Here is a 505806-nt window from a genome sequence, read left to right on the forward strand (position 1 = left end):
CTTCCATTTTGCAGGTTGTCTTTTTGTTTATGGTTTCCTTGCTATGCAAAAGCTTTAAAGTTTACTTAGGTCTCATTTACTTTTGTTTTTATTCTTATTACTCTAGAAAATGGGTCAAAAAAGATCTTGCTGCAATTTATGTCAAACTTATGTCTATGTTTTCCTCAAAGAGCTTTATGGTTGTCTGGCCTTACATTTAGGTCTTTAAGCCGTCTGAGTTTACTTTGTGTTTTGGTGTTAGAAGTGTCCCGTTTGCCCAGCTCCACTTATTGAGGGCTGTCTTTACACCATTGTATATTCTGGCCGGCCTCCTTTGTCAAAGATGAGGTGCCCATAGGTGAGTGGGTTTATCTCTGCGGTTTCTGCCCTGCTCCATCGGTGCCCATAGGTGAGTGGGTTTATCTCTGGAGTTTCTGCCCTGTTCCATTGGTGCCCATAGGTGGGTGGGTTTATCCTGCAGTTTCTGCCCTGCTCCACTGGTGCCCATAGGTGAGTGGGTTTATCCTGCAGTTTCTGCCCTGCTCCATCGGTGCCCATATGAGTGGGTTTATCCCGCAGTCTGCCCTGCTCCACTGGTCTATGTTTCTGTTTTTTTGTGCCGGCACCACATTGTTTTGATGACTGTAGCTTTGTAGTTTAGTCTGAATTCAAGGGGCCTGATTCCTTCAGGAATTCCTGATTCCTAGATTTTTCTTTCTCAAGATTGCCTTGGCAGTTCAGGGTCTTTTGTGTTTCTGTAAGTTCCAAAATTGTAAATTTTTTTTGTTCTAATTCTGTGGAAAATGCTATTGGTAATTTGGTTGGGATTGCATGGAACTGAATCTGTAGATTGCTTTGGGAAGTGTGGTCGTCTGACAACACTGACTCTTCCAAGAGCACGAGGTCCCTCCGTCTGTCGTGTTGCTGCGATTCTCTCATCAGGGTTAGTTTTCCGAGTGCAGGTCTGTTGCCTCCTCACGTAGGTTCACTCTGGGTGTTTTATTCTTTGTGATGCAATGGTAAGTGGAATTTTCCTCTTAACTTCTCTTTTTGTTCTTTTGCTATTAATGTATAGGGACCAAGGGGTTTCTGTGTATTAATTCTGTGCAGGTGAGCTTCACTGGTCTTCTGGTGGCACTGTGAGGGTTTCCTGGCATAGGGTCACATCACCTGGAGGTGAGCTTCACTGTGAGGGTTTCCTATGGGGTCACGTCTCCTGCGAACAGTGACAGCATTGCCTCTTCCCTTCCAACCTGGATTCCGTTTATTTCTTGCTCTCCTCTAGCTGCTGTAGCTGGGACATCCCCTGCTTGCTGAGCAACAGTGGCGAGAGGACACCATTGTCTTGGTCCTGATTTTAGTGGTGAGGCTGCAGGTTTTCACCATCATGAGGATGTTTGCTGTGGGTCTGTCACATACGGCCTTTGTCCACAGTCTTGAGCTTCTGGAAGAGCCTTCCGCAGCCTGTGGGCAGAGCCGTCTGCACTTGGGCCTCTGGGGTGCTCACCCTGCCCCCTTCCCCCGCAGCTGTCCCTCTGCCACCATGAGGAGCATCTTCAAGAGGAACCAGGAGCCTGTGGTGGCTCCTGCCACCACCACCATGCCCGCCGGCCCAGTGGACAACTCCACAGAGAGCGGGGGAGCGGGCGAGGGCAAGGAGGACATGTTTGCTATGTTCAAGGAGAGGTTCTTCAACGAGATAGTCAAGCTGCCTCGTGAGTGTCCCTGTGTGCTGGGTGGGCCAGGGGGGTGAGACGGCTGCGCACTCTCCTAATATTTGGGCTCTAGGCTGGATTCTTTGGCAATCCCCTTCAGGACTGGGGGTAGTTGGGGCGGCAGAGGGGTCTGTCACTAATGAAGGGAATAGGGCGTTTCTGTGCCCTCACCTCCCTGGGCAGAATGTTCTTACAACTTAGAAGACTCAAAAGGTGAAACCTAAAGATGAAGTTACACTTTGAAATAGTTCTGTTAGAAAATAACCCCCTCCCCACCGGGGCTTCCCTGACAGCTCAGTTGGTAAAGAATCCGCCTGCGATGCAGGATACCTGGGTTCGATCCCTGGGTTGGGAAGATCCCTTGGAGAAGGGAAAGGCTACCCACTCCAGTATTCTGGCCTGGAGAATTCCATGGACTGTATTGTCCATGGGGGTCACAAACAGTTGGACACAACTGGCCGACTTTCACTCACTGCTTCATAGATTCCTGGTGAAGATAGTGAAGAGATGCCCAAAGTCCAGACTTGGGGGGAGCAGCTGAGGGCTGGCCCCACTGCCCCTGCCACCCCCCCCACCCCCCCGCCCAGGTCACTAAGGAGCTCAGCCCTCTCAGCACTGCACTCAAAGGCTGCCCCAACCCCCCCCCATCAGGTCTGCACAAGGACTGTCCCATCCTCCGTGTGAGCCACAGTCACGTCTCAGCAGAGCCTGGCTGGGCCCCATGGGGGTGGTGACGGCGGGGGCACAGGGCGCGTCATGATGGGCAGAGCCTATCTGGGTTTCGACTAGAGGGGGTGGGCTGCCCGGTGGCACCGCTGACCCCGTCTCCCCATGGGCAGTGCCCCCCTGGGCGCTGATCGCAATTGCCGTGGTCACGGGCCTTCTGCTGCTCACCTGCTGCTTCTGCATCTGCAAGAAGTGCTGCTGCAAGAAGAAGAAGAACAAGAAGGAGAAGGGCAAGGGCGCCAAGAACGCCATGAACATGAAGGACATGCGGGGCGGCCCGGTAGGCGGGGCGGCCCGGTGGGCGGGGCGGCCCGGTGGGCGGGGCGGCCGGGTAGGCGGGGCGGCCGGGTGGGCGGGGCGGCCCGGTGGGCGGGGCGGCCCGGTGGGCGGGGCGGCCGGGTAGGCGGGGCGGCCGGGTGGGCGGGGCGGCCCGGTGGGCGGGGCGGCCCGGTGGGCGGGGCGGCCCGGTGGGCGGGGCGGCCGGGTAGGCGGGGCGGCCCGGTAGGCGGGGCGGCCCGGTAGGCGGGGCGGCCGGGTAGGCGGGGCGGCCGGGTAGGCGGGGCGGCCCGGTGGGCGGGGCGGCCGGGTAGGCGGGGCGGCCGGGTAGGCGGGGCGGCCGGGTAGGCGGGGCCAGGCTGCTCTGCCGGCAGGGCTGGTCCGGGGCGAGCCCCGCCAAGGGACAGGGGATCTGGGGTTCCCACCGGCAGGCCAGCGGGCCAGCCAGAACTCAGAGAACTGGGCTCCTCTCCGCCCGTCTCCTGGGGGCCCAGCCCGGAAAGGGCTTGGAGGTGTCCCGTGTCTCCTCTTGGGCACCTCACTTCCCCTTGTTTGTTGTGTGAGATGTTTCTTGCTGAAGGAGTCAGTGCAGAGGACTGCAGGAGGGCTCAGCCTGGAGGCCTCAGGGTGTGTGCATGGGAGCCCGGGAGGCCTCAGGGTGTGTGCGTGGGGGCCCGGGTGCGCGTGGGGCCTGTGTGTGGGGCGTCCCCGGCTCTACGCGGGCTGGTCTGCGCTGCGGGGTTTCTCACCACCGTCTCCTCTCCTCTCCCTGTGGACGCGCCCGGCCTGGATGCCTGGCCCACACGCCTGGTACGTGTTGTCTGGGGTGGCGTCCTGTGCGGGGAGGACCGGGGCGGGCTCTACATGGGGGCGACCCCCCTTCTGTCCCTGATGCACCCCGCTCTCTCAGCCCCCCAGGATGACGATGACGCGGAGACGGGCCTGACGGAGGGTGAGGGTGAGGGCGAGGAGGAGAAGGAGCCAGAGAACCTGGGCAAGCTGCAGTTCTCCCTGGACTATGACTTCCAGGCCAACCAGGTGTGGGGTCAGGTCACCACCTCCCGGCGAGCGCGGCCCAGGGTCACTCGGTTCCCTGCGGCATGGAGACCCTGCATCCTGCCTGGCCCCCGCCCACGGGGGGCTGACAGGTGCCTGCTCTCTTCACAGCTCACCGTGGGCGTCCTGCAGGCTGCAGAACTGCCCGCCCTGGACATGGGCGGCACCTCGGACCCTTACGTCAAGGTCTTCCTCCTTCCAGACAAGAAGAAGAAATATGAGACCAAAGTCCATCGGAAGACGCTGAACCCCGCCTTCAACGAGACCTTCACCTTCAAGGTGACAGGCGGGAGGCACGGCGGACCGTGTCCCGGGCCATGATCCAGGCCCGGAACAGCTCGGTTGGGACCAGAGCCCGAGTCTCTGCGATGTCCACAGCCTCCGGACGCCCCCGAGCTGCCCTGACCCCTTCATCCTGCCTGTGCCCTGCAGGTGCCATACCAGGAGCTGGGGGGCAAGACCCTGGTGATGGCCATCTACGACTTTGACCGCTTCTCCAAGCACGACATCATCGGCGAGGTCAAGGTGCCCATGAACACGGTGGACCTGGGGCAGCCCATCGAGGAGTGGCGAGACCTGCAGGGCGGGGAGAAGGAGGAGGTGAGGCGGGTCGGGGCGAGGAGTAGGAGGAGGTGAGGCTGGCGTGGGGCGGCGCCGGCCGGGCCCCCGGGTCAGCCGCCCGGCGAGGCCGCAGGCGCAGGGGACACCGCGCTCCTGTTCTCTCCACTGCCCGCTTAGCGCCAGTGACCCACCTGGGTCCTCGTGTGTCCGCAGCGAAGGCCCGCGCTGTCTGAGCGGGTTCTCAGCACAGGGCTTGTCTTCCCGGAAGCGGCTGCAGCACCTGCTCACACACTCACCGAGTACGAGCCCCTGCTGTGCACAAAGCCTCTGTTTAGACGCTGCCCTCCGAGCACCAGCCCCTGGGTGCGGGGTTGCACCCTGACCGGGACATGGGGGAGGTGGCCGGCTTTGGCCCCCAAGGCCCCCTCTGAGACGCTTCGGCTCCACGCCGTGGCAGTGGCAGAGACAGACCCTCCTCTCTGGTCGCGAGGTCCCTGCACTCTGGCACTGACACCAGATGGGAGGTGCCAGGGGCTCTGAAGACGACAGCGTACGCTGCGGGCGGGACCCCACAAACCCTATGTCCAACCAGAGCCTCCTGGGCACCACCGGCCATGGTGCCTGCAGCTCCAGTGTCTGCCTGCCGCAGGCAGGGCTGGGCTGCCCCTGGCCCGAGGCCCCACGGGGTCAGCCGTGCTGCTGAGATGGCCCGTACCCCGCTCTCCTGACAGCCGGAGAAGCTGGGGGACATCTGCACCTCGCTGCGATACGTACCCACAGCCGGGAAGCTCACCGTCTGCATCCTGGAGGCAAAGAACCTGAAGAAGATGGACGTGGGCGGCCTTTCAGGTGGGCGCAGGGCTGCTGGCCGCCACCCAGGGCACCCGAGCCCTCAGGCTGCAAGGGAGGTGGGGGTCGCTCCCAGGAAGGGGCTGCAGGGCGAGGGGCGGGCTCTGCCAGGCTGGAGGGCTGAGCGACCACCCTGTCTTCGGCTAGTGCTCGGGGTTCCTGAGTCACCTTGGGCAGGCCGGTTTCATGTAGGCGTGTCTCATGGCCCAGGTCGGAGGATGGGTGGGGTGGGTCCCAGGTGTTCCCTGCCCAGGACAGATGTCACCAGGAGCCCCGAGCCCCTCACCGAGCCCCAGGCTGCGGCGGGTCACAGGGGCAACGCCTGTGACCACCCTGGCCCCGGGCTGGCGGTCCGGGGTGGGCTCAGGGCCTGGCTGCTGCACCCCACAGACCCCTACGTGAAGATCCACCTGATGCAGAACGGCAAGAGGCTCAAGAAGAAGAAGACGACGGTGAAGAAGAAGACCCTGAACCCTTACTTCAACGAGTCCTTCAGCTTCGAGATCCCCTTTGAGCAGATCCAGGTGCAGGGCTGGTGGGGCTGGGGCCCCCTGCTGACCCCCGCGGGCGGGTGGGCGGGCAGACGGCCACCACCCTGGGGCCTGGATCCGGGCGCTTCCCGAGCTGCCCCTTGTGTGGGCGGCAGGCCTCTCTAGCATGGCCTTTGTTACTCTGCAAGGATGGGTCTGCCCCTCCGGCTGCACGGGACCGGCTGGGCGGAAGGAGGTGGGAGCTGGGGGCGCTGCCCGAGGGCTCCTGCCCACCCTCCCCCCCCTCCCCCCGCAGAAGGTGCAGGTGGTAGTCACCGTGCTGGACTACGACAAGCTGGGCAAGAACGAGGCCATCGGGAAGATCTTCGTGGGCAGCAGCGCGACGGGCACGGAGCTGCGACACTGGTCCGACATGCTGGCCAACCCCCGCCGGCCCATCGCGCAGTGGCACTCGCTCAAGCCCGAGGAGGAGGTGGACGCGCTGCTGGGCAAGAGCAAGTAGGGCTGCGGCCAGGCCGCCGCTGAGACCCGGAGCCACGGACACCTCAGCCGCGCCCCCGTGGGGCGCCCTGCCCGTCTGTGTGGTCGTGCCCCGTCCCCTTTTTATAAGGACCCTCCCCTCCAACGGCTGTGGGAGGAGGGCCCCCAGAGGTGGCGTGGCCTGCCCAGCCCACCCCGGGAGCCGTCCCCGCTGCATGCCCGCACCCCACTCCTGCGAAGCTGCACCCCAGGCTCACCCCGAGGCGGTGCTCCCGGCTGGCAGTGCAGCCTCTCCCGTTCCCTGAGCGTATGGCCCCCCGAGACGGCGGCACTGCTGGGTTCTGGACAGGGCCCACGCTCTGGCTCCTGGCCGGGCGGGGGTGCGTGAGTGGCTGCTTCGGAGGCCAGGCGTGGAGACTGGATTGTGCAGAAGTCACTGCCCCTCGGGCTGGTTTCGGGGACAGCATGGACCTGAGCTGGTGGCCGGACTCACACGGGGTCTGTCTGTCCTGCGAGCTCACCTTGTGGACGGGAGATGTCAGACCATGAAGACACAGAAGACCCCTCCCCAGAGAGAGGGCGATGGGCCTGCTGAGCCCTGGTCTCCGGGTGGGAGGCGCGGGTGCCGGCCCCCAATGGGGCCGAGAGCTGAGCGGTGTCTCCCACCATCCTGCCAGCGCCAGTTTCCTCTTTTAGTCTCAGTGGAGCAGCACTGTCTGTGCAGACCCGGGGGCTTCCCGAGGAGGCCGTCCTTGGGCCTAGGTGAGCGGGGTGGGGGGGCAGTGGCCAGTGGCCGGCTGGCCTCCTGTCGTCCCCCGGGGCTTCTCTGGGTCCCCAGGGCATCCGTCCCTGCCCCGGGGTCCCCATGCTGGCTCCCCGCTCACCTCCCGTCCCCAGTGTTGATAAAAAGCCATATATACGTGAGTCCAGTGTGCACACAGCCTCCTTCCCCACCCGCAGCCTGGGCAGGAGCATCAGCCCGCGCCCCCCCGGTGGGCTCCCTCCTCCCCTTGCAGCCCCCAAGCGCCCAGAGCTGCTCCCCTCTCAGCCCACGTCCCCCCACCTGGACGGATGGCCGTCTTCGGCAGGCTCCTGCGGGAGGAAGACGCCGGGGCCCTGTGTGTGCGCAAGGGCTTGTGTCCTGGGGGCCCCTCTTCACGGGGGGGAAGGGGGCGGCCCTGCCTTCAGGACTGGGTGACCACAGAGCAGCGGGATTCGGTGCTTCCTGAGGATCCCCCCATTTCAGGGCTCCACCCCAGGCTGACTTCTCACCCCTCCCATCCCCAGGACTGGCCTCCATCCTGATGCGTCTGCTGCTCTGGGGGTCTTGAGCCTGGATTTGGGGCTGGATGACAGTACTGGGCTGGCTGAGGGGCAGGGTGGGGGCACAGGGGCCTGCCAGGTCGGCTGGGCCCAGAGGAGCAGTCTGAGCAGACGTGTCTGCTGGCCTGTGGCTGCGGGAGACGCACGCGTGCTCCTGTCTCTGCCTGAGGGTCCTGGCCTGGGCCTGTGGGTGCCCTAACCCTCCGTGGAGTGAAGGTCGCCAGGAGGGAAGTAGCAGAGGTGCCTCTCACAGAGGGGCTGAGAGTGACACGCAAAACCCAGGCCCCCAGAAATGAGCGGGGCCGCAGGCTGCTTCCTCGCCTCTCCGGAACAGGGGCTTGGGGCAGGGCCTCCGACTGTGGCCAGGGGCGTGGGGGGTAGGGGGCGGGGTGGTCTCAGCACAGCCTCAGCCCCTCCTCCCAGGAGACCACACAAGCTCCTGCTGCGGTAGCCTTGGGGCGGCAGCAGAGAGGGCCAGGGTCCCCGCGGGGGTGGGGTGCGGTGGGGCGCAGTAAGCAGGGTTGGAAGAGACCCCCCCCCGGGTCCCGCAGGGTCTGGGTTAGTTCTTGGGCCCCCCCAGAGAGGCTGTCCCCGCCCCGCGGCCCCCTCTCCACCTAAGAGCCCTGGTGGTGGCCGACACGGAGGGGTCCCGGGCCTGATGCTGGCCGCCCTCAGCCCGGCAGCCCAGGTGCCAAGGTAAACGTGAGTTTCAGACAAACCACCAGTAACTGAACGTGTGAGGCCGCCCTCAGCGCTGGCCGGGACGCCCCCGCACCCACTGACCTGCGGCCGTGCTCTGTTGGGCAGCCTCGTCCTGCGGCCACTCCTGCCTCCCCGGCTTGGGGGCAACGACGGGTCGCCGGGATTGTACCCATTTTCGAGCTGCAGGACTGGGAAGGGGACGCTGTGACCTGGAGACAGAGCAGGAGCCTGAGAAGCCAGCCTCGTCTGCCCCCACGCGCATTCAGCTGCACACGATGGCGGCCACCCATGCACACGCCGCCCTGCCCACGCCCGCCCCGGCTCCGTGCCAACAGCTGCATGGCCGTGCCCAGAGCCCAGCTCCGCATCACACCCCCGAGCTGCTCCCCGACCCCGTGTGTGAAGTCCGTGTCTCCCCCAGCTCCCCACGCCTGGGGAGTTGGCCTGGGCCCAGCCTGACCGGCTGGTGCATGTCCATGGCAGAGCTGTCCTGGCGGCCTGTGTGTGTGGCCTGCTCCCCTGCCTGCTGTCTGATCCACTGAAAAGCCATACGGAGGTCTCCGGGGCCGCCCTGTCAGAGCCCCCGGCCCCTCTGACCAGCTCCCCTCAGGACACTGTGAAGGGCTTGCCTGCCACCCCCCTGCCCCGCATCCCGAGGACAGATGCGTGTCCTGCGCTCCTGGTGGGGTCCCAGCGGTGTCCCCCCGGCCCTGCTCCACATGGGGGGGGTGGGCAGTGGGGGCCCCGGGGGACGACTGGGATGCATGGGAGCTGTTGGAGGCTGGGTCTGTGGTCGGGTCCTGATGCCCCTGGGTGGACGCACAGCTGAGGGGGTGGGGGTGGCGGCGGGCAGCAGGGCTGGAGAACAGGTGCGTTCAGCTCCTGCTGTTGGGCAGGGACACCCCAGGAGTGGGCAGCTGTGGCTGCTCTGAGGTGGGGGGGGTGGGACCCCCATCCGCACCCAGCCCCGCCCCACCGCCCCCTGGGGAGGGAGGGAGGGACCCAGAGGACGGCAGCTCCTGCCAGCAGCCCCTGGGTAGGGTGGCCCTTCCCTGGGCCCTGCTGAGAGGGTGCACTGGCTGAGGCCATGGTGGGGCGTGGGCCCCGCGCTCCACGAACTGGGGGAGGGGGTGTGGGCGGGATGGACCCCAGACCCCTCAGAGCAGCCGGGCGTCCTGCCCCGACCCCTCCTGTCCCAGCACTGGCGCTGCGGCTTCTGAAGCCCCCAGACCAGGGCAGGCAGGCCCAGGCTCCTGCAGCGTGTGGCCCACCGGGACCCCAGCCTGCCTCACAGGCCCCCCACCCACCCCCTGCCCCCGCTTGGCAGTGCCCCCACCCCCCCACGGACTCTGGTCTCTCGTCAATTTGTTCTTTTGTAACGAGCAGCATCTCCTTATTAAAGAAAAGAGCTGAAAGCAAGCTGGGGGTGGGGGTCTCTGCTTGTTCCCGCTGGGCGGGGTGAGGGCACAGTTCTGAGACCCTGGCCCTGGGCTCAGGAGGGTGGTGGGCATGCGGGGCCCTCAGGGCAGCTTCTGGGGGGCCTTCAGGGAGGAGGGGTGGATCAGACCCTCGGTGCCCCCCCACCAGCCAGCTAGAGCAGGCCTGGGATGCGGCCGCAGCCTGAGCCCCGCGGGGTCTGTGGAATGACGCCACCTACAAATGCTGGGTTAGCTTACGGAGAAACCCGAGATGTCTGACCTCTGAGGCCAGGGCTTCGGGGGTTTTCAGGGAACAGGCAGCACCCCCCAACCCGGAAAGTGTGCCCCCCCGCAACGCTCCCCCTCACCTCAGCCCGTGGCGGTCTCCTCGGGGGTCCTGGCAGGCCCTGAGGCCTGTGGGCATCTGGTCCCGACTCCGGATCAAGAAGGCAGAGTGCCCTTCAGGCTGGCCGGGGGTCTCAGGAGGGAGTGGCCGGGCCTCAACGGTCCCCGGGTCTCTAGGGGATGCGTCTCCACTGAGCACAAGGAGCCCTTGCTGCGCACCAGCTCCTGAGCCTTGGACCTCTACGGGTGACCGTGGGGGACGAGGCGCCTGGCCCCTCCCCGGCCCCCAGTGTGGTGATGGGGCCTCTGCAGGGTGTGAAGAAACCGGGGGGCATGGGGGTGGATGCAGGGCCAGGCCTGGGCGGCTGCCTGCGCTGAACGCCACCATCTCCGGTGACCCCATCCACTGCCTTTATGGTCTGGAGCTCTGGAGGGGCTCTGGCTCCCCCAACCCAAGCAGTGGCCCTGAGACCCCGCTGCGGAGGGCAGAGACCAGGACCTGGCCACGAGCACCAGGGTCACCGCCGGACAGGCCCACAGCCCTGGGATGCAGGCCCCGACGGCCGGGACGGTGATGTGGGGATGCCACGGGCTGGCCCACGGCCATGCCATCCCAAATGTGCCAACCGCGTCTGAGATTGGATACCAAGCCGAGTCAGCCCTGGTGGGAGAAATACCACAGGCTGGCCCAGACATGAGGTTCTATGAGCCCCGTTTCCTAAAGCTCGGAGACCATCACAAAGTTAAAACACAATTTAATTTACTCATTTATAAATACTGTTGTGTTTACAGGCATCATACAGACGTGAATATTATTATTCCCAAACTTCCAAACACAGAATACTTAATAATACTATATAACAACAACCAGTAAAACAAAACCATTCACCTCAGGGTTGAAAGGCCACTCAAAAGTTGCATAAAAATACATTCAGCTCACGAAGTGCATCTGGGCTCCTCCCTGAACCCCACCCCCCAGGTGTGTGTACAGAGGTGCTGTCCCAGAGGGGAGTCGGGGACGGGGGGCTGAGGTGACGGGCGGGGGTGTGGGGACCCCGGGGAGCTTCTCACGCGTGCGCTCCACCCAGCCGGCCAAGGCAGTGGCAGGAGACGGGGGGGATGGGGACCAGAGTCACAGCCTGAGGCAGGGCCCCTCGCGGCAGGTTGGGGGACAGTATCCCCTCCTGACCGGACAGTCGGCCTTTCGGGGGCTCAGAGGCCCTGCCCCTGCAGCCCGCTTCCAGAGGGCCTGGCTGGAGGCCAGTCCTCCAGCCCAGGAGGCAGGTGGGGTGGAGGCAAGGGGCAGGGCAGAGCCCAGGGCTCCGCCTGCATCCGAGACCACCTAGGCGCCTCCAGTTGAAAGCAGGGCTGCCCCCGGGGCCCTGCCAGGCCAGGCCTCCCCCCGAGGGCGTGTGCAGCTTTGCAAGTTGGGGCGACTCGTGGAAAACCCCTCCTCCTCTAAGCACCACGGGCTCCAAGTGAGAAAAGCAAAGACTGAGCGTTAGGGAAATGCGGGCGCAGGAGGGTGGAAAGCGTGTCTGTTCTGGAAGGACACAGGCGCATCCCAAAGCCACCGTAAGGGGCCACCCAAGGCAGAGATCACTCTGGAGTCCCCGTCAGGACAGTGAGCAGAGGAACCAGAGTGGCCGGGCAGTGGGGGGCAGGGGGCAAAGATGCAAGTTAACAGAGCCCCCGGATGAAGCTGGGGTGAGGCTGTGACATCTCCGAGCAGCAAACACACTACACGCAGGCAGGAAGCAAGAGTGACCCCTGAGCGCAGCACCCCTCAGGGGGACCAGACTCTCAGCAGCTTCTGCCTGCAGTCTTCTCCCCAGCCTGCACCCAGCCCGGCCTCCCGGGAGGCAGCGCCACTCTGTCTGGCCTTTCCTCGCCACAGAGCCCGCTCACTCCCCAGGAGCCGCGACAGTGACCGCTCCCGGGCCCCAGGGAGTCAGCACAGGCGACAGACGCAGTCCTCGAGGGGCCGCAAGCTCCGTCCTGCAGCCCTGCTCCAGGCAGGGGGACCCACCTCGGCCCGGGACAGCCCCAACAGCCCCCAGGACTGAGACTGGTTCCCATTCAGGATGGTCCTCTGCCTGCTTAAGGGCGGCTGCTGGGGAGAAACACAGCTCAAGGCCACCAGGGGCCGCACCACCTCCCGAGAGGGCCGCTCGCCCAGAGGCTCACCCAGCCACCAGGGGGGACTGCCCTCCACGCTGAATTCACTCTCCCGCTTAACCATACACTTAAACAGTTTGAATGGAGAAGAAAACAAGAATTTATGAAGTTAGAATGAGCAAAATCTGAGTGTGAGAACTATCTGGTCTCCTTAGGAATCTAAAAAACCACACTCTCAGGTCTAGAGACCCGACCCCAGACCAGTCCAGCCCCTTCAGACGGCAGCATGGCTGCCCCGGGGCCCAACGCCCGGCCCTGTCCTTCCAGCCGCTTCCTCCTGCTGCCCCCTGCCTCCTCACGGTGCCCGAGGACTCACCCCCAGGTGCTGACACCTGCCCTGAAGCTCAGCACGGGGACAGCGCTCGGTACTGGCCCTGACTGGGAGGACTGCCTATGCCCGCTCCGTCCAGAGGCGGGGTGCCAGGGGCTCCCCCGCTGGCTGGAGCTGGGCCCTCCCTGCTGGCTCAGCTGTGAAGTCGCGAGGCTTCGCCCTGGAGGCACACGGGCTGGGGCCCCGGGAAGCCCCTCCGTGCTGTCTCCACTGCCTTGCACCCACAGCAGCGCCCACCCCGTCGGGCTCCTGCGCCAGCAGCCTGGCTGAAACCCTGACGTCTGTCTGTCCGTCTGGGCAGATCACACAGTCAGGCGGAGGCGGGGGCTACTCCAACAGCCCTGACCCCTCCTCGAGGCAGGCGGCGGGGGCCGAGGGAAGCCAACGCCCTGCAGGAGGGGAGACGGAGACCTGGTCCTCGGGTCCAGGAGCAGCGGCCTCGGGAACAGGGTGGCGAAGCGGCTGCAGCTGGAGGCCTGGTCGTCAGGCCCGCAAGAGCGGCCTCCCTGGAAAACCGCAAACCGCCGCCGACTAGGACCCTCCCAGTCGCCAACCTCCCATTCAGGCACCATGGTGACAGGGCAGAGCCCCCGGGGCAGCAAGGAGGCCCTGGCCACCACCTTACGACCCACACGGCCCGGAAAGAGACCGGATTCAGGGTCCCCTACAGAATGAGCTGCGTGAGACCGTGCCTGAGACTGCGGTGGCGTACACCACGGGCTCTGGCCACAGGGCCTGCCCTCCCGAGCTGGGGCCTAACACACGAGGGCTGCGGGAGGTGCCCGCGGCCCAGAAGGCACAGCCGGAGCTCCTCTGCCGGCTCCGCCTGCCGCGAGAAGGGTGGGGTGACCCCTCCCACTCAGCCTCCTTCTGAAAAAGAGGCAGGGCCCTGCCAGCCCGGTGCCGGGGATCAGGGTCAAGACCCCCTGCAGGTCCCCCAGAGCAAAGGGGTGGTGCATTGAAGACTGGAGCTTCCCCTGACGTGGTGTCGCCCCTGACCCGCCTGTCCCCACTGTCAGACCCCCCCGTCGTGTGCATGGGGAAGGGTCTGCACGCCCTGAGAAAGCAGTTTTGCTCCAGGAGACAGACTTCCTGTCTGGAACCGGGACTGTGATCAAGCATAGCTCTGGGTTAAGGAGCACGGGGCGCTTCTGAGGACCACGGAGGAGCTGGAGCACTCTGTCATTTTCTCAGACAGAGGTAGCATTTGCTGACAACTACACACCAGACGTCAACAGCAACCCCAAAGCTGACCTGCGCGCTCATACCAGCCAAGGGACGAAACTCCAACAGAAAGCACACGCCTCAGTGTTAACACCAAGCCATCACCAAGGACTCATGACCAAACTCTGCACTGGACCAAGGGCGTGGTCCGTCCAGGCTTCTGTCCGGGGAGGAGGCCACGCCAGGACGAGAAGAGAGAGCAGGCCATGTGGGGACTGAGCTTTGGGACAGGGAGCCGCCGGCGCCTCGGGGTCCCCAACCACGCATGGCAGGGCTGGCACGTCACGGGAGGGCCTCAGGAAGACCTCCGCTCCCACCCAGAACCTTTCTGGTCATCATCGTCTCCCAACTTGCGAGTGATAAAGGCACAAGCCCCGAAGCTCCCTGACCCGGGGTGGGGTCCCTGGACACGGCTGTGGAGGGGGGCCCTGCCCCTACCGGAGCCTGGACTCCTGCTGCTCCTAAGCAACTGAGCGCCTCTCCCCACACACGCCCAGAGTCACCACGTCAGCGTCCTTGAGGCTCGTCTCCTCGTCAGGAGCGAGTGGGCCCCACTCACACCCACCTCCAGCAGCCCGCCCCACGCGCCTCAGAAGCCCTCAAGAAGGTGTTGCTTCTCTCAGGACAGGAAATCGGGTCAAGGGAGCCGAGGCAGGTGGGGCGCTCAGAGCCCAGGTTTTCTGGTGAAGAAACTGCTGTGACGGGGGCAGGCGCACTGAGAGCCCGGCCCGGCTTCGCGGCCTGAGCGCCTGGACGGACTGCGGGGCTCGGGGCCTGTCCGGCATCTACGCCCCAGGCACGCACAGCGGGGTCACCAAGGGAGGGCCGTAACAGCACAGAGGCGGGGATGAGCCAGGCCGCCCGAGCTCGGGGCGGGCGCCTCAACAGCCAGGCGTCAGCAGGTGGTCAGTAGAAAAGCTGCTGCCACCAGCGTCGCCGCGTGGGCTCAGAGGAGAGTCAGCTCCTGGGCGGCAGGGGCGAGCGGCCGGGCAGCGGGAGGCCGGGTCTGAGGCGGGCCTGGCAACCCCAAGCCGCCTCCGGATGCCCAGCCGGCCGAGGGTCGCCGTGGTGCCTTGATGGGAACTGTCTGAGCCGGGGGGTGGGGGTGGGGTGGGGGGTGGGGTTGGGGGGCCGCTGAGGGCATGGTGGCTGACGGTGGCTGGCAGCCAGAGGCAGGTCCTGGCTCGGCCGGCGGGCGCGGACACGGGCCGTCCCCGGCAGCCCAGGCTGGGCCTACTTGGACAGCTTGCTGATGACTCTGATGAGGGCACCGTTTTCGTCTTTCAGCCTCTGGTTGTCGGACTTGAGCTCTGTCAGGACCTGCAGGGCGGAGGAAGAAGCGTGAGGCCTGGCGTGGCCCGCACCAGGCCTCTGTGTGAGGGTGACCAGCGCCAGCTCCCAACCCTGCGGCGGGCACACCCTCTCCCCTTCCTGGGCGAGTGACTGCTTCCTGTGTCCTCCCCGGGAGCACTTTGGTTGGAGAGACTGGAGCAGCGCGTGTGCTGGGAACCCAGGGATGTTCGGAGGGCGATGGGGGCGGCGGGGGACGGGGGCGCAGCCCAGGCCTCCGCTCACATCCACGGGACGACGTGCGGGTCCCGCTGCTGCAGCCCGGGGATGGGACCACTGAGGCCCCTGGGGTCGCGGCGCACGTGGCCTCGTCAGCCCCAGCACCGGGCCGGGACTGCCGTGGGAGGCGGGTGCACTGTTCCGTCAGCCCAGGACCCTCACACCCTGCTGCTTGACCTGTGGGACGAAGGGAGCAGTGGCCCCCAGCCCAGGCAGGGCGCTCCCAAGGGAGGCGTGGGGTCCGAGCGCCCTGACGGCCCTGCAGGAACGCGGCTGGTGTGTGAGCCAGCTGCAGGCACTGGTCCGAGAGAGAGAACTCGTCTACCTCGAGGGCGACCAAATCTCTACTCCCATCCCTTCAGGGCCAATGTCCTCTGCTCAGTCGTTCAGGCCTAAGTCCCCATGGGGCCATGTTCCTGGGGCTAATTCCAGGTCTGGCTCTGCTAGTAACACTCAGGGGCCAGTCAGATTCCTGAAAAGGATGGAACTGTCCCCTCAGCCCCTTACGGATGAAGCAGGTTAAGTTGCAGACAAACGTGTGTGGACCGCAGATAGAAGCACTGGCACCCAGAGGACAGAGGGTGTCCGGAGCGTCAGGACGGCCTCAGGGGCTGGGACACAGCCAACCTCACGGCCACAGGTGTGGACAGGAGCCCAGCATCGCTGTCCATGCACAGCCCCTCCCAGGAAGGCTGACGCTGCAGGTGCGGGTCCAGAAGCCGGGCCATGTCAGGCACCTGGCTCTCTTCTCTGGGTTTACCACTTTGTATCTAGAAAGGCCCATCCCTGCCCTGGTGCCCCACAAAGCAGGGACTCTGATGGGCCCACAGCCGTGGCATGGCATGTAGGAGGGCACTGATCCAGAAACACCAGAGCAGGGCAGTCCTCTGAGCCCTGTGATGCCCCCAAAGCCCCATCAGAGCCCAGACGGCCTCCCTGCCCACCCTCAGCCTCAACTGCTCAGATGCCTGGGCCGAGAGGCTGGGAGAGGCCCTCTGACGTGCCTTCCCAGGCCGCCAGCAGACGCCCGGGCCGAGTTCCCACAGCGGGCTCTGGACGGGAAGCAGTTCCACGTGGGTATGGCCGTGTCACCACTGGCAGCTCTCAGATTGGGTCTGAACCGCTGCCTTTGAAAACACGTCCAAAAACGGCCTCGACTCTCGGGAGATTCACTTCCAGGTTAAGACTCGATTCTTTGGGAAAACTAGGTCGAGGCACTTTCTCAGCCGCCCGAGCTCCTGCTAACAGTCTGGGGCTGTCGGAAAGGACCGGGAGAGGCTGGCGCCCAGACGGCAGAGGTCGCCTGCCCCACACTCTCCCAGTGACCTGGGGTGGGTCACTTCTTCTGACTCGGTTCTTCCCACAAGAACAGTGACTGGTTTCTCACAGAATGAGAACTTATAAGCAGAGAGCTTGGCACGGGCCTGCACAGACCTCCACCAGCTCCGCGGTCCCCAGCCCCAACCAGGCCCAGGATCTTCCGCACCAGAGGGGGAATGAGAAAACTGGGCCATCTTTTGGGGCCCCTAGTTCACCCCAAGTCAAGGGCTGATCTCCCTGAGTGGAGCGTGGCCCTCATGCACCTTCCCAGGAGGCCAGGGGCTGCTCGGCCGGCAGGGGGACCCCAGTGTGCCTGACGGGAACGGGGGTAGGGGGTTCAGACCCAGCGGGTGCAAGCTGCCAGCTATTGACCCAGAGGCACAGCAAGCCTCGGTCGGGACTGATTAGATTGTTGCTGGAAATTAAAAACTCGTTTCAGAGAGTGAAACCACAGAGCAGTGAGGACAGCTCAGGCCACCTTGGTGGGAAACGTGCCGACTGTGAGTCGGGCCTCAGACTGCGTGAGGGAGTGGCTCTGAGTCCAGCGCACGAGTTTCCTGGTCCTCTGGTGACCGCTCACGGCCACCTGCCTGTGGCCCCGTCAGGGAGGGCCTGGCCGTAGGAGGGTCCCTGCCCCAGACCCAGACCTGTGATAGGCAGGAGGGCACGGCCTGCAACACAGGAGAAGGCAAGACCCAGCGCGGCAGCTGGCGGGAGAGGAGCAGGCTCAGAGCCCCTGCCCAGCGCTCGCTCTGGGCAGGGCCCGGGGCCTGGTTCTCGCCTGGCTGCACACTGAACAAGCGGGGAGCTCTAGACACCCCAGATTTCAGACTCGGAGGCTGAGCAGCACGTGGAATCCAGCCCCGGGGGTCTGGAGCCCGCAGCCCCTGCCCTTGGTCACAGCACCCCAGGCCCAACCTGACTGCTGCAGGGAACAGGCTGCACTGGGGGCACAGCTGACCGAGAGCCCCGCCTCCTCCCACTAGAAACACGTGGTGTTCACACACAGGCCAGGACCCGCGCGGACCTGCGTGGCCACCTTGAGGGAAGAGTCTCAACAGGGCCCAGGCCAGGCCCCTGCCCTGCGCCTGCAGACCACCAACCTTCATGGACCCCACACGCGTAGGCTCTGGGGGCGAGTGCAGAGCCCGAGGCCGACAACAGAGGGAACGTGCCTGGAGAGGAGGGGGGGAGGACTAGAGCCCCTGGGGGTCCGAGCCCTCGACGGCCTCCGAGAGTCTGGCCACAACCCGGGTCAGAGCCCGGTTCTCGGCCTGCAGCTGCTCATTCATGTGCTTCAAGGTCTGAATCTGTTTTAGCTGGTGGAGGTTCTGCAGAGAGTGAGACACGGACGGACAGACAGACAGGACAGGCCAGAAAAGAGAAAAGTGGGACAAAGAAGTCACATGACTTTCTGTTTCTGCTTTTAGTCTGCATGCAAGGAAGGCAAGGCGAGGCAGAAGACGGGGGTAGGCAGGGGGCGCTGGGGGCTGGCTGTGGCAGGGGTGAGCCTGGGGGCTGGCTGTGGCAGGGGGCGCTGGGGGCTGGCTGTGGCAGGGGGCGCTGGGGGCTGGCTGTGGCAGGGGGCGCTGGGGGCTGGCTGTGGCAGGGGGCGCTGGGGGCTGGCTGTGGCAGGGGTGAGCCTGGGGGCTGGCTGTGGCACGGGGGGCTGGGGGCCGGTGTCCGGGGCTGCCCTGCTCCCCTCTCCTCACGTCCTCCCCTGAACTTGGCTCCTGACTCCCATTCGTCTCCTCTCTGAATCTCTACTACCTCACTTATGTTTCATTTTCAATGGAGCAAGGCCTGTGGGAGGCGCTCCTGTGGCAGCAAGGCCTGCTCTGCTGCCCGGAAGCCAGGGTGGAGACCTGCTCCCTGCCCCGGGGCAGGGCTGGGAGCGTGGCTGTGCCTGAGGCCGAGGCCTCGTCTCAGAAAGTGGACGAGCAGCCAGCGCCAGGCCTGTCCAGTGGTCACCCCACAGCACGGCGGATGGAGCAGGGGAGCGCGCACAGCCGTCCCGTGAAGGACTACAGCCAGCGATAAACAGGATCCTGCCCGGCCCAGTCCTTCCTGCCAGACCTCTGAGCCTGAAGCTGGGACCATCGGCTCTGGGAGGGAGAGAATGGACTCCACGGACGGATACGATGACCTGCGGGTTACATGACTACAGACAGGTCGCCAGGCACCAGAGGGAAAGGACAGAAATGGAAGGTGAGGAAGGCTATAGTTTCCAGGAGAGAAAGAAGAAAACAAGCAGCAGCATGAAGGGGAAACGGTGAAAAGGAAACACACAGACAGACGGCCGACCCTGGACCCACAGCCGGAGACTAGCCGCCTGGGAAGCAGGAGGGTGGCCCGCGGTTCCCAGGACCCCAGAAGGGCCAGGCCAGGGGGTCCTCTCAACGAGCGGGTGAGTGGGGTTACGGTGCAGCGCACGGGGCCAGGCGCAAGGACCCGGGGACAGTCCAGAGCGCTGCCCCTTCCCTGGGGCTGACGGGACTGGCGCTTTCAGTGATCACGGTCCCGCCATGAAATGGTCCTTGCCTCCTAGAGTGGCGTTCGACTAGGAGAACAACTCTCAGAACCTGGGAGCACAGGCGGGTCGAGGGGAAGAATGTCGCTGTCGGGGCAGGGCAGTCGGCAGGGGCAGGGCTAAGAACAGGCGTGGCAGGGAGCAGCCGAGCAGGGGGCCAGGGTCAGCCAGGGACGCTTCCAGAGCAGGAAAACAAAACTCCAAGAGCAGTATCCACAAGGATGGGCTGCAGGGCCTCCCATGCCAGCACCTGGGGGAGGGGAGGGGAGGGGAGCAAAGGGGATGAGGGGGTGAGGGGAGGGGAGGAAGGGGACAAGATTGGGAAGGGTGAGATGGGGGAGGGTGAGGAGGGAGGAGATGGGGGTGAGGAAGTGGGGGAGGGGAGGGGTGAGGAAGTGGGGGAGGGGAGGGGTGAGGAAGTGGGGGAGGGGAGGGGTGAGGAAGTGGGGGAGGGGAGAGTATGAGATGGGGGTCGGGTGAAGGTGGAGAAGGTGGGGGTGAAATGGGGGAGGGGTGAGGAGATGGAGGGGTGGGGAATGAGGAGGTGGGGGAGGGGAGGGTGTGAGATGGGGCAGGGGGGAGGGGGAAGGGGGGAGGTAGGCCAGCCCACCTCAGGGTCCAGAGTCAGGAAACCAGCCCCAGCCCCATCTGTCCTTGAGCCCCTCCTGCTTCCTGCGACCACGCCTGCAGGGCCTGAGCTTCTGTATACACCGAACAGTCCCCTGGGCGCAGGTGTGACCAGGGTCTGCGGCTGGCTGGGAGAACAGGCTGGCCGCATGAAAAGCCAGGTTCCGGTCAGCATGCCTGCTGCCCGGGGTGCAGACACAGGCCCCACCCGTGGCACAGAATCCGGGCCTCGTGGGGCACCGCCCCGTGTGCCTGACCTCGATGCAGAGAAGAGAAGGCCTGTGACCCAGCTGAGGGAACCGCAGGGGGAGAGGAGGAGACAGAGCCACCTGCCTGAGCTGCGGCCTGAGGGCTCCCACACGGGCGGGAGCGGCCAGCAGCTCCCCCCACGCAGGCCAAGCAGACCCGAGGGCAGCCTGGCCTGGAGCGGATGAGGCCCAGGCTCCTGAAGGCCCTGTTTACAGGGTCCCAGCTCGGGCTGTGTCCACGCTCTCCTACGCGCTGGCCTGTTTCCTAAGGAGCACCCTGATAGCAGCCACAGTGTAGCTCAAGGGTGGCAAACACAGAGGAGCCCCGAGGAAGCAAGGCCACCCTGCGGACCGGCGCACGGACGTGCTGCCTGTGTGGGGGGCACGCTTGGAGCGCCGGGCAGAGCGTCCAAAACCAGCAGCTGGGGAGCGCGGGCTCCACGCCCTCAGGAGAGGCGGCCCTGCTGCAGACATAGGTGGGCCCTGCCCGAAACTGCCCAGCAGTGTGGCCCGTCCATCCACCCTGGGACGCCGAGCCTGCCGCGCATGTGCCTCCCCTGCTGGAGCCGTGCAGACGGACGCGACTCCTGGTACCGGACTGCACGTGAGTTTTGACATTGTCAGGCCCTGGGCAAGTTTTTTCAGTAAATAACCAACCTTTTCAGACCATGGGAACAAGGAACAGTCTCCCACAAAGGGCTCAGCTCACAGCGCGGTGCCTCTGGCTCCCAGGGTGGAAGCCTGAGTGTGTTTCACACGAGTGTGCAGCCCCCTCACTGTCGCCCCAACGCCCAGATCCGACGCTGCCGTGCCCTGCCCCGCCCCCCCATCCTGTGCCCATGAGTGCAACTCCCAGGGCCTGAGGGCTGATGGTGGGGATGGTCGCTGCAGGTCCCTAGACCCACCGAACGTTCCAGGCGGAGGGCCCCACCTGCGGCCCGTCCTCAGGGTTTGTCCTCTTGTCCAGCCCCTTGGGTGAAGCCCTCAGAGGAAACCCTCCAGGTTCAGCTCAGGTTTGCCCCAGCCAGTTAGACGTCCCCTTGGCCCAAAGGCCACGTCCGTTCCAAGGGGCTGAGGGTTGAGCCCAGGCTCCCCTCACCCACACTGTGCACACCCCTCACGAGCCCCCGCGGCCGCCCACAGGTAAGCCTCTCCATACCTTCATCTCCTCTTCCATCTCCGACATCTTCCGCTCCAGGGCCCGCCTCTCCTGTTCAACAGAGCAAGACACTGAGTACTGATGGACTCCAAGGCAGTCAAGAAGCCATCCCCCCAGCCCCGCTTAGCCAGGACCTAAATGTAAAACGGATCTGCCTTCCAAATTAAACACAGTAACAGGAGAGATGGGAACGTATTTTATACTCCAGGTCAAGACGACATTGGAGGTCATCAGTACATCTGACTTTTCCCAACCCAAGAATGTCGACCCCCAGAAAGATCCTGAGTGTGCTCGGGAGGAGTCAGCAGCTGACTGAGAAGCCCCCTCTCCTCGGTCAGAATGAGCAGACTGTCCGCTCATGTTCGGTCCTTAGCCTTCACTCCAGGGCGCTGCCGAAAGCTCCCCTTCTGTTCAGCGGGGCGGGAGGGCGCGTGCGCTGGGGCAAGCACTCTTCAGGCAGCGGAGTCTGCACAGCTCCACCTGCCCCAGCGATGCCAGCGGCCCCCTGGACCCCTGCCCTGAGCTCAGAGGCTGCCCCGGGACCAGCAACCAAACTGCCGCCCGGAGGCAGAGAGGACGGCACGCACTGGGCCGGCCGCGCCGAAGCCCTGCCCCCCAGTGCACACGCACCCGCTTCTCCGTCTCCAGCGCCGACGACCGGTCAGGGACCTTGTCTTGCTTCTGTTGGTGCAAAAGGAAGGAAGGAAGGAACACAGTTGTTACTGGGGGTCTCAGGGCCAGAGGCTTGTCTCGTCCAGCCCCCACCGGCCGCCCACGAGGTGGCGGGGCTCCAGGCGGTCACACAGCAAGCCCTGCACACGGGTCCTGACACGACTGAGACGCACTTCACCACCACTCCCGGTTTCACAGAATCCCCACGGGGGCAGGGCCCCCGGAAATATGACACGGCAGGGACACGGCTGCATCGTCACCACACACACAACACACCAAACACAACACAGACCCACAACACACCAAACAACACACACACTACACGCACACACAACACACCAAACACAACACACACACTACATGCACACACAACACACCAAATATAACACACACACTACACGCACACACCACACGCACACTACACACACAAACACACCAAACACAACACGCACACACACAACACGCACCCACACCACATACACATGTACACACACACCACATACACACTACATGCACACACAACACACCCACACAACGCACACTACACGCACACACAACACACACCCACACCGCACTACATGCATACACAACACACACACACCATGCACACAACACACACACAACACACATCCACAACACACCCACACTACATGCACACACAACACACACACACAACACGCACACTACATGCATACACAACACACACCCACACATAAGACACCCACATTACATATACGACACTTCCCAACACACACGTGTACACACATACATGTATATACACACAACACACACAAACACACCAAACAACACACACCCTACACGCACACACAACACACACACACACTACATGCACACACAAAACACACCCACACATACGACACCCACATCACACACACAACACTCCCTAACACACACACATGTACACACATACATGTATATACACATACCACACCCACAGAGACTACATATACACACACCCACCACCCACACTACACACACACTACATTTTTACACACACCACACACAACACGTACACACACAAGCAACACACCCACACATCACACACACCCACATGTACACATACATGTATACACACGTTCAGCACACACTACATACACATTACATACACAAACAACCCCTCAATACACAGTGTGTGTACACACACAAACATCCAAATACACTACACGCCCACTACATGTGTATACACACAACACCCAGCACACACCACACACCCACACATCACACACACCCACATGTACACACCACATGTACAGATACACCCACCACACACAACACGCCTACACACAACACACTATATGCACACTACACGTATGTGCACACTACACAGTACTACATGTATACACACAACACACACTACATGTACACAGAGGATACGCCCATTTATCACACACAACACGCTACTACCACATGCCACACGTATACACGCACACAAACACACACATGTACATACACAGACACCACCACACACAACACACATCCAACACACACTACATACACACTCATTCACCACACACCCACAAAACAGACTACACATATACACATTCACCACATAAACACATCAGACATACACGACACGTATACACAAAACACAGAGAAACACACCATCTGTATACACACACACATTCACCACATACCACACACTGCCACACAAGCCCACACACACTACATTCAACACACACTACACACACCCACACACTCACCACATACACAACACACACTAAATACAAACACATGCACTACACACCCACAACACACACATCACACATGCACACATTCACTATACACTCGCACACAACACACACTCATCACATACACACCCACACAAATACACACACACCTCATATACACACATCCACCATATACACACAACACCCCCACAACACCCCCCCACACACACACAAATATACATGGAGATACAAACACACTTCAAGGCTGCCCGTCCTGCCCTGCACCGCGCCCCCTGCCTTCTCTGGAATCTCGGGCCAGAGGGAATGGAGGTGCCTTCCCCCGTAAAAGCTGGAGCGCCAGCCGCTCTGAGCGGCTCTTCTGCTCCGCTCCCTCTGTTCTGGGGACAAAGGCGGTGGTGTTCACGGTGGGCGGGCTGGAGTCCCTGAGGTCTCAGTCCGTCCACAGACCTGCCTGCTGTGCGCAGGGCCTCCTGCTTTCTGCACTGGGCCTGACTCGGGTGCGATCCCATTTGGACGAGGGAGGGGCTGCACTGCGCGCTGCCCTCTGCCGTTTCCTTTCTTTACACTGGCTGTGCTGGGTCTTCGCTGCTGTGCAGGCTGCTCTCCAGCTGCGGGGCACAGGCGCCGCACTGCGGTGGCTTCTCTCGGGGAGCGTGGGCTCTAGGCACGTGGCTCGGGCTCCAGGTTGTGGAGCGTGGGCTTAGCTGCTCCTCAGCATGTGGGATCTTTGAGGACCAGGGATCAAACCCATGTCTCCTGCACTGGTAGGCAGATTCTTTACCTCTGAGCCACCAGGGGAGCCTCTACTTTTAATACATAATTTGGAGAGGAGCTAAAAAGATTCAGCCACCACAGCTAAAAAGCAGAGCAGCTTCAAGGCTGGATTCCTCCATGGGGCATGGGGACGCCCCCAGGCCCCTTCTGCTCTCAGCACTTCAGAACCAGGCAGAATATCTTATGACCGATAGACCGTTGATGACGACAAAGTGACTGCTTATGCTGAGTACCAGGCACAGAAACACTGAATAAATACAGAAAGCACGCTGGCGTTCTTGAGAAGGCTTCTTTTCTCAGTGAAGCACTGGCCGGAACCGGCAGAGACCTGGGATTTCAGGCTCCTGTCCGAAGCTCTCGCCAGTGTCTCTGAAGGGCACAGCTGTCGGCCGCTCCCTCCACGGAGAAGCAGGAGAAGAGAAGGGGCAGGGCAGCTACTCCCTGGTCCTCCTCCCTGAGCCAGGGCCACGGGAGCCATTTCACAGCTACTTCACCTGCACTGGGAGAGCTGAACTAGCTTCTTGGGCAAAAGACTCGTTCTGTTTTGCCTTGGTTTAACTCTAAGCCCTCCGAGTTCGGGTGGGCCTTCCCTGCAAACACGCCGTGTGTCCATGTGGTAACCGTCTGCACACAGATGCGTGGGGCCGACGGGCCTCCCCCTCGCTGTCCACTGAACAGTCCGTTTTTGGTAAAGAGCAGAGGCCTGGCTTGCAGCGCCAGCATTTCTTCTGAATTTCAGTAACTCGAATTTGGCAAAACAAAGCATATTCCGACACACCCAGTACAGCAGTTGGCTAAAAAGTCCACACGCTTCCCCAGGGACGCAGAGGCTGAGCTTGTCTTCAACAGCCGCCACACAGTCCACATCCCAGCCTGTGGGGGCACCGTGCCATGAAGGCAAGACTCGGAGGTCAAAGAGGCGCCGTCGGAGCTTCTGCAGAGGGAGTGGGGGCGGGGCTCCTCACCGGACGCCCCCGGCCTCTGACCCGTGCAGCCCAGGCCTGCGTGGCCAGCCCGCAGCCCCTTCAGGACAAAGTCAGCTTTGGCTGCCATGAGCAGGCAGGGCCCTTCCAGGGTGAGGATGAAGGGCAGCTCCCAGGACAGGAGGCTCTGCACTGCAGGAGCTGTCCAGAAAGCCCTTGGGGCAGGCCCCCCCGGGACCGGCCCCCTCCCTGGCCCCCCGGGCGCTGGCAGCCCTGCTCGCCCAGGGTTAGGGGACACTGTCCCCGCAACGTGCTCGCTGCTCAGGTCCAGCATTTCCGTCTCTGCTTTCAGGCCATCCTGGGGCACAGCCAACAGCCGGCTCTGGCCTCCACCTGGGCCTCCCGGGCAGACTCAAAACTCTCCCCGCCAGGCCTCCAGGCGGCTTCCCACTGACCCAGCAATGACCCGTGGCAGGTGAAGCCCACCTCTCATCTCTGGGGAGGGCCATCCTGACCGCCTCGCTGCCGCACCCAAGCCTGGTTCTCCTCTCCCCGCCTCACCTGGGCCATCTTCTCAAGCTTGGACTTCACATCTGCTAGCTCGAGCTGGGCCTCCTGAAGTTTTGTCTTCAGCTTCTGGTTCTCGGTCAGGGCACTCTCGTAGAGCTGGGGAGGGAGAGAGGAGTCAGGTCCCCACCGAGTGGGCGGCTGGGGACAGGTCTCCTGCTGCTGGAACCGTGAGGTCCAAGGGACCGAACACAAAGACGGCGCTCCCCTGTTGCCATCAGCGCTGCTCCCAGGGCAGGGGACAGAGCGGATGCAACACTGTGGGTCTGTGGCGTAAAAACCTGGTTCCCGTACCAAAGAGGCTTGACGCTGGAGCCGCCCTTGTGTGTGTACCCATTTTAGCCAAGTTCTGCGTAACAAAACAAACGTTTTGGTAACAAAAAAGTTCTTCCTGGCACCCCATGCACAGGAAGGGTTTCGAGCCAGCCCCTTGAGCTGGGTTCTCTTCTGCAAGAAGTGAAGGAAATGAGCTGTGAAATAACATAAACCCTCAAACCAGAGTATTCTTACTGACCGCGACCGAGCAGCGTGTGGCTGGCGCTCACAGGGCTCATGGAAAGCAAACGGCTTTGCTCTCCCTTCCACAAGTCTCAGTCCTTGCTGCTTCCCACACCTCTAAGCACCCGATTCAGGGACATTTTTACTGTACAAGAAACAGTGGCCGGCGGAGAGGGGCGACCCAGGCGCCCTGCAGGGCTGTCCCGAGCGGGGCGGGCTGGGGGCGGAGCCCACCTTCCTGTAGTCCCTGCCGCCGTCCTCCTCCGTGCGGCTGCTCAGGGTGGCCAGGCGGGCCTCACGGGCCTCCCGGCGGGCTCTGGCTGAGGCCCGCTCGGTGGATGCGTCACTGCCTCCAGATTCCAGCCTGTGGGAGACACAGGGAAGGGGAAGCTGGTTCCGAGAACAGCAAGGTGTAGGGGGAGATGCTAAAGGGCAGCGGACATTTTCCCCAGAGGTGCTGAGCGCCACAGGGCACGCCCGCCGGGGCAGGGGCCAGCCCGCACCCAGTACGCAGTGGGCTGCGAGTCGGCGGTTTAGACGCTCGTGCGGGCTGAAATCTCAGAGCTTTTCACACTAGCTTCAGGGTAAATACCTTCCCTCGAGAGAGTGCTTTTAAAAGCAAGTTTCTTGGATCTCAGAGGCTCTTACAAAAGGATTCCAATCAAGTCAAAAACACGTGGGCTTGGTGCTCCTTGCGGGGTGGGCGAGGCGGGCATGGGCGGGCGAGGAGGGCACAGGGCAGGCGAGCTCAACGTCCACCCCCTCCTCTGGACGCCACAGGGGGGCGGCCGTGCCCGGGACAGGACTTCACAGTGTGTAGGGGCTGCATGCTTGGAGTGGACGGTGGCTTCGTTCTAGAACTGGCTGGTCCGAGAGTGGATCACAGACTGAGCGGATCCCTAACAGTGTTCCTCTTTGTCTGGGGCTTTGCTGTTTCCAAGCTAAAATGCAGCCCACGGAAGGCCACAGACAGACTGGCCCTGCCGGGCTCCACCCTGAACCAGGACGCGTGAAGGCCCGGCTCCGGACCATCTGCCTGTGGCCCTGTCCTGCGGCCACTGCCCGGAGGTGGGTGGGACCCAGGCGCCAGCAGAGGCGGGGCACAGAGGGCCGCCCTGTCCTCAGAGGGGGCTGCGTCCTACAGCAACGTTCTTTTTCTTCTTACACTTAAAAAAATCACCTTCTGTAAACAGAAATCTGTTCACTGACTTTCCTGACTATAAAAGCGGTACTGCTTGAGCAACTTAAGCGCGGGTCTCGAGTGCCTCAACAGAGAGTGAAAGTCACCCCAAGCCCCGCCCCAGGACAGTCTCTATCAACAGCTTACTCCGTGTTCCTGCAGGATGTTAGACGCGGAGGTAGGAACAGACACTTCTGTAAACAAAGTCAGGGAACACTTTCCGTGTCTGCCCCTCCTCTTCTCCCCACACGTATGTAAGGACAGGTCTCCCTCAGTAAAAAAAAAAGAGATGATTGTGGAGATTTCCACTGTATGGCCACGTGAGCGCTTAATCCATTATTGAAAGGCCCACACCGTCCATGCTAAGGCACTTAGGTCGTGTCTGACTTTGCGACCCCAGGGACGGTAACTCGCCAGGCTCCTCTATCCACGAGATTCTACAAGCGAGAATACTGGAGCGGGACGACACTTCCTTCTCCAAAGCACACACTGACCTGTCTATAAGGCTTGGTCTATCTGTTCAGTTACTTTCTTAGCATAAAATTTTAGCAGCGGAACTGTTTGGTCAAGAAGTAAATACACTGAGCATCCTACATACAGTAGGGCTTTTAAAACGGACGTCAAAGTTGCTCAGTTGTGTCAACTCTCTGAGACCCCATGGACCATACAGTCTGCGGAATTCTCCAGGCCGGAATACTACCGTGGGTAGCCATTCCTTTCTCCGGCACATCTTCCCAACCCAGGAATCAAACCAGGGTCTCCTGTGTTTCAGGTGGATTCTTTACCAGCCGAGCCACCAGGGAAGCCTTAGAACTAACGCAAGCTGCAAGAAACGTTTTCCCCACTTCTGTCTCTTTACTAGCAGAAATCTGCATCTTGTGTGACGAGAGGAACCAGAAAGGCACATGTGACTTGGGGACTGTGGGCCGGCTCCCCCGATTCTGAGCCCCTCACCGTTCTACTCACTAGTTTTACAGCACATTTTGAAGTTGGCAGGGAAATTTATTTTCATAAATGGCATTATAATGTAACAGAGTTCACAAGAAATTAATGGAGTAAAGCGCTTCTTTCCACCAATCTGCAAAATTAATTTTCTTTAGGGTTAGAGGGAAATTAGATTTACCCTCAGCTGGTGCTGGCGAGAGGACACGCGAGGGGAGAACACGTGCCAGCGTGTAAATGTTAGGGTCTATCAACTAGGAAGCAGCGGCTCCGTCACGGATGGATCCGCCCCGCGCCTCCCGTAACCACGCACCCGTCCCTCTCAGGTTCATCAGAGGGACCACAAACCTGGGGACCGACGGTCTCCACTCTTTCACTTCGTTCTTCAGAAAGACCAAGTCTGCCCTTAGGTACTCAGTGAAAAGTTACAGAGGACCCCTCCCCAAACTCTGACAGGCTTCTTCAAGTTTTCAGGGCTTTAGCTCACTGGACAAACTTCCCCTGGGCCCATCTGGGTACAGGGAGAGGGCTGGGGCCCCTGACCCAGAACCACGGGTCCGGCCGGCCACCCCTCTGCCCCGAGCGCCATCAGCACCTCCCTCGGGGCCTGGCTGCTTCCTGCTGAGACTGTCCGTCCAGCCGTCTGTCTGTCGGGACGCTCACGCCCCCCGAGCCCAGGGAACCGAGGTGGAGGCAGGACGCAGCGTGATGTGGATGGAGGGGTTGTGCGGGGGACAAGGAGAGAAGAGAGGACACAAAGAGGCTGAGGCAGGCGGCGGTGCAGGCAAGCGTTTACTCACGGGTGTGGTGCAGGGAGGGCCTTACCTGGAGAGTCGCTCATGCTGCAGAAAGGAGACAAACAAGAAATCAGTGTCAGCCGCGGGCCGATGTCGGCTGTTTCCATTCCCAAGAGTACTTTCCAACCAGACACCCCAGCTTCACAGCTGCAGACGGGGTGCGGCTTCCCAGGCCGAGGAAAGGCTGCTCAGCGAGGCACTGCCCCACGCGCCCAGCACGCTCAAGACTTGCGGCTGGGTGGGGAGGGGGAGCGCGCTGCGTTAAGCTGGGGTTCAGCGACCTGTGACGGGACCACCAGCCCCCAACAAACAGCCCTGCGTCCCAGGACCACGCAGGCCTTGACAGGCCGCCTCTCTGCATCTCAGTGTCCCGTCTACCCATCTCCTTCCATTCACACCCAGCCCTGCTCTCAGGGACGCCCTCCTCTACTCCGTGAAGGCCCAGGACCGTGCCCACTCCCCCCAGACCCCTGGTGAAGGGAGAAGAGGGCAGGCAGAGGCCCCCTTGCCCCCCGGACGGTGGGAGGAGCAGGGCGAGAAAGCACTGAGGCCTCGGGAGGAGGGCTCACAGGCCTCACCTGGGAGCCCGGCTGCTTACGGCCACTGCGAGCAGCAGCGTTAACAGAGTGGCTGCCTCATGTTTATCTTTGATCACAGATGACCTTTACCCTTTATCTCCACTTTTCTAATAAAAGAACTCAGGCAAAAACCAAAAAAACCCTCCATCGCTGTAGATGTATTTATTTTTCTCTTCTGAGGAGTTAATAACAATATCGTCAAGGGGAGACAGAGGCGGGAGGACGAGGAACAGGACGCGCAGGATCCCGCCGGGCTGGGCCTTCCCGGGGAAGGCACCCCACACTGCGGGCCGTGGGCCCCGACCTGGTGGCCCGGCTGCGAGGCGCCATCCCCGAAACCCCCGCCTGACCCGGGCTCACGCCCACCAGCTCTGCCTTCCACAGCGCCCCACTGGACCTCCACCCGGACCTCCGGCTGGCAGATGCCCCCTCAACAGGCCGAGAGCCAGCCTTCCTCCATGAATGGCACCATGGCCCCGGGTGACCTGCAGCTGGACATGAGCATTCTGAGTGAAGACCCGCCCCACCACCTACGGAGGAGGTGCTGCAAGGCCTGACCTGGGGCCAGACGCCTCCTGACACCTCTGTAAGGCCCGGCCCCGCCCCTCTTCACCAGCCCAGCGGTGTCGCCTGGCCTGAATGCCGGTGCTCAGGCTGCCCCCAGGGGCTGTGCCGGGGTGGGGGGCTCATGGCCGGGGCCTGCCCATCAGGACAAGCCCGGACCCCAGAGAAGTGAGGCCAAACCCGGGCTGGGCGACAGCAAGGGCCCCAGCGAATGGAGACCGCTGCACAGGGCCTGCGGGGAGGCCGAGCGGGGGCACTGAGAGCGCGGCCAGCAGGCCTGCCTGAGCAGCGCGGGCAGACGGAGCGGGGCTAGGAGAGGCAGCGGGGAGATGGTGCTGCTCACGCGCCCCAGGGCCCCCCGCCCTCCTGGTGATGCCCCAGGACCACGCCCAGCCAGGCAGTCAGGCTCTCCCACCCACCCCACGCACCCGGTCATTCCGGGTCTCTGAGCAGTAAACCATCCCTTCCTGTCTCTCCTACAGAAACCCGAGCCCCTGGGCAGGGTGTCCGCAGATGGGCCCGTCTGGTGGCCCACAGGTTTACTGCTTGGGGGTTCCTGACGCCCTCTCTGTAAGAGTGTGACCTGTCGGGTGAGACTTCAGCCGCGTCTCCAGCTTAAAGTTCTGCGGCGCGGACTGTCTCTGGTGGAGACAGGAAATTCAGCGTCACCAGGTCCGCTTCAGCCAGTTCACCTCCGTCAGAGCACACGAATCACGTCCGGGACTCGCTCCTCGCAGGGCAGGGGTGGTGATCTCCCCACTGGGGTGGGTTCCCGCCGTCACGCCCCTGCGGTCCTCGGGTGGGACAGATCGCATGCGGGGACACGGCGTGGCCTCCACCAAGGAAGCTACACAGACGGTGGGCCAGCCCTGCCACGCCGCCCTCAGGACAGCCTGTGGCTCCCCGAGGGGCCGCCTGTGGGGCCGGAGGGATACACCCCTGCTTCTCCTGAGGGGCCGCGCTTCTCATGGTGCAAGATCCACCTTGGGCAGACTTCCACCAGAAGGTGGGGATGCTGGGGTCAGAGGGAACCGGACCCCTCCTCCACCCCTCCCAACCTGTGACCGCTGGAGCCCTCTGGGATCCTCGGCTTTTCACCTCTCACCCCTCCCAACCTGTGACCACTGGAGCCCTCTGGGATCCTCGGCTTTTCACCTCTGCCTGCAAGGACGAGCCTCAGCCACGTTTCGAGAAAGTGACCGGCCCCTCAGAGGACAGCGTGAGTCTCAGGAGACATGATCTGGGTGCAGGCGAGGCAGCTCGGCCACACACGCACCACTTCAGTGGGGGACACCTGGGGTTTCTAGAGACGGCGCTCTCCCTGCAGCAGCAACGAGCCCAAGGAGGCTTCTGAGAGCCCCGAGGGCAGGCGGGCCTGGACGGGTAGAGGCCTCGGGATGCAGCCCGGACTCGGACGGCACGGTGCTGGTGCTGAGATCGTATTCCAGAAACTACTGTTGTGCCTGGCTTCTTAATGCCCTAGATAATCTGGCGTCTAATGGAAAAACACCAGCTATGTTTAGGGAGAGAGAAATCTGGGTTTCTTGATCAAAGGAGCTGCCACTCACTCAGCCCAGCTCCCTGTCACTGCACCTCATTCGGAAGTGTGGGCCTGTCCCTGCAGGGAGCGCTCAGAGCGGGCTGGGAGAGTGGGCGGCTAGCCTGTCAAGGACATCACGAGAGTTGGGGAAGGGCCCAGGGCCCCCGGGGAGGAGCCAGAGCCGCCCCAGGGGCAGCAAGGGCCCAGGCCCAGCTAGGCCGCGCCCTCGGAGGACAGGCCGGGCGTCCTTGTGCCCGTGCTCTGGACACAGCCCGAGTCCCCCGCCCTCCAGAGCCACAGGTGAGCACAGGTGTCTGGCGGCCCATGCTTGAGTCAGCACGTCTCAGGAAGGACTCCCGGTTAGAGACGTCGCTGCTCTGCTGGCACTGAAGACCAGCGCTGTCGGCCGCGAGATGGGACTGTGTGCTGAGTCTGGGCGGAGGGAAACTACTCAGTCACTCTCGCAGCCTTTATGGCCCAACTTGGGGCCTCAGCAGCAGAGACGGCAAGCTGCTCAGAAAGCAGCAGGCATGCAGAAAATGGAAAGTAGAAGGAGGAGGACCCAGACAGACCGCAGCTCAGAAGCGCTCCCAAACCAAGAAGCTGGCTACCCCCCCGCCAACTCGCGAACCCTCCCTAACGACCTCACTGGCCGGGGCCTGTTTCTAATAAGAGAGCAGGGCCGCGGGCGCCGTGGACTCACAAGGCTGTCCTGAAACGGGACGGGGCCAGGCTGGTTTTCATTTGTGAAATGTAGAGGCTCTTGAAACACCAGCGGCTGGCTTAGAAAAATCCCCACAAAAGCTTTTAGCTTGGAGTTACTGGGAGTTCAGGAAGGTGGATAATTAAAACCAAACTCCTCTGACCAAGTTTAAAATAAAATTGTGGCTCTGGAGGCCAGGCCCAAGGGAGAGGGACGAACCGCGTCACGTGCCCAGGCCGAGACCAGCGGGCTGACTCCAGAGCCGTGGGAAAGCCTGTTTCCGCGCTCCCTGCAGAGGATGCAGCGGGCGCCAAGCCAGCGACTGCCTCGCGCCCAGACGAGGGCCCACCTCACACCTGGCCACATCTGAGAACGTCCACAAGACACCGAACCTCTGAGAGCCCTTCCCCACATGCAGATATGGCCTTGGGGTCTGGGAAGCCTGAACCGACGGCCCGGGGGCTTTAGCTCTGAACAGGGCCTTCCTGAGTCCGGGCTGTCCCAGCATCCGGGACTACACGTGGGGGTGGGGAGGGAAACTGTCCCTCTGCAGAGAGCGGTGGGGTCAGGCGCTTCCCAAAGCTGGGGATGGGTGTCACCAGGTCTCCGCTGGACCGTCTTCTCTTGCACAGCTGCCATCCGTGTGGGCCAGGTCCTGCCCTGCTGTGCCCCTGTTCAGGCTCCTGGCCGAGCCCGGCTGTGCCCCTGGGCTGGTACCGCAGCCCCCGCCTCCGACAGGGATGCGGCTGCCTCACACTCCTCTGCTCCCCCGCCATCAGACCGGGACGCTCTGTGCTCAGGGCTGGTGGCTGGGTCAGGCCCGCCTTGCCGAGGGCTGCGTGCCCACCACACAGTCCAGGGAGAAACACGTGAGCACAGTCGCAGGCCCCAGCCCAGGCCGGGACACCAGCTCAGGATGTTATGGAAAGCCCCATGGTCAGAGGCTCGGCCGAGCTCACCCCGCACCCCAGGGCAGGAAGCGTCCACAGTGCAAGGCCCTGCAGCGGCGGCCGGCTGGCGGCTCACAGCCTGAGTCAGAACGACGCCGGGAGCATGACACGCGGGCGGTGGGTGTCCTCTGGGCAGTGATGTGGAGGCAACACTTGAAGGCAAAATCCAGCTTTTAAAAGTATTCAATCACACCTGACTTCATCGCGTTTTACCGCATTTGTCTTTACCAAGTACTTACTGCATATGCAAAGTAAACCAAGGGAGTCCAGAAACACAGGACTCACGTTCAGTTCCTGGAGACATTTCTGAAAACTCTCACTGCCAGATCGTGACGAATCGCATGGGAGGCTGGTGGAAACGAGGTGACCAGCTGTCGCTGCACGAGCTCTGTGTCCCCGCTGGCAGAGGTGCAGCCCGGCCGCCCCTCTGGTCACGCTGGCCCAGTCTCCACTCCATCCAGCCGGCACCTTCCCCTTGTGGACACTCCCAGTTCCCCAGAATTCCCACATCTCTCGTGCTGTGCGTAGTCGCTCAGTCGTGTCTGACTCTGTGACCCCATGATCGTAGCCCTCCAGGCGCCTCTGGCCGTGAGGATTCTCCAGGCAAGACCACTGGAGTGGGTTGCCATGCTCTTCTCCAGGGGATCTTCCCGACGCAGGGATGGAACACAGGTCTCCTGCATTGCAGGCAGGTTCTTTACCGTCTGAGCCACCAGGAAAGCCCCACAGATCTTTTGGGAGCTCACAAAGTGTACTGATAGAAGGAAATACACGAACGTTCCAAAGTTTCCCTGAAGAACCCGGGGCAAGCCCTCTGCACTTAAACACCGTTTGTAAACTGTCCCGAACCCACGGACACAGCATCCTCTCCAGGCGTCCTTCACGGGCCAGGTGACACGGACCAAGGACACGAGCCGGTTCTCGTGGTTCCAGTCAGGGGCGCCCCCCGCACGCAACACGCATGCGCACGGGTCCTGGGTCTGCACGGCGTGCGAATGGAGCGAACCAGCATGGCGCAGGCACCGGAGGAGCTCCGTCAGCATCCGCCCCTGCTGCCCACTCACTCGGCCCCTCGGGCTGCGGGGCTGCCGGCCGCCAGAGGAGTAAGCTCAAGCACACCCCTGCCCTCAAGCCAGGGTTTTGATTATTTGTAGATTTTGATTATCCAGGCTAATCCCTACTTGCCCTCTCTAACCCATGGGCACTTCGGGTTATTATTTGACTGAACAGTTACACTCTCTCTCTGATAACCAACCACTCGAGGTCGATGCACTAACACGAAGACGCTGCTGTCACTGGGAAGCGGGCAGCAGTCAAGGCCAGGCCTCCCGGGGAAGATGCCTGCTCTGCGGTCCAAGAAGGCGGTGGGGCTCCGGGCTGGGACTGCGCTGGCCCCTGCGGGACACACACTCAGGACCAGGAACCAGAGGAACGAAAGGCCGGCTCGAGCCTCTCCCGTCTCCTGACTGTAACCGTCGGCCCGCCCGTGGGGGATGAGGCCGAGAGACAGCGAGAGCCATGCTGGGCCCTGGAACCGTCTCAAACAGGAGACGTGGGCCGTGGAAGGCAGACTGGAGCCCCAGCCTCTCAACCCCACTGCCCTCCACGACCCTCCGCTCCCGGGTTCTCTGGGATGGACGCTCGTCACCGTAACAGCCAGATGCGGGCCCTAGCTCCCTGCAGGGGCGGCCCGGGTGGAGCCCTGGCCGCTGCGGCTCCTCCCCGGGCTGTGCTCCCTGCTGCTCCCCATGGTTTAGGTCACACATCTAAGCACTCTCTGCCCGTGATTTTCTCCTGAGCTTTAGACCAACCACTTCCCATCACCCCTGAGCCTCCCAAAGCACCTCTCACTGGACACGTCGCCGCAGGGCTGTGTCTGCCATCTTCTCCGGAGCTGCCCATACCACGGCCTGCGGGTCACGCTGGGCCACCCCCGCCCCCCGCCTTCCAGGCAGATGCGCCTACTGCCCAACGGGCCTCCTGCGCCCAGCACCTCACCCGCGCCCTCACCTTGACCACAAGGCTCCCTCTGCCCCGCAGTGACCCCTGTGTTTCTCCTCATCTACCCTGTGAGCCGGCAGGCCTCCGGGCAGGGAGTCCTTCCGTCTCACTCCCGGGTCTAGAATCGGCCCGTTGCGCGTGGAACGGTCCCCAGGGAAGATCCACCACAGTGCCGAGAGTCCCAGTACCAGCCTCTGGTCTGCAAGCCTCTCCTCTGTGGCTGACCCAGCCCAGTCGACTCGCGACTCGGGGCGCTGCTGCGACGGCGGTGGGACCTGCTTCCAGGCCAACAGGCCCTCCCGTTCTCGTGAGGCGCTTCCTGCTGAAGAGTCACTGCTGACGAGCTTCTACTCCGTGGATTTAAAAGACCAAACCAAACCCAGCACACCGGTGGTTCTGATTAGAAAGAAAGCAACAGCCAGCCACCCGCGCCCCTGGTCTGTATTATTCACCCAGACAACGCTTCTCATCCTGGGACAACAGGTTCTAAAATGGAGTCAAGACCGCATCCCAGACCGTAAGTGCCGGGTCAGGATGGGGGCAGCAGGAGAAAGTGACACCTATGGGGCTGCTCACTGTCTGCCATAGGGGCTGGTGGGGTGGGGGGAGCTGGAGACACCGGGCACAGCAAAGGGTGGGGCAGGCAGGGAGACAGGTGCTTTGTGGGGTGGTCGCTCCCCTCTGTCTGGGAGGCAGATGCCTCATGGGGTGGGTGAGCACTCCCTGCTGCCACAGGACCCAACACCAAACGTACCCTTGTTAGTTTGTAGAGCTGGTTACAATTTTAGCTGGTAAAATGTTCCCTTTATTCACATTAATAGCTAGGGTGAAAAATATTATGTAAAATCTGTGTATTTTCTGTTGAGATATAAGTCCTGAAGGAATAACAAGCCAGGTTACATGGGGAAAATACTACTGATCTTGGTTTATAGATGCAGGTCAAATCCTATTATCATAAATACCAAGCAATTCAAAGAAAATCTGTCTAATTAAAAGACTCCCAGGGCGCAGCTGATGTCCCACTTACGCCAAGACTATTTGGTAGAACAATGTCAACCAAGCACTGCAGACATGAGACTTTCTCGGGCACTGTTATCTGCAGACGTGAGACCTTCTCGGGCACTGTTATCTGCAGACATGAGACCTTCTCGGGCACTGTTATCTGCAGACGTGAGACTTTCTCGGGCACTGTTATCTGCAGACGTGAGACCTTCTCGGGCACTGTTATCTGCAGACGTGAGACCTTCTCGGGCATTGTTATCTCTGGTATGCCCTGTACTGAGGGATGTTTTGGTAAATTAGCAAATGATATTTTGAGAATATTGACCAGAGGTTACCTGGCTCTTACTTTCAAGATGATTTAAAAATGCTAAACCATGTAAACTGACTAGTTTTTAAGAGAATTTATAGACTTGAAACCCGATAAACAGTCACAGTGGTTACAGAGCAAAAAAGAGCTGGAGGCATCTACGACACTAGTAGCTCGGGATTATTTTTGTATATTGGAAAATTACATCAAAAGGCAGTTTGTATGGCATCACTGATTCAATGGACATGAGTTTGAGCAAACTCCGGGAGTTGGTGAAGGACAGGGAAGCCTGGCGTGCTCCCCTCATGGGGTCGCGAAGAGTCGGAGCGCCTGAACCACAGTGCGTGCGTGAGCCAGGCACCTGGCGGAGCTGCTCAGGGTGTGAAGAGAGGCCGACCTTCAAGTGCTCGTCAATCAACGCGGGGGGAGACTCGCGCGGGACTCTGGAAGCTGTCTGGCTTTCCCTGAGCAAGAGGTCAGAGACGGCAGGCCTGTCACTCGGGGACCACCCCTCAGTTTTCAGACAGAGACGCTGAACTAGTGCGAGTCTGCTGTGAAAGGGGCAGCGGGGACCAGCATTGTGGGTCAGGAGGGCGGGTGGCGGCGCTCTCCTCATGGGGCTGGATTTAAAGCCGTGTGTAGGAGTATAATCAGGGGCTCAGAGAATGAAAACTTTATCATTTTAAAATGACAAACTACAGAAAGTAAACTAGACCCTTGGTTGGGGAGGACGTATCTTTTGCACGTAAGTGAATATTAAGCAGGATGTTAGTTGCACAATCTCCAGGCAAACATTAGCTTACTACATTATCTTGAAAAGGTCGTCGTTTTACCACGTACAGAGACGCTGAATTACATAATATTAAAAGTGCCAGACGCTGCTGGGAGTTCAGAGGCATGATAACACAGTTTCACTTTCCAACTCCTGAAAACTCACCCTGTCGTTTGTTTTCTCGAGTCAGAAATAACCCGTTCGAGCTGCAGTTTACAGGCTTCCTGAGCACTGAAGAGCAACATGCCCTGAACTCCCCCATGAGAACAGCCGCAACCTCACAATTCCTCTGAGATGTTTTCCTTACAGGAAAGGAAAATGGAAGCAATTGCTGTTTAGCCCTTTGGATGACACAATTTTCCTTAGTGGGGGCTTCGAGCCTCGGGCCTGCAGAACTGGCTCCGGTGGCGTGTGGCCTCCGGCAGGACAGCCGTTCCCAGCAGGGTGCCCCAGGTCCTCTGCCGGCAGGCCAGCGATTCTGCCCCGGAGGGGGCTCAGGGGCCCTGGGGGCCTGGCTCCAGGGGCCCGCAATCTCAGTCTCCTGTGGCACCACCACATCCCAGGGCCACTCAAGCTCATAACGGCTGTTTGGGAGCTGTGGGTCCTCAACCCTCACGAGTATTTGCCGCGTGCTTGCTGACAAGGGGCTGGGCCGGGTTCCACACTCTCTGGGGAGGATGAGGGGATGGCAGCACCTTCAGCAGGCCCCCGGGGCTTGGAACCGCGGCCTGGCCTGTCCTCGGGGCATCTGTGCTGCACACGCGCCCGGAAGCAGCATTAGGAGGCAGGGGAGACGCTGGCGCGGACCCCACAGGACACGAGCCAAGGCCTGCTGGGAGATGAAACCAGGGTTCCCCGCCCGTCCCGAGTGTCGACAGCCCCCGGTTAGTCTGCGTGTCTGACACCTGAGCGGAGCGGGAGGGCTTTCCACAGCGCAGGCCCAGGCTGCCCGGGTCCCCGGGGCTGCAGCCGGCAGTGGGAGCCCGGCCGCTCCCTGACCCGAGAAGCTGCACCCAGGCCGGGTTTTGGCCCCTCTATCCCAGAGCCTCGACTCTCTCCACCGTGGCCTTTGCCCAAAAGTTGGGGGACAGGTGGCCACTGGGGACTGAGACAGGAAGTAAGCTGCAGCCCGTGTAGAGAGGACACAGGCTCCCCAGCATGGGAAAGGGGCGTCCCTGGAGACCCGAGCAGGGTGCTGCCGGGAGGCACTGCTCTGGGAGCGGCCCCAGGGCTGAGCGATGCTGACCGGGGCTCCTCTCACCACAGGATGGCCCAGCTGACCCCACCCGTGGGCCCTGCCTGGCAGCTGCGGGGCGCGGGCTCCCCAGCTCCTTAGGGACGACAGCGGCCAGGCCATGTGCAAAGAGGCCCCCACACTCCCAGGACACACACAGGAGAGGCCGTGCAGTCATTCACACCATGAGAAACTCACTGAAAGCACATATAGAATTGCTCAGAAGACACACAAGACTCCTTCAGGGTTCCCCTCCAAATAGGAGAGCCGTGGCCACCCCCCAGGAGGAGCCGTCCCGACCCCCGACCGCCCCCCGAGCAGGGCGCTTGCTGCCACGTGCAGACACGCGCCCTGAAGTGGGAGCTGCCGGGGCCATCACAGCCAGCAGGGGCGCCTTCGGCTTCTCCAGCACAGAATTTCCTGATGGCCACCGAGGACGGGGACCCCGTGTCCGGAAAGTCTGCCCTCTGCTGTCCGTCACTCAGAGGTACCCCGCGCACACACACAGAGCCTGCGCTTGCCTGAGGTCACCGCACATGCTTCCGCGGCCCTGGGGACACAGCGCCGACCAGAACGTCACAGGGAGGGGCCGCTGAGCACAGCTGGCCTCCACTCTGCCGTTGGCGAGGAGCTCCACCTGAGCTTTCCAAGGCCGCCCCGCAGCACCTCTGCCCAGCCTGACCCCAGGGCCAGCCCGGCCCCACAGGCCCCAGGGCCCAGTCCACAGCCTACCCCCGAGCCCAGACCCCAGGGCCAGGCTGACCCCAAGGCCCAGCCTGACCCCACAGACCCCAGACCTCAGCCCAGCCCAGCCCCACAGACCCTAGAGCCCAGCCCACAGCCTACCCCCGAGCCCAGACGCCAGGGCCCAGCCCGACTCCAGCAGACCCCAGGGCCCAGCTTGACCCCATGGCACAGCCCGACCCTAACACACCCAGGGCCAGTACAGAGCCTGGCCCCAACCCCACAGACCCCAGGGGTCAGCCCACAGCCTATCTCCGAGCCCAGACCCCAGGGCCAGCCTGGCCCCACAGACCCCAGGGCCCAGCCCACAGCCTACACCTGAGCCCAGATCCCATGGCACAGCCTGGCTCCGACACAGCCCAGGGGCAACCTGACCCCATGGCACAGCCCGACCCCAACACATCCCAGGGCCCAGCACACAGCCCACCCCCAAGCCCAGACCCCAGGGCCCAGCCTGGCTCTGACATAGCCCAGGGGCAACCTGACCCCATGGCACAGCCTGACCCCAACACACCCCAGGGCCCAACCTGACTCCAACATACCCCAGGGCGTCATAGCCCGGCCCCGACCCCACAGACCCCAGACCTCAGACTGGCCCTGACCCCACAGACCCCAGGGCTCAGCCCACAGCCCCACCCCGACAGAGCACGGATGGAAGGGGTCTGCTTACTCGGAGAGTCTTGGCCGTCGGGGAGGGCGAGGCCGGGGGTGAGTCCGACTGGGCCGTCCTGCTCCGAGCGAGGTCCTTGCCCCGGCCGTGCAGGGAGGACATGGCCCCAGGGGGGTGCAGGGAGGGGCAGGGCCACCGAATGCCTCCGATCGCGCCTCAGAGCTGAGCAGGTCACAGGGGAGGCCCCGTCGGTGAGTCCACGCGGGGTCTGAGCGCGTCCAGTCCAGCCCAGCCTGCTTTTCCCCGAGGAGCTTCTCACGGAGGCCCGCACCCGCAAAATGAGGTCCAGGCTCCGGGAGCACAGGTCACGCCCGGGAGGACGAGCCTGCAAACAGCCGCCCTGTATTCATCTGCGGGGAGGACGCACCAGCCCCCTGGACACCATGCCGCCTCCCGGAGCCAGGCGCCGGGGCTGCACTGGGCCCTGTGACCGCTGGCCGCGACAAACGCAGCTTAAAGGACTTAAACATACAGACGCCAAACGTAAATAAGGCAGCCAGGGCTCAGGAGAAGGAAGCGGTCTGGGGAAGTCCGAGGAGGCTGCTCTTACATATAAACACGCGGCCCCACATGCTCCCGCCCTCCACTCTGACATTCCAAATCCTATTCGCTCAGCGAGGAATGCTGGGCGAGGGCCAAGGGCAGAGATGCACTTTCCACTCGGAACTCACTCGGGTTGGCACTTGCAGGAGGAGGAGAAAGCCCGTGGCTCCTGGGAACGCAGGGGGCCCTGGGGGCTAAGCCGGGGGGAGCGGGGACTCTTCCACATCTGGGCCTGTGAACGACAAAGCCCAGACAGGCACACGGAGGCCTTTCATGTCCAAGTGTAACCACACGTCACTCCTGCCGCCCCGTGAGGAAGCCGCAAGTTGAAACTCCGGCCACAGTGGAGGAAGCTCTCCGCACACGAGACCCTGGCGGCGGAGCCTCTGAGAACACAGCTCGGCAGGGTTTTACAAAATGCCATCACTGGAGGATCATGAGGGGCGGACAGAGCCAGGAGGAGCAAGCAGAGGACAGAGGCTGCGGGGAGTCCAGAGTTAAGCAGAGGAATTTCTCTGCTTGGTGTGGAAGGGCTCTGCGTTTGGCCTTAAAACATCTCAAGTTTAATCTCTTGCGCTCTGCGCCATCGCCATCGCCACGGTAGCCAGCACTTCCAGGCCAAGCGCTTTCTCAGCCAGCGGCTCCATCCCCGAAGTAACGAGGCACTCAGCATCCCGCCTCCTGCCCCACTCGCCCCCAGCAAGCCCCCTTCCCTCCAACGCCCGGGTATCTTCCCCACCCTTCTGAGCAACTTCTGAAGCTGAGTCAAGGGAACTGGGCCTGCTCTGAAGAATACAGGCTGAAACGTCTATACAGGGGCCCTGATCCATTCCCAATCTAAACCCCCCTAGGAGGACTGACCAGTTCTACCACGAGCCAGTTACATGCACCCAAAAGGCAGGGATCTTGGGGCTCAGACCCGTAAGTCTGACCTTCTGAACCCTACTCACATGGCTACTCCCGCCTTTGGGGGCACGTGTTCCACTTAGAAGAGAGACACCGAGAAGATATTCCCACAGCGCGACAAGCTGGGGAGGTCAGGCGCTGTCTGATCTGAGAGACCCCGAGGGCCGGCACCGCCCCCGGTGCGGCGACCCGCTCCTTGCGGGCAGCTGCTCCCTGCTGTCCCTGTGCATCTCTCGTCTGCGTCTCAGCAGCACCGTCAAGCCCTCCGTGTCTCAGTGTCTCTAACACCCATCATCTCGCCCGGCCCTCTCCCCCACACGGAAAAGGACGACCACCCTACAGACGGGGAGACAAGCCCTTGCGGGCTGACGACGTGGCAGGAGATGTGCAGCCAGTGGGAGAGGAGCGAGGCACAGGGCCCGGCAGGGAGCCCTGACTTCAGCAAAGCGTCTCCAGGTGTCGGGGAAGGGCGGACAGCTCCAGCGGTTTGTGTAGATGCTGGCCGTCCGAGACGCTCACAGGAAGCGGCAGGCGTGCGGGGACAGAGATGAATTCTCCAGAAAGGTAAATCTCAGCTCTTTCTTTATCCACTGGTCCTTTTATATGCTTGACTTTTTCTTCAAGCCGGCAACAAGCACTTACTGTCTCCCTCCTCACTGACGAGGCGCTGGCCCCGAGGACGTCCGTGTCCTTCCCGCCCCGATGGCCCCAGCGCCGCGCCTTTGGGTGGAGCCCGTGTGGTTTCCAGGGAGCGCCGTGTTGCAGGACCACTGCTGCATCGGGCGGCCAGAGACGAAAGCACCCCGTGTCTCTCCACGCGGCCCCGTCACGAAGCGTGACCTTCTGACCTGGGCACACACGTCCCCATGGGGCGGCTGCTCAGTCAGACGCGCGGCATGGAGCAGCGGCGTGGCGAGTGGCCCCCTCGGTCTCCACCCGAGGGTCTGGCCTTTCCTCTCTCAGCCTCGCCACCGAAGCGCCCAGGAAAGGCGCCCTCCAGAGAGCGCTACACCATGTATTTCCACACAGGCAGGCGGGAGAGAATGTTGGGTTTGTGCTTCCTTTCTTCCAGGGAGACAAAGGAAAAAAGTTCAGCAATGTTAGGAGGTTCTCTGTTATAACTGAACCAGAGTCCCAGGCTGTCAGCTCAGCAGAACCTCCGACAACGTGGGACCAGACGCAGGCCCCTGCGTGCCCCCTGCATCTGACGGCACGTGTGCCCGCAGGCGTCCGCACACAGCAGGGAAGCTGTGTGTCCTGCCCACCTGCTCCCCAAGGGCTCTCCCAGCCTCCCTCAGTGGGCTTTTTGGTTCAGAGTCGATGAGCCACGTGAGTCATTTCTAATGTCTCCCCTTACGTCTTAAACAAAGGAAACTGAGTGCACGGTTTAGGAGTGACGACGTTTGGTAAAACGCGCCCCGAAGCAGCAGCACGGCTGACCCAGCCGCCCCTCAGAAGACCGTGTGCGCTGAGGCCAGGCCGCCTGCGCCGCCAGCCCGAGCCACCGTCTCGAGAAGGAACATACGGAGTCCCAGCGCCTCCTTCCTCAATGAGGAACATGCTTCCCACACTCCCCCGTGAACGGACAACTCTGGACTGTGCTCACCCCCCGAGAAGCGCAGACGGCAGCTGCCTCCAAATTCAGCCTGTGTGAGCAGGCGGCAAACACGGCGTACTATGACACAACTCCTGTGTCGGCTGGACCTGCCATTCCACACAGACCAGCCTGCAGCAGGGGCCTCGTGTTTACCCAGAACAGATCTAAGTGCTCAGAGACAGAGACTGCAGCCCACCAGGCCCCTCTGTCCGTGGGATTCTCTGGGCAGGAATACTGGAGCGGACTGCCATTTCCTCCTCCAGGGGATCTTTCTGATCCAGGGATTGAACCCTCACTCCCTGCACTGCAGGCAGATTCTTTACCACTGAGTCACCAGGGAAGCCCATATATATTTCTATATATCTACGTACCACTTACTCTTTGGTTCATGTCAAACTAATTTTTTTAAATCCCAAGGGTAGAATATACAAACACAAATGTATGTACCCAGAAATGGAGTGGATATACCCACAGAACTGCATGCCAAACACAAACAACAGCTAAAAACAGTCTCATAATCAGACAGCAAACCCAAAGGGGGTGTATTTTATCATGGGACATATAACCTGTGCAGGTCAGGAAGCAACGGTTACAACTGGACATGGAATAAGGGACTGGTTTAGAGGTAAAGGAGTACGTCAAGGCTCTGTATTGTCAACTCTGCTTATTTAACTTCTATGCAGGGTACATCGTGAGAAACGCTGGGCTGGAGGAAGCACAAGCTGGAATCAAGATTGCCGGGAGAAATATCAATAACCTCAGCTATGCAGATGACACCACCCTTATGGCAGAAAGCGAAGAACTAAAGAGCCTCTAGAGGAAAGACAAGTGAAAAAGGTGGCTTAAAACTCAACATTCAAAAAGCTAAGATCATGGCATCCAGTCCCATCACTTCATGGGAAATAGATGGGGAAACAATGGAAACAGCTGCAGATTTTATTTTCTTGGCTCCAAAATCATTGTGGACAATGACTGCAGCCATGAAATTAAAAGACACTTACTCCTTGGAAGAAAAGCTATGACCAACCTAGACAGCATGCTAAAAAGCAGAGACACCATTTGCCAACAAAGATCCATCTAGTCAAAGCTTAGTAGTCACGTATGGATGTGAGAGTTGGACTATAAAGAAAGCTGAGCGTCGAAAAATTGATGCTTTTGCACTGTGGTGTTGGAGAAGACTTTTAAGAGTCCCTAGGACTGCAAGGCGGACAAGGCGATGGCACCCCACTCCAGTACTCTTGCCTGGAAAATCCCATGGACAGAGGAACCTAGTGGGCTCCAGTCCATGGGGTCTCGAAGAGTCGGACACGATTGAGCGACTTCACTTTCACTTTTCACTTTCATGCATTGGAGAAGGAAATGGCAACTCGCTCCAGTGTTCTTGCCTGGAGAATCCCCAGGACGGTGGAGCCTGATGGGCTGCCGTCTACGGGGTCGCACAGTCGGACACGACTGAAGCAACTTAGCAGCAGGACTGCAGGGAGATCCAACCAATCCATCTTAAAGGAAATCAGTCCTGAATATTCATTGGAAGGACTGATGCTGAAGCTCCAATACTTTGGTCACGTGAAGCAAAGAGCCGACTCATTATAAAAGACCCTGATGCTTGGAAAGATTGAAGGCAGGAGGAGATGACGACAGAGGATGAGATGGTTGGATGGCATCACTGACTCAGTGAACATGAGTTTGGGTAAACTCCAGGAGACAGTGAAGGAAAGGGGAGCCTGGCGTGCTGCAGTCCATGGGGTTGCAGAGTTGGACACGACTGAGCGATAAAGCATAACCTCTTGGAATTGGTCACAAAAGCAGACCCGGGGCTGCCGCATACAATTCTGGAGCTTCTGGCCAAGGGGTCAGAAAAGGGCCTCTGTCTGCACTTTTGAGGATCACAGCTGACCCCTGGGATGAAACGTTTAAGTTAACAAATAGACACTGTAGAAATTTAGCCAGAAATGTGAGGTCTAGACTTCTCTGAAGATCCCACCCTGAAACCCACTCATCCTGAACTGTGGCCTCTTCAGAAGAGCGGCGGGGATGGGGTTGAGGGCAGGCTGTTGGTTCGGGAAGGTGAGGGAGACTTTCAACAGGCTCTCCCGGCCCCAGGGAGGTCTGCTCAGAGTCTGGCAGCCAGTATTTAGTCTTTTAAAAATCCTCCTGCTGCTCTTCTTGCAAATCGATTTTGGGGGACAGCTTAGTGTATAAACCTCTGAGACACCATAATATACAATACTTTAGTTCAGATCTAGGGAAGGAGGCAACGAGTCAAGTTATTAACAATCATTAACTATAAATAGTTCAGATCTCCGTTCCTCCTTCTGTAACCGAGAATCTGGAACCCAACAACAACTTTCAGGTGTACTTATGAATATAGGGCCAAATAAAGTATTTTCTACTTTTAACCATCAATTTGATTTTCTCCCATCAATCCACTGAACACCACTGAGAGCCCATGCAACGGACTTCCCAAACAGGTCTTCCCACTGAGAGGAGGCCAGCACACGCCAGCACACACTCAGAAGAAGAGTCTGGGGTCCTAGGAGCTCCATGGATTTATGCTGCTGTTTTCATTACTGGGTGCCTGGAGGGGCCACCAGCACCATAGTGGGAGGGGAAAAAGGAGCTCTTTGCCAGGCATCCCGTCTCTGCCCATTTCCCCACCTCCATCTGCATCCTTGGTCTGTGTGAGGGGAGGTACCCTCTGGGGGCCGGGCACAGACTCCTGAGCAAGGAGGACACAGCAGGAGCTTCACCACAAAGCAGACTCCTACCTTCCCTGCCTCTGGGAGGAGCCCTCCTGAGGAGAGCCGGTCCTTACCCCACATCTGGGTGGACTCCGGTTTCCTTCCCCATCTCTGAACAGCGGTAGGGGCAGACCCCCTCTGATCGAGGCCCCGAGGCCTGGTAAACCCTCCGCAGATTGGCTCAGGCCTGGCGTCTCTGGCCCAGGCTTGGAAGGCGGTGGTTAGAGTATTACCCGATTTCCTCTGGTGGTTATGGGGCTTTTCTATTTTCCTATTACTTCTTGAATAATTTTGGTATTTTATATTTTCCCAGAAAAGTATCTGCTTAAACCAAGTTTTCATGCTTATGATCATAATGCTGTTCAAAAACACATGATTAATGTCCGTTTTCTCTTTTCTGTCCCCCTCCCTTCCGGTACTGTTCATTCTGACTGTCCCCACCAGCCCCCAAGCCATCGTGTGTCAGAGGTTTACCGTATTTTATGTCTCTTCACGGAATCAGCTTCTGGTCTCACAGATCACCTCTAGGCTGATTCGTTTCCGGTCCGTTGATTTCTGCCCGTCTCTTTATCTCACCCTTCCTACTGCACTTGGGCATTCTCTGTTCCCTTCGCAGCATCTCGAGTTTGAAAGCCTGGCTCATTGGTTTTCGTTCTTTCTTATTTTCAAGCATTTTCAACCGTAGTCTGCACTGAAGGCTGTAGCTTTTTCTCTTTAGCTACCCCCCCCCCCCGCCCCGCCCCGAATCTAGTGTGAAGTAACCTCATTCTAAATATTTTCTAACTGGTGACAATAACCTCCCTGACCCACGCAGTGTCTTTATAAGGGGTTTTCAGCGTCCTTGTCCCCCACCTACACCGCTGCTGCTGCAGCCTCTGCGGTTTCGATGCCGCCCCCACGTCGCTCCTGCTCTCAGGATGGGCCCTGAGCTGCCGCCGGCTGCGGAACGCGCCGCTGTGCCCGGCACTCAGAGTCCCTCGCGCCCCCCTCCGCCTCTCCCTGCACCGCACTCTGGCAGAACCACAGCCTCGTTTAAACTGACCTTCCTGCCCTGCCACTGCCACTCCATCACTGCGAGGGGCTGGCAGAAAAGTACACCGCCACACTCACCGGTCTCGATTTAAATACACCCCCTTGAGCCGGGGTGGGCCCCACCGCCTTCCAGGGCTGCGATCATACCCCTTCCACATGTTGTTCTCCAGCTGCTGGTCTGCTTGCTGCTTCACTGGGGAACGGCAGCAGGCAGGCCACATCCCGGCTGTGGATGGCCCTCTCCTGGGGCACCCGTGGCCTGGGCCTGCTCCCGCCCCCTCTCCCGGAACACCCTCGCGCTCCGCAGCCTGGGCCCACCCCCTCGCCCCCTTGCGCCGGCTCCTGCCAGGCCACTGCTCTGCTCCGCCCAGTTCTGGGCTTGCTCCCCACCGTCTGCCTCCCCCAGCCCCATCGGCCAACTTCTGTGTCCCAAGAAGCACCCCTGTCTTGACCCCATCTCTACTGTGAACTATCATTCCATTTCTCTGCCCCCCTCTGCTGAGAAACTTGTTTGCAAAAAACGACTGTTTTTCATGTTTCTAACTCCTCTCCCCAGCTGTGTCTTGAAACCTCTACTGCCAGCCTTTCTGCCCCCTGGCTCCAACGGAGCTGGCCCCGCCAAGGTCCCTGCGGACCCCCACACGGACGTCACTGGGCAGCCCTTGGCCTTCATGGCCTGACCCGTGAGCAGCCCTGAGTGCTGCGGCCACTGTCTCCATGGTGCACTCTTCCCACTCACACGGGACGGGGCACCGCCACTCCCCGGGTCCCTCCGGCCCCTGAGTCCGAGGCCCTCCCTGCAGTGCGGAGTGGACCCAGCTCAGTCCTTGACCCTCTCCTGTCTCAAGTACCTTTCCATCCCCTCACAGAGCCTCACGGATTTAAGCATCACCCAGACGCGCCACAGGCCTGATGGCGGGCAGCAATGGAGACCTCGAGCTCAACAGCCCCCACCCAGGCCCTGCATGCCTCCCCAGCCTGCGGCCTCCAGCTGCCGGCAACTCGGGCTTTGCAGCTGCTCAGACCAAAGACCTTGGGGTTGCCAAGACCCCTCTTTTCCTCACATCCCATATGTCCAGAATACTTTTTTCCATTGAGGTACAGAGTTCAAGTACAACATTATATGTTTCAAGTGTTTGAGTGAACTCTGGGAGTTGGTGATGGACAGGGAGGCCTGGTGCACTGGGATCGTGGGGTCGCAAAGTCGGACACAACTGAGCGACTGAACTGTACAATAAAATGATTGGCAGTTTCTAAAGTTATATTCCATTTATAGTTTTAATAAAAAAACTATATTCCGTGTGCTGTACAACATATCCGTGTAGCTGGCTTACAGACAGTAGTTTAACCTCTTAATCCCCTGCTCCAGTGTTCCCTTCCCCTTCCCTCTCCCTGCTGGTAACCACTGGTTTGTTCTCTAAGCCGGGAATCTGCTGCTTTAGTTTCTGGGTTTCACACTTTTCTCCCTCTGACGTTTCACGCAGTGCAACGCCTTCCGAGTCTATCCACGCTGTTGCAAATAGTAAAACTTCATTCTTTCCTGTGGCTGAGGGACGTTCCGCTCCACACACCCACCCCCACCCCCACCCCACCCCCTTCACCCATTCCTCCGCTGAGCTGAGGGACATTCCACTCCACACACCCCCACCCCACCCCCTTCACCCATTCCTCTGCTGGGCTGAGGGACATTCCACTCCACACACCCCCACCCCCACCCCCTTCACCCATTCCTCTGCTGAGCTGAGGAACATTCCACTCTACACACCCCCACCCCCACCCCCTTCACCCATTCCTCTGCTGACACGCCTAGGGTGCTTCCGTACCTTGGTAGCTGCAAATCATGCTGTTATGAACACGGATGCGCTATCTTTCAAATCCACGCTTCTGTTTCTTCTGGGTGCATATCCCGGAGCAGAACTGCTGGGTCACATGATAGTTCCGTTGCCAGCATCTCGCTTTTCACGGTGGCTGCGCCAGGTCACACTCTCGCCAATGGTCTGAGTGTGTGGGGGCCCTTTCTCCACGTCCTCATCGTCTTGTTTGTGTTCTTTTCAACAACAGGAGTGCTGAGAGGTGTGTGGTGATGCCTCACTGCAGTCTTAGGTTGCCTTTTCCTGGTGATTAATGATGCTGGCCATCTCTGTATCTTTTCTGGAAAAATATTCAGGTCTATTCAGGTCTTCTGCTTGTTTTTTAATTGAGTTGTTTTTATGGGGCGTCCCTGGTAGCTCAGCTGGTAAAGAATCCACCTGCAATGCAGAAGACCCTGGTTCAATTCCTCGGTAGGGAAGATCTGCTGGAGAAGGGACAGGCTACCCATTCCAGTATTCATGGGCTTCCCTGGTGGCTCAGATGGTAAAGAATCTGCCTGCAATGCGGGAGACCTCGGTTCGATCCCTGGATTGGGAAGATCCCCTGGAGGAGGGCATAGCAACCCACTCCAGTATTCTTGCCTGGAGAATTCCCCTGGCGGGCTGCAGTCCACGGGGTTGCAAAGAGTCGGACGTGACTGAGCGACTAAGCACACAGGTGATACCTCACTGTGGTTTTAGTTGAGATTTTCCTGATGACTAATGATGTTGAACATCCTCTCATGTACCTGTTGGCCATCTGTATCCTCTCTAGAAAAATGTCTGCCCAGGTCTTCTGCTCGTTTCTAGTTGAGTGGTTTGCTCTTGTGAGGCCGAGTCGTATAAGCTGTTTATACATTTAGGATGCTGCCCTTCATCAGTCATGTCGCTTGGAACTATTTTCTCCCGTTCAGTGGACTGTCTTCCTGTTTTGTCGATGGTTTCCTTTGCGATGCAAAAGCTTTGAAGCGTAACTGGGTCCCCTTTATTGCTGCCCGTCTCCTCTGCTTCAGGAGGCAGAGCGAAACATTCATAAAGGTGGTTTGTTCCTCCATCTGCTTGTGTCATCTTCCGCTTCCTTCCTCGGCCTCTGCAGGGCGCAGGGCTTTTGCCTCCTCAGGAAGGTTTACTCCCAGGCATTTTATTCTCGTTGCTGCGATGGTAAATGGGGTTGCTCCCTGAATTTCTTTATGATCTTTTATTGATAGTGTACAGGAATGCAAGAGATTCCCGTGTGTTGATTTTCTGTCCTGCAACGCTGCCAGCGTCACTGAGCTCTAGCAGTTACCCGGCAGCACCATCAGGGCCCTGTGCAGAGTGGCAGGTTGTCTGCAACACTGACTCTCTTCCTTTCCAGTCTGGATCCCTTTCATTTCCTGTTCTTCTCTCACTGCTGCAGCTAGGACTTCCAAGACTATGTGGAGTGACTGGTGAGAGTAGACACTCTGGTCTTGTTCCCGTTCTCAGCTTTCAGTTTTTCGCCATCAGGTAGGATGTTAAGCTGTGGGCTTGTCATAACCCGCCTTTATCATGTTGAGCTAAGTTTTCTTTCTCCTTATTTTCTGGAGGCTTTTTTAATAAAAATTGGATGTTGAATTATTTCAAAAGCTTTTTGTGCCTCTACTGAGATGATCGTATGGTTCTTATTCTTCACTTTGTTGACGTGGTGTATATCATATTGTCTATGGATACTAAACCATCCTGGGAAAAGTCCCACTTGATCACGGTATATGATTCTCTAAATGTATTGTTAGATCTGGTTTTCTAGTATTTAATCGAGAGGTTTTATAATGTGTTCATCAGCGATACTGGCCTGCAAACGTGTGTGTGTGTGTGATACCTCAGTCTGCTTTGGTATCAGGGTGATGCTGGCCTCACAGAGTGAGTTGGAAATCCTCCTCCTTCTGCAACTTTTTGGAAGAGTTTCTGAAGAGGAAACCAGTCCTGAATATTCATTGGAAGGACTGATGCTGAAGCTGAAACTCCAATACTCTGGCCACCTGATGTGAAGAAATGACTCATTGGAAAAGACCCTGAAGCTGGGAAAGATTGAACGCAGGAGGAAAATGGGACGACAGAGGATGAGATGGTTGGATAGCATCACCGACTGGACAGACATGAGTTTAAGTAAGCTCGGGGAGTTGGTGATGGACAGGGAGGCCTGGCGCGCTGCAGTCCATTGGGTTGCAAAGAGTTGGACACGACTCAGAGACTGAACTGAAGAACAGGTGTTAACTCTTCTCTAAATGTTGGTAGAGCTAATCCGCCTGCCAATCAATGTAGAAGTAGATTTGATCCCTGGGTTGGGAAGATACCCTGGAGAAGGCATGGCAACCCATTCCAGTATTCTTCCCAGGAAAATCCTGGGGACAGAAAAGTTTGGCGGGCTACAGCCCACAGGAGTTCAGAGAGTCAGACACGATGGAGGCCCCGGAGCACGCGCACGCGCGCGCGCGCACACACACACACACGCGCATGATGCCATCTGGTCTTGGACGTTCATCTGCTGGGAGTTTCTGAAGTAACTGATTAAACTTCATTATTGGTAACTGATCTGTTCCCGTTTTCTGTTTCTTCTGAGTTCAGTCTTAGAAGATGGAACATTTCCCAGAATTTGTCCATTTCTTCCAGGTTGTCTGTTAACAGCACACAGATGTTCGATAGTCTCTTATGATCCTGTGTATTTCTGTGGCGTCAACTGTAGTTTCTTTCTCATTCTTTGATTTGGGCCTGCTGTTTTTCTTGAGTCTGGCTAAAGGTTTGTCAATTCTGTTTATCTTTTCAAAGAGCCAGTTCTTCTTACAACAGTTGAATTTACTTATTTTTGGCTATGCTGCACATCGGCATTCCCTGGCTAGGGTGCCTGGGCCTCAGCAGCTGTGCTGTGGGGCTTATGCCCTGACCGCGGAGCGAACTCGAGTCTCCTGCACTGACAGGTGGATTCCTACCCCCAGACCAGCAGGGAAGCTCTCCCCTCCAGTGCCCCAAGGCCTGGCTCTAGCTGACGCGTCTGTCTGGACGACTCTCCCTCCAGATGTCTTTGTGGCTGACTCGCTCACCTTCTTCAGCTCTTTGTTCTGCTCTCAGTCAACAAGATTCATTCCGACTTCCCACCTGGCAACAGAGCGTGTCCTCTCTCCACCCAATCCTCTTCATGCAACTTCTTTTTCACGCCGTGTCTGACATTTAATACTCCTCGCTGTGCTTGCTCTTTCCCACCCGCCACCTCTGCCTTCTCCCTGTTGAAGGTCAGCTTCAGGAGCCCAGGCTCTCTGTTGACTGTTGCATTTCAAGTGCTCGGGACAATGGATGTTAAGTATCACGTACTCGATAAATACTTGATGAATGAAAGCATGCAGCTGATTTTTAATTCACTGTGGTCCTCAAGATACAACCCCCCATGTGCCTGGTGTAGCTACCAGAACAAGCTGGCCATTTATGTTCTCCAAATCTTTTATGTCCTTCAGATGATTGCGTTTGTTTGACATAACTAGTTTCTGAGAGAGGTGTGTAAAACTCTGCAGCTCTGATTGTGGACATACTATTCATTTGCTACCCTGACAGCTTTTACTCTACGAATCTTGAGACCGTGTTTTCGGTGTTTACCGTCCATTATTTGGTAACCCCCTTGTGGGCTGCTTTTCACAATTAAGAAGTATTTCCCTGTCATTTGATGTCTTTTGCTTAAAATTATCTTTTGATGGATATTAATGTTGCCGTATCAGCTTCCTCTCGGGGAACATCTGCATACATCCCCCCATACTTTTATTTTTAACCCTTCACTACCGTTTTGAAGACAGCATGCAGTGTAATGATTCAACCTGAGTGTCTGCCTGGCTTTACAGGTAAATTCATGCTCATCAAGACTGTGAACATTTTGTTTTGAATCTATTTACTCTCTTCCCCTTTGCTTCTTTTCATCTCCTTTCCTGTCTTCCACTGGATGGAGTGAATTAATCTGAAAAATTTCCTACTTTTCCTCTACTGATGGGAGTTGTACCTTCTATTTCTATGTTATTTCAGTGGCTGTTCTTACGTAATGGTGTAATAGTTAAGGCATTTTTCCCTTTAGAAGTGTATGAAGTTAACCAGCCTCTTTCTGCTCAAAACTAGAACTGCAGGGCACTTTTACACCTTTAACATTACATCGCTTCTAGAATTCCAGATCCAAGTTTAAACATTAAGAAAAATTGGCTTTATCACCATGTTCCACACATCTTCTCTCTTCTGTCCCATTTCCCTCTGTGTTTGTTTTCCCTTCTGCTGAGAAACACGTGGTCCTCGTGCCAGAAGGGCCCATGGGCTGAGTCAGCCCGCGTGCCTGCACCGCCTCACTCTGTGCCTGCTGCGTGGCTGCGTGGCCGCGAAGAGCAGCGGGCTCGCAGCTGCTCCCCCTCAGCACGGCGGAGGCACCACACTGTCTTCTGGGGTCTGCTGCTGCCGATCTGACTACCATTCCTTTGCAATTGACTTGTATCATTAATGGCTTTTACTTTTGAAGTAACAGCAGTTCAGTTCCCCTAACATCACAAGTCAGAAAAAACATCAGTAAATATTTCCAAAGCTCAAACTCAAAATCAACTGTAGTGGAGGAATATTCCTACTGTTTGGAAGTTGTATGGATTGAAACTTTGGGTGTACTGGGAAATGAGACACGGAGGGCAGATGACTCTGACACGGTGATAAGCTTGGGCAGTAGCAGCCCCAACCGCAGGGCCTGTGTGTAAACCCTGCCTGTATCTCCCCGTGCGATCCACAGAGGAGGCCGCTGTCCCTGGAGCCAGACCACGGCACTTCCGCCCCAGGAGGTGCCCGGCCCAGGGGAGGACAGCAGCCTGGAGCCCACGGCGGGCGGCCCCTGCAGCTCCCGGATGGCTCAGAAGCTGTGCCCACTCTGGGGCTCTGGACTTTCAACCTGTAAAATAAGGAAGTTGGGGTGGGATTGTTTCCACAGTACCTTCCAGAAATAACTCTGTGACCCCCAGTGTCTGGGGCCTCTAAGGGCCGGGGCGAGCATGTGGACGGTCCACACAGCAGAAACCGGCGGCGTTGGAGGGCGGGGCGCAGCCCAGACAGCAGCTTGCACTTCATTTCAAGCCTCTGCTTTCCCAATGTCTGTGCTGCCCAAGCACTTAGAAAAAAATGACAGAAGCAACCGGGGCTCATAAGAGCAGAAGCAAGCGGGGCACCCTGAGTCCCGCCACGGGAACACGGCCACCAGCACTCGGCGACTCAGTCCGAGGCCCGCGTGCACACGCTCACGTTGCCGGCGGGACTGTGCAGGACTGTGCACCGGCCCATGCAGCGGCGCCCCACACGCACTCACCCAGGGCTCTGTGCGGCCTCTGCAGCTCACTCGCCACCAGCGGTCCGACTCCTGTCTCTTCTCAGGAAACCCCCCAGAGCTGGCCGTCGGGGATGGAACACAAGCTGTGATTCACAGTGTCCACTGCGAGGGTGAGGCACCGTCTGCCTAACTGCCGCCATGACAAAGGATGTTTCGGTGGTTTCCATTTTCCCACTAACATAATTGCTAAGTGGACTCTGCTCTGTTCAAAAGCACCAAACAAACGCCTCCCATGTAACAGGCATGTGAGCATTTACTGAATAAACAAATGTTTATACAGCCACGTATGTATTGTATAACCTCTGCTGAAAATGACTGCGTGTAACACTTCTCTTCTTTATCATATTTAGAACTGTTTCTAGAGACAGAGTCCCAAAAATGAAAATTCTGGATCAACTCGGGGTCTTTGATAGCTTGGCAATTTGCTTTCTAAAGAGAAGTATTAAAGTATTAATTTGTATTCCCAACATGAAATATGAGGCGATTCATCTCACAATCCTCTCAAACTGGCCTTTATCTTTTCCAAATATTTTCATATTTTTGTTGGTTAAAAAAATTCTACTTTATTTTGCTCATTTCCTTGGAAGAAAAGCTATGAGAAACCTAGACAGCATATTAAAAAGCAAAGATGTCACTTTGCTGACAAAGGTCTGCATAGTCAAGGCTATGGTTTTTCCAGTAGTCATGTATGGATGAGAGATTTGGACCATAAAGAAGGCTGAGCACCGAAGAATTGATGCCTTTGAACTGTGGTGTTGGAAAAGACGCCTGAGAGTCCCTTGCACTGCAAGGAGATCCAACCAGTCCATCCTAAAGGAAATCAGTCCTGAATTGGAAGGACTGATGTTGAAGCTCAAACTCCAATACTTTGGCCACTTGATGCGAAGAACTGACTCAATGGAAAAGACCCTGATGCTGGGAAAGATTGAGGAAGAGAAGGGGATGACAGAGGATGAGATGGTTGGACGCCATCATCAACTTGACAGACATGAGTTTGAGCAAATTCTGGGAGATGGTGAAGGACAGAGAAGCCTGGTGAGCTGCAGTCCATGGGGTTGCAGAGTAGGACATGACTTAGTCACTGAATACCAAGTTTTGAATACAAGTGAAGTTACATATTTTTATTCATAGATGTATATTTGTGAACTAATCTATTTTGAAGTAGTTTTCTAGTAATAATTACAATCTAAATCAAATTTATTCCTTTAAGCTTAATTGTTGTTTAGTCACTAAGTCAGTACTGACTCTTCTGAGACCCTATGGACTGTAGCCTGCCAGGCTCCTCTGTCCATGGGATTTCCCAGGCAAGAATACTGGAGCAGGTTGCCACTTCCTTCTCCAGGGGATCTTCCTGACCCAGGGATTGAACCCAAGTCTCCTGCATTGGCAGGTGGATTCTTTACCACTGAGCCACCAGGGAAGGCCCAAGCTCAGCTGTAGCTTGCAGTATAAAAGTATTTTGGGGAGGTAAATTCTAGAAGACACTTTCTTCAGAGGACTGACCTGAACACAGAGCAGGAAGTAGCTTATTCACAGAGCAACATGCGGTAACTCATGGTACAGTCAGGGTCTGTCTCCCAGGTCCTGCCCTGCCCCTTACTGTCGGGAAGTTCCGTTTCGCCTGTGATGTTTCTGGGGCGACGCTGTGCACCGAGGAGGGGAGAGCTGGGAGCCATTCTAGATGAACCCATGACCCCAGGGCTGTTTTCCACAACTGTTACCCTCCTGGGCACCTGGGAGCCTCAGAGACGGGCTTAGGTGCCGTCAGAGTCTGCAGAGAGCTAAACCTGTCACTCAGCAGGTGACTGCCTGTGTCCAAACTGTGGCTGGAGGCCTCAGGAGGTGGGAAGGGACAGGCTCGGATGGGAAGAGCTGGCAAGGGGCAGACGGGACCGTCATCTCAGGCTTTCTCCCCAGCAGGCCGTGAAGTGAGACCACAGGGAAGCTCCGTGGAGACGCTCCGTCCTCGACACTGCCCTCCGGGAAGTTCTGCTGCGTCCCCTGCAGCAGTGCGCTTCCAGGTGAGGACAGACGACACGGCTGCCTCCTGCACGACTCCCCTGCCCACACACTGCCGGTGATGCTCAATTGAAAAAACACTGCATCGACAAGGTGGGGCTTGACGGGAGGCACAGGGGCACCAAGAGGCACGCGGCCACCGGCAGCCTGTCCGAGCCGGTCACCTGACGCTTGACCCACAGGCCAAGTCCAGCCTGCTTCGTACGAAAAGTTTCGTCAGAACACAGCTACGCCCATTCAGGACACGTTGTCCATAGCTGCTTTCTCGCTGGAACAGTGGCGCTGAGCGGCTGAGACGGACCAAGTGTCTGGCCAAGCAGACAATACGGACGATCAGACCCTACATACAAAGTCTGCTGAGCCCAGACTGGCAGCATTTAGTGCCGAGACGAAGACCAGGCTGCCCCCTGCCCCCCGCAGGACAGGCCCCAGCACTTGCCTGACCCCCAAGGCCCAGAGTGCAGACCCCCCAAAGAGCCGGACGCTTGGACAGAGGGCGACCTTAGCGCTCAGGGACGACAGCCCAATGACCACCGAGGCGGTGAAGGTCTTCTCTGAGTCCCCCAGCGCCAGGCAAAGCTCCATTGTACGGCAGGCGCCCTTTCACTTGGTACAGAATATCCTAACACAGCATTTCCTTCTAGATGCTTCTCTAACCCGACAAAGATTTCAGGAATATAACTGGAGCTATAAGCTCCAGGCCCACACTAAGTGTTTTAGTTTGAACTATTAATTTGCTAAAGCGCTTTTTACAAGTCCTTTCTTTCTTCTCAGTAGCCATGGAAACTGGCGTAATTCACAGTGTAAGACTTGGGGCTGTCAGGAAGCGAAACCTCTGAAAGCGCAGGGAGCACGCGTGCTCTGGCCACCTGTGCCGACACCTGTGTCCCTCGAGCGCTACGTCTGGACAGAACATTACGATTTTCTATGAGAGAAATTCAGGCCCCTGAATGCCTGTTCCAATTCCCAAGTTTGCCTGATGGAAAATGGAGCTGGAGAAAACGAAGCCTGATAGACAGTGACCACGGCCCCACCAGCCCAGCCCTCCAGCCGAAACATCGGTCAGGGCCCCACCAGCCCAGGCCTCCAGCCGAAACATCGGTCAGGGCCCCACCAGCCCAGCCCTCCAGCCCTCCAGCCGAAACATCGGTCAGGGCCCCACCAGCCCACCCCTCCACCCGTAACATCGGTCAGTGCCTCAAGTTCGACATTCCTGCCGGGGCGAATCTATAAACACTTCCTTTGCTGAGAAAGAGCCGCAAATCCCCCACTAAGCTTGTTACCTCAATCATGGGGCTAGAAGGCTGACATTAGCTAGGCCTAAGCCATGGTTAAAGGTCTCCAGAAGAAATGAAGACTCCTGTAACTAAGGAAACCTCCAGACTGCACTGCACAGGGAGCAATTACCCTTGCGGGCTCCCCACGATCAAAGCCAGTGCGGCCTGACTCCATCCATGAAAGAGCTGAACCCGAGGGCGTTGAAGCCAGCCTCACACAAAACTGTCATCATGGTAATGACAGGGGCCCGGAATGCCCAAGCTGAAAACGATCTTCTTCTTACGAAAGCCATTAGCTGGTCTCGGGATATAAAGCTCTTAGGAAATACACTGCATGAAATTCACCGGAATGTTAAACAATCATCTCATTTGAGTGAACAACTTTATTTTCACTCTTTATAGCGGTAGGAATCGCCTCTTATAACAAACATTTTCTACTCCCCACCAACTATGACTATTCTGAAATGAAATTCTTAAGAGGTAAAACTCAGCTAAAACCACAAAAAATCAGTAGTAAAACACGGAGAAGAGACAAAGGGAAATCACTGAAAATGAAGTGTGTGTTTCAATGTGCAAATCTGGGGCCAAGAACACCAGGAGGCGTCATGAGGCAGCCAGAGGTGGACCCCAGGAAGTGTCCTGAAGGCTCACGGCGGCGGAGATGGGGGTGTGTGCGGCGGGGGCTGCCGAACGACAATGTCCTCGCACAAGAGGCGATGCGGCTGGGGACGCGGTCAACCCACGTGCAAGCGGCTTCTCCTCAACCGACGTGGCGGACTTTTAGAAGCTCCCTCTGCCGAAAAATGTGAGCTCACACACAGAGTCAAGTCTGGCTTTGAACTCGGATGACAGGGAGGCTTTCACCCCTGACTGTGCAGGGCGGCGGGCAGAAGCCCAGGGGCAGGACAGTTGTGTTCAGGGGCACAGGGAGGCCTGGCTTCCTCGGCCCCGCCCATGGACGCAGGCACAGCATCTCGCCCACAGCGACCCCTACAGGACAACCTGCCCTAGAAGCTCTCGCACGTCTGTACGTCACGTGCTTTCTGTAGCAGAGCACACGCCTGATCGCAGAAAACAAGCTGCAGCACCGTTTCACACCTCTAACAGCGAGGTGCAAGGTCACAGGTTGTGACGAAACTGGAGGCCGTGAAGGCGGCCAGAGGCAGGAGGGAGAGACCCGGGTAAGTGGAAAGCTCGGAGGCTAAGTGTCCTCCCCTCAGCAACCGATGAACCTCCGCATCCCTGGACCTCTGAGTGGGGGCCACACAGACGCCCTGAAGGTCAGTTTACTCCATCTGACAGATTCCTGCCTGAGGCAGCATCCACTGACGTGACGGGGCCGCGGCCCCCAGACTGCAGGGTCTGAGAGGAGTACACGTGCACTTTACTGAGCTCTGCTCGGCAACAGCGTGACCTAAAACTGATGGAGTCCTTAAAAGGAAAATGCCAAAAGAAACTTCTCAGGCTGGCTTCTCCAGCTTGGCTGGAGGCAGGCACAGACGTGACCCATATATAGACAACCCAGCAGCCGCGGGATCCTAAGAACTACGGGTGCAGAGCAGAAGCGCGTGGGGGGCGAGGCGGTCCCAGCGAGCATGGAGGCAAGGCTGGAGCAGCCCCGCAGGCAGCCTGGACAGAGGCGCTGGCCCGCCTCCCCCAGCGCCCCGCCCGCGGTCCCCTGCCCACACAGCCCTGCCCGTTCCATCTGTCCCGGGAGCACTGTATCAGATTTCTCAGGGTTCGCAAGCCCTCTCATTCTGGGGACAAGCTAACTACCTTTTCCCTTTCTTCCCCTTCTTTTCCAGCTAAAGACAAAGAAGCTGAGGGAGGAAGATCTATATTTTACTATCTTTTCACTCAATTAAAAGGGAGAGTGGCTTGCTTAAAAAAAGATGATGGTGGTTTTCCAGTGAATGTGAAAAATACTACTTGACTACAGAAATAAGCTGTCCCGTCCGGAGCTTACCTACCGGGTCTCTAAACTTAGACGGTTGTTCTGTCTCAACAGCTCAGCTCGTCTGGGACATACTTTACCTTATTAGGCAATCGGGCCCTGGAGAGAAGGGAAAGCAAAACAGGCCTCGGCTTTTACCTAAAAGGAGAGCAGCAAAGACATTACCCAGCGGGGGCGCAGACAGAGCCTGCTGGGCGCCTGCCAGCAGACGGAGGGGCTTCAGCAGGCTGGGAACAAGGCAGAGTCCTGCCTGACGGAGGGGACAGCGCCCAGCAGAGCGCCAGGAGTAAGGCTGAGGAAACTCGAGCAAACAGGAGGGGAGGCTGCCACCTACTCCAAGCGAGTGGGGGTGGCGCGTGCGTCTGTGTGAGTGTGTGCGCGTGTGCAGACAAGCGGGAAGGCGGGCGGGCACAGGAGCGGGAGGGCGGCCGGCAGAGCCTGGGGGCTGCTGAGCACACGGCACACACAGGCGCCCCGAGCTCGCCTTCCTCCCGGCTCTGCCTGGCTCTCCGGCACCTTGGCATTCCCTTTAAGCTTTACTTCTCAAAACCCATCAGGTCCACTCTCAGAGCACAGGCACATGCTGGAGCCGGGGCTACTTCTCTGACTCCAAAAAGTCCATCCTTTATGGATAACTTAACAGCCAACCTCAAAATCAGAGTGTCTTCAGGTCAGTGAGAGTATTCCAAGATTCAGAAAATAGTCTGAATGGCCGTGACTCATCTCTAGCTATTTCAGTGTACTAAGTGTTTTTCACTTCACGACTCTAAGAGGTCGACACCATCATCAACCCCGTTTACAGACAAGGAAACGCAAGCGTCTCCTGCAGAGCAGCTGGGCTGCCGGGCCAGGCCTGCGCTCCTCTCGCCGTGACACTGCGTCAGACACGCGACGGGTGCATACTCAGTTGCAGGGTCCACACACAGCTGTGCGCACTTCCCCTGGGGCTTCCTGTGAGCTCTAAGGGAGGCGCTCAGGGACCCCCGGAGCTCCAGGGGCTTGGACTCGGTGCTTTCACTGCTGGGACCCATCCAATCCCTGGCCAGGGCACCAAGGTCCTGCAAGCCGTGCAGTGTGGCCAATAAATAAGGAAAACAAGAAGTTTTAAAGCTTCCTTTGGTTCTAAAATCCCAAGCCTATGACTGTCGTTTTAGACTGACCAAAGCTCCAACTCACAAACCCATAAGGACCACCGCATAGCACGCGGGTTATGGCCAACATTCCATAACAACCGTGAGACTGTTAGAAGAGAGGAACTGTGTTGAGGAGCTCGCTGTCTGCAGGCGGTCTCAGACGCTGGCTCAGCTCTGCTTCCCTCTGCCTGGCCCGACTTTGCTGAGTGTTACTACGTCTTTGAGTGTTCTCTGTTTTCCTTAAGGAGGGGCTTTCTTTGGAAAACGTATTTCTGGGAGCTCTTCTGTATGGAACTCTGATTTAGCCTGCGGATGGCTAGAATGGCACTTGTTCAGTTACTAAGTCGTGTCCACCTCTGTGTGACCCCAAGGACTGCAGCACACCAGGCTTCCTTGTCCATGACATTCCCAGCCGTCAAAGACCTATAGATGAGGTCGGAGACAGGCCGCGTCTCCTTCCCAGAAGCCATCAGGGGAGCTCCAGGAGCCAGCTCTCCACAACCAGAGGGCCTTCCCATGGGGACGCCCCCACACCAGCTGAGAGCTGGGGACAGGGGCCCTGACCCTGACCCTGAGCACGGCCTGCCCACGGCGGGCACCTCAGAGGGCTTGTTCCATGAGTGGAGTGGCTCCAGAAGACAAGGGACAGGAGGGGAGACGCGTGCAGTGGCTTCAGGTATAAGAGACACTCCCGCAGCCAAGTGGCTCCCAGAGCAAGTTTCATTTTCTGTTACAGCTTAGTTCAAAGCCTAGCTGTGCTGGAAAAACCTCAGTTTGGGTCTCTCTCTGATTCAGTTTGAAAGTCTTAGACCTAATCGCTTACGCCTTCTGGAGCACTGGACCAACGTGCCCCTGGACGAGCTCACCAGCTGTCTCCAGCAGGGATCTCAGCGCCCTCTGACCAGCACTTCCTCAGCACGTCTCCTGGGCAGGCCTCGCCAGGAGGAGGCATCATCAGACCAATGGTCCACTCTGGATGGGACACTACGCTGCCGTTCGAAGGTCAAGTGTCATGATTTGTTCAGATGATGGCACATGATTTGCCAGAAAGCAACAGGGATGTAGGGGGAAAGCACCTTCCTAAGTGGAAGACGGGAATACCGCATCCTGGTGGACAGACACACGCCCAGGTCGGGGCAGCAGGGGAGCGCTCCCCCGGACATGGATCAGACTCTCACGCGGCCTCTGAGCCGCCCTTCAAGGGAACCTTCCTTCCCGCGAGGAGGCACAATGCCACCAGCAACTCAACTCAAACACGGAACCTGCTCAGTAAAAAGACGACGATGGAGGAGTGAGAGGTGCACCTCCCAAGGGGCAGGAGGCCGGAAGGACGGCTGCATGACGCGTGGAGTACGGCCAACGTTCTGCAAGAGCTGTAAACGGGCATCATCTCCGAGACTGTGGATCGCTACTCTGCACAGCTGAAGCTCACACATACTGTGCGTTAATATACTTTAACAAGAAAACCAGCTAGGAACGTCTAGACTCACCCTCCATCTTCTGAGGGAAGGTAGAGGGGGTCGAGACTGAGGTAATAACGAATTATACACTTGATGAAGCCTCCAGAAAAACCCGAAGACCGTTGGGTCTGGAGAGCCTCTGGGTTGGTGTGAGAGATGCGTGCCAGGCATTGGCAGACCCACCTCCACGGGGCAAAGCTTCTGAGCCTGGAAGCCCTCCACACCCCACTGCTAAGCCTCTTCATCAGGCTTCATCTGTGTCCCTAAATAGGGAAGGGGAACCACAGGGGACGTGAGGTCGGCCCCAGCACAGTCACAGAGGCTCCTGAAGTGGGCCGGGGGCCGCCTGGAGAGCGCTCGCTCCCCGGGTGCTCTGCTGGCCCAGGCCTCAGAGCTCCCCCTGTGAGGCAAGGCCCCTCACTCAGGCTTTCTCTAACTTCCTCCCAGCTCCAAGGTGCCCACGTCTGGGAGGCGGGCAGCTTCCCTGCACGGACGTGGATTCCCTGCCACGTCACCTGCCTCCCGCCCGGCCTCCTCAGGCATGGCTCTTGCTCACCACGGCTCCGAGACACGTGTGCCCTCTAGTGATGAATTCAACTACACGTTGGAACCAGCCTGGGGATTGGGAAACAAGAACAGGGAGACCAAACAGCGTAAACAGAACAAAGGCAGGCCAAAGGCTCAAGTGAGAAAAGGTGCAGAGCCTGCAGGGCCCTGAGCACACAGCCTGCCCTGGGGCCAGGGGGCAGCCGCCTCCCTCGCGTCAAACCCAGACTCGGTTCGGCCTCACTTCCAAGATGAAGACAGGCGAGGACTTCTGGGAGGGCACCCGCCTCCCACGGACAGCCGTGCAGACCTGCTCCCAGCACGGCGCCAAGGGGCTGCTGAGACGCAACCACTGCACCACCTGTGGTCTCAGCACCTCGTGGCTTTTCCAGGGGGCCGGGGTTTGCCTCGATGGGTGCACCACGTGGGGCCTGGACGCATTCCTGTGTCACCCCACGGAAGCGCACGGGGCCTCTCCTCTCACCCAGAACTGAGAGCACCCAGGGCCGTTCCAGTCGTAAATCGTACCCGGACACGCATGTCAGCGCCACTTCTCTAGCTGAGCTACACGACAGGAAACAGACGCCCACGACATCAACACAGATTAGGGTTAGGCAACAAAGGTTTTCTAACCAGGCTCTAGTCTCTGAGAGGAGAGACATCCACACACATTTGGGATCATTCTAGCTCCCACCTGACCGGGGATGGACTCCCAGGGTCCATGGGGACCGGGACTGCTGCCCCGGGGGCCAGTAGGGACCCCGGCATCACACCTGCCCAGTTGCACAGGCAGCCGGGGAAGAGCTCACCAGGGCCAGGCTGGCATCGGGGCACGGGCTCACCGCACACCCTGCCCTCCTAAGCCCACACTCGGCATCCCTGCCTGGTGCCCCGGCACCAAGGAGCTCAGAAACGCGGAGACTGTGGCCTCCCCGTAGGGATCCGGCCTAAGCCTCCCCGCTGGGCTCCTGTGTGGAGCTGCCCGCCTCGACTCCCCTCCACACGCGGTGGCCATGTCCAAGCTCTGCAGTCACACTCGGGCTCTCCCATTAGGTGTCAGTCACAGCTTACTCTGTCTCCCAAAGCCCTGGCAACCCCCAGGAATGAGGTTGCGGTCACGGGCACACACCTTGCCCCGGGGGCCTCCTCGGGCATCTGTGCCCACACCGCCCCCCCAGCCCTTCCCTGTGAGCCAGCTGCAGCCCTGCCCCCACGAGGGGGCTGCACCCTTCTCAGTGGTCCCAATGGCACCACCTCTATAGGCCACTCCTGACCGTTCTGGGTCTCGACCCCAATCCAGGCAGGTCAACGACAGCAGAGCATTCCTACTTCCTCTCTAAAAATGAACTAGCTATTGACTTTCAGGATGAGTTGTTGTATATGTTCTGATAACATACTGTCACATAACTTAGGGTAGAAAAAAGGCCATCTATTTAGTAATTTCCCAGAGAAATGCACATATTCTCTCAATTCATTTGGTCAAAGCCAGACCAATCCCTTCCTCCTGGAGAAACAGCAGGAGGACGTCCCCGTGGTGCAGTGGGCAGGACTCGGTGCGTCACTTGGTGGCTGGGTTCCAGCCCTAGTCGGGCAGAGAAGACCCCCCAACCCTAACCCCGGGAGCCACGCAGCACGGCCAAGAAAACAAACAAAAAGCCCAAAGGAAGAAAAAGGAAAGACGCAGGGTGCTGCTCAGGAGCACGGAGCCGCCGCTCGCAAGCCACACCCAGGCAGGCGAGGGCGCCAGGTGTGCAGACCTGGGAGCTGCACAGGCCAGAGCAAAACCTCCTCTCAAGAGGCAAGTGTAAGTGACTTCCGACGGTCTCCACCCCGCCCTCTGCTCCTCTGCAGCGTGCAGAGGATGCCGATGCGCGAGAAACAGCATCACTGCATCCTTCTTCCCAAGATTTCAAAGGACTTTACACACTCCAACAGGACAAGGGAGAGGAGACAGAGGCGGAAATCGAGTTAAGAGCCTGGCCGGAGGCGCAGGAAACCTCGAGCAGGAACACGGCCCGGCGCACCACCTAAGGAGACGGGACGCGGGCGAGCAGGCGGCGCGGCCCAGGGCAGCGTCCCCCGACCCCGGACCCAAGCCTGCATGCAGCCTGCTCCTCTGTTAGGTGGGCAGACGCAGGCAGGGCGGCCCCACGGGGCAGCCTCACCGCAGGTCACTTACCCACGCTTTCTTCACCTCTTCCGGGACTTCCGTTTCATCTTCCTGGAAAGGCAGGCGGAAGAAAAACAAGCGGTCACGGTCGCAGACAGAGCTGGCAGCGCCAGTCAGCCCCGTCAGCACGCGCCTGGGCAGGGAGGGCTGGCGGCCAGGGGGGCCGTCGCTGCGGCCTCAGCAGTGCCTCGGAGCACCTCCTGCAGCCCGAGCGGATGCCCGGCGGGAAGAGAACTGAGCTCCCATGGCGACCGGACGCTCACACCCATCGCTTCTAACAGCAACCACCACCACCTCTCTTCCAGCCTCATCGAAGCGGCCATCTAGTTCCCAATGCATCACGCTCACCAGGACCTGACCCCAGCCGCTCGGTCCGTAAACGTCAGGCGCAGGCTGAGCCAACAGGCAGAGGCCAGCGGGGCGCGGACGCACGGAGCCCTGTCCTTGCTCAGAGCCAAAGTCACGCTGTGTCGCGTCACCCGCTCCTTCTTCTCCTTCGGAAGGGTAACCCTGAGTCAGACGACACTCTGAGAGCCCGGGGTCCTCGGCCAGCCCCGCGCGCACGGACGCCGCGGTACTGACTCCCTGTGCGCCCTCGGAGCCCCAGGGGCGGCTCCGTCCGCAGGGCTTGTGCGCTGGCTCTGTCTGTCTGCCCTCACCGCGCCCTCGCCCCTGCCCGTGCGCTTGGCACTGCCCTGGGTGCCAAGCCAGAGCCTCCCAGACAAGCCCGCGCCCCTGCGGTCTGTCTTTCTCGTGACACGTCCTGACACGCAGCCTCGGGCGCCGGGTGGGACTCTTGCACCCACACAGGACGCCTGGCACAGACAGGCCACTTACGTCCTTTGTCCAGAAGTTGATGCCCGTGCCCCGCCGGCGCTCCCGGGGCCGCCTCCTCTCGCGGACGGACAGCCTGCCGGAGGGCTGGTCGCCCGGCTCTGCTTCCTCGCCCTCTGTTCAGGGAGGAGACAAGGCTTGGAGCTCAGGAGCCCGGGGCACGCACACTGGAGGCTGCGCTTTCCGAAGCCCAACGTACCGTTTTTGTCCATGTCCCGCGGCCCGGCAGTGTCTGTGGGCGGCTCTGAGCTCTGCGAGTCGGGGGCGGAGGACCCACCCGTCCGGAGCAGGTAGGAGCTGCTGTAGAGCGAGGGTCTCGGGGCAGAAGGGGACGCTGGCACTGTGGGCTGCTCGGGCTGAGCTGGACACCGCAGGGGATGATACACGGGCTAGAACAACCCACAGGACGAGACGTCAGGGGTCAAGTCCAATGAAAGCGTAGGGACAGTAGGTTTATTAAAAATGGGCTTTTCTACATCAAGAGGCTTATAAGCAGTTAACCAGCCAGAAAGGAAACAGGTCTGAACTCCTACTCTGACGACACTGCCGGGGTGACAGCAGCCCAGAAAAGTTCCTCCTAAACTGATGGAAGGGCGCTAGAAGCACCGGCTTGCTAACACAACTCCTTTGATTCTACAAAGCAAACAGGAAGGATGCTGGCCTTTCAAATTGGGGCATGGAAAGGCAGGGTGTATGCGGGAAGATAAGCTCAGGATAGGAAAAAACAATGTAAGAGTCATCTAAAAACAGATCAAATCTGGACCTTCTGTCAATTTATGAGCCTTCTATCAACTTGACATAACTAGGCTTGCTGACACTAAAAAACCCCACTTTCTGGGACTTCCCTGGCAGGTGGCGTCAAGATGCACCCCCACTGCAAGGGGTGCGGGCGTGATCTTGGGCTGGGCACCCCAAGATCCTGTATGTGCACCCCCACCCCCAAAATAAAAGTAAAAAAAAGTTCTTCTTTGAACTTTTTTTTTCCTTGAGAGTTAGGACAGAGCTCAACAATCAACCTTAGCATTTATTTGTTGAAGATGCAGAGATAAATTCTCACCACATACGGAGATTGTCTGATTCTCTGTTTATAAGTTATAGAGACAGAAGCAATAAGATACAGTCAGCTTGGGAGTCTGATAGGACGGGGTTCAAATTCTAGCTTCGGCACAAAACGAGCCGTGTGACCTAAGAAGGCGACTCGAGTTCTGAGTCTCCACTTCCTCCTTCGTAAAGCAGGGAAAACAAGCTCTTCCTCAGAGAGGCCTGGGAGGACTGGATACACCTACCGTACGCTACGTGCTTAGAACGGAACCTTGTACGTAGCAAGCACTCAAAAAACACTGGCTGATAAAACAGACGGAATAAACAACAGAACCGTGGCTCCTAAAGAGCAGGAAGACTTCTCTTCCTGCAACCATGGTCACCATAAAATTTATCGTCCCAACCGGGGCATTTCTGGGCGTGAAAAGGAATGGTATTGACAAACACCCCGAGACAAAAGGCATCACTGGACGTCTTCGGTGAACCAGGAGCACGCTCACCCTAAACAGGACCCGACATCTCTGACTGTGCTTGCACTAAAGGGGTGAGGTGCACGGTAGGACGCCCACCGCAGCGCAGGAGAGGCCGTGGGCTGCGGCTCAGCACCCCGCCACCTCTTCTTCCAAATCCCTCACTGGTGTCTGGCCGCGCTGTGCGGCGATGGGATCACAGCCCCCGGCCAGGGCTGAAGCTGGGCCCCGCAGGGACAGCGCAGCCTACTACCTGCTGGGCTGCCAGGGAACCCGTCGGGCTCTCCTGAGTCACGGAGATGCCAAGCAAAGTGCTGAACACCCCACAGCCTCAGTGCAAGAAGGACTGGTATTTATCTCACAGGGCTGTGCTGAGGACTGAACAGTTTCATATATGTGAAACAGCTAACACAGTGCCAGGCATAAACAATAATAAACGCTTCTATTTCTACCTGCACTTTATTACATCGAGACCTTTCTTTTCAGAACTGAAAGGCTTGTGGCGGCAGTCATCTCACGGGCACACGCACAGAAGCGTGCTGCAGCCTAACCTGCCCATCATGCCTCAGTGAGACTGGGAACAAGCACAGGAGCTAACTCCCGAGGAAACAACGCGTCACTTAAGGACAACATCCTCTGAATTCTTTCAGTTACACAGGCCCGCAGACGACAGATGGATGTAAGCAGGCTTCCTGAGAGGCGTCCACGCAGAGCAGCAAGCGCCGACTCCCCGCGAGCAAGAGTCCCCCGGCCACCCCCCGGACCCTGCTCTCCACGCCGGCGCTCACCTCTCCCTCCGGGCTCCGGCCCCAGGGCTGGCGGCTCTCCCCAGCTTCCTGGGTGGGGGCCGCCAAGGGCTCGTGCTTCCGGGGGCCGCCCTCAAGTGCTCCGGGACCCACGGGCTTCAGGCTGGGCTGCTCCTGAGCCTGACGCTCTACCCTTGACCGGCTGAACGTCCTCTCCGCTTCCTGAAGGTCCGTGAGGGTGACGCCCTGGGAAGACACCAGACAGTCAGAGGTTGCACCCTAACCACAGACACCTCCCCGTGAACGAGCAGGGAAGCTCCTCAAAGGTCTAATGGTACCAAGTTCCAAACAGCTCCCAACAGGTGTGAGGCCATCTGCAGCTAATATACACCGGACACAAACACCCAGGTGTGCAGAGGCCCCGGGCCTGGGCCAGGCGCACCACAAATGCAGCCCTCCAGCGTCGCTGCTCGAGCTCCACGAACACCCCCTGCCGCGTCCACACCCATGCACTCACGGCTCCTCGGGGCCCTCCCGACCTTAAAGAGCATGTGGGCACCAGCTGAGCCTGCCCTGCAGATCCCAGGAAAGCCGGAGTTGACTCACAGAAAGAGCCAGGCTCAACACAGTGAAATGTCAGTCAGGCTAGGACAACCACCAAACCCCAAACTGCATCCATCTACACACACACAGAGCCGACCGCGAGGGGACGGCCAGGATGGCGGAGCAGGAGACCCGGAGCACGGCCCTCCAGGGCCCTCCAGAGTGACCACTGTGAGGGGATGGCCGGGACGGTGGAGCAGGAGACCCGGAGCACGGCCCTCCAGGGCTCTCCAGAATGACCATCGTGACGGGGCTGGCCAGGAAGGGTCCGCCACAGATAAGGAGAGAGAAGCGGCCGCCGCAAGACGGCAGGAGGGGCGGCCCATCCGTGGCAGAGCGACTAACCACGGAGGTCGCCTCCGGGCAGCGAGGGGCTGAGGGGCGCCCCAGCTGGGGTCCTGTGCCGGGGAGGGCGAGTCCCCAGAATGCAGGGCTTCGAGGCCAGTGGGGCTCCCTCGGGGAGTCCCCGAGGGCTGTGGGGAGCAGAGACTCCGCTCCTGCAGGCACACACAGAGCTTCACACACCGCACAACCCAGGGCGGAAGCAGGGACTTCAAAAGAACCAGATCGGACCCACCGGCTGACCGGAGTGTCCCTGAGAGGCAGGCCGTGACACTGGGGACAAGACACTGGCGGCAGCCACACTGGGAGCTGGTCCCGCCCCAAGGACGCCGCTGCAGGCCAGCGCCACGGTGGGACCCTCCCTCTAGCCCAGTACCTGCGGCACGTGGCCCCCAGCAACACACACAGCATGGGAAGCCTCAGGCCCAGCAACCAAGCAGGCAGGGACGTGCGCCCGCACCCCTCCCCAGCAGACAGGCTGTCTGATGAGTCCTTGAGCCCACGGCAGCCCCTGGACAGCCAGCCCCTCACACCAGACAGGTGCTGGATGGGGACGCAGGGACCTGCGCCCGTGGACCCTGGGGCCCAGGTCCACCCACCAGTGGGCAGACTCCAGACCCAGACACGCCTGGGGCTCGGCCCTGTCCACGAGCAGCCTGAGCCAGCCTGGAGACCAGCCTCACACACCAGTGGGTGGACACCAGCCCCAGGACAACCGCAGGCCACTGCCTGCCGTGGGCTGACCCGGTCCACCACCTGCAGGCTCATACCAGCCCTGGGATTTCCTGCACTGACTCCCTCACCAGTGAGCCAGCAGCAGCCCCGGGGTCCCCCAGAACCCACACGGGGGCACCCCTAGAGCATGGAGTGCTGCTGACCACAGTGGGGTGCACTGCTGGCATGCACAGGACACTTCCTACTAACGGCCACTTCTCCAAGATCGGGAAAACAGAACCAACCTGCTAGATACGCAGAAACAAAGACAGCAAGTTAGGCAAAGTGAGGCAACAGAACGTGTTCTAGATGAAGGAACAAGAAAAAACTCCAAAAAACAACTAGAAACAGGCGATCTCCCTGAGAAAAAGATCCAGGCGATAACTGTGAAGGTGACCAAAGAACTCAAAAAAGAGTGGGGAGGCTTTAACAGACAGTCAGAAAATACAAAGAACGACCAGAGATGAAAACTAACATTAAAATGGAAATGCACTAGAAGGATTCAAGAGGCGACCAAGTGACACAGAGGAAGGAACCAGTGACCGAAGAGAGAGTGGGGCCAGCACACTGGACAGGACAAGGAGAAAGTGCACGTGAGGAAACGGGGCAGGCGTGGGGCCAGCACACTGGACAGGACAAGGAGAAAGTGCACGTGAGTAAATGGGGCAGGCGACCTCAGGACAACACCAGATGCACTGACGCTCACGCTACAGGAGTCCCAGCAGGAGAACGAGAGAAGGGGCCACAGAACATATTTGAAGACATAACAGCTGGAAACTTGCCTAACCTGGGAAGAGAAACAGACATCCGGGTCCAGGAAACACTGGGTCCCAATCAAGAATAACCCAAAGAGGATTATACCAAGACACCTCGGAATTCAATCGGCAGAAGTCAGAGATGAAGAGAGAACATTAAAAGCACCAACGGAAAAGCAACAAGCTATAAACAAGGGAACTGCCATATAGTCATCAGCTGACTTTTCAGCAAAAACTCTGCAAGACAGAAAGAAGGGGCACGCTGTATTTAAAGCGATGAGAAGGAAGGGCCTGCAATCAAGAATACCCTCCTCAGCGAGGCTCTCCTTTGGGCTGGATGAAGAAAGCACAAGTTTTATACACAAGCAAAAGCTAAGAGAGTTCAGCACCACAAAACCAGCTTTACAAGAAATGTTAAATGGATTTCTCTAAGCAAAAGACAGGAAAAAGGTGACAACTAGAAACATGAACATTACAAAAGGAAGACTCTCGCTGAAAAGGCAAATATGCAGGACAGGAAGTATCGACAACTCAACCAAGTACAAAGCCAGTGCGCCCTGGCGGCTCCGATGGCACAGAGTCCACCTGCAACCCGGGAGACCTGGCGGCTCCGATGGCACAGAGTCCACCTGCAACCCGGGAGACCTGGCGGCTCCGATGGCACAGAGTCCGCCTGCGACCCGGGAGACCTGGGGCTCCGATGGCACAGAGTCCGCCTGCGACCCGGGAGACCTGGGGCTCCGATGGCACAGAGTCCGCCTGCGACCCGGGAGACCTGGGTTTGATCCCTGCAGACAGGTTAAAAGACCAACGAGTAAAATCAACTATATCCACAATAAGCAGTTAAGGGATAGACAAAATGAAAGGATGTAAAATATGATGTCAAAAACAGCAATCTTGGAGGGGAAAGAATGAAAAATGCAGGGTTATTAAAATCTTTTTTCAAATTAGAGCGATCATCAACTTGAAATTATCACATATGTATGTATATATACTGCTATATACAAACCTCATGGTAATTACAAACCAGGAAACTATGATAGACACACACACGAAACAGGGAAAGACGTCCCAACACACCACTGAAGACAGACATCAAATCACGAGGGCCGAGAACAAGAGAGGAGATGAATGAAAGAACCACAGAAACAATCTCAGAGCAGTAAGAATGACAGCAGGCACAGACAGAGCAGTAAGCACTTTAAACGTAAACGGGTTAAATGCTCCAATCAAAAGAGAGAGTGGCTGACTACACTCTGATTCAAAAACAAGACCCATACACACATATACTGCCGACAACAGACACCCTTCAGACCTAAAGATACACAGTCTGAAAGCAAGGGGAACGAGAAAAGGTATTTGATGCAAACGGGAATCCAAAGAAAGTCAGGAAGCAGTACTTATGCCAGAAAAATACACTTTAAAATAAAGAGTGTTGCAAGAGACAAAAAGGGAAAGGACATAATGATCAAGGGGTGACTCCAAAAAGAAGACACAGCAGTTATATACGCACCGAACACAGGAGTGCCTCAATGAGTGAGGAAAACGAAAAAGACGTAAGGGAGGAGCCAACAGCAACATGAACACAGGAGCGCCTCAATGAGTGAGGAGAACGATAAAGACGTAAGGGAGGAGTCAACAGCAACATGAACACAGGAGCGCCTCAATGAGTGAGGAGAACGATAAAGACGTAAGGGAGGAGTCAACAGCAACATGAACACAGGAGCGCCTCAATGAGTGAGGAGAACGATAAAGACGTAAGGGAGGAGCCAACAGCAACAGAACAGGACGGGACCTCACCCCCCTCACACCAACGGACAGACGACCCGCACGGAGCATCAGGACGGGGACACTGACCACGTGTCACATCAGACCAGATGAACGTAATCCACTCAAAAGCAGCAGATACATATTCTTTCCAAATGCATATTCTCCAGGATAGATCTGTACTACTTAACACAAGCCACAGTAGATTTAATAAAGCTGGAATCACATCAAGCATCTATTACAACCACAAGGCTCTGAGATTAGAATTCAACTACAAAAAAGAAAAAAACCCTGCAAAACCCACAAACATATGGGGGCTAAACAACACGCTACTAAACAGCTGACGGATCACCGAAGAGGTCAGAAGAGGGTGCAGAGTGCACCCGGAGACAAACGACGGAAACACAGCGCCCCGAGACCTTCGGACGCTGCACAGCCAGTTCTAAGAGGGATGTTTGTAGCAATACAGGCCTACCTCAGGATACACAGAAAACCTCACACAACCTAACCTTAACTAAAGGAATGAGAAAAAGAGGAATAAACAAAATCCACAGTTAGCAGACAGCAAGGAGATCTAAGCAGTCAATCCTAGAGGAAATCAACCCTGAATATTCACCGGAGGGACTGATGCTGAAGCGCCAATACTTTGGCCACCTGATGCCAAGAGCCGACTGATTGGAAAGACCCTGGTGCTGGGAAAGATTGAAGGCGGGAGAAGAAGGCAACAGAGGATGAGACGGTTGGATGGCATCACCGACTCGATGCGCATGAATCTGGGCAAACTCCTGTAGATAGTGAAGGACAGGGAAGCCTGTCCATGGGGTTGCAGAACGTTGGAGATGAGTTGGTGATTGAACAACGACAACAAAGTCAGCAGAAGAAGCATAATGATCAGAGTAGTAACAGATCAAACAGGAACCAAAAGTAACTGGAAAGATCAATCAAATCAACCTAGTTCCTTCAAAGGATAAAAAAAATTGACAAACCTTTAGCCAGACTCATCCAAAAAAAAGAGAGCTCAGATCAACAGTCAGAGAAGAAGCCACGACCGACACTACAGAAGTAAAGACACGGAGAGGCGGCTATGACAGCTATATGCCAGTAAGAACCACCACCTAGAAAAATGGACACATTTCTAGAAATGAGGATCTAAACCAGGAAGACAAAAACTATGGACCAATTAACAGTAATGAAACGGAGTCAGTAATAACAATGAAAGCTCCCCACAAACAGAGGTCCAAGACCAAACGGTTTTACAAGTGAATCTACAAAACATTTAGAGAGAGAACACCTGTCCTTCTGAAATGCTTCCAAAAAACTGAAGAGTAAGGAACGCTTCTTAACTCGTTCTCTGAGGCCAGCATCACCTCGCTACCAAAACCAGACAGATACAACACACAAAAAGAAAATTATAGGCTGAAATCCCTGATGAACATAGATGTAAAAACTGTCAATTAAATACGAGCAAACCAAATCCCATAAACATTAAAAAGATCAAACACCATGATCCCTCTTCATGGACCACAGCTTGCTGTGGCGAAGGGGCTTGTGCAATTCAATGAAGCTATGAAGCCCTGCAAGGCCACGCAAGACAGACGGGTCTCAGTGGAGAGTTCTGACAAAACATGGTCCACTGGAGAAGGAAATGGCAGCCCACTCCAGTATTCTTGCCTGGATAACCCATGGACAGAATGAAAAGGCAAAAAGATATGACTCTGGAAGATGAGCCCCCAGGTCGGAAGTGTCCAGCGTGCTACTGGGCAAGAGCAGAGGGCGCTACCGACAGCTCTGAGAAGAATGAAGGGGCGGGGCTGCTCAGGTTACACAGAGGGCGGGGCTGCTCACGACTGCACAGTAGCGGGGACGAACAGATGCAAGGGCCAGACCTGAGAGGGCGCCTGAGGAACTACCCAAAGAAAAAGAAACACGAGCAGGCAATGTGGTTGTCTGAGGCCTACAAATATCTGAGAAGTGGAAAGCAAGGGAGAAAGGGAAAGACAGCCCCACCTGAATGCAGAGTCCCAGAGAAGACCAAGGAGAGATAAGAAAGCCCTTTAAACAAACAGTGCAGAGAGACAGAAGAAAACAGCAAAATGGGAAAGACTAGAGACCTGTTCAGGAAAGCTGGAGATGTCACGGGAACACTTCACACAAGGTCAGGCTCAGTAAAGGACAGAAATGGGAGGCCCTGCCAGAAGCAGCAGAGATTAAAGGGGGCAAGAAGTGACTGAAAAACTAGACAAGAAAGGTCTCAATGACACGGATAACCATGATGGTTGGCCACATCCTAGAGTGTGAAGTCAAGTGGGCCTTAGGAAGCATCACTACGAAGAAAGCTAGTGGAGGTGACGGGATTCCAACTGAGCTCTTTCAAATCCTAAAAGATGACGCTATTAAAGTGCTGCACTCAATATGCCAGCAAATATGGAAAACTCAGCAGTGGCCACAGGACTGGAAAAGGTCAGTTTTCATTCCAATCCCAAAGAAAGGCAATGCCAAAGAATGCTCAAACTACCACACAATTGCACTCATTTCACATGCTAGCAAGATAATGCTCAAAATCCTTCAATCTAGGCTTCAACAGTACATGAACAGAGAATTTCCAGATGTACAAGCTGGGTTTAGAAAAGGCAGAGGAACCAGAGATCAAATTGCCAACAGCCGCTGGATCACAGAGAAAGCAAGGGAATATCAGAAAAACATCTACTGCTTCATTGACTACACCAAAGCCTTTGACTGTGTGAATCACAACAAACTGTGGAAAATTCTTCAAGAGATGAGAGTTCCAGATCACCTTACCTGACTCCTGAGAAATCCGTATGCAGGTCAAGAAGCAACAGAACTAGAGATGGAACAGCTAGCTGGTTCCAAATTGGGAAAGGAGTACATCAAGACTGTATATTGTCACCCTGCTTATTTAACTTGTATGCTGAGTACATCATGTGAAATGCTGGGCTGGATGAATCACAAGTTGGAATGAAGATTGCTGGGAGAAGGTATCAGTAATCTCAGATATGCAGATGACACCATTTTAATGGCAGAAAGTGAGGAGCAAGCAAAGAGCCTCTTGATGAAGGTGAAAGAAGAGAGTGAAAAAGCTGGCTTAAAATTCAACAATCAAAAAACTAAGTTCATGGCATCTGGTTCCATCACTTCATGGCAAAGAGAAGGGGAAAAGACAGAAACAGTGTCAGATTCTATTTTCTGGACTCCAAAATCTCTGTAGAGTGCAGTGAGTGCAGCCATGAAATTCAAAGACGCTTGCTCCTTGGAAGGGAAGTTAGGACAAACCTAGTCAGTGTATTAAAAAAGCAGAGATATCAGTTTGCCAACAAAGGTCCACAGTCAAAGCTACGGTTTTTCCAGTAGTCGTGAGAGAGCTGGACCATAAAGGAGGCCGAGCGCCAGAGAATTGACGCTTTTGAACTGTGCTGCTGGAGAAGGCTCTTGAGAGTCCCTTGGACTGCATGGAGATCCAACCAGTCCATCCTGAAGGAAGTGAGATGGATAGATAGAATCGCCGACTCAGTGAACACGAATTTGAGACGGGAGGACAGAGGGGCCAGGCGGTGCCGCAGTCCATGGATCACAGAGGCCTGGACTCACAGACGGACAACAGCAGCTAGTGATGCCGTGACGAGTGGGCTTATCCCGGGCACGCAAGGGTGACTGAGTATCTCCATATCCGTCAATGGGACAGACGCCGCATTGACAAACTGAAGGATAAAAACCATACGATCATCTCTGTAGAGGCACAAAAAGCTTTCGACAAAATTCAACATCCATTTATGATATAAAAACAATTCTCCAGAGAGTGGGGATAGAGAAAACACACCTCAATAATAAAGGCTACACAGGAGAAGCCTCGAGCGAACACCATGCTCAACGGTGGAGTTCTAAAAGCATTTCGTCTACGATCAGGAACAAGACAAGGATGCCCACTCTTGCCACTTTTATTCAGACAAGAAAAAGAAATAAAAGGAATCCACACTGGAAAAGAATAAGTAAAGCTGTCAGTGTGTGTGGATAACATGATCCTATACACGGAAAATCTCAACGATGCCACCTAAAAGCCACCAGAGCTCATGGATTCGGTAAAGGCACAGGGTATAAAATTAATGACAAGTAAGACAGAAACATGGAGAAGGCAGTGGCAGCCCACTCCAGTGTTCTTGCCTGGAGAATCCCACGGGCAGAGGAGCCTGGCGGGCTACAGTCCACGGCGTCACAGAGAGTCGGACACGACTGAGTGACTAAGCAACAAGACAGAAATGTGCAATCCAGCCCATTCTGCTTCTGGGTCTGTATCTAAAGATGCAAAAGCAGGGACTGAAGAGTCAGTTGCACGTCATGTTCACGGCAGCACTGCTGACGGCCGCCAAACGGTGAGAGCGACGCCAAGTGTCCATCAGGGGTGGCGGACGACCACGATGCGGTGTGGACACACCACGGAACACGGCCCGGCCACATGAGGGGAGGAGGCTGACGTGAGAGACACGAGGGACAGGCTGCCACCGACGGACGGCAGCTGCGCCCCCACTCAGCGGGTCACCTGGAGCCAAGGCCACAGGAGAAGGCGCACACGGGGGTGCCGGCAGCTGGGGGACAGAGGAGTGTCCGGGGGCTGAGGGTTTCAGTTTGGAAGAGGGAAGCAGTTCCGGAGATGGATGGCTGCAAAAAAATGTGACCGTCTTTACTGCCAATGAACTGTTTGCTTAAAAATGGCCAATTATCAAGCTGCACGTTACATATGTCTTCCACAATAAACCCAAACAAACATGGCAGCCAGTCTGGTCCTCTTGGGGTCATGTCCTCCGGGGGGAACGGACTGCCGTCAAGCACGAGCAGTCACAGCTGTGACAACCCCGGCTCAGGAGGGCGCCTGCCTGGCCCCGGGGGTCCGTCAGTCCTTAGCCTTCCTGCTCGGCGTCTTTAGCACCTGAAACTGCGGGGCTTCCCCGCCCCCTGGAAACGGCCTTCTCACCCCTCTGGACCATCTCCTGTTGACTCACCACCACTGCCGGCCCGGCTCAGCCTCCTCTGCCTCCCTGACGCCCAACCGCAGCCCCTGTCCTTGTCGCTGCCACACGCCCACGGCCCAGCTCGGCCAAGGGACAGCCGCCCACGCACCTCCAGGCTTCTGAGACCTCCCACCAGGTCTCGGCAACCTTTTCGAGATATTCCTCACTGCAATGCCTCCCTTAGGGCTCTTTCCTTTTGTAACATCACTAGTGAAACATAAGCCACACCCCGGCAGCACACACGCTGTCTCTGAGCATGCTCCCGGGGCTGCGCAGCATCTGCACTCAGCGTCACAGACGCCCCCCACACCCTCAGGGTCGCTTCCCGTCCCCCCTCTCTCCAGCCCTGAGCAAACACTCATCTACTTTCTTTTCTCTGCCAGTTCTGGACACTTTCATACAAATGGAATCATGCCCCGTTTCTTTCACCCAGCATAATTTTTTCTTAAGGTTCATCTCATTGTAGTATGTACATGTTTTAGGACTTCATTTCTCTTTATCGCCAAACAACATTCATTGAATATGGAACACTGTTCATCCATTCATTGATCAACAGGAACTTGTGTGCTTTTCCCAGTTTTGCTAACTGCTTAACTCGCTCAGTCTGTGCAACAGCCCAGCTCGGGCCCCCCCCCCCCACCTGCTGGGACCCCCACCACCCACACCTGCTGGGACCACCAGGCGCCCCGGCTCCACAGCGCTGACCGTGCTGCTCCTAAGGGTCCAGGGCTCAGCCCTACAGCCAACATGCACGCTCCCGTGGGTCTATGCAGCAAGTAAAGCCTAGCCAGAGGACACACTGAAGGGGTTTCTGACTCCCGTGAATAATGCTGTTATAAAATCTGTGTAGGGGCGTCTCTGTGGACGCCTGCCTTTCTCTCTCGATTGCACACCCAGGAGCAGCACGCGGGCCCCGTGGTAACTGTGGTGAGGACCGAGCTTCTCCTGTAGGAATGAAATGGGGGCCTTAGCACAGTGAGATGATTAGGCTTAGGGAGGAAAGAGGAGAGACCTGCTCTGCTCCTGGAAGAACAGAAGCGAAAGCAGGTGTGTGTAGCTATGAACGCATCTGATTCTGTGCAGTGTGAGGTCTAACACGAAAGCTTCTGTTGCAGGGGCTGCAAGGAGGCACTCGTTTGCCGTTTTTTAACTGTTCCAGGGGGACAGCAGACAGACAGAGGACTCAAAACGCAGAGGCACACTCACTTGGGTAGACCTTCGGGTCTGCCGAGCCTGTCTGGAGCGCGCCTTCCGTAAGGACTCTGCTTCCTCGTCCCGGACAGGAGTCAGATACGACCTGTGGGGAGAGGCACACCAGAGGTGAGGCCCCGGCACACGCGGGCGCTCCCCACGTGGGCGGGCCCCGCGCACCAACACGGAGCCTGGCAGAGGCGGCCACAGAAGGCCACAACGGAGGATGACAGAAGCCAAGACTCAATCTGGACCTACTACTGCGTGCAGAGCCGCGTCCTAATGGTAACACAGGAGCCTTCCTTCCCCTCTCCCATCTTCACACGGCTCCTTTTCTGGCCTCATGCTCCGGTGCGAACCTCCAGAGCAGGTGAAGAGCGGTGTGACCCACCACCCGGCTCCCGCCTTCAGAGCTGGCTTCTGGCTGAGACAGCAGACTCAACTCCCCAAGTGCAGGCAGCTCCTCCCTCCCTGGAAGCAGGTGGGGGTGTGTGTGTGGGGGTGTGGGTGTGTGTGTTTGGGGGGTGGGTGGGTGTGTGTGTGTGGGGTGTGTGTGTGTGGGGGTGTGTGTGGGGGGGTGTGTCAGTGTGTGGGGTGTGTGTGGGTGGGGGGTATGTATGTGGGTGTGCGTCTGGGGAGGGGTGTGTGTGTGGGTGTGTATATGTGTGGGGTGTGTGTGTGGGGGGTGTGTGTGTGGGGGGGTGTGGGTGTATGTGTGTGGGGTGTGGGTGTAGGGGGTGGGTGTGTGTGTGGGGGGGGTGTGTGTGGGGGGTTGTGTGTGTGTGTGTGTGTGTGTGTGTGTGTGTGTGCACATCAGCTAAGCCTTCAGCAAGGTGTTATCTTTTTGCTGGTGGAGGGTCTCGCCTCCATGCTGATGGCTGCAGGCTGAGCAGTGTGGTGGTTGCTGAGAACTGCGGCAATTTCTTAAAATGAGACAACAAAGTTTGCCTGATTGGCTCTTCCTTTCATAAAAAGCTTCTCCGTAGCCTGTCATGTTGTTTGACAACATCTCACCCACAGCAGAATTTCTTTCAAAACTGGAGTCAATCCTCTCAAATCCAGCCACTGCTTTATCAACTAAGTTTATGTAATAATCTAAATACTTTCTTGTCACTTTGAAAGTCTCCACAGCTTCTTCACCAGGAGTAGATTCCACTGCAAAAAAAACTTTAAAAAATATTTTATTTTTTAAATTGAAGTACAGCTGACTTTCCAGTTGTCACGTATGGATATGAGAGTTGGACTGTGAAGAAAGCTGAGCGCTGAAGAATTGATGTTTTTGAACTGCGGTGTTGGAGAAGGCTCTTGAGAGTCCCTTGGACTGCAAGGAGATCCAACCAGTCCATCCTAAAGGAGATCAATCCTAAATATTCATTGGAAGGACTGAAGCTGAAGCTCCAATACTGTGGTCACCTGATGTGAAGCGTCGACTCATTGAAAAAGACCCTGATGCTGGGAAAGACTGAGGGCAGGAGAAGGGGACGACAAAGGATGAGATGGCCAGATGGCATCACTGACTTGACGGACATGGGAGTCTGAGCAAGCTCCCGTGAAGGACAGTGAAGGACAGGGCAGCCTGGCACGCTGCGGTCCACAGCGGCGCAAAGAGTCGCACACGACTGAGCGCCTGGACAACAACACTTGATTTACAATGTTCTGTTAGTTTCAGGGGTACAGCAAGGTGATTCAGTTATACACATACCTCCATCTGTTCTTCTTCAGAGTCTTTCTCTTCAGGCTATTACAGTGCTGAGCACAATTCCCTGTGCGATACAGTAGGTCCTTACTGTTTATCTATTTTATGTGTAGTAGTAGTGTGTATATAACCCCAAACTTCTAATTTACCACCCTTATTTTCCCTCTAGTAACAGTAAGTTTGTTTTTATGTCTGTGACTATCTGTTTTATATGTAAGCTCATTTGTATCTTTTTTATAAAGACTCCACATATTAGTGATATCACATGGCATTTGTCTTTTTTCCGTCTGGCTAACTTCACTTACTGTGACAATCTCTAGTTACATCCCTGTTGCTGCAAATGGCACCATCTCATTTTTATGGCTGAGTTTTATTTCATGTATATATGTACCACACCGTCTTTATCCATTCATCTGCAGATGGACGCTTCTCATCCACAAGAAGCAAATCCTCACCCTTCAAGCTTTATCACGAGAGGCAGCAACTCTGTCCCAGCTTCAGGCTCCCCTTCTCAGCCTAGTTCTCCTGTGCAGCTCCTTCACCACTCAAGTCTTGGATCCCTTGAACTCATCCATGAGGGCTGGGATCTACTTCCTCCAAACTCCTGCTAAGGTGGATATTTTGATCTCTCCTCACGAGTCACAAACGTTCTTGGTGAGTCTTCTCCAGAGAGTTTTCAACTGATTCTGCCCAGGTCATCAGAGGACTCACTGTCTGTGGCAGCTACAGCCTTATGAAATGTAGTTCTTAAACAATATGCCAGAGAGTCAAAATCACTCCCTGACCCACAGGCTGCAGGACAGACGTGTTTTCAGGCATGAACTGCATGGATCCCACCGTCCACCTGCATCAGCGCTCTCGGGTGGCACCCAGCGCACTGTCAGTGAGCAGCAATGTTTTGAATCTTTATTTTCTGGGCAGTAGGTCTCAGTGATGAACTTAAAAAGTTCAGTAAACTTTCTGTCAACAGAAGTGCTGTCATCTAGGCTTTCTTGTTCCTGCACAGAGCACAGGCAGGGTAGACACAGCATAACTCTTCGGAGCCCTAGATTCCCGAAATGCTAAACGAGCACTGGTTTCAACTTAAAGTCGCTGCGACAGGCGCGCTAAATCACAGGCGGCAGCGACGGGCATGCTAAGCGCAGCCGAGAGGAGCTACCCCACGTCCGAGGTCAGGGGCAGAAGCCGGGAGGACCCCATACCTGAAGGGCGACGGCCAAGAGGAGCTACCCCATGTCCGAGGTCGTGGGGGGCGGCCGAGAGGAGATACCCTTTATTTTCTGAGCATCCGAGGTCAGGGGCAGTGACAAGAGGAGTTACCCCACGTCTGAGGTCAGGGGTAGCGGCCGGGAGGAGATACCCCACGCTCTTAAGCCCGAGGCCAGGGGCGGCTGGCGGGAGGAGCTACCCCATGCCCCCACGCCCGAGGCCAGGCCTGTTGGCCGGGAGGACCAACCCCACACCGTGGCTGCGCGTGCACAGGAGGGCCTAGAGGAGCTATCCCATGTTGAAGGTCAGGAAGGGCGGCGGTGAGGAGATACCCCTCATCCAAGGTAAGGAGCAATGGCTGCGCTTTGCTGGAGCAGCCGTGAAGAGATACCCCACGCCCAAGGTAAGAGAAACCCAAGTGGACGGTAGGTGTTGCAAGAGGGCATCAGAGGGCAGACACACTGAAACCATACTCACAGAAAACTAGTCAATCTAATCACACTAGGACCACAGCCTTGTCTAACTCAATGAAACTAAGCCATGCCCATGGGGCAACCCAAGATGGGCGGGTCATGGTGGAGAGATCTGACAGAATGTGGTCCACTGGAGAAGGGAATGGCAAACCACTTCAGTATTCTTGCCTTGAGAACCCCATGAACAGCATGAAAAGGCAAAATGATAGGATACTGAAAGAGGAACTCCCCAGGTCAGTAGGTGCCCAGTATGCTACTGGAGATCAGTGGAGAAATAACTCCAGAAAGAATGAAGGGATGGAGCCAAAGCAAAAAGAATACCCAGCTGTGGATGTGACTGGTGATAGGAGCAAGGTCCGATGCTGTAAAGAGCAATACTGCACAGGAACCTGGAATGTCAGGTCCATGAATCAAGGCAAATTGGAAGTGGTCAAACAGGAGATGGCAAGAGTGAATGTCAACATTCTAGGAATCAGCGAACTGAAATGGACTGGAATGGGTGAATTTAACTCAGATGACCATTATATCTACTACTGCGGGCAAGAATCCCTCAGAAGAAATGGAGTGGCCATCATGGTCAACAAGAGAGTCCGAAATGCATTACTTGGATGCAATCTCAAAAACGACAGAATGATCTCTGTTCCTTTCCAAGGCAAACCATGCAATATCACAGTAATCCAAGTCTATGCCCCAACCAGTAATGCTGAAGAAGCTGAAGTTGAATAGTTCTATGAAGACCTACAAGACTTTTTAGAACTAACACCCAAAAAAGATGTCCTTTTCTTTATAGGGGACTGGAATGCAAAAGTAGGAAGTCAAGAAACACCTGGAGTAACAGGCAAATTTGGCCTTGGAATACGGAATGAAGCAGGGCAAAGACTAATCGAGTTCTGCCAAGAAAATGCACTGGTCATAACAAACACCCTCTTCCAACAACACAAGAGAAGACTCTATACATGGACATCACCAGATGGTCAACACCGAAATCAGATTGATTATATTCTTTGCAGCCAAAGATGGAGAAGCTCTATACAGTCAGCAAAAACAAGACCGGGAGCTGACTGTGGCCCAGACCATGAACTCCTTATTGCCAAATTCAGACTTAAATTGAACAAAGTAGGGAAAACCACTAGACCATTCAGGTATGACCTAAATCAAATCCCTTATGATTATACAGTGGAAGTGAGAAATAGATTTAAGGGCCTAGATCTGATAGATCGAGTGCCTGATGAACTATGGAATGAGGTTCGTGACACTGTACAGGAGACAGGGATCAAGATCATCCCCATGGAAAAGAAATGCAAAAAAGCAAAATGGCTGTCTGGGGAGGCCTTACAAATAGCTGTTAAAAGAAGTGAAAAGCAAAGGAGAAAAGGAAAGATAAAAGCATCTGAATGCAGAGTTCCAAAGAATAGCAAGAAGAGATAAGAAAGCCTTCTTCAGCAATCAATGCAAAGAAATAGTAGAAAACAACAGAATGGGAAAGACTAGAGATCTCTTCAAGAAAATCAGAGATACCAAAGGAACATTTCATGCAAAGATGGGCTTGATAAAGGACAGAAATGGTATGGACCTAACAGAAGCAGAAGATATTAAGAAGAGATGGCAAGAATACCCAGAAGAACTGTACAAAAAAGATCTTCACGACCCAGATAATCACGATGTTGTGATCACTGACCTAGAGCCAGACATCCTGGAATGTGAAGTCAAGTGGGCCTTAGAAAGCATCACTACGAACAAAGCTAGTGGAGGTGATAGAATTCCAGTTGAGCTATTCCAAATCCTGAAAGATGCTGCTGTGAAAGTGCTGTGAATATGCCAGCAAATTTGGAAAACTCAGCAGTGGCCACAGGACTGGAAAAGGTCAGTTTTCATTCCAATCCCAAAGAAAGGCAATGCCAAAGAATGCTCAAACTACCGCACAATTGCACTCATCTCACATGCTAGTAAAGTAATGCTCAAAATTCTCCAAGCCAGGCTTCAGCAATATGTGAACCGTGAACTTCCTGATGTTCAAGCTGGTTTTAGAAAAGGCAGAGGAACCAGAGATCAAACTGCCAACATCTTCTGGATCATCGAAAAAGTAAGAGAGTGCCAGAAAAACATCTGTTTCTGCTTTATTGACTATGCCAAAGCCTTTGACTGTGTGGATCACAATAAACTGTGGAAAATTTTGAAAGAGATGGGAATACCAGACCACCTGATCTGCCTCTTGAGAAATTTGTATGCAGGTCAGGAAGCAACAGTTAGAACTGGACATGGAACAGACTGGTTCCAAATAGGAAAAGGAGTACGTCAAGGCTGTGTATTGTCACCCTGCTTATTTAACTTATATGCAGAGTACATCATGAGAAACACTGGACTGGAAGAAAGAGAAGCTGAAATCAAGATTGCCGGGAGAAATATCAATCACCTCAGATATGCAGATGACACCACCCTTATGGCAGAAAGTGAAGAGGAACTCAAAAGCCTCTTGATGAAAGTGAAAGTGGAGAGTGAAAAAGTTGGCTTAAAGCTCAACATTCAGAAAACGAAGATCATGGCATCCGGTCCCATCACTTCATGGGAAATAGATGGGGTAACAGTGGAAACAGTGTCAGACTTTATTTTTCTGGGCTCCAGAATCAGTGCAGATGGTGACTGCAGCCATGAAATTAAAAGATGCTTACTCCTTGGAAGGAAAGTTATGACCAACTTAGATAGTATATTCAAAAGCAGAAATACTACTTTACCAACAAAGGTTCGTCTAGTCAAGGCTATGATTTTTCCTGTGGTCAGGTATGAATGTGAGAGTTGGACTGTGAAGAAGGCTGAGTGCCGAAGAATTGATGCTTTTGAACTGTGGTGTTGGAGAAGACTCTTGAGAGTCCCTTGGACTGCAAGGAGATCCAACCAGTCCATTCTGAAGGAGATCAGCCCTGGGTGTTCTTTGGAAGGACTGATGCTAAAGCTGAAACTCCAGTTCTTTGGCCACCTCATGTGAAGAGTTGACTCACTGGAAAAGACTCTGATGCTGGGAGGGATTGGGGGCAGGAGGAGAAGGGGACGACAGAGGATGAGATGGCTGGATGGCATCACTGACTCGATGGACATGAGTCTGAGTGAACTCCGGGAGTTGGTGATGGACAGGGAGGCCTGGCGTGCTGGGATTCATGGGGTCGCAAAGAGTCGGACACGACTGAGCGACTGATCTGATCTGATCTGATCTGTAACAACTGAAAGTCATTAGCCTGTAACCAGTGAGGCAGTCTGTCCTTTGAAGCCTGGAAGCCAGGCACTGACTCCTAACTATGGAAGTCACGGGTGGAGCCTTCTCCCAGCAGAGGCTGTTGTTTAGTGCAGCCACATTCATGAACGATCCCAGCTGCATCTCCTGGGTGACTTGCTGCAGTTTCTACGGCAGCACCTGTTGCTTCACCTTACTGTGTTATTCAGTCGCTAAGTCATGTTCCACTCTGTGCGACCCCATGGACTGCAGCCTGCCAGGCTCCTCTGTCCTCCACTATCTCCTGGAGTTTGCTCAAATCCACGTCCATTGGGTATGTGATGCCATCTAATCATCTCACCGTCTGCTGCCCCCTTCTCTTCTTGCCTTCAATCTTTCCCAGCATCAGGGTCTTTTCCAAAGAATTAGCTCTTCACATCAGGTGGCCAAAGTCAGCTTCAGTCCTTCTAATGAATATTCAGGGTTACACTTCTACGTTATTAAGATGGCGTCTCTCCTCAAACCTCATGACCCAACGTCTGCTAAGCTTCAAACTTTCCTTCCACAGCGTCCTCACCTGTCTGGCCGTCCCAGAACTGAAGACAGCTTATCTGGACGAGGCTATGACTAAAGGAAAGTTGTTTCTGTTTGGCGTTCTATCCAGACCACTCAGGCTTTCCCTCTATATATCAGCAGTAAGGCTGCTTCGCTTTCTCGTCACCTACCGAAGCAGCCCTCTGCACCTCCTTTAAGCGCCTTCCAGCCTGGCTGTCTGCTGTAAGAGGCCTAGCTTTAGGCCTGGCCTGGCTGTCGAAGTGCCTTCCTCACTGAGCACAATCATTTCCAGGTTTTGATTTAGACTGAGAGACATGTACCTCTTCCTGTCCCTTGAATACTTAGGGACTCTGGTGGGGTTATCAGCCGGCCTGATTTCAGTACTGCTGTATCCCCAGGGAGAGGGATGCCCAAAGCAAGGCAGAGAGATGGGGGAACTGCTGGTCAGCGGAGCAGTGAAAAGCAGCATTTTTGATTGTTTGTGGTTTCATATAGGCGTGGTGTGTAACACCCCAGACAATTACAACAGTATCCTTAAAGATCACTGATCACAGATATCATAACAAATACAGTAAGGGAAAGTTTAAAGCACTGTGAGAACAGCCAGCTGTGAAACAGAGACATGAAGCGGCCAAACGCCACTGGAGAAGCAGTGCTGGCACACGCACGCCTCGCGGGGCGGCCACCGAGCCTCGTGGGGCCACACAGGGCCCGGGAGCGACACCGGGGCGCAGTCATGCAGCTCTACCCGCGTCTACAGCAACGGCTCTCAAGACTGTTCAGTCACAGACCCTTTCACATTTTAAAAAGTTCTGAAGATCTCCAAACAGCCTCTGTTTATATGGGGTATATCTATTAATATTAACCTTATTAGACATTAAAATAGAGAAATGAAACATGCATTTGTGAATTTATTAGAAAATGACAGCCCTATTACATGTTAATATCAATGTTATCTTTTATGAAAATAACTACATGTTCTAAAACAAAATTTTAGCAAGAATGGTATTACTTTACATGTTTGTAAATTTCTTTAATGTTGCCTTAAAACAAGATAGCTAGATTTTCATACACATTTCTGCATTCGATACGTGTAGTATTTTGTTTTAGCCAAAATATGCAAAAATACCCAGTCCTGCAGAGATATGTAGTTGGAAAAGCAAGGAGTCTTGGAGCAGCTTTTTGAGGTAATAACAGTCCTCTGTAATCACACAGTCAGACGTAACTGACGCACGTGGTGACCTGAAGCTCGGCTGCCACGTGGAACCTGAAGCCGTGTTAGCAGAGCTCTCGCGCCCGTCACGCTGGAGCCAGTCGTCTGCCTTGTACCTGGGCTGCAAAGCCTTACCCAGGCGTGGCTCTGGGGAAGTACTGGTGCAGCCCTCCCAAATGCACACACATCTCATCACGCAACAGCAACTTTAAAAATCACATCCTTTAACAGTTTCCTTGACATCAGCCTTGGCAATGACTTTCTGACACCAAAAGTAGAGTGGACACACGGGACTTCATCAAACTTCCTGCTTCTGCAAAGGAAACCAGCAACTGGACAAAAAGGCCTCCCACTGAACGGGAGGAAATATCGCAAGTCATATAGCTGATTCAGGGTTAACAGCCAAACTGAAGAACTCACACAACTCAGCAGAAAACAAACAGTCTGATTAAAAAAACGGGCAAAGGATCTGAACAGGCTTTTCCCCAAGAAGATGGACAACAGGCGCATGAAAAGGCACTCACACCACTAATCAGCAGGGAAACGCCAACCACAGGCACAGTGAGAGGTCACCACACACCTGTCAGGACGGCTACCAGACAAGAAGCAACCAGTGCTGGCGAGGACGTGGAGACGTCGTCCTCATGCACTGCTGGGGAATGTAAGCTGCTGCAGCCACTGGGAAACAGCAACGCCGGAACTCCCACGCGGCCCAGCGAGTGCACTGCTGGGCCTTGACCGGAAGGAAACCAGAGCACCACCTGGACCGGAGCTGAAGCTGCACCCCGTGCACTAGTCACAGCTGCCCAGACAGGGGAACAGCCAAGTGTCCATCAGCAGACGGACGGACGAAGAACATGTGGCGTCAGTGTGCGCGCGTACACACACAGTAGAATGCTATTTCGTCACCAGAGGAGAAACCTCGCCGTCTGCCACAGCACGGATGGGCCTCGAGGGCCCACACTAAGTGAAATAAGCCAAAGACAGGCACGATGCGATCCTACGTGCGTGTGGGATCTAGGAGAACTGAGCGCGCAGGTGTGGAGAACGGACGGGGTTGCTGGGGGCGGGGGTGGGCCAAGCGGGCGAGGCTTTCAGAGGCACAAACTCACAGCCACACAGGCGGCCAGTCCCGGGAGTGGGCACCGCGCGGGCAGCGGTGACCAGCGCACACCGCGAATCCGAGACTTGCTCAGACAGCAGACCTTAAAAGTGCTCACCACGAGGGAAAAAATGAGGCTGCGTGTGGGGCTAGACGGCAATTTAATTTATTGTGGCAATCCCTCTGTAATATGTTATCAAATCATTACGCTGTACACCAAAAAGATGTTTTATTTCATCAATTATATCAATAAAAAATAATAAAATTCTTAAAACTCCACATTCTGTAATACTGTCTTTGGTCTCAGAACAGTCTTTGCACATTGGGAAGCAGTGAATACTGTCACCCAAAAGGTGTAAGTCTTCCGAAATTCTAACTTCTGCCTTAAATGTTATAATTTGCAACCAATACTCAAAATGACAGTTTCAGTTCGCTCACTTCTAAGAAAATGTGGGCCACACACCTACATCTGAACAGCGGGTCTGAGCATCCACGTCCCAGGAGGAAGCGGCGCCGGCCGGGAGAGGCAGCCGGCCCCCCTCCCCTCCAGCTGCAGGTCAGCGCCCCAGGACTCGCCGCCGCCCTCTGATCGTGAGGACGCTCCTCCCGGCCTTTCTGCTCTCTCTCTGGGCTGCATGCTGGGCGCTTCCTGCTGTCCAGTGTGTTTAGTTCACGAGTCCTCTCTTTGGCTGCTGTTCTACAAGTGATTTCTTAATTTGTTATTTTTCAGTTCTAGAATTTCCATCTTCCTAAACAGAGAGCAGTTCTCTATTGAAATTCTCTATCTTGCCTTCTATTTCCTTGAACGTGTTAACCATAATACACTGTGATTACTCTGAAGTCCGGGTCTGATATCATCCATATGAGTCTGTCCTAATGTCCGCATTTTCTCTTAGTCTTTCATAAATCAGTCTTTTACTCAGCATGTATGGCGATGTTTGAATTAATGCCAGACTTTTTAATGAAAGACAATGGTACTGGCTTGCAGCTCTGGAAGCGTTGCCACCCTCCAGAGGAGACCCTCTTCCCTGGCCATCAGGCTGAGGAAGCGGTCCCCCAACTTCTCACGCAGCGGCCTCGCTTAGAAGGCTGTGACGATTAATCTCATGGGGCTCCCCCCTCCAGCGCTGACTCAGCAGGTCCGGAGGGCATCCGAGAAGCTTCTGACTGGTTCTCAGGTAACGCTGGTGACGTGCAGACCACACTGTGAGGAACAGGGGGCTCAGGCAAGCCCTCTGAACCCACCTTGAGACCAAACTGCTCAGAGGCTGGGCTTCAGCCTCCACAAAGCCGGCCTGGGTCTGGGAAGATTGGCGGCCAGAAGGTGGGCCCTTGGCAGTCCCAGTGGAAGTCTAGGGGCCCCTGGGGCCCTGTTTCTGAACTCTGGCTTCTGTCCCCTCAGCATGAGGAGCCTTGTAGCCAGCGCCTTGGGGACAGCACAGCCCGGGGCAGGGTTCACCTCCTTGCGACTCCCTCCAGGACTGGGACATGCCCAGTGGTCACTTCCTCACCATCTCTCCAACACCTCCAAAGGCTTCTTTCCCTTCTGTTTATCCAGGTTCTCTGCTTATTCTCAGTGGGAGGGTGTGTCTGTTACAAGACATGCCATAGTCTGAACAGAGGTCCTCAGCCAGGCTGCACGTTGAGAGAGATTTTCCCGCCACATGGGTTAGTAAACTGGAGCCACTGCACACTCTCAGAATGCCTCCTCCCTTAGCGTACGCCTCTCCTCCAGGGCTGCACAAACCTGAGTCTCCAAACTTGCAAGCATAGGCCAGACTCGGAGTCAGTGACCACACCGAGGACAACCCCTGCCCGGGCAGCCCGCCTGGGTGCCAGGCAGCCTCCTCACACCGCACCCCCTCCCTGCAAACACAGGGAGCACCCCAGGACACCCGATTCCTGACTGTGGTCTCTTCTCTGCACCGCAGGCCTCCAGCGGGCACATCTCACCACCTGCTCCAGTCACTTTTCTCGAACAAGAGAAATGCAGCTGGTAAAAATTGCTCTGGGGGGAAATCAAGGGCCTTTCACCTCACCTGGAGTCTTAGGTGTTTGAAATCACACACGTTCTTCTCAGAAACAATCAGAAAATAGACCAACGTGTGAAAACAAAAACAAACTTAATTCCTCCACAGGAAGACAAACTCACGTTATTCTACTACACAGACGTCTAGATGTTTATCCATGTGTGCATATTCAGTATCTGTACACTACATCATAATCTTTTTAATTGATATTACGTATGTTACTTTGCACCTGTGTCAATATGTGAGATCTGTACTAAGTTGTAAGGGAAAAAAACTTATAAAAACAAACCTCAGAAAACCCAAGTACTTGATTTTAAGAGTTTCTGAGGAGGGAAGGAACATCCTCATTCACTTCTGTCCTCCCAGATGCGGGTTCCAGATCCACAGAAGTGAGCACCTCCATGCCCGGTTTCCCGGGGCACACGCTGCACCTTCAGTAGCGCCGGAGTCCTGAACATTCTAAGCCCACACCAAAGAGCACACTGCAGTCCTGGAGCCAAACCCGGCCACCACATTCTGCAAATCAGGTTTTACCAACAGCAGCAGCAGCAGGGTTTAGTGTTTGTGACTGAGACAAAATGGCCTGCAAAGTCCAAAACATTCATCACCTGGCCCCTTAAAGAGAATTTTCTGACCCGGCAACACCCATGCCGGGCATACCCACAGCAGCGCACCACGGGCACTCACGCGTCTGTCCTGCACAGCTCTGCTCTGCAGACGAGTCTCAGCCCACAAAACACTGCAGCGAAGGCACAGCAGAAGCCGTGGCTTTACATCTGCCCCTGCTCTGGCCTCCAGATAAAGACCAGGCTCACATCTGCAATGCAGGGACAGAGGAAGGAACTTTGATGCCAAACCATCTAATTACCATACCTGCCTACTGCATTTCCTGGAAGGCGGGAGGCATTTTGCTTTGTCTGAGGTTACATGGTCAGTAGAATTCAAATACTTGGAATTAAGCAAAATAATGTGTTACTACAATAATTTGACTACAGGAAATAATTTGCTCTCTGCCTCTAAAGTTCACAGTGCCCAATTTACATACAACACATGCACTAATTCTATCTTAGAAAGCTGTGCAAAATCATCAGTGAACATCAAGAAAGGCGTAACAGTAATAAAGGACCTAAAATACTTTCGACAAGTTCAGTATGGAGACGAGGACCCTGACACGGACCCAGACCGCCAGGGTTCGAACGCTGGCCCCTCAGCACCTGTGCCAGAGGACTCCGGACAAGACATCTGAGCACTCTCAGCCCGAGGTCCTCAGGCAATGAGGGCGTACCCGGCTGCCACCGCCTCGTCACCCAGCACCAGGGCAGGTGCCACGTGGCCCGGCTGCTGCTTCTGGCCACAACCTCTCCACCCCATGTCAGCAGCTCAGCAGTGATTTGGAAAAGAAAGAAAGGCGCCATTATATCCATCCCACCTAGTTTGTTAAGGAGCTCCCCTTAATTAGTTTTCCTGGAAATGGATAATTCATTTGGAAGAGGTCATAATGGCCTTGAAAATACTTTCAGCACAGGCTCCAGGGCTCTCTAAGTAAAATGAAAGTATGTGAAGCAGAATGAAGAGAAGGGACCAAAGGGTCTCCCAGGACTGCACAAGGCTGTGTTCCCCAGTGATGAGAATCGGCTCTCGCACAGAATCCACCCATGGGACACTGCTTTCTGGAACAGTGTTGGGGAATCCTACATCTGAACTCTGCTCTGAGGAGAGAAGGGGACTGATGGTTAATTTCAAACCGGGAAGGAAGCAAGATACACATCTGCCTATAGCTGCTGCTGCTAAGTCACTTCAGTCGTATCCGATCTGTGCAACCCCACAGACAGCAGCCCACCAGGCTCCCCCACCCCTGGGACTCTCCAGGCAAGAACGCTGGAGTGGGTTGCCATTTCCTTCTCCAATGCATGAAAGTGAAAAGTGAAAGTGAAGTCGCTCAGTCGTGTCCAACTCTACACCTGCTCCATTAAAAGCACTGCAGCCTTGAACGCCAAAGCCACTTCCACAGGACAGTGCTGTATTTACGCAGGCCACTCTACAGTGAGCTCACAGTCAGAGCAGGCATTATGGGCGCCACAAAGGGTAGACGAGCACCAGGGCAGCAAGGCCGCTCTGTCTCACTCGCCAGGCTACGCCCACCAGCTGGCCTGGCCCACCCTCAAACACCCGTGGCCTGGCTGCAGGAGAGACCAGGTCAAACGCAGCTTCACCACTGCTTTTTCTCTTTTAATCGGAAAGAAAGAAAAGCCAAGAAAGTCAACACACAAATATTTACGGAAATAACTCAGATCTTCAACAATAGCCATCCACGCACCGTAAGACAAACTGGACTTTACATCCATGTGAACCTGCAGAACGCTAGTGTCTAGACTGTGTGACCGGAGAAGGAGAGGCACCCACTCCAGCACTCCTGCCCGGACAATCCCAGGGACGGGGGAGCCTGGTGGGCTGCCGTCTATGGGGTCGCACAGAGTCAGACATGACTGAAGCAACTTAGCAGCAGCAGCAGACTATGTGAAGACCTTGTACCAAGTTTTTTAAAAAAGGGCCAAATTCCAACAGGAAAAAAATCAGCAAAGCATATAATAAGGGAATTTAGAAAAGAGGAAACCCCAAAAGCCTTATAAACAAAAGAGAAAATGTTCCCTTTCATAAGTAATCACGAAATACAAATTAACACAGAGAAACCACTTCATCTTCCATGGATTTGTAAAAACAAAGCACCGATATCATCAAGCGCACCGTAGGCTGCGGAGAACTGCACGCTCAGCGCGGCTGGCAAGCACACACAGGAGCAGGGAGGGGGCCTCTCCAGCAGCTGCGCCCACTCCTGACAGCAGGGCCTCCTCGGGGAACAAACGCCCTGGACAGAGCCCTGCATGCATGCAAGGGGTCGGCAGCGAGCGTGCACGCCGCAGCTGCAGTGCTGGGGGGACCATGCGAGTGCCCTGGATGTCCACTAGTAGAAAACACACCTAACCACACTGCTGTGGTCACACGACGGCCTGGGCGAGCACTGAAAATGGACAGACAGGCCTGCTGAGTGAGAACAGCAGGTTTCGGAATGCCGTATAGAGAACGACACAATTTGCACACACGGCAAGACCTTGTGGAAGGACGGTGCGTGTGTGCACACACCAAGTGATAACTGACGAGACCTGAAAATGGTGCCTGCCACATTCAGGACAGCGGCCCCCTCGAGGGAGCGGTCAGGGAGATGGGCCGAGGGGACGCACGGTGTGAACTAGACTTTAGTAATTTACTTTAAAAATTAAGCCAATATGGCAAGACAGAGGACTTGATAGGGCCAAACCCTAATCTGTTGGATGTCTTAAACATGTAACAAGAGTATTTTAAAAAGGAAACACGGCACAGCTTTATCTCCAAGTGAGTAAAACTTAAAGATGTCAGCAGAGGTACTGTGGGGTGGTGAGACTATGAGTAACTCTTCAGTTCAGTTCAGTCGCTCAGTTGCGGCCGACTCTGCGACCCCACGGACTGCAGCCCGCCAGGCCTCCCTGTCCATCACCAACTCCAGGAGCTTACTCAAACTCATGACCATTGAGTCCGTGATGCCATCCAACCATCTCATCCTCTGTCGTCCCCTTTTCCTCCCACCTTCCATCTTTCCCAGCATCAGGATTTTTTCAAATGAGTCAGTTCTTCGAATCAGGTGGCCAAAGTATTAGAGTTTCAGCGTCAGCATCATTTCCTTTAGGATGGACTGGTTGGATGTCCTTGCAGTCCAAGGGACTCTCAAGAGTCTTCTCCAACAACACAGTTCAAAAGCATCAATTCTTCAGGTTTCTTTATAGTCCAACTCTCACATCCATACGTGACTACTGAAAAAACCATAGCCTTGACTAGACAGACCTTTGTTAGCAAAGTAATGTCTCTGCTTTTTAATATGCTATCTAGGTTGGTCATAACTTTTCTTCCAAGGAGCAAGTGTCTTTTAATTTCATGGCTGCAGTCACCATCTGCAGTGATTCTGGAGCCCAAAAAAATAGTCTGTCACTGTTTTCATTGTTTTCCCATCTATTTGCCATGAAGTGATGGGACCAGATGACATTATCTTAGTTTTTTGAATGTTGACTTTTAAGCCAACTTGTTCACTCTCCTCTTTCACTTTCATCAAGAGGCTCTTTAGTTCTTCACTTTCTGCCATAAGGGTGGTGTCATCTGCATATCTGAGGTTATTGATATTTCTCAGTTCCCAAGGGAGGGGGTGGAGAAGGAAATGGCAACCCACTCCAGTGTTCTTGCCTGGAGAGTCCCAGGGACAGGGGAGCCTTGTGGGCTGCCGTCTATGGGGTTGCACAGAGTCGGACACGACTGAAGCGACTTCGCAGCAGCAGTGGCAGCAAGGGACGGGGAAGGGCCGGGGTTCCCGAGGGCAGTGTAGGTGGAGAGGGAGGGTGTTCTGATGGATTCTCAAGGGAAATGGCAGATAGGACTCGAGGAGGACTGGGCACTTCTTGGGAGAAGAAAAGAAATCTTGTTTGATTTTCATGTTCCTCAGCAGGGTGACATTTATTCAAGACCACTAACAAGGACAAAAATATATAAGAACAAACAGACTTTTCTGGCTCTTTCTTGCCTTTCAGAATCAGAGAAAAGGGAGTGGTTTGATTTGTTTATACCCTCATTCTAAAGAGAAACTGAGAACTCCAGAAAGTGCACACCTCCAGCATCACCTTAAATAGATGGAGATAAAATAGAGGGGAAAGGAAAAGAATGGCCAGAAAAAAAAATGGCGAGGGTTTCCCTGGTGGCTCAGTGGTAAAGAACCCACCTGCCAAGGTAGGAGACACGGGTTTGATCCCTGATCCAGAAGATCGCACAGGCCAAGGAGCAACTAAGCCTGGGAGCCGCGACTGCTGAGTCCCCGTCCCCTAGAGCCTGCTGCAACTACAGAAAGGCCTGGACACGGCCATGAAGACTCACTGCAGCCCAAGACGAGTAAATAAAATCACACACACACACACTCTCTCTGGACACAGCCACGAAGACTCACTGCAGCCCAAGACGAGTAAATAAAATCACACACGCACACACACTCTCTGGACGCAGCCACAAAGACCCACCGCAGCCCAAGATGAGTAAATAGAATTACACACACACACACATATATATAAAAGACTATCGAGAGTTCCGGGCAGCCCCCAGCAGTCAGGCTCCACGGTGTCAGGAAGGAGACCCGATGACGCAGGAGGGGCCTGAGCAGCTGGCGGGGGTGGGGGGGGTCCCAGAGGAGAAGAGGAGCGGCCTGCAGGGGTGGGAGGGCTGCAGGAGCCAGAGGAGGGAGAGGGTAGGGACTGAGGGGACGGAAGACACAGGCTCCGGAAGTAGCGGCCCCGAAACCACGGGCAGAGTCGGCAGCGGAGGCGTGGGGTTGGTGGGGACGCGGCGGGGCAGAGCCCCTGGTCAGCAGGTCTCGGAGGAGGGGGACAGGGTGCATCAGCCTTGTCTCGAGAGCGACAGGGAGAGTGGGTGACGGGCGGCCGGCACGCGGGCTCCAGGCCAGAAGGTGACGACGCGCCCCTGGGCAGGCCCCTTGGTCCAGGGACACGAGGCGGCAGCCCTGCCGTCCCCAGCGTGCTCGGGGCGCCCCTTCTCCAAGTGCTTCTTCAGGGAGGAGCCGAGTTCCCCCAGGGCCCCCGAGCTGTCACTACAATTTATTACAGGTCAGCAAAAGCACACAGGAGTTGTGAGTCATATTCTATTTCCCCCGTTTTAAGGTTAGAAGACTAGGATTTCTTCAGAGGAAACAAAATAAAAGCTAGGCCACTTTACTGCCCAGGGTGAACAAAGAGCCCGAGGAAAAGCGTCAAGAAGAACCAGAAACAGCGGCTCGCCCAGGTAACTCCGCCAGCCAACCCCAGCTCTTCAGCTCTTGTTAACATAGAAAGAGGTGCCCCCCAGGCTCTGGCGCACCCCCGAGGGCACCGTGCACCCGCCTAGGACGCAGCAGGCGGCTTCCAGGAGCCCTGCATGTCCTTCGGCCTCAGACGGGACAGAGAGCTTTCAGTCTTTGTTCTCAGGAGTGGGTTCTCCCAGGACACATATTCATGTCCTTCAAAATCAGAACGTCTGGAGTGCCTAGGCCTGCGCCCATACTGCCAGCTCACGGTGCCCAGGGACCAGTGGAGACTGGAGCCTCAGACGCTGCCCCGTGGGGTCAGAGCAGGGGACGGTGACGTCCCAGAGGCCTGGCTTTGAGCCCTGGCTTTGCCACTTACCTCTGTGACTGTGGGCAGGGCCATAGTCCACCTTAACTTTCTTATATGTGCCAAGAAAAAATACTATTCATCTCAAGTTATGAAGGCTGAATGCATCTGGAGGTACTGGCGTATACTAAGTGTTCACAAATATCAATCCCCTCACCTGTCTAGGCCTTTCTTGTGTTTAGGCACCTTGGGTCCCCCTCACTTCATGACCCTCTCTAGGTAGGTCATGTGTAGGACCGCCCACCCTACACAACCCGCCTTCTTCTCCGAGCGCCTAATACACCCCCCGCCCCCGACAGTCTGCTCCCTCATGGCCTCCGAGGTGGGCACCTGGCATCCCCGGTCTCGGGGCACAAGGCAGGCAGGGCTCTCGTTTTAAACCCACGGCTCCCAGCACAGCAGTGAGCGTGTGGCCGGCGGGACAGCCACCTCTGGACTTCAGGCGTACCGGAGCTAAGTTAAAAGGCAACCTCAAGGTGCAGGGCCCGGGAACCCTCCCCTGTGCCTGCCGCTCTCACCAGGAGGAGTGTCCACCAGCCCGGACACCCCCGGGAAGGAACGACCCAAACAGAGCAGCAGGGTCTCGGGAGGCCGCCTTCCCGAGTCACCACGGTCACCGTGCGTGCCTCTGCTGCCCCCCGCTGGACACGGGGGTCACTGCACAGCGGCACGCTGCCGCCCCCACCCAACACCTGCGTGCTGTGCGGAGATCGCGGCAGGACCAGCGCCCGGAGCTCCCGTGGCGGCGGCAGCCGGACCAGCCTGAGCACAGGGCCACAGAGGCACACGGGGAGAGGACCCTGAGCTCGGCCGGGCCTGGGGGAACAGAGCCGCAGCGGGGTTGATACCAGGAGCTCTCCCAGCAACAACAGAACGTGGTTCAGCAGACAAGGGGACAGCGGCCGTCCCAGAACAAAGGGTCAGCATGGACGTCAGACACACTCGGGGACGTCTGGGCTTGCTACCTGCAACATAAAGTGGGGCAACCGCCAGAGACACGCGGGGCAGGGGGGCGGGAGGAGCAGGGAGGGAGGGTCTGGCTCCGGGAGGCCGAGTCCAGAAGGTCCCACGAGCAGTGACTCCACGGGCCGAACCGACGACCCAGCAGCAGCAGAATCTCCTGCACGGCCTGACCCGGTACCTTCTGAATTCTGTCTGGAATCTGGTCCTCTGCGCACCCAAGACCATGAGGGGACGACTCACACACACGGGAAAACATTCACTGCCATTAAGATTCAATCCAATTGTCAGGTTTGTCGCAGGCGAAGAGCTTCTACTCCGAGCTCAACGCATCAGTCTCTTTGCTTTATGATTTCCTGTTCAAAGGCCAACTCAAGTGGTGCCCTATACCTTCACACACCCACACCACCTTCTCTAACTGCGGTAAATATCTGACGTGTTTTATTCACTTAAAATTCATACTATGTAACGTGTAAGATGAAGCAACACAACCACACAACCAGCGTCTGAGCACTGCTGGCCCCCTTGAGTGTGATGTCACCGAATCTTATCTCAGGAGGACAGGCACGTTTCCTCTTCCCCAAACTCCTATCTGCCCTCTGCCTGCCTGACCTCCACGAGCAGACCCTGAGTCAGCGTGTGTGTTTACACTCCCTGGGACGGAGGAAATACCAGCGAGGGTCCACACGGGTTCTGACCCACACCGCATCCTGGCCTCACCACTTCCAGCCCCAACCATGGCACCCGAGCAGCGTGCACACCCGCCCGCCTCCCGAAGAATCGGAGGGGAGGGCGGACAGCGGAAAAGGCTCCGGCCATCAGGGTCTCCGGCAGACTCACCCGCCGCTTCCGCGCTCAGGCCCCGCGCTCGCGGGGGCCCGGGGTGGCACGCCAGCTAGCCGCAAACCCAAAGCAGCAAGATCCACTTCCCGCGCCTCCCACTTCTGTAAATCCAGGGGCGGCAAGGACTCTGCTGCCAGGTCAAGTCACAGAGGGGAGAGGTCGGGCACCCGGACACACCGCCACACACCTGGGCCTGGCAGCGGCGTTGCCAGAGCCTGCTTTTCAACGGACAGGTGGCCGCCCCTCTGCAGCCCTCCCCTAGTAAGCACTAGAGGTCGTTTCGTGAGGTTGTTGCAAGCGACCATTTTCCTAACATGGGAAAATCACCTGGTACGGGGTGGGGGCGGCTTGAGTGAGGGCCCAACATTCTGGTCCCTCCCACCGGGCACAAGCACTCACAGCTCTGAAAAAAGAACCCCCTATCAGGAGGAGATTAGCTGTGCCCTCAGGGCTGATACGGCCGGCGCTGGCGCTGCGGGGCTGGGAGCAGGGGCAGCGGCCCCGGGCCCCCGGGACATGGACGTCCCGCGGGGAGGGGGTGCTCGGGGAGCCCCACTCCTGAACTGCTACGTGGGGAGCTGAGCAGCCACGTGACAAGCGCCACTGCCTCTGGGCCCGATGAGTGCGTGTCTCAGGGGCTGCATTCAGCAACAGAAAGCAGCCTTTCCCTCCCCGGCCCCTCAGCCTCACTGCAGCAGCCCTCGGCAGGCACTGCCCGGGCCCGCTTTCCCGGAGCTGCTGAGGGGGCTGGACACCACCGTGCCATGTGCAGACAGCTTCCCGGAGCCAGGATGCGCCACACCTCCACTCAAGTGCTCCCCTCAACGGCTTCTGTGTATTAAAAGTTACGCGATCAGCACCATAGTCAATTTTAAAACACTGGGATCAGCCCCAAAGGAAACCCTACACACGCTAGCAGTTCCTTCCCACTTGGCTCTTAAACCCAGACCAGCTGCGTCTCCCCCTGGCTGACTCATGCCCTGCAGTATTGGATGTAAGCCGGCGGTGACGGCAGGACCCTCCACTTCACCCTGAGGGGGACAGGCGGGGCTGCCACGCATGCTCCCCACCGGCTGTAGACATCCCTCCACAGTCACTGGGAGGTGCCTGCAGACCCCGACACCCTGTGCCTGTGGGGCACGTGGCCGGGCGGAGGTGCCCAAGCACCCGCAACCACACTCGGGCAGGTGCAGGGGCCACGGCGGCAACGACGGGGTGGCTGTCGGAGCTCGGGACACACGAAAGGCGCCCCCAAACCAGTGATACTCGACGCTGCATGGCAAGGCGTGTGCTTGGTGACCAAATGGCGCAAACGACCTCCTGACATGGAAGAAACAGGTCAGGCAAGTGTTGTCTTTAACCGCCGGTAAGTCAACATGGTAACTCACCACACAAGCAACCCAGCAACCCGCAGTGCGGCCAGAGACAGGCATGGACCGACAGCTACCCAGCCTCGTAGGCAAAGGAAACACTCATTTCAGAACAAAGCTCAGAGGCTGGAGGAGCTGGGAACCCCTTTCCAGAGTACCTCTCCTCGAGCTGACCACTGCCTTGTCTTCAGCATGGATCCTGAGAGATGAGTCAAACAGCTTTAAAAAACCATGATTCAGAGTTTAATTACTTGGTTTAAATCTCTCACATTCCAAAGACGAGGCCAAATTAATCTGCTGACAGCTTCACTCAGCGGAGTAACTGCCCAGCTTCCTAAGACCCCGAAGAATTCAGGAAGGTCGACCCATGTGGTGTGCCCAACTCGGCTGTAAACACACCACGCAAAGCAAGTGTGTGGGAGCTACTGGGGAAAGACAAATAATTTCAGTTCATGTAGAGAGAAACCATTTTGGTTATTTCTATAAGAAAAGAAAAGTGCGCCAAGAAAAAAAAGAACGTAAAATTCAGGGCTGGGGCTTGTGGGAGGGGGAAGCTGGAGAGGACCAGAGGCGGGCGCTCTAATATTAGCAGGGCTGTTTAGAGGGTTGCTAAGGGAAACCTGAGGCTGCGGGTCTCTCGGCAGCTGCTCCGGCCACGTGCCCTCCCCACCACGCCTCTGGTCCAGTGACCTTACACAGTCCCATGGCCCCGGGGGCCTTCAGGCCCAGGAGCAGCCCCGGAACGGGGTGCAGGCCTGGAGGGCCATGAGGTGGACATGGCTGTGCTCCCGTCACACGTGGAGATGGACTGGCCCTGGGACTGAACCTTTTTTTTAAATTTTAAATCCAAAATAAGAAATGGTTAGGAAGTTCAATGGGGAGGAAAAGAGGCTTGAGACATGGCCCCCGTCGCCCACCTCGATGCTCTTGGGCCTCGGCATTTCCACCTGCAACTTGGGGCCGTAACCTCCTTCCTTTCCATCGGGTAACAAGAATGTGCCAGGCACAGGGGTGCTTTTCAGGGAAAAAAAAAAGAAACTTTGTAAATCTAAGATTGTGCCCTTCTCAAAGGTAATAAATTTCCAGAGGTCCTGACCTGAGCTTATGCAACAAAATCATAAATTACCTAGACTTCTGCATACGGTGTCGGAACCACTTAACTATTAAGGCTGCTCCTCAAGGACTGCGGCCTCTTCAAAGACTCACATCCTCACAGAGACCTGTCCACAGAGCTCGCCGGCCCTCCACCACCATTACAACAGTAACACTCCATCACTCTACAACTCTGGAAAATAGAGCAAAAATAAGTTATCCCTCATCCCTGAGAAGAGCCCGGTGCTAACCTTTCCCGTGTGGTCACCACGTGGTGTCGCAGCCGTGCCCTGGGCCAGCCCCTGCACTGACGCCAGTGGCCCTGTCTGCAGCTCGCAGGCTGAGCTCAGGGCCCCATAGGGGGCAGCTGCTCCTGCACCCACCGAGCCACGGAGGCAGCTCAGAAGGGGAGAGCCAGTGCACTGGGCACGGTGACCCACACCCCACTTCACAGGCTGCAGTGACGCTGCAGAGGGCGATGTTTCCCAAGACGACGTTCCCCCAGTCAGGTCCCGCTGTGACCGGTCTGAAGGACCGGTCCCGACACTGTCCGTCTCCGACGGGACCCGTAAACACAGGCTACAGGCCTCCAGTTCCCAGCAGGAGCCGGAATACCGCCGCAAGGACCCGACTTCAGAGGACGCTGCGCGTCAGGGCGAAGAGTGAGCACCCAGCGTGTTTTCTCAGAAGGAAAATTCGGTTGTTTGCAAAACATGTGATTTGTTTCTCTTTCAGCCTGTGTTTGTCTGAAGGAGAAACTGAATGACTTTGATTCTGTAAAGGCTTAAATGGCATGTTTTATTTGCTCGAGTTGTTCCCCAGCTGAACACACTCTAGCCCACAGCCTTGAGAGCAGCAGCTCAGGCTTCTCAGCACAGACACACAACACCACCAGCTCCTGCCCGCCCCTTGGGAGCCACAGTCTCCAGATTATCCCAGCGGAATACCACTGGGGTTCCTGTGAAAAATACAAGGATTCCGCAGACACGGAAAGTGGGGAAGGCTGCAGATGCTCACCCTCCCTGCCCTGAGGCTGGAGAGGAAGCCTGTTCTGAACCGCAGTTGACCATCTGAACCGCAGTTGACAAGCTCACTTAGCCACAGAACACTACTACTTCATCTAGACCTGCTTCACAGAAGACACTTGGGCAAACGCCGCACGGCCTTACCTCCCCCCAGCGTCAAGCACAGTCACCTGTTCCTTGCGCGTCTCATGTTCCCTCTAAATCACCACCCACACTGCCCACAACCGACCCCTCAAAACTCAAGCCCGGCACCTCTGTGGGCAGCTCCCCTGCGCCTCCAACCCGCACTGTGCGGTCGGCCCGTCCACACGCCCGACCTCAGATCTGCAGCTTCCGGGTGGCCTGCTGGCCTCCCCAGGGATACACGGGCCAGCTCTGCTGGGACTGCGCCTCCTGACACCTGCGCTGGGCACACGGCAGTCTCACTGCGAGGCTGCAGCATGCTCACACAGCACTATTGAACACACGAGCATGCAGCAGAGCCTCCTGTCCCAAGAAGCGCCCCCAACCCCTCACTTGACTGCTCTGCCTACAGACCTGCCTTTAGTACAACTGCTCGCTCCCAGTTACCCTCACTGTGAGTAAAACTCAGACTTCGTGGCAAGACAAGAATGCCTCAGGCGTAAAACTACGTCTCTGTCCTCCGGCCCCTCCGCCTCTACCATGCAGCGTGTCTGCCTTTCACACAGACCAAACCTCTGTCGGCAGAAATGCCTGCTCAACTACACGCAGCAGCAGCAGCAGCCCTGACAAGACAGCCCCTCAGAGAGAGCCCTCCTCCTGGATGGGGCCGTGAGGATGAGCAGACCGGGTCGTGCCAACCGCCAGTAAGACGTCATGGATGGACAGACGGCCTGTGGTCCCAAACCTCACGGCCCTGCTGTGCCAGGACCTCCGACGGGAGAACCGTCCTCGGGGCCTCCTGAGACGGTCTTCCAGGTCACAGTCCTCCAGTGGGGCTCCAATAAAACCCTGCGGGCGGACTGTGCTGACATGACGGTCGAGGCACAGTCTGCGGTTTCTGCCGGAGCTCGCAGGCCCGGACCCCGCTCTGTGCACACCCTTGCCTGCCGCAGCGCGTGCAGCGTTGCTTGCGAGGGCATCTCTGGAGGAGACCGCGGCACGGAAATGCCTCAGACCCCGGGCTGCACATGTGCTTCTTCTCGAGGTAGTTTCGACCGTGTGTGTGCCATGCCAGCCCCCAGGCTTCCAGAGTACACAGCTGGATCCTACGTTAGAGTCTTGGCTTGGGATTTCCAAACTGCATGCATAGTAAAAACAGCCCAAAGATTTTTCTGACGACAAAGACTACCGTAAGCACAGCGAACTACATTCAGTATCTTGTAATAACCTAAAATGGAAAAGAACCTGAAGAAGAAAACATATACGTATGTATTCTTTAAAATCGAGAGTTTTCCATCCCTGCCTAGACCTCTCTCTTCTGGAGCAGGGGCCGGGACCCAGGCAGCCCAGATGGGCTCCTGGTGAACGGTCTAAACACACTCAGGCCCACAGACCGGCGTCCTGCGTCCACACTGGGCACCAGATCCAAGCCTCCAGCCCCCAGGCCTCAGGCTGCCCCGGGCCACACAGACCACTCTGGCTTTTGGGGCCTCCTCACATCTGCCCCCTGAGAGCTTCCTTTCCTTCTTCCTCGCTCAGACCCACTCTGCTACGCTGACCGGGGAACAAGGTCCTTGTGGGCCCACCTACTGCGCTGCTGGAGCTGCCCCGAGGGGGCTCCTCATCCTGTCCCGCCACGGCCACCGCCCTCCTCCATGCGCCCCGCTCCCCTGTCTGCAGAGGCCCCGACGGGTCGCCTCACCCGCTCCCCGTCATTCCTCCCTGTCCACTCCACACGCAACGCTGCAACCAGAGCTCAAAAGGCAGAGTTTTAAAAAATGTAACTCAGACCAAGTTATGATTATTATTTTGGCTAAAATCTTCTATGGACAGATAACTAAGGAATTCTACGCTGAGGTATACACCCGAGAGAAATGAAAACATATACCCACACAGAAGCTTGTACCTGAATGTTCATAATAGCCAAGAGGCAGGACCAATCCAGATGTCCAGCAACTTATGAATGTCAAACAAAATGCAGGATAGCCATCCAACAGGACAGTGTTCACCCACACGAAGAAGAAAGTCCTGACGCACACCACAGCACAGAGAGCCTTGGAGACACCAGGCCGGGGAAAGAAGCCAGTCACAGAAGACCATGCCCGGACGGCACTTCGGGGCGATGGTCCAGGTGGGGAGCTCCAGAGAGACAGAGGGCAGGAGCGGGGAGTGAGGACAGCGAGGAGCGGGGAGTGAGGACCGGGGCACAGAGCGAGGAGCTGGGTTCCTCTTGAGGTGAGGAAGGCTTTAACGTGGACAGGTGATCGCGCCTGGCAACTCACACACTGTGTGACGCGTATCTCTGCAAGGTGTTCAGAACACTCTTCCTGAGGCCGATGACGGCTCTGCGCGCAAGCCCGCACTCCTCCCAGCTGTGGCCGCCCGCCCCTCGCAGCCCCGGCCTGCCCTGGGGCCTCAGCCCGGACCACCCTGGCCAGCACCCTCCCCATGTCAGTCTCCTCCAGGGCCTCTGGAGCGCGGAGCGCCTCGCGCACTGCCTGGAGTGCACACCCGCTCCCCGCAGCTCCCAACAGGGTGGGCCTTGCACTCCTGGCCTGACTTTCTCTGAGCCCCCAGGAGTCCTCTGTAAGGCACCTTGACTTAATTCTTTTATGCGCGCTGCTCCTTGAGGAAACGCACCGCATTCCACACAGCATGTGGTGCAGAGCTGTTACTCAGTAAATACTGCGGATCGCAGGAGACTCCTGAAGCAAGCCCACAGTCCGCAGCAGGCTGCCACGCAGAGGTTATAAAGCCCCAGCAGACCGTCGCCGTGTCCCCTGCTCTCCCTGCGGCTCCCGAGCAGCAGCGGGGCAGCCTGCAGCCCCTGGCTCAGCGTCCTTCAGGGCCCGTGGTCCCAACAGTGGATTTAACCCATTTCACTTGTCTCCACTCAGGAGCAGTTTTCAAAGGGAGTTTTTTTTCAGCAAATCAAAGATGACTTTCGCATTCAGTCTCTGGATGAAACTAACAGCATCTGACTCACGTCTGAGCTACGAGACGCACAAACAGCAAATACTGAAGATCTGATTTACTAAACCTGTCCTGGCTGGAGGCTCATCATAAGACGACAACTGTTGGCTCTGCAACCTGTTAGCCCAAAAAATAGAATCTCTTCAAGTTTTATGTAAATAATGAAAAAAGAAAGGAAGGAAACGAAGAAGAAAAGCACTTTTTCAACCTATCTTCCTCCATTTCGTCTCAAAAGACATGCCTTTGAGCTATCTTTACAATAAACACGTATCTAGAGCATATAACTCACTGTATCTGTAGATGAAAAGACGCTCTGACCTGCGACACATGTGCACACACTCACAAACACAACACTCCTTCTTTTTGGATATTCAGAATAAAATGGAGTCAAACTGGAATCTAAATTTTGCTAACATTTCACTTCTTTTTATAGTCTTAAAAAAGGGATAATTATGTCTTCAGTCTTCAATTCCCAAATGGAATGCATTCTATTTTTCACCACTTCATCAAATGGGAGAAAACGGCCTGTCCATTTCAGTCCATACTCCAAGGTCTCTCAGGCCCGACGCTTAGTTCAGTTCAGTTGCTCAGTCGCAGCGTCTGACTCTTTGCGACCCCACAGACTGTAGCACAGCAGGCTTCCCTGTCCTTCACCAACTCCCAGAGCTTACTCACACTCCTGTCCATCGAGTCGGTGATGCCATCCAACCATCTCATACTCTGTGGTCCCCTTCTCCTCCCGCCTTCAATCTTTCCCAGCATCAGGGTCTTTTCCAATGAGTCAGTTCTTCGCATCAGGTGGCCAAAGTATTGGAGCTTCAGCTTCAGCATCAGTCCTTCCAGTGAATATTCAGAACTGATTTCCTTTAGGATGGACTGGTTGGATCTCCTTGCAGTCCAAGGGACTCTCAAGAGTCTTCTCCAACACCACAGTTCAAAAGCATCAATTCTTCGGTGCTCAGCTTTCTCTATAGTCCAGCTCTCACATCCATACATGACTACTGGAAAAACCATAGCTTTGACTAGAGACACCTTTGTTAGCAAAGTAATGTCTCTGCTTTTTAATATGCTGTCTAGGTTTGTCGTAACTTTTCTTCCAAGGAGCAAGCATCTTTTAATTTCAAGGCTTCAGTGACCATCTGCAGTGATCTTGGAGCCCAGAAAAATAAAGTCTGCCACTGTTTTCATTGTTTCCCCGTCTATTTGCCATGAGGTGATGGGACCAGATGCCGTGATCTCAGTTTTCTGAATGCTGAGTTTGCAGCCACTTGTTCACTCTCCTCTTCACTTTCACCAGAGGCTCTAGTTCTTCTTCGCTTTCCACCCTAAGTGTGGAGTCAGCTCTCTCAGCTCCTCCCTAAAGTCTCTGAGGTCAGCTCTCGGCTGCTCCCTCCACCCCTCCAGTGAGTCTACAGAACAGCCAGCCACTGACCCCCGCCACTCGCCACGCACTGTCCACTGCCTTTTCTGACATTCTTCTCAAATTAATCCCCACCGCACATCGAGCTCTGCTTCTCGGAGCCTTTTATCGTGTCCCTGCTCTCCTTTGCTGCCAGAGGTCGGCACGGGCCGCACAGAGCGGGACTAAGACCCTTCCCTGTGCTCAGGCGCTGCAGCGCCAGGGGAGACAGGGCCTGAGGGGCCTCTCTTCCGTAAGATGAGGGGACAGAAGAAACGCCTGTATCCGTAACAGAAGAAGTACGTACGTTAAATAACCAGAAGTAGTTAAAATCTCCACCAAAAGTCTCCAAGAGGCAGGGTACAAACCCGAGCCGCACCAGAAAGCTCTGTCTCCGAGAAGCCTCTGAGCTGGGGGCTCACTGTCGCCGCCCACCCTGCACCTCCCACCTCCTGCTGCAGAGCAGAGCCCACAGAGGGCGGGGGCCACACACCTCCTCCTCTGCCTGGCTTCCACAGAGGGCTCAGGGCCAGGGGCGCAGAGCAGCGTGGTGGCTGGAACCCCGCTGGCAGTGCTGGGCGGGGGGCGGTTCGTGATCACACAGAGCGGGCTGCTGCAGGCCACGCCGTCGGCTCTCTCTGCCGTGGAGTCGGCCTGGGACCTGTAAGGGGTCCTAAAATCAAGAAGGACACAGCAGAAAGGGAACGGTCAGCACACAGACACCACTGCCCTGGGACCTGTGAGGGGTCCTGAAGTCAGGAGGACATAGCAGAAAGGGAACAGTCAGCACGCGCACACACACACAGACACACACACACACAGACACACACACACCACCGCCCTGGGACCTGTGAGGGGTCCTGAAGTCAGGAGGACATAGCAGAAAGGGAACAGGCAGCACACACACACAGACGCACACACACACAGACGCACACACACACAGACGCACACACACACAGACGCACACACACACAGACGCACACACACCACCGCCCTGGCAGAGGCAGAGCCTTGAGGAGGGCTTGCCCAGAGAATCTTCTTGCTCAGAATTTGTCTGTGGTCGGTCTGTTTTCTTAATTCTGAGCTCTTAAATCTTACAACAGTGATTATGCTTTCAATCTGACATCTTGAAAAGGGAAAAAAAAATTTTGAGATACAAAAAAATGTCACTTAATTAGCTATGGCACAAGTAGTGACAGACACGAAAGTGCTCTGAATGCCTCCTGAGCACCACCTGGTCTCCACACTCTCTCTCTCACACACACACACACACACACACACACACACACACACACACACACACACACACACACACACACACACACGAGACGACACTGAGGTCACTTACACCGCCCGCAGCCCCAGGCAGGGAGCCCCGAGGGGCCGTGGCCGACACCAGGCAGGCAGACGACCGTCTTCCCAGATCGCCCAGACCCACTCGGGAGCACTCTGCAACCTCACCTAGCGGAGCAAGCGCTCTCTCTCCAGGGAGCCAGTGCCCGACTGTCCACATTCACAACTGCAGACAGGAGTGACCCAACAGAAACTAACGGGATCCTACGCGCAACCCTGAGACAGACTTCCCTTTGGCAAGCTGTGCAATTACACTCATTTACATGAAAACAAGATCTTTGTTTCTTAACAAAGACTTGAGAGCAGCCATTGGCTCTGCACCCAAAAAGCCATCGTTTGTGATGTCACAGCTTGTTGCTGGGGTAACAGAGACCCAAAATTGATACTCACAGACATGGGGAAGCAATGGAAGTAATAAATGCTAAAAATCTGTTTTTTTCACCTAATTACAACTACCACAAATGCTTTAAGTAGCTATAAGCTCATTTTCAAATAATCACATTATAATAAGCTTGAAAGAATGATCAGATCATAAAACTACCAATACGGTACCTAGATGCAAGGATAAAAATAGAACAGTTCTGAACTGGTGTCTAAAAAACACAAGATACTTCTCCAGAAGCAGTTAATAGCTCAGGAAAAAGGTGAGATTTCACATTTTTTTTTTTAATTAAAGTGAAGGCAAATAATTTCTCAGACTTCCAAGATGTATAAGTCTCCAGGAAGCACTAATAAAATTAACCAGAAACAAAGGTATAAAAAATTTACAATCATCAAAACCTCACATGAAATTCTGCTTAGTTAAAACATGCTTTGATCTCTGCAATTTCTTATGCTGGAGAAATGCCAAATATTTTATTTTGTTAAATTACAGAATATTATTTTTACTATTTTGAAGTGCATAATTTTACAGGCTGCTGGGATCGGAAGAGGAAAAGCTCCAGGGCTCTGGAACCACCTGGGGCCAAGCTTAACCTCTCCCATCTCTCGCCCTCTAAGACAGGGATAACGAAGACTGCAAGTGCAAGGTCTTGTGAGATTAAATAAGACAAACCTGTGGAACACTTAGTGCCCAGAATAAAAGATAAACTCAGTAGAAACAAAAAAGTGAAAAAGAAAAGAGCCCCAAAATGCACAGACTCAGGCTCAGCCCGCCTCTGCTCCTTCCAGCCTCGTGGCCGTGGTTAGATGGCTGGACTCTGGGTCTGTTTCCTCATCTGTAAAGTGAGGCCGCCGCTCACAAGCTGGGGGGGCTCCTCAGGACCGAACAGGACACACCCACAGTCATGCTGCTCACTCCAGGCCCCTATGGCTCAGGGCAGCCACGAGCCCGGTGAAGAATCCACACGCGTCAAAGTCTCCCCGGCTGCGGGAGGGAGCCAGCGAGGCTTAAGCAGAAAGCTAGTGCTTCGGGGGAAATTCTCAGTTCAGAGGCATTCCCTCTTGGCACACAGCCCTGTCTCCTCTTCCTCCCTTGAATGGCCTAGAATGCAGCCGTGATGGCGAGGACTCTAGCAGCTACTGTGGGCCACGAGGCAGCCCCCAGAAACGGAAGCCACGCTCGGGACCACGAGGCGACCCCGGAAACGGAAGCCGCTCCAACCACTGTGACTCGAGCCACGCGCCAGCCCTGTCTCGGGACCGTCCTGACTGAGGGGAAAAATGAAGACTCATCACACCGCAGTCCCCATTACCGGGTGTACTGTACGTGTGAGTGAACCAAGTCCTGATGTCACGCTGTTCGGCACGAGCCCCATGCCTGGCCCAGACTGGGGCTCAACACAGGGCAGCTGCTACGCCTCCTCTGCCCCCCCGCCCCCAGGCCACGCTCTGAGCTCGCCGGGAGCCTCTCTGCCTCAGCGTCGCCACATGCGGGAGAACACGGCTGTCCCCACAGGCTAGCACCCTGGGCAAGCGCACTGTAGTGGGGCCTGGCGCGAGTGTGCACGGTCACACGGGGCTGTGAGCAGCGCCCAGCAGAGGGCAGCACCACGCCGGGAGGACAGCATCAGGCGGCCCCAGCACGGGCGCAGGCGGCACCGCCCTCGCGGACGCTTCGTTGCCTGTGCCAGCTGCAAGGACAGGAGCAGAGTGGCCCTGGCCGCAGCCGGGGAAGAGCTCTGACCACAGTCACACCAGCTACGGCCGCAGCAGACACTCCGCGCCACATCACACTCCGCCCGCCCAGCTGCTGCTCGGACGGGCCGGACGCCAGGAAGACTCGGCCGGGACAGAGACGACCAGCGCCACAGCCTCCTCACCGCGGCCCGAGCGCTTCCAGTGCAGGACCGAGCCTCCTGTCACCGGGGTCTGGACGCCGTCCTCCAGAAAGAGACACAGAAGAGTCCTACTGAGCACTACAGAAAATGTAGGTGAAAGATGGGATGTTTGTGATCTCTGATCTGCCACACAGTCTGAGCCTGGACTCGCGGTCCAGACCGCAGGGCTACTGAGAAGTGAAAGCGGCCATATTAAGCTGAAGCCTGAACGCCCCTCCGTGGACAGGACAGGCAGCCTTGAGGCGGCTGCGCACACCTAACCCGAGCTCGCCAAGCCGCACCTGAGGGCCTGCCGGCGGCCCAGCGCTTACCTGCCGTGGTGCACAGACCAGCAGTGTGCCCTGCACGGAGCAGGGCGGGAGGCGGGCTGCCGGCCGCCCGGAGCTGGACAAACCCCCAGCAAGGAGGGAGGCAGCAGGAGTGGGCTGCGATGGGCTGAAAGGTGGAGACGGAGGGGCCACTATGTCCAGCACAGGATGCACTGTCACTTCCTCCAGGACGCGAGGCTCACCACCCGCCCAGCGCCACCTCCCCGCCCATCTGGGCGCTTCAAGCAAGTTGGGCAGAGGAGAGGACGCAGCCGCTGGGAGTAGAGGGACCCAGCCTGACCCGCGCTGGGCCTGCAGCCAGCAGGCCTCGTCCATAACCTGCAGAGGGGAGGACAGGAGAAGAGGTGCAACAGGAGGAAGCAGAATGCATGGACGGAGTGGGCCTGAGAGGGGAGGCTGGAAAAGACTCCGACAACCCCTAGGACAGAAAGTCATGCGAGCCCAGAGGCCTCCCTGAGACAGAAGCACCACTGCAAAAGCTTGGAGACGCTCTGGAGCAGAGACTCAGCGCAGAGCGCAGAGCGGCCAGAGGCCAGGGCACCTGAGGGTCAGGGGTCCATGTCTACACAGCAGCAGCCGGGAGGTGGCGGAGCTCAGCTTCTCTGCTCCACCAAGACACGCAACCACCACCTCAACTGCAGCAGGCAATCATGTGAGTCTGAATTTATTTAAAAACTTGACCATAACAGCAACCTGGGGGTGTGAGCAGAAATGGTCAGGAAGACTTCTTGGGCAAAAGACACATCTTACTGGCTGTACAAAAGGAATTTCTGCGTAGAACAGCAAACGGGAAGTTTCTGAGAGTTGGCATAGTCTAAGAATGACAAACACCTCCTCGCGCTTTCTGTCTGAAATAGCGACTGTGTATGTTTCTTTCCTTTTGAAAGATCATAAAATAAGATCTGCTCTCTCAGACTCGCTCACACAAGGAAGCGCACTCCCGCCCTACAGAGAAGCGGCCCTCCCCCCAGCCAAGCTCTCGGCTCACCAAGACTGTGCAGACGACATCTGCCCACCAAACACTACTCCCTCCACGCGCCCGCTGAGACGTGGACGTGGAAGCCCCAGCCTGCCACAGTACCCCACCAGGCCTGAAGAGCGAACACGGCCTCGCCCCTCCAAGGTCTAGGACATTATTCTCCTTGACAACTTTTCTTAGTCCTGGATCCAACCATAAGGAGCAGGAAAGCATCTATTCAGACTAAGGCCTCGCCCCTGAAGACAAACAGGCAACAGCCTCAATAAAGCCAGAAGCACGGAGGCTGTGGGACAAGCTTCCGTTGCATCCCTGAACCGGGCAGGCATGCTGTCCAAGCTGAGCCTTCTCTTACAGGACACATCTGCAGAGCTGAAGTTTCAAAAGGCTACAGTGGCTCTCTGATTTCAGAACGGTGCCCACGTTCTGATGTTAACTGGTTGATAAGATTCTTCCAAGCAAATGAAAACAGTTTTTATCCCAAACATAGTGTGTGGCCAAAGCCTGTATCTAGGCAGCCGACCAAGCACCAAAACGCCTAATGATGGAGACTGTGGCACGAAGAGGCAGGTGGAGGGCAAGAGAGTGGGAGTGAGGAGAGGATGCAGAAGAAGCCACGAGAGTCAGATTCTTCCACAGGAGCAGCAAAGTTTAAACTGAAATATTAATTGTGTCTTACAGCTTCAGGGCTCTGGCAGGGGTGCGCTGCTTGCTGGCTGGTACATGGCAAAGAAAGTAACTGCAGAGAGGGGCATACAGGTGAGAAAGGGGCAGGATACCCGGGTACCTTCTCTGCACCACACTTGCGACTTTCACATCTTGATGGATCTGAGGGCCATTAAAGTCATAAAAAAAAAAACAACAACTCAAGTCCCTGAATGAACAAGCTTCAATACAAGACTTTTAAATAAAAAACCGTCCCCATCTCCCCTTATACCCTCTGGGCCCCTCCCTGCCTCCCCGCTCCCCAGGTGAGACTGGAGACGAGGCTGGGGCTTAAGCTCAGTCCCGCTCAGACACTGCTGGGAGCCGAAGTGGCTGCAGATTGCACAGGACTGAAAGGGCGGAGTGTGTATTCAGATCTGTCTGTGGGGAGAAGTTGGAATTAGCTTACTCTAACTCAGTTAGGAAAAGAAATTAACTTTAATTTAAAATTACTTAAGATGTTAATCCCAAGAAATCTAAAAGCAATTATTCTTTGATTCACTTTTGTGATGCTAATTGGGTGTAAAAAGGCATGCAGTCACTACCCATCTGTCCACAGCCAGAGTGAGGGGCAGGTACCTTTTCAGGAAGGTCGACACGTAGGTCGAGGGAGCGGCCGTCTGCGGGGTCTCGCTCCCCTTGGCTGCGTCCCTCCAGGGCTGCCGGGGCTGGGAGCCACTGCGCACCAGGTTAGCAGCCGACTCTCTGCGGAGGCAACAGACAGGGCGGCGCTGAGGCCGCTGCCTCCCGCCGCGCCAGGGGCGGGGCGGACAGGGAGCGCGGCAGAGGGGCACGCGGGACGCCCTCCAAGGGCCTGTCTGCGGACTCCGCTGCTCCCTGCACAGACGGAGGACCAGTTCAGTATCTCTGTCTGCCCGTTCACCCACTTCAGGGCCAGCCCTCCTCACTGGGGACCAAGGCCTCGCTCCCAGGGTCTGGAGCTTCTGGAAGGAGCAGTCACTTTGCTCCTCGTTTAGAAAGGCTGGCGAGTCAGCCCAGGGCAGGTCACTCCAAGCAAGCAGAGCAGGAGTGGGGATGGACAGGACGAGCGTCCAGGAGAAGCAGCCCCTCGGCTCACAGCAGGGCACACACCCAGGAGAGGCTCACCCTCAGGTGACAACTCGGGCCTCTGCCTCCCCAGGTCCCCCAGCAGCCCTTCCCAGGTGGGGACTGTGGCAAGTGCAGGCCGCTCCAGCAGGCCTGGGTGGACCAGGCCTCCGTGCCGCCAGCAGGCAGCAGGCGGCGCCCGGGCTGTGGGGGTAGGATTGCGCCTTGAGGAGCCGGCTCCAGCCCGCGGGCGGCTCTGAGACACCACGTAGGTCACAGTTCCCACACTCATCTTAACATGGACATAAAAACTAGAAGCTGCTCACTCCGTTCTGTAACAAGGTTTCTAGTGCTGCCCGTGGGCCAGGCCCTGTGCTGAGAGACCCGTGTGGACACTGAGCCCCCTTCTCAGAGCCCGCTGTGCACAGACACAAGCCCCCTGGCGGGTCGGGGACCCCGCACTGGACTTGGGGGGTGGGGCACGACAGTACCTGTTCTCCTTCTCCTCAAGGTCGCTAGTGCTGCCCGGCCTCCGCAGCCCCAGTGAACTCAAGGAGCTTCTGGTTTCTCTCTCCTGCAAAGTCAAAACAAGTGAAGCACAGAGAAGGCCCGCCCTGACACACTGGGGCAGCGAAGCAGAGCTTACACACCTGCGTGATTTACTTCCAAACTCAGCACCAACTCCTGCTTGAGCGGTATTAACAAAGGCTTATTCCCAGCTCTCCTCCGTTAGACGCCAACACGTAGGGAGAGAATTCTCTTGGGAAAAGCCGGGATGATCAAATAAGGGAACAGCAGCAGGTCCCACCAAAAGGGGACCTCTGAAAAGCCAGAGACAAGCTGTGCTCTGACGTTGTCTGCCTTGAAAGGTAGCCACAGGCACGACAGACGTGCTGACACCCTGGCCCGAGCGTCTCCAGAAACACAGGGCTGACTGAGGGGGCTGCGTTCGGAGGAGACCCGGCCGCTCAGACAAGCCGCCAGCATGCCCCGTGAAACCTGGACCATCTCAAGACCAGGAACACGCGGCTCCCAGGGAACAGCGGGTGAGAGCTCAGCCCCCGCATACACCCATTAGTCAGGGAAGTAGATGCGGAAGTTTGTTTTCTAAGTGTTCAGTTGCCCGAGCTTCATTAGGCTTGAAAGCCCAACTAAGGAACTCTGCTTCTGAACACTAAGAGAGCGAGCCACTGGTGCTGGTTCAGAGAACGTTTTAGGCCACATCCCTGCCTGCACGCTCTCAAGTTTCTGCCCTAGGGGACCACGGAAGGGAAGAACAGAAGGCAGGCCAAAAGGAAAAGGGTTTTTCTTTCTTGGACAACCAAATCATCTCAAGCAAACAGCTATCCGATGGTCAACACGCGGGTCTCCTCTTACAGACTCCGTACTTCCAGAAGCAGCTTAGGCCCCAGACACTGTCTCCATGTGTCCCCGAGGCTGAACTGCCACCGAAGGACACCGCACCTTTTCTCTGTTGTCCATCAGGGCGGAGATGCGGGGGCTGGAGGCCGAGCGGTGGACAGATGCGCCCCGGTCCCGCAGGGCCTCCCTGGCCCCAGCGGCCTCGCTGAGCACGTTCTGGCTGCCAGTCTTCCTGAGGCCCAGCCTCCACGAACACGGAGACTCGTCCCTGGTCTCTTCCGGCTTGCTGAAGAGGCTGGAGGGCTAGAGGGAAGGGGCATTGGAGGTGAGGTCCCGACGGCTCCTCCCATCCTTGGCTGAGCGGCGAGGGCAACGTGAGGAGGACAGGGGGCCCAGAGCAGGCCGGGCGCCACGGCCACCCCTCAGCAGCCCCCAGCCCTCGCAGGGCGCCCACCCAACAGAGGACCCACCAGCTGGGTGAGTGCTGACACAGGGCCAGGGGACAGCAGCCTGCCCGTCTCCAAGCCTCCACCCACCCACCTGTGAACCTGGCTGAGCGCTGACCCTCCTGCAACACGTGGACCCTGGGGAACACAGGCGGGCCACGGCCCTGTGGCGGGGCTGTGGTGAGCTGACTTAAGGCAACACTGACACACACCGCAGGCCTCTCCACCCAGACTCTAGCTGCTTCAAGAAAACAGCTAATCTGATATAGGCGACAGTTCTAAGCATTTCAGATTTCAAGAAGCAGCAAAATCAAAAAGAAAAAAATGGCAGAAGTTATACGGTTGCCAGGTTTTAAATTCTGCCAAGAGAACAGCTTTCAAAAATGAATGACCGTTTTCATTACCATCATTTCGTTAAAAAGTAATGTTAACGTTAAAAGAGAAAGGTTCACAGAAAGCTTACACTGTCCTTAAGTATCTCACTTCCACAAACCACAGAACACATCACAGACCGGAGTCAGCCAAAGACAGGCTGAGGCACAGCTGGCCCGGGGACCACCAGCCCACCGCCTCCCTGGCCACGGGGGCCCCGCCGGAGCGCTGGTCCCGCTCCAGAACCAGGCCAACTCTGCTGCTGGCACAGCGGGACGCAGCAGAAGCCTCGCCGTGCTTAGATCTGCTCTTTCGTGCACACCCCTCTGAGGGGCTCTGCAGAAGCACCCTGTGGGCTCTTTCAGAGCCGTCCGGGCTCCCTCAGCATCTTCTGAGCAAAGCGGCAGGGGTGTGTGTCAGTGGCTTTCCTAATCCAGTCCTTTTCCTCCTAAAGAGCGGGTGATCCGGTCACACTCCTCACAACGGAGTGAGGACCACGTCCTGCCGGGGCCGCCAGAACGCGGAACGGCCGAGTGTCTGCCTCCTGGTCCCCATGGGAGGCGCCGAGGGGCCAGCGAGTGAGGGAGCGCGTGCAGAAGCACAGCGCTTCCCAGCACCTCAGCCAAAGCATGTGCCAGTTCCCCTGCGGTGAGCCTCAGGCTGACGAGGCCAGGGAGGCTCTGGCCCTCAGCCCCTCTGACCTCTGCCCTCCCGCCAGCAGCTGCACAGACCTCACCCATGGAGGGAGAGTGAAGACACGCGTGCTCGTCGCTGCGCCCTGGCTTCCACCCAGCCCGACTGTGACCCGTGCGCCCCAACCTCAGACTCGGGATGACAGACCGTGGCAGCACTCCCCTGGTCCCAGGCTGCTGGCGCCTGGCCACCCCGCACACGGCAGCCACATCGCCGGGCCATGGTTTCTAAGTTCTTTACAACGCACTGCGGGCAAGTCATGAACGCACTGCTCGTGTCCACCCCCCGACCCACACCCCGACGCCCTGACACCCAGAGTGACAGCGTCTGGAGACCAGGGGGTCGTCTGAGCTCCAGGAAGAGAGCCCTCACCACCTCAGGATGGAACCTGCCAGCACCGTGACGGCAGACTTCCAGCCTCCGGACGGTGGGACACAGACCTCAAAGTATAAACCACCCCGTCTGTGCCCCCCGTCACAGCAGCCTGAGCCCGCCGTGACGGGCGGCATGTGGAGACGCAGTACACGATGTGATCAACACTCGGCCACGACAGAGCCACAGAAAGGGATGAGCTAACGCCATCTGCGGCGACTCTGACGGATGGAGAGGTGATCGGACCACGTGCAGTCAGAGAGAGACACGCATCCCCACACCACTTGTGTGTGGAATCAGAAAAAAAAAAAACGATTTTACAAAACAGACTCACAGACAGAAAATAAACTCACGGTTACCAAAGGAGAAGGGGTGTGAGGGATGAATGAAGAATCTGGGATTAACATATATACACTGCTACATATAAAACTGGAAAAGGAAATGGCAACCCGGTCCAGTATTCTTGCCTGGGAAATCCCATGGACAGAGGAGCCTGGAGGGCTACAGACCATGGGGGTTGCAGTCAGACTCAACTTAGCAACTAAACAACAAAAGTATATAAAATAACAAGACCCTACTGTATTAACACTGGCACCCTGTACTCAATACTTTGTAATAATCTATAACGGAAAAAACCTGAAAAAAAATACACATGCAAGTATAACAATTACTTTGCTGCACAACTGAAACGCATGCTGTGAGCCAACTACACTCAAGTAAGAAAAACAGGCTCGACTGGATCTTTAAGGTCTTTGTAATTGTATCACCGCAACGGGGGCAATACCCAGATTAACCGCACACACTCACTCTCCTGGTTGAAGAGGCGGGAACGGCGCTCTGCGGGGCTGCAGGGGTCCGCTCCGTGACGCTGCTCCTGTTGTCAGAGTTGGGACGGCTGGGGACGGCGCCCGGCCCGTCATCTGGGGTGAAAGACAGGAGAAGCCACAAGTGCATGAGGAAACCCTTGTGCGAGTCTGTACTGTTCTGACACAAAAGACTCACCCGTTACCACACGGATCACCAGGGCCACGTGAGGCTCAGACTCCAACCACGATGAAACCTCCCGCAACCTCTGCCTCTTACAAGAAAACGGGCTCAGGTGAAATTCTGTCTTGACACCAACTCCCACACGAACAACGGACAGCCTTCTCCTCACACACGTCACACACACACAGTTCATCAGTAAGTACGGGCAGAATCCACTCTGGGGGCTGGAGAAAAAGCCAGAGAAAGTACAAGACAGACCTTGCTCCCTAGGCAATTTGAAAAAGAGGTAAGATGCAAAACAGTCACGGTGAGGACGCGGCGAACACACCCAGTGCCGAGCCTGGTGGGCTCAGAGAGGAGCCGGCCCGAGGGCGGAACGTGGGCCTGGCGGGGGACAGCCGCAGGCCAAGAGCACTCTCAGGGCGCTCCTGGGGCGTGGTGGAGACACAAGCAGGAGGGCCCCCCCGGGTGTCGGCAGGAACCCGTCTGCTTGCGCCCAGGGGCTGCTGCGCCTCTAGTCCCTGGACTCCCCAGGCCCAGCCCCGCGACCCCGCGGAGCAGTCTTCCTGGGCAGAGATGTTCAGACTGCCCTGAATATTCACAATAACCGCAAGAGCTGTCCCAAGGCTGACCCGGTGAGCCTACACCTTGGGTGTGCCCTCCACCCCCCCACACACTGACCCCGGGCCTGACCCGTGACCTTCTGTGGCCCCTGGGCTGGGCATGCCCCACCACCCGCACACTGACCCCAGGCCTGACCCATGACCGTCTGTGGCCCCTGGGATACGTATGCCCCCCCACACTGACCCCAGGCCTGACCTTCTGTGGCCCCTGGGGTGGGTATGCCCCCCCTACACTGACCCCAGGCCTGACCTGTAACCTTCTGTGGCCCCTGGGGTGGGTATGCCCCCCCCTACAGTGACCCCAGGCCTGACCTGTAACCTTCTGTGGCCCCTGGGCTGGGCATGCCCCACCACCCGCACACTGACCCCAGGCCTGACCCTTGCCCTCTGTGGCCCCTGGCACAGAAGCAAAGGGACACAAGCAGACGCCTGGAAAGGCGCGTGTGCGGAGCTTGTCCTCTGTGGTTACGGCTGGAATCCAGCTGCCACGGGGAGAGCAGGGCTGCCTGCCTGACGGCCAGAAGGGAGAAGCCCCCTCAGCCGCCGGCTCAGCACACGCCTGACTGTGCCAGCGCTGCCACACGAATGGCAGGGAAGCCGCCTGGCAGAGCGCTTCCCAAGCCACCAACCGCTAACACCGCTGCATGCACAGAGCCGTCTTGCTGCCCCCCAGGCTCTGGGCCGGCTTGTCACGCAGCAGCAGACCACTAACTCAGCAGAGGCTCACGGCAGCTCAGGACGAGAAAGGGAAACGCAGGCTGCTTACACCTACCGCAGAACATCGTTAACACTCCCTACAACCACACGCGTGCGTCACACACACGGAACCGTCACTTTACGAGGCTGCGCCTGAGGCCAGGCCTGCTCAGTGTGCGCGGGGGTCCAGGTAGCACCTGGAAGCTTCAGGCACAAGCCGCCCCCCCAGGCCCCCAGGTGAGCGCTGCGCACCTGTCCCGCCCAGGGCCCAGCCAGACACGCTGCGCCCCCGAGCACCTGTAACGCACGGCTGGGGGAGAGCAGATGCGCACGGAGGCCGAGCCATCCAGGCAACACAGCGGCTCCACCCGTGGGAACCCGAGTCAGAGGAGCCGGTGCAGAGATGAGCGGGCGGCAGGAGGGCGGGGCTGCAAGGGGCACCCCCGTCAGGAGAGCGTCTCGGTCAACTGGGCACGGGAGCCCAGGCGCACCGGCCCCCCATACGGCGCGGCTCTCCTCAGCCCCACCCAGCTTCCCTTCCTGCGTGTCGCCCGCCCTGCTGCTCTGAGCCCCAGTCAGAGTCGGGGTCTCGGCACCCACCACCCCCCGCTCTGAGACCTCACTCACCTCACCTGCAGGTCCCCTCCCCGCTTACACACAGGGCAGTGTAAGGAGTAAACGAGCACACGTTACGGGTGTTGCGATTTAACACACCATGTAAGCGTGACGCGCTGTGCCCCGTGTGGACGCACGCGGGGCGTTCTTGGGAGGGTGTGAGCTCCTCGTCCTCCTTGACCTCGACCCGAAAGTGTCGGGATAAATCCCAAACTCACAGTCCTCCTCACAAGGGGACACAGCCAGCTGCGTTCACCGCTCACGTGACGTGTGCCTTGCTCACGCACACGCCCTCCTACCCTCTGCGCGCCCGGGACACACTCAGCAAAACAGCCAGTGACCGTGCCTGCCCCTCCCAGGCCAAGTGCAGGCTGAGACCCAGAAGCGACCCCCGGAGACCCCAGCCCCAGGTCCCTGCCACGGCCTAGGAGGAGGGGGTGCCGCTGGAGGGCAGATGGGTGAGAGGACGGGATGGGGCTGCCTCTGCAGCTCCCCCACAGGGAAGGCCTGAGCAAAGACTCCCTCAGCCTGGCAGGCCCGACAGCCTCTGACCAAAGTCAACCCCCGGTGGCACAGCTGAACCCCATGGCACAGCAACTGTGGGGTGGGCCTCGGGGCCCGTGTGGGAACTCCAGCAGCCCAGGGCGGCTAGCCCACACCCGGACCTGGGGACAGCGCTGCAAAGGCCAGCTGCAGCCTGGCAGGAGAGGTCAGGGAGGCCAGGCCACTGGGCTTGGGACACCCTCTGCAGGCAGAGCCTTGAAGGGGGCACGGGAGGGCTCTGAAGAGGATGCAGCAGCGTGAGCAGCATGGAGCCAGGCTGCAGGGAACGAGAGACCTGAGGCCTGGGCACCTGGGGCCAATCAGCAGCCCAGGCCGCTGAGGCGGTGACCTGGCACAGAGAAGCCTGGGCGCGTGTTCCAGACAACACTGGGAGCCTCAGGAAGAAAGCAAACGCTAGAAAGATGGACGTGTACATGTGTGACGGGTTTGCCATGGGCGTTTCCAGAGCACGCTGTGCCTGCAACTCGAGTCTCAGGGACTAAACGGTTTTCTCCTGCTCTACAGACCAACCCGCTGCCCGTCTGCTCTACAAAAGCGAAGATCCTAAATGTCCTCGGAGAGACCAGACGTGGACAAGGGCAGCGCTCCCCTGAAACTGCAGAAATCACGTCAGTAAAGGAGACCCCTCACAGAGCGGGTGCCAGGGAGGGGCAGGCTCCGGGGGGACACACACTCGACTCTCAGCCAAAGCGGGCCCACCCCCTCACCGAAAACCCTGTATCTTCTCGGGATGCCTCTGGAGGGGAACATGTGGTGACCACAGGCCCCGGCCTGTGGAGTCTGAGCTCATCCCGAGCCCCCAGTTATCCAGCAGAGCCACTGCCGCAGGCAGACCCACCCAGCAAAACCCAGATCTGCCAGGTCCACCTGGAAGGGGACACCTGCCCACGAGTGGAGACCCCGGGCTAACCCAGAGCCTGGTGGTCCGACCAAGCTCAGCACCCCACCCTCACTGCACAGCAAACTGAAGACTCTCGACACAATGTGCATCGTCAAGAGTCAGCAAGGTAACCAGGATTGTGTTCCTTCTTCCATCCCCAACCAGCAACTGAAGGGGCTTCACATGATGAGAAGGGAGAAGCAAACGGTCTGGGGCCCGTTTGGGAATCAGTCCCCCAGGGCTGGCTCCACCTGCCTTCTGACACGTGGCGGCCCCCTGCGCTCTGCGGCCGGCCGGCCTCGGGGTCCCCCGCCTCCTTCTCGGCCTCTGACTCCGAGGCCTCGTCCTCGCCCTCGTCCTCCTCGGAGCTGGAGCTGCTGGACTCTTTGCTCTCCTCCACTCGCTGGGACTTGGGCGTCTCCTCCTCACAGAGCATCTTCTCTTTGCTAAAGTAAAGACGACAATCTGAGTAACTCAGAGAGGAGAAACCACTTTCTGAGCTCGCTGCGGAGCTGGTACAAGGGGGACAAGCCTCGGAACCTCTGTGTAGAAGTGGTAACAGAAACACACATAAACCCTCCCTCAGGTCCCTTTAGTGTCCAGCGTGAGAGTGTGACGTAAGGAGACCTGGCTGCTCTGCACTCGGGAAAACGGGGCTACGACTCCTCATGGTGAACGAGGTGAACAGTCTTAACAAGTCATTTAACAAATGTTTACTGCGTGATCACTGCACACCAGGACCACGTGAGACGCCCGAACAAGGGCAGCGGAACAGACGTGGCCCCGAGCTCAGAGCTTCCAGTTCGGGAAGCACTTGGGACTAAGAGCCCGCAGCTGGGAAAAAAGAAACACACGGTCTCCATTGCTTCACAAAGTGAGCGCAGACCCCTACTCGCAGGTCCCCCGTGGCCACGCCACACACCTCCTCACCCATCGAACATCCCCCGTGTTTAAAGGCCATCTGGCTACAACCAGACACGAGTCTCTTCGCCATATGAATTCTCAAGCTACGTCCATCACACGCAGCTGGGCTCAAACCCAAATATCTTACTTCTTAAAGAGTCTGCTGTGCAGCTTGCTGTTCAAGTCTGATTCGATTAGCTTATTCCGTGTCTCTTTTTCACTTCGAAGCTGGAAATCAAGAGAAGAGGAAAGGGAAGATGTTGACTACGGGAAGAAATCAGCAGTGACGAGAACTCCAGCGGCCCCATCACTGCACCAGCACCAGAGGGGAGCCGGGGGGCGGGACAGGGGACACAGCGGAGGGTCTGCTCAGAAGATGAAGACAGAGGAAAGCCCTCAGCCAGTGAGAAGAGGAAAACCATGGCACCAGAGCTTCAGGGACACCAGCCTCCTAAACATCCAAACCTCATCACCCCAAACCTCACTCCAAAGGGTGAGACGCCAGAAGCGCCTGTGAGAGAACGCTCTATGATCCGATGCTGAATTAAGTTGGCGAGGCTTCTACAGAGAAACAGGTGCCAAATGGGAAACGAGCCCTTAGGAAAACCTGCCCAGCACTTAGACACACGCTCCAGACAACATGTATTTTTATGCCTGGACCCCAGAGTTATGCGGAGGCAAAGGCAGGCAGCACTCCCAGTGGTGGGAAGATGTCATTTAGTGAAGACACTATTCGTGTTCAGAGACAAACCACACTGGGTAAAACACACGTGGGAACTCTCTACTGTATTTCTGCAACTCCTACGTGAGCCCCAAAACTCTTTCAGAATAAAGTATTCATAAAACAATTAACACGTAACCGTGAAAATCACACTCTGATGTGAGCAAGGCTGCGACTGCTCAGTGACGGAGCCCACTGGGCCCAGTGCATCTGCCACTCTGGGGCCGGGCTCCCCAGCCCGACGGCGCTGAGCGCCGGGAGCCCCACGCTCTCCCCTCAGAATGGCTCTGCACGCCCTTCTGAACCCGAGCCTCGGCCCCGCAGAGGGGAACACAGGAAAGCAAGAGCGTGACCTTCCTCCACCCCAAGGGGAGCTGCTGGAGCCCTGCGGTGACCGGCCCCGTCCTCCCCACCGACAGCCCTCCTGCAGTGGAATGTGACTCACTCCCTGCTCGCCCCGGTCTGGGAGGGCTTCCACACTGTGCCTGGACGTGGGCACAAGCCTCCATGGTCCTCCTGAGAGGCACTGTGCCACGGGCCCAGGAGCAAACCATCACACACTCAGGAGAGCAGGAAGGGAGCGACTGGACATCGGATGGACCTGGGCTAGGTATGAATCACTGACCAAGCGCCGGCCCAGGCCACATCTCTGAGCTTCGTGGGTTTGCTTGCTTTCTAAGAAAGAAACATATTCCTCCCTGTAGTCAACCTCCTTTAAAGAAAGAAGTCCCTTCAGTCAATAAGGAACTCACGAGACATCCTCAACTCAGTACTCCCTGTTTGGAAAACACTGACTCCAACACACCACACTCACTTCCTAGAACTCCAGCAACCAGAGCCGCCATCGCCGTGTCTGCCTTCCAGCTCGTGATACAAGACAATGAGCGAACTTCTGCAGCAATGGCTTTGGGGGTGTTTCCTCTAATGGACAGTTCCTGGAGGAACAGCGACCACTGCCGGGACTCGGACAGACAGACCACACGGCCGCCAGGCAGACTCACCACGCTCTGTCTCTTCTGCAGCGTCTCCAGGTGCTCCACCAGGCCCTCGTCGGCCACATCGAACGGCGTCTGGCCCTGGCGAGGAGACAGACGCCACGGTCACGCACCTCTACCCGGGGACTAGCTGGCGCTCGCCTCACGCCTCTGACCGCTGCCTCCCTAACTCGCCAACTTAGCACCAGGATGAGGCCCTCCTCTATCAGAGAGGAGGCGTAAGACAGGGGACCCCCACAGACACAGGGCTTTGCGTTTTGTGAAACAGTGAGCAGGAAATCCTCACCTCACCTCTAGTGTTTATCGTCTCTTGGCAAATAATCAACTGAAATCTACTTGTATCTGTTCCAAATGCTCACAGTTGCTACAATGAACTCAACAAGGGGCTCTCAGAGGCCTCAGAAGGAGGCCCAGGCGTGGGCACTAAGACCAGTCACAGGAAGCAGCCCGTTAAGTGAGACCCTCAGGCCACAGCTCAGCGAAGGGCCCGGGCCCACAGACCTTGGGTGAGCGGGGCGGGGCGGGGCAGAGCGGAGTGGGCCCTGAGCAAACAGCCAGGCCTCGGCAGCAGCAGGTGAGAGGAAGCTGCAGGGCCTCTAAGCTGCCTGAAGCGAGGCTGGACAGCACTACGATCACCAAACTCGAGGATGCTGTCGTCGTCACGTTTTAACGAATGGACGTGAGCAGGGCTCAGCTATTACGCTTCTGAATGAAAAGCTGAAACATTTCACACTTCTCCCGATAGCGGTTTCGGGCTTCCCCACTGCTCACTTCCGCTAAGGTAAGAACGTTTTCTTTTTTCATTTTCTGTCTGTTTCAGGGGCTTCGGTGTAAGCAGAGTCAGCAGACGGGTTTCATGTCACCAGGCGAATGTGCCTGTAGGTGGGTGGATGGGGCAGGTGCAGGGCTCTAGCTGCTGGGGGTGCCTGCTCCAGATGGCAGGCCTGGCCACTGGGCAGGGCCTTCCCGCCTCGTGCTCCAGGACGCCACTGGGGGCGTCCACTCACCAGCTTGTTCCTGATGTCCATGTCGCAGAGGGCCTCCGCCAGGATGGAGCAAGCCTCCTTCACGCCCCAGTGAGCGGCTGCGTGCAGAGGGGTCCAGCCGTCGTGATCCTGGACGTTGAGCTCATAGCCAGCCTGAATCAAAAGTCTGAGGAGAATCCGGACGAGACGTTCAGATCCTCTGCATCAGGGTTCCCTGCCCAACGCACAGCCATCTGTCTGATGTTGCAGACCCCAGCCCCGAGCCCCAGCCCCGAGCCCCGGCCCCGAGCCCAGGTCTGCTCTCTCAGGCATCAGTGCAGCTGTCACAGCTGAGTCCCCCCCGAACGAGGCCACACTGGGGTGTAGCCATGTCATCCCTCAGCACAGAGATCACCCAGAGCCCCGTCCGGAGCCCGGCCCACGGCCCCTCATCCTCTCCCTCCTCCCGCGCCCATTCTCCAGGCGGTCTGCCACCTCCTACCGCAGGAGTGTCTGCAGGGGCTCCCACTGAGGCTCCAAGGCCGCGGGTCATGTGGAGGCCAGCATGACCCCCAGCTGATGGAGGCAGCACCGCCGCAGGCCTCCAGAGAAGCAAGCAAGGGAACCCTGCCCTGAAGACAGGAGCACCAACACCCACCACACAGACCAGGAGCCTTGTCCCAGGACACAAGCAGTGAGAGCGCCTGCTGACAGACACACACGGAGCTGCCAGCAGCCAGCGCTGCACCTGCCGGCGGCCCTGAGGCTCCACAAAGCAGGGGGATGCACAGGGATGGGAAGACGGAAGAGTCCAGACCCCTCCCGCACGGGCGACCGCCCTACCGCAGCGAGTACAGCTCCCCTGAAACCTACGCCACCAGCCTAACGAGTCCACAGAGGACACAGGGACGCATGTCTGCTTGTACCGCGGGGGTCGGTGGGGGGTGCAGGGGACCCGGAGATGAACCGCCAAGCAGCAGGAGACCCACCAGGCCCTCCAGGCCACCCCAGCTCTGCTCCCCGGAGAGCGCCAGGAGAAGCCGGGGCGGCCAGTGGGAGGAGGGCAGGGAACGACCCAGCAGGTAGAGGAGGAGGGGGGAGGAGGGCTGGGGGGAGGAGGGGGGAGGAGGGCAGAGGGGGGAGGAGGGCAGGGGGGAAGGAGGGACAGCGAGGGGGGAGGAGGGCAGAGGGGGGAGGAGGGGGGAGGAGGGGGGAGGAGGGCGGGGGGGGAGGAGGGGGAGGAGGGCGGGGGGGGGGAGGAGGGGGGAGGAGGGCAGAGGGGGGAGGAGGGGGGAAGGAGGGACAGCGAGGGGGGAGGAGGGCAGGGGGGGAGGAGGGACAGCGAGGGGGGAGGAGGGCAGAGGGGGGAGGAGGGGGGAGGAGGGCGGGGGGGAGGAGGGGGGAGGAGGGCGGGGGGGAGGAGGGCAGAGGGCGGAGGAGGGCAGAGGGGGGAGGAGGGCAGGGGGAAGGAGGGGGGAGGAGGGCGGGGGGAGGAGGGGGGAGGAGGGCGGGGGGGAGGAGGGCAGAGGGGGGAGGAGGGCAGAGGGGGGAGGAGGGCAGAGGGGGGAGGAGGGCAGGGGGAAGGAGGGACAGCGAGGGGGGAGGAGGGCAGAGCGGGGAGGAGGGCGGGGGGGAGGAGGGACAGCGAGGGGGGAGGAGGGCAGGGGGGGAGGAGGGGGAAGGAGGGCGGGGGGAGGAGGGGGGAGGAGGGCAGAGGCGGGAGGAGGGCAGGGGGGAAGGAGGGACAGCGAGGGGGGAGGAGGGCAGAGGGGGGAGGAGGGCGGGGGGGAGGAGGGACAGCGAGGGGGGAGGAGGGCAGGGGGGAGGAGGGGGGAGGAGGGCGGGGGGGAGGAGGGGGAAGGAGGGCGGGGGGAGGAGGGGGGAGGAGGGCAGAGGGGGGAGGAGGGCAGGGGGGAAGGAGGGACAGCGACGGGGGAGGAGGGCAGAGGGGGGAGGAGGGACAGCGACGGGGGAGGAGGGCAGAGAGGACAGTGCCCCCTCTGGGAACCTCAGCGCTGCGTCTGCTCCTGGCTGTGTGTCCCTGCCGCAGTGCGGACCCACCTGAGGACCTCAGAGTAGCCCTTGGCTGCAGCCACGTGCAGGGCAGTGGCCCCCGAGCGCGCCTGCCTCACGTCGGCGATCCTGCCGCTGTTGAGCCACTGGCGGGCGTCCTGAAGCATCTGCTGCTCCTCCTGCCGCCGTGCCTGCTCGAGGTCCAGCCCTGCGGAGGCATGCCGGACAGCCACTCAGCCGCCGCGGCCCGGCAGGCCCGCCTGAGGGCCAAGCGCCAGTAGCAGCTTGGTGCTCAGCCAACTCACTCTGCATCAGAAGAGCCATGGCGTTCACAGCCGCCAGCAGTCCCCCAGGGAGAGGCCACAGGGCTAACACAGACGGCGGGCCCACTGAGGCCTGCAGGCACTCTGGCCTTAAGAACCTGAAGACAGGCGGGCTGCTGCTCTGTAGCACCTGCAGCAGTACAGTCACAGCCTTTCCACACGCTAACCTTTGCTTCCCCACAGTCCTCTGCGGGCAGCTGTCACCACCCCCACTGAGCACAGGAGGGGATAAACACGCGGAGGCCGGGCGGTCACTCGGGGCCACAGAGCGGTCGCCCCAGGCCCGTCTGCCCCTCCTCTCCCCTTGCTACACCTAAGACGGGGCAACAACCTTAGTCTCAGGTATCATGTACTTTGATAAATTAACTCCCTCTGAAGTTCATTTCCCTGAGTACAGAAACATGCTGAGTGAAGCTCTGTGGCCTAGAGTTGAGGAGCAGTCAGCACAGAGACACTTCCGAGGGATTCTATTTCAGAACATTACGGACAAGTTATTAAGTGTTAGTATTCTCAGCTCTGCAGGCACTCGGCCTGTCTCAGCGCCTCAGCTCTGCTGCTGGAGCAAAGGCGGCCTTGGGTGGTGTGAACGCAGGCCCGTCCGGCCAGCAGGAATCCCATCAGGAAGGTCACAGCAGAGAGACCCCCAGGGGGACCGCAGACTGTGGGTGCGGGGCTCCCGGCAGGAAGGCACGTCCCCGCGCCTCGGGCCCACACGGCTCTGAGGCACTTCCGGCAGATGCCCCAAGGCCTGTCCTCCCTGCCATGCAGGCCCAGGGTTACTTGCAACTTTTTAAATTAAAAGAACCCAAAGACCTCCAGTCAGAGATCCTGACCGGTTCTCTGAAGTGGATTCTTCTGAAAATATAAAGTAAGTATTTTCAGAGTTTCTTCGTCTAATTAATTAGCTTCCTCACTGTGACAAACTGCCAGAAAATTTCATAGTCAGGATGGTTAAAGATCACTTCAGAGGCTGCAACAAATGTCCCATCAGCACCACGTTCAGCTCTGCTCAAGAGGAAAGGCGCAAAGTCAGAGAGAGGACTGGCCAGTGCTCAGAAGGACAAGGGCCGCGGAACGCCACGCCCACGCCGTCTGCACACTCGGGAGCTGGCGTGCGCCCCTCCTCAGCCTGCCCTGCAGCGCCACAGCGCCCACCGGCCGCCCGACTACACCGCGGTGCACGGCCCAGGGCTGCAGGGGCGGGCCGACCGCACGCGCCTCTGGAGTCTGGCCTGGCTGATCCGCGCACGAGGACTAGCAGGACATGTGCCGTGGGCAGCAACGGCCGGCGTGAGCAGACAGTGTCGTGCAGCGATGCCCAGGCCCCTCCTGCCCTCTGGCCCTCAGCTCACCTTGCTTCTTCACCTGCTCCAGAAGAAGGTCCTTCATGGCAGGCTCTTCTGCAAGGTCAGAGGGAACTTCACCTTCGCTGTTGACGATGCCCACGCTGGCTCCATGGTTAATGAAATACCTATGCAGACAAGACCAGAATCAGAATCAACCTCTCCAGTCTGAGACCAGCGGCACTCCTGTGCCTGGGGCTCCGCGCAGAGCATGGCCTCCATCTGGAGTTTTAGTGTGGTCCCAGATAAGGCACTCCACTAGCCTTCAACAGCTGGGATCAAAAGCGTCTCTATTTCTTGATAAGAACAATGCCTACAAGTGGGATTTCTACACTCGTCCCTGAACCCCATTCTCTCAGTCCCGGTGGGCGGCAGGGCGCTGTGTAAACACCACCAGGGAGACACGCAGCCTTCGAGCTCACCCCAGGCCGAGGCCCAAACCCAGGCTTCCAGGAGGGCTTGGGACACCGCTAACACTGAGAACGGAGTCCCCGGAAGAGACGGAGCGATTCTCACAGAAGCGCTCCCCATTCCCATTGAGAGCACAGTGAGCAGTGCCAGGGCACGAAAACAGAACGAAGGACAATTACAGTTTTCATAAATCTGCCTAGGCTACACGTCCACGGAACTCTCCCTCCAACCAGCCAACTCCATGAAGTCTACACTCTGAGACAAAACTAAATGACTGAAGAAATAAACGAGTATATTCTAAATAATTAGATTCTATATCGAAAGGCAATACAGTGTTCAATACTAAAGAGCAAAGGCCTGATAACTTTGATACCTTACAGAGATCCTTTTGATTTTCAAAGTACTTTCACGTACAATTATATAATGAGTCTTACACAATTTCAGGATTAGGCCACGTGGGTGCTGTTAGAGCTGAAAGACAGAGCTATGGCCCCATCTTCTGACTTCAGCTCCAGTTCATCTTGGCACCACAGCAAGTCACTCTGGGGCCAGTGAGAACCCCAACAATGCCAGAGTGCTCCCAAATACAAGTATTTAAAGGAGAAAGAAAAACTGCTTAAATTAGACTTCAACCAATCCACAACGCAGCAAGCATTTACAGGTCCCCTTCTGCGTTTAAGGGTGCACGTTTTTAGCACACTGAGGCTCCCCTTGGGGCTCAGTGGTAAAGAACCCACCTACCAGAGCAGGAGATGCAGGTTCGATCCCTTGATCAGGAAGATCCCCGGGAGAAGAGAATGGCAACCCAGTCCAGTATTTTCCACTTAGCCTGGAAAATCCCAGGGACAGAGAAGCCTGGGGGGCTACAGTCCATGGGGTCGTAAACAGTCAGACACGACTGAATGACCAAACAACAACACGTTTTAAAGACACTGCAGAAGAATTTAAAAAGATAATGCGTGGCCACTGCATTCAGGAGCTGGCAGAGGAGAATCTGCAGCTATTAGATTTATAGCACGTTTTTCGAGGGTACTGCTTTCTCACTGCTTAGTACCTGGTATAAACAGAGCACCCATAAATGTGTCTACCTTACAGGTGGATTGCACATATATGAACTCATCTGACTTTCAGCTGTCTCCACTCTCCCCTCACAGACTCAGAGGAAGACAGACTCCGCGCTGAGGCTAGCCGCTCCCTCTGCTCTCCTTGACCACACTAAGGCCACCTGCTGCCCTTCATGTCCATGCTCCTTCACCTCCCAACCCTGGGAAACCAAAATGCAAAAAATACACAGAGTGAGCGCAGGACACACGCTCCTGGACTGAGCCGCACCCTCTCTGCTCACTCTGAACCCCACACTCCCCCAGAGTCAGCCCCGCACACACACATGTGGACTGAGCTGCACCCTCTCTGCTCACCCTGAACCCCGCATTATCCCCAAACACAATAGCTCACTTGCCTCCCACAGTTCAACAGTCCCTCCAACTGATGAAACACACTCCCCTCCCCCCTTTCCTGCTATTATTAGAAACTTTCCATGTCTTTCAAAGCCCCTTTTAGAGGCCTTTGCATGTTCTGACAGCCGAACCTTCCCTCTTCTTCCTTGGACTCCGCCTCTGGCACTAAGTCTGGCCCTCTGCCCCCGCCCGCCCCCAGCTGACTGCAGCTCCAGGACAACAGCTGTGTCCTCCTCACGGGCATCACCACTGTGACATCCAACGTGCACTCTCTCCTAGCAACCCACAAACACTGCTCGAAATAAACCCAGCATCGAGCTGCTCCACTCGGACGCCTTTTCCATTCTTTCCTGGGTCAGCGGCAACGTCACTCGGGCATAAAGGCCCTGCTTTTCCCTTTCCTGAGAAGTTCTCGGACCCTGATGGAGACGACTCCTGTCCAGAAATGACCTGGGTCTCCCCGAATCAGAGGGATACGTGCCAAGTGAGACACTGCCCCAGACCATCCTCACCCTGGGGGCGGGCTGATGGGGGCGGAGCCTCTCCAGGTTCACACTGTTACCTGAACAAGTATCACCTATGAAGTCTTCTTTCTGTTCTGACCATGCTGTGCGGCATGAGGGATCTTAATTCCCCCACCAGGGACGGAACCCACGCCCTTTGCAGTGGTAGCACAGAATCTTAACCATGGCACCGCCACCGAAGTGTCCATGAAGTAATATTTCCTGTAATCCTGAGGATCTTTACAGTTACCCTGAGGCTCAGAAATACCTCTTAGCTCAGTAAACATGGGCTTCCCTGGTGGCTCAGAGGGTAAAGCGTCTGCCTGGAAGGCGGGAGACCCGGGTTCAGTCCCTGGGTCGGGAAGATCCCCTGGAGGAGGAAAATGGAAACCCACTCCAGTATTCTTGCCTGGAGAATCCCATGGATGGAGAAGCCTGGTAGGTTACAGTCCACGGGGTCACAAAGAGTCGGACACGACTGAGTGACTTCACTTTCACTTTCAGTAAACATGGCCTTTAGAAAATAAAGCCTCTCTTGGGACTTCCCTAAAGGCCCGGTCATCAGGACACGGCGCTTTCACAGCCATGGCCCAGGTTCCATCCCGGGTCAGGGAACTCAGATCCCACGAGCCATGCACAGCTTGGCCAGAAAAGAACAAGAAGAAAGAAAGAAAATAAAGCCTCTGTGTCCTTCTTAAGTCACCACCAACGTAAGGTCTTTTTGCTACTATTCTAAGGGGTGAACAAAGAAACCGAGATGTGTTCAAAAACTCAGAATAAATTAGCACCACTAATATAAAGCCGCTCTAAATGCTGTTGTCTGGGTCCGTCCGCCGCTTCCAAGTCAGACACCGGTGCTAACAGGAGCATGAGACACGGTCAGTCTGCCGCTTCTAAGTCAGACACCGGTGCTAACAGGAGCGTGAGACACGGTCCGTCCGCCGCTTCTAAGTCAGACACCGGTGCTAACAGGAGCGTGAGACACGGTCAGTCTGCCGTTTCTAAGTCAGACACCGGTGCTAACAGGAGCGTGAGACACGGTCCGTCCGCCGCTTCTAAGTCAGACACCGGTGCCAACAGGAGCGTGAGACACCCAGCTGACTAGCGACAGGCCTGACTCCAAGCGCAGTAACAGCCCTAACCTCTTTTTAAAATGTATCATACAGAGTTGAAATATGAGACTAAAAAAGGTCATCACGCTAGAATGCACTGATTCTTCCCTAGAAAGGGAGTCTGGCTGTTCTTCATTTCCACTTGCTTGAAATTTAGACTTTCTAAAGATTCTGGGAATGAGAGTGTAAGGTTTTTACTCTCATTCTTACTCTTTTACCTCAAGAATTATAAAATCTTTAAGGTTTTTAAGATACAAAAAGAAAAACGAGGGAAAGACGGGGCACTAATCTCTGAAACACCGCTCATAGACCCTGCGGTTGAGGCCCTTAAAGGCGGGGGGCTCTGTGGGCAGGGGGTGGAGAGCTCTGGGGGGCTCTGCGGGCAGGGGGGGGCGTGGTGGAGGGCTCTGGGGGGCTCTGCGGGTGAAGGGGAGCTCTGCGGGCAGGGGGTGGGGGTCTCTGCAGGGGGGCTCTGCGGGCAAGGGGGAGCTCTGGGGGCAGGGGGTGGGGGTCTCTGCAGGCAAGGGGGAGCTCTGCGGGCAGGGGGTGGGGGGTCTCTACAGAGGGTGCTCTGTGGGCAGGGGGTGGGGGTCTCTGCAAGGGGGGGGGCTCTGTGGGGGGGGAGACTCTGCGGGGAGGGGGTAGAGGGCCCTGGGGGGCTCTGTGGGGGAGGGCTCTGCGGGCAGGGCTGGGCGGTGGTCTCTGCAGGGGGACTCTGTGGGGGCGGGGGGGCGGGCTCGGCGGGCGGGTGGGGGTGGAGGGCTCTGCGGGCAGGGCTGGGGGTCTCTGCGGGGCAGGGGGGCTCTGCGGGCCTGGGAATGCAGCCGCACGGGGACACACGGGGAGGGTGAGGACAGCCAGCAGTGGCCCGGGAGGGCTGGTCCAGCTCGCGCCTCCGGGTTGGCCACCTGTGCCCGAGGAGACAGTGACTCACCAGTCTACTTCACTCAAAGTAGTGGTTGTTCCGGCAACAGACACTTAACAGTTTGAACTTACTTCCAAAGGAACCATGTTCATCCACAAGCCAGGGTAAAGAAACCACGGCAACAAAGCGATCGCAGCCACCGTCCGTCTCAGCTTCACTTTAAAAGGAGGGAGACAGACCCTAGGATTGGGCCAGCACGACTCCAGGCTGAGCTCTGCCTGTCACCTTCTAGGGGAAAAGCAGAACCCCGGACGGAATGAGATGTAGGAGGTCAGAATCACAAACAAGCCGCTGAACAGACAAACACCAGTGAGAAGGGACGGGCAGGCTCTGTTCATGGTTCTCAGGTAAATGGATGTCTCTGCAGAGGTGGGCTGAGGGGCCGCCCAGGAGGGGAGCTCTGCTGCGGGCGCCTGCTCCTCAGAACCTGCAGCGTCTGTCAGCACACCGCCTCTAACTCCCTGCACCCGGCACCCTCTCACGGGACCCAGCGAGGCTTCCGAGGGATCGCTCCCAGCCCTCTGCAGCGCTGCCAACAGAGCTCGCCCTGCTGTGCAACAGGAGGGCTATAACGGGCTCCACTCCTGCAGAAAGGGGCCGTGAAACACCTCATCTGACTTTCAAAGGACCACGGCTTTATGTAGAGAACTTACCTTAGCAATCCACAGTTAGTCTCATCCAGAACACATGTGACTACCTTATCTCCCTGGCCACGCCTTCACTCAGCACTCACTCACTCAGCACCCCTTCCAGCCCAGACACTGTGTGGTGGGGCTCTTCTACACAGAGTGTGAAGAAATTCCCCAGGTCTGCCCCCGCACATGTCCAGCTACAGCCGCTAGAAACAGCCCAGACAGTGCGACCAGCAGAAGCCACCCCCGCGCGTCCCAACAAGTACGCACCACCTACAAACAGGAGCAAACACAAAATCTCAACCAAGAAGCTGCAGATTTAGCAGCTGCGCAAAACACAGTTATCAATTATTCCTTAGAACTAATTCAACTGCCCGCTTTTATGAACTGCAGTAAAGAGCGGTCACGGCTGTATGTGAAACTCAGACTCGAGAGCAGAAGAGCACGTGTGTCCGCACGCACCGCCAGCCACTCACTCTGCTATGTTGAGGTAGCCACAGGACGCTGCTGCGTGCAGGGGCGTCCAGCCCTCGTTGTCCTGCTGGTTGACGCTGGCTCCGTTCTCCACCAGAAACTTCACCACGTCCAGGTTCTCGTCAATGCAGGCCTGCAAGGAAAAGCCCGTCACTGACTCAGCAAGTGCGTGTGGGGACGCTGCCCCGGCTCTGGCGGTGCGGCGGAGCCGGGGAACAAGGCGTGTCAGCCCCCACGTCCTGAAGGGTGTCTGGGGGGCTGCTCAGCCCTGGGATCTTAGGCAAACCCCCCAACTCCCTCCCTGCCTCAGTGCTCAGCTGTGAAAGCGGCATGATGGCAACTGATCGTGTCACAGTGCCGCGAGGACTAACCAAGGACAGTGATCGCTGAAGTGCTGTTTCATCACGTCATCCAAGAGCGACGTCAGGAACCACTGATTTGCCTATGAATCTTACAGGCTCAAATACGCCTTTCTCAGTGGGAAGCTGCAGTTGAGGTTCCAGGACTGCTGAACCATCTCTGCTCTGGCGAGAGGGTGCGGTGAGCCCTCAAACAGAAGCCGTGTGCTCCTCTCCACGTCCGTCTGAGCAGCTGCAGACAGCACGGCACGTGTGTCTGTGCAACGTCAGGAAGGCAGAGAAGCTTCCGGAACAAAGGCTGCAAGCCCACTCTCAGCCAGCAAGGACAGCCACAAGACCCACAGGCCATCTGAGCACAGCCAGAGGACAGAAGCAGGGACAGCCACGTGGACAGAGGCGACTACCGTCAAGGCTCCGGTGGACCCAGAGCAGCGGAGATGCTTCAGGGCCCAGCAAATGCGAGTCCCTTTTTTAAAACTTGTCTCTTAGCCCCTCCTTCGCAAAAGAAGAAAAGAAATTAAAACTTTAGCTGAGAACAACTATCCAGGTCAAGCTGACTTGTGTACACTGTTAATATCCGGCTTGCCCCTCACTGGCTGAGGCCCGCACTCAGACACGCAGCCCCACGGCGAGGAGCCGGGAGCCTCTGAGGGGCAAAGCAAACACCTAGAGGCCGGTTTCCCTCAATAATGACCCTGAAGAAGCCGTAGAAACTCTTAACGTGACTAACCCTCAATCACGGATTCTAAGTGTCCTTAACGCCCTCTGACAACCGCAAGCACGCGTGTGGCCCTTCCCCACAGCCCGCGCTCAGCGCCGACTGCGGACAAAGCCTCTGTGTACCTGCCCAAGGTGCCAGATGAACACGCAGCTTTCTTCACAGATGCTACTTTACCAAAAAGAACCAACAGATGAACTACGACAATCAAGGCGCGAAAGTGAAAAGTGAGCCTGTCACTTCAAAGGGAAAGAAACCTCGTATTTCTTGCCAATGACAAAATTTGGCCATCCAATTAAAACCAGAACTTTGAAAAAACTACCAAGAGCCTGACAGCTCCCTAATGTTCAGTTTTCCAATGTGATCAGTGGGATTATCAAAAAAGGTGATTTATACTGTAAACGGAAATACATACTAACATCTGGAAATCGGTGTAACTCAAGGAACCCATACTTTCCACAAAAGCAAATTCATGTGTGAGAAAACCACGCAAGGTAAAAAATCCACTCAAAACACAGGGTAGATGCTGGACTTTAACGTCACAAAGTAAGGAAACTCCACTGATTCCACAGTGTGGAATCCAGATTCCAGACTGTGACTAATATTTAAGACGCTACTCTTGCTGGCATTTCAGCACAGCACCTGGAACACCCGTAGCCGTGTGAGCAGACTGTTAGGACACTCCCCCCTTCCACACAGACACCCGTGTGAGCCCGGATTTCCCTCACATACATTCATCAGAACAACCTATCACAGGACACAGAAGGCAGACGCGAGCAGAGAGTCACGCAGGTGCAGGACAAGCCGCTCTTCCCTTTATGCCACGTCGACGGGCTGCTTTTACTTTGCTTTTGGTTCTGAAAGTACACAGCTCTTTTCCACTAAAGTACCTGTTTCATATGAACATATAATGGGCTACTGCTATTTTGACTGAATTACTAAGCAGGTAGTTTCAACACTTTTCAGTAATATGTAATAATACTTATGAACGAAAGCTCTTTAGGGTCCTGAAGAAATTTTCAGAATGTCAAGGATTACTTAGATCAAACAGTTTGAGAACTGATGTCTTCAATGAAACATACCAATGGATATTTTACAGTTATAATGAGCAACTGGGGAAGACTGAGGGCAGGAGGATGAGACGGGTGGATGGCATCATCGCCCCAACAGACATGAGTCTGAGCAAACTCTGGGAGATAGTGAAGGGCAGGGAAGCCTGGTGCGTTGCAGTCTGGGGTGGGGGTGGGGTGGGGGCAGGTCACAAAAGTGACAAGATAGCGACTGAACGACAATGGACAACCGTTTAAATAGCAAAAGATTTCCCTGGGGAGAACTGAGCCAGGCTTCTGAGGAGAACTACAACACTTAAGAAGCATCTATCCAGCAAGAGGACTAAAACAGAAACCTCTCCAGATAAACCTCATGTCAATCCCATTTAGAAACAAGCACTGGATGACAAGCGGTTGATTCAAACTAGAGGATATTTATTTAATTAGGTAATCTTGGCTGAAGATTCACCTCATGGCAAAGAGATGAGGAAACAATGGAAAACTGAGAGAGACTTTATTTTGTTGGGCTCCAAAATCACTGCAGATGGTGACTGCAGCCATGAAATTAAAAGACGCTTGCTCCATGGAAGAAAAGTTATGACCAACTTAGTGTATTAACAAGCAGAGACATTAATTTGCCAACAAAGGTCCATCTAGTAAAAGCTATGGATGTGAGAGTTGGACTATAAAGAAAGCTGAGCGCTAAAGACTTGATGGTTTTGAACTGTGGTATTGGAGAAGACTCTTGAGGGTCCCTTGGACTGCAAGGAGATCCAACCAGTCAGTCCCAAAAGAAATCAGTCCTAAATATTCATTGGAAGGACTGATGCTGAAGCTGAAACTCCAATACTTTGGCTACCTGATGCGAAGAACTGACTCACTAGAAAAAACCTTGATGCTGGGAAAGATTGAAGGCAGGAGGAGAAGGGGACAACAGAGGATGAGATGGTTGGATAGCATCACTGATTTGATGAGTTTGAGCAAGCTCCAGGAACTGATGAAGGACAGGGAAGCCTAGCATGCTGCAGTCCACAGGGTCGCAAAGAATCGGACATGACTGAGCGACTGGACTGAACTGCCTGAAGAAATCCGGGATAGACACCAGGTCACTCAGGTCTGACCTAAATCAAACCCCTTCTGATTATATAGCAGAAGTGACAAATAGATTAAAGGGATTAGATCCAATAGACAGAGTGCCTGAAGAGCTATGGACAGAGGCTGGCAACACTGTGCAGGGAAGCGTGACCAAAACCACCCCAAAGGAAAAAAATGCAAGAAGGCAAAACGGTTGTCTGAGGAGGCCTTACAAATAGCTGGGAAAAGAAAAGTGAAGGGCAAAGGAGAAAGGGAAATATATACCCAACTAAATGCAGAGTTTCAGAGAATACCAGGGAGAGATAAGAAAGCCTTCTTAAGTGAACAATGCAAAGAACTAGAGGAAAACAACAGAATGGGAAAGACTAGAGATCTCTTCCGTCAGGAAGCATTTAACAGGAGGCTTCCTGTGTGCTGTGTTGGATCTGTCAGGAATTCTCTGCTCCTTATTAATTCCTGAATATTCAGGAATCAAGAGGAGAGGCAAGCGTCTCCCAGGACTGAGGAATCCAGGCATTTCCTTCATTAGTGTTTCTATATGGTGATAAGTACCCTCTTTCTTCTTGTGAACCACACCGTAAAAGTGATTGTTTACAACTCTCTCTCTCTTTAATATGGATCGCCTATGTTTTGTAAGCCTGGAATTTTAATCTTTATCTTTGCTGAGAATAACTACCTTGTAAGACAGTATATATGCCCACACCATGTTGATTAAAACACCTTTGCTCCATCAGAGCTCTGGTCTCCGTGTCTGTCTTTCTCTCTCTCTCCCTCTCTCTCTTTTTCAGGCTGATCCCCTGGAGCACTGAGGCTCTCTGAGTTTACTTTCCTGCCTGGGCTTCTAAGACCCTCTCGAGAAGGCGCTCTGCATCTTCACCCCATCGAGAGGGCACCTGAGGCCTCTGTGAACAGAGCAAGTCCCATGTCAGAGGCTTTACTGGCTTTCTGTGTAAACCAAGGAATATCAGCCTCTTTCTCTCCTTTACTTTCTTAGTGGTCGACTCCGGACCACCAGGTTCTGGTCCATTAAAGGACCTCAACACTCTTCAAGAAAACTGAGATACCAAGGGAACATTTCATGAAAAGATGAGCATGATAAAGGACAGAAATGGTATGAACCTAATAGAAGCAGAAAATATTAAGAGGTGGCAAGAATACACAGAACTGTACCCAAAAAAGGTCTTAATAACCTGGATAACCACGATGATGTGGTCACTCACCTAAAGCCAGACATCCTGGAGTCTGAAGTCAAATGGGCCTTGAAGCATCACTACAAACAAAGCTACTGGAGGTGATGGAATTCCAGTTGAGCTATTTCAAATCCTAAAAGATGATGCTGTGAAAGTGTTGCACTCAATATGCCAGCGAACTTGGAAAACTCAGCACGGGACTGGAAAAGGTCAGTTTTCATTCCAATCTCAAAGAAGGGCAAAGGAATGCTCAAAATTCTCCAAGCTAGGCTTCAACGGTATGTGAACCAAGAACTTCCAGATGTTCAAGCTGGATATAGAAAAGGCAGAGGAATCAGAGATCAAATTGTCAACATCTGCTATATCATTGAAAAAGCAAAGGAGTTCCAGAAAAACATCTATTTCTGCTTTATTGACTCTGCTAAAGCCTTTGACTGTGTGGATCACAACAAATTGTGGAAAATTCTTAGAGAGATGGGAACACCAGGCCACCTTCCCTGCCTCCTGAGCAATCTGTATGCAGGTCAGGAAGCAGCAGAACCAGACGTGGAACAGTAAACTAGTTCAGAATTGGGAATGGGTGCGTCAAGGCTGTACACTGTCACCCTGCTTATTTAACTTGCACATGCAGAGTGCATCGTGAGAAACGCCAGGCTGGATGAAGCACAAGCTGGAATCAAGACTGCCTGGAGAAATACCAGCAACCTCGGATATACAGATGATACCATTTTAATGGCAGAAAGTGAAGAACAACTAAAAAGCCTCTTGATGAAAGCAGAAGGGGAGAGTGAAAAAGGTGGCTTAAAACTCAACAATCAAAAAACTAAGATCATGGCATCTGTTTCCATCACTTCACGTCAAATAGAAGGGGAAAAATGGAAAGAATAGCAAATTTTACATTTTTGGGCTCCAAAATCACTGCGGAAGGTGACTGCAGCCATGAAATCAAAGGATGGTTGCTCCTTAGAAGAAAAGTTATGACAAATGTAGACCGTGTATTAAAAAAGCACAGACATCACTTTGCTGACAAAGGTCTGTAGAGTCAAAAGTATCGTTTTTCCAGTAATCATGTTCGGATGTGAGAGTTGGACTAAAAAGAAGTCTGAGCGCAGGAGAATTCATGATTTTGAACTACGGTGCTGGAGAAGACTCTTGAGAGTCCCCTGGACTGCAAGGAGATCAAACCAGTCCATTCTAAAGGAAATCAACCCTGAATATTCACTGGAAGAACTGATGCTGAAGCTGAAGCTCTAATACTTCGGCCACCTCATGTGAAGAGCTGACTCATTTGATGCTGGGAAAGACTGAAGGCAGGAGGAGAAGGGGACGACAGAGGATGAAATGGTTGGATGGCATCACCGACTCAATGGACACGGGTTTGAGTAAACCCCGGGAGTTGGTGATGGTCAGGGAGGCCTGGCGTGCTGCAGTCCATGTCCATGGGGTCACAAAGAGTCAGATATGACTCAGCGACTGAACAACAACAATCTTGGTTACAAAAAGCATCGTGTTCATTTCCCCCAAACCACATGATATACTTTTTACAATTAGTGTAATTAGCTAAACATCTTAACCTCGATTTGATTTGAAGTCATATATCCCTCCAATTTGACCTTTTGAGGCCAGATGACTTTTATAGCCAGTATTCAAAAAAGCCTCTTTTTCAACCAGCAGTTCCAAAAAAAATCAAAAATTTTCCTATTATGTTTGCTTAGGTTGATCAACTCTATAAGCTTTCCTCATACTTCCTTACCATATAAAATATTTCATAACTATTCATAATATTATGAACCATTTTGTAATTCAGATTATCAGTGAATCTCTCCCACTCTGCATGTCTGCCAGTCTGCAACTCCACAGGTTAAGATTTAGCTAACCCCCTACAGAATATGTCACTAAAAGCTGCTAATACTTTAACTGGAAGGATGGAAGACGGTATTTTCAAATAGGTACTGAAATTCGAGGAGGAGACAGTGCTTCAGAGGTTAAGGACACTCTCTGCCCAGGAGTCATATACTGTGTCGGGAGGTCAAATGTGCCCTCTTGGCCTGTGCTAGTAAGGAGCACGAGTCAGCTGCTCCTTGCTTGGCTGCAAAATCTCTCTGGCTCTGGAAGGAGACCAGCTGGGACACTTAGCCAGGGGCCATACCATCACCAGACAGAATTCTGGGAGCCAATGTTCTCAAGACAGTTCTTCATCCTTAGATGACTGAGCCAAATTCCAGAGGTAATGTCACCCCAGCGCGGCAGGTACCAAACAGGAGAAATGTGTCTTCTCTTCCCCCTCGCGTCTCCCCTTCCTTTTCTTTACCTCAGCGTAACTTCCGCTCTCTTCCTTGCCAGCTCCATGATCACTCCCGTCTATGACTCTCACACCCCTGACACGGTGTCCGTGTAAGAATGACACCGTGAGGAACAACGCCGTGAGGATGTCCGAGACACCGCCACCAGCCTCGTGTGACAGCGCCCGTCTGCAGAGTCATCCGGGAGGAGGCAGAGCGGCACACCTGTCAGATGCCCCGCCTGGCACTCCACAGGGCATGGCAGGGGCCGGGCAGACCCGGGCTCGCGACCAGCCCTGCCAGTGCGCACAGTCCCGAGTGAGGACGCAGCCTGAACACCAGGGCTCAGCTGGGGGTGGGGACACCACCACCTCGCAGGCTTTGTGAGGGTTCAGAGGGTATAGCCTTGGCACAGTGCCTGGCGCTGTTTCTAAGCCAACGGTTCAACTCAACAGCAACAGCCTTCCCAGGAAAAAGCATGAATCCTACTTCATCCTCACGCACCGCTGCCCTCCAGCTCTAGACTCTGAGCCAGCAGGATCACGGAGCCTGTTCCCTACGCCTGCCTTCAGGAAACCCCTGTAGCGCCTGGGATGCTGTGGGGCCCTAGGTCAGAAGCCACGGGAGTCAAACAGTCTGTCCACAGTCAACTAAAGCGGACCCTGTCAGGCAGGCCAGCCCACAGAGCTGCAGGCAGACGCTCTCGGGCACCTGCTGCTGCTGCTGCTAAGTCACTTCAGTCGTGTCCGACTCTGTGCGACCCCATAGACGGCAGCCCACCAGGCTCCCCCGTCCCTGGGATTCTCCAGGCAAGACCACTGGAGTGGGTTGCCATTTCCTTCTCCAATGCATGAAAGTGAAAAGTGAAAGTGAAGTCTCTCAGTCGTGTCCGACTCTTCGTGACCCCATGGATTACAGCCCACCAGGCTCCTCCGTCCATGGTATTTTCCAGGCAAGAGTACTGGAGTGGGGTGCCACTGCCTTCTCCGCTCAGGCATCTAAGGGGGACCATTCTCTGTTCTTTGTCTTGGGGAATTTGTTTCCCTCTAGGAGGGTTTCCATGATGGCTAAAGAATCCGCCTGCAATGCGGGAGCCCTGGGTTTGGGTCTCTGGGTTGGAAGACCCCTGGAGAAGGGAACGGCTACCCAGTCCAGTATTCTTGCCTGGTGAGTCCCCAAGGACAGAAGAGCCTGTCGGGCTGCAGTGCGCGTGGTTGCAATGAGCCGGACACAACTGAGCGACTTTCCCCTTCACTAGGAGAATGAGTATGACTAAAGGAAGAGAAACAAACAGTCCTTGAGAGGCTTCTCAGCTAAACACAGACTACATTAGACGCTTCTGCCCACTCCCTCTGCAGCTGTGCTGCGCCTCTTCCGGGCCTCAGTGAGGGGCGGGCAGGCGGCCACCTACGAAGCCACGGCCCCCACGCAGGGCTGCACGGGCCTCCCATGGAACAGGCCAAGACACTAAAGGGCTTTCTGATGTCACTTTCGACACAGAATATTACTAAAGTAACAACCTGTTCTAAGCTCCTTGAGAAAAGGAGATATTATTTAATTATTAGTCCAGAAGGCTACCAGAGAAATTGCCAGGTAATCATTTAAAGCTTCCTAGAACCAGCATGTCACCGTTCCCTGGCAATAAGCATCTCTCCCCCAGGAAAAAGGCTTGACTTCAGGGCCTGGAGAAAAGGGAGCACCACCCCCCTCAACTGTACCTTGCCCTGCCCTCTCTATCAGAGGCAGGAGCAGCTGACGGCGTTAATCTGGGAGTGTGAGGGAGGCCTCACAGAACAAAGCTGCCTCCATCCCCAGAATAGCCCGCAACTGTCACCGCCACCGCACGCCACGGGCCCAGAGCCGACCTCGCTGCCGTGTCTCAGAGCCTGCCCTGGCCTGGAGGAGCGTCCCCCCAGGCCCGTGCACTCCGGTGCAGGCGCAGCACACTGACGCCGGGCTCTGGGCAGCCGGATTTCCCGGCCTCGATCCCACAGATCACGCTGGGGGATGAGGTTGCTGGGGGGTGATGATGCCAGGGGTGGGGCGGGGAGGGGGCGCCCGGGGGCGGGGGTGGCGCGGGGGAGAGGGCGACACTGGGGGAGGGCGACGCTGGAGACGCGGCCCCTTCCACACCTTTCACTATCTTGTCCTCTATCCTCCAAACTTGCATAACCCAGTAATAACAATTTATAGTTTATATAACTCAAAATTTATATAATTCCCAAAATTATGCAATGTCTACTTTATGCTGAAAACCCTAAATGCCTGGACATAACAGCAAAGAGCCAAATTTCTTTCACACAAGTGCTTATCACCAAGCACCGGAATCACCTACATGCAGTCTCAAGTCCACCAGCAAAGCCAGAGTGCAGCTCCCACAAGGGAGGGCGCTCTGGAGATTTGTTCACTGATAGATCCCAAATACCAGGACCACACTTGGCACCCAGCAGGTCCCCAACAGACGTCTGTGGAAAAGAACAAACGCCCAAACACATAGAAACTCCCATTTTCTACAGATTCAGGTGACTCCTGGCTACCTGGACTCTAAGACCTCTCCAGACTCATCCCACTGAGAGCAGACGGCACGTCCTGGGGTGGGCCGGCCCCACTGAGGGCAGCATGCTGACGCCGCACGGCTTGTGCTGGGCACGCATCTCCATCCACCGGGCAGCGGCGGAATGGTAGCCTAGCGGGGTGCGTCCACTTCCTAACCCAGGAGCCGGAGGGGGACCCGACTCAAACACGGGGGCCCTGCGGGTGTAGGCAGGTTACGGTCTCCAGGTGCGGAAGTGTCCTGGATGACCCGAGGGGCCCCAAATCCAACCAGCGTCCTGCTAAGAGGTAGACAAGCAGGCAGGGGAGAGCTGGCGAAGACAGGAGAGGAGCGGCAGAGTGCCTGGGGCAGAGCCTGGAGCACGCTGGCCGTCACCAGGAGCTGGGAGACTAGAGGAGAGCCTCTCCCTGGAGCTCCAGGGCCAGGGCGGCCCCAACGCACCCTGACTTCAGGCTTCAGCCTCCCACCTCGAGAGCCGTGAGGGGACAGGCTCCTGCTGTTTCCAGCCACCAAGCTCGTGGTGGTTGGCTACAGACCACAGGGCCCCGACACGCCTGACATGGAGCAGGCATCAGCCCCGCAAGGACCGGCGGCAACCTCGCCCTTGGTGCCAACGGGGGTCACTGCAGCCAGTCACCGCTTCTCTGCCAGATGAAAATGGTCAGGAAATCAACTACACCACTTCTTAAGACACAGCTGCATTTTACCAGAAGGTTTTAAAATCAATTTTCAGCCCAAAGAGCAAATGCCCTGAAAGGCCTGACCATGTGCTCTCGTCAGACGCGCTGCTGAAAGCACCGCCTGAGGACTGGGGCCATGGCGGGCGGGGACGTGGGAGGGCTGAACCACGAGGCTGTGGACCCGACACGGCTCAGCTCACAGGCCCCAGGCTTCACCGACACGGCTCAGCTCACAGGCCCCGGGCTCCAGCAGGGCAGCCTCAGCATGCCATCAGACGCCTTCGAGCGGAGTCAAGGCGGCCCAGGCCTCAATACATTTGGATAAACCCTGAGCAGATAAGCCCTTCAAAAAGGCTCTACTTTACTGTAGCTCAGACCGCCTGACCCACGACTGAGTCAAGCGTCCACTGCGGCCACAGAGAGCCTGCCTGTCGGGGATCACGACGGCAGACTGTCCAACGCAACAGGTGCCCCAGCACCGCCAGCCTGGCTCAGGGCTCTGGGCTGCGGGCATGGGTGGCTTGGCCCCAGTGGTGAGAACTATATCTGAAGATGCGCTCAGCGCTCGGGCCGGCTCTGGACACAGATCTGTGGCCTTTCAGGGGAGAGAGCCGACAGAGGCAGCACAAGTATTTTCCATGCAGTGTCACATGACCAAGATTCTTGCTCTCAGTAAACTGGCATCCTGTCCCCAAGGCTGTAACCGGCTATAATCTGCGGCCAGAGAAACCTTCCTTCAGTTAAGAGCAAGCACCTTATTGTCTGAGGTTGACACTGTTTTGATTTCAAACACATGTTCACTCGGGGTCTAACAGGACCGCCTAGAAGTGCCACCACCCTTACCCTTCAAATAAGGTCTCCCTCACCGTCCCTGGGCATTGAAATGAAGAAATGCCCACTGAGCTGTCAAACAGGCATCACGTGGCAATTTCTGTACTACATACAAAGGCTGTGCCCAGCGACCCTAACTTGTCATCGAGGCGGGTTTTTGAAAAGTCAAGAAGAAGATGAAGGGCCTGGAAGATGAACGCAGCATTTTCTCAAAGCCCATGATTCGTCTCAGATAGAAGTTTCGTAGTCCAGTCTCCAAACCTCAACCCTGTCATGCACGGAGGGTCCTAACACCGAGGGACCGCGAGTGAGGCCGAGTAACTGGCAAATCCCAGGCGAGCGCTTCTCTCAGACCAAGGGTGCACGTGTCAGGGGTCACACCGACCACGGAGCCCGCGTCATGGATCACACGCCGACCACAGAGCCTGCGTCAGGGGTCACACACCGAACTCGGAGCCCACGTCAGGGGTCACACACCGAACTCGGAGCCCACGTCATGGGTCACACGCTGACCGCAGAGCCCGCGTCATGGATCACACGCCGACGGCAGAGCCCGCGTCAGGGGTCACACACTGAACTCGGAGCCCGAGTCAGGGGTCACACACCGACCACGGAGCCCACATCATGGATCACACGCCGACCACAGGGCCCGTGTCAGGGGGTCACACGCCGAACTCGGGGCCCAGGTCAGGGGTCACACGCCGACCGTGGGGCCTGCGTCAGGGGTCTCAAACAAGCGAAGGCCCACAGGGCACCGAGTGTCCAGCATATGAGATGCTCTGTGAGCAGCAGCGGCTACCGTGACCACATTCTGTATATCACCACACTTGCTGAGTCCCTAGGAAAAGGCAGAAAGTATCCGCTGCATTTAAAATAGACAGAAATGAGGTATAAACTCTGGGTGAGCTCAGACCACAGCAGCAGCCCTGCCGTTAACAAGAGAAGGAGGTGCACAGAGGAGATCGGAGGACCGGGAGACACAGAGAGCAGCTCACGGGGCCCTGGGCCACAGACCGGGTCTTGCCAAGACAGGGTCACCAGCTGTCGAAAGCCATCAAGTCCCTGTTAGCACAAGAGGAGAAGCTGGGAAGACATATCCAGCACTGACACGCATCACCGAAGAACAGGTTAGACTCTTCCTAGCGACCTGTCCAGGGTGTGAGGTGCTGTCACACCCTGGGAACATTTTCTGAGGCCAACATTATGCCAGACACCGTCCTTTGGAAAACAGGGAGGAATCAAAAACGAGTAAGACTTTACCATTTAGTGGTAGAACAGTCATTCAAATATACACGTCACAGGAGTGAGAGTCTAAAGTAACAAAAGAGCTAAGTACAGTGTCAGAGGACAGACATCATGAACTCTGGGGGTCATGGGAAGCACCTCCCAAAATGGATGTTATTCACCCCTGTTATAAAGGAGAAGGAGTCACCAGATGAAAACAGAGGCATAAAGAGAATCAGAAGAAAGTGAAGTGAAAGTCACTCAGTCGTGTCCGACTCTTTGGGACCCAATGGACTATACAGTCCATGGCGTTCTCCAGGCCAGAGAATTGGGGTGGGCAGCCTTTCCCTTCTCCAGGGGATCTTCCCAACCCCTGGATCGAGTCCAGGCCTCCTGCACTGCAGGTGGATTCTTTACCAGCTGAGCCACCAGGGAAGCCCAATTAGAAGAAAGGGAGCAGGACACACAAGGGTCTAGAGGAGAGGAGCAAAACCAGTTTTCTGGAACGGTGAGGAGTCTGGCCAGTCTGCGCTCCGTTGGGGGTGGGGCCCACATGAACACGGGCACACGGCTTCACCTGCTGGACCGAAGTGCTCAGACAGGCGGGCAGGGTGGAGCGCAGCAGTGGAGGCCGCCCCTGAGGCAGCAGGGAGGGCCTGCGGCTTTGAAGACAGGAATGGGGTCGTGGGGACTGCGTCCGAGGGTGAGAACAGACGCCCGACTGCCAGCAGGAAGAGCCTCGCTGCTGCCCGAGGGAAGCAGGTACAGCGAGGCCAGAGGAGGGGTCCTGAAGGGGCACCGGTGTGGAGGTGGGGAAGGACGCGCCCAGCCGCCCAGCGGTCAGGACGCAGCGCTTCACTGCGGTGGCCCAGGTCCAGTTCCTGGTCCGGGAACTGAGGCTCCACAGCCGAGAGGCAGGGTCTACACAGGTGCTTTCATGAACAGATCGGCTGAAGCACTGCTGATACACACGCCTGGTCTCTGGCACACAGCGCAGTGAGGCAGGTATATACACTTCACATTATTTCCATCATCGCAGGACGCTGACCAGCGCCCTCGGGGCCGGGACGCCGGCTGTGCAGCAGGGCCTCGGCGCGGCATCTGCTGACGGCGCTCAGGGTGTCTCCATGTCTTGGCTGCTGCAAACAGCGCTGCAGTGAACACTGGGACGCATGTAACTCCTTGAATCATAGTTCTGTCTGATACATGCCCAGGAGAGGAGGACTGCTGGATCATACGGTAACTCTATTTTTCAGTTTTCTAAGGATAATCAATTTTGCTAATAATATAAATTCACTACTGGGGATAAAAGAGAAACTACTAAAAATTTTTTTAAATGTAAAGTTCTTTTTCCTGAAACCATCCACCACAATAATTTAGGGAACATGGCCCTAGTCCAACTCTCAGATTACTTTTGAATTAACGGAGCTGGAGAAGACTCTTGAGAGTCCCCCGGCCTGCAAGGAGATCAAACCAGTCCATTCTAAAGGAAATCAACCCTGAATTTTCATTGGAAGGACTGATGCTGAAGCTCTAATACTTAGGCCACCTGATGAGAAGAACTGACTCACTTGAAAAGACCCTGATGCTGGGGAAGACTGAAGGCAGGAGGAGAGCGCAGCAGAGGATGGGATGGTTGGATGGCATCACGGACTCATGAGTTTGAGCAAGCTCCAGGAGACAGTGAAGGACAGGGAGGCCTGACGTGCTGCAGTCCAGGGGGTCGCAACGAGTCGGGCACGACTGAGCGACTGAACGACAGCGGCAAACTGCACAGAACCAGTGACCCCCACAGCCTGGTGTGCATCCTCCTAAAGTGCGGGCTAGACACATGCACCTCTACACGGACAGTTTTTTACACATCTTTTAGGCTTTTAAAAACACAAATAGAATCGCTTCTCGGCCTTTTGGCTAAGATCAAGTGTAGTATCTGTTCTTATCAGTTTAATATTTGATACATCCTCTATCCGAGGACAATATATTAAATGGATTTTTGGGATTAGGAGTTGGAATAGGAGCTTGCTCCGTCCACTCCACGCATCGACCCGGTATTGCAGTACGTCCAGGAACGGTGCACAAAAGAAAAAAAGAAAGGAAAAAAAAAATAAAAAACACAAATAGGGATATATTATTTGTATTTCTCTCACTAAAAACTTCTTTTGGTTGCTGTGCTCAGGCTCGCTGCGCTCCACGGGGCACGGGAGGCTTGTGCTGGGAGCACAGGCTCTGGGTGAGCAGGCTCCGGCGGCGTGGCGCCCAGGAGTTACGGCACACGAGCTTAGCTGCCCTACGGCTTGTCTTCCCCAATATTTTCACACCTTCCACGTAACTGCACGTCTATCCAAGTCTATCCTTTGTTCACAACTGCGAAAGACTGCCACACTACGAATATATCAATATATTATAATTTACGTAACCCTTCCCCTCTTCATATAAATTTAGGTTTGCTGTAAGTTTTCCTTCATAAACAACAAACTAAAAAACACGTCCGGGGACTTCCCTGGTGGCCCAGTGGCTAAGACTCTGCTCTCCCAATACCGGAGGCCGGGGTTTAGTCCCTCGTCAGGGAATTAGATCCCACATGCTGCAACTGAAATCCAGCAAAGATACATGAACAAATATTAACAAAAACCAGAACACAAACACTTCTGGAGCTTCCCTGGTGGCTCAGCGGTAAAGAATCTGCCTGCCAACGCTGGAGACACGGGTTCACTTCCTGAGCCAGGAAGATCCCACAGGCTGCAGGGCAACTGAGTCCAGGCGCACCCCTCTGAAGCCTCAGGCCCTGGAGCCTGTGCCCACAGCGGGAGCCCCCACGTGTCCCCCCCTGAAGCCTCAGGCCCTGGAGCCTGTGCCCACAGCAGAAGCTCCCATGAGTCCCCTCCGAAGCCTCAGGCCCTGGAGCCCGTGCGCACAGCAGGAGCCCCTTCGGTGAGAAGCCTGACCCAGCCGCTCGCTGCGCCCAGAGGAAGATCCAGTGAAGAAATAAACAGAATCACCTTTAAACGAAGAAAACTTCCGTGCACACATCTTTCAGTACACGTGCCAATAAAAGTGAAGAAAACCTGGGGCCAAATAATCTGCACGCGCTTTTATGAATTTCGCCGATCGGCCTCTGAAGAGGCTTCACCCGTTCACAAGAGTGTAAGCGCCCCGTGTCCCAATTCCACGCCCACAGCCACACCTGACAGAGCCAGTGTTTACACTTACGTTAAGGTTCTGAACAAAAACATCGTTTCAGTGTGCCTTTTCCTGATTAATAATCAAAGTGGGCAGTTTCTCAGTTTTTAAGATTTTAAAACTGCTTTACTGAGACACACACCACGTAACGTGCCCACTAAAGTACATAATTCCGTGGTATGCTTGCTCTTCAGTGTTAGTTTCTCTTTTTTAGTACAGTCCGAGTGAATCCATCACCATGGTCAATTTTAGAAAATTTCTGTCTCCTCAAAAAGAAAGCCCACCTGTGAGCCCCCTTCCCCAGCCCTAGGTAACCACTCCTCTACTTCTCATGCTGGCTGATTCCCTGTCTGGGCCTTCATATGAACGGATCATACAGTATGCAGGCTTCTGTGACATCTTTCACGCACATTCTCAAGGTTCATCCAAAGCTATAGCGTGTATCAGTACTTCACTCCTTTCCTTATTTATTTGGCTGCACTCAAGCCGACATTCATCTGCTGTGGCTCTCGGGGTCTAGAGTGCATGGACTCGGTAGCTTCTGAGTCTCTGGCTTCTCTACTTGTGGTGTGTGGGCTTAGCTGCCCGTGTGGGATCTTGGCTCCTCAGCCAGGGATCAAACCCAAGTTCCCTGCTTTGGAAGGTGGATTCCTAACCACTGGACCTCCAGATAAGCCCCAGGACTTCATAGCACCCCACTCCAGTACTCTTGTCTGGAAAATCCCATGGACAGAGGAGCCTGGTAGGCTGCAGTCCATGGGATCGTGAAGAGTCGGACACGACTGAGCGACTTCACTTTCACTTTTCACTGTCATGCACTGGACAAGGAAATGGCAACCCACTCCAGTGTTCTCGCCTGGAGAATCCCAGGGACTGAGAGCCTGGTGGGCTGCCATCTATGGGGTCGCACGGAGTCGGACACGACTGAAGTGACTTAGCAGCATCTGGACACACCACATTCTGGTCATCCAGTCATAAGCTGACGGCCATCTGGGTTGTCTCCAACCTTTTGGCTATCACGAACAATGCTGCTGTAAACATCTGTGTTCAGGTTTTTACGGGAACGTCTTCCATCTACTTTGAGTGCACGTATTACCTGGGGCGGGACTGCTGGGTCATAGGGTAACACCACACGTAACTGTTTGAGGGACTGCCAGGCTGTTTTCCAAAGCTGCTTTACCATCTTATATCCCCTCCAGGGTGTGACAGTTCCAGCTTCTCTACATTCTAATTTCAATGAGTTCAAACTATCTTTTCTTTTTTTCCCCCCATCATGCTTGTGGTGTCATATCTAAGAATCCTTTACCAAGTCCAAGGTCATGGAAAATATTACTGCTATGTTTTCTTCTAAAAGTTTTAGCGTTTGCACTCAGGTCTGTGGTCTATGTTGAGTTAATTTCTGAATACAGGACGAGGTAAAGGTCCAACCTCCCTCTTTGGCATGGGACGACACAACTGCTGTAGCCCCATTCGCTGAAAAAAATGATTTCCTTACTGAGTGGTCTTGGAACCTTCGTAAAAAATCAGTTGGTGAATTTCTTTCTGAACTCTCAATTCTATCTCACTGACTTGTATGTCCACCTTTGTGCCAAAACCACGCTGTCTCGATCAGCACTGCTCTGAGGTCGGTTCTGACCAGGCAGTGAGGCCTCCTACCTTACTCCTTTTCACGACTGTTCAGCAATTCTGGGTCCCTGGCAATTCCGTATGGGTTTTATGCCACATATTTTCCACCCAAAAAAACAGATGCCCATTCATAGCCTTTCTTCATTTTTCTTTTGGATAATTAAATTCTTAAAAATTGTTTGCATGAACTCGGATTCAAAAAGACACATGCACCCCCACAGTGGGGCTATTCACAACAGCCGAGGCAGGAGAACACCTCCATGTCTGTCGGCAGATGAACGGGTAGAGAGGCGGCACGTGCGTCAGTGCAGTATTATTCAGCCATAAAAAACGAAACAATGATGTCTGGAGCAGCATGGATGGGCCTAGAGACTATTATACTACGTAAGTCAGAGAGAGGAAGACAAATACCGTATCACTAACATCTGGAATCTGAAAGATGACCAAAATGAGCATGTCTCCAAAACAGAGACGGACTCACAGACAGAGAGCAGATCGGTGGTCGCCAAGGGGAGGGGCCGGGGGAGGGTTTGAGTGGGAGCTGGAGGTCAGCAGACATGAGTTTCTGTGCACAGCATGGATACCCAGCAGGTGGGCTGTACAGCGCAGGGAAGTACGCGTCCTGAGGCGCACGCCTAGTCGCTAAGCTGTGTCTGACTCTCTGTGATCCCCCGACCCTGTGGACTGTAGCCTGCCAGGCTCCTCTGTCCAAGGGATTCTCCCAGCAAGAATACTGGAGTGGGGTTGCCATTTCCTTCTGGAGGTGATCTTTCCGACCCAGGGATCACACCCAAGTCTCCTGCCTTGGCAGGCGGATCCTTAACTACTGAGCCACCTGAGAAGCTCAATATCCTACCATAAACCATAATGAAAAAGGGTATTTAAAAAAAAGAACGTGTCTGTGTGTGTGTGTGTGTATATATCTGAATCACTTTGCTGAACAGTAGATATTAACACATTGTAAATCAACTATAATTCAAATAAATAAAATTAAAAAATTTTAAACTGCTTTTATGAAGAATTCATTGCCCTGATCCTCGGATCATAAACCTCCTTCCTAGTCTGCTGTCCATCTTTCAACTTTTGTATAATGTCTTGTCTTACAGGAGCTCTGAGTTTTGTTTTCTTTAGGAAGCCTTTTCACTCCCACCCCGTCCTCTATTCCTGGTTATAAAAATATTCACCTGTATGTCCTCCTAACAACGACTATGCTTGTGTGTTGAGTACACGCTGCGTCGCTGCCCAGCCCCTCCCCCTGGGCAGGCACAAGCCTCGTCTCTGCGTCCGTGAGCCTGCTTCTGTTTCGTAGCTAGGTTCGTTTTGTCATATTTCAGATTCCTCGTCTTACATGGACACGTGGATCCACATGGTGGATCCTGGATCCATTCTCTGACTGGATCTTTGATTCTTTGGAACTTATTTTGCGGATGCTGAGATTTATGGGCTCTAACTTTTTCCCACCAGCTAGAGAACTGTCCTCTAACACCACTGATTAATCAGTCCATTTCTGTCCTATTAATTTGAAAAGCCATCTTCATCAAAATTAAATTCCCATTTGTATTTCTGGAACCTCTATTTCTTTCATTGATCTATATCTTTTCCTGTATCAATACTATTGAAATTAATGACTTTACTACAGGTAAATACTCTTTTTCAACAACACAAGAGACAACTTTACACACGGACATCACCAAATGGTCAAAACCGAAATCAAACCGATTACATTTTTGTAGCCAAAGATGGAAAAGATGTACACAGTCAGCAAAAACAAGACCTGGAGCTGACTGTGTCTCAGATCCTCAGCTTCTCATAGCAAGATTCAGGCTTAAACTAAAGAAAATCAGGAAAAACACTAGGCCAGCCAGGCATGACTTAAATCTTGTATGAATTCCCAGTAGAGGAGACGAATGGACCCACGGGACCAGCTGGCTGACAGCACGCCTGAAGAACTATGGACAGAGGTCCGCAGCACACGAGGTGGCAAGCAAAACCACCCAAAGAAAAGGGACGCGAGAGGCAAAGCAGTCATCCGAGGAGGCTTCACGAACAGTGGAAGAATGTAGAGCAGCAAGGGAGAGGGGAAGGGAAAGCAAGGGAGAGAGGGAACGGCACATCCAATTAAACGCAGAGCTTCAAAGCTAGAAGAGACAAGGTGGCCTTCTTCAGTGAACAGCGTTTAACGATAGAAGAAAACAGCACAAGGGGAAAGACTAGAGATCTCTTCAGGAACTTGGCAACATCAAGGGAGCATTTCGCCCAAAGACGGGCACAATAAAGGATAAAATGGTAGAGACCTAGTAGATGCTGAAGAGATCAGAAGAGCTGGAAAGAATACAGGGAGGAACTGTATTGAAAAAGATTTTAATGAACCAGAGTACTACAGTGGTGTGGTTAGCCACCCAAAGCCAAACATGCTGGAGTGCGAAGTCAAGTGGGCCTGAAGAAGCACTGCTGCTAATAAAGCTACTGGATGCGGCAAAATCCCCACAGAACTATTCAGATCCTAGAGGAGGACGCCACACCAAGGTCTTGCATTCAGCACGTTAGCAAATCTGCAAGACCCAGCTGTGGCCACAGGACTGGAAAATGCCAATCCTCACCCCAATTCCCAAGAAGGGTAGTACCAAAGAATGTGCCAACCGCCAGGTAATTGCACTCATCTCCCATGCTTAAAATCTTGCATGCTAGGCTTCAGCATTATGGGCACCAAGAACTTGCAGATGTCCAAGTTGGATTTAGAAAAGGAAGAGGAACTAGAGATCAAATTGCCAGCGTTCGCTGGATTATAGAGAAAGCAAGGGAATTTCAGAAAAGCATCTACCTGTCTCTTGTTTCATCAACTATACAAAGTCATCGGACATGACGGAGTGACTGAACTGAACTGATGGAACAACTGATTGGTTCAAGATCAAGAAAGGAGTCCGACATTGCTGTCTGCTGTCAGCCTGTTTGTTTCACCTACATGCTGAGCACATCGCGGGCAACATCGGGCTGGATGAGTTATAGGCTCATCCAGAATCAAGAAAGGCGGGAGAAACATCAACAACCTGAGATATTCGGGTGATACCACTCCAATGGCAGAAAGCAAAGAGGAACTAAAGAGCCTCCTGATGAGGGTGAAGGAGGAGAGAGAAAGCCGGCTTACGACTAAAATATTTAAAAAACAAACTAAGATCATGGCATCGGCCCCATTACTGCATGGCAAACAGAAGGGGAAAAGGTGGAAGCAGTGACGGCTTTCCTCTTCTTGGGCCCCAAAATCACTGTGGACGGTGACTGCAGCCAGGAAATCAGAAGACGACTGTTCTTGGCAGGAAAGCGATCACAAACCTAGACACTGTTGAAAAGCAGAGACGCGACTCTGCCGACAAAGGTCCGTATGGTCAGGCTACGGACTTCCCAGTGGTCACATATGGTTGTGAGAGCTGGACTGTAAAGAAGGCCAAAGAATTGATGCCTCTGAACTGTGGCGGTGGAGAAGACTTCTGAGAGTCCCTCGGACAGCAAGGAGATCAAACCAGTCAACCTTAAGGGAGATCAACCATGAATATTCACTGGAAGGACTGATGCTGAAGCTCCAGTATTTTGGTCATCTGATGCCAACAGCCAACTCATGGGAAAAGACCCTGATGCTGAGAAAGATTGAGGGCAGAAGAAGAAGGTGTCAGAGGATGAGATGGCAGGATGGCATCACCGATGCAATGAACACGAACTTGGGCAAACTCCGCGAGATGGTGAGGGACAGGAGGCCTGGCGTGCTGCAGTCTGCTGGGTCGCAAAGAGCTGGACGTGACCAGGCGACTGAACAACCACAACGGTGCTAGGCTTTGGCACCTGGTGGGCAAGACCCAGCTCAGTGGGCTCTGGGGTTTTCCTTGGCTCTTCCTCTTTTTCTGCCACACACTGAGCTTGTGGGGCATTAGTTCCCCAACCAGGGACTGAACCCACACCCCTCGCAGTGGAAGCCTGGAATCTTAACCACTGGACTGCCCGGGAAGTCCCTTGGCTACTTCTGAACACATTCTGATTGATTCTTTCAGATAAACCTCAGAATGACCTTGCCAGATTTTCACAGAAATTTTGATTAGGGCATTTTAGAGTGTCAAAGTCTTTATGTAACTAAGAACAAGCAGAAAGAAACCCTTCATCTTTTTGAAACCAAGTTTCACCTTTCCTGCTCTGAACATATTTTTATACACTCAGTGAGACAGCCTATGTAAACAGTATGGCCCACCCTACTTCCCAGAGCACCAGCAACTTTACTCGTCAATATGCCACACTGACATGGTTGACAGCTCTTTAACTCAAGACCTTACAGTTACTTAAAGCATCTGTTTCCCAGGGCTGTGGTAAAGGCCAAGGGCACAGTGATTTCCCCAGGTCAGCCAAGAGGGCAGCGGAAAGACCAGAGCAAGCACCAAGAAGTCCGAGGGAAAACCAGCAACTGCATGCAGACCCAGACATCACCGCTCCACTCTCTCAGTCAACAGACTCTGTGCACTGGCCTCGAATGTCCCTAAAACATTCTTCTCCCTGGACTCAATTTCAATTCTTCATGCCTTTTTTTTTTTTTTTAAAAAAGGCCTTAGGCAAAGATATATCTCAGTAGGTCCTCATGAAAATGGCCCTCATGCAGACCAGCACGTTACAAAAAGCAAATGGCAGTGAGATGTCTCTCGGTCTCCAACTCTTCGTGACCCCATGGACCGCAGCTCGCCAGGCTCCTCCGTCCATGGATTTCCCAGGCAAGAATACTGGAGTGGACTGCCATCTCCTCCTCCGGGGAATCCTCCCGACCCAGGGATGGAACTCAAGGCTCCTGCCGGTCTCCTGTATTGGCAGGCGGGTTCTTTACCACTGAGCCACCTGGGAAATCTCAAGATAAATATACCACCTTGAAAAACAAAAAGCACTTTGTCAAGGTGTTTGATAAAATAGCACTTAAGCCAATTATTAACTATTCAGTGCCTTGATTTTTCCCACAAAGAGGGTCAATGGAACACACTAAATACAGAGGAACTCATTAAAGTACTCAGGTTTACAGGCACATTTCTGAAGTCAGTCATGAATAATACTATGAATAACAGGTCCTGGGCTCCCGGATAGCAGAGCCAGGATTCTCCCTACTGCAAAACCCCCTCCCCCTATCTGCAGAGTCCCTTCCTCCCCTGCAACAATCCTTTTGAATAAAGTCTCTCTGTATTAAAAAAAAAAAAAAAGGCTCTTGGAACAATCATTTAAACTATCACAACACTAACCAGAGGGAAAGGTGGCAATTAGTATGATTGAAACAGAAAATACACTTGAAGGATCCAAGGTTTCTCTTCTCCCACAGAGCAGCCACCACAGGGAAGGAGTACTGGGCCCAGAAGAGACACAGACGGGGCCCTGCAGACACAAACCGCTGAGACCCGGCCCGTGTGACGGGGGAGAGGAGATCCTGCAACAGGCACGTCCAGTCCCGCTCGACTCCCACAAGCCTGATGCGACGGCAGGCACGCGCAAACCCCAAATATCAGGCGATGCGCCACCTGGTCCTGAGATCTGACAACTAATCACGAAGAAACCCACGCAGCAGAACCGACAGCTGCCCACAAAAGCGCTCCGCAGAGCTGCACTGAGAACGCAAGTGACAGACTCGGGAACCTTCTCGGCCGCGGTCCGAGGAGTCAGTGCTGTAAAGAACCCGAGGCAGCTGGTGCGCAGGACGTGGAGCGACAAGAACCTCCCTCACGGCCCCCGGAGAGACTCACAGCGCCCGAGACCCAGTGCAGCCCAACACAGAAATCACCAAAGTCTGCTCAAAGCAGCCGTCACTGTAACAGCAACACAGCAGCCAGGGCAGCGTCTGCCGCTGTCTCCGCCGTCTGTGTGCTCACACCACGAGCGAGCGTGCAGCCAGCCAGAAAGGGGAAACGCTGCGCACACACGACGCGGCACAAGCTTCTCAGTTTAATGAGGAAGACGCCTAAAAAGAAACGGCTTCCTCCTCCCCAAAATTCAAACGGTAACAGGATGTGCTAGCCCACAGTTTAAAAATACGACCAATTTCATTTTGTTGTATAACTATCTCTACATAAAGAAATGAGTCTAAAAAAATTCAAGGGATCAATAAGATTTAAACTTTATCTATATCACTATTAAATAATAAATAAAGATGCCACCAAAACCAAACAACAACAGAAAGAACAACTAGACAGGTCAGGTCTTCAGAAAGAGGGAGATGCAGGTTTGCGTCAGCATCTGTGAGACAGAGAACACAGCCAGTCAGGAGTAGAGCAAGGACTCGCTTCACCAACGCCAGTGCCATCTGTGCAGTCCAGTTACTCTAAGCGACCATGTGAACCCTGGTGGAAGATGGAGCAGTGACTTAAAGGTGACATCGCAGACACTTCAGACCTTAGTCCTTCCAGTGTTAGAACAGAGCAAATATGACTCAAATAAGGAGAATTCATAGTCAAAAGGAATGTGCGTAATCATTCCTGTGGAGCAGAGGTCTTCAAAGGGATGCACTCAGATTCAGAGAAACAGCAGCCAGGAGAAGTCTTGGAATAAATCGTAAGCACACAGGTTACAGAGGAGCAGAGACCACCTCTGCCGGTGCCATGGAGAGAGACAGGGCCAGGGCTGAGCGGGGGACGGGCGATGCTGAGCGCAAGACCTGGCCGGGCTCTGCTGTCCACTCCCCGGGTGGGAAACAGGGACGGTGACCCCCAAGGCCAACGGTGCTCACAGACACCGTGAGAAGCACGCTCTCCCCTTCGTTTACAGGTCGTATTGGAACCACCGGGGCGGCAGCAGCTCTGCCTGCCACGCGCGACGCTCGGAGAGAGATGCGATGCGCAGCCTGTGAAGCGCCTCCACGTCTTCACCCGCGTAGCTGAGCAGAACTTACAGTGACTGAATGCGTGCATTTGGGTGCTGATTGAGCGTCAGTCCTAAGCTACATTTTTTTCCATTGTTTAAAATGAAAACATGTGGGGACGTCCCTGGCGGTCGCGTGGCTAAGACCCACTGCGGAGACCTGGGATCAACCCTGCTTTCAGGGTTTTGACTTTCCTGTCTGTTTTAGACAGAAGCACACTCCGGAGTACTCTGCATCACGTGATATTCCTCTTACCTAGGACAGTGCATGATGGGCAGTGTTGTTTTTTAGTCACTCAGTCGTGTTCGACTCTATGCGACCCTGTGGACTGTGGCCTGCCAGGCTCCTCTGTCCATGGGCTTCCCAGGCAGGAATACTGGAGTAGGTTGCTGCTTCCTTCTCTAGGGGATCTTCCCGACCCAAGGATTGAACCCATGTCCCCTGCACTGCAGAAGATTCTTTTCCGCTGAGCCACCAGGGAAGCCCTTGTGACATGCAGTGATGCTCAGTAAACATGTGGTTAAATGCTGGTGGATGAGGGGACAGCTGAAGAACCTCCCTGTCCTTCTTCAGCTTCCACAAGACACCAGCTGGCCCTTGGCTTCCCCCTCAGGTGCTCCCCGCTCCCTTCCTCAACATGCAGCTCCCCAAGGGCAGCCCCGGTCTGAGAGCCCACCTGCCTCCAGAACCTGCATGGGAACAGACTCATTTTTTCCCAGCAGTGTGCTGGACACTAAGGAGAAAGGATGGTTGAGAGAGCTCTGCAAGCAGGGGCTCAGGGCCTAGCCCAAGACATGGCAGGCCTGAAGCTGCGGGAGACGGCGTCTCACACGGCTGCCAAAGCCACATCAAGAGCAGGATGCCGTGAGAACAGGACAGAAGGAAGAATGAATTTTAACAGGGTCGCTGTCTCAGAGGCAGTGACGTCTGAGCTAAGCCCTGAAGGCCAGGAGGACTCTGCAGGTGCAGAGGGCAGAAAGGGCGTCCATGGTGGCTCAGCAGTGAAGAACCTGCCTGCCGGGGCAGGAGACTCGGGTCTGAGCCCTGGTCAGGAAGCTCCCTGGAGGCAGGCATGGCAACCCACTCCCGTATCCTTGCCTGAAGAATCCCATGGAGACGAGCCTGGCAGGCTACATACCGTGGGGACACAGAGCCAGATACAACTTAGGGACTATACCACACCAGCAGACGGGCAGGGGCACCGCAGAAGACAGAGCCACAGGAGCAGAAGCTGAGGGCGGGCGGGCGGGGGGCACCTCGGCAGACAGAGCCGCGGAAGCAGAACCTGAGGGTGGGCGGGCAGGGGGCACCGCAGCAGAGAGAGCCACGGGAGCGGAAGTGGAGGGTGGGCAGGTGGGGGCACCTCGGCAGACAGAGCCACGGGAGCAGAAGCTGAGGGCGGGCAGGCAGGGGGCACCTTGGCAGACAGAGCCACAGGAGCGGAAGTGGAGGGTGGGCGGGCAGGGGGCACCACAGCAGACACAGCCACAGGAGCGGAAGCGGAGGCGGGCGGGCAGGGGCAGGCGCTGTCTGTGCTTGTCCCCGAGAGTGGCCAGGAGGAGAGACGGAAGCTGCTAAGACGGGCTAACACCAGAGGTGCCACACTGCTTGCCTTTCTGCCTGCATTCCAAGGGTTTCCAAATGCTGCATCGGAACGGTCTGCGGGCAGGTGACAATACAGACTGCCAGGCTGGGCCCACTCAACTGGGGTTTCCAAAGGGGAGCCCAGGCCTCTGTATTCCGACAAATACTCTGGTGTGGAATCAGATTCAGCAGCGATCATGTTTTAAATGTAAGTTCCGTCACTAGACGGGTATTTCACAGGTAACGAGAGGTGCTACTAAAACACGCCAGGGGAAAGGGGGCCATCAGCAGATGAGCAGGATGCCCGCAGTGTTCCACGGGCACGCCGACCACACGGGCCCGCACGCTGTACGTGTGCGCCAGGGGAAGGGGCCCATCAGCAGATGAGCAGGATGCCCGCAGTGTTCCACGGGCACGCCGACCACACGGGCCCGCACGCTGTACGTGTGCGCCAGGGGAAGGGGCCCATCAGCAGATGAGCAGGATGCCCGCAGTGTTCCACGGGCACGCCGACCACACGGGCCCGCACGCTGTACGTGTGCGCCAGGGGAAGGGGCCCATCAGCAGATGAGCAGGATGCCCGCAGTGTTCCACGGGCACGCCGACCACACGGGCCCGCACGCTGTACGTGTGCGCCAGGGGAAAGGGGCCCATCAGCAGATGAGCAGGATGCCCGCAGTGTTCCACGGGCACGCCGACCACACGGGCCCGCACGCTGTACGTGTGCGCCCGGGGAAGGGGGCCATCAGCAGATGGGCAGGATGCCCGCAGTGCTCCACGGGCACGCCGACCACACGGGCCCGCACGCTGTACGTGTGCGCCAGGGGAAGGGGCCATCAGCAGAGGAGCAGGATGCCCGCAGTGTTCCACGGGCACGCCGACCACACGGGCCCGCACGCTGTACGTGTGCGCCAGGGGAAGGGGCCCATCAGCAGAGGAGCAGGATGCCCGCAGTGCTCCACGGGCACGCCGACCACACGGGCCCGCACGCTGTACGTGTGCGCCAGGGGAAGGGGGCCCATCAGCAGAGGAGCAGGATGCCCGCAGTGTTCCACGGGCACGCCGATCACACGGGCCCGCACGCTGTACGTGTGCGCCAGGGGAAGGGGGCCATCAGCAGAGGAGCAGGATGCCCGCAGTGTTCCACGGGCACGCCGACCACACGGGCCCGCACGCTGTACGTGTGCGCCAGGGGAAGGGGGCCCATCAGCAGAGGAGCAGGATGCCCGCAGTGTTCCACGGGCACGCCGATCACACGGGCCCGCACGCTGTACGTGTGCGCCAGGGGAAGGGGGCCATCAGCAGAGGAGCAGGATGCCCGCAGTGCTCCACGGGATCAGCAGAGGAGCAGGATGCCCGCAGTGTTCCACGGGCACGCCGATCACACGGGCCCGCACGGGGCCCCCACGGCTCGAGTGGAGGCGTTTAAGAGGACTGGCTCGTCCTGCTGGCAGCAGACCACAGGGGAAGTCTACTGTGGCCTCCTGGAGACCACCACGACTCCCAGTGTGGTGAGCCCAGGAGGGGGGCCCGGGGGCTGCCCCAGACCAGCCGGTTCAGGTGCTTTAGCGTCTCCACCTTCACCACAGCGATGCTGATGATTCTCCTGCAGTCAGATGGGCAGCAGGGGAATGATAACTTCCTCCCCAAAGACTAGACAGGAGGAACAGGTCCACGTCTGGCGTGAAAACAGTTTTGCTCTGGAAATACCCAGACGGAGGGCTGGACAGACCTGGACACAACCCACGCAGAAGCTCCGGATGAGGCCCTGGGGCGGGCAAGGCCACCAAAGGAGCAACGAGGGGCGACCAAGCAGGCAGAGGGTGAACATCTGGGAAGAGGGGCAGTGGAGGGTTAGTGGGAAGGAGGGATTCAGGACGCAACAGAACAGCGGGGGACAAGCAATGAAGCGGAAGGACAAGAAGAGTTCTCGGTAATTACAGGAGCCAAGTGCGCGACACGTTATGAAACGGCCCAAGAGGGAAGGCACCAAGGCGGAGGGCAGGCCGGCCGCTCAGGAGCCTGGGAAAGCGCGACCCTCAGGAAAGCAGTTTCAGCGGAGTGCAGGAGCTGGGGCAGAAGAGAGAATCTGAGGACAAAGGAAGCAAAGTCTGAAAAGGCATGAAGACTAAGGGACTGGGCTTCTGGAGGTCGCTTCATCTGTGAGAATGGAGACGCCCGCAGTGTCTGAAAGGAAAGAAGGCGACAGGCAGCGAGAGGGGCAGGAAGGCAGAGACGGGCACAGGGCCGGGGCAGGAGCAGGGGAGGGCACAGTCAGCCTCTGAGAGGAGGTGGCAAGGAGACAGGGCAACGGAGCGTTTGCAGGTGTACAGCAGGAGCCCGGACGTGCCTTTCCTTTCTTTAAGTAATGATGACTAGGTCACCATCCTTCCCAGGAAAGAGTGAAGATGGGGGTGGTCCCTGAGGCGTGGTCATCGGGGATGACAACGATGCTGGCAGGCGATAACGAGGACCCAGACGAGGCATCGCACAATCCACGCCCCCAGCCAGGACGCGCAAGCCATGCCCGGCAGTGTGCGCGGCACCTTACACACTCGCTGAGCCGGTGCTCAGAGCAGCCTGAGTCGGAGACTGCCATCACCCTCCCCTCACCTGCGGTGAGACGGCACAGAAAGTGGCTGGCCTGAGCTCCTGCGTGGCGGACCAGGGCCGACATCCGCACGGCCCGGCCCCGCATCCCACCCTAAACATCTGCTGCGGCTTCACTACAAACCTCAGTGTGTCTGCAGCGCAGCCAAGGAGAAATGCCAGGTCTCTCCTGCTCTGCCGAGCAGCTCAGGAGAGCGGGGCCGGGAGGGGGCAGTGCCAGCGCCACACGAAGGGAGCTGGGGCCGCTGAGGGGAGGACGCCACCAACTGGTCACGGCCCCGGGCCTGTTGACCCTGACTCCAACACGCCTCAGACCTCAGCCCTTCTCCGAACTCTGACTGCTGAGCACACGCCAGTGACGTGGCATCTCCTAGCCTTACCTCGAGCAACACACGCCTGAACAGGGCCCTGCTCTGCCCCTCACCAGCCTCCTTGTGCAACCTGTGTCTGCTCATGGCTAAGCAGTGGATGGGGCTTCCTCACCACTGGGCTGCCAGCATCCGGCACCCAACGGGTGCTGAACAAGCATCTGCTGGATCTCAGGGCACTGTCCAAATGTTAAGGCTGCCTTTGCCTCTGTCCTCTCCTGCTTTCTCTGTCTGGGAAGTGTCACCATCCTGTGTTCCCCCATTACGGGGCCATGGAAGCCACTCCACAAGCCACTGAGCATCTTAACTTCTGCTTCTTTGGCCTCAGCCAGTTGGTCAGTTCAGTTCCATCGCTCAGTCGTGTCCAACTCTTTCCAACCCCATTGACCACAGCACACCAGGCCTCCCTGTCCATCACCAACTCCTGGAGATTGCTCAAACTCATGTCCATTGAGTCGGTGATGCCATCCAACCATCTCACCCTCTGTCATCCCCTTCTCCTGTCCTCAATCTTTCCCAGCATCAGGGTCTTTTCAAATGAGTCAGCTCTTTGCATCAGGTGGCTGGCCAAAGGACTGGAATTTCAGCTTCAACATCGGTCCTTCCAATGAACACCCAGGACTGGGTCTCCTTTAGAACGGACTGATTGGATCTCCTTGCAGTCCAAGGGACTCTCAAGAGTCTTCTCCAACACCACAGTTCAAAAGCATCAATTCTTCGGTGCTCAGCTTCTTTACAGTTCAACTCTCATATCCATACGTGACTACTGAAAAAACCATAGCTTTGACTAGATGGACCTTTGTTGGCAAAGTAATGTCTCTGCTTTTTGATATGCTATCTAGGTTGGTCATAACTTTTCTCCCAAGGAGCAAGCATCTTTTAATTTCATGGCTGCAGTCACCATCTGCAGTGATTTTGGAGCCCCAAAAAATAAAGTCTGACACTGTTTCCCCATCTATTTCCCATGAAGTGATGGGACCAGATGCCATGATCTTAGTTTTCTGAATACTGAGCTTTAAGCCAACTTTTTCACTCTCTTCTTTCACTTTCATCAGGAGGCTCTTTAGTTTTTCTTCACTTTCTGCCATAAGGGTGGTGTCATCTGCATAGCTGAGGTTATTGATATTTCTCCTGGCAATCTTGATTCCAGCTTGTGCTTCCTCCAGCGCAGAGGTTCTCATGATGTACTCTGCATATAAGTTAAACAAGCAGGGTGACAATATACAGCCTTGACGTACTCCTTTTTCTATTTGGAACCAGTCTGTTGTTCCACGTCCAGTTCTAACTCAGTCCATCCAAAACAGTCTTCATCACATTAATCATTTAAAATACTCTCCTCAGGTTACTCTTCTGTGCCAAAACAGTCAATCTCTTTACTCAATACGCAGTTGAGAGACGCCCAACAAGCTGCCCCAACAGTGCCTTTTCCAACTAAAGCAGCCTCAGCCTCCTCAGAGCACCACACCGTCCATCCCACGGTCACCGCCTTACACCCTCCTCAGAGCACCCACACCATCCATCCCACGGTCACCCGCCTTACACAGCCAGTAATGATTTGCTCCCGCAATAACACCTCATCCCACCCAAAGGTGTCGCGTCCTTGGGGGAGGAGGCTGATTCTTCTTCTCTTCTCCTTGCGGGCCCTGCAGCACGTGCGGGCACAGGAGAGCACCCAGCATTCAGAGAACAGATGCACCGTCCGTCACGGATTCTGTTTCGCTCCCCTATCCTGTTATTCAACATTTACATTATATTGAGAAAACTTAAACGATCCTTTCCATATTACTTTATTACAAATAACAACTTCCGGGGCAATTTCATATCAAATTAAAATAAAGACTAATTTTATTTAATTCACCGATGACTTCTAAAAGGATGTAAGTCTTTTTAGGTACAAGATTGCATTTACACACCGATTTCCAAACTGTACTAAAAAACGTTTTATCATTACTACAATTCTCATACTTCTACCAATTCACTCAATTTAAAACTTGCTTCAAGTTTATACAAAAGCTGTGGTACTTCGAACACAGCAATCTGTCTGAACTTCACAAAAGCTTTCTGTATCAGAGACACTCACTCCCAACAGTTGTACTCCTCGCACTGACACACTGCTTGAAGGTCAAGGCTCTAAATTCTGCAATATTTTTAGCACCTAAATCCTGGTTTATGCTCTCCTTGTTCTGTTTGTCTTTAAAAGACATAAGAACATGATACCCAATTCCTAATTCCCTCTAAGACCTAACCAGGCGAAGTTTACCCAATAAAAAAATCTAAAATAAGAACCAATTACTAAGAAAGAAAATCATATACTTTGCAGCAAAGAAAGTTATAAATAGGAACTCAAATTCCAATTCTCATTATTCTCTTTATTCTCATTATTCTCATTATTCTCATTATTCTCTTTATTCTCATTACTCTCATTATTCTCTTTATTCTCTGGAACAACTCAGTGCTTCTCCCTTGCCAGCACCCGCTTCTCCTCATGAATTCACTCACAGAGTGAACAGCTAGTCCTAATGTCTACGGTTTAATAGATGGTATGGTGGATGCAGTTAACATAATGGTGAATAAGTCAGGCATGGTTCCTGGACCCTCAGACCTTAAAGTCTGGTGAAGGGAAAACAGCCAGTTCAGTAAGAAGCTATAAGACGGTATGACAAGCGCCCCAGGACAGGTAAGCTGTAAGATACCAGGGGGAGCACAGAAGCACGCACAGGTGAGCCACCGCGGGGAGGAGGGGAGCTGAGGGGCCCTGAGACCTGAAAGGTGGGCAGGCCAAGGACGGACACAGCGAGGCTGGGGAAGCGGAGGCGAGAAATAACGCGAGTGAGGGAGTGAGAGACAAGCCACGCCGCTGAAGGCGCTGAACCCAAGGCCGGGGAGGCAAGGAGCCTGGAGCCACCGAAGGGCCTCAGGGAGTGCGGGACGCACGACTCTTGGCTCAAAGAGCAGGAAACAGGAAACCGGAGGAGAGACTGGGACCATCAGCAGACTCCTTCTGCGACCCAGGTGAGAGATGAAGGCTGGGACCAACAGAACGAACAAGAGGCCGAACGGAAGCAGACCGGTGTGAGAGGCGCTCGGGAGGCGAGACCGGTGTGAGAGGCGCTCGGGAGGCGAGTCCGCAGGGTCTGGGGGCCGAAGCTCACGAGAGGACCACGATGGTTTTGGTCCTTACACACCCTCAGGCCTAGGAAGCACCTAACGCACAGGACGTACTGGATGAACACTGCAGAACAAATGAATCCAGAAAAACAAGGCATTGCAGACGTCACCCAGGTCTCCAGGACGGCTGGGCAGAGGGAGGTGCCGTTTACGGAGCGAGGAAACACAGGAAACGGGACACATGAAGGCCTGGTGCCTGTGACCCACCCAAGGGCAGACCACGGGAGGGCAGGTGCATCCTGGAAGTGAAAACGCGAGGCAGCCGCAGCGGCTCAGCCAACTGCAGCTGGCAACGGGTGCCTCTCGGGGGCACGGCCACTGTCAGGGAGCACTCTGTGCGGCGCCACCCCAGCCACCGCTTCAACGTCCTAGGCTTACTAACTACTGGCTCTAACATCAAAGGTACCAAAGCCTCACTGCTCTTTCCTGATCTTCGAACAGTAGCGAATAATCCTTTATTTGTTGACCAAGGTCATGGTAGCTCAGGCCTCTGCTTTATAAAAATCCATCAATTATATAGTTTTGTTTCTTACGTACTTTTCTGACTGTGTATTAAATTTCCCAATAAAGAAAGTTTTTAAAAACCTTAACAAATTAGAGAGAAATCGCTTCATCAAAAGAAACTATTAAAAAAAGAGCAAACATCACATTTAATGGAGACATATAAGAGATGTCTCTTTAAGGAAAGAAAACAGACAAAGACGCCTTCCATCACAATTACTATTCAGCACTCTCTGAGCTGCTGGTCAAAAAATGCAGACCAGAAAAGGAAGATTTACCCTTTAGAGTTTTTGCAACAAGTGGTGCTGCGGCACCTGGATATTCGCAGAAGAATCAAGCTGGACCTCCTCCTCACACCACGTGGAAACACAGAATGGATCAAAGGCCAACATGCAAGGACTGAGACTATGAAACCCACACAAGAAAACACAGACGTGAGTCTTCATGACTATGCATTACTCAGTCATTTCTTAGATGTGATATTAAAAGCACACGCAACAGAGGAAAAAAAATAAACTGGACATCATCAAAATTTTAAACGTTTGTGCTCCAAAGGGGCCAAGCTCAGAGGGCTAACGGGATGAGATCATACAACGCCTGGGGGTGGAGGGTCCACAGTAAGGACTGAAGGCTGATTATCTAAAAGTATACAAAGGCAAATTATAGATAATCAACACTCTCCCACTCCTACTATGAACAGGGTAGCAGAAAATGGAGGCAACCCTACCAGAAGCAATCCAAGCCAGACGGGAGTCTCTGAAGCTGAGCTACCCGACCCCTGAGGGCAGGGACACACCACAATAAATATGTGGCCAAAAACACTTAATAAAGGATCGTTTAAATTTTTAAAGATTCAAACCTCAGAAGTGCATTATAGAGACAGAACAGGAAACTTCTCTTCTCTAGATATTAAAAAAAAAAGTAAAGGAAGATACGGTAATAGCTTTCTTCACAATAATGAAGACACTGACTGACAGCTCAGAGCTATTTCCCACTGAAAACCCGTGCTAGCAAGATCGCGCTCAAAATCCTTCAAGACAGGCTTCAGCAGTATGTGAACCGACAACTTCCAAATGCACAAGCTGGATTTAGAAAAGGCAGAGGAGCCAGAGATCAAATAACCAATATCTGTTGGATCACAGAAAAGGCAAGGGAATTCCAGAAAAAAACATCTACCTCTGCCTCACTGACTACAGTCTTTGTGTGGATTACAACAAACTTGAAAATTCTTAAAGACATGGGAATGCCAGACCACCTTATCTGCCTCCTGAGAAATCTGTATGCAGGTCAAGAAGCAACAGGTTGAACCGGACATGGAACAACAGACCTGTCCCAAATTGGGAAAGGAGTGCATCAAGGCTGTATACTGTCACCTGCTTATTTAACTTCTATGCAGAGTACACCATGCGAAATGCCTGGCTGGATGAATCACAAGCTGGAACCAAGATTGTTGGGAGAAATATCAATAACCTCAGATATGCAAATAACAACACCCTAATGGCAGAAAGTGAAGAGGAACTAAAGAGCCTCTTGATGAGAGTGAAAGGGGAGAGTGAAAAAGTTGGCTTAAAACTCAACATTCAAAAAATGAAGATCATGGCATCTGGTCCCATCTTCATGGCAAATAGATGGGGGAAAAGTGGAAACAGTGACATGTTTTATTTTCTTGGGCTCCAAAACCCCTGGAGAAAATGAAGCCATGAAATAAAAGATGCTTGCTCCTTGAAAGAAAACCTATGACAAACCTAGACAGCATATTGAAAAGCAGAGACATTACTTTGTCAACAAAGGTCTCTATATTCATTGGAAGAACTGATGCAGAAGCTGAAGCTCCAGTACATTGGCCACCTGATGCAAAGAGCTGATCTTAGAAAAGACCCTGATGCTAGAAAAGACTGAATGCAGGAGGAGAAGGGGATGGCAGAAGATGAGATGGTTGGATGGCATCACCAACTCAGTGGACGTGAGTTTGAGCAAACTCCAGGAGACAATGAAGGACGCGGAAGCCTGGATTGCTTGCAGTCCACAGGGTCACAAAGAGCCAGACAGGACTGAACAACAGGAGCCCTCGAGCTGCGGTGATCCTGATGCTAACTGGCATCAGTAGAGACAGTGGAGCAGGCACAGAGCGTCTCCTTGTACCTGGCGACTGTGCCAGTGGTGAACACCCTCTGAGCACCGAGAGTCCCAGCAGGAAGACCCTCGGACGCCAGCCCCGCACGCCAGGCGGGGCACAAGCGGACGGGCTGCCTCCCTCGGGTCCCCGAGCTCCCAGCAGGCAGGAAGGCTCCCAGCGGATGGGGCCGGGCTCGTCAGCCTGTATCCCAGACACTGCAGGAGGTGAATCATCCTTCTGACCTCATTTTTCACGCTGTTTACCTTCAAAGGGGGCAGTTTAAACACTCGGAAGAAAGGCAACAAGAGGCATGAGCACAAAACGGTGACGCTGAGTCCCAAGAGCCAGACAGTGCACGTGGAGCTTCAGGCCCTGTCTCACGGCTAGGCCAGCCAACTTTCAAAATGAGTGAATGAAAGAACAAAAATCACTAAAAACAGATACCTGGCAAAAACACTGCAGAGAAACAAAGAAAATAAACCTGCTTCCCATGAAATGTCCCATATAAATAAAACTCAGTTCATAAAACTGTGTTCATAACAAAACAAAGTTCAAAATAAACACAGCGCCTAACACTGCCTACTGTGGAGGCCCATCCAACAGAAGCGCGGGCCTCTCCTGGCCCCAAAGGGCCCCCACAAACCCAGTCTCCACGCAAGCAAGGACGAGCGCCCCACCTGCCGCAGACGCACCGCCCGGACACGCACCCGTTCCTTCTCCTCCCTGGCGCGGCTGCGCCTGGAGGAGCGGCTCTCCTCTCCCCGTGCAGCCGACTTACTCTGTGTTTCAAGTTTTCTCTGGAGCCTGTCCCTGAAGCTCAGGGCTGGTGCAATCTTCGGGGGCAAGAAACCATATTACTGAGCTGAAATTCTGAACAATCTGTCAAAATAGTGGGAACTTCAGCTAAGAGTTAAGGAAACAGCTGGAAAGGTGATGAAGTTTCGATCCTCACAGTCAGTGTCACTGACAAACTTTTACACACCAGGGCACTGATCTAAGCTTGCCAGCGAGGTGTCAAGCCCTGCAAGAGACAAGGTTCACAATCTACATGCTTTGAACCGGTCTCAAGTTCCCCAAGGAGAAGATCAACAAAGGGATATGTGATGATAATTAGAAGAATGCATTAATCACTGATTAATAGAACTCAGGTCTAGTTAAGACAGGCTTGAAACTTCAAGATTCTGTTTAGGCCACCACCAGCCACTAAACCACAAACAGATAACTTGATATCATGTGCCTCCTGACAGAAGTATACACCATCACCTATGAAATACTCTTGCCTAAAATTCAAATCAAATCAGATCAAATCTATGGATCTGACAATCAGTTTATGGAAAATACAGGAGACCATGTTAGCATTATAAGCATGCAGTCAACAGAATCAAGATTGTGGGCAATTCTATAGTACAAACAATTCAGTTTTTCAACAAATAAAATGCAGAGAAAAAAAATGAGCAGGAAACTATGGATTAAGAGAGTCTTAAGATACACAGGAACCAAAATGCAGATCTTATCTGAATAAACCAATTGTTGAAAAAAAAACCCATGAACCACCAGGGAAATTTAAACACTACCGGATACCTTATGGTTTTAGGGAGTGAGTGTTCAATTTTTAGGCGTGCTAATTAATTTGTAATTGTTTTCATTTAAATTCCTATCCCTTAGAAATATATGTTGAAATATTTACAAATAAAAGTATGTGATAATTAGGACTGGCCGTAAAATAACCCAGAGTATTGGGGACGAGGAAAGTAAGGTGTGAAAATCAAACAAGACTGGCCACGAGCTGCCAACTTCCGAGGATTCATTACACTACTGTTTGTATGCTGAAATATTTCATAATTTAAAAGTTTAAAAAGAAAAAGAAGGTGGGTCACTAGACCTAAATTTCATAGGTGGAAGCCAGGTTTTGCTGGATATGCTGTGGACACTCAGAGCGGGCTGCAGAACAGGTCCCCAACAGCCCCAGTGCCACAGTCTGTCGGGACGGTAAGAACAAGCCTTTTCTGCATCCTTACGTAACCCCCATAAGCACACTGCACACAATACTGCATCAGAAACTACACGCGGATCAGTTCTCTACACTGAAAGCTAAGGCTTCGGTTTTCCAACTAACCTGCCTTATGAAACAAACACAAATTCTACATGCCTGATTAAACGTCAAGTCTCCAAACCTACTCAAATCGATTACAGTCTAAAATTTAAGAAATATATCTTAAATTATACTTCAAAGGCAGAAGAATAAATAAATTTAAAGCAAAAAAAAAAAAAGTCACCAATTTGAGCAAGCTTCAACTAGTAACCCAAATGAGGTTTCAATTCAATTGCCCTAAGTTCTGGGTCAGGATTTTGCATCTGGATCTGGGACTTCCCTGGTGGCCCAGAGTTTAAGACTACAGGAGGCTGGGGTTAGAGCCCTAATCGAGAGGAACTAACATCTGGCATCCTGCATGCTACAATGAGTAGCCAAAAAAAATTTTTTTAATTAAAAAAAATTTTTTAAAGATCTTTCTTTTGGTTTATTATTACTATTTGAGACACTACAGATTAATTAACAATTAACTTCCCTCTTCCACCATCTTTAAGAAAACAGGACTACATGAAACAGTCCCAAATACCAAAGAATGTGACCCTCGCCCACCAACCCGCCAGAGCCAGAAGGCTAGAACAGTAAAACGGTCTGTAGCCAATTTCCCATCACGAATGATAATAGGAACCAGCTGCTGCTGCTGCTGCTAAGTCGCTTCAGTTGTGTCTGACTCTGTGCGACCCCATAGACGGCAGCCCACCAAGGCTTCCCTGTCCCTGGGATTCTCCAGGCAAGAACACTGGAGTGGGTTGCCATTTCCTTCTCCAATGTATGAAAGTGAAAAGTGAAAGTGAAGCCGCTCAGTCCTGTTCGACTCTTCTTGACCCCATGGACTGCAGCCCACCAGGCTCCTCTGTCCATGGCATTTTCCAGGCAAGAGTACTGGAGTGGGGTGCTATTGCTTTCGCTAACATTCTCCAAATTCTATTTAGATTCTAAAATGTATCAATCGCTAAATAACAAGAAGCAGAGTCGGGAGCAGTAATTCATTCGATAAATGAACGTGAAAGAGTAAAGGACGGATGGTACTAATCTCCCCACCACGGCCCCCAGGCTGCCCTCCGGGGACAGTGCTGATGAGCGTCACAGGAGCCAGAGCAGGCGGGGAAGTGAAATAAGCTCAAGCAGCTAGCTCGCCCTTCAGTAACAGGAGCGCAACCTTCTGCCTCTAGTGCTGGGCTTAGCACCCTAAAATACCCCTCACTCATGAGTAACAAAGCCTCTGGAACTAAGCGGAAACCAACATTTTGGGAGTCTTCTCAGATATCTTGGGCCCTAATTTTCCCCTTCCAAAAGTCAACAGGAAAACTAAGTTATCCTTAATAGTGAAAACATGATACAATCTCCATGAAAAGTCCTCAAAACACCTTCCCACTGAAACTGCTCTCTCAAAAATTATAAATGACCACATCTAAGTTTTTTCCCCAGGCCTGGTCCTCAATTTCCTTTCACGTTATTGACCATTCATTCCTGAAACTCCTCAGTATCACTGGGCTTTCGTGGCTCTCCTCTTGCTGCTGTAACAAAGGATCAAAACTCAGTGGCTTAAAAGTGCACGTATTCATCTACACATCTGGAGGACAGAAGCCTAAAGTCAGTCCCACTGGCCGACACCCAGGTTTGGTAGGACACGCTTGGGGTTGGCTCTTCAGAGCACTCCATCCCAAGGCCTTTTCGGTGGCAAGAGCCTGCCGGCCTGGGCTGGAGAGCCCCCGAGATGCTCCTGTGTCTGGTTTCTGCCACCACCGTCTCCTACGACTGACTGTTCTCCCACCTCCCCTTTATAAAGACCCTGAAGATGACGCTGGGCTCACCTAGACAGCCCCAGGCTCATCCTCCCATAGAAGACCCTAAGCATAATCACCTTGTAAAGCCCCTTTCCCCTGGAAGGGAAGCCATCCGAAGGGTTCCAGGATTGGGACAGGCACAGCCCCGGGGGGCACACCTCAGCCAACCACCTTGAGAGGCACACCGGCCTCCTCTCTCCCACCTGACTGTGCCTTCTGGTCTTCTATATTTTCTCCCATCCTTTCCCACACTCATCAGTGCTCACCTTGACGCTCGTGTCCAAGTCTCATTTTAAACGTGAAAAACTGGAGCCTAGACGGGGTGATGACCAGCCCCGAGTCACACGGACATGGACAGGATCCTCCTACTCGGGTGTCTTCAGAGCAGTGGAGCCCCATGCCGGACTGAGCCCTCCTCCTGTCTGAACAGGGCAGCGTCTCCCTCAGGCGGGAGCTGGCTGCACGACGCTCTTCTCCGCCCTCTCGGCAGGCTCTTTCCTCTCCATCCTCATTCATTCTGAAATCCAGCTGCAGCTTCCTACTCCGAAGAGCTGACGCTTCGGCTGTGCCACCTCTCCTGCCCAAACCCAAAGCTCTCCACCAAGGACTGCACACTCTCGGAAGCTGCCCTGCCCCGTCCCCGCTGCCAACATGCCACCCCCTTCCTACAACATGCCACCTGCTTCCTACCTGTCTCCCTGAACTGCCTTCCTCGTCCCTCCACTTAGAAGTGAGTCACAGAGCTGCTGCTGCTGCTAAGTCGATTCAGTCGTGTCCGACTCTGTGCGACCCCAGAGACGGCAGCCCACCAGGCTTCCCTGTCCCTGGGATTCTCCAGGCAAGAACACTGGAGTGGGTTGCCATTTCCTTGTCCAATGCATGAAAGTGCAAAGGAGTCACAGAGCACACCACTCTAAAAGGAACTGCTTTTTCACTTATCCATCTCCAAACCAGACTGAGTCACTTGTGGTCAGAAGCCATTCCTACCAACACACACACAGCAGGCCCGCTCCAACCCTGGTGTCACTTTCTTCAGTTACTTGCCATCAGAAAATACCAAACGGGAAATTCCAGAAATGAGCAATTCCCAAGTCTTAAATTGACCAACGTTCTGATGAGCAACCCGGCCCACCGACTCCGCCCCATTCATTCTGAAATCTCTGTCCAGCAGGCCCAGGCTGCCCACCCATCAGGGAGGAAAGACAGTACCACGGACCCTTGAGCTGTGCAGGTCTACGCAGAGCCGACTTTTCTCCATGTACTGCGGTGCTAGACAGTACCCAGGGGGCTGACTCTGCAGATGCGGAGCCTGGGACCGCAGGACCGGCTACTGTGGGGTGTCAGCACCCGGACCCACCTGGAGTACGAGCAGGGCTCAACGCCACGTGTGGCTTCAGGCACCCGCCGTGGACACGGGCGACTGCTGCAGAGATCAGCACAGGCTCACAGGGTACCGCCAGGCATGCAGCAGCACTGCGAGCTAATCATCGCAGAAGAGCTCTCGCCTAAATACGTGCTGCTGCTGCTGCTAATCACGTCAGTCGTGTCCGACTCTGTGCGACCCCATCGACTGCAGCCTGCAGCCCACCAGGCTCCCCCGTCCATGGATTCTCCAGGCAAGAGCACTGGAGTCGGTGCTGTCGCCACCTGTGTGCGTTAAATATATAAAGAGCGCACGCTAACGATGGCACCACATTCAAACAGCAAAGCCTGCGCTTTCCAAGCCACTGAACGATACGGGAAAACGATCACCAAGGGAAATCAGGAAGCACAGCATGGGGCACTAATTCGCTTTATAAATAACAGCCTTCACACATATAAACTCAATACAAGAACAATTGAAAAAAAAACCTGAAGGGAACACACTGAGATGGCATTTCTCTCAGAGCAGCCTAATTTGCCAACAAAGGTCTGTCTAGTCAAGGCTTTGGTTTTTCCAGTGGTCACGTATGGATGTGAGAGTTGGACTGTGAAGAAAGCTGGGCACCGAAGAAGTGATGCTTTTGAACCTGGTGTTGGAGAAGACTCTTGAGAGTCCCTTGGACTGCAAAGAGATCCAACCAGTTCATCCTAAGGGAGACCAGTCCTGGGTGTTCATTGGAAGGACTGATGCTGAAGCTGAAACTCTAATACTTTGGCCACCTGATGCAAAGAAGTGACTCACTGGAAAAGACTGATGCTGGAAGGGATTGCGGGCAGGAGGAGAAGGGGACGACAGAGGATGAGATGGCTGGATGGCATCACTGACTCGATAGACATGAGTCTGGGTGAACTCCGGGAGTTGGTGATGGACAGGGAGGCCTGGCGTGCTGTGATTCACAGGGCCAAAAGAGTTGAACACGACTGAGCGACTGAACTGAACTGAGCCTGATTTTAAATTGTTTCTACCTTTCTCTCCTGTTTTCCACCCAGTTTTACGATGAGCAGTACAGTGTAGCAAGAGGCTCACGACACAAAGCTAAGCACAGGGACTTGACCCTCCACCTGCCTCAGCGTAAATAAATTCCAACTTTGCCACTGGTTACCTGTGCAACTCTGGCAGTGCGTCCCATTCCCCATCTCTGTAGGATCCAGAAAATGATAAAGTACCTACCTCATGAGTTCTTCGTATACTCATGAGTTAACAGATTAGAAGAACTTAGAACAGGCCCTGGGTCAGAGTAAATACCATCCAAGTGGGAGCTACAATGGCACCCCACTCCAGTACTCTTGCCTGGAAAATCCCATGGACGGAGGAGCCTGGTGGGCTGCACTCCATGGGGTCGCTAAGAGTCCTGCACGACTGAGTGACTTCACTTTCACTTTTCACTTTCATGCATTGGAGAAGGAAGTGGCAACCCACTCCAGTGTTCTTGCCTGGAGAATCCCAGGGACAGCAGAGCCTGGTGGGCTGCCGTCTATGGGGTCGCACAGAGTCGGACACGACTGAAGCGACTTAGCAGCAGCAGCAGCAGGGAGCTACTGTTACTACTTCTATCAGCTACCCTGCTGCCACTGTGATTAAAGATTACAAAGTATTATTACTAGTATTAAGACTGTCGTTGAAAGTTACTCACCACCGCATAATTAACATGGCTTTTTAAAAAATGACATCAAGTACTGGTAAGGACGGAAGCAATGTTTATGGTGGCTTTATTCATTATTACCAAAACTGTAAATAATCAAAGTGTCCTTCACCTGGTGGACAGACAAGCTGTGGTGCGTTGGCACAGTGGGACACCTCTCCGCAAGACCAGCACGCTACGGACACTCGCAACCACACAGGGACTCCACGAGTCACCGACGACGAACTCGGCCCGATTCAGAGGCCACAGTGCAGGCTCTGCCGCTCGGCCCATCACTCCCGCCGGAACATGATGGAGGGCCGGGGGGCCCAAGGGGGTTCCCGGTCGTGATGCAGGTGGTGGCTACACTGCAGCGTTCGCCTGCCGTACTCAGAGTCTGTTTAACACACACCTACACACAGACCACAGACACGCACACTTTACACTGTAAAGACGGAAACACGCAAGGACTGAACTTCAATTTACCAAAACACCTGGCCAACCCTCTACCTTTAACAGAACCATGCTTCGTCTACACGCAACAACAGCTTGGCTGCTGTAAAATACAGAGATGATCCTGAAGCCGACATCACAGGAGACAGCTCCTTTACGGGACTCCAAGCAGGGGGAACAAAAATTTGGCTAAGGAGCACATAAAAGGTGGTGGTTAGACAACCTGTGTCTGTCCTCCCCCAGCTCTCCCACCTCCCAATAAACCACCATGAAAACAAGCTTCATTTTCAAATCTGGCTTTGAAGTCCACGATGGCATCACGACTGGAGACAAGACTGGGAAGGCAAGGCCAGGTGGCCTCCTACGAAGCAGGCTGAGAGGTCAGCGACCAGAATGACTCAGCAGGCGTGCTCCAGACCCACGGTGATGAAAACGCCGACAGACTCTCTTGTTCCCAGATCACCCTGGGCCCTAAGGCAAGCAGAATTCACCAGTATACTGGGTAAGTCACTTCACACGTGGAACTCTAAGAGGAATGAACAATGAAGTTCGAGTAAAAGAGAAAAGGTAAAGAAGACAACTTTTATCCCAGTTATAAAATAGTCATGGGGGTGCAATGACAGCACAGTGATCGTGGTCAAAACGACTGCAATCCAAGTTTGAAAGCTGCAAGAAAAGTGCACCTTGAAAGTTCTCATCACGAGGGAAAACCCTAACTGTGCGTGATGACTAGAAGCAGAGGCTAACAGTGCTAAATGTCAACTACAAGCTTCCCCGGTGGCCCAGGGGCTAAGAACCCGTCTGCCCAGGCAGGAGCACGGGTTTGACCCCTGGTCGGGGAAGGTTCCACGTGCCACGGGGCAACCAAGCCCAGGGTCCCAACCACTGAGCCCGCACCCGCACCCTGGAGCCCGGGCCCCACAGGAGACACCACCGCGATGAAGAGCAGGACCCGCTTGCTGCAACTGGAGAAAGCCCGAACAGTAACGAAGACCCAGCACAGCCATAAATTAAAAAATGGAAACACGGGTGGCTTCCACGAGGTGTCTAAACACCTCAATTTAAAAAAAGAATACACGTTTTACTTTAGCATACAAATCAGCACACAGACGTACCATCTGGATCCGAAGTGAAGGCTTCTCACCTTTGTCTTCTGTCTCACTGAACAGAAACCGCTCTGCCTTTCTTCCTTCCCTCACCTATCCCCGCCTAGTCTCTTCCAGGGAAACAGACCCTTTCCATTCCCCTCAGGACACAGGGGCAGACTGAGGCAGCTCTAGAATGACCGAGGCCACTAGGAGTTGAATCCCAGCCTGGGGCAACCCCAGGCGCAAACGTGGACTCTGACCACCAGGAAGCCCGCCCGAACCTGCGTCAGGCACAGCGTCCCCTAGCCGCCTCGGTGTGGTCCAGATGGAGGCTGGTCTTGAGCGCAGAGCCCCGAGGACCAGCATCAGCGTCGTCCCCACACCCGCAGACACAGCGCCCACAGCGTGTGTTCTGGGGGAAGCGCAGGCGCCGGTTTTGACAAAGCCCAGAAAATCCTTCCAAAAGCAAGTGGCTGCCTCTCAGCAGCCCAGTAAATTGGCTGATGCAGGCCTACGAGCCTGTATCCGGCCCCAGAGGACCCAAAAGCATAACGCTAAGGACATGAGACAGGCGCTAATAAAAAACCTTACCACATAAACACATAAAAAGAAAATGTTTAAACTACCAGCCCACACTGAATTACAAGCCCACACTTCAAGCCCAACAATACAGACACACAAACGAAACGGGAATTCCCCTGTGAGCAGGCACACTCTTCCGAGAGTTACGAAACTCAGTTAACACCCTTTTCATGGACGACCCTGCATGCACACCAAATCTTAATTTATTTGCCCATGTCTAGCTGGTATGCATCAGTTTCCAAGGCTTTCACCAGAGCAGGGCTAACCTTCAAGATACTTCTTATCCAGATCTATTTCAAGCATTATTAGCAGGCGCCCTGGAACTTATCTTTGATTCAAGCACCTCCTGGCAGAAGCAAAGGCTGCCAAAAAAGAACGGTCTAAGTCAAAAGCAGGGTCAAGGCAGCGCGCCCTGAAACACAAAACGCCTACTGTAACCTTGAGGGGGAAGAGGGATCGTCCAGCAACGTCTGCTGGGGTTTCTCCCAGCCGGCCCAGAGGCTGTGGCCAGAACGTGGCCAGCAGCAATTGTCCCGATAATTCACACCACACTTGCAGGCCAGTGGCTATTTCAGCGAAGTAATTCAGGTGCGCGTACCACTCTCCGCTTCACAGAAGGACAGGCACGCAGACACCTGATGGCCGTGCAGCCACCGGCAGCTCCAGCCCCACGTTTCAAAAGCACCCTTTTAGGTACCTTAAGGTTCTTCAGGCTTTGGAGAAACACACTGTAACTCTGTGGAAACGGACTAGGAAGAGTTCCTGAGCCAATAAAGGCCCCGTCTTGATTCAAAACAAAGAGATGGTCTGTTGTTTCCCCTCAAATCTTCCAGCAGCTTAGCCAGTGGCTGAAATTCGTCAAGTACTGACTACACCTGGTCAACTCAACTCGCCGTGAGCTCTGCAAGTAGGAGCAACACACAAAGCGCTTGCAGGTGTTTCAGAGAAGACGCCATGGCTGCCATCTGTCCCTCTCCTAGTTTAGGAGACCACAGAATGTGAAGATCACAGGAGCTGAGAGAAGCTGCAAGTCAAATCTAGGGTGGTAATTAACAGGGAAAGAAAGACTCCAAGAGGCCCAGTCTCAGGGAAAGGGGTCAGAAAGGTGGTCTCCTGGTGTGGGAAGAACCACCAGGCGCAGCCTCGCGGCGCTGCTAAAACGTGTGTGGTCAGGCGGACACATCGGGCAGAGGCAGCTAAAACAGTGCCACTGAGTTACACTCAGAAAACTGCCTCAATGAAGAACACGTGCGCTAGAAATGGCTATTTCTCTATCCTCTAGGATCCCTTCAAGTGGTTTTTTTCAGAACCTAGACCTCCCAAATACATCTGAAAAGTAAAAACGCACCCTCTCAAAGAGCTCAGAAATTTAAAATGCACGTGGCCCTCTTAGCGCCCATCTTATACATATTCAGCTCCTTACTAGATGAAATATAAGGCTCTGGAGTTTAAATCTGAAAAATCCATGCCTAAAGGCAATTTCTCTCTTCTAATCCCATATAAGCAACAATTTTCTGAGCTTCAGATTCATCACCTATAAAACGGTTATTATATCAATAACAAACACCTACCTCAAAGGATCACTGCTGAGATTCACATGCAGTGAGACATAAAATAATTTTTAAACAGCGAAGAATTATAAAAATGTTTTTTGGGCTCCAAAATCACAGATGGTGACTGCAGCCATGAAATTAAAAGACACTTGCTCCTTGGAAGAAAAGCTATGATCAACCTAGACAGCATACTAGAAAGCAGAGACATTGTCAACAAAGGTCCATCCAGTCAAAGCTATGGCTTTTTCAGTAGTCCTGTATGAAGTGAGAGCTGGAATATAAAGAAAGCTGAGCGCCAAAGAATTGATGTTTTTTAAACTGTGGTGTTGAAGAAGACTCTTGAGAGTCCCTTGGACTGCAAGGAGATCCAACCAGTCCATCATGAAGATCAGTCCTGGGTGTTCATTGGAAGGACTGACGATGAAGCTGAAACTCCAGCACTTTGGCCACCTGATGCAAAGAGCTGACTCATTTGAAAAGACCCTGATGCTGGGAAAGATTGAAGGCGGGAGGAGTAGGAGACAACAGAGGATAAGATGGTTGGATGGCATCACCAACTGATGGACATGAGTTTAAGTAAACTCCGGGAGTTGATGATGGACAGGGAGGCCTGGTGTGCTGCAGTCCATGGGGTAGCAAAGAGTTGGACAGGACTGAGCGACTGAACTGAACTGGTTGCTCTCTGAGGTGGGGCGCCGTTCTGAGTGTGAAAACACGGACACGAGCAGGGTAAAGAGAAGGTCCTTTGCTCTGAAAGAAAGGACTGGAAACACAGCGAGGACCCATGCTAAGCTCCTGGCTAGCGTGTTCAGAGAAGTGGCGTGACGCAGGCTTGTGTTATTATTTAGAAGCACATTCTCATGCCAACGCACCCACTTGCACAGACAGCAGAAGAAGGAAATCAAGAAGGATTAAGAGTGGGTGTCCAGCTCCCGGCCCCCTGAAATAACTGATGAAGTTCCACGTGGAGAGGGAGGGTGGAGTTAATCCTGACAGTGACACGGAACACGGGGGCATAAGATGGGCGTAGCGAAGGTGCTGGTACCGAGCACACCAGGTGGTCCACGGGCTGCGGCCCGGCCTGGGCACGTCATTCCCGCAGGGCTGTCGGGTTGGGAGAAAACAGGCTCCCCCCAAGCATCGAGCCAGGGGACCCCGCAGGTGGCCTCTCCGCCTAAGCGCCTGACGCGGCGGGGAGAGCCTGGGGTCACGAAGCCGCCCCCGGACCTTCGCAAACCCGAGGACGCGGCGCGGACCAGCCCCGCTCTCGGGAGCACGGACAGCCGGCCTCCGCGAGGGCACCGGGCGGGCGGCGCGGGCGCGCACCGGGGGACACCGCGCGCACGGGGCGGGGGCGCTGGGCGCCGCCGGGTGGCGCGGACCCCGGCTCGGCCACCCGGCCCGCGCACTCACCTGGTGCAGGGCGGTCAGGCCGTCCACGTTGGCCGTGTCCACGTCGGCGCCCCGGGCCAGGAGCCGCCTCACTTCGTCGGTGTCCCCGCTGGAGCAGGCGGCCAGGAACACAGCGCCGTCCTCGAAGCGGACCCGCGGGCCCCCGCGCCGAGCCTGCGGCCCCGCGCCCGGCCGGTCAGCAGGCTCCTGCTCAGTCGGCGAGCCCCGCCAGCGCCGCAGCTGCTCGGCCCGCCGCGCCCGCGCCGACTCGGCCCGCTTCCCGCCCAAGTGCTCCAGCTCGGCCATTGCCGCCGTTGCCCCGGGCCGCCGCCGCCGCCGCCGCCGCCGCCGCCGAGCGCCTCAGCCGGGAGCGGAGGGCGGAGTCCGGCGCGCAGCCATCTTTACTGCTCCGCCGCCCTCACGCCCCGCAGCCTCAGCACGCAGGCGCGGCGACGCCCCGAGGCATCACGGGACTTGTAGTGGGAGCCCCTCGCGCGCTCCACCACTCCGGGCGCGCCCGGGACCGACCGGAACTTCAATTCCCTGGATGCATCCGGAAAGAGGCGGGGTCGGGAGGCTCCCGGCCTGGCCGCGGACGCGCGGGGTCACCTCTGCCCTGAAGGCGGGAGCTGTCCGCGGCCCGAGTCACCTCCGTGCGCTTGTTGGAGGCCGTAGTTTATTCTTGTTCTGACTTCCAGCTAATCTCGGCTTCCTAATTATAACGTCAGTCTTTTGAAGTGGAAAAAGAGTCAGTAATTATTCTTGGTTTCTATTGAGAAAAACTGGACTGAAAGTACTCGAAATTCTCGAAACCCTGCCCTGGTTGTAAATCCAGTTTTATTAACGTTGTAACTTAGAACGCGTTAACAAGGAGCCCTGAAAAGACCCTGGAAAGGATCCTCGCAGTTTATAGTGGGAATCAACAATCTGTGTATGACTTGAGAAGTTTTTCAAAATTTAAGTCATTTATGTTTTTCCCTGAAACATCTTCCCCCAACAGAGGCTCTCTGAAAGTTCAGTTCAGTTCATTTGCTCAGTCGTGTCCAACTCTTTGCGACCCCATGGACTGCGGCAGGCCAGGCCTCCCTGTCCATCACCAACTCCCGGAACTTGCTCAAACTCTGAGAGTGAATTACACAATTGTTTACTATCCATAAACAAACATGATAGTCTTATTTCCTAAATATGGTAAAGAAAATAATACTGATACTTTATATGAAAGTGAAAGTGAAGTCGCTCAGATGTGTCCGACTCTGCGACCCATGGACTGTAGCCCACCAAGCTCCTCTGTCCTTGGGATTCTCCAGGCAAGAATACTGGAGTGGGTTGCCATTTCCTTCTGCAAAGGATGCTTTATATACAAGTGAACAAATCCTGACAGTCCTGTATAAGTAAAACATAATTCTCATTTTTTTCTTCCAGTTTTATTGATATAATTGACATTCAGCATGTGTAAGTTTAAAGTGTGCAGCATAATGACTTGACACATACATCATAATGACCACAGTAAGCATGGGTCATCACATACCCATACAAAAATAAAACAGTATATATTTTGTTATGAGAACTCCCAAGATTTACTCTTTTAACTTTCATATATAACATAGGGCAGTGTTAATTATATTTATCATCTTGGACGTTATATCCGTGTGTGTGCGCACGCATGCAGGCAGCGCTCAGTCACTCAGTGGTGTAGGACTCTTTGTGACCCCATGGACTGCAATTATATAATTACTTATCTGATAACTGGAATTGGTACTTCTTGGCCACCTTCCTCCAATTCCCCCAGATCTGGTAACCACACATCTGTTCTCTTTCTCTATAAAGATTTTTTGTTTGTTGAAGTATAATTAAGCCATAAACTACATCAGTTCTTGGTGCACAGCGTAGTGACATTACAAAGCGATCCCCACACTCCTGAGCCTCTAAATGTACCGAGTCTGCCAGTTAACGATGCACACACATCAGGAAGCGTTTATTAAACAATCATTTCCCACAAATTAGTGTGTGTGTGTGTACGTGTGTGTGTGTGCGTGCCTGCGCTCAGTTGTGTCCGACTCTTTGTGACCCCATGGACTGCAGCCCTCCAGGCTCCCGTGTCCATGGAAATTTCCAGGCAATAATACTGGAGTGGGTAGCCATTTCCTACTCCAGGGGATCTTCGCACTCAGGGATCCAACCCGAGTCTCTTGCATTTCCTGAACTGGCAGGTGGAATCCTTACCACTGGTCCACCTGGGAAGCCCATACTCCATTTTTTAAAGCAATGACACCTGTAGTTTATGAAAAATTTTCAGCATGGCCTCTGTTCTCGCCAGTTAACATACCTCCCTCTGGTGGACAAATAGGGACTGTACATTTAGCCCATGGAACTCTTTCTTTTCCCTGTTATCCCGTTTTTTCTGTTCGGTTCCCCAAACTACAGGTCTTTGCTTGGTTCATCATACCATCTCTCCTTTCCACCAGGGTTAGCATAGTGCCTGGACCGTCTAAAGGACATGTTAAAGATTTCCAGGCTTCCCTGGTAGCTCAGCTGGTAAAGAATCCGCCTGCCATGCAGGAGAACCCAGTTCAATTTCTGGGTCGGGAATATCCCCTGGAGAAGGGATAGGTTACCCACTCCAGTATTCTTGGGCTTCCCGGGGGGCTCAACTAGTAAAGAATCAGCCCGCAATGCGGGAGACCTGGGATCGATCCCTGGGTTGGGAAGATCTCCTGGAGAAGGGAGCGGCTACCCACTCCAGTATTCTGGCCTGGAGGGCTACAGTCCACCGGGTCGCAAAGAGTCGGACGCGACTGAGCACAGCACAAGCATAGCACATTTTCAGAAAACCACCGGAGGAAGGAATTAATTTCAGTTCCGAAGATAGAACAGCAATTGCGACACAATTACAGTTGAGGTGGAAAATAAGGAATCATATTGAAGAGATCAAAATAGAAAGTATCAGTAGTAAGACAGGCAGCCAACTCGAGCGTTAAGACGGAAAACACGTCCCCACAGTGAGTGCGTGCTGACAGTAACTGCGGACCACAGCTGACTGGACAGCAACGGGATTCCCGTGTGGTTCGCGGCTCCCGGCGGGGCCCGCTCCCACAGCCCACGGGAAGCCTCGGGAGCACCGCGGGCTTGCGGGGCCGAGAGGACGCCCACGCCGCGGCCACCCGGAACCACGGCTACTTAACGCCGGTCTGGGCCGGAAGCAGAAGTCCCGACTGGGCCGCCCGCGGGAAGGTTCAGCAGGACCGGCCGCTCCTCCCGCGGCCTGAGCCGGAGGCATGGCGGGCGCGGCCCGAGCGCGGCGGACGGCCCCAGCGCCGCGCGCCCCCGGTCGGAACCCGGCTCCGAACGTCCGGTTCCTCGGGCTCTCGGGTCTGACGGTCCTGAGGTGGCAACCCCACCGCGCGAACAGCCGGACAGCAGTCCCTCCCACACAGACGCTCCCGGCTCCTCCCAGCTCGCCTCCTCCAGATACGCAGCGAGCCAAAGACTCGACAGTCCCCGCACGCAGCGCTCGCGTTCAAAGGGCGTGGGCGGGGCCCGCCGGAGCCCGGCCAATCGGAGGCTGCGCGCCTCCCGGGCGACGCTCCGGGCCAATCACAGCCTCCCGGGCGGAAGGCGGGGCAAGGCGGTGGCTGGGCTCGCGCAGGCGCGGTGCCGGCTGCTCGGGGCCGTTGCTCTGCGAGGAGAGACCGCGCAGGTGAGAGGCCGCGGGCGGGCGTTCACGGGCGGCGTGGTGGGGTTGGGGGCGCTTTCTTCCTGCCTGACTGCGGAGCCTCCTCTTCTCCGACTGTCGGTTGTAGAACGGACGCTCCGCTTGTCTTGGCAACGCGGTTGGCGCTCTGCCCCGGCCCGGCCCGCGTCTCATAGCCGCCCCAGCCGTTTTCCAGCCGCCACGCCCACCTGCTGCTCCCGGCCCCCCACCCGACGTTTTATTAATTGTGTATATTTGTTTTATTGTTCCTGATTCCCAGTACCTGCTTACTGAGAGAAGCAGTAAGGGTCAGTGTATAAATGGAGCTCAGTCGCTCAGTCGTGTCTGAGTCTTTGCGACCCCTTGGACTGTAGCCTGCCAGGCTCCTGTGTATGTGGGATTCTCCAGGCAAGAACACTGGAGTGGGTTGCCATGCCCTCCTCCAGGGGATCTTCCCGACCCACGGAGCCAAGCAGCGTCTCTTGGGACTCCTGGATTGGCAAGAGGATTCTTTACTAGGAGCGCCACAGTATATAAAAGTAGTTAATGACCTAGTGAAATAACTGGATCCCAGAGATGATGGTCCTAAAGACGTATATAAAGAAATTTGGAATAATTTACATGAATGTCTGTTGTGGTGTTAAATTAATTCTGTTTAACATACTAATTTGCCTGGAGTATTGCTAATTCTGGGACTCCCTTGGTGGCTCAGTGGTAAAGAATCCGCCTGCCAATTCAGGAGATGTAGGTTCCCATCATCTCTGGGTCAGGAAGATCCCCTGGAGAAGGAAATGGCAGCCCACTCCAGTACTCTTGCCTGGAAAATCCCATGGATGGAGGAGCCTGGTGGGCTCCAGTCCATGGGGCCGCAGAGTCAGACACAACTGAGCAACTTCACTTTAGAACTTCAGTGTTTTGTTTGTAGAAACTTTTCATTGTTTTATACTTTATTTTTAAAATGTGTTTGCTTGAATAGATAGCACGAGGGGAAAAACTCAAGACTCCCTTCTCAGAATAGCAAGTGACATGAGGGCTGTCTCTGTCCTTCAGTGAACTGAGCTGGCACTAACATTCACTGCTGCTGACCCTTTGCGGGCGCCCCTCTTCTCCCCAGGATCCCTGCCAGTGTGAACTGAGTGCTTCTGCCTGAGGTCATGCAGAGAACATCGCGTCTGAAGCGAGAGCTGAGCCTGCTGGCCGCGGAGCCGCCCCCGGGCATCACGTGCTGGCAGGATGGGGATCGGATGGAAGACCTGCGAGCGCGTAGGTGTCACCCCAGGCGAGCGACAGTTGTGCTGAGACGTGAATACCGTGTGTTCCTCTGAATTAGGGCACGAGTGCATCTGCCTGCCTCGTTTGCTACATTTATAAAAGGTCTCCAGGACGTTTCTTCTTTGGCCTTTTACCCCCCCCCCCACCCCCCACCCCTGCTTGATTTAAACAAGACGTGGGCATCAGCCCTGAAGCAGTTCAGCACCACGGATGCGTCACCTTTACGCATCCGTGAGGCCAGACTGGGCAGCACGTGGTCGGAACGCAGCCGGCCTCCCCAGCAGGGCTGCAGGTGTCTGTGGCCTGTGGCCAGATCTCCCACATAGCCCTTGTGTGACACCAGCCTGGGCTGGCGCCTCACGTGGGGGCTGGTCAGACCCTGAGAGCTGTCCCAGACCCAGCATCTCCGTCAGGACCAGGCGGGGAGCTGCTCCAGGCCACCCAGTCACCTCTTCACTGTTTCTTTTTCTTTCAAGAGATTCTAGGTGGAGCCAACACACCTTATGAAAAAGGTGTTTTCAAGCTGGAAGTTCACATTCCAGAGAGGTCAGTGTGAATTATATTTACATTTCCAGGCTAAACCAGTTACTGGGAGACAGCACTGTGGTAGAGTGTTGAACACAGGACTTACAGGACCTGGATCTTAGTCCTAACCTTATTAGGACTTCCTGTGACCTCTAGCACCTTATCTTGGGAGTTCAATCTCTTTCTCTTAAAACTGGGCTACATCACATCTAACACCACCTCCCCCCACCCCGGGCTCACCGTTGCACTAACACACACATAACACTGTGGTAACACACACACCATTGCAGTAACACACACACGTCATTGAGGTAACACATACATACCCTTGCGGTAACACACCATTGCAGTAACACACACACCGTTGCAGTAACATACGCATACCATTGCGGTAACAAACACGTGTCATAGAGGTGATACATACATACCATTGCGGTAACACACATAACACTGTGGTAACACACACACCATTGCAGTAACACACACATAAACTGACCATTTAGACCCTGTCTAAGTGTATGGTTTTAGGCGTTGAGGTACATCCAGCCACCCCACCACAACCATCTCGAGAACGTTTTCATCTTCCCAAACGAGTCCTCCGCAGCCCTGTGACGCCAGTTCTCTGTCCCTGCCCGGTCCCTGGTGGCCCCGTTCCCTCTGCCTCTGTGTAGAGGCCCCGTTCATGCAGGCGTGCTGGAAGCCTCTCATCAGGGGGCAGCGGTTGTAGTTTGTGGTTTGTAGACACCTGTTCACAGGCCAGGTTTGTTACAAGTCCCGAGAGAAGCAGGTAGTCCCAGGGATGTCAGTTCTGAGACACACAGGGGTTTTCCGAGGTCTGTGTCTCACCAGAGAAAAAGTAACTGGGTGCAGGGTGTAAATCAGAACTGGACTCTGGTTCTCAAAACCCATCTGTAAAAACGCTGCAGCCGAGGCTAAGGGAATCTGAGTGGTAGGTGAGACCGAGGAGTAATTTTTGCATTTTTTTCATGGGTGTACTGACAGTTTTGTAGCTCTGTAGGAGAGGGGCCTTATTCTTAGGAGATCATGCTGAAGTTTTTCAAGGGCTAGGGACTTGATCCAGGTGGTGGGTAAAAGGGTTTTCAGTACTGTCAATTATCATCATAAAAATTGGGGGAGAACAAAGGTTTGTCTCTCAAAGGTTGCTGTCCTAATTAGTCATCAGCAGCTGTTCATAACATCAGAAGCAATATTGTAGTGAAACTTCCCTGTTCTCCTGTGCTGTCAAAGGTACCCATTTGAACCTCCTCAGATCCGATTTCTGACTCCCATCTATCACCCCAACATCGACTCTGCGGGACGGATTTGTCTAGATGTTCTCAAGTTGCCACCAAAAGTGAGTGGCAGGGGCAAGGTCTACCCTCTAGCCTCACATGATTGGAGAAGCACATTCTTAGAGCTGCTGCCTGTCTGTCTGTCCATCTGTCTAGGGTGCCTGGAGACCATCCCTCAACATCGCAACCCTGCTGACTTCCATTCAGCAGCTCATGGCCGAGCCCAACCCGGACGACCCGCTCATGGCTGACATCGTAAGTGCCCAGCCCACTTTCCCCATGTCCCACACGCTGTCCAGGAGGGTTGCGTGGCGGCTGGAGCTGATAAGTCTCGTTTCTCTCCATTGACTCTCCGCTTCCGTCTTAGTCCTCAGAGTTTAAATACAACAAGCCAGTCTTCTTCAAGAACGCCAGGCAGTGGACAGAGAAGCACGCACGGCAGAAGGTGGGGTGTCTGGCAGCTCTGACTTTGCTCCTGCCTCTCATGTGTTACACGTGAATGTGTCTGTATACACACAAGATTTTATTACATGTGCCGAGTCCATGCTGTACCCAAGGGTGGCTGGGTGATCTTCGCCTGCAACCTTCCTTGTAATCATTCAGCAGATAGATAGCTCAGCCAGTGGGAGCGAGGGTTTCTAGGAGCCACCGTCCACTGAGGACCACCAGGCAGCTGGGGCCTCTGCGGGACTCGGGGAGGGGCAGGGGTGTGGGAGGGAAGGGAGTGGACGTGGAGGGAGGGAGGAGCCACGCCCCCGGTTTACCTCACTTAACAAAGGAGACACTTCAGGAGCAGAGACGATGCTGAGCACGCGTGGGTCTGCTGAGCCGTCCCCTCCTTGAGACGGAGTCACGTAGCCGTTAGTGTCAGTAGGGGGAAGAATTAACAGATAAACGGCACAGGGGATGGGAGCAGCTTTGGAGAGAATGTCTGTCCGGGGGGAGGCAACAAGGCCCCAGGAGAACGTTTGCTGTGAACCGTGTTCGGTGTGAACCCAGAAGTACGGTGTGAACTGTGTTCGGTGTGAACCATGTTCTGTGTGAGCCGTGTTCGGTGTGAACTGTGTTTGGTGTGAACATGTTTGGTGTGAACTGCTGTGCTTTCCCACCTGCTCCTTCCCAGACAGACGAGGAAGGGATGCCTGGCAGCCTCCCCGAGGTGGGCGGCTCAGAGGGACCCAGCGCCGCACAGAAGAGGAAAGCTGGGCAGCTGAGCAGCGGTGGAAAGAGGTTTTGCCCTGACGTTTAGGGATTGTCCTGGCCCGTCTTTGCCGGGATGGTCCAATTTGCCTACATTTCTGGACTGTTTTCTTTGTATTTGATGATGTGATCATTTTTGTATCTTGTGAAACAGACCTTGTATATTTACGTGTTCTGCTTTACGTTGATTCTTTGAGAGTTATTTTATTTACCTTGTGCATATTGATTTTAAAACTCGTAAGCCTGAAAAATAAATAGTCATTTAATGTTGAATATGGGTTTATCCTGAATGTGTGTTTGGGAGCAAACTGGCCAGAGAGCTATTCAGAAGGAGTGTTACGATATTTGGAAGAGTCCTTTATTTTGCCAACCAACCAGCATCAGTCAGGACACTGAGGATGGACATGTGTCTAAAGGAGATTTAGAGAGAATTTGGTGCCCGCCATGCTTCCAGAATTCTAGGTTTCAGATGTCTGGCAGTGCGGGCTTAGGGTCGTCACCCTCCTTGAGTGTTGCTGGCAGCCTTCTCTCTGGCTCACGTGGCTGGTCAGAATACTGCAGCGCAGCACTGTGTGTTCACCAGATCCAGTGAGCACCTGCTCCGTGCCGAGCGTCTGATAGGATATTAGTGAGGCAGTCAGGTGATGATCACACAGATTCACATGGCTCTTCACAACTCCTCGTGTCCCTGGCAGCTTCATTTGACAGCAGGTACTAAGGTGCCAAGCTCTAGTCCCTGCCCAAGACTGGACAGGGCCCTGGGGCCTGTCCTCACTGTTCTGTGTAGACGACGGAGCAGGCGGACCTGGACCCGTCCTCACTGTTCTGTTCAGACGATGGAGCAAGCAGACCCGGGCCCGTCCTCACTGTTCTGTTCAGACGACGGAGCAGGCGGACCCGGGCCCGACCTCACTGTTCTGTTCAGACGACGGAGCAGGCGGACCCAGGACCGTCCTCACTGTTCAGACAACGGAGCAAGCAGACCCGGGCCCGTCCTCACTGTTCTGTTCAGACGACGGAGCAGGCAGACCCGGGCCCGACCTCACTGTTCTGTTCAGACGACGGAGCAGGCGGACCCAGGACCGTCCTCACTGTTCAGACAACGGAGCAAGCAGACCCGGGCCCGTCCTCACTGTTCTGTTCAGACAACGGAGCAAGCAGACCTGGGCAGAAGTCAGCTGAGGTGGAATGAGGTGCCGAGGCACGGAGGCTCCATACCTCGCCATGTTGAGCCTGGTGGTCCCGGGCCAGGCCAGGCTCAGGGCACACAGAGGGCCCCTCGAGCCATTTAACTTCCTCCACCACAGAACCGCCCTGCGCTCACAGCAGCCTGCCTTAGGACACAGGCGCAGTAACAGACGACGGCATCAACCGAAATGTGAATTTCCTGCGTGTCCCCACTGTTTCCAGCTTCTACAGAATTCTTGAAACCACTTCTCAAAATCAGCTACCGTTCTCTCATCAAACCCAGGAACTCATCTGCTTTCCTCTACTTGGGCACATGTGCCTCAAACTGGGGCTTCCAGATGCCGTTAGGGTATCAACCAGGAAGCTTCATTTGTAAGAACCAAACGGCTGGTGACGCCGGGCGGGCCGGGTTGGGGCCGCACTCACAAATGCTGCACTCACTGTCCCTCCTGGAGGGACTGCCAGCAGCCGTCAGGGCTGCGTGCTTCTCGTCCACAGTGAGCGCCTGTGGCGGGAGACGCTGACGGGGGGACAGGTCAGGTGTGAAGCCAGATGGCCTTGGGGTCGTCGTGGGAGAGCAGACGGCCCTCCGCAGCGGCCCGCCATGAGTGTCAGCTGCCCTCCTGTCATGGCCGGAGCCTCGCCCCCGGCCTCCAGCCCTGACCGTCCGCAGTGAATGCGTGTAGCAGCAAGGTCTTCAGGTGACGTATTAATAAAAGCCAGGTTGTACCTCCTCCTGGAGCCCAGGAAAGCCCTGTCTCCTGTCCCCTGCCCACCAGCGCTGTGGGCTTCACCCCCTCGCCTGCACACACCCGCCCCTCTGTAAGCCACGTGCAGCCACGCGGCCACACCCATCTGACACCGGCCCCCCTGCCGGTGCTTCCACACGAGACGCCTCATGCATCCCCTGAAGGGGATGCGGCCTTTTCTTGGTGGACCTCACACCCTGCACCGTCTGCCGGTGTGTCCACTCCACGGGCTGGGTCATGGCTACAGAGCCTGTGCCCTACTCACTAGAAATGCCATAGCCGGAAGTCACCGGAGGCCCCGTCTCTGAGTGCACAAGCAAAAGGGACCCGGGCAGAGGACAGGAGACGGGGAGGAAGGCCAGGCCCCGCGCCCAGCCCGGGAAGGAGGGGGAGCAGGGGGAGCAGGAGCGCAGGTCCAGGAGACCCGCCCGGGAAGCACCACCCGCTGGCGGGGGCCAGAGTCCCGCCCGAGCTCTGCACGCTCTGTCTGTCCTGCAGCGGCTCCGGGCACCCCTGGGAGGGCAGGGCCGGGGACTCAGGGACGGCCGGGCTTGTGGCAGAAGGCTGCAGGCAGAGAACCGCAGGGAGGAGCTCGGAGCCACAGGGAAGCTGGGAACCCCGTGTCTTCCGAGGGCAGAAGTTTCTCTGGTGCCTGCGAGCCATTCACCGTCCCCCCACGGACCACGGGGCAACCCGCTCCACAGTGTTCTCGGGGGGGTAACATGGTTGAACCCCAGCTCCCAGGATGGGGGGCCTCTTGTGGTATCAGCAGGGGTGCAGAAGGGGGCCCCTAGGAGGGGCGGGGACTCGTCTGTGAGGTGCTAATAGCTACTCGATGGAAACCATACAAACTACCCCAAACCTACTGGTCAAGAACTGGGGGACCTGGGTTAAAGCAGGTTCTCCTGCCTCTTCACCGCATGGACTTGCTCCCCACGTCTCTGAGAAAGGGGCACGAAGTCCTATTTTCTAAAACCAATTCTCACAGAAGTCTTGTAAGGGGTGCGTTCAGGGCCTGTGGGGTGTAAAGCATGGGGCAGTCCCTGGCACCCCTCCCCGGCCTTCCTCTGAGTCCCCCACCCCGGCCTTTCCCTGCCACCCCGGCCTTCCTCTGCGCCCCCCACCCTGGCCTTTCCCTGCCCCCCTCCAGCCTTCCTCTGCGCACCCCCCGGCCTTTCCCTGCCCTCCACGGCCTTTCCCTGCCCCACTCCAGCCTTCCTCTGCGCCCCACCACCACCCCCCCCACCCCGATCCCGGCCTTTCCCTGCCCCCACCCCGCCTTTCCCTGCCCCCGGCCGCCGCGCCTGCTCCTGAGCCACGTGGGCCAGCCCCGCCCCAGGTACAGTCTTCTGCTCCCCTCCTTTCCCTAAAGTGAGAAATGTCCAGACCTCAGGCAGTCCTCAGCCTCCTCAGATGCCACAGAGAAGAGGCCAGAGCAGGACTGAGGAGAGACCCGGCCAAGAACCGACAGGCAGCGGCCTGGGAGGGAGGCGACCCGCAGGGTCAGGGGTGGGTCGTCCGCGTGGGTCACTCTGGGTCATCCTGATTTATTTTACAGGCAGCAGCATCATCCATGGAGGGGGCGGGGGGAGGACATTCAGACACCTGAGGCCAAGCCGGACGACTGGAAGCCCCCGCCGCCTGCCCGGCCCCGGCCTGCTAGCGAGGCCTCTGGGGTCCCCTGTGCCCGTCCACCATCCCTGGAGGGCGGCTGCTGCCCAAACCGGGTTCCCTCCGGCTCTGCAACGTGGCCGCCTTCCAGCTTGAGGCCCCCAGGCTGCTGGCGGGGGACGAGGGCTCCCAAAGGGAGGCCTTGGGTCTCGGAGGCCTCGGCAGTGAGCTCCACGTCGGGGAAGGCCACCAGGGCCTGCGTAGAGTCGCAGGAGCTCGGCTCCCGCGGGCCCCCCCAGCAGGGCCGGAGGCGCCGCAGGTCCTCCCGGGAGTGGGGGCTGAAGAGCAGGTAGAGCAGGGGGTTGAGGCAGGCGGGCAGCGGCAGCACCAGCAGCAGGACGGCCTTGACGGCCTCGGGGGTGACCGGCAGGAGGCCCAGCGCGGACGCCAGGCTCAGGAAGGCCACGGGGCAGTAGAGGAGCCCGTCGGCGAAGGTGAGCCAGGCCACGTGGCGCACGGCTGCGCAGTCCCAGGAGGCCTCCAGCCCGGCCGCGGGCAGGCGGCAGGAGAGCCGGATGCAGGCCAGGGCTGCCGCCAGGAGGCAGGCGGCATGCAGCAGCACCAGCGCCACGGCGAAGCCCAGGGCGGCCGGCCGGCCGGCGGGCGGGGCATGGGGCAGGCAGAGTGGGGAGGCGCCATACTCGCCCACCGAGGCCAGCGGCAGGGCGGCCAGCAGCCCCGCCAGCGCCAGGCAGCCCAGAGCCCCCGCGCGCACACTGCCCGCGGCCGGCGCCTTCCCGCGGGCCCGCACGCAGGCCGCGGCCACGCTGCAGTGTGCCGCACCCAGGCTCAGCAGCAGCACGGATGCCTCGGAGCCCAGCACAGCCAGGAAGCCCGCCGCCCGGCAGCCCGGGCCTGCCTCCCAGCGCGCGCCGAACTCGGCAAACTGGCCGAAGGTCAGCGCATCGACGGAGGCGAGGAGGCCGCAGGAGAGGCCGGTCAGGGCGTTGGCACCCGCGAGGGCCCCCACCACGAACTTGGCCGGGGGCAGCGGGCCGGGCCCGGCCACGGAGAGGCTCAGCAGCACCAGTGCGTTGCAGAGCAGGGCCAGCAGCACGACGGCCCACACGGCCAGGCGGACGCCCCAGCTCTCGAAGAGGTGCTCGCAGGGCTGGAAGGGGCCTGCGGGAGAGAGGCAGACGCTAGGCAGGCCGGGCCGCACAGCTCTGCCCTCTGCCCATGGCCTGGGCTTGGGCTCCGGCGGGCAGGGGCAGAGCGGACACCCGGAGGGCCTCTTCCCCCTGTGGCTGGGGGTGGACACGGGCCCAGGACCCCAGGAGCAGATGTGGGAGACACACACACACCGAAGCAGGGCAGGGAGGCCCTCCCTGCAGAGCAGCGTCCAGAAGCAAGGGCGGGACAGGCCAGCCTGGCGGAGTGGCCGGGGCACTGCTGTGGGGCAGGCCAGGCCGACCGCAGAGGGAGAGGGGTGGCCGGCTCTGCTTCTCAGGACGGTGCCACCCCAGCGGGAGGAGGCTCTATGGCCACGCTCAGTGCCCCGGAGTCGGTTGGTGCTGGGGGCAAAGCACGGGGGCACTGGTAGCCCTGGGGTCTGCCTGCCGGGTCCTGCCCTGGGCAGGGAGGCCTGGCCTTGTCCCCCTCTCTTGGGGCCGTCATCAAACCACCCTGTCGCTTTGATTCTTCACTGTTTTGACCTTGGACTCCTGCTCAATGCGCTGCCAGGCGGCCTGGGGCTTTGGGAGGCTTCTGTGCCAGCTACTTCTTAAACACTTTTTTCTGATTATCAAATAATAGACAGTAATTGTGGAAAAATCGGAACACAGAACATGGAAAAACTGAAACTGCTCATGAGAGAAGCCCCTCAGAGAAGCTCCTTCTTTTGCGAGGTTTTCTATCAGTTTAATACATACATGTACATATAGATCTTTAACTTATTGGGACTTTACTGCATATCGTTTCTTTTTCTCTTTTTGCTGGAGTATTATCGTGCGCGCTCTCCCAGGTCGTTATGCTCCTCAAACATGTGCGGGTGCCTGTGCGGGACGTAGGGCACCAGATCTCCTCGGGCCGTAGGCACCGGCTACTGGGAAAGCGAGCAAGCCAGAGCCTGGACCGTCCGCGTGAACCCGACCAGCCCCTCCGGGTGCGCTTCCCGCCGCGGGCACGAGGGGGCGCGGCTGCCGGGCGGGTGGGGACCCCGCCCACCGCCTCCTCCCGCTTGCTCGCCCCCAGGCGGCCTGGGCCGCACCAGCGGGGAAGCTTTGTTCCCTGACATCTTGGGGAGACTGAAGCCGTCAGGAATGGACGCTGCTGGACGGAGCCCCCGGGGACACCTGGAATTCTATGGCCCAGAGCGCTCTATCCCGTGCGCTCCTGGGAGGGAGCGGGGAGGGGGCGGGCAGGGTTCAGACTGGCCAGCGGCCCCTCAGCCCTCCCTGAGCGCAGGGCGCCCACTGAGAACCGTCTCCTCCTGGCGGTGGCACTTCCGAGGGGTGCTCTGGAGAAGTCACTCGGACTCCTGGACAGCAGCACGGAAGGGGGCGACAGCCCGCCCCTCGCAGCAGTCACCAGGGCAGGCTGCACTCGCGGAGGCGGGAGCCCCGAGGGGGCGGGGCCTGCAGTCCTCCCCCCCGCCCCCGGGCCTTCCCGCCTGTTTTGACCAAAGAACTGAAAAATGGAGATGCAAAGGAAGTAGTCCAACAGGACAAGTAATAACAGTTTAGTCATTAAACAAAGCCAAAGACCTTCCTTCTCAAAGGCTATAGATGACACTCTGAGCCGTACCCTGCGCCCTGTCTTACAGATACTGAAAGCCCTGCCAGGGGAAACGTTCACGACAGGACGGTAGCCAAGACATAAGAAGCCGCCACGACTCTGAGGACTGGCCTCAAGGAAATGGGAACAAACCAACCAAGGAGCTGAAGATTAACTGCACTTAAAACAATGACAGTGATGCTGGTCAGACCACCGATGACCAATTTCAAGATGACTGTCAGAGCTGATCGCGCTGCTTCAGGCAGACCCCTCCCTCCACCCATAGAAGCTCTTGCCTGCAGATCGATGTCCGGGGGAGGTCAGGCTTTGGACACGAGTCTGCCGTCGCCCAACCACCCTGGTTGCCAGCCTCTGAAATAAACTTTCCTTTCCCCCAGACTTGCCCCTCGAGTACTGGCTTTTGAGCAGCGGGACCTCACTTTCCGAAGCAGCCCTTCCCCAGTGCCTGCCCTCCCCACCAGAGGTGCCCTCTCACCTGGAGCAGGGCTACACTGGACTGCGGGCTGGGGCCTGGGCTCCTCCATCTCCAGCTGGAGCTCTTCCGGGTCCAGATCATCTGAGGAGAGCAGACGGGGGCTCAGACCTGCTCTCGGTGTGGGTCAAGCCCGCCCTTTCCCCAGACGTCCACCCCAGAGACGTCCGCTGGGCACAAGGCATCCTGGTGGCCCCAGGGAAATGCTGTCCGACCATGTCCCCTCCGCCTGTGATCCTCCACGCCGGAGACCTGCTCCTCCTCTGACTCAGGGAGCACCCGCACCCCTGCAGCTGGGCAGAGTCTGAGGAGGCTGCCCTAACTCTGGGGGCTCTGTATGCTGGCCAGGACTCCACATCCAGCTGGAGGCACCGCACACAGAGCGGGACAGAGCAGCAAGCCGGATGTGCTGCAGGATGTGGACCAGGTCTAGGCAGCTGGGAGGAGCACTCGGGAAGGGCAGGGCCAGGGGAGGAACGCTGGCCTCAACGTGTACAGCCTGAGGGAACCACGCCACCCTACTGGCTGACAGCCCTGACGGCAAAACCAGCATCAGTGGATGAATCACAGGAGGAGAACCACGGTCCTGATGGACAAGCCCCCGGATCAGAGTCATGTGAGGGGGGCAGTGCCCGCATGAGCCCGGGGCTGGGCACACTCTGGGGGGCGTGGACAGGACAGCCCTGCTCTCGGGCAGTCGTGGCTCCATGCCCTCGCTGGGCAGCTGGGACCACAGGCCAGCTCTCGTCCTCCAGGCCCACGCCCGCTGAGTCCACATCCTTGCAGCCGTGGGGGCCAGGCGCCCTCTGGTGCTGCTGCACAGGTGAGGTGAGGACGCTGCCCTGGTCTCGTGGCCAGGGCGCGACAGGGCCAAGTTCAAAGCCAGCCTCACTGGGCCCCAGAGCCCAGACGCTGGACTTCTCCACCAGGGGCTGGTTTGGGGGACGGTCGGGGGGCTTTAAGGTCCAGGAGGTGGGGGGAGCAGCAACTGAGGAGACTGGAGCAGAAAGCCTTATGAGAAGGGGCGCCTCCCTACGTAGCTAGCAGATGGGCCAGATAATGCTTGTGGCCCCTCAATTCTAAGTCTAGGCTCTGCGATTCTGCTCGTCTGAGAAAACAGGGTCAGAAAGGCAAATCCCTTGTTAAAGAGACTCCGAACATGCTGGATTATTTCCCTGCTCGCTCTTGCACTGCCTCAGACCAGGGCCTGCAGCGTCCTGGGGTGGACGTCTCAGGGGCCACAAACTCTTTAAGAATACCGAAGTGATAAATGAATGCTGTAAACCGTTTTATAGTTTATAAAGGCGAAATCCTGTTTTAAAGTGATAATTCATCACTGGAAGAGGTTTTTTTTTTTTTCCTGGCTGATTGGCTTGTGAGATCTTAGTTTCCTGACCAGGGATTGAACCCGGGTCCCTGGCTGTGAGAGCTCAGAGTCCTGATCATGGGATCTCGAGGGAACTCCTGAAAGACTTTGTCTTAAGAACAAGAATCTGGTTTCTGGAGATGGGCTGGGTGAGGTAAGGGAGCCAGATGGCCGCTCCCTTGGGTCTGGGCCAGGCCAGGCAGGCAGTTGGGTCATACCAGTCCCCGCCTCTGGCTCAGGGCTGGCATCCTGCGTGGAGCCTCGCTCCTGCTGCAGGTTGGAGTCGTCCTGGGAGGCCGGAGGCCGGGAAGTGCCCACAGCCTGGCGGTCCACCCCTCGCCACCTTTCCCACTCTGCAAAGGAGCTTGGGGATGCCTAAAGGAAGCGCAGGGGAAGCCGGAGGGCTCCGGCCAAGGTCGGAGGTCATAGTAAAGCTACTGACTGAGGCGCTAGTAAAGCTCCTGTGGCTGCGGCCCCTTCTCGGCTCTGTGGACCCTCGGGAATGGGACCCTGCCCAGCTCCCCTTACCATCCCGATGCCTGTGGTTTTCTAAGACTTCAACCTGGTGGAAAGTTCCACCTCGAGGAAGGCAGGACCCCTGTGGGCAGACGGCAGATGCCACACTGCCCTTGGGATGCATCTGCTGGGCCAACGCCGGCCGTACACTCGCCCGGGAGGCTCTGCACCCGCCCCCGCCCATGCTGGCCTCTGGGGCTCCTGGCTACATGCCTGCATGTTCACGTCTGCATGTTTACCTCTGAGCAGGACCCTGGGCGCATCTGCGGTCTCCCCAGTCTGTGGGGTGTGAACACTGCTCCCGCTTTAAGGATGAGAAACAGAGGGTCCGACAGGCCTGCAGTGGCCCAGCCCGTGAACCGTCTCATCCAGTTAGAACCCGGCTCTGTCTACACTGTCCTGAGCGTTCTCCCACAGTGGTGGTGGTTTAGCCGCTCAGTCACGTTCGACGCTTTGTCACCCCATGGACTGTAGCACTCCAGGCTCCTCTGTCTGTGGGATTTTCCAGTCAAGAATACCAGAGGGGGTTGTCATTTCCCTGTCCAGGGGATCTTCCTGACCCAGGGATCGAGCCCATGTCTCCTGCATTGCAGGCAAGTCCTTAACCACTGAGCCTCAGCCACGGTTAGACCTGACTCTTCTGCTTCACTTCTGCACTGACATACTGTGAGGAGGGAACCCAGCCCTTCCCTCCCCGCCCGCCCCCGGATTCCGCCTGTGCTCTGCATCAGGCTGCTAGCCAGGGAGGCCCTTCTTTCTGCCCATCATCCGAGAGCCCGCCCGCAGGCCGTCCTGTCAGGGTGAGGGGCCACTCCTGCGAGGCCAGAGCACTGGGGTCTCCGAAGTCGCCGGGGAGACTTGCCGGGGGCGGTGTTTGGCTCTGGGAATGGCATGAGGAGACTTTTCTCTGGAAGCAGGCTTAACTGAATTAACGGAACCGCGCTTGGCTGTAGCTGATGGAAAAGGGCTGCCTGCTCTAAGAACACCCTGCGAAGTGGGAGTGGGGCGCCGTGGGGGCACTGTGGTCCACAGGGTGTGTGGACAGGCAGGGCTGTGACGGGCGTGGCCCTGAGCGCCCGGGGCTGCAGAGGGCTCACGGACCCCTCCCCAGGCCTTGGAGACAGGCCTGGACAGAGGTGGTTCCCCCCAACCCCGAGCCCTGCAGCCCTGCCGCTCCCCGCGGGCCCACCCGCCCCTCCCGGGCCTCCTCCCCGCCGCCTGCGTCCCCACGTGGGTCACTCACAGCGGCTCTCGGCCCGGTCGGCCAGTGTCCGTTTGGGAGGGTCCTGGGCGTCGGGGGGAGGGTGCTGGGGCCCCCGCAGCCCCGAGGCTGTGAAGAAGCCGGGGCAGCCGCTGTAGGCACAGCACTGGTAGGCGTAGGGCACCTCCAGGGTCCTGGGGCCGGGAGACAGCCGCCTGAGCCAGATCAGGACTCCGCCCGCCCTCCACCTGCCAGGGCCCCGAGGGCAGCCTCCTGGCTCCTTCCCGTGCCCGGCTGCCCCTCCCACCCCCTCCCCCCTCATCTCCAGGCCCCGACGCGACCCAACCAGGCAGGACGCCTTCCCCTCATCTTACATCTGTCCTCGCCAGGGTCCCCCAGGGCTGGGGTTGGGGTGGGGACGCTACCCAGGGCTTGGTCTGGGCCAGACTTGGGGCCTGTAGGCTGCTCCTGGGGCGAGGCCTGGGGTGCCCCCGCCCTGGGACCGGGCAGCCTCACCTCAGTCTGGGGAAGCTGTCCTTGGGGAAGGCCTGGGACAGGGCACGGTTCCCTCGGAGCTTCAGGTGCACCAGGCCCCCCAGCCCGGCCAGGGGCAGCACGCTCAGCTGGTTGCCCGTCAGGTCCCTGGACAGCGGACGTGACCAGTTTCCGGTCAGCGGGAGGCTAGGGCAGGCTGTGCTGTGGCATGGCCAGGTGCCCAGGCAGAGAGGCCATGGACGCCGGGCAGAAGCAGCGGGGCGGCAAGGGCGCTGGCCTGGGGCCACCTACCTGTGGGGCTGCTGGAGGGGCGCCCCGCCATCCCCCCCGGGCAGCACCCCTGCAGGGCCCACCCTGTCCCATCGGAGCGCTGACCACTCCCCGAGGGGGTCCCCCTGCTGTGCTGGCCCCCGCCCCCTGCACCCCGAGGACCCAGGGGCCAGAGCTGGGAACAGGACAGACTGCCCACACACAGGAGTTCGGCCACCTGCTCTGTTTCAGAGTCAGCTTGGAGCCAGAGGTGAGGATGCCCACAGCTCCCCCGGAGAAACATTAGAGGAAGCCAGACATCCACACCAGACAGCGCGACCACAGGCCACGTGGCGTGGAGACCGGCCTGGGCTGGCCAGCAGGAAAGCCAGCCCGCCACTGGCTGCCCGTGAAGCCAGGGCGTCACGTCTGCCTGAGCCCCAGCAGCCTCATCTTTCAGATGAAGATGCCGCCCCCACCGACCAGGGGGATGAAGATACCGCCCCCCTCCACCCACTGACCAGGCGGGTGCAGATACCGCCCCCATCATTGACCAAGGGGATGAAGATGCCGTCCCCACCGACCAGGGGGATGAAGATACTGCCCCCCAACTGACCAGGCGGGTGCATATACCACCCCCCTCATTGACCAAGGGGATGAAGATACCACCCCCCCACTGACCGGGGGCTGCTGAACAGACAGGCAGGAAGCAGGTTGGGAGAGTGGCCTGGGGCCCAAAGCACGGGGCCATGAGCTCTGGGGACCCTGAATCCCGGCCCCAGGAGGGAGGGCCCCCACCTGGGCGCACCTGTGCGGTGAGGGGCAGGGCTGCTGGGTTGCTGGCGGACATGCCTGAGGATGCAGTGGAGAGCCTGCGCCGCTGTGCGTGGCGGCCCCCAGGACCTCTCTTGTGCTGACGCACATCCCAGTGCTTTGGGGGACCCCCACTCTGCGGCCCCAACCCCCGCATTCTGCCCCCCCCAGCCTGGGGCCCGAGGCAGCGTGTGACCTCCAGGGCTCACAGAGGGGGGCTCCTTACGCCAGAGCTGGGTCCCCCGATATGTGTCCCACACCCACAGCGACTCCCCTGGGCTGGGCCCTCCCCACCGCGGGCGGCACCCAGGAGGAGAGCCGCACTCACAACTTGACCAGGGAGCGCAGGGTCGAGAAGGCCTCAGGGTGGATGGATCGGATGGCGTTCCAGCTCAGGTCCCTGTGTGAGAGAGGACGTGATGAGAGGGGGCACACACACGGAGGACCCGTCGTTCTTGCCCTGGGGCGCGGGTGTGCTGGGTGCTCACGGGGCGCGGGGGTGCGGGGTGCTCACGGGGCGCGGGGGTGCGGGGTGCTCACGGGGCGCGGGTGTGCGGGGTGCTCACGGGGCGCGGGGGTGCGGGGTGCTCACGGGGCGCGGGGGTGCGGGGTGCTCACGGGGTGCAGGGGTGCAGGAAGGCCCTACTCAGAGCGATCACAGGGAGGCGGGCACCCTACTCACAGGGGTCGCGGGGAGGCAGGCCCCCTACTCACAGGGGTCATGGGGAGGCAGGCCCCCTACTCACAGGGGTCGCGGGGAGGCGGGCCCCCTAGTCACAGGGGTCGCGGGGAGGCGGGCCCCCTAGTCACAGGGGTCGCGGGGAGGCGGGCCCCCTAGTCACAGGGGTCGCGGGGAGGCGGGCCCCCTACTCACAGGGGTCGCGGGGAGGCGGGCCCCCTACTCACAGGGGTCGCGGGGAGGCGGGCCCCCTACTCACAGGGGTCGCGGGGAGGCGGGCCCCCTAGTCACAGGGGTCGCGGGGAGGCGGGCCCCCTAGTCACAGGGGTTGCGGGGAGGCGGGCCCCCTACTTACAGGGATCGCAGGAAGGTGAGCTCACGGAAGGTGTCGGCTCTGACTTCCCAGATGCGGTTGTGCTGGAGGCCGCTAGGGCAGCAAGAGGCCTGCTGAGCCCAGGGCCAAGGGCTTCCTGCCCCCACCCCACACACTGGGAGAACGGAAGGACCCAGCTGGCAGAAGTCACCAGAATTAAGGGAGCACAGGGGCCCCCGGCCGCCTTGGGTAAGAGTCGGTCAGGAGACTAAACTACAGGCCATCCCTGTGGCTCCAGGGCAGTGAGTTTCCAGGGCTCCCCGGGGCCTGGCTCCCAGCCCTACTAACTTCACCCTGAGGGCCCTCCAGACCCTATTCCAGCAGCAGAGCCCAGCAGACCGGTGTCTGAGTGAGAGGTGGACCCTGGGCCTCGGGACAGCAGGACCCACCCTGCCTGGCCCCAGGGTGCAGAGACAGCGGTCTGCGGGCCCCGCGCTGGGGACACAGGAGCTCGGAGAGCCTGTGACGGGGTTCTGTCCTCGTGGATCCTGCAGCGCAGGTTCCCTCCTGGACACGAGTGTGCGCATGTGTGCGTGTGTGTGTGTGTGCACATGTGTGAGTGCGCATTTGTGGAAAACGAGAGCCAGGGCCCCTGCTGGCCAGCAGCCGCTCCCTGTCCAGCCCTAATCACCACCTCATTTTGTTCCGTTTGAGCCCCGAGTGGCCTGAGACACGTTTCAGCACCAGCTCCGGGGCCATCACCCGCAAGTTCTGCCTGCCTGTCCCGGCCCCACCGAGTCCCCAGCCGGGGGCGGAAGGTCCGTGTGCCTGCCAGCCCTGCCCTCGGGCCCTGCCTCACACTCACATCTCCTCCAGCTTCTGACACCCACGCAGGCTGGGCAGCCCCTCGATCCGGTTGTGAGACAGCTCCCTGGGGACAGGCGGGGATGGTGAGGGGAGCCGGCCACCAGGGACACGGCTGGGCAGGCTCCTCACCCCGACCGGGTCCTCGGGACTCCCCTCCACATTGTAGGGGCGGCGAGGGCCGCTTCATCCACAGGAGGCCTGGGGGATGCAGCCAGGGCCCAGGGTTGGGGCGCAGGAGCTGAGGGGGTGCTGAGGCGCCAGCAAGGCCCGCATGCTGCCGCGCCAGCTGGCCGAGGCTCAGGCGTGGAGCTGACACCCTTGGGGATCCCTTGGCAACCCCTCATCCCGCTGAGGCACAGGAGGGGACAGGACCCCCAAGGACGCACCGCCTGTTGGTGGCAGGCTGGACCCCGTCTTGAGCCGGGGGCGGCAGTGAGCACCCAGGCCCAGCGGGACCCCTCGCCCGTGACTGAACACTGAAGCACCTCTGAGGTCCCGGAAGGGCGCATTTTCCTTCATGGACTCGGAAAACTTACTAGAACCACTCCAGAGGGACCTGCCAGGTGCCTCCCACCCTCCGAAACGTCCCCAGATGACAAGCAGGAGGTCAGGACCACTGAAGGGAGAGCCGGGCCTTGCCTGGCAGGAAGTGGCGGAGCTGGGCCTCAGACCTGGTCTGACTATGATCACCCGGGCTGCTCCCGGAACTGGGAGAGGCGGCCCGGTCACTCCTGGGCAGCTCTCTCAGCCAGAGCTCCCCCACCCACCAGGAAGAGCAGAGAGTGCCCCAGGGGCGGAGGCCGGAGGGGCTGGGCCGGGCCACGGCCACGGGGAGGGCAGGGAGGCACTCACAGGACACGGAGCCTGGGCAGCTGCTGGCACATCCCCGGGGGCAGCCGCTGGAGCCCTGCGCGGGTCAGCGTCCTGCAAGGACGACAGGCCTGCACCGAGCCGCCTCCGCTTGGCCTGCTGCTGTCTGGAGCTCGGCACCGACAGGAGTTGGGGCCCAGGGCGGGGGTGCCTCGGAAGGAGGGGGCCGTCCTGCAGCCACACCCCCACCACGCCCCCCAAGGGTCCCCATGTCCCCACCACACAGGGGCTGGACTCTGCAGCCCGCGTGGGGCCACGGACAGGTGTGCACGGAAACCCAGCCCATGTGGGGCCGGGGACCCAGCCCCTCGCCTGTGCCCCTGTGCCCAGAGAGCTGGTGGGGAGACCCGGGGAGTAGGGTGGGGGCGGGCAGGCTGGGCACCGCTGTCCCGAGAAGAGCTGAGCCAAGGGCATCCTCGGGGAGCACGCCGTCCCTCAGGGGAGCTTCCAGCTCTGGGGTCCCCTGACTGCTTGACCCCTCTCTCACAGTGAGCGGGGGGCCCGCTAAGCTCTAAGGACCCCCCACACCCCGACACTACAGGACCTTAGGTGGGAGCCAGGGGGCCAAGGAGGTGGGCGTCACAGCCCTCCGCCCCTCACAGGTCCTCTGCGCTCCTCCGTGGGTTAGGGACTCTGAGAAACCCCAGGATGGGAGTGGCCCCCTCCCCCAAAACTGCCTGCCCTGCCCCTAGCAGAAGCGGTGTGGGCCCCTGGCCAGGCTGGAGCAGACGGCCAGACCTCGGGGAGCCTAGTCTGGGGGATCTGGGGGCTGAGGGTGTGGTGGGGGGCATCCACTCACAGGCTCTCCAGGCTGGTGGTACCTCTGAGGTCTGGGAACTCCTGGATGTCCGTGGCACCATTCAGGGAACTGGGGGCAGAGCATCAGAGGCCAGAGAGTGAGGTCGGCATCCAGGGGCCCCCCGACCTCCCACCAGTGACCAAAGGGCAAGGTCAGCATTCAGGGGGCCCCCGACCCCCAGCCACTGACCAGAGGGCGAGGTCAGCATCCAGGGGCCCCCCGACCTCCCACCAGTGACCCTGGACCTTCTGGTCCCGGGGGAGGCAGACGCCCAGGAGGCCAGGTCAGCTCCATCCAGCCTGGCCCAGGTGAGGCCCGTGGGACCTGCCCCGTTTCAGAGCAGTGGCCTGCGTGCTTCTGGGGAAGTTCTGGCTGCAGAGGCTGCTCCCTGGAGCCGGGCAGCGGGACTGCCCGAGGGTCACTGCTGGTACCCTCTGCACCGGGCACCCCAGCCCAGGGGCCATACGGCCCGCATGGGACAAGAGCCCAGCAGGGCGTGCGCTGCCCGACCCAGAGGAGCCCTGGGCTTGCGCCCAAGCAAGAGGGCCTGGGGCCCAGCGCCAGCCTCCAGGTGAGGCTGGGGGCGCGTGAAGGTGCAGCCTGTGCCCCACAGACTCGGGGCGGTCCCAGGCTGCCGTGTGCGCAGTGTCCCGAGAGAGGCTCTCTGAAGACCCACACGTGGGGCGCCCGGGGGTCGAGGCCGAGGCTCCGGGGCCACACAAGCAGGATCCCGACCGGGGGATCGAGGAGGGGGCGCCAACTCACAGGGTGTGCAGCCCAGGCAGGTGCTGGAATGCCGACCGCCCCACAAACTGGATCGGGTTGTCATAGAAGTGTCTGCAGGACAGACAAGATCTTCGCTGCCCTCCCAGCAGGCGAGGCACATGTCCGCTCCCCCCGCCCGCCCTGTTGCCCCCAAGACCGGAACCAGCACATGGGGAGCACCCCCATCCCACGCGCCAACCACGCCCGCCCCCAAGGGGAGCAAGGGCTCACATGGTCTGCAGCAGAGGGTTCCCCAGGAAGGCCTTCTCTGGGATGGCCCTGATGTTGTTGTTATGGAAACCCCTGGGGGACGACACAGGCATCAGGGAGACCCCAGGACGCCCTCCGGCAGCCAGACAAGAAGGCTGGGGCCAGAAGGACGCAGCCGGGGACCCCGGGGACCCCCTCCCGTCTCTTCCATCCTTGGGAAGGAGAGCCAGCAGGCTGGGGGTGGGGGTGAGAGCGGAGAGGAGCAGGCCTGGACCCCGAGGGCAGAGCTCTGCAGGGTCCCCGGGAGGGCACGTGGGGAAGCACAGAGAGACAGGGGCTCCCGGAGGAGACGCGGGCGCCAAAGGCAGGCGGGCTTGGTCTCAAGGCCATGAACTGGGGAGCAGACCCACGGAGGGGAGGGCCGGGGCGGGTGGACACCCATGGCTGAATAGGAGAACTGGTGGGTGGAGCCCCCACCGAGTGCCGGGCTCTGGGAGCCGGGAACGGCAGGTCTGGCGTCGGGGATAACCGTCCAAAGTCAACACTGGACTGGGATGCACAGTCCTCTCTGAACTGCCCCGACACCCTCAGTCACTAAACTGCCCCCTACCAGTGCCCGCCTGCCTGCCGAGTTCGTGCAGGGCCCCGCGGGAGTCCGCCCCTCTCATGTCTGATCACCCACTTCTCGTCCAGGGCTGTGCTGAGCCCCGAGGGCCAGAGGTCCGAGCCCTGAGGGCCAGAGGTCCGAGCCCCGTCCTCAGGCCGCCGTGGATGGACAGACACACACACACCCGGGCTGCTGCTCCTGGTGCCCCGGCCTGCACACCCCGGAGCCCCACGCCCTCCCCAGAGCAGTATCCCTCATCTGGGGCTCCGGGCCCCGAGGACAGGCAGCCGTTCCCCTGGGACCCTCCCCCACGGCCCCATGCCCACCGCCTGGCATCCCTGCCAGCGTTGGACTGGGTGAGGGTGGCGTGAACCTGGCACCCAAGGTCACAGGTGGCAGCGGGGCAGACCCTGCGTGGCCTGGGGGCTCGGGCTCCAGCTCCAAACCTCTGCCGCCTGAACCGGCCGCACGCAGACCCCGGCCCGCTGCCTGGTGGCCGCTCCCCACAGAGGCTGCCTCCCAACCCCGGGCCGCCCCCTCCCCGCCCATCTCCTGTCAGCCTTTCCACCTTCGTTCTCCCTCCCTGATCGCCCCCTGACCACACGCAGCCTCCAAGGCTGACCTCAGGCCCGTCAGCCGGCAGTGCCCTCTGGACACCAGACCATCGTCGCTGAGGAGACAGTCCAGGGCTGGACCTACACGCCGGCCCTGAGCCGCCCTGTCCTGCCCTGAGCTGTGTCCTCGGGGGCCTGGGCACACCTCCGACCATCTCACCCCAGCGTGCATCCGGCAGGCACCCTGCAGAGCAGGTGCTGAGCAACCCATCCGAGACTAAGACAAGCTGGGCTCGTTGTCACCCCCGGGGGTGGGGGCTGAGGAGGGGCCCCAAGGTACAAATGAGGCCCACTCCCAGGCCTTCCAGGCGGGGCCAGCCTCGCTCTCCCAGGCCGGAAGGGCCCAGCTCCCCTGACGGCCCAGCTGGAGACGCTCCGGGCCGAGCAGTGAGGCCTGTGACCCCTGACCTGGGGGGAGGGAGTCACGACCTTGGGAGGTGAGGGCGTGGGGGCCCGCGGACACAGAGGACAGCCCGGACCCCACAGTGGCGCTTACAGTTCCTGCAGGCGGCCCAGCGTCTGGATGGCCACGGGGAACTCGTGCAGCTGGTTGCAGTTCAGGTCTCTGGAAAGGAGGCGGGCGGTCACTGTGGGGGCTCCCGGGGCTCGGGGCCCGGGAAACAGACGCTGGGCTCTGGGTTGGCTGAAGGGAGGGCCTGCCTGGCCACAGATCCGTCTGCGGGAATACTGTGCTGATACGTAGAACCAGACCTTCAGGAGGGCCCTGGGCTGAGAAGAGAGTCTCAGGCCTCGGGGACAGTGGCGGCTAGGAGGGGCCCGGGAGCAGGGGCAGGTTAACACTGCAGCTGCTGGGGCGGGGGAGAGGCCTGGACACCCCCCGGGCCCACCCCAGCCCCGCGCTACAACCCAATCCAGAAAGGCGCTCCCCCACCATGCAGGGAGCCCGGCTGGTCCGCTGCCCCGCGTGGGATGATGGCCTCGGGGGTCCTGCTGATGGCCAGCACCCAGGCCCCTGGCCCCGGCCCCGAGTGGATGCCCCGCCACTGGGCGACGGGCACAGGGGTCCGCGAGAAGTCATGTGCATCATTCACACCACGGATCAGGGCTTTGGGGGGCGTCCACGGGGCAGTGACGAGACACTCCACGTGCCTTTCCTCACGAGACACGCTAATGTCTGACAGAGACATTCTCTCCACCAACTGGAATGCAAGCTCCTGAAGGCACAAGCTTTGCTCTTTTCTAGTTGAAACCCCAGAAGGGCCCTGGCACAGAGCCGCGGCCAGCAGACCTGTCGCCTCCACAAGTGAGTCAGGGAAAGGTGGAGACGGCGCAACCAAGAGACACGCACGGACTGCCCGGAGGCACCCGGGCTTGAGAGGCACCAGCACACCCTGGGCGGCGCCCTCGGCTGCTGGGGCAGGAGGCTGGGGCGGGCCCCTGGGGGCTCGCTGCCCGGGCCTCACACACTTCCCCGGACTGAGCGGTCCCAGCCCTCTCGCCAGCCTCTGGTCAGGAATTTTGCCAGGAACGGCCTGACAGACAGTGGGAAAGGCATGTAAACCAACCGGCTGTGTTTACAGGAATACGTGGGAGAATAAAAACGGTGCAGATGTCTAAAAGATTCTGCAAACCGCACGCCAGAGGTGGCCTGCGTTTCCCATCTGGACGTCTACGCAGCTTCGAGAACCTGGGTAGCTGCCAAGCCCTGCTTCACAGGGGGCCGCGCGGACGCTGCCTCTGGTCTAACTGCCCAGGAACACCCCTGCCAGCTCTCTGCCCCCCGAGGAACCAGCTCGGGGCGGAGGGCATTTGCTGCCGGCCCGAGACACACGGACGCCCACCCGGGCAGAGTGGGTGGCAGCGAGGTGGATGGGAAGCGCCGTCTAGACAGCAGGCCGAGCGGCTGCGGCCGGATGTGGTGGGTCCCGCCTGCCCAGGTGCCGGCCTGTGCGGACGGAGCTGCAGGCGGCGGGGGCGCAGGGCAGGTGCAGGCACAGGCGGGTCTTCGGGGCAGACAGGTGGGTCTGCAGGCTCCATGGGTCATGGCCCTGGTCCAGGTGTGGGTGCAGGCTGGACCTCAGGCGGAGAGCGTGGTCTGCAGGAGGTGGGGGGGAGGCGGGGCCACGGCTGAGCAAACGGCACTGTTTCCAGGGGAGGCAGGGGAACGCACGCTGTCCAGCCTGGTTTCTCCCTGCTTGACGGGATCCCCAGACACCCTCGCCAGCTCCGAGCCTTCCCCTGCGGGCTTGCGGGCACTGCTCATGGTTCACCCGTATTACAGCCAAGGGAAGGCAGCACAGGCACTGGAGAAGGTTCCAGACCACACCCAGCGTGGCCTGGCCACGGCGGGGACCGCTGCATCCACTCCAAACCCCCATCCCCTCTGTCTGCAGCCACACTGCCCAGGGCCACAGCCACCAGCCCCGCTGGCCGCACACGCGTGTGACACGTTCACAACGTGGAGGGTTTCGTGCTTAGCGTCACGGGCCACACTCTAACTGCGCAGTCACGAGTGCTGGCCGCCGTGTCAGCGGCCCAGATGGGACCTCCCCACGGCCACAGGAAGCTCTGTCCCGCATCCCCATCCCTGGTGATAGGAGGAGTGGCCGGGATCTCGGGGTTCTGGCTCCCCGCGGTCGGCGTGGCCACAGGGCTGGTCCTCCCCACAAAACCAGGAGGGCAGGCTTTACAAAGCACCCAGCCTGCCCTGTGGCCTCCCCCCACTTCCACCAGCTGGAGGCCAAGTGCCAGAGCCCTGGGCACGCCTAGGCCCCACGCCACCACGTGGAGGAGGGCCGCCTGCTGAGGAGACGGGGCCCCCACCCTCAGCGACAAGCACACGGTCCAGGAATAAAGCCCTAAACTCCTCCCCGGTTTGCGCCACGCCCTGGGCCTTGGTCTACTGGCGGCCGCTCCTGGGCCCTGCGCCGACCCAGCGTCACTCCAGGGCTTGCCCTCGAGTCTGGGGCCCACTGGCCAAGTTGTTGCTGTTGCTGTTCAGTCACTAAGTCTGTCCAGCTCTCTGCAACCCCACGGACTGCAGCACACCAGGCTTCCCTGTCCTTCACTATCTCCCGGAGTTTGTTCAAACTCATGTCCACCGAGTTGCTGATGCCATCCAACCATCTCATCCTCTGTTGCCCCCTTCTCCTCCCACCTTCAATCTTCCCCAGCATCAGGGTCTTTTCCACTGAGTCGGCCCTTCGCATCAGGTGGTCAAACTATTGGCGCTTCAGCTTCAGCATTAGTCCTTCCAATGAGTATTCAAGATTGATTTCCTTTAGGATTGACTGGTTTGATCTCCTCACAGTCCAAGAGACTCTCAAGAGTCTTCTCCAACACCACAGTTTGAAAGCATCAATTCTTCAGCACTCAGCCTCCTTTATGGTCCAGCTCTCACATCCATACATGACTACTGGAAAAACCATAGCTTTGACTAGACGGACCTTTGTCAGCAAAGTGATGTCTCTGCTTTTTAATATGCTGTCTAGGTTGGTCATAGTTTTTCTTCCAAGGAGCACGCGTCTTTCATTTCACGGCTGCATCACCATCCACAGTGATTTTGGAGCCCAAGAAAATAAAGCCTCTAACTGTTTCATTTACCCCCTTCTATTTGTCATGAAGTGATGGGACCAGATGCCATGATCTTAGTTTTCTGAATGTTGAGATTTAAGCCACCTTTTTCACTCTCTTCTTTCACTTTCATCAAGAGCCTCTTTAGTTCTTCTTCACTTTGTGCTGTAAGCGTGGTGTCATCTGCATATCTGAGATATTGATACTTTTTATATTATTAATTCTCCCGGCAATCTTGATTCCAGTGTGTGCTTCACCCAGCCCGGCATTTCGCCTGATGTTCTCTGCATATAAGTCACATAAGCAGGGTGGCAATATACAGCCTTGACGGACTCCTTTCCCTGTTTTCAACCAGTCCATTGTTCCACGTCTGGTTCTGTTGCTTCCTGACCTGCATACAGGTTTCTCGGGAGGCAGGCAGGTTGGTCTGGTTTTCCCATCTCTTTAGGAATTTTTCAGTTCGTTGTGATCCATACAGTCAAAGGCTTTAGCATAGTCAGTGAAGCAGATGTTTTTCTGGAATTCCCTTGCATTTCCTATGATCCAACAGATGCTGACGATTTGATCTCTGATTCCTCTGCCTTTTCTAAATCCAGCTTGAAGATCTGGAAGTTCTAGGTTCATGTACTGTTGAAGCCCAGCTTGGAGAATTTTGAGCATTATTACCAGCCTTAGAGATGTCTCTAAAGTGGGAAGCAGAGGCTGTCACCCTTCCAGACGCTTGGAGAAGCCTTCTCATGACTCACAGAGCAGCGTTCCGTGCCTCATGGGCTCCGACCCCTGGAGTGACCTTTCAGCTCCACCAACCGTCTCACCTGGTGGAGTCTCCCCTTCCCGGTACAGCTGCGACCCCTGGGCCCTCGGCCCACACCCTTGCCCCACACCTTCAGGGCTCCCAGCCCTAGGCCCCCTTGGAGTGCTACCTCCTGAAGCCAACCCTGTCCCTGGGTCAGAACAGCTCACTCCCTCTTCCGGAACTTTTCTGTTGTTTTCTCTAGCAACCCGGTCAGGTGAGACAGGAGAAAATGCTGGTGGGGTAACACTGCTGATGAGACGGTGGCAACTGTGGTCGGGTTCGAGCTGCTCCGCCGTTGCAGGTCATTTCCCATGCCAGGCCTTCAAGGCAGCTACTGTTATTGCCTCTGTTCTGCAAAGAGGAACACGTGCAGAGGGAGGCCACCCCTGACAGCAGCTCGAGGAGAGGATGCTCGGACTGCGGCCCTGGGCGCGTGCGTCCAGCACGGGGCTGTCCTGGTTCACAGCGTCCTCCTCCTGGTTCATACTGTCTGCCCGGGAGACCAGAAGCCTGCTGTCATCAGGAAGCAGACGGGATCCCCTGTGGGCTTCCGAAGCCGAGGCACCGGCCGTGTGTGCGATATCCACCGTCAGGGCGATGGTCTGACCCCCTGGGCCCTCGGGCCAGTGGTGACCTGAGGGCTCCTGAGGACTGAGCCTGCCTTCCCTGGTGGAAGGCCAATTCCTCTGTAGCCGGTGATTCACAGGGCCTTAAACCTCAGCTGGAAAACTCCTGAAGGCTGTGGAGTCCATTCTCTTTAATGGCCTGGAATCAGCCACAGCCCAGAGCTGTTTCGTCTGCGGCTCCTGGAGCCGGGTGCAGGAGAGGAAGGGCTGAGGTTAAAGGGAGCTGGTTCCCACCTCCAGCCAGAGCTTGGTGTGGAAGTGCAGCTGTCGTGGCTTGTCCTTCCCCTCGTCTGCTCATCCAGCCAAGCCCAACAGGATGACAGTGTTGGCGAATGTGGCCAGGGATGTGCCAGGACTGCCTCCCGGGTCTCCCTCCGTCCGCTGTGCAGCAGTGGCCGCTCCTGGAGTCCACAGAGCCGCACTGTGGATTCGGAGCAGAGCCGGCGGGATTACCGTCGCCTTGTCCAGCCCCAACATTTTACTGATCAGGAACTGAGGCTCAGAGAGAAGCTGTGGACCTCTGCCCATCAGAGCAGGACCCCGAAGCTGGCACTGCTCTTTCGGCTCCAGGCTCACACGTCTCGGAGCTACCCAGAGTGCGTCCCGCTGGGCTCCAGGAAGCAGGGCCACAGCAAGGCTTTAGGGAAAGTGGGAGAGAGGGTGAGCAGAGGGGTTCTGGCTTCCCCAGCTGCTCGCAAGCAGGTCAAGGTAGGTGCCTGAGCTGGAGGCCGGGTCTTCTGTGCGTCTTCGTCTCTGGAGCAGGTGGGAGAGTGCCGATCGCCGGGGGCCAGCAGCATCCCCTGGGCCAGGCGCTGACTTCTGCTGGGCTTGCTCGCCACCTGCTCCTCCGGGGACGCCCACTGCGCGAGGGGCCCTGTCCACCAGGCCCAGAGCGTGTAGAGAGGGCTTCTCTCCTGCTCCCTCTTCCTGGACACGAGGCTCCGGAGCGGAGGACAGACCCACAAGTTGGTCTCCACTTTCCACAGTCGTCCAGAGGTTACCATCATTAATGGGGCTTCCGCTGACATTTTTACTCTCAAGGCTAATGGTAATCGCCAGATGACAGACAAAGATGCGTGGGGGAATGTGGGGGAGCCCAGATGTTTCTGAGGCTATAAACCCTGAGCCCTCTTCATCCCCACGGCCAGGATGCAGGGCGGCCACACGCGGCGAGCACAAGCACCTCTGCACTGCTGAGCCCGAGCCCCGAGCGACTCCACATGCTCGGGGCACACGGGCGCAACTTCAGGACCGACAGGAGCGACTCCACACGCTCAGGGCACACGGGCGCAACTTCAGGACCAACAGGCTGCTTTCCTGTCTAACAGCCTGCCTACCAGGCCACCCATCAACAAAGGCAGCAGTCAGCACATCGTCCTCCTTTCTACCGAGAGAGGAACTTGCCCTTCCGCCTCCCTCCACCTCCGCCCTCTTCTTTGCCAGAAAGACACCCTGGACTGTCCCTGACGGGGTAGTCCTGCTGACCATAAGGGAGCTGCTGTTCCGACACCGAGGGCCCATGCTGCCCTGCCCTCAGGAGGGCCCCGAGAAGCCTCGACTGGCAGAGAGAAAACACTCAGCAGGCCAGGGGTCATCCCTGGGGTGCTTGGCGCTGGGGCTCCACCTCTGCCTGACGCCTGCTGCCTGCGTGGCAGCCGCTGGTGTTTCAGTCACCGCCTCGTCCTGAGCATTCCCTTCCCCGCCCCCTTGGGCTGCGGGCAGACGACCACCCGTGGGCGACAAGCCTCCTCCACCTCTGGGTCCTCCCAGGTTATTTGCATCAAGGTTTGCAGCCTCGTTACATTCTCACCACCTTGCCCAGAAAAGCCCCGGGTGCTCTGAGATGTGATGCTCAGAGAAGGACCCGGCTCTGTAGGTGAAGGCGGGTGCCCGCGGCAGCACCCCTCAGCTGGACCACCAGGACGCGGGGCCGTCCGTGCAGGTCACGGTGGAATGCAGCGGCCTGAAGAAGGGGCCCCGAGGCCAGGCCGCAGTGCGTGTGGGGGGGACCCCGAGTCAGGCAGGGACGAGGGACCACCCGCTGAGTGTCTCTCCGAGCTAGACGGTGTGACGGGATCGGGGCCGCTCCCGGGCTGTGGATCTTTAAGCCTGGTTCTGGCCTTAGAGCCGCGTAGTCTGTGACGAGGGTTATGACTTTCTGGTTCATAAATGTTCTGAGCCTACAGCAGGGGCCTGGCACACACTACACACCCAGCAGCGTGCACGGAGCCAGTGAACTGAAGAAGCAGAAGAGAGGGCAGTCCCCGCCTCCTTCCCGTGGGCGCTGGGGGCCAGACCTCAGCCCCCCAGGCCTCTCTCCACGGCGTCCTCCGGAAACCTGCAGCCCAGCGGTCTACAGGCCCTCCTTCAACCACCTCCCCCACCCCACTGCGGACCAGCTCGAGCAGGGCCTGGGGTGCAGGACCCACGGGGCCCGCAGGCTGGCAGGGGAGCCGTGACAAGCACGGTGGCCATGGCTGCCCCAGAGAGAGCAGGTAGGGCTGCCCTGCAGCGGAGAAGAATCAACCGTCGTCCTGGGTGGGACACAGGCGGACACACCAAGAGCTCAGCTTTCTGCCTGTGAGGAGTCATTAGTGGTTCTGGGGAAAAGCCAGAGAAAAGATGTTTTATATGAACAATAAATTCTTCCATGAGCCACAAAACCCCACAGATTTGCAGCTAATAAGCCCACTGCTGCTGCTGCTGCTAAGTCGCTTCAGTCGTGTCCGACTCTGTGCGACCCCAGAGACAGCAGCCCACCAGGCTCCCCCGTCCCTGGGATTCTCCAGGCAAGAATACTGGAGCGGGTTGCCATCTCCTTCTCCAGTACGTGAAAGTGAAAAGTGAAAGTGAAGTCTCTCAGTCGTGTCTGACTCTTAGCAACCCCATGGACTGTAGCCCACCAGGCTCCTCCATCCATGGGATTTTCCAGGCAAGAGTACTGGAGTGGGTGCCATTGCCTTCTCCGAATAAGCCCACAAGCGTAGGTGATTAAGGACTAGCAAGGGAAAAGCTCAGTGTCCCCAGGTTTGGCCTCGGGCAGCCGCGGGCTGAGACTGGGCCAGAGGCAGGGCACTCCGGGTGCCAGCCAGCGGGCAGCGGAGCAGACTGAACTGTAGCCCCCAAAAGACAAGTCCGAGTCCTCACCCTTGGAAGCTGTGACCTTACTTGGAGAAAGGGTCTTTGCAGATGTAAGATAAGGACCCTCTCAAGAGTGCTGGCTTATCAGGGCGGGCAGCAGAGCCAACAAGGTCCTCACCCAAAGAGGAGCCCCAGGACGCCTTGAGAAGCGGACGCAGAGACTGCAGGGAGCGCCCACCAGCCCAGGGACCTCAGGGACCTCGGCAGGTGCCAGATGTGACGGGCTCCTGCAGATTCCGCTGCAGACCCCTCAGAGGAACCACCCCCTCCAACCCGACTCCAGACCCCCTGCCCCCTGAGCTGTGGGGAAATACAATTCTGGAGTTGTTTTTAAGCCACAAGGTTTGTCTAATCTGTTACGGCAGCCACAGAAAACTAGTCAGTGGCTGTGCCCAACCTGCTGGGCATCCCTGTCCGGGCATGCCTGGCTCCCAGCCTACAGAGGAGGTGATCCCGGCTCAGGCGCGGGGAACACTCTGCCTGCGCCTTCTGACTCAGTGCAGGAGGGAAGCGGGGAGGAGGGAGGGAGGAAATAAGAGTAACTAACTACTGGGGGGAAAGGCGCATTGCTGTCCATCTGGAGCTACAGGGACGACAGGCTGAGGCAGCCAGCGTAAGAGAGCACCAGCGTTCCAGGCTCTGGGAACTGTAAGACATCTCCCCGCTTTCCACCTGTGGGGACTGAGGCCCCCACAGCCCAGGCGACCTGCACATGGCGCATGCCAACGGCAGAGCAGGGTCTGGACCCCGCAAGGACCTCCGTGCAAAGCCGCCTGGGGGCTGTCCCTGGTCAAAGCTGACCATCGGGCCCAGAATGGGGAGGTTCAGTCAGTTCAGTCCCTCAGCCGTGTCCGACTCTTTGCGACCCCGTGAACCGCAGCACGCCAGGCCTCCCTGTCCATCACCAACTCCCGGGGTTTACTCAGACTCATGTCCATGGAGTTGGTGATGCCATCCAGCCATCTCATCCTCTGTCGCCCCCTTCTCCTCCCGCCTTCAATCTTTCCCAGCATCAGGGTCTTTTCAAATGAGCCAGTTCTTCGCATCAGGTGGCCAAAGTATTGAAATCTCAGCTTCAGCATCAGTCCTTCCAAGGAATAATCAGGACTGATTTTCTTTAGGATGGACTGGCTGGACGTCCTTGCAGTCCAAGGACTCTCAGGAGTCTTCTCCAACACCACAGTTCAGAAGCGTGAACTCTTTGGTGCTCCCTGGGATGTGGCTGGATGCTTTCAGGGCCCAGGCCAGGCCGCTTTGGGGCAGAGTCTGCTGGCCGGGGTGGTTTCAGGGACGAGAGGCAGAGGACCCTTTGCCTGGCGGCTGCTGTTGCCATGAGAACGCTCTGCGAGGCAGATCCTGGAAAGCCCGCAAGGAGGAGGCACAGCTTCAGGCCGTCCCCCCAGACCTCTGCTGGGTGCTGGTCCTGGGCTAGAAGCGCCGTGGCCCCAGCCCCTTCACGGGGGTAGCCCAGCAGCACAGGCACTGGGCTACTCTGATTCGTTCAGTGAGGTGAAAAGAGGCCAGAGGGAGGCGACGCGCTCTGAACCCAGGCCCCTCTGTCCTCACAGGGCTGCAGTCGTCAGACCCCAGACCCAGGCCGGTGGGGGCGGGCTCAGCTGTGAGCACGGTGGTTAGGCCTCTTCTTTCTGAACAACTTCAGCTTTCTAAACAAATTCACCGGTAAGTTCAGCCGGGCCTTTTAGGACTTTCCTCAACAGTTCCGCAGGGCATGCCGGGGCCTGCAGGCATGGTTTCCAGACACTGACCTCAGGGCCTGACAACATCCTCGGAGAACCTCCCTTTTCCTTCTCACTGGGCCCCTGGCAAGTCCAGGGACTGGTCTGAGCTCAGGGAGCTGGCACTGAATGGAGCGACGCGCCAGGAAGCCAGAGGCTTGGGGTCCACTGTCCGTCACTTATGAACTACAGAAACCTGGGCAGCTTGCCCCGAATCTCTGGATGGGTCTGGCCTGGAAAGTGGAGGTGCAGGACTCCGGAGCACTCTGACCTGGATCTCCCAAGGGGCCGGCACCCTCACTGTGGGAGCAGAAAGGAGGCATGCATGCAGGATGGCGTCTGTGCCTGCTGCCCGCAGCCAGGCTTCCCTGCAGGCTCTGCACGGTGAGGTGGCCTCAGGGAGCCAGGAGCCAGTTCCCACAGCCTGGCCCGTGCGATCAGACTCCCCGAGCAGGCAGGGCCTGCGCCCCCCAGTCTGCGGGTTTCGTCCTGCCGCAGGAGGGTGGGCAGGCAGCCCCGGCCCCCACCCCGCCCTGGTCTCCTGGTGCTGCTGTTCTGGCATAAAAGAGAGTGTGTGTGTGTTCATCTCACTCGTGCAGGTGAGAGAATCCAGGGCCCACAGGGCAGGGGGCTCCTGCTCTGGTGCCCCAGCTGGCAGAGGAAGACCCGGGTGGGCGGTGGAGCCCAGGGCATCTGGCCTCCAGAGCAGAGGTCACAACAGAAGCAAGGTGGTCACAGGGTCCCTGTGCAGTGCTCGAGCCATGCGCCCTGGTGTGTGTGGGAGTGTGTGTGTGGGTGTGTGTCTCGGCACCTGGCCCTCCACCCCTCCCCGGGTGGAAGAGCTGGGGGCCGCTGTCTCTCTGGAGAGGAGCCCACAGCTCAAGCCCAGCTGCAGCTCGGGCCAGGAAGCTTTGGTAGAGGGTCTAAGTGGCGGAGCCTCGGCCCTGCAGAGAGCCATGCACAGACGCCCCAGGGTGACCACGGGGCTGCAGAGCAGGCCACTGACGCAACAGTTCAAGGTCTGACTTCCTCTCCTCCCGCTTCCAACCTCCCCCTCCACCCCCCACGTCTGGCTGTCTAGCTGGCCCCCCAACAAGCACTCTGGGCGACAAAGGACAAGAACACACCCTCCTTTTCAACGGGAGAGCAAACGTTGGAAGGAGAACTCAGTTCTCAGGGATGGGGTGGGAGGGTGTTGAGCTCACGGCTGGGGTGGGGTGCAGGGGCGCTGGTGCCCGGGGGCGCCAGCTCCAGCAGAGCCCCCACGGCTCTCCTTCAGTCCACATGCGCCTGGAAGGTCGGCGTCACTGTGGGTGAGACACTGCAGGCCTTGCTGCCGGGCGGTCCTGCCCCTGCAGCAGGTCCCTCAGCCGGTCCGTGCCCTCCACAGAGTGGGTGCATGCCCCGGGTCTGTGCGGCAGGCTGGCTCCGCTGCAGATGAAAGGCAGGTGGGCGCCACCCGTGGCTCTGAAGCCCAGCCAGGCAGGTTGAGCCCAATGCCCTGCACTGCCATCCAGGCTCATTGAGAAAGAATCAGGCCGCCGCCCCGATGGTGAAGAAACCACCGCTAGCTGGCTTTCGAGAGGGAACGCACACCCACCATGGCCCCCTTCCCAGCCGACTTCCCAGCAGAGCTCCCCGTCCACCCACCGGCCAGGCAGACACAGGCCTCCCCCGACGCAGGCGCCTCATGGCTCCAAACCTGCCTCCCAGCTCCGGGTCCCCGAGGGAGGGGGCTGTGGGCACGGTAGTCAGGGCTGCTGGCTGCCTGCCCCCACCGCCCAGGGGCTGCTGGCACCGGGCACACAGCAGGCAGTTCACACGGGGCCCAGAGACTGGACCAGCTCGGGACCTGGGCGTGTTTTCTCGGTCAACCCCCAAGGTCTGCTCTGCCCACGGACAGTAAGTCCAGGACCAGCTCTGCAGATGCCCACAGCCCAGCACGGCGACCGAGGGGCCTAGACCATGCTGGTCAACTGTCCACCTGCCCCTGGCGGCCAGCCGGGCAAGGCCGGCTCTCCTGACCACAGGCTGGTGCAGTGGCCCTCGCGGGAGGCAGGCTGGGGTGGGCAGCCCTGCGCTTCGGCCCCGTGTCCCATCCACTCCCCGCAGCCCAGGCTTGCTGGTCCCAGCCTGTCTCCTCTGCTGCTTGGATGCGGGAAAGCCCTCACCTCAGGAATGAGGCTCCGTGTGTGGGGTGGGGTGTCGGGGGCAAGAACATTGGCCCGTGAGTCGGGGCTCACTCTTGGGACCTCCCAGGCCTGGCCCCGCTGTGGGTGACAGGCGCAGCCTTCCCGGGAGCCGTGGGGTGGCGGGACCGCAGAGGGGGCGCCGAGGGCGTGGGCACGCTCTGGACAGAGCTGATCCAGGACGTGACGTGGGGTCACGCGGCCTCCCCAGAGTCCACAGCTTGGGCGCTGACAGGCGCGCCCCACTCCATCAGCAGCGCGCTCCCTCCCCAAGCCTTCTGTCTCCAGGTTCAGGGCCCTCATTCTTCCTGCTTCTCCTCAAAGCCCCACGTCCATCTCAGATCTCATGGGCTTTGGTCTCCCTGTGGGCACAGCCCCTCCCCCAGGAAGAGGGGGGCGCCCTCTGAGAGGGACCCTCCAGGGAAAGGCCGCGCCCATCGGGACTCGGGCCGTCGGCAGCACTCACAGGGTCTCCAGGTTCTGCAGCCCCTCGAAGCTGTGCGCCCCCAGATGCCGGATGCGGTTGTTATGGAGATGCCTGTGTGGGAGGAGAGGCGTGTCAGGGGAGGACCCAGGGCCGCATGGCGGGGGTGGGGGACGTACGCTCTCAAGCAGGAACAGCCAGGTCTCCAAGGCTGGAGACCGCGGGCTACACTGTGTCCGCTTCCTGTCAAAGGAAAAAGCCAGAGGCGTGGCCTCGGGCGCGGGGGTGGTGAGTGTGGGAGAGACTCCCGTGGTCGAGAGCAAACTGAAAGTAAACCACAGCACGTTCTCCCAATTCCTAATGGAAAGAGTGCAAGCATTAACACGGAAACGGGCCCCACCCCAGCCCAATATTGTAACAGCAGCAGCACAGCAAGGACGGAGAGAGGCTCAGAGCAGAGGCCGAGGCCGCGGAAACGCGCCGGGCCCTCAGCAGAGGCCCAGCTGTGAAGACAAGGTCCTGAGACGGCTCCAGGGAGCCCCCGAGCTGGAGAGACGCAGGGTGTCTTTCCGGGGGGTGGGGGGCAGGGAAGGAGATGAAGGCTCCTCCGGAGCTGAGCCCAGGGGGACCTCTGTCGGGAGGGAACGCGCATCTCCCACAGCCTGAGCCTGCGGAGGGAGCCCTGCCTGCACAGCACCCCACACACCGGGGCCCACCCCACACACCAGGCCCCGGGCACCTGTGGGCAGGCGACCCTCATTCACCCACAGTCCCAGCCCATAAGCTGCAGTCTGGGGGGAGCCCAGGGGGCCCTTGGCAATGCAGCGGTCCCAGGGGGAGCCAGGAAAAGGTGTCAGCTGGCAACCGTGCAAGCACACAGCAGGAAACTAGGAGCAGCCAAGGCCGCTGGAGCCCCAGCCCGCAGGGGGCCGCTTGAGCCGCAGCCCGCAGGAAGCCGTCGTGGGCAAGGGGCAGCAGGACGCTCATCAGCCCCTTCTGCCGCAAAGCAAGCCCATGAGCACCCCAGAGGCAGCACTTTAAATGGCGGGGAAGGAGGCTGTAGACTGTGAATCGAGGACCAAAACTACATCATGAAAAACTAGTCAATACATTTGCAGCAGGGAGCGGTACAGGGTCAGAGAGAACGCCTGAGCTGACACCAGAAGCTGAGAGGCCACGGCTGCGAGTCACACGCGGGCGCTGACGGCTCTGGGGCCGGATCCAAAGGCAGACAAAGGGCGTATTCAGAAGCGCAACCAGAAGAAAACCCTCCAAAATAGAGTGGAATCCGGAGGTGAAAAGCACGTGTTGTTTCAGGAAAACTGGATGAAGAAAATCCCACACTGTGTCATAGTCTAGTGAAGCCATTCAAGTTCAAAGATTAAAAAATATCTTTGGGCAGGAGAAGGAAATTGCGAACAAGGGAAGGACTCAGTCTGGCCTCCAGGATGCTCAGGGAGCAGGGTGGCAGGCGTGGCGGGTAGGGACTGCGTGCTCCCCGCTCCTCCGCCAGGAGGCACCAGACTCCGCAGGGGCTTCCAATTTGATGGGGGAACACAGCCCCCGGCTTCCAGGAGTGAGCCCTGGCCCTCCCCACTTCCTCCAACTCTCAGCACACTCAGCCTTTCTCCCTGTGCCCCCACCCCACTGAAGCTCGTCTCCAGCCCACTCTGCCATCCCAGTGCCTCCTGCTTCTGCACGTCCAGCCTCAGGCCTGCAGACCACTGCACTAACCCTGGCGTCCTGAGCGCCTCTGGCAGCCCAGCCTCCTGGGACTTCTGGTCTGGAGGAAGGGATGAGACCCACACCCAAGCCAGCACTGCAGTCCACTCAGGCCCTTCCAGGGGTCCCCGCAGGGCGGCCTGATGAAGGCTCAGGGCTCGGGCTGAAGGGAAGCCCCTCTCCGTCAGCTGGTCACCCATGCCTCTGGCCTGAGCCTCGAGCACCCATCTTTCTCCTCTGCGCTTTTCTGCAGGCCAGCCCGGAGGCCTGGGCAGCCTCCTGCAGCCCCCTTGCCCTGGATGGCCTCCAGCCACAGCAGCCCCTCTCCTGCCTCAGGGCGGCATCAGGGCCTCCAGGCTCTCCTGAGCTCTCCCGCCCCTGCCCCTAGGAGACCTGAGATCCCGGACTGAGCTTCTGCACCCCACTCCTCGACCAGACCCTGGCCTCCGACCCTGACTCTTCCTCCACAATGTCCCTCAGGCCGGTGCGTCTGCCTCCGCCCTCCCGTGTCCCTCTGTGTCCTGCAGTCACCCTCCTGGGGCCCCTTCCCACCTCCAGGCCCCCCACTGGCAGGCCAGAGTCAAACCTGCGCTCCGAGGTCCCAGCTCACCTCTCCAGCCTCCTCTCCAGCCCCACTGGCCCACTCGCCGGCACGTCCTCACCGACACCTGCCGAGTGCCTGTCCCCTGCTCCTCACCCATCCAGCTCTAAACTGTCCTTCCAGCCAGGACCACCCCGCAGGCCCCTGTCCCCCACCAGCTGCTCCGGCCGCCCTGCGCCCGGGCCGAGGCTGACTCAACACCCAGTACCCTCGTCCTGCGCTCCGGGGCGGCACTGTTGTCCTTCCCAGTGCCCCCGCCACTCCCCCAGGCCTGGGGCAGCAGCTGGAGCTCACTCCTGGCTCTGCAGGTCCCGCAGGACGTGGCTCCTGCTCCCACTTGCTCCTGCTGCTCAGCAGTCAGTGGCCCACCGTGAGGACCCCTCATTCCAGGAGTTCCGTCTCTCAGAGACCCACGATTCGCAGGGAGCATCAGGACGTCACAGGGGTATCACCTAAGCTGGATCAGGGCTCCCGTCCTGCTCGCCCTCTGCCAACCCACGGCCACCCAGGGAGGATGCTGCGGCCGTCCCGACAGAGGATGAGGCTCTGGAGCAGTTCATCTGTGTCTCCCGTCTCCCAGGACAGAGAATCAGACAAACAAATGCTGCTCCTCCCTCTCTCAGAAGGAACTAAGCCTTGTCCACTCCTTGGTTTGGAAAATCAAACCAGATTTCCAAGAGCAGAGGAGGCCTCACGCCCATTTCACAAAGTCTGGACATTCCCGTGGCAGTAAGTCTGTAACCCAGAGCAATTACACACAGTCGCCAAGCCCTGGGTAATTGCCCTACGAACTCAGTAACTGTCCACGGCAATTAGCCAGGAGCTAACCCGTGCCCGCAGGTCCTGGGGGGGCAGTGAGCCCCAGGCCGCAGGCCCTGCCTGGCACACCGTCTCCTGGGGCGCTCCCCCAGCAGCGCTCTGCTCTTTACTCAAAGCGCAGGCTCTCTGCTGCTTCTCCAGGCTGGCGGATGAAGGGAACTTATCCCAGCCCTGCACCAAAGCACGACGCTGCACCCGCCTGTCACCGATCAAGAGCGGTGAGTCATTCCCGGAGTGCGCTCCCAAGCGTGGCAGTTACAACCTGTGCACAGAACCGCAGAGGAAACAGCAGCTGAACTCGTTTCCCAGCCTCTCAAAGCACTTCCAGTGCCGCCCGGCCTCCTGACAGCCCGGAACGGTCACCTCACTTTACCACGGGAACCCCAGGGACACCGCTGAGCAAAGCCGGCGGGCACTCACAGCACCACGAGGCTGGACAGGTTCCAGAAGGCGTAGTCAGGGACGCGGCCGATGCGGTTCAGGGCCAGGGTCACAGCCTGCAGGGCGCGCAGGTGGCTGAGGGCCCTGACGGGGATCTCGGTGAGGGCGTTGTCGTCCAGCCACAGGTGGCGGAGGGAGGTCAGCCCCTCGAAGCTCCTGTCCGGGACCAGGGAGATGAGGTTGGCATCCAGGCGCCTGCGGGAGGGGACAGGGAGAGTCTGGGCCGGGGCAGCGGGCCCCCCGGGCTCCACGGCCCGGCTCCTCAGGTCCCGGGTGCCCCTCCGCTCCAGCCCGAGGCCCTTTATGCTTTTTATCCCTGTTGGTGACCCAGCGCTGGTCCACAGCCCAGGACCACAGTACCCCTCATGCCCAGGTTCCCTGTCTGTGCTGCGGCTCCCCTGCTCTGAGGACGCTGGCTCTCAGCCCCGTCCGCTCCAGGCAGGGCCGGAAAGCAACCATGGTCCCCATCGACTTGGGGACAGTTCCACCCATGGACACAGCCCAGGAAAGACCTTCTCAGAGCCGCAAGCCAATCCCTGGCACCGGACCCCGGCGCCCCTGCTCCCCGGCGCCTGGCCCCTGTACACAGATCACGGTGCCCCTGCCCCCTGGGACTGCCCCCCGGCTCAAGGGCTAGCTGTCAGACGGGGCTCCCTGCTTGGCTGATGCCTATGGGGACTGCTGGATGTCGGACAGGCAGACAGGGGACAGCCTGTCCACAGCAGAGCGTCCAGGGAGGTGGAGGACCTCGGACACGAGTTCAGGAGGACTCTGCCAGCTGAGCAGCCCGTCCCGGCCTCTCAGGACTGCGCCAGGCCTTTACCCCGTGCCTCCTGGGCTGGGGCTTGGGCTGAAGCCCCACCTCCGGCAGCTGGTCCCATAGGGTTGAGGCAAGCTGGCCGGTGGCCATGGAGCTGCCCGTGGGCTCTGCTGCCTTGAGGGGCTTGGCACCGAGGCCCGGTCCTCCGCGTGGGCATGTGGCACCTGTGTCATGGAAACCCCGGACCCCAACCACACAGCCCCAAGCCCCCTCATCCTGGCCCCAAGGACGACTGCAGTGCTGGGTGGTGGGGGGCCTTTCTCCCGCCCCAGCAGCACAAGCCCGCGCCAGCAGCCAGCAGGGCTCCATCTGCTCTGAGCTGCTCACCAGTGCCCTCCCCATCCCTGGGAGAAACGCCAGGCCAGCCAGCAGGGGGCTGTGGGTGAACAGGCCGACCCTGGAGCCTCGGATGAGAGGGCAAACGGACCGAGACAGGCCCTGAAGCCTGCAGCGGGAGAGACCTCCACGCACGTCACACCTGACCCGACGGCTACAAGCCCCTCGGTAAGGGCCTGTCCCTCTGGTCACTGTCCCCAGAACCTGATGGCCCAACTGTGGCTACTGACCTGGGGGCCACAGGGGGAAGCAAATTCTAAGACCCCGCCCAGGATGCCTGGCTCAGAAGGCCTGAGGGGGCCTGCAATCTGCCTCCACGAACAGGCAGGTGGGAAAGGGCTGGACGAGCATCAGCTCTGTCCCTGCCCTCCGCATCAGTGGGAAGGCCAGGCTGACAGTCCCAGAGCAATGTGACGGCCAGGGGCGCGTTAGGAGGGGCCCCAGGAGAAGGGGATGCCGCATAGCGGCCTGCCGGACGAGGAGGAGTTAGCTAGTGAGGGGGACAGCAGAGGGAGGCCTGTGGGCTACGAGCGGCCACGAGGGCCTTCAGGAAGGCGAGGGGTGGGAGGGAGCAGGGCAGGGGCAGCTGGCGAGGCCGGCGGGGCTGGGACTCAGGGGCCCTGCCGCAGGGAAACAGGAAGCCAGGAAGGGCTTTACCCTAAAAAGGGAAGACAGCCGTGGCCAGGATTCCGGTGCTAGGGAGGAGCCCTTCCAGAGGGGGACATGTCAGCAAAGGGACTGGCGCTCTGCACGAGCCCCTCACCCAGAAGCGGGCATGGGCACGTCCTGGGAGCTCGAGGGTGAGCTCGACCACTGCAGGGTCGGGTCCCTGGAGAGTCCCTTCCTGATGGTGCCCCTGCTGCCCGGCCCTGGGATGTCCCTGCCCCTCCAAGGTGCAGGAGCCAAGGTGCAGGCTCCCTCGCACAGGACCATCAGCTGGCAGTTCCGGGCGCCTTGATCAGCCCCACACGGACGCGCCCTTCACCTCGCCCCACCCCAGGGTCCATCACAGACCCTCGCAGAGCAGGCCCGTGGGATGAGCACCCGCGGCCCCACGTGGCCGCACCTCCTCCCTGCCAGCGTTCAGGGCCCAGGGTACTGAGAGTGAGCCCACTGAGTCCCGGGGCGTTGTATGCATCAGGCTGTCTAATCCTCACCTGTGAGGTTCACATTTCCCAAAGGAGAAAAGCCACGTGCAGCCCCATCACATGTCCAGTAAGCGGCACAGCTGGGCTTCCAGCCTGGCGGCGGCTCCACAAGACACACCTCTAACCACCGTGCAGGTCGGCAGGCACGCAGCACGTGCTCCCTGCCCCTGCGCCTCCCCGGCCTCGGCCCAGGCTCCTCACCCGCTCACACAAAGCCTGCCACCCCGTCGAGGAGGCTGGCCACGCCTGCTCCGCCATCCCCTCCATGGCATCGCTGGGTGCCTCAGACCTTCCTCTGGCAGGTGGTCCGTCGACTGTCAACTCAGCACCGCCTGGGACCTCGGCGGAAAGGCAGAGTCTGAGGCCCTGTCCCAGACCGGCGAGTCAGCACCTGAATTCCAGCCCGACCGCAGGTCATCCACTGAGTGCTGAGTGCAGCGGTGTCTGCTGATGCTCGGGTCGGCGGGAGTGACGCCGACAGGAGGGGAGCCTGAACAGTGAGCCAGGCGCCTCCTCCTGTGCTGGGGCTCTGCTCTGGGGTCCGCACACCCATCACCCCAGGCCCGGGGCTCCAGGCCACCCTCCAGGGAGAATCCCCCACACCTCCCGGCCGCGGGGCTCACAGACAGCAGGGGAGCGGCCCCCAGCCTGGGGACCCGGGCAGACCTTCCTGCAGGATGAGTGCACCTGTGACTCGCTCAGATGTTCGTTCCACGCTGTGGGGGTTCTCCCCCACCTTGCTCCCATCCAGAGACCCCTCACACCCTGGAGACCCCGGGGGGCGGCACCTTCGTCCCAGCTTTCCCAGAGACTGGGCAGTGAGCGGAGCCCCGAGTCCCCCCAGATCACAGCCCACGCCAAGGGCCTTAAGGAAAGGTGGGAAGTAGACCAGGACAGAGGGGCAGGGTGTTACGGGCGAGGGCCGCAGGCAGGACACAGGGCCACCGTGGGCCAGGAGTGAGCACAGACCTCAGACGGCTCAGGTCAAATCCAAAGGTTCAGCAACTGCGGGACGGGGGTGGCCGAGTGGGCTGGAGCTTGGCTCTCAGGCTCTGCCTCTCAAGGGCGTCTGGCCCCCCAGGCAGAGACGCACCCCCTCCGTGACACCCAGGACCCTGAGATGTCACTGTTCCCACTTACACGCCCTTGCCCTGGGCCCAGTCGGTGGGAATAACTCCTTAGAGTGCGTAGGTCCCACGAGTGTGCGCTTTACGTGGCAGGTCTCCCCTGGGGTCCTGTGAGCAGACACATCCAGGCACACATCCCTCATTTAACCTCTGGCTGGGTCTCCTCAGTGGACTAGTTTGACCACTACCCATCTGAGAGACTGTTCAGGTGAAATGCACACAGTGTTTCCCTGATGTGGGGGCGTCCCTGTGGCTCCACTGGTAAAGAATCCGCCTGCAGTGCACAAGACCCCAGTTCAGTTCCTGGGTCGGGAAGATCTGCTTGAGAAGGGAATGGCTACCCACTCCAGTATTCTTGGGCTTCCCCTGTGGCTCAGCTGGTAAAGAATCCACCCGCAATGCGGGAGACCTGGGTTCGATCCCTGGGTTGGGAAGATCCCCTGGAGAAGGGAGCGTCTACCCACACCAGCATTCTGGCCTGGAAAATTCCATGGACTGTATAGTCCATGGGGTCACAAAGATTCGGACACGACTGAGTGACTCTCACTTCACTTCACACACAAAGCACAGCTCAGAGGCTACCCCCCAGCACCCCTTCCTTCTAACAAGGAGGACATCCAGAGGGGCCAGGGACTTCAAGGATGAGCGGGGGACCCCAGGGAGGGGCGGGGGACCCCAGGGAGGGGCGGGGGACCTGGCAACTGCAGATCCTCCTGGTGGTTTTGGCCGTGAGGACAAACAGCGCCTTCAGGGAAACCCCAGCCAGGAGCCGGGGCAGCCGAGGGGGGTGGGGGCCAGGCTCCAGGTGGCCGTCTTCAACTTGACTCACCCACAGCCTCCAGAAGAGCAGGTGGAGACTCGGGTCCTGCTCCCTCGGAGCTCAAGGAGCCACCAGCCTCGCCCACCATGCCCGAGGGGCCCGGAGCCCAGAGGAGGAGAGAGGGCTGCCCCAAGCGGGTCAGTGGCCGGGCTGGACTCACACTCAGCGCCGCTCCACAGCCTGGCTCCCTACCAGGAAGCACCTCTGAGCCCAGGGGCCACATCCCCCCAGAAAGCAGAGTCCCTGCAGCCCACAGAGCCCTAGACTGACCCCACAGACCCTCTGGAATTTCCTTCTCTGATCCTCCCTATATCCCACCAGATCTCAGTCAGAGACAAGACCCGAGGAACAGATTGGGAGTCCTAGTGGACCACCAGCTGACACGCCCGTCACCAGGGATCCATTCAAAAGGCTAAGGCCCGACAACCGGAAGCAGCGCGGGGCAGGGCATGGCGGCGGCGGCGGCGGCGGCCGAGGGTGTCCCCGCGATCCACCGCGAGGAGCCAGTTCGAGATGATGTCGCTGTGGAGACTGCTGAGGAAGCAAAGGAGCCTGCTGAGGCTGACATAAATGAGCTCTGCCGGGACATGTTCTCCAAAATGGCAACTTACCTGACTGGGGAACTGACGGCGACCAGTGAAGACTATAAGCTCCTGGAAAATATGAATAAACTAACCAGCCTGAAGTATCTTGAAATGAAAGATATTGCTATAAACATTAGTAGAAACTTAAAGGACTTAAACCAGAAGTATGCTGGACTGCAGCCTTATCTGGATCAGATCAACATAATTGAGGAGCAAGTAGCAGCTCTTGAGCAGGCAGCCTACAAGTTGGATGCATATTCAAAAAACTGGAAGCCAAGTACAAGAAGCTGGAGAAGCGATGAAAAACAACTATGGGGACAAAGTCTTTTTTAATGTGGAAAGAATGTTTTATAAGACCTGAATCTTCAGGTTGGTGAATTGTGAAAACTCCTCAAAAGGCAACTACGCTGGTCGTCCCAGAAACATCGCAACATTGGAGTAAACTGGAGAACTGTGGCTATCCCTGGAGGAACTTCTTTTGAGGCAGAATCCTCAGAAACTCAACACTTATAACTCCTTACCTTTTACTTGAATGCTTCATCATCCATTCAGGACAAAGAGTTTCTCAAAGTTCAGATAAACCTGGGCCTGCCAGTAGAATCAAATGAGAGGACCTCTTTTCCCTGGTAGCAGTTGATTACTGTATTATTTTCTTAAATGGTTGGTTTTTGAGTTACTGTGTAAAAGGTGGTTTTTGTCTATCAAGGATGTAATGTATTGCTAACAAGATTCTAAATTAAAAAAGGAAAACAAAAACAAAAAAAGGCTAAGGCCCGTTGCCTGCTCCCCAAGCTCTGAGAGCAGGCCGGCAGGACCCAAGGAAGGGGGAGGGCGGAGGGCGGCAGGGCAGGCTCCAGTCCACGCTGCTCCGGGCGGGGGGCCTCTCCCGCTCCAAGTCAGGCACGTGGAGGAGAGAACGCAGGGCAGCAGGGCAGGAGCGGCCACTGGCTGAAGCCGGCGGCCCTCAGAGAACAGCCAGCCTCTCCTCTAGCCGGCGCTCCCAGGGCTCCCCTGGGGCTGCCCCTCGCCCTGAGCAGCGCCGTGGCCCAGCCAGCCTGGCGGGGCCCTTCCTGGGCCTGCCCCACCGCTCCCACAGAGGAGTCCCTGTGGGCAGCCGCCTCCTCCCTGCACGCAGCCCTCCAACCGCACACATAGAAGGGCAGGCAGGCAGGGAGCCCCGAGAGTCCGGGTGGCCACGGGGAGCCACTGGGTGGGACACCCAGGAGCATCCTGCTCCCTGAACCAGAAACCCTCCTCCCCGAGGCCATCCTGACTCAGGAGGGCAGGAGGCCCTAAGCACGGGGCCCCTTCCGGGGCACCAGACTGCTGACCCCCAGCCTGCAGCCACACCAAGGGCAGCCTCTTCGCTGGAGGCCCCGGGGCCCAGCCCCGTACCCACGGCACATGGGGCCTACACAGGCCTCGCCAAGGAAGGGAGGGCAGGGCAGGGAGGCGCTGGGGGAGGTCCTCACGGTGGAGAAAGAAAGCATCCACTTCGGAGCAGTGACCCTGTGCCTGAGGCGGCGTTGGCAGCGGCGGGTGCTGGGGGCCGGCCACAGGGAAGGCGGGGGCTTGGGGACAGACTGGCACCGGCTGGGCGGCAAGGACATGCCCGGGCCGCCCTCATCAGCACCGCTGGCAGCGCCAGCCTCTGCAGGAGGGCACGCAGCTCCCGGGGGGCAGGCTTGGGAGGAGGGCACTCGGCTCCCGGCGGGGTGGGCTTGGGAGGAGGGCGCTCGGCTCCCGGGGGGCGAGCTTGGCAGGAGGGCTGGCCCACCTGGGGCCAAGCAGACACGGCCAGCTCACGCCGAGGTGCCCCTGCACACTGACCCCCTCCCCACACCCTGCCCCCGAAGGCCTCTCTGCTCTCACTCAGCTCCCACAAAGCCACTGGCGTGCCCCCACTAAGCACCGGGCCCCCCAAAGTCCCCTCATCTCTGTTCAGTCACTGAGTAGCCCTCAGCTTGGTCAGGCTGGATTAAATGCAGCCTGGTGGCCTGACTGAATCCACTAAGCGCTCACAGGCTCTGAGTGCCAGGCCAGCCTGGGCTCAGTGCTGGGCTCCGGCATGAGCTGCACACAGCCTGTCTCTGGAGAAGCTCCTGGACTGTCTGTCCTTTAATCAGCAACACAAAGACCTCGGCCATCGACTCCCTTGCGGGATCCTCGCCAGGCAGGCCAGCCTTTCACACGCGACTTCCTACTGAACCCCCCCCACCCAGAACCTGGAAGGCTGTCGTGTTTGCCTCCTCGCCTGCAGCAAGGAATATGTGGCTCCAAACCCATGGCTGGGACTTAATCAAGTGTGTGGGAAATGCTCTGCAGCTGGGGCCTGCCCTCTGCCTGCGGGAAACCCATGAAGGCCTCATGGAGGAGGTGACATCTGAGCTGGTTCCCAGGGGAGGGGTCTCCCGAGGGGCAGTGCTGGAGGAGGGCAGGAGGAGCAAGCCCGAGGCAGGAAGGGGATCAGGTGCCTGGGCTAAGCTTGCGGGGGTGAGAGAAGGGCCTGAGGGTGAGGCGGTGGGCCCCCAGTGACTCAGGAGGGGAGGGGGGCAGGCAGGAGGTGGGGCCCCGGTGCACAAGCCAAGGGCCCCCCGAAGAGAAGGCTCCTGAGGGGCAGAGGCCATGGTCAGGGGACACAGGCGGGTAACCGAGGAACAGCGAGCGCCTCCTGAGGCCCCCAGCAGGGCCGCACGCCCCACACACTGCACACACACAATGCCCCACACACACTGACGCCAACCCCCAGCCGGGCCCCTCCCCACCCCAGCTGCACGGAGCAGACGCCGCGGCAGCCATACAGGCCAAGTGCTGCCAGGCCGCCTGGAGCAGAGCCTCCTGTGAACCGGCCGGGCCCCTGACCAGAACGGGCAGGGCCGCGGAGGCCAGTCCCGCAGGGGCCCCGGGGCTGAGGCTGCATGTCTGCCCTGGGAGTAGCCATTGAGCCTTGAGTCCAGAGGAGGGGACCCCAGAGTGTTCCCGGGGTACCCTCTGAGCCTCTCCTCCAATCCAGCCCCAAGGGTGGGGCGGCGAAGGGCTCCCAGGCCCTCTCCTCTGCCGGGGGCAGGCGGACTGCTCTGGGCCTGAGACGGCGCAGCAGAAGCCACTGCCCCCGGCCCCCGGGGCCCTCCACCAGCGGGGGGAGGCCGCTGTGCCTGTGGAACTGTCTCTACGGTGAGTTCACCTGGATCGACACACATGCCTGGCAGCAACCAGCTCTGAGAACCCAGCCTGTTTGTTTAGGACACACCAGTGCCCATCCCAAGGGGCTCCCCGGCTCGAGGCATGAAGGTGAGAAAGCAGCAACAGGTGCGGCCGTGGCGTGAGCGTGCAAGGCTGTGTCCACGCGGCACAGAGGGGGTGCGTGCCCTGGGGCGCGCGGGGCTCGGGGGCAGGAGCACGCGGAGGACAGCCCCTGGGCTCAGGGGCGGGCCTGGGAGGGGAGGCCGGGCCTTCTGCAGACACGGCTCCTGGTTGTGCCCTCTGAGCCAGGACAGGCCTGGCTGAGCACGCGTGCGGCCTCCTGCGGACACTCTGGGTGGCCACCCTCCCACCACGGCCCACACGCGTTTCAGGGTGACTAAATCTGCCGGTTGGGGCGGTAGTCCTCTTTCAGAATATGGAAATTGTGCATGCTCAGTCGCTCAGTCTTGTCTGATTCTTTGTGACCCCACGGACTGCAGCCCACCAGGCTCCTCTGTCCACGGGATTTCCCAGGCAAGAATACTGGAGTGGGTTGCCATTTCCTTCCCCAGGGGATCCACCCAGGGATTGAACCCCCATCTCCTGCTCTGGCAGGTGGACTCTTACCACTGAGCCACCGGGGAGGCAGCCGGCACGGGAGCTGCGCGCGGTGACTTTAGAAATCCAGGTATGCGCTACTTGGCAGCCTTTAGATTAACGGAGAAGACAGCTTTCTGAGAGAAACTTCTGGGACGGGGACACAGGCTTGGAACTCAGGGAGCTTTGGCCAAAAGGACAGGGCTCCAGGGAACATGCTCAGCGTGCGTGTCGAAGGCAGGCCCAGGTCAGCGCTGGGCCCTGGCCCATGACCATGCTCCTCTCTGATTAACGCGAAGGCCACTGGGGCACCAGTGTGTGCGCTCCCTGAAACTCGTCGAGGGGGCCTTCAATCTGTGTGGCTTTGGTTTGCTCTGGTGGGCTTTGGGGTGCGTCCCCACTGTTCATAGGATGGCGTGCCATGAAGAGACCTTCGTGGAGTGAGAGCTGAGAGGGACCCTGTGACCCAGGAGGAGGGCTCAGGGACGGTCAACGTCAAGAGTACGGAGAGCAGAGCCGGAGAAGGTGGGTGGCCTGGGACCCGGGGTCCCTGCCCTCCCGCCCTGGTCCCTTGGGGAGCAGCCACAGACAAGGTCTCAGGGGTCCCCTCGCCTGGTCTCCCACGTGTGCAATGCTGAGTCCAGCGGGTTGGGACCAGCACCACAAGGGGAAGTGCCCTGAGGTGATGGAGAGAGTCGGGGGCAGAGTGGACACTGATGACTAGGCCCCCAGAAATTCAGTTGCGCTTTGCTGCAGGTGTGGGTGGGAGTGGGGGGTGCAGGAAAGGGATTCTTATTCCATCTGTGTCTCCACCCAACAGAGGGGCTGTGGGGACACCCAACGGGGGGTGGGGTCACCCAACAGAGGGGCTGTGGTGTCCCCACCCAACAGAGGGGCTGTGGGGACACCCAATGGGGGGTGGGGTCACCCAACAGAGGGGCTGTGGTGTCCCCACCTAACAGAGGGGAGTGTGGACACCACCCAACAGAGGGGCCCCCACCCAACAGAGGGGCTGTGGTATCCCCACCTAACAGAGGGGCTGTGGGGACACCCAACGGGGGGTGGGGTCACCCAACAGAGGGGCTGTGGGGTCCCCACCCAACAGAGGGGGTGCGGGGTCACCCAACAGAGGGGGTGGGGACACCACGCCGCCTCGCCCTACACAGGAAGATCTGAGTCTGTCGGAGGAAAGCGGTTTCGTCAGTTCTTTTTATGCCACCTAATAAGATCCTTCCCCTCGCCGGCAACCTCCCAGCAGATCAAAGAGAGACTATTAAGATGAAGCCAATCCCTACCTGCCCTCCAGGCTCTGCGAAGGCCCCGCTACCCTGCCCTCCACCCCTGAGAGTGACGGATGGGCCAGAAGCCCAGGAGCGGAGAGCGCTTCCTTTGTGCACATCAAAGGGGACACCTGAGCGCGCCTCCGGGCCATTTCGTGTGTTTAATCGCAGCAGTGTATCAAGACGATTATCCATCCTCCAGGCGGAGGCGGGGAGGAGCCTGGCAGCCTCTACCAACTTCTCCAGAAGACACAGACCTACAGATCCGGGCAGAAGGCCAGCTTTGTGGGTGACAATCCCGGAATCCGGGGTGGGGACCATGAAAGGCAACCGTCCCAGATCCAGAGGGCAGGCTGGCTTTCAGAGAGCCGTTAGCCGGTCCTGCGGCCATTCGGGACCCGGGTGCCCGCCCTCGGCAAGGGTGCTGGCGCCGGTGGAGGAAGGGGCCCCGGGGTCTCCTACACCCCGCCCCCTGGGAGGGGCAGTGACGTCAGAGGTTGAGCAACACGCAGCGTCCTGGGCAGCCCCGGCGGACTGTGCCTCCGGGACCGAGCAGAGGGTGCCCGGGGGCACCGGGGGAGGCCATCGGCTCTGCGTCCCTGACGCAGGTCCCCGACTCCCGCGGACCAGGGTGACAGCTAGCAGGTCGCAGCTGCGTGGCGTCCATCCGCTCCTCCCAGCCCCACTTCCCGTCCCCCCACCGACCCCTCTGTCTGCCGGCCCGTCCACGTCCGTCCATGTGTCTGTCCGCTCATGCAGACTCGGGACCTCCCACGTGCAGGCTGGTCTCCCCGGCTCAGGCCTCCAGTCGCCCCGTGTCCCACCCCCCGTGACCCTGTCCTCGGCCCCTGTGACGCAGCCCGCCAGGCCGGCCTCAGGACCCTGCACGCTGCCGGTGTCCCCGGAACCTCAGACGTCACCGCCCCCTCCGGACCCTGAGGCAGGGGCTTTAAGAGTGCCTCCGCGGAGTGACCCTCCCGCGCTGGCTTCTCGGGAGGGCGCGGCCTTCACTGCATCGGGGAAATGTCTCTCCCCTGCGCCGGCGCCCGCGGGACACTCACCCCTGCCCCCTGCCCAGAGTGGGGCCGCCCCCGCTCTCCCTCAGGGGCCGCGGCCCCTCCCCACGAGGCCGGTCCCCCACACGCGGCGTCTTCTCAGGCCTCGGGCCGACCCCTGAGCTCCCGCCCCACTCACGCTGAAGCCTCTCCTCTGGCCCCAGAAACAGGTCAAACAGTCAAGCTGCTAAGTCACTTCAGTCGTGTCCGACCCTGTGCGACCCCATAGATGGCAGCCCACCAGGCTCCCCCACCCCTGGGATTCTCCAGGCAAGAACACTGGAGTGGGTTGCCATTTCCTTCTCCAATGCATGAAAGGGAAAAGTGAAAGGGAAGTCGCTCAGCCGTGTCCGACTCTTGGCGACCCCGTGGACTGCAGCCCACCAGGCTCCTCCGTCCATGAGACTCTCCAGGCAAGAACACTGGAGTGGGGTGCCATCGCCTTCTCCACAAAACAGTCAAGCAAGTTCAGCTACAACAGAGCAAAGTGTAAAACACTCATGAAGATACAGAAGAAGATGAAAGCTCAGACCCCAACCAGAAGCAACATGCGACCAAATCTGACACGTGCTCTGGCCCAAGTAAAATAACCAATCACGGAAGGTGGGAGCGACCCGGACGCGCCCAGCACACGACTGCGTACACGCGGCGGACAACGCCTCCGCCCCCGAAAGGGCGGAAACTCCGACCAGCTCCCACGGGCATGAATCCCGAGTACGGGATGCTACGTGAAATAAGCCAGACACAGAAGACAAACTGTGATTCCGCTTAAGCGAGCTCCCTAGAGGCAAATTCACAGGGCGGAAGGGGAAGGGTGGGGGCTGGGAGCGGGGGTCAGGGTTAGTGAGGGTTCAGCCGGCTTCCGTCTATGGGGTCGCACAGAGTCGGACACGACTGAAGCGACTTAGCAGCAGCAGCAGCAGCGGGTGCGGAGTTTCAGTTCCGCAGGATGGAAGGAGGCCTGGGACGGACGGTGGGGATGCTAACCCAGGGATGTGAAGCGCGTCATGCCACGCACGCACACCTGACTACACAAAGACGGTAAATGTCATGTTACACGTTTAAACAAAATCATTAAAAAGAGAAGCGACAACTTTTTTTTTAATTCTGAAGAACATGAACATGATAATAGCATCCCAAAACCCAGGAAAAGATGCAATCTCTAAACATAATTTATTCCTTGAACGGGAATAAGCAGCAGGTGGTTCATCAGCATCAATAAGGTACAAGGAATAACGGTGTAGGTGAGACAGGAGCAAATGCACGGGGGAGGAACGGCAGATGCGGAGGGGCAGCAGCACAGGACGCGAGAAATAAAGGTGGATTTCAAAGAGAAATCAGGATGCAAGCGGAGCTGGGCGGGCAGGGAAGCTGCGAGGGGCGACTGGAAATGACTGGAGAACAAGCGCGACAGCTGTAATTTCTGAAATCTGTCAAAGCTGCAAAAAATGTACTTTACAAATGTCTACTGGGTTCCAGACAAACTGAAGGAAAAGCGATTCACACCTGGGCACATTCTGGCTAAACTCTATAAACGGAGCAACTCCTGTAAGCGTTCATACAGAAGACGCATGCTCCTCTCTAAGGACCAAATCAGTGAGGCCAGTCTCTGACCTTCCTGGCGACCACGTGCCGGGAAAATAGAGCCACACTGACAGCACCCTAAGGGAAAATGGTCCCGAACTTTACTTTCAGATAGCTTGACAAGTATATGTGAAGTCCACAAAAACATATTCTCAAATACGTGAGGGATCAGAAAACAGACTGAATGGGATTTTGGGAGCTGGGGTTAGGTGTATCTTCACAAATTAAAACTAAAGTCCATGTCATAATGGCTTCCCTGGTGGCTCAGACAGTAAAGAATCTGCCTGCAGTGCAGGAGACCCGGGTTTGATCGCTGGATCAGGAAGACTCCCCTGGAGAAGGGAATGGCTACGCACTCTACCATTCTTGCCTGGAGGATGGAGAGACCATTCTTGCCACGGAGAGAGAAGCCTGACAGGCGGTAGTGCAGAGGGTCACAGAGAGTCAGACCCAACTGAGCAACCAACACTTTCACGTCCACGTTATAAAATACACAGACAAGCACAATATAGCAGAAACATGGGCTGGAACTCTCCCTATCAAACATTGAAATACCACAACAAACAAGCCAAAAACCCCAAACATTAAAATATGTGATTAAAAACTACTGGAGCTTATAAATAAGTGCAGCAAAATTGCAGGATACAAGATCAAGACCAAAACCCAACTGTACTTCTACACACTTGCAATGAATAATCCAAAAGTGAAATTAAGAAAACAATTCACCTTCAGTGAGTGTTGCTGCAAAAGCTGGACAGAACATGTAGATCAATGAAGTCAGAACACACTCTCACACCGTACACAAAAATAAACTCGGAATGACTTAAAGACTTAAATATAAGACATGACACCATAGAAGTCCTAGAAGACAACACTGGCACAGCATTCTCTGACATACATTGGACCAGCGTTTTCTTAGGTCGTCTCCCAAGGCAATAGAGATAAAAGCAAAAATAAACAGGATCTAACCAACTCCACAAGCACTGGCACAGCAAAGGAAACCATAAACAAAACAAAAAGACAGCTTACAGACTAGGAGAGACTATTTGCAAACTATGTGACTGACAAGTATTTAATTTCCAAAATAAACAAACAGCTCATACAACTCCGTAACAAAAGAACAAACAACCCAAACAAAAAGCGAGCAGAGATTTCTCCAAAGAAGACACACAGACAGCTAACGGGACATGAAAAGATGCTCAACACTGCTAATTACTAGAGAAATGCAAATCAAAACTACAATGAGATATCCCCTCACACCAGAGTGAACGGCCCTCATCAAAAAGTCTACAAATAATAAACGCAGGAGAGGGTGTAGAGAAAAGGAAACCCTCTTTCCCGGCTGGTGGGAATGTACATTGGTGCAGCCACTTTGGAAAGCAGTGTGGAGGCTCCTCAGAGAACTAAGAACCGAGCTGCCATGTGGGCCTGCGGGCCCACTCCCGGGCACATATCCAGACAAAGCCCACTCAGAGACACACGCACCCCAGTGTCCACCGCAGCACTGGTTGCAACGTCAAGACGCAGAAGCAGCCTAAATGTCCAACAGATGAACGGATAAAGAAGATGTGGTGCGCATACACAATGGAATGCCACTCAGCCTTTACAAGAATGAAATGACGTCACCAGCAACCACATGGACGGACCTAGAGATTATCACACTAAACGAAGTAAGTCAGCCAGAGAAAGACAAATATACGATATCACTTATTCGTGGGATCTAAACTATGATACAAACGAACTTATTTACAAGACAGAGACAGACTCAGAGACAGAAAACACTCATGGTCACCAAAGGGGAGGGATGCGTTAGGGGGTTGGGAGTAACATACACACACTGCTGCTGCTGCTGCTGCTGCTGCTGCTGAGTCTCTCAGTCGTGTCCAACTCTGTGCGACCCCACAGACGGCAGCCCACCAGGCTCCCCCGTCCCTGGGATTCTCCAGGCAAGAACACTGGAGTGGGTTGCCATTTCCTTCTCCAGTGCATGAAAGTGAAAAGGGAAAGTGAAGTCACTCAGTCGTGTCCGACTCTAGCGACCCCATGGACTGCAGCCCACCAGGCTCCTCCGTCCATGGGATTTTCCAGGCAAGAGCACTGGAGTGGGGTGCCATTGCCTTCTCCGATATACACACTACTATATATAAAATAGATAAACACATATATAACGTAAGACGACTTCCTTCTAGCACAGGGAACGGTCTGCAGTGTCGTACACTAGTCTGTTACGAGAAATGTGTGCACGTGTGCACGTGCTTGTACAACTGGCCCACTTGCTGCACCCCAGAAACCAACACAGCACCGTGTATGTCAATCAGGAAGAAACCAATTCAACGTACAGTGACATCAACACGAATATTTAGGAAGAAATTCAACAAAAAGTACAAAGTCCATACTTTGAAAACCATAAAACGTTGAAAGAAATTAAAGACTATCTAAATAGATGGAAAGACATCTCATATCCGTGGATTTTTAAGATGGCAACACCCCGCAGACTGACCTGTAGATTCGACAGGACCCGATCAAAACTCCCAGTGTCCTCCCTCTCTTTTTTTGCAGAAATTGACACAGATCCTAAAAATGCATCTGGAAATGCAAGGGAGCCAGAATAGTCAAAAGAATCATGAAAAGGAGGAACAAAGTTGGAGGACTCACATTTTCTGATTTCAAAACTTATGTAACAAAACTGCAGTCATCAAGACCGGATGGCCCTGGCCTAAGGATAGACAGGTCAAATGAATAGAACTGAGAATCCAGAAATGCGCTCACACGTGCGTGCTGCATGCTAAGTCACTTCAGTCGTGTCTGACTGTGTGCGACCCCACGGACTGTAGCCCTCCAGGCTCCTCTGTCCATGGAATTCTCCAGGCAAGAATACTCGAGTGGGTCGCCATTTCCTTCTCCAGGGGATCTTCCTGATCCAGGGATCGAAGCTGTGTCTCTTCTGTCTCCTGAACTGGCAGGTGGACTCTCACCACTAGCGCCATCTGGGAAGCCCGTGAATTCACACACTTGTGGTCAGCTGACTGTCAACAGGAAGCCGCGCTGCAGTCCACGGGGTCACATAGGGTCACAAGCAGTGGGGCACGGCTGAGCGACTGAACTGAACGAAACTGAAGACAGTTCAATGGGGAAAGAACAGCCTTTGGTGTGATCAAACAGTTGCTGAAAGAGCTCACCGTCTGCGAGAAAAAGAAGGAAATGGAACCTCAACCTCACACCGCATACAAAAATGGACTTAAAACAGATCAAACACTCAAAACTATAAAACTATTAGAGGAAAACGTAAATCTTCCCGACCTTGGATCAGGCTATAGTTTCTTAAATAAAACGCCAAAAGTACAAAAACAAAACGCAGAAAAACTGGGCTTCATCAAAATCAAACCTTTTCTTCTTCAAAGGACGGTATCGAGAACACGAAAAGACAAGCCACAGAATGGGAGAAAATATTTGTAAGCCGCACATCCGATAAGGTACTAGCGTCTAGAATATTTAAAGAACTATTCTAAATAACGATAGAAAAAGACAGCCCAGGTTTTTAAATGGTCAAAGTCTCTGAGCAGAGGTTTCTCCAAACAAGGCAACCAGTACGCACGTAAGGAGAGGTTCCATTCCATTAGTCACGAGGGCGTGTAAATCAAAACCACAAGACGCCACTTCACACCCAGGAGGAAACCGTAATCACGCGGCCGGCAGCGAGTGTGGAAACCGACAGAGGCGCCACGGGGGACGGCGGGCGCTGTGCCCACCTGGGGAGGCGGCTTAGCAGGTCTGCCCACGGCCGCCCACACGGTCACCACGCGGCCCGGCAACTTCACTCCTGGCTGTACACCTGAGAGAACTAACACGCATCTGCACAGGTGTTCACACCAGTATTATTCACAAAAACCAAACAATGAAGACAGCCCAACGTCCACCAGCTGGCAACAGGTAAACAGACCTGGGCTAACCCCACAGCGGATATCATTCAGCCACCCAGAGAAGCAGAGTCCTGGGGTCCCAAGGGCAGCAGCTAAAACCCAGTGCAGCCAGAGGAATGAAGACTTTTTTTAAAAAGGAAAGTAGTACTGACAGAAAAGCCATGACCAACTTAGACAGCATTTTAAAAAGCAGAGACATCACTTTGCCAACAAAGGTCCAGCTAGTCAGAGCTATGGCTTTTTCAGTGGTCGTGTATGGATGTGAGAGTTGGACCATAAAGAAGGCTGAGTGCCAAAGAATTGATGCTTTTAAACTGTGGTGTTGGAGAAGACTCTTGAGAGTCCCTTGGACATCAAGGATATCCAACCAGCCATCTTAAAGGAAATCAGTCCTGAGTGTTCATTGGAAAGACTGATCTGAAGCTGAAACTCCAATACTTTGGCCACCCGATGCAAAGAACTGACTCAGTGGAAAAGACCCTGATGCTGGGAAAGACTGAAGGCAGGAAGAGAAGGGGGTGACAGAGAATGAGATGGTTGGATGGCACCATCTCCGGGAGTTGGTGATGGACAGGGAAGTCTGGCGTGCTGAAGTCCACGGGGTCACAGAGTCAGACATGACTGAGTGACTGAACTGAATTGACAGACTAACGGATACCCACGTGGGTGAATCTTGACAACATGCAAAATGAAGGACGCCAAACACAAAAAGCCCCATTTTGTGTGACTGCATTTATGAGAAATGTCCACAATCGGCAAGCGCAGAGAGCATGTAGATGGATGCCTCAGGGGCTGTGTGTCGTGGGAGGGAGAGCTAACCAGGACAGGGAGACCAGAATACGCTGAAGTCAGAGATGGTAATGTCTGCACAAGTTTGTAAACATGCCACAAAAAAAAAGCCACTCAGGTGTCTACTTTTAAAGAGCAACTCATGCTATATGAATTATATCTCAAATTCTTAAAGTACTTAAAGGTAAAACGACTACACCAGTGCCAGTCTTCAAGGAACCACAGATCAGGCCCCAACACAATCTGTGAAGATTCAGCACATCACAAAGGAAGGGTGAGCTTAAAAGAACGAGAGTTCAGAGAGAGACGGCGTGATAGTAAGCGTCGTGTCTGGGTGGCAGGATTGTGGGTGTTTCCATTTTATTCATATTCTCTGTATTTTCTAAATTTTCTACAATGAATCAGAACAAAAACATATTTTTTAAAAACAAAGTGCGTCAGGATATAGTTAAGCCCCAGCTCAGCTAGGGATGCTGCACTCAGCTAGGGATGGTGCACACAGGGGGCAGGTCTGGGGAGGGGAGGGCGGGGGTGAGTGGAGAAGCCGCACTCTCTGGGGCCCCTCCCGGGCCGTTGCTGTGGTCCAGGCTCTGTCCTGCCTGGCCTCACAAAAGGGCCGGCCCTCCCTGCAGACCAGCCTCCTCCAGGCTGCCCACTAGGCTGAGCCGAGACTGCCTTCTCCAAATCCAGCCCCCGGGGCTGGTGGCTCAGCTGGTAAAGAATCCGCCTGCAATGCACGAGACCCTAGTTCAATTCCTGGGTCGGAAAGATCCCCTGGAGAAGGGATAGGCTACCCACTCCAGTATTCTTGGGCTTCCCTAATGGCTCAGACGGTGAAGGATCTGCCTGCAGTATGGGAGACCCTGGTTCGATTGCTGGGTCGGGAAGATCCCCTGGAGGAGGGCATGGCAACCTACTCCAGTATTCTTGTCTGGGGAATCCCCATGGACAGAGGAGCCTGGCAGGCTACAGTCTGTGGGGTCGCAAAGAGACAGACACGACTGAGCACCTGAGCACACCCAGGTCACAGCCTTCTCTCTGCTCAGCCCCCTCCCCTCCCAGCAAGGCTGTCCTTTCCTCTCCACTCTTCACCTCTCGTTCTCCCGGCTCAGCCCAGCAGGGAGCTTTTCATGGAGCTTTGCTTCTCTTCCAGCCAAGAGAGGCCCCAGGCCTTGCAAAGCTCCCGCTCACCTCAGAAGCCAGCTGCCAGGCCCTGAGACCAGCAGCTCTGTGACCCGACGACCCCATAAACTATCAACAAGACTCAACTGTACTATTCCAGTTAACTGCATCCGAACAGGATGGCGTCACTAATATCCCATCATCCTAGAGCCACAGTTGAGTCAGATGCCGGGGCTCCTCTAAACCCGAACACTGTCGGCACTTATTTCGAGGCAGCTCACGTTTGGCCACAGTTTCTTGCAAGTCCTTGCTCTTGGCTCCAGGCAGATTCACGGCTGAGCCGCTGGCCCAGCAACACCTCCTCTAATATTGGACGGAGCTAAGGACCGTGTTGTCTGGAAACTATGACAACACAGACCCAGTGAAGCTCCCAGTAAATTCCTGTTTCATGGAGACCTTAGTTTGGACCAAGTAAAGATGACTGTGGCTGTGGAGGGTGGATTTGGGTTTGAAAGTCCTGGTCCAGATGTGGAAAGTTAACGTGTCCATTTTCCAGGTGGTGTTAGCATAAAAAACCCGTCTGCCAATGCAGGAGACATAAGAGACACAGGTTTCATGCCTGGGTTGGGAAGATGCCCTGGAGAAGGGAATGAACCCTCTCCAGTATTCTTGCCTGGAAAATCCTTGGACAAAGAAGCCTGGTGGGCTGTAATTCATGGGGCACAAAGAGCCGGACACGATGGAAGCACAAGTGAAGTGTGCACACAGCTCAGGAAGGTGCAGAGGACGCTGCAGGCAGGAGGGTGTGAGAGAGCAAGGGACCGGCCCTTCCTCCACTGCGAGAGGACGGGCGGTCCTGGGAGCATCTGGACGTGAGATCCCGTCTTGGCCGCGTGGCTGACCTGGGCAGTGACATTCTGTTGGACTCTTAGGTAAATTTCCCAGCTGTTTTGCCCTTTGAAAATAAATTTACAAAAAGAAAAAAAGAAAAGAAACTAGCGGTCAAACTCCATCCCCACACAGGAGAGAGAAGGAGCTGGATTTCTGATGAGCACGAATTCAGGATCCTGGCTCTGAAACTCGTGCCTGCACAGACCTGCAGATCCCAAGCTGTCCTGCTGTGACCACATCCTGAAGCTGGCAGCTCACCGGCCTGCTGGGGGGTGCTGAGGGCCGTGGAGGGAAACGGGTGCCCAGCCCCTCAGGAGGATGCCGCCGGGTTCTGCGGCAAAGCTGAAGCCACGGGTGAGTCCGACAATAACCCTCGTCCCAGCACCGCCTGTGCGAGCACTGCAGCCCGCAGAGCAGAGCACGGAGCATCGCAGGGACCTTCAGGGCAGTCACCCCATCGCCCCTAGCTCACAGCTCACAGAACCAAGGCTCAGGAGGCGCAGATAACTCTCACCTCAAAAGAGGTAGGGCTGGCTTACACAGGCAAGCAGCAGCGATTTCAGAGAGAGAGGCTAGACTCACATATCCCCTCACAGCTGAAAGGAGCATTTCCGGGAGCCCCACCCACCCCAGGTCATCAGATGCATGAGGTGAGGCCTTGACAACAGGGAGGTGAGTGACCACCAGCCATGCCCCACGAGCCTCACTGCCCTTCTAGCTCTGACTCCCAGACTCGGAGGGGCTGGGACAGTCAGATCCAGGATGCCGGTCAGGTCACGTCAGGGAGAGATGGACCATGAAGGGTCCCGTTTGCCTGGGCTCGCGTGGAGCCCTTTCTCAGAGCTCTCCAGACTGGCCTGAAGTCCACCACTCAGCATCCCAAACGGACCTGTGGACAAAGGCTATTTACTGTCTGTGCCCAGCCCTGCCCCCACCTCAGCCTGTCGGCTGAGTGAATGCAGGCGAGAGTGTCCTCCAGCCCGGCAGCAGCGGACAGGCTCCAGGCCAGCACAGCAGAGACAACAGAGCTCCACCTGGCCCCTCCCTGCTCTGCTCCGCTAGGGCCTCCCTCCTGCCACCCTGAGAGAACCGAGGGGGTCTGGTTCTGGTACTTCGTGTACTCAGAGACTCAGAGTCGGATGGAAATCTAGGAGGACTTCTGGAGGAAGTGTGTTGCACTGATTCAGTAGCGAGGCAAAGCCTGGCAAGAAGGAAAAGCACCAGATCCCGAGGACAGCTCAAGCCGAGGCCTGGAGGCAGAAGGGCACTGGCGGGGGGTGGGGGTGGGGGTGGGGGGGGGGGCGCGGGGGTGGGGGGCGAGAGGCACCATGGGGTGCGCAGCCCAGCTGGATGGATGGTGAGCCGGGTGGGCTCACGACCTGAGAGCAGGTGTAACTCCCAGGAAGGCTTGGCCGGCTGGCCCTGAGGTCTGTGGTTTCTGATCTGAGCCGCGATTGAGAATCGGAGCTACCCAACAGCGTCGGGAGCCCTAGACCCGCCCTCACCGCACCTCTGAGAGTGGGGAGAGTAGCCGGCTTCCAGCGCCCCCACCCCCTTCCCAGGCTCCCGTCTCCAGAGGTTCCGTGGGAGAATTTCACTGTAGTCCCTAGGCCCAGGTCAGCGGACAGACCGGCAGGTGAGAGCTGGTGAACCTTCACCCCGAGGCTGGCTCCACCCCCCAAGGGAGACTTCCCGTGGCAGCTCACGCGGCAGCCCCGGCTGCAGGCGAGGGCTCAGGAGGGATGAGGCCAGGGGAGGCTGCGGAGGGGACGGAGTCCAGGCGCCGGCAGGAGGGGCGGACCGAGCTCCAAGTGCAGGGGCGGGGCGGGCCTGGGGCCGAAGACAGCGCTTCACGGGCAGCCGCGATCTCGAGACGGGGCTGGGAAGGGCCTGCTGGACGGAGGGGAGGCCCAGGAGGACCCAGGAGCGCGGCTGGACACTGTGAGCACCGAGAGGGGCGCCTGGAGGGCCTGGGGCGGGCCTCTGAGAGATGGCGGGGCCAGAGCCCACCAGCCTGAGGGCCCCGGGCTGGTGCTGTGCCCTGGGGATGCCCAGAGCCGCCCCCGCCCCTGCCCCCTCCTCATAGTCCACGCCCCTGCCCCTCCCCTAGTCCCTTCCCCTGACCCCCCCGCCCCCCACCGCCTCCTCCCTTAGCCCCTCCCCCTGCTCCCGCCCCCTCCCCCTGCTCCTGCCCCCTCCCCCTAGTCCCTCCCCCTGCTCCTGCCCCCTCCCCCTAGTCCCTCCCTCTGCTCCCGCCCCCTCCCCTTGCTCCTGCCCCCTCCCCCAAGTCCCTCCCCCTGCTCCCGCCCCCTCCCCCTAGTCCCTCCCTCTGCTCCTGCCCCCCCCTGCTCCTGCCCCCTCCCCCTATTCCCTCCCTCTGCTCCCGCCCCCTCCCCCTGCTCCTGCCCCCTCCCCCTAGTCCCTCCCCCTGCTCCCGCCCCCTCCCCCTGCTCCTGCCCCCTCCCCCAAGTCCCTCCCTCTGCTCCTGCCCCCTCCCCCTGCTCCCGCCCCCTCCCCCTGCTCCTGCCCCCTCCCCCTAGTCCCTCCCCCTGCTCCCGCCCCCTCCCCCAAGTCCCTCCCCCTGCTCCTGCCCCCTCCCCTAGTCCCTCCCTCTGCTCCCGCCCCCTCCCCCTGCTCCTGCCCCCTCCCCCAAGTCCCTCCCCCTGCTCCCGCCCCCTCCCCCCAATCTCTTCCCTGGGACCTTGACCCCACACAGTGCTGTGTCCCCCCAGCTCAGGGCATCAGGGCGGGATTCCCTGTGAAGCCTCCAGGGGAAGGTTCCTCCCCAGGAAGGAACTCTAGACCTGCCCTTCCTCTCAGGGAGAGATGGCCCCTGATGCTCTCTTCTGCGTGGCTGCCAGGCCCCTCGAGACACCCCTGCCTCCCGCTGCCCTCCCGAGGGTCCACAGAGCCCTTCAGCCCAGGCCTCGCTGCAGCAGGAATGGTTTTATTTCAGGGGAGGCTGGTGGAAGAGTTGGGTGTTGGGGTCAGTGCAGGGTAGGGGACATTCCAGAACAAGTGACCTTAGAGTCATCTAGCCAGAGAGGTCACAGAGACGCATAAGGACACCTCCCTTTCAGGAAACAGCAGAAAAGCACCTGCAGGTCGGCTCTTACTCTCTGGTGACACCAAGGATGCCCTCCCCTCCCTGGGCCAGGTGCCCATGCCTCCTCCTGGCCCCCCTCAGCCTCTGCGGTGGACAGAGCAGGAGCTGGGCGCTCACCACCTCTTCCAGCTGGTATGCACATTCCCACACGCCGAAGAGTGACTGGCAGCCACCTGGGCTCCAAAGGCTCAGGAACAGGTGGACAATGACTCACAGACTCAAAATAGACCCACATTCCCAGCCGCTGACCACAGAGGGCTGCGGGGCTGGGGAGGGCGGGCAGGGCTGCGCTGGGGGAACACTGGTGGCTGGCACATGGTGCTATCCACCTCATCCGGGCTGGGATCCGAGCCACGCCTCACCTCCCTCTGGCACTCTCAGGCTTCAGTGCGACAGGATTCTGAAGAGGTTGTGAGCTCCCAGAAAACGTCAAGAGGGGAGCAGAGTGGGAGATTCCCCAGGCCAGACAAGGGGAGTGTGACTGGGGACCTTCCAAAGACACTGGGCCCTTTCTCTCCCTGTGGTTAAAGGCAGCTGGAAAGTTGCTCCCCAAGCCTAACCTCCGTGTCTCCAGCTCCATCTTCCAAGGTCATCTGGCACATCTCGTCAGCTCTAGGCAGGCCCCCAACCTCACATTTCCGTCCCATACGTGCAGGGGATGACAGGGAAGAAAGGGATTAAGGTTTGACGATTTTGCAAAGAAAGTCCATAGGGCCAAGGGATGGGGGACAGGGAGCCAATAACAATGGCGGCTCATCAGAACTGGGGTTGGGAGAGAAGGCAGGTGTCCCAGGAGCTCCTGACCGAAGAACACTGAGTCCCAGATTTCAGTGGCGTGCTCATAGCTGGGAAGGTGCGGGGTCTTGTTAAAAGGCAGAGTCTGACCCCCTCGGTCTAGAGGGGAGCTTGAGCCTCTGCACAACTCACCAGCCCACGTGAGGCCAGGGCTGCCGATGTAGGAAACACTCTGAGTCACCAGGATCATCGCGTGGTTCCCAAACCCAGCTCTGCATCGGATCCCACCAGGGAGACTTGTCAAGTCCACTGTCCTGGGCCCCAGCCCGCAAGATGCTGACTGAGGTCTGAGAAAGGGCCTTGGAACCTGCACCCTGTGCACTTCTCACACGCCGTACGGCAGGCGGCCTTGGGAACCAGGCCCCTGGGGTCTCTCCCAGCTGACCTTCTGCACGATCTACAGTTGTGGCTAAGAGCACGTGTGCAGACACACCATCTACCAATTCTGTGACTGACTCCCTGAACCTTCACTTCAGCATCTGTGAAACGCGGACCACTGGACCTCACATAGGGGCCTGTCACAAGGAACAGACGAGCTGATGTCTGCTGAGCACTGGCCTGGAGCCTGGGCTGCGGGAGCCGGCACATTGCATATTGAGTGCATATTGCATATTGCATATTGAGTGCATATTGCATATTGAGTGCAGCACTTTCCACAGCATCATCTTTCAGGATCTGGAATAGCTCAACTAGAATTCTATCACTGCCGGGAGCCAGCGTGAGGAGCTCCACCCATGACAAAGGTCATGAGGAAGGAGGCTCGGCATATGCAAAGGCAGGATCGAGCCTCAGGAATCCCCCTGGAAATTCTCAAGCATCTACCCCCAAAACCAGAGTCTGCCTACTTTCTGCTTTGTGCTTTCACCTACACCTCTGACTTGACGGGGGGCTGTCCCCCACTACCTCTCTCTGAAAAAAGAGTTAGCTTACAGCTCCAGTTAATAATTCCTGGGTGTGACAGTGTTTCAACCTACAAACTCCTTTGGAAATCCTCTAGCCTGCCTGAATAGGTTTTTCCGGCCTCATGTGATTGCTCAGAGCCTCCCAACTGTGAGAGGCATGAGATGTTCTAAACTGTCTAAATACAGATTCCTTTGAGCAGTTAAAAGATTGATTAGAAATTGTATTGGTGAAGGGTTTTTCACTTGTTGGGCCAATGTTTGCTGCTAAGTCTCCATATCCCTTACCTGCTGTGTCCCTGGCAGTGTATTGATTAATGTAATTGGTGTAAATAGTAGCTTTAATGTTTGTAACCTGGGACCCTTGAGTTAATTCTTTTTCTTGTTATAGCCCACCACACCTTTGCTCTGTAGGAATGCAACTTTATCTAATGCTTTTGGAGGGTGGCTCCTGACCAATCACCTTTAGAGAAAAATAAGTTTTCTGAAGAAAGGGTCTTAAAATGTTAACAGGCCTCCGGGCCAGAAGATGATGCAAATCACCTAAGCTTTTGCATATGATAAGTTTGCAGGAAGAAAGCCTGGCTTGCTGCATGACTCTACCCCTTCCCCCATTATCCTCTATGCACAACTTAAGGTATAAAAACTACTTTGGAAAATAAAGTGCGGGCCTCGTTCACCGAAACTTGGTCTCACCATGTTGTTCTTTCTCTTACCTTCTGGCTGAATTATTCAGCCTCTTTTCTCCACTGAATTTCCTCACTGAGCTATCCTTATTTCAGCCTCTTTTCTTCACTGAATTTTCCTACTGAGCTATCCTCATTCTATTACTCTTTATATCCTTAATTAACATTTAATTAAGCAGTTGTTTCCTGATCCTCGCCTATGCCATCTCTCCTTCGAATACCCTGGATCAGCTGGGGCTGGACCCCGGCACTGGGCCACAGTGAGCACTCAGATATGAACCACAAGCGTGATGCTTATTACACACACCACCTGGTTTTCATTATGTCCGTCAGCTCCCTCTTCACTTTTCTACACTGATTTTACATCATATTCACCTGCACTGACTTTCTGTCTCAGTAGCTTAAGTCCACAGTGTACAGGAAGGGAGGGATAAGGATAGGGGTCTGGGTGTGATATTCTCAAAACAAGCAGGAGCTGCTGAAAGGCAAGGCCCTTGTTTTATTATTGAGCTCAGGCACTTGGCAAGGCTTAAACAAGCAAGCAAACAGTTGGATGGATGGATGGTTGGAGGATGGATGGACAGATGAATGGATGGATGCATGGGTGGGTGGATGGGTGGATGGTTGGTTGGATGAAGAATGGATGGATGGATGGATAGGTAGATGGATAGATAGGTAGATGGAATGACAGATGTGCGCATGGATGGATGCACAGGTGGTTAAAGGGATGGACAAAGGATAGATGGACAGATGCATGGACGGGTGGGCAGGTGAATGGCTGGATAGGTGGATGGGTAGATGGATGGATGGGTGGAAAGATGGATGGATGGTTGGGTGGATGGATGGGTGGATAGGTGGGTGGGTGGATGGATGGATGGGTGGGTGGGTGAATGAATGGATGGGTGAATGGATGGGTGGATAGGTGGGTGGGTGGAAGGGTGGGTGGGTGGATGGATGGATGGAAGGATGGATGGATGATGGATGAGTGGATGCATGGATGGATGGGTAGGTGGATGGATGGATGGGTGGATGCATGGATGGGTAGATGCATAGATGGATGGATGGATGGATGGATGGGTGAGTGGGTGGGTGGATGATGACTGAATGGTTGGATGGATGGGTGGGTGGATGGATGATGGTTGAATGGCTGGATGGATGAAGAACGGATGGATGGGTGGAAAGGCGGATGGACAGATGGATGGATGGATGGTTAGATGGATGGACAGTTGGATGGATGGGTGAATAAGTAGATGGATGGGTGGATGGATAGATGGATGGTTGGATGGATGGGTGGATTAGTGGATGGTTGGATGGATGGGTGGATTAGTGGATGAGTGGATGGATGGATGGACGGATAGACGGTTGGATGGATGGTTGGACGGATGGGTGGATGGATGGGTGGATGGATGGGTGGATGGGTGGATGGATGGGTGGATGAGTGGATGGATGGATGGATGGATGGATGGATAAGTGGTTGGATGGATGGATGGTTGGATGGGTGGGCAGATGGATGGATGGGTGGGTGGGTGGATGATGGTTGAATGGCTGGATGGATGAAGAACGGGTGGATGGGTGGATAGGCAGATGGACGGATGGATGGATGGTTAGACGGATGGACGGTTGGATGGATGGGTGGATGCGTGGATGGATGGGTGGGTGGATGAGTGGATGGATGGGTGGATGGATGGATAAGTGGGTGGATGGATGCACGGGTGGATTAGTGGATGGGTGGATGGATGGATGGATGGATGGGTGGATGAGTAAATGGATGGATGGGTGGATTAGTGGATGGATGGGTGGATGAGCAGATGGATGGACACCAGCGGTTGGGTCTCTTCTTCCCTCCAGCTGCAACCAGAACCTGGGCCGGGGTTCTGCACTGGCACTAGCTGCTCAAGAGGAGGCATTAATGCAGGAGGAAGGAACCTGGCCTCTGTCATCTCCCCTGCGGGGAGGGGGTCACCCCACTTCTGGGCTCTACCTGGGGCCCATGCACACTCAATCTCAATCTGAGTGGTCAGCCCCCACTCAGAGGTGCCCCTCACATCTCAGGCCGAGGCCTGTAGGAGCTCTGCAGGGCTGAGAAGCCCACAAGTGCTGAGTGCCACGCTGCTCCCGGGTGGCCCAGCTGGGGCCAACTCTACCCCAGACCAACGTTTACATCTGAAAGAACCCCCACAGGGTCCCCGTCACAAAGACGCTCACCTAGTGTCTCTGGGAGACCAAAGACCTGTGTCAGACCCTCCTCACGTGCAGGGGGCTGCCCGTATGCCCCACCACCACCCACCTCGAAGCAGCCTCTACCCCAGACACACGTAGTAATCAACTCCCGGAACCTTGGGAGATCCAAATAAAGCAGCCTGTAATCACCGGGCCCAAAATAGCCGTGCCAGGGAGGCCATCTGCCACCTCGGGCATCCCCGGGGACCCCGCGACACGCCCCACAGCGTGGCTGGGCCATGGGCCCTCTCTGGCGGGCAGGCAAGTTCAGCCATGCTAAGCACACCCAGAAGGTCACCTGAGAGCTCAGAATCAGCTCAGGGGCTGGCCTGTGGCTGAGCAGGCACCTCCGGGGTCAGAGCTGCCCAGACCTCCGGGCTGCGTCCCTCCTCCTGCCAGTTTCCTGGCCTCGCTGTGCAGACACCGCCCTCCCTGTGGGGCTGGCTCACAGGCCACTGCCCTCCCCAAGACTCCCGCCTCCTCAGTGCTCAACTCTACCCCGCCGCTCCCCACAGGACCCTTGCCCCCTCTCCTCTGCCACCCGACCCCCTGCTGGCTGGGTGGTGCCTCCCAAGCAGGAAAGTCACCGTCATAACCCGCAGAACCTGTGGAGGGAATCCTAGAGGAAAAAGGGTCTTTGCAGGGGTGAATAAGCTACGGACCTCAAGGTGAGACCTCCTGGATTTTCGGGGTGACCCTAAATCCACCGTCACGTGTCCTGTGAGAGACACAGAGACACACACTGGGGACAGGCCACGCGAGGACAGGGGCTGTGGCCACACGGGGCGGCGGCAGCCACAGACCCGAAGAGGCTCCACGAGGGGACGCCCATGCCCCCAGATCACTCACACATCCCTTTCTCGCATCACTGGTTCTCACTCTGTAGTGGGTGTCAGAATCTGCTGGGGGTGGGTGTCGCTCATGAAAACGTGATCCCGTCCCGCCTTCAGAGTTTACGATTTTGTGGGTGCAGGTAGGATCTGGGAGGGCAGCTGCCCCGGGACCCCACTTGGAGAACTACTGTTCTGTGGTCTATGTGTCCCACCAGACTATGCTAACTGTTCTCTGCCTGGCCTGTGCGCCAAAGACACCGTCCTGGCCCCACAATGCCTCTCCTTCCTGCATCACTCAGACCCAAGAACGAGCTTCCCCAGGGGACCCCTCCCACACACAAGCGGCTCGTCCTCCCCGCACTGGGGGGTCTGCAGCAGGGCCCCGGCTCCACTGCACCTCACGTGGCCAGGGTGGGACTGCTGTTTCTGGGAGAGCTGACAGCTATGAGCACAGGCAGCCTCAAGGCCCTCCGAGACTGCTTGGGGTCTGACCAGGACCAGGGCTCTATAGAGCCACCAGGACACCAGCCATCGGCAGCCCTGGCTCCCCAGGAGCCCACTCCACCTCCTTGTTCTGGATGGTCTGTGTCCCCTGGGATTCCCCAGCTTGTGTGCAGTCCTCACCCCCGGAGGATGGAAACAGGAAGCGAGGCCTCCGGGAGTAAAGGGGGGTGAGACGAGGGATCAGCGAGGGGCCTCGTGTCTCACTTGTTCCGGCAGCACAGCTGGGGGTGCAGACCCACGGGCGCACACGTCCTCTAGCAGGGTGTGCGTTCCTGGGGGCGGCGGCACCGGATACACAATGGTCCAGAGCCCCCGACCGGCCGCCGCCCAGGCTGGTCATCTGCCCGCTCGGGCCCCCAGCGTTGCCCTGGGACAGCCTGGTGTCCCAAGGCGGACATGGACTGGGCCCGGCTGCCCAAGTTTTGACCCTGGCTCTCCACGCACGGTCTGTGTCCCTGAGCCAAGTCCTGCACCCACTGAGCCTCAGTTTACCCATCTGTGACATGGGGGTGATGCAATTACCAGTCTAAGCGCCCCACAGAGCCGCCAGGTGTAGTGAGGTGTGTGTCCTGGTGGCTCACGCATACAAAGGGCCGCGAGTGCTAGCCACCACAGGTCTGGGGGGCCGCAGTCCCTCGGGGGAGGGTCAGTCATATGGAACGTGGTGGGGCCTGCTCGGAAACCCCCCAGGAAGACCTCGGATCCCTGCCCCTGAGAGCCTGTGCACTGAAGGGATGACCCAGCGGCTTTCCTCCCCACCCCACTTGGCGAGTCCCCTCACAGAGGGACCACCCACTGCACAAACCCCCCAGGGACCAGGCGCTTGGGGATGGGCCCTCCCCGCCCTCCACCCCCACTGCAGGTCCCGTCGTGTTTCCACGGGCGGCGGGACCTCTGCACGGAGCGGGGTGCCGAGGGGCGCGCCTTCCGGGGCGTGCAGGCGGGACTGTTGCCACTGGGCGCCTCTGACTCCAACCTGGGCCCCTCAGCCCAGGCCGAGCCCTTCTGGACCTCCCCCCGACCCAGGCGCTGGTTCCCCCGGGCTCGGCAGGCTACTCGTGGTTCCTCCTGGCTGTGGCTCCACCCTGGCGTGACACATCCAGCCTGGCGCCCCCCATGCAGGTCAGGGAGGAAGCAAGTTGGGGGGCTGTGGGCCCAGACAGCCTGAGCGCCGAGTAGGACAGGTGCCCCGGCCGCCCCTGCCCCCGCCGCTCTCCCTCCCCAAGCCCCCTTCCTGTCCTGGGAGCACAGGACAGAGCTTCCATGGGTGGCCCAGGGGCATCCTCGGGGGTCTATGCAGGGGGGCAGGGCAGCCTTCCCCGGGGCCCCGACCCAGGCGAGCCCACGGGCCTGGCTCGCTGCGGACAGGCGGCCCCCGGGAGGCAGCCCCGCGGGCAGGGGGACCTTCTCCTGGCCCTGATGGAGAAGGACGGAGGTGCGGTGGCTTCCCCGCAGCTGTGATGGGGCAAACGGCCTTGGATAAGCACCTCTGCGTGAGGCTCTGAGCTTGTCCAAGCCTCTGTTTGCTCCTCTGAGAGCAGAGCGACCCCTGCTACGGGGGCTCACAAGCATGGAGTCGGGTCACGCCTGCGAGGCACCTGGTGGGGAGCGCAGGCACACGGGCACCCGATGGTGGCCCAGCCCTCGCCTCTCAGCCCAGCAACCTGGGCTTCCGCGTCCACCTGTGACGGGGTGCCTGAGTTAGGTGGAGGTTCTCACTCTGATGGAACAGCCACGAAACAGGACCTTCATGTAGGGCTATGCCCCCTTCTCCGCAACACACGCTCGCACAAGTACGCTCTGACGTCCTGCAAGCAGAGGCCCGCGTTCTGTCCTGTCCCAGAGGCCGGCCACTCCCCCGCGGTACCGCACACCCAGAAGTCCAAAGGGGCCCTGTGCCCGCCCGGCTCGCCCCGCCGCACGTCTTGCCTACCCCTCTATCAGCACGTCCTCACTGAGCCCCTACCACGTGCCGCCAGGCTCTTGGTGAGCAGCCTGGCCGTCCACGCGGGAGTCCTCTCCACCACCACAACCCACGCTCACCCACGGCGGGTCGACAGCGCCACCCACACGAGGAACCGGGAGGCGGCGGCACCAGACGTGCCACCCACGTCTGCAAGAGTGCAGCTCCTCCTGTGCAAGCAGGGGCCTCCCTGGTATTGGAGAAGAACGGGAGCACCGAGGCCAGCCCGCCGTGGGCCTTACAGGAGTGAGGGCAGGAGCCAAGCCTTGAGCCAGGCACTCCCTGCCCCCAGAGCCCTGACAGTCGGCTTCTTGATATTCCCAGAGTCAGCCAACCGCTCCTTCAGCACCGCCTCCAGGCTGGCCTCCCTGACTGCTGCTGGGGTGACTTTCAATGATGTAAACTCACGTTGAAGGTCCTTTGATGGCTTCCCAGGCCCAAAGCATAAACTCTGGATCCCTGGCAAGGCCCTCCCCCTGGCCTCTTGCTGATTCCAGACCTTGCTCCTCTCCTGCCCCTCCCACCAGCTCCCCTGCTACACACACGGCCGACCACAGTGGCCCCGTGCACGTGCTCTGCTGCCTCTCCGTCCTCCTGAGCCCCCGCACGTGCTGCTCCCTGCGCCTGGGACGCCCTTCCCTGCCCCTTCGCCTGTCACTAACCCTTCAAGATGCGAAAGGCTCGGCTTTTGCCTCCCCGGGGAAGCCTCAGGCGCATGTGAACCAGGCGGGCAGGTGGGTTAAGTGATCTGCACCCGCTCTCCTGAACCCCTGCGACGTGGGCGGGGGGGCCGTGCCCCACGGGCGGATGGGCCGCTGGGCACAGAGGGTTAGTGTGGTGGCGGCCAGGACCGGAGCCAGCTGCCCTGCGGGCCAGAGGACTGCAGGAGACAACGCGTGTGCGGCCGGCCCGGGGCCTGATCCGACCCCGAGCCCCCGGGCAGCAGGGAGGCTGCCGAGGAAGCTGGCCATGGAGGGTCCTGGCTGCGGGGCCGCCATTGCTCAGAGAGCGCAGGAGCGCCTCTGTGGCCCGAGACCCTCAGGGTCCCCAAGCACGACAAGACAAGAGTCCCAGGGACAAAACGAAGCTCGGAGTGAGTGTGAAGGAGGCAGTGAAGGTCCTCACCCGTGGAAACACCCCCAAGGAACTGTTAGTCGGCCCTTGATGGGCACCAGGAGCAACACAGGCCTCCGTCACTGACCTCTGACCTTGGCCAGCACTGAGCTGGACAGAGGGAAAGGAGATGGTGGGGCCCGAGGCCCAGCACATGCAGGGATGAGGGGACACGGGAGGGTGAGGGGGTGGGGGCAGCTGGGGAGGGGGGAGAGTACTCACAGGCAGGGAGGCACCACCCACTCCACATGCCTCAGGGCCCCCAGGCCTGGCCCCAATTCTGAGTCCCCCCAACCACCTAGTCTCCAGTCAAATTCAGCTGGCTCACAGGCACGCATTGGGCACCAGCCTGCTCCGGGCCCGCCCTGTGCACCCAGCACCTGCCCTGAGCACCGAGCGGCCGGGCCCTCCCTCACCCCACCATCTCTGCTTCCGCCCGGGAACCACGACGGCCCCAGTGGATGGACAGAAACCGCAGGGGTCTGGGCAGGGCCGGACGGGTCCCTGGTGGCCCATGAGGCGTCTGAGCTCAAAGTCTCGCCAAGCCCGGGAGCTGGCGAGGTCAGGGAGACAGCCCCGTCTGGCCACGGTTCTGGGGCGGCAGCTTCCAAGCCCACCCAGGCTCCATGGCGGAATGCCAGACGGCCCAGGATGGCGCCCGGGGCCACCCAGGGAGACCCCGTCCCCTCAGCCTTCCACAGGGGCTGAGCACCTGCACACACATACACACCCCCCAAGGAAACCAAGGCCAGGAGCGCACCATCAGAACCCGGGGTTCAGGCTCAGGCAGAGGCGCCCAGCCCGCTCCCCAACTCACAGAGACTGCAGGCCTGGCAGCTCCCACAGCGCCTCCGCGGGGATCCCTCCCAGCCGGTTGTTTTGCAGCATCCTGTGAGGAGGAGAGGGCTTGAAGGACCCCGCCCACAGAGCCCACAGAGCCCAGCCTGAGCCCCGAGCCCCGACTGTCCCCAGGGGTCCACAGGGCCGGGAGGGCGCCTCCCAGGGGCTTCTGGGACGAGGCGCCCGGGAAGACATGGAGGAGACACCCAGGGCAGCAAGGCAGGAAAGCAGGGCAGGGGCCCCTCCAGCATCCCGGCCCAGAAGATGCCGCATCTCCTCCCAGGCCTCAGTCTCCTCTGCAGCTGAGAGCCTGCAGCTTCCCTGGGAACTGGAGGCTGTGCAGGTGCCCAGGCAAATGCCTTTGTGGTGTGCGTGTCTGCAGGGACAACTTGCAGCCCTCAGGTCAGAAAGCCAGCACAAACGACCCCGCAAAAGCAGGCACATCCAGCCAGGCACGTGAGCCACTCAGAGGACCGCCCTCCTGGACCAGCAGGGCCGTGAGCCTGAGAGCAAGAGGGGGAGAAATGGGGACCCCAACCGACCCCGGGCCCCAGAGCCATGCTCAGAACAGTCAGAAAGCCACTCCAGAGCCCTGGGTCACTGCGCAAGGGGCCTGCTCACCCGACTCTAAGGGGGGCCTGGGTGGCCACTGTCTCTGGGGGGTACTTCCCTGCTGGCCTCTGGCGGGGGCGGGGGGCAGGCGCGGTATGTGGGCGGAGAGGAGGTCAGGGAAGAGCTGGGGGCAGGAAGGTGCCCCCAGGCCTGCACACCTGCCCTTTTCACCCAGATGCAGGTGGCACCTCCACTCTGAGGGCACTAGGTAGGTGGGTGCCTTCCTCAACGCCCCCCCCCCCACTCCTGAAGCAGAGGAGGCCTGCAGGCAAAGAGCAGGCATGAAGGCTGTGGGTGACTGAGGGGTCTTAGGGGTGCCGCTGGGGGTCAGGGACAGGCTACCCTCAGCTCCAGCCGCTGCCTCTCCAGCCACCCAACCTGCGGGGCCAGCACCATGTCAAGGGGGCGGGATTGCAGCTTCGGGAGGCTTTGATTAACTGCTTAAGGCAGGTGAGGAAGAAAGGCGCGTCCACAAGCTGGAGGCTCAGACACAGGACCTGAGTCTCATCTTCTGAAGGCTGAGTAGACAGAACCCCGATCTCCAATCTGGCCACAGGCCTGGGCCTGCCCCGGGCAGGGACCACCACCCAGCAGGCCTCCCAGGCCGTGTCAGGCTTGGGGGTGCCTCCCCGCCCGGCGGCAGCAGCACTGGGGGGAGCAGGACAGACAGACAGACAGAGGAGGCAGGAAGGACTTAGCGCCGGAGGGAGGCCAAGAGGAGGCAGGTAGGGCCGGGATGGGACGCCCACAGGCGGAGCAGGAGCGAGGTGGGGAGGGTCCAGGGCCCCAGGGCCCGGAGACAGGAGGGGGTGAGGGACAACACCGAGCGAGGAGGGCGCCTGGAGGTGGTGGGGCTGCCGACCGGCTGGGAGCAGGAATCTCCCGGGCAGGGCGGACAGGGCCACCCACCCACAGACAACCTGGAGCAAAGAGACACCTTTCTAGATGGGTGCAGCCCAGGACAGACACAGGACTGGGCTGCGTGGGCGCAGGAGGGCCGAGAGGAGCTACTCCACGTTCAAGGTCAGGAGGGGCGGCCGTGAGGAGATACCCCACACCCAAGGTAAGAGAAACCCAAAAAAGACGGTAGGTGTTGTGAGAGGGCATCAGAGGGAAGACACACTGAAACCAGAATCACAGAAAACTAGCCAATCCGATCACATGGACCACAGCCTTGTCTAACTCAATGAAACTCAGCCATGCCGTGTGGGGCCACCCAAGACGGGCGGGTCATGGTGGAGAGGTCTGACAGAATGTGGTCCACTGGAGAAGGGAATGGCAAACCAGTTCAGTATTCTTGCCTTGAGAACCCCATGAACAGTATAAAAAGGCAAAATGATAGGATACTGAAAAAGAAACTCCTCAGGTCAGTAAGTGCCCAATATGCTACTGGAGATCAGTGGAGAAATAACTCCAGAAAGAATGCAGGGATGGAGCCAAAGCAAAAACAATACCCAGTTGTGGATGTGACTGGTGATAGAAGCAAGGTCCGATGCTGTAAAGAGCAATATTGCATAGGAACCTGGAATGTCAGGTCCATGAATCAAGGCAAATTGGAAGTGGTCAAACAAGAGATGGCAAGAGTGAATGTCGACATTCTAGGAATCAGCGAACTGAAATGGACTGGAATGGGTGAATTTAGCTCAGATGACCATTATATCTACTACTGCGGGCAGGAATCCCTCAGAAGAAATGGAGTGGCCATCATGGTCAACAAAAGAGTCCGAACTGCAGTACTTGGATGCAATCTCAAAAACAACAGAATGATCTCTGTTCGTTTCCAAGACAAACCATTCAATATTACAGTAATCCAAGTCTATGCCCCAACCAGTAATGCTGAAGAAGCTGAAGTTGAACAGTTCTATGAAGACCTACAAGACCTTTTAGAACTAACACCCAAAAGAGATGTCCTTTTCATTATAGGGGACTGGAATGCAAAAGTAGGAAGTCAAGAAACACCTGGGGTAACAGGCAAATTTGGCCTTGCAATACGGAATGAAGCAGGGCAAAGACTAATAGAGTTTTGCCAAGAAAATGCACTGGTCATAGCAAATACCCTCTTCCAACAACACAAGAGAAGACTCTATACATGGACATCACCAGATGGTCAACACCGAAATCAGATTGATTATATTCTTTGCAGCCAAAGATGGAGAAGCTCTATACAGTCAACAAAAACAAGACCGGGAGCTGACTGTGGCTCAGATCATGAACTCCTTATTGCCAAATTCACACTTAAATTGAACAAAGTAGGGAAAACCACTAGACCATTCAGGTATGACCTAAATCAAATCCCTTATGATTATACAGTGGAAGTGAGAAATAGATTTAAGGGCCTAGATCTGATAGATAGAGTGCCTGATGAACTATGGAATGAGGTTTATGACATTGTACAGGAGACAGGGATCAAGACCATCCCCATGGAAAAGAAATGCAAAAATGCAAAATGGCTCTCTGGGAGGCCTTACAAATAGCTGTGAAAAGAAGAGAAGCGAAAAGCAAACGAGAAAAGGAAAGATAAAAGCATCTGAATACAGAGTTCCAAAGAATAGCAAGAAGAGATAAGAAAGCCTTCCTCAGCGATCAGTGCAAAGAAATAGAGGAAAACAACAGAATGGGAAAGACTAGACATTTCTTCAAGAAAATTAGAGATACCAAGGGAACATTTCATGCAAAGATGGGCTCGATAAAGGACAGAAATGGTATGGACCTAACAGAAGCAGAAGATATTAAGAAGAGGGGGCAAGAATACACAGAAGAACTATGCAAAAAAGATCCTCATGACCCAGATAACCATGATGGTGTGATCACTCATCTAGAGCCAGACATCCTGGAATGTGAAGTCAAGCGGGCCTTAGAAAGCATCACTATGAACAAAGCTAGTGGAGGTGATGGAATTCCAGTTGCGCTATTTCAAATCCTGAAAGATGAGGCTGTGAAAGTGCTGCACTCAATATGCCAGCAAATTTGGAAAACTCAGCAGTGGCCACAGGACTGGAAAAGGTCAGTTTTCATTCCAATCCCAAAGAAAGGCAATCCCAAAGAATGCTCCAACTACCACACAATTGCACTCATCTCACACGCTAGTAAAGTAATGCTCAAAATTCTCCAAGCCAGGCTTCAGCAATACGTGAACCGTGAACTTCCAGATGTTCAAGCTGGTTTTAGAAAAGGCAGAGGAATCAGAGATCAAATTGCCAACATCCACTGGATCATAGAAAAAGCAAGAGAGTTCCAGAAAAACATCTATTTCTGCTTTATTGACTATGCCAAAGCCTTTGACTGTGTGGATCACAATAAACTGTGGAAAATTCTGAAAGAGATGGGAATACCAGACCACCTGACCTGCCTCTTGAGAAATCTGTATGCAGGTCAGGAAGCAACAGTTAGAACTGGACATGGAACAACAGACTGGTTCCAAATAGGAAAAGGAGTACGTCAAGGCTGTATATTGTCACCCTGCTTATTTAACTTCTATGCAGAGTACATCATGAGAAACGCTGGGCTGGAAGAAGCACAAGCTGGAATCAAGATTGCTGGGAGAAATATCAATAACCTCAGATATGCAGATGACACCACCCTCAAGGCAGAAAGTGATGGTGATGGCAGATGGCCTCTTGATGAAAGTGAAAGAGGAGAGTGAAAAACTTGGCTTAAAGCTCAACATTCAGAAAACTAAGATCATGGTATCTGGTCCCATCACTTCATGAGAAATAGATGGGGAAACAGTGGAAACAGTGTCAGACTATTTTTCTGGGCTCCAAAATCACTGCAGATGGTGACTGCAGCCATGAAAGTAAAAGACACTTACTCCTTAGAAGGAACGTTATGACCAACCTAGATAGCATATTAAAAAGCAGAGACATTACTTTGCCAACAAAGGTCCATCTAGTCAAGGCTATGGTTTTTCCAGTGGTCACGTATGGATGTGAGAGTTGGACTGTGAAGAAGGCTGAGTGCCGAAAAATTGATGCTTTTGAACTGTGGTGTTGGAGAAGACTCTTGAGAGTCCCTTGGACTGCAAGGAGATCCAACCAGTCCATTCTAAAGGAGATAAGTCCTGGGTGTTCATTGGAAAGACTGATGCTAAAGCTGAAGCTCCAGTACTTTGGCCATCTCATGCAAAGAGCTGACCCATTGGAAAAGACCCTGATGCTGGGAGGGATTGGGGGCAGGAGGAGAAGGGGACGACAGAGGATGAGATGGCTGGATGCCATCACCGACTCGATGGGCATGAGTCTGAGTGAACTCCGGGAGTCGGTGATGGACAGGGAGGCCTGGCGTGCTGCGATTCATGGGGTCACGGAGTCGGACACGACTGAGCGACTGAACTGAACTGACACCTTGGTGATCCCCTTGTACAAAGAAGCCCTGCAGGTCAGGGCGGGGCTGTGGGGGCAGCAGGGCAGGGGGCGGCTCACCGCTGCAGGGGTCTTCAGGCGCTCCGGGGTCGGCCCCCAGGATCCGCTTTGCCCCCAGCCCGGGGTCAGGCCCTCCGAGGACCCTCCCCAGCCTGCCCTCGGACCCCCTGAGTCCCATTCGTACTTCCTTTCACCCACACTCTTCGCAGGGACGGGGCGGGGACTAGGGTTGGGGAGAGGCTGCCTTCACGTCCCCTCCCCAAGGGGGCTGTGGGGTCAACGGAAGAGCAATGCAGGGTTCTCTTCCAACCTCAGGTTCCTTCCGCTTCAAGGACACAGATGCCTGGGAACTGGAGGCGGGGGATTCCGCGCTGCGGCCAGGGTTCAGAGGGAAGGGCAGTTAAGAATCCAGTGTGGAGTCTTCTCTGCAGAAACAGTCCAGCTCCTCCTGGCCTGAGAGGCCTGACCTGCCTGCACCCTCGGCCGCGTTCATGGCACATCACACTTCCTGACACTGTGGTGCAAGCATCCGGCCGTTAAGCATTTGTTAGCAAACCACCAACTTTCTTACGGACAAGGCAAAAGCAAAGACCTGGAAATAATTAAAGGGAAAAGTGAAGAGAAGGAAATAAGCAAGCCAGTGGCAAAGCAAGACACAGGCTACCAAGCCTCCTTTTGCCCAGAGTCCTCAAAGCTGAGTCTCCATGTAACGTGGGGCCTAGACTCACAGGATTTTCAGGCTGCTGAGGCCGGAGAACGCTTGTCCCGGGATGTGCGCGAGGCGGTTCCCGGAGAGGCGCCTGCAAACCAGAGAGAAGGGCGGGTGATGCTGGCGGGCGGCTGGGCAGGGTGGTGGCCCCACAGCAGAGTCCCGGGACATGGGTAGGGAGGGTGGTGGAGACTGCCCTGCTGACCTCACAAGGACCCCCACTTGCAGAGGAGGAAACCGAGGCTCAGTTCAGAGTGTGTGCGGCACCTCCCAGACCCGATTATCTTCTGGGCCGCATCCACCCACAGCCTGCCCTGCGCTGTCCTGTCGGCAGCGGAGCTAGATGTGTGGGTCTCCCTGAGCTCCAAACTGCACAGCCAACCCCATTAATCTGGAGCAGAAGCGGGGTGTAGGAACGAATCTACCACCGCGGTCTAGTCAAGAACGTCCACACTGGTCACAGGTGACCATCAACCCTAAAAGGAACAGATGAGGCACAGGGCGCCTGACACGCGTCCCCATCGGAGTCTGCAAGGTGCATGGGGGCCTCAAAGTCCCCACGGGCATCACCAGGACTCAGCTCTCAGAGGCCTGCTGACATGGGAGCTGGGCTAACACAGCTCAGAAGCTGTCTTTTTTAATCTCTCTACTGAGCGTCTCTAGTTGACATTTGTTGTTTTTCCTTTCATTTTGCTTTTTTACTTCATCTTATTTCACTTTATTTCATCTTATTTTATTTCACTTTATTTCCCTTCATTTCACTTTATTTCATTTCCCTTTTTCATTTCGTTTTTTATTTCAGTTTATTTCATTTTATTTCACTTTATTTGGCTCCTTTTCATTTTTGTCACAGAAAGTGGAATCTTCATTTTGCGGCTTGCAGGCTTCTCTCAAAACTTCCTGTTTCAAAAAAAGTGCTGTGATCTTTGGGGTCTCCACGCTTGGGTTCCGTAGGAGGGCATTTCTGCCTCCAAAATGGGCCAGCAAGCCCCTCAGGGAGTGGAGGACAGAGGACCAGCCCCGGGCTCAGGCTGTGCGCGTCACCAGCCCGACTCCATGGCTGCTGTCCTGCGTTCCTTCTCACCAGGCAGGCCCCCTCCGTGGCCTTGCTGTCCCTTCCCCTGAGAACAGGCCACGGTTCCTCCAAGAGGCCTCTCCCCACTCCGGGCCAACGCACGTCCTGAAGCCGAGAGCCAGCGTCCATAGGCATTGCTCGTGCACTCGGGCGGGGCAGGGTGCCCTCGGGGCCCTGCCCAGGGCCCGGTAGGGAGGGCTGTACCAGGGGAGAGGGCTCGGGGTGCAGGTGGAGTGCTGAGTGTTTGGAACCAGGAGCCTGATCTGAGAGTTTAAGCGAAACCAGCAGAACCCCAAGACTGATGGTGCCCAGCATGAACCAGCAGGCTGGGGTCCTGGGGATCAGGCGAGAAGGAGGGCAGGGTGGCAAGAGGGCGGCTGGCTGCCCCAAGGAGACAGAAGGCGCTCGGTCCAAGGCGCTGACTCACTCAGCACGGCACTAGCGCGTCAGACCAGCATGCAGGCTTCCAGGCTGTGGGAAGGGACCAACCCGAGAGGGCTTCCTGGAGGAAGTGGGCCTTGTGTTGGCCCTGATAAGAATAGAGAGACAGTGGACCTGCTGGGCTGGAGGGGAAACTGGCTCCCATGGAGCACAGCTGGCTGGTGGGCTTGGGCCAAGTGAGGGAGGGTCCTTGAAGCGGCTTTTCTGGGTTGTGGGGAACCAGAGAAAGCTCGTGAGCTGGTGAGAGCCACCCACAACGGACAGAGTGTATCAGAGAGGGAGGAGCGGTTTGTCCTTACGCGCTGGGGCAGCCCCCAGTGAAGGGGTCAAGCGGGCACTCACTGCAGAGGAAGGACCACCAGGACAGGGAGTGGCCAGCAGCCAGACCCAGGGGACAAGGGCAGGTCAAGGACGGCCCCAAGGAAAGGGGCTTCCCTGGTGGCTCAGCTGGTAAAGAATCTGCCTGCCATCTGGGAGACCTGGGTTCGATCCCTGGGTTGGGAAGATCCCCTGCAGAAGGGAAAGGCTACCCACTCCAGTATCCTGGCCTAGAGAATTCCATGGACTGTATAGTCCATAGAGTCGCAAAAAGAGTCGGACACAACTCAGCGACTCTCACTTTCAAGGAAAGGAGAAATGTTGACAGCAAGCTGGTCAGCTTCAGGGAGGTGGAGGCTCACGTCCAAGTTCCTATGTCCACGCTGCCCCCACTCAGCCCCACGCCTCGGCAGGTGGCGCTGACACTGTCTCAGAATGGCTCCTTCTGCCAGACTCCCGCTCCCCGGGGAAGCCCAGTGCCCTGGTGTCAGAGGTCACAGTACCCCCTCCAGCCCTTCCCACCAGCCCCTCCCACCCCCCACCAAGGCCTCTACTCACAGCTCCTCCAGGAAGCGCAGGTGGTGGAAGACGCCAGGCCAGAGCTCCGTGAGGCTGTTCATGCTCAGGTCTCTGCGAGACAGAAGCAGGCACATGAGCAGACCGTGTCCCCCGGGCCCCACGTGGTGCTCCCCGAGGCTCCCTCCTCCCAGGGGGATGGGCCATGATGAGGGCCGAGGAGGAAGCTGACCCCTCATCAGGGACAAGCCAGAGAAAAGTTCACAGACATTAGAGCAGGACAGGGCTACTCAACACGCAGGACCCCGTGGACGTTTTATCCGAGACCCCACGGGCTCCTGGGACCATCCCCAGACTGGCCAGCGGGATTCTACAGCCCTCTAGGCCTGCAGTGTCTCCCTCCTGCTGTCCCCCCCCCCGCACCCCCAGGCTCCTTCTCCTCTTCTCCATCCAGAGGGCGCGGGATCCTGCCAAGTCCCACCTAGACTAGCTGCCTTCCCACATTATGAGACCCTGAGGGCGGCCTCCGCGCCACACCTCCAAGGCACCCTGCACACAGATGATCTCGGCAGGAACAGCCAGCATCTGCCGGAGGTCCACTGTGTCCAGTGTCGGCGGCCCTTTACCCAAACAATCCCACTGAATTCTCCCAATGACCCCAACGTGGGTACCGATGCTGCTTCACTTTACACTTGAGAAAGCAGAGGGAAGACCGAAGTCAACTCTCTCCTTCATTTACCCACCTGACTGAGGGCTCTGAACTACTCTCTGTCACCTCATCCATAATAATGGGGGAACGCCCCCAGACTCCTAGGGTCCTTGTACGGATTAAGTGAGCCAGTGCCTACAGGCTGCCTGCCAGAGCGTGCACAGCATTTCCTCTGCCTCCTGTACCTCAGTGACCAGTGGGCAAGAGCCCCACAGTCTGCGGGCCGGCCCGGCCCCAGGGTTTTCCTCCCAGCCCTCGCCGGGGACTGCATGTGTGCGTGTCACTCTCGGGATCCGGCGGCATCTCAAACCCCTGACAGAGGCCAGTGGCCTCTGTCAGCTCCCTCCTCCCAGGGATGCACTTGCACCGCAAACCCCAGGGTCTGCATTTCCTGTAAGAAATGCCCGTGCTGAGGTGTGTGCTGGACACGGGGTGTGGGGCAGGGGCTGGGGGAGTCGGGGCCCAGCTCCCGCCGATGAAAAGGCTGTTGAGGCGCCAGCGTTTCATCCCTGGTAAGGCGGGACACATCCTCTGAGGAAGGCGGGCGCCCCGTGCGGGCAGAGGTGAGGGGCCGGCGGCGCCCCGACCCGCCGTCCAAGACGGGGCCGGCGGCCACAGAGCCGCGGGGCGCGCAGGGCAGCGACGGGAGCGGCAAGCGCGGCCCGGGGCCAGGCGCGGAGCCTCCTGCGGGTCCCGGGCCGGCGCACCGTCAGCCCGGCGGGAAGAGTCGAGGAGCCGCGGAGCCGGTACCCCGAACGCGCGCCCGAGCGCCTCCGGACGTGCCTCCACAAGGGCTGGCGGGGTGTGTGACTCAGGCCTCGTCACTCAGCCGTCGCCCCGGGGGCCGCAGCTCCGCGGCTCTGATGTGGCTCCAGGCCCCCCACCCGCCCCGGGCCCGTCCTGAGAGCGGCCTCATTGTTCTCCCCGGGAGGAGCGGCCCGCCCCGCGCCCGCCCGCATCCTGCCGGGACAGCGCCCAGACCAGCTGCAGGGCTCTGGGGGCCGGTGCCAAGGAGGGGGCGGGGGAAGCGCGGGCCGCAGAGCGCTGTGGGGGCGTGTGAGCCGCCGGGCACGCGCGGTCCGAGGAGCTCCGGGCGCGTGTCTGTGCACGTGCACGGCACTCCAAGTCCGCGCTCTCCAAGTACCCGCCTTACCACGACGTAAACCCTCTGGGGGACGCTCAGCCGAGTCGCCCCCCGCCCCCCCGGCCCGGGTTGAACCCTTCTTGGCTGTGACCCTGGGCGAGCCAAGGGGCTCCGACCCACCGGGGAAGCGCAGGCTGCTTCGTGGGGCTCGGGGCCCAGGTCGTGGGCAGACTGGACATCAACGCCGGCCGCAAACGCCACTGCAGTGCCGCCGCCCCACGAGAGCTAGCAGCGCACACGCAGGCAGAACACACACCCGCATGCACCACGCACGCACGCACCACGCACACGCACGCACGCACGGCTCCCAGGATGTGCTTTACTCAGCACCTGTTTGGTCGAAGCCTGCACTCTCTGGCTGCGCAGCACCGCCTTCCCGCACGCTGGGCCTTGCCCACTGCTTCTCTCAGCTCGAAAGCAGGGCGAGGCTGGGTGTCACCCGCCATGCGGCCTTTCCCAGCAGCCCTCGGGGCGCTCTGTGCCCCTGGCTGTACTCGCCAGGGGCGGGGCCGGGAGAGGGTCGACGGGCGAGCCTGGCAGCCTGCACACCGGAGCGTTCTCAGCGCTCGACCCTGGGTGCCCCGGACCACCAGGGAAGCCGGGAGAGGCAGCTGTGACGACCAGAAGGATCCAGGGACTCAGGGCAGAGAGCAGGAGGACGCGAAACTAGGCCGCGTGGGGGCAGTAGGAGGCCCGCCGCCGAGGTCATCGGCCGACACCCAAGGGCCCTGCGGGACTTGTTCAGTGTGCGTTTTTCCTATGAGCAGACGACAAAGCCCCTGGTCCTGCGAGGTGGGCCTGGGAGGACTGTCCCCACCGGGGGTAGAGGCCTGGACGCAGGGCCCATCTCTGCAGCCAAGTGGCCGGAGTGAACAGGAAACAGTCCCTCTCCCCCCCCCCACCCCGCCGTGCCCCCAGGCTATCTCCTCTGAGAGGCCCTCCCGCCAGAGCTGAGCAGCGTCCTGCGTCCTGCACTTTTGTTCAGGCTCCCGCAGGGGCGTTAGCTGGGCTCTTGCCCTGTTCCTGGCACTGCCCTACCCCACCAGCAGCCAGCTGCACTGACCAGCCTGCGGGCCTGCTTGTGCTGGCTGACTTCCGGCAGCCTCCCTCTTCCCATATGTGAGATGGGGATGTACTTGCTGGAGCTGAGTGAGAAGCACAGGAGTCAATAAACAAACCAGTTAGTAAACACAGGGCCGGCTCAGCAGGCCTTCATAACATTCTCACCCTGAGGAATTATGATGCTCAGGGCTCAGTACCCCTGTGACCCCGGCTCCTGCTCAGGGAGGACTTACTCTCAGGCCTGGGGCATCTGGCACACAGGGGCTGCAGCACCCCCAGTGAAGGACCCCAGCCAGCCTGGCCCCACTGCCTTCCTGGAGGCTCCGAACCAGCCGACACAGAGTTGTCTCAGAGTTCTGCACATCTCCCAACAAGGGCATGACTCCAGCCAGGGAAAGAGCACCAGCTGTCACACGCACCACAGCACAACCTCAGGCTCTCGGGCTTTGCACAAACTCCTGTGTGAGAACAATGCTGTATTTTTAAACAAAGGGGCTATTGCTTGATTCTGCCCAGTCTTGACTCCTTTGTTTGTAACACAGCCCCTTAGCTAGGGTTCGAGGAGGAAATGGGCGGCCGGGGGTGGGGAAGACAGATGCTGATGGGGAGCGCTGGCATCTGACCTGGAGGTCAAAGGGGGGTCCCCGTGGTTTCCAAGCCAAGACAAGGCTTGTGCATGTCATATGGAACCGGGGAGAGACAGGAAACCCAGAGGGTCATCAGGTGACCCAGTTAATTCAGGCGGGCAGGAGGGATAAAGCCAGGGAAGGGGACATTCCTAAAAGTCAGGTGAGAGGGGATAAAGTAGATTTTAGCCCTGGATTCTAAACCCACAGGAGTCAGGGAATGGTGCTCACTTTGTCTCCTCCAAGTGACAGCAGAGGAAGGAGACAGAGCCAGGAGAGGCTAGAGAGATGCCTCCTGCTCAAGGATGCTGCATTCAGAAATCGAGGTTTGGCACCGATTTCAGGCCACACCCTCATTTCCACCTCTTTTTGGAAAAGGGAAAGTGCCGGCTGGACCAGCAGGAAAGGGTGCGGGTGCCTGAGTGAGGGGAGGAGGGTGGCCTCAGAGGTGGAGAGGGTCCCAGGCTGATCTGACCCTCAGCCCTGCGGGAACCCCTAGGTGGGGGAGCCAGGCTGTCCCAGGCTCAGGGGACATGGCTGCTTTGCTGGGCAAAGTGATCAAGCTGGGGGGTCCCAAGGCCTCTGCCCAGTCAGAGGTGCTTCCCTGCCCCAATGGTCAGTGCTGACCCCCTGGGCCTCCCTCCACTGAGCCTGGAACAGGCTCTGCAGAGAACGGTCAGGACAGGCCGCCTGGGTGTCTGCTTCCCTGTGCGGGCCACCCACACACAGAAGCCAGCAGGACACCACTGGCCCACTCAGGGCAGCCTCACGCAGCCCAGCGGGGCGACAGGCCTCCCCCCGCCCCGAGATGGTTCAGCCCTCCACCCCCTGCACTGACTGTTCACACTTCAGGTCATTAAATCAGAGTGAAAATTCAGTGCCTCGTCTACACTGGCCACACGTGGCTAGCAGTTGCCACACCGGACGGAGCAGACACGGGGCGTGTCCTTGGTGTCCTGTCGGAGGTCCTGGGATGGCCCTGCCGTCGGCCCATTCCCCCCCTCATCTCCGCTCTCTGCCGGCTGCGTGACTGGGCGAGAGACCTCAGCTCTCTCTGTGCCATCTCCTCCCTAGGAAAGCGCTTTACCAGCGCTGGGCACCCTGAAAGCAACGCCGCGCCTATGCAGCCGCCCACCGCGGCCCAGCACACGCACCTCCGACCCCCAGCCGCTCGGCGCCCTCCAGCTCGTGAAGCGCCTGCAGTGCATCAGGCCTCGCGCCACATGCTGAAGCTGCCGACCCAACAGTGTGGGACCCCCTCAGAGCCCAGTCAGGTGGCACAGTGACACGAATGGGCAGTGACACGGGCTGGGGCTGGACCTCACAGGGCCTGGGCGTGGCCACTGACCCTGCAGGCTCAGCTGGTCTGCCCACACGATGGCTGCCAGGACACCCTCATCACACACGCAGCGCCGAGGGGTGGGTGCTCCCCAGGCAGCCCCGACCAAGACTGACCCGGAGCCAAGGGTCCACCTGGGGGTCCCCCTAGATCCCGCCCAGCTCAGCACCCTCCACTCACCAGCGCTGCCTTCCAGCCCTGCCCTGACCTTCCCTCTGTCCATCTCTGGATGTGTGAGGCGGGAATCTGTTCCCCTGTGGGCCCGGAGCCCCTCAGAGAGGGGGCTGGGGCATCCCATCAGGTCAGAGGTCCTCCAGAGCACCCAAGAGAGGGGATGGGGGCAGGGGCAGAGGGCAGGCCGGGGACCGGGCAGCCCTGCACCGGGCGGGAGGCGGTGCGCTGTGTGTGCCGAGCGGGAGGCGGTGTGCTGTGTGCTGAGCAGGCCGCAGTCCTGGGCCCGCTTGTGGAGCCGAAGCTCCAGCCTTTGTTGCACTGGCTCAGGCGCACTCTGCTGCATCGACACAGTGGCAGGTGTGTCTGGGGGAAGCTGGAGAGGTCCTGTATCCAGAGTTCCTCCACCCCCCACCTCCCAGCTGGATGCCTTCCTCTCGCATCAGGACCGCTGTCCCAGCAGCTGCCCTGGCCACCCTCGCCCATCCCGGCCGGATGGTTCTCTGAAGTCTCAGCTTGAGTCTGATAAGAAAGAGGGGACGCTGGACTCAGAGCACCAAGAGCCACCTTTGCAGGGAGGGACCGTCGTGCAGACACGGATCAGGGCGGGGACCCTCCAAGGCCGCCCTGGAGGCCCCCGCCCATGCAGGTGCCGTCTGGAGCCTGGCACGGCCTTGGCCTCATTTCGTCTAATCCTTTCATCAGGCCGGGAGAGAAGTTCTTTATTTCCTTTTCAGTGCAGAAAGGAAGACTCGGAAATATCAAGTTACTGCCCGTCTAGTCACAGTAAGAGGCTTGGTTCTGCTGAGCCCAGCCGGGCCCCGCGCCTGCCCCAGCCGCCTGAGGCTGAAAGGTGCGCGGTGGGGGCGGCGGCCAGGAACAAAGGAGGGATTGGGCCTCCTGGTCCCGCTCGCCCGGCTGCCAGGACCGGTGGAACTTTCCAGAGCCCAGCCCTGCTGTCTCTCCCCCGGGAGGTCCTGCCAGCCCGCAGAGCCTCCCGTGTCCTTCCGCCCAGCGCCCCCAGCCCTGAGTCCCTGAGCCTGGCCCGGCGGATCCCACCGAGTCCTGTGTGGGTCATCTCCTGTCTGCTACCTTCTTCGTCCCCCCCGGAGGGGCTCTGACAACCCGCCCCCTCCCAGCTCCCACCCGTCTGGGCCACAGGCTCGGGAAACGAGGGTCGACTAGCAGCCCCGCGGAAGAAGGGGCCCCACCAGATGTCCAGCTCGCTCCCTTGTGCTGTGCTCGGACTGACCATCTCCTGAGGGGGACGCGGTCTCTGGACGCCGAGTCTGACCTTGGCCTGTCTGCTTTCCAGGTGCTTGATGCGACCGAGTTATGTTTCCTATGTTTTAGTTTCTGCACCGACACCTGTCGCACAATAGCTCCTCTTTGGGGAGCTGTGCGGGATCAGCCCTGCCCACCGGTGCCCAGCTCCCACCCTCAGCCGCCCTCACCCCGAGAGCCCTCGTCTGGAGAAGCTGTTCCTTGGGTTACTTCGGGGGAACGCGGGAGGGTGCTCTGGGCCTGCCCTGCCCTTAGGAGCCACCAGCTGCCACTGCAGCCTCCAGAGAGTGCCGCCTGCCTCATCCCTCATCTTCCCACCTTTGATCTTCCGATCTCTGGCCAGGGTCCCCCAGCCAAAGGCATTCCTGTCTCCTGGCTCCTCTAAAGAGAGCAAACGGCTGGGCACCCCTATCCCCCGGGCTTCCTTCTTCCCTGTGTTGTGGGCATAGCCAGGACTCCTGCAGAGGCCCTGGGACCAAGAAATAGCCCAGTCCCTAGGGAGGGGGTTGTCTGGAGGGAAAGGGGGCATGGGAAAGGGCTGACTACTGGGCCGCCACTGGGCATGGTGCCCTGGGCCAGACACACTGGAAGGGTGCCATCGGCCTCGTTCCTTGCTCCGGCACCTCACGTGCAGAGCTGAGCCGAGCTTGGGAGGTGTGTGTTGGGGTGTGCACACAAAGGAGGTGTGTGTGCACAGAAGGGAGGTATGTGTGGGAGTGTGCACACAAGAGAGGTGTGTGTGCACACGAGGAGGGGGTGGGCACTCAAGCAGGGGGTGGGCACACCCTGCCCTCAGAAGCTGCAGTCCAAGGACACATTCAGACCACAGGCACAGCTGGACGTTGGTGCTGGAGGAACCCCATGCCTGGGGACCAGGACACAGGCAGGGAGGGCTTCCTGGAAGAAGGCCACGAAGGACAGGGTAGCCCTGAGAAAGCGGCCTGGCTGAGAGCATGGCCGAGGCGGCACCTGGGCAGCGGGGCAGCCGCAGAGATGGTGCTGTGGGCTGAGCGGAGGTCCTCAGAGACGTGTTGGGGTCCTGATCCCCAGGACCTGTGGGAAAGGGTCTTCCCCGTGAAAGTGAGTGAAGCATCTGAAGTGGAGGAGCCTCTGGGCAGCCCGGGGTGCAGGTGCCGCAGAAGAGACGCGGACACACACGGGGGCGGGCAGCGGCTGGGGCGATGTGCCCCCGGGCCCGGAAGCCAGCAGCCCAGGGAGGTAGAGGACGAGGCCCCGCGGACACCGCCTGGCTCGGGGCGCGGTGACAGGAGACGGGCGCGATGCGGGGAGCACTCGGATAGGCCTCCGTACACCCCACACCCTCCCCGTCCTCCCCACCCCGGAAGTGCCCTGCTGACGCCCTGGACCACAGCCCCACCCAACCGCCCTCTGCCTGGAGCGGCCTCTGGGGTCTGCTGTGACCTGGCAGTTCTCCTGTGTGTCCGTGCGTCCCAGACCCCTGCCCGGAGCGGCCCCAGCAGCCCCATCCCGAAAGCCCCAAACCACAGGATCTGTCCACGGCGCCCGAGCCCACCCACAGTGAAGATGGTAGCCGTGGGAGCAGGCGGGGGCTTCAAACAAGGGCCACACACAGCCCTGCTCCGTCCACATCAAGGCCAACAAGGCGAGAGGGGCCATGGCCGAGGCTGCCCCGGGATTCGGGGGCAGCTGGTACTGGGGGGAGGCTGCTACTGCTCCATTTCCTGGTCTGGGCACTGGTTACCCAAGTGTATTCAGCTTGTAGAAATTTACCAGGACACATTTGCCAAAGGTACACTTTTCTGTGAGTACACTCCACATAAACGAAAGTTAAACAATCAGAGAGGGGGGACTCATTCTGAAAGCCCTCCAGGAACGCAGCGCCGGCTAAGGGCTCCTGCTGGATTTCCTGATTATACTGCCCAGCCTTTATCTCAGGGGACTGAAGTAGGAAGTGTGTTTCTGTGTGTCCACCTCATCTGTGTGTCCCCGGCATACCTGCTGAGAGTTGCTGCAGGGCCAAGGGCACGCTGTTCTGAGTCACCCCCAGAGGTCGCTGGCCATGGGTCTCAGCACCTGGGTGGTCCCAGGAGCCCCTGTGGGACGCACCCTCCCCGCAGCGCCCCCCTGCCCTAAGCCTGTCCCCACCTGGCACCTGCAGGGTGGCGCCCGCTGGCCCACCAGCCCCCAACCTCCCCGGGCATAGACGAGGACCTTCAGAGTCGGACACGGCGCAGACTCGAGCCCAGAGCCCCCGGCCCCGGAGCCCTCTCTGCACCCACACTCTGTCTCTGCTCCTTGGTCACGGAGTGGAGGCTTCTTTTCTAAGAAGCAGTAAAGGGAGTGACGGACAGGCCGACGCTCCCGTGCGGCAGGGTTTATGGGGCAGACGTCCCACTCTCGGCGAAACCCGAGCCGGGCTGCGGGCTGGCCGACTGGCAGCTGAGTCTGGCTCTCACCGCAGCCACACGGGTGGATGCCACCCCTCGGGCCTGCAGGGGGGCCAGGCCACACTGCCTCCGGATGGGAGGCTGCCCTCCGGCCCAGCCGGCTCTCCAGAGCGCTCCACGCCGCCTGTGTGTTCGTTTACGGCCTTGTTCATCCCAGCGACAGCTCTGGGCACCACGCACTGAGCGACACCAGCCAGCTGGGAAACAGGCAGTGAACGGCAGTCAGAGCCAGGGGGGGAAGCTCCCGGAGGAAGAGCGGGGGCCTAAGTCAAGCTGACACTTCCCTGGGTCCCTCCGAAGACGGCCCCCCAGAGTGGCAGGCTTCCGGCTCAAATGCCTTTCTTAACCACATCCTCGCAATAAATCACAGAGGTGACCATGAGGCCCCATCTAAGTAACGACTCGGGTCAAAGCAACCCCAGGGCGGGGCTGGGGGAGGGTGCAGGGCTGGCTGATTTATTCCACAGAGAAGCTGGAGGCTGGTTCTGGGCACACTTGAAATGCAGTCGTGGACCCAGCAGGTCTGGGCTGGGGTCTGAGCCCCTGCACCCAGACAGGTCCCCAGAGGAGGGAGACTGCTGGCCCCATGTGGAGTAAGGGCTTCAGGATGTCCAAGGGTCTGCAGGGCATAAATCACGTTTGCGCAACCCTCCTGTTTGTTCAACAACTTTCTTGTTAAGTATTGAGCAAACTGGCTCATGGAGACGTCCAGCTACTGCCCGGCCTGGACAAGGTGGCCAGCATAGGGGCCTGCCCCCTCTCCAGCCCTGCCCCCTCCACGCCGTGGGGCCATGATGCATTGTGGGCTGGCTGCAGGCAGGCGCTTTGACGCTGTGTGAGTCCCACGAGGGGCAGCCCAGGCCCTCGGCCTCCTCCCTCAGCCCCCTGAGCAGCTGCGTTGCCCTGGGGGATGACGGGGACCGCCCGGCACCTCCATCTCCAGCCTTCAGGGCCAACAGAGCAGGGAGAGCCGCCTTTCCCCTCCGCACAGAGCTGGTGGGGGGTGGGAACTGGAGGAGTTACAGGGAGGGCGGAGAGCCCCAGGGGTCACACCCCTGCGGGGTCCCTGTACCTGCGTCACAGGGACTGGTAGACGGCGGGTCACTCCGAGCTCTGTAGTAGCCCCCTGCTCTGTCCACCATAAAGACGGGAGGAGCCCCCAGCCATTCCCCTGGAGGCCTTGCCCACTAGTCTGACGCCTGACTGAAGCACAGCTCGGCCGTGGTCCCCGCCCCGCAGACGCTGTGCACAGGCCCAGCCGCCCCGTACTGTCCACTCAGATGCGTCTGCACAGGGCCCGGCCCCAGCATGGCCCTCAGAAGGGCACCCGCCGCATCCTCCAGCCTGCTCTGCCTGCATCACTCATGCTCACTGTGATCCCGGGCACAGCAGCAGAGGGTCCAGGGCACAGGCACAGAGGGGACTCGCTCAGCCCATGACCACTGGGGGTCGGGGTCAGGTTGAGACCCTCATCCTACAAACAAGCGCAGGGCCAGCAACACACTCTGCAGGACTCAGAGCAAAATAAACACGAGGCCATCGTTCAAAACTCAAGACCTTGGAGGTGGGGACAGTGGAGCGGCAGCCCAAGACAGCCCCTACAGCGCGGGACACGGCTCCTGGCAGGGGGGCCCAGGTCACCACCCCGAGCCACACTGGGCGGGCGCCGTGCTGGGACTGCGGAGTCAGCCCCTGTCCCCACTCCCTCCCGCTTCTGTCCCGGACGATGGTCCTCCCAGCCTGCCCGTCCGGTGTCCACCACAAAGGCAGGGAGGGCATTCATTTACAGTTCTTCCTGGCTTGGTGCTCACAGCCCGCACACTCGATCCAGCTCCTTCCATCCCCAACACCCACCGGGCCTCCGGGCCTGAGCTGGGGGAGCGGTGACCAGGACGACGCACTCCCGCCATGCAGGGCGCCCCCTGCAGGAGGAGACCCGCCCCGCAGGAGCATGTGTGTCTGTGTGTCTGTCTCGGGGTCTCTTTGTGTGTCTGTGTCTGTGTGTGTGACTGTATATGTGTCTGTGTCTCTGTATCTGTGTGTGACTCTGTGCGTGTGTCTGCGTGTGTCTGTGTGTGTGAGAAGGGAGGTGCCATGTGGACCCCTTGGCCCCACCACTCCCCGCCCCTCTGGGATGCCACGTGCCCTGGCTCTAAGCCTGGGACCGCACAGACCCCTGACACCTAGACGCCCCAGGGCCGCCCGCCCATCCAGCGCCCATAGAGGCGTAGGGGGAGGGGAGAGGGCGGTGGTCCTCCCAGAGCCCACCCTCTGGTCTCACCCCAGCAAGCCTCGTCTGTGCTGCAGGCGCCAGGGTGCCAGGCGCCTGGCTCAGCTTCCCTCCCAGGACCCCGGAGGCCAGGGGGGGAGGAGGCGGTGGCCACGTCCCGGGCACCGCCTCCTCCAGAGGGCCGGAGGACGGGAGGAGCAGGCGAGCCCCAGCAGGCAGCTCTGGGCACACACACAGACACACAGGGCAGTGCGGAGACTGGCCCTGCCCGCGGGACAAGCACACCAGACCTCCCCGCAGGCAGCCCGGTGCGAGGGGGGCGCCCTGCTTGGCCGGAAGCTGCCTGAGGAGGCTGGACAATCACCCCAGCTGCCCGACACCTCGAGCTGGCTTTTGTTTTCTGTGTTTTGCTTTTTTAACGTGACCTGAGGAGGAAAAGGCAGAAAGCCCTTCTCTGGAAGGCCCGCCTCGGGAGGGACGGAGGGGTCGGGGGGTGGTGGGGGGGAGGTGATAGAGAGAAACCCGCGGGTGCGTCCCCTCCCCCAGCCCGGCCATCGGCCTCCGGCCCCTGCCGTCTGAATCTCGCATCCACCAGCGGCCAGGGCTCCCCGCTGCAGCGCCTTCCCGGGCAGCCATCCGCCCACTGCTCCGGGCCGCCGGTCTCCCAGAGTCACCCCGCGTCCACCCCCGGCAGAGCCGCAGCGGGCAGGTGGCGAGGGGAACCCCTGACTCTCCCCAAGGCGGGAAGGAAACAGGCTCCCAGGGACTGCTCGGCCGGGGCGGTGGGTGGGGGTTCAGGTGCCCGGCGTCTGCCTACCCCAGAGCCGGACCCCTGGGCGCTGCGAGGCGGGCTCACAGCGCGGGGAGGCAGGCAGCCCCACTCCCTACGGTAAGGTGGGCCAGGCCGATGCCCCCTCACGGCTCACACGGCCACGGAGGCGGCCCCGGGGTGGCAAGGGCCCAGGTAGGTCCGCAGGCCCCAGGAATGGCCCAGTGTTTTCCCAAAGAAGCTTCTGGACTTCCTGGGAGCGTACAGGATGGGAAGTGCGGGCATTTCCCCCACGCGGTGGAGCTGGGAGGGAGGGCAGAAAGGAAACAGGTGAGAGACAGACTGGGGTGAGGGGCGAGGGGCTGGACAGAGGGCCTCTGCCCCGGGGGCTCCTGTCGCAGGGCAGCGGCCCGCCCCAGCCGCCCACTGCCCGGTGCCCGCCCGCTGGCACGGCTCGGGGGGCGCAAGGCCAGCGCCCAGCTCTCCTCTGCACCGTGTCCTCCTGCGGCTTCCAGAAGGACTCTCCGCTCTCTGCCCAGTTTGGGCCTCTGGGGTGTCCTTCCCCTCGGAGAACTGCTCTCCCACGTCCGCGGGGAGGCAAGGCCTGAACTGGTGTCAGCCATTGGGAGCCTCTCCCGTTATCAGGGGACTAGTGAGCACAGAGGGGCCCCCATCACTAGGAGAGCCCCAAGTCAGCGAGTCCATCTCAGTTGGGCTCAGAAGCCTTGTCTTTTCCAGCTTGGGGGCAGAGGGTGGAAATGTCTCCCATCGCTGTCTCCTGCAGCTTCCCAAGGGGCCCGAGCCCACTCAGGTGCCCAGAGCCCTGCTCCTGGGGACCGTCAGGGTCCTCAGAGACCCCGGGTCTGTCCTGGGGCAGAAGGAGAGCCCACGCCTCGGCCCGCCCCAGGGCCGCTCTTTCCCGGTGCTGCACTCAGGACCTGCGCATTCCACGGAACTCGGCTTCTTAGCAGAAGCTGGATCCTGCAGACCGCAGCCTCCTGGAAGTCCTGGCTCTTCCTCCTGGAACATCCCCGGGTGTCCCGCTTCTCCAGGCACCACGGGAGACCGGTCATTTCCTCCATCCCCCCAGCACCCGCCGTGCCAGGAACCCAAGAGCAAACAATGCTCGGGGAAGGCCCTGCGCTGAGGTCCCCGGGCGGGGGCTTGATGCACACGGCCGGTGGCGGGGAGGGTAGGGAACGGACGACGGGCAGCGCCTCGGGCCCTGGAGCCCAGACCCCAGAGCTCCCCCTTCACAGGAAAAACAAGACCCACCCACAGGTGTCAACGTTTCACACCAGACACGACACATGGCCCCAGGCTTGGCCCCCTCCGCCTGGTGGTGCCTCCCACCCACCCACCCCCAGCCCCAGCCTGGGTGCTGTGCGCAGGACCAGCCTTGGATGAGTGGCAGTCGGAAACCACGCGGGGCTGAGCCACAGGCCGTGGGCAGAGGGGCTGAGACGGCCCAGGCCAGTCAGGGCCTCCGCTTTGGGCACTGGGCCCCACGCCCACCTGACCCTGCCAGCCGGCGGGTATGATGCACACGGACGGAAGCGCTGCTGCAGGGGAGCCCCTCAGAGCGGGCCAGCAGCACCCCCAGGCAGCCTTTCTTCTCCTCGCCAGCGCCCCGCCCGCCACCCCAGAGGTTTCCTCTTTGTTTTGCCTGGGGCTGCCTCCCGCCTCTCCTTTGAACTGCTCACTCTCCTCCAGCGACCCCTGGGCCTGCCCCCAAAGGTCCCTGGGGGACCCTGCTTCTGGGAGGGGCTCCCCCACCCCGTTTCTCAACAAGACCCCTGGGCACCGCGGTCCTGAAATGTTCCGGGACGTGTACCCGAGCAGCTGACTGGCTGGCGGTTAGAGCTCACACCCCAAGTTCTGCAGGGGTACCTCATGCCCTTAGAATCTTCTAGAAAAGACCAGTGCGGGCTGGCCCAGAAAGGGAGGCCTCTGGGCTCCAGAATGAGACGAGGCTCGTGGGTCCCCCAGACTCAGCCCCCAAGGCCGCTGCCCTCCCCCGGGCCGTGTGCTTCTCTGCCTCCTCAGACAGCAGGCCCTGCTGGACTCCGTGAGCTGGGGTCTCCCAGCTGTGGCTCCGCCCACCCCACCCCATGCCACCCCACCCCACGCCATCCCACTGCAGATCTCTGCGTCCACATCAGCCAGGAGAAAACTTAAGCCGGCCCAGGTCCCAGGGGCTCCTCGCGGCTCCCTGCGCCTACTCTCTGCCCTCTCAGCCTCCACCAGGCACACACATCCACCCCACACCTCTCCACCCACCCCCTGCTTCCTCACACTTCCTCCTCCAGGAAGACCTCCTTGACTAACACTTCTTGGCCCTGGCCACCCTAATAACAACATTGCTAACACCAGGCTCTCCCCAGGGGCCAGGCACTGTGCCAGACCCTTTAGGAACGTTGCCTCATTGAATCCAGATGACGTCCCTGTGAGGCAGGTGTGAGCTCCGTTCACAGGTAGGAATCTGGCCCAGGTCACCAGCTCAGATGACTCCAGCCCTGCTCTGCCGTGACCCCGCCTCCGACCTGTGCCCCCAGCAGTGATGGACGCGGACTGCCCAGAATCTTCCTTCGGTCAGGGTCAGGAGTCAGCGGTCAGGGGGTCAGAGTCGGGGGTCATCACAGCAGCCTTGCAGCGAGTGAGACCGAAGGAGGCAGGAAGCTGCCTGGTAAAGCCGTTAGCGCCCAACAGGTCCCAAGCAGCTGTCCTGCCTCCTGTCGGGTGTCCGGGGTGGGGAGGGGGTGCGAGAGAGAGCCTGGAGCCTCGGTGGGAGGGAAAGTGCCCCCGGGCCGTTGGGGGAGGAAGGGAGGCGGCCTCACTCGGCTGCCCTGGGTCGGGGTCCAGCCAGCTGTGAATGAGGGGTTGGGGGGGAGTGGACACAAGTCTTCCAGACACGGGAGGAGAAGGCGAGAGGTCAGATCAGGACACTTGGATGCATGGGGAGCGGCTGGCCAGAGGGTGCCTACAGCGGTGGGCTGTCAGCCCCCCACTGCCCACCCTGGAGGGGCCCCCAGCCGCGGCGGCAGAAGGTGGTGGAAACGCAGGCTGAGGGGTCCGATCCCCTCCAAGCAGTACCGCTCCCCTCCTGCTTCCTGACCAAAGTGGGGACTCAGAGTACCACCCAATTCCCCAAGTCAGGGACAGCCCTGGGCACTGCCCGCAGCTGTGTGTCTGCCTCTTGCTGCGTGGCCACCCCACCTTCCGGTCGCCCCAGAGACGGGGCCACTGATCCCAGGCGAGTTCCAGGGAGAATGTCCACACCAAGTCTCACTGAGACCGCAGACCAGAGGGATGCCCAAGGGCCTGCGGTGCTAAAGCCTGCCCCTCCCACCTGATCAGCCTGGCAGCCAACCCCAGGGGAGTGTCGTCTTTGCAGCTAAACCAGAGATGGCAGGGGCACTGAGAAGACTTTCTGGCATCCCTGGAGCCCAGACAGAGGAGCCAGAAGTGTGTGCACTGTGACAGCGACCAGGCAGAGGGGCCCCCCAGGGTGGGCAGCAGCAGGCTGTCCCCCCAAGCCCGGGGCTCCTCGGCACCCCTACGGCTCAGTCTCTGGCTCCTTCAATGTCTTCAAGGGCACCCTCTGGCCGGCCACTCCCTGTGCATCCAAGTGATCTGACCTCTCGCCTTCTCCTCCCGTGTCAGGAAGACTCCTGTCCACTCCACCCCCACCTCCCCAGTATTCATAGCTGGCTGGACCCCGAGCCCAGGGCAGCCGAGTCCTAACTGAGGCCAGCACCTTGAGGCCACCTCCCCTCCTCCCCCTACCGCCTGAGGGGTCAGTTTCCCTCCCACCGAGATTCCAGGCTCTCCCTCCCACCCACTCCCCACCCCGGACACCCGACAGGAGGCAGGACAGCTGCTTGGGACGTGTCAGGAGCTCACGACTTTACAGGACACATCAGCGCACTTATGCTGCCCGCCACACACCTATCCCCACGTACAGATGAGGACCTCAGGCTTAGAGGACTTGAGTGACCATGTTGGGGGTGGAGCAGGAGGGGGCCAGGGTTGGAGAGGCCCAGAGGAGAGGCCCTGCTGGTCACGACATCAGACGCAAGCTTGGCCGGTCCCCGACGAGAACGGAGCCCCTTGGGGCCAGACCGGCGTTTCCCCACCGTGCAGCACTCTGATGCCGGGGCTTCCCTCCAGAGAGGCAGACGGCTGCGCTCACCACCCACACAGGAATCAGGCCAGAGGGGGAAGGGCCTGCGTCTCCCCTCCCCTGACACTGCGGGGCCCCTGCTAAGGTCCCCAGGCCACACGCGACCCTCTGTCCCACCCCCAGAAACACGGGCTGGGTCCCGGGAGAGCAGGGCTTTCTCAGGCCCCCGAAAGGCGTGGGGTCGGCTCAGAAAACCCCAGATGCTGCTCCAGGGGGACTCTGACAAGACAGTGGGGACAGCCCTCCGGCAGGGTAGCTGGGGACACCCTGAGAGAGGGTGGGCCTGGGGAAGCCGGCCCCCAACATGGAGGCAGGGCCTCTCTTCTGCCCCCCAGAAATCTCTCCCAGACTCAGCTGAGCCCCAGAACCCTGTCTTCACAGGAAGTCATGTCCTCACCCACACCCCGCGCACACGCAAAACAGCTAAAGAGGAGGTGCCCCGGGCATTTAATCCAGCAGATACCTGCTTGACTCAGCACGACCCGCTCCCCTGAGAGCCCGTGGGTCCTGAATCCCGAGGCCACAAAGCCCGAGACAGATGACCCCGGACTGACGCCCGGACTCGCCCACATGCTCTCTTCACCCTGGAAGAGGTCGTGGGGCCTGGGCAGGGCTGAGCCGGGACACTTCTCCCAGAGCTGAGGGAGGCAGGGGGCCTGGAATGTGCCCTCAGCCACCTCCGGCCCCAGTGATAGGCCGGAGCCCCCTCCCCGCCCCCAGTACAGTCCCCTTCACCCCAACTAAAAACAGTCCTCTGGTTTTCAGCCTGGCGCCTGCTCACAAATGAGTGTCTCCTGCACGGCCTCTTGGGACCCACTTCGGGGAGGCCCTGGGGAGCCAGAGGCCACCGTGAGCCGGGCTGGTGCCGCAGCTGCCTCTTGCAGGAGCTGAGAGTGGGCGGCCCCTCTCCCGGCCTCTGGGATGCCCATCAAGGCCACCCAGCTCGGGTGACAGCTCTGCTGGCCTCGTCCCCCAGGGGGCCCTCCCGTCTCCTCCACCGAGTCCACTCCGCCACTGTCCTGGGTGCTGCTCTTCCGGAGAGGAAACCAGCAGGACGACAAGGGGCTGCCGGCCCTGGCCCCTCTGCTCAGGGCTCGGGGACTCCCCTCTGCCCAGGCCAGGTCCCCATCGTGAAGCCCCAAGGCCGGGGCCAAGTGGGAACGAGCCAGGGGAGCCCGGACTCCCGGCTGACTCAGCCCTGCCCGCCCGGGACTGCGCTTCCCCACCCTCAGCCCACAGCCCAGGACTGGCAGAGGGTGCTGCGCCTCGGGGCTCCGACCGCGCGGCGGCCGCGCAGCTAGGCAGGTGCCGGGGGAAGTGCGCGTACTCACAGGTAGGCGGTCAGGGGGTCCAGGCCCGCCGGCACGGTGGACAGCCCCCGCTCGGAGCAGTCCACCCACAGCAGAATGCCCGCCTCGCGGCAGCGGCAGGGCACCGGGCAGCCGGGCCGCGGGCGGGGCGGGGGGGCGGCCGGTGGGGCGCAGAGCGCCGCGGCGCACAGCCACAGAGGCAGGAGCCGGGGCGCGCGGGGCATCTCGGCGGCCTGCGGCGGAGGCACCTGGCGGGAGTGCCGGCTCGGTGCGGCGCTGGCGGGGCGCGCGGTCGGACAGGCGTAGGCTTCGCCTCTTTGCTCCCAGCTTCGCGGGCTGGGCTTGGCAAGGGAGGGCGAGGCCGCGGAGGAGGAGTCAGGGAAACCTCGCCAGCCCGCTCCCCTTCCTCCCAAACTGGCAGGAGTTTCATCCAGGAAAGGAAAGAGTGAACAGCCCGGAGCGCGGACCTGCAGGCGTTTGGGCGCAGGACCTCCTGCCTGGGGGACCGCCTGGGGGCGGGGCTGGAAGAGCCCCGCCCCGGGACACCTAGAGCGTTCCCACAGCCCCCCCAGCACCGTTCCCGCCTTAGGGAGCCGGGATCCGGGAGGGACGGGCTTTGTTCAAGCTCATCCCTGGTGGGGGGTGGGGGGGCGGGGGTCGGCGGTCCCAGACGAGGAGCTCCGGCTGCCCTCGCACCCGTCATCCCGGGAGGGCTGGTCCTCAGAGCCCATCAGTGAGGGGCGGAGCCTGCGGGGCGGTCACTGGGGCTACAAGGAGCAGCCTTCCGCCAACCCCCAGGCCGCCACCAGAGAAGGGGTGATGTCCACCCGCCCAGTAGCTGTGAGCCCGGGAGCTCTGACCTGCTTCCCACCGAACGGGGCCGGCGGGCGACCCCCTGGCTGTCAGAGCCGGCCTGAGCGCAGGCAGGTCAGGGCCCCCCACCCCGCGCCCCCGGAGGCCAGCTGCGGCTCCATCAGTCTGGCTGGCGGGGCCAGGACAGAGGCCTGAGGGACAGAGTGGGCATCTGAAGCCGGGGTCGTCCGTGGGGGCCAGACCCGGCTGGCAGGGGTAACTCCAGCCCCTCCTGCTCTCTGGTCTCCCGCCACCCCTGAGAATACAGCAGCAGCCTGAGGCCTCAGGGCGGCCAGGGGTCCTTCCGCCGGGACCATCCCTCCCCCCACCAAGGCCGCTCCCCACTCCTCCAGTTCTCTGCTAGTGTTTTCCCCCCCAGGCCCTGGGGCTGCACAGCTGGGCCAGGAAGGGGGAGAGCTGACCTGCAGCCTCGCAGTGGGCAGGGCCCTGACATAAACAAGCCCCAGGAAGGCCTGGGTGGTCAGCGCTTGCAGCTCCGGCCGCGGGAGCCCTGTGGCCCCTGGGCAGCGGGGGGTGGTGACTCAGTGTCTCCAGCCTCTGGAGGGTCGTGTGGGCCAGTCCCACTCCTGATAAATGCACGTGTGAAGAGCGTGTGACCCAGCCCGGGGCCCCGGAGCCGCACCCCACCCTGAGGAGGCCCCTGCCCCTGCTCCCGTCCCACAGGCCTTCACCAGGAGCTGGGTGCCGCCCCTCCCCGCCTCAGGGTCTGCCCCCAACTGAGGGGCTCTGCCTTGTCCGGCCTCTCTGTGTCCCCCAGACTCCCCCCCAGGAGTCGTCCACGGCCTTGCAGTTGATACGGGACCCCCCTGGCCAGCCCCGGGGAGGCTGTGAGCGATGGTGTCACCATGGTGGGCACCTGTGCCCTCCTTCCTGGTTCCCCTGCCCGGGTTCCCTCACTGGTGGAGGGCGGGGGCAGAGGAAACCTGGTTGCTCTGGCCGGGAAGCAGCCACCCTCCAGCGCCGGCCCTGGGCAGGGTCATGGCGGGAGGGACGGCCAGGCCGAAAGCACCCCTATCTCCCAGTCTCCATGGACAGAACACACTCGGCCTCAGGCTTCACCACACCCTTTATTGCCCTTCACAGCTCAGGGCCGGCGTGCAGGCCGCCCTCCCGGGGAAGCGGGGCCACAGTGGGCTTGCCGGGCCGGCACCGCCTCCTGCACAGCAGCGCCTGGGCAAGTCACGGCAGCCCATCCGAGAGCGCGCTGTTGAGGCAGCTGTAGAGGTGGATGTACTCCTCCTGGGGGCAGGCGGGGGGCCGCGGTGAGGACAGGGAGGCTGCACGGCCTCCACGGGCAGCAGGGCCCCAGACGGCCCGGGGCAGACCCCTCACGCCCCCACGTTCCGAGGCTGAGCCCCGGGGCCGCTCACCAGCGTTGGGGTCATGAGGCCACAGGCCTGTGACTGCTGCAAGGCCACGGTGAAGATGTCCACGGCGCCCTCGGCCCCTGCCTGCTGCAGCAGCTGCTCCAGGGCCAGGAAGGTGCCCAGCTGGGCCGCATCCTTGCTGCAATTGACCTCAAGTTGGAGGAGCACCTGGGGCCTGGGCCGGGGGGCTGGGGGGCCAGGGAAGGACACCCAGGAGAGCCACCGCCAGCCTGGGCCTAGGCTGAGGGGCACAGGTTCCCAGAGGGTGTCGGGACAGAGCGAGGAGGGGGCCATGTCGTCTGGCCCTTGCCCCGAGCCAGGAGGCCATGTGTGCTCCGCCCGCTCCCCGGGGCCCCGTCCAGCGGCACCTGCAGTGGCTGAGCAGCGTGCCTGGCTGCTCAGTGTCCCAGGGGCAGCACCGGCCCACGGCGGCCAGGAAGGGCAGCAGGGTCTCGGGGGGGAGCACCTGGCCCGGCTCCCCGCATGGAAACTGCAGCCGCTGCACCGGCCTCTCCTTCCCGCTCGCCTTCTGGGCAGAGACATTGGCACGGCTGCCCGGGGGACCCGCGGCTCCGTGGAGCCCCCCCGACCACGCGGCCCAGCTTACGTGTGTGACGTGAAGGAAGGTGCAGGGCCAGCCTGCAGCACTGCCATCCGCCACCCAGCGCACGGTCACCGTGTCTGTGACGACCGGCTGCGTCTCCGTGGGCCAGAATTCCTGTGGCAGACCCATTCGGGCTGCTCGGCCAGCCGGCCTGACCCCGCCCGTGGCCCGCACCGTGCCCCACTCCAGCCCCCGGCGGCCCAGCCTCTGCTCTGCCCCTCACCTTCTCCTGGGGGTCCGGTGGGCACAAGGAGACCAGCACGCAGGCCCCATGCTCCCACACCAGCTCCCAGAGTTCAGCTGGCCCCGCGGGGCCAGTCAGCACCACATGGTCGCGGCCAGAGGGCCCGCCCTGCAGAGCACAGGATGTCCCTACCATCTCAGCTCTAGGGCCCCCAGCACCCCAGGCCTGCCCACACAGTCAGAGGGCATGTGCTCACGGGGAAGAGCCAGGCTTCAAGCATCTCCCCAGCCGGGCCGCTCTCTGCCGAAGGGGGCCGCTCGTGACAACAGCCATCTGCAGGAGGGGGCAGGGGTGAGCCTGCCGGAGGCCCAACCCCGCCCGTGCCCCGTGCCCGGTCTACCCGAGCCCAAGCGTCCGCCGGCACTCATTGGAGGCTGTGCCATCCTGCTCACCCCGGGGAGACGGCATCCCAGAGCCGGCCTCGTTTTTCAGGGCCTGGAGCAGGAGCTGGGGTGCGAGGGGGCGGGGGTGGGCGCTGTGAGGCAGGCCGGGTGCAGAAGCGCTGGCTCGAGGGGACCCCACGCCACCCTGCCCAGCCCCCGGCCACCTGGTGCTCCCCAAGGAAGCCCGCGTTGCCGTCGGCAGCCCGCTCCGCGCACACCCGGGCAAAGTTCCTCACGGGGATGGGCTGTGGCCTGCAGGGGGCACCGGCCACATGGGGGGTGCCCGGGGCTGCCCAGTGCCCGCTGTGGGTCTCTGCAACCCTGTGTGGATGGAGTCAGCGGCCTGGTAGTAGGAGGGAGGGGGACCCCACCCCCTCCAGCAGCTCCCGGAGCACACGTACTCAGCAGTGCGGCTGCTGGGGGGCCCTTCCAGGACCCTGCTCAGGAGGCATCTGTGCAGGAAGACGTACTGGCTCTGGTGGGGGGGCGGGGAGGCTGGCTAAGGGGCTGTGACCCAGCAGATGGCTTCCAGACTTCCGGACCCAACCATCCCGGTGGCCGGCACAAGGGAGAACCTCTGGGAGTCCTCCTGTGGGGCCCCGTGTGAGAGCTGGCGGGGGGCCACCCACCAACCCCCGCGGACCCCCGCCCAAAGGGAAACAAGCCCCTTTAGGAGGGTGGCTGTCCCTCAGGGTCCTTCCCTGCCCCCTGGAATCCTGTGGCAAGGCCACTGGCCCTGCACCCTCGAAGGCGCCCTGCGGCCCTGCCCACCGCACCCTCCCGCGCCCCCGCCGCGGGCCCACCGGGGTCTGGATCATGAGTGGCCGGTGCAGGCGCAGCATGTGCACCGCGTGGAACGCGTCCACCACCTGCTCCTCCTCCAGCTGCCGCAGCAGCCGCCACAGGGCCACGAAGGTGCCCGAGCGGCCCACACCCGCGCTGTGGGGACATAGGGCCAGGCCGTGAGGGGCCTCCCCGTGCCCCCAGCCCAGGGCCTGCCTTGCCTGCAGGGCGGGCCCTGGAGGACGGAGGGCCCAGGGCAGGGGCTCCCGTGCCCCCCACCCGCCGCCTGCCTCACCTGCAGTGCACCAGGAGGGGCCCTGCGCCCACGGCAGCCCTCGCCTGCTCCCGGGCCAGCTCCACAAAAGCCAGCAGGGAGCTGGGGGCCTCGGGGACACTGTGGTCCGGCCAGGTGGTGAACTGCAGCTGCTTCACCCTCCGCAGCTGCTGCTGGGCAGCCTGGGGGTGGGGCGGGGGTCCTCTCTCAGCCCTCATCCTGCCACCAGACCCTGCGGGTGGGCTTAGACACCCCGCCCCCAGGATGTTGCCCTCACCTCCTCCAGCCTCCCGGGGAGTCTGCCCGCTGGGGGTGCCCAGGCAAGGGGCACCGCTGCCCCAGGAGGTCACGGCCCGGGAGGCAGATGGGGCTCGGGGGCCTGAGCCAAGCGCAGCACAGGCGGAGACGTCCCTTCTCTCCCGGCCTTGGATGACCCTGAGTCTCCCCTCTGCCTCCCAGCCCTTCCATAACCACCAGCCTCCCGGGCTGGCAGGAGGCCAGAGACCCAGGGGTGAGCTGCCCCTCCCACGAGAGTGCCCCCCGCTCCCCTTGCGGGCACACACGTGGTGCAGCTGGAATTCCCGCGTGGTCCACTCGTCCTGGGGCTGCTCGGCCAGCAGGCAGATGGTGACGGGCCCGTGGGTGACCGGGCTGGAGTCGGCTGGCCAGTAGTGCTCGCACAGCACCTAGGGCCGGAGGGCAGCGTGGGGATGCGGGGCGGGGCGGCTGGGCCCAGCCACCCTAGCTCGGTCGGCATCCCTCCCACCCTCCTTCTAGGCCGCCCTCCTCGTCCAGAAGCCACTCCGTCCCAGACGGGCCCCAGCATCCCCACCCCAGACCTCAGGTGGCCCCTGGGGCTTCCAGGCAGTGCCCGGGCTCCTGGGGCAACTGCACAGCCTTACTCAGGGTCACCTGGCTGGGCCACACCGCTCCACAGGAGGGCTCAGAGGTGTGTCCAAAGCAAAGACGGACTGCCCTGTCTCCACCACCCCTGGCCCTGGGCCGGGAGCAGGAGGGGGCACTGTAGAAACAGCAGAGGCAGCAGAGGCGAGTCCAGCTGGGAGCCTGGGTGCCAGATCCGCGTCCCTGTCCGCCTCCCAGACCCACAGCCAGGCCTGTGGGCAAAGCCTGCCGCCTGGTGGCCACCTGGGGCTGCAGCGTGCTCACCCGCCCGTTCTCCATGCCCACCGTCAGCATGACGATGACGTGGACCTGCTGCTCCCACACCAGCCTCCAAAAGTCCGCCAGGGTCTTCTTGAGAGGCCCCTGGGTGGCGATGAACTCCTGCGGGTGGGTGTAGCCCTGGCACGGGGGACGGGAAGACATGAACCGGGGCCCCCAGCACACAGCTGTGCGTCCACGCGGGGGCTCCGCAAGTGAGGACCGCGTGTGCATGCTGGCACGTGTGCACACACGTGAACACACGTGCACCAGGAACCCAAACGGGAGGGTGGCTCGGAGACAGCCCTACCTGGAAGGGACGGTGCCAAGACTGGAAGGGCCCCAAGGAGCCTCCCCTGGCCGGCTGCCCACACCACCTGCATCCCCCTGGGCTCCACTGCCCGCCCAGCGGCCCCGCCCCGCCTGGCGGTCGCCCCTCTCCAGCAGCCCCACTGCCTCTCCTGCCTCCACCCGACGACCCATCCAGCTCTGTCCGCAGGTCCCCCCCAGCTCTTCTCCAACTCTTTCCAGGGACATCCACCCCCTCACTGCTCATCAGGATCCTGTGTCAAGAGCCCAGATATCTCTCCTCTAGGAAGCCTTTCTTGACGTCTAGTCCTGGGTGGACTAAGTGTTTCTACTGAGCACGTGTGTCTCACACACACACGCACACAGACCCAGACACACACGCACAGACACATGCACACACAGACACGCACGTGCATAGACACATACACATACACACGCAAACGCATGCACACACAGACATACGCACAGGCACACACAGACACACATGTGCACACACAGAGACACACAGAGACACACACGCACACAGACACACACACACACACACACAGACACACATGCGCTCTTTTGAAGGGCGGAGTCTGAGCAGCCGCGCCCCACCCCCTTCAGGCCCAGCACAGGACACACAGACACACAAGCGGGCGGTCTTCATGGACGCCCGGGGCAGGACAGCATGCCTGCACGCGCAGTGGACACCACAGCCAGCCTCGGGCCGCCCTACCGGAATGAAGCTAGCGTTGATGTAGTCAGAGTGGGGCTTCCCGTCCAGCAGGGCCAGCCTGACCCGGGAGTGGTCGTCTGCAGACGGTAAGGTGTGCGTTGGGAGCGGGCGCAGGCAGGCCGCTCCGGGCCAGCCGCAGCCCCGCCCGCCCACCGCCGCGCTCACAGGGCAGCACGTGAGGGTAGCGGTTCTTGGTACTGTTGGCAGGGTGCTCAGCCTCCAGCCTAGGCTGCTCCTTGCCCACCTCCTTCAGCTCCTGCAAAGATCGGGGCCGGGACAGACCCACGTTGCCCCCCACACCAGACAGGGGTCCCCCAGAGCCCTGTGGGCAGAGGCCTCACCTCAAACTCCTGAAAGAAGGCCTGGCAGGCGTGGGCACTCTTGCTCTCAAAGCTCTGCTGGAAGCTGTGCGCGGGGATGGGCCGGTGGGTCCGCCTGGGTCGGGGAGGCAGAGGGCCTGGTGTGCGGAGTCCTGCCCTGGTGCCAGCGGACGTGGGCACACAGCCCTGGGCTCCAGCCGGGGGACGCAGGGCGGGGGGCAGACAGGACGACACGTGGAGGTGGGCGGGAGTCTCAGAGGGCCAGGCCCTGAGCCCTAAGGACGCTTTGGGAGTCTGCTCAGTGTGAGGCCAACATCAGGAGGCAGAGGTGTGACCCGAGGGTAGATGAGGGCCCAAGGCCGAGAGAAAGAAGAAAGCGACTCGGCCTGAAGCCATCAGGTGCTTGGTCAGGGCCCAGGTGAGGATGGGTGGGGAGTCGAGGTTGGGGCTGAGGGGCTGAGGGCGCGGGTGGGTGCTCACCGCAGGTTGTAAGCCGTCAGCTCCTGGGAGCGCAGGCTCTTCTCCGCCCTGCAGGGGTGTCCGGGTGGTGGGAGGCTGTCCGGGCCCTCCCCCAGCCTCCCCGGTGGTGGGCAGCCCTCCCCTCACTCACCTTTGCCCCTTCACTCGCCTCCCGCACAGCAGGCCCAGCCAGACCAGGGCTAGCACGCTGGCCACGATGCCCGCTGTCACTGGGAGGGGCACCGCCCAGGACGGGCTGGTCCGGGGCTCTGTGGATGGCAGGTGGGGGTGAGCTAGGGGCCTGGAGCTGTCCTGCAGCAACACGCCTGCTCACCGGACCTGTGGCCCTCTGGGGAGGACACACAGGCAGAGCCCCCGGAAGCGGGGGGCGCCCCAGATGGGGACCGAGCACAGTCCCCCCAGCTCCAGGTAAGGGGGCCCCCCCGCAGCCCCTGATGAACTGGGTGGTCCCGCCCACCTCGCACTGGGAGGTCCTGAACCCCGTCGGGGAGAGGAGGGCGGGGCCTGGCTGCCCTGTCCATCGGGTCACCTCACAGCCCTGGGCTGCGGAGCTTTGGAAACGGAGTAGCTCAAAGTTCGGATTTGCTACAAGTGTGAAATGCACACAGGAGCGCAGAGCCTTACTGATAAAAAAATAGATGCAAACTATCTCATTATTTTAAGAATTGATCACATGTTGATAGATTTTCAGTATCTCAGTTTAAAGAAGATGTTGCCGAGATTAATTTGTCTGTTTGCTTCTTTTTCGAGTGCTGCTAGGCATGCTGACTCCCACGTGTCTCTCACTCGCGGCTTCCTGATGTCTCTACCGCTTCAGTGCTACCCCAGAATCTCGCAGGGTGGAGGCAGGGGGGTAGACAGGTTTCTTCCACGTCTGCCTGCCCACTGCTCCCCAGCCCACCCAGCCCTCCTGAACCATCTGCCTCCCGGCCCAGGGGCTCCCAGCACTGCCTCGCGGGATGGGTCCCCACCAGTGGCTGGGACAAGGCTCAGAAGAGAGGTTCCAGCAGCAGCTCCCAACCCGGGATCCACTGGGAGCCCCTCCGGGCGCCTGCCTACCTGAAAAGGCTGAGAAGGCGATGAGGGTGTCAGGGCTATGCCTGGAAAAGGCCACGACACTGAACCTGGGGCAGAGGAGCAGGAAGCTGAGTCCCGGGCAGCAGGAGCACCCCCTACCTGCGGAGCCTGAGATCCCATCCCTGAATCTGCAGAGCGCCCACCGCCTCCCGCAGCAAAGTGCAACAGAGCCCACCCCTACCCCGCCTGGAAAGAGCCGTGGACGGGGGCGCTCCAGGCGTGCCCTGCCTGCCAGGAAGCCCCACGTGTCTCCCCTGCATCAGCACAGGCTCTGGTTGGCATGAGGCACGAACGGCCCCAGTGAAACCCGGAGTACCCCCCTCCGTCAGCCGCGGCCCTCACCGATACCGGGAGCCTGGCCTGAGCCGCCCGTTACATATGTCGCGGGTCTGGCCGCAGTCGTCTGTGCCCACAGGCACCGGCCAGGATGTGGGCGCGGCCCAGGGCCCGGCGTAGAAGGGGTTGGAGAGCAGCACGGCCAGGTAGGCGTCGCGGCCCCCGTAGTAGTGGTCGAACCACGTGCAGTTGATGGCTTCGCGGGGAGGCCGGGCCACTGGGAGAGGAGCAGATGGGCAGTGGGGCCCGGGCTGCCCTGCATTGCTGGACATGCCAGTCTCGCGCTCCAGAATGCCCCACGCCCTTCCTGTGCCGGGACACTCCCCAACCCCGACATCCATTCTGCCCGTGTCAGCGCCCGGCCCCTCACCAGCCCTGCCAGGTGGTAGCCGGGGGCCCCCACTGCGTGGCCGGGACTCACGCGACATGTTGGTGCTGGCGATGACCCCATACCACTGGATCTGCCCGTCCTCCTCGCCAAACATGCCCTGGGCGATCAGCACACCCATCCCCGTCTCGGGCTCCAGCCGGGGGGCTGCGGCCAGCTCCGGGGGGTGCCAGGCTGGGAGCGGAGGGGGAGTGAGGCGCTGAGAGCTGCCCCCAAGGGCAGGGCTGTGCCCAGGCTGGGCCGGGCACCCGGGCATGAGCCGCGCAGGGTAGTGGCATCCGGGACAGGGCCCAGGCGGAGGCTGGGGGAGGGCCCCGGGGGTGCGGGCCAGAGGCACCTACCCTCGGGCACAGTGGCGCACACCAGGCTGACCACCCGGCTCCACAGGCCGTTCCTGCCCAGCACCGAGAGGCTGAGGCGGTAGGACGCAGCGGGCGCCAGGGGGGCCAGCAGGAGGGCGCCCCCGGAGGTGTTGGCCCGGAAGATGAGCTGGGCGGCCCCTCCCGCTGCCAGCTGCTCCGCCACCACCAGACAGGTGTCCACATCCCCCGTGGGCACTGTCCAGACCAGGGCCAGGCGCGTGGCCTCGGGCTGGCACTGCACGTCCTCCACCGGGTCAGGCTCTGTGGGTTCAAGAGTTCCGTGTCGAGTGGGGGTCAGTGCACCTGAGAGGGGCTAGAATGCAGAGGCTCAGAGGCACTGGGCACTTTTACCCCAAAATGGGGCAATGACAGCAAGGAGAAATAAGCGCTCCTCCAGACCTCCCCGCTCCCTGCACCCATCTGGAGAGCGAGGGGCGGCCCAGGGCGGGAGGGCAGGGCTCCCACTGCACGAGAAGGCGCGGGGCGGGATGGCTCAGGGCTCAGGGTGCCCCACCCCCCGACAGACGCCCACATACCCACGGGCAGCAGCACAGGGTGTGTGGAGGCCTGGAGGGGCCCTGCCCGGCACTGCACCGTCAAGGACAGGTTGCGTCCAGGCGTGAGGTCCCTCAGGACCAGGCGGGCTTGGCCCAGGGCCAGGGGCTGCTCCCGGGACAGGAGCCTGGCCCCCGAGAGCTGCGCATGGCAGGCTCCGTGCCCCAGGGGGCCGCTGGCCCAGGCCAGGCTGACCACGGCGCTGCCCGCCTGCATGGACACCAGCAGCTCTGCGGGCACCACTGGGGCTGTGGGAGGAGAGCAGGGAACCTCTGACCCCATGCAGGGCCCTTGTCCACAGGCAGAACGAGGGGCTGGGGGCGGGGGCGCCCCCCAAGGGAGGGGCTCCAGGTGGCCCTGCCCACCGCTCCACCCCTCCCCGTCCCCACGCCCACTCACGGGTCCAGCCGGCAGCGCTGGCTGCCACCGCACGGAGGGGCCCGGCCTGCGTGACCACCTCCACCTTGTACTCAGTGCCCGGAGTCAGAGCCAAGAAGCTGGCGCTGTCCACATGGGCCCCCACGGGGCTGGAGCGCACCTGGACGCCCGCCTGGTACAGGGTCACCCGGTAGCCATCCCGGCCCCCCAGCGCGTGGACCCAGGACGCCCGGAGCTGGGTGGCGCCTTCACTGGTCACATTCACCAGGGCAGGGGCGAGGGGGCCTGCAGGGAGAGTGGGGTGGGGTTGGAGAAGGGAGGTATAGGACCTGAACTGTGTCCCCCAAATTCACGTTCACCTCCTGACCCTCAGGACCCAGAACGTGCTCGGAGATGCAGCCTCGAAAGAGGGGATTAAGGCCAAGGAAGTCACTGGGGTGGGTCCTGGCCCAGAGGGGACTGGGGCAAGGACACAGGCAGGGACAGCCCTGCGGCCCCGGAGGAGAGGGCGGGACACAAGCCAGGGCCCCAGCCTGTGCCCCCAGAACTGCGGGGGGCCTGTGTGAGGCCCCTCTGCAGACGGCACGGGCAGGGTAGGGGGGCAGCCCAGCCTCTGCTCCTTCCTCCGTGAAAGGCCCCCGTCCACCCTTGGCAGGGTTGGGAACACTGGCTCAGGTGACCCCACCCCGACCCTCCCCAACAGCCAAGTCCAGGGTCTGGACAGACTGCACCCTGCACCACCCGAAGGCTTCAAGCCAGCACCTTCCCCAGCCCAGCTCCAGCTTCAGGTTAGAGGCCGGGTCTGGGGTCTAAGTGGGGCCTCTGCCCCCTCCCCTGAGCCAGGGCCCGGGCTGTGTGGCAGACACCTCTGTTGTAAACTGAGGCTCAGAGAGACACAGAGAGGGACAGGCCTGCTCAGGGCTCAGCCGGTTAGAGCCTCAGGGTCCTGGAGACGGGAGGACCAGGCGGGGTGGGCCCACCACGGTGGAGGGGGCGCAGCAGGGCAGGGGGCCACTGTGTCCAACTGCACCGGGCAGGGTGTGGGCCCCCAGGGGGGATTCCCGGCCCATCATGTGGCTCTGGAAGGAGGGACACGCCCGGTGCTTCAGTAATCGAGACCCTTCACGGGAGACCCTCTGAGATGGAGGCCCTCGTGCCCGGCTGCGGTTTCAAGAATTAAGTGAGAGAATGCTGAGCGAGGGGCCCGGCAGCAGGGTGGGGGGTCCCTGATACTGGCCATGAGAGAGCGTGGGGGACCCACCACGGTGCTGCATGAGAGCAAAGCTGGGTCCCGCCCACCTGCCTCTCACCAGGAGGGCGGGACCCAGGGGCTCCCAGCTGGCAACAGGTATCCTGGTGCCCTAGGGCCGGGGAGCAGCTGACGTCAACCCAGAGGCCTGCTCACCGACCACAGGGCTCAGGGGTCAGCCCCCGGGACACCCAGCAAGGGCGGTCGGTGGGGTGGGCAGGGCACTCACGCGTCCAGCCCGTGGCGTTGGCAGCGCTGCTCTCGTCGGGGCCCCGCAGGGTGGCCAACCACACCAGGAACTCAGTGCCTGGAGCCAGCCGGGTCCAGGAGAAGGTCTGCACCTCAGGGCCCAGGGTGTCCTGGCCCTCCAGAGCCGGGGGCCGCAGGCAGTAGAGCCGCAGGAGAAAGCCGTCCCTGCCCCCCGCGGGGGGGCTCCAGACTGCCCTCAGGGCAGGGGGCTGGGCGGCCAGGCCCAGGCTCAGGCTGACGGGCGGCGCAGGGACTGCAGAATGAGCAAGAGGCGGATTCGAGCCCCCTGCCCAGCCCCGGGCCGCACGCTCAGTGCTGGTCTCCAACACGGCCTGCCTCGACTCAGCTGCCCCCATGCTTCCCAGGAAAGCCTCTTGGCCAGCTCAGTCCCTGCCCCACACCTGCTCCCTTCCCTGCTTCCCAGGCCTCAGCTCCAAGGGTGACTTTGTTCTGCCTGTACCACCCCAGCACTGGCCGCCCCAGGCTCACACCAGGACTGGGCCTCCCTGCGAGCTCCTTCCCTCTCTCTTTCTCCCCAATCTCAGGGCCTGGGGACACACCCCCCTCACTAAGGCCCCTCTCTGCCCACCTTACTCAGACCCATGTGCTCCTCAGCCCACTCCCCTCCTCGGGGAAACCTTCCTTGACCCCTAAGGTGGCCCTTCTGTGAGCCCTCAAAGATTAGCCACAACCACAGAACATTCCTCATAGTCCTTGATCTTAAACCCATGAGGACAGAGACTCACACGGTTCAAACACACTGTGCGTGCACACTTGCTCTATGATATACACACCAATGTAAGCCGCTTTAATAGACACACTGACCGTATGTTTACTTGTCTGTCTGCTTTTCTACACTATCTTCTTCATAATTTTTAGCTTTGGCATGTAACCCCATACCTAAGCATGGAAGGCATTCTTTAAATATTTGTTGGAAGGATGAATGGATGGTTGGGAGGATGAATGGATGTTTGGAAGGATGGATGGATGGATAGATGGTTAGAAGGATGGATGGTTGGATGGTTGGAAGGATGGATGGATGGTTGGAAGGATGGATGGATGGATGGATGGTTGGAAGGATGGATGGATGGATGGATGGTTGGAAGGATGGATGGATGGTTGGAAGGATGGATGGACAGTTGGAAGGATGGATGGTTGGATGGATGGTTGGAAGGACAGATGGATGGATGGATGGATGGATGGATGGGTGGATGGTTGATGGATGGATGGACGGTTGGAAGGACAGATGGATGGATGGATGGATAGTTGGAAGGATGGATGGTTGGATGGCTGGAAGGATGGATGGATGGTTGGATGGATGGATGGTTGGAAGGACAGATGGATGGATGGATGGGCGGTTGGAAGGATGGGTGGATGGTTGGATGGATGGATGGATGGTTGGAAGGAAGGTTGGATGGGTGGATGGATGGATGGATGGATGGTTGGAAGGACAGATGGATGGATGGATGGATGGACGGTTGGAAGGATGGGTTGATGGATGGATGGTTGGAAGGAAGGGTGGATGGTTGGATGGATGGATGGTTGGATGGTTGGAAGCATGGATGGATGGTTGGATGGATGGATGGTTGGAAGGACAGATGGATGGATGGATGGATGGTTGGAAGGATGGGTGGATGATTGGATGGATGGATGGATGGTTGGAAGGATGGATGGATGGATGGTTGGAAGGACAGATGGATGGATGGATGGATGGACGGTTGGAAGGATGGGTGGATGGATGGATGGTTGGAAGGAAGGGTGGATGGTTGGATGGATGGATGGTTGGAAGGATGGATGGATGGTTGGAAGGACGGGTGGATGGTTGGATGGGTGGGTGGATGGATGGTTGGAAGGAAGAGTGGATGGTTGGATGGATGGATGGTTGGAAGGATGGGTGGATGGGTGGACAACTGACCCAATGGCACGAGGTGGGGAATGCTTGCAAACAGGTCATGAAACACCCTATCCTGACTAGATGCATGGCCTGAGTCAGGCACACAGAGGAAGGTGTGTGAAGGATGTTGGTACCCACCCCACTGCCCAGGGCTGGCCTCCCAGGGGCCACAGCCGGGAACTCACGTGTGCAGGCGCGAGCCCTTTGGATGCTGGAGCTGAGGTTTCCCGCCCGAGTCCATACAGACACGGTGTAGCAGGAACCGGGCACCAGATCCGGCAGCATCAGGCTGGTGTTGTCTGGGCCCAAGTTGACAAGACCGCCCGGCGAGCTCTGGCTGCCCTCCTGGTGCCAGCTGACCCTGTAGCCTTCCCGCGGCCCTGCTGCTGGGGCCCAGCCAATGGTCAAGGTGGAGGGGCTATCCCTGCCGGTGACCTCGAGTGACTGTGGCGTGGGGGGCCCTGACAGAGGAGAGGGTGGTAAGGAGGCCGCGCATGGTGTGTGGGCCTGTGATAGCCCCTCTCCACCCAAGGCAAAGCCCCTCGGCCACCGGGACGCAGTGGCCGGCACTCACCGGTGTGGCCTGTGGGGCTTGCGGAGGCAGTGCCCAGAGCGGAAACAGCGTCCACCTGGGAGCGGGCCCCAGGCCCGTGGAGTGTGACCAGGGTGACACCAGGTGCCCCCGAGACATTTCTGAGGAGGCAGGGGGCTCCCTCGGTGTAGGGCAGTATCTGGCTCCCAGGCTCCTCGCTGGCCTCCGGCCTGTCCAGGGGCAGCTCGGTACCACTGCCCTGCGGGCGCTGGGCTAGAGCATCTGGAGGGGTGTGGGCCCTGGATGGTGAGGGTCCACTGCTCTCAAGGCAGGTGCCCCTGGGCAGGACCCCAGCCTGTTCCCCACCAGCCCAGACTCACCGCCCAGCCAGGCAGTGGCCTGGGCCCGGGCCTCGTAGGGCCCTGCCAGAACTCTCAGCTCCAGAGCGTAGTGTCCAGATGGCAGGGGCCTCAGGAACGTGATGTTGAGGGCCCCAGGGCCCAAACTTAGGGTCTTGTCCACAGGCCCGCTCAGCCTGAGCAGGTAACCCTCCCGGGCCCCCGGGCCCACCTTCCAGCTGGCCCTGAGCCCTGGGGGCTGGGGAGCGAGCCCCAGGTCCCGGGGCGTGGAGGGACCTGGGGGGAGGGAGACACGTGCAGAAAGTCCTTGCAGCCGGCCGGCTCCTTCCTGTGCGCCCTGGACAGGCCACATGTTGGGCGAGTCCTGGGACCCAGCCAAGGACACAGAAACAGAGGAGAGCACTCCCAGTACCAGACCTGGCACCCCCTCACAGCACGGCCGCTGTGGTCCCCTTCGAGGGGCAGAGGCCAAAGCACAGAGAGAGCGAGCACTCTGTCTGGAGACCCACAGGCAGGCAGTGGCAGCAGTGGGTCCCGGGGCTCAGCCCAGCCCAGACACTCCCGAGCCTGGGTACTGGTCCCTGTCTCTCCACCATCATGGGGGACAGCATGACTTATGGGGGTTAAATGACATGCCACACAGAAGCACCTGGCATGGCACTGGCACACGGCAATCATCATCACTGTCACCTTTGGGGTGGGGTCTTTTTTACCACCAGCCAGCAGGCGGGCACCCTCGGGCCTCACCCCTTCCCTGCAGGACCCTGGACGCCCCCCGCATAGCCGGATCAGCCCGCTTGGCTGAGGGACCTCTGCAGTGGCCAGCCAATCCCCAGCACTCACGGGTCCACTCAGTGGCACTGGGCCCCACTGCCCAATGAGGCCCAGCGACAGCGCTAAGTTTCAGCGTGTAGGGAGTTCCAGGAGAGAGGCACGGGAAGGTGTGACTGGAGACACCTCGTGTGACGCCTGCCGTCAGGTTGAAGCCACTGAGGAGGTCCGTGAGCAGGAGGTGCAGCCAGGCGGCCCCCCCAGAGCTGTACCAGGAAGCCCGCAGGGCTCTGGTGCCCAGGGCGCGCAGCGCCAGCTGCCCTGGAGGCACAGGAGCTAGAGGAGGGTGGGCAGGGTAGAACCGGGCTGGAGAAGGGGCCCAACCAGGGACCCGGCACCAACCCCGCACAGGAGCCAGGAGCCCGGCACATTGGCACGTGGCTCTGGACCACCTCCTACCCCCAACCGGCTGTCACCTGGGGCCTTGCCAGGCGTGGGCCCTACCTGTCCACTGGCGAGTGCTGGTCTTCGCTTGGAGGTGGGCGGCCCAGGTGGTAATCTCCAAGCCGTACTCACTGCCCGGTAAGAGGTGGCTAAAATTGTAGGACAGGGTGCCGGCGGACGTGGAGACATTGTGAACCACTGTCTGGGACTCCAGATGGCAGAGGACAAGCTGATAGCCATCCTGCCCCCCGGGAGCAGAGCCCCACGAGGCCTCCAGGCTGGATGGGCTCTCAGAGCCGTGGAGCTTCAGGTCCTGGACAGTGGACGGGGCTGCGGTGAGGCAGAGAGCAGCGCTAGGTTCAGGGCCGGGCATCACCTCTGCTTCTAACGTTCCTCGACAGGTCACTGTACCAGCGTGGTCCCCAGAGTCCTCACCATCCTGCTTGGCCACGCCTCCGCCCTCAGACCACGCCTCCGCCCTCAGACCACGCCCCGCCCGCAGGCCCCGCCCGCCCGTAGATCACGCCCCCTGCCGGCAGGCCACGCCCCCATCAACTGGACCTACCCGCAGGCCACGCCCCACCTGCAGGTCCCCCGCCCCCAGGCCACGCCCCCGCCCTCAGACATGCCCCCTGCCAATAGGCCCCCCCACAGACCACGCCCCCGCAATCAGGCCCCGCCCACAGGCTCGCCTGCCCTTGTCCACAGGCCACGCCCCCGCCCCAGGCCCGCCCCCGCCCGCAGGCCGCGCACCTGTGAGCGCAGTGAGGCTGAGGCTGGCGTTCTGCCCGCAGGGGCGCACGGCCGTCACCTCCAGCTGGTAGCGACTTCCTGGCACCAGGTCCCGGAACTCGAAGCTGGACGCGTTGGTGTGAGCCTGGAGCAGCTGCCCTTCAGGGGAGCCACGGGGGCTCAGCCGGCTGAGGCGGAGGGTGCGGCCGAGCCCACCTGGCCCTGGGGCGTCCCAGTTCAGCGTGAGGCTGGCAGACCTGCCCCGGCTGCTGACCGTCACCCTCAGAGGCGATCCTGGGGAACAGGGGTCGTCAGGGCCCCCAGTGCCCTGTACCCTAAAGGAGGCAGGGGCAGGAGGGGCCAGAGTAGAGACGGGCCCAGGGGAGAGACGGCCCTGTTCGCCCGTCCCCTGCCACCTACCTCCACTCGCCCAGCTGGGACCCTCTTCTGGGGGCTGGCACTCGCCTTCCTAAGGAAGGGGTATGAGGGTGGGGGAGAGGGGCAGAGGAAAGGCTGTCCACTTGTCCGTCCCCCACCCCAGGCGTGGCCTAAGGGCAGCAGGCAGGACACCAAGGTGAGGAGGCCCCCAGCCTGGGCAGCTGCCCTGTGTCCTGTGGGACTGGGCAGGAGCTGCCTCTGCCCAATTTCGTGCAGATCAGCCGGGGCCCTTGGGGCAGCGGGAGGCCTGAACACCACAGAGAGCAGCCCCAACCCTGCCACGGCCCCAGCGCCCATCTCACCTTGGCCAAGAAGCCTGGGAGCCAGAGGATCGCCACGAACAGGACTGGGGGTCTCATTCCAGGGAGTCTGCAGGGAGAGCTGGGAGGTAGCAGGAGGGGCCGTCCTGCCCCCCGCTGCTCAGCTCCTGGCTCCCTGGAGAGCTTGGCTGCCTTTCCAACCCAGAGCCTGTTCTCAGCAGGGCCCCGGGAGGGGGGAGGGGGAGCGACTCCTGGCTGCAGACACAGCAGCCTCCCGCTCTGGCCCTACCTCCGGTGCTCTTCAGCAGCTGGCTTTCCAGGCAGGAAGAGACGCAGACCTGGAGAAGCAACGCCCTGGGGTGGGCAGAGACGGCTGACTCCCGATGCCCTGCCCTGGGGAGAGGAGGACAGGGTGTTCGTGTTCCTACCGGGAGGTTCCTGCTGACATCGTGGTGCTGGGAGCTGGGTGCTGGGTGGACGGACAGCTGTGAGCGAGTGTCCCCTTGTGGACACAGAGGAGCATGTTCTAAAGGCCTTTGTTGCAGGGGTGGTGGACCCAGGACAGCCCTCCTGTTTCTCGCCCTTGCGCCACCGGTGAGGAAGCGATGTCCACGGAGGGAAGAGTGAGCCCTGCCCCAGGGTGAACCCGGGTCTCCAGCCTCGGCTCCTTACCCCTGACGGGCTCCTGACCCCTGACGCCTGGGATGTGTGCTTGCCTCCAACCCCCGCCTGCTCCACCTAGACCCTCTCCCCGCCCCACCCCCGGCCGCCCCCTCATGGACACAGGTGCTGCTGAGGCTTAGGGCAGCTGAGAGTTTCCTGCAGCCTGGAGCCAAGGACTCACCAGCCCAAGGCAGCTGACAGGGGAAAGGTGGGGAGGGAGACAGAGGAAAGGACAGGGCCCTGGTCCCCGAGCTGGAAGTAGGGAGGGGGACGCGTAGCACCAGGCAGGTACAGAGACACTGGGCAAGGAGCTGGCTTCTGCGGACCCTTCTATCGCCCCACTCAGCCAGCCCCCAACCTCAGAGCCGCCCACCAACCTCTGGATGGGGCCTGGAAACTCAGCACTGCAGGCCCATCAGATTTTCCAGGTGGCTTGCACGTGTGTGTGTGTGCGCATGCACACATGCATTCTTTCAAACGAGGAGGTGGGGGAACAACCAGGGAAACTGCCGTGAAGGGGGGAGCCCCAGTCTGGCCGCAGGGGGGAAACACTGCACCCTCCCCACCCCTCCCCTGCGGCATGCGCTCAGCTGGACGACAGAGCCTGCAGCAGTGGGATGGAAACGGCCTGATTCAAAATCTAAGTAGAAAAGGTGCACAGGACAGGGGTTTAGGTAAGGGGTGGGGTCTCAGGCTGTGCCCAATAGTCCCCACAAAAGGGGGCCTGCTGGGGACAGCACAGACCCCATGGCTAGGCCTATGGATGGGGCCTGGCCATAGGGACACACCTGTCAGCCCCCAGCCAACCTAGGGGGCAGCCTTGGCCCGGTCGGGGGTGGAGGGGGTGGGAACGCTCGAGAAGGTGAGGAAGACTCAGACGTAGGAAGCAGCCTCCCAGCCCAGCGTCTCTGTTCAGCAGAAAGTACCCCAAGGGCTCTGTCTGGTCCCAGCAGCAGTTCCCACAGACAAACCCACATCCTCCACCTGGAGCCCCAGGGGTCCTCCCGGAGCCTCACTTACTGTTCCTTCTGGGGAGAGCCGGCCGGACGCAGAGGCGGGCAGCGGGCAGTCTGGGCGTGCTGGCTCCCTGGCTCCTGAGTGCCAACAGTAGTCTCCCCTGCTGCATCCTGGCATCTGTCTTCCGGGCTCTCCCCTCCACGCCCACCGCGGCAGCTTGGCCTTGAGCACCCCCACGCCCCGGAAGATAGTCTCCGGGAGGAGAAGGGCAGGAGGCTCTGGATGGCCCAGCCTCCCACACGCTGGAACCTCTCCAGCTCCCTGTATCTCTGTCTCCCCCACATGGCCAGGGACACAAAGCCCGCTGGGCTGGCCCAGGATCTGGAGGTGTGTCGGGCGGGGGACCGGGGATCAAGGTTTCTCCTCCGAGAGGAGCAAAGAGGACGGGGCGGGCGGGGCAGCCGGGCCCCCACAGTGGGCCAGTCCTGAGCCGGCCTCAGGGGCTCTATCAGGGCGCAGCCTTTGACCCCGGGGCAGGCAGGTGCTGCAGGAATAGGGAATTCTCACTGCACCAATACAGTACCCAATACTCCCGACCTTGGGGCTCCCAGCCCTGGACCTGGGGAGTGGTTGGAGGAAGGGGGTGGGGCTCTGCTGAGATGGGGCTCGGAGACCTCAGCCCTGGCGCCCCTGGCCTTCCTGGAGCCACTTCTCCAGCCTACAGCTCCGAGCACCACTGGTCCCGCCCTCTGATCGATGGGGGAGGGGTGCTCCTCGGCCCCCGGGGAGAGGACTCCTGAGAAGCAGGGAGGAGCAGGGACCCTGGTCTCAGCAGGGCTCAGCAGGGGCCTCCTGGCTTCCTGTGCCCCCCACCCAGCTCTGACGCACATTGGCAGGTAGAGAGAGTGGCCTGAGAGCCGCCGTCGGGGCAGGTCCACACAGGAGCTGGGGAGGCTCAGGACGGGAGTCACTCCCACAGCCTCCAGGCCTTCGCCTGCACCCCGAACCCTGGATGGGCAGAGGCCACCCCGGACAGGGCCCAGGCCAGGCTGGGGGCTGTTGCAGGGCCCTGTCTTCTCTGAGGCTTCTGCTGGCGCCTGGCTCCCCCAGCTGTGTCTGCACCTCCAGCGATGTCCAGGCATCTCTTAAGCAGAAAGGGGTGCGGGGTGAGCAGGAGGCAAGGTGAGTGTCGCCCCCAAATACAGCCAAAGGGAACTAAGCTGTCCTTGGGGTCTTACCTGGTGCCCAACCGTTACCCATCTGGCCTCCACCCACTTTCTGCACCTCTGGGCCCCCACCTCTCCAAACAAAAGCACAGCCTCCAGCCCCTCAAACCCTGAGGGGAGGGGCGCTCACAGCCCGCAGGCTCAGACCTTAGGGGCCTGGGGGCACTGGCAGTGTAGTGCGGGGCACACATCCCCGCCTCCTCCCCCCACTCCTGCGGTATCCTAGCTTCCTGTTTGTGATAAGAATCAGCAGCCTGCCCCAGAGAGGGTGGCCTTCTTTCCAACCCCCTCCTGCCCCCCTTTCCTTTCCCAGGCCCCCCGCTACCCACTAGTGGAAACACGGGTGGGTTTCAGGCCAGCTAAGCTGGAGGCCACGCCCCCCAGTCTGCCAGGGGTCCCCAGGCTCCTGCCCCATCCCTTCCACCTAGGCTCCCCCGGCTCAGGCCCCCGAACACCAGAGGGCCACCCTGCCCTGCCTGAAAACAGCCCCCCGCCTCCTGCATGCCACCCCCGGCCTGTCGTACACAGCGCTTTTCGCTGTCACCTTCTGATGGCTGAATCAGGGAAGTGGGTGGCGGGGTGAGGATGGGATTGTGGGCGCCCAGAGGGGAGGGGCAGGTGTCAGGAATGTTTCCAGGGGACAGGAACCCAGCAGGGAGCCAACAGGAGGCCTGCTGGGTGAGCCAGGGGCAGGCCAGTGGGGTCTTGGACTTAGGGTCTCCCCTACCCAGGGCCCAGGCTCCAGGCGCCCCAGCAGCACAGCAGACATGGGGGTTGCCTTGTGCGAGAGCCAGAGGTCCACCCTCCATGGGTCGCTGAATAGATGTCAGGGTTCTGGGAGAAGGCCTGTGTGCCTGGGGGTGGGGGAAGCCCCCAGACCCTGCTATGAGGTATCTCTACTGCTCACCTCCAGAGTGGCTGACCTGGCTCAGACCTGCTCAGAGCTGGGGGCCTGGGGTTGACCCTTGTGGCTTGGCCTGAGCCTTTCCTTTCGTGGAGAGAGACTCCTGCCCCCCTTCCCCACCCCCGTGTGTGCCTACTTCTCCCTGTTCCTGGTGGGATTCCCGCAGCTTGAAGGGGCAAGGGCTTCCGGGGGGCAGTCTGGGGTGGGGGTCGGCCCCGCCGTGCCCAGCAAGCAGGCAGAGGCAAGAGGCGACCAGGGCCCGGAGGAGAAGCCCTGCAAGGGAGGCAGTGGTCAGGGCCAGGCTGTGGCCAAGGTGTGGACAGGCCGGGCCGCGGGGTCAGAGGCGGGAGGCCGCTGGCCCTGCTGGTGGCAACAGGCAGCTGGGTGCGCGTGGGTGGCAGCTAGGAGGGGCGGAGGGAGGAAGCGGGCTTCCTGAGGCCTCCCCAGCCCTCAGAGACAGACAGACAGACAGACAGACAGCTGGCAAGAGGAGCCTGGGGACACGGCCGCCTCGTAAGTACCTGAGGGGCGGGGAGGAGCCCGGAGGCCCCAGGTCGTTGGACACAGAGGGCCGGGAGGGCGGCCCCAGGAGGGCAAGCAGGAGGGCGCCCGGGGGGTCACACGCTAGGTGGGCAGGGGCGCAGACACTGCTGACGGCCCCGAGGGCGGGCAGGGCACGGCAGGCGGGGAGGGCAGACAGGCACCCTGCTGTGTCCGCCCCTGCCCACTCAAACCCTGCGGGCACGGCGACCCCAACACCCCAGCCAAGCTCCGGGCCAGGCCCTGGCCTGGAGGCGGGCCGTGCCCTCGGCGAGGCGCCCAGCTTGTGCCCCCAGCTGTCGCCTCCCCAGGCCCTGCGCTCGCGGGCTCCGTGAGGCCACTTCCTGTGACGGTTACTGCGGCGGGCGGGGGATGGGCGGGAGGAAGGCAGCACCCCCAGCCCCCATCCCGGGCCGGAGACCCCAGAGGCTGGGACGACCCTGGGTGGAAGGGCCGGCTGCCTCAAGCACACCGGAGGTCCACCTTCTTGTCCAGAGGAGGCCCCTGAAGACCCAGGGGTGTGAGCCCACCCTCCACCCAGAACGGCTGCACGCCGCCCGCCCCCTCGGCTGCTGCCCCCTGGCCCCTGCCCCTCCAGATTCCTCCGGATCCCGTCCTATCTCGGCTCCGTCGTGACCCTTTATCTCGCCCTCACGCTAACCCCAGGCGGCCGCCACCCTACGCCCCTGCAGAGATCCTGGCCTTCCCCCAGAGTGACACTGCCACTTCCTGGGGAACAACGGAAGACAGCGAGAAGACCCGAGGTGCCCAAGGGCAGAAGGCTGCCCAACAGCCTAGAGGCCAAGCCACATGGCCGTGTGAGCTCCCGGGGGCGCCGCCCCCAGCATGGTCCAGGCCCGGGGGCCGCTCCAGAGCAACGCTCCGGCCTCCCCATCGCCTTCATAGTTGCCTTCAGGGGCAGCCATGACCCAGCCTCCGCCAGACCAGGCCCCAGCCAAGAAGCACGTGCGGCTGCAGGAGAGGTGAGACCCTCTCGGGAGGGCCCAGCCGGGCCCGCCTGCCCTCCGCTGTCCCTCCAGTGGGACCCCCATGCCTCCCCAAGCAAAGGAAACCAGACTGCTCATTTGCATATCTGTGTCAGCTTTGCGCCTGCGCCCCAAGTCCCAGGCTGGCTTGAGCACCCCTCGAGGGGCCCGGAGCCTCCGGGCCTGGGTGTGGGTCTGAGCTTTAGGGGCCCAGCCAAGAATGGGAAATGGGGGCAGCTGGAGGCAGCAGCTGGGTTTGGAGCCTCCTCGCTGGCCAATGAGGGGCAGGGGTGCCAGGGGCCTGGGCCTCGGGGTCTGGAGGAGACAAGGAGCCTGCCGTCAGCGGTGCCGGCACAGCCGTGACTGTTGAGGCCGACCGCGCTGTCTCTGCTGTAGGCGTGGCTCCAATGTGGCCCTGATGCTGGACGTGCGGTCCCTGGGGGCTGTGGAGCCCATCTGCTCCGTGCGCACGCCCCAGGAGGTCACGCTGCACTTCCTGCGCACCGCCGGGCGGCCCCTCAGCCGGCAGGCCCTGCAGCACCGGCCACCCAGTCCCGCACAGCTGGAAGAGGAATTCCTGGTGAGAACAAGGGCCCCCCGAGTCACTGCCCTTCTGGATCAGGAGCAGCTGGCAGGCCTGTCCCCGTGGGCCCTTGGGAGACAGAACCCCAGGGGCTCTAGGAAGGAGAAGGCTCCACCCTCTCCCTGCACCCCATTCAGACCTGCCTCCCGATGCCAGGAGGGAACGGGCCCCCTCCACCAGAGAAGTGGGGGAAGGGAGGCCAGGAAGGGAGCCACTGCTCACGCACCTCCTCCCCCGCCCCCGCCAGAGGATCCCCTCAAACTTCGTCAGCCCCGAAGACCTGGATATTCCTGGCCATGCCTCCAAGGACCGATATAAGACCATCTTGCCCAGTAAGGACTGCGGTGGGGCTGGGGTGGAGGCGTTCAGAGGGCAAGACATGGCCTCATCCAGGACAGGGCTGCCCTGCGTGGGGCCTCTTCTTTTGACAGAGGGGTGCCCCCGCCTGGCCCTGGCCAGGGAAGGGGGGCAGAAACCACGCCAGCCTGAGACTAGGCCCGCGCTGCTCAGCGTGGCCCCGGGTAGTCGGTGGGTGCTGTTCTGACCCGTTTTCCAAATGAGGAAACCGAGTTACAGAGAAGTCGTGCAGCTTGCCTGAGGTCACACAGTCAGGCGCACCAACTCCCTTCCTCCTGTTCCTCCCGCCTGGGAAACGGCCCGCACCGTCTGCAGGGGACGAGCCCCGTTCGGACGGCTCCTGAGAGATGCTGCGGATCTCAGACGGAGGAGGAGGCGGAGGAGGCGGCAGGCAGGGTTCAGGGGGCTGACAGACCCGGGTCAGCACCTCCTGTATTCGGAGGCACGCATGGGGCCCGCTGACCATGAGGCCCGGAAGGCTCTCCTCCCCGCTCCGCGCAGAGCAGCCTTATCTGACCAGCTGCCCCCAGCAGCCCCCAGTCTGGAGGCCGCAGCCCTCTGCCAGCCCGTTAGTGCCCAAGGAAGGGGCAGGGGCAGCCTGCTCTGGGCCCTGAGGTGCCCTCTGCCCAGACCAGCTGGCCCCTGGGAGCCAGGGTCTTCATTGGGCCTGGACTGGAGCTGGAGAAAGGCCCCCTTAGAGGCTGACTCAAGGGGTCAGGCGGGAGTGGGATGGAGCCTGAGTTCCAGTAGGGTCATTCAGGAGAAGCTCTTCCTCGAACATCTCTCTCCGTTTTTGTTGCCGTGACCCCTCTCCACCCCTCTCTGACCTTCAGGCTCAAATGCTCAGTAGCTGCCCCCTCCTGCCTGTCCGTCCTGCCACCTCCCGGCACTGCCCTGGCCTCGGCCTCTGCTGCTCAGAAACGCCCTGCGGCCCCCTGCTCTTCACGGGCACCTTGACAGGCACAGGGCTGTCCTCTTGCCGGCCCTGCATGCGGCTGCTTTGCTGGTTGCCCTTTGACCTCTGCTGGTTTTCACTTCTAGACCCCCAGAGCCGAGTCTGTCTGGGTCGGGCACAGAGCCAGGAGGATGGGGATTACATCAATGCCAACTACATTCGGGTGAGTTGCTGGCAGGGAAGGGGGCGCTGTGTCCAGAGACACTCCTGCCCCAGGACACCTCCCAGCGCAGCGGGGCACCTGGTGCCCTGGCTCCAACCCCATGAGCTCCTGGAACAGGCCGGGATGCCAGGATGCACACAGCAGACGTCAGGCGCTGGAAGGAAGACCCCAGTCTCCTGTCCCCCTGGTCCCCCACACCTGCCAGCCTCTCCATGGAGAGCTGCGCTGGCCACCCCAGCCCAAGACTCCCAGGCCTGCAGCCCAGTGAGGCGTTTGGCCGGTTCCCTCCCTCTGCCTGCGCTGCTCCAGGCGGCCCCTCCTTCTTGGAGGCAGCTTAAGTCAAGGAATTAAGGAACCGGAGGCCGGGAGGCCAGGTGGACTCCGAGCCTAGACTTGTCTCCAGTGCCCAGTGCCCAGCGCCCAGCCTCCAGCCTGCAGGGTGGGAGGCGGCAGGCGCAGACGTGAGCCCTCTAGTGGCTCTGAGTGGGTGGGACAGTGGCCGGGAGCGGAGGTGAAGAGCCCGCATCAGCCACCTGATGCGGAAGAACTGACTCTTTTGAAAAGACCCTGATGCTGGGAAAGATTGAAGGTGGGAGGAGCAGGGGATGACAGAGAGTGAGGTGATTGTATGGCGTGACTGACTCGGTGGACGTGAGTTTGAGTAAGCTCCAGGGGTTGGGAATGGACAGGAAGGCCTGGCGTGCTGTGGTCCATGGGGTTGCAAAGAGTCAGACATGAACTGAACTGAACTGAACCGAGGGCCTGGGGGGTGAAGCACGGGCCAGTGAATGGTCTGGATCCCCCATCCCCTGAGGAGCAGGAGGATTCTGAGGGGGAGAAAAAGGGCTGGCAGGGGTGTGCTACGCCTCGCTGCTAACTCCACAAAGTAGCATGTCAAAGGGCAATGGTTTTCCCCGCCTTTGGGGCTAGTAGAAGGCAGAGGAAGGAAGGGACCATTCACAGAGGCCCAGAAAGACTGAACGCGACACGCTGTCGAGTCTGACCCGCACCGCGGTGGCTGGGTGGGCACGACGCACGGTCTGCTGGCCGTCGCCACCAGCTCGGGGCTCCCGGTGCGTGCGTCCCTGACGCTTGTGTCCGGGCCGCCACGGACCCGCGCTCACCGCCTGCCTCCCTGCCTACAGGGCTACGACGGGCAGGACAAGGCCTACATTGCCACCCAGGGCCCCATGCCCAACACTGTGTCGGACTTCTGGGAGATGGTGTGGCAGGAAGAGGCGCCCCTCATCGTCATGCTCACACAGCTCCGAGAGGGCAAGGAGGTGGGGCAGCTCCAGGCTGGGCCCCCGGGGGCTGAGGACACCTGTCAGTCCCTGAGTCACAGGGCACGGAGGCCACCCTAGCCAGAAGCCAGGGCGAGGGGAGGCAGGTGTCAAGCAGGTGTCAAGCCCGCCGGGGGGCAGGGGGATGCCTTGGGGGGGGCCCTGATCCAGCCGATAGACCCCAGCCCCTGACTCCCAGCTCCCCCCGCCCAGAAGTGTGTCCACTACTGGCCCACAGAGGAGGAGACCTACGGGCCCTTCCGCATCCGCGTCCAGGACGTGCGGGAGCGCCCGGAGTACACCGTGCGGACGCTCACCATCCAGGTACCCGGGGCTGCAGGGGGCTGGGCCACCCCTCTCTGGAGGTCCCCTGGGGACCTCGGGTTTGCTCAGGGAGACCTGCCTGAACCCACGCCCGCAGAGCTGCTTGGGCCCGGAAGAGGGACGTGGGCGCCGCCCTGGGGCCCCTCCAGGCCGGCAGGGCAGGCGCCACCATCCCTGTGGGAAGCAGGGCGGGCCCTGGAGGCACTGCTGGAGGGCGCCCGGCAGTTCGATGAGAGGCTTAACAACACGTGAAGCCTAAGCCCCCATCACTGGAGGCGCCTTCCGCTCTCCAAAGCAGCTCTCTGGCCTCCGAGCATCACAGCCCTGTGCATGAGGCTAAGGGACACGTCCGCAGGCCTGTGCTGGTGGGAGGCAGGGCTGGGACCTGAACGTGGGTCTCTGCTGCCCCTTCCTCACGCCCTGCCCCACCCCAGCACCAGGAGCAGGCCTGTGCTGGAGGGAGGCAGGGCCGGGACCTGAACGCGGGTCTCTGCTGCCCCTTCCTCACGCCCTGCCCCCGCCCAGCACCAGGAGCAGCGCCGGGCCCTGAAGCACATTCTCTTCTCGGCCTGGCCCGACCACCAGACCCCGGAGTCGGCGGGGCCCCTGCTGCGCCTGGTGGCCGAGGTGGAGGACGGCCCAGAGACTGGGGCCCGCTCTGGGCCCATCGTGGTTCACTGCAGGTATGGGCCCCTCAGAGGGGCTCCTAGGGGAGCGGGGGCTGGCCCGGGCCTTACTCACACCGAGATCTCCAGCTCATCCAGCAAGTGCAGAACACGGACGTGTGGGCCGGGCACCCAGGCACAGTCCAGAGAGGCAGCTCCCGCTCCGCGGGAGGACACAAACCTGCTCCCTGCCGCCAGGGCGCATTTATGCATTCCCCAAATGTTCACTCAACGCCTGTTATTGCCAGGCGCAGAGTTCGATGCTAAGGAGACAGTGTGAACAAGACCGTTTGGTTACTGCCCAGTTTTACGGTTTGCAGACAAAACGAACAGAATGCATCGTGATGAAGTGTGATGGGGGTGTTGGGGGCACAGAACCAAGCCGCCCCCACCAGACTTTGGCCAGAAACGGTCTTCCAGGAGGAAAGACCTCTAGGCCAAACTAAGACTTGGAAGGTGAAGGAGGAGCAGGGAGCACCCCAGTGGGTGGGGCTGCAGCTCCCGAGGCCTGACGGAGGCTGGGCACAGTCAGGGCACGGGCCCGGGACACGCGGGCGGGCTTGAGAGTCTGGAGGGTAAGAGCGGGTGTGTGGATGAGGGGCTACACGGGACAGGCCCAGAGACCCGGGTGTGCCGCCGAAGAGCCCCGGGGCCTCGGGCTAAGAGGCCGGCGGACGGAGGGGTGAGGCAGGGACAAAGACAGGCAGAGCGTTCGGGAGGCCCATCCTCAGGAGCTCACACGGCCGCAAGCACAGGCAGGGGGTTGTGGACCCTCCACAGGTGCAGCCGGCGGATGCTGGGGGTCAGGGGTTCACGCAGGAGGGGAGACTTCCTGAAGAAGGGAGGAGGGCAGGGCGGAGCAGGGGGAGAGGACTCGGGGCAGGACGGGCAGGCAACGGGCGAGCGGCGCCATCAGAGGGCATTGGCGCGTCCAGAGGCGTGGCCGATACCCTCCTCGCCCGCCTGCCCCCTTTGACTGCCCTGCCCTGGACCCCTGTACCCAGCGCAGGGATCGGCCGGACTGGCTGCTTCATCGCCACCCGCATCGGCTGCCAACAGCTGAAGGCCCGAGGGGAGGTGGACATCCTGGGCATCGTGTGCCAGCTGCGGCTGGACAGGTGGGTGCTTGGCTAAGCGGGGTGAGGACACGGTGGGCGGCCCTATGCCTCCTGGAGGCCCTTAGGCTCTGGGCATTTCCTGTGGGAGAAAACGGGGCCCATTGGGCTTCAAGAGCTTAGCACCTTACACCCAGGCCAGAATCTCCATCCGGAGTTTAGCTGGGGGTGCTACAGCTAAATAGGACACTCTACTAAACAGGGTTCACCTGAGCTTCCGGTCTTTCGTGTTTCTTGTCTCCATTTTTCCAAATACCCTTCTCAGGGGGGAAAGTGGGGAGACAGCGACGGTTGGTTCTGGAAACAAGACAGCCACAGGCAGCTGCAAAAGTTCACTGGTGTAGAGACAAGAGACAGGGTCCACCCCCCGCGCGTCTCTGTGTCTCCTGGGCCCCCACTTCTTTACCCAGAGAGACAGTGGCCCCCTCCCCAGAGAGCTGCTATGAGGAATGAGTTCACCAATGGGAAAGCACTGGGAACACGAGATCTGGGGAATCACTACTTCTAAGACCTCTGCCACATGGGGCCCTCCTCCCGGGTGGGGAAGGCAGGGCCAGTGGGGGGAGTCCCAGTCTGCCACAGAGAGGACGCCCCTGGGAGGAGGCGCCACAGGCCTTCGGGAGGGTCAGGCTGTCCCCACCCGCCTCAGCTCAAGACTGTGCATCTCTGCCCGCAGGGGAGGCATGATCCAGACGGCAGAGCAGTACCAGTTCCTGCACCACACCCTGGCCTTGTTCGCAGCCCAGCTGCCAGAGGAGCCCAGCCCCTGACCTGGAGCCCTCCCTGCCCGGGGCTGCTTCCCTGGGCCTGGGGAAAGGGGGCCTTGTGACCTGGGGAATCCCCAGGGGCCTGTCTGGGGTCCCGGAAGCTGGCCAGTGAGGATGAGGCCAGACACTGGCTCTTGAGCACTGGCCACTGCCCCCTGCCCCCAGTGGACACCGGGGCGACCCCCATGTGAGAGCCTCGGTCTCCTCCTCGGACATGGACCTGGTGTTGCTGCCACCAGAGCAGAGCAACCTGAGGGTTCCCAGAAGCTGCTCCAGCTGCACCCCCTTCCTGGGGCTGGCAAGAAAGTGACCCCAAGATCATACCCACCCCGGGTATGTTCTCGGTCCAGCCCGAGAACAGGCCGATGGCCGGAGTTGCTGCCTTGGCTATGTCCTCAGCATCCTGCCAGGGACTCTGCCTCCTCACCCCACATCAAAGGCCAGACACCCCCAAGAGAGCAAAACCCAGACCAGCCCCGTGCCCACACTGGGGTCTGGTGAACAGGCTACAGAAATGACCAGACGAAACAGTTAAAGCCTCTAGAAGAAGGAAAGTGTGGGAACACCTCCCGGGGTCCAGACTGCTGCCCCTGCCTCTGTACCTACCAGCCACCCACCCCAGCCACTCCCGAGGGAGACCCTGCGTCCTCAGCCTGCCTGCCAGCCTCAGAAGGGACACGAGTGCCCAGGAAGAACACAAGAACTGAGCGAGGAGCTGAGAGCACTGCCTGACTCCAGATAATAGCCCCGCCACGCCCTTCTCCCTGCAGAGCACGCCTGGACCGCACGCCTGTTGCCACCAGCATCCTGGATTAAAGCACCTATGTGGGCCAGGGGCTCAGGCTGAACAGGGTCCGCCACAGTTTACCCTGGAGAGTGAACTGCCCTCCACGTCTCTTGTCAGCACGAGTCCCAGGGCCCCCCAGGTCTAGTCTCAGGGCTGACCACCACCTGGGAGTGAACTCACTCCTCCTGAAGCTTTCCTGCCTTCAAGAGGCACTCCCGCTGCCCATGGAGCTCAGACCCCCCAGGAGGAAAGCTACCACGTGGCGGCGGGTCCCCCTTCCTGGGTGCTGCTGCCCCAACCCTGTCCAGACACGAGGACAGGCCGTGGAGAATAACAGGTGGGGAAATAAAGGCTTCTTCTTGTCCTCAGGCCTCCGGGGCCCCTTCACAGCAGTTAGGGTAAGAATCCACAGAGCAGGGACAGGCGGCCGCTCTTTACCCCGGAACGTGCACTTTCACAGCCCTTCCAGGGACACGGGGAACAGCGACCCTGGTGTGGGCTTCTGGGGGGGGGTGGGGGCGGGGGAGACAGAGGTGTTTCTTGGGAGCTAGAGAGGAACTTAATAAGAGCAGGGACTAGAAAGGCCATGTAACTGCTCGGCACGTTCCGTAGGCCGAGACCCTGCGATCCCACCATTCTGGCAACTGATTATGGGGTCATCTTGGGTGGGTTTGGCAGGTATGGTTGCTATTTGAAAGTTTATGCACCTTTGATTAAAAGCACAGACGCACATGAACACACCTGGAGGTCAAACGCTCAGATGCAGCCAAGGCGGGTGGCAGCTGGGGGCCCCGGGGACAGCAGCACCCCAGCAGGCCGCCACCCCCACCGGTGGCTCTCCGGAGCCCAACTATGGCTTTTACCCAGCACAGGCCAACGTTTCCATTTGCCACAAACGTGCCTCACGGGAAACCGCCTGGCAGGATCTTCTCCTAGTAAAAGCCTCTCTGGGCCAGAGGCTTATAAGCACGGGGTTCTGGTACGTCGTGGTTGACAAAGCGCTCACGGGCGGCTGTTCCTCTCCGCGGGTACCCTCTGAGAGATCGGGGCTCGGTACCCGGAGATGCTCAGAGGCCAGGACCTAGGGAACAAAAGATCTCAAAGACCTCCCCCCCCAACCCCCGCGTCCCGGGAGGCCGCGGACCACCCTCGTCCACCCTGGAAATGCTCCCGCTGGACGGCGCCCTCGCCCACCTCCGACCCACTGCCTGGAAGACTAGACGGGTGCCCGTCTGGACGCGGCAGCTCGCGAAGGGGAAAAGCAACCGGAGCTCCTTTCCCCAGACCCCCCTCGCGCCTGCGGGCCCGGCGAGCCCCGCCCAAAGCTCCGCGGCTCGGCCCGCCGGCCTGGCGCGGAGGAGCGCGCTCGCTCGGGGGCGAGCAGGGCCGCCGGCCGCGCGGGCGGAGCCGGAGGACGGCGGCGAGGAGGACGGCGGCCGGGCGGGGGGAGGACGCGCCGAGGCCACACCCATCGGCGCGCCGATCCCGGCAGCGAGTCGTCGGCCGCCGCGCGCTCCTGCCGAGCCTCCGCCCGCACCGAGCCCGGAGCCGGGCCGCACCGGGGAGGGCCGCTCCGGCCGCAGCGCGAGGGCACCAGGGGCGGCGGGGGGCCGGCACCAGGCGCGGCCGGCGCAGCGACCATGATCGCTTTGTTCAACAAGCTGCTGGACTGGTTCAAGGCCCTGTTCTGGAAGGAGGAGATGGAGCTCACGCTGGTCGGGCTGCAGTACTCCGGCAAGACCACCTTCGTCAACGTGATCGCGGTACGGCCGCCGGCCCCGAGCCCCCGTCGCGCCGGGCTGAGAGGGTCCCCGCCCGGCGTGGAGGCCCGGGGCCTACCATGGCTCCGGGGCCCCGGCGGCGCACGCCCGGGCCGGGATGGCACCGAGGGCGCGGGGGGCGGGGGACAGGGGACGCGGCCCAGGACGGGACTGGTGGCTCCTAGGGTGTCACGAGGCCCGAGGGACCGCCGCCCGCGGAGACGGCCCGCCTTCCGCACCTCAGCCGGGCGCATGACGGGGCGAAAGTGCAGGGCCTGCTGCGGGGAGGGTCGCGGGATGCGATGCCCTGCGGCTTGGGCAAGGGGGCCTGGCGGCCCAAGCCCCACCCCGGGGGGTTAACCCCGCCTGGCCGGAAGGGGAAACCCCAGCGCTATTGATGGTGGGGGGGAGTGGAATCCGCCCGGGCCCAGGGCTCCAGCCTCCTCTACGGGAACCTCTGCCCAGCTGGAGGTCCGGGGGGGATGGACGGCACCCCGAGGAGCTCGGAGGCCCCGCCTGGCCCGGAAGTTGCAGAGGAGGTGGGGACCCAGAGGATGGGGTGGAGCTGGGGGGGCAGGTCCACTCTGGGGACAGAGGGGAGAGTGGCTCCGGGACCCGGGTGGGGGAGTGTGAGCCTTTCAGAGTCAGGGCGGTGGTGGGGAAGGAGTTAAAATGTGTCTCAGAAAAGGGGAAGACAAGCTGAACTGCAGTGGAGGCCGCGGCCTGGCGGGCGTTTGTGCGTTTGTGAGCCGGCTGCGCTGGGTCCCGTGGGGCTGAGGGAGGCTTGGGCAGGGCTCGGCTTGTCCCCTGCCTGGGTTTTCTGAGAACCGTGGACCGGGCGTTCATGAGATGGGTCAGCAGAGAAGTATGACCGCCGGCCTGGGTACCTCCCCTGCCGGTTCTGCGCAGCCCCGAAGAGAAGGGTGGAGGGAGGCTGGGGTTAGATTCCCCACGAGGGCGTTTGGGCACTGGCTCCCCTTCCTAAACGTGTTTGTGATGTCCTCTGCCCAGGGGCTCCTGGCCGCCCACCCAGCAGGACGAGCTCGTAGGGCCCAGGCTGGGTTTGTTGGCAGGATGGTGTCTGGGCTCCTGTCTGTCCAGGTCTGGCCCTCCGAGGGAGACCCCTGGCTAGAACTGGCGTTGACTTGGGCTCGGGCTCCAGGAGCAGGGGCCAGGTGCCTGGCTGAGAGATGACCGTGGTGGGGCCGGGAGGGGCCGGTTCCGCTGCTCTTGTGGCTCAGCCTGGGCGTCACCTCTGGTCCCGGGGACGCACTCCTCCTGGAGCGGCTACAAAGCCGTGTTCCTGGTGGAGATCCTCAGGCACCCAGGTGGTGCTTCTGTGTCCTGGTCGTGTCCAGAGAGCAGGACGGAATCCCAGAGTCACAGATTCCACCACCAGGGTCAGGAGTGTCTGAGGTGCACAGGGAGGCTGCCGCCCGCCCCTGGCCACACCTTCATCTTCACGACATGAAGTGTGCCACCTCAGCTCGCACAGCCCCAAAGTGCAACCTCGATTTCCCTGGAAAGAGGCTTCCCAGGAACACCCATCCTTGTGGGCCGCAGTGGGATCGCCCACGTCTGGGCTAGTCCAGAATTCTCAGGTCCTCTGGGGCTGTACCCGGGTATAATCTCAGTGGAGTATCTTTCAGAAAGAAACAAAGAGTCCGACTCTGGGCTTTGCCCTTGTGCCCAGCACTGACCTTCTGAATCCCGCTGGCGGCCTCTTCATTTGGCCTTTCTTTGTCTCAGCTTTTCCCCGTTTGTTTTTTCTGCTCACTCCATGAGTCTGACTGTAGATAGAAATTGAGTTTATGTGTCAGCTGCTCAGCCGGCTAATGTGAGCTGGGCAGCGTCATTGAGAGACTTGTGGTGCTCCTGAGAGACTTGCGGTGCTCCTGAGAGACTTCCGGTGCTCCTGAGAACCCGAACCTCAGCTTCCCAAGCTCTGAAAAGGCTGTGCTGCCTGCAAGTAGGAGGTGTTTTGCCCAGGGGAAACTAGAGGACAAATATTTTCAAATACTTTAAAGTGTGAATGACTGTCCAATGGAAGAACTGATCTTGGGGTGCCCAGGGGTAAACTTGGGAAGATGGATTTTTGACTCAAAGAACTTTGGAGTGCTGTAGCTAACCCAGGAAGGATGAGCTAGAGGGGATTCAAGTCTGAGGGGGCGCTCCACTAGACAACTTTAGGGTTCCTGCTGACCTTGAAGGAGGAGCTTGTGAGATCTGAGGCCTTAGCCGGGAAATGAAGTTGCGACTGGTTCCAGCTTAGCTCTGATTCACTGCTGACCTGAAATCCCGGGGCAGGGAGCCTACCTCCCTGAGGGTCCTCCTGGCACCCTCCTCTGCCAGGCTGGGCTTTTTATTTCTACGAGAGCCTGTGGGTGTTCTGGTCGCCAGGGAGCAATGATGGTTCCTCACGTATGGAAACCATTTCCAAGCTCTTTGTGAGCCCTCTTGGCCGCTTTCAAGGAAACCAAACCCCTCTGCCCCATTTCACAGAACGAAACGTCAAGGCCCAGAGAGGTCAAAGGTCTTGTCCAAGCTCCTCCATTAAGAGTGGTAAATGAGAAGTGGGCTTCCCTTCCCCAGTCTCCGTGTTCCTAGCCGCTCCGGGTGGGGGTGCGCCCCCCCCCCCACCCTGCTGGGGTTTGCAGAGGTTAACCACACATGCTTCTCCCTCCTCAGCCAAGAGCGAAGCTGCCTCCTCAAGGCGTTCCCTTTTCCTCGAGTTTTCTCCGTTTTAGAGGCTCTTGGACCCTTCTGATATCTGACAGAAACCAGAGACCCTTTCGCCAGTGTGCGCGGGCACGCTGTGCTCTCTCAGGGTCTCTGAAGCCCCTCGATTGCCTCATCCCTAGCACGTGTCTTGGGTGGCCCCTGCTCGTGTCCGAGGGCCTTGATGACTCCTGAAGATGAACGGGAATCTGTCTGTCTCACTCAGCTGGGGCCCCGGGGACTTGGTTCCCGTTCGCAGGCTCTGAGCAAGAAGCCACCATGTCCCCACTGTGGCCAGTGACCAGGGTCCCTGGCCGCTCGGTGTGGCCAGAGGCAAGTGACTCCTGCCACCTGCCACAGAAGGTGGCATCACAGAGGAGCAAGGCTGTCCCCTCAGGTTCAAGGTTAAGGACACCACATCGCCTTCAGCCTGTGTCCGAGGGGGAGCAGAGGCGTCCTACCCCTGAACGTGGAGACGGCCTTGGGCGGAGTTCGGTCCGGCCTTGTAGTCTGGCTTAGAGGCATGTGGCTAGTTTAGAACAATCTAGAGATCATGAAGACAGTTTAGAGGGGAGAAGTGAGAATTGTCAGAATCTGAAACTGGGTTATGGGAAATTGAGTTAGTCCCCAAGGAGCTCTCGGTCTGGCAAGGTCCCCCGGAGGACCACCCATCCTACCATGGGTACAGTACAAAGAAGCCCAGAAATGGCTGCTGTGCATGTGGGGTGTGGCTGACGCACCACCCGGATTTGACACGAACGCTCGATACCTTGTGCAAGTGTGAATCTTGACTGTTTACCCCACCTGCTCCACCAGAGGATAAATGGGGAGGGGTGGGGGCGGGGGAGTGGACCTCAGGACGAACTATCTCCGTGCAGGCTGAGCCACTTCCTGAGCCCTCTTTGTCACAGGAGAGCCGGACTGCAAGGTGGACGCTGGGCTTGGTCAGGGCCCCGTTTTGCCTGAAGGCGGGGGTGGGGGGTGGGGATGTGGGACCTGCTGGGGACCCCCTGGTTGCCTGGAGGGGCTGCTGGGGTGGGGTGGAGGCAGGAGAGGCTCCCCACTGCCTGGCCGTGGCCGCAGGGGACCACCCATTGGCACCTGCCATTTGGGCCCCTTTCCCAATTCTGACTCTCCCTTCCAGTCAGGACAGTTCAACGAGGACATGATCCCCACTGTGGGCTTCAACATGCGCAAGATCACCAAGGGGAACGTGACCATCAAGGTGCGCGAGGGCCTGGGGAGCAGCCAGGGGACTCTCTTAGTGAACAGAAAATAACCCGGGCGGCCTAAGGCCGAGGATCCCAGGACAGACGGGAGCTGGGGGGGCGTGGGGGCCGGGGAACCGGAGGCCGAGGAGCCCCGGGAGGGCGGGGGGGAGCCCGCCGCTGACGCTGCACCCTCTCTCCAGCTCTGGGACATCGGGGGACAGCCCCGCTTCCGCAGCATGTGGGAGCGCTACTGCCGTGGAGTGAGCGCCATCGTGTGAGTGCGCGGGACGGGTCCTGGCCGGCGGCGTGAGCCCCTGTTGCCGCTTTGACTTCGCCTTTGCTCGGACCGACCCTCTGGACGCCCACAGTCCAGCCTGAGAGCCGGATCAGCGCCGCCTCGTGCGGAAGCCTCCGCGTGTACCTCCCCCGACTCAGACTCACCTGTGTCCTGAATTTTATGTGATTTAGTGGTTCATTCTCTCTTTTTTTTTCTTTTTTCCTTTATTTTCTTTTTCATTTTTGGCGCACCACACATCTTGCAGGATTTCCGTTCCTAACCCCGGCCCTTGGCAGTGGAGCCCTAACCACTAGAGTGCCAGGGAATTCCCTCCCTTGCTTTTAAAAAATAGCAACAACCACAACATATATATGTGCCCAAACAAAAGGTCGTTTAGCTTTCATTGTTGTTGATTTTTAAATTTTATACAATTTTAAAGGTAATACTCCATTTACAGTTACGCCAAAATATTGGCTCTGTGCCCTATGTTGTAAAGTACATCGTGTGGCCTATCTTACACCCTGTAACCTGATTTTTTATTATTGTTATTATTATTTTTTAAGTTTTTTGGCCACGTGGTATGCGGGATCTTACTTCCTGGACCAGGGATGGAACCGGTACCCCCTGCAGTGGAAGCTCCCAGTCCTAACCACCGGGACCACCAGGGAACTCCCCAATCTGATTTCTTTAAAAGCATGTTGAGCATAAAGTCTGTTGGAGCCTCCTTTGCAGTTTTCTCCCCCCTTGTCTAGTCCTCCCGTGAGAACCTCCAAGGTTCACTCTTGGAAGGACTCGGGTCTCATCTCACAGGACCCCGTGTTGCCGAGCGAGCAGCAGCCTCTCCGGGGTCTGTCGGGGGCGGGACGCGGGCAGGGCGCCCCCCCCCCCCCCCCCCGCGGTCCCTGCAGGTTGTCCCATCGGAGCCCCTTCCTGAGCCCTCCCAGGTGGCAGCTCCCACCCCCACCCCGGCCTGTGGGGTCAACTGCATCCCCACCTGCCGTCCCCCAGGTACATGGTGGATGCCGCTGACCAAGAGAAGATTGAGGCCTCCAAGAATGAGCTCCACAACCTACTGGACAAGCCCCAGCTGCAGGGCATCCCGGTCAGCCCCGCGTGGAGTGGGCGGGCGGGCCCGGCTTTGCGCGGGTGGGGCGGTGTGGGGGCCCCTGGGCCCAACCCCTCCAGGGCGGCCGGGCCGCGGCAACCCTGGTCTGAGCCCTGTCCTCTCTTCGCGGCAGGTGCTCGTCCTGGGGAACAAGCGAGACCTCCCCGGAGCGCTGGATGAGAAGGAGCTGATCGAGAAAATGTGAGTGGGCCCCGCCCCTGCCCCGGCACGGAGCAAGGGGCTCGCGCGCTCCCGGGGCTCGCGCGCTCCCGGCACCCGCCGCGCGGTGGCGCCCGCGGGCCCGCCCCTCGCGCGCCTCCTCGCCCCTCCCCCCGCCTCCCCAGTCCCAAGTCCCCTGCCTGCCCCAAGCCCCCAGTCCCCGCGGCGGCAGCTTCAGGACACTGTGTGGTCCCCGCAGGAACCTGTCTGCCATCCAGGACCGAGAGATCTGCTGCTATTCCATCTCCTGCAAAGAGAAGGACAACATCGGTGGGTGTGGGGGGTCCGCGGGGCGGGGCGGGAGGGGAGGCCCCGGGCTACCCGGGTGGGACCGGAGGCAAGAAGCCCCCGCCCTGCGTCCACTGGTGTGCGGTCTTGGGCGAGCCCCCCGGGACTCCGTCTCTGTCTCCTGCGCGGCTCGGAGCAGGTCTGACATCGGGAACCGGGCTTGTGCCGCCCGTGGGGTGACCCCAGCTGCAGCCCCCTCGCCCCCGGTGTGCGCTCTCCCCAGGAGAAGCAGCCCCGAAGCCCTGTAACCTGCTCCCTTGTCCCCCAGACATCACTCTACAGTGGCTTATCCAGCACTCAAAGTCGCGGAGGAGCTGAGACCGCGGCCGCGCCTCGGACCTGGGGCCGCCTCCCAGCCTGAAGCCGAGCTCCCCCTCCCCCTGCGGCCCCCCAAGCCCACCCTCCCTACTCCGTGCGGGGAGGGTCCTCGGGGGCCCCAGAGTCCCGTTCTGCTGAGGTTTGAACTCCTGATTTGACTGTAAAATAAATGGCTCCCGCCCGCCCCCTAACCTCCCCCTCCCCGCTCCGTTTTCCGTCCCGCCCCTCTCCGCTCCCCTTTCCCACACTCTGTTATTGTCCTGTGTGTACAGTATATATATGTATATATATTTTAATTTTTTAATTTAAGCAAAGACTAAAATCAACCATTTGATGCTGCAGGGCCCAGCCAGGATCAGGGAGGGGGCGGTGGAGAAAGCAGGAGGGAGCCGCGGGGTCGGCTGGGGCCGGTCCGCCCGGAAGGGCACCAGCCTGGCAGGGCCGGCCGTCCCGAGCCTCGTCTGTCCCCGCAGTGTTTGGGTGTCACAGGCAGACGGGAGCCTTCAGGGACTCCCCTCTCGGCCCCAGCCGGGCGGAGGGCAGGGGCCGCCTCCCAGGTGCCCCTGCCGCCCGCTCTCCAGCTCCTGCCCCTCCTCAGGCCCCTTCCTCCACGGGCCACCTCACTTTCTGTTCTCATTTTGCAGAGTTGCACACGGAGAGAACTCAGCATGGGGGGTTGGTTCTTTGGATTTTTGTTTTCTGTTGGTTTATTTAATTTAATGATTTGTAAAGTGATGTTCCTCTTCCTTTTTTACACTTTTCTGCTCACATTTAACCTCTGTTTGGAAGATGATTCTTGTAACTGTACATTTTTTTGCCTCCTAACAAGAATAAACGACAATTTTGTGTTGGGGGGTTGCACGATGTGGGTTCTTTGCCCCCGCTGGCCCAGCAGGCTCAGGACTCCAGTTCTCCACCCGGGTGCACCCAGCCAGCGGGAGGCACGCGCTGGCCCGGACACACAATGGCTCTTTACAGAGCGGCCCCCGCGTGCGGCCCGGCTCCTGCCTGCCGCCGCCTCCTCTGGTCCCCGGCTCTGAGCTGCCAGCGGCCCCGAGAACGCCGGTGTCACCACCTGCCCGGCCGCGCCTCCGCGCGGAATGCCGCGCGCAGTGCGTTCAGGGCTCCGCCTGCAGCCCGAGCGGGCGGAGCCAGTGAAGGGCCCTGGGGCGGGCAGCGCGGGGCGTGCGGAGCCCGCAGCCGACCCGCTCCGCCGCTGGTGTCGGGGCTGCTGGTTTCCCAGGAGAGGCTGCGCCCTCCCTCCTTCCACCAAGACCCCACCACCACCGTACCTCCAAAGCACCTCAGAGCCTCGCGCCCGGCTTCTCGAAAATCCTTCCCAAATCCGGGGCCATCTTGACCCAGTTTTACCGTAAGCCCCGCCCCACTGGGCTCCCCTCCGCCCAGAAATGGGACGGCCCTACATGCAGGCTTCATCCATCCTCTGCTGGGAGAAAGCAGCTTCCAGGGTCCTGGGAGGGGGGCCTCCCCTGGTGGCTCTGAGCTCGGTACGTCCTCCGTGCTTTCCCCTGGAGGCTCCTTCCGGTCATCAGAACGGCAGGGAGGAGTGGCCTGCCTGGAGAGGGGCTCCCCACTGCCGCGGAGTTTGATGGAATTTGGCAAATGGAGCCAGATGACTTTGGGGTGCCTTCCCAGGTGGCTCAGTGGTAAAGAATCCGCCCGCAATGCAGGAGACTAGATCTTCCTGGGTCGGGAAGATCCCCTGGAGGAGGAAATGGCCACCCATTCTTGCCTGGAAAATTCCACGGACAGAGGAACCTGGCGGGCTGCAATCCAAGCGGGTGCAGAGTCAGACACAACTGAGCGTGCGCACGCGCTGACCAGCTCCTCAGGAATAGGCAAGGGGGTCCAGGGCTAGGATGGGCCTCCTGGCTCCTCGGTGACTGGCGATGCCGTGGCCTGGGGCGCTGGGGCAGGACCAGCACCCACGGTCTGGAGAACAGGGTGCGGGGGTCCAGTGACCTGCCTTTCTGGCCTCCTGTGTCCTCCGAGAAGGGCAGGACTTGAGCTGAGACAGGCTGAGCTGCTCACCAGCCAGGAGGCACCCTCCTGCCCAGCGCACACAGCAGGCGCCTATAGGACAGACTGCAGATTCTTGCACCGCGGTGGGGGTGGGGCCCTCTGCCGCCCTGCAGAACTGCACCCCCAGGGGAGGACAGGAGGGGAGGTGCTGGACACTGGGCCTCCTGCCTGGAGCTCTAGGAGTCCTGTCTCAGGCCTCCAGTGGCTCCAGACCTCTGTGGGGGTTTGTCCCGCTTCACTGGGGTCCAGGAACTGTGTCCAGTCTGCCCAAGGGAGGCAATTCTGACTGCAAGTGTGGGGGAGGGGGGGGGGCTCAGTGGGTCGGCCCCTCCCAGCTGGCTGGTATCCCCTAAAGACCCAGCTCAAGTCCACTGCTCGCCACTGCCAACCAGCACCCCCACTCCAGGCCCAGGACCCCTAAGCAACAAATGCAGCTTTGTTCCCCTGGCTGGCCAGGCCCAAGGGACCGTGGCTCCTTCCCAAGGTCCGCTGGCCTGCTGGCTGACTTAATCCTGCAAGCCACTCACGTTGGCTGCCCGGGGCAGCGGGGCGAGCTGGGCCTCCGGGCCGCCGTCTCCTCGAGCAGCTCTGAGCTGGGAGAGGCAAGGGTGCCCCTTGGCAGAGCCCCCAGACAGGATGTGGTGGAGCCCCCCCCGCCCTGCTCGTCCCCATTTCACCGCCCCCCCATATCCCATAGGAAGCTGCTGGTGCATCTGGGACTGGGGGGGCAGAGAGGAAGTGGCGGAGGGCACCCGGCCTGCCCTTGGCCCACCCCCAGCCTGCTCCTCCTCCATCCTAAGCTACTGCAGACGAAGCTGGGGGCTTCAGTCACTGTGGCGGCCGCCTGCCTCTCTCAGTACAGAGAGTATGCGTGCGCCCAGCAGCGCCATCACCTAGCAACGGCCTCCCTCTCCCTTGGTGTCGCCCGTCCTGGGGGTGGTGCCAGGGAGAGAGAACAAGGCCGCTAAGATCCCGGGGCGCGGGGGAAGGAGGCTGAGGCCAAGGGCTGTGGGTGGGGTAACCAGCAGAGAAGGGAGCCTCGGGCACTCTACCACCCTGCCCCCGCCCTGGAGACCCTCCTGGGCCCGCGGGTGATCGGGGCACAGCTGGCAGCGGGGACTCGCTGGCAGTGGGGACTCTCCTCCAGGGGACCCAGAGCTGCACGTCAGACGGGAGGGCAGGCTCCTGGGGCCTCAGCCAAGGCGCCCCCTGGCTGACCTTGTGCCAAACTCTCTGGGCCCAGACGAGGCTCGGGGGCCTCTGGAAGGCCCCCCGTTGCGGTGAGAGGAAAGAAGCAAGAGGAAAGAACACTTGGGGGGTGCGTCGGAGCTCTGGCTACGGCGAGGGTGTGGGGTGGGGGCAGGCGGAGGGCAGGCGGCTGGGTTGTCTGTGGGCTGAACAGTCCATTCTAAGAAGCCAGACAAGAGCCGTTCTCAGAGGCAGACCCTCGAATGGGGGCTTTGTGCGCAGGGAGCAGTGAGAGGGCCCTCCGTGGGAGACAAGTTTCCAGCCTTCTTACGGGGATGGCTGGGTTCAGGCCCGACCGAGGGCACAGGGCCCCAGCCCCCAAGCCCTTCCATTCACTCTGCCCTCAGTCCTGGGCCCCAGGCTGGACAGGACGCCAGCCACAGGCTGGGAGGGGCCGGCAGTGGCCAGGGGGCAAAGCCCAGGTGCACCTGGGCGCTGCCAGGATGTGGCGTAAGAAAGGCCAGTGGGCACAGGGCTTGTCTACCTAGTTTATTGCTTTCCAAGAGGGGCCTTCTACGGGGGAGCACCTGAGCGGGGGGCGGGAGGGACAGGTCAATTGGGGGTACATCGGAGGAGGAGGCGGACAAAGAGACAAGTCCTCCTGGGGGGGACGGTGCCCAAAGGAGGCGTGCAGCGCGGGGCCGGCCGTGCCCAGGGAGGAGCCCGGTCCTGGGGGCTCGGTGCGGAGAGAGACACACTGGCGGTTCGGTCAGGCTCCAGATTGCGGAGGGGGGGCGAGGGCGGGGCCAGGTGAGGTTCTGGAGAGTTTCAGGGCAGCTCTAAGGGCCTGCAGGACCACCACCCTGGTGAGCGCATGGGTGGGCAGGCCCCAGCGCAGCAGGGAGGGGCTCCGGCAGGCCTGGACCCCAGCCCGGGGAGCCGAGCCCACCTCTGGGCAGAGCTCCCCCACCGAGGGCCGGCTGGGCCTCAGCAGGGCGTGCCCAGGGCCAGGAGCGGGGGCGCCTCACGGGGCTTGTGGAAGTAGCCGGAGGCGGACAGCTCCGTGTGCAGCTTGGCACGGGGGCCGGCGGGGGCCGCCCGCCCGCCGCAGCCCTCGCCGCAGCAGCAGCAGCAGCAGTCCAGGAAGGCGCGGCCCAGCGGGCGGCTCACGCACAGGAGCAGCAGCGGCGTCAGGGCCGCCTTGAAGAAGGTGGAGAACTGCGTGACCAGACCCAGCAGCTCCAGGGTCTGGCGCGTGAGCGCGGCCGACAGGTAGGCGGCCACGACATTGCACACGTTCTCGGGGAGGGCGCAGAGGGCGTGCACAGCAGCCAGGCCTGCCACGGTGCTGCTGGGCCGGGCCCCCCGCGGCTCCTGCGGGCCTGGCCGGCTCTCCGGCTTCCTGCCCGGCGTGCCCCGCACCCTCCACGTCACCAGCTGGCAGGTGACCGTGAAGAGCACGGGCAGGCAGAAGTAGCAGCCGAAGGACCACCACATGCGGGCGTTCTGGTAGGTCAGGACCAGTGAGTAGAGCGACTCAGGCAGGTGGGCCGAGGGCTTCATGATGCACGTGTCCACGGTGCCCGCAGCAGGGCTGGGCTCCCGCACCAGCTGCCACAGCAGGAGCTCGGGCGCGGCCAGCGTCATGGAGCCCACCCAGATGACCGCCAGCTTGGCCAGGATGGACGGGCACGGCTCTATGGGCCTGGCCTTGGGCAGGGTGCTGGTGGCCACGTGGAAGCGATCGATGCCCAGGGCACAGAGGCTGAAGGTGGTGACGCCCAGGGAAGAGACCTGCAGGGCGCGGGGTGGGGAGAGGGGTCAGCACCACGCTCCTGGGACTTCAGGAATCGTCCCCGAGGATGAAGGCAGGGATGCAGGGGTCCTGGGCCTGCCGGGCTGTGGATGCCCGTGTCCCCCGGGCGCGTGGAGGTGGGCGTGGGTAGCCTTGAGGGGTGCAGATGCAGACTCTCTGTCCTGCCTTGCCCTGCCGGAGAGGCCCAGGGTCGGGCCACCCGGGGAAGCAGCCCCTCCAGACTGGCCCACCCAGGCTCAGCCTGTTCACCCAGCACACAGGACGACTGCCCTGTGAGCAGAGAGGAGGTGAGTGCCAGGGAGGGGGGGCTCCCTGCTTGGACCTCCCCTCCCTGCTGGGGCGTGCTGTGGGGGCCCCGCCCCTCTGCAGGCAGGCCCCGGGCAGGGCTGGAGGAAAACAACACAGCCTCTCCTTTCATCCCAGAACAGCCCCCGGGACCCTGCAGCTCACTCCGCCGCCCAGGGCCTCCTGGGCCCCCTACGAAAGGGCCCAGAAGCGCATCTGTCCCTCACCTCTCACCGACACCCAGCCTGCAGGGAGGGCTCACGGCCACCTGTCCTCCAGGCTGTGGAGGGGGCAGGTGTGCGGGACCCCAGTCGGGCGGGGTCCGGCTCCCCTCAGCCACGACTCTGCAGACAGGCCTCACAGGGAGCCGCCCTCTCCCTCCCCTGAGACCTTCCTGGTAAAAACCACCACTTGAATCGTTTTAACTCCAAGCACACTGTAGCTGTCACACCTGTCACTCGAGCGTTCACTCGGCCACGGTGACGCAGATCACCCATCACCCATGAGGGGGCCGAGCTAGGGCAGGTGAAGTGCCCCACACTGGTCACTCAGCTGGTCTGCCCGCCTCCAAGGCCCCGCGTCTGACCCCCATGGCTCAGCGGGGCTCCAAGCTCCAGGTAACTGAGATGCAAAGCTGCGCCCAGCCGGGGGGCTTCCTTCAGGTCTGAGCACTTGGGTGCTGGGGAGGGCAGAAAAAGGCTGTGCTGCCTGCTGAGCCTCGGCGAGTCCGTCGGGATGAGAACTCATCACTAGTTCACGGGACGCGGCGAGAACCGGGAAGACGGCAGCATTCAGAGGCTCATCCTGATTCCTTCCCCGCTCGGGCCGGCCGCCCACGCACTCCGCCCGGGAGGAGCGCGGCTCTGCGGGGCACGGCCACTCTAGCCCTCATTACTCCCCCTGAGCCCCACGTAAACAACACTCGGAAGGCTGCTGGCTGTACAGACACGGTGGCCTCGCTGTGTCCCACACAAATGCACTTATTTCGGGGTATTTTGGCGTGGTTTTGATTGCACTTTCTCCTCCTGGTCTACACATCCATCAGCACCCAGTGAGGAAGGGCCCAGAGATAAAGGGCCATCTGGTCTACCCCCTGATTGGGAGATAGGGAAACAGGAAAGGAGGTCTGACCTTCCCAGGGACACCCCAATATGCCCCAGCCTCAGCTGCAGCCCCCAGAACCAGGGCTCCACTTTCAGAGGACGGAGCCAGCAGCAAGGGTGACGGCAGGGACAAGGGTCTCGGTGAGGGCCTCGCCTTCCGTATTTGCACTCCGGGGGTGGGTACAGGCCTGACTGGTTAGGGGGGTGGGGCCCTGCAGGGAATTGGAATCTCCCTTCTTGCACCGATTGAGGTGGCACGAAATTGAGGGGCAGAGAGGGGGCACAGGGCAGAGCCATTTCTTGGGTGGGAAGACAGAGGGGTTAAGGCAGGGGAGGGAGCTCTCAGTGTGGAGAGAGGGCACAGGGCAGAGCCAGTTCTTGGGTGGGAAGACAGAGAGGTTAAGGCAGGGGAGGGAGCTCTCAGTGTGGAGAGAAGGGGGCCGCCTTGAGGTGCTGGGGGCGGGAGCCGGGCTGGGGGGCGGGGGGCCTGAGAGCTGCTGGAGCCGTGCTGCGTGCACCTCCCTGACCAACCTGGGGAGAAGCGAGACAGGCTTGGGGGGCCTCGCGCACTCTTCCCGCCCATGCTGGCAGCCCCTGCCCCCGCCGTGGGCTCTCCCCGGCCACACACTCACCTCCACAAAGGGCACCGCCCGGCAGGACACGGCGCCCAGCAGCCTCTGCTTGGTGATCTCATGGAAGGTGACGACGGGGAGGCAGAAGAAGAGGACCAGGAAGTCCCAGAGCGCCAGGCTGGCTAGGACGGAGTTCCAGGCGCTCTTCAGGTAGTAGCTGTGCCACACAATGCACATGACCGCCAGGCTGCCCACGATGCCCACGGCAAACAGCAGCAGGGCCAGCAGCAGGACGGCGTAGGCCCCATAGGAGCGCTCGGTCACTGGGTACAGGGGGTTCTGCACCTGCGGGCGCTGGCCGGGCGGCCCCGTCACGTTGCCCTGGGGCTCCTGCCCGCTGCCCCCAGTCGCTCTGGCCCGGTCCGGGGAGGGGCTGGCGGCCACCCAAGGCTGGGTGGGCTGCGGGGCGGCAGGGCGGATGGGCCGGGGGTACTCAGCCCACCCCTCGGGCACGTACTGCTGCAATCCCTTGGCGTCCTCCCGCTCAGCTCCTCGCCTGGACCGGTCCGGCTGCTCCTGGGCCACAGGCTGGTGCCCACCCTGTTGCAGCCAGACCCCCCGAGGGGCCCTCTCGGGCCCGGCTGCCAGCGCCACGGCAAGGGAGACGCCCAGCGGCCACAGCCACCGCATGGCCGGACGAGTGGCACAGCTGCCCGCACACAGAAGCGAGGCCAGGCCAAGTGCGGGCCCAGCTCGATGGGCAGCTGGCTGCTGGGCCCGCCCCCACCGGGCGTCTGGCATCGCCAGCCGGCTCCAGTGGTCACCCCCCGTCCCTCCACCCGCAGCAGCCAGGCAGGACAGGGCAGGGCCCTCTGCTGGACACAGGGTGCTCTGTGCCGCCCGCAGGACACGCCTCCCCAGGCCCCATGGGCGGCAGCACTCAGACCTGCGGGGCCCTCGGGGGCCGCCCACCCTCAGTCCCGGCCGTGCACACGGGGTTGTGGGGACAGGGCAATCGCTGCTGCTGTTAGCCTTAGGCTTCGTGAGCACTCCCTGGGCCAGGCTGCCGGATAGAAGCCTCATACATGTTTACATTGCTACCGCAGCTCAGTGAGGCAAAGTAACTTGCCCAAGGCCACACAGCCGGGATCCAAACTGCAGGTGTGTCCAACTCCAGAGCTGAAACTCAGCCCCTCGGTCACGCAGCATACAGGAGTCCAGCAGGAAAGGGGTCCTGAAGAGCCTCTACACCCACAGTCTTCTTTCTCAGACGTGGAAACCATGGGAACCGTGGCCAGAGAGGTCAAGTGCCAGGGCCAGGCACACACAGGCCAGGTGGTCGGTGACCGAGGAGAGGAGGCGGCACCCTCTGCTCCCCCTGCTCTGCGTGTGCGCGTCGGCTGCACCTCGGAGGGGGCGGGCCACAATACCCGACCTGGGAAACGCAACTATGGTGCTGGAGAAGACTCTCGAGAGTCCCTTGGACTGCAAGGAGATCCAACCAGTCCATCATGAAGGAGATCAGTCCTGGGTGTTCATTGGAAGGACTGACGATGAAGCTGAAACTCCAGCACTTTGGCCACCTGATGCAAAGAGCTGACTCATTTGAAAAGACCCTGATGCTGGGGAAGATTGAAGGCGGGAGCAGAAGGGGATGACAGAGGATGAGATGGTTGGATGGCATCACCGACTCAATGGACGTGAGTTTGAGTAAACTCCAGGAGTTGGTGATGGACAGGGAGGCCTGGCGTGCTGTAGTCCATGGGTTCTCAAAGAACTGGACACGACTGAGCGACTGAAGTGTAGAAAGGCAGCCCCCTGCCGGCCACGGCCCTGGCTCTCTGGGGCCGTGGGGACGTCAGAGGCCACTAGGTGGAGCCAGGTGCTCAGAGATGGATGTTCACAGCTGCCTGGCCCTTGGCCCTAGCCCAGCCCACCTGCCAGAGCCCGGCCCACAGACCCCCGGCAGCTGCTGGGGGAGGCGGTCTCAGGAGACCAGCTGCTGGGGGAGGCGGTCTCAGGAGACCGTGTGGGTTCCAGGGCAATCCCAAAGCTGAGGCCAGGCACCTGTTGTTCCGCCCCACCCTCCTGGGTCCCTCGTGGGTCTGCCTCCCCAACAAAGACCCCTCTCCGGGACCACGCTGGAGCGGCTCCCCCACCAGGGCAGGCCACATGGAAGGCGACCATTTCCCAGCCGCTAGGAATCTCTCTCCTTTGTCCCAGAAATTCCCCGTCCTCGTCCCGGGGAATTCCCCAGGGCTGGCCGCAGGAACGGTCCTGGGGCGAGTCGGGGTGGAGTGGGGCTGGGACCTTGCGGCAGCTGTGAAGCCGCCCGAGATGGCTAGAATCTGGCATTTTCTGGAGCAAGTCCGTGGGCGGGCACTGGCCAGTGAATGGAAGCAGACCATCCAGATCTGACTCCTCTGCCGCTTACAAGCTGTGTGACTCCAGTCAAGCACTGAAACTCTCTGTGCCTCGTCTGCAGTGAGGAATCAGTAACAGACTAAATGGGCTTGTCTTTGTCCATCGCTAGAACAGCGTGTGGCACCTGAGAAGCGCTAGATGAAGATGCACTTCCGACTCACCGTGGCCTCTGGAGGCAGGTGCCGTTACTGTCTTCACGTCACAGGTTTGGGAACTGAAGGACAGAGATGCGGGAGGTGGGCGGGGGGCAAATTCGAGACAAGCCCTCTCCACTCCCAGCCCCAACAGCTGGCACCGGAGCCGGGCAGCGAGTCTTCTGGACCCTTCTCTGCCAGCCCTGCAGGCTCTGGGCTCTTGGACCACGGTGAGGTGTGCTCCCAAAAGTCAGAAGCTCAGGACCCGCTCCCGACTCAGAGACAAGCCCTCCATCACTCACCCTCATGGTCCAAAGGCTGGCTGAGCGTCTACCCTGCGCCAGAGGTTGCCACAGGCGCTCCGGAAGCAGTGAACCTCACAGGCATGACCTCTGCCCACTGAGATCCACACTCAAGGAAGGAGGCAGCCACTGAAAAACCTGAGCCCCAGAGACCATGAGTATCAATCGTGAGGAGGGACATGGGCAAAGGAGAAGGTGCTGTGCCAGCGAGGAATCTCTGCCCTTCACTTTGCTCCTGGTGAAGGTCAGTGGCACCCTGGGGCCTGTGGTCTGCAAGGATGCTATTGCGGTGGGACGTGGGCATTGCCACGGTGCGGCCTCCACGGCGATGTGTCGGTGCTTCTCAACCTGTGGCCCCTGGACAGCCAGCCTGGGGAGCGGGTCAACACACTGGCTTGAGCAGACATTTGGGAAGGCCCAGCACCCACGCTCCAGCAAACGCGCCAGAGGACCCTGGCGCGGCTCGAGTGGACGGGCTGCGGGTGGAGCGGACGTGGGCAGTGCTGGCCCTGAGGGGCTCTTGGGCCTGGGACCCGCCCAGGCCCGGCTAGCAGGGCCTGTCTCCATCTCCTTCCTCAGTCCCTGGCATCAGGAGATGTTGGAACACACAGCCAGCAAAGGCACAGAACCACCCACCCAGGCCTCCCTGCCCCGGGATCCCCAAGCCCCCTCGATGGAGGAGGGGGGAGAGGAAACCCCTCCTCAACAAGGAGGATTCAGATGGCCGGGGAAGACTTCCCACCACCTGAAGGTGCTCCTTCCCGGGGACTCATGCTGTTACTCCCCAGCGTGGTGCTGGGCCCCAGGCTCACCAGCTCCCCACCCCTCCTACAGCCTGACCAAGGCAGCACTGGGATGGTCCAGCCCAGGGGAGGCTCAGGGACAAGGTGCCAGGGCGACAGCTGGGTGCCAGGAGCCGATCTGGCCTGTGAGACGTCACCCTGCCCTCCCGACCCCAGAGTGCTCTCTGGAGCTCTGGCCGGCACCCAGCACCCCGAGCTCGTCACAGACACTGCCCTTTCCCCGTGGAGAAGCCAGGTCCTCTAACCCAAAGACAGCCCTCCACTCCAGGGTCTCCCAGTAAGCACCCTCCGACAGCAGGATAACCCAACCGGCTGGCTCGTCAGAATAAACCCCCACATTTATAAGATGTGTGCACACCATAGAAGGGGAGTGACTTCTGCTGCTGCTGCTGCTGCTAAGTCGCTTCAGTCGTGTCCGACTCTGTGCGACCCCATAGACGGCAGCCCACCAGACTCCCCTGTCCCTGGGATTCTCCAGGCAAGAACACTGGAGTGGGGTGCCATTTCCTTCTCCAATGCTTGAAAGTGAAAAGTGAAAGTGAAAAGTGAAAGTTGCTCAGTTGTGTCTGACTCTTCACAACCTCATGGACTGCAGCCCACCAGGCTCCTCTGTCCGTGGGATTTTCCAGGCAAGAGGACTGGAGTGGGGTGCCATCGCCTTCTCCACTGGAGGAGGGGAGTGACTTGTGCTGCTGCTGCTGCTGCTGCTAAGGCGCTTCAGTTGTGTCTGACTCTGTGCAACCCCAGAGACGGCAGCCCACCAGGCTCCCCCGGCCCCAGGATTCTCCAGGCAAGAACACTGGAGTGGGGTGCCATTTCCTTCTCCAGTGCATGAAAGTGAAAAGTGAAAGTGAAGTTGCTCAGTTGTGTCTGACTCTTCGAAACCTCAGGGACTGCAGCCCACCAGGCTCCTCCGTCCGTGGGATTTTCCAGGCAAGAGGACTGGAGTGGGTGCCATCGCCTTCTCCACTGGAGGAGGGGAGTGACTCGTGTTAGTATTTACTTAACAGATGTTTCTGGATGCCTGTTTAAAGTGACATTAGAAGCACCTGTTACTAACGAACAACCGTCGTTTGAAGCCTCCATCCTCAGGGAGGTCACTGACATCCCAGGCCGCCCGGTCCAGTTCCAGACAGCTTGGATGTGGAAGTTGCTCCTTTATTAGAAATGTGACTCCAGGAAAATCCACTGGGGGAGACTGAACACAGCCAGGCTCCAGTGGGGCGTGGTCAGCAAGACATGCCTCCGCCCATTGCCTGGGCGTTGCAGCAGGGCCCTGGCAACAGGCGGGTGTATGTGGGGTGGGGGGTGCTGGGGCGGGATGTGGAGGCCCACCGGGTGGTCCTGGGTGAGTCAGGAAGGCTTCCTAGAGGCGAGCCTTCGCAGGGGTTCCTCCAGGAACAGAATAAGGACGAGAGAGGGTGCTGGTTCTCAGATGGGAGGCAGGCCGCGGTCCAGCAGGCCAGTGGCTGGCAGGGAAACAGGCTGATTCCAGGAAGAGCCAGCCTGCTGGGAGGAGTGGAGGGTCACCCAGCCGGGGCAGAGAAGAGGAGAGAGCTGCTGCCAGGATCTCAGGACCAGGCCTGGGGGGCCAGGCGGGGCGGGCGAGCTGGAGACGCCTGGGAAGCCCATGGAGGGTGGTTCCCTGTTCTGCCCCGACCACCCCTTCCCCCAGTGACCCCCTGCATGTCTGTAGCTTTCCCTGCAGACAGCTCCGTCAGGCTGTCCCCCTGGGGCACCTGGAGGCCCCTGGTAGCCCAGGAACTGGTTCTGGAGCTCTGGGGTGAGTGGGGAGGGTCAGGGTGAAATCTCTGGGGACAGCCAAGCCCCCAGCTGTGGGCTGTGACTGTGGCAGGGTCTGGCTGCAGCCTGGGGGGCCGGCAGGAAGCCCCTCTGCTTAGGGGGTGAGTGTGGGAGACGAGGGGATGCTCCAGATGGCCCAGCCCCTCGCTCCGAGCCGCTGGCACAGCCTCGCCTCCCTCTGCGCCTCAGGTGGCGGGCGGGGACAAGCAGATCATTCACTGCCAGGCGCCCCTGCCACCGTGTCCTTTGCTACCGTGATGTCCTGGCAGGGCCGCCAGCCAGGCTCAGCCCAGAAAAACGCGGAGAGGAACCGACAGGGAGGCGCAACCCCTCACCTGCGCAGGGTGGCACCTGTCCGAGCGGCGGCAGGCACAGGCTGGCACTGAGGTGGGGTGGCTGGATTCCGTGTGAGGGTCCCTCTGCACCCAGCAGCTGCTCCGAGTCCCACCCTCACTGCGGACACCGGGTGGTCCAGGCTGGGTAGGCCAGGGCCAGGTCCCTTTACCTTCTGACCCTCAGCTCTCCTGGCGGTAAGCCCTGCCTAGAAGGCTCGCCCTGGACATCCAACCACACCGCTGAGCAGCATCTCCGAGACAAAGAGGGTCCCTCAGAAATGCCCACGTCTCTCCTCCTTCACACTGGCCTTGTCCCCTGCCCCTCTAAGAGCCACCCTCAAGTGGTCCCAGACGCTCATGTCCATGCAGTGCAGCCCCTGGGACCCCTAGGTGGAAGGGCCCTGGGCCTCCCATTCAACCAGTCTGACAATGGGCTGTGACCCAGAGGTGGGTGTCCTTGGGACTTGCGTCCAGGAGTCCAGCACCCGGGGACCCTCGGAGGGTGACAGGGGTACTCCGTGCCCACCTGTCACTCCTGGATTGGGGTGAAGAGGCGGGAGTGCTTCAAAGGAGAGGATTAAGGCCCCCAGCCGTGTTACCCCGCATGCAAATGTGACTAAGGACAGACAGGCCCCCCACAGCCGCCCTGTCCCACAGCCCAGCCTCTGCCAGGAGCGAGCAGGGCTGGGCAGGCCGCCCCGGACCTTGGGTGCGGCTTCACCCAAGGATGGAGAGAGCGGTTTCTGCCCCAGCCAGACGTGCCCCTCCCCCCGGCCAGCTGTCCCTGGTCGTGAGGGTCGGGTCCTGCCCTTCTCTGCTTCCCCACAGGACTCACTCTTTTTCTCTCCTGTCCAAACCAGCAGTCTGAGTCTGTGGGTCTGCAGACCGGCCTGGAATGGGCCCTTGATCTTGGGAGCTGAGGGGAGGTCCTTTGCTGAAGCTGCAGACGTGAACACTGACTCAGGGAAGTGGGCGCCTGGCTGACGGGGCCCCCAGCCCCCGCGCGCCCACCGACGTCCTGGTGCAAGTGTCACGTCCTGCCTGGCAGTGCGGGGCTGCGCTGGGTTCAGTCCAGGCCATTCCCCAGGTCAGGACTCGCAGCAAAAGCACACTGCATGTGGGGGTGAGGAAGGGCGAAGTGGGTCTCCTCTGCGCCCCCCAGGGTGAGCCCACGTGCCCCGACGTCTCTCCCCAGGCACCCCCTCCCCTGACAGTCTTCCAGGATGAGCCCACGTCCCCCGATGTCTCTCCCCACGCACCCCCTCCCCTGACGTCCTCCAGGGTGACCCATGTCCCCCGACGTCACTCCCCACGCACCCCTTCCCCTGACGGTCCTCCAGTGTGAGCCCACGTCCCCCGGACGTCTCTCCCCACACACCCCCTCCCCTGACGGTCCTCCAGGATGAGCCCACGTCCCCCAGACGACTCTCCCCCTGCACCCTCTACCCTGATGGTCCTCCCAGCCCTTGGGTCCCGGGGCATACTGCCCTTCTCCGGGCCTCCCTCCGGGGCTGCCTGCCCACCGCTGCCAGGCCGCCCTCCAGGCTGGGTGGGCCCACGAGGCGAGTCTGGCCAGGCTGCCCTGGATGGAGGGCCCTCACCTATGGCCCGTGGCTTTGCTCGAGACCTCTCAGTCCCTTCCCACTTCAGTATTCCCCGAGGGACTTCAGGGACGAGGCGGGCTCAAGTGTCTTTGTTTGCTCTTTTGAGGGCGAGGGAGCTCCCTGGCCCCCTGGACGCCGCCGTCTGCTGGGCCTCTTCTGTCATCACCGGGGGTGGGGGCGGGAGATAGCGGCGAGCCTGGCAGGGGCAGGAGGGGGTGCACGGCTCCCCGGGTGGGTGTGCTCGTGTGCGTCTATGCTCTCTGTCCTCAGCACACGGCCGTGTGCGCTGCCCCTGCGGCAGAGCCACAGAGCTCCCACACACACCCGCGTAAAGAGGTTTGTATTTCTCTCGGGAACGGCTGGGGCAGGGGTGTGGCCCAGCAGATGGCTGGCAGGTTACAGGTGTGCCTGGCTGGAAAGGCAGGCGGCCTGGCGTCCTGATTGGCGGGCCGTGAGTCACGGCGGTTGGGTTCCTGGAGCGGGCTCGCTGGCTGTCATGGAGTCGGGGTCATGCCCTGTCTTATCTCCAGCACCTCCTCTGCCCAGACGGACCGTGCTCCCCACCCGTGTCGGCGGTGACGCACGGTCAGTGGGTCATGCCCTCTGGGTAGCCTTCCAGTGGGGCGTGAGCCCACTGCGCCTGGGACGGCGGGCCTCCCGGGTCCTCCAAGTGGGAGCGATGTGAGGGACTGGCTGGCCACGAAACCTGGAAAAGCCAAAGGGGTTTCCTCGGCTTCCAAAGCCCCACTGAACCGACCAGCGACATAAAAATGTTTGTGGGTAAACATTCCAGAAAGCAGCTCCAGGCTTTGGGAAGGGCCTTCAGGGAGACAGGCCAGGAGGAACGGCGGCCAGGAGTAGGCCGTGGTACAAGGGCCCCCACCCTGGCTTCCAGCACAAGGGACCTGGGACGTGTCCTGCCCCCCAGCCCCAAATCCCACGGGCCTGCAGAGTCTGTACTTCCCAGGTCTGGTGGGTGTGGCTTCATGTCCTTCCAGGAGGAGAGCCCAACAGTCCCAGAGGAACACAGAGAGGCCTGAGCCGGAGAGTGCCCGCCCAAGGTCACCAGGTGGAGGCTGGCAGCGAGCAGGAGCAGACACAGGGACATCCACGCCACGACACCTGCCAGAGCTCTGCCCGCCTGACCATGCAGACAGCTGCAGCCCCCAGCCCTCCACAAGGGTCCCGGGACCACTCACTTGGCCGGGGGACGGCAAGGAGCTCGCACGGCCACCTCCACCCAGGGCTGCAACTGCCGAGAAGCTCCAAGGTCCCAACAAACCTCCACAAGCTTCCCACAGCTTCCTGTCCCGTCTGCCGGCCTGAGCAGACAGGACTCTGGAGTCTGGGTGGGGGCAGCTGAGCTGGGAGGCCCCGGCCAGCTCCCTGTGGCTGCCAGACTGCCTGCAGTCCCCCAGACCTGGCTGGGGCCCACCTGGCAGGCACAGAGCCTGGGCTGCACGCCAGGGGGAATTTTCCACCTGCCTGGCCCTGCCGTCTGCTCTGTGGTCTGGAGCCGAGCGTGTCTCCAGCATACACACCCGAAGGGCTGATGCTCACCGAATCCCATGACAGCCGACAGTGTCAGAGGAGCCGTTGGTTCTGGGTCATGAGGGTCCCCAGGTCACCCAGTGAGCCCCACCTTGAACAGACTGAGGCCTAAGAGAGCAATGACACCAAGAAGGTCACAGGGAGAGGCGCCCTGGGCCCAGACTCGGGCCACAGCCTCAGTGCAGAGCGCTGACTGGGGACGCGGGCCTCTCCCCCACTCCCCTCCACCCCAGGATCACTGGGCTGCCCCCCACCCCCACCCCTCCCCACACACCCTGTCCTCCCTTCTTGGCACAGCTCAGTGGGTCTGCCCTCCCCAGATGGATGTGAGAAGCAGCTCTGGGTGTGTGTGTGTGTGCACATTTATCCCTGGCCCTGGTGTGTGTGTGTGTGTGTGTGTGTGTGTGTGTGTCTGCCCTCCCCAGATGGATGTGAGAAGCAGCTCTGCGTGTGTGTGTGTGTGCACATTTATCCCTGGCCCTGGTGTGTGTGTGTGTGTGTGTGTGTGTGTGTGTGTGTGTAAGGGTGGGGCCAAGGCTGTGCATGTGACGACTGAAACCGGGTGAGCACGGAGGCGGGGGATGGCTTCTCTGCTGCCCCTCCGATCTCCCGCCTTGCTGGGGACCCCAAGACCCCCGGCCCGGCCCTAGGCCACCTTCAGGGCGAGGTCAGATGGGTCAGAGGGCAGCTGGGTCCGCGGGCTGGGAGCCCGGCCTCCGTCGCGCCCTCGGTGAGGTGACCCAGGTACCTGGGCTCCTGCGAGCAAACGGCAGAGGGAGGCCCGCGGCCGAGCCTGAACTGGGTGCCCAGGGCGGCTGAGTCACGCTCTCGCTCCACGCCCCCGGGGTCGGGGGCGGGTACAGGCCCGCACCCCCTCCTCCGGGGCTCGGAAGCCTCTGCTACCACCTCTTCACCCCATCGAGTTAGGAGGCTGCGCCCCCGAGGTGGTCCAGAGAGGCCAAGTAACTTGTCTACAGACACACAACGCACTCGTGACCCCAGAGCCGGAACACGCGCCGCAGGTCCGCCCCGCCCCCAAGCCCGCCGCCCAAGGGGAGGGGCTGCGACTGCAAACACCTGGAGGCCTGGTCCAGCCCGGGCTGCCCTGGCCGCCGTCCCGGAAGCCCTGCCCGCCGCTGCGCCGTCGGGGCGGGGCTGGACGAGGCCTGCGGAGGAAGTTCCTCCCGGGAGCGCGGGCGGAGGCCCTGGTGTGGGTCCGCCTCTGCGCGGGGCCTGGCTCCGCCCCCGAAACCTGCCGCGCTGCCGCCACGCGAACTGAGTCACGCAGCGTGAAGTCGGGCCTTCCCTGCTGCGCTGCTGGGTGAGGAGCGTGGAATGCGGAGAATTCAGAGTTTCGGTTCATCTAGCTCTGTGAGCTGGTCAGCCCGGCCGAGCCCTGGGCGGGTGTCTGGCTCCCGGAGTCCGCGTAAACACGCCCCCCGCAGGGCTGCTGAGCAGACTCAGTGGAATGATGTGTGTAACTGGCCCGGGGCCTGGCATGTGGCAACTGAGGCTGTTTTTGGATGATCGAATATTCCAGAAGGGGACTCTAGCATTAATAAGCCAGAGTTCAGAAAGACAGGGTAGTGTCCCTGATTCCGTGCACCCTACCACCGGCTGTGACAGCCGGGCACCCTCTGCCCTCCTCCAGGGGAGGACGGGGGTTGGGGGGGAAGGGGGGCGGAGCTTTCTGTTACCCCGAAACCAGTGCACCTCCTCACACTCTGCTCCTCCAAAACAGTAGCAGACCTGAACCCCAAACCTGCAGGGCGTCCCAGGGCTTCCAGCACGGGGGTGGGAGGGCGCTCTGTTGTTCCCCAGCCGCCACTCAGCTGAGGGGGCCTTTTCTGTCCCAGGGAGTTTCTTAAGATGGGGGAGCAGGGGACAGGGACTGACCGTGTGTGACCATGGCAACCATGCCCCCTGGACCTCTCGGAAGATCCAGCCAGGACCTCACGGTATCCAGGAGAGTCATCAGCCTCGCAGGGTGGCGGTGGCAGGGGGCACTGGGCTAGGCCCCCAGGAGACAGAACTGAGAAGACGTCAGTTGGGACAGGGCAGCTGGGTGGCCGTCGGAGCCTGGAAAGTGCCCACGTCCAGACCTGCAGCAGGGGCAGCCGACCTTCGACCTCAGGCCTGAAGGAGGAAAAGGCCTGGGGAGGGAGAGAAGTGCCTGCCTTTGGGCGCGAGGCTGGACTGCCCTCTGGGCAGAGTGGGTCCAGCCCTGTGACGTCACACCCTGGGCAGGGCTTCTGGAATCAGTGACCCTGGTTGATGTCCCCGGGAAACAGAGGGGCTGATGGAGATGCTGTAACTCGTGGTGAGGGTGGGTACGGCATTGCAGGCGTGAGCCACACTTAAAGGGAGTGCACGTCGCTGTGCTGAATAGGCATGTCCACGATTGCTTTAAGGGGTGCAGGGGAGAGAGGTGGGGAAGGGCCCTGCTGAGATGGGTGGGGGAGGTAAGGGCGGGCGGCCTCTGCAGCCAGCAGCAGATGGGAACAGCTCTGAGGTCAGGACACGGAACTCTGTGCTCTCTGTCTAAGCCGTCCATCTCCTGCGTGAGGCGGATCACCCGTGTTTCAGAAGGAACACCACGCAGACCCCCAAGGACACTTTCTCATCTTTACCACCGATGGTAGACTCCCAGAAGCTAAGTCCCAGGTTCTTCATCTGGAAATACGAGTCTTAACCCCATCTCCGCTGGCTATCACAGGACTCTCGTGAGGATTCAGTCAGGAAACACAGGCGAGAGCGTCTCACTGCAGGGGCCACAAGTGCGTGAGGCCTGGTGCTGGGGCTCTGGCCTCGCCCCACCGGCTCCTTCAGTCCTCATGGGGCGGGTTCTGTCATAAACTCCTTGAAGACAAGGACCTAACCTGTGCTCCTGTTTAATGGCCTCTGGGGCAGGTCTTATCCCACAGGAGGAAGGACAAGCCTTGCTGAGAGGTCTTTAAAGGATTTAAGCCTCAGGGACTCTTTCTGGCAGCATTTTCTGCCTCTCCTGCTGCTCCTGACGCCAATCTTGGTGACAGTGTAGGAGAGGAAAAATTCTTCCTGTACCCTCTTACGTTCAGCGCCTGGTATCTGCAACTCAAACTAGGGAAAGAAAGACAGATTACAGGAGAAAAGACATACACATTTTATTTGATGTCAATATTTTATTTTTTATGTGCATGAAGTTCTTCACAAAAGAAGTGAAGGGACTTCCCTGGCAGTCCAGTGGTTAAGATTTCATGATTCCACTGCAGGATTCAAGCCTGGTTGGGGAACTAAGATCCCACATGCCATGAGGTGCAGCCAAAAAATAAAGTAAATTATAGTAACAATAAGTTTAAAAAAGAAAAGTGGAGAGGTCAGGGGCCAAGAGCCAGGCCACCATTGCAGGCCAGGAGGACTTCTGTGGTGGTCCAGTGGTTAAGATTCTGTGGGCTGACTCTGGGTTAACTGTGCTATAACTGCAGGGGGCGCAGGTTTGAGCCCTGGGTGGGGAACTAGGATCCCGCATACCACGCAGTGCAGCCAAAAAACAAATGGCTGGATGATCAGGTCAGGGTGATCACGGTGTCCCTGGCTCGGCCCTGGTGCAAGCCTGGTTCACGGACTGGTCGCAGCCACACAACCCAGCAGCTGCATGTTGACAGGTGTGAGAATGATTCCAGAACTAGAAGAGATCCAGAAAGGTAAGCAGTACTCTCGGGTGGACATCATAATCACAGGCAAAGATAAACTCCTGCGTTATGCGGACTGCTGACGCTGCATGATGCGGTTTGCCGCACCCCGGGTGGTGGTGGACACTGAGAAGTGAGAGGGGAGAGGACGAGTAGGTCCGGATTTTCCTGGAAAAGGAGGCGTGGTCACTGCTCCTGCAGGGATTTTCCCACTCCACCCTGGAAGAGGAGAATGCGTAAAGGCCTCGTGGCCTCTGGTTAGATAGCGGGAGAACTGGTGCGAACCACGCGCGCCTCGCCAGCTGACTGGTCCAAGGCCCGAGGGCGCACGCGGGGTGGTGGTGCAGACAGCGGGCGCCCTGGGGCCTCGGCTCCCCTCCCCCCACCCCCGTGAAGTTCCCGACGGTGACAGCCACAGAGAGGCCATCATTTTCCCCTGGCTTTTATGTTGTAAGCTTGAGGTGAGTTTCCTGTGCAAGATCGCTTGATCAGAGTGCGTTTTAATGGCGGAGCTATGCAGCTGGCTCGTACATGGAAGCATCTGGGCAAATCCATTCCTTTCCGCTGAGTCAGGGTCAGTGCTCCGCGGCCCGGTGTCAGCTCGTGCCTTCGGCTCTAACCAGCGCGTTGCGGGTTTGGGTGTTGTCGTTGCCGGGCTGCTCCAGGTCTTCACGATGCACCCAGGCTTCTCCAGGTGCAGCCCGAGGCCTTAGTTGACCCGCGGCACATGAGATCTTAGTTCCCCAAGCAGGGTTGGAACTCGCATCCCCTGCATTGCAAGGTGGATTCCTAACCACTGGACCACCTGGGAAGTCCCTATCCACAGCTTCAATTGTGCTGTTAGTTCCGGGGGTGTATGCAAATGTCAAAATTTATCAATTTGTACAATTTATATGTGTGCAGATTATTGGACGTCAATGATTCCTCAATAAAACTTTAAAAAATCCTGGAGCCAGAGTGTGCAGAGACACAGCCCACACGAAGGAGAGTGCCTGCCGTGTGCGTGTGGCACGTCCTTGCTGTGTGAGCTCAGGCTGCGCTCATTAATCCAGTCACGTCACAGGCACTGAACGTCCTCCGGCTCTACAGGGTGTTGGCCTGAAGCAGCAAAGCCACCACCCTCACATTCGGGGCGCTCACAGTCTGGCTGGGAACACCGGCGATTTCAATGCTCTGAGGCACCGAACTCTATACAGGAGGTGTGATCATGGTGTGCTTCCTGGAAGAGGTGTCACTAAGCTGACATGTCCATAGGGTAGGGTAGGAGTTCACCGGAAAGATGGGCTTTCCCAGCAGAGGGAATATCATTGAAAAAGTCCAGAGACAGGAGAGGGGTCCAACAAGCCCACGCGTGGGGTGTGGCTACCGGGTAGGAAGGAGGCAACCAGAGAGGTCCACAGTCAGGGTCCAGGCTCGGTCCTGAGGGCAGTGGAGACCCTCAGGAGCTGAGGGTGCTGAGGTCAGAGGCTCGGGGGCTGCAGGACGGAGGGTGGGTGGGAGAGGCCCGGGGTGGGCGCATGGCTGGAGGCGGCGGGTGATGTGGTGTGCCGGGCAGGACGTGCTGAGTGTAAGACGCTGCACCCGACGCAGAAAGAGGCGGCAGCGGGCAAAGCTGCCTGCGGCTGGTTTAATTAAAAGCAGAGCAGCACGAAAGCATCTGAAGTGAAGACTGAAGCCAGCCCCGCTTCTGACAGTGGAGGCTCCTTGCAGACCAACACCGGCCGGTGCGTCCAAGGAGGTGGGGTCCAAGCCCCGGGCAGCGGGCCTCGGCTGAGACAGGTCTGCACAGGGCCCTGCTCTGCGCTGGTCCTTCCTGCAAGTGCAGTCGAGACTCTGTTTGGGCCCTCTCGGCAGTTCTGAGAGCCACCTTTAGCCCTGAAAAGATCTCCTTTAGCTGAAAATAGAACAGACGCTAGTTTGCAGTTAAGAACACTCAAGAGTTAAGCAAAAGGGTGGCTAAGGACCGGGGGGTCGGAGGGGCTGTGGTGCCAGGCCCAGAGGTCTGCGTTGCCTCTAGAGCCGGAACAGAAAGAGGTGGGTCGGTGCAGACCGGAGGTGGCAGGACTGTGTGGGGTGGGGAGGGGTGTGGATTTAAGCTGAAGCAACAGGGCAGTTCCTACAGGATGTGGTCATGGAGCCGGACCACTGGGGCACAGTGGAGGGGAAGCCTGGGAGCTGAGGGCAGGGAACAGGGAGGTCACTGGGTGGATAGGGTTTCTCAGTGGTCTGCGAAATCACCCAAATAGTGGCAGGACCAGAGCCCCCAGAGCAGGCCCCCAGAGCAGACAGAAAGGGGCCATGTCACCGCAGGTGGTAGAACAGCAGAGCGGGGAGGTGCTAAGGCTGGGGGAGCAGCAAGGGGGGGACCCTGGTGAGCAGCCCAAGGAGCCTGGCGGGCAGGGGGTCCTCCGGGCGGTGGGGGCCGGCAGGGCCCCCGGGAAGGGGTGGTGGAGCCTGTCCGTGTTCGCGCCTCAAGAGCTTCAGGTGTCTCCAGGGGAGGAGCTGGAAGGGCGGGAAGCGCCGGGCGGGAGGGGACAGTCCGAGCAGCGAGGGGACGAGGGCACCTGGGTGGCCGGCGCTGTGGGCGCCCCACGGGGCGGTGTCTCCCAAGGAGGTTGGAGCAGCCCAGCCAGCACCCCAGGCCTTAGAGGAATCCAGGCCATGCAGACAAGTCGTGTAACTTCTCTGGGACTCGATTTCCCTGCTTGTGAAGTGAGTACAAGAATGTCTAATCTGCCAGGTTGTAATTCGGCGCTAACAGCAGCTGGCCCAGGGCAGATGTTCAGTAAACAGCAGCTGCTGTTGTTTTTCTGATTATAATTACGTCTCTTTGGGAAGAGTGAGACTCAGAGGAGAGGGGACATGGGGTGGGGTCCTGGGGCCTACGGAACCTCGGGGTCCAGCCCTCCTGGCCCCCTTCCCTCACCCTCCCTTCCCCTTAACTGGCCTCCTCCAGAAGGCTGGCCCTGGGGTGTCCGAGGACCCAGGCGTCCTCTTTCCCCGAGACTAGGTCACCATCCCTATGTGGAAAGCCTTCGGCCGGGTAGGCCGTGCCTCCCAGCTGCTGCCCCCCCCCCCGCAGCCCCCAGCCTGCTCCTCCCATCAGCAGCTCCAAGCCATTAACCCCCTGCTCACTCCCCACACCCCTCAGCTTGTGAGAGACCAAGCCTCAGCCGGAGGACCACCGGGGGGGGGCACCGTGGAGCCAAGGTGGAGGGCTGAGGATGCTGTGGGGAGCTGTCCTGGAGGGGAAGGACCCGCCGGGCCCACCCTGAGGCCCGCAGTGCCCTGCTCCCTCCCTGCCCCCTCTGGAGCGCCTTGCATCCCACCCCGGTTCCCGCTGCTTTCTGAAAGGGAGCAGCAGACCGGAAGGTGATTTTTGATTTGCAGCGTCAGCCGCGTTCCACAGGCATGCCCACCCCACCCATCGCCCTTCCCTGGGGACCTCTGCCCCTTTGCTCTTCCCTGATCCTCAGTCACCAGGACAGGCGCCTCCAGGCCCCCCTGGTGTCTGGGGCTGGGGTCCCAGGAGGGTGCAGCTAGGGGGCAGAGCCAGACCTCGAGTCCCACCCAACCGTCGCCAGAGCTACCGGAGCCCCCCAGGTCCCGGCTCCACCCAGAGCGCCCCAGAGCGGAGGAGGGCGTGGCCACCCACTCCCGTGTTTCTGCTTGGGAAAGGCCGTGGACAGAGGAGCCTGGCGGGCTGCAGTCCACGCAGTACATGACTAAGCATGCATGCATGAGGGTGGAGGGGGATGGCTTGGTAGCAATAAACTAGTAGAACTTAAAAAAATAAGAGGACCCCAGATGAGCCTCCCCGCCAGGCCGTGTTCCCCGGGGGTCTTCAGTCTGGGACCAAGAAGAGGTCACTCGTGCAGTCCCAATGCCCCCATCCCTGACCTCACCCAGGGGGCCTAGGCAGCCCCTCCTGCAGCAGCCTCCCCACCCGCCCCCTGGCTTCCTCTGCCAGGACAGCCACCTGCCTCCGCCGGCTGGAGCAGGACTGGGCTGGGAACGTCTCCAGCCCCTGACAGGCCCAGTGTCAGTTCCAGGCCCTTCTGGGGAGGGTGGAGGCCCGGGGCGGGGCTGCCAAAGTCAACACACCAGTGTCTGTAGGCAGGGACTGGTTTGGCACCTGTGGGCCTGGTTCCAGCCCACAGGCCCAGGGCTCAGCCTCTCCTGGGTCACCCAGAGTTCCCGGCCCCCAGACCTCTGCCTCCGCCAGGCAGCCAGTGCTGGTCAGAACCACTTCCCACCCAAAACCGGGCCAGCGCCTGGAGAACTGAGACCCTAAACCTGTGCCTGAGAGAAGGTCCCTGCGCCGTGTGATCAAGTCACATCTCTCACCCCTCACCGTCTCCAATGTCACCAACCCAGGGAAGGGTCCTGCTCGCTCACGAGCACAACTTCCAAAAGGACCCGTCATCAACGTTCGAGCCCTAAACCTCTTTGAATCCTCTGCATCAGAATCGCTTGTCTGCTGCTTCCACCAATCCTCACCCAGTTCTGCTCCAGGCCCCTTGTCCTGAAAAGGTTAGGGTCCCATCTTCAGTCCTAAACCAGACGTCCGGCTGTGCCCACTGCTTCCCCACCCCCGCCCCGGCCAGGTGTGCCGTAGACTCTTAGTGAGGTCTGGGGAGTGGGCATTGGACACTCTCTACTCATCTGCTCCCCGCAGTGAACCATATTCCCATCCAGAAGGCTCAATCCCAATAAAACCCCAAGCCCCGCCCCCACCCTCAACAGCAAAGCCCAGCCGCCTCGACAGCCACCCCGACAGGGAGACAGGGAGGGTGAGTGAAGGCCCGGGTACACCCAGGTCTGGCCGCTTGTGGAGGAGGGTGTTGGGAGGAAGGGGCTGGATTTAACTAACAAACGTGAGGGGCACGGGCGCAGGGCTGGACTGGGAGGCCGGGCTCCACAACAGCCTGATTTGCTTTGCAAAGGCTGTGGGTGGTCCACGCCCAGGCAGGGCCACCTAGAGGGCAGGTGTTACGTTCTGCTGAAAGATGACGCCCCCAGGAGCCCCCTTCTCATTCCTCCTTCCGGGGCCCTCTGCACCCCAGTTCTTCATTCACCACCCCCATGCCTATGTGCTCAGGGGTGGGGGGCCGTCCCCGAGGAGCCTGCCCCCCCACAGAGAGAGCCCTTCGCCCCTGGCCTGTCCCCATAGGGACAGAAACTGGGCCCCTCTCACCCACCTGGGCCTGGGTGTGCCCCCGGGGCAGGCAGTGGGCGCACAGATGCCCTTTGCTCAGCCGGCGGGGTGGGGGTGGGGGAGCCACGCCCGGGGCCGTCCTGCCCAGGCCCCCTCCCCACCAGGCACCTCCTTCCTCTCTCCCCCAGCAGCCGGGGCACGGGTCCCAGGGCGGCACAAAGAGTCCTTTGTCTGGGCTGCACACGATTGTTCTCCCCTCTGCGGGAACAGGGCTGCGTCTCATTATCAAGCTCTTGGAGGCGGGATCAAAGGGCTCTGTCGCGGGCGCTGTCCTCCCGACGGCCCTACCTGGCCCCCGACTCTGGGACACAGTTTCCGCCCTGGGCAGGGCCTGCGTGAGCCCCGGAGCGGCAGGGAGCCGGACGGGGGGTGGGGGGTGGTGTGGCGAGGGCCCGGGCGGGAGCCCACACCCCCACCGGCACCCAGCGCTCAGGTTACAGCCCCCGCCAGCGCCCTGGGTGTGAACGTGCTGAGAGGCACTGCCCGGCGAGGAGGGTGCGGCCTGCCTGGCCGGGGGCCACCCCCGCTCCCAGAATCCCATCGGGGGGCAGCCCTCGGCTCTGGGGCCCCTTCCCTCCACGTGCTTTGGCACCAGGTCAGTCCCGGTCCAGATGAAACGTGGCCAACCTGTTCCACCCCCCACCGTCCTGGCATCACCACGGGAAGCGCGAGCCCCCGGCCTTCCCCACCCGCGGCTCCTCTGCCTCCATCAGCAGGGCGCACATGACTCTCTCGAGCCAAGTCCTAGGTCACGTGGAGATTAAAGCCAGTCCTCCTCTCAGGCCTGGAGCCCCCTGGGCCAGGGCTAGGACCTGCAGATAAGTCGCATGATCGAGGGAAGAAGCCCGCGGGGCGGACGGAGGGGCTCGTGACCGCGCCTCCCGCACACGCCGCGTCCTGGTAGTCGGGGGATGGGGCACCAGAGTCCCTGGGATTTCAACAGCCCGAGCTGGGGGTGGGGCAGCCGAGGCTCAGCCAGGGGGCTCCGCAAGTTCCCGCACAGCTGAGGCTGGAGGTCGGCCTCGCGCTATCTCCAGCTGGTCTCCCCGCCGCGGCCGCCACCAAAGCTATTATGAGTCACGTGTCTGGGAGACCCAGTCTCGCCCCAGGAGGCTTACAGGCCTGCGAGATGCAGCAGACACGGGGGACTGGATCGGACAGCAGTGCGCACGCGCGCTCGGGGCAGCGCCGCAGGTCAGAGCAGAGCCTGCGCCCACGAGCCTCCGAGAGACCACGACCTCTGGGAGCCGCGCTGGGGGCCGCGGAGGCCCCGAGGACAGGCCGGGGCCGGGGCCAGGGCTGCGGATGGAGGGGCCGCAGGCCCTGTGGAGCGGAGGAGTCAGAACCCCGCGGAAGGAGACAGGGCCCAGGCGTGTGGGGTCGGGACACAGCACCTCGGTGGGGCCCCTCACCCCCTGGGAAGCCGGAACCTGGCGGTCTTCTGGGCCCTGCCTTTCCCCCGAGTCCCCACCCCGCCCACCTGGCCCTCACAAACCCTCTGTCCAGCGCTCCACAGCCCAGGACGCGGTCCTGCCCTCCCCGCCCCCAGCCCCACCTTGAGGCCCTCTGAGGCCGCCTCCTCCTCCAGGGTCTTCCCTGACCACACCTGGTCACCTCTCCCAGGTATCCTCTCTAACTCCTGCGGGCTCGGGCCCTCCCCGCCCCCCAAAGGTGTGGGCCAGGCCTGCCTCCACCCAGAGCAGCCCCCGGGCTCAGCAGGGGCTCAGGAGAGGCAGGGTAGTTAAACTGCAGTTTATACCTGTGGACACAGAGGCCCAGGAGACAGGAGAGCCTCCCTGCCTGCCGCCCAAGAGAATGTTAACAACACGGGTCAGCTTCCCAAGGCCTCTCACTCCGCACAGTCATCCCAGACTCTCACCACCCTGCGGCCTTCAGAGGCTGGTCCCCTACTCCTCTCACTCACACGCTCCTACCCTGGGGCCTTTGCACGTGCTCTCCTCGCAGAAGGTTTTGCTCACCACCACTCCTGGTCCTCCAAGACTGCAGAGAGGCTATCCCGACCGCCATATCTACAGCTGTCTGCTCATCTCCCGTGTGACCCTCCACACATGCTCCCATGTCACCCTGTAATCACTGGGGAGTGGTTGGTCCCCGACACCCTGAGTGCAGGCCCTGCCTGGTGGTGGCTCCGTGCCCCAGCTGTGCCAGTGCAGAGGGGCTCCCAGGAAACATGTGTTCCGCGGATGAAGAATGTGTGAGTGCGTTTGGGAAGGACGCCCGATGGCTGGCAGAGAGGAGTGGGAAGGGGAATGCCAGCAGCCCTGAGCGGCAGAGCAGAGCCCAGCAGGGCCACGGGGACCGGGGACGCACGCTCCGCTGCGTGGGCTCGGGGCAGCGCAGGCCGTGGCTGGCAAGAGGCACACCGAGCCGGGGCGTCTCCAGCTCTTATCAGCTTTCTCTGAAGCGGTTATCACTCTGGACTTCAAACAGCTGCCCCTATCTTGGCCCCACCCAGGCACTTATCGGGTTCTGGAATAACAGCTCTCCAGGTTTCTGGGAGCCTGGTGGGCAAGCCACACTCCCAGCCCCCAGGCCCTCCTCAGTCTGGGGAGAGAGCGTGTCGGGGGATGTCCCCCGAAGCCGTTTCAGGCTGGTCAGGGTAGAGAAAAAAATCCGGCCCAGGGGCCCGGCTGGTCTAACGAGCCTGTTCAGGGCCCCAGGTGCCTCCTCTACAGCAGAATCCTGGGCTCGGAGGGCTTCTGGGGCCCCTGGGACCCTACACAGGCCTACTCTGAGAGCACCGCCATCCACTTTGGCCTCCAAGGGGGAAGGGGAGTTTGCAGGGAAGAAAGGCCAGGTGCCCCGAAAAACCACCCCCAGTCCACCAGGACCTCGTCCCCTTCGGGACCCAGCGGCCAAATGGGCTGGTGGACGGGGTCCCCGGGCCAATGCAGTGGAGGCCAGGCCCCCAGGGAGCAGCCCACCCACCGGTGGAACGCAGGCTCCAAGAAGCCCAAGTGAGTCCAGGAGGCCAAGGCTGGCCCTGACTCACCTCTGTGCATACCAGGTGGGGCCCCCTGAGACAGGACAGTGGGGCCTCTCCCCACACCCGGGGGCAGGGGCAGGAGGGGGCGGAGGTGGGAACGCTCCCCCCAACCGTGCCCTGGAGGAGGGGGCACCGCTTTCCCCTCCCCCTGACCGGCTCAGGGACGCGTGGGGACCCGGGAAAAGCTGGCAGGGTCCCTGCACCGTCACAGGGGCAGGCAGGCAGCTGCCAGCAAGGACAGGAGGCACCCAGGGGCTAGGATTCAGACAGCATGTGCTCTCCTGTGCAGAGCAGTTTGTCTGTAAATAAAGGTCAGGGTAACTGGAGCAGAGACAGCAGAGGGCATGGAGGCTGGAGGGAGAGACAGTTGGTTTCAGATCCTGGGGCCCGCTCAGCTGGGCGCAGAGCTCAGACTCGACCCGGGGGACCGAGGAAAGCTCTGGGCGCTCGAGTGGAGCCACCAGCACCAGCTCTGCAGGTTTGAGAGACCCTCTGGCTGCAGAGAAGGGCATGGCAACCCACTCCAATATTCTTGGCTGGAGAATCCCATGGACAGAGGAGCCCGGTGGGCTACAGTCCAGGGGGTTGCAGAATCGGATACAACTGAGCGACTAAACCAGCACGTGCGGAGGGACACAGACCCGCAGAAACGCGGCGGGAGAGCCGGGGAGGGACGAGCGTCTGGGGAGAAGCCGCAGAGGCCCTCGTATTTCTCAACATGAAGATGTTAGAAGCCAAGTTCCCAGCAAGTGGAGGGCCAACGGGTGTCTTTTGCTTGTTTGTTTTTGAAAAGGGAGTCTTCATAGTCCCACAGGCCAGGACAGACAGTGTGGCTTGGTTTCCAGACCACCGAGATGTGGCAGATATCGCAATAAAGCAAGGTACACGGAGATCTTGGTTTCCCAGCGCCCGTGACAGCTGTGTTCACACGATCCTGGGCCCTGTTAAATGTGCAGTAGCATTCGTTTCTACAGAAATGGTGTGCACACCAAACTTATAGAAGTTTTATTGTTAAAAGAGTGCTAAGCATCCAGCAATGCACGGCTGTGACTACCCTTCAGTGTAAACGACACAGCGCCTGAGGTCAGCCCAGGCTGCCTGGTCACTGACGAGCCCGCCCTGCAGCTTCTCTGTCCACCCGGGACAGTGAGGACAAGAGCAGCACAAATTCAGGGCTTGCCCAGTGGTCCAGCGGTTAAGACTCTACGCTGCCAGTGCAGAGGGCGCGGGTTTGATCGCTGGCTGGGGAACTAAGATCCTGCGCGCCTCGCTGTATGGTCAAAGAATAGAAAAAGAAGCATAGTGTGGACTCCACTGGACACGGAGCCGCAGCCACTCGCGGCGAGTGTTGGCCAGATGCCAAGTAAGTGGCGTGTTGATCTGCCCCTGCCCCCCGGACCCTAAACCCCCGCCCAGCACCCTGAGGGCCGCCCTGGGGTGCCAAAGAACAAGACGATCTCAAGTGAAGATAGCAGTTTTTAGAATTTATAAAACAGAAACACAAGGAAAGCAAAAGTGCAGGCTGGCTGGCGGGGCGGTGCCCGTCAGCGGGGTGGGCGTGGGGGGCGGTGCCCGTCGGCGGGGTGGGCGTGGGGGGAGGTGCCCGTCGGCGGGGTGGGCGTGGGGGGCGGTGCCCGTCGGCGGGTGGGCGTGGGGGGAGGTGCCCGTCGGCGGGGTGGGCGTGGGGGGAGGTGCCCGTCGGCGGGGTGGGCGTGGGGGGAGGTGCCCGTCGGCGGGGTGGGCATGGGGGGAGGTGCCTGTCGGCAGGGTGGGTGTGGGGGAGCACAGCCAACCATCAGGCTGCCACAGCCCCGCCCAGCTCAGGGCGGCTTCCAGGGCCCCTACCCGGGGCCTCCTTCCTGGTCCCCCAGCAGGCCTCCTCTCTGAGGGTGTGGGACCCCTGGAGGAGAAGGTTAGCCTGTCATCAGGAGCTCAGACTGACCAGCTAGCAACGTATGGGGTTGCCCAGGTCCCCCGAGTTCTTTTCGTGCAGATTGGGGCAACCATAGCCAGGCACAGAATTCAGATCTTGAATGATTTCTTGTTAAGGTCATCTATCATTCAGACAGAGTACACAGAGTGAAAAGGGACTGTGGGTGTGAGCACAGGAGGGCTCCCAGGGGGTTCCCGTCCTGAAACACCCCCAGTGCCTTACCTTGTTTGATCCTCAAAACAGAATTACTGATTCCGCAGGTAGATCTCCACCATGTAATAGGTGAGTAAGTCAAGACAGGGAGCACTGAAGTGAAGCAGCCTGAGTCACCAGTGGCCGGGGGGTGTCTGTGTCACAGCCCTCGGCCTGGGCTGTCCCCTCCCGTCCTCCTCAAGCCCTCCTGCCGGATTCCCCAGAGCTGGGTCTTGCCCTCCTGATGTGCCAGCCTGCACCCAGGACTCCCACCCGATGGGGTCCTGGTTGCCGGCCGGCAGGAAGCGTCCAGCCCCAGACCCCATCGTGTCCCCTGCTCTCGGACCACAGCCGCCCGGTTTCCCCGGGAGTGTAGGGAGCTGATTGGAATCGACACTTCTGGACGGAAGGGAAAGGACTGGGCCCGGGGGTGCCAGGCGCCAGAGGACTGCTCTGCAGGAGGGCTGAGCCCAGGTCAGCCCACGTGGGGCCGAGAAGCCGGGGGTTTGCACCCCCGCCGCGCTTGTTCCCCGGATCTGGATCCGGGCTCCCTGGGAAGGGTGTGAGCCTGGCTCTCTGCCATCGGGGCAGACCACGGACCTGACACCCGGGAGCAGCCTGGTGACCTCGCTCCCCGCATCCGCACAGCTGGTTCCTCTGAAAGAGGCCAAGCAGTTTAACAGGCCTTGGTTCAACAAACAGTGCCCGAGAAGTACCGTTGCAGGCGCTGCTGGTACACAGAGCCGAGACAAAGCCTGTCTCTCAGGAAAGGCGAGCCTGTGACGTAACAGATGCAAGCTCAGAGCCGCACTCTCCCACGGTCGACGGTCACGGATCCACTTGACGGTGTGAAGAGTAAGGATTCAGGCTCCAAGTAGCGTGGGCTTGACAGTTGTCTTCCTAAACAGCTAGTGATTTATAACCCCCATATCTTCAGTCTAAGTTAAAAGTCACGAAATTAAAAGATGGTCGCTCCTTGGAAGAAAAGCTATGACAAACATAGACAGCATGTTAAAAAGCAGAGACATTACTTTGCTGACGAAGGTCCGTACAGTCAAAGCTATGGTTTTTCCAGTAGTCATGTATGGATGCGAGAGTTGGACTATAGAGAAAGCTGAGTGCCGAAGAACCGGTGCTTTTGAACTGTGGTATTGGAGAAGACTCTTGAGAGTCCATTAGACAGCAAAGAGATCCAACCAGTCCATCCTAAAGGAGATCAGTCCTGAATATTCATTGAAAGGACTGATGCTGGAGCTGAAGCTCCAATATTGTGGCCACCTGATGTGAAGAGCCAACTCAGTGGAAAAGACCCTGATGCTGGGCAAGATTGAGGATAGGAGGAAAAAGGAACAACAGAGGGCGAGATGGTTGGATGGCATCACTGACTCCATGGACACGAGTTTGAGTAAACTCTGGGAGATAGTGAAGGACAGGGAAGTCTGGTGTGCTGCAGTCCATGAGGTCGCAGAGTCAGACACGACTTGAGTGACTTAACAACGATACCTCGGTCACCCATTTAATGTACACAATTCAGTGGTTTTTAATCCATTCATAGAATTGTGCAACCACCCCCACAGTCTTGTTTAGAACACTTTCGTCAGCCCCGAAGAAACGCCATACAGACGAGCAGTCACTCGCCATCTTCCCCAACCACCCACGGCGCGGGTGTGTTCTCAGCTGCTCAGTCATGTCCAACTCTGCGACCCCCTGGACTGTGGCCCACGGGGCTCCTCTGTCCGTGGGATTCTCCAGGCAAGAATGCTGGAGTGGGTTGCCGTGCCCTCTTCCAGGGCCTCCTCCTGACCCAGGCATCGAACCCGCGTCTCTTGTTCCCCTGCCTTGGCAGGCGGGTTCTTTACCCCCGAGCCGCCTGGGAAGCCCTAGGCCCCAGCAGCCTGACTCCACTTCCTGTCTCTGTGCATTTCTTGTTCTGGGTGTTTCTTATCAATGGAGTCACACAACAGGTGGCCTTTTGTGACTGGCTCCTCTCATTTTGCTTAATGATTTTAAGGTTCGTCCACATCATAGTACGGACTGGTATCCTACTTTTATGGCTGAATAATATTCTGCTTTATGGATAGACCACGTTTCGTTTATCCATTTATCAGCTGAGAGATTTTCCCTCTTGTGAATAAAGCGTCTGTGAGCGTCCATGCGCGAGGTTGTGTGGGCTCTCTTGCCTGAGAGTAAAACGGCTGGGTCGTGTAATCATAAGATCTTCACTGTTTTGAGCAACTGCTAGGCTCTTCCCAAGTGGCTGCGCCCTTCCCTTGTACAGTCCCCCCGGCGTTGCGCGAGGGCTCCGCTTTCTCCGCATCCTAGCCAAGTACTTGCTGTCTGTCTTTTGCTCTCTTTTTTGGCCACCCTACATGGAATCTTAGTTCCCCAACCAGGAACTTTATTCTGTTTAACGTTTATTTATCTGCTGAGCCGAGCCTTGGTTGCAGCTTTGGGATTTCTTGTTGTGACCTGTGAACTCTAGTTGTGGCAGGTGGGATCTACTTCCCTGACCGGGGGCTGAACCCAGGCCTCCTGCACTGGCACAGTGGGGTATCAGCTGCTAGACCACCAGGGAAGCCCCTGTGCTTTTGATCACAGCCGTCCAGGTGGCTGTGAAGTTGTGGCTCTGATTTGCGTTTCCCTACCTGCTGATGATGTTGGCGTCTTTTCATGCCTTAAAAAATTTTGGCTCAGAAGTAAAATGATCCAGTGTAGGGGTTTTCACACTTGCTTGAGCCTTAGAACTGTTAGATGAGAGTTTACCGGAGAGTCTAAAACACAAAACGAAGAGTATGAGAGCTGGGATCAGGGCGCTCTACAGGGTGAGAAGAGAGCAGGGCTCGAGCCGCCCTGCTGGCGTCTACCCAGAGCCTCCGCCACCGCCGGGATCACCCCAAAACAACTACAACTCTGTCAGCCACTGACCAGGCAACATCGCAAGATGACCGAGAAGACAGGACAGTAAGTAACTGGGAGTGACCGATCACCCAGTGAGTGGGACCGAGCGAGCGCGTTTTCTAAACAAAACAGAGCAACAGGGTCTGAAAACAGAACACTGGAAAATCCTGTCTTCATTCAACAAATACTAACTGAATGCCTTTCCTGCCCCACGATTCCTAGGTTCTGGGGCTTAAGGCCCTGATCTCGCGGGATCTGCGTTTTCACAGATGGAGGCAGCCAGCAGACAAATAGAACATCAGGCAGGAATTAGGACTCGGCAGGGCTGAGAGCCCTTCCAGGGACCGGCAGCCACTGACTCCTTTGGCCGCTCCGGTCTCAGTGCTGCGTGTGTCGCCACACATGGGCCCTGGTGCCCTGACCAGGGATGGCACCCAGGACCCTGCTTTGGTAGCACAGAGTCTTAGCCACTGGACTGCCTCGGAGGTCCCTGACATCTACTTGGGTGAGGATGTCCGGGATGCCTAAGAAGGTAACATTTAAACTGAGAGCGGGAAGACAGGAAGGCAGAGGAAACGGTTGATGCTGGCCGCCCCCCAGGCCCCAGCGGGACCTGCCCAGAGAGCCCTGGGAAGCCCCGGCCGCTCTGGATCAGGCTAAAGATTTGGATTTCAAGTGCGATAGGAAGTTGTGGGGATGCTAAGTGGAAAGAATGTTGTGGGCTTATCGTTTTCTTGGAATAAACTTTTGCCTAGGGGTGGAGTTTAGAATAACGTTAACTTTCTAGAAACATGAGGGCTCCTCCCAGGTTCAGCACTTCCCGTAGCGGGTCTTACGTCACATGTGAGCACTTGTCACGGAGTGTGAGCCTGCCCTCCGCAGCTCACTGGGTCCACGCTGTATGTGGGTGCCCTTGTTCCACCTAATGTCCTTTCTCCTGTTCCCAGATCCCATCCAGGGACCACGTGACGTCCAGTTGCCGCATCTCCTCAGACTCCCCTTGCCTGTACCACTTTTCCAGACTCCCCTGTCTCATCGCTGTTTGTTTGCTTCGATGGTTGCATTTCCTTGCTTCCCTGTTTTTGGCCATGCCGGGCCTTCACTGCCGCGAGAGGGCTTTCCCTGGCTGTCGTGAGCGGGGACTGCTCTCCAGTTGCGGTGTGTGGGCTCCTCCCTGCAGGGCTCCTCTTGCTGTGGGGCACGCTTGATTGGTTCTCCCTGCAGGGCTTCCCTTGTGGAGCACGCGTGACTGGCTTCATTTTGGCTGATCAGCTCTTAGCCGTGGCGGGCGGGGTCTTCGCTGCGTCCTGTGTGGTCTTCCGTGGGCTTCTCTCTAGTTGCAGCACTTGGGCTCAGCACTTGCAGCCCTCAGGCTTAGTTGCCTAGTGACATGTAAGACCTTATTTCTCTGACCAGGAATCGAACCTGTGCCCCTTGCACTGGAAGGTCTATTTATAACTACTGGACACCAGGGAAGTCCCAGGCTTTCCTTGTTTTTGACAACCTTGACAGTGTGAGACTGCCAGTGAGATATCCTGGAAAATGCTCCCCAGTTGCCGTTTCCTGATGTTTCTCATGCAGTACAAACGTGCAATACAAGCAGGGCTGGGTGTTGAGAGCCGTCCAGTGGGGCAGCATTTATTCACTTCAGAATCAGTTCAGTTCAGTTCAGTCGCTCAGTCATGTCTGACTCTTTGTGACCCCATGGACTGCAGGACGCCAGGCCTCCCTGTCCATCACCAACTCCTGAAGTTTACTCAAGCTCATGTCCATCGAGTTGGTGATGCCATCCAGCCATCTCATCCTCTGTCGTCCCCTTCTCCTCCCGCCTTCGATCTTTCCCAGCATCAGGGTCTTTTCAAATGAGGCAGTTCCTCGAATCAGGTGGCCAGAGTATTGGAATTTCAGCTCCAGCATCAGTCCTTCCAATGAATATTCAGGGTTGATTTCCTTTAGGATGGACTGGTTGGATCTCCTTGCAGTCCAAGGCACTCTCAAGAGTCTTCTCCAACACCACAGTTCAAAAGCTTCAATTCTTCAGTGCTCAGCTTTCTTTATAGTCCAACTTTCACATCCATACGTGGCTACTGGAAAAATCATAGCTTTAACTAGACGGACCTTTGTTGGAAAAGTAATGTCTCTGCTTTTTAATATTGCTGTGTAGGTTGGTCATAACTTTTCTTCCAAGGAGCAGCTGTCTTTTAATGTCATAGCTACAGTCACCATCTGCAGTGATTTTGGAGCCCAAAGAAATAAAGTCAGTCACTGTTTCCATTGTTTCCCCATCTATTTGCCATGAAGCAATGGGACCAGATGCCATGATCTTAGTTTTCTGAATGTTGAGTTTTAAGCCAACTTTTTTACTCTTCTCTTTCACTTTCATCAAGAGGCTCTGTACTTCTTCTTTGCTTTCTACCATAAGGGTGGTATCATCTGCATATCTGCGGTTGTTGATATTTCTCCCGGCAATCTTGATTCCAGCTTGTGTTTCTTCCAGTCCAGCGTTTCTCATGATGTACTCTGCATAGAAGTTAAATAAGCAGGGTGACAATATACAGCCTTGATGTGCTCCTTTTCCTATTTGGAACCAGTCTGTTGTTCCATGTCCAGTTCTAACTGTTGCTTCTTGACCTGCATACAGATTTCTTAGGAGGCAGGTCAGGTGGTCTGGTATTCCCATCTCTTGAAGAATTTTCCATGGTTTATTGTGATCCAGTCAGTCAAAGGCTTTGGCATAGTCAATAAAGCAGAAATAGATGTTTTTCTGGAACTCTCTCACTTTTTTGATGATCCAGCGGATGTTGGCAATTTGATCTCTGGTTCCTCTGCCTTTTCTAAATCTAGCTTGACCATTTGGAAGTTCACTGTTGAAGCCTGGCTTGGAGCCTTTTGAACATTACTTTACTAGCGTGTGAGATGAGTGCAACTGTGCGGTCGTTTGAGCATTCTTTGGCATTGCCTTTCTTTGGGATTAGAATGAAAACTGACTTTTTCCAGTCCTGTGGCCACTGCTGAGTTTTCTAAATTTGCTGGCATCTTGAGTGCAGCACTTTCACAGCCTCATCTTTTAGGATTTGAAATAGCTCAACTGGAATTCCATCACCTCCACTAGCTTTGTTCATAGTGATACTTCCTAAGGCCTACTTGACTTCACATTCGAGGATGTTTGGCTCTAGGTGAGTGATCACACCATCATGGTTATCTGGGTCATGAAGATCTTTTTTGTATAGTTCTGTGTATTCTTGCCACCTCTTCTTAATATCTTCTGCTTCTGTTAGGTCCATACCATTTCAGTCCTTTATTGTGTCCATCTTTGCATGAAATGTTCCCTTGGTATCTCTAATTTTCTTGAAGAGATCTCTAGTCTTTCCCGTTCTATTATTTTCCTCTATCTTTGCATTAATCACTGAAGAAGGCTTTCTTATCTCTCCTTGTTAGTCTTTGCAACTCTGCATTCAAATGGGTATATCTTTCCTCTTCTCCTTTGCCTTTCGCTTTTCTTCTTTTCCCAACTACATCTAAGGCCTCCTCAGACAACCATTTGCCTGCTTGCATTTCTTTTTCTTGGGGGTGGTCTTGATCACTGCCTCCTGTACGGTGTCACGAACGTCCATCCCTGGTTCTTCAGGCGCTCTGTCTATGGCCATGTGGGCGTTGCTCAGTGCACTGGGTTATGTGCTAATCATACTGCACTTGCTTTGTTGTTCAGATGGCCCAGGCTTGGCCGTTGGGAGTTCTTTCAGCTGATCTCTGTATCCAAAGACAGCAGTGTGAGCGGTCAGAAGCAACCCAATGTACAAGAATAGAATGTGGTAAATGCATCTTCCAGCCCCATCAAGCCTCTGGCCAACATCTAGACTGAAACCTTATGAGAGAGCCCAATGTGAGCCCACCTAGGCAAGCCCCACCAGGATTCCTGACCTCTAGGATTTGTGAGAAAATAAAGTTTATAATTGTTTTAAATTTCTAAGTTTTGAAATAGTTTGTTATGCAGCAATAGAGAAAAAGCACACAGGAATAGAATGTCATGAAAAAAAAGAGCACTTGTAGAACATAAAGGGCTCTTGGAAATTATACACAGGAAAGCAGGAATGATAAGCTCAATAGACAGAAAGTAAAGTTGAGAGAATCTTCCAGAAAGTAGAGCTGAAGGACAACGTGGGCCACTCTCACTTTCTGGGACGGCCCACACTGTCTGTGGAGTCTGCTTCTCTCTAAGTAAATCCACTTCTTACCTGTCACTTTGTCTCCCACAGACTTCTTTCTGCCATGAGACATCAGAACCTGAGAGTCAGTGTGTCCAGACGCAGATGCTGAGCCCCCGCCAGGCGGAAGAAGTTCAGTGTCTGCTGCCCACAGGCACGTAGACCCGAGACTCGCTGAAGCCGGAAGGTTGGTGACGCTGACTGTCACTCACCACACCACCAGCCCGTCAGCACGGCGTCCCCGAGCTGCTCACACAGGCCTTGAGCCACGACTACTCCCTCCAGGTCCGGACACACGGCTTTGAGGGCATTAGCCCTCTGGGGCCCCTCAGCCTTGGCAAAGCAAGTAAAGATATTCTTTTCTACTTCACCCCCCTTCACACACACACACACACACACAAATAGACAATGTGATGGAAAATATGAGAGAAAAATAGGAAAATCAGAGTTAGTCCTGGAGAGTTAAACTTCTGAAAAACAGGGGTTCTTAGAAGACAGAAGAGAGGAAACAGCAGTAAGGAAATCCTCTTGGAAAGAGCTCAGAAAACCCCCAAATGGAGCTGAAGCAGCCTTCAGTTTCCAAGGGCAAATGGCAAGGCAAGTGCCCAGGAGAGAGTTTGCAAACAGAAGTCATGCCACAGCTAACCAGGACGCCAGGGTGTGGGGCCCTTGCCAGCTCCTCTGACATACAGAGAGGGGGTCACGGCCAAATGACCAGCAACCAAAAGGGGTCCATACCCTACTGGGGGCGGGGGTGGATACATCTCCTAGTAACTTTCTTAAAAAAAAAAAGCAAAATAATTTTAAAAGATTTGTAAAATGTGAATCATTTTTAATGTCTTTATTGAATTTGTTACAATATTGCTTCTGTTATCTTCGGGTTTTTTGGCCGTGAGGCACACGGGTCTTAGGGATCGAACCCACACCCCCTGCCTTCAAAGGTGAAGTCCCAACGACTGGACCACCGGGGACGTCCCCAGTAGCTTTCTGAGAAGAAAATGTGGAAGGTAACTTTTTGGGGATCATTAAAAATTGTAAACATCCATCCCACTCTTATACTTAGTGGATGATTTGGCTAGGTATAGAATTCTACATGGGACTTCCCAGGTGGCTCGGTGGTAAAGAGCCTGCCTGCAAGGCAGGAGATGCTGGTTCAGTCCCTGCCTGGGTCAGGAAAATCCCCTGGCAAAGGAAATGGCAACCCACTCTTGCCTGGGAAATCCCATGGACAGAGGAGCCTGGCAGGCTACAGTCCATGGGGCTGCAAAGAGTTGGAGACGAGTGAGTGACAAGCAGCAGCAGCAACAGGATTCTACACAGAAATTTTTTTCTTTCAAAAGAGAGATTTATGTTTCCAAAACAGAAGCAGGCTCACAGACACAGATACAAACTTCTAGTCACTCAAGAGGGGAGGGGACAGAAGAGGGCTGGGATTAACAGGTACAAACTTCTAGTCACTCAAGAGGGGAGGGGACAGAAGAGGGCTGGGATTGACAGGTACAAACTTCTACGCGTAAAGCAGACACACCACAAAGACCTACTTTGTAGACAGGGGACTACTCGGCATCTTGCAATAAACTAAACGGAGAAGAATCTGAAAAGAAAGCGTATTCATAACTGAGTCACTGTGCTCTACCCCTGAAATTAAGCAGCATGGTATTAACACATCAGCTATATTTCAGTAACTAAATATAGATACTGGCTACTCTGGACAAGGTTTGCAGAGGGTCCAGGTGAGGGAACAGGGACTCTGGTGAAGGGCTGATGTAGTGAGTGGGCAGGTGTGTGGTGAGGGCTGGGGTGTCAGAGGAGCGGCGGAGAGAACTAGGAACGTTTGGAACAGTTCTGAAGTGTGATAGAAACTTCTAGTGGATTAATATGAGGTGTGAGGCGCAGAAGAACCCAGGCTAATTCCTTGAATTTGGCCTCAGCAATCAGCTGGACATGGCAGCTCCTGAGATGGGAGAGAAACCTGTCTGCCCTGCTGCTGTCCCTGAGGGTGGGGGGCCGAGACCAGGCTGCAGGTCTCAGAGGGCTTGGGGGGCCGGGGAGAGTCACAGAGGGCAGAGAAGACCAGACGGGATAAGGGTGGGTGGGTGAACGGGTGGGTGGATGGATGGAAAAATGGATGGGTGGGTGGGTGGATGGATGGGTAGGTGGATGGGTGGATGGATGGGTGGGTGGATGGATGGGTGGGTGGGTGGGTGGGTGGATCAGGGGAGAGAGGAGAAAAAGAGAGAGATAGACAGCAATTGAGAAGGAGGCAGGTACAGGTGAGTGGATTTATTGCTGAGACTTAGTGTCACTGGACTCTAAGCCCCACTAGGATGGACCCGACTCCTGATCCAGCTGTGTCGTACACACATTAAGTGCTGTTCACGAGTTTATTGAGGAACTGTGAACTTGTCCCTGGTTGGATCCAAATGCCACAGGGTCCGTGTTCAGCCTGCGCTCTGCTCCCCTGGCCAAGGAAGGCCAGTCACTGAGCTCCGATTTCCCTCCAGGGTTGAAATCTTCGGGGAGGGGGGCACTTCCCAAAGCCCACGCCTGACCATCGGCCCTTCCACACACTCATTCCTTGTGAGCTTAGCGGAGCCTCCTCTCCCTCCAGCTGGAGGACTAAGGGGAGGAGGGCAGCACAGGTGGTTTCCCCAGCTCTTCCGCCAGCCTTGTCCCCGGACACGTTTCTAGGGAGGACCACAGGATCCCCGGCCACCCACACTCATCTCGTCCACCACCCTCCTGTCTCAGGATAACGCTGAGCAGGCCAAGTGGGCCGCTGGGTCAGCGAGGTGTGGCCAGCCCCGCCTCCACAGGGGCCTGGGTGCTCTGCCGGGGACAGTCCCCTGAGTCCCGCTGGGTGCGTGACTGGAGTCTATTTGCTCAGCGGCCGTCCTGCGTGCACCCCCTCGCCCTGGCTGTGGGCCACACCACCAGGCCGCCCACATGCAGCGCGCTCGGTTACACAGCTGCCCCGGTCGCTGCGAGGCCAAGGCCACACCCCAGCCCGCAGGGAGCCCAGGCGCCCCTGAGCACTGGACCATCCTAGGTCACCAGGAGAGGCGGGCGCGGCCCTGGTTGCCATGGATACAGAATCCCTGCTGGCCTCCCTTCCCCTTTCCAGGACTCACTGCCTGGGGCTCCGTCCAGCCGCTCCGGACCTGTCCACACTTGCCAGGCGCACCTGAGTCTCGGCCCAGTGCCAGCCCCGCCCTCCTGACCTGGGCCCCTGGGCTGGGGAAGCATTTCGGCAGCGGAGATCTCAGTCGCTGGGCCGGGTCCCCCCGCTGTGTGACCTCTGAGCCGACAGCTGCTGACGCCCTGAGCCCCGTCACATCTGCAGGTCTTGTCAGCTCTGCCTCAGGGCCCTGTGCATGCGGGGCACCCACCGGCTTTAGTGCGTGGCTTCCTCGTCTCACTCGCGGCCCCCTCCCCTCCTGGGGCTCTCGGCTCCCAGACAAGTCCTGGCTTGAATCTCACCGCTCCAGAGAGGCCTGGGCCGGCACGACCCAGTCTGTGCTGCCGTCCACTCCGCAGGGCTCTCGTCACCCCCAAAGTACCCAGTGTCCCTGTTTACCACGCGACTCTTTCTGCCTCGACCACTGACAGCACAGATGCTTTCCACGTGTCCCACGAGGTCGCTCGACAGAAACACTTCTGAGACACAAGCGCGCTGACCGTGTGCACACCTTCCCCACACTGACAGCACGGCGACAGATGGTCGAAATTATTACTCGATATTTCAGTAAATAATACAATAGGAATACGACAAAATACATCAGGAAATAAAAGGGAATGACGTATGTACAAGTTGGATGAACCTTGGAAAGACGATGCTGAACGCGAGAAGCCAGTCGTGAAGGCCGCATTGAGGAAGTGTCCAGAACAGGCAGATTCATGCAGACAGAGGGCAGATGGGCGGTCCTGGGGGCTGCGGGGGGAGTGGCTGCTGGTGGCACCAGACTCCTCTGGGGACAAAATGTCCTGAAACTAGGTGTGGGGACGGCTGCATAGTCGTGTGAGGTTACTGAAGCACGCTGCTCTGCCCCGTGTAAGGAGCTGTTTCGAGCCGTGGCGTCAATCCCAGGGAAACTGCTGCTTTTACAAAGTACTAGGCGGCCGCTCCATATTTCAGACTGTGCCCAGGGAGTAAAGAGACGTGAGCAGTCATCTCAAAGCTCACCCCTGGAGGCAACGGCCGTTAGCCCCCTGGCGAGGGTGCCCCACACGCTGCTTGGCGCCTGCGTGGGGCTGGACGGCCCTCACCGCCTCTGCTGAGATGAAAAGATCTGGAGACATGACTCGGTCCCTCAGGCACCCAGCTCACGTCGGAGGGTCTGGCGGGAAGCTTCCTCTGCTCGGGGTTAGCTCAGGACAGAACTGTGATGAGGGGCGGGGAAGCTTGGGCTTGAGGAGACCCCCACCCCCACCCCCGGCATCAGGTGACTCTGACACAGCAAAGAACCTGCGGATAAATCCTGCATAAATGGCACCGCGTCAGATTGTCTGCTGTGACCAGCTTGGTCTGACCTTTCCTCCCAGCCCTGCGTCTCGGACAGCCTGTGGGTTACCATCAGGTGCTCCACCCAGCTTGGGTACCACCCGCATGATGGTCCACTGAGAGGAGGCTGCGTGACTCACCCCACAGTCCCCCAGGGAGACCACCTCTTCCAGGAAGCCTTGGGTGCTGCCCGTGTCACCCCTCCAAGCTCTGGGGGGAGCACCCAGCGCCCGGGGACCTCCTGATGGTGGGGCTGCAGGTCACTGCTTTGGCTTCCTCACCAGAACCCTAGCGGAGTGCATATACCAGCAGTAAATACCGAATAATCACACACCCTGAGGAGGTGACTGCAGGTTCCCCGGGGCCTGGTCAGCTCTCCCAGGCGTCTCTGCCGCTGCGAGAAACAAACCACTTGCCTCAACACTTGGGTGGTTTCCATGTTTATAAAGCATTCTCCTGCACATGCCTGTTTCTGGCTGCTTTTTAAAAAATATCTCTTGAACGTCAGTGAGCAAGAAGGCACACCCTTTGCGCTGCCCAAGCTGAGTTCAGAGAAGCGGAAGGCCTTCCTCACTGTCCCCAGGCTCCCTGGGTGAGGCCCCCGCCCACCCGCCCTTGACGGGGCTCCTCCAGAGCCGAAGCGGGGTCCTCCCTGCCAGAGGGCCGCGGGCAGCAGAGTCCACAGCTGCACCCCAGGGGCGGCCTGACCACCTGGACCCCGCCCACCGTGCCCCAGAGACTGAAGAGTTTTAAGGCCCAGGTGGTACCGGAGCTTGAGCACCCCAGCCCTCTGCCCGCGGCCAAGCCCCTCCCCAGGCGCAGGGGCCGGGGAGCCCGGCCTCCCCGCGGTGAGCCAGACCTCAGGACACCGCCCTGAGCAGGGTCTCCAGGCTCACCCTCCTCCTGCAGCCTGGGATGTGGTCCAGAGACCCGTGCGGGCCACTGTTTAGAAACTGTTACAGCAGTTTGACAAGTAACTTTCTATCCGGAGGGGGAGCAGACAAAACAAAAGAACAACTTTCTCACTGCTGATAGAAACACAGGTAACAGCTACTACGACAGCCCGCTTACGCTGAAGTAAGTCACAGGTCGCTTCCTTCTCATTTTTCTAGTCTTTCATTTTTATTGTTTTGCAAAAGCATCAGATTGGAAAATCAAATCAAGACAAAGTCAAGCAAAACCAAACTGGTCCTTCAGCACAAATAGTTGAAGAGGCCATTCAACTCTTCACCTGAGCGGACTTGCTGACCGCCAGGGTCCTCAGCCCCTCAGAGTGCACACAGGACAGCGGGACTCGGGCGGGGGTGAGGGGCAGCGGTTGCAGAGCTGGACGAGCTAAGGCGCAAAGCACCGCTCCCCTCCCTTCTGCTGGTTCCAGGGCCACCTATTCTGACAGACGGAGAAGCCGAGGGGCAGAGAGAGAAGGAGCCACAGGGAGCTGGGTCAGGCAGAGTCAGGGCCGCAGGGGCCTGGGCGGAGAGCCCTGCGGGAGGGCAGGGCCACAGATCGGCGCTGTGAGCGGCTGTCTGGGGGTCGAGGTCCCCGGAGACGGAGGTCGGGCAGAGAGCCGTCCCCCTGAGGCCTCAGTCTCGGAAGACAAGGCCTCCCTCCTGAGTGAGTCACGGCTCCCGAGGGCCTGGCCCTCCCTCACAGCCAGACGCAACCCCTGGGGTCGCCCCGAGTGTCCTTCCCGGGACAAGTGTCTCCTTGCGGGTCCCCTGGAGAGGCCCCTGCGCCCGCACGCCCCTCGCCGGGCCCAGGGCTCCCAGCCCACGGGCCTTGCGTGGGGTGAGGGGCTCCCACCGCCCAACGCTGTGTCTCCCTGACCTCGGTTCCCCGGGAAACACCCACTGAGGACAGGGGACGGGCCACACCCTCCTGACTCTCCGGCCCACACAGCCCCCGGGAAGCGTCTCATCCTCTGGGACCCAGAATCCCTGGCCCAGGGCAGCCTGGGAGGAGCGGAGGCCTGAGTCACCTCCAGTCCTGCGCCTACACCCCCAGATCTCTGCCCAACCTGTCCTACAGGTGCGCCTGGCTCCCCGCCAGCGGGCCAGGGCCCAGCACTTACGGGAAGGAAGGATGTAAACAGAGGGCAAGGGGCGGGTGGAGGACAAAGGCGCCCTGGTCTCTGCTCGGCCCTCGCTGGGGCTGGGGACCGCCCCTCCAGGGGGCTCCACACGAGCCTCGGGGGCCCCATTGCCCCACGGATCCCCTTGCCCTCCCCTGGGGCTGTCCCCGGGGCAGGTGCTAAGTCACTGGCCAGAGGTGGCCCTGGGGCTGCTAAGTGGAGAGGAGGGGCCATCGGTTTGTTTCCCCATGGGACGAGGTAGAGGGCAGGGGACTGGGGGCATCTGAAAGGGCCTCAGCGGACTCGTAGGGAAGGTGGGACCACCCCCACCACCTGGTGGGGCCACTGCGAGTAACATGCCCGGGAAACTCAACCCCGCTGCAGTGGGCGACGACGCGGAGGCCTCCGCGGTCCTGCCTGCCCCTGCCCCCATCCCAGCGGGAGGACAGACCCTGGGCCAGAGGAATGCGCCCAGACCCCCTGCAGCAGACGGTAGCAAGGGCTGGGGGCAGAGCGCACAGGCTGCTGGAGGCCTGGAGCCAGAGACAGCTGGGAGCCCAGCACCCGGGGCCCTCGGGGCTTCGAGGGTGCTCTGCCTGATGAGCCTTGGACCGTCCAAGCAGAGAAGAGTTCACAGCTGAACTCGGAGTTCCCTGGACCCCTGAGGGTGTGGGTTAGGGATACATTATATACTCATATGCGATGACATGTTCCTATCCATAGCACACTACGTCAATATGTCATTATTACATATTAGTCACTGGTTTTAAGTTTTCTCAAATTGTGGTACAATATACACAGCAGAGGGCTTCCCCAGGGGCTTAGCGGCGAAGACGGCCTGCGGCGCGGGAGCCCAAGAGGCGCGGGCTCCATCCCTGGGTCGGAAAGCTCCCCTGCAGGAGGGCGTGGAACTCACTCTTGCCTAAAGAGCCCCATGGACAGAGGAGCCTGCTGGGCTCCAGTCCATGGGGTCAACAGGGACACGACTGAAGCGGCTTAGCGCACACACACACCGGGACACGACTGAAGCGGCTTAGCGCACACACACAGGGACACGACTGAAGCGGCTTAGCGCACACACACATGGCACAAAATTCACCGTTTTCACCACTTTTAGTGGCATTACGTGTGTTCACATTGTGGTCCAGCCACAGCCACCGTCATCTCCAGGACAGCTCCTGTCCTAAGCTGAAACTCTGCCCCAGTAGACACCCCTGCCTGGGACCCCTGTCCCGCTTTCTGTCCTGCTAACTGGCTCGTCCAGGGGCCTCACATGGAAGGAATTGTCGAGGTTTGCCCTGTCTCTGCTCACTCCCCGGAGCTAGTTTCTTGTTCTCTGTCATGAGGGGTACCGATATGGCCACGACCCCGTTGGGTTCGTCCTGGGAAGACCCGAGCAGGTGACAGCCAAGCAGATGATCTGAAAACAGTAAAGCCCAACTTGAAGGTCAGGCTGCAGGATGCTCAGCGGCAGGTGGGAGGCGGGGTGGGGGTGGGGGCGGGGGGAGGGCTGCGTCCGCCTGAGCCAAGGGGTCCTGAGCTTCCTTCCAGACCTGAAGGGACAGCAGGTGGTCCCCACACCCTGGGCCACTGCTGTCCCGGGCCCAGCAGTGTGCGGCTACTTGCAGAAGGCCCTCAGGTCCTGTGTCCTCAGCTGGGGCGGGGGTCCTGGTATGGAGTCCCTGCGATCGTCCCACTGCCGCTCAGCACACGCCTGCCCGCCGCAGGGCAGTGGGCAGTGGGCTGGGCCTGCTCACCACGGGGCAGTGGGACACGGCCCCTCTGCTCAGCACCAAGGCTGCTGGCCACCTCAGCACCAACCCAGGGGGACCCCCGTGAGCAACTGCCTTCAGCAGCCGCTCCCCTCGACGGCTTCTGGATACGAAGTCACGACAGGGTGTCCCCAAGGAGCCTGGGAAGCCCAGAGAAGAGCCTAACCCAGCCTGGACAATGGCGGAGGCAGTCAGGGAAGGCTCCCTGGAGCAAAGATTACTTCACCTTCTGCTCAATAACAGCAGCAAAAGAGGCTCAAGGACAGATGCACCGCGCCAGGCGGCTGACAAGCTCGTGCGCTAAGGACAGACGCACCGCGCCACGCGGCTGACAAGCTCGTGCGCTAAGGACAGACGCACCGCGCCACGCGGCTGACAAGCTTGTGCGCTAAGTCGGTTCAGTCCTGTCTGACCCTGAGCAACCCTGTGGGCTGTACCTGCCAGGCTCCTCTGTCCATGGGATTCTCCAGGCAAGAACACTGGAGTGGGTTACCAGGCCCTCCTCCAGGGGACCTTCCCGGTCCTGGGATCCGACCCACCGCTCTTAGTCTCCAGCCCTGCGGGCAGGCCCTTTACCACTAGAGCACCTGGGCAGCCCCCCGATGTGCTTGACGCCAACTAATTGTCTTGCTGGTTCCACAAGGTAGGAGCCTTTAGCGCCTCCACTTTACAGCGGAGGGAGCTAAGGCTCAGCGAGGTTCGGACACTCACTTGAGATCACACAGCCCGCAGGCAGCAGCGTTAGGATCGGAGCCCAAACCTCCACTGTCAGCCCCCAGGCTGCCTCCTGAAGGGCAGGGCCTCGAGCTGTGGGCAAGCACCTTGCCGCAGTGACTCACGGCCGATTACCAGCTGGACTGAGGTGGGACAAACGTTTCTAAGTTCCAAGAGATGCGAATTCAGGCTCCAGTTCTCCAGGAAAACAGTAACCAGCACAGCAAACCCTGGATGTCACAGAGATGAAAGATTTCCTTTTGAATTATTTTAAGTAAAAAGAAAGTCTTTTTGTAAAGTCTCAATCCACATCTAATTAAACTCTTCCAAGGGTCACTTAAAAATGCTATCAACTGTGTTTTTTTGTTTGTTTTTAACTGTGGAAAAATATTCGCAAAATGAAATCAACCATTTTAAAGCGTGCAGCTCAGTGGTGTTAAGTTCACTCACATCGTTGTACAACCATCACCACCAGCATCTCAGGAACCCACACCCTGTCCCCATCAGCACGCCGCCACCCCCGCCCCACCCCGCCCTTCACTTCTGCCTCTGTGAGCTTGACTCCAGGGACTCGCAGGGGTGGAATCCTTCAGCATTTTTATTTTGTGTCTGGCTTGTTTCACTGATAACGTCAATGGGAGCCTGTTTACAGGAAAAAACATTAGGATAAGTCATAGTTGAGGACGTCTGCCCATGTGGCCACAGCTCGGGGGTGGCTAAGGTAGGAGATCGTGAGATGGGGACAGCGGAGGCTTGCTCACCCTATCTGCTCAGGACAAGCCCAGAATCGGACCTGCTTTGCCAGCAAACTTGCTGGAACAGGACGCAGAGGCCGCAGGGAAGGGGGGCAAGGGCCCCTCAGGGAATCGGCCAGGGGCTGCCTGGCGGCTCCCAGGGCCCGGTGTGCGGCTGCAGGCCCCTGCGAAGGCCCAGGGGCAGCTGACCGAGGACTTGTCTGTGGGTGCCCCCTGCAAGGGCTCACTTTCTCCCCACGGCCTGACAGGGCAGCACTCAAGCCTAGGCTCCAAGGGGCTTGGGCCCAGCACGGCTAAGACGCAGAAGCCAGTGGCTGGTGCCCTGTGTCACAGGGTCTGAGTCAGAGGAGGAGATAAGCTCAGGGCAGGATCTGAGAGATGAAGACTGAGGCTGGGACGCGCTCAGGCTGGGCCTGGGTGTGAACAGTGGAGGCACTTCCAGAAGCAGGGGGGCCTCCCCACCAGGGAGGGGGTGGGCAGCGTCCAGACTGGAGGACCAGAAACGTCTGGGTGTGATAGTTCATACACATTCTACATGAAGATACATAACTGAAGTACACAGGTAATATATGATGAGTGTGTATATGTGATATACAGTGCATGTGTATACACATATAATTTATTAAGTTTATATGTATATACATCTTTAAGTCCAGAATCTTGTATTTTTCTAACATCTAATTTGCATTTGCATTGCTAGAGGAGGACCTTTTACCAACTTTTACGGTTAGTACATCTATTTCTGAAGAAAGAATATTTACACAAGACCCACAAGTGTCTCGAAAAGCAATCCCCTTTTAAAATTTTCAACAATCACAAGGAATCTTCTTTTGAAAAAGGACATAATTCTAATGGGAATGGAGTCACCATGGGGAAAAAAAGAGCTCCAGCCAAATTCTTTTCTGCGCAACATTGCCTGGGGGACAACATCTCTTCAGGAGAAGAATTCTGGTTTTTCCCAGTTGAGAACTTTCTGTTTCAAGTTTCTCATGACATGCTGAAGTCAAAGCTCCAATCCTTTGGCCACCTGATGCGAAGAGCCAACTCAGTGGAAAAGACCCTGATGCTGGGAAAGATTGAAGGCAGGAGGAGAAGGGGGCGGCAGAGGATGAGATGGCTGGATGGCTTCACCAACTCAATGGACACGAATCTGAGCAAACTCAGGAAGATGGTGAAGGACAGGGAAGCCTGGCGTGCTGCAGTCCATGGGGTCGCAAAGAGTCGGACATGACTAAGCGACTGAGCGACCCCAGCAGGGCAGTTTCGACATGTTACTTCAGTTCTGGGTCCACTCTGGGGTGGGAAGCCCTTTCTGTGTCATGCGTAACCTAAAGCGGACAGAGAGGGGGCTGAGGTCTTAGGTGGTAAAACATATTCTAAAATATACATCGTACATCTTGGTTCAGTGGCAAACCTGCCCTTTTCAGACAAGGTGAGATGAGTAAACGTCCACCCGAGCTCACCTGAAACGCAGGCCGAGCGTCGCGGTCCGAAGCTGTGGCGTCAGGCACCCCTTGGCACACAGACCAGCGTGTGTGCTGCTGCTGGGCAGCGGCAGAGAATGAGGCAGAGGTTGCCCCACGGCCCGGCTCCGGCCCTGGGCACCCCATGTCCCCCGCCCTGCGGACGTGCCCCCAGCTGCCCCGGGAAGGCTCTGCTCTGGGCTGGCCAGCCTCGCCACGCTCGGGTGAGGTCATCCTCTCCCTGGGAGGCGAGGCCCTGCGGCAAAACCAGCCAGGCCTGCACCTCGGGGCTGACGTCACCCACCCCGCAGGGCTGCTGCCCGCCAGGCCACCCGTGGGCTCGAGCAAAGGGCATATTCCTGGCTGCAGTCCTCTCCCTCACCGTCTGGTGGAAAGCCCCGGCCAGCCCCCGGGCCCTGGTGCGGCAGGAAGGGCGGCGCTCCAGGGAGAGGGGCGCAGGGGGTGCTGGGGGGTGGGGGGCGCGGTGACTCTGCGGGTGGGGACACCCAGACACGCTCTGTGGACAGCCCCGAGCTGGGGGCCGCCCACCCTCGGTCCTGGCTCCCCCACACGCACCCCGGGCTCCGTGGTGGCCCCGCCCACTTCCCAGATGAGGACAGACCCTCCTCTCTGACTCTCAGCCCCTAGCCTGTGCCGGCTGCTCTCGGGGAGGATCTATTTCATCTTCAGGACAGGCCCATGTGATGGACGGAGCGGGAGCAACACCTGTGGGATGGGAAGAGGGGCAGGGAGCCAGGAGTGCCCGCCCGGGACCCCTCCCAGGCCCTGGACCTCCAAACCAGCATGCCCGGTGCCCACCGTCCCGCCCTGGGTCCTCCCACCCAGCGTCCCGTACCCTCCACCCTCTGACTTTTCATACCCTTTCCTCGCAGACCCCAGGCCCTGCAGGTCCTCAGGGAGGAAGGTCTGTGATGAACTAACTCACACACACATCCCGTCCAGCCCAGGAGAAGAAAGATGAAAATTAGTGAGGAGCAGAGAGGCCAACCTTTTCCCCGCCGATCAGAGCTAAAGGTCAGAGGTCACCAATCGGGGCTCAAAGGTGATAGCTAACGGCCGTCAATTTCTTTAGGAAGTTTGAGGTGGGGATTCACGTGGGGGACAGATCACGTCCTGTGCAGCTGCTGCGCGGTGGGAGGGGGTGAAGGGATGGGGGCTGCCCTCGCGGCGCTCAAGTCCTCACAGGGACAGACATCAGCAGCAAGAGCTGACTGCTTAGCTGGGTGGCGGGTCCTCGCAGAGGACAGGGCGAGCGAGCAGCGCTGGCAGGGCTGGGGGCCCCGCTGCGATCCAACTAGGAGATCGGAGGAGGCTCAACGTCTGAGTGGAGGCGCCGGCGACCTCCAGGCTGTGGGGGGTCGGGTGGACTCCGGGGGGCAGCGTCCACTCAACGCCCAGGGCAGTGAGGAGGCTGGGGGCAGACCACAGAACAATTGGGCATGACCCGAGGTGGGGGGCCCCAGCTTTCCCTCCGGGGGAGAAGGAAGCACAGGGGGTCTGGGGGACTGCCGGGACCACTGAGGGAGGAGCAGTTACTGGGAACAAGTGGGCAGGTCGGGCCACAGAGGTGGTGACGGGGTCAGATTCAGGATGGGATTTGGACAGACAGCCCACAGGAAGGACCTGCTTCCAGATAGAACAGGAAGCGAGAAAAGGGAGGAATCAAGGCTTGAAGAACTGTCCGGAAGGCAGTCATTGCCATCTGGTGTGGGAGGAGGGTGCGGGGGGAGGCGAGGAGCCGTGTGGGAGCACTGGGAGTCGGAGTTGCCGGTGGACAGGCTGTGGGGAGGCTGGACCCTCCAGGCTGGACCTCAGGGCTGGTCAGCGCTCCCATGCCATCTGACCACCGAGAGCCAAGTGAGCTCACAGAGAGGAGCCTGAGGGCAGGGCCGGCTGCTCCCCTCTGCCTCTGCACTCAGCTGGGGAGGAGCCCAGGAGGGGCGGCCGCCGGAGGGTCTCAAGGCGCCAGGTGAGGGCAGGCCTATCATGCTTCCCCAGAGCAGAGACAGCGAGGCCTGTGACTGCGGCTCCTGGTGATGGGGGCCCAGCGCCCAGCAGGCCCAGGAGACCACAGGAACCCTAGGGAGTCCTGGAAGGGAGTGGGGCAAGAGACAGCATGTGGGTTCTCTAAGAGTCTCTGCAACCCCGTGGACTGCAGCCCTCCAGGCTCCTCTGTCCATGGGATTCTCCAGGCAAGAATTGTGGTGGTGGTGGTTTAGTCGCTAAGTCGTGTCCGACTCGTGCGACCCCATGGACTGTAGCCCACCAGGCTCCTCCGTCCATGGGATTTTCCAGGCAAGAATACTGGAGTGGATTGCCATTTCCTTCTCCAGGGGATCTTCCTGACCCAGGAATCAAACCTGGGTCTCCTGTATTGCAGGCAGAGTCTTTACCAACTGAGCCACCAGGGAAGCCCTTCTCTTAAAATGGAAGAAATTAAAGAAGTTAATAGAAGAGATGTATATGTCCCTGGGGCTAAGAAAGTAAAAGGGGCACCATCTAGGGTGAGGGAGGGGCCTGCAGGACCAGGAGGGGAGAAGCCGGCGGACACGGGTGCATGCTGGGGAGTGGTGGACACCGTGGTCTGAGGGGCTGAGAGGTCTCCTCTGATTCTTTATTTTCTCGGGCAAACAGGGAGCAAGGTCCTGGAGTGGCGTGAGGAGGGGAGGGGATGAGGGCGGGGCGGACGAGCCCGGGGACTGGGAAAGGCAGCCCCCAGGCCACCTGGAATTGAAACCAGTTGCTCACTTTCAGTTCATTGACATTTTAGGCTTATAAATCCTGCTTGGGGCGGGGTGGCTGTCCTGTATATTATGGAGTCTTAGCAGCCCTGGCCTCTGCCCCATTTCCAAGCCATGAGCACTGGGCTGATGAAGAGTTATCTGAGCTCTCCCGCATTTGAAGACACCCTCCCCACCCCCCCGTCCCGCTTTCTCCCTACCTCTCAGATCACGCCGTCTCCTCCTCCGTCTGTCCTTTGACCCACTCCCCTCTGCTTTCTACACACTCTGCTTGAGAGATCTCTACACCTTAGCTTTAACTGTGGTGTGTGTGCTTGGTGACCCTAAAACCCGTATCTTGGGCCCACATCTCCCTCCTGAACATCCCAAGCCGTCAGGTCCAACCAGGCCAGCAGTACATGGGTTTCCTTTCTTCTAAAGAAAAGGAGGCTTCCACCTCCCTACTCCTTCACTCAGAACCTGGCTCATCTGGACTCTGGCCCCAGGCCCATCACCAAGTCCCACCACACAGTGGACTTCCGAGGCTGTCCTGCCCTGGGCCCACCCGCCCTGATCTCTGCAGCCGGCGCTCTGCCAGATTCTCCCCGCTCTGGGAACTGCAGCCGGCGGCGGCTGCTGACCCTGTCTCCAGTTTAGCCGTCCACCTCCCAAACTCTGACATCAGCAGTGTGCTCCGTTGTTGTAAGCACCCCAACCCCCTCAACAGCTACTCTCACCCTCAGGGTGCACACCCTTGACAGCCTCCCTTCCCACCAGCCCTGCCTGGAGGCTGGGCTCCAGTCCTGCTGTACACAAGGGGCCTATCCCCTCGGCTTCGCCTTTGCCCAGGATGCTCTTTCTACCCGGATGCCCCGTCTCTGGACCCAGGCGAGCTCCCGCACCTTCCCCAGCCCACCCTCACCTGCCTCCCCGAGCTGTGCTCTGTCCCTGGCTGCAGCGTTACTTTGTAAGAACTTTCTGGTACCCTCATCCCTCGAGTCGTCAGGGGATGTGAACACCTGCTCACTCGTGACCTCACAAGGGGAGAGTCCCTGCTGTGGCCGCCTTGTGTCATCAATGCCTGGCACACAGGCTCTTCAATGAATCACCATTTTTAATAGGGACATAGTATTTCAGGTTATAAATAGATGAGTCATGCTTTAGTTAACCCTAACCCAAACATCAGACGTGCTGTTTGCTTCACCTTTCAGAATCACTAAGGTTTATTTTTCAAAATAAAGAAGACCCTCGTCTGTCCTCTTCTGTTTTCTTTCTTTTTGATTGCACTGAGCAGCATGTGGGATCTTAGCTCCCCTGCAGGGATCGAGCTCACGTCCTCTGCAGGGGAACAGTCTTAAGTTCTGGACCACCAGGGGAGTCCCTTCTTTTTATTTTAAGAACAGTACGACTTTTCTGTAAAAGAAAATTCAGGCAATACAAAAAGGCTTGAAAACAAGGTGAAAATCGTGCATGATCCCACCATCGAAAGACGGTCTTTCTCATCAGGCTGATTGATACCTCTTCTAGGCTGTTTTCTATGCACTCCATTATGTCCACGTTTAAAAACCAAAACTGAGACATATCACACATGCTGCCCTATAAGCAGCTTATAAGCAGTGTGTCTTGAACATTTCATGTCATTAGATATTCATGTATCATTTTGAATGATGATACACATATGACAGTTTATTTCATAAATCCCGTCTCTTCAGATGTTCCTAATGTTAGGGGGGTGCTGTGAGTCTTCCTGCAGATGTGTTTTTGTGCCCATGTCTCATTATTTTCTTAAAATACAGTTCTTGACATAGCCTGTTGCCAAGGGGAAAGGGGTTGGGAGAAACACAGACTGGGAGTTAAAATTAGTGTGTGTTAGCTATTATGCACTGGACAAGGAAATGGCAACCCACTCCAGTGTTCTTACCTGGAGAATCCCAGGGATGGGGGAGCCTGGTGGGCTGCCGTCTATGGGGTCACACAGAGTCGGACACGACTGAAGCGACTTAGCAGCAGCAGCAGCAGCTATCATATATAGGCTGGATAAACAACAAGGCTCTGTGTAGCAGAGGGAACTATATTCAATATCCTATTCAGAGAAGATAAACCATAATGAAAAAGAATATTTTTTAAAGATTGTATGTAGGAGCCCGAGCGCCTAGTGAACTGCTCAGCGGGCCGTGGCCCTGCCGCCCTCTTAGTTCCTCAACCTCCGCCGGCCGAGGCGCGGCCGCCCGAGCGCCCCGGCGCAGGTGGGGAACCTATAAAAAATAAATAAATAAATAAAGATTGTATGTATATATATATGTAAAGAAGAAAGTGGAAGTGTTAGTCACTCACTCATGTGCAACTCTTTGCAAACCCATGGACTGTAGCCCGCTAGACTCCTCTGTCCTTGGAGTTCTCCAGACAAGACTAATGGAGTGGGTTGTCATTCCCTTCTCCAGCAGATCCTCCTGACCCAGAGATCGAACCTGGGTCTCCTGCATTGCAGGCAGATATATATATATAATGGAACCACTTATTTTCTACAGCAGAAATTTATACAACATTGTAAAGCAACTATACTTCAATAAAAAACATTAAAACGGGAGACAATATGCAGTCCTGGAAGCTGAGTTGTTGGACTGGATGCTTGCACATCCTTAATGCTCTTGCCTGGCTGTTCTCCAGGAGGCTGTACAATGTCGTGCTTTGAACAGCGCGTAAGGCAGCTCCAGTCCCCCTGCCACGACCAGCACTGGACATGCTGTGCGTTTCCTCTTCTTCAGTTCTGGGTGGGGTGGAAGGGCCGTGCTTCCATCCTCTTTGAGAGAATACTGAGCAGCTTTGAGGCCACCAACCGTCAGACACTCACACGGTAGATGCTTAGTGAGCATTTTATGGGTGATGAATGGTGAGTGAGGGCAAGTCCATGACGGCACATAGCACCTGGGATACTGGGCTTGGGTCAGAGATGCAGGATTCAATTCCTGGTTCCAGGAATTCCCTGGTGGTCTGAGGTTAGGACTCCACGCTTTTTCTGCTGAGGGCCTTTTCTGCATTCACCACCTGGTCGGGGAGCTAAGAGACCGCAAGCCAAGCGTCCGAAAAACAAACAAAGCAACAGGAACACTTCGGAAAACCTGGTTCCAGGGTTTGTGCAGTCACAGACAAGTCACTGAACTTGATTCAATCACGCGGCTTACTCAGTTGTGAATCGGAGAGCGTAATTCTTACTTGATGGGATTTTTGTGAAGTTAAAGAGATACTGTGCTTTAAAACTGCGAAGGAAATTTTGGAAGTCATACTTACAGATGACAAAATGCTCATCTAGCCCAGCAAGCTGTGCTGTAAAGTCTCCTCACCGCCGACTCCCTCTCCCATCCCAGACGCACACTGGGTTACTTGGAGCCCTTCCCGCGTCTCTCCCACCCCACCCCCACAGGGTAGCCGATGACATACGCTGTTATATGTCTGCTTCTCCACTTAATCTGGTCCACAGCCACCCCATTCCTCCTCGCTGGTGTAGTCTGTTTAACCACTTCTTCATGAGCAGCCATGCAGACATCGTGCTTCAGAGCGCAAGCTCGGGGATCAAACTGCTCAAACATACGATTCACACATACCAGCTGTGACCCCTTGAGGAGCTGGCCTCAGTTCTCTGCGCCTTGGTTTTCTGATCAATGGAACAGGGATGATATAGACCCACCTCAAAAGGTGGCCGTGCAGATTGAGAGTCTGCATATGTAAAATATTAACTACGTCTGGCCCACAGTAACCCCTCAATAATGTGACTTCCTTTTAAGTTTGTTTCCAGTCTTTTATTGTTTTCAAAGAAATATTCTGCAGTGATTATCCTTGTGCCAATCTCCCCGGCAAGGAACCAACAAGTCCAGGGTACAGGGGTGCCTGTCCTGTGCACACACGTGGATGGAGGCCTGTTTCTACTCAGGACACAGAGGCCCCAAAGGGCTGGCTCAGCCCCAACAACAACAACAATGGAGAAAAACTACCGAATCAGGGAGCTGAGGTCACAGGACAGCCAGGGAGCCTGGAGCCCGAGGAGAGACAGCTGCCCCGCGCCACGGGCAGTGGGCCAAGACGACTCTCCTGAGGCAGTGGTTGGGGGGTGCTGTCCGGGAGATGAGAATTTTGTGAATATGTGTAACGATATGTGTAACGAATCGCTGAAGGCAGAGGGAGGGCTCCTGACGCAGCAGTCCCTGGAGTTGCGTCTCGTGGACTTGATCCTCAGGCCTCCACATGGATCAGGATAAAGTGGGTGAGGGGTGGAGGGGCCTCCCCGGGAGGGAGGGCAGGAGCCCCCCCAGACCTGCCCCCAGGAGCAGGGGGCGGAGGGGCGGAGGGGAGGGGAGGGGCGGGGTGGAGAGCTGAAGGTGCTGGGGGACGGCAGGAAGCAGGGGGAGGCCAGAGGCCCTGAAGCAGCAGGTCTGTAGGGGAGAAGGGTGCCTCGTGCCAGGGACCGCGGCAGAGTCTGGAGACAACGCTTGTCCTCACAGCTGGGGTGGGGGCATGCACTGAGCGCCCCAGGCGGGCGGGGCCAGGGATGCTGCCGAAGCTGTGCAGAGCCCAGAGAGCCCACCCTGAGTGGCTGGCCAGCCTGAATGCCAGCAGTGTCCAGCACGGAGGCCTGGGTGCCACAGGCCTCCCAGGGCCGGAGGAGGGGTGCCACAGACACAGCTCGGCAGCCACGGGCTGGGGGCCATGATCACTGAAAACTTCCTACCCTGGAGGCCCAGATCCACGGCCGGGCCTGCCCAGGAGGAGCCGGGCTGGGACGTGGGGATGTCCTGAACCCAGACCACCGGCCACCAGGACAGCAAGCCCCAAGATGAAGCTGTCTACATGGAGCAGAGCCAGACAGAGGCCTTCCGAGGCCAGGGCGCAGCAGGACGGGGAGAAAGGCCGATGCTGGAGGAGCGAGGGGCCCGGGCAACTGACCAACCACATCGCAGCACAGAACTCAGGCCGACCTGAACCCCTGCCCAGACGGACTGAGCACCCCGGGGGTCCACGCGCGCGCGCACACACACACACACACACAGCCTAGTAGAAGAGGCACACCCATAACTGGCCACATGTGCTGTTTATCTCAGTCTCCACGGTTCTACACAGATGTCCCCTGGGCTGCAAGGAGACCCAACCAGTCCATCCTAAAGGAAATCAACCCTGAATATTGACGGGAAGGACTGATGCTGAAGCTGAAGCTCCAACACTTTGGCCACCTGATGTGAAGAGCCGACTCATTAGAAAAGACCCTGATGCTGGGAAGGGTTGAAGGCGGGAGGAGAAGCAGGCGACGGAGGTTGAGACGGTCAGATGCCATCAGTGGACGTGAACTTGAGCAAACCCTGGGCGACGGTGAAGGGCAGGGCGGCCTGGAGCGCCTCAGTCCACGGGGTCTCACAGACGGTGAAGGGCAGGGCGGCCCGGAGCGCCTCAGTCCACGGGGTCTCACAGACGGTGAAGGGCAGGGCGGCCCGGAGCGCCTCAGTCCACGGGGTCTCACAGACGGTGAAGGGCAGGGCGGCCCGGAGCGCCTCAGTCCACGGGGCTGCACAGACGGTGAAGGACAGGGCAGCCCGGAGCGCCTCAGTCCACGGGGTCTCACAGACGGTGAAGGGCAGGGCGGCCCGGAGCGCCTCAGTCCACGGGGTCTCACAGACGGTGAAGGGCAGGGCGGCCCGGAGCGCCTCAGTCCACGGGGTCTCACAGACGGTGAAGGGCAGGGCGGCCCGGAGCGCCTCAGTCCACGGGGTCTCACAGACGGTGAAGGGCAGGGCGGCCCGGAGCGCCTCAGTCCACGGGGCCGCACAGAGCTGACATGACGTGGGGACGGAACAACATCAGCGCAGATGTAGAGCATTTAATAAAAAATCATGAGACATACACACAAAATCAAACGACAAACACCTCACTGTCAAGAAGCCAAGTTACCAATAGAACCAGGTTCTTGGATACTGGTTGGATACACGTTCCTGAACACAAAGGTTGTCAGACGTTAAAGGTTCTAGTGGAAAAGTGAATGAGCACGAACAAATGGAGAACCTGAGCAGACGCGGTGAGCACTGCGGACGCCTCAGAGGGATGCCGGGCAGGTGAGTGGCTCCACAGGGTCCTGAGAAGACACAGTTCCTGGGAGGGAGGAAAGAGAGATGCAAGAACTCCAGAGCTTGCTGTGAATCTCTGGGCCAAGTCCCAGCCTCTCGGAGCCAAAGACTCCTCGCTAAATTGAAAGGCCTGGTTCTTGCCTCTGGGTGATTGACATGAAGGAAGGCTGTGGGGACCTCCCTGGTGGTCCCGTGGTCAAGAGAAATGCTTCCAATGGAAGGGACATAGGTTCGATCCCTGGTTGGGGAACTAAGATCCCACATGCCAAGCAGTAAAAAAATTTTTTAAAAAAGAAAGACTGTGTAGGCAGCAGGTGTAAATAACAGCCTTTGGAAACATCTCACCTGTTGACACCTCAAGTTTTTTTTTTTTTTTTCCAAAATGGGAAATAGCTCAGTTCTTTAAATAATTTTTATGTATTTGTATATTTTGGGCTGTGCTGAGTCATATACACGATTTAATTTTCTTTCAGAAAATATAGTTGTTTTCCATGATGCCACCCAGAGATAACCACTAACATTTTACAAAAGTGTATCATTCTACACACAGAGGAGGCAAGCCCACTTTCTTCCCACTGAATAGACTTCGTGGGCAGCTGCCCGTGTCAGTAAACGGGGCTGCACAGCGCTGCTCTGTGGGCTGCCTGTGGTGTGAGCCAGTGTCCCTGCTGTGGGGCGCCTCAGCCTCACTGCCCCTTGGGTGGCACCTAGCTTGCCGCCAGTCATGTGCAGTGAGCAGCAGCCCTAAGGAGAGTCCTAGGGCGTGTGTCTCTGTGCATCTACCCAATCGCTTTCATTGGAAAAGTCCTCAGATGTGAGATTGCATTTCCAGGCCTTTAGACAGCTTGTCAAATTCTTCTTCAGAAAGTGTCTTCTACTTCACACCTAGACCCACAGTTTCTGGCAGGCTTGAGTTCCTTCACATCCTCACCAGCCCAGACCACAGGGGTGTTCTCTTCCCTCTCTGATAGTGAGAGGCAGTGATCTCCTAGCCTTAAGCTGCTTGCCCGTCAGACGGTGCTGCAGAGGACAGTACCTGTTCTGTGTGCAGCCCCCAAAGCCCAGCATTTGCACGGACCTCCCCTCCCCTCTTGGCTAGAAGTCAGCCAGGGCCCCAAGCCTGCCACGCAAGGACTCTCAAACACAGCATGCCGGGCAAACCCACAGGTCGGGCCGAGGAGGACGGGTCAGGGGACGCTGGGGCTCTCGCTCCGGCCGGGCTCGGGTCACTGGGGCTGGCAGGTGTGGAGTGGGCAGGTGAGGCTGAGTCATCCGGGACTCTGGGTGTGGTTTCCTGGATCAGCTCCAGAGTTGACACGAAGGTTCCAGTAACGGGTGGCTGAGCTGGGCTAATTGCTGCTGGTGCTGCCCCAGCCCTACCCTGCACGTAGCAGGAGCAGGGGGAGGGGAGGGGAGGGGGGGAGGGGAGGGGAGGGGGGAGGGGAGAGGAGGGGGGAGGGAAGAGGGGAGGGGGAGGGAAGAGGGGCGAGGGGAGGGGAGGGGGGAGGGAAGAGGGGGGAGGGGAGAGGGGGAGGGGAGGAGAGGGGAGGAGGGGAGGAGATGGGGGAGACGGAGGCGGGGAGGGGCGTCAGGACAGGAATGAGGAGGCTCCTGCGGGGGTCTCAAAGACTGACACTCACTCTCCGCTCCCGCAGGATACCCAGGAAGCGCCCCCAAGCCCACTCTGCACACTGCGCCTGGCCCTTGGCCGTGGGGCTGAGGAAGGGGGCAGGGAGCCAGGGTGGCGGGCTCCCCCCTGGGAGGCCTGCAGGAAGCTGACAGGGGTTTGCATGCTGGGATCCCTGGGGCTCTGCAGTCCTGGGTGGCCCTCCTGTCCCGGGCACCCAGCACACAGCCCAGGGCTGTCGCAGACGTTCAGTGAGAGGAGGAGCATGTGATGGATGCTACTGGCGCTGAGGGCTGAGCTGCATCTGCGTGCCCACACGCCCTGTGTCTGTGAGCAAGTCGCCGACCTCCTCTGAGCCTCAATGTCCCCATCTACAAAATGGGGCGTGTTCACCTGGATCCAGGGCCCTGTCCCACAGCCACCAGTGGAGGGTTACGGGGCAGGACTCCCCTAGGGCGCTGTTCTTCCTGAAGAGACATCAGTTTGGGGAAGAGTCGGGCTTCCCTGGTGGCTCAGATGGTAAAGAATCCGCCTGCAATGCAAGAGACCCAGGTTCGATCCGTGGGTCGGGAAGATCCCCTGGAGAAGGAAATGGCCACCCACTCCAGTATTCTGGCCTGGAGAATCCCATGGACAAAGAAGCCCAGTGGGCTACAGTCCATGGGGTCGCAAAGAGTTAGACACAGCTGAGGGATTAACACTTTGGAAGAGTCTGAAGAGCTTGGATGGATGAATCAGAGGGGAGGGGCCAGACCAGGACAACGCTGCTGGGCAGGGGGCCCTTGGGCACCAGCTCAGAGGCTGCCCATATCCCAGGGTGCATAAGGGCCTGGGCACGTCTTGCAACAACTGGGCTGGAAAAGGTCTTGAGGTGAGAAGTTTGGGTGCTCCTCGTAAGTGCCGGGTGACCCGTCCCAGGCCCTCACCGTGTCTGTAGCCCACCCACAGCGAGGCCCTGTCACTGGTTGACTGATTGACAGCCTCGACGAGCCATCGTCTTGCAGGTAGAGGGGAGCTACTTGTTGGGGAGCTGTAGGTGGGGGTGGGCACAGCTCTGTCCCGCCAGGGCCAGGCGCCAGCGTGGCGGGGCTGATGGAGGCTGCGGGTGCGGGCCGGGCTGTGCCTCCCCAGACGGTGGTCCCGCAGGCAGCCGGCGCAGCGTGGCCAGATCTTCTGGTTCTTAGGCGAAGCCCCCACCCCGTTACTCTGGAAATTGCTCTGATTTTAAGGACTCAGCAGCAACTTGTTCCTGTCCTGCTGTGCAGAGGCAGCTGTAGGGGAGGCACCGGGTGGGGTGGGGGTGGGGTGGGGTGGGTGGCAGCCCGCAGGGTCCCTCGGGGGGCCGGATAGGGGGGTCCCCACGCCAGTGAGCGCTCGGCTCTGCTGTCGCCACTTAGGAGTCGCTAATCATTTTTTTGTTTTGAATAATTCTTAACTCGGGTGTTCGTTTAGCACTGGGCTCGACCTGGGTGTGGGGAGACCTGAGCCCATCTAGGGGGAGGAAGGGAGAGAGGCCTACAAACATGGGGAAGGAAAAAATGGGGGAGGAGGGTAGCTAGTGAATAACGGGCTGGGCTGGGGGCTGTGTGTGTGTGTGTGTGCGCGTGCACAGAGGGAGGTGGCGGGGGGCAGGCTGAGGCTGTGACCTGTGTGTGAGCGGTGTGGCTGTCAGCTGGGGGTCTGTGAGTGTGTGTGTGTGTGTGTGTGCACACGGGGAGGGTGGTGGCAGGCAGGGAGAGGCACGGGCCAGCCTGACAAATATTTATTGAGCCCTGCTCTGCCAGGCCTGGGGAGGCCTGAGATGAGTGAGCCTGGCCTTGCCTGGAGGCCCCACAGCTCCTGAGGGCAAGAGGGTGTAAACAGTGAAAGGAATCAAGGCAGATGAGCAGCCCCCAGCCAGGCAGGGAGGGGAGCCGGGCGAGGCCAGCCTTCCCCGGCAGCCACACCCCGAGGGGCTCCCTCCCCCTCCAGCAGCCCCCCATCCCTCAGGGGCAGGGAAGAGGTGACCACGCCCTGGGGCCCGGCTGCCTGGGGCTGCGATGGGCTCTGCGGTCCCGGGTTGGGTGAGGGCAGTGTCCTGAGGCAGACACACCCCTGTGGAGGGGGCGAGCCCCGCCCCAGTCACCCCCTAAGGCCGGCAAGAGCCCCGCTCGCCTGGGGTCACCCTTGTCTCCGCCTCTGACCTTGCATCAGCGTCCAGCCCCGCAGGGCCCGGGCCGCCCAGTCCCCTCTGAAGGCTGTGGGGCGGCTCAGAGCAGATAAAGGAGGAGGAAAGCGCCCCATAAACTGCAAACAGCAGGACAAAGGTCGGCGCACTGTGGGCGCAGCTGCCTCGGCCCTTTGGCACAGGAGGAAGGGCGGGCCCGGCGCTCCTGCCCAGCAGACCCTCACCTGTGCCTCCGGGGGGCGGAGGTCCTGGGCGCCCGGGGCCCATTCTCAGAATGGACGCAGGCAGCCAGGCAGCCCCTCCAGGGGCATGAGGACCCCGATAACTTGGCTGGAGAGGTTAGCACAATGCCTAGAGCAGCCATTTTCAAGAAATGAGGTGATTGTTGGGCCGGGACCCCAGCGGACAGCAGACACGCTGAAGCGGGGCGGCTGGAGGCTAAATCCCCGCCCGCCCCGGCCACGGACCCCCTTCAGAAGGGACGCCTCTACCCAAAGGACTCCAGAGGATTCTAGCTTCTCCCATGGCTCCATCCGCTCCCGACCACTTCCCCACCCTCCTCTCCCAGGTCCTGTCCTCCAAGGTGAATGAGCCCTCCCCAACACGTGTGCACGCACATGTAAACACACGCACACACATGTACACACTCACACGTGTAGTGCATGCACATGCATCTGTTTTCCTCTGATCCCTTCCTTACCCACATTCCCTTAGTGAATAATCTGATATTTCTAAGACAACTAAAGAGCATTTCAGACCCACAAGTGGCCTTCTAAAGTGCTGATGGGAAATCGTTGGCCCACGGGGAAACTTCAGGAGGACGCCCAGGACGGCCCCTCAGAGCCCAGATGCGTCGTCCTGTGCACACGGAGCTGCACCGTCTGGAATCCGCTGCCCCGACCCTGGAGAAGCCGCTGGGAGCCAGCATCTCTCCCCATGACCATGGCCGAGTCCCTGGGGCCGTGGAGCAGTCTCTCTCCTGGGGAGGGGGTCACAGGGGCCGTGCCTCCTGGGGGGGGGGGTCACAGGGGCAGTGCCTCCTAGGGGGGTGGTCACAGGGCCGTGCCTCCTGGGGAGGGGGGTCACAGGGCAGTGCCTCCTGGGGGGGGGTCTCAGGGGCAGTGCCTCCTGGGGGGGGGTCACAGGGGCCGTGCCTCCTGGGGGGGGGGTCACAGGGGCCGTGCCTCCTGGGGGGGGGGTCACAGGGCAGTGCCTCCTGGGGAGGGGGTCTCAGGGGCCGTGCCTCCTGGGGGGGGGGGTCACAGGGCAGTGCCTCCTGGGGAGGGGGTCTCAGGGGCCGTGCCTCCTGGGGAGGGGGGGTCTCAGGGGCCGTGCCTCCTGGGGAGGGGGTCTCAGGGGCAGTGCCTCCTGGGGGGGTCTCAGGGGCCGTGCCTCCTGGGGGGGGGTCTCAAGCGCTCTTCTTGCTTTGTTTTCCCTCTACGAGCTCATAACTGATTCCATGTCTGAAAACAAAAGCTCGGATTTATCTGACGTTTACTCAGCCTGCCGTCGACTCAGCTGGAAGGCACGACATCTACTCCATGAGGCCGGACACGCACCCCCGACTCCTCAGCAGATGCACACTGGCCCAACGCGGGAAGCAGGCAGCAGAGGCCTGGTTCAGCTCAGGTCACCTGGCCGGCGCCTTGTCTGCAGGATGGCCTCACCCAATCCCAGCCTCAGCCGGCAGGCCTGTGCCCTCGAGCCTCAGCTCTGGGACGTGGAGCCCACCCCAGGATCTGCCCCGCCTTCACCTCCGGCCAGCAGAGCCCTGCCCTGGTCCCCTTTCCCAACCCTGCTGCCTGCATCCAGGCTAGAGCTGCAGAGTTTAGTGCACAGGTCGCTAAGACAAAGGTTAGAAAAAGTCCAGAAGGCACTTTATTGGAGCGTCCCCTTCACGCGGGGAGGGAGCAGAAGCCCCACCCTCACCGGCCTGTGAGGGCCTGGGGCTGCCAGTGTGGCCCCAGCACCCGGTGTGGGAGGCGTGGGAAGGGAGCGTCTTAGAAAAAAATAGATTCCTATGTACATGTCCGTATTTATAGCACATAAATTAGGGAGTGCTCTGACCCCTGCCCGCGGAGTCCAAGCGGGGAGGTGGAAGCCAGTCCAGAGAGAGGGGGCCCCCCTCTCAAGCCCCGGGGCCCGCAGCCTCCTCGGCCCATCCAACCTCTGCAGGAGGCAGGCGTCCCCAGCTGGGGTCCAATGAGGTCCAATCAGGCAGAAGGGGCTGCACGTGCAGCGACGGCCAGTGCACAGTCACCTCAAACTCCAGGCTTGTAATTCCAAAAGGAGGGCAGACCGCGAGGCCACCGGCCCCAGAGGCCAGGACGACGCTGAGGGCCCAGGGCCCCTGCTGCTCTTCACGGCACAGGCTGCGCCCTGACGGCCGGGCGGTCCTCCCAGGGGCTGCGCTTCACGTTGAGCGTGGTTGCAGGGTTGGTCTGGCCCTCAGTTCCTGTGTCCCACCACCTCCTCCTCCTTCCAGCCGCTGGAGTTCCTGCCGAACTTGTAGACAAGTCTCCGGCCGTCTACCCGCTCAAGGATCTCCCGCTTGTAGTAGTACCTGAGGGGGACAGGTGGTCAGAGGTGCCAGGCAGAGGCTGACCTGCCCAGGGTCCTCAGGTGACCTGCCCGCTGGGCTCTGGCCCAGGGGAAATGGGCCTGAACCACGTCCCACACAGGAGGAGCCTTCGCTCCCTCACCCAGCTCTGTTGGGGGCACCTGACCCTCCCCGGGACTCTGCATGGAGCAGTGTGGTCTGGGGGCTGGAGGAAACCTTTGCGATGGGCTGGGAGGAAACTGAGGTCCAGAGACAAGCAGCTTAATTACTTCAATGGTGTGGGCCATGGCTAATGCCCTGTTCACCATCAAGTGCCTTTCATGGGACAAGCCTTACAGATGATAGAAATGCCTGTGAGATCAAGTTCAGTATGTGCTGCAGGCCAGTCAGCTGCATCCCAGGCCATCGCTCGTCCACACGAGGGGCAGGCCCTGCGATTCCTCGCCACAGGGGACTCACGCCGGCCTGAGGGGTGGGACCCTGACGGCACCCGAAGCTGCCCACCTCATGGCCCTGCTCAGCTTCTCATAGGTCATGCTGCTGTTCTTCTTCTTCTGGCCCCACAGCTGGGCCACAGCCTCTGAGCGCAGGAACTTGAAGACACCCTCTTGCCGGTTCTCCCACTTCATGAGGCCCTCGTTGAGCTCCGGGTGGATGAGGATGTCACGGATGAATTCCCACAGGTGGGTGCCTCTGGGGGCTACAAGGCCAAGCTCCATCAGTCAGCGGCCCAGGCACCTGTGGCTCCCCCAACTGCCGCCTGGCCCAGCACATGGTCTACTGATGGCTGCCTCCCTCCTTGCCTACCCCACTAGACAGCCAGGGGAGCTCCAGTAGGACCACGTGTCACACGGCACAGAGGTCTAACCTGCTCAAAGACTGATCAACGTCTAGCTGGGGTACGAGAGCCGTTGAGACACAGTGGCACCACTTTAAGGAGCTCACAGTTTGGAGGAGGAATGATAAAAAAGTAAATACACCAGTGGGTGGTGAGAGCTCAACAGGAAGGGGACGGAGCTGGCCCCTGCCTGGGGGATGAGGGGCAGCTTCTTGAAAAAATAATCCTAGAAGCAAACAGGCCCCCTGTGTGTGGAGGGGAACGAGCTGTGGGACCCTCCTGGTAGCTCCAGGGGCGGGAGCCCATTGATGGCCTGAGGCCAGCAGGTAGGAGCTTGGTGTGGAAGGGCCACCCCTGCAGAGCCCTCAGGGGGTGGGGCCTCCAGCGGCCAAGCCTCTGTCCATGCCTGAGCCTGCTGGCACCGCCAGCAGTGTGTCCCTCGGGCAGGAAGGCTGGAGTCCAGCCTGAGGCCTTCCTCCTGTAGCCGTCGCTGCCCCCACACAGGACCCCCTAGCCAGGCCTGGCCATTAGGGTGTGACCCACTTGCATGCTGGACCCATGGCTTGAGCACGTGGAGGGCCCCGATCAGGAGGAGAGAGGGCCAGCCGGCCTCACCTCGCCCCCAGCCCAGGGCCCCCCACGATGTGGCCCCCCAACCCTTGGGTGCCCACTCACCGTGCTTGCTCTTCTTGCCTTCCAGACACTCTCGGGACTCTTTGCTCAGCTTTCGGGGCCGGCCCCTTTTCCGCTTCCCGTGCTTAAGCTCCCCCTTCTTGTAGTCAGGAAAGCCGTCTGGCGGGGGTGGGGCAGAAGGTCAGGAGTGGGAGGGCTGGGGGCTGGGGGGCAGCCTCCCTCCAGGAAACCCTAGAGGAGAGCAGGGGAGGGGGGCACCCTTGGGGGCCAGGAGGCCCCCTCTGCTCACCCCCGGGAAAGAGCTTGCTGTCCGGGGCATCCAAATCCACGTCACTTCCACCAGAGTCTGAGGCGTGGGGGCTCTGAGACGCGCCAGTCCCTGGGGGGCGGGCCAGAGTGAGCCCCTAGCAGCCCGAGCACTGCCCAGCCAGGGCCTGTCCTCTCAGAAAGCCTGGGCGTTGGTGGCCCGTGGAGACCAGGGCTCAGGACATCCGGGACAGCAGACGCCCGAGGGAGGGCTCACCTGCGGTGGAGACGTCGGAGCTGCCCGGGGAGGGTGCCCTCGCGCCGAAGCTGCCTGGGTAGGTGGGGCTGGCCTGCCTGCAGTCCTCGAGCATCTCCTGGGCAAAGGGGCTTCCCTGGTCTGGGGGGCAGAGATGAGCGGTCAGAGGGGGCCCTGGCTCTCCCAGCTGGGGGCCGTCAGGCTGGGGAAGGATGGAGGAAGGGCTCTCACCGAAGGGCCCTTGCTCCCCGAGAGGCTCCTGGAGGGCCAGGCTGTCCTTCTCCAGAAGCTCCATGATCCAGCTGAGCTCGTCAGGGAAGCTGGAAGCTGAGGATGAGGGGGCAGAGCTCAGAGAGTCAGCACAGCTCCCCTCCCCTCCCTGGGGCAACCAGCCTCCCTGCCGGGGTGGGGGCACTCACTGAGGTCCCACAGCTGCGAGTAGAGCTGGTCCCCCAGGGGCCCGAACAGCAGGCGCAGCTCCTCGGGTGCGCAGCGGCACAGGGCCGCCCCGTCCAGCTCGCAGCGTGAGAGGTCGATGGTGCCGGGGTCGCATCTGTGCTTCTCTGCCTGGTAGCTGATCCAGTCCAGGACCTGCGCCTTGGACCACAGCTGGGGTTGCTCCCCTAGCCAGCTGGACTTCTCTGCAAGGGGCCGGCACAGTCAAGGGTCAGCCCCCTCCGGCGCCCGCTGGGGATTCCCGGGGTCCCCCCTCCTCCGACCAGGAAGGGGGCTAGCACGCCCCCAGGCAGGTACCCCCAAGTCCCAACACCCCAGCCCGCCCCCTGCCGGATCCTTCCCTGTCCCAGGCTCTCGCCCCAAATGCCCAGCCCCTCCTGAGACCCACCTGTGCCCTCCAGGGCCATCTGCGGGCTGCCCAGGGCCAGCACCAGGTCATCGGCCCCAAAGGTGGGCGCAGGGGGCACAGAGGCAAGAGTGGGGTCGTCTGAGCTGTACATGGTGCTGAAGTAGTTGCTGAAAACGTTGCTGATCTCACAGGTCGCAGCCATGGGGCTCCCTGGGAGAGGGGGAGGCTGGTGAGGCCCGCACCCTGCCTCACCCGCAGGCGATCCTGCTCCCACCAGGCCTGGGGCAGTTAGAGCCCCAAGGGCGGGAAGGTCAGCCTGTCTTGGGACAAGCTCTCCTCCAGAGAGGCTCCAAGGTCTCAGAGTGGGGTGAGAGCATGTGGTGAGCAGGGCACCAGGCCGGGCTCCCTGCTCTGCCCACCGGGGTCTGTGGGAGGGACTGGCCATCACGGCCACTCTGTCCTTCCCTTGCCATCAGGACATGGCCCGGCATTCCCACTTGCGCAGGTTCAGAACCGAGCTCCACCAGCCCCTCCCCATCCCCCGGGCCAGGCGGGGGTCCTACCGTGGCAGCTGAGGGTGTGGCAGGCAGGCTAGGGGCTGCCGGAGGAGGAAATCCAGGGGAAGGGGCCCGCCAGGTAGCCAGGTAACCGAGGCTCCGGCCGCGCTCCCAGGGCGCTCAGTAGGGGCGTTGGAGCTCCGCCCGCACCCGGGCCTTTATAGGCGCCCACGGTAACCTGAGCTGGCGGCTCATTGGCCGAGGGGATTTCCTGGCCTTTAGACGGGGCTCCTGGCCCAGGTGATTTGCATACTTTGTGCCACTTGGCTGGGATCCAGGCCTGCGGTGCTGGGAAGTCAGGCCTGGCTGGTTTAATGATTGTCAGGCCCGTCACCCGCACCCTCTGGGGCTGGGCCCAGGGCAGTGGCCTGGGCGGGCAGCCGCTGGGTGGGCATGTGCCCTCTCTGCTCAGGAAATTCCTCAGGGGGGCCAGGCTGGGGCTGGGCAGAGGGGACGGGAGGGGACGGGGGTCAGGGCTGGGTCAGGAAGGCTACCTGCAGGACTGAGGACTAGGGGCCAGCAGGCAGGCAGGGCAGGCAGGGAGGGGGCGGAGGTCTGGGGAAGACTCCGGACGCAGGGCAACACTCAGGGCTGCTGGAATGGCGGCCGCAGGGCCCCAGCCATGGGCCCACCGCTGGCAGGAGGCTGGGGGCAAGGTCTCGGCACCCCCTGCCTGCCTGACGCCACCTGAGCCTCGGGGTTGCTGCAGCCGTGTCTGGGAGCCCTGGCGCTGTCAGAAGGACCCCCCACTTCCCTGCTCCCGACAGAGCCGCCTCTGGGGCCATAAGTGAGGGGGCCAGACCCGTGCGGCTGTGCTTACCCATCTGCCTGGCCCGACCGGTACTGGCCTGCTGCCCTCTAGCGTCGGAGGCCCGGCTCCCTGGGCCCAGCTGGGTGCTCTTCAGGGAGCAGGCCCCATCTGACCCTCAACAGGGCTCTCAGGGTGGCAGCTGGTGGCCCACAGACTCACCCGGGCCAGGCGGGCTGGTGAAGTGGGGCTGAGGTTTGAATCCCCAGCTGGTGCTCCCCGCAGACGCCCTCGCCCTCCCTGTGGGCAGGGGACCCCTCCCACCCATGGCCCCTCCATGAGCTCAGCCGTAACCACAAGGGCTGTCCCGAGACCACGGAGGCCTGCGTGGGGGCAGCCAGGGGTCAGACCCAGGGGTCTCTTCCATTTCCCACCCTTGAAGACAAGGTTCTGTGGGCCTGATAGCCCTGGGTCTTCTCCGGATGTTTTTTTTACACGTCAAAGATGCAACATCTGAGCACCCCTCGCCCTCCTCCTTGGTCAGCACCAGGGCTGGGATGGCTCCTGCTCAGTCTCCCGAGAGGGCACCCCTGCCTTACTTTAACCCCCAGGAGGACAGGTACCCCGCTCTGGCACTGAGGTCCCAGCCCCTCCCTCGGCCCAGACGTGGGGGGCCAGGCCAGACTGGGAGGCGGGGAGAGCTCCCCAGCCCTCCAGCCTCCCCCACAGCCCGAGGCACGCCCTCTACCCCAGCCCTGGAATGTGGGCGAACCGGCTCCAGCCTCAGGACGACTCACGCTCACGTGCTCCTGAGCCGGCCCTCCAGGGCAGCGGCGGCCGCGGCTGTGACCCAAGAGGGCCTTGGCGGGGGCAGGCCTGCAGGGGCTGCACAGGACAAGCGGGCAGACAAGCCTTCCCTCCAGGGTCAGCCTGTGAGAGTGAAGGCAGGCGGGGGCCAGGCCAGGGCTGTGGCAGGGGGTGGTGCGGGCCAGGGCCCCCCGGACCCTCTCTGCCTGGACAGAGCCCAGCTTACCTCCAGGATGGGGCAGGGACGACACAGGGGCCCACCTCGAGCTCTGAGAGCAGACGGGCCCCCCGGCAGGGCGCGGTGGGGGGTGATAGCTCAAGGTGCCTGCTGTGCCACTGGACTCGACCCCGGCTGAGGAAGGGCCTCAGGGTCCACAGAGCTCCGGGGTCAGCACAGAACCGAGGCTGAGCACCTGGACGCTGATGGGGGCACAGGGGTCCTCAGGGTCCTCGGTGTCCCGGGGATCACACATCCTGGGGTCCACACGGAATCGAGGCTGAGCGCCTGGACGCTGAGGCGTCCCGGGGCCACGGCAGTCCTCGCCTGTAACAGCAGCTGGGGCAGCCCCGGCCCAGCCAAGGAGACAGTTTGCTGGACAGGGTGGGGGTCCTTCACGGACCTCGCCACCAGTACAGAGCCACAAGAGCTACAGAGCCTGGCTCTAGGAAGACCCACTTGGAGATATTTAAGTGCTTCTCTGTGACCCTCCCCCCACCCCAGGTTGCTAACTGCTTCGATCCCCACTTGGAAATCAATCAGAGCTTGGGCTGAAGTTCTGGGCAGACTCTACTTCTGACCACACACTGAGCTGCAGACCCGGGACCTGGCGGGGCAGAGAAAACACTCCAGGGCTCAGCCATCTCAGCGCCTTACAGAGGGGGCGAGGCCTGCAGAGGAGGGCCTGCCCCCTCTGGGAGCGTGGCTGCCACTGACGTGGACACGTTCCACAGAGCCCCACGCAGCCCTGCTCCTCACAGCTCAGGGGCACGCCACCTCCAGCCCGGGCCCCCGAAGGACGGGGAGAACATCCTGCCCTGACCTGCTCAGAACAGAGCAGGGCCTGGGAGAAGGAATTTCAGCCACCAGAATACCTTTCGTTTAAAAATATTTATTAAAATAATGATTAAACCTGAAAAAAGAATCTCCAGAAATTAGCCCTTGGCACAGTATTTCAAGAATCAGCAAAAAAAATTAAAGAATAAAAAAAGAAAGAAAAAAGAAAACGCTTCCTGCTCTCCCGAGACCCCGGTGCGGTGGGGAGGCCTGCCACCCCCAGCCCAGGGAGCAGGGAGGTTCTCGGTCACAGGCTGGGTCCAGGGCCGGCCCGTCAGAGCAGAAGCCCAGCGTCGGGGAACAGGTGCCCTCGTGGGGCCTTGACCTGGAGCAGCTGCTGTGCGCGGAGCCTGCAGAGGCCGGGGCGGAGCCTCTACCTGCCCAGGGGCTCCAAGATCTGCTGGACGTAGTGCACCACGTTGCTATGCAGCTGGGGAGCTGTGGCGGCAAAGGTCTCCTTGGCGAGGGTCTGGGCGGCCTTGCTGCCCGCCATCATGGCGTGGTACAGCGGGAGGGTGTACTTCTGTTTCCCCTGCGAGAGACGGCTCGTGCTCAGGGCCTGTCAGGGCCTGTCGGCCAGCTCAAGGGTCTGCCCCAGCTCCGCCCCGGGCCCATCTGACAGCCCAGTGGGTCTGCGACCCAGCCTCCTGTTGCCCCAGGGCCCAAAGGGATGTGGATTTCAGTGCTGGAAGGGGTGGGGGGCTTCCCAGACACAAGGCCTTGTGTTCTGGAATCTTCTCAGAGGCCACAGACCCACACGGCTAGGTCTCCACGGTCACGTTCCTGGATATGTCCACACGCGACAGAACCGAGTGGGTGGGCATGCAGGAGGCTCCACATCTCAGAGCTCCAAGAGGTCAGAGGTCCGAGGCAGCAGCACACGGCCAGGACTGCAGTGCCTAACCCTCAAACGGGGCTCCGGAGGACGAGCCGCAGCCAAGAAGGAAGCCGTGCCCGCACATCCGCACCGAACGGTCACACACAGGATGCTGACCCGAGGCGGGAGGCTCCGGGGCTCGGGAGGCAGCCTGACCCAGCCTGGCCCCAGGCTCCTGCCCTGCTCTGGAATCAGGGAACGACCTCCCCAGCAGGCCGGCTGGCCTCTGAACCCTCAAGCACAGGCCTCCCCAGGTGGCCGGACCCTTTGCTCAGCTTCCCTCGCTTCTCCTAGCCACTGGCCTCTCCCCAGACCGGCCTGGCTGATGCATGACCCCTCTCGCCTCCCTCCCAGCGTCCGGTCAACGCTGACCAGCCCCCTCCCCTTGGGCCTCTCCAGCTAACCAGCACAGGTGCACAGACCGGGCCGTCTCCCCCACAGGGCGGCACCACAGCCTGCTCTCGGGACCTGCCAGGCCCTTTGCCTCAGAGATGGCAGCCTGCATGGCCCTGCCCACCGTGTGCCCGAGGGGGACAGGGAGCCGGGGGCACCCACCTGGCTGTGCAGGAATTCCTTCACTTTCCAGAAGTCCTCCTGGTGGTCATTCTTGAGGACAATCTGGCCCCATCGCAGCCGCAGCTCTGCATTCTGGGCGTTTGAGATCTTTGGGTACGTCTCTCCAAGTTTCTTCACGTTTCCTGGAGAAAAGAAATGGGTCATGAAAGACTGCCAGCAGAGCCCCACGCCGAGGAGGCCGCGGCCTCCAGGAGCTCCAGAGTCACGTCTCTGAGGGCTCCAGGCACCCACTCATCCTGAGCCTTTGGGCCCGACGCAGTTGCGCCCTGGACGTGTGCTTGCCCCAGCTCCACAGCTCCTCCAACCACCTTCCCTTGACGTCACACAGAGGGGGCCGTCCCTGGTGGGCTAGTGCTTAAGACCCCGCGCTTCCGAAGCAGGGGGCCCAGCTTCAACCCCTGCCTGGGGAAGTAGATACCACAGGCCGCAACTAAAGAATTCGAACGCCAAAACTAAGATCCAGCGCAGCCAAATGAATAAGTAAATAAAATAAGCATTAAAAAAGTACATCAGCGGGCCGGGAGGAAGGTTCAAGATGGACGGGACACATGTATACTTATGGCAGATTCACGCTGATGTACAGCAGAAACCAACATGAGTTTGTAAAGCAATTATTTGCCAATGAAAGTTTTTAAAACTATAAGATAAAATGTATACGTGTATCATCCCAATCTCCAACAGTCTTCCTCCCCAGACCAGAGCGTGTGCCCCAGACGCTCTGCCCACCGTGCCTCGCACCAGCACGGGCTAGCCGGCTTTTCTGGGGTGCAGCCCTTGGTACTATTTCTGGCTGAGAAGCAACAGGGCACTCGTGCTGAAGGGCGGGAGCCAGGCGGAGCTGCACCCCACCCCACCTACCAGCTGAGTAAGCTGTTGGTGCCCCGGGCTCACAGAGCAGCCAGGGGGATGAGAGGGTGTCACGGCAAGGGAGACTGCCCCGCACAGCCAAGGACCCCGTGAGCCGCTGGCTTCACGCGTGTGGACGCTCCACCCCACGCTGGCCCGCTCCCCCCCCTCCCCCGCCCCGCTCCCAACAGGTGTCAAGAGGCCCGCCCTTTCTCACCAGGAGGGAGCGGGGACTTCTGCAGGATCTTATCCAGGAAGTACACCAGCTGGTAGGTTTTCCAGGCAGAGGTGGGCATGGCATTGATGGCCCTCGGGTCCAGCTCCTCGGCCGCCCACAGCTGGGCCAGCTCCTCAGCCGGCCTCATGAGCGAGTCCCCGGGGGAGAGGTCCGGGAGGTAAGGTGGCCAGCCCGGGGTGTCCAGCCAGCGATCAAACTCCAGTCCTGCTTGGCGGAAGAGAAGACCCTGTCAGAACTCCCCGGCAGTGCCACGGCCAGCCTGCCGGGGCTCCCGAGACCTCCCACCTCCATCAGCCCCAAGTGCTCCCCGAAGGCGGACACCACTGCCCACACGGCTACTGCTCTGCAGGGCCCCAGCCCCCGTGACGCCGACAGCCCCGGCTGCCCCCCTTCCCACCGGGGCCTATTCTGTGCAGAAATGAGCCCTCAGGACGACAGGGGACACAGCCCACCCCCACGAGCAGAGCAGCTATGCTGAGGCTCCTGTGCTCTGGGGTCCCGCCCTCAGCAGCCGGGAGCCCCGCCCTCCCAGCCGGGGCGGGAGCTGGCTGGATGGGGCCCAGCAAAGAGCAGGGAGCAGGGGCAAGCCTCCGGGCCACAGGCAGCGCTCGCCCCCAGGAAGCAGGCCTCCCACTGGCTCCCCAGGCAGGGCAGCTGCCCTGGTCCTGCCCAGGGAGCCCCTTGGGGCGGCAGTGGCCTGGGCAGGGCTCAGGATCTGACTGTGTGTCTCAGAGACAGGGAATCCAGAGGGCAGAGAGGAGCAGAAAGGCCGAATGGGGGAAGGAAGCGGGGGTGGCGGAGGTCCTTCTGTGGGGCCCTGGGCCACCCCAGAGCGCCACCCCCAGGGGACACACTGGTCCCTCAGGGCGGGAAGCAGACCCCACCCTGCACAACCTCCTGGAAGCCCTGGGCCGGCTCCTCTGCTCACCCGGGATGGAATCCACCCTCTGTTTCTTCAGCTCAGGGAAAGAGTCCAGGAAGAAGTCCAGGAAGTCGTCAGCTAAGATGCTCTGGAACTTGAATTCGTCCACGTAGGCCTGTGAGGACGAAGGGGAGGCACGGTCAGCTGCCCAGAGCCCCCACTCCCCACCCAGCGGGGCCCCCTCCCCTCGAGCTGATTACCTTGAGGAAGTCGTCAAACTGGCCCTGGTCACCCACCAGGTGGGCCAGGTAGGAGACGAAGCAGAAGCCCTTCTCGTAGGGGGTCTCGTTGTAGGTGTCGTCTGGGTCGACCCCTGCAGAGAGCTCTGGATTCAGAGCGACTGACTCCCACCCCCAGGGCAGCTCGGCCAGGAGTGCTCCTGACCCACCCCGACCTGTCTCCAGGGTCTCGAGAGGGATGACAGGAAGAGCCCGGGGTTGCTGTGTTCGTGGGGTCTTCCCAGCCCCATGTCAACCCCCCGTGTGGCCGCCCACCAGAACAATGGGGGTTTCTGCAGATGCTCTGGAGCCAAGTTAACTAACTGTCCATCCACAGGGAGCTTTCCATTGGAGTCAGAGGCTTCAGTTGCACAGAAAGGTTTCAATTAGTCACACGTGGAAATAACAATGTTAGGAAACAAAAACCTCGAAGCAGTCACGGGCTTTCTGGGTCACGCTCTCTGTCATGTGACAAACCCCAAGGGGCTGAGCTGACCAAGGACAGGGGGCGGCAAAGGGCCTCGAGAGTGACAGGGACCCGGACAAGCAGGGCAACACGGAGGTGCTCAGGACTGGCCGGAGCAGCTCGGAGGGCCTTGGGGGCTCCTCCCGCCCGAGGGACCGGGGTGCGCTGGCGGAGCCGCTAGGGCTCCGGCCCACGGCGGGGCGGGAGGGCCCTGACCTGGCTCGATCCTCACGCGCAGCTTGTTCAGCGGGTGGTCCTCGCCCGTGACGTCCATGTGCTGCCGCAGCAGCGCCCGGCCGGTGGCGGCTTCCAAGCAGGTGTAGGCAGGCCCTGTGGGGCAGAAGAGGAGCTGGCACCTCACGTGCGCCTCCCCAAGGTGCCCTGTGAGCCGGGGTGCTCCCCGGAGACCGCGGGCAGGGAGGCTGTGGCCAGCCGACCCTCGGCCTCTCTTCCGCACACTGTCCCGCTGACAGGGGCCTTCTGTGCAGCGTGATGGTGTCTGCAGAGACAGGAGTCTGACCTTCCCATCTGACCGTTCCTATCGACAGGAGACACTGTCCCCAAGCCTTTCCTCGGGTCCCCGGCCTCCTCCTGGCAGGACGGTGCGCACCAGCCACACGCCTCCTGCGAGATGCTCTGCCCTGGGGTGGCAGCCCGCCCGCGTCAGGGCCCAGCGTGCATAGCGCTCAGAGGCCACTGCGGGGCTCCCAGCGGCTGAGACCGCCTGCTCCGTGCCCACTGATGAAAGAATAAACCTCTACACACTTTCTGGGAGGCAGGAGACAATATGTGCTAAAAAAAAAAGCGCCCTTTAAAATGTTCAAGTCCTGACAAGCACGTTTCAAAGAATTTACTGAAATCACCTGAGATACACATGAACCTGCGTAAAGATGTTTACCAGAATATTATTTTGTTGGAGAAATGAGGGACCTCCCTGGCAATTCAGTGGCTAAGAGTGTGCTTCAACTTCAAGGGGTGTGGGCTCAACTCTTGGTCGGGAACTGAGATCCCACATGCCCCTAGGTGTGGCCAAAACAGCAACAACAACACCACCACATTAAGATTTTTTTTGTTTAAATTAAAAAAAAAAAAAATTACAGACCAACCTACAACTGGAGGCTGACGGAATAAATTATGAATTTAAATTCTTCTGCATCCGTACAAGAAAATTTAATGACTCAGGAAAACATTTAACTTTACTAAGGTAACAAAAAACAACAGTTCTAAAACCACGTATGGCCTGATGATTCACACACACACAGAGCTGGTGATACATCGGAAAGGACATCCACCGACCATCTCCGAATGGTGAAACGGCAGGTAAATGATTCACACACACACAGAGCCAGTGATACATCGGAAAGGACATCCACCGACCATCTCCGAATGGTGAAACAGCAGGTAAATGATTCACACACACACAGAGCCAGTGATACATCGGAAAGGACATCCACCGACCATCTCCGAATGGTGAAACGGCAGGTAAATGTTTCACACACACACAGAGCTGGTGATACATCGGAAAGGACATCCACCGACCATCTCCGAATGGTGAAACGGCAGGTAAATGTTTTGCTGTGTACTTTCCCATACGTACCAAGGTAGATTTTAATCAGAGAAAGAATAAAAAAAACAAAAAGCACCTAGACACTGTGGGCTTTCAATAAAGAGACGGTGCTGAGAATGTATTTCAAAAGCACAGCTGGGCGCAGTTTGAGGGTCTGCCTTCAGCTGCTAAGTGGCGGTGAGCACGCTTCCCACCTCTCTGCCTTGTGAACACATCAGAGGGGAAAACAGCGTCGTACACAGCAGTGCAGGCGGTGAGCGAAGCACCCGGTCAAGGCTGGGACCGGGCGTGATAAGCGTAACTGTTGTGAGTGGGCCTCCACGGCCGTCCAGGGGCTCCCTGCACCACCACCCCCGGGACACCCCAGAGGGAGCCTGGCAGGCCCCGAACGGGGAGATGGGTCCCTGCGACTCACCAAACAGAACGGAGGAGATCCTCCTCTGGGCGTACATGGTGAAGCCTTCGTTCAGCCAGAACTCCCCCCAGTTGGCGTTGGTCACCAGGTTCCCAAACCAGCTGTGGGCGATCTCGTGGATGATGACGTCGGCCAGGGAGCGGTCCCCGGCCAGAAGGCAGGGAGTGACGAAGGTCAAGCAGGGGTTCTCCATCCCCCCGAACGGGAAGGACGGGGGCATGAAGAGCACGTCGTACCTGCCGGGGCGGGCGGTCACTGGGGGTGGCTCCCTCCCGTCACCAGGCGGTCCCCAGTGCCCCGTGCCAGGGACTCCTCTCCCAGCCCTTCCCAGGGGGATGAGACCGGCTCCCTCGCACCCAGCTCCCCACGCGGGACTGGCAGGCCTGACGGGGCCTCTTGTCAGGGGGACCTCAAGTCTGAAGACGGCAAACAGAGAGCGGGTCTGCCCCCAGTGACGGGAAAGGTTAAGTCAGCCACATCCGCACAGCGAATCCCATCTCCGACCCAGCACCCGCCTGCTCGCCGCTGTCCTGAGATGCCCACCCTGGGCCCACCTCGGTCACGGCCACGGCCACGGTGGGTCAGGCTGGCTGTCCTCTCCTCCCCGCCCCTGCACCCCAGCGTGCGGGAACCGCAGACGTGAAGCTCCCGTGACACCTCACCTTCCCCACACATAGGGTCCAAAGAGCTTCTCTCCCGTTGCCAGAAACTCCTCTATGACTCCGTCATACTCCTCCTTGGCAGCGTCGATGAGGCAGGGCTCAGCCCACACCCGGCTCCTGCGGACAAGGATGCAGAGAGGGTGGCGCGGGGGTTAGAGCCCGGAGGGACCAGCCGGCTTCAGCCTCCCAGGGAGCCAGGGAGCCCATGGGGAGGCGACCTGCAGCAGAGCTGAGGCCCACCCAGAGCTGAGGGCCAGCCCCACCCGCAGAGTGGGCACCGGGAGGGCCCTGGGGGCTCCTGCAGGCAGCAGGCCTCCCCCGCACTGAGCCCCAGCTCCCCGTCTGCCCAGTGTCTTCAGAAACGACTGTTCTTGCTCCGCACCAGCAGCTCGTCCGCTTCCTAACAGAACCTGGCAGGAGGAAACCCCTGGAAGACGTCCCTCTCCTTCTCTGCTCTCCTGCAGCTGCGGGCTGACGTGCTTCCGGTCACCCACTGCCCTGTCCCCCAGGAAGGGAGCCCTTGTCTCGCAGGCCCGGGGCTGCCCGGAGCCCGTGGCTGGAAGCGGAGGCCGACGGGCCTGCCCAGCGCTCCCTCTGACCTCGGGAGCGGAGGCGCGTGGCGCTGGTGCCACTGCCGAGCCCTGTCTGCGGCCTGGCGCCCGGCCAGCGCCTCTGGGGCCGGCAGAACGAAGGACAGCACCGCCACCAGGAGAGCCACGTCCAACCGAGCCTCCCGCCGCGGGACAAAGCGCCGGGAGACAGGACGATGAGCAGAACCCAGGCTCCCGGTCAACTTCTCTTTGGTTACATCTGACAAACTCCTTATTCACCTCCACTAAAGCCCCCTCCCTTCACAGAGTCGGCCCAAGCCTGGGCCTCTGCATCCGGAGCAGACAGGGGACAGCGTCCTCGGGCCTCCTGGGAGGGAGACGGGGACCGCGAGGCGGGTGTTTCCAGGATTAAGCGCCAGAGAAGGCAGGGAGATTTGGTAGCGATAAGAAAGCGCACATCGTAGCTAGAAGGTGACCTCCTAAAACTGCTGCCTGAGCTCAGAGCGCTCTCTGCACAGGGCCAGAACATGGCAGGACTGGGTCTCAGCACAGGATGGGAGGGAGGAGGGGGAAAGAGTCCTCTGATGCCCTCACGCCGCACCCTGTGCCGCAGAAAAGCCCGGACTCGGGGCAGGCCGACACCGCCCCAAGAACCCCCCAACAGGCCAACACCGCCCCAAGAACCCCCCAACAGGCCGACACCGCCCCAAGACCCCCCAGCAGGCCGACACCGCCCCAAGAACCCCCCAGCAGGCCGACACCGCCCCAAGAACCCCCCAACAGGCTGACACTGCCCCAAGAACCCCCCAACAGGCCGACACCGCCCCAAGACCCCCCAACAGGCCGACACCGCCCCAAGAACCCCCCAACAGGCCTGCACGCTGGTCAGAGGCCTCCTTGCTTGGAGGTTGGTCCAGTCTTGCCTCCGGGATCTTGGTCTCCTACCTGGGTCCAACTTCAGCCGAAACCAGATCTCCGATGGCCAAGGCTATCAGATAGGACGGGATGGGCTGACTCATCCGGAAGAAGAACTTATTGGGGCCTCGCTCCTCCCAGGCGTCAGCACTCATTACGGCGGTGAAGCCATCTGGGACCTGAGGACAGAGAACACCGGCGAGCTCTCACCTGGACAGAGGCTGCTTTCCATCAGCAACCTGCCCGGTGATGACGGCAGCCTGCAGTCCACCTGAAGTACAGAGGCTTCCAGAAAGTAGGGCTCAACCAATGGGGTTTAGCACAGATAAAACTTTTGCAGGTGGAGGAGTTCTTCAGAGGGTCTGTAAGCGTCCCCTGAAAGGTGACCTGATGGAGATGACCATTCCAATCCCCAGGGCAGGGACACATGGTCCCCTCACCTCGAGAAGAGCGGAGTATCTGCACTTCACGGCGGGAGTGTCAAAGCACGGGAAGAAGGCTCGGTTCAGGACGGCCTGGCCCTGGGTGTAGACGAAGGGCTTCTTCCTTCCCGCCGTCTGCTCCGGAGCCAGCCAGCACACCTGCGGGGAGGGGCGTGCCGCTCAGAGCCGACAGCCCTGGGGGGCCCCAGGCAGGTACAGCCGCGTGGGCTGCAGGGGACTTCCGGGAACAGCTCAGAGCAGAAGCTCTCTCCAGCTGCGTGTTTAATCCCCCTGGAGTCCAGGCCGCGGCCCGACGTCTACCTCCCGGGGCAGACACCACCAAGGGATCACGCCTCGTGTGTCCCTGCTGCTGCTGCTGCTAAGTCGCTTCAGTCGTGTCCGACCCTGTGCGACCCCGTAGATGGCAGCCGGCCAGGCTCCCCTGTCCCTGGGATTCTCCAGGCAAGAACACTGGAGTGGGTTGCCATTTCCTTCTCCAATGCATGAAAGTGAAAAGTGAAAGTGAAGTCGCTCAGTCGTGTCCAACTCTCTGCGACCCCATGGACTGCGGCCCACCAGGCTCCTCCGTCCATGAGAGTTTCCAGGCGAGAGTGCTGCAGTGGGTCGCCAGTGCCTTCTCTGCACATGTCCCTGGGCCTCGAGAATTCCCGAGCTGCCTCCAGCCCCCTGGTCCTGCCTCCCTCCTGTGTCCTCCTCACTGTAGTAACTTCTCACCAAGAAACAAATGCTGAAGAAGCTGTTCTTCAACTTGTGATGAAAGACACAGAAAAGCAGACGCTGACAGCAAGGAGGTTGACTGACAGGCGTTCCCATCCCTGAAATTCACCCTTTCAGAGTGAGTGTTAGGGGCTTCCCGGGTGGTGCCGACGATGAAGAACCCACCGGCCAAGCAGGAGGATCAATGTGCTTTACGTTACAGGCACTGGCTATGATTCTTCCCCTGCTCCCAATGTTTATTTTGCTTGTTTATTACTTGGCTATACCTGGTCTTAGTTGCAGCATGTGGGATCTTTTCGGTTACAGCGTGCAAGATCTAGTCCCGTGGACAGGAATCGAACCCCAGCCCCCTGCACTGGGACTGCGGAGTCTTAGCCACTGGACCCCCAGGGACGTCCCAGCTGTGATTCCTGAGTTGTCTTCTGTCAGCCCTTAATCGAGGGCACATCTGAGCCATTATTACAAACCCAAACTCTGCCCACAGCAGAGCTTACGTCTAACACGGATGCCGTGTGCAGCTGAGGGGCCCCAGGAGGGTCTCAGAGTGGAAGCAAAACCCCTAGGCTGCACCCTCAACAGCGGGCAGGGTTTAAACAGCCAGAAGGAAGGGAGATAATGTCCAGGAGGTGGGAGCAGCACGGGCAGGCGGGGAATGTGGCTTTCATGGAGCCGGGCAGCTGTGTGTGGTCAAGGGCTTAAACCACAGAGGCGCTGAGACCGATTTATGAGAGGCATAAGGGAGACACGTTGGGAAGCTGGGGTTTTCTTTGCATGTGTGCACGTGTGTATGTGTGTGTGCATGCGCAAACTGTAACAAGTCTCACTCAGAGTCCAGTAAGACGGAAGTGGGGGCAGGGGAGAGAGAGACGTCCTGTGCAGACCCCAACAGCCTGGTGCTTCAGCCTGGTGACTGGAGGCCAGCACAGAGGCCATAAATCAGGCCGATACCATTGCCCTCAACATGACGTTACAGAAGTGACACCTTATCTCTATGAACCTCCGTTCAACTTCGCTGGGAAACCGAAACTGCTCTAAGGAAAATAATCTATGAAAACCAAGCAAACTTCATAACCCCAATCTCATCATGAGAAAAAACAGAAGATAAATTCCAATAGAGGGGCACACCACTGCTCAAAACTATCTAAGTCACCAAAACAGGAACATCTAAGGAATCATCACGGCCAAGAGGAGCCCACAAACGCGACAGAGGGACACGCACCTGGATTTCTGGATGGGACCCTGGAGCAGAGGACACTTTAAAACCTAAGGCTGCTGTACACCTGAAACCAACATTGTAAATCAACTATAATACAAAAAAGAAAAATTTAAAAGACCCAACACTCTAATAACACCTTGTACATGAAAGCTGCTCAATAAGGCAATCTGGAAATACTATAGATTCCAGTTTATAATAGGGTATCAGTACTGGCTCATTAATTGTAACAAGTGTATCCCACTCGTAAGGTGCTAATAAGGGGGGTGGTGGTGGTGGTGTGTATGTGTGTGTGTGTGTGTTTGTGTGGTATGTGCATGTGTGTGCACGTGTGTGCGGTGTGTGTGTGGTGTGCGTGCGTGTGTGTGGTGCGTGCGTGTGTGTGTGTGTGCGCGTGTGGCGTGTGTGTGGTGTGTTTGTGTGTGTGGTGTGTGCGTGTGTGGTGTGTACATGTGTGTGCATGTGTGTGTGTGGTGTGTGTGTGCGTGTGGCGTGTGTGTGGTGTGTTTGTGTGTGTGGTGTGCGTGTGTGTGTGGTGTGTTTGTGGTGTGTGCATGTGTGGTGTGCGTGTGTGTGTGCGTGCGTGTGTGTGTGGGGGGTGTGTGTGTGGTGTGTGCGTGTGTGTGGTGTGTGCGTGTGTGTGGTGTGTGCGTGTTTGTGTGGTGTGTACATGTGTGTGTGCATGTGTGTGTGTGGTGTGTGTGTGCGTGTGGTGTGTGTGTGGTGTGTGTGTGCGTGTGTGTTGGGGGTTTATGGAAACTGTCCTATATGCTCAGTTTTCCTGGTAATCTAAACAGTTAAAAAAAAATAAATCCTATTGATGAAAACAAGTATACTGAGCTGGCAGTCAGAGGAACTAGGCACCGTATGAGGACCTATGTAAAGACAACTGTTGTCAGGCTCAGCTCTGTAAACAATGACTCTCATACCTTCAACCACAATCCCCTACTCATCCTCTTTGCTTGAGTTTTGCTTGCTTTTGTTTTAATGACATGAAGAGAAGACAATGAAGGGGGCTGGCAGGACACACAGCAGAATCAAATCCAGGAGACACCGTGGCCCACGGTGACCAAGGTGAGCGCCCCCCCCCGGGACAGCGGAACAGGAACTGTGCCCACTGGGGACCTCCACAGGGCAAAGGACAGCTCTCCGGGGAGCATGGGTGTCTGCCATCAAGTCTTAAATGAAAGCTGTTTAATTCCGAAATTCAACTTCAGGTGCCACTTTTGGTAAGCAAGCCCAGGAGGCCTAATTTTTTCACTTATTGTCCTTAATTTCTGCCCCCAACCGCGAACCAGAACGTAACAGAGCAACCAAACACATTTCCACGCGCTCCACATGTTCCTCTAGAGCAAGTTACCCGCAGAGGCCAGGCTTTTTCCTTTGCCTGAGAGGTCAATCCACACTGCTTTGGACTTTAATTTTTCAAACAAATTCTATCTTATGGTTCATGTACGTCCCTAATGGTAGAAGATGGAAAAAGAAATGCCCTTTGAGCCAGTTCTAAGAGCAAAAGGGGAAGTGCCACCAGAAGCGCAGGCTTCCTGGGTGGGCGGGACGCCCACCCCACCAGAGAAAGGGCTGCGATTCTCACAGAGGGACCCACAAGATGCTCTTTCCAACTGCTACACTTGCCCCACCTCCCCCACCCCGGTTTAGAATTTAAGAGTCAACAGAGAGAAAGCCAATTATTACAAAGCCTGCTGCTGCTGCTGCTAAGTCGCTTCAGTCGTGTTCGACTCTGTGCGACCCCACAGACGGCAGCCCACCAGGCTGTGCCGTTCCTGGGATTCTCCAGGCAAGAACACTGGACTGGGTTGCCATTTCCTTCTCCAATGCATGAAAGTGAAAAGTGAAAGTGAAGTCGCTCAGTCGTGTCCGACTCTCTGCGACCCCATGGACTGCAGCCTTCCAGGCTCCTCCGTCCATGGGATTTTCCAGGCAATAGTACCGGAGTGGGTTGCCATTGCCTTCTCTGCTACAAAGCCTGGTCCACCCTAATTCTGGTTTTCACTTTTACTCAAATTCTTTTGTTCATCACATCCAGGAGGAAACAATAAATAGTAAGTGCCCAGTCTCGGAGCTGTTCCTGCCTCGGGCACTAGACGGGCACCTGCAACAATGGGCTGAGTCAGCAGCGGGTAACGAGCCAGCGTCTTCAGGGCTGCCCCCGAGCAGAGCACCACCAGGGCCCAGCCCAGGCCGGGCGCACCGACAGCCCTAAACTCAGCTCGGGAACCGTCTGCTGTCCAGCCTGGAGGAGGCAGGGGGCTAGAGACGGCGGGGAGGGGGCGGAGGCATCTGGCTGAAGACCAGCAGGACCAGAGGCGGGGGGTGGGGAGTCACCTGGCCGAGGAGGCGCGGGGGCTGCGGGTACTCACCCCGGGTCCCTCGCCGACGCGGTAGGTGATCCGCACCTGCAGGCACTCGCCTGCGGCGCAGGGCTGCGAGAAGCGCAAGCACAGGGCCTGGCCGTAGTGCGAGAACGGCTGCGTGCACACCGGCAGCGGCTCAGGCTCCGGCTCCGGCCGCCCCGGCTCCGGCCGCCCCCGCCTCAGGGCCGCCGCCGTCACGTCCACGCACGGGTGCGAGTCCAGCCGCAGCTCCGTGGCGCCGCCGGGCGCCCGGCAGCGCAAGTCCAGCACCGCCGAGCCGCTCAGCCCGCGGCTGCCCGGGCCTGGCCCCGGCGGCCCGAACTCGGCCCTCAGGTCCAGGTGCAGGTGCAGCAGCTCGAAGGCGCGGAAGTTGGAGGCCGACGCCACGTCGTCCACCTGCGCCGCGCGCAGCGCCCGCCCGCCGGCCTTAGGCTCGCCGGCCGCCATGGCCCCGCGCCGCCGCCGCCGCCGCCGGTCCGCCGCAGGCCCCGCCCCTGCAGGCCTGGCCCCGCCCCGCCGCCGGTCTGGCCCCGGGAGCCGGGAGCCTTTGCCGCGCACCCGGGAAGGCCCCGCCCTCGAGAAGACCACGCCCCGGAACCGAGCATAGCCACGCCCCGCCGCCAGCCGAGGCCCGGTGACTGCTGCTCGTGCCCCGGAAGGCCCCGCCCCGAACAGACCACGCCCCCTGCAGGTCTGGCCCCGGGCGCTTTTGCCGCGCACCCGGGAAGGCCCCGCCCCCGAGCAGACCACGCCCTTCCCTGACCTTACCCGACTCCCAGCTGTGCACCCTCACGGAAGGACTCTGGACAGGCCGGCGAGCGACAGTTTGATCCACCTCGGCCCGAATTCATCCCGCTGGGATGGCCCCCAGTCCCTGCGCTGAGGTTGCCCGTGTCCGCGTCCACCGGGCAGGCAGCACTGAGCCCGGCGGTCGGGTTTGAGCTCACCAGCTCTGCAGCAAACCTTCCCCAAGAAAGGGGACTCTTTCTGGCCTCTCTGTGCAGTGTGACACAGGAGAAATTACAGCATCTCTTGAGCCCTGGTAACTCAACCGGGGCTCCAGCCTGTGGCCCTTCGTCCTTCCGACAAGAGGTGGCTGTGAGGCTGGTGGGCCGTGTGTCCCCTCTCCTGTGCGGGAGAGCTCGCCGCGCCGGTGACCCTCCCAGGAGCCCAGCTGTGACTAGGAGCCGCTCATTAGCTGTGCTGGAAACTATACCAAGTGGTGTCCGACTCGTTGCGACCTCACTGACTGTAGCCCGTCAGGCTCCTCTGTCCGTGGGATTCTTCAGGCAAGAATCCTGGAGTGGGTTGCCATGCCCTCTTTCAGGGGATCTTTCCGACCCAGAGATTGGACCCAAGTCTCTTACTTCTCCTGCATTGGTGGGGGGGTTCCTTTTGGTGGTGGTGGTGGTGGTGATGGTGGTTTAGTCACTAAGTTGTGTCCGACCCTTGTGACCCCATGGACTGTACCTCCCCAAGCTCCTCTGTTCATGGGCTTTTCCAGGCAAGAATGCTGGAGTGGGTTGTCATTTCTTCCTCCAGGGGATCTTCCCGATTAGGAAATGAAATTTTAAGACACAATGTAGAGAGTTTCCCATAAAGGAAATATGATCCTAGTATGTGCTTCCTAGTTTTACAGTATTAAATACATCTTATTTTTTGAAATGCTTATGGTAGATATTTTGAAATTCCATATATGATCAAAGTTAGTTTTCTTCCTTTTTTTCTCTTTCTTTTCTAACTTACTGGCTAGTGAAATCCAAAAACTTCAGAAAACCACTCTTCTGTGGCGCTGAGGATAGTCATTCAGCACATCTACCTTCAACTTACTCATTCCATTATACGATGCATTTTTGTTGAGCACCTGCATATACCAGCCACTGTATCCTGCATGCTGCATGAAGCAACCAAAGTATTTTTTTTCTTAATTAAATGTATGCAAGAGGGTAAAAAAAAAAAGAAGAGGGTGACTGACGTTGAAGCTCCTTGGATTATTAGGAGGAGAGTAGATTTAGGAATAAATAAGATTTTTTTTCTTTTTTGGCTGCAGTGCATGGCATGTAGGGATCTTAAAAGTTCACTGACCAGAGATCACACCTGTGCCCCCTGCATTAGAAGCTCAGTGTCTTAACTACTGGACTATCAGAGAAGTCCTGAAATTTCTTTCTTAGGTATATTTTCAAGAAAACCACCTAAAGAATATAGAATTAGTGTAACTCACAAACCCACCAATGGGAAAACATGTGAAAGTGAAAGTGTTGTCAGTCGCACAGGCATGTCCAACTCTTTGCAGCCCCCTGGACTGTAGCCCGTCAGGCTCCTCTCCTTGGGATTCCCCAGGCAAGAGGACTGGAGTGGGTAGCCATTTCCTTCTCCAGGGGATCTTTCTGACCCAGAATCAAACCTGGGTCTCCCGGATTGCAGGCAGATTCTTTACTGTCTGAGCCACCAGGGAAGCAAGGGGAGAAAAAGAAGCAAGCTGCACAGGCTGGTAGTCACCCCAAGCTGGGGGAGGCAGAAGTTTGGGATGGGGCAGAGTTCATAAATACCCAGGTGTAGATTACTTATCAGTTTCTAGCTCACACACCGGGAGATGTACCTTATAGCCTCAAAATACAGAAAGCAAAAATTAACAGAATTACAAGGGAAATGGGCAAATCTGCCAAATCTGCCAGTGAGACATTTATACATCCTGCCCGGTAATGAACAGATCAGACAAAAGTTACACCGACATAAAATACCTGTACAAAAATGTCACAGTCTTGGGACTTCCCTGGTGGTCCAGTGGTTAAGAATCCACCTTCCAAAGCAGGGTTTGATCAAAGCAGGTTTGATCCCTGTCTGGGGAACTAGAACCCCACAGGCCTCAGGACAACTAGGCCTGCGTGCCCTCACTGCTGAGGATGGGAGCCCCGGCGGGGCAGCCTGTGTGCTGCAGCGAAGAGCCTGCATGCCACGGTGAAGACCGGACATGCCGCAACAAGGACGTGAGGCAGAAGGATTCAGTAAAAACTTTTTAAAAGTCACCATCTTTACCTAATCAACACACCCCTAACTTTGCATTTAACCATTAGAGAAAACACACAAAATTTACCACAGACAGGCCATGAAAAGCTCCCAACAAATAAAAGACTCAAGGGCACACAGAACATTCCTGGAACCACAGAGCATTCAAGTTAAAACCAACACTGGGACCCAGTTCTCCGTGGCTCACGCGCGCGTCTGCACAGCTGCACAACGAGGTACCGAACACCCTTTGCTCTGGACCGTCTGGTGATGATGCTTGTAGACACAGCGCCTCGTCTGGAGCAGAGGGTGAGTCAGCTCATCATAATGGTCTGACGGCGTGCAGGATGGGGTGCACAACTCAAGTCCCCAGGGGCCAGGCTGGCACCCTCTGGCTGACGCCTGCCACAACAGAGACAGGGTCTCACTTTGGAATAAAGGGAGTCATGCTGCCCGTGCAGTGTAGTCTGCGTGATGCCTCTCTCAGGGCAAAGAGAAGGGTCCTACTGCCCACTGCAAAAGCTCAGGGTCCTCTCCTCCAATGCCACCCAGGTCCACCCATGTATCCTACCGTGTAAGACATATTCAAGCAAGTTCTCAAGACAGAAAGAAGATGAGGCCAGAGAGGAACTTCAGTTCAGTTCACTCAGTCAGTCGTTTCTGACTCTTCGACCACATGGACTGTAGCACAGCAACTCCTAGAGTTTACTCAAACTCATGTCCATTGAGTCGGTGATGCCACCCAGCCATCTCATCTTCTGTCGTCCCCTTTTCCTCCTGCCTTCAATCTTTCCCAGCATCCGGGTCTTTTCAAATGAGTCAGTTCTTCACATCAGGTGGCCAAGGTATTGGAATTTCAGCTTCAGCATCAGTCCTTCCAAGTCAGGACTGAATTCCTTTAGGATGGACTGGTTGGATCTCCTTGCAGTCCAAGGGATTCTCAAGAGTCTTCTCCAACACCACAGTTCAAAAGCATCAGTTCTTTGGCACTCAGCTTTATAGTCCAACTCTCACATCCATACATGACAACTGGAAAAACCACAGCTTTGACTAGACAGACCTTTGTTGGCAAAGTAATGTCTCTGCTTTTTAACATGCTGTCTGCTGCTGCTGCTAAGTCACTTCAGTCGTGTTCGACTCTGTGCGACCCGAGACGGCAGCCCACCAGGCTCCCCTGTCCCTAGGATTCTCCAGGCAAGAATACTGGAGTGGGTTGCCATTTCCTTCTCCAATGCATGAAAGTGAAAAGTGAAAGTGAAGTCGTTCAGTCATGTCCAGCTAGGTTGGTCATAACTTCTTCCAAGGAGTGTCTTTTAATTTCATGGCTGCAATCACCATCTGCAGTGATTTTGAAGCCCAAAAGAATAAAGTCTGTCACTGTTTCCATTGTTTCCCCATCTATTTGCCATGAAGTGATGGGACCAGATCCCATGATCTGTTTTCTGAGCGTTGAGTTTTAAGCCAACTTTCTCACTTTCTTCTTTCACTTTCATCAACAGGCTCTTTCGTTCTCTTCTCTTTCTGCCATAAGGGTGGTGTCATCTGCATATCTGAGGTTATTGATATTTCTCCCAGCAATCTTGATTCCAGCTTGTGCTTCATCCAGCCCAGCATCTCATGATGTACTCTGCATATTAAGTTAAATAAGCAGGGTGACAATATACAGACTTGACCTACTCCTTTCCCGATTTGGAGCCAGTCTGTTGTTCCATGTCCAGTTCTAACTGTTGCTTCCTGACCTGCATACAGATTTCTCAAGAGGCAGGTCAGGTGGTCTGGTATTCCCATCTCTTTCAGAATTTTCCAGAGTTTGTTGTGGTCCACACAGTCAAAGGCTTTGGCATAGTCAATAAAGCAGATGTTTTTCTGGTACTGTTGCTTTTTCGATGATCCAGTGGATATTGGCAATTTGATCTCTGGTTTCTCTGCCTTTTCTAAATCCAGCTTGAACATCTGGAATTTCATGGTTCATGTACTGTTGAAGTCTGGCTTGGAGAATTTTGAGCATTACTTTGCCAGCATGTGAGGTAAGTACAATTGTGAAGCTGTTTGAACATTCTTTGGCATTGCCTTTCTTTGGGATTGGAATGAAAACTGACCTTTTCCAGTCTTGTGGCCACTGCTGAGTTTTCCACATTTGCTGGCATATTAAGCGCAGCACTTTCATAGCATCATCTTTCAGGATTTGAAATAGCTCAACTGGAATTCCATCACCTCCACTAGCTTTGGTCATAGTGATGCTTCCTAAGGCCCACTTGACTTCACATTCCAGGATGTCTGGCTCTAGGTGAGTGATCACACCATCCTGGTTATCTGGGTCATGAAGATCTTTTTTGTATAGTTCTTCTGTGTATTCTTGCCACCTCTTCTTAATATCTTCTGCTTCTGTTAGATCCATACCATTTCCGTCCTTTATTGAGCCCATCTTTGCATGAAATGTTCCCTTGGTATCTCTAATTTTCTTGAAAAGATCTCTAGTCTTTCCCATTCTGTTGTTTTCCTCTATTTCTTTGCATTGATCACTGAGGAAGGCTTTCTTATCTCTCCTTGCTGTTCTTTGGAACTCTGCATTCAAATGGGTATATCTTTCCTTTTCTCCTTTGCCTTTTGCTTGTCTTCTATTGAACTTCCCTGGTGGCTCAGATGGTAAAGCATCTGCCTACAATGCGAGAGACCCGGGTTCGATCCCTGGGTCGGGAAGATCCTCTGGAGAAGGAAATGGCAACCCACTCCAGTACTCTTGGCAGGAAAATCCCATGGACGGAGGAGTATGGTAGATTACAGTCCATGGGGTCGCAGAGTCGGACACGACTGAGCGACTTCACTTCATTTCACTTCTCTTCCATTCACAGCTATTTGTAAGGCCTCCTCAGACAATCATTTTGCCTTTTTGCATTTCTTTTCCTTGTCGATGGTCTTGTTCCCTGCCTCTTGCACAATGTCATGAACCTTTGTCCATAGTTCTTCAGATGCTCTATCAGATCTAATCCCTTGAATGTACGTCACTTCCACTGTATAATCATCTGTGCCATAGTCAGCTCCCGGTCTTGTTTTTGCTGACTGTATAGAGCTTCTCCACCTTTGGCTACAAAGAATATAATCAATCTGATTTTGGTGTTGACCGTCTGGTGATGTCCTTGTGTAGTCTTCTCTTTTGTTGTTGGAAGAGGGTGCTTGCTATGACCAGTGCATTCTCTTGGCAAAACATTATTAGCCTTTGCCCTGGTTCATTCTGTACTCCAAGGCCAAATTTGCCTGTTACTTCAGCTATTTCTTGACTTCCTACTTTTGCATTCCAGTCCCCTATAATGAAAAGGACCTCCTTTTTGGGTGTTAGTTCTAGAAGGTCTTGTAAGTCTTCATAGAATCGTTCAACTTCAGCTTCTTCAGCATTACTGGTCGGGGCATAGACTTGGATTACTACGATATTAAATGATTTGCCTTGGAAACAAACATAGATCATTCTGTCATTTTTGAGACTGCATCTAAGTACTGCATTTCGGACTCTTTTGTTGACTATTATGGCTACTCCATTTCCTCTAAGGGATTCCTGCCCACAGTAGTAGATATAATGGTCATCTGAGTTAAATGCACCCATTCCAGTCCATTTCAGTTTGCTGATTCCTAGAATGTCTATGTTCACTCTTGCCATCTCCTGCCTGACCACTTTCAATTTGGGTCCATACAAAGAAAAGGTGTGCTAGAAATGTGATCAGTATAGACAAAAAAAAATCAATCTCACTTTTAATTGCTCTGACAGAAGTTGACACCTTTTTTCCTGTAAAGGGCTAATATGGACTTCCCTGGCTGTCCAGGGGTTAAGACTCTGAGATCCTGCATGCCCAGAGGCCCAAAAAAAAAAAAGAAAGCAAACATCTCCTGGCTCGTGCGTCTCTGATGCCGTCACTTAACAGCACTGCTCGTCTGGGCTCAGTCACTGGCCACGTGAAGGGGCAGTGCGGTCGCGCTCCCGCAGGGCCCTCTATGGACCTGGGACCCTCATGTCATTTCGACGCATCATGAAAGTGTTGTTTTCTTTCAATGATTATAAAAACTTTAAATCCATTATTTGCTCACAGATCACACAGAAAGAGGCAGCAGGGTGAATCTGGCCCACGGGCCTCGGTGGCTGCCTTTTGCTCTAAGACAACTGGCTGCTCGAGGCACAAGCAGCTGCTGGCACCGTGCACTACAGCCAAGCACCGCAGGGTGGCGCAGCAGCCGCGCTGGCCGATGGATAGCAGGTCCGCGCGTGGAAACAAGATGGGCTTCACTCAGCTGTACCACGTGTTCCAGCCTGACTCAGAAATTCACTATTTCATGCCAATTTCACACACAGTGGAAGATACTAAGGAAAAATGAGAGAAGCAGATGGGATCTTTCTGATGGGCGTTTTAACCTTGAAACTGAGGAACTGACTCCATTATTCCAGAAAAACACCTAGAGAAAAATTCCTTCCTGTCTGTATGTTTCTGCGTTTATCTTGGTAATTAGAACAAATTGGGTGATTTTACCTTTTATTCTGGGCTCTTGTACACCAAAATTAGTTTCAGAATATTTATTAAACATTTCAAGTCAGTATTTTAAGATATTAGAATCTATAACCTACCTGGTTTCTACTATTCTCTAAACTTTAAAATAATCACATCTTACAATGCTTATCAATGGATTTCATAAACTTCAATTTTATTAGAAAGCAGGGGACAGGTGACCAGGCAGGCAATGGTAAAGTGTTGTAAAGTCAGTCATAGAATCTAGGTGCTGGGTACACACGTGTTCACTGTGAACTCCAACTTTACAGGTTTGCTATTTTCATTGAAAACGTGTTGGGGGAAAGGAGGAGGGGGAATCCGAATCACCAGGAAGCAGCCAGCAGGGTACACGGGTGGGGGTCAGGGGCGGGCACGGGCGTGTCCACCGATGGATGGCCGGAGGACACGCTCCCCTGCCTGGAAATGACGGCACCAGCCTTCCAGGAGGAGACTGAGGGGTGACGCTTGCCTTCCCCCTTGCCCTCCCTCCTCACCCCCCTATCTCTGCACTGGACATGTGAGAGAGGGACCCACTGCCCTCTGGGCCAGCTCCAGCGGGGGAAGGGACAGGCAGGGGGCAGCCAGGCTTTCTGAGAACAGAAGTCCTTCTAAGCCTGGGGCAGACAGAGGTATCCACGGGAAGCAAGAAGCTGGGAAACAACTAGGAAGGCTTCCGGGTTCCCACCTGCCATCCTGCATGTGGTGGAATCAAAAAGAACTGGTCTTTCATCCTTTTCAAGACTCTTCTCTTCCACCCCACCCCTCATTCTAGAAAATTCATCCGTACCCAAGGATCAGTTCAGAGATGCTGAGATGACCAGTAAAATGGAAAAACATGTCAGCATCACACACACATACCCCAGAGACTCTGAATTCACAAGCAAGGAACTTGCTTTCCAAACCGATGCCCCATTTAAGAGGAGTTTTGAGGACCTTAAGAAACATAAAGCATCTTCCCTACATGCTCTCAGCTTTGAACTGTTCTTGTAATAAAGCCTCCTTACATTTACGCCTGGAAGTTAAACCAGCTACAGATTGAAAGACAAACCCCGGATACTCACAAATGGCTAAAAAGTACAGCATCGTCAGTCACCAGGAGAACGCAAGTCAGAACCACAATGAGAGACACGTCACAGGCACTGGCCTGGCTGTAGAGGAAAAACGCTGGCGAGAGTGTAGGAAAGCCGGAGCCCTGCGCACTGCTGGTGGAAATGCCGCGTGGTGCAGCGACTACGGGAGAGCGTGGCGCTTCCTCAGAAGCTGAACAGTTACCACACCCACGGCAGTTCCACTCCTAGGAATGTGCCCCGAAGAAAAAGGAGCAGGGGCTCAGGGAGCCGTACGCCCATGTCCACAGCAGCATCATTCAAATGTCCGTCAACGGAAGAATGGAGAAATAAAACGTGGTCTCTGCCTACAATGCAGTATTGTTACTCAACCGTCAGAAAGCATGAATGAAGTCCTAAATGAAGAGCAACACAGAAAGAAAATCCCACAGGTCCTGCTGACATGAGGTCCCCAGAAGAGGCGGACTCGCAGACGGAGCGCAGTCCTGTGCTACCAGAAGCTGGGGAGTGGGGCGGTGGTTACCATCCCCCAGTTTCTGCTCCTGCTGCTGCAGAAGTTCTGGGACACTAAAGACGGTTGATACACTGTATTTATATTCCACCAAATTGTACACTTAATGGTTAAAAGAAACATGACTTCCTGTGTATTTTACCACACAAAGCTCAACCCAGGATGAGTAAATTAAATGCTTGCTACATATGTAGCACTGAGCTCACCACACAAGGCAGTCACACCAGGCAGGCAACGGGGAGAGAGCCACAGCATGCCTTCTGGAAGGCCACGTGGCATTTTCACCACCAGTAAAGTGGCCGATTCTGAACAGCCCATCTGTCTTCTAGTCCCAGCCAGACCCCAAAGGACACCCTTACAAAGATCAGCTTCAAGGACTTGTAACACACTAAAAACCACCTGGACTTTATAAACTTTCCAGCAACAAACATCAGACTTCTCCAGCGCTGTCAGCTGCTCCGTGAACCTCTGACACAGAGCTGGATTTACGGGAAGGAAGCTTTGCTGATGATTAAGAATCGAGACCCAGCAGCCTCGAAGGCGAAGAGTTCGCGTCTTGCCGCCAACACCCGTGAACCAGGACGCAGCTGCACCCGCAGAGGGAAGGCCGAGCAGCGCCAGCCGGGCGGTGAGCGCTGTGCACCGACCCACAGGCCACCGCGCCGCGTGCCGTCTTCAGTGGACTCTGCCTTGTCGGAATTTGAGGATGAAAAGTAGAAGTCTACAACTCATCCTAAAAGAGAGAGCAACCTCCAGGCATTTTTTATTATTTGACTAACAGAGCAAAGCCAGGCCGAGAAGCCCCCGAGGAAAGTCACGCTTTGTGGCTGTCTGCCGTGCGGTCCTTCATCTTCTAAGCACTCACTGTATTTCCTTCTAAGGATTTTAGACATTTATTTTGATCACAAATGCAATCCAAGTGTGAATAAATAAATGTATTATCTTTTAAGATTCCCACCCCACCCCACCCGCCACCCCGACCACGTTCCTTTAAATAGAAAAAGGTGCTGAAAGTCTCTTCACAGCCTGTTTGGCCACAGCTGTCCCCCCTGCGGTTTTAGAACCAGACTGAACCTGGTCTTCTGACACCCTTCCTTAGACTGAGCTCACTCTGTAGAAGTCCGGGAGGGAAGTCCTACTGGTACTGCCGATACTCCCCGAAGGGCGAGGCTGGTAACTGGGCGGAAGGCAACTGGGAGGGGTCTTCAGCAAACGGAGGACCTGCAGTTCAGAGAGAATTTAAACGCCACCTAAATACTATGTAGTTTGAAGGAACAAGTCTCTGTAGCGAGCAAATCAATCAACTCAAAAAGAAATCCTGCTATGTTCGAGCTGTAATCGAACGTTTGTGGGGCTGCTCGACTCCCACGAGACCGCCTCCTTGGTGTCAGCACAGGCAGCCCCCCACCCCACACCCGAGAGACGGCCCTACACGCTCCGCACAGTCAGATGGACTCACGACAGCAAGGGCAGCACGCCAGCTTTAAAGCAACTGCTGAGCGAGCCGCCGCATCAAGACCGCACCAATCTCTCCCCTCCTGACATACTTTTCAGCAGCTATTTAAAATTATTTTCACGAAGTTTAAGTACCTCAGTCATTTTTCAAGAGAACTCAGTAATACAATCTATACAATGACGAATGTAAGAAGCAGGTTCTGCAATGGGAAGACAGGCCCGCCCCGAGCTTACACAGATGCCAAGCACAGCAGCTGGTGCTGCCTCCCTGACCCGAGGAAGAACATGGCTCATTAAAAGAAAGCCTGTAGCCGTGGCCATCACCCCACTTCCCCTGGGAAACGAGAGCAAACTGAAGGGCGGGAGGAAGAGGCCAGGGGGAAAGAGGGCTCTTTCCAGAGCTCCGTTCATTCCAGTGATTGCTTTTCTTCACTCTAAAATATCTGTTCATTCCAGAAAGCTGAAGGAGACACTGGGTGAAAAAGATAAACCCCAAATAATCCTTGTTACCATTTGGATAGTTTTATTTTTTAAGAATTTTTTCATGTAAGTTAATTGGAAACACACAATTAACTTTCCTAATACTTCCGCCCCCACAAAGCTTTTTGGAAACATCTGGGTCTAAGATCAAAAGCATTTCCTTCAGCTATTCCTTCTGAGGACAGAAGCCTAAAGCTAAGGAAACAAGGTTAGATCCCACAAGATGGTGTGACTGACATCTCCTTATGTCAATTTCCGAATTCCTGAAAATATGCAACTTTTCTAATGTTTTATGTGAAATCTTTCACACTAAAGCGTCAAACTGAAAAGCAAAAGCAAAATCACAGCAGAGTATTTAGAAGCGATGGTGAAAACAGAAGGGAGGCGCGAAGCCAGGGCCGCCTGGGTCACCCACTGGCGCGCTGAGCAGGCCTCTGGGAGCAACGCTGCCCCAGAAGACCCCGCATCAGGGAAACCGAACCAAGGAAGCTGTGACCAGCTCTGAGCTCTGTGCCAAATATTTTCTGAGCTCCAAAAATAACTTTCAACTCCCACCCCCACCCAATGATCCTGTGTCTTTCTGCTGCCTTACGACGTCAAGGAATATTCCTGTTTAGACCGCTTGAGTTTTCTAATTCCCAAGAACCTGCGCATGTTGACTGCAGAGCAGACCCCGCCTGGCCACGTCATGGGTGCTGGTGGCCCAACTGACTGCCCAGCTTTTCACGCTCCCCGGCGCTGGACAGGAGAGGCAGGCAGCAGCATGCCACACTGCCAACTTCAACAGCTCTCCCTGCCGGCTCCAGAGCGAGCCCCCAACCAGGGGTCACCTGCCCTCGAGAAGCACCACCCCCAGGTCTCGCCTCACTCATCTGAGCATGTGCCAGACCCTCGTGCCCACTGCTGCTGGTGGCCAGAGCACACGGGCACGCACACACACAGCACAGGACACAGACTGACCACCGTGCCCCTCCCACAGCTGAAGGACCTCCTCCACGCAGCTCTAAAATGAGCAGCAATTTCTTACAAGAAGCAGACGAGCGCTGACAAGGCCCGGGAACTATGAACAGGATCAGGGCAGGCCATCCGCCATCTCGGCGAGCACCGTGCTCCTCTGAACACAAACAGCCCACTGCGCCCACACCGACCTTTGCAAACAGAACTGCCCCTGCGCCCACAATCCTCGCCAAGCTCAGCACACGCAACGTAATGTGTGGAGCTCAACCGGCCACATTTTAGCAGGCAGAATCTGTGTCATTCCAAATGCCTGAGCTGTGTGCTAACAGAGAGATGACTCACCGTTGGGAAACTGTGCAGACGCAAAGCGTGTCAACAAGATGCCAGCCCCTTCGATGAGAGCCAGGAGAACGCCACCCACGGCAGCCGACCCGACCATGGCCACTGGCCCGTCTGAGGGCATTGGTGAGGGGAGAGACAGAGATCCAGGTTAACATCAGGCACACTGATGGACAGACCTGTCCACAGGCGAAACCCAGCTCGCGGCCTGCTTATACAAATAGAGTTTTACTGGGACAACGTGCACGTGCGTGCACGTGCGCTCACGTGTGGTCTGCAGTGGCTCTTGGGTGGGACGGTAGAGTTGAGGCTTGTGACAGAGGCGTCACAACCCACGATGTCCACACACTCGCCACCTGGTGACCCCGCCCACCCCCCAGGCCCAGAGGAGTTCCGGGTTGCTCTAACCCCAGGGACCCGGAAAGTTCTGCGCTCTACGCTCCTAACAATGCTGTGCGGCAGGTCCATGACTCATTGCAGACTGAGGAGGGAGAGGCCCGGTCACAGCTGGTCAGTGGGGAACTAGACCGTGAACAGCTCTGACCACGGCGGTTACTGGTCGGAGCCCCAGGTGCTCGCACGCTCAACATTCCAAGTAACAGATCCTTCCACTTATCCCAGCTCACACTTGCACCCACACTAAACCGACTGACACAAGGCTCGGTTCAGCTACTACAGGCGTGCCGGGGTCAGATGGCCCCCCCACACACACGCATCTTACTTCTTGCCGCCAGGATGGCTCCGGTTAAGGCACCGCTTGTGATGGAGTTCCAGGGGTCTTCCTTCCCTCGGATCTGAACCATACTGCAGTCAATCATGGAAAACAGGCCTCCCCAAACCGCGAAGCTACCTGTTTATAAAGAAACAAAACACATTTCATTGTTCTAATCTTACATTTTAAACTTTATAGTCAAAAACAAGCTTAAATAACAACACTCACTATATTAGAATTCTCGCACTCTAACTAAGGACTGAACAAGAGTCAGAATGCTGGTCTTTTTAATAAAGCTCGGGCTGTATCAGTGAGCAGCCACGGCCCGAAGCCTCAGCAGACCGGGCTCTGCACTCAGAGCCACTTTGGCAGAGCGTGTGCGCCCGCCTTCCGTCCTTTGATACAGCTTCCCCTTTCGTCTCTTCCTTCTCTTCAGTCAGAGCCACCAAGCACCTGCTCTGTGAAAATCAGCAGAGAGAGCACAGAAGACGCCCAGGCCCTCTGCACTGTGTCACGGGCGCGAGTCAGGACACACCCAGAGCAAAGGGCAACGCGAGTGGTGAGAATTACGGAGCTGCGAGGGATGGAGTCTGCCTTCCCCACTCCTTTCCACCCTTTACTCCTCTAGCACGAAGCTAAAAGCAACCCTCAGTCGTCAGACCACTTCACACTGAAAGTCTCCCTAGACGGTGACTAGTCCGTAAAATGACAAGTAGCGCAGGCGCGAGCGTGGACGTGCACACAGAATGCGGGAGGTGACACCGCGGCCTCCACTGCCAGCGCCTCCGGCGCAGATGGTAACGGGCCATCCAACTGCACACAGAATGCAGAAGGTGACACCGAGGCCTCCTCTGCCAGCACCGCACACAGAATGCGGGAGGGGACACCGCGGCCTCCACTGCCAGCGCCTCCGGCGCAGATGGTAACAGGCCATCCAACTGCACACAGAATGCAGGAGGTGACACCGCGGCCTCCTCTGCCAGCGCCTCCGGCGCAGATGGTAACGGGCCATCCAACTTCTTTATGCTTTCATTTTCCAAATCTTCTAACGTGAGCACACAGCGTGCACTCCACAGAAAGGGCTCTTGTACTTACTACAATGTAAAAAGTAAGAAAAACGACCTGAGGAGCCCTCGTGCTGGGATCTTGCACCCTCTGAAACCTCCGGATGCAGGGGTGTGCTGACCAGGGACAGGGTCTGAGCCCGATCAGCAGACCTCTGTTCTCCCCTGCACGCTACCACCAGTCAGCTGAGCAACAGCCTGCTCACCGCTGGCCCTGCACCAGACACCCCAGACGACAGGACTGAGTCACCCCTTCCAGCTCAGGGGGGCCCTGCCCTGCGAGAGATGACGCCCAGGCATGTCAGTCACCTGGCCACACTCAGACAAGGCCCGCCCACTCCACTCCTCCTCAAGGTCTGAACCTCCCACCCCAAGGATGCCTGCCGGAGTGAGCCAGGGGCTGACTAGACTGGAGACTGGTCCACGCAGACGGGGGCCTGAGAGGGCAGCCGCGGCCAGAGCAGGTGAGCAGGGTCCACGCGAGGGGCACTCCCAGGCACGGGGGTCCGTGTGCCCATGTGGAAGGGTGTCGGGCAGTCTGACCCTGGCCCTGGTCAGCCCACCCCCGCGTCCAGAGGTTTCAGAGGGTGCAGGATCCAGCACGAGGGCTCCTCAGGTCGTTTTTCTTACTTTTTAAATTGTAGTAAGAGAGAGGAGAAAGGAGAAGGACTCTGCAGGCCTGGACTGCAATCAGGGCTATCACTGTGAACCCGATTTCCAACACAGACAGATATACAGAAAACAGATCTAAACGTGAGTGCGTACGTATGTGGTCAGAGGGTCCACGTGTATATATGTAAATACACAGGACGCTCCTAAGAAGGCCTGGGAACGGCTGCAGCCCACAGCAACGATGCTAGAGTCCAGCATCGTACTTGGAAGTACTTCCAAGTCCTGTTCTCAATGGGAAGGAAGGGCTGACTACACTCGGGGCGAGTCCAGGTGCGCAGATGGGCTGGAAGAATGGGGACGTGTCAAAACATCTCGGTTCCGCTCTGGAAACAGAAGACCTTTCAGGACACAACTATGGCTTTCCCACGCTGCCCTTTGCAGGAGCTCGACTGGAAGAGCTCAGTCTGTACTCCCCGAATTAAATTCCAAGGGCCATCCCGGCATTTGTATTTATTTTAAATGTTTTTTAGTTAATTCATTTTTGGCTGCACGGGGGCTTCTTCGCTGGGTGAGGGCTTTCTCTAGTTGTGGTGGCAGGGCTCCTCTCTAGTTGTGGGGGTGTCTCCTCTCTAGCTGCCATGTGTGGGGGGCTCCTCTCTAGTTGTGGGGGCTCCTCTCTAGCTGCGGGGGTGCCTCTCTACTTGTGGGGGTGTCTCCTCTCTAGCTGCCGTGTGTGGGGGGCTCCTCTCTAGCTGCCGTGTGTCGGGGGCTCCTCTAGCTGCTGTGGGCGGGGGTCTCCCTGTGGCAGCTTCTCCTGTTGCAGTCTGGGCTCTAGGTACATACACGGGCTCAGCTGCCCCACACATCCCTGACCAGGGACTGAGTCCACGCCCCCTGCTCCACGCATCCCTGACCAGGGATTGGGTCCACGCCCCCTGCACTGCAAGGCAGACCCCTAACCACTGGACCACCAGGGAAGCCCCGAACACTGTACATTATTAACTGATGTCCGTACTAAAGTCAGGTTTCCTCAGTGTTTATGTCCGTTTCCAGTCCCACCGCATGTTCAGCCGTCACACGTCCTCAGGTTGATCCTGTCTGTGACAGTCACCTGGTCTTTTGTTCACTGAGAACGCATGTGATGGAAGCAGCCTCTCAAGACCCCTGTTAACGCCCGTAGGACCTCTGCGTTTACTGAAGGTCGGGTGGGGTGTGTGCTTGTTTACCAGTTATCACCCCCGAACAGCGTGGGAACCATTAGACCAGAGGAGAATGAGTCAATGTGCTCTCCAAGGTGTCCAACTATCACAGGGGGAAGAACAGGAAACAGATACACCATCACGTCAACCTTGGAGCCTCCATTTCCTCCACTGGAAGACAGAGTAACATCGCTTACCCTCTGTGTTGCTGTGAGGGCTAAATAAAATAAGGGAACACTTGGAGAGTTCAGCACATGACAAGCACTCAGTAAACGACACAGGCCAGCTACCACCTTCTAAAGAGAAAAAACGCTATAAAAACAGAGTGAGAGAGAGGCCGTCTCCTCTGCCGCACAGACTGGGGGGGGGCTTGGTGCTGGCTCCTCTTCTGTGCTGAACGTGGTCCCTTCAGCCTGACGGCGTCTCTGTAAACGAACATAAGCTTCCAGCTTTCCTGCCCTCTCTCCTCCCAGTTTCTGAGTAACCAAGCTTAAAGAACGCGATGAACATCATCTCCTCCACTTCTGCACGGACATCCAAAAAGCTACCTTTGGGGAGGAGCGCCATCAAGCTCTCGTGAACCCAGCCTTCCACTCATACCCTCATCAGCTTCACGCTACCCTAGACACGATCACTCCAGACTCACAGACTTAAGCTGTGGACACACCGTCTTCCTTCTGGATAAGAGGGGAAAACAAAACAAAGACAAACAGAAACAGAACACCACCAAGCTTCTGAAGAGCAGAGTGCCACCTGGATGCAACAATTTAAGTTAAGATAAATCATAAACCAAGACCCCTCAGAATGGGACAAGCAGTTATTTAGACCTAACTAAAATCACGAACTCGTAAAATCTACAAAAGAAAAGGGAAAAAAAATAAAAAAACAGAGCTTCATCCTCAGAAAAAAAAAAAAAACAGGGAAAAAAGCGTTTGGAGTTCAAACAGCAACACTCTGCTTACCTCCCAACTGCGGAGCCCTGGTTTTAATAGCTGTCAAACTCCCTCGAAGTCGGTGGTTTACTCCCTGTAAGGAAACAAAAGCAGATATATTAGGAGAATAACATGTTTCCAACGCACTGACAGGCCCAAGTGATATTAGCAAATAGCAATCACGTGATGGTAACACGAGACTGGTCACCCACTTACCACTGGAGAATTGCGGAAGCCTTTGATTGCCTGGAAGATCCCACCGCCTATGGTTCCCATTGTGAAGGCCCCACCGCAGTCGTCCACGATGCGCCAGGGGCTACGAACAGGAAGGAGAAAGGATACAAGATGAGCACGGTTCTCATTTACAAGCCACAGACCCCCTGCTGACCAGGGACACACCAGATTCCAGCGCAGGGCGCACGGCCACCAAACGGCTGGCCCATGAAAAGAAGGATCTGGCCCACAAGAAGAAGGATCGAACAGACAGAGCTGCTCCGCCCAAGTCCTCTAAGCTGAGGGAGGGAACCGGCTTCAGCTCCCTACTGTTCACAGCGCTCACTCACTCACTCAACTGCTGGTGCATCTACCCTAAGCTGGCAGGGTGCAAAGCCAATTAACAAGCGTTAGGAAATTACACTGTAACCAAACGGTGACCCAACTGCCTCAGGATCAAGCTAAGCTCTCCAGAAGGAGCAAAATTTAAAGCTGAGACCCAAAGAATAAGGCTTCAACAAGTGCAGAGGAAGACACACTATTTAATATTTAAATTTTAAAACTTCTTTTCAGGTTTACTGAGTCCACGTTAGCACTTGGAACTTTAGTTTGTATCAGATCCACTTAACACATTGGTAACCTCTAATATCTGATTGTTAGAGGTTAAATTTGTAAACCTGGTCTCCAAATGCAGCTACCTAACTCATGCAGCACAGTGACATCTGATTAATTTGATGAGTGGAACGAACTAATATTCCAGGAATCTGGCTTACTAAAAACTTAGTCTGTGAATGGGAATCCCCTGGTGGTTGGTGGTTAGGACTCAGTGTTTTCACTGTGGTGGCCCCGGGTTCCATCCCTGGTTGGGGAACTAAGATTCTGCAAGGCGTGGCCAAAAAAAAAACAAGTCGGTGAATAATCCAGTTCATAAATGTCTTTTCTAATCTCAAGGGTGAAGTGGGCAATCCACCTGCTCAAGTAAACATGTGAGTTTAGTGCATCACTGCTGCTGAAGAATCTGAATAATGAGTAATTTCCGACATTGCCAGATAGAAATACAAAATCCTGAAGCTGAAACACCTTGTCCTCTCCAAGCCTAATACAAATCAGAGGCTGGTACAGAATGACAACCTCATGTGACAGGTATCCAACTGTCAGCCTGATGCTTCTGGGCCTGGCTACCCCAGGCTTCCTGTAACGAGCCTGAAAGCAAAATCAGCAGATGCAGACTCTGGGCAGGTTCCACCCACAACCCACTAATCAGAGCCTAAGTCAGCACAGCCCTGGGCAACCTGGCTTCCCGCTGAAAGATGGAGAAGCTCTGAGACTAAAAAGGGTTAGGACACTGTCCTCAAAATGGTAGAAACACTAACAGAGGTGAATTCCCTGGTGGTCCAGAGGTTAAGACTTGGTGCTTTCACTGCTAAGGCCCCAGGTTTGATCCCTGGTTGGGGAAGTAAGATCCCATAAGCTACTTGGTGCAGCAAAGAAAAAAAAAAAAAAAAGACAAGGGAGAGTCACTAACTTTAAAAGGTTAATGATCCTATAATCAGAACAGAAATGAGCATTTAAAAAATCAGTAAAAAGCAGCAGGATTCAGATCAGAGAGCAGCCACAGTATTGCACAGGATGATGTCTAAAACAAACGCAGGACGGAAACAGCTTCTGAACCAGGTCTGCGGAAATCAGTGTTCCCTCAGGGATGTGCCAGATGCACAAAAGCAAAGTTGAACCCAGACCCTAAATATAAATGCCGGCAAACACAGGGCAACAGGGACCAATAATGATTCACAAGATCAAAAGTTAACATTTTTTAAATATCCAATATGGTGGGCTTCCTGGGGGCTCAGTGATAAAGACACAGGTTCAATCTGTGAGTCGGGAAGATCCCCTGAAGATCTACTGGCAACGTACTCCAGTATTCTTGCCTGGAGAATTCCATGGACAGAGGAGTCTGGCGGGCTAAAGTCAATGGGGATGGGGACGCAAGGAGTCAGATAAGACTGAGTGCGCAATAAATGGTTTGGGCGGTTTATAACGCAAATAACCTTACTTTCAAGAAAGCCAGCCTATTTTCTTATGAAGTGAAGTGTTAGTTGCTCAGTCATGTCCAACTTTTTGCAATGCCATGGACTGCAACCCACCAGGCTTCTCTGTCCATGGGATTTTCCAGGCAAGAATACTGGAGTGGGTTGCCATTTCCTACTCCAGGGGATCTTCCCAACCCAGGGATTGAACCTAGGTCTCCTGCATTGCAGGCAGATTCTTTACCATCTGAGTTACCAGGGAGGCCCTTATAGAGTGCCTAATCTTTTAACTTTGCAAAAGAATATTTGTTTCCTCTCCATTTTACAGATGAACAGAGGCTACGAGATTAAGCACTTTGAGCAAGATCATACAGGTATTGATAGAACCAATTTAAATACAAAAAATGTAGTACTCCAAAACCCCCAAGTTCTTTCTACCACAGGCCAAGGGCTTCTGAGAACACGTGATTGAAGAGTAAGATGATGAAGTACCTATGACATACTTAGGACGGGACTAAAGAGCCTCCTGATGAAGGTGAGAGAGTGAAAAGCCTGTCTTAAAACTCCATGTTCAAAAAACTAACAAGAGCATGGCATCGGGTCCCATCAAACAGATGAGGGAAAAGTAGAAACAGTATCAGACTTTCTTTTCTTGGCTCCAAAATCACTGCAGATGATGACTGGAGCCATGAAATTAAAAGACACTTACTCCTTGGAAGGAAAGCTACGACAAACTTAGACAGTGCATTAAAAAGCAGAGACATCACTTTGCCAACAAAGGTCCGTATAGTCAAAGCAATGGTTTTTCCAGTATTCATGTACAGATGTGAGAGTTGAACCATTAGAAGGCTGTGTGCTGAAGAATTGATGCTTTCAAATTGTGGTGCTGGAGAAGACTCTTGATATTGAGAGTCCTGTGGACTGCAAGATCATCAAACCAATGAATCCTAAAAGACATCAACCCAGAATATCCATTGGACGGGCTGAAGCTGAAGCTTCAATACTTTGGCCACCTAATGTGAAGAGCTGACTCACTGGAAAAGCCGGTGATGCTGGAAAAGCCTGAGGGCAGGAGGAGAAGGGGGCAACAGAGGATGAGACGATTGGATGGCATCATCGACTCAATGGACATGAGTTTGAGCAAACTCCAGGAGCTAGTGAAGGACAAGGAAGCCTGGTGTGTGGCCGTTCATGGGGTCCAAAGAGTCAGACACAACTTAGAGACTGAACACACTGAATAGAGAATGGGAATTTAATATTCCATAAAATCTTTAACCCAACAAAGTCAAATATTTTCCCCTCCTACCACCCTGTGTTTATCACACCGAGGAGAAAGTGACAGCAGAGCTGAGCCCCGCACACCTGAGCACCAGCAAGGAAGGGGGACCACTCTCTTGGGAGAAGATAGATTTAAAGAGCTGGGAGGCCCTGAAACATACACTCTGTCTCATTTCAGAGAGGATAACAGCACAAAGCAGCAGCATGGCTAGCGCAGGCAATGTCACACAGCCTGAGAACACCCTGGTTCCCGCTCTTGCACAAGAACTCAAATAACAAGATTTGATTTGTCATTCATGACCCCAGAAGCCTTAAACCGTGTGAGTGCCTGACTCCTCCACGCTTTCATTCCTAGGACAGACCTCGCTAGGCGCCGAACGGACGGACCGCTGTCGGCGACTTGGAGAGCACACTACTCTCCCTGTTTTCCCGGGCGCGGCGCCCCGTCCCCACCGCCCGGGTCCCCCTCCACCGCCCGCTCCCCACCGCCCGGACCGCAGCCGCCGCGCCACGCGGACCCTCCCAGGACACCGCCGCCTCCCCTCGCAGGGCGAGACGCGCGAACGCAAGGACGAGCCCAGGATCGCCAGCGGGCAGCGGGGATGCTCCCCACACGCCGCCGGGCAGGGGTCGCGGCGACAAAGACGAGCCGGGGCGCCCTCGAGCCGCCGCAAGGTCACCGGGAACAGCTCCGGTGGCCCCAGCCGGCCGCTCAAGTCCGGGCGCCCACGGCCCCTGGCGCCGCCCAGTCCGCGGCTGAGAGCGGCCTCGACCCGGGGGCCCGGGGACCCGGGGACCCGGGGACCCGGGGCCGGCGGCAGCAGCGGGGCAGGCGGCAGGCAGGCTCACCAGGGCTCGCGTGCGTACTCCTCCATCTTGACTCCGCGGCTCCGCGATGCCGGGCGAACAGAGCGCGGCCTGCCCGGCAGCGGAAGTGATCCCAGGAGTAGAGCGTTAGATTCTGCGAGGATTGGCTCGCCGCCTCCTGCTGAAGCCAATCGGGGCCGGGGACTGAGCTGCGAGGCGGAAGGCGGGGCTCCGGGCGGGGCGGGGGCGGGACCCCGGCGCAGGGGGAGGTGCTGAGGGGCGGGGCTCCGGGAGTGGGCGGGGCTCCGGCGCAGAGGGCGGGGTGGGGCTCCGGCGCAGAGGGCGGGGCGGGGCGGGGCGGGGCGGGGCGGGGCGGGGCGGGGCGGGGCGCCAGGTACGGAGAGGTACCCATCACTGAAGTCACCCACCCGGGTCTCTCCGCTGCTGCTGCTACTGCTAAGTCATTTCAGTCGTGTCCGTCTCTGTATGACTCCATAGACGGCAGCCCACCAGGCTCCCCCGTCCGTGGGATTCTCCACGCAAGAACACTGGAGTGGGTTGCCATTTCCTTCTCCAATGCATGAAAGTGAAAAGTGAAAGTGAAGTCGCTCAGTCGTGTCCGACCCTCAGTGACCCCATGGATTGCAGCCTACCAGGCTCCTCCGTCCATGGGATTTTCCAGGCAGGAGTACTGGAGTGGGGTGCCATTGCCTTCTCCGGGTCGCTCCGCTAGGGCTCCCCTAACTCCCGGACGCGTTTCTTTGTTCTAGCACCTGGCTGTCAAGTGTGAAGTAATGCTACCTACTTCGTCTGGGTGGGTGAGGCCCCACCGACTCCCGGGAGCTCCGTGAGGGCAGGCAGTGCCCAGGTCCTTTGACTCTCAGCGCCGGGAAGTAGTGGATGTCCCTTAAATGTTTGTGATAATCTGGGACTCTGTGACCCGTGGGGGTTTCTACACACCAGAGCATGAGAAGGTCACCCTTGGGAAACCGTTGCTACAAGCAGGTCTCCTGACAGGGCTGAGGCAGGACTGCCTCTGGAGCAGGGGTCTTCGCGCTCCAGGACACTGAAGGTACAGCTCCCTCCCCCCTCACTTGAGCAGATTGTCTGCTCTCCAGGGTAACAGCGATGTATTCAAATTGTGTCTACTTTATTCAAGTTCCTGTAGACAGTGAGCTCACAGACTGACGGCATCTTGTGTGGAGGATGCAAGAGAGACACCTTCTCCACACTCACACCTGCAGAGGGATGCACGTTTTCAGAACCGACATCCCCCCAATTGGGTTGGGCTCCAGTGAGCCAGAGGATTGGGGGCCTCAAGAGCTCCACCCAGCAGGAGGTCACCACCCTCAGCCCCACCTGGCCTGATGGCTGTGGATGAGTGAGGCTGGCACCACCTCCGGCTCTGGGTCTGGGACTCTGGTCTATGACTGGGGCCTGATGGGGCTTTAGGCTGGGCAGGAGTTGGGGAGGAGAGGCAGGCTCTTTTCTGCCCTCTCCCCCCTCCCCCTGCCCTCTTTTCAGGAAGATGTGTACCCTCTGTGCTCTCTCCTGGGGCTCTCCTCTGCCCAGTTCCGCTCCTCCCCGGAGTGTGGGCCAGGCCAGGGGATGGCTTCAGAGACAGAGTCTGCTTCTCCGGAGGAACTTCCCACCTCCCCAACGAGAAGGAAGCTGGGGAAGCTGTAAACTGAGTGCACACAGGCCAAGTGCTCACAGCATTTGCTCGCTTTGTGTGCATCATTGTATTTGGCATCTTTAATAACTCCATAATGCTTGCAGTAAGTATTCTTTCTCTAGGCACTTCTAGGATTCTTGTTTTCCATTTCCTGCAGCTCAGAAAGGGTAAATAACTCACTCAAGGGCACACATTTCAGATTTGAGCCCATGTCATTCGACTCTGGAGCCCACGGCCTTATCTGCCACACTATACTGCCACCCAATAGTCCTGAAAATGTGACTTTCCTGGGGTCACTCAGTCCAGCTGAGAGCCACTCTAAGCATTAGTTAATTGCTTCTAGTTCCCTGTCCACCACATGTACCACATCTTTTGGGCAGAGTTTGGGGTCCCGGGCCTTTCCTCCCTCTGGTATTGTAGTGCTGGGTTTTCTCTGGGGGCTAGGCCGTCCCATAATCCCGTCACTCTTTGATTAGGAGGCTGTAAGTCCTGCCCTGCAAGTGTGGAAGCCCTGCTTTGTATTTTGAGTTTAGAACCTGGAGGAAGAGACGACTTCTGAAACCAGGTGCCCTGGGCCGAGTGACCCTGCCTCAGGAGAAGGAAGCGTGCCTCGGGGCTGGACAGAGCCGCTTTTACCTGCTCCATGGAGAAGCTGGCTGGGATGGCGCCAGAGCTGGGGTCACAGAAGACGGTGCCTCTTCTGGGTGGGAGAGAGGCCCAGACAGATGGTCGGGGGGTGGGAGCAAGAGACACTTCTAACCACACGGCTCCCGGAGCCCCCCAGGCCAGCCCAGGGCCTCAGTGTGCCCACTGGGGGCTGCCTGACTCCCCACAAGATTAGTGTGTCTCCCTGGAGCTCTGAGCAGTTGCTTCCCCTCTCCTGTGTTATTAATACTTTCCCTTATAGCACATGTAGGTGTTTTTTATCTCAATCGATTTCACATTTGAAAGAGAATGACCGCACTGTAAGTTTTCTTGTATCTCTCTATAGGGCCTGGTCGGTGAGGTGGCGGGGGGAGGGAGAGGGATATAAACATACCAGCCTTGAATGAATGAATAAGTGAATAATGAGAACCAGGTGAAACGGCGAGTGTGTACACACATGCGGGCACATGCACGTGTGCACACATTCGGGCGTGCCTGTGTGTTGAGGGTGGTTTTTGCTGAAGGTCGGAGAGACAAGGATGAGAGAGGAGGTGGGATACGGAGAACGGAACCCAGACCCAGTGCAAACGTGCGTGATCATGACCCCCGTGACCCCCGCAGCCGGTGACGGTGTGCTGATCGTGACCCCCGCAGCCGGTGACTGTGCTCACTGCCTGTCAGCTGTACTGACCAGGCGCCTCACATCTGATGCCCACAGCCACCTCCGAGGCTGGCACAGTGCTGTCTTTGTTTGACAGATGATGGAGCTGGATCTCAGAGGAGGAGGTGGCTGGCTAGAACCGGTGTGGGGTGAGCAGTGGGCCCAGGACCTAGGGCACCAGGTCAGCTGCCCGGGGAGCCTGAGCGTGAACCGTGAAACCAGCCTCTTGCCGCCCTTGTGCTTCTCTTCTGAGACATTCTGTGAGCTCTCCGTTTTCTAATAAATTATTTGAAAGTATTTGTCTGTTAACTGTCTTCACCGCTAGACTGGAAGCTCCAGGAAGGCAGGGACACACTGGTTTTCTGTCCTTAGTCACACCCCCTGCTCTTAGACCCGGTCCTGTTACGTGGTCAGCACTCATCAGCATGTGTTCTGAAAAGAAGGAGCCTGGGGCTCTGAAGCCCCTGCCCCCCTCCCCTCTCTCCTCCGCACTCCAGTTCCACCAGCCGGCCCGCTCCCCCGCCCAGCCTCATCCCAAAGTGAGACTAGTGGGCGCTCAACGCCAGGGCCGGTTTTTCTCCCAGCTGGTCACTGGACTCGTTAAGTACCGACATGTGGCTGTCTGTCTCTGGCTCAGGGTGGGGCTTCACCAGGGAAGAGGGCAGCCGCCACGCAGTGGTGACACCGGGACTTCTAGAGGACTTTGTGACGGGGATGGAATGTCCCTGCGTCTTGTGCAGGACGGCAAGATGGACACTCAGTGAAAGCACTTGAACGAAAGCTGCCAGGCCGTTGCGATAGGATCCCTCTTGACTGCCAGAGTTGAATTTCCCTGAAGACACACCACACCGAGTCGTGCTCCGGATCTCCACGTGCTGGGGGCCTGGGGCTCCTCCTGACGCCCGCACAGGAGATGCCCCAGCAGAAGAAAGGGCAGACCAGCAAGGGAGGTTGGAGGCCTCCTCCTCAGAGCTTCTGGAGGCCGATGGCCCTTTCAGAAATCCCTGACTCCTGCACATCCTGCTTTCTCCCCCAAACACTCTGTTTTCCATCTGGGAACACAGAGGACTTCCTTCGTCCCTCTCTCTCAGGAAGTGGCTGGGGCAGCCTGGAGCCTCTGATGCCGGGCCCACAGGCTCCTGGGCAGAGGAGACTGGGTGGGCGGGGTGGCTCGGAGTTTCTGGAATCGCGTCCCTTTCCCGGGGCTGCAGAGCTGGGGAGTCCCCAGCACATTACCAAATACAGTAGAAAGGAGGCTGTGGACCACACGCTGACCACAGCGCCGTCCACCCTGGCGGGGCGCCACGTGTGCCTCGAACAGGGCAGGCCTGGCCAGCTGCTCGGGGAGCCCGGGTCCTGCCTGCTCTCCTGGCTCTCTGTGGCTCTCTTCTGCTCCTGCCAGCCTCCACATTTTTGTATCTTTTTCTCATTGCGTGGCCCCCTTGTCTTTAAAAGGCTAAATGCTCTGTACTAAATTTGGTCACACAGCGCTCCAAGATTCCCTGGAATGTCCTCAAGTTTCAAACAGCTCTGACGGAGGGGCGGCCCGCCCCCGCCTGGGGATTGGCTGCTCCTCCCGGGGCCGGGCCGTCGTGGGGCCTTATTGGCCGCTGGCGGGACCAGCCCAGGTCCACTAGCCCTAGGCTCCCTGCTGCAGCTCCCAGATCACACTTGGGCACCTGTGTGGGCCGGGCGGGGGGAGCGCGGCCTGGACCACCGGGGGTCTGCTGCATCCAAGCCAGCACGCAACCTGTCCCAGCCCACCCGGACCCCTGCCGCCCCACAAGAGCCGCAGCCCACCTCTCCAAGATGTCCAAGGTAGCCAAGTATCGCCGGCAGGTGAGCGAAGACCCTGACATTGACAGCCTGCTGTCCACCCTGTCCCCCGAGGAGATGGAGGAGCTGGAGAAGGAGCTGGACGTGGTGGACCCCGACGGGAGCGTCCCCGTGGGGCTGCGTCAGAGGAACCAGACTGAGAAGCCGTCCACGGGCGCGTACAACCGGGAGGCCATGCTCAGCTTCTGTGAAAAGGAGACCAAGAAGCTCATCCAGAGGGAAGCGTCCGTGGATGTGAGTGGGAAGGGGGTGGGGTGGGCGGGGGAGGGGGCGCGATGCGGCGGTGGGGGCGCGCTTTCCTGGGAAGCAGACTCCCTGTTGGCAGAGCACTGTCACCGCCTGCACCCCTCTTCGCCGTCTCCTGGAGCAGAGGCCAGGTGTGCCTGGGCACCAGCACCCACGCATCACGCGAGGCTGCTGGCTGCCAGGGGGCGGTGGCACCCTTGGGTGGGCTCTGTCAGTTGCCTCCTCCTGGCTCCGCACACCTGGCTGTTTCCTCCCGTTCCTCCCACCCTGGACAGTCTCCTGCCAGCCCCTCTTAGTGGAGCAAGGCTCACTTTCCAGCCCCGGCTGCCTCGCGGCCTGTGGACCATGTGAGGCGACAGGTCAGCTGGGCGTCCCAGGGTGGGCTCTGCGCCTCCACCCACGGCTTCCGTCTCCGTCCCAGGGGTGTGGGGTGTGTGCTTTCTGGAGGGGCCTCTGGAGGGGGCAGCCCCTCTTTTGGGGGTTGGGCCGCTTGGCTGCAGGATGAACTGTTTCCCAGCCTCTGGGTGTTCAGCGGCCGGGAGGGGACAGAAGAGGGCAGGGGTTGCTGCTGGCCGTGTCCGCCGCTTTGGGCCGGCTTCCGCAGAGTGGCGTTCTGTTCTCCTGGGTCTCTGCCTGTGATCACAGGGGGGCTTTCCTGGGACGAAATAGCCTGGCCTCGCCGGAGGGTGACTTTGTCCGGGTCAGGAGTGTCTGGTGGGAGACCCTGCTCAGCGACCCCCGGCCACCTCTTTGTGCGCCCTCCGCTGAGGGGCCCGCCCAGCTGGGACAGCAGCCACAGAGCCCATGGAGGGCATGTGTGGCCCCCTGAGGGTGGGGAGCTGGGGCCCCATCTCTGCCCTGCTCCCCGGCCTGGGCTCAAAAATTTGCCAAGATACTGGGAGGGCGGGAGCTGTTCTGTGTTATGCAGAAATATCAAATCGTATGCTGGGCACCAGGAACTAGCAGAGCAATAGCATCTTAGGTCAATTATACTTCAGTTTTAAAAGTCGGGGAGCCTAAGGGGAGCCAGGAGCTTATTATCTTGGGGCAAGGTCCAGGCCCAGCTCTGTGGTGCTGGGTAAATGCTAAAACCCCGAAGGGAAAGGCGGCGGGGTGGGACATGCTGCAGGGGCTGTGCCTCGAGGGGCTGTCGGGACCCACGGGAGGGGAGTGAGTGCCCCTGGCACTGGTGCTGCTGTCCAGGCCCCGCTGGGCCCCTCAGTCCCAGGCCCTGAGCTCTGAGCCCACGGCTGCAAAGGTCTCCGGCTGCACAAAACAGTCCTGATCCGAAGCAAGGCGTTCAGGCCGCAGAGCCGGGAAGGGCTCCCATGCACCTGGAAGTTCCTCCGGCGGGAGCTGCCCATCCTGGCCGGCCGTGGGCACCAGGTGGACACTCGTCTCACGGGCAGAGCCCGAGTTGGGGGACACGGTGGTGCCTGGTCGGGGAGGTGCCCCTGGGCTGTTTACCTTGGGAAGAGGCCCTCAGGCCCCCAGCGCCTTCTCCAGGCTAGGCTCCTGGAGGTGGGCAGAGTCCCCTGTGTCACTTGGGGGTGGGAACATGGGCAGGAACCTGGGGCATGGCTTGGTCAGCACACTTAGCCAAACAGGAGCCTGGTATGAACGTGGCTTTGAAATACCCAGTCTGAGGACCAGTGTCCCTCGCTGAGACCTGCCTTGGTCTCCTCGTCCCCGCCATGGGGGCCAGTGTGACCAGCTGGTCCAACTCCTGGGCCAGTGTGAAGCCAGAGGGACTGAGGCACGCAGAGCACTTAGCGAGCTGGGGGGCCGTGGACACGCGGTAACCGGCGCTCTGACCTGGTCAGCTCGCCGGGTCAAGGGGCCCGGGAGCTGGGGAGCCAGCTGGAGGGTCAGGGGACCGGCGACCGGCGGGCGGGGCAGGGCTGGGGTGCCTCTGGAGGAGAGAGTAAGGCTCCGACTGCGACTGACCTGATGACAGTGTTGAGGCTGTGGGTGTGCTTGTGAAAGGATGCTTGTCTTCTAGATGGGAATACGAAATACCTACGGGAGAAAGCCTGCTGGGGTAAGGGAACTTGTTTCAAGGACTGTGGCAAGGGGACTGGGCAGAGTGTCCACTGGAGGACAGGTGCGCGTGCCGGAGCTGCTGGGAGACTGCGGGGCGCCGTCGTGTTCGCCTCTCTGCTTCTGTGGGTGTGCTTGAGATTTTCTGTAGTAAAATGGTGGCCGTTTTTTTTTTAATAGACAGAAACCAAGAGTGGAAGGCGGGCCCAGCCTGCATCCTAAGCTCTGGCTCTTCCTGAGACAGGGCCCTGGACAGGGCCCCCAAGTTCTGTACACTGGCTGTCGGGTGGGGGGGGTCTAGGCTGTGGCAGAGACCTTGCTCTGCTTCTCCCGCACCGCCTGCTTCCTCTGGGTCAGCTCTCATCTGTCCTTGGGTCTCAGGCGCCACAGCCTCCAGGGAGTCTTCCCTGATTTCCCCCGCCCCCCGCAGGGTCCGGCCCCTGTCTGATCTGAGCGATCCAATCCCAGGCGTGCCCACCTGATCCCAGCCCATGCTGCCCTCCTGCCACGCTGTTTCTGAGTCTGCCGTCTCATGCAGCTCCTGTGGGTCTGAAGGACAGGCTAGCTCTGTCTGGAGAGCAGGGGTCAGCAGGCCCCTCCCTCCCCTAAAGCCGGGGTGTGGGGGGGTGCCGCCCCTGTCCTCCTGCCCAGGTAGGAGATGGCCGGCAGGTGTGCAGCCAAGAGTTCAGTGAAACCCTAGTCCCAGCTCAGGTTTCGGGAACCGGATCCCACCGGTCAGCTGCGTGCTCTCTTTCCTTCCCGAGGGGGCGGGGACCTCCCACCTGCCCCTTCGCACCCCCACGTGGCAGGGCCGGGATTAGCACCTGCGCTCAGCCAGGAGCGGGCAGCTCAGCTGGCCTGGAGGAGGCCTCGGTGGGTTCCCCCTTGGGGTAAACTCCAGAACCGACCGGAGGCCCCCCGTGAGCCACTGCGCCCACGCCTCCACACTCACTCGGTCGCTGCCCCCACAACCCCCAGCTCCAGACTCAGTCCCCCTCAGTGTCCGCAGTACCCCCGCTGGGGGATGTGGAGGAGCAGGGCGGCCCCAGCCCTTAGGCTGCCCTTTGCCGAGAGCCCTGGGTGGCACGGCTCCTTGCTTAAGGAGATTAACCCCGATGGGTACACAACCAAAATAGCCTGGAGGCCAGGCAGAGGGGAGGAGAGGGGATAGGAGGCGGGCACCAGGCAGGTCCAGGTCCCACCCTGGACCGAGAGCTGCCTCCACCCGTCCGGGCTGAGAAAGAGCCACTGACCATTTCTTAAACTAGGTGGTGGGATCCGGGTGAGTTTGTTTTAATCACTGTTCTCACTCATGTGTTATGTAGTTTCTTCCGTCTATGTAGAATATTCAGTTTAGTGAATTTTGAGCAAGTGAAGCTTGCTCACAGCCTTCGACTGCTCCTGGGGGCTGCTCCTCCCCAGCAGGGGTTCAGCTTGGTCCAGGGGATAGAGGGGAGGGGGCAGGACCACGGAGATCTGACGCTGGAGAAGCCCAGCAGTGCTGGGGGCGCAGATGGGCAGGGTGGGATGAGTGTCCCACTGGCCAGCAGGAGGTTGCTACCAGCATCGGGCAGGTGGGGGACTCAGGGTCCCCAGGGTGGGAACAGAGCCCACACTCACCGTCTGCCCCCCACCCAGGAGGCCGGAACATTTGTGTCAGACCACAGCTCAGCTGGGCCCAGGGTGCTCGGAAGACGGGGTCCAGGCCACTGCGCTCACAGCAGCCGGGGGAGCAACAAAGCATAGCTCAGTGGAGGGGGTGGCGGGGGGGTAGTTACTGCTCGACGCCTGCCAAGTTGGATGAGCAGGAGTAGTCTTTCCAGATCATTCTGAGCTTGTTTACTAGATCGCTTCTGGTGTAGCTGGTGAAGGAAGAAAGGGTCTGGATTCGGAGTCTGTGCCCCCAGGGCTGACTGGGGTGGGGGGCGCCGCTGGTGTCTGGAGCCCGAGGGGTCTGGGCGTGACTCTGCTGCGGCCCCTGACCAGCTGGAGAACTCAGCTGCTCCCCTTAGGAAGGGAGCTCATACTCAGTGCTCAGAACTTCCTGGACCATCAGTGTGGCTCCTTGAGTCAACAGCGTTACCTGTCAGATGACCTTGGAGGGGACCGTGACCTTGGAGGGACTGTGATGGGCGCTGGACATGGCACAGAGACTTCCCCTCCCCCCCAATCCTGCAGATTTCAAGCCTGGGTTTGCGCCAGATCAACTTTTTCTCAATCTCTCATGAGGTCACACAATGCCCTGCTGGGGGCAGCGAGGGGCTGAGGGTCGGTGTCCGGGAGGCCAGTGGGAGGAGAGTGTTTCATCACTTCCTGCCCCCCCCCACCCCATGGCCTGGTTCCTTGAGCCTCTGCCTAATTATTTCATGCTCAAGGGCCGAGTCCCAGGGCTGGATGCGAGTGGGGCGGGGGAGCTGGAGGAGGTTTTGACTGTGACCCCTCCTTGTCTCTGGGATCCCTGCAGAAAAGACCCCCTGGTTGTCAGGACGCTGTTCACAAACAACTAGGAATTGGACACCCTCCTGCCCACACCCTCCGCCCCTCTCCCACCCCCACCCCCAGGGGGGTCCTCGGCCCTCCGCCTGTCACATCCTCAGCCTGTCTTCCACGTCCCACGCGGGGCCAGCAGGACCCCTCCTGCCCTGAAAGGAGGACCATCCCAGCACAGAGGGTGGCAAGCTGGACGTCAGGGCAGGATCTCCAGAGGCAGCTGGACTGGGGCTCAGACCTGCCCTTTGCTCTCTGAGCCCGGGATGCTCACCCACGAGACAGAAGTCATGCCCATCACCAGTCACAGAGGCACGCGGCAGGCTGGGGGCTGGGGATCTGGAGCTGGGGCTGGGGGCGCCACCCTCTCTCCAGTCCCTATAGGCAGGGTTCACGGACCGTGTTTGTGTTTCTAAGGGGGCAGGCAGATTCCACCACATCATTAACTCTCCAGCAACCACGTGAGTTCCTAGCAGGCACTTTCTAAATCCTGGGACACAGTAGTGAGGAAGACGGAGGGGCTGTGGTCCTGAGCTCATGTTCTAGTGGCTGAGATGGACAGTGCTTGTACAGACCATTCACAGCATCTTCACACAGCACAGGTAACATCTGTTTGTTGTAAAGAATGACCTAGTTTTAGGAAAGCGTGTAGGACCGACCTTCTTGGTGGGGGAGATTCCAACCAGGCACCAGGGAGACATTGCCCAGAGGTGACAAGCAAGCAGGCAAGGGGTGGACTGAAGGGTCAGCCACAGGCTATCCAGAGGATAGGGCAAACGCAAGGCCTGCAGCGGGAGCAGGGACAGCCGTCAGAGGCCAGCCAGGCCTGTGACTGGAGTAGGGGAGCCCTGGGCCAGGGCATGGATGAGACTGGGAGTAGGCTGGGTTCAGGTGAGGTGGGGAGGGGCTCAGGAGGTATAGGAGGTTCAGGCAATGCTGGAGGGTCAGGCAATGCAGGAGGTTCAGGTGATGCTGGAGGGTCAGGCAATGCAGGAGGTTCAGGTGATGCTGGAGGTTCAGGTGAGGCAGGAGGTTGAGGTGATGCAGGAGGTTCAGGCAATGCAGGAGGTTCAGGCAATGCAGGAGGATCAGGTGATGCAGGACATTGAGTTGATGGAGGAAGGTCAGGTGATGGAGGAGGTTCAGGTGATGGAGGAGGTTCAGGCAATGCAGGAGGTTCAGGTGATGCAGGAGGTTCAGGTGATGCTGGAGGGTCAGGTGATGGAGGAGATTCAGGTGATGCAAGAGGTTCAGGTGAGGCAGGAGGTTCAGGCAAGGCAGGAGGTTCAGGTGATGCTTGAGGTTCAGGTGATGAAGGAGGATCCGGTGATGCAGGACGTTGAGGTGATGGAGGAGGGTCAGGTGATGGAGGAGGTTCAGGTGAGGCAGGAAGTTCAGGTGAGGCAGGAGGTTCAGACAAGGCAGGAGGTTCAGGTAATACTGAAGGTTCATGCGATGAAGGAGGGTCAGGTGAGGCAGGAAGTTCAGGCAATGCAGGAGGTTCAGGCAATTCTGGAGGGTCAGATGAGGCAGGAGGTTCAGATGATGCTGGAGGGTCAGGTGACACAGGGCATCACAGGTCAGCCTGGGGAGCTCCCGGTGGGTGGGATGGTGTTGGAGGGTTTTGAGCAGGGGAGAGATGTGATCTGATCTCAGTTTTTGGAAGCATCCATCATTCTGCCAGCTGCATTGTCTGCAGGAGGACAAGATTGGAGCTGAAGGGTCTGGCAAGAGCTCAAGGATGGTTTGGGGAGAAGTGCTTAGATACGGGAAATGCTCTTCAGGTAGCACAGCCAGCCCTGACTGAACTTTTGGGGTCCAGAGAGGAGTGGGGGGCCCAGTCCGGTCTGACCCAGGGGTACATCTGGTGCTGTTTATTGACGTGAGCTGGGGTTTGAGGTGAAGGGTGCTTGATGAGTTCAGCAGACCCCACAGGGAGTGCTGGGTCGGCAGGTGCAACTCCGAGTCGGAGTCTGGGAGCCCGAAAGGGGAGGTGATGCCGAGACTCCTGAGCCTGGAAGAGGCACTGAGGGAGCAAATGTGGGCCAAGGACCCTGTCCCTCCAGCAGGGACTCTGACTCACCAACGTTTCGGGTGCTCGAGGAGGAAGAGGGGCCCTGAAGGAGCCTGGGGAGGGAAACGGGCTCACGGGCTTGGGGCGGGCGTACCCGCTGCTTCCGTTCCAGCTGAGAGACGCAGTAAGAGGAGAACAAGAGGCGCTGTGATCACTGGCAAGACGGGAGCCACCAGCACCCGGACAAGATGCGTGCGCGGGCACGACTGGGGGCTTCCCTGGGGTCCGGGGTTATGACTTCGCCATCTAATGCAGAGGGGTGTCAACTCCATTCCTGGTCAGGGAGCCAGATCACACATGGCTCTGGGTCAAAAAAACAGAGCGTAAACAACCGAAGCAGTATTGACACAAGTTCAATAAACACTTTAAAAATGGTCCACATCCAAAAAAATCTTAAAAAATAAAATAAAATAAAATAAAATAAAGAGTGGACTTGAGGAGGATGCAGGGGAGCGGGGAGGCCTGCAGACAGGACCTGAGAAGCTTCCTTCCGACAGGAAGTGAAGAAATGGGCACCAGTCAGGGGTCAACATGGATGCCAGGAGTGTTTGTTTAAAAGATGGGCTGTTACAGCGTGTTCTGTGCTATGAGGAGAGTCGGTAGTGGGGGAGACCCTCAGGCACATACGTACTGTGGGGTGGGGGGTCGCCTCCCACACTGAGGGGGCACAGCGTGGCGAGTGTGGGGAGCGGCAGGGAGCTCGGCCTCTCATGTGTGGCCGGGTGCCTGTGCTGCTCTGGGGGGCATGGGGTTGCCGACCAGGGGCGACTGGTGGGCAGGAGCTGGGAGGCTGTGGTCAGAGGCCCCGAGAGAAGTGCTCAGTGGTTCCTGTATGCCAGGAAGACACGAAACGCCCCCAAGGGGAAATCCGGCCTGTGAGTGCCAGCAGCACCAGCTGCCAGAGCTGCCCCCAGGCCCAGCAGTCCATCGCCTCCAGGGCACTGATCCCTGTCTCCAGGCCACCATGCCCAGTGGTGGCCAGGGGGGTGGGCCAGGCCCCAGGCTCCCTCCCTGCCGGACGGTCACTAGTACGCAGCCTCGAGGGAGCTCCGAGCCTTAGACAGCTTCACTTTCTTTCTTCCTTTTATTCTTCAGCATCTTGTCTATGTCTTCTGGACAAGAATGGAGTTTTTTCTAGCATGTTTGTATTGAAATATAAAATACATACAGAAGTGTACAAAACATGAATACAGATTTCCCCGATTCTCACAAAGTGAGCGAGAGCCAGTGTGACAGCACCCCCACCCCAGCCCTCCTCCCTGCCCCGAGGATTTTGCCCGCTTAGAATCATATTTTAAACTGTAGAGTGTGTCCTGTCATCCATCTTCACATTTGTGAGACAGCCATGCAGCTTTGTTTGATTTTCACCGTCACTGCCGTATCTCCTTGTAAGAGTTTACCATGATTTACTTGTCATTGAGCAGTTGACGGGCGCATGGCTTGTCTCCACTTGGGTGGTGTTACAGACCATGCTCTTATGAACACTTTTGCGTGTTTTTGAGTGCCCCTATGATTTCATTTCTGTTGGAGACAAGCCTACAAGTGGAATTGCTGGAACACAGAATGCGTAATGGAGTTTCCATCTCTTTACTGCTGAATGGAGGTGATCCTACTTAGCCTGGAGTCTCTGAGGATGGGGCAGAAAAGCTTGCAGAGGTTCTCACCCAGTGATCTGTGGACGGCAGGCATTTAGTCACGCGATGGCCCTGGCTGTCACTTCCCCGGGAGCCCATCTTTGAGGGCAGCCGGATGCCTTTGCATCCTGGGGCACCACCTGCCTCATCGCAGGCCAGGCCCTCTGCTCAGACCTGGAGCTGCACTGAGGCCCCGGGGGTCAGTCTCTCCACCCCTGGACTCTCTCGGAGAAGGAGGCCTCTTCATCCAAGGCAGCCAGACCCGCCTCCGCGTTCAGACCCTTCAGCTTCACCTCCTTCCCTGTGTAGCTTCCGTCTTAGTCATTCTCAGCGTCGACCTCGCTTCTCACTCTTGGTCCCTGCCTTCCGTCACCCGCCTGGATGAGACTCACCCTCTGGCCCGCCTGCCCAGCTGCGTCTCAGACCTGGAGAGAACCACACGGCGGCTGTGTCAGGGTGTGTCAGGGCCACTGTGGGTGGAGCGTGGCCTCAGCCAGGCCCTGAGCCCCCTCTGTACTCCCTCGCTTCTTACAGAGTCAGCCTCACCCCAGCGCTCCACACCCCCCAGACCCCGGGGTTCCGAGCAACTGGAAGCCTTCGGGTGAGAATAGCCTCACGTTCCTCTTCTGCTTCCTCCAGACCCGTCGGCTTCTGAGGGCGTAAGGGCCCCGCCTCCCGTCTCACCCGGGAAAGACGGGCCAGCTGCCGGGTCCTCCAACACCCTGCGCCCCACACGGCTGTCTTCTCTCCAGGCCTGCTTCTCTCTCTGTCTCTCTCTGTGTTTCTGTCTCTGCTCTCTTCCTGCCCGCCACCCCCACAGGACCTAGGATGCGCTCCCCACCCCCTGGGCACCCTCCTGGGCACGTTGGCTCGGCGGGTCTGGTCCGTGTGCTTCCTCTGCCCCCCGACTCCGCCTCGCCCCTCGATGCTCAGACCAGCCCTCTGGCTTCCTTTCCTCTCCAGCTGCTCCCGCCCACCTTCCCTGGGGTCCAGACTGCGTTGTGCGCAGGGCCTTGCCCTCCACCCGGCCTGCCCGCCCACTAGCCCAGATCTCCATTCTGAGTCCAGATGGTTCACTTGCCTCCTGGACTCTTCAAGTGTCTCAAGTTCAACTGGTCCAAGAATAAATTAATCATCAGCGCCCTGGAGCCTGTGTCCCCTCCGCCTCTGTGCTCTGCTGAACAGGGGGTTGCCTCACTCTCTGCTGTGCCCCCAGTTCTCCTGGCAACAGAACCCTGATGCCCTGGCCTCCCGGCCCCGTCATCCACCCCGCTCTCCACCCCCCATCCCTCCCCACTCCTCTGTGTGCAGGGCCGGCTCCACACACACCCACACACAGCCGAAGGCTGAGGGGACAGAGGAGGAATGAGTGAGTGCCCTTCTCTTCCTGCTTGACGGGACTTGCAGAAGTTATCAATTCATCTGTGCTTTTTGGAGATTATTGGAAAACATGACTTTGTGTCCAAAGCCTCAAATGGAGAGAGACTTGGCGTGATCCCTTTTTTCCAGTTCCTGTAACAATCTGTGGAGTCATCCACGAGTTTACCCCCTTGGGCCCCCGCACCCGGAGAGGCCCAGCCCTGTGTCCCCCTCGGTTTGTTCCGGACAGAGTGAGCCTCAGCGACTCAGTTTTAACTTCCATTCTCTCCTTCTCTGATTGTCTCTTACCGCCCCGCCCTCCCCCGCCCCAGGGACCCGAGGTCACAGGCTGCATATTTAGCCAGACCCACCGAGTTCTCCTCTGATCTCGGGGCCCCTGAGACACACTGAAGAGGGGATTAGCGACCAGCTCCACGTTCAGCCGGCTGGGCCGTCGGCACCCGTCACCGGCTCGTCCTGAACTGTCTGCAGGACCTGGCGTTTCGCCTCTACACCCGGAGCAGGAGGCGGCTCCTGCAGAGAAGCGGCTCCAGGCAGGCCACCCCTAGAGCCCAGCGCGGCCTTGTCATGGCCTTGCAGGCCTGCCCACGGAGAGGCTGGGGTCCGGACATGCCGGTTCTGACCCAGGCAGGCACGCCGTGCCTCCTGAAGCCAGACGGTGAGGCTGGAGCGAGCAGGGAGCAGGCCCTTAGAGACGAGGATCAGATTTCCCTCCAGGGCTCTGCAGGAGGACCAAGCCCTGCAGAGAATTAACCTCACGACTATTTCCTCAGTTCTCCCAGAGATGCTAAATAGCTGGTCCCGTTCTAAACACAGAGGGAAGAAACTAATTCCCTATGTACGCTGGACGCCTCAGGGCATTCTCCTGCAGTCCCCACGGATGTGGGCGGACCATTTGCCTTGACCTTTGATCTCTGCCCCAGAAGGGGTGAGCTGTTTTGCTTGTACCAAATGTCCCCAAGATGGATCATCTCCCCTACTCCAACGGCAGGGGACTCCTCCTTCCGCGCCCTGCCCCTGTGCACTATTTGGAGATCATGCGCACTATTGCTGAGCCACCAGGACAGCGTCCACTAGTGACCCAAATGCCGAAGACACCAGTGTCCAGCGGCCGGGGTTCCTGCGAGTTGGGGGAGGCGGAGGCTTTGTGTTTTACTCCCTACCCTGTCACTGGAGGTGCTGCTTCTTCAAAGAATAATTTATTTTAAACTTTTTATTTTGCATTGGGTTATAGCTGATTCACAATGTTGTGATAGGTTCAGGTGGACAGCAAAGGGACTCAGCCATGCGTGTGCACGTATGCATTCTCCCCCAAACTCCCCTCTCAACCAGGTTGCCGCAAAACATCAAGCAGAGCTCCCTGTGTGCTGTGCGTGGGGAACCGTGCTGGTTGGTTATTCACATTAAACACGGCAGTGTGCACCTGTCCGCCCCAAACTCCCTGAGTAGCCCTCCCACCATCCTCCCCCAGATCCCTCCCTGAGTAGCCCTCCCACCATCCTCCCCCAGATCCCTCCCTGAGTAGCCCTCCCACCATCCCCCCCCAGATCCCTCAGGCTCCTTTCCTGACCCTGTGAGTCTGTTTCTGTTTCCTAAGGAAGTTCATCTGTGTCATTTCTTCACAAGATTAATTTATAATTGTGGTGTCATAAGGCTTATTATGCTGCTGCTGCTAAGTCGCTTCAGTCGTGTCCGACCCTGTGCGACCCCAGAGATGGCAGCCCACCAGGCTCCCCCGTCCATGGTATTTTCCAGGCACGAGAACTGGGGAGTGGGTTGCCATTTCCTTCTCAATGCATGAAAGTGAAAAGTGAAAGTGAAGTCGCTCAGTTGTGTCCGACTCTGTGCGACCCCACAGACGGCAGCCAACCAGGCTCCCCTGTCCCTGGGATTCTCCAGGCACGAGCACTGGCGTGGGTGCCATATAGACGATATCAAAACACAGGGGAAAGAGAGGAAACAACCCGTGACTCCTGCCCCGTTAGCTCAGCGAGGCAGCTGTGGTCACGTCTCGGGGGCAGGTGTGCGCACACGTTTTCTTTTGTCGCTGAGGTCACTTCATGCACAAACACACACACTCACACATGTGGTCTCCTGCTTATTATTATTACTCTTTGCTTATCACTTGATAGTCGTCACTTTCCCACATCACTAAAAGTCCTTCCTGAACATCACTTTCAGGGCCATTACCCTCCATTGTCCAGCTGGGCTGAGCCATTTGCCTATATTTGGACATTTCCATGGTTTCCAATAAACGCACTTTCCCAGTCCCCAAGTGGATCCTGGACACAGGCTCCTTCCCTTGGCCTTTGGCATCCGTCCCTGGAGACACGGAGCCAAACCCCAGGATAAACAGAGCTGTTCACACACTGTTCCCAGCTGAGCCCCGTGGACAGATGGGCGAGACAGACTCGGGAAGGAGAGGAAAAACAGTCTGGACGCGGGAGACTCTGGGGCTGATGCTCGCCCCAGGATGGGAGACGAGCGGCTCCCCAGAGCTGTTGGTAGAGGCTTGAGGTCCTGCTGGGCGGCAGCTGCTCACCCCGGGACCGGGTCGTCTCTGCAGTGTGAAGGGGCAGCCGCCCACCCTGGGACCGGGTTGCCTCTGTAGCGTGACGGGGCGGGCGAGCGGGCTTCTCTCGGCAGTGGGAGCAGAAAGTTGTTCCTACTGACAGAGAGGACAAGGTTCCAGCCTGGGAAACTGCAAGTGTGGGAAGATGTCAAACGGGACACCCTGGACACCCTCCTACTTCTGAGAACCCAAGGGCCCCCCAAGGCCCCAAAGCCCAGGCACCAGTTCCCACCCCAGAGGAGCAGAGGACGGGGTCTCGGCCCCGCAGCCGCAGGCAAGCTCTGCGACGTCCTGGGACGCCGCCTACCAGCCCCAGCCGTCTCCCACGGGCTTCCCCACACACCACCTGAGTTCCCTCGCATCAGTCTTGCAGTGTAGACAGGATAGGCAGGGTTTAGCCTGCTTGTCAGACACAGGAGCCGGGGCCAAGGAGGTCAACCAGCTGCGACGAGGGAGCATCTCCAGTGTTTCCTCCTGACTTCACGTCAGCAGGAGAAAGAAGCCTCTCGACCTCCATTCAGGGCCTTCCCTCGAGCTCGGTGCAGGCGGTGTGCCTGCCGTGGCAGGGGCTGCGTCTGGACCCGCTGGCCTGGCCGCCTCGCCCTCAGGGGTCCCGGGCGGGCTCCTCCCTGACGCAGACCCAGAGCTCCGCCAGCTCCCACCCACCCCTAAGGCCCCCCAGCTGTGGTCGCTCCACTCGCCCCTCCCGTGACACCGGGTCACTGAGGGTCTTTAGGAGTCACACGAGCCCTTGCTACTTAGGCTTTGATGCTCATCACAGATGGGGAGGAGCGGAGGGAGGAAACCGCCCACACCGAGCAGGTGCAATCACTCTGGACTGGCCCTGCTCCGCATGCGACTGGTCCCCGTGCAGGCTGGGGCGGAGGGCGACAGTCATCAAACTCCTAGGGCTCAGTGGGGAAGAGAGTATGAAGCATCTCATCAGGAATTTTATAGTGATCACAGGTAGAAATAATTTTGGGATGGGTTTAAAACATTCATTTTTATTGATGCTTTTAAAACACAGGATTTATTAGAAAACCTTGTGATCACCCCTCCCTGTGTGTGTCCCTCGGGCATATCTTCACAGAGACGAATCTGCCGTGGGCCGGGTGTGCACATGTGTGTGCCCACTGGTGCGTGTTCTCGGGATGCTGGGAAATGGCAGGATAGGATTGATTCAAGGTTGTTCAGTCGATGCTCAGAAACATCGATCTGTAAGGTTAGTGACTGCCCCTTCTAATTCAGGGACACTGACACTTCAGCACACACATTATTCAAGTTCACTTCGCTTGTTTTCTTTACTTTTTTCAACGTGGCTACTAGACCATCGAAGGTCAAGGGTGTGACCCCCATTATGTGTGCACTGGATTTGTTGCCGTTTAGTCACAAAGCCGTGTCCGACTCTTCTGCGACCCCGTGCTGTGGGATTTCCCAGGCAAGAATATTGGAGTGGGTCATGGGCTGGTCTAATATAGTATTTTCAAAAACGGTCCCAGGCACATAGGCTCATTTTATATATTCAGTTCTTTGTCTAGTCTTTATCCTTTAGAAATGAAAGCAAGAGGAGATAAACACAGTGTGTAAAATAAGATTTTGTTCAGTATAACCTTTCTATCATTGTTTCTGTGATTAAGAGGAAGACCTCTTCTAATTATCGTTAAATTTTTATTGTGATAATTCATATACCATAAAATTCAGCCTTTTAAGTGTGCAATTCGGGGGTTTTTTAAACTAATTCACTAAGCTGTGCTACCGACTCCATTCCCTAATTCCAGGATATTTTCGTCAGCCCCAGAATAAAGCCCGCACCCACCGCAGCTCCTCCCCAGCTTCCTGCCCCCAGATCCCGGCGACCCTCCCTGTCTCCATGGCTCTGCCAGTCCTGACGGTCCCTGTAACGGAGACGCACAGCACGGGTGGTCTCGGGGGCTGGCCCCTTCTCCTTACCGAGCTTTCAGGGCTCACCTGCGTTGGATACAGCACTTTATTAGTCTCATGGCTGAACGGTACCGGCTTGTGTGCGGACAGCGCACTGAGTTTGTCCATCAGCAGCGGAAGGATGTCTGTGCTGTCTCTGCTTCTGGCCTCTGTGAGCGGCGCCGGTGGTGAGCGTCTGCGTGTGCTCTGGCCTCTGTGAGCGGCGCCGGTGGTGAGCGTCTGCGTGTGCTCTGGCCTCTGTGAGCGGCGCCGGTGGTGAGCGTCTGCGTGTGCTCTGGCCTCTGTGAGCGGCGCCGGTGGTGAGCGTCTGCGTGTGCTCTGGCCTCTGTGAGCGGCGCTGGTGGTGAGCGTCTGCGTGTGCTTTGTGCGACGGGTCTGCGTGGACTGAGGCTGTGTGTCACCTAGGGCTGGGCTTGCTGGGTCAAAGGGCGATTCGGGGACTGCCAGCGGCCTTCCAGAGTGCTGCAGCATGAGCTGACTTTTCCCGCAGCCATCCTAGCTGGGGAGAAGCTCTCCTCAGCGGCTTTGCTGACCTCAGAGGACACAGGTTGACTTCAGGAGACAAGGTGGCCTGCCCTCGAATGCCCGCCCTCTTCCTGGCCCTCCTCCAGTCGCCCCTTATCCTTGTGGCTTCACTCTTGCTCCCACATTTGCCACCCCCAGATCTGCCTCTCAAGCCCAGGCCTCTCTCCCGAGCCATCTGGCTTACAGGTCACACTGGGTCGTCCTGGACCAGGAAGCCATCATTTCATGTTCCCCAGCCCCCACCCCACCCCCACGTCCCCCAGCCCCCACCCCACCCCCACGTCCCCCATCCCCCACCCCACCCCCACGCCCCCCAGCCCCCCTACTCCATCCTCCTCCAGATGGTTTAAAGCATCACCACCTCTCCAGCCAACTGAGATGGAAGTCCTGAGACCAGTCCCCACTTGACCAAAACTTGTCTGCTATGCTGAGTGGGCGTAGAATTCGCCTCCTCGTGGGCACTGCTCAGCCTTAGCCCAGGTCACGTCGTGCAGAACTGTCTCCCTGGCACACAGGCTGACTGGCCCCTCCCGTGTAAACATGCGCCTTTCCGTCGCCTGTCCTGTGAGGCCCACGCGTGCAGTCTGGGGTCTGCAGTGACCTGGCCTCAGGGTGCAGTTCCGGGCTCAGCCTCTCCAGGTGTAAACCCCAAGGCGTGCTGTGCCCCGTCGGACCGTCCCACAGGAGCGTCCTCGCCTGCCTCCTGTCCCAGCCAAGCCTCTGCAGGGGTTCCCTGGGAGGCTCCAGTCCCATCCCCTGCATGACGAACAGCGAGGCTCCCGTGTGCCACAACTAAACAAACAGACTGGAAAACTAAGTGGCCCTCGCCAGTGAGTTCCGGACTCTCGGATTCAGCCTGCCGGGGGTGGACGTGGGCCCGCAGGGCCCGCGGGGCAGAGGGCAAAGCCACTTGTTTGTTTCTACAAGCGCTTCCCCGGTTTCTCCAAAAAAGGGTTTGCTACAAGCTTCTTGCCATGAGTCACCAGACCAGTTGGCCAGAGACTCAGGTCCCTGAGGACCGCAGAAACACCAGGCCGGGCCTTCAGGGTCAAGGAGCCGTGGCCAGACCCTTGCTTCTGCCCAGGAGGGGGCTCCGAACCGTCCTGGGGGGCGTCCTGCCTGGGGCCGGCCCAGCACAGCCATGGCCCCCACCGACCGGAGCCCCCTCCTCTGCAGGGAAGCGCCCGGTGACACCAGACGGGCCCTCCCTTCTTTGTGAGGCTCTCGGAGCTCCTGGCAGGGGTCAGGCCCCAAAGTTGCCCCGGGCAGGTCTCCCTGCCCTGGTTGGCAGTTCCTGTCTCTCTCATGGAGTGCTGGCCCTGAGGACACTGGGCAGCCAAGGGGTAGAGTCCGCTGAGGTGCTCTGTGTGAGGGCCGGGCCGCCCCCTTTTCCAGAAGCTGCTCTCCGTCCCTCCACTCACAGGGCAAAGTGGATGCAGAGCTAGCCTGGCCGCAGGCTAAATGTTGTAGACGGTGCCCTGGGGCCCAGGTCCACAGCCTCCCACCATCCGGGGAAGTAAAAATGAACTGTTTGCACTGGCCTAGGAGGCGGTGCCCACACCCCTCCAGCCCTTCTGGGAGGCCCGATATTTATCACTGACTTCTTAATCACTGGAGCTGGGCCAGGCAAGGGTCGGGCTTCATGGAGGGTCCCGGCACAGTGCGGCCAGGCTGCGTGATGGGGTCACCGGCCACCTTTGTCCCCGCCCACCCCCCGCCCCTGGCCTAAGGTATCTCGGCTTTTGCTTTTTTCTTTTTCTATGAAACTGAAATATTTATTTGACAGCACTGGGTCTTCGTTTTGGCTAGTGGGTTCTAGTTCCCCAGTCAGGGATCACACCCAGGTCCCCTGCATCGGGAAAGCAGAGCCTCAACCACTGGGCCACCGGGGAAGTCTCGGAAACGGAAATATTTAAAGGCAATTTATTTTGTGTGTGAAACAACTTTTGTTTTTTTTCCTGATCATAAAAGTAATTCAGACCTTATCTGTTTGTTTGGAAAAATGTTAGACGGCCAGCTCCTAAAACACACCGGATAAACCTGGCGGAACTCAAGGGCTGTACTGAGACCCCTCACGGTTAAGGCTGGGGTGAGAGTTTATCAGCAAAGAGGAGCAGGAGCCTTCCGAGCAGTGGGAGCAGCTCTGCAGAGGCCCATGGCGGTGCTCTCCATGGCGGTGGCAGGTGGGCAGGCGGGGGTCACGGTTTCTCCCATAGGGGCCGATGGGGGGCTGGAAGGTCCGTGCCCAGAGAGGCCCGAGGCTGTAGTGGGAAGTGGGACCTGGGGAGGGCAGGCCCTGGGAGCGTCTGCAGCGACCCTGGTGACGGCAACAGGAGCCTGGACCAGAGGTGCACGAGGGGGCTGAGGGGTCGGGGGTTAGGCAGTCGAGGCAGGACCTGGCTTGGGTCCAGCGACGCCCCTTCCAGCTGAGCTCAGGCTCCTGGAGAGTCCCGGTCAGGCAGGTGACCCGCCTCACTCTTGCCCACAAACCTTCCTTGGCAGTGATGGGGTGAGAACTGTCAGTGGAAGGCGGCTCCAGCCCAGAGGGGAGCTCCCGGGAAAGCAGCGGGGAGCCAGCCGGTGGGCGCCTGGCCTAGGGGTCCGGTCCTGAGGTTCACGGGTCTCGTTTGGAAGGGCACGCTTGGTCTCTCCCCACTGCTCTGCCTTTCGGACAAAGCGGTAAAGGCTGAGCATGAAATGTCAGATGGAGTAAGGTGGCTGTCAGGGCCCGGCCTCTGGCCTCCCACTGCGCCTGGGGTGGCTCCTGTTCACAGGCTCCTTCATGGCCGTCCTGGCGGCAGCTCTGAGCTGCTGGCCCATCTGCCTCCCAGCTCCCACCTTCCCCCGGCTCTGAACGTCCTGGAGACTGGGGCCTAGCCAACCCAGGGCCTCTGGGCTTCTGCTGGGCTGGGCCTGCTTGGGGGAGGCCATGAGGAGCACAGCGGCCCCCTAGCTGTCTGTCTTTCCACAGGACTGCGGGCCCCCTGTGTCCTCGCCCAGCAGCCTGCCTCACTCTGCCCACACGTCAGACCCATGGCCTCAGTGGTTCTGGGCTGCAGGAGTGGCGGGTCAGGGTCCTCAGGACTGACCACCCAGCCCCGGTCATCCCGTGCGGCCCTCCTTACGCACACAAGCCCTGGGCGTTTCTGTCTCAGCGCCCGCCGTGTGGGAAACTAACACAGGAGGCGGAGATGGGGGCACAGACCCACTCCTGCAGCAGCTGAACAAGAAGCCCGATGGCTTCCGACCTTCGTTCCCACCAGGCTGCGTCCCCCTCTTGCCAACCTACCTTAGCAGAGGCCTGGGCACCCCCCCAGTCTAGACGAGGCTGTGGGCACCTCCCCAGTCTACCAGAGACTGTGGGCCCCCCTAGTCTAACAGAGGCCATGGGCACCCCCCTAGTTTAGCAGAGGCCGTGGGCAACCCCCCTAGTTTAGCAGAGGCTGTGGGCACCTCCCCAGTCTAGACGAGGCCGTGGGCCCCCCACCCAGTCTAGACGAGGCCGTGGGCCCCCCACCCAGTCTAGATGAGGCCGTGGGCACCTCCCCAGTCTAGCAGAAGCCGCGGGCAATCTCCAGTCTAGCATAGGCTGTGGGCACCACCCCCAGTCTAGATGAGAAATCCAGGGGGACCAGGGATGTGACTGCCCCCCGCGTGTCCCCCACCCCTCGGCTCCTTGGGGGACTCCCGCCCTGCCATCCCCACACCCCAGGGCTGACCCTCCATGTGTCCCAATCTTGGGAGCCCGGGTACGTCCTGTGCTTTGGCCACTCCAGGAAGGGTGGCGAAGAGGCAGGAGATCTGAGCTTGACTGCCAGCTCCCCTTGCTCCCCTCCTCCAACACGCCATCCGCAGAACCTGGAAAATGTTAGCACTAACCCCCGGAGCCTGCTCACCCTGTGCACACTCTGTTCAAAAGTGGCAAGCGCTCTGTGTTTATCTCTGAGGCTCTATGGTGATGCGACGGTCGTTCGGGCAGACACAGGCTCATGGGGACAGTGCGGCCCATGGGGATAGTGCAGCCCGAGACCCTCAGGGAGGCCATCCCAGGTGAGGCTCCCGAGTGTCCTCCTGCTGAGCCTGAAGCTCAGCTCACTCTGCCTGCCTGGACAGACAGCTGGACAGAGTGCTCAGGAGTAGCTGGACGGACGGCTGGTGTCAAGGCCTCAGTGCAGAGTTCGGGAAGCAGGATGCTGGGTGGAGGGGAAGAGGTTCAGAGCCCAGGGCTGGAGGCCTGGCCTCCACGGGGGACTGTGTGGTCTTGGGCTTCAGCTTCATCTTGTGTGAACTGGTGACAAAGACAGCCTCACGGAGCCGCGCTGGGGCGGGGGCAGCCACCGTCTGGACAGCGGGTGTCAGAGGTTCCCTGGCTGAGGGTTCGGAGAGCAGGGTGTGTGTGTGGGGGGGGTGACAATGCCCTCCACACGTGACCGAAGCTGGGAATGCTGCCAAGGTCCTCACTGGCAGGACGCTGGGGGTCCCCCCCATCCTGGCCGGGCAGTCCCCAGGTGGCCCTGCTAAGCCCAGCCCCTCCAGGGCAGCCCCTCTGAGCCCCTTGCCCGCAGTCCCTGGGCTCAGAGCCCGCCAGGCTCCAGGATGCCCTGGCATGAGGCTCTCCTCTGTGCCCGAGGGACGCGCATTCCAGGGCAGGCCCGCGGGTGGAGCCAGCACATGGCCTGTCCACCCACGGGCGGCAGGCTGGGCCCAAGCCCTCCCCTGGGTCCATGTGGACTGCTAGGGGACGATGCCCCCAGCCGCCCTCCTGACAGGCCCTGACCCGGTGCGGCCTCGTGCCAGGAGCTGGGAACGTGGGGCATCCCGGGCCTCAGACAGTGAGGGAAGGCTCCATGACCCACAGTGCGGGGCCCAGAGCCCAGCCAACCATGGAAACCCCACTCCCTGCCCCGCTTGCGGGGGCCAACCAGCCGCCAGTTACGGGCTGGAGCTGAGCATGTGTACAAGCCCTGAGCGCCCCAATTATGCTTCCAAGGAGAATGCCTGCCTTCCCTGGGGTCCCCCAGCTCCAAGCCGGTAGGGTTTCCTGCAAAGCCAGCGAACGCTGCCCGTGCAGCAGGCAGAGTTTTTTCCACAGCCCCCGGGCCTGCGGCTTTCTCCAGGAAGCTCAGCTGTGGCAGAGCCACAGTTCGGTCCAACGAGCTGGCCTCGGCCTCCCCTGAGGCTCCTGCCCACAGACCCCCAGGGACATGGGCACCTCCACCCCCCCAACCCCCAACCCCAGGAGCACCCGGAAGAGCTTCCCCCAAGGCAGCGGACTCCCTCGGAACTGAACTTCGGGCGAGCCCAGGCTCCCGTGCCTGGAAAGCAAGGGGGCTGGAGGGAGTGAGCACCCCAGGTCCCCATAAGTCCCGGCCCTGCGCTCCCCCTTCCTGTGGTCACATCAGCCCTCCAAGGGAGCTGCCCTCCCAGGGACCAACAGGGCCCCCAGCCTGTGGCCAGCTCCCCCCATCGCCCCCGTCCTGCCCTCCCGAGTAGACAGACGACCCTGACGGCTGCAGGGACTGACATCGGGGTCCTCAGGGGCCAGAGCCTCACAGGAGAATGGGGTGGGGCGGACATGAGCCCAGCTGTGAGACCCCGAGGGGCTGGTGGGGAGGGCGGGAACAGGACAGGAGGGAGAGCTAGGGGGGTTGAGCTCGGAGCAGGAAGGCCCCCGGGTGCTCTCCCAGGGCGGTGGAGCCAGAAGCAGCCCGGGAGAAGAAAGGCTGACATCTAAGGCGCCCTGCCCTACCCCGAGGCTGTCAGCGCCCCCAGGACTTCGGTGAAGGCTGGGGACAGAGAGCTGGCAGTCGAGTCCCTGCCCCTGACACAGACCCTCAGGCCCCCACGGCCCTGGGGACACAGAGCGTCTGGGCAGCGTCTCCGGGTCCTGCTGGGAGGGAAGGGCAGTGGTCAGCCTCGCGGCCGTGCCCCTCCTGAGCGAGCAGAGCTGGTCCTGCACCCCTGCACTCCCACTCGCTTTGGAGATGTTCCCCAGGCTCTCCTCCCTCTGGGGGCCTGCAGACGTCTCCTGTAGGTGTCTCGGGCTGGGACCACTCCTCCTCAGGGGACAGGTCACAGGAAGGACAGAGAGGACCTGGGCTTGCAGGGCACGTGTGGGTGGCCAGGCCTGAGCGAGGGTGGCCATGGGCAGAGGAGGGCTTGGCCTCTGCCCCCAGGGTTCTCACCTCTAGGGACCTCCTGACAGACAGGCTCCCTCTGTCTCCTACTTTGGCAGTGCAAGTGGGAAAGGCTCCCTGTCCAATCAGACAAGACTCCAGGAGACAGGGCAGCTGGGGCCCGAGGGTCACAGACACTGCGTCCCGCCTGCCGGAGACCTGTCGCCGGGTCCTGGCCAAGCGAAGGTGCAGACCAAGGGCCTGAGGGACTCGGGAGCCAGAGCTGCTTCTGACCCTGACCCTGACCCACTGCAGGCCTCTGCCACGCTTCACAGGGCCTCAGAGTTTTTCCGAGGTCATCCTTTCCACTCTCCTGTCTCCAGGAGGAAGTCCCAAATCACCCCCGTGGCTTCCCTCGACCCGAAAGCATCACTGCCTAGCCTCGTGCAGAGGCCTGCAGACCTTTGCCCATGGAGGTCCTGTCCCCCCACCCCACCCTCCCAGTGGAGAGGCCCGGGGCAGAAGCACAGCAGGATGCACCCCCAGCTCTGGGCTGGCTTCTCCTCCGATAAGCGGGGAGGAGCTGCTGCCCAGAAACCAGCCCTGCAGGGCGCGGGCCACTTCTCCTTTTAAGGCAGCATCTGCGTCCTCAGCCCCAGCCCCATCATTCCTGACTGTGTGGAGGAAACGATGATTAATCAGTAACCCCCGCAGCCCCCGCCACCGCCTGGTTTTCATTAGGTTCTTTTTAAAGGGCTGGTGCAGCCCCTCTGGAGCAGACACGCAGCAGGACCCAGTCCAGGAGGTGTGGGGGAGCCCGTGAGGACAAAGGCAGGGGGAGTCAGAACACGGACCTGCTGGGGGCGGGCGTGGGCACCAGGAGGCAGGCTCACCCCTGCTGGCAGCGGGGATGGGGGGCTTTGCCCCACAACCCCTGGGGAAGGTCGGAGGTTACATCAACTTGGGGGCCGCTAGTGAGACAGGCTGCAGCCTGGGTTCTCCTAAACACGGGGTGAAGCCAGCCAAGCTATCTCTCTGGATCCCCAGGTCCCCCTCCCTAGGTGAGGCCCGTGAGCACTGTGGGAACTCTGGGGGCAGCGGGCAGCGGGGCTGCCCATCTGGGGGCCTCACCTCCGTCTGGGGCCAAGGGCCCCAGGCCCAGCCTCAGCCTAGGTCTTCGAGTGGACAGCATCCGTGATGGAGCCACTCTGAACCTGGGGGGCCGGGGGGCCAAGGAGCTACCTGGCCAGGCTGTAGGTGGGTGGTCTGAGCATCCTAAAAGGGTGACTGCAGACACCCCCCACACAGCAGGCCCCTCGCCCACCTTGTATTTGCAAGCTTCTCTCCCCCTTTTGAATCAAGGCACGGTCACACCCGTCCTGCCCAGGCTGAAGCTGCTCTAAAGGGTCACCTGGTTCCGCGAGCCCAAGAGTGAGTGGGTGGAGGGGGGGCCTCCGGGCTGTGCGGTGACCCAGGCCTGCGGGGCAGGAGGAGGGAGTGTGCATTCCAAGGCCCTGGCTCACCAGGCCCCGTGCCGCACAGAGGAGCCAAGGATGCCGGCTTCTAAATACACCCCGGGCCAGTCCCCTGAGGGCTGTACTCGCGGCCCAGAACACACTGTTTCCACGGGACCGAGCAGTTCCCCTCTGGGGGCGTGGCGGGGTGGGGAGGCTCAGAATGCGGTGGTGGGCTTCCAGCCCCCCAGCGGCTCCTAGAGACAGCACGTGTCCCAGCAGTCAGGCCATCGTCCCCCTGCTAAGGGCACGGGGCATCCAGGGTGCCAGCTGCTCTGGAGTCCATCACACTCAAACAGTAAGCCTAATAATTCATCCTAGGCAACTCAGCTGCTCCCATGGCTCTCAGAATAAGGTGCTGACTTCACGCCCCTGCCTCCAGCTCAGCACAGTGGCCCCCCACGCCGCCCATCTCAGCAGGACCCGGTGGATCCCAGGCTCCTCACAGACAGCAGTGGTCCTTAGCAAAGTCCTTACTGGGAAAAGAAGGGAAATAATGTGGGCTTCTCAAAAAGCCATATATATGTGATATAAAGGAACATCCCATATTGTTACCGTCAGACCACAGTCTTCAGGTTATAAATAACCAACCCCTGAAAACTTCACAATGTCTATACAATTTTTTTTTAAAGATGTCATATGCACTTGGTTTGCTTTTAAAATAGTAAATAAAAACTTAATAAGGTCACCTGGAGAAGGAAATGGCAACCCACTCCAGTACTCTTGCCTGGAAAATCCCACGGATGGAGGAGCCTGGTGGGCTACAGTCCATGGGGTTGCAAAGAGTCGGACACGACTGAGCGACTTCACTTTCCCTTCGTAAGGTCAGCTGAGTCAGGAGGTTAACTTCCTTCAGGTAGGAATGCTGGTCATAACAGATTTGATTTTCTGTGGATTCTGTTTCCTTGGGCACTGCCAGCTAGGTCGTTTGTCATCTGAGGTCACTTAGAATCCACACCTGTGGCGTTTTCTGGGTCAGCATGAGGGGTGCGGGGCTGTACCTGGGTGGGCTGCCCCCCTGTGCCCTGTGGACGGACTGGCTGTCCCTGTTCTCCACTCTGGATTCTTACAGGCGTCTCCTGATGAAGGTGCTTCATGATAGCTCTGAAGGAAATTTCTAAACAATAAAATGTGTGTCGCAAATGGAAAACAAACAAACAAAACCACGGCCTGGGAACCATGTCTGGGAACGCGCCCCTTCCCTCCTCTGACCCCAGGCCCGGCTGCCACGCTGCTGGGGCTCGTGGGGACTGTGGGGCGCAGAGCCCCCTCCCCTCCCCTCTCTCGGCTCCCGAGCTGGGCGACTGGGCAGAGCGCCTTCCAGGGCTGAGATAGGAGGCGTGGCGACCATGCCTTGACTCAAAAGGGAGAGATGTGCTCGAAAATACACACTTCTTTGTTGTTGGGTTCCTATTTCTGCGAAATGAGGATGGTAGGCAGGATCTGTAAATATCCCTAACTGAGAAAATAAAGCACGATCGGGCCTTTGTTGCTCTCTCCAATCATTTTTTCCTTTGGAAAAGTCTTGGCTGTAAAACCCCAGGATCTGAGACTCACTTGACCTCCTTGGAGCCAGGCAAGGCCCCGGGGCTCCTGCCCAGAGCACAGGAAACATGGATGCCCATGAACCCAGAGATCAAGACAACTGATGCGTGAATGAATACTGTAAAAAAATCAAGTGTCATGCAAAAAAATCCAAAGATGGACAAAAGAGTAAAATCTCAAGGAAACATAGCAGCAGCCTTGGGGACGTTCCCCTTTGCCTCAGGTTGCAGCAAGGCCGAGCAGGTCCCCCGTCCCAGCTGCCCGAGACAGAGAGGGTGGCTCTGGGCCTGAGGTCTGGGGGTGAGGGCTGCAGCCTCCAGGGCTCCCTCCGGGACCTCACAAGGCGGGGTTTTGAGTCCGATGTCAGCGGGGGGCTCCGCACGCGACCCCAGCCCCACAAGGGGCTGTCAGCGGAGACCGTCCGGAGGTCCCCACACTGTCCCTGGGCGCCTTCCTCTCTCTCTGCAGCCAGCTCCTCATGTTTATTTTTCTTTTCTGCATTCTTAGGAGGGCAAGCAAGTGGAGACCAAGACAGATGCGAAAAAGGGAGAAGACAAGGGCAGAGATGCTGGCAAGAAGCCCCTGGGCCCCAGACGGGACTCAGACCTGGGGAAGGAGCCCAAGAAGGGTAGCATGAAGAAAAGCATCTCGAGGGACAAGGACGAAGCTGACGGCAGGAGTGCAGAGAGGCCCAAGGAGGAGAAGCTCGTCAGGGGCCTGGAGAAGGGCCGGGTCAGGGCCGTGGTGGACAAGAAGGAGGCCGGGAAGGAGGGGCCGGCCGCCCCCCGGAAGGACGAGGAGAAGCAGAGGAATGTGAGCAGAGACAAGGGCAAGAAGGGCGAGCAGCCCGAGGCGGCGAGCAAGACGGCAGCGCCCGAGAAGGCCAAGGGGCCGCGGACGGGCGAGGACACCCGGGCGGAGGCCCAGGAGTCGAAGGGGGGACGCAGGGACAGGGCCGCCAGGCCAGAGGACGAGAAGGCCAGGAAGGAGGAGCCCCACGAGGCAAAGGCCCCCCGAGAAGACAGCAAGACCCCAGTGCCAGAGAAACCCACCCCTGGTGCCCCTGCGAAGCCTGCCGACGGGCCCGCCAAGGCCGAGGAGGAGGCGACCCCCAGCATCTTCGATGAGCCCCTGGAGAGGGTGAAGAGCAACGACCCGGAGGTGACTGAGGTGAACGTGAACAACTCGGATTGCATCACCACGGAGATCCTGGTGCGCTTCGCCGAAGCGCTGGAGTTCAACACGGCCGTCAAGGTCTTTGCCCTGGCCAACACGCGGGCGGACGACCATGTGGCCTTCGCCATCGCCATCATGCTCAAGGCCAACAAGACCATCACCAGCCTGAACCTGGACTCCAACCACATCACCAGCAAGGGCATCCTGGCCATCTTCCGGGCCCTGCTGCAGAACAGCTCCCTGACTGAGCTCCGCTTCCACAACCAGCGTCACATCTGCGGCGGCAAGACCGAGATGGAGATGGCCAAGCTGCTCAAGGAGAACACCACGCTGCTCAAGCTGGGCTACCACTTCGAGCTGGCTGGGCCCCGCATGACCGTCACCAACCTGCTCAGCCGCAACATGGACCGGCAGCGGCAGAAGCGGCTGCAGGAGCAGCGGCAGGCGCAGGAGGCGCAGGCGCAGGAGGCCCAGGCGGGGAAGGCGCTGCTGGAGGTGCCCCAGGCCCGGCCCCCCGCCCGGGGCTCCCCCAGGCCCTCCCTGCAGCCACCCCCCAAGGCTGCTCCCAAGAACTCGCCGGGCAAAGGGGGTGCCCCGGCCGTGCCCCCTCCACCGCCGCCGCCCCTGGCGCCCCCACTCATCATGGAGAACCTGAGGAACTCGCTGTCCCCGGCCACCCAGCGGAAGATGGGCGACAAGGCCCTCCCCGCCCAGGAGAAGAACTCCCGGGACCAGCTGCTGGCGGCCATCCGCTCCAGCAACCTCAAGCAGCTCAAGAAGGTGGGCGCTCCTGGCCACAGGGCGAGGCTGGGGGGTGGACCTGCACTCCCTCCAGGGCATCTGTCCGTCCTCCCAGGAGCTTCCTCTAGCCCGTCCCCCATGTTTCTCCCGCAAGTGGAGAAGCACCTTCAGACACTTCCTTAAAGTCTTCCCATTCCCCAGGCCCACATGGCCTTTGTTTTAGAGGGGTTCTAATCCCCTCTTAGAACCAGTCAGGCCCTAGAGGTCAGGTCACCCCAAAGGTCTTCAAGAGATCGTCCGTCCCTGGAGAGCCGGCTTCTCAAAGCTCCTCCTCCAGGCTGACCCCACCCCTCCTGACCAGGTCCCTCCTGAGACACAGTGCAACCTCGACAGTCCCCCCAGTCATCGGATGGCGTCAGGTTTTTACAGAAAAGGGAAAGGGCCTCTTCTGCCTGCAGCTCCTCTGTTTGAGAGCCCAGGAGGAGAGGAGGGCAAGGCATCCCAGGCCCCCCTGGGGCCCCCTCCTCTAAGCCGTCTGCTCTGCCCTGACAGGTGGAGGTGCCCAAGCTGCTGCAGTAGGCCCGGGCTGCCGGCGCCGCCCGCCACGCCACACCTGCCCAGGCCCCGCTTCCCAGGGCCGCACGGACCCCGCCCACCACGCCAGCTGCCCTGCTCTGGACATCCCTGCCCTGCTCTGGGGGAGCTGGAGGCCGCGGCCACTCCACGAAGGGTATCTTCTCCCCTCGCTTCTTTTCTTGTCTCTGGCGCTCTCCACCACTGTCTCATCCCTGGAGCCGGCGGTTCTGGACGAGAAGAGTCCTACTAGCACGTGACCGAAAAGACGACACCCCTGGAGCCTGAGTGGCTGGCCAGCTGCCAAGGCCTAGGAGCTGGGAGGGGGGGTCCCTCAGGGGTCATGCGACGCATGGGCCCACTGCCCCCAGGGCCAGGATTCAGGCCTCTGAGGAGCCCTGGGGGCAAGCCCGCTGGGCAGGTGGCTCCCTGTGTGGGGCAAGGGTGTAAGACTGGAGGGCCAAGGGCTCAGGGGAGAGGGTGGAGGCGCTGAGGATACCCCAAACCCCTCCCCGCTAAGCAGAGGACTTGAGGGGCATGGCCTGGTGGGGGGTGGGCTGCGGCAGGGGGAGAGGACAGACAGCCGCTGTACCTGAAGACTGGATGCCAAAGCAGACGTTCCCTCACACTCACCTGCTGCTGTTCAGATAGCTGTGATCTGTCCTCCGTGAGATTTTATAATATATACGAGCCTTCAGCTGTGAGTGGCCGTGCCCACCTGGGTGCTGTCCCCAGAGTCCTGGCGCTGACCCCTGCTCGGGAAGCGCAGACTCCCCACCCTGTCGAGCCGCCCACACGGGAGCTCCTCGCAGGGGCCGGACTCAGTCAGGGTTCCTGCCCGGGGTCCCTGGGCGCAGCGCCGAGGCGGGTGGCGGAGCCAGGGCCTCAGTGGCCACATGAGGCGAGCGCTCCGCGCCGCTCCGCGCCTCCCGGTGTGGGCTGGGGGCCGGCGCCCCGAGCAGCCCAGGTCAGGAGGGCCGAGGGTGAATGACCGCGGGGCAGTGCCCAGCGGGTATGCCCCCAGGCCCGACTCCCACTGCCTGGATGCCAAGGGCGTCTCTCCGCTTTGGAGCTGCCGCCGGGCCTGGGGCCTTGTCCCCCGCGTCCACCATGCGCCTGACCCCGGGAGCCCAGTCAGGGCCTAAGGCGACGCCTGCGCGCGGCCCCCGCCCCTGCCCGCCTGTCCGTGACCTACGGCGGGCACGGCCGGGCCGGAGGGCGACTCCAGCCGGCCGCACGGCCCCGCGCGGCGCCCAGGGCCTCGAGGCCCCGCCGGGCCGCCGCTTCAGGGCACGAGGCTCCCGAGGGGACGACCCCTCACGCTGTGCCTGGGGGTGGGTGTGGGGGGCCAGGCCCCGCCCTCCGCGCGCCCTCTGTCCCTCTCCCGCCTACGTTGTCCCCTACGCCTCCCCCGCCGGCCGATGACGTCCCCTTGCCCCGCGGCTCCCGCAGACCAATGACGTCACCCTTCCCGCCCCCTCCCCCGCAGGCCGATGACGTCACCCTTCCCGCCGCCCCCGCAGGAGAATGACGTCCCCTCCCCCGCCTCCCCGCAGGCCGATGACATCACCCTTCCCGCCGCCCCCTCGCGTCCCTTGCAGGCGGATGACGTCCCCATCCTCGGCGGCGGCGCGGCGCCTCCTAGCGGAGACGCGGCCGGGCCTTGCGCGGCGCGCGGACAGAGGGCGGGCGGCTGTACCGAGCGCGGCCCGCCCCGCGGGAAGGCCGGGATGGCGGCGGGGGCCGCCCTGGGATCAGCCGTGTTGAGGGGAGGGCTCGCTAGGCGGGGCCGAAGCCCTCGCTGACGGGTCCGGACCCAAACCTGGGCTGGGATTCCCAGCCGCTTTACCCTCTCCGCACCCCGCCCGGGGGCCGGCGGAGCCCCAGGCCCGGCCCGGCCGCGGAAGAGCGCCCGGACGGGGGCGGCGTGTACGGGCCCGGGGTCTCCGGGCTGCAGGGCCCCTCGGCCCGCTGGCTCTCGCAGGAGGCCCGGGCCGGGCCTGGGGCCCAAGGCCGCTCAGGCGGCTCCTCTAAGAGGCGAGAGATCCGAACGAGGGTCAGCCACCAGGACCACCGGGCCTGGGGAGCCTAGTGGGGGCGGCCCGCTGGGGAGGTGGTAGAGGGGCAGGCGCTGCCCGCCCCACTGGGCACACTTCTTCCAGCCTCCCCTGCTCTGCCCATCGGGCTCTCAGCCTCCTCCCGCTCCTGACCGCCCCCGCCCCCGCGCTCCGCTGTCTTGCTAACCCCTGGCTCTCGGCCCTGACTGTACGTTCCAGGCACCTGGGCCCTAGCCCGCGCCCCGCCATCCTCTTCTGGACTCAGGCTCCCCGGCACCGCAGGCCTCGCTGACCCCAGGATGCGGGTCCTTCCACCTCCGCTTCCCTGACCCCCCAGCGTCCTGCTGCTACCTCCGAGCTGGGCAGGACCCCCACTTATACCACTGCTGACCCAACCCCTGAGGGTCACGGCTGCTTCTACCCAACACCATCTTGTAGGGCGACTGCCAGTTTTCAGGGGTGCTGGGGGAGCAGCTGTGCCCGGTCCCCAGGTGAGGTGTTGGGTCCCAGGAGAGACTAGGGCGGTGCCCTGTTTACCAGCTAGACAATGTGAGGGGCCTCCTCTCTGCTGCCACCACGTGAAAGCTCCACTCCAGCACGATTTCCCCTTTTTCTTAAAATTCTCTTTTTTGCAGTGCTTTGCAGCAACTTAGCAGCAGCAGCAGTTAATTGATTGGAAATGTTGGAGGGAGGGGGTAGGGGGCTCTTATTGGGATAAACTGTCTCCCATCCTAGACTATGGAGCAATTTCTAATTGGCCCCAGGCTGCTGACTTAAGGAAGCTCATTCCGGATGGCATGGCCCTGCATTCATTAACATCTCATCTTTCAGGGAAATGCAGAAATTTTGTCCTGGAAACCTCCACCTCCCAGCTTCAGGACAGAGAGAGGGGCTGTCCAAACCTTGGGATGACTTGGTGACCCCTCTCCCAGCATGCTGGCAGAAACTATGGCCTGGAAGCCAGGACACCTGCGGCCCACCTCTCGTCCCCATCCTCGGGAAAGGTGGACTTGCAGCACAAGCTTCCCCTTTACCGAGGTCAGGTCCAGAGGTGGAGGTCTGGCCCCGGCCCCAGAGCAGCTGGCCCAGAGTCCCCCGCCCTTAATGTGAAAAAAGAGTCTCCAGCGGGCCCTGAGCGCCACCGGCACAAGGGCCGGCCCTCCAGACCAGGCCACAGAGCCCTGAGGCCTGAGGAATGGAGCCAGCAGGTTGCAGTGGGGCCGGAGGGCAAGTGGATGGAGGGGAGGGGACTGAGAGAGGGCTTGGAGGGCTTAGGGGCTTTCCAAGCTGACTTGGTGTTTTCCCCGCGTGAATTAAAGTCTATCGAGCTTCCCTTCCTGGATCTGTCACCAGGCCAGGGGGCGGGAGGGGACCGGCCTGACACAGCAGAGGCACTGAAGTGGGCCTGGGGGTCTCGTGTCTTGGGCGCCCGTGATGCTCTGAGGCGGCTGACAGCACCTGCCCAGCCGGGCTCCTCTCAGCCGCTGGTCCAGGGAAGGCCCTCTGACGGGGAAGGGCAGCTCCAACAAGCTTCCTGTACCCCTGAAGCAGTGCCCTCATTCTACAGATGAGGAAGCGGAGACCCGGCAACCTTGGGAAACACACCTAGGTCAGTCGGTGGGGGACAAGCGCGAGTCCAGGTGTCTCAGATAGGTGGAGGGAGGTGCCTCTCACGCCGGACCCACGTGTGGAATCTGGGACCAGGAGGACCCGTCCCCCCACGGTGGCAAGATCTGCCTCCCCAGCTCTGGCAGCCTGGCAGCCCTCAGCCCAGGGCTTCTGCCTGTGCTCGGGCACCGGCCCTGCCCTCCCCCACGGAGTCAGGAGGTGTGGACGGCCCAGCGGAGTTATGTCACGACGGCTTTAATCCCCCGGAGCGCGGCCCGTGGGGCAGCCGGGGAGGGGGGGGGGCGGCTTCTGCCCGTGGCTGGTGGAGCCTCCCCACCCCCAAGTCCACGGCAAACAGGAGGGGCTCAGCCTTCCTGGCCCGGGGTCCTGGGAGGAGAAGGGCTGGAAGAAAGCAGGGGCCATGCAGGCTTTCCCGCCCTTCCCCCACTCCTGATTAAAAATAGTCCACATGTCCCAGGCCCTCCCCACCCACCCCTCAGTCACGGCCAAGTTCCAGCTCAGCTCCTGTTCCTCCTCCCTGGGGCTCCATTCCCAGAAGGTCTCAGAGCGCAGCTGGGCCTGGGGCCTGGCAAGCAGACGCCCCTGCCCACCCCCTGGGCCGGGCGGAGGCTCAGCCTCCTGAGGGACGGCAGAGACGCAGCTGGCTCCTCAGGCTCCGGGGTAGGAGGGCTGGGGTGGCACGTACGGGGGAGGAGCTGTAAGCCAAGGAGACAAGGTGAGGGTCGGGGTGGCCCAGGAGTGCGCGAAGGAACCCCAACCCAGGCTGCAGGACCCCCAGGGCAGAGCAGGCAGGAGGCGGGGCCCACTCACCTGCAGGGTTGTAGACTGGGGGTCCGGCCGGGTAGAGTGGATACTGGGGTGCAGGACCGCTGGGTGGGTACATGAAGCCGGGCTGTGGGGGTGCGGGGCCGGCTTTGGGGTCCTGGGGGTATGGGTACACTGGCTGCACAGGGACGCCTGTCATGGGGATCTCCTGGCCTGGTTGGGGGACAAGGACCAGTACTCAGGGCACCGCCTCCATGGGACGCCGTCCCTGCCCCTCTGCCCCAAGATCCTGCTGCTTGGCCGAGTCCAGCAGGGCGCCTGCAGGTGGCCCCTGCTGGTTGGTCTGGGTTCAGCAGTGTGCCCACTCAGGGTTTCAGAGACCTCCTGGGCCAGACAGCACTGGCCTAGGGGGCATCCCGCCCTGCCCCGGCCTAGCAGAGCTGCCCCCGAGGGGTCCTCTCACACTGACCCCCACACAGGGTCACCGTTCCCACACCCACCAGGCCTGGGCCTGTGTGCAGGCACACGATTTTGCACACGGAGCGCACCCGACGTCGTTCACGCTCCAGGCCCGGCCTGCTGTTTCCTGAGAGCCATGTGCACGCGCACGGCCCAAGCTGCAGGTACATCGGTGTACCCAGGGTTCACACGTGTCCCTGCGCTCTGGCTTCTGGGGTGACAGGCGGGCAGGTGTGTGTCCAGAGGGGCCCGCTGCTGCCAACCACACCTCCGGACCTCTGGTGCCCTCCGAGGGCACCCCCGCCCCTTCCCGCGTGGACAGACGGACAGACGCACCTTCGAACGGGCTCTGCAGCTGCTGGCGCCGGCGGTAGAGGTAGCAGCAGGAGCAGAGGAAGCAGCTGATGGTGCTGGCCACTACGGCCACGAAGAGGATCACGGCCGAGGCGATGCCCGCTATGGTCTTGGGACTTGGACAAAGAACAGGTCTCCTCACCTTCCAGCCTCACGCGGGGAGTCCTCGCCACACAGACCGCCATGCTGGCTTGGACCCCCGGCCAGAGAGACGCGGGGCTCTGCCCGCCCCGCTGGGGAGAGCTTGGGGACCGCGCTTCCCTGAAGGCTGGGCAGCCTCCTGAGCAGCGGCCTCCCTGCAGGGGCTGCTGCGTGCACCCGAGTCCAGGACTGAACAGCTTGGACTCCAACACAGGAGGCCTGACGGGCAGAGCTCCTTTCTCAAACCGCGCTCGGTCACTGCCTCCCCATACATGTTCTGTATGTCAGCGTCTCCTCCTCCCAAAACAAGTTTGAAAGCCCCGTTTGTGCGCCCCCCTTAATGAGGAGGAAACAGTGACCCACCCGGGACCTGTCCTCCCCAAGATCACACAGCTGGTGAGCGGCGGACTGGGGATTGGACCAGTCCGGCCAGAGGCTGGAGCGCCGCTGGGCCAGGGGCTGCCCCTGCCCCCGCCCTGCACAGGCCCGGGCGGGGGGAAGGGCCCGGCCCAGCCCCAGCCCGCGATGACCACATGACGGTCACCGGCCGGCCCCTCCTGGAGCTCCTGCGCCCTGGAGCTCCAGCCCCGCTTCGGGCCCAGGCAGGGTGTCGGCTGAGAGCCGGAGGGGGTGGGGAGGGGAGGCCGGCGCCCACCTGAAGGCCAGGCAGTGCTTCTGCTGCCTCTCGGTGATGAGCAGGCTCAGGTCCCGGCAACAGTACCGCTGGTAGCAGGTCCCGCAGCAGAAGGTGAAGAACTCGCAGTTGAAGCCCGGATGCCAGGAGCCATTCCGGTCCAGGTACCACAGGCAGTCCTCGCCAGCCAGAGCTGCGGGCAGCGGTGGAGGTGCCCAGTGGCCAGCGGGCCGGGTTTCGGGCCGCCCCAGCCCCACTCCACTGCCCGGAGCTCCACCCTGGTCCCTGCGCCCGGAGGCCTCGGCCTCGACCCCCAGGGTCGGGCCCCCCGTCCAGCCCCCGCACCTTTCCCACGGACCCTAAAACGCCGAGGCTCCGCCGGGATCTCCCGGGCGCCCCCGGGCCGCGCGCCGAGGCCTCCCGCCGCGCCCCCGGCCCTTACCCAGGGGCGCCCCCAGCACCAGGAGCGCGACCGCGGCGAGCGGCGCGGCCCCGCGGAGCCCGGCGGGCGGCATGGCGCGGCGCGGCGAGCGCGGGGCGCACAGGACGACGCCGCCGCCCAGCTCCGCGGGCCGGCTCGCCCGCCGGCTCCTCGGCTCCTCTCCGCCTGCTCGGGGCGGGGCTCGCCGGCCTGCGCCGACCCTGCTCCCGCGCCCCGCCCTCCGGGCTCCGCCCCGGCCACGCCCCTCGCGGGGGTCCGGGTCCGAGCCGCCCCCACAGCCCGCCCCGCGCCGGCGGCCGCTGGGCCCTGCTGCGGAGGGCCTCTTGGCCCTCGGCCCGCTAGCTGCCTCGCCCGTCGGCGTCCCCGCCCTGAGAAGCCCTGCTCCTGGTGCTACTTCCAAGCGCTCAGGCGCAGGGGCCACCCCTGACGCAGGACCTCCTCTACCCAGCGTCCAGCAGGACGTCCTCCGCCGGCGGCGGGGAGGAGAGTCGGGGGCCGGGAGTCACCCCGCCCCCACCCCAGAACACAGGGGCCCATTGAGAGGCTGCTCAGAGCAGCTTTGTCCCCGCGGGCCGGCAGACTTGGGCCCTGCCAGATGCGCTGGCTCCCTGAGTGCCCCTTCCCCCCACCGAGTGGCCAGCTAGGGCCTCCCACTACGGATGGCAGGCCGCGGGGACCACCTGGGCCCGTCCAGTCGGATGCCCTCGGCAGTGGAAACCTCTTTCTTCACAGAGCGACCCCACAGAGAGACTACGGTAGTGCAGAGCATAGGGTGGCCCCTCCAGGGGTCATAGTCTCCTTGCAAGTTTGTCAGTGGCTGTGCCCCTGCTCTGGGGGCACCTGACCAGGAATTTGCAGGGCCTAAGCTAGGGAGAAAATCCAAGGCCCCCTCAGCCCCTCTGCGTGCAGCCCTCAGGGTGTTCGGACAGGCCCCTCCTTTGCGGCTCCCCAGAACCCCATGAGCTAAATCAAGCTCACTGGTGTTATCAGTTCATTTTATAGACATAAGCTGGGACTCAGGGCAGTTCAAGGATTTGTTCAGGTAACAGAACCCGTAAGTGGGAGAGGCAGTCTCAATTTAAGTGGCTTCACCTGCTTAGTGGGTGACGGTGTCTACAGGTGGTATATCCTGTAAGGGTTATACCTTAATGTCCAAAATATACAAAGAACTCAGACAACTCAACATAAAAAAAAAAAATACCCACAGAAGACTTGACTAGATATTTTCTCAGAGAAGATATATAGATGGACAACAGGCACATGAAGAGATGCTCGGCATCACGAATCATCAGGGAAATGCTTCAAAACCACAATGAGGTGTCACCTCACACCTGTCAGAACGACTGTCCTCAGAGACAACAAACAACAGCTTTGTTGGTGAGGATGCAGAGAAAAGGTTCGCACCCTGGAGCGTCGTTAGTGGGGATGTGAATTGGTGTGGGTACTGGAAAAAGTACGGAGGTAACAGAAAGAATCACCGCCCATTTCGGCCAATCCCACTCCTGGGTGTTCACCTGAATGCAAATCCACTAGTTGTAAAAGACATATTTCAAAAGACATACGCACCCTTCCGCTCACTGCAGCATTATCCACAATAGTCAAGATATGGAAGCAACCTAAGTGTCCAACAACAGATGACTGGATAAAGATGTGTACGGATATACAATGGAATGCTACGAAGCCATAAACACGACCTCCGTAGTGGTCCAGTTGTTTAGATGCTGTACTCCCAATGCAAGAGGCCCGGGTTCGATCCCTAGTCAGGGAATTAGGTCCCATGTGCTGCAACTAATTAAATATTTTTTAAAAAGAACGAAATGTTGCCATTTCCAACAGCAGGCTGGACCTGGAGGGTGTTATCCTACGTTAAACAAGTCAGAGAAAAACCAGTAGTGTATGAAATCACACATGTGGAATCTTAAAAAAACAAAAACAAAACCCAAATGAGCAAACATGAAACAGAAATAAGAGTTGTAGATACAGAGAACCCACAGGTGGCTAGCAGAGGAGAGTGTGCTGCATGGAGGCTGTGAAGTACACTGAGCACCAGGCTGTGGAGTGCAGTGCGCTCAGTACAATGAGCGCGGCGGCAAGTCACATAGAGAAGTCGGCAACACAGCAAGGTGTGGGGCTCCCTGGTGCTCAGTGGTAAGGAACCCACCTGCCAGTGCAGGAGACACAGGCTCAATCCCCGATCCGGGAGGATCCCACATGCAGCGGGGCGACCAAGCCTGTGCACCAACTGCTGAGGCCGAGCCCACGCTCTGCGACGAGGCCCCGCCGCAGTGAGAAGCTGAGCCCAACAACTGGCGCGTAGCCCCACTCTCCCCCACCAGAAAAAAGTCTGCACAGCAACAACGACCCAGCACAGCCAAAAATAAATCTTAAACAGAATGAAGTCTCGAGTGCCCATCACGAGGATCCATCAGTCCCGGCGCTCCCACCCCCAGCAGCAGATGGCAAGTGTCTCCAACATCGAGGCGTGGAGGCCCAGCAGAACCTGAACAGGCTGGGAAGGGCGGCGGGGGCAGGCGCGGCCCTGTCCTGCCCCGCGGGTGCTGGCGCCTCCAGGAGAGCAGAGGCCAGGAGAGGGTCTGCTCCTGCTCAGGACGTGGCTGCTCATCTGATGGGGGCCGGGGGAGCGGACGTCTGTCCTGACAAAGGACGAAGCCATAAATGCCGCAGAGACAGACGGATGGATAGAGCCCCCAGCTCCCCACACCCGGCAGCGCGTCCACTTGCTGAGTGCAGGGACCACGTGGCCCCGTGCTCCTTGCAGTCCCCAGCCCTCACTGCGGGGGCTCGATGGGCAGATGGAGGGCTGTCTCTTCCTGCCCTGCCCCAGCCTGAGCCCAGAGCCCACCTGATGGGGGTCTTTTCCAGCATCCCTTCTCTCTGTGCCTTTAGCTCCTCTTTCCTTAGGAAACAAAACCTCAAGTCTCTCCTATTAAAATGAAACAAAGCGAAGTAAAACAAAATGACCTGTTTCCCAAACCCCCTCTCTTTCTGTGTCTCTGCTTTCCACCCTTTTTTCTCCACCTAGTTCTCCTTAAAACTTAACATGCCTGGTTCTAGCTCACCAGGACAACAGTGATTTTCTGATTGTAAAATTCTAGGAAAACTTTTCAGCGCAGATGACAGGAGGTGATCAGACAGGTCAGAGGGGAAAACAGGAGCTGGGTAGGAGGGGGTGCTGCTCCTCAACCCGGGGGGCTGGAGCCTGCGCCTGCGCCTGCGTGCTGAGCCGGGCCCTGGGCTGGAGGAGAGGGAGGGGAGGCTTGGGTGGGAATGCTGGGGACTGGGGAGGGGGTTGTACAGGCCTGCAGGGGCTTCCCTGCACCTTCTGTGGGCAGATACACAGCAGCAGCCTTGCCTCCCCCAGCGGGTCTCCAGGCCCCGGGGGTGGCCAGGCTGTCCCTGGCCCAGAGGGGACAGGGCGTGGAGGGTGATGACACCGGTGATTCCGCAGGTGAGTGTGTGCCAGCGTACCCACGAGGCACCGGCACTAGAAGAACTTAATTTGCTCTGTTCCCAGGCTGGGGCTCAGAGCTGGACTTCTGTGACTTCAAAGCCCAAGCCGGTCCACTCGTCCTTCTGCCTCTCGTGGATCAGGTCTGAACCGCTCCGAGCTGGGCCTGGTGTGTGGGCCACATCCGTGGGCAGACCTCGGGGTGGGAAGCCGGGCCAGCAGGAGTGGGAGGAGCGGGACCGTGACCCAGTTTGGGCCTGGCCCGGGGCTTCAGCCACAGCGTCTGCTGAGTCATCCCACGGCCGGGCTGAGTGGCCGGCTGGGCCTCCTCCCATCCGGCTGATGCGCCTCTCCAGGTCAGGGCAGACCGAATGGCATCCCCGAGGCCTCCCTTGCCTCACGGGGCCCTGGGCCCTGGGGCTCCCACCTCTCCTCTTCAGGAGAGCCCCGTGGACACCCTGCCCTCCCTGCCCCGCGGGCCTCTGTCCACCCAGTTCCTGCAGAGAGAACTACACTCTTTCCTCCGATGCAGTCTCATTGCACCGAAGGAACAGGCTCTCACTAGCCCCCAATAAACACACATTCCTCCTTCATCAGGAGGCTCTCCTGGTGTCCAGTGTGACTTGTACTTGCTGTGGACAGAAGGCTGTCCCTGGCTCAGTCCTCGGGGGCGGGGGCATGGGGGCAGCCTGGCAGGAAGGGTGCCAAGTGCCAGGCGTCTCTGTGGGGCCCAGGGGGTCTGGGCCGAACCTGGCAGCCTCAGGCCGTGGTGGGGCAGCCACTGGCTGGCCCTGGGGGCCGCCAGCCAGGTCACCTTCAGGTGGCACCTTCCTGGGTCCGTGGCCAGGCCAGCTGGGCAGGGCGGGGGCCGACGAGCGCTATTTTGGGAGCCGAGGGGAAGAGACGAAGGAGGCTCTGTTTGCAGCTCTTCTGTCTGCCCACTCCCTCTCCTGGGAGGTCTGTGGACACGGGCGTCCGCCCGCACTGACCCTTCCCACTGAGCTCTATTTTCAGCCGAGACCCGCGTGAGCCCTCTGCGAGGCGAGGATGGTGGCTGTCCTCGCGAGGCTGGCTGTGTAGGGCTGGGCTCAGGTGCGGAGGCTGGCGGTGCACTGGGGGCTCAGCTCATCACCGCCCCACGCCACCGGGCACAAGGCGGCTGCGTTGGAGTCCACGCCCCCGGCGCACGGCTCCCCAGGATGGACTGGTCACGTCTGCTCACCCTACGTGGCCCCGGGGATGGAGAGCAGGGCCGGGATGTGGCGGGGTGGGGTGCCTGCTCGGAACCTCCGGCCGGGGCAGAGGAGCCCCGCCCTACGGGCTGGAGAGGGCCCCTCGGGCCTCAGCTTCCAAACTTGGAAGTGCAGGGGTTCAGTTGGACCCCCTACAACTGCAGGTCAGCCGGCTCGGGGGCTCTGGTCCTCTCTCTGCGTGTTCAGTCGGAAACAATTTGCAAGAGGGCCCTGGCAGGGCCTCGGTGGACCAGCCTCCGGCCCAGCGGGTGAGCCCAAGGTCAGGAAGGGGAGCTAGGCTGAGGAGGGACATGGCCACAAAGCCAGGGGGCAAGAAATGCCACACCTCTTTCCCTTCCGTCACTTTAGGTCAGACAGTCTCTCCTCCCAGCTGGCGAGCAATTCAGGCTGCGGTCCCTACAGCTTGCTCCCCTGCCAGCCGGGGTCACATGGTCTCAGGACCTCACACAGTGTAAACTTGGGGGTGGGCTCTGTCGAGGGCTCGGGGGCCTGCACATCCAGCAGCCTCAGTTTGTGTGACCCAAGCGCAGGGACCCGCCAGGGAGCCCTGGTGCTCGGCCAGCATCGGGTCCCCAGACTGCTATCCCCTTCCTTCTGGGAGCCCTCTTCCTTCTCTCTCCCTCCCTCGCTTCCCCTAAGACCCTGGACCTAACCTCAGTTCACTCGGGGTTTTAACCTAGCATCCAAAAGCAGGTTATCCTCAGAGTTCTGCTTTCCCCCTGCAAAAGCAACTAAGGCAAGGAAATGCAAGAACTCAGCCAAGTTCCCGGAACAAGTGGAGGGGCAAAAACCTAGTGAAAGCAGATTAAGACAGCTCCCGGCAGCACCAGGTCCCTGGGAAACGCTCTGCTCATCAGGTGGGACGCTGGAGCCATTCCCGCAAAGGCTCCCCAAGGCCCTGATTCAGCAGCAGCAGCTGTGAGGTGAGCTGAGTCACCCTAACCCAGGGAGTCAGGAAGACCACCCCACAGAGGTGGGGCAGCTGGAGGGCGGGGAGAGGACACCCTCCCGGCCTGAACCTATGGGCCTGGAGTCCAGCCCGTCTTCACCTGCAGCCACAGCCCCGAGGCAGGGCGAGCTCTGAGGAGGCAGGACGGGAGGGCGGTGCTTCCAGCCCTGACTCGATCTCTGCACCTCCACCTGCAAAGGGCATGGACAGGCCCCTGCTCTGCACGGCCAGGGCCGACCCTGGAACAACACGGGTCTCCACTGCACAGCTCCACAATGACGCAGGCTTTCTCCACCAGCAACTCCAGGGCTACCCCGCCCCTCGTCCCGCATTGGCTGAACCTCGGATGCAGAGAACCTAGGCCCACCTCTAAGTTCTCTGACTGCCCACGTCCCTCACTGTGGTCAAGGATCCTCAGTAGAGAATCTAGGCGAGTTCACAGGTGACAGAGCAGCCCTAACGTCGCGTGCTTCTGACAGGTGGGCGGCTGCCAGCCACTTCCCCCACCCGCCCCCCAAGAGAACCCCCTCTGCCCTTCTCCTCTGGGGCAGCAGGCACTCAACCCAGAACCGATGTATCTGGTCAGGTCCCCAGGCCCACTGTGCTGCTTAGCATCCCCAGCTAGACTGGCTCCTGGTGGAAGGGGCCCTGCACGTGAGGGGCTTGGTATTTGCTGGAATGCCATGGAGCCAGGAGCTGGCTGTGTGTTCCCATCTCCTTAGTGACCATGGGCCCACTGGGCGCCTTCCAAGTACAGGCCCCTTTAAGCTTCCGGAGCAGAGTCCTGTCTGCCCGAGTCCCCCAGCCCTTTGAGCCTCTCTCCTCGACCTGACCTGAGTGCTTGGCCTTCCCCCTGCGGACGCGCCGCCTCTGCCACGCAGCCCTGGCTGGGCAGCAAGCTGGGACACAGTGCTTGGGCCCGCAGCAGGCACAGGAAGGCCAAGGTGGCCCAACAGGGCTCCGGACGCCGTGCCCTGACCCCAGCCTCAGTCTACACGGGGGTTTTACAGATGCAGGGACAGTTCCTGCCACACCGCCCGTTACCGGCACAGATCATGCAAGCACTGCTCTATGCTCGGGAATCCTGGGTGTTTTCACAGGGACTCTTATCAACCAGCACCTTGGAGAACAAGCTTACATAGAGGTTGTGCCCACGTTTGCTCTGGTAGAGATGCTTGGATTCTAAGTTAACAGCCTCCCCAGGGACTCCCTGTTACCCGAGAACCTGATCGGTGTCCACGTCCTCGTCCAGCACTTACTTCTGTAAATGGCCTCAAACCGTCTTCTGGAAGGTAAGGTGTGAAATGACCCCTCGTCGGCCACTTACAAGATGGGGGCTGAGGGCAGAGTGCCCTGGGCGCGCCACAGACCACCCACCGGGCTACTCTGCAGTCAGAGCTGGCGGCCGGTTGCCGCCTGCTGTCCTATCTGGTCTGTCAGTAGAATCAGATGCTGAGGCCCATCTGGCATCACACACTCCAGCCACCCGCCCTTCATGTCGGTCCCCATGGGCCGGCGCTCTCGGGGCGGAAAGGGAGCTGGGCTCTCACGTCCTTTCCGGCTCCCAGTGTGGTCTGCGCCCCCCTCCCCTCCTCCCCACCGAGCTCCCTGAGGCCCAGCGTCCCGGCCACAGACCTTGATGTCCTGGCCGCTCTCCTCCAGGGTCAGGGCGCCCATTTCTCGACTTCTCACCTTGAACCTCCAGTCCTTCTAAGCAGGCAGCCCTGCCCTTCCTACCCGGAAGCTAGTTCTCTTTGGCCAAAGAGATGGACACGAAGGGGGAGTCAGAGGGTAAGTTCTCGTCAGGACCACTGGCCTCCGGGAGGTCTTTTCCACTCCCTGCCGAGTGGATGCAGCCCCTGAATGCACTTCCTCGTCAACAGAAGGGAAACATTATCTGTGCACCTGCCGTAAAGGTGAACGGGAAACAGGAAGGGCCTGCACGTCAAGGGCTCCAGGGAGCGCAGCGGGAGAGGCCGGGGCCGGGCTGGCAGCCCCGCTGGGAACCTGCCCCTCCAGCTTCCCACTGGGGGCAAGGTGGGCGGGAGGCACACCTGATGACACTGAGCCTGAGGCTCCCGCAGCAGCCCTGGGGCCCTTCCCTGAGAACTAGTCAGCTGCACTAGTAGCCCACCCCTGCTGTGAGACCACCGCCTTAAGGAACACTGCGCAGCTATTCAACACGGGCTCTGGTACGGGCACGACCAGAAAAGGGGGTGCAGGGCCACTGGCTCCCTCCCAGAAACTGAGCACGTAGCTCCGTCTCTAGGAGGCCCTTCCCAGAGGCTCAGCTGCACAGTCCGCGGGGCTGCACCCGGCCCCAGCCCCTCACCTCGCTGCTCCTCTGAGAGCGACAGGAGGCAGTGCCAACATCAGAGAGCATGCAGACTGCACTCGTTTGTAAAGATCACTTTACTCTCCTAGAAAAATACACATTGCAAATGTGAGGGCCACAACGTCCCCACCTTAGAGGATTCCTGAGGGAGAGGGACAGCCTCAGTATCAGGCTGTGTGTGGGGCGTGTGTGCAAGAGGCATGTTAAATATGGTGGGGGCAAGTGGACTTTTAAAAAAATTTGTTTTTCCATTTTTTTTTTTTTCTAAAAAAGGAAAACCAAATTGCCATCTGTCTGGCTAACCTCGTGTGCGTGCATGTACGAGGAACAGCATCAGGGAGGGGCTGTCATGCAATGAGGCAAAACCAAGACGGCCTTCTTGGACGGGGACTCTCAGGGTTGCAGGAGGAACAGGGTCCCTGGGGGGCTCCCCTCGGCCCCGAGACAAGTGCATCAGCGGGTGAGGGCAGAAAGCCCACTTCTCTGCGAGGGGAGCTGGAGCGGAACACATCAGACAGACTATGAGACACCAGGTCCGTCCTAGAAGACGAACGGTCGTGACTTCCTGTGCTCCAGGTGGGGGCCCACAACCAGGAACGCGATCGTGCCAGGCAGTGTGCTCTGGCCTGGCCGGCAGAGGCCTGGAGCGCAGAGGGGCTCAAGTGGGAGGAGCCAGTGCTCCAGCGCACGCTCCGAGAGGCACAGGCCACCAGGCCTCGACCGTCAGCGTAGCCTGAGGCCGCTACTGCAGGCCGAGAAGAGAGAGTCCCAAGGCCAGGAAGGGCTGCACGCCGGGCATGGTGGGCGGGGTTCCCCTCAGATGCCGATGGTCTGCAGCACCCGCCTCTCACTGTCGCTGAGGTGGCCCGAAAACATCACATAGCAGGGCTGCTGGGCGAACTGGCAGAGGAAGTCTGTGAGGTAAGCCTAGAGGGCGGGAAGGGAACGCCTGAGGGCTGCAGCCAGGGGGGGCCGGGCTCTGGCCTTCAGACGAGAGCCCACACCCCAGGGTCCAGTCTCTGGCGAGGTTCAATCCAGAGGCGGAGTGCCACAGGCACTTCCCAGGACCACGCCTCACATACTACCCTGAGAACGTGCCACTCTGAGGACTCTGACCATACAGCTGCAGGAAGCTGGGTTCTAGCACTGAGTGAACCTGAGGAGGGAGGGAGAGGGGAGGGGGCACCTGGGTGGGGAGGGGCATGGGGGGGAGGGAGAGGAGGGGGCACAGGGGGGAACACAGGCACCGGGGTGGGGAGGGGCACCGGGGGCGAGCACAGGCACTTCGGGGAGAAGGGCACCAGGGGGAGGAGGGGGCACCAGGGGGAGCACGGACACGGGGGGGAGGAAGGGGAGGAGGGGGCACCAGTGGGGGGACACCGGGGGGGAGGAAGAGGAGGAGGGAGCACCGGGGTGGGGAGCAGGGGCACCGGGGGTAGGTGGGAGCACCGGGGTTGGGAGCACAGGCACTGGGCGGGGGGGGGAGGAGCAGGGGTACTTGGGGAGGAGAGGAGCACTGGGGTGGGGAGCACAGGCACCGGGGGGGAGCACCAACACTGTGGGGAGGAAGAGGAGGAGGGAGCAGCGGGGTGGGGAGCAGGGGCACCGGGGGAGGGGGTGGGGGGGTGGAGCGGGGAGCACAGACACTGGGGTGGGGAGCACGGGCACCGGGGTGGGAGCACGGGCACTGGGGCGAGCACGGGCACCGGGAGCCCCTCACTCACAGGGCACCGTACCTGCAGGTCGAGCTGATAGAGCGGGTCTGTCAGGGCGTCGGGGTCGTCCTCCTCGTCGTCCTCGTAGTAGTCCTCCTCTGCAGACACACGCGGGGGCGGGATGGGAAGTGTCACCCACGAGGCTGTGCTCAAGGGGCACAAAAACCCAGGTGCCGCCCTTTGAGGACACCCCCACCTCCTGGCCCCGTGTGTGTACGGCTGTTATCCGCACTCACCATATTTACTCGTGGCAAGAATGTCGGACAAGAGCTGGCCAGCCAGGCCGTCCTCCTCCTCCTCATCCTCCTCGTCCTGGTCCTCCCACATGTCGTTGGCGTCGTCTGCTTGGAGATGAGAAGCAGCTGGCACGCGCCTCCCCTCCCACCAGACTGGCCAGGACGGAAGGCCCCGAGGGTCCCTGCACCACGCCCCTAGTCCCAGGGAGAACCAGGGGTGAGCAGACCCTCCCGGCAGTCTGCCTGAGAGCCGACTGTGCTGGGGGGCGGGAACAGGCTGAGAAGCCCCCAAGAGAAGCCAGCCGGGAAGGGTGGCCTCACGTCAGGCAGCTCCTGGGAGCCAGCCCCACGTGGGCCTGCAAGGCGAGCCCCAGAGCAGTGGGTAGGGAGCGTGCGGGGACGCAGGGCACCTTGGTTCCACTCGGCGGGGGCAGCCTGGCGGGCGGCATTGGCCTCCATGACGCTGGACAGCTCGTTGATGATGAGCTTCAGGATCTTGACCAGCAGAGGGATGTTGGTCCAGCGCTCGGGGTCTGGGGAGAAGAGAGGAGGCTGCCCTGGGCTGCTCCCGCACAGCACTGCACCCAGCACTCCACCCCCAGCCACACACGGCCCCGAGTGCGTGTGTGCAGAGTGCTCAGGCGTGTCCGACTCTGTGACCCCGTGGACAGTGGCCCCACCATGCCCCTCTGTCCATTGGACTCTCCAGGCGAGAATACTGGACTGGGTAGCCATACCCTCCTTCACGGGATCGTCCCGATACGGGGACGGAACCTGGGTCTCCTGCACTGCAGGCAGGTTCTTTACCACCTGAGCCGCCAGGAAGCCCCCCAGTCATGAGGCTCAACGTTAAGATAACTTCATTGTACTCTACATCAGTTTAGAGGTCAGGAGAGATGAGAGCCTTCAGGGGCTAAAGGGGACGAGCTGTGTCTGTGAGAAAGCTGGGACACAGGGGCCTGAGCAGGTCAGAGCGCCGCAGGCCCCAGAGACGCAGCCTCAGGGACAGCGTGGGGAGTATGAACCTGCAGTTGGATGGCAGCCGTGACAGACATGGACGCAGGGTCCCGGGCCCAGAGCGGGCTGGCCACCAGACATCCTGTCCACTTGCAGCCACAAGAGGACCACACACGCTGTGCCCCTGCTGCGCCGGAGGAACCCATCTCTGACGCCCCTTCTGAATGCCCCCCAGGTGTCCTAGTCCAGCGGGGGTGGGGCACGGCGTCACGCACTCTTGGCCGACTTGGAGCGGGTGCGGACGCCCTCGTCGGGGCTGTGGAGCTCCTCGCCCTTCACGCGGATGTCCTGCAACCGCCGGTCGTCGGCGGTGATGCCGTGCTGCAGCAGCTTACACAGTGCCACGGAGCTGCAGGGAGAGAGCGCTGTGAGCCGGCCTCCCCAGGGACGCACCCGACCGCGACTGGGTGGGAATGCGCCTCCGGGCGGGCTGGGGGAATGCCAGAGTCCGACTGAGAGGGGCTCCTGTTCCTAAGGGCGGGTGGGTGAGAACAGCTCTTGAGCAAAGCCACATGGACGTCCACCCTGGAAGGCGTGGGGGGCGGTGAGAACAGGGGATAAAGTCCAGGGTAAATTGTTAGAAACCTGGCTTTAAAAACAAGAGGAAGCCAGCAGCAGCCCTCAGGCGGGGCCGGGGAAGGGCTCTTGCCAGGGAAGATCCCGTTTTCTGGAAATTTCAAGATGGCAGCTACTCGCAGCTACAGTTCAGCAAGAAGGAAGAGGGGCCGGGAGCGTGGTGGGCAGTGGGGCCGGGGGGAGCACGAGGCCCACCTGACTTTGCCCTCGTACTGCCCGTAGAAGAGGTGCTGCCGGCTGGTCCACTCGGCCATCACGAACTCCAGGGCGGGCTTGCCGGTGGGTCCGGGGAGGCTGCACAGGAACTCCAGCAGGGGCTCCAACTGCGTGTGCACCAGGTGTGCGAACACCATGATGAGGGACTAGGGGACAGGGGACAGCGGCTCAGGGACCCGGCACACAGGCCCAGGGCCCCCCGCGGACGCCCCCGCACCTGCATGACGCTGAGCGTCTCGGCCTGCTGCATCTTGCTGAGGACAGCGCGCAGGATCTGGTCCAGGCTCTCGCCCAGCTCCCGGCCCGCCCGGGCGATAAGTGTGGACACCAGGCGGCCCACGAAGGCGGCGGTGAACTCAGAGGTGCGGGGGTCCAGCAGCTGGCTCACCACCTGCATGACGTACCACAGCCCGCTGTGGCCCTGCTCGTCGCGCCACTGCGCCACCTGCTCCAGCGTCACCGACACATAGGCCCGCAGGCACTCGCCTCCGTTCTGCAGACACGGGCAGCCTGTCAGCGCCGGGCTCCAGACCCATACGCACACACCCTCCTCCCAGCCCCTCGTGGGAGCCCAGACACAGATCTCTCATTAGAGGAGGAGCTTCAGCTGCCAGGCTCCACCTCTGGTCCTGGGGAACGCAGCTGAGCTGCAGCTGAGACGGGCCCAGGTCTGGGGACAGAGCAGACCACTGCCTCGAGCCTCCCCAGGTCATCCCTCTGCTGACTCTACTGACGGAAGAGGGCTTCTCGGGGCCCGAGCCTACACGGCTGGGATCTCTTCTGCTGCTCGGACCCCACGCCTTTGAGAAGTCGGAACCTTCCCGGTCCTCCGGACAAGCACAGATGGCAGGGGTTTCTTTCTCCAAGGCAGGAAACGTCTCAGCCTGCTGCTCGTGCGCCACGGCTCAGACACCCACGTGGAGGTACCTGCATGGTGGCGTTGTCGTCCGTGTGCAGGGTGCACTGGGCCACAGCGGGGAAGGCCTGGCAGATGAGCAGCTGGGAGAGAGGGGGCTTTGTGCTCCGCACCACCGTGGTCAGGATGTCGATGGCCGTCTGCAGGAGACAAGTCAGGCTGCCTCAGGGGCGGGAAGGGAGGGAGGGGCCCACGGGCCTGCCCGCCCACCCACCCAGAGACACTCAGGCCCTAGTGAGAGGCCCCACCGTTCTGCGCCCAGGGACACCCCTGCCCCGAGAACACATCACGGCTGGTCAGGGGTGGCGTAGGGCCATAAGGACGAGGACGCACCGCACACAGCCCCGCGGGGATCTTGTCCGCGGGCGCCTGCATGATGCTGACCAGGGTGGGGATCAGCCGTGTCTGCATGGGGCCCTGGCAGGCCTCGATCTGGGACAGCTCCTTGAAGACATCCTGAGACAGGGAGGCCACCACAGGGTCTGGGGAGACAAGACACGAGCGCTCTGTCCACGCTGCCTGCCACTGGCCCACACCCAAGCCGCCAGCTTTTGCCTGACCTTTCACCTGGACCTGGGGCCCGGGGCAGCCGCTGGGGCCTGGGAGGCAGCATGTGTGTGAGCTGACAGAGTTGGGGACAAGTCAGCAACAGCTGCTCTGAAAACAGAACCTGCCTCTTTCCCTGGGACAAATCTCTAATGCCTATATTCCTGTGAAACATGGATTCATTATGAGCCCAAATGCTTAGAAAAGCAGCCCCCACTGACAGCTTGTTAAGAAGACACCACCGCCTCAGAACTGCCTCACACTGATTTTTCCGGGTCCCACATGTTGAGTAGGACTGCATGTCATCTCCTGGGGGTGCTCCCAAAGCCACTCGAGGCAAAAGAGAAGACCTTCAAACAGCAGAGCCTTGTGAAGAAACGGAACTTTAGCTAAACCTGCTTCACCTACCTAAGAAAAACAGAAACACCCTCCAAGGGGCACTCAATGTGCCGGGCGCTAAGATGCACTGTCTGTAGCAGACGAGAACTGCAGCCCACTCGGGGGTGCACGGCCACGGCAGCAAACAAGCAGCAACATAGCCCCTGGGGGAGGCCGCGTGGCGGGCAGGGAGCGTGCAGGGTGGAGTCCTCCTTAGGGCACGCTCTTGTCACACAACGAATCAAGTAAAACACCCACTCCTGCTCAGTTGTTTAAGTTACGTCCAGCTGTCAGTGACTCCACAGACCATGGCCTAAAACGTCCAGTTGACCTCACATTAGTACCACCCCGCTTCCAAGCGTCAATATGCATTCTTCAGGTATACATGTCCTCAATGTTTTTTCTGATAATAAAACCAAAATCTGGGATTCTATTCTACGAGTTTTGGAAAACAATCTATTTACTTACTACAAGGTGAGCACCTCCCTATGGCTTTATTTCTTTGAGACTGGATTATTAATGGCTGCACAGCATTCCATTTTATGGATGTAATTAATCTCTAATTATTTCCAAAGACTTGCTACTACAGAAAACACACTATGAACACCTGATCCTAGACCTCTGTCTGCCTCCTCTTCTTCAGCTCCCCTCTAATCCTAGTTCTAGGCCTCTTCTTTCAGAAAGCTTTTGATTTTGCTGCTCAGCCTCCCACCTCACTGCTGGCTCTTTTCTCCAGCTCCTAAAGACAGCAAGTCACAGGCGCAGGCTCTCTGCTGTCTGCATCTACACACAAGCAGCCTCTTGCTAACTCACGGTCCCCTCTGCCCTAACACACAGCCCACGAGACTCGGGGGCATCCGCGCGGCCCCGCCCCGCGTACCGTTGCTGTACTTCAGGAAGATGGCGATGGTGAAGGGGCAGATTTTGCTCTCCATGCTCGCTGTGAACTCAGGGTCCACCGTGCACACGATGCACAGGGTCTCCATCACCAGGTTGAGGACCTCGGAGCTGAACTGGGCTGCGAGGTGGATCAGGCCGTCCAGGATGCTGGGGAGGAAGGGCTGCAGCACAGCTGTGCTCTCCGAGACTTTCAGCTGGTCACAGTAGCTGGGGAGCGAGACAAGCAGATGCTCACCAGCAGGTCCGCTCTGGGCTCCCCAGTCAGTGTGACCTCTTACAGAGTTCATGAAGCTACTTCTAGAGTTCACTAGACTTTTACATCTTTGTGTAGCTTTTTTTTTTCTTTTAGAATTTTCAGCACCACCATTTCTATGTTTTCTAAGGTATTTCTGCTTTGGTCTTCACGATTTCCTTTAAAATTTCTTTCATCCCATTTTGTTATGAAATCCCAGTCATAGCTATATCCAGATCATTAAGATATTAAGTCAAATGCATTATGCTTCCTCGGACTACAGTTTTAGGCACATTCCTCAGATAGATAGATATAAAGATATAATATGTACTTTTTTGTTATTTTCCAGTTAGTGTTTTTAAATCTCTTCCAATACAACGGTTATTCATTAATAGTAGACTATTCTTTTACTTTCAAGTTACGAAAATTTTGTACTTTTTGGCAGTTTTTGCATCCTAAAATTAGATCAATTTATAGAAACATTTTACTCATACTTACAAATTTGGTGTACTATTTGTGGGGTTTAGATGTTTGTTTTAAAACAGAAAGACTCACAGACTTTGAACCCATGGTGACAGGGGCAGAAGGTGGAGAAGAGGGATAGTGGGAGTTTGGGATGGACATGCACCCACTGCTGTACTGAAAACAGATGACCAACAAGGACCTGCTGTGTAGCACAGGAAACTCTGCTCAGCACTGTAATCATCTAGATGGCAGAAGAGTTTAAGAACAGACACGTGTACGACTGAATCTCTGCGCTGACCCCTGACACTAACACAGCACTGTTAGTCAACTACACTCCAACATAAAAATTTTTTTAAAATTTACCTTAAAAAAACATTACACATACTTCTACCTCAGTTCAGTTCAGTCGCTCAGTCGTGTCTGACTCTTTGCGACCCCATGAATCGCAGCACGCCAGGCCTCCCTGTCCATCACCAACACCTGGAGTTCACTCAGACTCATGTCCATCAAGTCGGTGATGCCATCCAGCCATCTCATCCTCTGTCATCCCCTTCTCCTCCTGCCCCTAATCCCTCAGCATCAGGGTCTTTTCCAACGAGTCAACTCTTTGCATGAGGTGGCCAAAGTATTGGAGTTTCAGCTTCAGCATCAGTCCTTCCAATGAACACCCAGGACTGATCTCCTTTAGAATGGACTCGTTGGATCTCCTTTCAGTCCAAGGGACTCTCAAGAGTCTTCTCCAACACCACAATTCAAAAGCATCAATTCTTCAGCGCTCAGCTTTCTTCACAGTCCAACTCTCATATCCATACATGACTACTAGAAAAACCATAGTCTTGACTAGACAGACCTTTGTTGGCAAAGTAATATCTCTGCTTTTCAATATGCTATCTAGATTGGTCATAACTTTCCTTCCAAGGAGTAAGCGTCTTTTAATTTCATGGCTGCAGTCACCATCTGCCGTGATTTTGGAGCCCCCAAAAATAAAGTCTGACACTGTTTCCACTGTTTCCCCATCTATTTCCCATGAATTGATGGGACCGGATGCCATGATCTTCGTTTTCTGAATGTTGAGCTTTAAGCCAACTTTTTCACTCTCCTCTTTCACCTTCATCAAGAGGCTTTTGAGCTCCTCTTCACCTTCTGCCATAAGGGTGGTGTCATCTGCATATCTGAGGTTATTGATATTTCTCCCGGCAATCTTGATTCCAGCTTGTGCTTCTTCCAGCCCAACGTTTCTCATGATGTACTCTGCATAGAAGTTGAATAAGCAGGGTGACAATATACAGCCCTGATGTACTCCTTTTCCTATTTGGAACCAGTCTGTTGTTCCATGTCCTGTTCTAACTGTTGCTTCCTGACCTGCAAACAGGTTTCTCAAGAGGCAGGTCAGGTGGTCTGGTATTTCCATCCCTTTCAGAATTTTCCACAGTTTATTGTGATCCACACAGTCAAAGGCTTTGGCATAGTCAATAAAGCAGAAATAGATGTTTTTCTGTAACTCTCATCCTTTTTCCACAATTCAGTGGATGTTGGCAATTTGATCTCTGGTTCCTCTGCCTCTTCTAAAACCAGCTTGAACATCTGGAAATTCGCACTTCACGTATTGCTGAAGCCTGGCTTGGAGAATTTTGAGCATTATTTTACTAGCGTGTGAGATGAGTGCAACTGTGTGGTAGTTTGAGCATTCTTTGGCATTGCCTTTCTTTGCGATTGGAATGAAAACTGACCTTTTCCAGTCCTGTGACCACTGCTGAGTTTTCCAAATTTGCTGGCATATTGAGTGCAGCACTTTCACAGCATCATCTTTCAGGATTTGAAATAGCTCAACTGGAATGCCATCACCTCCACTAGCTTTGTTCGTAGTGATGCTTTCTAAGGCCCACTTGACTTCACATTCCAGGATGTCTGGCTCGAGGTGAGTGATCACACCATCGTGATTATCTTAGTCGTGAAGCTCTTTTTGTACAGTTCTTCTGTGTATTCTTGCCACATTAACCTCTTAAATCAATAAACATTTACCAGATGCTGCTCACCATGTCCAATGGGATACATTATAAAAATACATCATCCAAGTCTTTATTTCTGTTATCTATGGAATGGTAACAAGTCAATAACAACACTGTTTCTGTACGTTAACAGAACCTGGTGCAGAGACAAGGCCCTCCCCAGGTTCTCAATGAGTGGTTTCTCTTGGTGTAATTTTTAGATGTCTCGTAACATCTGTGTCAGCCGCTGGGTTCAGAGGTCATGGTGACCAGTATACCTGTGGGCTTGGACCTCAGGTCTGACCACTCCCTGTTCCTGGCTCACAGCTCCTTGATGCTCAAGGCCACTGTGCTCTGCACCACCCCTCCTGAAGAGTGGGCTGGGCAGACACTTGCGCTGGGACTGACTGGGCCCACTCCTCCCAAGGCGGCCACACTCTAATAAGTGTCAGCACAGCCTGGCAGGTCAGAGGGGCCGCCCTGTGTGCTCAGACCATATGGGATCTTCTACGCCATGCTGAAGAGGTTAAGCTTTACTCTGGAAGTCAGTGTGTCTCAAAGTTTTTTTTCTTTCACAAACCACTTCTGACATCTAATTTCTTCTTTCCCCTAGAGTCTTCAGGGGAACCAACACCCCAGGAAAACGCTGTTTGTGTCCAGTGGCCTCATGGATTGCCTGGCACGCTCCTTCTCCTGGGTACCTTCATCCCAGAGCTTGAAGAGCATAACCAGGGCCAGAGAGTTTCCATTGTAGCAGCAAAAATACAAGTACTCAATTCTAGAAAGAGCAGTTTGAGAGCTGAGATAATAAAGATGGCAGCAGTCTGTGGTTGCAGGCAGCAAAACCCCTCGGGGGCCCCTGCAGGAACTCAGGCAGATGCTGAGCACACACAGGGCAGCTGGAGTGGGAGGGGGGCAGGGGGGGAGGGGGAGAGGAGAGTGGGGAACCGAGCTCCAGAGGCAGGGGATGGTGTCTCTGGAAGAGCTCCGGAGGCAGGGGCTGGTGTCTCTGCGAGGACAGAGCTCTGCTTTGGGTGCAGGACCCACAGGTGTGGGGTCTGCACCTCTATGGTGACAGGGACTGCAGGCAGGGGAGGCCTGCAGGTGGTCGTGAGGAGGCTCAGCAGTGGCTGCTGTTAGTCTTCAGGTCCTCACGCCTGTCCTGGTACAGACAGGAGCACACACGTGAACCTGGAGCTGTGGAGAAAGGTCGGCACACATGTGACTAGAGAAATGTGGCCCACGTGTAAGGATCTGTCACCAGTATCCCGCACAGGAGCGCTCTGAGGCAGTGTGCACTACGATGGACAGGAGGCGGGGCAGGCTCAGGGATGCGCTGAGGACAAGCTGGGCTGAGACTGGCTGCAGAACTGAAGAGGGCAGGGCCACACGTGAACCCTGGCTGAGGACAGGCACGGCGAGGACCCTGCCCTCACAGGAGCTCGCCCCCCGGGGTCCGCTCTTCCACACGTGACGCACAGCTCTGTAAACGTGGGCCGTGCCGTTTCTCTGCTCTGCGTGTTCATGGCTTCCGTCAGTTCTCCCGGGACAGCGGCTACACCTTTCAAGAAAGCCCTGCCTGTGTAGTCAGAGAACTGAAAGTTATTTAAAAATTAAAAAAAAAAAAAAAAAGCTTTCTTCACGTATTTTTTTCTGATTATAAAAGCAGGATAAAATGTCAGCTCCTCTCAGCGTTACTGCGGCGTACTCCATCCACGACACGGTGAGCACGAGCGCTGTGGCACCCGGATGCGTGTCCACACCGCACAGGTTTCCCCTCATCCACTTTCTCACCACGTCCGTCCCCTCAGGCTCCCCTGCTGCTGGGAACGTGCGGTCTCCACTCTCCGTTACACACAGTGCAGGCGCCGAGTCGCGCTCCATGCTGGAGCCTCAGGCCTGACTCATCCTGGGACGACAGCGAGCTCCCTTCCCCCTTCCCTGCCCGCACCCTGACCCCGGCCTTCTGCTCTCCTTCACAGCAAGTCTGGCCTTTCCAGAAGCCTCCAGAGGGAGGTGTGTGGCTCAGCTCAGTCAGCACAGTGCCCTCGAGGTCCACCCGGCTGCTGCAGACGGCAGGCTTCCCTTGCACAGCTGAGTTCCGTCCACTGGACACACATCACCTTTGCCCACTCCCCGCCGATGCCCTCAAGCAGCTGCCACAGCCCGGCTACGTGAACAGCACAGCAAGGAGAGCGAGCACAGGCGTCGGTTCAAGATTGTGTTTCATTTCCTCTGGTTGGATCAAATGGTAGCTCTATTTTTTAATTTTTTTAAGACCCTCCATACTCTTCTCCACAGTGGTTGCACCAATTTACACTCCCACCAACAGTACAAAACTGTTCCTTTCTCTCCACTCCCTCGTTAATCTTGTTATCTTTTTTAAAAATATTAACTAGCTTGCTTATTTCTGGCTCTGCTGGGCCTTCACTGCAGTGTGTGGGCTCTCTTTAGCTATGGAGCGTGGGCTCAGCAGTTCTGGCACACAAGCTGAGTTGTCCCGCAGCACATGCAATCTTCTCGGACCAGGAATCAAATCCGTGTCCCCCTGTCCTGGCAAGTGGATTCTTATCCACTGAACCACCAGGGAAGTCCTCTTCTTGTCTTTTTGACACTAGCCATGCTGACAAGTTTGACATGAGAGCTCACTGTGGTTTTGATTTGCATTTTCCTGGGACCTAGTGGTGTTGAGCACCCTGTCACGTACCTATTGGCCACCTGTGTGTCTTCTCTAGGAAAAAACGTCTTTTCCAACCCTCTGCCATTTATTTTTTACCAGATTGTTTATTTGCTATTGAGCTGTATGAGCCTGTTAAATATTTTGCATATTAACCCCTTATCAGATAAATGGTTTGCAAATATTTTCTTTCACTCGGTGGCTGCTGCTTCCTTCGGCTCACGGCTTCCTGTGCTTTTAGTCTGATGTGGTCCCACTCCTTCATTTTCCCGGCTTCCTGTGCTTTTTTAGTCTGATGTGGTCCCACTCATTCATGTTTGCTTTTGTTGCCTCTGCTCTTGGTGTCAAATGTAAGAAGTCACTGCCAAGACCAGTGTCAGAGAATTTAATTTTTAGGTTTTCTAAGAGTCTCGTGATTTAGGTCTTAGTTCAAGTCTTCATTTCGAGCTGACTTCAGTATATGGTGTAAGACTATTGTTGTTCAGTCACTAAGTCGTGTCCGACTCTTTGCGACCCCATGGACTGCAGCATCCCAGGCTTCCCTGTCCTTCACTATCCCCCAGAGTTTGTTCAAACTCATGCCCATTGAGTCAGTGATGCTATCCAACTCTCATCCTCTGTTGTTCCATTCTCCTCCTGCCCTCAGTCCTTCCCAGCATCAGGGTCTTTTCCACTGAGTCGGCTCTTCCCAGCAGGTGGCCAAAATAGTGGAGCTTCAGCATCAGTCCTTCCAGTGAATATTCAGGACTGATTTCCTTTAGCATTGACTGGTTGGATCTCCTTGCAGTCCAAGGGACTCTCAAGAGTCTTCTCCAACACCACAGTTCAAAAGCATCAATTCTTTGGCGCTCAGCCTTCTTTATGGTCCAGCTCTCACATCCATACATGACCACTGGAAATGGCCTTGACTAGACGGACCTCTGTTGGCAAAGTGATGTCTCTGCTTTTGAATATGCTGTCTAAGTCTGTCATAGCTTCTCTTTCAAGGAGCAAGCGTCTTTTAATTTCATGGCTGCAGTCACTGTCCACAGTGATCCTGAAGCCCAAGAAAATCACTGTTTCCATTTCCCCCCCATCTACTTGCCATGAAGTAATGGGACTGGATGCCATGACTTTAAGTACGCTTTTTGAATGCTGAGTTTTAAGCCAGCTTTTTCACTCTCCTCTTTCACCTTCATCAAGAGGCTCTTTAGTTCCTCTTCACTTTCTGCCATTAGGGCGGTATCATCTGCATATCTGAGGTTACTGATATTTCTCTCAGCAGTCTTGATTCCAGTTTGTGATTCATCCAGCCTGGCATTTCGCATGATGTACTCTGCATATAAGTTAAATAAGCAGTGTGTAAGATAAGAGTCCAGATTTTCAAATACCATTTACTGCAGAGCCTGTCCTCCCCCCGTGTGTGTTCTTGGCTCCTCTGTCATAAAGTAATTGGCCTCAGAAGTGCAGGTGTACAGCTGGGCTCTCTATTCTGCTCCATGATCTTTGTGTCTGTTTTTAATGCCAATACCATCCTATTTTGATTACTATCACTTTGTAATACAGTTTAAAATCAAGAACTGTGATACCATACAAATTCTGGAATTGTTTGTTCTATTTATGTAAAAAATGTCATTGGAATTTTGAGCGGGACTACACTGAATCTGTAGATTGCTTTCGGTAGTTTGGACATTTAAATAGTGTTCATTATTTCCATCTACGAACATGAAATATCTATTAGTTTGTGTCTTCAGTTTCTTTCCTTGATGTCTTATAGCTTTATGTGTATAGATCTTTCATCTTGGTGACTTATGTTTATTCTTAGATACTTTATTGTTTTTGATGCAACTATTTTTTAAATTTCTCTTTCTGATAGCTCATTATTCTTTTCTAACTGCTCTGCTCAGGAATTCAGTACTATGTTGAGAAGGAGTGGTCACAGTGGGTACCCTTACCTTGCTCTTGATCTTAAGAGGAAAAGCTTTCAGCCGTTCACTGCTGAACATATTAGCTGGGGGCGGGGGGGGGGGGGGGGGGGGCGGCGGTCATATATGGCCTTTATTGTGTTGAGATGTGTTCCTTCTACGTGCTTTGTTGAAAGCTTTTGTCATGAAAGGGTACTGAATTTTGTCAAGTGCTTTTTCTGCATCTATTGAGATATTCACATCTTTTAATTTTTCATTCTGTTAAGTGGGTATTGCATTTATTAGTTAGTTTACGCATGCTGAGCCCTTTGCATCCCAGGGGTCAGCCCCGCTTGATGGCGGTGTGCTGCCCTTCATGGTGCCACTGGGCTGAGTTTGCTGGCGCTGTGCTGAGGGCCACACTCGTCCGGCACACTGGCCTGTCGTTTCTTTTCCTGTAGTGTCCTTGTTATCAGGGTAATGCTGGCCGAGAAAAAGGAGTATGCAAATGTTCCCTTCTCTTCAGCATTTGGAAGGAGTCTGAGAAGGGCTGGCATTTACTTCTCTTTGAACATTTGGTAGAGCTCACCAGTGGAGCCATCTGGTCCTGGGCTTTTCCCGTGGCAGCTTTCTCGTTACTGACTCACGCTCCTCATCAGCTACTGGTCTGTTCAGATTTTCAAATTCTTCTTGTTCAGGTTTGCTAGGCTGTATGTTTCTAAGAATTTATGCATTTCTTCTAGGTTAAGCAGTCTGTTGGCACACACTTGCTCTCCGTGGTCTCTCGCGAGCCTCTGTCTCTCTGTGGTGGCAGTTGTGAAGGCTCCTGCTTCGTTCGTATGAGGGCTCTCTCTCTTCGTTTTAGTCTAGCTATAGCTTGTCAACTGTGTTTAGTTTTTCAAAATACCAACTCTTACTCTCATCAAACTCTTCTAACGTCTCTCTGGCCCCCACTCATCTGTCGCTGCTCTTGCCTTCCTCCTGCTGCCTCTGGGCTTCATCTGTTCTCTTTTGAGCTCCTGAGGAAGGAAGTGAGGTTGTTTGAGATTGTTTTTTCTTTTTTTGCTTTAATGTAAGTGTTCCTTTGTTAGAACCCCTTTTTCTGTACCCTGTAAGTTTTGGTATGTTGTATTTCCATTGTCATGTGTTTCAAGACATGTTTAGATTTCTCTTTTAATTTTTCCTTTGACCCACGGGTTGTTCAGAAAAGTACTGTTTGATTTCCATGTATCTTTGACTTTTTTAGCTTTCCTACTATAACTAATTTCAAAAGTTTCCTCCACATGTGACTGGAAAAGACACTCGATATGATTTTCACCTTAGATTTACCAACGTTGGCGTCACAGCCTGTCCTGGAGCACACCCCATGCAAGCCTGGGAAGGAGGTGCGCTCAGCTGCTGCTGGATGAACTGCTCAGTAGGTCTGCTGGGTCCATCTGGGGGAAAGTGTAGTTTAGGTCCAATGTTCCATTACTGATTTTCTGTTTGGACAAACACCCCCTGTAAAGGGGATGGAGTATAAATCTGCTGTTATTGTACTGCTGTCTGTCTCTCCTTTCAGATATGACTATCTGCTGGGTGTACTTAGGTGCTCTGATGGCAGACGCACACGCATTTGTGACCGTCCTAGTTTCCTGATGAATCAGCCCCCTTATAGTATAATGGGCGGTTTCGTGTTACAGCTTCTGAATTAAAGCCCACTTGCTGATAAAAGCACAGATTCTCACTCTCTTCTGGTTTCCACGTCACGTGGAGCATCTTTTCTCCTCTACTTTCAGCCTGTGTGTCTTAAGACCTGTAGCCTCAACTGGTTCTTTCTTCTAATCCATTCAGCTAATTTGACTTTTAATTGGAGAATTTAGTCCATTTATATTTAAGATAACTTTTGTAAGTGAGCCCAGTTTACTAGCTGCCATTTTACTAACTGTTTGCTGGCTCTCCTGTGGTCCCATTCCCCATTGCCCCTCTGGCTGTCCTCCTCTGTGAATGGTGATCTTCCAAAGAGAAATGCTTTCCTTCTTTTCTCTTTACTGTTTGTGTGTCTATCACAGACTTTGCTTTGTGGTCACCATAAAGCATTGTACAGACATAAAGAAACTCTACTCCTTTACTCCCATCCGTTAATGTCTCTGATATCACAATTTAACCTCTTTTATACTGTGTATTCATTATAATGAGGACTTTCCTGGTGGGTCAGACAGTAAAGCGTCTGCCTACAATGCGGGAGACCTGGGTTCATTTAGCTGGTTATTTGTAATACTTTCATATTTTACCCTTTAGAATCAGGTGGTTAACACCATCATATCACAGTATTAAGAGTATTCTGAATCAATAATATACTTACCTGTAGCAATACATTGTATATTTTCACATTAGTAATATGCATCTTTTCATTTCAGCTTGAAGAATTTCCAGTGTTTCTTGTAAGGCAGGTCTAGCAGTGAAGAACTCCTTCGGCTTTGTCTGTCTTGGAAAGTCTTCATGTAGTCTTCACTTCCGAAGGACAGCTTTGCTAGGTAAAGTGTTCTTGGTTGGCAGCTTTTTCATTCAGCACCTAGAATGTATTATTCCACTGTCTCTTGGCCTGCAAAGTTTCTGCTGAGAAATCTGTTGCTGGCCTTACGGGAGCTTCCTTGTATGAGCAAAAGGTTTTTGCTTCTTAATGCTTTGAAAATTCTGTCTTTGATTTTAGATAGTTTTATTATACCATTTGATTCAAATGGCGTTTATTTGAAACGAATGGATCATTTACTGGATAACCAGAGAAGGCAATGGCAACCCACTCCAGGAAAATCCCATGGGTGGAGGAGCCTGGTAGGCTGCAGTCCATGGGGTCGGGAAGAGTAGAACACGACTGAGCAACTTCACTTTCACTTTTCCCTTTCATGCATTGGAGAAGGAAATGGCAACCCACTCCAGTGTTCTTGCCTGGAGAATCCCAGGGACGGGGGAGCCTGGTGGGCTGCCGTCTATGGGGTCGCACAGAGTCGGACAAGACTGAAACAACTTAGCAGCAGTAGCAGCATTATACTGTGTCTTGAAGATCACCTTGGACTGAAATTTTGGGGTGAAGTATATTAGCTTTATGACTAGGAGGTGCAAGTCTCCTCTCAGATTTGGGAAGTTCTCATGCATTATTTCTTTAAAAAGGCCTCTTCCCTTTCTTCTGGGGCTCCAATCATGCATCTACTATTTCTCCTAAAGGCACCACTGGGTTCACATTTCCTCCTTGGTTTTCATTCTTTATGCTCTGTCATCCTCTGACTGGAAGGCCCCATCTTCTATTTCACAGACCTCTTCTACCTGATTCATTCTGCTACTGATGCTTTCTATGGTATCCTTCAGCTCCAGAATTCATTTGTTATTTTCTTATGATTTCTCTCTCTTGGTTGAATTTCTCATTTTGTCTGTGAGTTGTTTTTCTGATTTCATGAAGTTGTGTTTTTGTGCTTTCCTGCAGTTAATTGAACTGCTTAAAATGATATTTTGAATTCTTTATCAGATGAATCACAGATCTCCACATCTTTGGGGCTGGTTACTGGAGAGCGACTGTGTTTCTTTTCTGATGCCATGCTTTCTTGGTTTTTCAGGTTCCTTCATGTCTTTCATTGCAGTCTTCACATCAGAGGTAGCAGTCAGCTCCTTCAGGCTGTAGTGACCAGCCTCTTACAAGTGCCCGGTCCTGAATTTCTCACCCTGGTGCCGGGCTGGAGCATCCATTGGGCTGTGGACTTCAACAAAGGCTCCCCCATCTGTGGGTAGCTGGGTCAGTCAGTGTTCTCCAGGAGTTCCTGGACCACTCCTCGATCCAGAGCTGGGACAGCCTGTGCTGCTATAACCTGAAACACAGGTTGGTGAGATTCCCCCTGGCTGCTTGGTGTACGGTGATGATGACAGAACCAAGTCAAATGGAACCATAGCCAGGACTGTGGTTGGCAAATCAGCAGACAGGATGTGAGCCTATCTTCTCCAAACAGCTCTCTTGTCCTCAGGCGGCTCTGACTTGGACAGATGCCAAACTGTGGGTGCAGGAGGGATAGGGCGAGGGCCCCTTGTTCAGGCTCCTCTGACAGCCTGCACCCTAGTGCCCTCTGAGGACACACAGTGATGCCCAGCGTCTCAATCTGCTTCAGAAGGTCAGGAGGCAGTGCAGGTGGGTGGAAGAGAAATTGTGTTTTTAGGGTTTCAAGCAATTCTTAGGACTCAACTGAGGCTCTCAGATTTGGACTTGAAAACACCCCTGCAAACGCCAATGCCTCTCTGGTCTGAGGAGGAGCGCAAATAAAGGACCACCTGAGCCATGAGCTGTGAGAAAGGCGCAAAACTGGGGAAACACGCAGTTTCCAGGCCATATGACCTGAGCCATGAGCTGTGAGAAAGGTGCAAAACTGGGGAAACACGCAGTTTCCAGGCCATATGACCTGAGCCATGAGCTGTGAGAAAGGCGCAAAACTGGGGAAACACGCAGTTTCCAGGCCATATGATCCCAAGTTTGGTTTCTAGCACAGATACCATCAGTCAAGCAGGCGGGCTGGGCTCTCAGCCCGCTTCTATGCTATGCTCCACTACCGTGCAGCCCCAGGCAAGTCAGGTCTCTCTCAGAGCCCAGGTTCGGCCCCTCTGTGGGGGAGGGAGCAGTCCAGATGGTCCCAGAACTGGACTGATTTGAAAAGGAAAGAGGAGTAAAAACAGGACACATCTGGGACTCACAGAAGCCCTGTCCTGCCAACATTCATTCTGCAGGAGATCTTCGTCAGAAATTTCCGAGCGACACGGTGAACAGGTAACTGCTGTTTGGGACTTCTACCCTGAGCAACTTTCTCTTAAGACAGGTCTGCTTGCTCTAAGGTGGCGTACTCACCCCCAGATGGCTCTCACTGCGGAGATTCGAACTGATGGGGGTTGTGTCTCATGAAGACCACTAACCGTTGCCTGAAGAAACTGCTGGATCAATTCAGGGGACATAGCAACTGTAAAGCGACTGGCAGCCCAGAGGGCCCGGCCTAGGAGGAAAGGAGACACTGGGGAGGAGAGAGAGCAGTCAGGGGCAGGGCACGGCACACTCCAGCTCCTCGCCCCTCCTCCCAACCCCCACGCCTCGGCATGCCGCAACAGGGAGGCACTGCCTCACACACACACAGCTAATCAACAGGAAAAGGAGGACTGGAAAAGACAAGCAAATGTGTGACCTATGGCACAGAACCTAGAGCAGTCTCCCAGATTCCCAAGGTACATTCTGAACATTCCTAGACTAAAAAGACATCCCAGCCCTAACCCCACCCCAGCTCTCGCCATTCCTCATGCACTGCTAACCAGCTCTCTGGAAGCTTCTCCATGGCCAGGTTTTCCCTACTCTTGGACCAACTGGAATATTACAAATTACATCTCTGTCATTCTCTTATTTAAAATGTCAATAAATTCCACAGCTTACCAAATAAAGTCCCTTGGATCAGTGCCTCTGGCATCACCTCCAATTCCTCTCTGTGCCTCCAGACTCAGGCATGCAGCCCACCCTAGCTGTCATCTTATGTTGCCATTTCTGTGCTTGGCTTTTAAGCCAACACACTCACCTCTCCTTGCATTATCTAACCGATCTCTTGGGCTGAAGTAATCCTAATTGTCTCTGAGCCACTTTAATCTCACGTCATCAGCTTTCTAACATGAACTATATATATATATATATTCAAATATATATACACTGATATTCCAGCCACCAGGATAAGGATTACTATGCCCTGCCTATTATTAAGATGTTTGAGAATAGAGACTATACTTATTTAGCTGTCACAGGGCTTAACCTTGTTACCTGTACAATAAACATTAGTTGATGGGACCTATTCAACAGAACCTACCAAACTGTGCCAGATAATTACATAATAAATTACATAATGGAGAGTAACAATTCTCAAAATACGGTCCTGGAAGTTACAAAAGTGAAACATTTTCGTAGCAAAACTAAGACAACGCTCAACTGTTTCAGTCTCACTCCCTGTGGAGTACACAGTGGTTTTCCAAAGGTTACATGACGTGTCACCAGGGCTCTAACAGCTAATGGGATGTATGCTTGCAATTCTTATGTTCTGAAAGCTTCTCAGTTTTAATTTCTAGTATGTCAAATAATGTCACATGTGACAAAAAAATCTCCTTGGGGTTATTGATAATTTTTAAAGGTGTAAAGGGGTCCCGAGACCAAAGAGTTTGAGAATGGCTCGTATAGAAAAGCTTTGCTATGGCAAATTCTGGAAAAAATATGCTGGTGGGTGTGAGAAACTCCAGCACTGTCATCAACATGTAATCACACTGTGTGCGTCAGGGGCCAGGCGCTGCGGGATGGAGGGTGTGTGACAAGGCTTCCACTCGCACACGTACATTTCAGCAGAAGAGACAGAAACATTCACCAAGCTCAACAGACTGCACACATGGTAACTGCAGAACAAAAAGGAGTCTCCTCAGTGGGTCTGAGATCACGACGCTCAACTGCTTAGTTCTATGACCCGTGACTCAGAATGAGAGAGGACCTAATGACCTCAACAGAGACAGCGGAGAAGATTCTCCAATGGCTTAAGCTACCCAAAGGGCTAACTCAGGACAAGGACACAGGACAGTGCACTGGCATGGCAGGAGCAATGAGGGCCCCACGACTTAGGCTCAGAGAGGAAGCAGAGACTGAGCTGGGGTCTGGCTCTCAGGAGGCCGCTGTCCCGCGGCCACAGCCCTGTGCCCCGAGGAATGGGCTCCATGCAGTCGAGGCTATTCCTTTTAAGGCTAGCAGTGATCACGGACGTGAGAGCAGAACACTTTAATTATCTAGTTAGAACGGTTTTAGAGAGAACAGATAGTTTGAGAAAACTGATGGGAAGCAAACAGAGAGGATGAGCCTGACACAGACTGCCTGAGGGTACAGGGGGCTCTGCATTTACAACTCCTGCCAGAGTGCTCCCTGCACAGCAGCCACACTTGCGTCCTGTTCAGACGCCAAACACCACCCCGGGCAGTGGGCGTGAACCCGGGGGGCAGATGTGGGAGAGTGGTAAGGAATGAGCAGTGAGGCCGCCCCAGACTCAGAGCTGCTGAAATCTGAGTCAAGGTCCCCGGGCAGTGCAGAGTCAAAGGAGCCCCAGCTCCAGGCTGCAGGAAGAATTCCACCCCAAGGTTTACCTAAGTGAACAACAGAGCTGAGACCCCCAGAATCCTGCTGTGCTGAAACACACCTGAGAGGTTGAGGTCTGCAAGGACGACGCCCGTCAGGAAGCCGTGCATGTCGAAGGGGATCCTGCCGCTCTTCACGCTGTCAGTGACGATGGACTTCACCGAGCCCAGGGCCAGCATGCAGGCCTCGTGGACCTTCCACCTGCCAAAGGGACCCCATGGCCAGTCACACAAACCCCCCGCCAGAGACACAAGCACTCGAGGGAAAGGCACTTCAGCAAGCCTGACCCTGAAGGGCACTGAGCTACTCTTCCAATCTAAGCCTATATCTGAAAACAGTATAATTTAACAGTAACAGGTTTTTCTAACTAAAAACAAAGCAAAAGCCCTTCCTTTCCAGGCTTTTTAAAAAGGAATAAAAGCATCGAACCAACTATTTTAAGGAAAAACTGCTCTAGAACAGGTGATTCAGAGCCAGGATGCCTGCCCTCACCCACCGCCCAGAGGGTGGCCCCACGACGTGGCCCGCCGCCCCCTCTCACCAGTGCTCAGCGCCGCTGCTCTTGGTCTGCTCAGCCTCCTGTAAGTGCCGAGCGGCCGCGGCGGCCAATGCAGCCGCGCTCTCATTCTGGAAATCAGAGGCCACAGCCTAGGATGAGAGGAGAGGTGCCAACGAATATTTCTGTGCAAATTAAAAGCATAAACTGCATTGCTGTGCATGTGGCTAACGTGATCAGATACACTCATAATGCAACCCCGAGCTGTATGAAGGTCTCTAAGTTAAAGCAACACCCGTCTCTCTGCAGAGGCTGAGCTCTCTAAAGCTTACAGAATGGATGGCTACATTCTGCAGAGCATCAGGGGTCAATGAGAGACACAGCTGTGGACAGCAATGGACCAGGTATTTATCTCTGGGAGGTCAACTTGGAAAAGCAGAGCTAATCTACTAAGTGACATGCCGTGGCCCTCCTGAGGTGCCTTAGAAACACCAAAGGACAACAGACTGCCCACCAACAACGAAACGGGAATAAGTGTATCACCAGACAGGCAGCAGCTTCTCCACAGACCTCAGGCTAGAGATAGCTCTGTGCTCCGGTCAGAGCCACAGGAGACGGGCAGCCACCGGGACGTTCACCTCGCAGCAATCGAAGCTTTTCAAATCTGCCAGCCTCTAGTCTGTGCTACACACAGACCCTTGCTGAAGACTGAACTAAACCGAAGAGTTCCTGATTCAAACACCCTCTCCCATTAGAACAACACGCCCCGCACAATTCTTTCATCAATATTGGCATGTAAATCAGAACCAGACCAAGGACTTTAGAATTCCTGCGTCTCACACTTCACTTGAGATGCTCTGTGTTAGTTCTCAGTCACCTCTGACTCTTTGCGACCCCATGGACTGTGGCCCACCAGGCTCCTCCGTTCATGGAATTCTCCAGGCAAGAAGACTGGAGTGGGTTGCCATTCCCTTCTCAGGGGATCTTCCTGACCCAGGGATTGAACCCGGGCCTCCTGCGGGGCTGCAGGCAGAGTCTTTACCACCTGAGCTGCTCTGTTACCCACCCCAGTCTGAGGTAAAGCTGTCCAAAACCAGTGCTGAGCAAAGGCTCGAGGGAGGTCTAGAACAAAAAGGAGAAGCCGACGCCGTCGGGACCCCGGTGAGCGGGTGTCGGGGCAGCCCTCTCACCAGCAGCAGGTCCTGGGCCGCGATCCTGACGGTGTAGGAGAAGGTATCGTCGTCCTCGTCTTCCACAAACTGCTGGGGGTTGGCGGTCCACACTTTGATCTGAAAGAACGATGCGGTCAGCTCTGTGAGGCTCCCTCTTCTAGTCCACACACACGGGAAGATTCCAACCTTCTGTTTTTATCTTGAACAGAACGCTACTCTTTCCGATGCAAAGAAGCAAACCCTTTACCAAACCATGCAGCTACGGCCGCTGTGGAAGGTGGCTGACTGCTGGCCCCTCCTACTGCCAGTCGGCTGTGACCCCAACAGGCCAATTTGCTGAGTCTAGTGGGTCTGATGGAAATCCAATGTGAAAATCATGTCAATTCCTAGGACACAGTGGCATTACCATATTTTTAATGCTCTCTTCTGGTCTAATGACTCTCTGACTAGGCTAAGGATCTGAACGCTGTGTCTCACTATCTACAGAGAAAGGCCAGGCTCTTCTTGCTATCACACCCTTGGTTAGGGGTCCCCTACAGATACCGAAGTGGGAGTATTCTACAAGTCCAACTACCTACCACAGAAGCCGATAAACCCCAGCACCCAGGGCCTTGGCAAAATGATGTGAATGAAATCACAGCTTTCCTAGCACTTCCGGTCACGTTGCTCTTCAGGTATCAGTTTTTAGAAATTAACAGATGCCTGACCCAGACCCCACACTGAAGCTGCACTTGCACGCCGCTCACTGACTCCACCACGCAGGTACCTGCTCCTCAGTGATCTGCATGTAGAGGATGATGTAGTAAATCAACTCAGGCAAGGCCTTCTTGACAGTGCTTTTGAATTTGCTATTTTCCAGGAGAGCGTGGACAAACTCAAAAATGCTAAAGACGAGGTTTTCAAAGCCCAGGACTTCACCTACAGGAAGTACGTGAGAGAAGCTCTTAGTGGCAAGAAGACAGAAAGAAGCACAGATGCTGTGAAGGAACTACACCACCTCTGTGAGCAGGGGTCAGTTAAAGCACTCGTGGGAATGGAAGAGGCCCAGGGGATCAAAGAAGGGAATTTCGGGTACTAGGCACTCTTCGGTTTTTCCAGCACAAAAACCAGGGAATTCCCTGGTGGCCCAGTGGTTAGGACTTTGGGCTTTCACTGCTGAGGGCCTGGGTTCAATCCCTCGTTGGGGAATTAAGATCCTGGAATTCACGCAGTGGAACCAAAAGAAAGAAAAAAGAATCTGAAACACTGAATATATTTTCCACTGAGAAATTCCATGATTTCGTAAGACTTATGCAAATGCTGACGAGGAACAGATTACAGATTTTCAATTTTTGTTTCCCCACATCTAATCCACTGACAGGAAACTCAATGAGAACATTCTCAAGAGAGCAAAGCCTCTAATTTCCTGCCTTTGTCCTGGCTCCCTTCTCCACTACGAGGTATACGACCAAACGCGCTACATACCGTCGGAGTCCACAGGATCCTCTACTTCCTCTGTGTAATTGACTTCTGTCCTCACATAAGTATGATGAAGAGTAAAGAAACAGAATTTGCAGTCTGCTTTGCACACATTCTACAAGGGGACATGACACACTCCGACACTACGAGTAGATACTTTAAGAAAGTGGAACCACGTGAATGTGAGGCCCGAGGCTCTAGACCCCCAACTACAGGGGTGGCAGGTCCCTGCCCTCTCCCAGAAAGGATATAAGGCTGCACTTTCAGTCAGGGTGTTCCAAACAATGGGCAGAATCTGCTGCATGGAGGACACCATGTGCTTTGGGAAGTTTTTCACCAGGGCTGTCACTGCCTGAGGAGTTACAGGAAAAAACCCGAGAGTTACAAGTGAAACGGGAGAAAAATTACTGGTGTCAGACCACCCTGCAGACTCCCAGCACCCCCAACAGCAAGCACTCACCTTCAGGACCTCCATCTTGAACCCACTGTCTGACGTGGGACCGTCTGGGATCTGCAGGGCCTGGACAAAGGCCTCTGTGAACTGCTGCACCACGGGAAAAATCAGGACTTTGGCTGCACCCTGAAGGCAGAAATTACGATCAGTCCTGGACTCAGCCCGAATCTATGGCATCCAGGCACATGGCACCTCCAGACCCTCCAGGCTCAGGCCCTCGTCAGAAGGGTGTGGCCACACGGTCACTGGAGGTGTCCCCAGGGTCTGCCGTGTCCTTATTCAACACTGGCGGCTCCTCACCAGGAGCTCCTCAAACCACTCCTGATTCCAGGGACTGTTATTTCTTAGCTAGGCTGGTCCCACACAGGAGGCAATGAAAGCGCAATAAAGCCCTGGGTGCCAGCTAGTGCGAAAAGGATGCAGGACAAGATACCAGGAAAAGACAGACTCAAATGAAAGGAGACCCAGACGCACATGGATGCTCACTGCATCAAAAGCATGGCTGCTGCGCCCAACACGCCCGCCAGCGGCCACGGCAGAGGCGCGCTCACCTTCTCCAGCTCCTCCATGTTGCAGATCATGTGGGCACAGGTGGTGAAGATCTCCACGGCTCGGGAGCGGGTTCGGATCCCATACACCTGGGAGCGAGTCACAGCGGGGCTGTGAGGCTAACGTGCGTGCATGTGTGATTCAACTGTGACCACTCAACCCTGACCTGGGCACAGATTTATTTAATCCACAGAATAAAAGGCAACACAATGTGAGAACTTACTAGAATCAGCCGTGTATAGAGGCCCCTGTGGGCTAATCTGACTGAAAACACGAAGCTGGGTACACCTCGGAATCCCAACACAGTGTAGTGCTTTCAAAATACAGCCCCTGGCTAGGGATGGGGAGGAGCAGCGAGGCTGAAACATCCCCCAGTGGGCAGTCATCAACCCAACACACGCAGTAAGGCCCGTGGTGAGCAGTGCGGGAGACTGTCCCCGACACGCGGCTGAGGGGGCAGGAGGGTGGGTGGCCCCAGAGGGGCCTGAGCAGCCTCTCGGTGGCAGCTTGGAGCTCCAGCAGCCCCTCTGCTCTCCCCAGAGGCCTGGCCTCCCAGTCGCAAGGGAAGGGGCCGAGGCTCGTCCGACGCAGCCCTCGGTCAGCTCTTGTCTTCAGGTATGGGATCAGCAGCAGACACAACAGGCTCCCGAGAGCCAGGGCCGCTCTCGGCAATGCGAAGACCCTACCTCGGCCATGGTGAAGATCTTGTACATCTCTGGGAGGATGACGGGTGCAACCAGCGGCATCTGCGTGTCGGTGACTTCTCGAGTGAATTCTACAGAGAAGAAAGGAGGCAGTAAAAATAACACTGCTTTATAAAGACATTCGTGTGACAACTGCTGGACTGCTCTAGGGAGCATGCAGGGAAGATGCTGGCCAGGAGCCCTACCCTGGGGCGGGGAAGCAGCGTGAAGCATTTGTTAGAAGGGAAAGGAGCCCCGCAGGGGAAAAGGAGCGCACACCAGACTGTGGAGCGCGCGGCCACTGGAGAACCTGGGCTCAGCCTGGCCTGCGCCCGGTGCCGGCACCCAGGCGCACCCGGGGCCGCCTCGCTGGGTTCCGCCTTCAGCACCTGCCCCCCTGAAGCCGCCGTGACACAGGTGAGACAGCCTGGGAGACACCAGGGCCCCGCTCCAGCCTGCACATGGGGACGACGGCGCCGACCAGGGTCAGGCTGCTGCTCAGAGGAAGAGCAAGGGGTCGCTACCCCGTCAGTCTGGCCATCGAGCCAGACTTTCCGTTTGCGTCCAAAACCTCATGAGGCGCCGAGGCAGCAAGCTGAGCTCTGAAACGCATCACTGAAAGTGGAACACAGGACCCGAGCCCTCGTCCGCTCACTTGTCTGCTGCTTGACCAACAGCATTTTGTACTCTAATGCTCATTCTTCACTTTACAGCCCTTCATGTAGTTAAGTCCAAAATAAGTTTTCTGAGGGCACTCATCAAGTCAGAGAAAAGTGCAGGACGCCAGCAGCTGCGTCTCCAAAGCGCTTTGAGACGAAGAGGGAACCAAGGCCTGTGTGTCAGCGGACTCAGCCGTGACAGCTGGGCCTGCGCTGCCTTCCCACAATCAGCCTTGGTTCTCATGGATGAACGGTGAGTTTAATGGGAAGCTTTGCTAAACCAGGCAGACAGGAGCAGGGCCTTGAACAGCCCCGATGAGCCCCTTCTCCTCCCGGCCTCCTGCCCACCCATGGCACCCTGCGCCCTACACGTGCGCCTCAGCGGCCCCCAGAGCGCGATCCAACCTCATGGAGCAGCTCCCTGGTGTGAGGTGGCGCTCTCCACCCACATCCGCTGCCTCCAGCACAGCGGCATACCCTGCCAGCTCCTTCCCTGCGGCCTAGTGCAAAGTCATCTCACTGAGCAGACTCCCCCAGTCACACACAGCGAGGGCTCTGCAGTGAGACAACTCTGGGGACACGGACAACTACCTTTTCTTCCAGGTTTTACAAAGAGCAGCTGAACTTTGTTGGCAGACAGGGAAGGAGTAGGCTTCCTTTCCTTAGCAGAAAACAGATCTGTTAATTGATATTTTGGCATCAAGAGGCTGTGAGTAAAGAATCCTAGAAAGCTCACTCCACAGAAGGGTACGAGAGGCCACCTGAGAAGTAAGCCACACGGAGAAGCAGAGCCATGAGCAGGGAAGCCAGAGTCCGAGCAGAGAGCGTGTGATTTTCTCAGCTGGGTGGCTGCGTGTGCCATGAGCACGTGTCACAGGTGATCACACAAGTGTACCCAGCTGGGCGGTGCGACGAGACAGGGGCGTGGGAGGAGGGGCATGAAACGCAACTCGAGGAGGGGCTGCCTTTGGACGCAGATCTGGCACAACCGTCAGTGTCAGACTGCTGCTGTGGCTCAGCTGCTCAGTCGTGTCCGGATCTTTGCAACCCCATGGACTGTATCATTCCAGGCTTCCCTGTCCTTCACCACCTCCTGGAGCTTGCTCAAACTCAGTACTAGATGAACTTGTAAAATTGGGCCCCGATGCCAAGTTTAATAAAGCAAGACCTGTAGAAACGCCGTTCCTAACTAGGTAAGAATACCTGTCAGGAGAGACGGCAGATCACGGAGAAGAAAAGATACGAAAACCTGTAAAGGAGAGGGGACCGTGCTTTCTGACACGTCAACATCCAGCGGCTAAGGTCCAGACAAGGACTCCCTGAAAGCAAAGCAGAGGCGGCGGGAGGAAGCAGGGCAGGATCTGCAGAGGCGGGGCTTCCGGCCGTGTGGGGGCTGAGGGCGCTGAGATCAGGCCTTTGAGGGACTGACAGAGCACCATGCTTAGAAGAGCGCCTCACCAAACCTCTCAGGACCAAAAGCTCAAGCATTTCTCTCAACGGCTCACACCAAAGACTACACATTCCCTAAGCTGGTCAAGTGAAGGTCCTGATTACATCGTGTGACTGTTTTTATCTTCTTTCCACATTCCCAGAAAAACTTGACTACTCTTATCTTTGCATTGAACTACGTAGAAAATACTGTGTAATGATGATGACAATCACAACAGCTACAATCTCTTGCAAACCTGTTGTCCTGGCATAGGACACCTCACCGAGACGAGCTCACCAAAGCCACCAGAAGCCCTTGCCAGGTGAACTGTACCCTCACCTGAACTTTACACACCAGGAAAACTCAGGTTCAAGAGATGAGCAGGTCGGGTCAAGGTACAGCCAGACTGTGAACTGCAGTCTGCACGCCGGACCGCCACGCGTGACCCTCTCCTGAGGGGGAGGGTCCCTGACGTGGGAGGGCAGCATGGAAGTGAGAGCCGGGAGGAGTGGGGGGCGCATGGGGTCCAAGGTCCGAGGCCAGGCTGCGGAGCCCGTACCTGTCAGCACCCGCATGGCACCGTGGACGGCGTTCACATCTCCGCTCACCAGCATCTCCATGAGCAGGTTGAAGAGCTGCGGCCAGGCCTCGGGCCAGTCCCAGTGTGCGATGGCCGACACCGCGTAGGCCACGCTGGAGCGCACCTTGCTTATGGACTCCCTCAGGCCGTTGGGCAACAGTTCCCGGATGACTATCTTTGCCTGGAGAGGAGAGAAGCCCGCCTCCGTCTGACCGGGGTGAGAGAGCAGCAGGTCGCTGCCCAGTTCATGTGCTGGAAAAGCAGCGTGGGGGGGACACTGCACACCTGTGCAGAGCCCCACACACACTGCACCCCGAGTCACCCCCGGCTCCACACTCACACTGTCCACGACAGGAACCACCAGGCACATGCGGCCATTTAAAGTGATGAAAACTAAATGAAGTTAAAAACTGAGCTTGTCAGCCGCCTGAGCCCCATCTGAAGCGCTTGGCACCACGCACGGAGAGCAGCTGTCCCAGACGGCACAGGCACGGAACACTCCCACTGTGGCAAGTTCCAAAGGGCCTCAGCCCCTGAAATGTCATAGGGCCCCAGGACGGCTGCACAGCACTGGACCAGGGAGGAGCGCTACCTCATGCAACCCGCAAACAATTCCCTGAAGCTGGAATTTTATTAGATATTTAGGAAACTGAACCTCAAAAGTTATACTTTAAGAACGTTTTGTAGCTAGTAAAAGGCAGGCTGGAATGTGAACAAGGTCCGCCTGGCACTCGAGCTCTCTCATCTGCAGCATGTTGCCCAGAATGGCAGCCGCCAATCACTCCATCCCCTTCTGCCCGGCCTCGTGACAGCCCCAGCCTCCTACGATGGCCCCTCAAACCTCCACAGCAAGACAAGTCAAGTGCCTCTCCTCACCCTTTCCGTGGTCTCAGGAGGCCTGAACTTCTCCGACTGGGCACACCAGTGAGTCTCCACATACTGTTTCAGGATGACTGATGCCAGCTGTGAAGGAAACAAGCCAGGTGGGAAAGCAAGGAAAGCCTTTCTTCACACATACACCTATACACAGGGCCTGACACACCCATCTGAAGCCTGTCCAAATCTGGTGCAAAACTCTAAGTTATTCATAAATTGGCCTTACCCTTTCACTTTCCCATAAAAAAGTTTTACCACCAAGTAGAGAGAACTTATTTATAAACGGGGCCAGTCAGTCTTGACTTACCTGACGGATCGCCAGTGCCCCCTGGGGATCGACGGTCAACTCTGCCAGGTGGACACCGAATTCTGGAAGAGAAAATTCCACTGTGAGTCTAAGAACACCCAGGAAAGCCATGGCGGTTCACTGAGCTCTAACCCTGATGCCAACAAGAAAGATCTCAGAGTCTGATTCGGCGTCTCCAAAGGTGCTGGTGACCGCTCAGACCAACTTCCCTAAGAAAGACGAGCGGGGAGCCTGCAGCGTGGGCTGCTTGCCGTGGGCAGTCCCAGCACCTCTCACTTCCCCCGTCACTGCGCCCTGTCTTGCCCTTCAAGGTGGCAATAAACGCAGTGTCTAATCGAAAACTGGTGCTACCTAACCCCAAAGAAAACTTAAAAGCTGAGACTTCAGGAGTTGCCCAGATCTACGCCATCAGGTAAGAGATGATTAAGTCTAAGAAAATATGGTCTTAACAGGCTTAATCCTAAAAACACAACCGTTACAAGCCAACAGTTTCTAATAAGTAATATAAGTGGTAATTTCAAAATGCACACTGGGGGCTTCCCTGGTGGTACTGTGGGTAAGAACCCTCCTCTCCACACAGGGGACATGGTCTGGATCCCTGGTCTAGAAGACCCCACGTGCCATGGGGCAGTGAAGCCCGTGCTCCCTGAGAGACGCCACTGCAACGAGAAGCTCGAGCACCACAACCAGGAAAGGCCGTGCAGCCACAGAGACCCAGCACGCGCGTGCATGCACACACACACACACACACACACACACACACACACAAGCACATACGGGGAGGCAGCATGTACCACAACCAGGAAGACCATGCGGCCACGGAGACCCAGCACACACACGCGCGTGCGCACACATAAGCATATGGGGAGGCTGCCACGCTCACTCCCAAGTTAAAATTTAGATCCTTCAATGCAATCCCTGTCAAAATTCCAATGACTGTCCTGTAGAGACAGAAAAACCCATCCTAAATTTCATATGGAATCTCAAGGGATCCCAAATAGCCAAAACAATCTTGACAAAGACCACCTGAACTGGAGGATCCACTCCCCACTTTCAGAACTTGCTACAAATCGACAGCAATCAACAGTGTGGTGCTGGCAGAGCCAGGCACACAGACCAGCAGGACATACTGCCAACGCGTAAAGAGCGGTCTGCTCGACGACGGGCGCTGCGACAACTGGGACAGCCGCGTGCGGAGGGCTAACCTGAGCCTCAGCTCACACCATACACAGAAATTAACTCAAAACGGCTCAAGAACAGGTGGGATCTTAGCTCCCCAACCAGGGACTGAACACAGGCCCCCTGTCCTGGGAGCACAGAGTGTTAACCCATGGACCACCAGAGGAGTCTCCTTGTCTGAGAAAGTCTTAATTCTTCAGCTTTAAAGGTTAACTTAGCGGATAGAGAATTCTAGGTGGGTGATGTATTTTCTACGATCACGTTAAATACTTCACTCCACTCCTCTCCTGCTTGTATGGCTCCTGAAGAGCCGTCCAGTGTAACTGTTAACTCTTGTTCCTCCACAAATAAGGAACTCTTTTCCTCTGACTCCTTTTAAGATTGTCTCTTTCTCTTGGTTTTCTCCAGTTTGAATATGCTAGGCACAGCTGTATTTTAGTCTTGCTGGTCCTAACTTTTGTCAAATTAAAATTTTAAGGTCGTCAAATTTATCAATCTTTTGCTGCCTTTGGATTTTGGGCCATAGTTAGAAAGCCTTTCTTTATGCCAAAGATAAAGAAAAGTTTTCCCATACGTCTTTCTACAATTTTTATGGTTTCTTTTTAAACATTTAGGTTCTGAATCCCTTTGCCGCTTACTTTTTGTATGGTGTGGGAATGGATCTAATTGCAACCGCTCCCCACGCAGCTGTCCCAGCTCCTTCACTGAAGGTCCGTCCTTACCGCCGTGTTTTGAGACGCCACCTTTGCCAACACTAAGCTCGCAGGTGCTCGCGTCTATTTCTAGACTCGCTGCCTTACTCCGCAGTCCTACCTGCCTGTCTGTGCGCCAGTGCCCCGCTGCCTGTTTCGACTGTAGAGGCTGCAGGTGAGGTTTCAGCGTCTGCTAGAACTAACCCCTCTTCCGTTTGCTGCTTTCGGTGTTTTGGGAGCTACTCCTTCCACGCTTACTTTTTGGTGACCTTCAGAATCAACCCGTCTCACTCAGAGCTGTCCTATCGAAGGATAGCTCACCGTCCTATTCGTCCATGCCCGCTTTTAACCCTTTCAGGATGGCTAGCGCTGCCCCAGGAGTTTTCCGCATAGTTCCTGTTCATCTCACTCCTGGGCACTTATTCTTTTTGTCGCTATTGTAAACTCCTTAAAAAAAAAAACCAAATCACTATATCCTCTAGCCTTTTACTGTTTGTGTATGTGAAGGACACTGATTCTGTGTTTTAACTTTTTTGTATCTTTAATTTATGCTACCTTACTGGATTCTTACTCATTCTTATTACATTCTTATTTTAAGCTACAATTACTGATACAATCCTATGGCACTTAAGTCTCACTCAGGAAAGGAGAGTTCTTGCAAGACTAAAAAAGTTGCCACATTCTTTCTATAGCAGTTACTAAGTTATTAAATCACAAGCAAACAGTTAAAATCTGCAGAACTACCTCTAAAGACACTGAAGTCCATTCTAATTCTTAGGGTTAATCTGGCTAGTTCAGTCTCTGTTAAGTTTCATAAAACGCATTTTTACTAGAATAAACAATAGGTCCCTACAACCCAAAGATATGGGAGTCAACTTTCCCAATGGACTAACATAGATGAGTCAGACTGCTTGGATACTGACCAAAGCTCAAGCTGAGTGGGAGAAAAACCCCTGAAGTGCACGTGTGACACCCACAGAAGGGGGAGAGGGGAAAGGCGCCTGTCAGGGACCCCACACGCCCTCTGACCTCAGATCCTCGGTGTGTAAACGGGCACTAACCTGACGGCTCCAAGTCGGCCAAGAAGCTCGGGATTCTCTCCCCTGAACCCTGTCCGCCGATCCTGGTGAGCCTGTGTGAGGCCCTTCAGAACGTCTGTAACACACTCGCAAGTTACCTGGGACACACACTGTTTTCTTTTAAGGCATCATTTCAACAATGGTTGCACGGACCACTCTGATGCGGGTATTAATGTCCCCACCAAAAGTACAAGGTCTGGATCACCACAACAGGGACAAACAAGATCAAGATCAACAAAATCTTTAACCACAAGGTGTGAAAAAGAAAGATACTGAGGTATAAAATGGGGCATTTTTGAAAGGACTTGAAACTTGAGTGGAGACTATAAAGCTTAAGCCGATCTGAATAATTACCTCCCAACGCAAGCACAGATAGAGGTGGAGCGCTCACACTGAGGCTCACAGAAGGGAGAAGGAACCAGGCCTTTCCCACCAGCCCACCCTGCACCCGTCAGAAAAGTCATTACTGCAGAAAGACCAGGCGAACTACACAGGGGCCCTTTCTCACCAACCCTAGAACTGCCAAGCCCACTCTTTTTAAAGAAGAGCTTTGTGTGAACACACGCTTTCCATCCAAGGCCATGAGGAGGTGGTAGTCTGGTGAGGGTCACAGTAATTGGGAGCTATTTACTCAAACATAATCTTTAAATTCATCTTGTCCTGGAACCTATCAAAGATCACACCCCAATTTCCACCAATCACCGTGTTTCACACATCGCTGAGATTGCAGTACAAGATGGTGAGAGCAAGAGACCACGAGAAGGTTAAGATCCATGTGGGGGCCCCAAAACCTACGTCAGCCAGGGGATTTGTACCTTCAACCTGGTTCCACAGAGGATTTTGTCTGCAAGTTTATTTCCTCCACAGAAGAAAGAAGAGGCGTGAAAGTTCAAAAAGATGACTCTCTGCTCAAAAGCCTTAATGGAAATAAAAATCTTCAAAGAGTATCACCTAAGGACAAATCTTTAAAGTAGAATGGATAAACAGAATAGATTTTCTTCACCACAGGCTCCCAGAGTTTCAAGGACAGTGTCATGATCAACTTTGCTTTGGAAACCCCAAAAATTCAAAGACAAAGAGCTCATATGCATTAGGTTAAAGGGGGATATAAGAAGGAAGATAGCAATTTTATTTAACCTAATTTATTCTAGACTACAGGCTTCCCTAGTGGCTCAGACAGTAAAGCGTCTGTCTGCAATGCAGGAGACCCGGGTTTGATCCCTGGGTTGGGAAGATCCCATGGAGAAGGAAACAGCAGCCCACTCCAGTATTCTTGCCAGGAAAATCCCATGGACCATGGACCCTATACACCCATTAGAAATATAGGCAATCTGTCACAATAGGAGTTTCATACTATAAGATTTAATTTTATTTTCAGTTAATCTTAATCTACTTAAAAAACCATAAGTGTGACAAGGTATGACATTGGTGCTGTGCAGATGGAGAACTCTTACTCTATAAAACTAACACACAGGATGAAATGCCACGAAAAAACCTGCAAGCTCTCTGACTTACTTATCAATACCATTGCCTTATCTGCTGATGACTTCTGTGAAGTAGGAAAAACTCCTATTTACAGATATTCACTTAACAGAGATAATATAGTAGTTTTTGATGCACTGTAACTAAGGATATCCATTAAAAAAAAGTATTTTTATTTTGCTGTGTGTTGGGGGATTTTCAGTTTTGCTGAAATTAACGTAATTTCTTCAAAAAGCATGAGAACACCCGAATAACTTACTCTGGGATGATTAAGGCAAGGAAAATACAAGAGACACAGACAGGCATAGCTCTCTTACTTCGTCTTGCTTGAAAAAGACAAATACAGATTAAAGTAAGATTCAATCTATGAACTTAAGCCGAAGAGGGACATTCTCAAGCGGGCTCTAAGAAGTCAGCTTTCTAAAGCCATTTTCCTTAAGAAATTGCATGTCTCTGGTTCCCTTTCCCAAGACGAGGAAGGACAGGCCTGTGAGCCTGGGTTCACACCAACTCCAAGAGGGGCTGGATTCACCCTTAACCCGACCCCACAAGGTGCCTCAAACCTCCTTTGGAGGAAACCTCTCGCTCTCTGCAAACCACCCTCTGGCCTTTCAGTCTCTGTTGCCCTCTCTGGTTTTCCCTGCTCCCCTTTCTTTCACTTCACCCCACTAGGCAAAAACAGGATCGTCTACAACTCGGCTTAGAAGGGAGCTCCAAGGCCAGCATGGAGGAGAGAGGATAAGCTGGGAATACAAGCTCCTGGTCTCAAGGGCCGACTGCAGACTTGAGCTGGACGGTCAGGAGAGCTCCTGTTCCAAGAACTGGGGACCAGCTTGTCTGGGAAGGAGGGAGTCTCTGGGAAAGCCCCCTTTCTCACAGGACTGTCACAAAACCACAGCTGAAAGGAAAAAGAAAACTCCACCACTGGCCTTTTTCCGAGCGCGGCCGCCTTCCGCGGGGCTCAGTGCCCGCCACGCGCCCAGGAGTGCATCTGGATCCTGGAGGGGCTCCCTTCGCAGCTGACAGTGCTTACGCTACACTGCAAGAGAGCCAGAAAAGCGCTCGTGAGAACCAGGAAGCAGACCTCAGCCCGCAGGCGCCGGAGACGGAGTAACACAGATGTCTGGGCAACAGGAGATGCCAGGAAAAGCGCGCGAGAGAATCCCCCTCCCCAGCTCAACACAGCAGTGGTGGGAGGAAAGGAAAAAATGTGTTTTCTGTGACCTATCTGCTGGCAGCAAGACATAAAAAACTAAGTCAAGGCCAAATGTCTTCATTTCTAACAAGAAGAAATACCTAAAAGAAGAAAACCACCTAGGCTCTCACGTCATATAGCAAGTTTACCATCTGCCCCGCAGTGCAGGGGGCGTGCGCTCAGCCCCCGTCAGGGAACTAAGACCCCACACGCCACGCAGCCACTAAGCGCGCGCTGCAGCCAAAGGTCCCCAACAACAACGCGAGGACCTGAGTGCTGTAACCGACCTGACACAGCAAAATGAGTAAGTGTCAAAAGGAAAGTCGGTACTATGCTGGCCTGGAGAATTAAAGCTTACGAATGAAAGCAACACATTCCAGCACTCAGGTGATGCTGCTCTCAGAGGAGAGGAGACAGAGAAGAAAAGAAGGAAACAACTGTGTTCTGAGACATAAAAACAGGCCGAGCATAAACACACCAAAAATGAAGAGCTGACACTCTTCAAAGTTACGATCGTGGTGTAAGCTGTGCGTGCGCACACACACACACAGAGTTCAAAAAGCTGAGTAGAGAACACCAGACTTTGATGTAAGTGACCTTCAATAGTTCATGAACTTTCCTTCTTTTAAATTACCATGTTTATAAGATGCGTGATATGATCCCACCTATTAAATAAAATGGAATTAGAAGAACACTTGAACAGATCAAAAAGACTAATTCCTACTTTACGGAGGCAGAACTAAATTCCTACAAACACTGTTGATAAAACACAAAATCGCAACCTTCCTAACGAGACAAAGGGCACCAATCATCTGCTGGAATTGTACTGTGCAGCCCGGGACCCTCCAGACTCTGAAGTGCTAAGCGTCTCAGGCTGGCAGTGCCGTCTGAAGAGGGTGGCTCTATGTCCTCCGCCCGTCAGCCCTGTTTACAGGCTGCACGAGTCGAGAAGGCTTGCTGGGTTCCCTCAGGTGCCCAGTGACCAGGGAAGCAAGACAATCACTCCAGCACACCAGGCTGATGTAAACAGCCCGTCCTCATCCTTTCAAAGCTAACTCACTACACGAGTCAGGTGGATCTCTCAAACACATACACTTTTTTGGCTTAAGAGAACAGACTCCCATACTGGAAAATCTGGGAACTGGTGAGCGATGAGTTATTTCCTGGAAAATACCTGCTTGCTGGCTGAATGACCCAGATGTACCTTGGGTTCCAGCACCTCAATTTTCCACGATAACTGCTTCTTAAAATTTCTTCTATACCAGACTCTGCTCAGAGCATGACGACCTCTTATCTGTCTACTTAACATGGACTTTACAACTGACCTGTGTCTTCCCCCCCAAATTAAATGAGAGATTCTTCCACTTAATCTCCAAGACTCAGGGTCATCACTCGGCAGCCAAGGAAGGTAGCAGACTGTTTGTCAAAGAGAGCAGATGCCGGGACCAGCTCCCACGTGAGGCAGGAATAAGTGGCTCATAAAGACAGTGTCCTGCCACTTCACGGCAGATAGATGGGGAATCCGTGGCAACAGTGGCTGACTTTATTTTTCTGGGCTCCAAAATCACTGCAGAAGGTGATTGCAGCCATGAAATTAAAAGACACTTACTCCTTGGAAGGAAAGTTATGACCAACCTAGACAGCACATTAAAAAGCACAGACATTACTTTGTCAACAAAGGTCCGTCTAGTCAAGGCTATGGTTTTTCCAGTAGTCATGTATGGATGTGAGAGTTGGACTATAAAGAAAGCTGAGCGCAGAAGAATTGATGCTTTTGAACTGTGGTGTTGGGGAAGACTCTTGAGAGTCCCTTGGACAGCAAGGCGATCCAACCAGTCCATCCTAAAGGAGATCAGTGTTCATTGGAAGGACTGATATTGAAGCTGAAACTGGGTGTTCATTGGAAGGACTGATGTTGAAGCTGAAACTCCAATCCTTTGGCCACCTGATGTGAAGAGCTGACTCATTGGAAAAGGCCCTGATGCTGGGAAAGATTGAGGGCAGGAGGAGAAGGGGACGACAGAGGATGAGATGGTTGGATGGCATCATCAACTCAATGGGTTTCGGTGGACTCCAGGAGTTGCTGAGGGACAGGGAGGCCTGGCGTGCTGCAGTCCGGGGGTCGCAAAGAGTCAGACACGACTGAGTCACTGAACTGAACTGAAAGACAGTATGGCTATTCAAGGGGTCTAGAAACAACCATGTCTGGCTGTCATCCAACCTTGGGCCTCATGGAACCAAAAAAGGATCAAAAGACCACAAATAATAATAGACAGCAACTCCCAGATTTCCCATTAACGCCCAAGTTTTAAGGAAGTGTATTTCCTAGGACCAGAGAGCAAGGTTTCTCCTACTAGTATAAAACTAGAGCAGGAAGCAACTCCAAAGGAGTGGAAAAGATTCATTCATTTGCAAGAACAGCTGCTCACCTTGGCCTGCAGGGTGTTCTAATGCTGGGAGCAAGGCCCTGCCCACTTCACTAGGCCAGACAGCTGGCTGAAGCCTGGCTGGGAAGCCATGTGCTCTGTTTTCATTAAAGAAGAAAGCAACCATGGAAAGGAAACGCGTGAGAATGAGAATATGAGACAGAAGGTACTCTGCACCCAAGGGCAAAACACAGCATGTCAAACACCAGGAGAGGAAGAGAGAGAAGCAAGGCACTGCTTCTGAGGGCGGGATCGCCACCCTCCCTCAGAAACAGGTTACTGAAAGGGATTTCTCTATAGTTTTTACTTAACAAGAATTAGAATATTTGAAAACCTAAATAACCTCCAAAGGGTCCAAAGTACTGCATTCAATTCCACAGACTCGACATAGCCTGGCACACTACATCCCACAGCTGCGTCCACGCCTTCCTACCGGGCCGCCAGCAGCACGAAGTCTCTTCACACCTCCAAGCACGTTCCCTAAGTTATGCGGGGGGTGTGTGTCAATCTATTCCCATCAGTGGCAGCGATCAAATGCAGAAATTCTGCCCTTCTGTTTAATTTTTCACTTTGGGATCCAAAAAGATGAAGTAAGAGAGCAGAACTGCAAGAAGATCTCAAGATGATGGCTGACTCTGCCTAGATGGGACCGTCTTGCTGGCTGTGGCGGAGGGGCCCAGAGCCCAGCTGCCGTGGGACAGCTCTAACAGGAGCCAGGCTCGCCTTCCCGAGGGGCATCGGGCACCCTGGTGCCACCCAGGGAGGGCACCACATCTGCAACATCACTCAAGTAGTAACCTAAATGTGACAAAGTTCCTCTGCTTCTTTCGCCTTCATACCCAAGGGAGGCAGAGGCATTTGTGTGAGTAAAGGAATTTCACCTAGTAGGCAGAGATGACTCCCGCAGATCAGTCTGCACACGGCTCTCAAAGAGCTTTCTCCTGCCCAGTGGTTGCTCCTCTTACAGGGTCTGACATTCACAAAACAATGACAGTTAAAACTGGGCCTTCAAAATGGTCCTCAACCCCCAAAATCCCAGATCTCATAACTTAGGTTTTCAAGAGCTTTCTCATGCTGTGGGAGAATACAAAATTAAATTTATGGGAGCTCTGTGTTAAATTATTAAAAAAAAAACAAACACAAAACCCTCAGTCCATAGGAGGGCCAACTCCCATGGCCAATCTGAGAGGTTGTGGGGCCGTCCTGCTGAGGTCCGGGAGTCCGCAGGTTTGGAGTTTTGCCCACGAAGCCCCGACAGGCCAGCCGTGTTCCCGACAGAAAGCTCGAGCGGATTCCCCTCCTCGGGTTTCAGGATCCAACGCTCGTCGGAGCGTGGCTGCCCCGGGGCCTGCAGAAAGGCCCGCTCGGCAGGAGCTGGCGGACCACCTCAGACCAAAGGCTTGTCTCGTTCTCCATCACTCCCGAGCTCCCAGTAGAAGGAGGCGGACAAAGACACAAAGACAAAGGACGGCCGGCCCCTCCGAACAGCGCCGGCCGATCGGAAGACCGGCGGGGACGCGGCGGGGCGGGGAGGCGCCCGCACAGAGACCGACTCCCGGGGACGCGTGCGGAGGCCCCGCCAGGCCCCCGGCGGGCCGCGGCGGCCGGGAGCGCGCCCCCAGCCCCCAGCCCCGAGCCCCGGGCTGCCCGGAGCCCTCCGCGTCGCCGCCCAGTCCGGCCCTCCAGGCCAGGCCTCCCCGGGCCCAGTCTCCGGCCGGGGCTCGGGCAGCGGCCAGCGCGGCCCAGACCCGCCGCCCTCACGGCGGCCCGCCTCACTCACCCTCCGTCACCTCCAGCACCTTAATCTGCTCCTCAGCGGCCGCCCGCACCTCCTGCACCGGGGACAGAATCCCGGTGAGCGTGTCCACCAGCGCCTCCTTCAGCCCCTGGGCCACCGGCCCCGGTAGTCCCGAGGCCGCGCCAGCCGCCGCCGCCGCCATCTTGCCCCGCGCCGCGCGCCCGCCCCGCGGCCCGACCCGCCGCCGCCGCCGCCGCCGGACGGCTCCCGCGCGCGGCCAATCCGCAAAGCCGCGCCTGCGTGCTGGCCGGCGGAAGCGCGGGGGCGGGGCCGCGGCCCGAGCCTCCGGAGACAGCGCCACCTGCCGCGGGGACGAGAACTGCACTGTCTCCACAGGAACCGGACCCGGTGGCGGAAGAGGGGCGGCCAGCTGCCAGTGCGCAGCGTCCGCTGGAACGCAGCCCTGACTTCCACAGGCACGGATTCCTCAGGTGTAAGACACCACGTCAGAAGAGGGCGGGATGAGGATCTGCGGACACGGCTTTAGGGAGAGGATCCGGATTAGCGCCTACTTCAAACCAACCTCTTTTGCCCCCAAACAAGCGAGTTTTCCTCTCTCAGACGGGAATCCAGAGGTCGGGGGAAAGACTCTGAAGCGGCTGGCAGGAGTGCGTTGGTTTTTCAGGTGGGTGAGTCCAGCCTCAAGGACTGGGCCAGGAGAGACTGCCGTGGGAAAGGGCATTCCTTCCAGAGTAAGTGCTTATATGACTATATGAGAGTAAGCCCTATTAGTTGAGAAACTGTAACTTTTTTCCAAGGAAATTATGGCTGGACCTTAAAGAGGTGGAGGGATGAGTAGTTAATATGGCCCTCCCGGGCCAACCCGGGGCAAGTCTCAAGGTGTAGACACTCCTGAAGCCTGAAGGACTGCTGAGAGGGGTTAGCAGTGCAGGGCAGGGCGCTGGGTCCCTTCTTGGACCGGGAGGGTCAGAGCCAATGGGAACAGGCATTCGTTAGTAAGCGGTTCAGGTTAAGCCCCTTAAAATGTTTCTAGGAACCATGACTCAGTCCCAAGCAGCAAAGGAAACCAGCCATCAGTTCCTAGCCCAGTTCTAAGACTGCGGAGGCTACGTTGGCCGCAGGGAGAAGCCACCTCACCTGAGTATTCTTCCGAAAGAATGATTCCTTCATTACTTACATTGAGAAGAGCTCTAAACCCATTTGCCACCTCCTATTAGATGGCAGAACCCACTCCATCATTCTTGCCTGGAGAATCCCATGGACAGAGGAGCCTGGTAGGCTACAGTCCATGGGGTCGCAAAGAGGCAGACACGACTTAGTGCCTAAACCACCACCATTAGAGGGCAGAGGTGGCTTGTGTCACGGGCACAACTTTGTAGGGGAAAGATGTCCATTTGGAGGCTGCAGTTCCCCAGTAAGAAAGAGGCTGTTCTTTCAGTGGCCAGGAAAAGCAGAATTCCATTAGAACAGACGTCCATTAGACGTCATGTCACTTTTACCCCCAGAAGAAAACTTAGGCAAGTCCGGAGAGGGGTCTGTTTTCGAACATCGTGGCAGTGGATGGAGAATGCCAGAGCCTCCATGTCTGCACTGGACGTTTCAGGCT

At 58.3% G+C, this 505806-nt stretch overlaps 17 protein-coding genes, 2 long non-coding RNA genes, 1 other non-coding gene and 1 pseudogene across 63 annotated transcripts in view; 9 read left to right on the top strand and 12 right to left on the bottom strand.

Moving 5' to 3' along the window:
- Positions 1-9577, top strand: part of SYT2 (synaptotagmin 2) — an 87752-nt gene extending 78175 nt beyond the window's left edge. For 2 of the 3 annotated variants that reach the window (XM_027565856.1, XM_027565857.1), the window contains exons 2-9: positions 1507-1694; positions 2534-2700; positions 3615-3734; positions 3864-4031; positions 4185-4352; positions 5045-5162; positions 5553-5686; positions 5949-9577. In XM_027565856.1, coding sequence (XP_027421657.1) covers positions 1523-1694; positions 2534-2700; positions 3615-3734; positions 3864-4031; positions 4185-4352; positions 5045-5162; positions 5553-5686; positions 5949-6155 — 1254 coding nt within the window. In that variant the 5' untranslated portion in view covers positions 1507-1522 and the 3' untranslated portion in view covers positions 6156-9577. Of the gene's footprint in view, positions 1-1506; positions 1695-2533; positions 2701-3009; positions 3735-3863; positions 4032-4184; positions 4353-5044; positions 5163-5552; positions 5687-5948 lie in introns of those variants that run through there. The other variant, XM_027565855.1, reaches the window with a different exon arrangement.
- On the bottom strand, positions 3856-5050 carry LOC113906988. Its single transcript, XR_003515053.1, has 3 exons — positions 4505-5050; positions 4194-4328; positions 3856-3947 (listed from the first exon to the last, which is right to left on the bottom strand). It is a non-coding gene; the product is annotated as an uncharacterized LOC113906988 (long non-coding RNA).
- A 1082-nt stretch (positions 9578-10659) lies between the features above and the next one.
- PPP1R12B (protein phosphatase 1 regulatory subunit 12B) lies at positions 10660-179244 on the bottom strand. Of its 11 annotated transcripts, none has more exons than XM_027565845.1 (25): positions 178880-179232; positions 132873-133003; positions 127366-127484; positions 125739-125898; positions 123720-123864; positions 122719-122793; positions 121145-121224; positions 120349-120539; positions 116536-116648; positions 113948-114148; positions 112975-113057; positions 112016-112141; positions 106288-106467; positions 78309-78399; positions 67943-68146; positions 65843-66032; positions 65647-65759; positions 64819-64860; positions 29198-29214; positions 26485-26614; positions 25747-25851; positions 21738-21788; positions 21108-21158; positions 17719-17874; positions 14891-14974 (listed from the first exon to the last, which is right to left on the bottom strand). In XM_027565845.1, the coding sequence occupies exons 1-24, from the start codon at positions 179162-179164 to the stop codon at positions 17740-17742; spliced, it is 3018 nt and encodes a 1005-aa protein (XP_027421646.1). In that variant the 5' UTR covers positions 179165-179232; the 3' UTR covers positions 14891-14974; positions 17719-17739. The 11 variants fall into 11 exon arrangements, 10 of the variants coding, with proteins under 10 accessions (XP_027421647.1, XP_027421655.1, XP_027421646.1 ...); XM_027565848.1 differs by lacking the exon at positions 178880-179232 and adding an exon at positions 139593-139612; XM_027565846.1 differs by lacking the exon at positions 17719-17874 and having other exon boundaries at positions 10660-14974; positions 178880-179226.
- LOC113907102 lies at positions 146744-146934 on the top strand. Its single transcript, XR_003515095.1, has one exon. It is a non-coding gene; the product is annotated as a U2 spliceosomal RNA (small nuclear RNA).
- A 3212-nt stretch (positions 179245-182456) lies between the features above and the next one.
- UBE2T (ubiquitin conjugating enzyme E2 T) lies at positions 182457-187111 on the top strand. Its single transcript, XM_027565859.1, has 7 exons — positions 182457-182555; positions 183664-183812; positions 184298-184367; positions 185595-185700; positions 185795-185893; positions 186006-186083; positions 186762-187111. The coding sequence occupies exons 2-7, from the start codon at positions 183704-183706 to the stop codon at positions 186885-186887; spliced, it is 588 nt and encodes a 195-aa protein (XP_027421660.1). The 5' UTR covers positions 182457-182555; positions 183664-183703; the 3' UTR covers positions 186888-187111.
- Positions 187112-190302: 3191 nt separating this feature from the next.
- On the bottom strand, positions 190303-278196 carry LGR6 (leucine rich repeat containing G protein-coupled receptor 6). 5 transcript variants are annotated; one of them, XM_027565873.1, is made up of 18 exons: positions 277572-278193; positions 260337-260408; positions 257964-258035; positions 252240-252311; positions 220027-220242; positions 216507-216578; positions 204515-204583; positions 202819-202890; positions 202588-202659; positions 201823-201891; positions 201006-201077; positions 200152-200217; positions 199329-199400; positions 198623-198694; positions 197254-197379; positions 196780-196931; positions 193658-193738; positions 190303-191568 (listed from the first exon to the last, which is right to left on the bottom strand). In XM_027565873.1, the coding sequence occupies exons 1-18, from the start codon at positions 277772-277774 to the stop codon at positions 190373-190375; spliced, it is 2826 nt and encodes a 941-aa protein (XP_027421674.1). In that variant the 5' UTR covers positions 277775-278193; the 3' UTR covers positions 190303-190372. The 5 variants fall into 5 exon arrangements, with proteins under 5 accessions (XP_027421674.1, XP_027421675.1, XP_027421676.1 ...); XM_027565874.1 differs by lacking the exon at positions 216507-216578 and having other exon boundaries at positions 277572-278195; XM_027565875.1 differs by lacking the exon at positions 202819-202890 and having other exon boundaries at positions 277572-278194.
- On the top strand, positions 224722-225638 carry LOC113906995 (annotated as a pseudogene). Its single transcript, XR_003515056.1, has one exon. The product of XR_003515056.1 is annotated as a biogenesis of lysosome-related organelles complex-1 subunit 2 pseudogene (transcript).
- Positions 278197-279471: 1275 nt separating the features above from the next.
- On the bottom strand, positions 279472-296999 carry LOC113906990 (receptor-type tyrosine-protein phosphatase V-like). Of its 14 annotated transcripts, XM_027565865.1 has the most exons (35): positions 296774-296999; positions 295380-295483; positions 295133-295199; positions 294813-294861; positions 294414-294686; positions 293721-293990; positions 293289-293552; positions 292467-292721; positions 292129-292368; positions 291740-292015; positions 289641-289913; positions 288184-288447; positions 287766-288032; positions 287209-287490; positions 286901-287041; positions 286486-286696; positions 286126-286190; positions 285197-285314; positions 285067-285114; positions 284608-284701; positions 284432-284522; positions 284267-284343; positions 283246-283380; positions 282642-282764; positions 282100-282260; positions 281825-281960; positions 281423-281496; positions 281186-281342; positions 281031-281085; positions 280835-280911; positions 280618-280746; positions 280398-280508; positions 280159-280319; positions 279794-279929; positions 279472-279662 (listed from the first exon to the last, which is right to left on the bottom strand). In XM_027565865.1, the coding sequence occupies exons 1-35, from the start codon at positions 296885-296887 to the stop codon at positions 279603-279605; spliced, it is 5358 nt and encodes a 1785-aa protein (XP_027421666.1). In that variant the 5' UTR covers positions 296888-296999; the 3' UTR covers positions 279472-279602. The 14 variants fall into 14 exon arrangements, 12 of the variants coding, with proteins under 12 accessions (XP_027421666.1, XP_027421662.1, XP_027421665.1 ...); XM_027565861.1 differs by having other exon boundaries at positions 280159-280508; XM_027565864.1 differs by lacking the exon at positions 279472-279662 and having other exon boundaries at positions 279836-280316.
- A 2298-nt stretch (positions 297000-299297) lies between these two features.
- On the top strand, positions 299298-307729 carry PTPN7 (protein tyrosine phosphatase, non-receptor type 7). 2 transcript variants are annotated; one of them, XM_027565880.1, is made up of 10 exons: positions 299298-299353; positions 300047-300363; positions 300763-300946; positions 301197-301281; positions 302348-302424; positions 303570-303707; positions 303921-304031; positions 304557-304714; positions 305701-305814; positions 306488-307729. In XM_027565880.1, the coding sequence occupies exons 2-10, from the start codon at positions 300305-300307 to the stop codon at positions 306579-306581; spliced, it is 1020 nt and encodes a 339-aa protein (XP_027421681.1). In that variant the 5' UTR covers positions 299298-299353; positions 300047-300304; the 3' UTR covers positions 306582-307729. The 2 variants fall into 2 exon arrangements, with proteins under 2 accessions (XP_027421681.1, XP_027421683.1); XM_027565882.1 differs by having other exon boundaries at positions 299314-299353; positions 300073-300363.
- LOC113906997 lies at positions 305803-308855 on the bottom strand. 3 transcript variants are annotated; one of them, XR_003515058.1, is made up of 4 exons: positions 308560-308772; positions 308107-308446; positions 306021-306108; positions 305803-305893 (listed from the first exon to the last, which is right to left on the bottom strand). XR_003515058.1 is itself a non-coding variant. In XM_027565885.1 (2 exons), exons 1-2 carry the CDS (start codon positions 308835-308837, stop codon positions 308368-308370), a joined length of 357 nt encoding a protein of 118 aa, XP_027421686.1. In that variant the 5' UTR covers positions 308838-308855; the 3' UTR covers positions 307312-308367. The 3 variants fall into 3 exon arrangements, 1 of the variants encoding a protein (XP_027421686.1); XR_003515057.1 differs by having other exon boundaries at positions 306021-306133; XM_027565885.1 differs by lacking the exons at positions 305803-305893; positions 306021-306108 and having other exon boundaries at positions 307312-308446; positions 308560-308855.
- An 8-nt stretch (positions 308856-308863) lies between these two features.
- Positions 308864-316112, top strand: ARL8A (ADP ribosylation factor like GTPase 8A). 2 transcript variants are annotated; one of them, XM_027565883.1, is made up of 7 exons: positions 308864-309128; positions 312988-313068; positions 313255-313328; positions 314340-314433; positions 314570-314637; positions 314855-314925; positions 315212-316112. In XM_027565883.1, exons 1-7 carry the CDS (start codon positions 309006-309008, stop codon positions 315259-315261), a joined length of 561 nt encoding a protein of 186 aa, XP_027421684.1. In that variant the 5' UTR covers positions 308864-309005; the 3' UTR covers positions 315262-316112. The 2 variants fall into 2 exon arrangements, with proteins under 2 accessions (XP_027421684.1, XP_027421685.1); XM_027565884.1 differs by lacking the exon at positions 308864-309128 and adding an exon at positions 309455-309664.
- Positions 316113-319026: 2914 nt separating this feature from the next.
- GPR37L1 (G protein-coupled receptor 37 like 1) lies at positions 319027-323752 on the bottom strand. Its single transcript, XM_027565879.1, has 2 exons — positions 322329-323752; positions 319027-320286 (listed from the first exon to the last, which is right to left on the bottom strand). Exons 1-2 carry the CDS (start codon positions 323349-323351, stop codon positions 319480-319482), a joined length of 1830 nt encoding a protein of 609 aa, XP_027421680.1. The 5' UTR covers positions 323352-323752; the 3' UTR covers positions 319027-319479.
- LOC113906998 lies at positions 320293-321586 on the top strand. The gene is made up of 2 exons (XR_003515059.1): positions 320293-320595; positions 320732-321586. It is a non-coding gene; the product is annotated as an uncharacterized LOC113906998 (long non-coding RNA).
- A 3316-nt stretch (positions 323753-327068) lies between the features above and the next one.
- On the bottom strand, positions 327069-332893 carry LOC113906999. 8 transcript variants are annotated; one of them, XR_003515065.1, is made up of 3 exons: positions 332302-332893; positions 331234-331332; positions 327069-330379 (listed from the first exon to the last, which is right to left on the bottom strand). XR_003515065.1 is itself a non-coding variant. In XM_027565888.1 (2 exons), exon 2 carries the CDS (start codon positions 331206-331208, stop codon positions 330168-330170), a length of 1041 nt encoding a protein of 346 aa, XP_027421689.1. In that variant the 5' UTR covers positions 331209-331332; positions 332302-332887; the 3' UTR covers positions 327069-330167. The 8 variants fall into 8 exon arrangements, 2 of the variants coding, with proteins under 2 accessions (XP_027421689.1, XP_027421688.1); XR_003515063.1 differs by having other exon boundaries at positions 327069-329009; positions 329671-332887; XR_003515060.1 differs by having other exon boundaries at positions 327069-329180; positions 329671-332887.
- A 45228-nt stretch (positions 332894-378121) lies between these two features.
- On the bottom strand, positions 378122-383167 carry ELF3 (E74 like ETS transcription factor 3). Its single transcript, XM_027565890.1, has 9 exons — positions 382168-383167; positions 381644-381814; positions 381219-381440; positions 381031-381126; positions 380821-380940; positions 380587-380676; positions 380340-380456; positions 379331-379526; positions 378122-378829 (listed from the first exon to the last, which is right to left on the bottom strand). Exons 2-9 carry the CDS (start codon positions 381804-381806, stop codon positions 378715-378717), a joined length of 1119 nt encoding a protein of 372 aa, XP_027421691.1. The 5' UTR covers positions 381807-381814; positions 382168-383167; the 3' UTR covers positions 378122-378714.
- Positions 383168-384805: 1638 nt separating this feature from the next.
- Positions 384806-398559, bottom strand: RNPEP (arginyl aminopeptidase). The gene is made up of 11 exons (XM_027565889.1): positions 397778-398559; positions 393464-393604; positions 393054-393202; positions 391558-391674; positions 390896-391131; positions 389130-389243; positions 388430-388542; positions 388236-388344; positions 387287-387511; positions 386203-386345; positions 384806-385302 (listed from the first exon to the last, which is right to left on the bottom strand). Exons 1-11 carry the CDS (start codon positions 398216-398218, stop codon positions 385144-385146), a joined length of 1947 nt encoding a protein of 648 aa, XP_027421690.1. The 5' UTR covers positions 398219-398559; the 3' UTR covers positions 384806-385143.
- Positions 398560-405438: 6879 nt separating this feature from the next.
- TIMM17A (translocase of inner mitochondrial membrane 17A) lies at positions 405439-419204 on the bottom strand. The gene is made up of 6 exons (XM_027565891.1): positions 419005-419204; positions 414854-414953; positions 414668-414731; positions 410840-410968; positions 410122-410232; positions 405439-408108 (listed from the first exon to the last, which is right to left on the bottom strand). The coding sequence occupies exons 1-6, from the start codon at positions 419028-419030 to the stop codon at positions 408023-408025; spliced, it is 516 nt and encodes a 171-aa protein (XP_027421692.1). The 5' UTR covers positions 419031-419204; the 3' UTR covers positions 405439-408022.
- Positions 419205-423567: 4363 nt separating this feature from the next.
- LMOD1 (leiomodin 1) lies at positions 423568-451047 on the top strand. Its single transcript, XM_027565896.1, has 3 exons — positions 423568-424013; positions 448361-449809; positions 450323-451047. The coding sequence occupies exons 1-3, from the start codon at positions 423753-423755 to the stop codon at positions 450347-450349; spliced, it is 1737 nt and encodes a 578-aa protein (XP_027421697.1). The 5' UTR covers positions 423568-423752; the 3' UTR covers positions 450350-451047.
- Positions 451048-454243: 3196 nt separating this feature from the next.
- SHISA4 (shisa family member 4) lies at positions 454244-456974 on the bottom strand. Its single transcript, XM_027565898.1, has 5 exons — positions 456825-456974; positions 456404-456575; positions 455590-455723; positions 454840-455007; positions 454244-454724 (listed from the first exon to the last, which is right to left on the bottom strand). Exons 1-5 carry the CDS (start codon positions 456895-456897, stop codon positions 454678-454680), a joined length of 594 nt encoding a protein of 197 aa, XP_027421699.1. The 5' UTR covers positions 456898-456974; the 3' UTR covers positions 454244-454677.
- Positions 456975-457065: 91 nt separating this feature from the next.
- LOC113907005 lies at positions 457066-465094 on the top strand. Its single transcript, XM_027565897.1, has one exon. The coding sequence runs from the start codon at positions 460273-460275 to the stop codon at positions 461320-461322; it is 1050 nt and encodes a 349-aa protein (XP_027421698.1). The 5' UTR covers positions 457066-460272; the 3' UTR covers positions 461323-465094.
- IPO9 (importin 9) lies at positions 464890-504406 on the bottom strand. 3 transcript variants are annotated; one of them, XM_027565894.1, is made up of 25 exons: positions 504222-504406; positions 499750-499859; positions 494389-494450; positions 494082-494168; positions 493185-493386; positions 490541-490629; positions 489857-489943; positions 489312-489431; positions 489103-489203; positions 488858-488916; positions 488160-488311; positions 487412-487510; positions 486267-486373; positions 485787-485926; positions 483437-483596; positions 471311-471537; positions 469840-469988; positions 469518-469646; positions 468808-469083; positions 468570-468736; positions 468014-468147; positions 467192-467314; positions 466782-466886; positions 466567-466643; positions 464890-465757 (listed from the first exon to the last, which is right to left on the bottom strand). In XM_027565894.1, the coding sequence occupies exons 5-25, from the start codon at positions 493243-493245 to the stop codon at positions 465647-465649; spliced, it is 2673 nt and encodes an 890-aa protein (XP_027421695.1). In that variant the 5' UTR covers positions 493246-493386; positions 494082-494168; positions 494389-494450; positions 499750-499859; positions 504222-504406; the 3' UTR covers positions 464890-465646. The 3 variants fall into 3 exon arrangements, with proteins under 3 accessions (XP_027421695.1, XP_027421696.1, XP_027421693.1); XM_027565895.1 differs by having other exon boundaries at positions 497321-499859; positions 504222-504405; XM_027565892.1 differs by lacking the exon at positions 499750-499859 and having other exon boundaries at positions 504222-504404.
- Between the last annotated feature and the right edge of the window lie 1400 nt (positions 504407-505806).

This window comes from Bos indicus x Bos taurus, chromosome 16 (genome assembly GCF_003369695.1).
Source record: "Bos indicus x Bos taurus breed Angus x Brahman F1 hybrid chromosome 16, Bos_hybrid_MaternalHap_v2.0, whole genome shotgun sequence".
Lineage (NCBI taxonomy): Eukaryota > Metazoa > Chordata > Mammalia > Artiodactyla > Bovidae > Bos > Bos indicus x Bos taurus.

Bases quoted from the DNA above. Each gene is read 5' to 3' on its own strand.
- LGR6 (XM_027565873.1), bottom strand. From the start codon at position 277,774: ATGCCCCGCGCGCCCCGGCTCCTGCCTCTGTGGCTGTGCGCCGCGGCG. The intron at 204,584-216,506 runs GTGAGTGCTGCC...CCTCCTTTCCAG, and splicing joins CTGCAGAACCTGGAGACCCT to AGACCTGAACTGCAACCAGC. The intron at 197,380-198,622 runs GTGAGTGCGGCT...TCCGCTGTCCAG, and splicing joins CTGCGCTCCCTGGTCAAGTT to GGACCTGACGGGCAACCAGC.
- LOC113906990 (XM_027565860.1), bottom strand. From the start codon at position 296,887: ATGCCAGGATGCAGCAGGGGAGACTACTGTTGGCACTCAGGAGCCAGG. The intron at 284,702-285,066 runs GTGAGCACCCAC...TCCCCGACCCAG, and splicing joins CTGACGGCTTACAACCTGCG to GCGGACCCACCGGCCCATCC. The intron at 282,765-283,245 runs GTGAGCACGCTG...CTCCGGCCCTAG, and splicing joins TGGGCATGGAGAACGGGCGG to GTGCTGTGCGAGCACTACTG.
- IPO9 (XM_027565892.1), bottom strand. From the start codon at position 504,381: ATGGCGGCGGCGGCGGCTGGCGCGGCCTCGGGACTACCGGGGCCGGTG. The intron at 494,451-504,221 runs GTGAGTGAGGCG...TTTCTCTTCCAG, and splicing joins GGTGCTGGAGGTGACGGAGG to AATTCGGTGTCCACCTGGCA. The intron at 486,374-487,411 runs GTGAGAGGGCTG...CTCTCATCCTAG, and splicing joins CGGCCCAGGACCTGCTGCTG to GCTGTGGCCTCTGATTTCCA.
- LOC113906997 (XM_027565885.1), bottom strand. From the start codon at position 308,837: ATGGGTGTGGCCTCGGCGCGTCCTCCCCCCGCCCGGCCGCCGTCCTCC. The intron at 308,447-308,559 runs GTGGGCGAGGGC...TTTGTTCCCTAG, and splicing joins TTCCAGGCAGTGGGTCGGAG to GTCCTGGCCTCTGAGCATCT.
- TIMM17A (XM_027565891.1), bottom strand. From the start codon at position 419,030: ATGGAGGAGTACGCACGCGAGCCCTG. The intron at 414,732-414,853 runs GTAAGTGGGTGA...GTTTCCTTACAG, and splicing joins GCTTCCGCAATTCTCCAGTG to GGAGTAAACCACCGACTTCG. The intron at 408,109-410,121 runs GTGAGTCATCTC...TCTGAACTGCAG, and splicing joins GTCTGCACAGTTTCCCAACG to GTCCTCCGTTTGCTGAAGAC.
- ELF3 (XM_027565890.1), bottom strand. From the start codon at position 381,806: ATGGCTGCGACCTGTGAGATCAGCAACGTTTTCAGCAACTACTTCAGC. The intron at 380,457-380,586 runs GTGAGCAGAGGG...CACCCCCGCCAG, and splicing joins CAGCAAGCTCTTTCCCGGGG to ACGGCTTTCCTGACTACAAG. The intron at 378,830-379,330 runs GTGGGCAGCTTC...TGTCCCCCTCAG, and splicing joins AAGCTGAGCAGGGCCATGAG to GTACTACTACAAGCGGGAGA.
- LOC113906999 (XM_027565888.1), bottom strand. From the start codon at position 331,208: ATGCTGGAGACACGCTCGGCTCCAGACCACAGAGCAGACGGCAGGGCC.
- GPR37L1 (XM_027565879.1), bottom strand. From the start codon at position 323,351: ATGAGGCTTCTATCCGGCAGCCTGGCCCAGGGAGTGCTCACGAAGCCT. The intron at 320,287-322,328 runs GTGAGTGTGTGG...CGCGCCCTGCAG, and splicing joins GGGCGGTGCCCTTTGTGGAG to GTCTCTTCCCTGGGCGTCAC.
- LOC113907005 (XM_027565897.1), top strand. From the start codon at position 460,273: ATGACACCGGTGATTCCGCAGGTGAGTGTGTGCCAGCGTACCCACGAG.
- ARL8A (XM_027565883.1), top strand. From the start codon at position 309,006: ATGATCGCTTTGTTCAACAAGCTGCTGGACTGGTTCAAGGCCCTGTTC. The intron at 309,129-312,987 runs GTACGGCCGCCG...TCTCCCTTCCAG, and splicing joins CCTTCGTCAACGTGATCGCG to TCAGGACAGTTCAACGAGGA. The intron at 314,434-314,569 runs GTCAGCCCCGCG...TCTTCGCGGCAG, and splicing joins CCCAGCTGCAGGGCATCCCG to GTGCTCGTCCTGGGGAACAA.
- SHISA4 (XM_027565898.1), bottom strand. From the start codon at position 456,897: ATGCCGCCCGCCGGGCTCCGCGGGGCCGCGCCGCTCGCCGCGGTCGCG. The intron at 456,576-456,824 runs GTAAGGGCCGGG...CGCTGCCCGCAG, and splicing joins GGTGCTGGGGGCGCCCCTGG to CTCTGGCTGGCGAGGACTGC. The intron at 455,724-456,403 runs GTGGGCGCCGGC...TCTTTGTCCAAG, and splicing joins AAGCACTGCCTGGCCTTCAG to TCCCAAGACCATAGCGGGCA.
- RNPEP (XM_027565889.1), bottom strand. From the start codon at position 398,218: ATGGCGGCCGGCGAGCCTAAGGCCGGCGGGCGGGCGCTGCGCGCGGCG. The intron at 393,203-393,463 runs GTGAGGGGACCA...CTCTGTCCTCAG, and splicing joins GATACTCCGCTCTTCTCGAG to GTCCCAGATGGCTTCACCGC. The intron at 391,132-391,557 runs GTGAGGTGTCAC...CCGCCCCGGCAG, and splicing joins GGACCCTATGTGTGGGGAAG to GTACGACGTGCTCTTCATGC.
- PPP1R12B (XM_027565845.1), bottom strand. From the start codon at position 179,164: ATGGCCGAGCTGGAGCACTTGGGCGGGAAGCGGGCCGAGTCGGCGCGG. The intron at 127,485-132,872 runs GTGAGTGGCTGG...TTGTCTGCATAG, and splicing joins GGCTACCTCAACATAGCAGA to GTATTTCATTAACCATGGAG. The intron at 123,865-125,738 runs GTGGGTCCGCAC...GATTCTCCTCAG, and splicing joins GGCTACTCTGAGGTCCTCAG to ACTTTTGATTCAGGCTGGCT.
- LMOD1 (XM_027565896.1), top strand. From the start codon at position 423,753: ATGTCCAAGGTAGCCAAGTATCGCCGGCAGGTGAGCGAAGACCCTGAC. The intron at 424,014-448,360 runs GTGAGTGGGAAG...CTGCATTCTTAG, and splicing joins AGAGGGAAGCGTCCGTGGAT to GAGGGCAAGCAAGTGGAGAC. The intron at 449,810-450,322 runs GTGGGCGCTCCT...CTGCCCTGACAG, and splicing joins ACCTCAAGCAGCTCAAGAAG to GTGGAGGTGCCCAAGCTGCT.
- UBE2T (XM_027565859.1), top strand. From the start codon at position 183,704: ATGCAGAGAACATCGCGTCTGAAGCGAGAGCTGAGCCTGCTGGCCGCG. The intron at 183,813-184,297 runs GTAGGTGTCACC...TTTTCTTTCAAG, and splicing joins GATGGAAGACCTGCGAGCGC to AGATTCTAGGTGGAGCCAAC. The intron at 186,084-186,761 runs GTGGGGTGTCTG...GCTCCTTCCCAG, and splicing joins AGAAGCACGCACGGCAGAAG to ACAGACGAGGAAGGGATGCC.
- PTPN7 (XM_027565880.1), top strand. From the start codon at position 300,305: ATGACCCAGCCTCCGCCAGACCAGGCCCCAGCCAAGAAGCACGTGCGG. The intron at 303,708-303,920 runs GTGGGGCAGCTC...CCCCCCGCCCAG, and splicing joins AGCTCCGAGAGGGCAAGGAG to AAGTGTGTCCACTACTGGCC. The intron at 305,815-306,487 runs GTGGGTGCTTGG...CTCTGCCCGCAG, and splicing joins TGCCAGCTGCGGCTGGACAG to GGGAGGCATGATCCAGACGG.